Source organism: Nipponia nippon, unplaced genomic scaffold (genome assembly GCF_047370975.1).
Source record: "Nipponia nippon isolate SJK-2023a ecotype South Korea unplaced genomic scaffold, ASM4737097v1 scaffold_10, whole genome shotgun sequence".
Classification (NCBI taxonomy): Eukaryota; Metazoa; Chordata; class Aves; order Pelecaniformes; family Threskiornithidae; genus Nipponia; species Nipponia nippon.
Window position 1 is genome coordinate 13,019,579 of NW_028262291.1, and position 576,716 is coordinate 13,596,294.

Below are 576,716 nucleotides of genomic sequence, written 5' to 3' on the forward strand. Positions count from 1 at the left end.
CAGGCTGAGGTTTGCTGGTTCCCAAGTGGTGAGTTCTTTGGCTAGCACGTGAGGATGGAGCTGTCCCTCAGTGACAGCAGCCTGTTGTGCAAGCTGTCCAGATGCAAAAGGAAGATGCAGAGGTCATCTTCTCAGCTCCTCAGTCAGTTTATTTTCACAGGGAAGACCACTTTGTGATAGACCCTTCCTGCTTGTCTCACAAGGGCAACTATGCTTAATCCCAGTAGGATTCAAAGCACTTTTTGGTATGGATTTCTGATTCTGGAAGGATTTGCTTCACTGAAGAGCAGTAGAAGATTCTGAAATGCAGCAGAAAAAACATAGGTTTTGTTGGATACAGAGGCCACCAAGGAAGACTGAGATAGCTCTGTGGCAGCCTGTGCTAGGGTTTTGGGAGGAGATTTGCCTGGCATATCTAAGAACAGTTCAGTCTGTAGTTGCAGCCATAATCCCTACCACTCTTCAGTGTTTACCACAAACCAGCCTACTTGTTTCATTGATGTAGCTAGCATCGGTCCCACAGAATAACGTTAGGATCCAGCATTTGCTCCTTCCATGCCAGTCTGCTGAATTGGATGACTCTGTGTAAGAACAAATGGTGTAGTCGGCATCTTTTACTCTTCAACTAGAGCTTTGTAAAATCCATTTTCCTTTTTAAAACTTGCATTGCATTTTTTTGTTCAGAAATGAGCTATGGAATAATGCAATTGTAACCTTTTTTTTTTTCCTATTACTTTTCTGAAATAGGGGAACAGGTTTGGTAGGTGCAGGTTGATGTGGCTGTGCTGTTTTTCTGTGTTTTTTTTTTTTTTTTGTAACAGTTAATGGGAAAAGATAATGTTTTTTTAACAGCAGACATGCATTCTGTAAAGAGAAATATAATGATAAAATATAAGTAGTTCATAATGCAGTAAATATATAGTGCTAAATTGGCCAAATATGTTTACAGGCTGATACCTGATTTGAGGAAAAAACCCAGGCTATCACCTGTCAATTATTTATGCTTCTTTGATTAATGCTGTCAGACTTGATACAATGATACTTTATATAAAAAGAAAATGCAAATTAATAAGAACTTGTTTTAAATGTAATGAAATACTATGATGATAAGTTTATACAAAAAATAGCCTTTACCTGCCATAAACTTAACCATCTGACATTCTGCAGCTGAAAACATATTCATGAACTGAAGACTATTCCACAACTTTTTCCATTATGAAGAGTATTTTTCAAATTGTTCACATGGGACCTACTAGCTGGATGATCCATATTTTTGATGTGTTTTGAATTCATGAATATGTTAAGGTTTCTGCAGTGAAACTATTCAGAGTTAACTTTTTCTGTATACTGTCAAATGATTTTTGTCCATAGTGCAAGATACTATAGGATACTTGAAAATACTTGAAGATATTGTACATGTACTTCACATCTTTGTAGTTCTTTATACCTAGAGATTGGCTGTTAAACTAAGATAAAGCATCAATACCTTATAAACTATATATTTTACTACGTGGGGAAATCACTGGCTTGTTTTTTTTAAGGGCGGGTGTTGAAGTTTACATTATAACGACAAAACCAGGTACTGTTTTTCCTTTTTTATTTTTCCTGTGACATTTCAATCCATTGGACATTAAATGTGAATTGGATATACAAAACAGTTTTACAGGTGTAGCTCATTTGCTGAATTGCAATAAAATTTGTCTTCTAACATGAGAAATAGAATTAATGTGCTATTTTCAAAAGCCTGTTATTACAATTTGGCTAATCATCTTTTCTTCTTTGCCTGACTGCAGGTATGTATGACATTTTAGTGTCTGATTTCAGGAGATGTTTTTTGTACAGTTTCGTATCTGATCTGTTCAACTAAATGCCTGCCTCCCTCCCAGCACCAGTGTAGCCTTCTTGCAAGCAGTTGTTGGTCAGACTGCCACCAGTGGAAGAGATGCCTACTCAGTAATCAGGGCATGGGGAGAACAGGAAGGCAAAGGGACTAATGCAGATCTTGGAAAGTAGCTGTGAGTACACACACACGTATGTGCTGCCATTTATATTAGCTTTTTTCCTACCTTAGGAAAACTTTTGATCCCAATAACCGAATTTTGGTGGAGGTCTCCAAATTTTATGTTCTGAAAAATACAATTAATCACCTCTAGGTACTGTGTACTCGACCTTTCTCTTTATGTGAGAGGATCCATGGATCCACTCCAATTGTTGGAAATGTAACTATCTGATGCTTCAAATATAAGGTTAAGTGAGAAAATAGCACTGTCTTCCATTTCAGTCTCTGACAACATCTGTGGCATATGTGTGTGCCCAAGCATTATTGCCTGTATTGCCTGTTTCCTACTTTTTTTTTTTTTTCCCTCCTTTGCCCAGGGTAAGATCTAGCTTGACAGATAGTCCCAGAGGAGGAATTGTTGGGTGGAGGGTTTTACTGGCACAGAGGCAAAAGTATGGTTCCTTCCCTCTCCATTCATTCACTTTTTGAACGATTTGATGTACATACCGATGTAGTGGAGCCCTGTATAATCTTCGTTCATTAGATACTGCTCTGCTTATCTCACCTTGAAACTGGTTCTGCCTGCCTTACTGTATATTAAATCTAGTTTTTAGATTTGAGTAGAGTAGTAAACAAATGTGAGCGCAACTCATTTGTGGTTATGCTTTTGTAACTTTTCTGCTGCCTATGTCCTGACAGTTTTATGTGTCAATTGTGTGAGAAGCAGGGAGACCAAGTCAGTCTTACTCACTTTCATCTCCTGCTTCATCCAAAATGCACTCTCCAGGACATCCCTGCTTGAGCAGGGGGGTTGGACAAGATGACCTCCAAAGGTCCCTTCCAACCTCAGTCACTCTGATTCTGCGGTTCCTCCCCACGTACAATGACAGGAGCAGGTAAGAAGGCTGAATGCCACTTCCCCCATGTTGTATGGTTTCTGCCGTTCCTTAGTAGCCTAGTGTCTGCAGAAAAGAGCTCATCCTTCAGGTGCACTATTTTTCCTGTGTTGTAGGGAGCTGCCTGCTCTTTCATCAGCTATAGCCGGAGAGACTTGCTTGTACTTCTGACCTGCATGTTAGCAATGGCTAATTTCTGCATTGACAAATTTCTGTTTTCAAGCTGACAAATACAGCAGGTAATTTTCTCAGCCTGGGAACAGTGGTTCAAGTTAGGACTATTCTGAAGTGGCTGGGGTTCACTCTGTGTTAAACTGTACAAAGTCATCATTGGATGTTTTGTACCATCAGGGAAAACGCAGAAGGGAAGGAGTTTGGTCATTATTTGGAGGTATCTCTGCTTCCGTCACCTCTCTCTGCTTCTCCCGCCACATACACCCTGGTCTGTGGTGAAGGCTTTTTTTAAACAAAGCTAAATAAAAAGTGTTAAGATCTCTCCTGCGGGAGCCACATCAGTCTTTGAGCAGGCAGTGATTCTGCACAACTAACAACTGATGGTGTCATCCCGTGGGCTTGCTGGGGGAGATGCTGAGAGGGTGGACTCGGCCTGCCCCGTGCTCTGATGAGGTGGTGCTGGTGGCCTGAGCCTTGGACAGGTTGGGGCGGGGGGGGGTGCAGTCGTGAGCTTGGTACCTGCTGCCAGGTGTGCCATGCTTGTGTGAAATGCCAAACCTGCCTCTCTTGGAAACTGAGATCATCTCGATTCCCTAGGCTTATTACACCTGCTGCTTGTAATTCCTCTGCAGGGCACTATGAGGATGGATGTGGGGCAGGCCTGGATGGAGCTGTGAGGTAAGCACAGCTTCAGAAACACGTTCACTTCATCACAAGTGGCCTCAAATCCTTCAGACTTCCTGCAAGGGGAAGGAACAAAAAGAACAGGGGCCTTGGTGAGCAAAGTGTGTGGTGCAACTGCTGGGTTCACAGCGCTTTTCCAAACGTCAGGTCTGAGGCAGTTTTATAGAAGGTGATGCTTATTAATGTCTGTTGGTGAGGAGAGTTTGAGTGCTAGGCAATGATTATCTGTTGACTAACTGGTCCAAACATGTGGGTCGAGAAATGTGCTTGTGTTATGATTTGTTGTTGTGATGACTTGGAAAGTTCTTGCCAAGTACAAATGTCAGAGCACTGCACCAAGCAGATCTTTGTCTAAAAGTTATTTCACATAGCAAAAAGTCTCCTTTTTTTTCCCTATTAACTCAAAGATGTATATTCGTTAATAGAACATACTGTATTCAGTCCTGCAATAAACAGGAACTGTTCTTCTTCAGTGACAGTGGCGGTTTAAGATACAGATCCTACAACATTTAAAATATCACTGATGGATCTGATGTTTGTTTCAGGGAAGTTCTTCTACCGGTGGCATAAAAAGACTTAGATAAGGAGTATAAATTATGTGAGAGGGTCTTTTAGACTCCTTGTGACCAGAGGAACCCCCGATTTCCTCATTGTTTGAGATAAGCCATGTGCAGGTCCTGCTCCCAGTGAAAGCCACTGTTAAACTGCAAAACTGAATGCTGATTACTGAAGATGTGTTATTTTATGTAGAACTCAGCAACCTATTTGGTAGCTCGGAAAACCCTTGGATACTAAGATGGAAAGCATAAGTGCAAAAGTTTGATTCATTTCAAAGAAAAACAATTGTTCAAAACCCAGTATACATCCGGAGATGAGTAAGACTTGAAACTACAGCTCTGAGACATTATGTGTGTGAAAAGCTTTGGAATAATTAAATATTTGAAAGTATTTCCTCACCTGACTGTCTACCCCTTTCCCTTTTTTTATTCTGGCATCTCCCACCCCCCGCCCCCAGTTGTTCTCAGCTTCTGTCACAAGCACTCATTGTGCTCGCTCAGTCGTGTTAAATTTTGGGTCAATATGAAGCAGACCCACTGCTTCTCACTACATTATAGTACAAATTAAATGGCAATCTAGATGTCTTCAAATAATGTTTGCTTATCATTAAAAAAAATAAAACTTAACAAGGATTATAAAGCATAAAGCAGTTTTTTTCCCAAATTTTCAGACAAAAGTATTTGACTCTACTCAGGAGATCAGGTACAGAATTTCTGGAGCGGTTTTTACATCGAACTGCTCTGTGGCAGCTTAGTCTCGATGTCTGACTGTGAGGTGACTTTGAGTGATACTTAAAGTGGAGGGCAGGGGGGAATTGGGGATCTTGCCTGTATGGAAGAGTTCCTTTGGAGCAGCAGATAGTGTTCGTAGCACTGTTGTGCTCCTGGCAGTCCAAAGAGATCAGACAGTGTTAGCGAGAAGAAGTTCTAGGTTTTGCAAGATTGTAAGGGAGCACGCCCATTGGTACAATTGGAAAAAGCAGACAAGTTTTCTGATGTGCAGCCTGTCTCCAAACATAAAACAGCCAAACTTCTCTCTTGCCAAAGCATCTGTGAAACATAACTGAATGGGACTCCGGTCCACACAATACTGAGAAAATTTAGTTCAAGACTAAAATGCTGTATAGTGTCTAGAAGAGCAAAAACTTTGCTCTTGGTTTTAGGATCAGTATGCATAATGTATGAAAATATCCCATTTGCATACACTTCTTGCAGGTATTTACCAGTAGCTATTGTCCTCCCTAAAACTTTCTGACTTTATTTTATTTTTAATTGCTGAAAAAAAACCAAACGGTGCTATTTGGGATCTCTTCCTGTTGAACTGCCCCTGGTATGTTTGTTTTTCTTTCATCATACTTAACTTCTTGCTGAAGCTGAGTCTTAAGAATTTTTCTGGCTTCTCTCTCCCAGTGAAGATTTTGGTACCCAGTGCGGTCATCTGTCACTTTGACTCTGTAGTTGAATAGAAATAGTTAAGAAGGCTACAGAAAGATGTCCGAGTTGAGGTCTGATCTTCTCTCTGGTTTGTGTCTTTAAAGAGATATTTTAATGGCAATTCATCATCATAAACAAATGAGTATTATATGTGAAATAATAGCTAGGATCCTTCACCGAGCACTTTGAGATTTATGTGTAAGAAATGGTTTAATTAACTAAGACAAATTTAATATTGTTCCTGTTTGTTTTCCAAGCTGTGTTGAGATCTTTTGATCTAACTCAGACATTCCCAAATATTTATGTGTCACTTTATATTTTAGTTTACAGAAGTAAATAAGATGCTTTGCTTTTACCATGTCTCAGAAAGCTTTAGTTGTTTGGGGATATGGCTCTTCTCCTCAGTGTCTCTTACTGTTTTTTCTGCCACACTCTTCATATGTAGATTTTATGTCTTTCGTCAAATCTTGTGCTGAATTTTAATTAAATTAATATTGGTCAAGTTCATTGAGGGCCTTGACTGGAAAGTGCCTGAAATATGTAACAGCTTTTCTGTAAGGCAGCTTGTAGTGACGTGCCGCAATGGGAGATGGCTTCTCTGTGCATTTGGGAGAATTGTTTGTGGAGACACCGTGACTGATATCCCCAGATGAGAGGTGAGTGGATGTGGGAATTCCCATCGTAAGTATGACTGTTTATTCGTGAGAGCATGGAAACTGTGGAGAAAGTCTTCAACCATTTATTACTTTCTGTTGGTAGGGGAGGCCTGGGGTATGGTGTGGGGCTGGAGAATCCTTGGAGTGTTTAATGAGCAGCTTTATGCATTTATAGATGAGCTTGACTAAGACTGAAACCATCCAGGAGATACAATAGGTTGTTTCTCATTGGATTTTAGAAGAGAATAACTTTGATCATTTCAAAAGCAATGAAGCCTGATGCTCCAGTGAGAAAGGAAAGTGGTAATTTATAGCTACCATTAAGGAAACAAAGACAAAGACTGAGGGAAAGTTTCACTCTGAAGATTTACTAATGTGTATAAACCACCCTTACAACTAGAAATAGCTTGGTATTTCTCACAGAACAAAACAAAAGAGAAAAGGCAGCGAAATGGGGATGGGAGGGAGGGGTGGAAAAGAATACTGCCTGCTTTCGCTTGCACCGTGAAAGGTCAAACAACATTTAGGAACTTATCATTTCAGTGGATAATGGATAGGCCACTTTTACCTGCCAAGGGAAGGACAGCTGTGAGAAATCCCTGGCTGGGAAAGGAGGTGGGATGGGGCCGGGGGTGGTGGTGTGATGTTGTGGACTCTGGTATGGCCTTCAGACGGGGACTTCACGCGCTGCAGTGGGGTGCAATTACTTGGTAAAAATTGTAATACTGTATTTTTGAAGAAACACAAGCAAGGCTCGAGTGAGTTGTGTATATATGGGTTGTGACAGGGTGCAGTCATACAGGATCTTTGCAGGGGCTTGTCTCTACTAGAAAGAGACCGTTTTATGGGCCGCTCCTGAACGGGGAGCACCGGTTCCAATACACTTGCCGCTGGCACCCTCGGTCTGCGTGTGAGGTATTTTACGTACCTTCAGGAAGCGTCAGCTCCCCGGGACACCTGTGTTTAGGCTGTTGTGCAGGTGTTTGAAGGCTGGTGCCGCGGGTGGGTGCACTGGTGCGGCTGACGGAGGGTTTGAATGCGGGACGGGGCGGTTCGCGCAGGGGGGTGCGCTCGCCGCCGCCGGGTGCCTGCGGGCGGCCCGCGGGGAGGGCAGGGAGGCCCGGGCAGGGGAGGCCCGCCCAGCCCTCGCCGCCCCGCGCCCGCTGTCAGTGCGAGGCGGGCCGGCCGCCCGCAGACACCGCCCTCCGCCGCCTCCTCCCGCCCGGCGGCGGCAGCAGCAGCGAAGCCGCCGCCGCCGCAGCGCCATCGATGGGGTCCGGCGACCGCCGCGGCGCGGCGGGGCCGCGGGCGCTGCCACTGCTGCTCCTGCTGCTGCCCGCGCCGGGCGCCGCCGCCGCCGCCCTACCCCTGCCCGGTGAGTGCCGCGCCGCCGCCTCGCCTTCAGCCCTGGACAGCGGCTCCCCCCGCGGGGCACCTGGCGGTCCCGGCGCCCCGGCGGGCGGCTTTCCCCTCGGGGCGCCCGGCCGTCGCTGCCGGGGGCCAGCACCCGGGGCGGGCGGGCGGGCGGGCGAGGCCGTTGGCGAGCGGCGGCCGTTGCCGGGGTGAGGTGCGGCCGTTGGCGCGCGGCGGCCGTTACCGAGGTGAGGTGAGGTGAGGTGCGGCCGCTGGTGGGCGAGCGGGGGACCGTGAGCGGAGCGGGGGTGTCGCTCCCGGCGGGGCGCTGCAGGCACCGCCGGTGACTTCCAGATGCCGGTTTCCCGGCGGTCCGGCCGGGGAGCAGGGCTGACCCCGAGGGCAGGGCGCCTGGTTGATGTCTCACCTGTGCCGAAGGAGCGGGGAAGTAAAGTCTGCGTATGTCACAGCTTAATCTGCCTTTGGTCGCCGAGGAATAAGCCCAATAATTCTTCCTGCAGCCTCCTCCGCGTCCGCTTTGCTGCCAAGTTTAAGGCTGGGATGTTTGCTCACAGTCTCCCTCCTCCAGGGTCTCTCTTCAGCTCAGGCTGCTGTCATTACATGAGGAAATCTCCCTTCCTGTGCCCAGTGATTTTTTTCTAGCCCTCTTCTCCTTGCCTCTGTATGCATTAAGGCTGGGGTTTCTTGCTGCTGCTCTTCCCTGCACGCTGCAGACCACAGAGGATTAGTGTAAAAATAAAATAGCAGAACGGCCGTTTTGCCGCTGGCATGAGATCTAGTTGACATCTCTGTGCCATAGCTTTGGAAGAAGCCCCCTCCCTGGTGTGTGTTTTCGGGACCCGCCTTGCTGGGGCAGGTGTGTCCCCTGGCCTCCCTGGCCCGGGCTGGGAAGGGGAGAGCTTACCGTGCAGGGGTGCGCAGCCAGTGCATGCGGCTGGTGCTTCTTTCTGCCTGCTGTCTTTCCTTCACCACCCATCCTTTCCTCCTGCCCCATCTACCTGAATCCCACTAGCTGGGTGCCCCTCAGCAATTCCCTGCACCCCTCCTTGCGTGACTTGCTCCCTCAATGCACTGCTTCCCCTGGTTTTTAGTGGCTTGACTTTTCTGCTTTGAGAGGAAGCTGATTCTGCTGCTCTCTCCAGCTGTTTTCCACCTTCCCCTTGCTTTCTGGAGGTGGTATCTGAGGATCCCATCGCTGTTACTGGCTCTGTGTGCACCTGAGAGCCAGGAGAGCACTGCTGCTGTAGCACTGGCTCTTTACCTTGTTTCCTGCTGCCAAACGCCATTAGGAGTTAAAACTACATGAATACTTTCTGAAGTTGGCAACGGCTGCAGTACCTACAGGCGTATTTTGTGATTGGGGAAAAAAAAAAAGAAAAAAAAAAAGATGAATGCTATAATTGTAAATGGGAGAGGTGCTGGCTGAAATTCCCTGTTAGAAAGTGATCCCCGCTATAAAAAGAAGCTGACTATTTAAGTAGTCACCTTCTGCTGATACTCCTGCAATTCCTCCTGTTATTTTAGGAGTCACTTTTTGTACCTATGTGGGGTGCTGCTTCTGCAATTCTTCCTTTTAGCCTGTTGCTGGAAATCTTCTTGTTTCTGTGTTTAAATTCTCTTCTGCTGTATGAAAAACTTCTGCTGATGTCTTCTGCTGCCCATAACTTTTCTTCCTCTTCTTCTGTCTACACTTCTTTGTCTCCAGGGCTTCCTCCTGTTGGTGTTTCCCTTTCTCCTCATTTCCTCTGCTCTGAAGTTTCTACCTGGATATTTTGCTTCAGTATGCTGTGCTTTGTGATGGCTGGCCAGGTGATTTGGCATTGCTGCTCACCAGATACTATTCTTGTATTAAAAAAAAATTGGCATTATTTATAAATTATACAGCTGTTTACTGGTAAGTCAGCCTTTTAACGTGTTGGTGGTGACTTTGAAAGTACATTTCTGTAAACTCCCCTTGTTAGTTTAAATATCATTGGGCTTCCTGAGGGGGATGTCATGGATGCAATCAAAAACTCTTTCAATAACTGTTTTTTGTTAACCAGAAAGATTAACAGTCTCTAATGAATCTCAGTAAAACTGTTAGCTAAATCTCATGGAGTATCTAGCCCATAATAGGTTATTTTGGATGTAGTTGTAAGTGGGTACAAAAGCTTAACACAAGCTTACCTGAATTGCATACAAATACATCTATATGCAGGTAGAGCATTATGCAAATTTAAGTTCAGATACAGTCTCTGCATGTTTCTATCATGACTGCCAAATACATACAATACGTGCACACACACCACAAACAGGCGCTCAGCCTTACGTCATCTCGTCAGTAATGTGTACCGGAGAGCTGCCCTGTTCTCCACCTTCTGACATCCCTTCCAAATCTCGTCTTTCCACAGATGTGGATGAATGTGCCCTGGGGCTTGATGACTGCCACCCAGATGCTATTTGTCAAAACACCCCGAAGCTGTACAAGTGCATGTGTAAAGTGGGTTACGCTGGTGAAGGGAAGAAATGTGAAGGTAAAGTGATGGAAATGCTATGCTCTGCCTGTGTCACCATGAGGTATTTCTAAGAAGACAGTGCCATTAAAAATAATGGCTTAGAATATGAAGGATGATTTTTAAGTCAAATTAGTCATTGTTTCATCACCTGATTTACTACTTGTTTACAAAATCAAAGCCAAACAGATTGCATAGCTTTTCACCTAGTAATATCAATTGGTCTAATAATTAGTTTGTTGTTTAACCAGCAGCCTTAAAAACTATAAGGTAAAGCTACACGGGAATCTCGGGGCATTTTGTCGCTCTTTAGAAACATTCAGCAAGTAATGTGTTAAGTATAGTCTATTTGCAAGACAATGATGATTTCGGACAGCAGTTGCTGCTCACATTTACACAGTCGCATCTCTAACTGTCTATAACACTCAAGCAAGCATCCATCATACTGACTTTTGCTTTATTCCTTAGACATTGATGAATGTGATAATGACTTCAATGGAGGCTGTGTCCACGAGTGTTTCAACATACCAGGAAATTACCGCTGTACTTGCTATGATGGCTTTATGTTGGCTCATGATGGCCACAACTGTCTGGGTAAGAAGTGTGTTCATGAACCTTGTGAGTGGTGATGCTAACATAACCCTTTAACTACATCCATGGGAAATGCGTGGCGATCTGTTGGGCTGAATCAGCTCAGCTAGACAAGAATGTTACGTGTGGGACTAAGGAGTTCCAGGTACTGATGTACCACCCCCGTGTGGCTCTTTCTCCCTCTGCGAATGAGGAGGATAATTATACTACGTTTCTGTTAAGTGCTTTGGGTTAAAATGTGTGAAGTGCCATCTATTATTACACTAAATTAATTTATGTAAAAGAACATGTGCTATCATTGTCTTTTCTGTTCCAAAGTTAGTTTAGGATCAGTTCTCAGGTTGTGTTTCTGGGCTTAAAAATCTTCTCTCCCATACACCTATAATGTGTGGGCTTCTCACTCTTATTGTATCTGAGTACTTCCTGACGTGCAAGCTGTAAGGAAAGGACAATTAGGAGTGTGCGGTAGTTGTGTATGATAGAAACCACTGAAGTACAGAGGGACTGAGGCAAATGCTGGAGTTTCCCTGGGTGGTGAGTGTGAAGCAAAGTACGCATCTCCTGAAACGTGTTCAGTCCTGGTAATACTCCCTTGACCCTGCATGCACACACTCTCTCTCACCCTCTTTTCTTTATTTGAGACCTTGATAGTTTCCTTCTTTTTGTGCACCAGCAGGTGAAAATCTTTAAAAACAGGTAACAAGGTCTTGTGGTTTTACTGTGATAGTATGCTTCAGCACGCAGTGCAGCAGTGTACAGAAATGCATGCGTTGCCAGCCTGTTGGCAGTGTGGTATGCTGCTGGTGTTATTTCCCTAGGACAGAGCCTCATGTTGATGAAGCTGTCCTGCTTCCAGGACCCACGCTGGGAACCCTGTGTGGCTCTGCCCTTCACTGTGGTACCTGTCCCATTTACTTTTTCAGAGATGGCTGAGTTTTTCTCTTCTGCTGCTCTAAGTGTGGATGTGCCCGGGCAGGCTTCCATGCCCATGTCAGTCAGAGGAAAAGTTGCTCTCACAACATGATTTTAAGTTTGTAGTTAGCTTGGCTGGGTTATTTCCCGCTAGTGTGTGGCATCTCTGGCCTGTATCTTCTGCTGGGACAAATCAGAAAAGTTCTAGAGCCTCCAGTGGGATTGTGTTGGGTTTTACCTGCTGGGAACCTGGTGCGTGCCCACAGATTAACTTTGTTACAGTGTAAGTGGAGGAGAGGATGAAGTCACTAAGTTCCAAGTATTTCACTAAAGTAGAGAGGAAAGCAAAATATCTGCAGATACTTTAAAATGATAGGAAGGCCATCTTATTTTTCTCTAGTGCATTTGTGTAAACACACAGTGGAGTTCAGTTGAGGTTAACACGAAGGGCTGAATGTGAAGGAACACATTGCCTCTTACAGTGCCACCAAAGGGTGTATTCTCCTTGTATCCAGTAGCCCCTCTAGACCATGCTTCAGCTGACTTGTTTGTGATCAGTAAGACCTAAACATAACTTAGACCAAAATCTACCATCTGCTATGTTACTAGGAAGCTGCTCAGTATTGCATGGCAGACTTTTTAAAATAGAATAAAATGTCATTGACATACAATGAAGTTTTTACCATTGACCTGCCAATTTTGAGATGTGATGTAAATGTTAAATAAATATTTTGGCATGCAGCAAATTGGATCACATCTTCTCTTAATCTGTTTATTTACTTTGTTCACGCCAGGGTTGCCCTCCTCTCACCCTTATTTTTTAAGATCTCGGCTGTGTGCCTGGGTTTAAGCCAAATAGACAATTACTTGTTGGAAAGAGATGATTTTTTTGAAAGCTTTCCAAGGTCTGTAAGACAGAAACATCTGCTGGAGCTCAAATCTGTAGTACTAAAGACTCATGGTGGCTGTTTATTCATGATTGTTTGCACATTCACATCACTGTAGAACTCTAAAATATTCAGCATCTCTGTGATGGAGATATGTCAGCCGCTCTTTTTGCTACAGCAGGTCACATTCTTTTGCATCCAGTTGGCTTACTCATTGCCTTCAGTCGAAATCAAATCTGTTGTAATACTATGTTATGCTTCTTACTAAAAGCCTTTCTCTTTTTTTTTTTTTTTTTAGAAGACAGCTGTTTTATGCCAGAAATGCTACAATGTTAAATTAAAAATGTTGTAGTATTAGCACAGGAACAATGAACAGAACAGGGAGCAAACATGATGTTCCATATGAATCTGCAAATGAGACCAGTGCTTTGCCTCAGCAATGTTTTGTCCTGTTTTTTAAGGGACTGAGCACTTTCACTTCCTGTTCAAATTGGCATTTCTGAAAATTAGGGTAGGAAAATTCTTTGCTGGTAATGGTTACAAGAACCTGTGCTTATTAAGGGGTAAAATTCCAATGAACTGGAGGTTGAGATGAGCATCCTGTTGTTCAGAGGCTTAGCTGAAGTTTTTCTACTCTTTGTTTCTCTTGGTTATCTTGCAAGCAGAGCCTTTCTATATTCTCTGGTATTGTTGAAGTTCTGAATATTGCAAAATCAACATTAAAACTATTTCCAGAACTTCTGCTCTTGTCCTTGACTGCAGTCAGGCAACACAGCAGCAGCCTTGATGGTAAGTGGTGATGACCTAGATTTGAGGGAGGAGGGTAATAAATCAAACTGACCATCAGAACAGATGTGATGTGTGCATTCTAGCTAGAGTGAAAGTAAGGATCAGGGGATAGGTTTTAAGCTAAATTTATTCTGAGGTTTGTATTTTTCTTGTTCCACCTTTGCTTCAGAATGGGGTAACTCTAGTTAGTTGGCCAGCCTTTCTTGGGAGCCCTGTGACTGATTGGGCAAACTGCAAACAGAGGAAGAGCATCAGCAACAATACATTTTCCCAAGGGTTGACAGCACAACAACAACAGGCCAGCCTGGGGTGTCTAAGCTGCCCGGGTGGTTACATGCTGAGTAGATGGCTGTCTGTACTGCATATTGAGCGGCTGCTGCCAATATGGGTGTATTGGCGTTAGTACAAAGCTGATCTCTCTCTTTATCTCTCTCTTTCAGATACAGATGAATGCATGTTCAACAACGGTGGTTGCCAGCATGTTTGTGTCAACACTGTGGGGAGCTATGAATGTCGCTGTAAGGAAGGGTTCTTTCTAAGTGATAACCAGCATACGTGCATCCACCGCTCGGAAGGTACTGGCTGCTTCCCTCCAGGCACCAAGCAGGAGTTTTTGACAGAAGCTAACTGCAAAATCTCTAAAGCAGCTTCAAAAGTATTTTTAGGTTGAGTTTTTCAAAGTTGTGAAGGGTCTTGAAGTCCTCACTCCTTTTAAAAGGAACAGTGTGTCAGAATCTTCTAAGTGACTTTGAAGACTCTTTACATCCCTTCTGCCCCTTTGATCCCACCTGTATGTCTGCAGTGTTGTGCTTGTTAAAGGCTGTACTGCTGTACTCCCAGTGTACTTTATGCTCTGTTTTGCAGTTAAGCTGTGTCCTGATCCAGGGAATGGCAACAAATTGAAGGGCAGTGAGTTCTGACCATTTCCATTGGCTTTAGTTATAGGGCAATATCTGCATTACCTTCAGGTACCTTTTAGATTCCCTGTACAGTGTTTAGGTTTCAGCTAAGAGATTTATTGGTTGTCAGCCCCAAAGGTATTAAAATCACATTCTTTGTTTTGAGTGAAACCTTTATGAAGCAACTTTTGAGAGATCAGAGAGCCTTGGATATCTAATTAGACATCGGATTGAATAAAATTTTTTTGGATGCCCTTAGGGAATACTTTATAGTGGTTGCTCAGATCAGGGAGTTGTCCATTGAACTGTACAGTGAATATCTTACTGAGAAGTATTTGAAGCTGCAAAGCTTTCTTTAATCTATGGCTTATCGTTGGCATGACTATAAGAGGAATCTGAGCATGAATAAACAAATCTCACTTTAAAAATCCCCATAGTGAAGACATCAACATTTACAGACATATATGGCCATCCACACATGAGGGCACTGAGGTGGCTGTCATCTGATGTAGTCGAACTGATCTTTTGTTTGAGTTAAGAATTTGTATTCTTAGCTTCTCTGGTACTGGGCTTGGTCTCATAGGGGTCTGCTGATGCATGGTGATTTCTCAGGCCATTGCTCAGCTTGCCATTGCAGGAGCTGAGCCAGGAGTGGGGACAAGCAGGAAGGCTGCAGTGGTGGGACAAGGCATTTCCCTTCACGTTGCCTTGCTAGCAGTGATGTGTGTTTGTGTGTGTGCATGGAGGATGAATCTAAGGATGAAAATAAGTTGCTTGAACTCCTTGTCTTGTCCGATGCCAAGGGAGGAAAAACTTCCAATTCTTTTTATTCTTACTTGCTGCTACTTGAGTACCTTATACTCTCTTGAACTAACAGCAGCATTAATATGTCATTAATATTTGTTACCTAAATTGTACCTTTGGAATTCTACTTCTGTTCTCTTATTTTTAAAGATGCAGTTAACTTCTTTTAACTTTTTGGCAAAAAAGGTCTTTTTTCCGTAATACCAAATCTCCATTTAATTTAGTCTTTTTTTTTTTTCCTTTGAAAAAGAAAAGCAAGAGGAAAAAAAATGCATTTTTTTCTTCGTACTACAATACAGAAGTGTTTGTTTTGTTTTCTTTAAAAGCCATTTTTCAGGTTATCATGCTGTGACTGTTTTCCCTCCCACCTCCCCCCCATTACTCTGTAGAAGTTCTCCATGGGACTCCCCACTTTTTTTTTTTTTTTCCTTGGGTGGGCAGATCTGTTTTAAGCCAGATCTCATTGCTTTATCTTTCCCCTGACTTTGTTCTCTGCTTTTCTGCTCATTGCTGGGTTTTCTATTCTCTGCCTTGTGTATGCATCTCTCAGTGTATATACTTTATTAGTTCTCTTTTGAGACCTCACAGCATTGCTCAAAACAGCATTTGGCACCTATTGCCTAGACCATCTATTCAGTTTTGTTTCTTATCTGTAATATAAGGGAGTATTTCCTTCCCTGTCTCCCAGCCCAGTTAAGAGAGTGCATAAATTAATGCTTGAGAGACCTTCCTAGCAGTCTGCAATACTGGCCTTTACATACACAGAAGAAGAGTGAACTGGAGTCAAGATGGGAGAAATAGAGAGGCTTGGGGCTGTTGTATTCCTCCGGATGCCCAGTGTAACAGGGGAGCCTACGAGTCATCTGCCCTTCCAAGTCTATCTGCAGTTATCCTCTGGGTTCCCTGTCACCTACTATGACGTGGGACTCAAGGTCAGGTAGCTATTAGAAGAGAGTTTGATAATTAAAGTTGATTTTTCGTCTGATATGACTGTGTTGGTCTGAAGCACAGGGGTGCTCTGAGGGACTTGATGGTTCTGCCTAGCCCCTGCCTAAACAACAGGAACTCAGAGTGTCTTGGGAAGCTGTGCACAATCCTATTTTTTTCCTTGGCTGTCTGCTCTGAATGAGCTCAAATGTGACCCTGCTCGTATTCGTCTATATGTGGGAGAATGGATTTACTTTGGGAGGCTATTACAGTAGCTGACAGAGCAGCCATGCACATGTAGCTTGTTTCTGTGTTTAACTTGCTCTGTATTAGAGAATACAAAAATTTGAAGGAAAACAGAGTTTTTCATGAGTAAATATGTAGTACATATTGTGGTTGCTATTGCTATGGATGAGAAATCTTGCCACTCTCCCTTGTGGTATTTCACAGTCATAGCTATCTACGTGTTGGGCTGAATCAATGGGAGTGAATTGGACCTGCAAGATGAAAGCCACGTTTGAAATCACTGTGGACTGAAAGCTTGTACACAGCGGACCATCTCAGCTGTTGCTCTTAGAGTCCTTCTGACTGTGGAGAACAGTGATAACTAGAAAGCTTTTTGGAAAAAGTTGCCTTAACGCAAGGATGTAGAAAGCATGAAAAAAGACTAAAGCATTTGTGGGATGTCCTGTTCTGCTGGCTGCACTGATGCCACTCACCATTTGTCTATTAGAGGGTGCCTCAAAGAATCTCTGGTAGTTCTCTGTACCATTGCATGCTCTCCCTCTGTCCTATTGAGTGTCTGTTTGAGTGTGTCCTAAATGGAGCCTTAATGTTCTTAGCAGATTGGTGGTGATGTTCCTGCATCTTCTGTGTAAAAAAGACAAGGATTTAAACATAGATCATACATGTAAGAGAATAATTTAACGTGACCTGATAGGGAAATACTGTGCTGGCTTTTTGCCTGTGTCTTGCCAGTGACAGGAGTGCTCAGATCTCACTGAAGTTTGCTGGATAACTTTGTGAAGGTGCAGTCATCAGAAAGGACTCATCTGGCTTGGGGTCCGCTAGGCCAGGCAGGCACTGGATTCAGCTCTCTTGGCTGTGAGTGTGGCGATCAAGAGACTCATCCATCCCAAGACACTTGTGTATCAGTAGGGCAGGGTCTCCTGCAAGAGAAATTGTGTGTCTGGGAAGTATGTGGTGGGATTTGACTAAAACTTGTTTGGGGTTTGGTACTGGACCACAATCTGCCATTGCAACAGCTCTGGAACAATGTGACCTGGGAGGCTTTGTGTCCATGAAGGAGTTTGTAGTCACACAGTGTTTGTGGTTTTACAGACATTTCTTTAATACAACCTTATAAAATGGGGCTGAGTAGAAATCTACCACCTTTGGAAACAAGCAGCAGCTTCATAGTAAATGCTAGAATGTGTGAATGTATGTATCTTCTATGAAACACTGTCTTTTGGGCCAGCTAGATTTTGGTGGCTTTGGTCATGTACCTTGTTACACAATGGGTATTTTGTTATTAAAATGTGCCCTGGTTTGGGAAAGTGCAGTTTTAGTTTTCTGTGGAGACCTGATTGAATTCTGCTCACTCAGAATGGAGCAATCCCAAATTGAGCATTTAAACCATTTGTCTGATGTCAGTGAGCTTTACCAAAGTACCTGCTTGAACAGTTTCCCCTTTGGTAGCTCAACAGAGACAAAAGAATAACTTTGTTAACAGCAACTAAGCTGCCAATTCTCTTAATGCTTTCTAACACCTCTGAGCTAACAGACCAAATCATATTGCGTGCTTAAGAACAGAAATGTCACAAAAACACAAGAGTTAATGAGGCTAATTTGCGGCCTCATAGGTTGTCTTGTTCCTTGACTGACAGCACAATAATGGATGACAGCTTTCATGTGGGCTCCTTGGGCTGTGTCTGTGTGCTGCAGGATTTGAAGTGTCATTGTCCTGTTGGACTTCTACAGAGTCCTCACTGTGGGAAAGGAATCAAAAAGCCAATAGAGCAGAATAATCTAGGCTCTGCAATATCCATTCTTTTGTTGCTTAAAGCTGTCTTAATAGATAAAGGGTACCGTAGCTTGTGCTTCAGATGGTGAGAATAGTTGTGTGCAGAGCAAGGACCTAATTGAAGTGTAGTGGAATTATGGTGATGAGCTGACCTCTGCTTGCCAATACAGTGTTTTTGTTTCATTTAGTAATAAGGCTGCAAAAAGGGCTGTGTAAGTTTAAAAAAATATATAAGGTGTGGAATTCTTCACACAATCCCTTTTTAGCAGAATGGTCACCCTTTTCATTCTCTCTCTGGTTATGCATCTGCTCAGCTCAGTAGTTCTCTGACGTAATGTGGGATAAGCCCTTGCAGCCAAAGTATGGTCCACTTAGTCTTCTCAAATGAAATGTTCTCACCAAGAAGAAAGAGCATTTTGGTGTAACATGTCTTATAAAAGCCAAATACAACAATGCAGAGAATTTGATGGCAAAGGTGTATTCTCCATATACCTGAGGAGTACATTCAGTTGTCTTCTCTCCCAATTTTGTAGCACTATAGAATACTTTAGCAAAAATCTGTGGTGTACTATTAGAAGAAAAACTATTCTTTAATTTGGTCTAATGATCCCATTTAATAACTCAGCCAGCTGCTGTGTAGTTTTAAGTTGTGCGTGTACAAATTGTGTCACCATCTTGCCAATGGCAAAGGCGTTGATTTAGCTGAACCATGGGGCAAGGTGAAAGAAGTTATTACAATAATTCTAGGAACAATTCCTCCCTGTTTAATTGACTTGAACTTTTTGCAAAGACCAGACAAGACACTCTGGCAGTCATTGAGTGCTGGTGCATGAACAGCTTGTAACTGTCAGAGACAAAAATGACAGGATGTTTTTAGGAGGTGCACCAAAAGGAAGAAAGCCAATAGTGTCACATCACTTTTTCATTTGGTTAAAGCAAGTACTGGCACTAAATTCTGTCCAGCTGGGAAGGTGTGTAGAAATACAGAACACTGTGATAATCCCCAGTGGGATTATTTTGGGAGGTATTTATTAAAATCAAGAAGAAAAAAAAAATGGTTATCAAAAAAGAGAACTGACATACAGCATATGTACAATGTGCATGTCTGCCTGGTCACTACTTGGTCACTGCTGAGGTGGGTTATGACTGAGAATCTGCTTTGTCGGCCAGTAATTGAAATAGAGATGACTTTTGTGACTGTTTGCTTAGGCATTCCTGTGTCTGGTGGCTGTTCTTTTAAGCAGAGAAATAACAACTTCACGTTAGGCTTTGATCTTGCCAGGTATCAGCCACCTTGCAATTTTTGTAAAAGAAATGAGGAGGTTTTATAAACACTGGTATAAAGTGAGAGCATTGGATGAGAATGCAGATACTGTACAAGTCTAGGGATGTTGCTTTTCGACTTTGCAGTCAAAGAACATGAGCACAGAAAAGATGGAGAAAAGTTGAGGCTGTTCACTTTGCAGGATTGGACTTTCTGCCTTTCCTGTCTGTAAACTTATTCTTCTTGTCCTAACACTGTAGAGTCTTCCCAGAAGTAGCAGGCTGTTGTCTGTGTGTGTACTGAACTGACTTTATTTGACTGTTGCCTGCACACATTGATGAAGAGGATTCTGATGCTCTTGTACTTGTCCTGTTTTGCAGAAGGCATGAGCTGCATGAATAAAGATCATGGCTGTGCTCACATCTGCAGAGAAACACCCAAAGGAGGAGTTGCCTGTGAATGCCGACCAGGATTTGAACTGTCCAAGAACCAGAGGAGCTGCATTTGTATGCAACATTCTGCATATGCTTATGGTTTCCCAAAGTGAACAAATAGTGTTCTGTTTGCAGTGATATGGGATTTGGTATGTTATAGCTAAACTGGGATGACAGGCCTAAATTGTGTGCATTTGAATTAAACTACAACCAATGGCTTTGCTGGACACTCTCACACTGGTCTATTGGTTGCTGCAGTATCTGTAGTTTGGGAGCTGCACCATCATTCATAATGAGGGGGAGTTCAGCTCCACAAGAGAGCCCTACAGTGCTTCAGTCTCACAGAGTTCTTCAGGAAAGGGACATGTGGGGAAGGTGTATTGGATGGTCAAATGGAGACAAAATTGCACACTGTCTTTCAAAGATGCTGGAAATATTGTGAGGTGTAATGTATATTTTCTTCCTAGTAACATGTAATCATGGAAATGGTGGCTGTCAACATACATGTGATGATGCTGATAATGGGCCCATTTGTGGATGTCACCCCAAGTACATCATGCATGTGGATGGGAAAACCTGCCTGGGTCAGTATACAGTGGAGGGAAGTAGTTTTCTGTTGATGACTGACTCTAGTGTGATGTGGTGTTGCTGTGTGTGCATGATTAATGCTCCTCATAAGAGTACGGCTAGAAAATGTCAAGGAATCCAAAACTAAGAAACCTGCTAGTGCAGTTAGTGAGTGAGTTGGTTGGGTCCAGGCAACTTATGCTTCACTATATAGGTAGCTACCTAATACTACTGCAGCCTGTAATTATCACTGGTCCCTTTGAAACACAAGGCCTGTCACTAACCAGAGAAGATTGCCTTCCCTCTAGAATATTTTAGGTTCAGTTTCTTATATAGCATGAGCCAGAGAGTGTAACCAAGCAGTATGTTTGTTAAAACCAGAACTCTGAATTCAATTAAAGTACAAGTTTTGCAAGGCAGTTATCCAGTAGAGAAAGCACTTAAGATTTATAAACTCTTCCAGTCTCTGGAAGAGTTTGTCAGTTGATTGAAATCAAATGCTCAGGCATAGTTGGCTGCTCCTTGTATTAGTCCATGATAGATGATGACAGTGTGCTCTTAACAGAACAGTTCATGACAGTTCAATTAGCTCTTTCATGTTGTTGCTGTTCACCGCATCCATAGCACATCTTCTGTTTTGTTAAGAATACTGAAGCAAACATGAATTGTAAGGAAGCAACAAAAGCAAAGTATTCTCATGGTTTTGACTGAAGGGTCTTCATGATTTTCATTATTACTTTCTTTTTTAAAAAATAATTTATTTCTGCCTAGTCAGTTCTGACTGTCTCTGATAATTCAGTGTGCAATGCAGCTGTTTGCATGTGTGTACGTATTGGGTATCAGATGAGGCTTCTGGTCAGGGCACCTTTACTCATTTGCTTTTTTCATGTTCCTTACAGAGAGGGAAGAAGCTGCTGTTGAAATTTCTGAGGGAAACACTACAGCAGCAGCTGATGTGGACAAGAGGGTGAAGCGACGGTTGCTTATGGGTAAAAATGCTTATCCAAAATAATTTTGCTGTTTGCCAAAACCTTCCAGATTGAAGAAATTTTTTTTTATTGTAACCATCAAGCTCTGGGCTGAATTCTGCCTGAGATGCTCCAGGAAATAATATTATTCCATAATGTATAAGAAACTATGTACATTGTTTGTGATGGTTGGTAGGAGGTGTCAGGAACTTGCCCTTGAAGTAGCATATGTTTCCATGGTTCTAATTCATCCTGGGAATGCACTACAATCCCTTCTGTGCTACAGTTTTAGCCAAGTGATTGTGGAGGAAGCAGTGTTTTACCTGCTTCTCTTCAATTGAAAGTATACTTCTGCATGGAAGAGAATTGGGCCCAGTGGTGGACTGCATCTAGAAGGACAAGTTAGGATACAAGGCCATCTTATTCTCCTAGGGGTGTTTGCATCTGGCCCAGAATGCCAGCCTCTGAGGGTCTGTCACTCTTGGGAAGGCACTGGCATGAGAAACAATCACCGTGGTCTCAGGGCAGCTAGGTCAGTGGATATCCACCTCTCAAAAGCCCTTACTCCAGGCAGTCAGGGTGATTTACTGTGCTTTGGCATTTGCCACAGAAGTGGCGTGGAGCATGGAGGCTGAGGAAGAAACTACCAAAAAGTATAGGGCTAGCTCTAAGCTCCTGAATCCATATTTAGACACCTAAATGAATAGCCTCATTTTCAAAAAAATGACATCTCTGTGGAAAGAGGAGGAAAGAAGAGGCAGTCTGTCTTCACGTGGAGGTTGGATACAACCTCCCACTATTGAATGTGAGATGAGAGACTGGGAGGGAATAAACCAGTAAAGGTCGCAAAACTTGACAAGTAGCATATGCTTGATGCTGCAGAAAACTAGGAGACAGAGCTAGAAAAAGTGGATTTCAAAAAGCAGACATAGAAAATGATCTTTGCAGATCTCTGAATCAATATGTGCTGGATAAAATTGCATTTGTCCAGCCAGTGAAAAGGTCATTAGACTGACTGAGGTGGTTAGACTGACTACCAGACGATGAATGCCAGAGAGTGAATTATTTCTGTTTAGTTGAATGTGAAGGAACTGTATTTTAGGCGTGTTTGCTAGAAAGGTTTGGTGAGATTTAGACATAGTTTGCATAGGGGGAAGTTAGAGGAACATTAGGTTGAGATGGCACCTGGGTTACAAGCCTGAAGGAATTCTCAGAGTGGGTGTAATCCACCATGACTGAGTGCACAGGTAGCATGTAAAGGTGTGTTGGGAGGGATTTAAGAAAACTGGTTTAGTAGTGCTGAGTGTAACCAGGTGTCTGAGCACTGATGGGATCTGTCAGTGGATCAGCCCAGATTGAGCGCGGGCATAAGGAGACAGAATGACAGGGACAGATTCATCATCAAGGAGCAGGGATTTGTGTTTAAGGGCTAGAATATCCAGAGACAATATCTTAGTTTGCAGAGTCTCAGCATAAAACTGGACATAGCTGAGGCAGGGATTTTGCCAAGACGTGTTTAGTAGTTGCTCATGTATACTAGACTAAATGTGGTTGAATAGCAGCGTGCTGGGAACTATACCTTGTATTACATGATGTTTCTTGTTGCCATTATAATATCCCTGAGCAAACTTCAGCTTTATCTTGTTGGCTAGAAACGTGTGCAGTAAATAACGGTGGCTGTGATCGTACATGTAAAGATACATCAACTGGAGTTCACTGCAGCTGTCCTGTTGGATTCACGCTCCAGTTTGATGGGAAGACATGTAAAGGTGAGTTTTATACTTGTGGACACATGCATACCAACACCCTGCTGTAAGGTATTAATCTCCAAATGAAAGTAATCCAGTGTCAAGAGGAAAAGCCAGTATGTGTAATCTGACCTAAGGAAGGACTGCAGCCAGGGGTAGACACACCAGTTCCATCACATCAGGTGCATCATGTGCAGAGAATCTCTGCTGCTCTGCCCTCCCCCTCACTACTTCCACCCCTGCTGCAAAGATGGCCTCATTTTTCACAGGCGAGGTCTGGTAGGAGGTAATACAGGTCTGTGGTGAGGTAGAGGTAGGCATGTAGGTTGTCACAGGCGTACAGTCCAATAGTCTGCTATTTTACCTGCAGTCAGCTGGGTGTTAGAGCAGTTTGTAAGTAAATATCAGTGTGTAAACAGGGACGTGTGAGTAGAATTACTTATACTGGTCCAGGCAGCTCTAATGAGAGTACTGGAAAGGAGCAAAGGGACATTTAGGTTGTATGTTAGAATACATTTTCCAGTAATTAGATGTTAAGACTGTTCTGCTAGGCAAAAATGATGAAATCCACATGCCTGAGTCAATTAATATTAGATAAAGAACTCATTCTAATATTGGCATGAAAAGGACAGTGTAGCTCAGGAAGTCTCCTCTGTCTGAGATTTCTGCAGGGCTTAGGAAGAGGAAATGGAGAGAATGTTTAAAAAGCTAAAACCTGTTAGAGAGCATTTAAGTCAAAGTGTTTCCAAACAGAACTTAGGGAAATGGTCTTTTGTGAATACATGTACCCAAAAGTAACTGACAGCAATATGCTAAATGAAAGCAACTAACACTGTCATGGGGCTGAATGGGACAGATCATTCTTAAGAGCTGGACCTGATCTTCCTTAAAATTTGTAGTAGTCTCGCTAGATTTTGTTTCTGGGCTTCTCTAACCGATTGGACGTGACTGTTTTCTGGATTTGGCAGTGGAAGTATGTTGAATGTACTGTGTTTATTTGCTGAAGCCCTTTTTTTGTTACAGATATTGATGAATGCCAGTCCAATAATGGAGGCTGTGATCATTTCTGTAAAAACACTGTTGGCAGTTTTGATTGCAGCTGCAGAAAAGGATTTAAATTATTAACAGATGAGAAGTCTTGTCAAGGTATGTGCAATGGAGAGGCAATAGAAGTAGAACAAATCAACGTGGCTTGGACATCTACTACAATGATGAAGTGATAATGGACTCCAGAATAATTTCTGTGCCTCAGTTTTGTTTGGTTTTGGTTGTTTTTTTTTTCCTTTCTGAAACAGCTGTTGAGTTAATACAGTTGGCTTGCTACTATTGTAGGAGGTATGTTTAATGGCACAGTGAACTATCATCTGGAAGTGACAGAGATAGCATCATATTAAAAGGCTCTTTATGAGGATAATGCTTCCCTCCCTTCTATTAATGATCTTAAAATAATTTACAGGGAAAAACAGACAATATCTCTCTGTCCATCTTACTGACTAGTTCACCATTGAGTGAAATTATTTTTTCTCAGTGGGAAATTTAGGTGCCATTTAGATGTTCATTATTTAAAGAAAAAAAGATATAACATGATCTATGAAATTATAGGCCTGTAGACAGACTGGAATGACTATTCCCTAGAACATCACAGAGCATTTGATTTTTAGGATGACATGGATTTCTTCTGTGAGACTTAAAGTATATTTGCTTTTCTGTATAATGGGTTGTACATATAGAGTTAGCAATCCTGTTTAAGCTGCTTAAATATGTGAAAATGTAAAGATCAAAATGGTCTGTGGTTTTGGAAAAGCTACAATATGAAACAATGTAAAGCCAATCAGCCAGCTGGGGAGGTGAATAATTCCATTTCCTAGACAACCAGCTGATATTAATGATGAATTTCAGAAAGCTGAACTGACCAGCAGAAAATAATGCTCACCTGGGGTTTTGGGGCATTCTTATCCTTTTTAAATCAGACAAAGAAGGACAACTATTTATATGCAACAAACTTACTATAAAACCATAAGATTTTCAAGGTAGTTTGTGGTTTTTTTTATTGAATCTGTTTATGAATGTATTTTAAAGACTTGCATCTCCCTTTTGTCCCTGTCACTTCTGTTACTGTCCCTAGATTGTTTCAAAAGTGGTATTTTGAAGCATGCCAAAGCCCAAGAAAAAAAGAATGATGTAATGTGTCAGTGATGTTCATGTGAACTTTTTTTGTATCTTGCAACATTCTTACATGGTATGCATAATGTACTAGCGCAGAAGTTTTAGGTGCTTTTGATGGTATAATAAACATTCAGGGCCTCAGAGTGATGGGAATTTTACCATTTTACCATTCAATTCACTGAGATCATGATTAGGCTATTACACTAACTATGCTTTACAAAGAAGATGTGTGCAAAGTGATTGCAATGCCAAGGAAAACTTTCATTGGAGAAAACAGATATCTCAGCAGCTTTTAGAGACAGACATTGACATCTAAATATACAGTATAATGTATCTGTGGAAAAATTCACCAAATTATTCCATTCATCTGCCTTCAGATGTATCTCACAGAACACTGTGATTTTCAGTAGACTTAAATCAGGCACTGCATATTCATACAGAGTTAAAAATGTGGCCTTTGCTTTTATTTATGAGGAAAAACAAAGGCAATACTTTCTTTTGTAAATCTATTTCTGCAGAACTTATGTAGACTTTTCTTAATGAAATAAGAGTTTTGTCAGCGTTTTTTTTCTCCCATAGAAGAGGAATAATTTATTTTAAACATAATTGTTAAAAATGTAGCAGCAGTTCTCATGTTCGCCAAGAAAAATCTTGTTTGGCAAACTATTTATTCTTTTAAAAGTTGTCATTTCATTATGTTACATTATTTGCTTTAAAAGAATTTGCTTAGTTTACACAAATCTGCACATCTCTGTCCAACTTTGTTAGCTCATCAGTGCTTCCTTGTCAAGCCAAAAGATACTGATGTATCCCTTTTAAACTTGCAGACATTGATGAATGCTCTTTTGAACGGACGTGCGACCATACGTGCATCAATCATCCAGGCACCTTTGAGTGTACTTGTAACAAAGGATACGCTCTCTATGGCTTCACACATTGTGGAGGTGAGTTATAAAAAGATACTACAGGCCATGCTGATAGAGTGCTGTTACCACAGGTCTAATTAGTGTCTGTGCAAGACACAAGCCTGTGTATATGCAGTAGGTACTATAGAGTAAATTGTACTCTTTGCCATGATAAGGAGACACATCCAAAGTAGGAACTAATCCTGCTCATTTCTGGCTTTGCTCAAATGCTTTTCCCTTCCCACCCTGCACCCAGAAGGCACCTGTGACTATTAGAACAAACTGAATGTGTTTTGTACCTGGATATGTAGCCATAATTTGATGGATTTTTCACATGCAGAAGTCTCATTGACTTCAGTGAAAAGTTGGTGGAATAGGACTTAAAGAACAGGAAGCTCTGGATGACTTAGAAAATTACAGTTTTGCAGGTTGCCCTTGTGCATATGTCAGATCCACATATGATGTAGATTGGAATTTAGCTGATGTAGTACCACTGATTTGCATTGGCCAAGATTAATACTCTTAAATCTTTTACGTCTTTCCTGTAAGAAAAGTTCAAGGCAAGAGAGAAAGATGTTCACAGAACCTCGTGTGTGTCAAGTGTGAATATTTCTGCGACAAATTCCCAGAATTAACATGAGGAAACATGAATAACTGGACACTAAATGGAATTAAACCTGTTTTATATAAGCTCTAGGCAAGACCTTACTGGCTCCATATGCTTACTTAATTCTGAATAAGACCTATTTATTTCTGAGGCAGAATGAGCACACTTGAACTTGGAAACAATTTGGAGATCTCTGTGTGCCTGATCTGTTCTAACCTCTGCCTCTAGAAAGTCTGCAAAGAAGTTACAGGGCTACAACATCACTGTGTTTTATCCTGATGAACAGGGAAACCTGTCTGGATGGGGAGTGACACTGTTCATGTGTTCTACTTGCTAGAAGAAGTCTGTTCTCATGAATTCCTCTGCATAAATTCCATTTCTTTTGGCCACCAATGAGGGAAAGGGACTGTAATTTTGCTGTTGGCTGCTAATTGGCCTCTTCATATCATACTCCTGTGCAGATGATGTTAATCCTTGTACCATAGTAAGTCCTTCATTTACTGGCAATCACAGGCTGTGTCAAAGCTGGTAGGGATACTGAGTGTACACCTTCTGACCTACATGGAAGAAGTCAGTAAGTGCTGGAGACAATAAGTTGCCATTGCATGCAGCATCTTTACAAAAGGTCAATGAAAACTGAAGATTTGGGCCTGTTTCATGTTATCTTAGGCAGCAGTACCAATTTAAAGTGTTCCCTTCTTTCTCCGTTATTCCTCTGCTGCTCATTCCTACCCCTGCTCTCTCGGTTCTGTTAGTAGCACATTTTTCCCCTGAAATCAGCTCAGTTTTGTAATCTGTTTCACAGTGTTTTCTACCAAATTGTTACCTATCTAGAGAGGGGAACAAATGGTTGGGGAGAGCAGTGATAAGAACCTGTTATTTCCATTGAGAAAAGTGTACGTAAAAGTGGGTACCCTCAGTTGCACAAACTTTCTGGGACTCTCAAGAGATTTCTTGATGGCAGCTTTCTAGGTTTATGTATAATTGCCATAAAGCTATTGGAGACAAGCGAAGCAGTCATCAGGGTGGATCTGAGAAGCAGAGACAGAACTTTGCATTTCCCTTTGTTAAAATTCATGAGATTCCTGTCGGCCCATTTCTCCAGCCAGTCAAGGTCCCTCTGAATAGTGGCACAACCATCTGGTGTATCAGCCACTCCTCCCAGTTTTGTATCATCTGCGAACTTGCTGAGGGTGAACTCTTGTCCCATCATCCAGGTTTAATGAAGAGGATAAATAGTATTGGCCCCAGTATTGACCCCTGGGATACACCACTGGCGAATGGTATATTCTGCATCAGCATGCAAGTTTGCACCAAAGGCAGTATGTTGTCTTGTCAGTAGTTTCTGCTCCTATTGGCACTTACTGGGTGGGGTAAGGCCCCAAAATTGGTTAATTGGCCAAAAGGACAATGGTGATACAATGGTGTTATTTGCCCACGTGGAGTCAAATAGTGTTCCACAGCAGTTGTATCTATCTGAGCACTTTGGAGGACTGATCAGTATGAATCCTGTCCATGTTGTATGTCTTTTATTCCAAATTAGAAATATTAATTAACCAGACACAGTGCAATGCAGACTCGATCTGGTCTCCTTTTCTTTGAGTTAATTTGTTATCATATTGCTGAGGCTGGATATTTTATTATGTGGTTTAAGGACATACCTAACATTTCCCCTCCAATAACATTTGATCAGTTTTGACTTTTATAAAATGATTTCCATGAAAACAAAACTATTTCAAGGTGAATGTCCAGATAGCATTCCTAAAATCTGTTCCAAACCCTACTAAGCAGTATTTGTGTACATGTTTACCTAGTGGAGTTAAGAGTACAGAACTTACTGTACTCTTACTGTACTCTTAAAGCAAGAGTAACTTTTTAAAAGTATTTTTACCTTTCTTCTGTAGATATTAATGAATGTAGCATCAACAATGGTGGTTGCCAACAGCTGTGTGTGAACACACTGGGAGACTATGAATGCCTGTGTCACTCCAACTACAAATTACACTGGAATAAAAAGGACTGTGTTGGTAAGATGCCTAGTAAATACATTTCTACTCCTGATGTGTCTGATGGCCATGTAGTTATAGTCAAATCTGAAAATCTTGATCTGTCCAATTAAGTGGTATGAGTCATCGTTCCCAGTATTCCACTTTACTTTTTAGTCAGGCATGATGGTACTGATGTTGAAACTCGTAAAAACAAGTAAAAAAAACAAAACCAAAAACAAACCAAAAAAAACCACCAAAGCCCAAAACAGGAGATACTTTGAGGGATTTTGATGCTTTCTTTCCTGTGCTTTTATCTAGCTCATTCTTCTATTTCCTTTTATTTCTCTGCATGAGAAGGTTTGCTGATGATAGCTTTACTTGAAAGAAAATTACTTATGTGATTTTCCAGTGGTTTTATTTTGCTTTGATTTTCTGTCTAAACAGTATATTAATTGCATGGGTGCTCTCAGGTACCAGCTACAGAAGCAGCTGCATGTCGATTTATTAGTAGGGTGTATGTAGATGTTTTACTTCTGTGAGTATTTTGTTTTATCCTGTTTAGAGACAAAGGGTCCCTTGCCTGATAATATGTCACCCAAGGTATTGCTGCACTGCATTAAAAGTGGTGGGAGTGATAAATGCTTCTTAAGCTGCTCTTCAGATGTCCAGGTATTTTCTGGTAAGTCAAAACCAACAAAAACAAGCATATGATTCTGTAGAGAGTGTAGGAGTAGCAAACTTCCTAACTCTCATGGAAGCCCCAAGAAGTAGACAATCAACAGGGACCTTTCCTCTTTCACTATAGATAATAAAAGGCTATATCGCTGCCAGTGTCCCAGGAAAGCCCCCCTTTCCTTGTCTTTTATAACCACTCTACTCTCAGATTCCCTTCTCATGACAACTGTCTTTTTGAAGCTGGGGAGGACAGGGCAGAATTCTCTGTGCTCCCTGGGCCATTCCTTAATTGGCCCTGAGAGCTGCGGCTGAATGGGGTGAAGGCATTCCAGCCCTGCGTGGGGTCTGAGATTTTGCCCGCACAGCCCCTCCACCCCACAGGTCACAACATGCAGACTTGGCTGGTGCTTATGGGACAGATGCTGCCTTTCTTCCTGAACCCTTTAAATTGCTTAGGAAGAGACAAGCTCTAATGTGGAGTATTTTATGAACAACATTGTTGAAAAAGGTGAAGGTGATGATGCCCATCGACAAATGAAATATGCCTTTTATAGTACAGGATTCTTCAGTCTGTGCCTATGTCTTTTCTGTCTGTCTGTATGGTCTGTCTGTTAGGAACACAAGATGCCTACACCCTCACCTGTGGCAGGTCATCTCAGCTTAAGAAAAAGCAGCAAAATACAAATGCATCCAGCTGGCTGGGTAATCACTAGATTTACTGTTGCATGATTTGACTGATTTCTTTTAATAGATAACTGTGAAATAAGGGTGTTTGTGTTGACTTTCTATTTTCCCTCTGTTAGACTCCCTCTGTTTTTTCTTCCTCTTCCTCTTCCTCATGATTGCAGATCGTGATTACAGCAGGAAATTCCCTTTGTACTGCTTCATCAGCATCACTCAAACTAAGACTTAAAAATAAGGAAAGAGAAAAAGATGAGTAGTGAAATAAACAGCTACGCCAGGGCTGTCGTGCTTCTTTTTAGACATCCAAACTGGACAGTCTTGGCAACATACAATGTGTTTAGGTTGAGCTGTTGGACAGTAAAGTTTGGAAAACATTTAAAGATAAACAGATAAGAGGTACTACTTTATATAGACATATAAACTACTTTCTGAACTGGTTTGGAGTATCTCTTTTGATTTCAGCTAACCTTTATTTGATTTACCCAATAGCAGATCTAGATTTGATCTCATTCCTTTTTTTTTAAAATAAATTCTATCAGACTTTGTTCCAATTCCAGTTGTGAACCAGCTTCACAGAAGGAGGAAGCTGGCATCTCTTTAGGTTATCTGTGATGATCGCTTTTCACTTTATATCTGCATATTTTTTGATGTCATCATTATGATGTGACATTAGGGTTATATAAATTTTCTATTCCTTTTTTACAATAACATCATTTTTTCTTCCTGAAGATACTTCAGCCATCAAGATAAGTGTAACCTTTAAATTAAATGAAGGAAAATGTAGTTTGAAAAAGACTGAGATGTTTCAAGAAGGTCTGGAAGAGATGATACCAGGTATGAATATAAAAATGCAGGTAAGCAGGTTAGAGCCATAGCTCAGGGGTTAAGTGCTTTCCAGATATGAAGTACATCATAAGCAAAGCATAGAGGACTGCAAACTTTCTGCTCTTCACTGACCTCATGAATCACACTCCTTCCCAGCCATGATTCTTACAATAGTTATCTCAGATCACAGGACTTCCCTGTGACAACCTTACAGTCTTGTTAGGAAAGCCCTTCTCCTTTTTTGTTTGTACCACTGCAAATAAATTCTCAGTAAAATCAACCATTCTTTTAATTCTTTTTATTTCTTCCTTTCCTTTCTCTCTCTATCCCTTCTTTCTGTTCTTTGCTTTCTCACCTGCTCCTTACTGTCTGATGCCTCAGTGATGAATCTCGTGGCCTTTTATGCTGACTCTATTGCCAAAGGGTTATTCCTCTTTTCTCTTGTCTTCCTTTTATACTTGAGCAGCCCCAGATGGACACAGTGAGGTCAGCTCTTCCGTCTGTTCCAAGGCAGCAAGTATAGCCTGGGAATTTACATAGTCAGCAGAAAATGAGGAGGAGTACATTTAAAAAAAAAAAAAAAAAAAAAGGAGCTGGGGGAAGAAGTCCCTAAACAATATGATGAATCAGCATGTCAGTTTGTTTGTCCTTAGAAGAATTAGAAGCTACGCTAGATGCTCAGTGAAGAGTTATATACTCCAGAACCAAAACTTATTCCGGTGTTTTCTTTAACTAAATCTTATTTCCTCATTGAAACCTTGAAAATGGTCTCCAAATGTCCTGTGTATGCAGCCACTACTTAATTTAAACACCATTATAAGCTAACACGTTTTTCATGTGCTTCATATGAGTGCAAAACTTTTTTCCTCGAGTAGCCTGCCTGATGCAGGCAGTGTCATGGTTTTAAGACGCTTTGCATAGTACAAAGGCAATTCATTAGAACCAGCTGGAAAAACGCAGGGGAAGGGGGCTGAGCACTGCAGCCAAGCTCTCATCCTAGCAGTGAATCGTGCCTCAGACCCGCTGCAGTGTCAGAGTCTCAGCCCGACAATACATCTGTAGGTGCGCTGGAGTCATGATTCTATGTGAGGGTGTACCAGTTGAGAAACTGGCCAAACTGTCTGCTTCCTGGTATGTGGAGTTGATCATTTGCTCCCCTTTAACTCTTCATGACAACATATGTGCTAGTATAACACTATGAACTAGTGAATGTTCAGTAACATAGCTGGCCAAGCTTTTGCTTCCTTTAATTTTGTTCATGCAGAGAGACTTAATTCAGTAATGGAGAGCTTCCACTATGTAAACCTAACATGCAGCTCTGGCAAGAAAGTTCATGGATCCCTCAGTAGACTGACAGCGACTAGAGCAATTTTTATCACTGTGGACTTTGAGCTTGAAACAAGCCGAAAGGAGGTGACAGGTTGGTTGGAAAATAATCCAAGGTGCGGTTTGAAGCTTCTTGCTGTTTGCTCCTTAATGTCTGTATTTTTCACTTCTATCTGTATGCAAAATGATAATAAAAAGTATCTCCTGTTTTGAAGACAAATTTTACTGCTTCAGAAAGAGTGAGGGATGGGGATAGTTTCAAAGATCAAAGAGCTGCCCATAGATTAAAGTCTTGTGGTCTGATTAATTTTCTTCTAGCCTGGTGGTCTTGTCCTTAAGGATTTCAGACTTGTTCACAGAAGTTGCTTTCTCAGTGATTTGCATTGGTTGGTCTTTTGAATTGGGTGGATTTTTGTTCATGGTCACTTATAGCAGCTTTCACCCTTGATACTTTTCAGACACATGTGATGTGCGCTGCGCTCGGAAAAAGACTGAAAAGAGGTTCCGTAAAACCGTTCGAACCTTACGGAAGACAGTCAGCAGGGACCAATTCCGCATTCGCATCTCTGGCATGGACCACGAGGTGGCCAGAAAGTCTCTCAAGCTATCAGAGCCGCAGCAGTCTTGTGGTGTAGGACAGGTGCATGTGGGTAACAGATGTGGTAAGTAAATGTAGATTAGGAACAAACCATCACGTGTGTTTTACTGTTTTGCTCAGGTGTGGTGAGGTTGGGGGGGGATCGTGGGATGCTTGTCCAGAAGAGAGGAGGGCTGCATGTGAAGAAGTAGGGGTTACTGTCTGTGCTACTGAGATGTGCCCCTCTATGTATTTATTAGAATCATAGATTCATGGAATCATTTTGGTTGGAAAAGACCTTTAAGATCATTGAGTCCAACTGTTAACTGCCAAGTCCACCACTAAACCATGTCCCTAAGCACCACATCTACACGTTTTTTAAGTACCTCCAGAGATGGGGACTCAACCACTTCCCCGAGCAGCCTGTTCCAATGTCTGACAACCCTTTCGGTGACGAAATTTTTCCCAATATCCAATCTAAACCTCCCCAGTTGTTGGCAGTTGCTGTGTTAGAGTAGAATAAGGGCTCAGTGCATTGCCCTTTGTTATAGTTGATGCACAGCCTACAGTAAGCTCAAAGGTAGAAAATGTGGGAGTAACGTCAGGCACCAATGGCCTTGGCACCACTAGTGTTATTTTTAAGACTACATTTAATATCGAGTATAACACTGTGTTTCTGAACTTGTGGACGTTTCATCTCTCCCTTGTTCCAAAGAAAAGGCTGGACAGAATTTGATACAGTCACATTCTCTTTGCTGATTAAGCTCTGAGTCCCAGAGAATCTTCATGACAGAGTTATAAATTCATGGAGAACAGGGGTCTTATAGGCCAGTACTGAGAAAAATCTTAATTATCATGGCACTGGAGGGCACCACCATAATGCAGCCCGTAATAAATGCTTCCAAAGCACAAAAGTTAAGGAGAGGGGTCAGATGTTATCTTAACAGGGGCCTAACAACCATGACGGCTAATTCAGGCTGCATAGGGTAGGCAGCATGTAGGTGGCTTTGTGAATCAGCAAGCCTTTAAAATGTTTGTCAGATTGAATTAGTACGTCTTCCAGCAGCACCCCATTCAACCTCAGAATAGATTTTCCAATCTAGTTTTGCTAACTCTGGAAAAACTTGGATTCATAGAATAGAAAAATGAATTGGTGTTGTTTAAAACATCTGTGCAAGCAAGCAGACTAGGGAATTACTCAGGAATTCTGTTGGAAAAAGCTGTAAGATTTCTTTTTTTTTTTTTTTCTTGTAACATTGTAATAAGTCTGAAAAAGTTTGGAAAGTTCACCAAGATGAGTTTACATGGATGTTTGCAAGCTGTTGTGTTGGATGTTGGAGGAAGGCTTTGAAAAACTCTGTCTCAGTCCATTGCACAGAGCACATTACGGCTTTCAAGCCATTTGTGATTTCATCTGGAAAAAATAGCAATGAGTAAGCTAAAAATACTGCAGGTAGAGAAGACAACATGAGTTACAATTAGGAATTGGAACAACAAAGAAACAAAATTTTCCTTAGGTTGCTGCCAGTTTAATTTCTCATTACAAATGGGAAGCTTACATGGCATTTTGGTGCTAGTTCAGAGAGAAAGGGGGCTTTTGGAGAATGCCTCGAAAACTCTTTGGTATGGTGAGCACAAATAGCCTGTCCATGGTTAAAACAGAGACACTGAACACATCGAAGACAAACGGTTTAAAGAACAACTTGTAAAAGTCAAGCCTCTTCTGTTGCTGAATTGGTGCCACAGTTTGCTCTGTACATCTTAACAGGTACTGCTGTGAGCCGTGGAACTAGTAAGATATGATTCCCTGTGGGTCTCATGCCTTATGGTTCGATTTGCTCATGCCTAAAAAGGTGCAATCACTAAATGAATCTTCCTTTCTTCTGCTGTGAAGTATTCAGACCATATGCTTGTGTAGATGATTTGCTGTGATCAAATAGGAGATGGAAGTTGCACCACAGCCTTTTTCTTGCATGGATGCTAAGAAGGTCTCTCTCCTCACTTGCATGTTCTCCACTTATTTACATTAAACGTACAGAAACTTAGTATCTTTGAAACCTCTCTGCACCCTTTGTCAGATTGCTGAAAGCTGGACAGAAAGTTCACTAGTTGCTGAGGGGACACGAAAGTACACATAGAGGCAGTGTTGTTACATACGCCTCATTTCCTTAGAAAAAGCTGATTGTCCTAGTGTGTATGGTAAAGGCAGCACTGGGCAGCTGCTGCTGCTGCTTTGACGGCCTGTCAGAAGGAGCTAAGAAATAGACTGGGGAGAAAGAGAATGGAGTGGGAACAGTGTGGAAGAAGAGGAAGAAGCTAGCTCAGGGATGTGCGTGGGAGAGTCTGGGTTTTTTGTTTTGTTTTGATCTGGTTGTTTTGTAGAGCTGCTGAGAACTTCTGAACAGGATTGGGGCCCTGCTTATCTAGACATGCTAATGATTCTGGGGAGAACGTGACTCCATAGTAAGAGATACCAGGTCAGCACATCGATTCAGCGCAGGTGGTGGATGTGGTCTCTGGACAGGCAGAGAACTTTGGCAAAGGGGTTTTGCTCAGTCTGACCAGAGGAGCAGGAAGCAGTGAGGGAACAAAGTAACGTGCAAGTCTTCTGTGATGCAGATAGTGAGTGAAGTGCGCGTTTCAGTTCATTGTTTTCAAACACATTTTTTTAAAACAAAATTCTTGGAGTATGGCTAGGTTAGATACAGTTTTATTGATTCAGAGAGTTTTGTACTGGTCCTCTTCCTGTGGTAGACTTCTCCTGGCACAGCACTGTCTGAAACATTCTAAGCATAAGAGGGAAAGTCCAGCTCCTGCTCTGACAGCTTTTGTCTTGGGTAACTGGCCTGCAGTTGCAGCAGCAAGCTAAACTTCATTTGGTTTCACACTTTTAGTGAGGTAGTACATTTCCTGATTTTCCTGGCACCAGGAACAGATTAGATGTGATTTCCAAGGTATTTCATCATTCTTAATATGCTGAATGGTTGCATGTGTACGTCTGCTGTTCTTTAAACAGCTGGTAATGGTAAAAGGGAATTCACTGCTGATTCTGAGGGGTAGTGTATTTTATTTCAAGTTTGCTGTTTAACTTACAGTTCTGTTTGGGATTTTCCGATGCTTTAGAGGTTCAACCGTTGCATGAGTTATGTGCAAGCTCTGTATCAATAAGTAAGCATATTTAGTGTTGGCTCACGCTGATTGATTCCACGAAGTCCCATGAATGGCTTCCAAGGAGCAACCAGCAGCAGGTCTCTACTAACGTATATCACAGGAAATGCATATAGCAAAATGGAACCTTCATCAACCTTCCCAGAGAACTGGAGTCTCATAGCAGGAGTGTGATCTTTCCACACTGAAGTAAATCTTATGGTAAAAACCATGCGTATTTGAATGACAGTGCTTCAAGACTGGATGAACCATCTGAGGATGCTGGGAATGCTACATGCTCCTTTGAGAGAAGGGGGAGAATGCAGTTTCATTCACTAACCTGGCTACAAGTATTCATTCTCCAGTATGAGCTAGACTTTTTAGACAGATTTAACAGCCAAAGGCCAACTGTTTAAATACTAACAATTCCTTATCAGAAACTGATTTACCAGAAACTTCCATACTGAAAGAGAAGTAGTTGATATCTATTGGGACCCTTTTGCCCTCAGGCACTTTCCATGGAGGGAGAAACAACAAGCAATTTAGCTGCTTTTTCCATTGCTTAAGACTCTGTCATACCTTGATCACATCCCATGGAGTGGAAAGTACGCCTTGCCTGTTCCATCTGGTGTTTTTTGTGTTGGATACACGAATACTTTAAGAGATGGAAGGAGGCAATGAGAAGTACCATTCCCTGAAATTGCTGCGTAAAAGGACACGTGAGCGTGTCCTTGCTGCATGGTAGTTGCAACTGGATTCATCCAAAGAGCTGTTGCTTCAGAGAACAGCAAGCATGAGCAGCACTGGTATAGGCACTGCTCTGATGTAAATGCTGAACAGCTTTATCTTGCGTGGGAGGTGTTGATGCATTTCATTGCTCAGCGTTCAGCGGTTTTGTCCCCTTAGTTTAGAGGGTGCAAATAAAATATTAACATTTCATACAAAATGATGAGGCCCATCTCAAAGTTTAGATGTGGTATGATACTGGCATTATAAAAGTATGAGAGAGATATTTAAAGAGAAAAGCAAAAAAAAAAAAAAAAAAAAAAAGTCTGCCTTTGCAGTTGTTACAACTAATAGTTGAGTTACACAACAGAGAACTGTATGTTGCATTATTTTTTTACAATTTTATAAAAATCTGACAAGAAATGAATTATCAAATGGGAGAAAGGGTCCTATATTTCTGCTAACCTGCTTGCTATGACAATCATAGATTTAAGGCATAAATCCTTAGGATGTGTAACCATCTCATGTGACCTAAACGTGTGAACTGCTAAAACACAATAACTTAAAGGATGCCACTTCAGGATCAATTTGCATCAGTTGTTGGTGATTTTCCTTATAAAGTCAAGGCATCATTCTTAAGAAAATGGTGAATTGGTGGATCATGACCTCCTTTATGAGGTTCACCTTCTCAGCCACTGAGGTACTACAGCATTTGTCCATAGGAGCAAATGCTCAAAGGCTAATGTGTTGAAAAGAGGGGAAGAGCCTTTAAATGTCTTTGTAACTGTTAATCCTGGTTCCCTGTGGGCCCCTCTTCTCCCCCCCGCCCCTTTCTTCTTGTTTTTGCATCAGAAAAGCTTTCACATTTTTTTTAAAACAGCTGCATGAGACTCAAGACTGGGTTTTTAATGGGTATTGAAGACAAAGACAGTGGCTGCAGAAATGAAGTCTACTAGAGGCAATTGGTTCTTTTGTTCATTTGGAGAAAAACAATCAGGTTTCTGAAAAAAGAGCAAAGCCATCCAGTGGAATTTTGATTTAATGTCATTATTTGCAAATCTTCAGATACTGTTTCGACTGGGTATTTCCCATGTGTCAGGTGGGACCATGCAGTTTCTAGTCTTGTGAAATGAAGCTTGTAAACTTTTTTGGTTTCATTTAAACAAATGACAGGAGAAGTTTGAACTCTTAGAGATGTTTCTTGGGGGTTTTTTGTTGTTGTTTTTTTGTCGTGTTTTTTTGTTTGGGTTTTTTGTGTCATCCTAATTTCATGCGCAGTCCTGTGGAATTTCCATGGGATGATTACTGTGTTGACATAATGTCCCTATAATTAATGTTACTATAATTGAACCTAACACCAAGTCTGTCTGTTATGCTAAACTGGGCCCTGGTGAGTGCTGTGAGCTTCTAAACAGGCTTTCCTCTTTACCCCTGCTCTGTGCTGCAGTGGCGTTAGATGAGTGTCCTGTGTTTGGAACATTTCTAGGTGGAAGGTGGGGAGGAACTGGGAGCAGTTTACAGGGAATGTGTTTGAGGATCAAATTGTCTGGACACTTGTACCACTTTGAAAAGCTTGGTTTGATGTAGTCATGTGAAGAAACATATATTTAAGAGCTTGAGGCATTAAAGCTTGGGCATCACTTGGAGTAATTTTAATATTTGCATTGAATAATGAGTATTTGTTAGACTGTAAATAGCTAAATCTGTATCTGGATGTATTAACCTCTTTTCTCATACACATATAGACTCTATTAAGACTTGAAGTGTTTGGTGCATCTCAGAGGTCATAGTGGGGGAAAGACAGGGTTATGCGTTTTTCTAGGCAGTGCAGTATTTAAAACTTAATTATCCCAGTCTCCGTATCTTACATGCTTTATAAACTTAATCCAGAGTTGCTTGCTTTTTTCAAGTCTCGTTGATTTCAAATTGAGCATGGGTGCTTAACACGCTTGAGAATAAGGCTCATTATTGTGTGTAGTAACATCAGATTTGAATACATGTGGAGTACCCTCATAGGCCTATCCACCTGGGCCTAGTCTCTCCAGTTCCAGGAGGCACACCACATATGCTGCTTCATAAGCCAGTGACCTCTGTTGTAAAAGCAACTAGAGTTCCCCTCGCCCACTCTGTCTTGGAAGGCCACTCCACACACTGGGGCTCTGATAATGATGTGAAGTGATTTCTGAGGAGAGAGTGGCCAGCTAGGGTGGTGTTGTCCTGGGAACCCAAATCCCATGGACACACAGAACAAGCCCATTGCTTGTACAGCTGGACTCCTCTGTCAGCCTGGTTTGTCTCCAGCAAGATGCCATTGCCCAAACAGATATTCTTATTTTTAAGTAGTTCATACTGAAAGAGCTGGGTAGTCATTACATTGCTTTCTCCCCATATTGGGTCAGCCTATCCTTTGTCCTCCCACTTGATCCTTTTCTCTCTCCAAGCTAGTTCACAACTGTAACCACCACACTGTACGCAGCTTTTTTCAGCTGGTTTTGCACACCCTATTACACTGGTCGTAGCTAGTTGGACTTTTTTTTTTTTTTTACAGTTTTCTTTCTGTTTTTGCCACCTTTTAGGAAAATCAAAATGAAATACTTGATTTGTTCAGATCAAATGGAAAAGTTTTGGTTTGGCCCAGGTTGATTTTACACGGTTCCTGCCTTTCAGTGTCTCAGCCCTGTGTTTCTTCTGTGGGCGCTGTCACAGGCATAGCCTACCATCCTGCTGACCTGCCACAGTGCATCCCTGGGGCAGCCTGTGCAAGTGGAAGGCAGGGGGGAAACGGGGCCTGAAGCAGTTGGAGTGTAGCTCCAGTGCAGTCTAATGGACCTCAGATCAAGACTGAGCAAAGTTGAAACAAAATGTCAGCCTTCTTTCAGTACACAGAAAATGCCAAATTGCAGAAGTCCTGACAGTTGATCAGCTCTAATACTTGTGTAAACGTAGTCTTTGTATCACCTTGCACTTTAGTAGTCTAGCTGCTGACTACCTAATTTGGCTTTGAACCCACGGACACAAAATGCTAGTAACCTGATATTTTTTTCTTGTTGCTAGTTAACTGAAGTGTGGGAAGGTACTATGATGGTGAAGGAGAAAGTTGTGTTTTATGCCCTAATAAAACTTAACAGGATGAGGAAGGACAAATAACTTGTGACTCTTGCCCCAGTCCTCAGAATCCTGGAAACCAAAAATTAACTGGAGCTCACAGTGTGTCTCAATGTGGAGGTAAGGCACAGAAACAGACCATCTGATGCTTCTGCCCCATCTTTCTCTTGCTCTCAGAATTCAGTCATGCAAAGCATCTAAGAATGCCCCATGTTGAGGATCTCGGTGATGTCTGAGGAGATCTTTTTAAGTTTACTTCTTTAATGCAAATTTTCAAAAATCAGGCTCTTTGCTAAATAATCCGGGACCATTTAGATTAACTCAGATTTATTCCACAGGGAGCTCTACAATTTTACAACATGCGGTTTCAAGGCAAGAAAGGTGCAGATGATAAAGCTGTCGGAGATCTGATGGGATAAGTTCTCAAATATAACATTTCCACATAAGTGGTGGGTTTGATTCCTGCCTGGGACAGGTTTCTTTTGAGCTCTGTTAGCCAACCTACTGTTATGCTGGACTCTGAGCAAGTTCAGGAAACCTGAAGTACAGTTTTAAGGTTGAATTTGTATGGTTTTACATGTGTCAGTGTAAAGTAGCATTCTGTTCAAAACAAAAACAAAACGAAGACACACACACACCCTGCCAATGCAAAAAAACCAAACCACCCCAAACTTGATATGTGATTCAAATGAAGGGAAAAAGACAGGTTAAGGTAAGATAGCAGAGAGCTAGTCTCTGGTGAGGCCAGTCAGAGCACTGATTTCTCATAAAGCCATAAAGTTTTTTGAGGGAAGGAGATTTGCACTGGTCTTTCCATTGCTTCTGGGTTTCTGAAGTCAGTAGCCACTTCTCAAAATCACCTTTACTAACCTTGATTTCTTTCCTTGTCACAGAATTGTAAATAGCGCTCTTTCCTTCCCTTGCTAGGAGTGCTGCAATGAAAGCCTTAATTCATTCATGTTTGTTGAGTTGCACAAAGAGTACAGAGATGAGTGTTCTGTAGGAATGTTTATAAAATGAAGAAAGGCTTGAAAAGTGTGGAAGCAAATGAATGTGTGTCCTTATGAGAGCAGAAGTGATGTGTGGTGGAAAAAGTTAGAACCAAGAACTAAGACTTCCTCACTAGCTTTCATTGATAAGCTACAGAGCATTTCTTAACCTGCTGTGTTTTATTTTTAAGCTAAGGAGGAACACTCACTATTCCACTCAGTGTATCAGCCATAAACAAAACTCTTCATCATTGATCATGACCGGTAGTTAATGCCCTGCTTGTTGTTAGTCATATATCCTGAAATGAAGCCAAGGCCAATTTAACTTCCTAACAAAACAGCTATTCACTGAGTGATTTATTGGAGCTATAAACTAAAACTAACAGTTTATTATTGTAACAGGTCTTTAAAAGGACAGAATTTTTCAGCACAGCTGAACAACTGCAACAGTGTTTTGTGCCTTTCCAGAGCAGGGTAATTATTAAATACTGGCACTGAAGCCAGTTCTTTTGTGAAAAGTTTGAAAATCAGAATTTTTCAAAGATACCCATAAATATTGCTGAGCTTCATACATAATATTGAGGTGTGTGTTTAAGTAAAATCAGTCAGATTTAGTTAGTGTTATCTGTGCACCATACAGAACACAGCAATCTAGTGCACAGATAATCATTATCCAAGATCCAGTATCAGAGGAATGGCAAGAATATTTCTGCTTCAAAAGTCTTTGAGGCGCACATAATGTTTAGTTTAGTGAATTTGCACAATTACTTGATGTGCTTGAGGTTTTCACACAATTCAGTAACACTGATGGTTACGAAGTATGAATATTCAGTATTATTAAGATTAAAATACTTAGAGAAATCTGGAAGTACATTTTTGGCATCTTAGGTTCAGTACTAAATTATTTCACTTGGGAGGAGTCCAAGAGTTCTTTAGCTAGAAAAAGGAGATAATCACTACATAATTGGACCATACAGATTAAGAGAGAGTACTGAACAGGCCTAGTGTCTAGTGTGGCCTTGCAACAAAGCATGAAATCCATTCCAGCTCACAGAAGAGCTCACTAGCACCAGAGGTTATCAGCATCTGTTTCAGTTTTACAGGGTACGTGGCATGCATTAAGTTCTATCTGTTGCTAGCATTCAGTTCTGAAACCCTGGCTGCCGCTCCTCGAGGAAAGAGGAGAGCAGTTTCACCATGGGATTTCAGGTGCTGTGCAGGCTCACTAACATACCTTCACCTGTAATGTACAGGTTGAAGCAAGTGTGTTCTTCCTCTTCTAGATCAGTGCTCACCAGGCGAATATTCTCCTGACGGCTTCAAACCTTGTCTGCCGTGTCCCCTTGGAACATACCAGCCTGAAGCTGGGAGAGTATCCTGCTTTCCCTGCGGAGGAGGTCTAACAACAAGACATAGCAGTGCATCCTTGTTTCAGGACTGTGAGACCAAAGGTAAGGTCAAGATTTATTTGATGAGCTGCGTTGCTCCGAGGCTACGCTGCTGCTACAAGTGGGGCATTCAAAAGAAGGGTCATTCTCCTTTCAAGAATCTCTCCTTCCAGGGGTCTCGTAGTTGGCTGGCCGGGCCTGGCTGCAAGGAAACTCAATAAAGCCTCAATTCTTTTTATAATTGATTTTTATACAAGACTTGAGAAGGGGTTGGGAGATAATGGAAGTTGGTCAGTGAAGTTGTTGATCTGTGAAGAGTCATATAAAGAAACAGCAGGGAAAAAAAAAGTCTCAAGAAAAAAAAAAAAACAAGACCAGTATGCCTTACTGACATTTTGGGTTTGAGTCAGCAGCAACATGAAAATGTGAAGGAGGGAATTGCAGTCCTGGAGGATAAGTAAGAAAATAGTTTCTTCATGTTCATAATGAGAAACTGGCTTGGATACCTTGGGATATACCTAAAAATCTAGCATTCAGCTTACGTCAGACAGCCCTCTAAATGTGATCACAGTGGAGCTGACATGCAATCAGCTCCCAAGGTTTTTGTCACAGGAGTGAAAATCAGGTGGGGATCATATCTTTATAAATGAAGGAATTTCATTAGCATCTTAGTTATGTAAAATGTAAAAAGCTGAAAGATAGCTATGAAGTTGTCTTTGAAAATGCTGATAAAAATATGTGTCCATGGAGAGAGATGAAATGTTAATCAGTATAATGGTTTGCTCAATGTCTTAAAGCATGGGTAAGAGAATATCACTTCTATCAAAATCACCTGAAAAAAAGCATTAATAGAAAACCTACTGCTATAGAGTAGAAATAAGGGATAGAAATAAGGTCCTGATGCAGTCATTTGGTAGTGGTTTGGATTAAGGGATCTCTCTAGTGTCAGTTAATCTTGCAATTCTCAATAGGAAACATAATAGAAGAATTTTGCAGTATGGTTGAAGAATTAATATTACTGATAATAATGTGATGCTAATAGATTTTTTTTCAGTGAAGAATCACTGAATCCACAAATGCTGTTGTTTCATACTTAATTTTGCAAACGTAAAGCACTAAAAAACCACGTTAAAAACCTTGGATCAAGATAAGAGGAACTGACTTCAGTTTTATTTAGCATAAACAAAAACAGGTCTATAAATGAGGTTCAGTTTTCAAATTAGAGCGGAGATTAAAGGAATTTTTTGTATTAACTGGAATGAAGAGCTCAGGGATTTGCATGTAGAAGAGGCCACATGAGACGTGGAATCACAGATGCAAGAACTATTTGGAACTTGTATCTGAAGCATTTGGATTGGGGGGTGGAGCATGTACAGAGGGACTCCAGGCTGAGCTAGCTTACAAAGCTCAACAAGACTAGAGTTATTTGGGAGTAAGCAGGGCTTAAAAGGAATAGAAAAAAGGGACTGTGCAGCATAGAAAACTACATTTGAAAGGCAAGGTAGTAAATTATTTTGATGTTGAGCTGAGACAGGTAAACTTGCCAAATGAGGTAAAAGGAGTAGGAAAAGATTTTATTTTAATCTGTTTTTTTTTTAGTCCCACAAAGAAAAAGGGCAAGGAAAAAGAAGCAAGGTGATGATGGAGTTAAGAGCAAAGATAATATATGGCTGATGCTCTTGACTGCTTTCTGTCAGGTTTCAGTACAGATGATGATGGACATAGATGCAGAATAGCTAAGCAAAATCAAATGAAAAGAAGCATATTAGAGATGTAAGCAAAGGTGTTTGGGGTCTTGTATTCTCAGGTTGCAATGAGAGAAGAAAATCTTCCTGTCTGCATGCAGGGAACTAGAAAAAAAGTTGCAAGTCTGCTAGAAAAGATTTTTCCCCTATGTCTGTCTATATCATGTCTAAAACTTCCATAAAATCTGTTACATTTGTGAAAGAATTTGTATGTCAGAATGGGGTCTCGCTTTGGTGATGCAGGAGGTACTCTCAGCAAGCCCTGTGTGGGCTATAGCTTATGTCATGATTTGCATGACGTGATGAAATAAAGTAGCACTAGATCTGGTGGAGGTGGCTGTACCCAGAGTCATGGCCTGTTGTTGCAAGACAGTGTGTGATCATGAGAGAAAGCGGCAATATACCAGTTTAGTCACTAATATTGATGTGATGTGCTGCTTGTAGAGGGCCGAAGACTTTCACCTCTGCTTGTGGTGAGCTGATCACAGGGGTATACTAGGCTGCAGCAGCAGTGCACATGCTGCTTGGCATACGCTGGCAAGAAAGAAAGGGTTAGTTAGTATTTCCACATACAGTTCATCTTCCAAGTCAAATGTCAGTGGCTAGACCATTTGATAACACACTGTTTTACTTGGTGTCCTGCTTACAAAATCATGATGGTTATACTCACTCCCCCATATCTTTTATTACTGCTTCCACACAGAACTGCTCTATAGTGTTGCATTTGGGACTTTTGAACTTGCACAGTGACCTGATAAACTAAAATCTGTTCAATTACCTCTGCTTTATTACCCTCGTAGTTTATGAATATCGCATTTCAGTTATTGAAATTATACTAGGTCCTATAAAAATGCATAAAATCACATTCTAACATGCTACTGCCCCTTTTTTAACCATGCTGCATATTTAATTACTCTCCAGTTCAGTGTTCACCTGGCCATTTTTATAATACCACAACTCATCGGTGTATTCGCTGCATGGTTGGGACATACCAGCCTGAGTTTGGACAAAATTACTGCATTTCATGCCCTGGAAACACCACTACTGATTTTGATGGGTCAACAAATGTAACACAGTGCAAAAGTAAGTATAGCAAGATGGTTTTGATCATCTTTTACAAATAAAAAGACTGGGCCATTAATATTCAGAGTGGCCCTAAGGGCAAAATTTAGCTTTGCTCCAGGGAGCTTGGAGAGAAGGCAGTGGTGTTGCTCCTCTTTTGCTGCCTGCCTGCATCTCATCCCACATGGCTTACTGAGGTCCATGAGAGACCATTTCTGCAGACTGGTTCCATCATTCTTGTTAAGGTAAGTGATGATTGTGTCTTGCCAGTTGGTGCTGGGTCACTCTGGGTCTTGCTATTAAATCTTTTCTCCCATGATATAGCAGACAGAGTTTGTGTTCTCGGCACCCTGATTTCTTTCCCTTTTATTAAAAGGAATGGAAGTTGGCTCACAAAACTTAATAGCTCTAGTAACTATTTCTTTTTAATAACAACCTTTGAAAGAGGCACTTACAAAGAGAACCACTGTTCTAGATTATGGTAGCTGTCATGTGGGAAGCTGAGGGTAAATTAAAGAGGGAAAATAGAGGGCAGAGAGGCGACTCCTCAGAAGAACCTCTGGAGACACTTATATACACACAGACGTATGTACACATACATAGATAGAAATACATTTCTGGGAACTGCATGTCTCTCACTTAAAGAATCCATTCCCTGGGCATTTCACACCCACACATCACTGTTACAGTGCCGTAGTGCCGAGACCTTTGTGGCCACACAGAGTTGGGGAGCACAGGCAAAGCATCCTGCAGTGGGGTTCACCCTCTTACTGCTAGCAATGCTGATCTGTGCAGAGAAAGGGCCTACTATACTCCCTGTTTTGTGCTGCTGCAGGGATGGTGCCTGAGCAGAGCACCTCAGACTCCAGTTTGACTTCAGCTGATACTTCTATAAAAATGTTCTGTCTGGCACAAGCAAGTGCAGCATCCTTGTTTTACCATTTCTGTGCCCTCTTACAACTGCCTTGCTGCTTTGCTGTGGCTTGGTTGATAGCACCTTCTGTGTTAACAGGGACTAGTCTGTATTTTTATGTCTCAACATTGATTAAAACACAAAGCCAGAAGCAGACAGCAGTGTGAAGTGAAGCTGGCAAAGAGAACTGTATCTGCATCAGCTGCAAACAGAAAAGTTTGTGTGTCTGTCACCCTTGTACCGTTTCTGCAGTGACTGTAGAGAGAGCTGTAGGATGACCTCACTTTGCCTAGTCTTGCATACTGTATTGCTTTTTCAGATAGGCAGTGTGGAGGTGAACTGGGAGATTACACTGGATATATTGAATCACCAAACTATCCTGGGGACTATCCTGCAAACACCGAGTGCACTTGGAATATTAACCCACCGCCAAAGCGCCGTATTCTGATTGTGGTTCCAGAAATATTTCTACCAATAGAAGATGAGTGTGGAGACTACCTGGTGATGCGAAAAAGCTGTAAGTCTGAAATATCTACTGAGGCATATGCTGTCTATCTCAGTGTCCAACACAGGTTTCTCACATGCATTGCTGTTTACATAAACTAAATGTAGCCTGGCTGGCCTCTACTTAAGAGTAGAAATTTCTTTAAATGACAAATTGAGAAATCCTATTTGGTAATGCTGCTCCCTAGGTTCAGGTGAAACAAGAGTGCAAGGCTATGATGTCTCGCTGAACTCCAAGAGAAGTATTGTTAAGAAGGGGTAGATGGTTCAAGCTAACTAGTCGTCAATTATGCTAAGCAATTCTAGCCTGGGTTAGGAAAGAGGAGATGCTTGCTAGTCCTTACAGGTGCCTGATGTGTGAATAAACAGCTTCAGTTTCTAGTATAGAAACAGTTGACTGTTTTTTAGGAAAAGGGAAAATGTTCCTTGACCAAGCAGTCACTCATTGATGGCCTGCCATCCACTGATGGCCTGCCACATTTTTTAGAGGAGTTTTCTTAACACCAGCAAACATTTCTTATCATGGTAGTTTAACCTATTTTGTAATTGTTCATTAGTATGAAGCATTGTCATATAGTTGCCTATTGTGTGTTTTCTTCGAAAGCTTCTTCCAACTCAGTGACCACGTATGAAACCTGTCAAACCTACGAACGGCCTATAGCTTTCACTTCTAGGTCTAAAAAGCTGTGGATTCAGTTCAAGTCGAATGAAGGAAACAGTGCCAAAGGATTCCAAGTTCCTTATGTAACGTATGATGGTAAGCGGATGTGAGCAGCTGAGCCTATGTGGACTAGTGCAGCTGCAGCAGTGCAGAACTCCTTATGGGCTCCTTGACCCTTCTAAGCAGCAGAGTAACCCAGCGCTCTCAGCAGCATCACTATGTGACTACTTCCAGTAGCTGTTTTCATTTAAAGCTAGTTCAAGGAGTTCTACATTGCACTGCAGTCTTAAGTGCCACCATATTTCCAGTCTTCCACAGACCTAAACAAAGAGCTGGGATTCTGGGCTCCAGCCTGCAAAATGCAGAGCTCAGAGCGAGGATCTGGGTTTTATGCATTTTTGTGCCTTCCCAGTTCTGGGTTGCTTAGGTGGCAGCAGAGTGCCCCCAGTTAGGAACTGGGCAGAGCCCAAGTGCCTCTGATTTATTTTGTTGCTGCTACCACCTGTAATCTAGTACCAGATAGCAAAATATCTATATTGAAAAGAAGCTTGAGGGGCAACAGTTTCACCCTATCCTTCTCAGAGTCACCAGGAGTGAAACTGGAGCTGAGGCTTTGCACTTCAGCATAAGCGATATGAAAATGATATGGCACACTTCTGTTCACACTGGATTAATTGTGAAGGAGTTGTCCTTGCTGTGCTCTGCAGAGTTTCATCAAGAGTGGATAACTAATTTTTCAGGAGAGACCTCTCCTTTTGAAGCGTTTCAAGTTTTGATTGACCAGGGGGGTTGCCTTTTAAGAAAGCTTCCTCTTACCTGTTTTTTTTCCTTGTTACTGTAGAAAGAAGTCAATAACACATTGTGGGTATTTACAGATAAGTTTCTGCACTGCAGTTGGTTTGAAGCAGGCCACCTGGTTACAGTATGCACTACAATCCTAGATGTATTATGATTTCTTTTGCTTTCAAAAAAGCAAGCTGCTGAGCAGTGCAACAGAGTACACTGTTTTCATAGTAAACATAAATATAGTGTCGTTTCTTTACAGAAGAGCATTTGGAATATTTTCTGACTGCTAATATGAGGGCCGAGTACCACTGGTTCTTTTGGGGGTAGGGCTTACATGTGTAACCAAGGGAGGGATTGAGTATGTAAGCAAAGTGAACCTACAAATTACTCTCTTGTGCATTCCCTGTAGAGGATTACCAAGAACTAATAGAAGACATTGTTCGGGATGGTAGACTTTATGCATCTGAAAATCATCAAGAAATACTTAAGGTATATTCCTTCCACTAAACATGTTGGTTTTGATTGAGAATGACACTATTTTGTGCCAGTGAGGTTGCCTCCTGCTCTTCATCAGATCTGTTCCTTGGTGCACTAGACACATGCTACTTCAGGGAAGTGGGGTGAATCAGCACACCCTGATTGTGCAGAGCAATGGATATGAGATGCTTTGCCCTGGGGGGATTAAAGGTAGATGAGACCTACTAGGGAAATCTATGGTGAAGACAGCCCCTTGAGCCTCACGTAGGCTGTGCTGGAAGGAATCAGTGGAGCAAACTGAGGGACATGGGATTTAATCTCTTGGAGAAGCACTTGGTGCTGCTACTTGTAGCCTGTAGATTAGCAACGGCTTTTCCTCCCTGGGCAAAAAAAAAATCTCTTTGTGGATTTCACTTCTCTGACCTTGGTTAGGGGACAGTTGCATGGGGACAGTTGCATGGGCAAGTTGAGTGGATGTCATCCCACGTAAACTTTTCTTTTGCTGGATATCAGATCCAGTGTTTGTTTTGTGTTTTGTTTTGTTTTGTTTTTTCCGTTTGCTGTTCTTGGAAGTAAGAGGAGAGGAGAAATCCTGGTGCCGTTAATGATAACTGTGAAACTCCAGTGACTTCCCTGGGGTCTTGCTCCACTAGTTTTTGAGCCCCTGAAACATTAGTACTTGAAAAGTAAAATGCCCATAATCTTTTATGAGTTAATCAGTCATTAAGCCTTGATAATACTGACCCTAACTCCTCTGTGGAATTACTGTAAAATCTGCTTTCCTTTTTCTAGGACAAGAAACTGATAAAAGCATTGTTTGACGTGTTGGCGCATCCACAGAATTACTTCAAGTACACAGCCCAAGAGTCAAGAGAGATGTTCCCAAGATCCTTCATTCGGCTGCTGCGCTCTAAAGTTTCCAGATTTTTGAGGCCTTACAAATAGTTGGCACTGTACTTAAAAAAACTAACCAGCCTGGGGCATGCACAGAGGGGTTGTGGTAGGTGGGGCTGCTTTCTGTGTTTTACACACTGGCAGAGAAATGCCAGGGAAGCTTGCCAGCTCTGTTCTTGGCAAAGTTTGGCTTTCTCAGCTAATATAAATATTTTGGTGAACAGAGTTTTGATTCCTTTCCAGATAATACTTTTTGGGTACCAAGGATACTTCATGGGTCTCTGAATTAGAAACTGCCCATAATTTGTGTAACTGAATGGTGCCAAGCAGAAGTTTGTAGAGCTCTGCCCTGTTGCTTCATCAGTAACTCTAAAAGCTAATGAGGATAGACAGGCTAAGTAGTGTGGTTTGGGATGAACTCTGGGCTGCCATTAATGCATCTTACCTCAACAAAGGCGGGTTCATGTTTGGTCTTGCTGAAAGTGAGAACAAGATTGGTGTCTCTCATAACTGCTATGCAGGAAATTCAGAGCTAAGATTGAAATAGTTTTAGTCCATACAAGTGAGTCCAAGAATTGGACAAGGTGTAATTTTTCTCTGAACTATACGTTGTATGAGGCATATGGAGGAATAAGCAAAGGGTTGACTATTAGCTTGAATGCTCTAGATCACACTGTGTTCATACTAATGACCTACTCGTTTAAATGGACTGATACGAGAATAAAATCAGGGCACCACAGTAATGGAAAACAGACCCTGACCCGTTGTACACTTCCATTTTGGGCTGGCTGCAGATGTTACAATAGAACAGATTCTTTGCTAAATCCCAGTGCTCTCCCTGTGTATAGGCCTGGCTCTTCCAAGTAGTATAAAATTCTGTCCTCTGAACACCTGCAGTTGAACACACAAGCCCCATTTTAAACTCAGGCTTTCAATAGATTATGCTCTTGTACATCACTGTTTAAAGCTGTATAAGGTTCTTATATGAGCCTCAATCCTGATATTCCTTATCTTGTCTGAGCACCTTGCAATGACCTTGTTGAGCAGAGAAGGACAGCGTTCCCTGTCTTGCTGGAGAGAAGTAGATGTACAAACATATTCTTCAACCAGACTGTGGCTGAAAAGTCGTCTGTGGCAAAATTATGTTCAAGATTCCCAAGCTCTGTGTCCTTTTCCTCAGGTTGTGTTTCTTATGTGAGAGAAGGCTATTCTGAAAGGGCCTGTAGGGAGAACTATGTTGATCAAAATGTTGTCTCAGTGTTTTTCTGTCCACACTTACATTACATCACTGTCCTCTGGCCATACAAACCATTTCCTCACTGTAATGTACCTTCTGGGCCTTCTGTCTTGAAGGGAGACGGCCGCAGTCCCACTCATTTGGAGACGGACTTACGGACCTCTATCTTTCAGTCACTGGCAGTGCCAAGTGGTGCCATGGGTGCCACACTTCCTCTGTGTGCCCCCTTAGGAAAGGTACTGAAATTTCACAGTGTAGCCAGGACAAATGCTCCCTTTCCAAGGTGTGGAGTTTGGATCTCCCTGGGTTTCATTGCATTGGTATGTGGTATTTAACTGTTGTATGTGAATAATACCATGTCCACAGTGTGACAGATGAAACCCTTGTCAAAAGCCAGGTTCTGAATCTCTTCCCTACACTGTTAGGAGCAAATAGATACTACCAAATGCAGCCCTGCTGAACTGTCGTGCCACGGCAGCCCCGTTCTGTGGCACATGAAGCAGTGCAGCCTGTCATGCGGTAAGGACACGTCTTGGTCATGGTGTGACAGGAAGGGGCAGTGGCCTTAGGCCACAGCTGGGGAGCAGAGCCTCTCAGGATGGGGTGATGTGATGCTGTGTTCCTCTTGCTGCTGCCCTGAAAGAATTGCCATGGTCTGGGTGGAGGAGGGAAACAGCTTGTGTTGCTGCCGAGAGGGAGAACTGTGTCCTAGTTGGCTGTGCTGGGGCTCCTGCTGCCGCTCAAGAGCTGCCTATGGGTTTCTGTGGCAGGGTGGTGAGCACCCATGCCAGGAACGGGGCTGCCAGGCCTGGAGCAAAGGGGAGCAAACAGGCTTGGGGGGGGAGGAGGGAGGCAGGGGGTGAATTAGCAGAACAGAGAGGGGAAGGAGCCCAGGTCCTTGTGTGTTCCTGGCTGGTGTGCTTCATCCTGAACAGTGTCCCTACTGCCTTTGTGGGGAGGAAGGACAGGCCTTCTCTGGAAAGAAGGTATGAGGCAGTGTGATCGGAGAGAAGAATGGCTAAGGGATGCCAAAACAAGAGGAAGGGTGGTGAGAAAGGCTTGCTACGTCTGCAGTGAAGTGTACTTTTGTGGTGAGATGCCAGGAAGGTATTTGAAGGTAGTTTCCCTCTGGCTGCACAGCCCCTGCCTCTCTACCGTTCGTGGCTTCCCATGCCAGATGCAGCATGTCAGTGAGTCGCAATGACTCACCAACCATCTCTATGTGGCAATGGAGCACTCTGAAATGGGTGAGATGCTGCAGTTCTGATCTGAGTTCATGGGTGAGTTAGAGGCCTGGGCACTGGGAGGAGAGGACCGTGGTGTGCCAGCTTCTGGGCCAAGCCCAGCAGAGTGGCTTTGCTGTGGTCTGCATGCTCTCGGCCAAGGGAAGCAAGCCAGTTCTTGCTGTGTTCCCTCCCAAGAAGGCTACAGATCTGAACATTTCTGTTTGGTGTTGCTGAGTGACACACAAATCAGAGTGATTGGTTTCAACAAGGGTTCAAGAAAATGAAAGCTGTGAAACATCCAGATATTTTTAATTGGTGAAATTGGGCTTTCTTGTTCTGTGCATGAGTTACTGGCTTGAGCTCTGGGTTCGTTGCATTGCAGCTCATCTTGTAGGCACGCTGTTCAAGCTCTGCACTTCTGTTACCCTTGATCTAACCTTATGAATCAAAATTTCCCCTTTTACTGTAGATCCTGTGTGTGCAGTAAAAAGTGAAGAGGGAATTTTTGCCTTTAAATATTGGGAGAAGTGATAACTGCTGCAGAATGTTGTAATACTTGGCATTGTATCTTCATAGCGATGGTAGTGGCTCTGTAGAAATTTTAATTTCTACTTTCTGTGTGGTTGTAAACTGATGTTATTTTTTGGCAACAAATGATTCAAAAATGTTTAACCTTATAAACTAAGATTTAACTTTTGAAATAATAATTAGCATTAACTGGATGACTTAATGTCACCTACATGAGATAAGCATAAGGATCTTTTTCATGATTGTAAATTAATGTAAAATGTTTCAGACTGTTACTCTTAATAAGAGAAATAAACCAGTGAACTTGTAGTTGCATGAAAACCTTGGGTAATATTTTTAGTTGTCTTTGTGCTAAATAATAGTTTTGTGACAAAATTATTGGTCGTGTAGCAAGTTATTGCACATCAGATAGACTTCATCCTGGGAACATCTGCTTACTATAGCATTCTGTTTCATGTAATATATTATTGGCCTGCATCTATACCAATAAAGATACAATTCTTTATATATTTAGTAGTACACATATTTCTGGCTAGTAGAATACCAGAATTATCCTGGTATTAATTCTAATAATTATACTAAAAATGTCTCCTATATCATGAGCTGGAGTCAATTGGCCTGTTGTAACCAGCTGTATGAAGACAGAATAAACTACTTGAAGTAACTCCAAAGTATTTTATTACTTTGTAGATTAATCTGCATTTTTTCCTAAAAAACTAAACAAAAAGCCCCCAAACTCCCTTATTTAAACTTAAAAATAATTAAAAAAACCCCAAACCCAAAACAACAAGGTGAAAACCTGTCTTAAGACACCATTTCCCAGAACATTTTTAAGATTACACCACAGTTTCATCAGAGCTTTTTATTAAATCCACTGACTTCATTTCTTAGAATTAAAAAATAGATTTAGGTCATATGAAATTCTAAATGAGTTGATCTAGAATAATTTTTAATACTGTGTTTCTGTATTTGTTTCTGTGATATTAAGTTGAGCTTATTAGTTGTAGTCAATCTATCAAACTTTTATAAAAATAATCCAAATATCTTCTTAATTTATTCAATTGTTTGTTTGACCCTTAGCTTCCTTTGATCACAGTGACAAGGACCGATTTGTATTAAACTGAATGTAGCCGTCTGGGTTCCTTTGGTGCAGTTTTGGAAGGTACAACTGTACAATTAAGCTGTTTAGCTGTAGAAAGCTGAGATTGGTTTGTATGGAAAAGACTGCAAGTAAACGATGTACAGGAATATAGAGGTCATGGAAAAGTATGATGACTACAGGCTAATCACAGCAGAGAACTGTGCTATTCAAATATTCTTCCTGATATTGTGAATGCTGCCACCTGCTAGATTGCAGTGATGGACACATGAGTGCTCAGATACCCTCCAGGATGGGGAATGTCAATATGAACTAGCTTGTGAACTCCCAGAACAGTGGGAGCTGAAATTCTGACTGGGACCTTTGGGTGTTCACGTAACAGAAATAAGTAACAGCGGAATATAGAGAGCAAGACTTGAAGCTTATTTAAATCCAAGGAATCAGAAGAGGTCTGATGCGGGTAAGCAGGAAGGAATGGTATTACAATAATCCTTGGGAACAGAATGCAAGGATAGTGGTCTGCAAATATTTCTGAATTAAATAAACTTAAATGCAAATGCTTGTTCTATCATGCGTATAGATGACATCCTGTAAATGCAATAGATGCCCAATGTAAAACCTGTCACAATGAAAACATACACGTACTTCCTATCTTCCTTTTAATGCTGCTCCATTCAAACGTGTTTGTGCAAGGCTACTGCTGGAGGAGACAAACAAGCACTTCTTTAAGAACTTGAACCAAATTCAGGGCTGGTACAAGTAGGTTTGTTTGTAGGCATCTGTGGAACCAACGTGTCCTACAGCACATCTTGCTACTGCCCATTTAGTTTGAACAATTCTTGTGCTCATAGGCAGATTTTCACTCTCTGTTGTGGAGCTCTGCTTTACAACGTATATTCTGCTGTCACTGTAGAACACCTGTGAGCAGTGACGCAACTATAGCACCTGTGGGGAAAACAGAAGGAGTTAGAGTATTCAAGGGACAGCTTCCACTCTCAGAAGGTAAGTTCATCTAGTTTCTCTCCAAGTCAGTGCAAATTACGTATGACTTTCTGCATGTTGCTCTTTTAAACTACCTTATTAAACCACTTTAAGTGATCAAAAAAGAAAAAAAAAAAAATCTTTGTTCAAATATATACGTTAGTGTAGCTGTTGCTCTGATTAAACAAAATTTGAAGGGTATGAAAGTTTTTTGAAGGCTATGAAGTGAAGCCTGTTTAGTACACAAAGAAAAAAATAGGTCAGAAAAGATGACCTTGAAATCTTTTTCCATATTGAATTTGTCTATAAATATAGAATTCATCAAGGAGGCTCCCTCACACTCGCTAGCTGCTAAACTTGATCTAATGCAACTGAAGCCTGCTTTTTTTCACTGGGAAGTTTATTCAATAGGCAATGTAGACTTACAAACCTGGATATTAATCATGTGCCATGAAATTTCCCATCTGTGACAATTCTGGGGATCAGGAAATAAGGGGTTCGTAGTTTTAAGGAGAGAAAAAGTTGCATTGGAAGCTGAAATATTCTGAAGTGGTCACTTGAGATGCAATTTGTCGTTTAGTAGTTCTTAGTTCAAGTGTTTCATGTTATACCAAGAACACGACGAACATCCATGGAACGCTTATGTACAGAGCAAGTTTATGCTTGAATAGGTCTAGAGAAAGCTTCCTCTTCTGTGCCTGAATCCAATACAGCAGTGACAGCCTGAATGTGGTTTTTGTGCATTCTTTCCTGCCTGCTGTGCTAGAAGAAATGGAACAAAATACTAAGCATGGACAGGAGCCTTGATGTGAGTTGGATGGAGAATCTCTATCTGCAAATAAGTTCAGGAGATGGAGAAGTGTAGAGGTATGTTAAATATACACATGTATATTTGTGTGTGTGTATACATTATGTATGTATTTGACAATAAGATAGCCATGTGTGCAACAGCTTTCATGAAAGGAGAATGCAAAATATACAGTTCTTGAGCAGAAAAAAAATGAGTGAAAGTTTCAGAAAAAGCAGCAAGCTGGCCCAGGATGTAAACTTGGGAGGAGTGGGATGCCAGACAGGGTGGGCGCAGCAGTCTGTACGTGTGGGTGCCTGGTGGGGTGCAGGGCTTGCTGGAGGCCCTGCCTCTGGTTCCTTCAGTGCCTGCCCAGGCTTCCTCTTGCCCTTCTCGGGGGCAGCCACCTGCAGTGCAACGACAAGGAGCTTTGCTTCCCGCAGCCCTCCTAGGCCTCTGATGCCCTGCCCCGGCAGCGGGCTGCTGCCTTGGGGTGACCCGGCGGCCCCTGCGTGAGCATGGGCAGGGCTGGCTGGCCTGGAAGGGCTCCCCAGGGGCCCTGCGCTTGGTGCCGGGTCTGTATGCTGGCTGCGGGTATGGAGAAATGTGTGCCTGGGCAAAGATGAGAAAAGGAAGTCTCTGAAGCTGGGAGCCTTAGAGATGTGTGAAAGGGTGGGCAGGGCAGGGAGCGGGCAGCGTAGGGCTAGGACAACGTGGGGCACTCGATGCTGGCCAGCATTACAGCTGAGGAGCCTGCTGGCTCGTTGTTGGTGTGCTGGCTGCCCTCCGGGGCTGCTGTAGGACCTGCAAGGCTGGGCGTGTGTTATTTGCAGTTTTCTCTGTTCATCTACATGTCCCAGAAACAGCAGGAAAGAGTTGGGGTTAAGCAAAAGAGCAAATGAGGCTTCAAACACACCTCACATTTGCATTTGGAGGTACGAAAAGTCCTTCAGTTGTGCACTATTTGCTGTCAGTGTGGTGCAGCAGGGAGCCAGAGTTTGCTGTGGGTTTAGAGCCAGAGGTTAGGAGTTGCTCGTCACTGTGTTAGCACTAGCATCTGCCTCACACCCTCTTTGTGACCAGGCTCTGTAACCACACATGTCCCGTCACCAGTTGGAAGAGCTGTTGCAAAATACCAGCTCAGCTGGCTTCTGGAGGTGCTGCCTGGAGTAAAACCCAGCCATGGATAGCAGCTCAGGGTATGAGAGGGGATCATGATTTTTCTGGGGTTTAATGTGGAAATTAAGAAAGCACTCCAGAAAACTGGGAATTCAGCATCTCTGTGTCCAGCAGACAAGTCTGTCTGTGGCACAACCCTGCTCATGAATTTGGGTGGCCCCCAGTTTGCTGTTACTGATGTAGTGCTGGTGTGAGGGGCTGTGTGGAAAAGCTGAGAGGTACCAGTTATTAAAAACAGGACTGGCAGAAAAGTGCTCAGGGGGCCTGTCTGGCTTACATAGCATAACTATTGCGCCCCGGCTTCCGTAGGTGCTAATTCTCTCAGCAAACTTACAAAAATAAAACCCTGAAAAGGCTCATCCATGCTGAGAACAGCAACTTCATTCAGTGGAAGAGGGAAGCTTAGCTCTAGGAACTGAACGCTCAACACTGCAGGCATTGCTGTCTTCCTTGGCCAGTCCAGAAAGCCCCTCCGCCAGCGCCTGTGGCGTGAGATGGATGCAGCAGTGCTGAAATAAGTATATTACAAATGCCTGTCCCAGCTCGGTACAGGACACATGTCCAACTTGACCATTTGCTCTTGGAGTGGCTAATGAAGGCCATAACTCTCTGGCCCAGCAGGATGTGTTGCCACATGCGGTAATGGAGAAGTAAAATCTGATGCAGATGGTCTGGCTTAGGGATGCTGTGGGCACGTGCTCTGGCACACCTTCGTGTAAGATGCTAGAGCCTTGTCCCTCTCTCGGACACCTCTCAGGGTCCATTCTTGCCTGGCATATTGGGGAGGGTCTCAAATAAGGAGATTTTTGAGGATTTGGGGAGCTGTGATAATGAGGCATAGGTTGTGGTGGCCTACATGAAGCTGCTGTTCCTGGGGGTGCTGGCAGACTGCAGCTCCCTGTGTCGCCTGCCCGGTTTGTGCTGGCTGTGCCCCGGGGCTCAGGGCTGTGCCAAGGCAGCAGGGTACCGTCCGCAGGGCTCCCCACGAGAGGGCAGCATGTGGCCCTAAGAAAGAAAAAAAAGCTGTTAAAATCCATGCTGACAGACAGCGATAGGTTTGGGGTTAGGTCTTCCGTAGCAGGAGGCCTAAAACAGTCTGCTGAAACCTGGGGGCTTCCTTAACACAACCGCTCATGGCGTGCTTCTGTCTTCCTGCACAGACGTGTGAACGTACTGAGGAAAAGCATCTTGCTGTCGGGCTGGCTTCAGCAGCTTTGGTGGAATGTGAAGGAGTATTTCCTGGTCCGCTGGCAACCCTCTGCAGGACACATGTGCCAAGGAATGAAATGCACTTCTGGGTAGCTGTAACAGGAGCTCCAGGCAGCTTTTCTGAGGGCGTTGGCACTGTTAGCCAAAATACACAATTCAGCAGCTCTTGGTCCCAACCACTGCCTCTGATCAATCTTTTTGAAGAAGAGGGAGTGATTTTGTAAATGAACTTATATTTTGCATTTTTCTATTTCAACCAAATGCAAATATGGGGCCTAGAAAGACCCATGCTGCTGGACCAGATATTGCTGCCTCTTCAGATTGCAGTGGGAGGAGACCCTCTTCTGAACTGAATTCTGACTATCAGTTGAGGCCATTCACCCTTCTTTTCCAAATTACTAGTGAGGAAATGTGCAGGTTGCAAGTTGTTGATTTCCAGGCAGAATAAACCTCAAAGGAAGCTGGAGGAAACGGGCTGTGAATGCGTAACTTCAGTTGCTGTTATTTACTTCTGAGAACAGTGAGGGATTCTGGCACTTTGCCCAACCCCATCCCTCTCATGACTCAGTTCTTACAGGTGTCAATAATGGACTTTGAACATTTGTCTTTGGAAATAAAATTGTGTGTATAATCAGCTACTGATTTCCTCCATCATTTCAGGGGAGGTTGCTCAGCTCAACTCCTATCAGCGGCTGGACAGATGACCTTGTGGCAAATTATACCCAAGCTAGGGCAGAAACACCTCAAAGCACAGGTAATCAATAGCATCGTGTGTCTCATCATTCACACCCGCAGTGCACATGCTCCTGCTCCCCTGGGGCAGCTGGCTTCCTTTTCAGACATCGTGTAAGCTAAAGTATCTTTCAGTTGACTAGACTTGAAGGTGGAGATATTTAACCAAACCACAACATGGCAAACAAAACCTCTGTGTTAGGAGAGTTACATTGAAGTACTGTTGACGATTCTGTGCGTTAGCAAATATTAGCACTGAGTATCCAGTAACATGTCTTACTAAATCTTACCCGTTATGAGTTGCTGCAGTTTTGCATGGGCCATGTGGAGGGGGATACAATGGTAGCTCACTTATACTTGCAGCACTTGAGAGTGTTGGAGTCTTGGCTTCGTAAAATAAACATGAGCGCTCCACAGAGGTGAGAGACTCTGTGTTTGACTAACACTGTGGTGACCTGCTCTCTGATGTTGGTATAAATCATATTTTTATTTTACATGGATACTGTAAAATATCTAAGGCTCAGATTTTGATTTATCTTAAAGTTCCAAAATAAAGATATTTAGATAGATTTGATGAACTCAGGATTTGAATGCTTTAAGCTCCAAAAGTTATATATGGTTTGTTTTTTTTTTTCCTAAATTAAAGCATTCAAATCCTGAGTTCATTGCATATTGGTCTGTTGGGAAACCAGAGCAATTCCAGACTTGATAAAGAACCTATACAAAACAACCTACCCCCTCTTCCTCTCCTCTGAAGGAGGGGTGCAAAGCTGTCTTAGATCTGAGCTCCATAAGAAGGTGGAAACATTTGTCACATGAAATCCCTCTATGAATACTCCTTTAACTGGTAGAGGCAGAAGAGGTTCACAGTCAGTCTTTTAGAAAGTATAGTAAGAATGTTGTTCCTTGGTGAATCCCACATTGGCGTGAGTTGAAGTAAGCACCCGTTCTCAGGGCTTTGCAGAAGAGCTGGGAAATTCCAGTTCTGTTTAACTCACTTGCTTACTTCATCACTGGAGATACTCTGTCATTTTTGTCACCATTACCTGGTAAACTGGGTATGCCACACAGGAACCTTTCAAAAGGCAATGCTGTTTCAGAGCTGACCTGTACTAGTCCTGTTCCAGAAACAAAGTGATGATTTTTTTTTTTTTCTTGGTTTTAAATTATGTTCTGAGATTTGTGTTCTCTGGAGGTAAATTTCACAGAGCTTGCCTGAGGAGTTCCCCCTCGCTCTCCTCACGTACTGCTATTCCGGAATCACACCACTCCAAAGCATCTAGAATGAGAAGTGCCTTTGCAGCAGATTGATACTTGGGCAGAAGAAAGTTCTCTAGCTAGAAAGGGAGTAAAAGCAGCAAGCTTTTAAAAGGTTTGCATAACTCCTTTCAGGACTAAGAGTTCCCCCCTGTGGCAGGGAGCTTTCAAATACCTGTGCTTCACTGTGCCTGGATGCTTCTAAACCTGCCAGCTCTAAACTTGTCACCCAAAGAGAAGAGATTTAAAAGATCCCATCTGCTATACAAGCTGCCATACTTTTCTTATCTTGGTCCTGCTTAAGCCTTCTTTGTTTACTCTCATCCCCAGCTCAAGTTTCAGCAATGACTTCAGTCCTGTCCTTGTGTGGTGAGGGCAGAGCGCTGTGCCTGTGGTCTCACACGCTTCCATAGCACAACATCTTTTATCCTGGAGCCAGCGCGCATTTCACCCTGATGAAGATGCGGGGTTATGGGGAAGATAACCCTGGACGTAACCACCTTGGCTAACAGGAAGCAAGGCGCTTTTTGGATCCCAGTGGCAAATGAATGCGATGTGGTCTTCTCCTGGCCCGTTGTGGGCACCTGCCCATGGTGCCAGCTGTTTCTGAGAATAATTTATTAGTTTGAAAAGAAAGTATGAGGGAGAAAATGACAACCTATTGTTCCCTGTTTGCAGAAATCAATGGGTAAATATTTAAAACATCTTGCTGCCAAGTTAGGATCAGGTCAATAAACTACTCCCATGACTGTAGCTAGGCATGGATGTCATTCTGGGCATCATGTATCCCCACTGCATCTCCACTAATGTTTGATATGTTGACTCAAGGAAAAATTTGGCCAGCTGCCTTATGATTAATTAGCCACGCAGATTTAAAAGCAAACACAGATCTGCTAAGTTTCCCAGGGTAATGTATACATTAAGCACTGAAAAGGCTTTGCTTTAGTACTGTTGCTCTTAACAAATACCCGACGTGATTTTGTGTGCATACTGATATTTTCTGTACTAAATAGTGACTTTTCACCATGCTGGGAAGGAGGAGTTTTGCCCAGAGAGCCGTCTGCTTGTAATTCCCATTCAGCATGGTATTTAAGCAGGTACTGAAGTGCATTGGTGGATAGAAATGGATTGTTGTGTTGGAGTATTTACACCAAGAATGGACTCCTTTGTGTCCACAAAACACTGAAAGATTGCTGGCTGCTAGCGTAAGTGGGGCTTTGTCACGGGTGCTGTGCAGAGCCTTTGTCCCTTGGGCTGAAGAAAGTGAGAAAATTGCTGATGGGGCAAGGAAAATACGTGGGGGACGAAACCAACGGCATATCTCTGTTGGAGCAAATCCGGTGCTGTTCTTCCTCTTGCAATGGCTGTTTATCGGTGTCTTAGATCCTCTGCTTTTTAGGTGTCATTAGTCCAGTGGCTAATGACAGTGAAACATCTCGCAGCTCCCTTGATGTGGGGAGTCCATAACCCCTTTGTTAGGGACGGCTGTGAACTATTTCAAGAAGTCAACAGGAGTAGGCTCAGCAAAATTACGCAGCAGCCCTGTGGGGAGGTTGCTGTTCAGGCCAGCACTCCCCGTAGGTACCATCTGAAGCTCTGGTTCTTAGTTTGTTGTCAAGCTTTACTTTGTCCAGGTGCTCTGAGCTGGGTCTGTGAAGAGACTTAGGATCTCGCTATTGCACAGCATCTTTCATTGACTCTAGGATGAGCCAGGGCATCCCAACTGCGTTGCTTGACTGTAAATGTGATCTCTTTTCATTGCAGAATCCAGCTGCAAGCCTATGTCTCCTGCGTCTCCCTGCCCTCTCCTACACCTCATGCCACCAGCCCCGTGCCTTTTGGGGAGCAACAACAGGCTCCCTGTTATTTCTTTAAATCTGGCCTGCCATAGGAGCCGATGTGAAGAAGAGCAGTGCCCTCTTCCTCCTGCCTTGCAGAGCTCGGAAATCCCAAGCAGCAGCAGCATTCCTGCATGCCTGGCTCTGCTCCTCCTTGGGCTCTGGGTGTCAGGCTTCTGGAAAGTTAGAAAAGGAGCGAGAAAATTGTGTTTGTGTAGTGTGAAATGACTCGCACTGTTTTAGCCTTAACAAGATCCCTCCTATATCTTTAATGACCTGAATGTAAGATTTATGGCGTGGAATGCCCCAGCAGCAGCGGAAGCCTTCAGCACACAAGCTGCTTTTTGCCGGACAGGAGGGGAAGTGAAATCCCCTGAGGTTTGGGAAGTCTGAATGATGTAGTTATGGTTGGCACTTTGAATATACGTGTAGCTTGCTTCAAAATAAATATTTGCAGTTCAACTCTAGCATACATGCGGGAGGGTGAGAACTAGCATGTATTAATGTTTCTTAAAGTTAATCATTTTGAAAATTTTATACTGGAATAATCTTACTGTTGCACAAAATAAAGAGAGGTTAGTGTGGATACACACCGGGGCGAAGCGTCACCTGCCCTCGACCTGCACCGTTTCCTGCCCACCTGCCCGGGTGGAGTTCCTGAAGAAAGCCATGCAGGGGACATTTGGGGAGAGAAAGAGATATGAATTAGTCTTTTTGCTTGAGAGGGTTCCCTGGTGTCTTCAGCTCCATGGAAAGCTCTGAAAGACCCAGTGGCCATGTCTGTGTCTGTGTGTTCAGCTGGTTTCGTAGCAGCACCACCTTCTGAGTTGTGCTCGGATCTTGTCTTGGAGGAAACCAGCTAGTGAGCGATGCCAGGGGCATGATCAGCCCTGTTTTCCCCCACCTGTGCGGTGCAGTTTGAGGGACAACAGCCACCATTACGTCCGTTAAGGGCTGTGGTTGTTCTTGCTGGTTCCATGATGTGCAAGTAAGGGGAGGCCAGGCTTTCTGTCCCCCATGGCAGCCCCCATGCATTTTGTCCTCTTATCTCTGCCCCAGTGCATGGCAGGTCACCTGCCAGCTTCTCCCTTTCCCCTTGGCACCCTGTCCCTAATCCCCTGCCTGCCCCTTTGCCAGCACATGGAACCCACAGCTGCTTCCCTGGCTCACATGGGACCTGGAAGGGGCTCAGCCTGTTTTCCCAGCACAGCTTTGCAAGCTCCAGGGGCAGGACCTGTTCTTATGCTCCATCAGCCACAAATAGCTCCTAGCCAGGAGTTGGCTGTCACTGAGGTACGCGGTAGAAGATGCTAGGAACTGTACAATTTGTTTCTCTGATCAACTCTTCCTGTGGTTTTTTGGTTTGGTTTGTTTTTGTTTTGTTTTGTTTTTAGAAGTGTGTTTTAGCCTCTTTAAAACAAGAAAAATAAAGGTAAGGGAGCTCTTGTAAGACTTGCCATTTTAACCTCTCGGTTTGACATGTGCAGTTTTTGTGTTCCTGAAGCTGTTGTCCATCTTTGGTTTCTGTATATGAAGAGGACTAGACAGTGAATTCAGTTCGGTCTCCTATGAGAAGCTGCACTATGTCCAATTCCTCTCCTACTGTCATCAGTGTCCCCACTCCATGCCTGCTGCCACCAGCTCATGTGCCACACAGAACGTGCACGGGGGAAAGGAGGTTGGAGCAGCACCCAGGGTAAATAGGGAGAGCTGCCCCAGGAACAGTTGTCTCCGTGAAGTGCTCGTGCTCGTGATGGGGCCTGCATCCCAGCCCGGGAGGTCCTTTCTCTTGGTCAGCACTGGAAACACAAACAGTGAGTGTACAGTGCCTGTACAAAATGGGCTACATCTCTTGGGAATCTCAACCTGATTCTGCCTCTGTATGCTATAGGATTTCTCCAGCTCTATCTGTAGTCTTTATCTTGCTACAAATGATGATTAAGAAGCTCACTAAATCCTTCTGGATTTTTGTGTCCAACCTTTTTAGAAAAAGACTCTTTTCTAGTGTCCAAATTATTTCAGTTATTTGCCTGAGTACGCTAGAGCTGACCCTTATGTATCCTGCACTGATGAACAGAATAACTTATTTTTCTACATCGATTATTGTGGTTTCATTTTCTTGAGCTCTTCACAGTCTTCCCTCTGGAAACTGACTCTTTCTCAAAAGTTTTCTCTTTGTGCTGGGGTAAATTATTCTTTCTGGGACTCTTGCATTCTGCTGCTTCTCTTTCTGTTAAATTATACCACTCTGTCCTTTCTTCTGAGTTTTCTGGGGCATCGCTGCATCTCTTCAGGATATGGCAACCACTAAAAAATCACTTCTTTTTAAGGAAAGATGAGAAATCAAAGAAAAGAAAAAAATAAAAAGAACCGACCCACTTCCTGCTTTGCCTGCTGCTGCTTTCCTTTTCCTCAAGGGAAGAGATGAAATGGGAGTGTGAACGAAACTCCGCAGCTCTTCTTACGCTGATTAAGCTGTAAGCGTGACTGGGTACTAAGCCAGTATAAATTGGCTGTAAATGGGGGTATAAAATTGCTGGGGTTTAGCTCAGTCAGTTTACATCACTTGTAAAGCAAATCATGTTTGCAGGCAGGACCCGTGTTGCTTCGTTCTTCCCTGTAGTGTGGCTAATAAGCTCCCGAGCACCGCGTGTCCTCTCCCCTCCCTCCAAGGGTGCTTGTGCTGCTGTTCAGCGCTGCCTTCCCCTGTCCCCAGCTGTGATGGCAAAGGGCATGTTGGAAAGGCCAGGGAGAGCGGCATTTCCCTCTGTTTTTTCTTTGCAGTGGGTTTGGAAACTGAGGAAAAAAGCACCCCTGTCCTCAGCTTTGCTGGGCCAACAGACGCCCTGGGCGCAGGGCAGAGCCCACTTCAAACATGGCAGCTTTGCTGGTAGCCGCTGGGGCCACCTGCCCCTGGTCTCCAGCACGTGCTGTCTCCAGCATGTGCCGCCTGTCCGGGCTGGCAGCTACAGGCATCTCAGCTTTCTAGCAGGGCCAGCCTGGCCTGGAGGGGTTTTCTCGATCGCAGCCTTGTGAAGCCTCTTCTTGACATCGGCCTTGACGTTACGCTGTGCAGAGAAACGCGTGTGCTGCTCTGGAGCCAGGAAGGAGCAAGAAAGGGCTCCTCAGGGCTTTTCTCAAGTAAGGGTCAATGGTCATGCACAGACCTGTCTCCAGTGAGTGGATGGGAATTTTTCTGAAATGTCCCCCTACTTAGACACCCTGCGTAGCGGGGGAGCGATACCCCTGGCTAATCTGTAGCAAACAAATGACCAACTCGGAAGTTAACCACTGGGTTCAAAGTACCCAAACTGAGCCCCTATTTCAGTGTGGATCCTGAGTAATTTGAGCAGATGATTTACTGCTCCTCCCGCTTTTGTCTTTCCCAGGATTAAAAATCAAGAGGGGAATTAGGGCCTTTATCTCATTTATTACTCTTGAGCACTGGGCAGATTTTCTTCTGATCTGTTGGCACAAAGTGCATTTATAACATACAGCAGAAGTGAAATTGCAGGGCTCAGATAAAACACTTGTTTGCTGAATTAAAACGCAGGCTACAGTCTGGCAGCTGTAGTGTGAGGGGGGCTTTTCATGCTCTGCTTGCATTTGCAGATTTACTCTTCTTGCCGTAAGCCAGAGCTGACTGGGCATTTGCTACTATGCCAGGCAGAGTGCTGCTCCTCCACAGAGCTTTTGTATTAAAAATTGTCTCCTGGTTTCAGTGGCAGTCCTTCTGCTTTCTTCTGTGCCTCCTTGCCTTTGGGAGAGCGCGGATGTAGTCATATGTCTTTATTTAATCAGCTGGATAAGTGCCAAATAGCTCCCAAGGTGAAAAATAAGGTGCTTTTGTCCTCGCAAGCATGTTTGCCTGTAGTGGAACAATGGTCCTGTCCTGTAATGAGCCGAGTCAGCTCAGGGGGAAAGATTAAAGATTATATCCCCCTTCAGACTGTCAGCCCTGTTCTCCTTCTGCACGCTGACATGTTCACTGAGCTCGGGCTGGCTCATGCGTAATGGCCTTTATGTGAGGCTGTGAAATAATGGGTTTGGGGTTTATTGTATTCTGTGATTTTCCCCCACCCCTATGTCATGTGTGGAGGGGCTGAACATACACAGTCTGGCCGTGGCTGCAGAGCTCAGTTGTATAAGTTTACCCACAGAGCGTTGCTGCTTTGGCATCACCGCAGCAGCTGGCATCAGCCCTGCAAAGGGGCTGCTGTCAGCCTTCAGCACCCTCATGGCAACTGAGCTTTACGTTTAAATGTGCCAAGATAAAGCAATAGGGCTGCGCTGTTGGGGCTGGCCCCGTTGCATGGGTCACAGTGAGAGGACAGGGCTGGCTGCAGCTCACAGCTGCTGGGGGCTGGATCCTGCCTGGCCCCTTCCCCGCTCAGGGCTTCGCAGCAGCCCGCAGGAGAGGGAGGAAGGAGAAACTGTGGTGCTGCGGTTTAAAGCGACTCTGCCTGCTTGGCTTTTTCATTGCTTTAGTTGTTGTTTTTTGTTTTTTGTTTTTTTTTTTCTTTTTCCTAATATATCTCAGTTGTTGCAAGGAGAATGTCTTTCCCTTGCTCCTTTCAGAGGAAGCCCTGTTTTTCCTCTCTCTCCTCCACATTACTTCGGGTCTCTTTCCGAAGTATTTTTTCCCCTGGCCTCCCCGTCCTTTTCCTGTCAGAGACAGGAGTGTTTCCCTGAAGCTGGCCAAAGGCTGATGGTGGCTTGGTGAGTGGAAAGCAGGAGTCCGGGCTGCGTTGGTGGGGGAGAGCAAAGTGGGGTCAGCACCTCAGCTCCTCCCGAAGGTTAGGAGAGCCCTGGAAGTCAGACGTGGCAAAAATCCTAGGTTAGGCTCTGCTTTTCTTGTGCTTTATCTAGTGCATCAAAGGTCTCTGTTAGTTTAACAAGCACCAAACCCATGTGGGGTGTTCCCAGATCCATATGGCCTCTCTGAGGCAGAGCTGCATTTTCTCCTGCACCTATTCCTTGCAAGACATTACCTGGAAAGCAGAAAGTTCAGGTGAGTGCCTGCTGCCCCAGCTACGCTTCTGGAAGTGTGTGGGCCCTTCTGGGGAAAAAAATAGTCCTGCTAAGAAAAACCCCCTCCCTAAGTATTATATCAATCAGACTTTATGGTATGAAACTGTATTAAGTTTGGTAATGTGTATTAGTTCATGTTATATACTGTAATGTAATGAGGTAGTGGAATTTTACTGGATACTTTGGTATTGTTCATGATTGAGTAAAACAAATTAAAGGACAGCCCAGCCCGAGAAGTAAGGACTTTGCTTCTTGGAAGCCTAGAGCTGCCCGTGAAGGATAAAGGATACCCCTGGACAACCAAGATAATGCCAGCATCCTCACCCTCTAACATGTCTTTGAAACCCTCCCAGCATTGTCTGGTGTCAGAGATAAGTAACTATAGCAAGACTGACTCCAGCGACATTTGGATCAATAGACAAGCAGCAAGAATGATGCAAAACTATAGTTGCTTTGCAAAGTTTTACTCTGATTAGTAATCAGTAGTGTGGATGCTAGTGATTAGTCAAATTGTGCTGTACCTGAACATTTGACAGGTATAGGAACCCTGTGTAAAACCACATTTGGGGTGCCCCAATTTGGCTGGGACAATTTTTGATGACCGTCCCCCTTCCTGGGGAGTTGAGTAGACAGTGATGATGCAGATTGGTGCCTGCAATGCTTCGGTGAGGCCAGTGGCATCCAGAGCCTGCCCTAACCCTGCTGGCCCCAGGCATACGGTAGCAAACCTCAGCATGGCCAGCTGCACGGTCCGTGCAGGGCTGCATCACCCCAGCCCTGTGGGGCAGCAGCATCCAGGACCGCATGGGTGCTGGGCAGCTGTCACCCTGCTCCCTATCCAGGCCAAAAAAAGCTGTGCCTTCAGAGGTTGGCTGGGAGGTGCGCTGGCTCCTGGGGCTGTTTGCAGCTCTCAAAGCCCTCCAGCAGCCTCACGGGCAGAAAAGAGGGTGCTGGAGCACTGTGCCGCACTCTCTTTTCTTCCCGTGAGCCTGCTGGGGGGCTTTGAGAGCTGTCGGATGCCTGTGGCTAATCTTGCTTTCAGGAGAGGCAGTGAGGAGGAACGGCGCCTGTTTATTCCCTTAGACCGAGCCTGAGCTCACCCGCCGTTGTTTGTGCAACGTATTGCAAAGTGCCCAACCCCTCCTTCACTCGGCAGCGCCGGCTGGAGTACCTGCTGGTCTCCAAACGTCACCAGGCTCCGGTTATAAAGCGCAGGCGATAGAGCATCTCCCCGGCTCCATCTCTCCAAGAGGCGCATCTTTGCGAAGCAAGCCGTACACGGGTGGAAAGATGTTTTATTCGGGTATCCTGACAGAGCCGAGTAGAAAAGAAGTGGAGATAAGGGAAGCAGCATCTCTCCGCCAGCAGAGGAGGATGAAGCAGGCGGTTCAGTTTATTCACAAGGATTCTGCAGATCTCCTCCCTCTGGATGGGCTGAAGAAGCTGGGGACTTCAAAAGATACTGTAAGGCTTTATTGTGTTTACTGGCAGGAGACTTAAGAAGCTGGTAGGGCAGTGTCTATTTTTTTTCTTCGTGCCATTTTTCTGTTAGGAGGAGAAGTTGGTTGCTTGTGGAAATTGATTTAAAAAATGAGGCTTTTGTATGTAAAAGGAGGGGAGTAGAAATATGATGCTAGTTATCACCAGGATTGCTTTTTGCTAGTAGGTGCTTTCAGATGCCTGGCACTTGGATCTAAAAGCTTCTGATTCTTTTTTTTTTTTACATTTACATTAAAATGGGATAGTGTTTTCAGTACAAAAATCCTCTCTGAATCAGAGTAAATCAAAATGGCTTCATATAATACATACATATATACATATATGTTTGTGATGCATATATGCGCACAACATATAAAAGATTTGGTAAAGTGCAGTCGCTAGTACTTCAAAATATAAAACTGCCAAGATTACACTTTGATGAAGGCTTATGCATATTTTTTTTTAAATGAAGATACATAATTCTAGGTTTTAAATATTTACATATGCAATGATCCATGTGATCCTGTAGCTGACATACAATATTATTCGTCATGTCCAGGAGCTGGAGAGCATTTCTAAATACTAATGTGCACAAATGTTTGAGTTTTCTCTAATGGAAAATGATACTTAAGTGTAATATCAAAAGTTCTGATGTAAGGAGCAAAATCTAGAAAATATATCCTACCGAGGAAAGCTCCTTTACTTTTTTTGCCCAGTTGTTGCAAAATTCTTGCACCTTGTAACACACAATATTTGCCTTTTTCAATGCTTGATACAGGTTCATTGAAAAAAGTGAATCTTTTTATTTTTAGTGGGGTCATATTGTTCTGTCACAGCCTTCCTCCTCAGCTGGGTTAGGCTTGGCTCTGCCTGGCTGAGATAAGTGGAATGAGTTGACTGTTCTCTGCAGTGCGCATGGAGGTGATTTTTTTGACATCCCAAATGTTTTGCAGTTGTAGGGAGTGAAGCTCCTGCCCAGGGAAAGGCTTGGAGGGAGCTTTCCTGGTCACCATTGAACGGCAGCTCTCAGTCAGGGAACTACACACTGCCTTTCAGAGTGTGATGGTGGTGTTATTACTATTATCTGCAGCATCTAAATAACATGTCATGGCTCAGCGACCCACAGTGTGCAGGGCTGAGACCCTAATGGCATGGGTTTCTGCTCTGCCCAGACAAGAGAGGCAACAGGTAGCAGGAGCCAGGGGCACTGAGCACTGAAGTCCTTGTCCCCACAGCAGCAAAGACCACGTTTGGCCCTGGCGCCAGGGGAAGAGCATGGGGCTCCTAGCCACGGCCCTAGTCACAGAAACATCACCGGAGGTTTCTTCCCTGCTCCTGTGCCTGCGCAGCATCACCCCTGCTGCACCCACAGTCCCCTGCGAGGAGGGTCCGCGTGGCGGGGGCTCTCTCCAGGGATGTGCCAAAGCCCTGGGGAGGTCCACAGCTCCTGATCCCCTCCAAGGACAAAAAGGAGGTGCGGCGTGGCAGAGGTGCGCTGCCTGCCCCGGCTGCCCTGGCTGTGGTGGGTCTCCGGCCAGGGATGGGGTAAGAACCGAGCTGGTATGGGGCACCCCACTGCAAAACCGCTTTGTCCCCACACCACAGCGAGGGGTGATGGGACAGTGGGCACGTGTGGCCAGAGCTTGTTTTGGCCACAGCCTCTTGCCCCATAGGACATATGGGGAGTCCCCAAAGCGACAGCACTGGCACGTGCTCAGGCCCATTCCCACAGCCCCAGAGAAGATGCCATCAATTTCAGAGTTGTTGCAGTGGGTCATGTTGAACTGAAGCAATGCTGCCAGCACCACCATGGTCACACCACACATGGCTGGGACAGTAGTGAGCATCGCTTCAAGAGGACCCACCATGTCTCCCCAGTGCCGTGGCTGCCTGGATGTCACAAGAGTTGTCCCCAGGAGGAGCAGGAGATTGTGCATCTCAGAGACTGGAGAAGCACCAAGAGCCTCCAAAATGTGGGACTCCAACTTGGCATGGCCCTGAACCAAGAGGTCCAGGTCCAGAGAGGTTGAGCTGCACTGTCAGGAGGCCCAGGGCATCAGGGGTCTTTGCCCAGGGCGTTTGCATGCCTTTCTTGTGAAGAACTGCACACCTCCTAACAAAGCAGCACATTTTCATGTCTAAAGCTGTGTGACAGCTGTGGTGACGTGGGTAGAAGGGGTCTTGATGTGACTGGCATTATTAATGCAGGGTTTCCCGCAGGGGTTTTCCAGCAGCCTTGGCAGGAGAAGAGAAGAGGTAAAAGCTCCCCAGAGATGGGGACAGGTGGTGAGGACAGACCCTGTCTGTCAGGGTGACAGCTGGCAGCGACCACTCTGATTTTGGGGAGAAACCCCCTTCCTTTTGGCCGCAGTGCAGGGGGTGCTGTGCAGAGCGAGGTGGCAGCAGGTCACAGGGGCAGGTGTGCTGGCGTCCCCCAGCTTGCGTGCCGTTACTCGGCTCCTGAAGCATCTCTCCTGTGATGCCCCGTATAGGCAGGCTCGATAAATACTTGTTGTAATTATCTATGTTAAGCCTCTAATATTTTTCAGTGTATTATTCTGGGTTGGACTGAACTCTTCTAGCTCCTTGCTCCCTTTATGTATTCCACTTTGTTTGCCTAGTATAAGACCAAACTATAGCATAGCACACATTGAATTTGGCAAATGTAGGGCCGGATATACAGAGCAGAAATGGTTTTGTTTTGATGCCTCACTATTAGGCTCCTCCTCGAAGCCCAGAAAATTGGCATGAGATGGTCGTTAGCTGGGATTTGGGCTTCTTGACACCGTAACCGTGACCCCCTGCCTCACTTGGCCGTTGGCAGCTCCTCCTCGTGCTCTGACACTTCACCCTCACCCCGAGAGCCGCCAGACCCATTTGGAGGGGCTTTGCCTGAAACAGTCCCACATCACTTTACAAGCTGGGAAACAAAGTTATAAATAGTAATAAGCAACAAAAAAAAGGCATTTTCTCCCCCCCAAAATGCCCTCAGAGCCTCCCCTGGGCCCCTGGGTCCTCAGTGCAGCTCTGGGTGCCCCTGTGGCTCTGTCCCCTGCTCCTGTAGCTGGTGCAACATTTCAGTTAATTGCAGTGCCTTCGGTTTTCCCCACTTTCCCACTGTGCACTCCTCGGAGTTTGTTGTGTCTTGGTTAAAATGCAAAAAACTTTGACGTTATGTGCATTTTCTTGATCAGAGACCTGGCTGCTGCCTGAGCGCCCAGGGGGCACAGGGGAGCAGGGGGCATCTCTTATCCCACCTCATCCCCCTGTGAGAGGGGCTGACAGCACCCAAGCACAGGCTGCTGGTAGAAGAGGTGAATTTGGATGAAGGATGGAAAGAAGAGAGAGAAATTGATTATTTCTTGGGATGAGCTCTGTTGGTGTGTTAAAATTCCCTTTTTTTTTTTACTTTCTAGGTGCAGAAGAGAGGGCAAACCTCCTGAGATGGGTTTGGGGAGGGGAGGAGCTGGCATCTTCCCTGACTTTCATCTCCACCTGCGTGAAACTGTTGTTGATGGGTCTTGTTATCCCCAGAAGCCAAATAGCAGGAAACCTGCCAGAGAGATGGATACTGCAAGATGCAGTGATGCGCTTGCTTATAGAGAGGAACAAAACTGGACAGCATTATTTGTGGTTTTGACAGACAGTGGTAAACAGGGTCAGCGATAGCTGGTGTCTCCACTCACTTCTTTTAGGTTTCTACTGTCTCAGGGATGGAAAGGGAGATATCTTATGAAGAAAACCCTGGTTTGTATTCATGTTGTGCTGAATGATACTAGGAAATAACTTACACAATGGTATGTAACATTTTATTTTTTTTATAAAACTTTCAACAGTTTTGTGCAATGCATAGAAAGACAGTACCAGATAATCTGGGTTATTTCAAACACTGGTCCTGGCTGTGTGGCCGGCCCGTGCTGGAGGGAGAACATGGCTGCCTTCCCCATCGCTGTCATGGGGAGGTTTTCCTCCTCTCCTTCCCTCCCAGACATGGTCTGCTTGCAGTTTTCCAGCAAAATGTGCATTTTCAAATGTCCCCTGGCACATTATCTGTTTACCAAGTATGTATCCATCACTTGAGTCATCTCCGTGACTAACATCCCTCACTCTGTTGCACACGAGAGTCAAGGGAAATACAAGTTAAAGCAAACTAATTAATAGCCTGAGACAGGATGGTGCTGCAGGGAACCTTTGCAGCCCCCTCTTGCTAGATTATTTCTGTATCGGAGCACAACGTAAGCAACATTTGTCCCCCCAAAGGCAGGATTTGCCGCGCCTTTCAGAAAAGCAAGCATCAACAAAAGACAGTCTCATTTGTGGTGGTAACTCGTGTTTGCTGGGTGCTGGATTTTTTCCTTTCGGTGATGGATCCCATATAGGAGTCATAAAACCACAGCCTGAGAAAACCCACATATGTAACTGGTTAACAATCCATAGGAGAACTTGTAGTAAAAAAAATTTACATTTAAATCAAGGGTAGATGACAGGTAAAATAGCAATGATGAGTGTGCTGGTGACTTGTTCTTCTCCAGCCTGTTCTTTCAAAGGTATTTGGGAATGTGATTGAGGCCAGGCAGATCAGAAGAGCACCCAGACTGTCCTGGGTGATGCCATTCAGAAATTTCTCTCAGTCCTAGCTGAGCGGGGCTGGGCGCGAGGAGGTGACTGCTGTGCGACAGGCTGTCTTCTGGCCAGCTGGGAACTTCACTCCAGTCTCCTATCACCTCATTCGGTTTCTTTAGATGATGTGAAGAATTAGTCCTGCAGATGTGTGCCTGAGTTGCAGGCAAATATAAAGGGTAAGAAGGACGTGCCATCCACTGTCAGCAAACCCTGGCTTGCACTTTTGCTCAGATGAGGAGCCTTGGAGGTGATCACAGTGCTGACTGTGCACCTATGGCTTCTGCCTCATGTACGGGAGCCCTCCCTTCCAAACGGATTTGCTCATCCCTCAGCACAGGGTCCATTACTAGTGGAGCCAGTCTGCCTGCCTTTAATCTAGTTAAGTAATACTGGTTTCTGCTGTTCAGTCTCATTGGGAAGGCAGTGGTCACCAGAGCAGTGCTGGGGCTTTGTTACTTTTTGTGCATGAAGGAGACAGTGCACTGATTTCTCCCCGCTGCTGGGAGCGTGGCTATGTTACTGGCTTTACACAGGAGATGCTCTCTAGCATGCTGGTCAGACATAGCACCTGCAACTGAAAATGGTAATGAAATTTTATTTCCTTTCAAGTTGCAGCTTGTATGCAGCAGTAAGAACAGTCAAAAGTGGGGGGAAAAAAGGAGATTATGTGTCCTGGTTATCACTGGTGTTGGCTGCATCTACCCGATCTCATCAGTCAGGTCCAGTTTAACCGCCCGTGTTATGCCGACAGCAGGATCTGAAGCACTAGCACAGTTGCAGTTATTTTAGGATGATGCTAAGTTGCATTAGCATTTTGTAAGTGCTGTTATTTAACATGCTGCACAGATTATTTTAAAGACAAGAGTGCACGCTGACCCACTCAGGGAACCACGGCCCGAGGTTTTCAAAGTTATCCTGATTCCATTGAAATTCCCTCAGGTTGAGGAGGTTTGTTGGTTTAGATGTCTCTGCAGACACACCGGCATATTTCATATGAACACAAAAATTCTGGAATAAGCCAGTAAGAAGGTCTCACTGTGGACAAATTAAAATCAGAAGGAAAGGGCAGTAATGGGGAGGGGGGGGGAGATTAGTTAGGCAGAGAAATGAGCAGATAATCAAGCAGAATCATTTCACCTCCAGCAGAGTATGTGCATCCATCCGTGATGAACATTAAACATAAAAAGGCTTTTGGGAAAGCAGTTGGAAGAGATTTTGAGAGGCAACATGCTTCTTGCAGAGCAAATGGAAATGACAGAGAAAGCGAGAAGCCGCCATACAAAGCGCTGGGGATTCCCAGGAGAATACCTACCTCAGATGATCTTACCTCTTCCCCCCTCTCCTTTCCCTCCCAAGGCATGGCACCCAGGATTGGTCCCATTTACTCACCCTTAGCAGCTAAATACAAATGCGGAGGGAAGAGAGAAGCAAGGCAATTTTAGACCAAATTCTCATCTAAAGGCCAGCCCAGGTCTGACAATTGACACCATCTGTAGCTCTCTTCTTGCAGTTGTGCCTTGTTCATTCGCACCTGTAAGAGCTAATGCACAGACACTCAAATCAGCTTCTTAAATTCTGGGTTGATTCATGCAAAGAGCATCACCACAGGTGGAGGCTGGACACAGTATTTCCTATGCCAGCAATGCCAGTGCTCAATGAAGGCACCTGTGTTCATTCAGTAAGTCCCTACACCCTTTTCATACGTAGGTGGTGTGTGTAATTGGAAAGGTAATTTGTTCCCTCTTAACTTTTCACATCACTGCAGAATTTCTGATATCCTTATCAACAGATGAAGGCAATTACGGCTGAAGCACCAGCTTGGAAAAGCCTGACTTGTTTTGATTCCTATATGAAATAAAATCTTGAACTTGAGTTTGGAAAAAGAAAGGCATCCCTCCAAATTCTGGTTAATATTTTGAAAGGATTATTCCCTTGCCAATACAGACTAGTTCTCTTTAGTCAAAGCCAGGTAAGCCAGAGCTGGCAGGAGAGCAAATAGATGTAGGCTAGGAAGAGTACATGTAGTGTGGGAATCAGGGAGAGTGAGACTTTAGGGCACCCCTCCCATGAAAGCAGCACTGGCCCATGGGCACCACAAGCAGGCTGGTGATGCAGGGCACTTTGTGGCTTTCCTCTGACTTCACCTTGCTCTTCTGTGTGTGTTTTTTCTTAAAGCAACCACACAATATCCTGCAGAAGCGCCTGATGGAGACAAATCTATCAAAGTTACGAAGCAGCCGAGGCAGCTGGACTCCAAAGAGTGATATCTCAGCACAGACCAACAAGCTGAACCAAACCAGACTGGGCAGCTCAGGGAAAACAGAGGACGAGGAGCTTATAGTGGTGAGCTGCCAGGTAACAGTCCCTCCCCAGCCTTCTGGGTTTTTTTTCCCCCAAATTTTGTTTCTGACAGCCTCAAGCTATGCTCTTGTTCTCCATGTTTCCTGATTAGGGTTGCACTCCACCGGGGCTGTCACAGCTGTGGGAATGCTCTCCCTCTGCAGCTCAGGGCTGCTGTGGCACAGATGCCCACCTGGGTATCACAGAGAAAACTGGTCTGATGGATGTCTTCCCTTGGACATCAGGGTGGAGGGAGTAGCCAGGCTGGAGCAGCATGCTGAAATGCTGCGGAGTAATGAATCATGGCAAATCCCTGTGCTCACAGCCTATTTGTTTTCCTCAAGTGCCATCCCCATCCCTTTTTTCTTTCCCTGAGCGTAATTTCACATTTCTCCTCCTTACCCTGACTCTCTTTTGTATTTTCCGCTCTCCACAATATCCCCTCCCGCCTGGGGCTGCCCCTTCTGCTCTCTGCAGGGGCAAATGCTGCCAGGAAGGGCTCAGGACCCAGCACCACATCGTTCAGTAGCACCACCTTATTCAAAAAGCAGCTCAAGAGCCAACTCGGGTGCCTGGGGTGGACGAGGCGATACCCTGCAGGCACTGAGTGTGCGGTGGAGCAGGGATGGGCTGGCGCAGGGAGGTGTTGGCATTTCAGTGGGGACTGGTGTGTGTGGAGCAGAGACCCCGGACACCCTGTGCTCATCCCCCATCCCACGCATCGTCTCCCATCTCTGCTTGCTCTTGCAGTGCGCGGGGAAGGAGCTGAAGGCCGTGGTGGACACTGGCTCGCAGCACAACCTCATGTCATCTGCCTGCCTGGACAGACTAGGGTAAATATCTGCTGGATTTCTGTTTTGTGGGAACTTGTGGCACCTGGCAGCACAGGCAGTGCTCCCAGGGCTGGGGCTTCGCTCACGCCAGCGATGGCCATTCTGGAAGGGAGTGCTTTGGGCTGTGCCTGGGCAAGCCCCTGAGCCTCCCGTGAAAACCAAATCCTGGCTTATTCTTAAACGTCCTTGCAGGGAGCTGAAATCAAAAGCCACCTGTACCAACCTATTCACCTCTGAGTACATCCCTTCAGAGGGCTGGATGCATTTGTATTTTTTCAGTGCCTGCCTGTTTGTCATTCAGTGCCTTGTGAAATAGCTGAAACCCACCCCAGCCCTCGGGTGTCCCTGGGGGGACACCCCTGTCCCCGGGGCAGGTGTGGGGCTGGGTCAGCCCTGCAGGGACCTGGCTGCTGAGCATGCTTCTGCTGGCAGCTGCAGCACTGCTGGCCCCAGCATGGGGTGTAAAGCAGCTGTGCACTTGTGTACATGCATGTGCTTGAAATTTGGTGTCTGATGCGGCTCCCAGTAACAAATTTCTCCCAGTTGAAGGGAAAGGAAACGTATTTACGCAGTGTTAGAGAGCTGACTGCCAGCTATTCGCAGCAAAACCTCCCGCTGATCTCCGAGGAGCAGGATCAGGCATCAACTCACAGGATATCAAGATTTTGGCACTTTATTCCCATGGAGTCATTGCTTTTTAAAACCGACTTGCAGTGATTACACAAAAACCAATTGCAGTTGCTCCCCAAGCACTACTGCATAGCCCTGAATGAATGGTGCCTGTTTTCTGTCCAGACAGTAATTACTTATTTGCACAACAGTGTTTAGTGGCTGGAAGGTGGCTGCACTTAGTACAAACTTGTCACAAACTGTGGAGCTGCTCAGCCTAGCTTACAGATGATAACAGTGCATTTGGAGGGGTCTCATCTTGCAAGACGGTGTATTGGCTGCTCAACACGTCCAAGTTGCACAGCAATGCTCTGTGACAGTTCATCTGCTCTCTGTGTTACTCATGTGTGTCCTGCGTAGTTTTTGCAACATCAGTCTGCTTCAGCAGTCCCACCTTTCAAAGAGCACTTAAGAAATAGGTTAGAGCCAGTTTCTGCTCTCAGGTTATGGGGATTCCCTCCTGATTTGAGCGAGACCATTTTTGTAACCATCAGCCAGACAGCTGCAGTTAAAAGGCCCATGTCCCTCCCCAGCGTTACTCATCAGCAATGACCGTGCTTTGGTTCCTGCTAGGCAGGACCCCGCGGACACCGGGGCGTGCAGGAGCCATGTTGTGTGCAGGCAGACAGCGTGGCCAGAGCGACACCCTGTCCTGCACGCGCTGCCAGCCGAGGCGTGCAGCGGGCAGGGCTGCCTTGCAGGCAGCTTCCTGCAGATCCTTTACTGTTTGTGTTTGCAGGGACAGAAGCTAAAGCCAGATTAACAAAATGGGTTAAAACCAGGGCTTTGATGCCTGGCTGGCTCTGCCGTCGCTGTGGTAGGTCCTGTGCGACAACAGGCACCGCTCCAGGATGTTTTACTTCAAAGCAGTCCAGCGCGTGTGGCCACGATAAAGCACAAGTTTTGTTTAAATCCAGCCCTGGAAAGCTGCAGGGAAGAGGTATGCTAGGCAATTTTGCTCTTCTTCCTGCCGGGGCAGGAGGGGCCCCGCAGTGTGCTTCGCCGGGTGCTGCTGCCTGCAGTTGAGGCTGAGCGGCTCTGGGGACAGGCCCTGCTGCTGTGGTCTCTGGGGGCTCAGGGCCTAAAAGAGGTGTGTGTGTGCCTGAGGCACAGGCTCAATTCCTTCCTTCTTTTCTAAAATCTTTTTGCATCTTGTAATGCTGCCATTCAAGCTCTTCCCCTTGCCTCTGCGGGAAGCGGAGGGGTTAGCTCGCAGGTTGCTGCAGCATAAGAAATCCCCTGTGGAGGTGGAGGTGCAGCTGTTAGGCGAGCAGCTCTGGTCACTGCACACTGCTGGGGACCTTCTACTTTCAAACCTAACTCCACAATGTGTCACCGCCTCATGCATCAGTGGTTCTCCTCATCCCCCTGCAGTGTCCTGGTCATCTTTCAGCCACGCATTGCCCATGTGCTATCCGTCTGTCCTTGGGTCAGTCTCAGCTGTGATGAAGCGCTTCCTTGAAGGTGGCTTTATTCTGTCCCCCCCTGCAGCCTCTCTGCAGCCCTGGTCACGCCTGGGAAAACCATATGGGTCAAGGAGCCATCTCCAGCCGTATCTCGGCTCTGTTCAGGTCCTGGCTCCAACCCCACACCCTGCACCCTGCAGTGGGGACAAATGGGGGGAAACAAAGACCACAGCCAAAGACCACATGTCTTCCATTGAGTGGGCAGAGAGACCATTGGAGTTGACTGCACCCAAAAAAGCCACTCCAACCTGTCTTGGGCCAGAGTAAAGCCAGCTCAGGTCCAAGGAGCTCATAAACTTCTGCTTGATATGTTCCCACTGCTTTTTAAGGCCAGTCCCTAAGGGAAGTAGCAGAGGGGACCCAGCTCCTTCTGTCTGCTACCTCTCCTGGTCCTTGTACCTGCGCTAAATGGCATGGGCAATCCCCACCTCAGTCCCAGGGCCTCTGCCTCTGAGGGGGGCTTGTCCCCCCAGGACAGAGGGACAGACACACATACAGGCACTGCTGCAATGCAGCTCAGCAGAAAGGTACCTCTAATACCAAAAAGCAATACAGCTTTTACCCGAGAGAGAAATCACCACCTTGAATTGCCTTTCTATTAGATTCTCAGTTTAAAAGAGAAACTGAAGCTAAATAATCAGTGTTGTCAGACTAGTTCATGAGGCGTAGATAGAAGAAACGACTGTACCTGAGATATCCCTGACGCTCTTTTTTCCTTTTCTTGGGCTGAACGTGATTGATCTGTCCCCGTTTCCTCTGAATAAACCCAGCAGCAGCACCTGCTGACAAGCATGGATCGGGCGCACTGCGCCGGGTGTGAGGCATGGGGACACAGTGTCACCGGCTCCACTGGTGGGAGCTGGAGTGGAGTATCCCTTCCTTATACCCACACTGCATTAGAAGCAATTTTAGATCAGCAGCTTCCCCAAGTCTTGAGGAAATGCAGGAAAAAAGATTCCTCAGGTAAAAAGCAAAATCCAGTAAGAAGCTCTGCTTGGAGCAAGGGCTGATGTGACCCCAGGGCTGCATCGTGGGTTGTGCTATGGTCTGACATGGGTGTAGGCTGCTGGCTGTATGCAGAGCATCACAGAAAACCTGCCAAGAATGCAGCTTTCCAATAACGGTACAGTAATACAAGCAAGCTAAGAGCACTTCAGATGTAAGTATCCTCCAAATGCTGTTTGCTCTTTGCCGGAGCAGCTGAACCATGGCTGTTTCATGTCAGAATTGTTTTCAATGCACAGGTTAAAGGAGCATCTCAAAGCACTCCCTGGTGACGACGAGATGGTTTCATTGCCATACAAGGTGAGGGCGATCGGCCAGATCGAGCACCTGGCCCTCACAGTGGGAGCGGTCCCTGTGGAGTGCACTGCCCTCGTCGTGGGTGAGTGTGTGTGTGCTCCTCTGGTCCTCCGGGTACGGGCTGGGGCTCTACTCTCTCTTATGCCAGGGGGAAAAATGAAGCTTCAAAAACATGTTAAAATTAAAACAGAAATACTGCTTTTCTGCAGAAAAAGTCCCTGTTTGGCCCTTCGGAGGGAGGGAGGGAGAGAGGATGCGTTCAGCAGGGCTGTGCTGGCGGCACCAGGCTCACGCTCTGCTGTGCCGATGGAGCGACCACTGTATCTCCCTGCATGCGCATCTGCCTGCCCTCGCTTGATCATGTTCCCCTCTGGAGTAACTCAGTCCCTTTATAAACAGGGTTTTATTTAGCAGAACAGCTGTGAAGGAAGGATGGAGTCACTGACAAAAAGCTCGGGAGAACATTTTTTAATCTATAAATCTGAATGTTCCTATTTTTCAGAAGACAACGAGAAACCCTTCTCCTTTGGGCTGCAGACACTGAAATCTCTGAAGGTAGGGGTTTTCCAGCAGGGCTTTTACCCGCTGCTGGGGGAGCTGGGACCGCTGTGAATTGCAGTTTTCTCTCTTACCTAAAGGCATTTATTCTCTACAGTGTGTCATAAACATGGAGAAGCACCATCTTGTTCTCGGGAAGACGGACAGGGAAGAAATCCCGTTTGTAAGCAGCGGCAGCGCTGTGGCAGGAGAGCAGTAAGTTGGCTGGGGAGGTGAGCTGCGTGTGCACTGCTGAGCCTGATGGCAGTGCTCCCTGGCAGGAGCCCCCAGACCCTTGTTGCAGGTGAGCGAGAGCTCACCGGCACTGGCAGAAATTGTTTTCATCAGCTCATTGAGTTTTGAAGAAGAATGCCTGGCTTTTTCAGCAGCCGCCTTCAGCTTTTACTGCTTTTTTTTCCAGTAAGCATTGTACAGCAGTGGGGGTGTCGGAAAAGACACGCACAGGGCAATGCCTTAGGAAATGTAGTTTTTGGAGGTCACTTGGAAGACTCCTTGAGCATTGCTTTGAGAGTGTTCCCAAACAAACCTTCTTCTGGAAAATATTTACGAAGCAAGGCAAATAAACCCACATGGATATTTTGCAAAGTACAGGAGAGAGAGATCCTGGCTGGAGATAACGGTGTTGCCGCTTCTCCCCACGTTTCGCTGGCTGCCCTCCTGCCAGCTGCTCCTGATGTCCTGGACTTTTTCAACCTTATCTCCCTATAGAAAGAGAAATCTGTGCTGTCTGCTTTGGTACCTTCTAAACGTGTGTAGCTTGTGCGGCTGGCTCTGCAGGCAGGCAGCAGGCAGGGCAATCCCCCTCCTTCCAGGCACTGCATGGGGCTCCTCCTCACTGAGCACTGTGAAAAAGAGATGTATCACTGGCTCCTGCCTCTGACTTATGAAACCGGCAGGTGATAGGTGCCTGGAAGTGGGATTTGCACTTATGTGCCTCTCCCACTTCGCAGACAGCGCTTGCGGTTGCTCAGTGATGAACACTGTGGACACAGCCATCTAAAAAATGTTTGCTCGCTCCATAAGAAAGCGTCTTTGGCAAATGAGGTAGGGCAGCACCTTCTTTAGCTGCCTGTCATGAACAGCCACAGTCATGTTGGACATCCTGCAGCCCCTGTGCAGGTCAAGCCTGCTGTGCTGGGCACCACCAAGGTCGAGGAGCCTGGGTGGGAGCAGGGAAGGAGCAGACCTTCCTCAGGTAATTGTATTTGTGCTCCCTGGGGAGTACGAGGGGTGTACGCACTAGCGCAGGGCGTCAGGACAAGAGCACACGTGCACCCGCTGTGTGCCCAGGGCACTGACCCGCTCCATGCCCAGGACAGCCGCTGGTCATGGCTGCTGCCAGCCCATGAGCCCAGGGAGTGCCCGGTACGGCTCCGCGGGGGGACCATGCTGCAGTGCAAAACCACAGGATGTTTTCCCTGTCTCCTTTGAAATAGGGATGCAAGAGGCATAGTGTAGTTCTGTCGCCACTGCAGTGATGATTGTTTCTTGGTACTGCATTCAAGGCCAAATTTTGCTGCTTCCCTCCCCCCCACCCATGAAAAATGCCTGTTTTATTGAATGTCTTTTCCTTCCTGTTTCAGCAGTTCAGAGGCATAAAGAGAAATTGAAACACCGTCCCCGCACAAGAGCTTGACATGAAAGAATTCCTGTGCAGCTGTTCCAGATGAAACAGCAGTGCGCTGCTTTGAAAACCTTTATACTAGGCTACAGCTTGAGTAGAGCTAAATGAAGTCCTGTTCAGTAGCCAGTAATTTAGAGATATTCTCATGTTTATCTATGGGTTTTGAGAAACAAATGTGTGCTTATTTTCTGGACTTTTCTATATAGTGTCCTCTTTATTACAAACAGTTGGGAAAACCTTATGAATTTCTTCTGATGAGAAAAATACTTTTTATAGTGGCCTCGTATGAGTAATTGTATTTAGTTGTGATTAGAGGCTATCAGAATGAAATTTTTATTAATGATTTTTCCAGGGGCTAAGCATTTATATTCACCTAATTGATATTGCCACATTCAAATGGCCATTACCAGGAAGTTACTCAGAGTAAAATAACAATGCTAATACCACCTAGGAATTATAGCTCATCCTGTTAGCATAGTATTGTTGCCATGTAATTAGGGATGCAACTGCTGGCTTGATGAGAAAGAGCAATTACAGAATTATTAATGGGTTATAGGCTTCTCTGCAGTGGCTTGGCAGAAGCACAGAAACAGGATTTGGGAGGGCTCCTGGGGTGATCTCCCGCAGCCCTCAGCTCACCGTGGGGCTGGCGCCAGCACCGGGGCAGCCCATCGTGGCGCTGCCTCGCTGGGGCTTGAAACCCCCCGAGGAGGGATCCTCCAGGCAGGTCTCGGCTGCATTCCTAGTGGGAGTAGTCAGGAAAATTAATCATTGTATTGAGCCAAAAAGCAACAAACAAGCACAAAAGTACGTTGTCTGGAAAGCAGCAGATACAGAGCCTCATCGGTATATCAGGAACCAAATGGCCCCAACGTGCCTGTGGTTCTCCCCTGCCACCAGGACTGGTGCCTCCACCTGCCTACCCAGCACCCAGCCTGAAGCACCAGCAGCACCCAGCCTATGTGCTGGTGCGGGCTGACGACTCCAGCCGGACTTTAGTGTTGCTGCCAGAAACGCCATATTTTTATATCTATTTACAAATTGCCTGGGATCTTAAGTACAACACTAACCTTGACCACCCTCAGGGCAGGTGGAAGTTTTTGCCAGGACAAACATTTCATTCGGTGTTACTGTCCTGTAGCAGCAGGGTTGCTACTTCATGTGCTGCTCGCTTGCAGACCAGAACAAATGTACGGTATTGCTTGGGGGAGCCTGGCCTTGTACAAAAGCAGCTTTCTAGATTTTTAATAGCTAATGGGAATTAATTCCTGTCATCTGCTGAAGAGGCATCTTTAAAATTCAGAATAATACCCTTGTGATGATGTGCATCTGCTGATGGCCAGTCCCGCTGCAGCCGGACCCGCGAGGGCCAGCTGTGCGCCGCAGGAGCGGGAGTGCTGCTCCGGCAGCTCTTACTTAGCAAAAGCCCTTTGGCCCCAGGCAGGTGCAGGCTGCAGCATGGCTCAGCTGGGCTGCGGGGTCTCCAACGGGACCCAAGCGGTCACTCATGTGCTTAAGCCTCCCTGCAGACATTAATGCACCGCTCGCCCAGGCATCCCGTGGAGTGTAGCGTCAGCCGCAAGCACCGACATCGGCACTGGCATTTCCACTTAGGAAATGTCTTGACAGTCCTGGACGAGGACCAGTAACTCTTGTCATCTCGTGGCCATCAGCTCGGGTCTGGAGCCTGTCCCGCGAGCCAGGCTCCTGCCAGCTTTAGCCAGTCCGTGCCCAGTAATGCCATCTCATGCCTGCCATGGCATCTAAGCTGGAGCTTTATCTCCTGCAGTGGGTTTGAACCTCTTTTCAGTATTGGGTATGAGTAGCAAATCTGAACTATCTGTATTTTGAGCTATTTTCTATTTTGGTGATAAGTTTCAGTGCTTTCTCTACATACAGTATTTTATATAACACAGCTATATATATATATAATTTACAGGGTTGGGCTGCCCAGGGCAGTCCCACTGATGTGTTGTAGAAATATTTCACTAAATATGAAATATATTTGATTATTTTATATGCTATGAGTTTGGTATTTTGGTACGTCTTTCTTTCTGTGCTTATTACTGTGCTAAATGTCAAATTAAATCTAAATAAAGTTACATTGTTATTGCTGTTTATTGGCTGGTACCCTGGATATGTTGGTTATTTGTTTTCGGAGCACTTCTCTGTTGCAAACAGGAGTTCATTTCACTCTTCACCCTGGTGGGGCTCCACAGTGCTTTTGTGATTCTGTTGGGAATTGCTATCGGACCACAAGTACAGAGAGCAGCAGTGGAGATGCGTTAACCGGGCAGGCTAAATGGCATGCGGCAGTTGTGGTAAAATGTGAGCATTTGAAATCCCAGCCTTTTGTTGCCATGCATCTCCCTCCCAAAGCAGGTGTGAGATCCTGCTTGTGCTGCTTCAAGTTTTACCCTTTGGAAAGCTGAGTTCGTTTCTGCTGTGTTTGGCTAGCTCGCTGGGGCAATGACAGCCAGTGTAGGGGAATGCGAAGGCAACTTTGTAAACTTTAGGAAGCTAGGAAAAGAAAGTGGTCAGAGCAAAAGACAGGTAAGGCATGCATGCAATAGCTATGTGACCACAAACAGAAGAGCAGAAGCCTGAGATCAGGGTCTTCCCCAAAGCTTTGAATGTGGATTTAGGGGCTTGCTGTCTCTGCCCAGGTAGGCTTTAGGCTGCTTCAGCAGTAGTTGATCTCTCTCTTACGGATGAGAAATTATCCTTTTATCCACGCAAAGTCCCACAGCAAAAACCTTTGGTGGAGCAGCAATACTCCAAGCCCAGTAAAACTGACTCTCCTCAGCACTGGGCTGCCTTTCTCCGAGCACAAAAAGAAGCCAGACTTTAGCAATAAAGTGGAGAAAATATAAGGAGGATAAAGGTACAGGCAAAAATAGCTTTTTGTACTTCCTGGAGCTGCTACGGGTTTCTAGACTTACTCAGACTATTCCTGACGCTAAAGAGCAGAGTCCTAGCACATGCAAATGAGAAATCAGTGGGCAAAATTTCATCCCTTCTGCGCAAAGCGGGACTAGTCCTGGTGCCGGTGGCCTTTCAGAGGTAGCTCCTGTGAGCAAGGTGCTCTGTAAGACAGAACAGCTGCTATAGGAGGCAGGCGCTTCCCTCAGTCCAGAGGAATTATAGACTATGGGAAGTAACATCAGATCTCTGTATCTACACAAGCACTTGCATGGCCACAGAAGTAAATGGTAAAGCAGCTGAGTGTTGCAGACCAGCTCAGCAAGTCCTGGATGCTTGATCCTGCTTATCTCCAGCACAGGCGTGTGCCTGTGAACCTTTGACAACCTCTCCCCAGCATGGGTTTGCAGGAAGCCGGGGCATGGCCCTGCAACCGAGGGACTTACTGCCTCTTGGCAGGTGGCTGGGGGCAGAGAAGAGGGCAATGCCTGAAATGATCTGGGATGAGAAGGACTCGGGAGATAAAAAGACAGCTGCGAGCGGATGTTATGAGAAGCCCCTGGGGTGGCAGAGGGTTTTGTTGCATGATTTATGTCCCAGCTGGTGAACGCTGTGATGCTGCAAACAAACACCTCGCAGGTGAGGACAAGCACAACTGCCCCCAAGCAGCCTAAGGGAAAGTGAGCCAGCTGCTCCTTGGCCAAAGGGCTCCCCAGCACTATCGCTTGTGCTCATGTAGTCAGCAAAGTGCGGTGGACAAAACACCTTTGCTCCCTCCAATGTCTTGTCTTCATTTTGCTCATGCCTAAAGTGGAGATGAAGCACTCAAAGAGGAAGACATTGACAGAAGCCTTAGTGGGTCCATCGCAGTGCTTCAAAAGCTGATGGAATGTGCAGGATCTTGATGGGCTCCTGCAATTAAGATGGCCCATGTGATTAAGACGTCAATGTTCACTGAAAACTTTAGACATCTGGACAGCAGATGGAGAGTGGCTGTCATGCTCCCAATTCATGTCTATATTTCATTGTAAGTAAGTGATGCACCCGAGGCCACATGGGCAGGCAGTAGCAGAGGAGAAGCACCCTGGGGCTGCAGAGTGGAGCTCTCCCGGTGACACCACCACCTTCTTCTCCACATCAGTCCAAGCAGCTATGGAGCTGACCGTCCAGTTTAACTCTTTCTGGGCTGGCCACTCTGCAGCAGCACTTGCTGCTGATCTGAGTGGAAAGTCAGAGGACATTGCCAGGAGTAGCCTTGCGGCAACATTATTCACATGCATTTTGTACCCTGCTGAGATCCACTGTTTTTTCATCGCCTCTGTCAGCAGAGCAGCTGATTAGACAAGACCCGTTGGGGCATCTCTCCACAGCTATCTGCAGGGTAATCTGTTATCTAATAGTTCTCCAGGGAGGTCCTTTTTATGGGCTTTTCTATTACTGTTTTTCTGATGATAATGTGATGCTCAACATGTTGTGAAAACAAACCTGATTCGCATGTCTCAGAAGCAAATAACTAGATGACTTATTTCAATATAAACATACATTTTAGGGCCGTACACTGTTTGGTTTATTTTATGGGGCAAACATCAGTTGAGGTCTGTATTGCTTTATCACCTGCTTGCTTAATAGATGGAGGTGAGGTATTGGGTTTCCACCAATTGAAAGTCTGCTCCTTTTCATAAGATAAGGTTTCTCTTTTTTCCCTTTTTCATGGGCTGTGCATCACTGGGGCTAGCTCAGCCATGTGCTGGTGTTCTCCTCCTCCACCTCCTCTGTTAACAACCACATCACTGATGAAAGGCTACAGACTCTGGAGATGACACTGTAGGTATCGGTGACATTTCACTAGAGATGGCATTGCTGAAAGGCAATTGATTTAATGATTTTGTTACTAGAGTGGCACTGCCACCACTTCCCTGGGATGAGACTTCATCACTCTCAAAGTGGGTGTGAAGACAGTCAACAACATAAAAATACCGGGAGTTCAGGAATAACAGGAAGCCACAACAGCGGGAGAACTAGCCGGGGGGACGCTGCAGGGACTTTCTCTGTTTCTTTTTTTGAATGCGGCAGGATCGATGCCTGGGGCTCGTGAGAGAGCGATCGGCACAGTGGCTGCCCCCGCCGTGAGAGACGGTTGGACTTCCCAGAAAAGCATCTCGGCTCATGCAAGGGGAAGAGGTGCAAAGCTACGTGCTCATTAAATGTAAAACCACCCAGTATCCTAGGAACAGGTGGTGTATCTGCAGAAGGTGGGGAGCTCTTAATGCCGCTTCAGCTCTGCGTGTCTCGCCTCTGCTGTCCACGTGTCCCCCCCGGGCAGTGGCAGGGCCAGCACTGATTTACTGCTCACCTCCTTTCACCTCTCTTTCTCAAAGACCAGGAAAAACAACCTCCTCCCTGCAGTGGACGTGCAGACACTGCTACTGCAGGTGAGGAAACTGCTACCACCCCGAGGTGCCTTCGGAGGGTTCACTGCCTGCAGGGCTGGCACAGCCTGCACTGGCCCCATACCCTGCACCGTGATGTCCGGCAGCACCGCACTGTTGTTTGTGGCCGGCTCGGCCGGGCTGGCCTGTGCTGCAGCCGCAGAGGCCATGCTGGGGCACAGCGGGCTGCAGCTGCAGCGTCCCCATGCTCTTGCTGGGCAGCAGGTGACATGGAGGGTGTGGAAACCTGGTGCTCTAGCTTGGTGGCAGAAGAAAGGCAGCAGTTGCTTCTTCCAAGGGATGAAGCACTAGGAGAGGGCTCCCAGAAAGACTGGGGTGAGAGACCAGGACCCAGCCAGCTAAAAACTCTCTCTGCTTAGGAAAATGGTAGGCAGGGCTAAGTACCGCTGTTACTTGCAACCCCATGGTCCACAGCTGGCCACTGCTTTTTCCAGGCGTTGCCAGCTGGGGAGCATCTCAATGGCAATGCCGGCAAAGGCAGCATTGAAAAATACTGCTTAAGGGAAAGAGCAATACTGAGACCTAGGTTCTCAATGAGAAAAACAATATATTTTAAAGTGTTGCTATAAACCCCAGTCCTCTGTTCCTCTACAAACAGATCAGATGGAGCAAGGTGAGTGATCAGGCACTTGATGGCTGCAAAACACACTGAGTCATGCAGAACAAGGGCAAACAGGCTCCATCTGAGAAACTCTGCAACACCAGAAGGCACTGGCTATTAATTTTAAAAGAAAAATGTAATCGGGGGTGAATCATTGGTCTTCCCTGGATCACAAACCCAAAAAACACTTCAAAATCCCTGGGTGGAAGACAAAGCCTAGCAGGAGTGCATTGCAGCCCAGTGACCTGGTTTCATCCAGGCCAGTAGAGATCAGGACACACAAAAAATGATCAGGACTTTGCCACTACCTTTTCAGATACTGGCAGAGGAGGAGAAAACCCATAACTGGGCAAAATGTGACTTGGAGCTGGCATAACAAAGAAACTAGGTCTCCACAGTGAGATGTCTGAGCATCCAGTGAAGTGGGTCTGCTATGAGTGGTATCCTGGGAAGGGCTGTTTGGCCTCTGGCTCAGCAGGTTTAGAGAGGAAATCTGTGGGTTTTAAGCTCCTTCTACTCACAGAGAGCTCCTCTACTGAAAGCATCGTGATGCTTCTTGGTTTAAGCTTCAATGACATTTTTTGGATTGACTTTTCAGGCTAACAGAAGGGGGGAATGGGCTCTTGTTCCTCCAGAAGGAGACGACAGTGTATTTTTAAAAACAAATTATGTAGAAGGCTAATTAACTTGGCATTTACAGCTTAGCATTCTCCTAAATAAATGTGCTCCAACTGAGACCACATTTTGTTGCAAGGAAGCTTCTGCCTAGCATCTCTTTCCTCCTGCTGCTTCGTATGCTGTGATATTAAGGTCGCAAGCCATCTTCCAACATCCTGTTCGGTGCCTTCCAATTAAGTAATGAGTAAAGCGAAGATCCCAGGTACGGTTTAGCTGTGAGGGCTGAGACATCTCTCAGTGGGGCTCCTTATGGTCCTGGTCAATGTTTTAACAGCTAGAAAGAGCATAGTGGGACAGGCTCCTAGATGGAGATGCTGTTGTTTCTGCTCACCGTAGAGAGGAGCTCTGAAAAGGGGGAAGGAGACTATGTAGGTGAGGAACTTACCTCCTCCTCCAGTGCTAAGGCCTTGCCAAATAATTTGCTCTCTGAGCATGTTGTGGTTATGGCTAGCAGGCTGGGGGGCACTGACAGCCCAGATGCATGGGCAGGATGGGGCAGGCAAAAAAATCCTCGTCCTTGCTGCTGCAGACCCCTGCTGTGGTGCGCAGGACATGCTCATCAGCAACCTGTCCAGCCACAGGAGCTCCAAAATCCTGTTTGCTTGTGCTGTGCATGTGCTTCAGGGCTACGTGGCACAACAGGGCAGTGCTTGCTCCACTCAGCAGGGAGGCGCAGCTGAAGAGAGAAAGCCTAAGCTTGTTTTGACAAGGGATGGTAATTTTATGTTGACATTATTTGGGTGTTATTTAACTCCCAGCAAAGTCTTCCCTCTTCTGCCAAGATCATTTTCCACCCCTGGGAGCATCCCCTGCCCTCAGGAGCCCATCCAACAGTGTGCTACTGGGAATTTACGCATTATCTAAGTAGTTATCGTAAAGAAGGGAAAATGGGTTCACCTGTATCTATCCAGAGAGCAACTGCGCACAGTGGCAGCTGAAAAAAACCTACTTGGAGAAAGCACTAACGTAATGAATCACCATAAGTCTGTACGAAGGGGGAGTTAATAGGATGCTCTCATTCAAAAATTGTATTAGAAATGCTGATGGCAATGAGCCCACATCAGTTGCTCTCTCCACACTTCCGCTCTCTGCTATCCCAAATCGAGTTAAGGTGATCCAGATGCACCTCTTATTGCTTTAGGAGAAAAATATGGCTTATTTTTTTCCTGAGAGTCACAGGTAACTAATGCAATACAGGCCAGGCATAGCGAAGGTAAAGCCCCATCCTCAGCGGTGTGAACCGCCACGGTCGCAGTGAGATCAGTGAGCTATCCCCAGGGCCCAGCTTTGGGAGAGAAAGTCTCAGGAATCTGCTTGACAGGATGAAGGGATAAAATGCACCAACCATAAGACTGGTTTGTGGGAGGGCTGCAGATCTGCATGACTACGTGCTCATGTGGAAATGGAAACCTTGAACTTCTTTCACTCTTTTAGATTTCCTTCTCTTAATTTTTAAGCCTGAATTGACACATTTTCAACTAACAAGGTCAGTTATTCACTTTCCCCACTACTCCCACAATACCAAACTATAAATGTAAGTGGTGGTGGTGGTGGCTAAACAAATAAACGAACACAAAAGACACACAAACAAAACCCAAACAAAACATTCCGTTGTTATAAAGCCCAGAAGCTCTAATCAGGGCTCCAGTATATTAAACACAATACAAAGAGAATGGACTCAGTGTCCAGCTTTTGAGGTTGGTGAGTTAAAATTAGGGCAACTTGGCTAGTGAAGAAGACAGGCAGAATGGCAAAAGGAAGGGCTTGAGGTTTTAGTAGAAAAGACTGTGTGCTAAAATAATCCATAAGAGACTGGTGTTAATAACCAACTCTCCCCACAGCTGTCCTGCATGGAATATGCTGCCTACTCGCAAGCCCATCACGGCTGCATTTATGTGGGTGTAGAAGAAGCCTCCCAGGGAGCATTGCTCAGAGCAGACTGCCTCCAGGTAAGTCCCACTCTATAGGAAGAAAAGAAAGGCTATGTATTTAGTAGAATCACCTGCATGTGTTTATTGACCTCCCCAGCGATCATGGCTGCTTGGCACCACTAAACCACAGGCTGGCCCAAACGGCTTTCCAAAAAAGCCCCCCCCTCTGTTTGAAAAAGGCTCCAAATTTTGATCTTTTTCTTGATGCAGCAAAGCTCCTTTCTGCCCTTGAGCCGAGAGAAGCGGATGCTTTCGTCAGGCAGAGGACAACCAGAAGCACATCTCAGAAGCACATGATGTACTGGGCTCTCTGGAGACTGCTAATGATGTTTGATTAATTTTCATTATCAGTGTGAGCAATCTTTGGGCTCTCTCTGCATCTGTCTTATTTAGAGCTGTCTTTTCTTTCTTAGTTAAATGGCAGCTTCTACGGACAGCGATCTAATTGTTCCTCAGCACCTGCTTGAAGCTGTCCAAGTTAAGGATGGACATTGTGTAATTTGCAGTACACGTGATTTGGTCTTTAAGGATCAGATCAAATAAAACGGAATAGCAGATTAGCCAGTAATTGAATGAAGTGGAAGGTAATGTGCAGGCTGATGCTGGAGTCACAGAAATGCTTGGGCTGGACAACACTGAATAATGGACCAAATCAAAATATGCATGTTGTGGTCACGAAGTGGCAGGCCGAACAGCCTTTCAGCAGATACACTGAGCTCATAACACACAAACTGCTTCCTGTCTACAAGGGCAACAAACCTTTGCAGTGGATTTTATGCCGAGTCTTTGCAGTGCTATAAAACTCAGATGCAGCAGCCAGGGCACGAGTTCAGATGCTGCTGGTAGGGCAAATACCCAGGACAGGTTATGTGCTGTCACCTATGGGCCTGTCAGCATCCTCTGATGCGATGCAGGGAGCACCTTGTGCTGAGCCCTGTGAGGGTGAACCTGGCTCCTGAGTCGGGGTCATGCAAGCCTTTTGAGTCACGCACAGAGGCACAAGGCGAGGGATGCTCAGAAGACTGTGGTCGGAGGAAGGGTGCATAGGGTCCGGCTCGCTGATGCAGCCACGATGCCCTCTTACAGGCACTCGCCGCTCCAGGACATCAGAGGTGGTAAGTCAGCCTATTGCTGACACCTCAGAAAACCTGTCCTTGGTATGGCCATGGCCGCGCCAGGACAGAGCGCTTGCCAGCCCCCAGAGTTGTTCACATGCTGGAAAGGGGATAACTTTGTCAGCGTTCAGCTGCAAGTTCCTCTCAGGCAGGCAGGCTTGGAGAAGCTCCCTTGTGGGCTCCAGCCCTTCAGTGAGTCCCAGTAAGGATCCCAGCCCTTTCTTGGTTATCAAACCTAATTTTGATTCTCTCCTATCTGGATGACGACATGTACTCATTGAGGCAAATACTGAGCAACTGGGAGTGGTACAACCAAAGCTACAGACTGAGCTCTCGGTCTACATATAAAAAGAAAAACAAACTTAGAATCTGTACTGGAAAAAAAGTTTTAAAATATTTTTACCTTAAAAAAAAGAATACCATCCTCCAACTCACTGTAGTCCTGCACTGGACTGGCAGGCAGGAAAACTTAGCCCACTTTCCTTCACTGCCACCCAGCTTCAATGCCCTGAACTCATCTTTGTGCTCCACATTTCTCATCTATAAGACAAAAGCATCAACTCCAAAGACTTCTGCCTGGAGAGCTTCTGGCTTGACTGATTTGTATTTGGCCCTCGTGGAGGCCTCACTCTTGGGGCACTCCCAGGAGGCATAGAGCTTTTGGAGGACGGGCAGGACGAGAACAGCCGCCAACAAAAGCAGATCTTCCTCTCCACAATAATTAGTCCGAGCAACTCCTTGCCTTCTACTACACGAATCAGGAGTTACCTGAAGTGCTGTTATATGTTAATTCACTTCAGCACACATGGAGAATCAGGCACACTGTACCTAGCACCAATGAAAATAAATACAGTCTCTGGAGCAAAACCAAAAGTCATTCCTGATTACATTACCGAGCAACACTGCGCAGTGTAAAATGGCAAACCAAACTCAGCCATCCTACCAGTGTTTGGGTGGTGGAGAGCTTAATACTCTCTGCTCTGGCAATCAAAACATCGCTATTTCAAGTAGACCTTTTTTTCTTTGTAAAACACTTTTTGTTAATTGAAGGAAGAGGCATTGTCTGGGGTTGAAAGTTGCAGCCTGGGCACGGCTGTCGGATGCAATGAGGCAGCCAGGGAGAAGCTCACAGGGAGCTGCTTTGCAGGGTGTTGTCATGGGAACAGAGCAAGTAGGGCATCCGCCATGCCACGTCTTCCACACGAACTCTGGCAATGCGGTGGCACAAAATCAATGCCGTTCAGCAGCACTAGGAGAGCCAGCTATTAGCTTGTCTCTAGTAGAGATTTAATCTGAATGAAACACAAAGGCCAGAACCTCCGTTTGTGTGAAAGTGGCGTCACTCCCTCTGATCTGAATGGAGCAAGACTTTATGCCATCCAAGTGAGCACCTAGGCGCAGATGTCAGAGTGAAAAGACTGACATTAAAAATATCTAGTGGAACCACAGTTTCTTCTAAAGAACCCTCTGAAATAAGGTCATGTTAGAAAGCAGTTACTGAGGGCCTTGTTTACTTATACGACTTCACTTGATTTTCACTGTTTGTGCACATTTTAACAGTTTATGAATTTGGCATCCATAATGATCGATGGCAGAAGACAAAGGGTTCAGTCCAGTGTGTACGTCACCACAGCGTACAAGCTAAGAATACAAAATACTGCCATAGTGTCAGTATTTGTGGTCATCTGAAGTATCTGACTCCCTTTGCACAATGCTGTCTTTGAATGCAACTTACCTCCTCTGTGCAGGTCTACATATGTGGAATTATTAGAATTTTCTTTATGTTTATAAGAAATACCTTGTGTGATACTGTGGTTGCTAAGGATAAGCAATGGTTAAGAATGGTTTCCTGGGTAAAGAAGGATATGGAGATTTCTGCTCTTGCAGGGATGACGTACCTAAAAAAAAGATAATATTGTTCATGTCACACCACAGAGACCACTGAAAGAAGAATCAAATGCAATAGGTAAGCCAAGATCTGAGAAAGGTTGAAAATGCTAACTGAAAAAAGGTTAAAAGAGCAAAACTCAATTCATTGCCTCCAAGCTTTCATTTTATCTTGCCCAGTTCTGCTGACAAGGTAAAGAGCTCCTAATTAAAGCAGGCATCTGCAGTGTAACCGCATTGCTGCTGCTGACCCAGGCCAGCAAGATGCTGAGTGCATGCTCCTCATTTCCTATCGACACCGAAGTGTGAATGAGGGGGCCCACATCCATCCAGGGCTCGCTTGACGTGTGCTTTGGAAAAATGACCAAAATAGCAGGCAAGGGAAGAAAATGGAGCCAACGCATGGAGAGGTTCCCAGTTTACTTGTCGAGGTTATTGATTAAAGCCCCTCTGCTTAGCAACAAGTTTGAGAAAAGTAACGATAAACTTTACCGCAAAAAGGCCTGTAGTGGTATTGTAATCATAGCCTTGCACGGCCTTTAGCATATCTCTCACTGGCTATGGTGTTTCCATGCAGGTTGTAGCAAAGATTGGAATGAAATGGATGGCACTGGGTAGGGCATGTTCTGGATTCATAGTGACTTTACTTTTAGTGCTGATCCCTTTGAATACAAAACAGGGAGCGTGCATGGGGAAGAAACTGTGGGTCCTTTTTGGGCATACTTGCCTCTATGCAAACATGCCTCTGCAGAAGGTCTCCTGGGGAGAAGAAGAGGGAGTACAAGACAAAGCGCGTGGAGCAGCACCAACCTCGTCTCTCCCATGGGCAGCGCATGCAGGGTGCCTGAAGTTTGCCGGGGTCAGGCCTGGTGGAGGCTGTTAATAAATTTTGGATTAAATAAACAAATGCAGAAGCTGTTCTTCATGCTGCAAGGGATGAAGTCAGAGTTGTGGACTTACAGATCGTGGTTAACCAGCTGAAGCCCCCTTCTCACCTACAAGCTGCTGTTCCTTTTATTTGCAGCACGTCTCCTTTGCTGAAGGAAGGGACATGCACCAGGAATTGCATTGATAAAGCATGGCATATGTCACTAATTGAAACCATATGCAGAACACTGCATGCTCCCCATGCATGCGATATGGGAAGCCAGCTGGTACTAACAAAATGCTCCAGTGTGCGAGAGTCCCGACTGACCTTGCATTAACAGAGAGGGACCTTGAACTCATAGCCCGCAGGAAAGTCAGGAGTGGATTCACTGAGACAGAAAGATAAAATAGATGCAGAGCTCTTTCAGCACTTCCCTCCATTTGCTTCATATCATAAATATCAATACAAATATAGAAATACAGAGGTAAACAGTTTGTCTAGCTTGTCCTTTCCATATGCATACATTTCTGTTGTGAAAGGCTTTACGTAACTTCTAACAGCAGATGCAAAATAATGCCTCGGTTATGGAAGGAAGCCACCAGCCATTACATTGCATTACTGTAATGTAACGGGTCTCTGAGATGAACTATATTTGGAAAGCTTGCTTTTATTGTAAACCTTGTACCCCATCCACCCCCTGGGCATCGATTTCCTTTTGCATTCTCCAGAGACCAAAGACCACGAGGCCAGAATACCAGCTAGATGTGAACAGAGACACTGGGGTTTTGGCCCAAAAGAGAACTCGAGACAAAACTGTGCTGTTTATTTTAAGGGATGCAGTACCAGTGACAGAACATATTCAAATGGATTCTGATGACCGATCTGCTGAAAGGTGAATTTCTCATTAGCCTAGAACAATTGACATTGTAATTAATTGCTTCCCACACTTCTTTGCTAAGAAAAGGCTGCTGTAATAACAAGTGTTGCCATCATTTTAATTTTTTAAGTGAACATAGGGAATAGACAAAAGACAGTCTGTACTTACTTTGTTTTTATTTTTGTGCAAATGTCACATTGCTGTCATGTTGGCAATGGCTGCAGAAGTGCTGATTCAATCCCTTATTTACATAATCCCTTCAGATTTTTATTTTACATCATTGTTGATAATGAAAAGATTTTCTCAGCTGAGAAAAGGAAGGGAAGCAGGCAAGTTCTGAATGTGAATAGGCTGAACTGACATAAAAAGATGGTAATTTGCATTAGTAAGAAATAATCATAATGCAGATGATTAAAATTATGGTAAATACTGTCTACCCTACCTGCCCTGAGGAACATCCACCCCGTGACAGTGAATGCCCGTTCAGCTGCAGAGTGCAGAGCAACCCTACACAAATTGTTCGACACAGCACAGTAGAGTCCAATGTTATTACCACTTAGTGCATAAAGTTATTTTACAGGGGAAAGGTTTTAAAATACTCTTATTCGCATGTGAATCAGTGCAGCACAGTAAGGAGAAGCAGAGACACGGCTTAGTGCACTGTTGGCTACAGCGATGATGTGACTTTGGGAAGGCTCCTATGACAGGAAAGGAAAAGCAGAAACCCGCTCTGCACATACAGGGCCTGGAAATATAAAGCTTTTTGTAAGCCATTTTTATGAGATGACTGAGCAGAAAAGATACACCCCTGGAGCGGCTCCCCTCCCGACACCTAGGGATGCACCGCCTGTGCTGTGTCCTTCGTTGCACAGTCTTGCTTTTTGCTCCCGAAAGCCCGGCTCAGGCTGTGCCGCAATGGCTCGGGGGGTTTGCTGAGCCCCACAGCCCACCCCCTCTGTGGGATGGGACCAGGATTTTGCCCTCCCCAGAGCCTCAGAAGCAAAGCCTTTGAATGATAAAAGGGACTGCCAGCAGCTCTCGGGGAGGACTAGTTGCGTGAGTCTTGATGATGGAGACAAATATGACAGAAGCTACAAAACTGTAAAAAGCTCACTTCTGATTCAACACAGTGCACTGGTAGCAAGGCATCAGGTTTAGCTTAGAGAGGCCAGCGCGTGTTTGCAACTCTCAAAACAAATCTTGTTATTAAAGCACATTCTATATTATTTTAAAAAAGGAAATGGAATGTGAGAGCTCAGCTCCATTAACTTGAAGAGGGTTGGTCCAGTAATGACTGAGCTGCACACCACTAAAGCTCGGACTCCACAGATAAACCTTCCAGAGCTCTTTTGAAGGTGAAACCCATCTTCAGCCCTTCTGGAAGATCAGATAGGTAAAGAGCAGCTGTAAATAGGGCTGTTATGGTCAGGGCAATCATTTAATAATTTTTTTCCTTAAAATCACCCTTCCTTTGCATTTTTAAACTTTTTTCCTTGTTGTTTGTTTTATAGCTTTTTTTTTTACTGTGGTTTAACAGTATTGCTTCTGATACTAGTGTGCTGACAAATAATTAATTTTAAAAAACACTAAAAAAATCTAAATGTTAAGATAAAAACTTCCAGTACCTTATTTTAATAATTCATCCAGCAGTTTTGCTTACTAAATCACTGGTTACCGTTTTCTAGGGGAAGAATGGACTCATCTAGAAGTATTTTTTACCTCCTGCAGCACTGACAGTGTGTAGCTCACAAGCTTCCGTTTCTTTTTTTGGTGTCCCTGGATTTGAGGCAGCTCCAAGACTGGGTTTGAAGGTCCCAAAGGCTCTTCCAGCCATCTAAAAAAAGTGCATTTATTACCTGTGTATTAAAACTCTTTGAGTGTGTTAGAAAAGAGTCTATTAGACTATCTATTAGAAATCTTCTACACTGAGCTCTTCCAAATGCAGTGATGCCTCTGAAACTGCAAGTTATTTACTTCAGGCCAAAACTTGAGCCGCGTTTTTCTAAAGATTCAGCATGTTTTTCAACTCAGCAGTCGATTTGCCCATCGTAGACTATGAGCGTGGGTGGTGAGGAAGACACAGAGCCACCTTCACGCTTCAAAACACTTTCATTGCAGATACAGTCATTAAACAGACAAATTGTTTGGCTAAGGCTGAAACCTGATGTATGCTCATTATACTCTGCTGGCAATTTTCCCTGAATTTTAAATAAAGGTGTTTCGTGTTTCCATAGTAACTCAAGCTTCTTTACTGAGATGCCTGGTGCACTGTTAGTATTACACAACTCACTGTATTAAAACGAAGTGTAATAGCACTATTGAAAAGTATACTGTATCTAAAGGATTATTTTAGTTCCTATGAAATTACAGCCACTTACTGGGGGCTGGGGAAGGAGAGAGGGAATAGAGCAGTTTTTGACGATGTACAGTGTTGCTACTTAGCAGTGTAGGACAGAAAAATGGATATAAGAAAGACACAAGGTATAAAAAAGAGGAGAGGGGATAAATGGGCTGAGTCACGCAGCCTGCTGATCCTCCGCGAAGCACGGCAGAGAAGCTGAAGCGAACCCGAGCGGTTTCCGCGGCTGGGCTCGAGCACTCGCTCGGCACCGGCTCCCACGCAAGGGACAGGCTGGGTCCAGCGCCGGCAGCACCGGCTGGGCGCGGGGGCTCCTACCCGAGTGGGGAGAACTCGGAAACCGCTTCATCTGCCAGGTCTGAAGGGGCCGCGGGTGGACACGCTGCTCCTCACCAGCGTCGATCGCCCTCGGAGAGAAGGCGAACCCTGCTCCTGGGGGGCAATAATTCACAACCACGCTGCAAATAAGGAACATTGCTGGATTTTTAGTGACGTTTTCTCAGAGAGACATGTCTGTCCATCTATCTGCCTATAAAATGTATTAAGCTTTATATAAATTGCCCTCCTATGTTCAGGCGTGGAAAAACTGGGCTATCTGCAACTCCAGTGTCCCCCTCAGGGTGCAACTTATCGTCGCGGAGCGGGCACTGTGGAAACGGTCACTGCGTTTCTGGGCCGGTGCAAAACGGCCCCTTCGCTTACTGCTGCGCTAGCGCAGTTACCGCAACTCCCCGTCGTGTCACCGCGGGGGCCCGCGCGGCTGGGGGTGCCGCGCGCTGCCCACAGCCGCGCGCAGGAGCCGTTGGGCTGCGGGGATAGGCGGTAACGGTCGTCCCGGCCCCGCCGCCGCCGGGCGCTCGCAGCCCCGCGGGCAGCAGGCCCCGCACGGCGGGCGTTGGCCCGAGATGCCGGCGGGGCGGGGAAGCGGATCCCGCCGGGGGCCGGCCGGCGCGCGCGGACACGCCCTCTCGCCCCGGAACCATCCGGCGGCGGCGCCGCCGTTCCCGGGGGGCCGCCATCGCGGCCGGACGCCGCCTCACGTGAGCCCGGCGGAAGGCGGAAGTGATGGCGGCGGGCGCTGGGGGGCCGGCGGCGGTGAGGCGGCGGTGAGCGGTCGGGGCCCGACATGGCGGCCCGCTGCGGGGCCCGGGCGCGCCTCTGCTCGCTGCTGGCGCTGGCCGCTCTGGCGGGGCTGGGCGCTGAGGCCAAGGTGAGCGGGGCGCGGGGGGGCGACACGGATGGCGGTGGTACTCCCCGCCCCCCCTTCCCGGTACCGGGGCCCTCCTCCGCCCCGCCGGTCGCTCGGTGCCCTCCGGTCGTTCCACCCCTCTCGACGCCGCCTCGGCCTGCTTTAGGCGGAGGCCGGAGCCGGTGGTTTCGGCCGGGTGCTGCTCTGCGCCGCTGCGGCCCCGCGGGCTCCCGGAGCGGGCGTTCCCGTGGGGCAGCCGGGAGGAGCAGGGCCCGTCTGCCTGGCGTCGCCAGCTTCTTCGCCAGCCTTAAGTGTGTAGCAATTTATGTAGTTTTGATGTGGTGATCACGCAAAACGTATTGGCTGAGGAGGCCTTGCTGGGGATGGAGCTGCTGTTTTTGTGGGTGCCGGGGCTGCGTTCGGGGTCTGCCCCGCGTCTCGCCTCATCTTCAGCCCGGCGCTCCGCTTTCCGAGTGAGCTCTTCTCACTGGGCCCGCGGTGGCTCTGCCGGCTCCTGGTGCCCTACCTGGGCTGCGTCCGCAGAGACTCTGCGGTTGGCCCTTCTGGGTTAGGATTTGGGACTATAATCTTAGCGTTTCTGTGACTGACTGAGAACATTGTGTCTCCTAATAGTAAAAGTCTTTCCCATTGTCAAAGTACCGGCATGTCTGAATTTTCTCTTTTTTAATGATAATCAGCTATTTGACTTTTCTATGGTGAGACCAGAAGTGACTTGGTGTATAGTGCAGTCAAAGTTTTCCAACTGACCTATACCCACTTAGTGTTGCTCTGACTGGATTGTTCAGTGTAGAAGTTTATTACCAATACTTCTTAAGACATTCCTTTGTAATGCTGTTAGAAATTGCCTTGAATTTAGAGAAGCCATGTTTATCCTCTGTCACTTATTATTCGCTTGAATAAGTTACTCTGATTTGGATTTGAGAATGCTTTAATCTGTAACCCCTTGCTGACCATGTCTGTTCTCTCTATAGGGTTTTCTGTTCTTAGAATCGTAGAATCATTTAGGTTGGAAAAAACCCTTTAAGATCATCAAGCCCACCGCCAAACCATGACCCTAAGCACCACATCTACACGTCTTTTAAATGCCTCCGGGGATGGGGACTCAACCACTTCCCTTGTGCAATTTGGGAAAGGAATGAATTATCCTATTTTAATATACCACACAAAGTGATCTTTTCCTGAAATTTCCTTTTGCCAGTAGTGATCTAAATGTTAATTTTGGGTGCTACTTCTTTCTCACTGTCCGTAACAGTTAATTCTCCTCACTTCTTTCTGCAGTGCCTATTGTTGCTTATGCAAATGTTAATTTGTTTCTCTAAAACTTGCTTTTACAAGTTTCCAGAATTTTTCACATTTACTTTGCCTTTGTTTGGGATTCCAGTTTTGTACTTTTTTCTCTACCTCACAATATCCTGCTGCTGTTTAAGACAAGAGAACTGTAGGTTGTACTAGTCCCTCTAGTATTTTTTGCTTACAGAGTTGTTTCTCTTGTGGCCAGGGAGGACAGAATTATCCACAGAGGTTTCTTTGCCCACCTCCATTTGGGGTTAATATTCTTTCATCCGTTTTAAGCTCGTCACTGTGTTATACAGCTGTCCTCATAAGTTGAATAGTTGCGTATACCAACATCGGTAACTTCTGAATGTGTGTTTTTTCTTTAAAAGAAGAGTGAGCTTAAACTTCAAATTTTTCTCATGAAGAATGTGTTTGCGATCTAAAATAAGTGTTACTTGACAGATTGCTCTGCTTGGTTAGTAATTTTGAAGGGTTGTTCTTAAACTTGAAGGAAACCCTGAGTAAGACTATTCAAAGATACTCGCAAGTAGTTTGTGTTAAATATTTCATGTATTACGTGAAGAGTGCTTTCTGTATCCTGTTATGCTTACTGATGAGATTTGTTCTAAGCTTGTTGTTTACTTTACAGAATTCTGAGGATGTCCGATGTAAATGTATCTGCCCTCCTTACAAAGACCATTCGGGCAATATTTACAACAAAAACGTTTCACAGAAAGACTGGTGAGTGTGTGTGGCATAAAAAATTATATAATGAGTCTTACTGGTTAAAGACTTGTTCCATAGTGATTATATTGTCTCCCCTATGGTGGTGCCAGGAGAAATTACATCTCTTGCATAACTTACTGAACTTTTCTTTTAAAAGTACTCCAGAATTCAGCTCTAGCAAGGGACCAGGCTTGAAACGCGTAGTTTTTGCCCTGTCTTCTGTTTTGGTTTGCTTGCTTGCATGTTATTTATTTAGTTAGTTATTTAGACTTGGAAGTAGTAGAAGGGAAGAGGGTGTTGTAGTTTGAATTCAGTGATTTGAAATGGCATAAAGGCAAGGGAGCACGGCCATGGAACTAGGACTCAGGATTATTGTCTCCTCTTTCTCTACTCTTGAAATCCATCCTATCATTTAGAGACTATTGTTTCTGGAGATTTCTGTTCCTCAGAATTGCAGCCAGAGAGTGCAATTACATGACACAGCCTGAGCCATCTAACAACATTTTTTCAGAGCGAGAGAGGGAGGTCTTGCATCTCTGTGCCCCAGCAGCGTGCTCTTTTGTATTGTTTAGGCCAGCTATGGCACTTGTCAGACTCCTCTCCAAGCTGTGGACTGATGTGCGTAGCCAGGGATGAGGGGCTGGGGAAGAAAGGGAGATGACAGTGATTTGTTACATTGGCATAGCTCCCTTGTGTAATTTCACCTTGAGTATCCTTGTCTATGTGAATCATACAAATAAAACACCATGTTTTAGAGTTGTGTTGATGTTGGAAGTGCTCAGAGATTCTTGGGTCAGCCTATAAAAACGTGTCATACTACTTGATGTACTGACTCTTCTTCAGTTACCTTAAGAATTTATAAAAGACTTTTCAGTCTGATGAGTAGCAGCGGGTTGGCATCTTGATTATGAAAATTTCATGCCCTTGAGTAGGCCCACAAAAGTAATTATAGGAGTAAAATTAGTGATACAGATATGTATAGGGCTGTGCCTTGACTTATTAAATTACTTACAGGAGAACTGTGAGAAACAACACTGTAAATTTCAATCTAAGCTAATAACATAAAATGTACTGTCCAATCAAAATTACTATTTTTGTTCCACATGATTAACTTAACAACATTAGTCCTACTATGACAAATTAAGTTGCAGCAATGAAACATACTGGGAGAATTCCAGCTGCAGCAGACATTTCAGAGTAGCAGCGTTACTGGTTTTATTGTTCATTACTGCTCTGCAAATGAAAATGGATTTTTGCAGTGGGTAGCGCTTAGTGTGTGCCTTACTAGCAGAAAAGACCCTGTTTCCCTTTAAATCAATATTGGTACTGATTGAAGAAAAAATTATCTTTGAAGGCTTGACTAATTTTATGGTGACAGATACTGATGTATACAGAATCTCAAGAATTATTTTCCTATCTTAAATCTCGTTTTGTTGAGATCATTTCTTAAATGACCATCTGGGAACATTTTATGGCTTTGATCTTCTGTTTGCGATGTCTTCTTGCCACTTCTAAAAGGCTTGATTGCTGGCTTATATGCAATAAAATCCACAAATTTAGTGCCATACTTTAGCTTCTGCATCAGTGCAAGTGACTTGTTATTGAATAGAACTGGCTGATGTGCACCATCCTTTAGGCATTTAGATCAGTTACTCGTGAGACGAGCCAAATCAATTTTTAGTGTCTTTATGAATTATGTACAGTATAATGACCACTTACTGCCGGCTTGTCCAGACAAAAAATGAAAATTTAATTTTTACTGTTGAACCTGTAATGTGCATCATGATACTCTTATTTAGATGCTTCAGTTGTTTCACTTGGAGCGGTCTGTTCGTTGGCTTCAGACTGGCAAACAGTGCGTTATGCTAACATCAGTATGGGCTGGGGTGCTTTGACACCAATAAAAGTGTTCACCGTTCTGCACACAGGTTTGGAACTATTGCAGGCAATCCCATCCTGATGGATAATGCGCTCAGCAAGCATAGTGGTCCCTAAGCACCTGCAGGGTTAAATAACCCTCTTGGAAAGTGTTGGTGTTTATATTTTGTACTTTGAAAGAATTGGTGTACAGAGGCTGACTGCAGCAGTAGTCATGGATGTGGAAGGAGGGAGGACACCCTGTCTACAAGCTGAATGAACTGGAAATCTGTGCAGAAGCTGCCCTTCTGACTAGCCTAGCTTGCCGTGGAGGAACTGCTTCCTTGGTGCTGTTCCCGTGGGCGCAAGGGAGAGGGTGGTAATGTAGAGGCAGTTGAGTGGGAAAATTGTTTAGAAAAGGATCAGCCTTTTCTACATTTTCCTCTAAAATTACCATGGAATCGCAGTCCAAGGAAACACGTCATCAAAATTCTGATAAGCTTCTGATAGATTTTAGACTTCCTAGCAACCTGAAACACTGAACTGGAGGGAAAAAAATGCTGATATTAGTATTTGATATATTCACAGTAACAGATTTGCTACTGTACTTAAGCTGAATACAAGCTTTCTACTATACTTGTGCAGCATATTGATGCAAGCTTTCAATCATATGAACAAAAATTGTGTAGATGATAACTTGCATGTATTTTTGATTTTGTAGCTTGAATGCTGCGCTCCTCCACAGAACAGAATGTAATTCTACTTTCAAATAAATGAGAAAAATAAGCCTTCCACTCCCTTCCAGAGGATGTGACTTGACACTCAATAGTTTTACTTATGAAGAAGAAACAAAAAGAAAACAGAAGAGAGGAGTTGGTGTCTGGCCATGTGTTTGCAGTGTTGTAATCTAGCCCAGTAGGGTGCTGAATCCTAGGCTGCTGCTGTCACTTCAGGCGTTTTGTTTCATGACCTGCTTCTGACTGTGCTAACGTTGAGTTAAACAGGATAAAGGTGAAACATGATTTTTGTTCTGTCAGTCGTCTGCAGGGAGTCTGGGATGTGAACTCTGAACAGCCAACCTGAGTCAGCAAAAAGACCAAAATTACATAAGTTATTGGTGGAAGCAGTTGTCTCATGGCAGCTGGATTTTAGTGCTGTGATATAGAGTGCCCATAAGATCGTCAACTGTGCTTTTTAGCATGGGACTGACTTGTATTTTGTAATCTTTTAAGTCAAGTTATGCTTTCGCACCCAGGTCCGGTGCAGAAAACCAAATGCTATTTATTCACTATCTTGTTGCTTAGAGAAACAACCCATCTGACTTCTTTTTTTTCTTCAATGCCTGTAACTTGTGATGGCAAGAAAAAAGAACTTCTGTTCATGAACACCAAAGAGAGGTTAATCTTCCTTCAGCTACTGGAAGGATAGAATAAGGCTCTTTTGAGTATGATGAAGAAAGAAGTGTATAGCTGGAATTTACTTTCATCCATGATGTCAGTGTCAAGTGATGCATTTGTGCTGGAATTCAAATCCGTGGACTTGTTATGCTAACAGCTTTAATGCTTTCACTGAGAAATGAAAACATTGTATTGAGTTCTAAAGGTCTTAAAACTTGTTTAGCAGCTTGTCAATAGCTGAATTTCTTGTTTAAGTAAAATAACTGTGGAGTAGTGATTCTATTTATTTATTTATTGAATCTCGGATACCTATAATTTAGAATGGCTGAACTTAAGCAAAGGTGGCTTCTCAGCTCGTGCAGCTGGGGTCTGCATGCGTAGTGGAACAGGTAAGCTAAAACCAGCTCAATACTGACTGAGCAGTTTCTGTCTGTCTTCAGTGATTGTCTTCATGTGGTTGAGCCAATGCCTGTCCCTGGACCTGATGTAGAAGCATACTGTTTACGCTGTGAATGCAAATATGAAGAGAGAAGCTCTGTCACAATTAAGGTAAACAACGTAATTCTGTTGGCATATATTAAATGCTTCAACTGATTGGTAAATATGTCTGTTGTCTTTTAGAGAAATATTCTTTTTAAAGGGAAAACTTTTCTAAAACAGCTTAAGATTTAACTTTTTTCATTATAGTTTTTCACAATTTATCTTGAGTAGTAACAATAGCATCAAGATATAGCTGAAGGAGTGGGCTTGAGATCTTTTATTGAAGATCTCCACTTTAGAGATCAAGCTTTATACCTTGCTGAAATTCTGAGTGTTCTAGGGCATTTTGTCAAGCTTTGGACTTTGTTTTTGTTATTATTTTAGAGGGCCTCTCATTATTCAGCTGTCTTACTTGCTTACTTTAAATTTTCCTTATACGTTGGCAAGCTAAAAAGCAAAATTGTCCATCTTTGCTCTAATAGACGATTTCTGTATTCTTTGCATTCTTATCCTATTGGAGCCATTGAGCCCTAGGCTGGGGTGCATAGATTGTGCAGTGCATCTTTTCTTCTTTTATAACACAGGCACCTTTTTTTGGTCTTTTAGAAGTTTGGTGTTTCTTTTTGCCTTCCCATTTTTCTTAGTGACTGTTTGAATGCAGATCTATGCCAGAGAATGGAGACCATGCAGGAACCCCCAAATTTGTCATCTGTTTAACGGCCAAACTGAACAGTTGTCTTGGTTGAGGTGAAGTTTATAACACCAAGTAGGTTTAAGAGGCATAGCATAAGATTTTTTAGCAAGAGAAACTGTTTCAAGCTGTCTGCCTCAAACCCTTGTTCATGGATTTTAAGTCATCTGGTGACACTACTGAACATCGACAGGCTCATCACAAACTTTGCATGTGCTCTTCTTTTGGTCCTTGCTGCCTGCTGAGAGATTGTGGGGGGAATGTCACAATTCTGGCATAAACTGTGCTTGCATTGTGTAGGTTACAATCATCATATACCTGTCTATTTTGGGCCTACTTCTTCTGTACATGGTGTACCTTACACTGGTGGAACCTATCCTGAAGAGACGTCTCTTTGGACATTCACAGCTCATACAAAGTGATGAAGACATTGGGGTGAGTTCACCAGAGTGTCTGTGTACTTGGGTTAACATAAAGATTGGGGTGGTTAGTTGTTATATAACTATTTGGGATGAGCAGCTATTTTTGCCAGTAAATGCTTTTCCTGAAGTGAAAGGAAAACCAAGCTGTGTGATGGCTTCTGTGAAGCCACTCTTTCATTTTTCACTGGCCTAGAAAGTAGTAAGATGAGGACTGCTTCAGTTATCCCAGCTCTAGACAGATTATTTTCTCAGAGAAGAAACAGAGTAGGAACAGAGGTAAGCATATATAGGAGGTACAACTTTGTAAGTGTTAATGATCCATACAGTGTTGCTAGTGATCATATTTATGCAAATTGCTTGCTGCTTAGATTTTTCTCTACAAAAAGAAAGTAGAGGGGTTGCATCTTTTATTGCTCCAGTTTGAATTTGTTGATGCTAAAAATTCAAGAAGAAATTATTATAATGAAGAAAAATAGTGATTGATGCTGAAATAATTTCTAGTATTACAGCTAGAAACCAGAGTGTGACAGTATATTCCAACAGATTAGAACAGCCTTTTTTGGGAGGACAAGGGGAGTAGTCTATTAGTGACTTGTTTTCCTGTCTTTACTGGCCTTCCCAATCTCTAGCACGGTGGTTTTGACTTCTAATAAAGATGGAGCAAAATTGTCTTCAGTACCATTACAAGAAGGGAAAGTAAGGCCTAATGAAACTTTGTATTGGAAAGAGTGAGACGCTTCAGTACCTGATTAGTGTGGATAAGGAATACTGGTTGGTGGGAGTAGGTCGTCTGGGTATTGAAGGGGGACTTAAAATAGTATAAAAATATGGACTATGGCTTTGCATCTGATGAATTTGTGTGCATCTGAACCTGATGAATGTGCATGCCTGGGAGAAGTATTGCCATAAAGTACTGTGAGGAAAGTTTTCTAAAATGGCAGCTGGGTTGGTGGTAAACTGTCAGGGTTGAACCACACAAACTGATAAAACAATTCTGAAGTGTCAGTACCAATGTGCTTTCTATATTGAGCCCTCAAGCAGTACTGCTTTTACTGATGAAGTATGCTTCAGGTGTGGCATAGCCTTAGAAAGAATTTCTGAAACCAGACCCAGAGTATGAAATGGGAAGATTGCTGTCTGCTTAGCCTGAGACTTTCACCAGACACGAGCGCTTTATTACTGTTGAAGTAAACTGGAGCTAGTCAAAAAGACTTACAGCATTTATTAGTGTCTTACAATAGAATCATTAAGAACATTTTCATCATTCCTTCAAATAAATAGGAAGTTAATAGAAGGAGATAAATAACTTTGTTCTTGGTGAAACAAAATTATGATGGCAACACTTTTTAAAAATCTGTTTTAAAAGCGCTGTAATTCTGGCTGCCTGTTGCTTCGGTGGCTCCATAGATCTGAAGGTATCAAAACTGGTAAATGCTATGCTCTGTTGCGCTGTGTATCTGCAGATTTTAATGCGAGTTGCACTCAGTTTCTCCACGCTATTTTTTTTGTTTTGTTTTGGAGTGACGACTGTCATTGCTAGTAAACTGAGGAAAAGCATATTCTTTAGTTCTACCATTTTTTCATCAACAGTGGCCTCATCAGCCATCTTGACTTAAAAAGGTGGGTTTTTTCTGCAGAGGGGGATATTAAGTATTCAAAATCAAGCATTTTCCTAGATAATAGCTTTTATCAGCTGTGCCTTTTTATTTACCTTGATTTCACAATAAAAATATGTGTTTGTTACCCAAGTTTGAGCTAACATTGTCTGGAGTAAAGGTTCTTTGGACAGAGGTATACTATTGCTGTTATGTCCCACTGTTTCTGTGCTTCCTTGTGTATTACATGGAGACGTATTCCAAATGTCTTTGTATTGACATCTTAAGATTTTCCCAGTCACTTCTAGGAGGTTTTTTTTTTTTTTTGGAAAGGAGGGATTTGAATGGCCCTTTTCCTGTCTGCATTCTTATAGTAAATTGGGCAGATTCCTACTTGAATTAAATGAACTTGTGCTGTATGTTATACCTCAGACAAATCCTTTTTATTTTATACTTTAGATAAATTATATTAATACCTCCAAATCTGGGTTAGAATCTTCTGATTGTAGGTGGAAGAAGTGAAATAAGTCCTGTGGCAGAGCTCAGGTTAACTGCAGAATGAATTTACCTTGAAATCTGGATCCATCTTAACCAGTGTCATGTTTTGCTGTAACTGGTACTTTGACCATTACCTGTGCTTGTGCAGTCACGAGTGCTTGTATCTGCAGTAGTGCTTGGAACAAAAAGCACTTCAGGTCCTTGCTTAGTTCGTGTTGCTCCTTTCCTGTTTATCCTCCTTGTGTGACAGTGAACGTGAAATAATTTAAGGTGCCTCATCATTTATCCCCATCCTTGCCTTCCCTCTTGCAAGTTCTTGAGGTATTGATCCTTGTCATGCTTTGGAAATACCGTCTGCATTGATTTTATTGCTGAATTTAAAGTCAGTAAGTTTGCTCTTTCTCATTGCCCGTTGATGGCAGTGGCAACTGATGAATGTAAGCCACTTGCATAGACCTCTTTCCTCTTAAATTCCTTTTTCTCCTTGTTGTCTATGTAGAAATTGACAGTAACTAGCCTTTGAGCTGAGATTGTTGTTTATCAGGAATGCCAGTACCATCTAGCTTGTCCTGTGCTCTCCCTTCCACCATCTATTTTATGGTAGAAATGTGTTGCTGTTGTGATTTTGTTTCCTTGTGAATGAAGTGATTTGTCACCAGTTAACTGCCCATTCTTGATATATCCTCCTGCATAATTTTTTGTGGTGAGAGTATAGCTCTTTGGGTCAGGGATTGTCTCTTGTTCTCTCTGAGCATATTTCTTAGCCCGGTGAGGCCTGTGTGTGTGTGGCTTTGGGACTTGTAGGCATCACTTCAAGGGGTATCATTAATGATAATCTCTGTGCTACTAAGAATTATCATTGAGCTACTCTACACAGTCATGTCACAAATAAAGTATCCATTAATGTAAATGTCTTCAAAAGTGTTCTGGGGGAAAAAAAAGGAATATGAAGTGTAGACATAAAAAAAGACAGTTATTTAATACAGGACATAGTTACGTTATTTTTCATTATGCATTTTATATATGATGCTTTCTGACAGCTTTAGCAACATGACTTTGTCCAAAACAGTTTGATACCCAAATAAGAAGCTCAGTTCCAACTCTTATTGTTTATAACTTGATTATATTTACCAGAAAAAAATAAACCTTTGCAGGTACTGTTAGAAAACAGACAGAGTAAATATTAAACAAGCACTCAGTTGTTGTTGAGCTGTCACTTAAACAGCTGTATTGACACTGTGCTTTTAGACAGCTCAGTACAATGGGTTTAGTTTGGTAAACATCAGAGTGTGTTGGTTTTATGTAGAAGCTGTGTGTGAACACCCTGAACTGCCTGACAGTAAATGGCCAAGAGCTGGCAGAGAACTGACTCTTTAATTCAGTTTTAAAGTGAAGTGCGATACACGACAGTAACAGGAGGCTCCCAGCGCCTGGGTCTGTTCTAGGCTTCTGTCCCACCAGCTGCTAATGGATGCAAGACTGTGGTTCTGATCTTGCAGCTCACCATGATGTCTCTGGGTAGCAGATAATTGTTTGACAGTACAATGAAGTTTGGTCTATCTGGGGAACCTGTGGAAGTTACTTTGAATGAGAAATGGAAGTACAGTTCTAACTATTCGAAAACTTGCTTAGTCATTGTTACTGACCAGCTCGTTGAAACAGCTTGTTTACCTTAAAAAAAACCACACAAAACAAAAAACCAAAAACAAACAAAAACCCCCTCGCATCCGTTGGAATGTAACAACAAAAAAGACTAATGTAATTGCTCAGTGGAGCTATTGAGATCTAACTAATGATTTTTGCCATTCCAGGATCACCAGCCTTTTGCAAACGCACATGACGTGCTGGCTCGTTCTCGGAGCCGCGCCAATGTATTGAACAAAGTGGAGTATGCCCAGCAGCGTTGGAAGTTACAGGTCCAAGAGCAACGCAAATCTGTCTTTGACCGTCACGTTGTGCTGAGTTAATTGTGTCTCAGTAAAAGAACTCCAGGGAAGTAATGTGGACTAATTGAAAGAGCTGACTTATGTCTTCCTGATCCTGCCAATTCAGAAGGATTTTCTTGAATGGTTCATTATTGATTTAAAAAAAATAAAGAAAAAAGTATTTGAACTTTGAAGGAATGTACTGGAGTGGAAGCAATTTAAAAAGATTAGTTAACCAAAAGCTAAAATCTTTACATTTTCAAATGGCTTTTACTAACAAAACTGAAAAGAAACGAAACCCTAAGATATCTTGGGTTGCCACTGTGGTACCTTATTTACAGTTGTGACTTTATGGTGGTTTTTAACTATACATTTCTCTCTACTATTTATGTGGTTAAAAAGTACCTGGAAACACAGTAATTACTTACAACTCACTAATCACTTTATGTAAAGACCTTTTGTAAATATACTTGGATTTTCTGCTGACTAATGCTAGGTACTGGAAATCTAAATCTTGCAGTGTAGTTTTCGTATCAGAGAATTAAATCCTAATTGGCTGTATTCATCATTTGGTTTCTTGCACTCGTACTTTCAAGATGCTTTTATGTCAAGTGATGTTTGCAGATTTAAGGCAAAACTTGAACGGACACTGACTCTTTGAGCTGCATAGTTAAAGTACTGTGATGTAGATAAACTCAGATGCAGTGTGTATCAAGACAGTGTTGGCATTTTGTTCTATTTTGCTTTAATAGCTTAATATATTGTATGTATGTGATATCTCTTAAAAATATTCTCCCTTTCTTTTCATGGGTAAAGTCTCAGGAGTTAGTATATGATGAAATATTTATTATAAAAATCTTTCTGCATTTGTCTGGATTGATGGTGTAAGGCACATACTTTCTCTAGCACCTGTCATCTTGGGAGTTAGGTGTATTTTTTTATCTGTGATTCTGTACTCATCTCTCTTAAGAGGTACACAGTTGCTAGATGACTGATTTTCATATATCCCCTTTGGAATGTAACAATTAAAGATAAAACTGATTTTTGAAAAATGGATGTGCATTATCTGTATGTCATCATTTTTCTCCCTCATTACCCTGCATGTAAATTCCATCTATAAAAGCACTTCTCTGAAAATGCTTTCGCGTAGCAATATGCACTTGTTCAGTGCTCAGATAAAGGAAAGAAAGGCTCACCAAATTGCTAATTGAAAAAAGTTTTTAATCCCTGACTCAAATTTAGCTATGCATATGTAGTTACATTATTGTCTCATACAGTTTTCAGTTCCAGTGTGGAAAGAAGTGGTCCATGGAACAGGACTATATGTTGCCGGGTGCAATTTTGGCTTGCTTAGCCCACAGCCTGGGGAACAGAGTAGCACGGGAAATAAACTGTACCTGTATACATAGCTCTGCCACATCAGGGGTGGAAACATGGTTGCCCCATAACAACATTTGCACTGTCTGCAGCTCTTTTGCAGATACAGAGCTTCATTCTCTTCTCAGTCCTGTAGTCTTCCAAAACCTGAGTTAATCTGGAAGGAATTATAATAGGTGGCTAATTGGTGAGGCACAGGATTCTTTCTTTAAATTAAAAAAAAAGCACAAGGTGGATTGACAGAACAAAATCCAGACTTGGGTTCAGTTACTGTGTTCAACATTGCTCCCTGAAGAGTCAATAACCGGTTATGACAGTGATGTACCTCAGGTCTGCTAAAGAAAAAATAATGTAACTTCTCTGTTGAATAGACGCCTTTCTACCAGTTCTAGTAGATGTTCTACCTCTTCGCTGCCTTTCTGATGAGGCGTGAAGCTGGTGTGGGGAGGAGGATGCAGAATATAGCATTGTTGTGGCCCCACACAAGGACAGCAGAAGCAGAATGCTTTCTTTGATGGCTGACAGTCCCAAGAAGACAAGACTGGATGTATGTAGCTCTCCTGGTAGTAGATCAAGTGTTGCTAATCTTATAGTGTCTTCTGAAAGTTTTTAGCTAAACTGGTTTGGTTTGGGATTTTTTGTGTGGTTTTACCTTGATCGACAGAAGGGCCAAATAGTGAGATAATCTAAAGTGTCAAGGTAATCCTGTAAAATGTGGGAGTTTTGAAGTTAGGTGTCCTATTTCCTTGCACCTGTACAATTGGACAGCTATATACTGATACACGTAACATCTATATACCTATATATATTTGACTATACAGACTGATTACTCCATACTGTGTTTCTAAGTTTAAGAAAAACTTTAAAGTGTTTGTCTTGCTACTCATTGCTCACTGTTTTCCAATCTTGTCTACCTTCATAAATGCTTTATTAGAGAGCTTTTATATGGTGTTATACTTCTTAACACTAAGGGAATTTCCCAAAATTACAGGTGTAATGAAGATTAAATTTGAGGGTATTAAGCTAACTAATGTGTGTCCTCATCTCTAATCTGGAGACAAATTCATCACAAGTTTCTTCTAAATAAATGCTGATTTTCTGTGTTTAAAATGAAGTTATGAAAATTAGTTTGCTTATGCCTTGATGGCAAATATTTAACTAAATTCTAGCTGATTGTTATATTTAGACATTAAAGTATGAAATACCAATAAATGAAAATACTGCTTTAGTAAACCGTAACAGAATACATACAGGAAGTAAACAAAGTACATTCCTGATTACTTTTTCAGGTAATCTGGTTGTGTTCAATACAGTTTTAAAATTTCTGGCCCTTAATGCCAAGTTTTGTTGCCATCATAGCTGTGGTGTGGGTGGAAAAACCAAACCAGAAATGAGCAGATCTAACTGTAAGCTACTTTGCATGTTGTCAATTGACTATAAATTGCAGCAGTCATTGACTCAGCGGAACAAGCTACATAATTCAGGTAAGAGACTTGCGTGTTGCTGTATCTAGCAACAGATCTTCACTGAATATCAGTGTGTTTATAAATCACTTCTGCCAGCTATTCAGCAACAGTGCTTCCGTAGCTTTTTAATGGATTGTGTTTAATATGATATCTTATTAAATAAGGTGTAAGAAAAATGGAACGTTAACTGCTTTTTTTAATATCATTTGGATATTTTCAGGTATTATTCATCAGTCTTAAAATAGCACGTCTTGTTTCCTTGGATTTTACTTTCATCTGAAGATTGGTGAGTCACTAGTCTGAAAGGAAAACGATCCTAATACTTGCATTTTGCACTTCGTGCGGGTACTAAGGCAGCAGATAACTGGTTTAGGTAATGCTAATATGCAGCAGAAGTGTCAGTATTAAGCAACAAATACTGCAAGTATCTCTTCTTGCGGGGTTGTGTTGGTTTTGGTTTCTTGCTCTATAGCGATGTTTTGCTATATAGTTTTTTTTTGCTGTGTAACAGACTTTTTTCCTCAGACAATGTTTTTAAGTTATTAGGAGTAGAAAGTTTTTAGACAATAACCGAACCTGTGTAAGCAGAAAAGGGAAAGATGACTCTACTATTTTCATTTTATAACAAGTATATATATTCACTTCTGATTTCCTGCATGTATATTAATGTAAAACGGATGTGCATTCATGCTTTCAGCCTACCTACAGAAGTACCTGTTTAAGATGCATGTGACTTTCTCTCTTGTATAACAGCATGCTATAAATGAATTCTTAAGATTTCTGTTGTGAGATCTATGTGCATTAGAAAAAGAAACAACACTGAATACAGAGGCATTTTGATAGAATATGTTGTGAGGATAGGTTCATACTGAGTAAAAATTCTTTCTGTATTAAATGTGGCAGGTATGAAGTCATTAGAAAATGTTAAAATATCCCCATATCCTTGTGAAGGATTAAGGGGATCCCATTTACGTTATGGAACAATGGTCGGAACATTTGAAGCTTTGCAAGGTTTTTGTGAGTATGGAATCTAGATGTTTCTAGTAACCTAGTTCAATGTTCAGGTTTGGTTTCCATTTTAGAGGGTGTAATATAACCTAAGTGTTTTAGGCAGCAATGTATAGATGTGGAAGTGGACGGTGAGTAAGAGCATTTTGGATAGATTCTGTGTAGCAATTCGCTTGCAATCCATGAGGATGGATCACAGTAATTCTTTAAAAATTAGCTAGTTATTGAAAATTTATTTTTAAGTAGCTATTCGGTAACAATCGTTACAGTTATGCTGATATGTAGCTGTTTGAATAATGATATTGGGAAGGCACTATAATGTAGCTTCCTATAAAACTGCAAGATTACCTTTCTAATAAATATATAAGGGTGATTTGTGTAGTTACGCCTGCTGTAATGCTGCTCTGAAGAGAAGGTATGTGATTTTAGTAGGCCAGTCTGAGTTACAGGTTTCTAGCAGTGCCCCAACAACTGTGTGCAGTCCCTTCATAGTACAATAATTTATAATTGGAACAATATTATTAGGACCTGCATTTTTTCTTTAATAAATTGATTATTTCATAATCCTCTATCAGTAGGATTGTATTTATTGTTTTATATCTGTGTTTAATCTGCAGGTGAGTACAGAAGGAGCATGAGGACGCAAGGAGATGTCAGGTTTAGCAGAAATTCATCCTCTAAACTTTTTGTAAAACTTTTTATGTAGAATGGATGTAAGACCTGACAGACATAAAATTAAGATTGACTTCCATTCCCTGCACAAGTTTTCCATCTAATTAAGACAGTATAGTGAATAAGACATCAAATGACTAGAGAGAAAAAATAATTTGCCTTTGAAGGCTTTTTGGTGTGGATAGGGAGTCTGTTACTGGAATTGTAGGTTTAATTTTTTTCAGGGAGGAGAAGGGGGTGGAGACAGTGCCTCAGATGTTGGCCTGCTTTGTTTATTGCCTGTGGAGATGTTAGGTTCTGGTGGATTTGGAGCAAGCTAGACCTATGTGGAGTACATAAAGGTAGATTCTCTTCATTTCTAAAGCTGAGGTAAAAGGAGACTGCTGTTTGCTTTAGGAAGCTTTAGTGGCTTTATTTTCTTAAAATCTGTTGTGAATTATTGTAATTAGTGTTGCTGACTTGCACTTTCTTGTATTTTCAAATGGGACATTGCCTGCTCCATGTAACGATCTTACAACACCATTCTGAAATGTCACAAATGCATTAAAAGTCTCTTCTGGAAAATGCCAGTAATGCCAAGTGTTGGTAAGTCCAGGTGAGTTTTTTCTACTGTGCAGTATGAGTTGTTTAAACTATTATGTAATTATGCATTTCCAGGTTAAATGCAGAACCTGATGGATGGCAAAAGCTACCGTAACCTCATGGACAAGTTGTCCATCTGTACTGAGTCTCAGCGCATACAGCTGGCCAGGCCTTTCTGTGCCGACCCAGTGGTCACATTTCACCTGTACCCAGAAACACCAAACCAGGTCACTTGCTCTGAAGATTTGTCGTTCCTTCCTTTCATGTCTGAGCATGCCATCACGGAGAACTTCTACAGTGAGCCCTGCACCTTTCCTTACCAAGTGCCCCATTCCAATTACCGCAGAAGTGAGTACTCCTATGGGCCAGCTTTCATCAGAAAGAGGAATGAAAGGGAAAGACAGAGGGTTAAATGTGTCAATGAAGGCTATGCTAAACTGAGGCATCACCTACCTAAGGAATACTTGGAGAAACGGCTCAGCAAAGTAGAGACGCTCCGTGCTGCAATAAAATACATTACCTACTTACAGTCTGTTCTGTACAGTGATTCTGTGGTGGCAGAAAAAAATGTTGTGGAGCCAAGCCAAACACCAAAAGCAGTTAACAAACAAAACCAGTTTTTGAAGACGATCTAAACCGTTCCAAACCAAGCAAAAGTTATCCTGTCTGGGAACCTAGTAGCCACTATATTGTTAATGACGCTCACGTTCCTGGCATATCTTAGGAGCAGATCATAGCGTGCGTCAGTATCAGCCCACAGAAAAGAGTTTTGATTTTGCAGATAGTAACTACTCTTAGATATGAAAAAGGCAACTGGGGAAATCTCATCTGAATGGCCTAAGTTAGTTAATTCACAGAAATTGGAAAACATTTCTAAAATTGTCACCAAACCAAAAATGGAATACCTATACGTGTGAAGTAACTGTATGTATCATCACAACCTGCATGCTTTAAAATAAAATCTTTCCACTGATGGGACTGAGATTCCTCTCATTTTCTGTAATGTTACTGGTTTATTCTCACATGCACTTTCTTAAAAGATTTTTGATCTAATTGTCAGTGTTTCTCTTAAAAGGTCTTTTTAAAGGTTCTCAGGAATGGTGTTAGATGTCAACAGAAAGGATAACTTAGTTTAAAAAGAGGAAAATAAAAAGAGGAGGGTAGCAGCTCTCTGAAGCACGGTTACTGAACATAGGAAGAGCATAAAGTCTTGCAAGTGCTGCTCCATCCTTTTCTTATTAATGAATATTTTAATCCCATTAAAAACTGTTGACTTAGCCTAATTTCTGTTGAAAATTCGATTCTTCTTCAGCTGTCACTGCCCTTAAAAATGACTAGGACTGCTCACACAATACACAGTATAAAGAGGGTTGGCAAGGTCTTGCCCTTGCGGGGGTGGGTGGGAAATCCTGCAACAGAAATTTTTTGGGACTTTCACTGATAATGGTTGAGGTCTGGGGTGGTCTTCCCTGACCTCCCAGTCTGTTCCTCTGTACTATTGATGGTTTCAGCTAAGTGGTATAGAATAGATTTATGTGAAGATGGTAAAGAGAGTTTAGCTCATAACTGGCAAAGTGTTCTTAACATTTGCTCTATGTAAGGGAATTGTATTATTTGTATTAAACAAGTCCGTTGACAGCATGAGAGCAGGTAGCCTGTGGGTGCAACAGAATGTACAGAAAATGGTTACAGACTTCCTAAGTGCTGTATCCTTGTCCCTAATCACAATCGTCTCCTCTGTTACCTTATTTTTACAGCAGTGAATTGAAAAATGCCTACAAAATGCAATTTAGTATTCCTCCCACCCACCCAAAAAAGAGTTAACAATTGTTAAGGAGAAAATGAAGATTAGGGATCACAGCAGAGATTAACAGGTAGATTTCTGCATTGTATTCTGGCATGTTTTTGATATGCACTTCGCAGGGCAGAATTCATTAATCCTTCCCCTTTGTTATGAAAAAGGAAAGTTTGTAAAGTGATCTGACCTCAGTTTGTCTCAGCTTCAACCTTTCTGTCCGCATTTCAAACCAACTTATTTGTTACACCCTGTGGTGGTGGGCTTTTTTTTCTAAACCTGACCTGTAGCTTTGTAGGATGCTATTTTTTGCCCTGCAATAGCAGGCAGAAAGCCTAGAGGACACTGCGTCCTCTTATCCCTCCTCTACCCCTGCAGTCTTTCAGTGCAATATCTAGATCAACATGGAGCTGAAAATTGAGTGGATACATGGCAGACAAACGGTACTCTCTGTAGTCATGTTCCACTGGTTTTTAACTGGTAAGGTCAGGGTGTGTGATCCTGGTAGTAAGGACTGTGGCAACCTCCGTAGCAACTAGGAAACACTGGCAGCAAATGGCTTCCTGCGTCAAACAGGCAAAAGGGAAAGATTTCTGCATCGGGGCTAAATCCGAATCAACCAGATGTAGTGTTATCAATAGCTGGTAAGTGAAACTCTGCTGTGTCAAAGTACTTGGAGTTATCCAGAAATAAAAATCTCATGAAGTGTTGCACAATTGCGTTTGTCAGTGCCCTGTTTTATACAGAAATAGGGGACCTGGCTCCCAGCAGTAACAGCACTGAATGGGTTTAAAATGTCCTTTAATGTAGAATTGATAGTTGCATTTCTTTGCAAAGTATTAACCAATTCCATCTTGTTTTGGTTTATAATAGGGGAGTTTGTATAGTTGTGAAACAAGTGAATATATTGTGTTGATTTGCTGACTTAAAGACACATTTTGCAGCAGTTAATCCACTCTTCTTGCTAGCTTTGGTGTGCTAGTTTTCTGAAATTATGTATATCTGGGAGTCCTCATACAAAGCACTAACAGATCATCTCTCTTAGATGAGAGACAAAATACCATTTAAACATAATATGAATGCTTAAACTGTATTTTGTAAAGTAAATTAGGCACTTAAAATTTATATGTTGTTGAATTTCCATGCAAATTTTAGCCTAAGCATGCTAGACATTTCTAAGCAATATAAAAAAAAAAAAGGAATCGAAATGTGTCTACTACATCTTGTCAGATTACCAGAGATAGCATCACATCATCAATCTTACCGTGACAGCCTCTGAATAGTTATCACTTGTCAAATCTGAGCATCTCATTCTTTCTCATGGCAAGCCATAATCCTACTGTTATAAAACATGACAGGGCAGCTGAAAGATCAAAATATTTCCTCTTAATACATCACTACAAATAAAACAAGTAACAGGCAACCGTAATCTAACATCACGTTCAAAAACTGTCACGTTTACTCAGCTTGTCAACTTCAGCTGTAGTTTCTGTCTCAGCTTGTAAAACAGGGAAGGTTTGGCTGGGACTGTGTACAAGAAAGCTTTAAAGGAGAGTGTAGGTATAAGAAAGGAGCTGAATGTTACAGGAGGAAACAAAAGTTGGAGGGAGGTGAAAGCTACTGCTTTCCTGGGACTTTGACAGCATTTCTGGTTTCCTTGGGTGTTTCTGTCCCTCCACCAGGTTGGGATTTGGATGACTGAAGATCACTGAAGTCACTGATATGGGTTCATCTGACCAAATGCTAGTCTGGATATTTTGAATTTGTTCTTTTTAAATAAAAATAAGCAATTAATAAAAGCTACTGAATTCTTGAGGTACACTGGAAAGCATTTGCTTGTGTTGGAAAATGCCAATACATTGTCTCTCTTCTACCAACAAACAGATCACGACTGAGTCCTGTAGGTAGCTGCTTTTGCAAGAATGGCTCGTTCAGAAGGGTTCCTGCCTACAGGCTGCAGGTATTGCAGTGCAACGCCAGCTCTGGACAAGTTCTCGTGCTCCAGTGTCATACCTACTGTCAGCCCCTGCTGTAGGAGCTCTGTTGTAGTGCATCCCGCCTGGATCGCCGAGCCCCTCGCCCCCCAGAGGTAAAATCAAATTCTTGTTTGAGTCTGTGCCTTTTTCTTTTTCATGATACCTAATAGGATAAAACAGTCTGGTCTGTCAGATTAATAAATTAGCAGCTTGAACATCATTTGAGCTTTCCCCTCCCCTGCACTGGCAGTTTTTTAGATGGTATTAACTAAAGTGATTTGCTACCCTGGAGATTATGAAAAGCAAAGCCTGAGTAAACCTATCAAAGAAACATTCCTTTAATATTATTTGGATAAATAAAAGCATCTTGCGTTAGCAGCCATCTTCTGTGAAGTGTTTCTAATGCTTTGTGACAGGGGATTATTTTTCCTGTTTTGAACTTGAACCTGTCATCAAACAGCAGCTTCGTTGTTTACTTTTCTACTTTTCTGTTGTTCCCTGAATGCCCCAGTGTAAACCATCAGCTACGGCGCTCTCGAGTGCACCTATGCTGTGCTGTGTGCTGGAGATGGATCCTTTCTTCGGATCTTAAGGGTTGCATTGGCTTGCCGTGTAAACAGCAAAGGGGCTAGTGCAGGTAATGCTGGGCCAGGATTCCAGTGTATTCCTGGCTTACTTCCTCTAAACCAAAGAAATCTGGGTAAAACCAGGCACTGATGTTTTTTTCCCGAGAGCAAAGAATTGTCCCAGCACAAGCAAGTTTTCTGTTTCTTCCCACATACTTTGGCCTGTGGGAGTGCTACAAAATGAGGTGGAGTGATCCAGTTCTTAAATCGTACGAGATTTGTTTTTTTTCATGACCTACAGAAGCTGTTTCTCCCAGTGCTGACCCATTTTCTTTTCTTCAAGGTGCCAATGGATTAGCCACTGCCTTCCCTCCCCTGGCCCAGCATGGAAGAGGCTGAGCGCATTGGGGAGATCAGTGGGCTTAGACAGCAATGTCCCTGTGCTGGTGAGAGGGGAACAAGATGGATTTTATTACCGCGGTACAGTAAAAGAGGAGATAGAGGTGAGTGACGGTTGCTGTGCAGTAGTCATGGGTATGTGTAACAGGGTGTCCAGTCTACCAGCAGTCCTCGCGCACCACCTGAGTTCAGTGTTGCAGTTTTGATTTCAGCTGGTGCATGAGTTAGAGAACAGATCACCAGGACAGCAGATGCTCATGGTTATGTCGATTCATAAAGCTCCCGACGTGCCTGATTCCAGGCTGCCCACATCTCCTGCTGCCTGGCATGCCGGGTGAGCCTCTTGCATGCAGCACAGCCTCAGGCACCAATAAACTAATAATGATCAGATCCTTGCTCTGCTCAGCCTCCTTTACTGAGTCCATTTCTAGGAGTGAGCAGGTGTGTTTCGGGGGTCGTCATCTTGTGCAGAAGACGGGTGCCCCCCAAGCTCCCAGTTCCTGGTGAGAGCAGTGTTGTTGTGCACCTTGCAAGAGCAGGCCCTCTGCTTCTGCTGGCGCTGGGCACTGAGCCAGGCTCAGGCAGCGTGAGTGCTGTTGTGAGCAGTGTACCGGCTGCTGTTGTGTGTAGACACATAACCATCAACAGCACAGGAAAAGCGTTAGTGTTTTATGTACACACTTCCAGCTTGAGTCAGCTACAGACCAATGGCTCGGTGTCTTTTCAGAAATGTTAGTGAAAGCTTTAATTCATTAGTTTGTTAGCACTTCAAACTTAACAGAAAAAAGAGCCTATTATTTCTCAAGAACAGGGAAGTACCTCGCTTCATTGTTGATGGAAAGCCTCTTGACAGGCCTTGATTTAAAAGAATATACAAATTCCCAACAATCCCCCCAAGAAGCAGAGTTAGTGTTGTCTGTAATGAGGAAGGACTTGGACGTGGCTGAAGAACAGGTCTGAACAGCTTCTGTGTCCCTTGTTATCTGGTGCACATGGCGTGGTTTGTGAAATCCACTTGCACTGTATCTATAGCTTTTTTTCTTGGGGAAGAAAATACAGGTCCTAGCAGCAGTGAATCTGTACATGTGCTTCACTCAGCCTGCTTTCTGGTGAGCCTCACGAAGGTCTTTCTGGCTGTCTCAATGCTGGACTAACACCACACACTATTTAGTGACTGTTCAGGCTTGCTTGGTGTTTTGACCTAGCCACATAGCCACAGAATGGCCTCCTGGCAAAGGTTACATGACCTGACACATTAGGGACTGTTTTTCAGAGGAACTATTATTTTGTTCCTGGTAACAGAGTGAAAGAGGCATGTTCCTGATAGAGTTTGCCAAACCACTTGCGTCACATGGAAGGCATCCAGTGTGTGTGCAAAAAACAGCAAAGGATGACATCCTGGAATATGTGAACAGGATGAAGCACTCCTTACTCCCTGGAGACAAAGTGCTGGCACCCTGGGAGCCAGATATGGCCAGGTACGGCCCAGGAACCATCCTCACGGGCATCGAGACAAGGGACCCCTTACGAGGTAAGAAGGATGCTGCCTTCTTCTTCCTCGCCCTGTTCCAGGACATAAGTGAGACTGTCAGGATAAACTCTTGTGATGCTACTGCCAGAGAACCACCAGTGCACAGACTACAGTTTAGCGTTGCTTAAAACTTGCAGTAGCTGATGGGACTTGCTGATTGATATCTGTGTGTAACCTCACCAGGAAGTTGTGACCCGTAAAAATGTTATCTTCCATGTCCGCAGATGTGCTCTTTCCCATCTGCTTGGACAAGGCTGTGTCTGCCATGTGAAGGACGGTGGCCTGTTCATGAGGGATACAAGTGAGACAGCCCTCAGGAAGCACCCATCCATGCTTGAGTGTTCACATTTGTACCGAATGGTACATCTGGGGGTGATCTTATCACCCAAATGTACGAGATTTCAACAGACAATTCATTTTTCCCACGTCTGACAGTCAAGATCCACTGACTTATCAAAATACTATTCTTAGAGCATTACTGCTAACTTTGGCAGTAACAACAAAAGTTACTCAGTCAATGTTTTCGTGTTCATCTGATGACAAATTGGGAGGAAAGATGCTGACAGGCCTGTTGTCACACCGACGGTGCCCTAGCTGCCCACTCCGCCCTCCATGACGTTACGCTGAGGTGTTACAGAGAGGGGTGATAGCTGATCCTACCGCTTGACAGGAGCAGAAAGTGCCTAAAGCTGCGAAGCCTGAGATCTGTATGTGTGCGCTGCCCAGGCAGGCCAGCTGCTTATGGCTGCTTACCTTTTCTCTCAACAGCCTCAGAAGACGAAGAAATTATGGTCCAGTTCTGGAATGACAAGAAAGTGAAACTGCCGCAAGGTGTGGCTCTGTGGATCCCTCCTAGCCTGTGGGAGAGGATTGTAGAGATGATTCACATGCCCTTCACCAGCAGGGTGAAGCCCAGAGAAAGTCCGGACACTAACTCTTGTGTTTTTTCCTGTAGTCCTAAAACAGCCCTGATTCCTGTTTGTGCTGTACACAGCCTTGCCAAGCACTACTTGCTGTGCTTGCCCTGCTGGCCACGTTTCCACTATCACTGTGATGGTATATGCTGTTCGTCAGCATGTGTAAGGTGCATCTGCTGCTGCCGTCCCCATGTTGATGCCTGGTGGCCTCTTCCATCCAGGTCTCTGGCCTTTCGGAGTGAAACTGAAGAGTCAGAGTCCAGCAGTGAGCCCACTCCATGCCTTCTAGAACTGAAAGGCTCAAAACAAGAAGCAGCAGCAGCTGTGGGAGCATCTTCCCCCTCTTCGGATTCCGAGTGGGACCTGGAGCCATTTCCCACTAAGAGTACTGTGGTGGACAGTGCTGTTAACACAGGTCCCAGCTGCCTTGAGAAGCCCAGGCTAAAGGATTCTGCAAGACCCGAGTGGAAATACTGGAAAAGAAGCCACCACAAGTCCCACCCCAGTAATTCAGGTACCTTTTAACACACCCACAGGGAACCAGCAGCCAGAGGGGAAAAAAACCAAAAGTGGTCTGGGCAGTCACTTTGTCTGTAGTTTATTGGTATAAATACTTCAAATTTGCATATCAGTCTCTGATACAATACTTCCCCCTCCCCAATGTTTCTGCTGCCTCATCTTGCATGCTAGCTCTTCTTGTGGCAATTCATCCAATGGAAAACTACCAGAAAAATGGATTTCATTTGGAAGCATAGATATCCCTCTCTGAATTTTGTTCCCCATCATTTTCCTGTGCTTTTTATGATGCTAACATCTTTATTAACCTTCGTAGCTAGTTCATGCAGAATAACCGGAAAGAATTCCTTTCAGGCTTAAAGTACATTTTCCTCTCCTCTGAAATGAATATTTCTCCATTTTAGTTCTGCTTTCACTCTTACATACAATTTTGCTCCTTCCCAGCACTCAGCAGTTGCAGCAGCACATGTACAAAGGGCAAGTCGGAATCCAAAGCCATCTCCGCTGGGAACGTGTCCTGTGTTGTCTCGACTAACAGGAGTGCAATGTTTGAAACCATCGAGCAGTCTCCTAGAGGGCAACTCACAATGAAAGAAATCTTAAGAGACCAAGATTTCAAGCTGTCATTGGGGGTAAAGTAATCTGTATTAATACTATATTTATGTAAGCATGCGATTTGCTTGAATGGAAGAAATATTCCTGTTAATGGTCTGGAAGTTGGCTAGAAAAATACATTGTTTCTAAGTTAACTGATTGCTAAGGCCATCCACCATTCTTGTGATAGGTAGGAAACTTCTCCACTAATTAAAATAAAACAAAAATCCCCAAACCCTAAGGAAGGGCTGAAGCTACTTCATAAAATGGAAAAGATTATGCCAGTAACTGTGTGAGTATTCAGTAATGCAGATTTCAATTCAGAAACCTGCCCATTGACATCACCCCAATGATGTCCTATGGCAATACGGACCTACAGGAGTGGCCCTGGAAATGTACAGATGTGACTGTCAGCAGCAATAAAACACAAGAAAAGATTCAATCTGGAAAGGTGCTGGGGTCTGACAGTCAAACTCTGATAGTCACGATCTCTATCTCTGAAAGATAAAAGCAGATTTTTTTGGTCAACAGTCTTTACTGAGTATCTTCTCTTGCTCCCTCACAAGAAGCAAGCAGTTTAAACAGCAGATCCCTATCCTGAAGCTAGGGGATACAGAGTAAGCAAACTGTGTCACAGCTAGAGAACAAGGACAACACCCTGATTTTTAGGCCTGGTTTCTGTTGGCCATGGTGCCCTCCTGCTTCAGAAAAACTTGGAAAAAAAATCAGAACATGAATGCCAAAAAAAGCAAGCACGGAAAAGAGGAAGAAAAAAGCTTGCAGAAAGAAGGGGAAGATGAAAGAGAATGGCAGGATGAACAGAGACACTGCTCTGCACAAGAGCATCAGGGGTACAATTAATAAATTATGTATCAGAAATCAAATATTAGCTCCTCTGTATCTTCATGCTCTTGCTACTGTGAGCTGACTGCAGAGTAAAACTTTGAATGTGCTAAACTTGCATGATTTTCTTTAGGAGAAAATTAATCTGTTAATGACATGTCTTAGTGAACAGAGAATATACTGGAATGTATCTTGTATTCTCACAATCATATGCATTAATTTGAAGCAGATGCCTACCAACTTATTAATTGTATGGTTCCTACTTTTTTATTTAAATAATCGTAATTGCACACCTTTGTAATTGATTTCCTAGGAATTTTTAGGCCAGTATGGAGTTCCAGGCAGACATGCTCTATGTTAGCAAGTGTCACAGCTGTGCACTGAAGTGACATGCTTTGCCTGTTGATAAAACTAAGAAGAAACCAGAGTGGTTTCATTCTAGCCCCAAACCGGCAGCATGAATCACAGTAGTGGATGCAATGTGGTAATACAGAGTATAATGACATACTTTTATTCATGTAAGACAGCCCTTGGTGTTTTTAAACCCAGAAAATACATTGCTACTCCTTGAGACAGCTGAAGCAGTTTCATCATATAATACAGACTGCATAAGAAGTAACTTGCAACAAACAAGCGAAGCTGGAGAGCAGGCTTCCCAGAGGTGCTCTCTGTGGGGCTAATGCCCTCCCACCGTAGTCACCAAAAATCCTCCGAACTTCTAAAGGAGCAAAGTTTTTGGTCAAAGCCTAACAGCTTCTGAAAATCCTTTGGTCTTATTGTACACTTAGGTGTTTCAGCAGTAAAAGCACAGAGATGATACCATTATTAAAGCTACGTGAGGCAGAGGTACCCATCTTAGAGCCAGGAAAGCAGCAGTTACAAAGACACTGGTGCTTTTTTTAGAGTAGACTTCCAAGGGATTTGTTTTCTGCCCTCCAGGAAGAAGGTTTTGCAGCATCAGAAAAACAAAGATACAAAACAGGAAGAAAGAAAAGAGAGTCAGATGATAAACGTAAAGCGACTTGCATAGCAGATGACAAACTTGACGATACAGACCACGTCAGAAGAGGACAGACAGAAAAAACAGCAAAGAGCTCACTTGCAACAAAGCAGAGAGAACCATGATCAACTGGAATTCAGTAAATGTACAATTGATGAAGGTCAGGAGCTGAAATTTCAGGTAAACTGCTTATACTATATCAGTGTTACATTTATTAAGCAAATCAAGTTCTGATTTAGGTACTGTCTCTGCAGAATATCTTTATGGATAACTATAATTTTAGTAACTGAAAAACTCTATTTCCACCCACATCGGATTTCAGTATCCTCATTCTTTACTCCAAGGTGTTATATTAAATTCCTAATTCTTTGGCCTTGACTTTACAATTCTGGAGAGATCAGGTAAACTAGTATGAGCACTAAAAGCCTGAACAGATGCACAGCAAGGGTCTAATAAACCTCCAATTTGTCTACACTTCTCTGGAGTCAGCTAGAGGAATTCAGCATAGCGATTTCTTTTTTGTAGAAAGCCAGAAGGAATGGAGAAACAATACAAGCTGATAGCTGAAAATATTTTTTTTTCAGGATTAAAGCAGAAGAGAAAGTAGCCAGAGGGTAAAGGACCTGCTACTGTACATACAAACAACAAAATGCTTAGAGATCCAGCATTCAAGTCACTGAATTTTATATTCACATGAAAATTAGCTGAAACCTTAATACCATCAGCTATGTAAAGATTACAGATATATATAGGTCATGTCACTAATTCTAACTGTGGAATCTGATCCTTCAGGAGAGTTAAGCATCCAGGGAGTTTCGTTAGTGGGACTGCTCATGTTTAAAGCGCATGAACTTGGCCATAAGCTGCAGTGTGCAGTTGCTCAGCAATACATTTCCCCCTCCAGGAAAGAGGAGACAATTCAGCGTACCCTACCGCCTACTGAAAAAGGCAGCTAACTGGTCTTTAGCCTAGGTAAGAGCCTGCAAAAGACAGGACTTGAAGTGTCAATAGTTTATGTGCCTATACTGAACATCTGATACATATTCAAGCACCTTCCTGAGTTGGGGTCCTAGATAGTGAAATTCATTTGCAGTTTACTTCTTTCTCAGAATAATAAAAGTACAGATAGGAGAGATGCGTTGTGAGCCAGCTGCTCTAAAATCAGTGCCAGCCTACAGAAGCTAATGTACATCCATATTCATACCACATGGATCACGCTTTCTGTGGTCAAGAATGTGACACGGACATTCTGTCTGAGGATAATATAAAAGAAGCTGTCATCACAAAGATTAAATTATGTATTTTATTCCACTGATTATATCTTCAATTGTTTAAAGCATAAGAACTTGGAATTACACAGTCACATAATTGGATTTAAGGCACACAATGTACAAATATTTATAAAATCAGTGTACAAAGTGGGCTTCATATAATTGTATTAAGTAGAAAACAAATATACAGGCCGTAAAAATGGAGTCCCAAAGAGGAGGATACTATTAAAGTGCTAACAAGAGAAAGATATACATAGTTCATTACATGCATTAAAACAGCCTCGTATTTTATTCCTGTGATTGCCAAGAAACAACAAACATCATAGAACAAAAGTTAAATCAACACTTTGTCCTGCGTTGACATCCACCACGTGGGTTTGTTGCACCATGTCCTCTGAGGTTGCTGTGACAGAATAGGTGCCAGGAGAAACTTCAATGTAGATGTCTTTGGAAGCTTGTCTGGTCTTTAGGGAGGGAAAAAATAAGTTCCATTACTGTTTAGTCATCTTAGATCTCCCACAAAAATAAGCATTTTGAATTTGGGTAAAAAAAATACCTTTCAGCTGCTATATAAACATACTAAGGTTTTTCAAAATATACAGGCAGCTTGGACAAAACTGTAAAATGTTTCTGTCGATACAAAAATTAGCAAGTACCATACTCAAAGTATTTCATTTAATGTTTCAATCAATGGAAATAATCAACATGCTGTAATCTCTGCCTCACATAACTGAAAGTTACCAACCTAAACGGTTTTGAACATAAACCTGGAAAACATCCATACAACAAGGGTGCTCCTACTAATTTGTACTGTGGTACAGATTCCATGTTTCTCATCTTTTGTGGCTTAGAAGTCCCTGAAACTCATTTGGTGAGGTGTTAGGCTTTGCAAAATAAAAAAAGTTTTCTCCTTGAGGAACAGGAGTCTTCAGAGAGACTGTATGAGGGCCAAGCATAACTGGCTAAGCAACTACCGTGTGCTTTGCTGCATGCTTTTCCTCAGCACAGGGAATGGGTCAGGAGCACAAATAAGGTGAGACTGGAGAACTGGTGGGTTATTGTTGCTGATGCAATTCACAAGAGCCCAAAGTTAATAACAGTGTCTGAAGTTCTGTACCAGTCCAAAATATAAAGTAGACTCTTAACTGGTTATGTGCCAGAATGCCACAATCTGGTTTATAATTCATTTATAATTAATTGTGCAAATCTCTGTATGCCCATTCTACTGCCCACCTATACATACAATAGGATTGTGAATGCACCACTGGTTAATCTTCTGTGCCATCACAAAGTCTCCACACCTGATCACAAATTTTAACCAGCTTGATGCAAAATGATAAAGAAATGCTACACCTCAACCTAAAAGTATTCTATAAACTTACACGTTGCTGGCAAGTTTGAGCTTGACTGGGTGCTAGAGAGTCTTCAGTCCTCTGGAAAGAAAAAGATACTGTTTTCTAATGATACAACGCAAAAGGCAAATTCAACCCCTGAGAAAGGGGATGCTTTATGTCCATGAAATTTTCCCCTCCACAAAAGGATGGATATGACACTGACTGGTGCCACCAGAAGTTACTCTGCCTCCCCCAGAACGCTCAGATCAGTCCAGGTGATCATATGCCCATGATGTCAAACCACATACATTAGTGTAAGCAAGTGTCACAGACACTAGATGGATAACAATTGTCCCATGGCGAGGGAAGGAATAACCTTTAATCAAAACCAAAAACACATACTTACCTCTTCCTCAGAGGACTCCAGCTCTCTTTCCCCTGCTTGCCTGCCATGGTATCTGCAGATGTGTTTGATTTCATGCTCTTTGTGTCTACAGGCTGCCATGAAGCTATAGTACTTCTGGACAACAACAGAAACAGAGAATATTATGTGGAGAAGCATCAAAGTCACGCTCACAACTACTGCAGATTTACAATTAGAAGTGGAACTGCACAGCTACTGACCTTCTGTATTAATTGGCTGGTTTGTTCTTGTGTGAAGATGAAAACAATGCTTGGATATCCACAGGACATCTGCCTTCTGGTACAAAACTCTCAGTCCTGATTTTAGATGCCTGTCTCCCGACACAATCCATAGGGACTCTCTGACACCTCAGAACTGAATTAATGAAAATACCAGAAGGAATGTTCTGGAAATATCTACCTGATCAGGCTCTTCAAGAAAAGCTCTGGTGGAAAAAGGCATAGCTTATGGGATATATATGCAAGCTAGGTGCTTTGCAACCTAGCCAGTTGTCCTGGTTTCAGCTGGGATAGAGTTAATTTTCTTCCTAGTAGCTGGTTTAGTGCTGTTTTGGATTTAGTATAAGAATAATGTTGATAACACACTGATGTTTTAGTTGTTGCTAAGTAGTGTTTATGCTAAGTCAAGGACTTTTCTGCTTCCCACCCTCTGCCAGGTGCACAAGAAGCTGGGAGGGAGCACAGCCAGGACAGCTGACCCAGACTGGCCAAAGGGCTGTTCCATACCATATGATGTCATGCTCAGATATAAGCTGTGGGGAGTTGGCTGGGGGGCAGTGATTGCTGCCCAGGGACTGGCTGGGCATCAGTCGGTGGGTGGTGAGCAACTGCATCGTGCACCACTTGCTTTGTATATTTTTTTAATTATTATTTTACTTTATTTCAATTATTAAACTGTTCTTATCTCAACGCACAAGTTTTCTTACTCTTCTGATTCTCTCCCCCGCCCCACCAGGGTTGGGGGGGGGAGTGAGAAAGTGGCTGTGTGGTGCTTAGTTGCCGCCTAGGGTTAAACCACGACACCAGTGAAGACTGGTTCTGCAGGGCACATGCAGGAGCAGTGCTCTAAAAGCAGAACATGTTAATACTGAAAAATGAGTTGGTGACGAAGCTGAAGTGTCCTCAAGGCTGGTACCAGTAGCAGAGCGGTTTTGAAAATTGTATTTAAATCTACAGCAGCCCTTTTCTGGCTCCACAGTAAAGGAACTTCAGTCTTCCCCACTGCAAATTAAATATTTGAGTACAGCTCTGCTGCCATCTGTTGTCACCAGAGAACTCCTCCCAGGGTTACCTTTTTGATCACAGGGACCAAAAAGTTCCAAAATATCTATTTTATTTCACTTGTATTTTCCTTGTCTCTGACTGTCAAGACTAAACAAAAATAAGGCCAATAGCAATTCTTATTTCCAAATCTACTGCTGTGCTTTATTCCTTGAGGTTATGCACACATCAACAGATTTGGTTGCTTGTATTGTGGTTTACTGTGGAGCTATGTCCCAAAATACATCAAATACTCTTACCTATTGCATAGTGTTTCAAAGAACATCTCTGTGTCACAGGAGGTGAGCTGGATTCTTTTACATGACGTCACAAGAGCAAAGAAATTAAATCAAACTTTTGGTAAGAAATGTGGGTAAACTTTGGTCCCTTAGTAACTCTAAACAACGCATCTTAAATCACAATTTTAATTGTTTGCATTCAGGTGCCTAAACGGTTCTGTGTGGCTGTGGATTTTCCACTTTGTAAACTATAGCCGTGAACTCGTGGGTCTGAGAATTACCCCCCCCCCCCCCCAATGACTCTTCTTCTCTACAGAAGATGACTGAAGCAGTACTATCTTGGCTGGTGCATAAATATGGAAGTCATCCACTGTTTGTTCCAACTCTAATACTCCTAACAGGCCATAGGATAAGTCTCTATACACTGTTATATTTTTGTTTCATCTTCTGCAAAACTCTATTCTGCCTGTGTTGTTTTAGGATTAACTGGTTACTGTGTATGTAGTGCTTTGACATGATAAAGATGTTGCTTAAGAGCTAATCATCTGGTGCATGTTGAACTACTGTTTTCTTTAATTTAATTGAAGACTTAGCCTCTGTTATTAACTCTGCAGACAATGAGCTCCCTGCTGCACTGTGATAACAGATCCCGAAGGGCACAGACGATGTAAACTGTGATGGAGTTTTCAGAGACTTTATGCAGTAGTCGGGCTGCATTCACAAGGATAAGCCGGCTGGGCATACCCAGAAGAGTAATGACAGCCCGCAGCCAGAGCCCACATGAAAGCAATGGAGCTGTGCATCTGTACGCCATACCTCTCAGTTTCTACATATCACAAATAAAGACATGGTGCTGCTCAGAACTGAGCCCACACTCCTTATCCCGTAGCCACATTCCAAATCCAGTTTGCTTAAACAATACTGGGGGGTTAACTCCAAATTTGGAGCGAAGGCATGACACAAAGCAATCTCTTTGCTCGAGATTCAAACTCTCCCTTACTTCCGCGCACACCGACTCTATCAGCCAGCATGAGCGGTTCACATTGGCGTGATGCAAACAAAGGGTTACTCTGTTGTAAAGCCGCTCCACAGCAGAGGTGCAGGGGTACCTGGCAGCACTGGAATCAACTCTGTACATTGTGACACAGGACAAGCCTGTGCAGTGGCTGACACAATGTAATTTGTGACGTCATCTGACATTTCTGTCTCTAACCCTATTGCCTTTCCACCAAGAAGTGGAGAAACCCTCTGCTAAAATCTGTACTGGTCTACTGGTTCTGTCTATGGAAAATGCCAATAGCGGTGTTTATCAGCTAAGGTGATACCAGTTGTCAGCATAACACTGGTGAAACCTACTATGAAATGTACCACATGATGGCAAATGCCCCAAATTTCTTAATCTAGGCTCACAGGCTCACCGGCTAAGCTCCTGCCATGCAGTGAGCAAAACTGAAGTCAAATTTTTGCAGTTTTAGCAAAAGTAGTGCAAACAGGCCTCTGCCAGGCACATCATAAACGCTCGCCTTTGCACGGGCCTGGGGGTAAAACCTCACCTCACATTCCTTTGTGGCTTGATTCATCAAGTTCACAATTGAAGCGAATGCTGCGCTGAGACGTTCTGAATCTTCTTCCTGCAATTAAAGACATCTTTTGTAACTCATAATGGGGTGCTCGCTGCTTAGAGGTAGAAAGTGTCAGGTGATTAAGTAGCAAAACACTGGCTAGCGCTGGAGGCCGTCTCTGGGGTGAAACGGTCCTGCGCAGCCCACCGCTGTGGTGCTTACTTTTGATGCAGCGTGCGCCCCGGCCTTCCAAGGCCCCCCGCACGCCCCCCGCAACGCCCGGGCGCTTGCGACACCCAAGGGGTCACCGGACGGAGCGACGGCCCCGCAAAGCGCCGGCCACCTGCCTGCAAGGGCCCCCCACCGTTTCACGCCGGCTTCGGCTGGATCAAACGCAGTGGGAAGTAACCAAGCGTGACGCCGTGCTACGTACTTGAAAACGCCTCTAGCTCATTATAGCACGTACATGGCTCGGTCCCACGCATACATACACACGCGCTAGGCCCCTACGGGACACGAGCTATGTTGCCACCATTTAAGGACGCGGCTCCTCGGCGCTTATTTATCGCGCTGCACTCCTGCCGGCGCGGCCGCCCCGCCCCGCCCGCCCGCCCGCAGCACTGACCGGCGCCGAGGCCGGGGCCGGGACCCCTCCCGCCGGCCGCCGCCGCCGCCGCCCCGCCCGCTCCAGCACGGCGCGCGCCAGCCCCGCCGTCCGCCCCGCGTGCGCCCCCTCCATCCCGCCGCTGCCGCCGCGCGCCGCTCTGCTGCGCACGCGCCGCGCCGCGCCGCCCCGCCCACGCCTCTCCCCCGCTGCCGTTAGGGGGCGCCACCGCCCCGCCGGTGATGCGCTGCCCCGCCCCGCCCCGCCCCGCCCCGCCCCGCCCGGTGGCAGCGGGGCAGAGCCCGCCCGGCGCCCGGCCCCGCGGAGCGGTCGGGGGTCCCTGCTCTCCCCTCGCGCCACCAGCGCTGGGGCCCGCGCCCTGCCCTGAGGTAAAGCCGCCGCCCCCTGGCGCCCAGACAGGCTTTCCGTCGGCTTCCCTCAGCGACGCCGCTCCCGGCGGCAGCGGCCGGTCTGTGAGGCGCTCGAGTGCTGCCCCGCGGCCGGCCCCGCCGAGCGCCAGCGGAGGAGAGCCGAGAGAGGCTGGAGGGTGCCGAGCCCCGGCTCGGCGGGCTTCGCCCCGCGCTCTCTGTAAAGCGGTACTCCCGGGGGTTTTGTTTCAAACTTCTGAGGTAAAAAATGATAATTACAGTAGGGAGTGATGGTTGGCTGAGTGAAACAGGTATTTGTAAGAGGGCAGAGCGCCAGGTGAGCAGCCAGGTTGGATCGGCTGCAAACCATCGCTGCATCTGCTCTCCAAAAGAAAGCCCTTTCACTTTGGTTAGTGAAAAGAAAGCACAAAGTGTTTTGGCCTACTGCAAGCAAGATTTGCCAAACAAGCAAATTTGCTCCCTGGAAGCTGCTGCTGGCCCAGGAGGGTTCTCCAGCGGGGCAGGGCGTACGCTGAGGCCTTCGTCAGCCCCCCAGTCACCGCTCGGAGCTACCAAACAGGTTTGGAAAGCGACGGTGGCTATGTGTAAATTAGAGCCACTCGGTGGCTTCGCTAACCTCGCGTGTGCTGAGGTGACGGTAGGAAGGGCAAAATAAGCACAGTAACTTTCTTTAAAGGGCAGTATGGCCAAGGTTAACAAGTAGGCTCTGATTTTTCAAGTCCTTCATTCTTGTTTGTGGAGCTTTGCTAGCTGTAATCTGTTTGGCAAACAAGAAAAATAATTCTCTCCTAGTTTACATTTTATTATCATCTTCCAGTTGCTTAACCAGAGCAGCAGCCAGCTCCTGTAATAAACAAGCCCTTCACAGGCTGCTTGTTCATTAAAGCACATTGAACGCCCCAATTTGCTGTTCAAATACAACTTAGTTTTAGGCTGGGTCTCCTGTAGTCAAAGGAAAATTTAGGCAGTTGCTCAGTTGCTTAGAGGTCTGGGGAACTGAATGCAACATAAACGGGGGAGAAAAATAATACTTGATGAAAGCAATATTGGTATGTTCGAGATGTTTGTTTGATGTGCTGGAGAAGCAGCCAGAATAGACTGCTGCCTGCTTAATTGGAAGTTGAGCGTCTTTCTTTGAACATCATGCCTTGTTATCATTGGTCTCCTGGAGAGGCGGATGGGTTTGCTATCTTGCTGCACTTGTGAAATATACTTGAAAAGGCCCTCCTATGTCGTTTTTGTAACGGGGAAAGAAAATTGTATTCATTTGATATTCCTGCCAGGTACTTGTAGCAGTAGCTTCTTGTTCAGGAGGTAAATTATTCCTTGTGTGTTGAAATTTAAACTCCCACCATTTTTTGATGTTCGGTGACACAGTACTGCTTTTGCAGCTGAGTAAATACATCTGTCCCAAGAAGGCTGACAGCTGAAACAGCTTTTGCTTTGAAACACAGATTCACATTGGAATCCAGATGAGAGTTACCCTTACTTCCTGTGCATTCACTCTTCTGAAATATAATGGAGGTTTGTGAAATGCTGGACACTTGCACCAGATTTCCTTGTCGTGTGGGATGACGGATCAGAATATCTCAAGACAGTATCTCCTTTTTGGGTGATGAGGTGAAGAAAGCCAAGAATAGTTTATCCTGAGTACTCTGCTCTGGGTTCAGAGAAGTATCCTTGTGTAGGAAAGCTCATAAGCATTTGCCTAACGCTGAGCACCATTTTGGTTCCATTTCTGTCAATGGAAGGAAAGTAAGCTTAAAGTTCAAGAAATGTGCAACGTTGGAATTTGTATTTCCAGTTACAGAACACACGTGTCACTCTTTATTTTTCTTCTGTTCGTATTATCATTTGGTTAATATATTGTGACTTGTTTTATCAATCCTTGCATAATACTTTGAGATTTAGGTGCAGTCTTTGTATTTTGCAATACTTGTGGTTCTGCTAACAGAACTGCCTCTTTTGTATGGTTCTTAGATCAGGCGTCCCGTGCGGGTTTCTCCTCTGTCACGCCGGCAGAAGCGCATGGACAGGCGTGCCAGGGAGCTGGCCCGTACGATGCCGTTTGTGGCCTGCGTGGAGTACGTGTGTTTTATCGCTCCTGCCACGCACAGACCTCCTTCGCCCTCCGGTACGCGCGTTGCCCAGCGCCCTGGCCTGCGGAGGGACCCTGGCCGCGGCTTGCCTGGGCGAGGGCACCCGGCGCTCCGCTCCCCAGGCAGCAGAGCGTTGCAAAACTGCTGTCGGGAGCTGGTCTGAGCAGGCTGGGTTTGAAGCGAGGTACCCGCGATGTAGTTCAGAGGCATGCCGCTGCCTCCCTCTGCCCCCGCCGTTTGTTACTCCGAAGCTGCCCCGGGGAGCTGGGGAAGCGCGGCCGCCCGCCGCCCCGGGGGCTTGCCCGCCGCCCGGGGGCTCGCCCGTCCCCGGCGCCCTGATGGAAGCCATCTGCTCGGCGGCCGAGCGCAGGAAGCGCGCCGCTCGCTCCCCTCCTTCCTTCCTTTCTTCCCCGCAAGCGGCGAGGAGCCCAGCACTCGTAGTTTTTTAAATAAAAAATAAGCGGTATCGCTCCTCCGGGGTGGAGGGAGGAAGAAGATTGTCAGGCGGGCGGCTCGGTTCTCCCCTCCTCCTCCTCCTCTGCCCATCGCATCTCCCCGCGGACCGGCCGGTCCTGCCCGGCCCCGGCGGGCTGCTCTCCTCCCTCCCGCCTGGCCGGGACCCGGGTTTGGGGCCGTGGGGTGGGGGGCGCCGCCCACCCCTCCGCCGGGCCGGGGCCGAGCGCTGCCGGCGGGAGCGGCGGCTCGGCCGCCCGGGGCTGCAGCCCGGGCCGGGCTGCGCTGGGGGAGCAGGTTTCTTTGTTGGCTGCCGGGTGACTGGTTCCCATTAATCTCCCGCACTGGCCGTGGCCGTCTCCACTTCCTGCCTTTGCATACTTCTCTCTCCCTCGATCTCAGTCCCTTCCCTCCCCCTTCCCTCCCCCCTTCCTTTCTCTCCCTCTTCCCAGCTTCTCCAAAAAAGCTACAACCGCCCGGGCTGCGGGACGGGGGCTGCAGGCGTCCGGCGGAGGGAGCGCACCCCTGCGCGCCTCGGTAAGGGCCGGGGAGCCGCGCTGCCGGGTCGGTGGTCCCCTCTGGGGACCCGGGCAGGGGAGCGGGGCTGGGGGGAGAAACGTTTGATCGTGCTCCGGCTCGCCGTCCCTGCGCCCTGAGAGCCGGCCGCCTCCCGGGAGCGGAGCGGGGCGGGCCAGGGATGCGCCGCGGCGGGGGCTCCTCGGGCCCCGCGGCTTCCCGCCCCGCTCCGCGGAGCCCCCGCGGCAACGGAGCCGCCGGCGGCCGTGCCGGTGCGGGCCGCCCCGCGACCCTGGCGGGGTCCCTGCCCTGCTCGGGGGGAGCGCAGATGGGCGCCGGGTGCTTGCGCACGGGCGGAGCGGCGGGTCGGGGCTCCCGCGCTGGTGCGTCCTGTGCCACCGCCGTGCCTCGCGGGACGTTTCTTCTCGCGTGGGTGGCGAGGGCAGAGGCACCCCGGAGGGACAGAGCCCAGGAGACCACCTCGGCGGGACGGGGTTAACTCTAACCGGGCTGGGGAGCCAGCCCGCCGAGTGCGGGGCTCTGATCTGGAGACGGACGGGGAGCCGTGGCGCTTCTTTTCCCTTCCAGCGCCCACTCGCATCGTCGGTCCAGCCGGCTGTAATGCTTGCGTGCGTGTTGAAAAGAGCAGAGGAGCCACCTGGACTCCAGCGGAAGGCTTTAGGATCCCAAGACAGATTTAGCTGAAGAGCTAAGGGAGCTGCTTCAGCAGTTCACTTGGTGGGAAAATCAGATGTACTGCTCTTGGCGTGGTACCAAGCGTTTGCTTTACTGAGGAGCAGCGGGTCATCGCAATCAAAGAGCAGCAGCTACATATGAGGGAGCCTTCTTATGTTTACTTCAGTTTTATCACTCAGATGTACTTTGAATTTTAGTAATCAAGCTAAATGCAGCCGGATGCATAGTATTATTGCATGGAGTATGTCAATAGTAGTGTTTTTTCTACACCCTTGTTTTACTGTTGCACTGACTTTGGGGAATAGGTTTTCCTTCATTTTTATTCTGAGTAGTCAGTCTTTAACTTCAGCCAGAGATTGAATAATCCAGTAAAAAGCACCTAGAGTGATCAAAACTTGTGGAAGATAAAGGATGAAACTGTTAGTTGTAGTCTGATTTCTGATGATGCAGAGTAGGATGAATTGAAGTGAGGTTAATTTGCCTTTGAGACTCGATAATGTTTTGATTATTCATGATTAATATATAGTCAGTAGATGAAAATATTCCATACAGTGGAAGGGTAAGTTAACAGAGTAAAAGTATTTTATGTTTAAGGTGAGATTTGAGAAAATCATGTATGTTTAGGAATGTCAAAATTTAACTCTCATTTTGATGATCAGGTTTGCAGGTGGCACAGTGGAAATCTGTTACCAGGTTGAAGGGTGAGAGTACGATTTATGGCTTTGACCATTTATTTTCCTCTTCCTTTAGGGTTAGTTATTTAAAGGAAAACTGCAACACATTTAAGCAATTATGATTAATTTATATCATTAATTTATCAAGTTACCTAATGTAGTCGAGCACCTTTTAAAGCCAGCTACGGTCTATACACTATTAAGTGCGACTAGACTGGCAGGAAACTGCCATCTTGCTTCTAGGGTGGAACCGGTTACCTCTGAGAGCGTGGAAGAGTGGGGAGCAGGGCTCCTTGGGAAGGGGTGATCAGGTGGGTGGTGCTGGGCCTCACTGGGGCATGGAGACTGTCCTGCTCCTTAAGGTACACAGCATGTGTTCTCCTCTCATATGCAGAAATAAGGGAGTCCTGCCTGCCCTGGCTTTCTTCTGCTCCTTCCAGGGTGCTAAACTCCCCCAGCCAGCTTGCTCAGTGCAGTCACTGCCGTTCCTGGCGCTGGGGAGGAGAGGCGCCTTCGGTCCTCTTCTACCCTTACAGCATGTTTGTGCTGTGGCTGCCAGAATTTGCTCCAAGGAGCTCAGGACCAAGCATTGCCATTTCCCTTCGAGCAAGTGACTTTTAACATATACTGTAGCTCTTTAAGGAGCGTGTGACCCCTTATTATTGGTGACCCTGTAAACCATTGTGTAATCTGTTGACTGTAACGTACCATGCCAATTTATTCTTGGTTGGGAAGTCTTGCCAAGGACTTGATGGAATAGCATGATTTTATCCACTTTATTGTTTTCATTGTGTTTCATAAACATCTAAGACCCTCTGGGAAGAATCACTGGGGCGGCTGGGCCTCCTTTTTTTAATTGCTGGTTAAATAAATGTTGCCAGTTTAAAAAAAATAAAGTGGTATGCAGGATCTCAGAATGCCTGGAACTGCTAAGCACTCATGTTTAGGAAGCAGGACTATTTTTAGTGTAGGGGCATTTAAAGAAATGATACTAGCCCCTTGTGAAGAGGTCACTGTGAAGTGCGCTGAAGAGCCTACTTTTAACTGGAGAGCAAAACCAAGTTTCCCACAGTTGAGTAAAGCTAAAAAACCAGATTTGTACTTTTCCCACTTAACTGAAGAGGGAGAGAATGGACTATTTGTTAGTTTACGGTAGTGGGAGTGAGGAGGCCCAGATTCTTATCATACAAAAAAATATAAAATCCTGGTCTTGGTGAGACGCTTAGCTTTCTGATTCCCTCCAGTGACTGTCTGCAATGGAGATGTAGTACTGAAAGGCATTTAACAATTTCTGAGAAGGGCTGAGAACTGGCAGCTGAGAATACGATGTATCCCTTGGGATCTGTGGTCGTGGGAGGTCACAACTCTCTTGAATGGATCCCTGGCTGCCATCCTTATCTACAGCTAAAAGAACTGGGGTAAAACTTTAAAAAAAAAAAAAAAAAAAGTGTGGATGTTGAGAACTCAAGGCGATTTGGGATCCTAGATTAATTCTGAATATGGGACTGAAGTTGTTAAATAAATTACTTTGGATCCAGAGAAGAGTGTCCTCAACTCATCTGAGAAAGATGGGGGCAGACTTTTTAGAAGGGCCTGTAGCGATAGGACAAGGGGTAATGGTTTTAAACTAAAAGAGGGTAGATACAAGGAAGAATTTTTGTACGATGAGGGTGGTGAAACACTGGACCAGGTTGCCCAGAGAGGTTGTAGATGTTTCCACCCCTGGAAACAGTCAAGGCCAGGTTGGACGGGGCTCTGAGCAACCTGCTCTAGTTGAAGATGTCCTTGCTCATTGCAGGGGGGTTGGACTAGATGAACTTTAAAGGTCCCTTCCCACTCAAACTATTCTATGATTCTGTGATCTGCTTGGAAAATAGAAGTTCTTGATTTTGATGGCTTAAGAGAATGTGGTTTAGGTCAAAGTTACCACTGTGTGCTAGACCCATCATGTCATCTATGGGGTCTTGAGTGATCTAGATCTGGTTAATGTAACCCAGTCTCTTGCAGGGCAGAGGACCAAAGTCTGGACTGATCAGACTTTCAAAACGTACCAAGTGATAGCTCAGTCAAGTCGAGTTTCAGTGCAAACTTCATTGATATCTTGTTTAACATAAGTTCAGTTTAGATTACAAATTACTTTTCTCTCCCCCCCCTCCCCCCAATGCTGAATGCCATGTGTGTTAGTTTTGTCTCTACGCTGTAAAGCGTGTGCAACTGTTGCAGATTTTTTGGTCTGCAGTTGGGATTTAGTTGGCAGTGCAGAGAGAGGCAAGTTTGGGGAACTGAATCCAAATATTTACATTCTGAATTTGGCCTAGTCCTTGTGCTTGTAAACAGTCATAGTCATATTGAACTTTGGTGAGGTTATAAGTTGCTTTGCCAAGCCTTGGAGAGTCACACCCTACAAGACCTGAATTTCCCCCTTTTGGGAAGAGTTTTGGATATGTTTTTTGGGTATGTATACATCAGCTGAGAGTTAGTGCTCCTCACTCTTATGCCAAATCTGACTGCAAGATCTTTTCCTGTATCTTGCTTCTTTTTCATGTAGAAATGCCTTACGCTGGTGAGATGTGTCAAGTTAAATGGCATGGAAGAGAAGTCCTGCCCACCTGCGAGGTGCCGTGCAGACTCCGGAAATCCTGGTCTCCTGTGCTGCTCTAGAGGTCTGCCCTGGTAGAGAGGGGCTGCGGTGAAGATCTTCCTCCCTCTGTAGCTACCGCTTTCCCAGTCCTTGCTGTTTGGGTGTGCAGAAATAAAGTTCGAGGACTGATTTGAACAATGGGGATGTTTGCTCATGGAGAATCAGATTTAAGTCCCCTTTTCATTCATATAGGCTTTGATCAACTGTCAGATTTTGTTAGAAGCTTTTTATTCACTAGGGACTGAGCCTGAAAGGTTTTTTTTCTGCATTAGCAGTTGAACTTTCTGAAGTCCACCTTACCACAAACTGCAGAGATAGGGATCAGCTGGTACGCTAACACTTCATGGCCAAACCACCCTCTTGTTTGGGTATGCCTTTCTATTTGGGTCTTGTGCTGTTAACCAGAGTTTGAAATTAGATATGGTAGTTCAGTTGCAGAGAGCTTGAGACTATAGATAGAGGTGATTGAGTTGCAATGAGTTACAGTAAGAGTGCCTACTCATCAGTTGAGGTCTGTAACTTTGTATTCTTAGCCAACCTGGTTTGAAAGAAGACTGCATTAGCTTAATCCACAGTGAACATGTTTAAAGTAACCTAACTTTGTTCTCTGTCTGGAGTGTATACCCAGAGAGTTAGTACTGTTCCAGTAAATGAATTCTATAATTCATATAGCCAGTGCTTCTGATATGCTCCGCTGTAAGCTTCTGACCTTGGAGATGTGTTTGTTAGGTTGAGGAACATAGGAAAAGAGTAGGCATTAATTTTTAATGCCACCTTTCACAATTCTTTGAAGATATGCTTGTTTGAGCTGTATCTGTCTGCTGAAAACCTGTTGGCTGCTGCAGTGTAGCTGAGACTTCAGTGAATTTGTGCAAATGGAGAAGTCCTTAAGGACACACTGAAAGCACAGTGAGTTTTTGTCGGAAATGCACCCTGTGTGTGTTCGCACACACAGGAACGGGATGTTATTTCAGTTTATCTGTCTCCTAATTTGTCTTTAAAATGAAGATGTAAAAATACTTGATGTATGAACATTTAGTGTTAGCACTGGTGCCAACACAGGAAACCAGGTCTTTGAGTTGAAACATTTAACATTATTCCCCAACTCCCACGTTATTAAAAACACTTGTTGTGTAAAGTTTTAATACTATTATTCATTTCATCATTTTGATGGGGTCATCACACTGAATTAATGGTTTGCATTTTTTCCCCTTAAGAAAAAGATTAGTCGTCTTCATGGGACATCCAGTCACAGGGGACAGATGCTAGCCAGCTAGCATTGTGCAAAGTGCTCTGCTTGGCCTGCTGTTCCAAGTATTAGGGCAGAGACCAAAGTACTTTAGGAGAGCTGCCCCGGAAGATCTCGCAACCCTTCTTCAGTGAGGAGCAGATGTTCCAGACGCGGACTCTCTTCATTGTTCTGAGAAGTCCTTCAAGTCAGGAGATGGATCTGTCTCTTGACATTTTTGCTTTCAACATTGTTATGTCTTTGAGGGAGTGCAAATACTTTTTGCAAGACAGGGTGGAATGAATGAGGAGCTCTAATGATTTTGATCCTTTGTCCTGGTGGAAACTCTTATCACTCAAGGTCACTGGAAAGCAAAATGTATTTGGCCTGAAATCATGTTTCTTTCTGTGTGAGCACAGTGTGCTAAAGCAAAATGGGGCATATTGACTTGCGGTGTGTGAAAGTGCTTCTCATTTGTGCTACAGGATTGTAATGATTGGAGTTTCCAGTGTGCCTTGTCTCTTAATCCTGGCTCTAGGCTCACAAGATCCGTTAGCCAGTGTTGTTCAAATGAGCTTCATTAACCGGGAATATTGTTTTGAAGATATGGCAGATCAGCAAAGTGCAAAAGCTTACCAAATCTCCTGTGTGATGGCAAGCTCTGATTATTTCCACTGTTAAGTTGCAAATTGGGCAGCAGTTCCATACCACAGCTTGTGTTTTACTGCCTGCTATATCCCTGCTATGTTGTTAACTTTAGTCTTTGAGCAGAACATCCCCCTTGCCACTCAAACTGTGTAAGAAATGGCTGACTTCAAAGAGAGGCGAGATCAGAGTAGGAAAGAAGAGGCCTAAAATAATCTGAACCTCCCTATAGGCCTTTTGCAAATATTACTTAACAATCTCCAAAATTGTTAAAACAGCATTCAGTACTCGTCAATACAATTCATGCACCTTTAGGTTTGTATGCGTATTTCCCTGTTAGTATTTTATGGATGCATCCATCACCATTTCCCCTGTGGAAATGAGTAAATATCCTGAATTATTTAATTGTAAAGTTTAAAAAACTCTTCCATGCAAGGAAAGCCAAGGACAAGCACCAGGAGCTCACGCTGTCTCCCACTCAGCACCTGCCTTGTCTGAAAGCCCATGTGACACTCATGGGTACTCCTGAGCTTTAATGGCACAACCTTGATTGTCTGGTTTTGGTATTAACAGACCTCAGGATATCTTCTAAGCCTCCCTCCCCGCTTTCACAGGTGTTGTGCTTAAGCTCTGCCCTCCCCAGTGCCAGGGATTGGTGCTGAGGGGTTTCTTGTTGATTGGCTCAGTGCTTTATTATCCTCTGAACCAACACCTTGAGTGGGACTCTCTGAGGCTTTTGTTGCAGCCAGCAGAGGAACTGGTCTTTCTCTGCAGAGATGTTGTCAGGCCTGGGAAGTGAAGGGGGATATTGCCAGGTGGCACAGCTACCTTCTCATGCAGTGCTGAGGTGAGTTGAGGATAATCTTCATTGGCCTGCTTTGCTTTTTCTGTGGCTACATAATTTGGACAACACAGGTAACTCCCTAGAAAAAATAAATTCAAGAGAGGCAAGGGCCTTCATACTCCTGCCATTTTGCATGTAAGTAAAGCTTTATCTAAACCCCTGTGCTTTGAGGAGACTTGCCTGTTGGCTCCCAGGAAAACATTTGTCATTCTTTTCTCTTTGGCTTTTCTTAGTGTGTTTCTTTTCTTCTTTCTCCTTTTAGCCTTTGAGCCTCTCTCTTGAACCACTCCAAACCCAGCAGCTGGGCTTTAGTAAACTGTATGTGTCATACCCTCTAGTTGTGCTGCTGCTGTGTCCAGGCTGTATATGGATGTGAGATCTAGATTTTGTGGGTACCACTTCACCTGTGGCTTGGGGTTCATTAGACCCTACAAAGGGGATAAAAGGTGACAGAGAGATTCTTCATTCGCCTGTGAACATCGGGGCTTCTTGTCTGTCATAGACATTCCCTGATAGCAGCTGCTTGAGCTGTAAGAAGTCATCTGGTGACATGTTCCTCTGCTTGGCCATTTTTTCTGATGTTCAAGTTTTTATTTAGTGGAACACCGAGGGAGATGTCAGATTGTACTTTGCACCCTAAAACCAGCATCACATAAGATTTGATTGAGCTTCAGCTTTAATTCTGGCTTTGTTTGCTGTTCAGTTCTCTCCCTGCAAGACAGTTAGCTCCGAGTTGGAGAAACTAACAAAGAAGTTGATGAATGTGCAGCTAAGATGATGTCTTCCAAGTGAAACAATAAGAGAGCCATGAAGTTTTCGGTGGCAAGCACATGCTTCAGAGAGAAAATAACAGTGGAGGGTAAAAAGTTATGAGAAAAATACATTGTTTATTTATCCATCCACCTCCATGAGATTGTGCCTGGCGGGGGGACACTCCAGGATATATGGCTGAAGGGAAATGATTGTCTTATCTTTTCAATTGGGTGGATCGTTGTATACTGTGATATTTCTGGCAACAGAAAAACCAAAGAGGTTAATACCTAGCATAAAAGCACAGCCTGTAAGAAAGGAGAATTTACTTTCTGCACTGGGTGAAACCAACTTCTCTTTTTGAAGATTAATGGTTCAATTCATTCTCATTATTTTTAGCAGAGAGCATAATTATGCATGGAGAGTATGAGATGAACCAGACTGTAGTTTTTGGCATACTAGTGTTGACCCAGAACTACTGTGGATAGACTGATGTGATAGAAGAAAGAATCCGGCCTGTTCTTAAGTTTGGAGAGATAGTAGAGCTTTTTGCCCTGTAGAAGTGTATCTGAGCTACTGGGCTGAAGGTATGCTCTGGAAGCAGAATAATTAAATTCAGTGGCATATTCATGTGAAAAATTAAAATAGGTAATGAATTTTGCCCTAGGAACATGCATATTCATGAGCCCATGGATAACGGATAAACCAGCAGAAATCCAGCTCTGGATAGCTTAGTGCTTTGTCTTGGACCAAAACTTCCTTTTCCCTTTCCCATATGCTTTCGAGCAGAACAGGCTGGCAACCACATATGCTTGTCCAGCCCAGACAAACATGTAGTCAGAAGGTTAGCTGGGGCGGAGACCACACAAAGCAGCGTGATTGGACCAGGTGAATTATCCCAGCATACAGGCAGTGTCTACTCAACTCTCCCTCACCTGGCACTTTATTTCTGGCTGTGACTTTTCAAATTGTTTCTGAGTCCAGCTCTTTTTTCCCCTTCCCCTCTTAGTTAGGTAAAGAATAGAATAAAAGGCAAGTACATGTCAGCTGTTTTGAAAACAAGTATTTCATGGAGGCTTAGCATGACCCTAAATATTGGATAGTCAGTGAGAGACTTTTTGATACAAGACTCATTGACATAAATGAGATTTTTTTTTTTTTTTTTTTTTTTCCTCAATACACAACAAAGGGACTTACCTCGTAACTTCTAAAACTGGGATGCAAGAATCCTACACCTGGGGCTTATGGAGATATGTTACTTTCATCTCTAGGCTTTATCATGCAGATTTTAAAAATCTGAAGGATGAGGGCTTCTGAAGCAAATTAGGATTAGTGGTCTCTGGAGTAGGGCAAATGACAAAACAGGAGCTGAATTCAGACAATGGCAGAAAGATGATGAGATTTGCAGCAGTGTAGCATCTTTCGTTTGTAAATCCAAAAGCACTTAAAATGTGAATGAATGAAAGACTGCATATAACTTTGGTAGATGAGGGAGGCATCAATACAGATGAGAAGATTCAGTAATTCTGGGATCAGATAAAACCTTTTCTCTCCATTTTCAGTTTAAGTCTTAGGAAAATCAGAAATATATTTTGGGGCAAAATATTTTCTTCCATCTTGAACTGTAAATAAATACCCAGAGTAGTGCTTTTGAGACGATGACACTGCTGCTGGCCTTCAGTGCTTCAGAAGGCTTTTTTTTCAACTAGAAGGTGACTTCCAGTGAAGTTACTTAATTCCAAAATTTGTATGATTAGGTGGTGAGACTAGCAGGATAGTTTAGGCTTTTAATATCATGTTTCTTAACTACTTAATCTCAAATATTTGTTAATGGACTAATGTATATATAGAGATATGATGTTAATGCATTTTTTTTTTTCTTGAAAAGCATGAGTTCTGTATCTACTTATGTTTTGTTTTTGAGACTTAGTCATAGCCATTATTTCTGGTTACAAAGTGGCAGTTCTCTGTATCTACTGTCCTGTGTGTACCTCCCCCCCCTTGTTACAAATCTGTGCCAAGAGACAAAGATACGTTCTTGTACATCAATGTGCAGCCCAGTTTTAAATCTTACGTAGAGTATATTTATCATAACTATTCAAAAGATCATAATTTATCCTTATAATTTCACAAATATCCCAATCAGCATTTGTGGTGGGTTTGGCTGGGATAGAGTTAATTTTCTTCACAGTAGCTAGTATGGGGCTATGTTTTGGATTTGGGCTGAATACAGGGATGTTTTCATGATTGCTGAGCAGTGCTTGCACAGAGTAAAGGCCTTTTCTGCTTCTCACACCACCCTGCCAGCAAGCAGGCTGGGGGTGCCCAAGAAGCTGGGAAGGGACACGGCTGGGACAGCTGACCCCAACTGACCAAAGGGCTATTCCATACCATATGATGTCATGCTCAGCATATAAAGCTGAAGGAAGGGGGGACGTTCAGAGTGATGGCGTTTGTCTTCCCAAGTAACCATTACGCATGATGAAGCCCTGCTTTCCTGGAGATGGCTGAACACCTGCCTGCCGATGGGAAGTAGTGAATGAATTCCTTGTTTTGCTTTGCTTGTGCACGCAGCTTTTGCTTTACCTATTAGACTGTCTTTATCTCAACCCATGAGTTTTCTCGCTTTTACTCTTCCGATTCTCTCCCCAATCCCACTAGTGGGGGGAGTGAGCGAGCGGCTGTGTGGTGCTTAGTTGCCGGCTGGGGTTAAACCATGACGGTATGCTGATTAAATTAGCTGTAAACCCCTTTTTATTGATGTAAACAGAGGTTAGCTTTGATACACAAGTTAGCACAACAGATGTTTCAGTTATCCCTAAACTTCATTTTGACCAGGGAGCGGAGGAGACAAAGACCCTTTCTGCCTTTGTGGTTTCCTATCTTTATTTATGGGTTCTCAGCTCTCTACAAAGCCTTAAGCAGGCTAGATTCAAATAGAATAAAACATTCCCTGGGTTTTTGTACAACCCTGCTGAGACTTTCTAAGTCATTTATGAGAGTTAGATGCTCATTTTCCATTAAAGTCAGTTTGAACCAGATACAAAAATCCTCAGTGTGGCTTTGGCCTAATTGCTTAACAATAAAACATCCACATGCTCTTCTTAGAGGGAACTCAGGATCTTCGCGTTAGGAATGTGATCAAGTATTGCAAGCAAAAGTCAGCAACTTACTGTTTCAATGCTTTCCTTGTATTAAAGATACTTACACGTGTCTGTATATATCTTTACTGAAGCAGAAAAGTACCTCTTTCTTAAAGCAGATATTTTGGGGTAAAATTGTTTTACTTTTGTTCTCAAGCTCAGAAGAAAACAGCTTTGCTCTGTAATGTCAGTATTTTGGTACTCTTATCCCTTCGATTTTTATCCACTCTGGGAATAATCACCCATAAAGAAGAGCGTGTTCATCTTTCTCCAAAAGAGAATGATTTCTTTTTCAGAAGCAACTATTATTAAGTACAATATCTGTAGAAAGATGTAAATCCAGGTAAAGACATACTAGCTTGCAAATCTCTTGTCCTCTTCCCTGCTTCGTTGTTCACTCGCTCAGAGATCCTGTAAGTCATTCCATTACCTGCAGCTTCAGTTTCTCTGCGCATCTGTAAAGGGATAACTGATATCTCTCCACATGTTGCTGAGATCTGCACATTAAAGAAGCAAAAGTTACTAGATGTTTGTATTAAACTATTTGTTATGACATGTACCTTTGCAGTTTGTTGCATTTCTTTCCTAACCTGGAAAAGATGTGATGGGCTGAAACTGCACTCTGAAGGCTGACGGCAGTTTTACTGTAAAGTTTGAGGCTGAAAAGTGCACGTGACTCGGGGAGCTCTGAACTTAGGAAGGCAGTACCTCGTGTTTGTTCTGCACTGACACCTCTAGCCAAGCAAAGAAAAGGTGTTGACATTGGAAGGAGCTGCAGCTATTCTCCTTCGCCAAATATGAGCTGAAGCCCTGAAGGGAAGGAATAGCAACGATGTATAACCCAGCAAAGAGTAAAGACTACTCCCTTGAAGTAGACCCTCTGAGACACCTGAAAATTCACTGACTGCCAGCTGGGCACTCTTGTTAGAGGCTCAAAGCATATAGGTTTTATAGGCCTATTAAAGCAGGACTGTGCAAGGGCACTGTTATGTTATTTTTTGTGATGCAGCAGAAGTTCTGACTTTCCTTTTTCTCATCACATTTCCCATTGTCCAGTAATTGTAACATCTAGCAGGTTATGCTTTCATTTAAACAAAATAGTACAAATATGTTTACAGTTAAACATGCTACATAAATACCTTATTTTATTGCTTCATTAAATGTGTAACAAAACTGTTTGGCAGCCACCTAACAAGAAATGGTGTATAGGTCTCTCTTGCACATTTACTGGGCTCTAAAGTTTTCAGGTTAAATGGGGTTTTAGATAACACTTTCTCTGAAAAACCTTTCAAATAACTTAATTTCTTTTGCAGTCTATTGGATTCTGTAGGAACTCTGTTAGTTTTTTATGTATGCTGCCTTGAATTGCTAGCGCGACTTCAGTCTTGCTGCAACTTTTCCAAAATACATTTTTGTACAGTGTAAGTGGATTGCACTTCGTTCAATTTTTTTTAGCTATGTGGATAAAATACAGAAAGAGGAGAATAAGCAGGTAACAGGAGCCTTATTTACATCCTCAACTGTGCTTTGGTTCCCACAATGTCTTCTTACTCATGCTCAGTACCACAGCTGTAAGTTTTTCTCCTGTCCTCTCTGTTGTGTAAGGGATGCAGGCTGGCTAAGTGAGCTGCTCTCTTTTCCTTCCCCAGTAATTTTTCTTGTTCTTTTCTACACTCATGTACACATTACCACAGAGCTTGGATCATGAGCTGAGTTGGCTGATCTTTCATGACAGCACTTCATGTTTACCAAAAGTTTCTTTCAGTACCATACTAGATTTGTTGCTACTCTGGAAACTCCTTTCCTTGTAAGCTGATGGTGGGAGACAGTTTAGACAAAAGGCCAGGCTGGGTGGCAATTTCTGACTTAGATGGGGAAAGAAGGAACACTAAAGGGACAAAAAGTGGTTTCAACTTGTGTATCATCAGACCGAATAGAGATGATTTTAGTATACTTGCCGATTGTTTTCCTCAGAGCTGTTCTCTGGCCTGAGGGAATCACTTCTGAAAAGTCTCCTTGGTTTAGGCAGTTTGTGACCTGCCCCCTGGCCCCACAGCTGCTCCATCCTCAGGTGGTTTGGGCATGTCTTTACACCAGGCCAAATGCCAATTGCATATTTGGGACTGAAACCCCATCTGTTTTTTTTTTTTTGTGAGACAGAAAAAAAATCCTGAAAATGTCTCTGCCTTTTATATTTTGCAAAGGATGTTGTTCAAAATAGGGGAAATAGAAGTTTAAACTTTGAACTATATGAATACTTGAGTTATCTCAGCAAAGTGCAAGTGCGTTAAAGTGCATACAAAGAGCATGATACTGTGTTTCTTACAAGAGGATAGTGAAGTAATGGAAAAAACCTCCCGACAAGGTGAAAATGACATTAGATCTTTCCAGTGGTTTTGTTTCCCATTTGGAAACCTGATCCATTGATTATTTTCTGTACTATGCTTAGTAGCAAGAGCAAGTGAATTGAAAAGCAGGAACAAACATACATTTTTCCATGGCTGATACTTACCAAGATCAGGGTTATGTATCCTTCTCTAAGGCTGAGTGATACCCCGTTGTTGTCCACCTGGGAGCGCAGTTGTAAGAAAACCAGCGCCTTTAATACATTGGTTTTCTGCTCCATTTGTCTAGAAGGCAACTGGGGGATTGCTGCACTGTGAGGAGCATGCTGCTGGTTGGAATTTGCGATGGTCACCTACAGTGCTCTTCCTTACTGTCAGGCTGAATCTCAGTCTTTTCTGCAATGATGCTTGAAAGACTGATTAAGAAAAATAGTCTGCATCCCGCTCCCCTGCTACTCAGAGTATTTATTACTCTACTGACTGTAAAAGGGTGAAAAAAATGCCAGTATGATAGTGTTTTACCCTTACTTAAAGAAGAATGTAAATTTTTCAGCAGGATTGGAAGCAGTGTGGAATCTGCCTTAGAATTAGGACTAGTGGGTTTGGCAAAGCAAAGCGTGTGATGCGAAACTAGTTTTTGCAAGGTCCTCTAAGACTTTCTGGCTAAACAGTTTCTCATGAGCTAAACAGTACTGGGAAAGGCTCGCCATGTGGGTAGGAGACCTCCCAAGAGCACGTTTGGTTCTGTGAGTCAGCGTATGGCATCTGTCCCCTGAACAGAGAAGACATGTATCAGTGGTCGGGCAAGGAGCTGAGGGCACAGCCCTGTTGGAGACTTTTTCAAATGAGATGTGGATCAGGTGCTAGAATTGAAGTGACTTAATGCTTGTGCCTGTCTGCCTGAGAAGTTATTACATCTCTTAGATTTAAACAATTGTTCTAGGCACTCTGAGCCCACAAGAACGTAATAATGATTGCCCTGCAACATTAAAGTGTCATCTAAAGATAACACAAGCTCAGCCCACCAACACTATTAAACAATCATAAACAGTACAGATTAAGTTAGCCAGTAAATCAAACCAGGAAAAAACCTCCTTTCTACCCCTACCAACCCCTACAGAGACTTGTTGCTTTTGACTCCTCCTTGGAAGATTACCAAATTTGGAAACATGGGATATTTCTGACCAATTTGGCATCAAGCACGGGGTGCTATTTAAATTCTGGTTTGGTTAACTGCACTTTTGCTTTCACAAACTTCCCCCCTTGCTCTAAATGGATACAATAATATTTTCTCCTTCGTGCCCTCTATACTTCTGTGGCTTTGTACTGTTAAATGAGTATTATGCTTCGCTCCAGAGACTGCTGTATTTCAGCAGTAGATGAAGCAATTTGTGTGAGTGCCCACTTTTCACTATTTATTTTTCAAAGGTGTTGCAAGGTTATTAATTGTTAAATGCTTTGAAGTTCTTCCTTGAGGAATATCATATGACTTGGAGCAGCGTTTGAGTCAACGAAGGCACAAAGATGTTTCTTGTATGTGTCAGGTCATGTTTGTGGAAATGATAACACCAATCTCCAATACAGTGCTTTTCATTGCAGTTTTCCAATGTGCTTTGCAAAGCTGATCGGAGCCATTACTAGAGCTTATTGAAAGTTTTTGATTAAATGAAGCATGATTAAAGTAAGCTATTTTGATGGTGCTGAGCACTTTGTGAAATTAAGTTGATGCTAGGAGAGCTTCCTAAGGAGCCAGAGTGGGCTAGAGGCCTAATTGAAACAGAAACAAACCCAGCAACTGCTTTTTTTGGGAAAATGGATGTATCAGCATAACTGTCTTATTGTGCAACACAAGATTTTTTGGTTTCATTCAAACATTAAATAAAAGCAAAGAATGAAATTGTCAATGTTGTAATGTCCTTGAATGACTTTAGCCAGTATCTCCATTTTGTAGATTAAGAAATCAAAGTGGAGGGAAATAAAATTTCTTGCATGACTGTATCAGTATCTCTAACAATGTTCCTGTTATGACACTACAGAATAGATGGCAGGGAAATACTAAGATATACCTGTGGCAGGATGGATTTCATGTTGAAGTTTTTGAAAGTAACTGATCCAGCCAAGTAATGCTGTGCTGCCCCACTCTGTCTTCTTTTAGGCCATTCTAAGAGGCAACGCTTTCTCTGCATTGCTTTGCTGTTTATGAAGTGAAAACAAGGTACTGCTTTCAAGTCAGAAAAGGCCTTCCTCTAACAAACGGCAGGGATTCAATGCCCCATTTATTGTCTTGACATTTTGGTTTAGTGTTCCAGTTTGCAGAGTGGTCTCCAGAGGCTTCTAATGTATGCATGAATAACAGAGAAACACACTCCTATTTCCTTTTGGGAACATTGGGGATTTTAGCTTGGAGACAGGCCTGGCTGGCTATCTAGACCCCTCTCTCTCATTCTTATTGGCATTGGCAGGAATCTGGGTGGCATAGCACCCTTCTGCCTCATCTACTTTTCCTTGCATTTTGTCTCTATACCTACTTTCATTGTCCATGCCGTGCTGTTCGCTAACAAGTCCATGGCCTCCTCGGATGTCTTTTCCATTGGCTGACTTTTATTACCTTTATTCATATTCCAGTGCTGTCTACAAGGACCAGTTAGTGATTGAAGCCAGATTTCTTGGTCTTTCTGCATGCGTAAACTGTGCGTGTGTAAGCAATAACAAAGGTTCCTTTTTGAGTGGAAAAAGGCAGATACAAGAAGTGGACAGGAGGAAGAGAAATACATGTTAACCTTCATCCATTTATTGGTAGTATACTAAAAAGCTGTCAAATATGTCACCCTCTAATACTTCTCAAAGGATGTGGGGTGACGGGGCTCTAAGCAAGTTTATGCAGTGTTGGTCTTGAAAAATTATGTATGGGAATCTTCATTGCATATGGGAGAGAAGTTATGTTTATATCCCAGAATATAAATTAGATGCTAACTTGAATAGCTTTGTAGCGTGGAATGTCTCTCTTTCCTTCATAGCTTTACATAGTTCAGTGCTTCCCCCCTTCATGTCCTCATGCACAAAGAATGCAGACGAATAGCTGAAAAAGGTTTGTCTCTAGTGCTGTTAGGTCATTAAGGTTCTTGGCCAAAAATATATCCCTGACCTCCCTGGTCAGAGGAAACTGCATCAACAGCAATAGTTTTAAGGAGATTATAGCTAGTGTGTCTCAGCTGTTGTGTATGAGGCCTAAGGGGACAGAGCAAAACCTGCTGTAACTCTTGTTCTCATCCTTAAGCATGTGTCCAGTGAAAACCTTTATGCTTCATTTCATGCAAGGATAATGCCTGCAGAAGATAGAGAGGCATTCTTCCTGTGTCTGTGTTTTTGGAAAACTTCAGGACGCTGCCCATCAAAATTGCGAGAATGGAGAGTCTGTTGGACTCTCCAGCTGAAGAAATTCAGCTCTTTATCAAAGAGCTGGGCATCAGTTATGAAAGTGCGTAATTGACGCTGAGCTGATTGTACCACAAGTTTTTGCCTTTCAAATTTCAAGGCAAACTACTTGAACAAATTCATGCATGCAGACATGAAGCTTTTTCATTTTTTTTATATCGGGGCGCAATCAGCACAGCTTTTTGCTATGTGGCTAACAACTCCAGCAAATTTTCTCTGAACTGGAACCGCCCTGTGGCCTTGCAACACAAATGAACCTTTGACAGGTGCGACTGGAGAGAGCTCGTTTATGACAGACACTGGAAACATTGTCAAGCTGGCATCAGGGGAGCACCTGAAAAGCTAATACCTGATCAAGGAGTGGCATTAAGAGTCAACCTCCAGGATCTTGAGTTCCGGCCAGCACATTGGAATTCTGCAGGAAGCAATAGAAAAGTCTTGTGGAATATTCTGTATTCTGCCTGTATTACAGCAGGCTGGTTTTGTATTTCTGAATATAACCAAATACCCTAAATCACGTAAGTTGTTTGCGAAGAGGTTGATAAGAAAACAGTGGTGGCATATGCCTTATCTCTCAGTCTTCCTCATAGTGGATGCTCCTGGTCCTTCACCGTTCTCACTGATCTTTTGGAGTTGGCTCTGCATTTATAGCTCACTGGGGTCTGTGCCCAAGTCATGTTTTAACCTTTGGGACCCAAAGCTTCTAATGTTGGATTTGATGGCAAGAGGGCTCTAGGGGAACATCTTTTGGGTTCTCAAAAATTCTTCTGTTTTTCTGTTTTCTTGTTTGTGGCACTCCCCTTTGTATACAGACCTCTTCCAAACTGCTCCAGTTTGACACACCCCACACTGCCCCCCCCCCCCCCCCTTGTGTTTTCTGTCCTCTTTCTTTTTGCCTTTGGCTTAACACTCCTCTGAAGAATATTTTTATTCTGTCTCCACATCCTCCCATTTCAGTTGCCTCATGCACCTGCCCTAGTTTATCTTGTGTTATTTGTACTGTGAGTTGTTGGATTTATTTTTTAAAAAAAAAAAAAATCAAGGAAGTACTTGAATCTTATTGCTATGTTAGAAAAGCTCACAGTAAAGCACTTGATCCTGTTACCATATGGAAGGTGGAATACACTGACTATGTATAAACTGAGCCCTCAGTAGAGATTCCTCTGACGATGGGAATCCTTATCCATTGTCTCTCTGAGGAACCTGAGAAGAGTAATTGAAGAACATGTATCTTAAATCCAAATCAATGTGCAACTCGCATCTGTTATTTGACAGTATAGTGCTTCACCCTTTCTGATAAAAAAAGCCATATACGGGGAGTTGACATAATCTTCCTCAAATGGTTTATACTTGATTAGTTTCAGATAAACTTTACTTTTTTGCACTTCTTGTTGTTCCTTGTCCCAGCCTTTCCTGTGTTGTGAACCTTGTGGGAAGGTTCGAACCCGTGATAGGGCCGGGCTAATTTCACCACATCCAGAACGCAATGATTTAAATGTCTGGATACAGTTCCAAATGGCCTATGTTCCCATAAGGCTTGTGCTCATTGATGAGCATTGTTTTATGTATTTTCTTTATTATGTTAAAGACCTTTTGAATGTGGTCAACACTATGTACAAGTATCTGCGGAGCTGAGTATCCTTTGGGGAAACTGAATTTCAGTTCTTTGAGCAAGCATGTAGTGTTGAAATGGAGCAATGCAGACAGATGTTAGAGCCCCAAAGGTGTCTTCATGGAGAGAACATACAGGATCTCTTGTCTTCTTCCACGTTTCCCTCTTGGACACCTGGGCCACCTGTGGGACTCCCAGGGCACCCATGCCAGCCCACTTTTGCCCTTTATTATTATCTCTCATATTGTCTTCACACAGAACATGAGTGTGTCTTTTGTAGGCATGTGGACCAGAATGACCACCAAAGGCCTGAGAGGTCAGTGTTGGTGAGCAAAGCCCCCTCTTTACCTTTGGGGGGGGAAAACCCGCACAACCTACCCCCCAAAAACAAATCCCCCAAAACCAGAATATGTAGGTGGTGACACTGCAAGAGCTTTTACATGGCTGTTTACAGAGACAACAGTTTGGGGGTGGGGAATCAACGGTATACTTTACTGTGTACACTTTAGCGAGTAGATAAAAATTGTCCAGATTTACCAAGGAACAGTAAAACTCCCTGGCGTCTCATGAAACCATTGTGTGTAATGACATGTAATACCTGAACACAGTGTTTGAGCTGAGGTCTGTTGAAATAGGGGACTGTCATTCTAATGGTTTGAGTAAGTAGACTTTGGGTAAAGCTCTTGGGAAACAGCAATGTTGCCTGAGACTTGGAGTATAGTTTGTTTTCTTTTAATGAACAAGGCTTTCTCCATGGCTTTTCTTTTTGAAAAGCAGTGTTTGCTATGCAGGATATGAATCACTGCAAATTGACCGGTTCATTGATTTTAAAGGTGTTGCCTCTTTACTTGACTAAGCAACTAAAACTTTGCTACTAGCCAGGTGGTGGCTGAGATTGTTATGGGCCTAACATTTAATGAGAGAAATGCATTTATTTTTTTTTTAGCAGAGGGATATTCTAATTAAAAGGTAGATTTTGGATTCTGTGTGTGCACGCTACTGCCAAGCACAGGAAAAGTAGTGAGGTTAGCACTCGTGTACTTTGCTAAGAGGCGTGGACTTCACTGACTTTTGGGGATAACCCTATCTGAATTGGAAAAGAGGAAGGAAGATTCACTTTGAGATAACTTTTTTTTCTTCTTGAAATATAACCTGAATCATTGTGTCAAATGAAATGTATTTTTTAAATTTTGAAATTAAAGTCCAACTAAACTTCAAAGTACAATTTTTGTTTTGAAATGAAATCTCAATACACTTCATTTTAGAAAACGTTGCAGAAAAACATGTCCTTAATTATTTACAGGCAAAATATTTCAGTGTGGATTTCATACCACCAAATCTTACTTTTTGATGAACAAAATGTTTAAAGCAATTCAACTTGCTTGAATATTCTTGTCCATTTTAAGTCATGGAAACATCCAGATCATTTAGTCCGAATCTCCAATAGATCCTTGTGGTGTAGTGATTTTTAAGGCAATATCTGCTTTCTGAAAATTGAAACAAACAAACAAACAATGCCAGTAGGTTATTTAGACAGTAGAGTGCTGTGTGTAAAATAGTACCTCTCCCAAAACAAAGTGATCTATATCCAGAAACAGTATCTTGGTTTTCTGGTGGCATATAGTACAGGAAGCCACTGCGTAGGTGCCTATACAGTTGATACCATTTTGAAAAAAAAAAACAAAAAACAACAAACCCAAAACAAAAAAAAACAAACAAAAAAACCCCAAACAGATTTGAAACTCGCATATGTAATTTCTCTGTTGACCATATACCCCATTTCTGGCTTGTGTTAGTTTTGCACATCACTGTGTCACTCTGCAGAACCCGCAAGAACTTTTGAAAGTTCATACAGTGCACCTGATTATTGGTGTCTACCTTTAGCAGAAATCAGCTCTCTGGATTTCTTTGCCTTTACCTATGAACAGAAAAGAAAGAAAAATATTTTTTTTTTTCTCCTTTGTTTGAAAGGATGGTGTGTAAAGAGGAGGGGAGAGTCTTCAAGACCAAAAATAAAAACAGCCCCAAAACTGGACTCCAGTTTTCTGCCAGTGCCTCCAGCCTGTGCTCCCAACACAGAGTAACGCGAGGCCGCAGCGCTCACAAGGGTTGCTGTGTACCCCGAGGAGAGCGCTCTGTTGTAGTTCTAGTTTTGCTGTGGGGCTGCAAAGAAGCTCCCTGCCATGTTGCGTTTAGTGAAAATGGCAGAAGCTTTTGGTAACTTGTTTACCCAGGGGTAGCAAACTTAAGTTTTTGTTTTTACCCTCAGGTTAACTATGAAAATCTGCATAGCTGAGAATCTTGCTAAGTGTGAATAATTGGATTTACCCATCAGCCCTTTCTGCGAGCAGGAAATTGTATGTTTCTGTGATGCAGTATTTCTGTTCAAAGGAAAGATGCTAGCTTGCAAAAGTGCCTTTTCTGTTCACTTACATTGGTAAGCAAGGATATTTTCAACTCTGCCTGAACCAGGTTGGTATCTTATCCTGGAATTAATCACCAGGAAAACCAGTGACCTAGTTCCCCAAAGCTGCTCTGATACCAGCATAGGTACTGCTTCTTAAGCTCCTCCATGGGTCAAAAGCAAGATGCTGAATGCCTCTGGAAAAGATGTTCTGATACTTCCCCTTCCTCCAAAATTCACCTTTAATGCCAGCCCCTTGGCTATCCTGTGATACTTATCCTAATCGTGCTTCAGTGTCCGTCAAGCCAGGGAGGATGACCAACAAATGGAAACCGAGTGTGGTGTGTATGGTACTCTCCGGGAGGAGAGAATAAGGGCTGTCCCATGAGGGAGGGTAAGCCAGGAGCCGAGGGTGACTGCAGCACAGGCAGGACGGTGCCCTTGCTGACCACAGCACGGTCCCACAGTGCCTGAGCGGGGCCGGGCTGGTGACAGTGACAGGTTTCACTGGCAGTCCAGTGACTGCTGGGCAGATGCAAAGGGAAGTAGCTGAGCCCAAGATCAATCCAGACAGCAAGTTGGGTGTAGCAAGGATAGGGCTGGTGGTGGGTGAACCTGCAGCATGGCTCAGCCTGAGCTGAAACCGGGCTTCTGGGCCCTTGGGCAGCGGCTGTGTGGGTGCAGGTCCCAGGTCAGGCTGGTCAGGGCATTTAAGGGCTGTTGGTGCACTCAGGACCCCGAGAGCTGCTCTGATGTGGGCCAGACACTGACGTGTTGATGGCACGTGGTGTTTACTATGTAAGAAGTCCTTCTGGGCTCTGTGAGACAGCTCAGTGAATAAAGCGCTACTGAGTGCAAGTAAGGAGTTGTGGGGCTTCCTTTCTGGAGGTCAAATTATGATTTTTGAGTGTACCCCAAGTCAAAGCAAGGGAAAGTCCAACATTTCACCTCCTGAGGGACAGACTGAGAAATGGCTTATGAGTCTGGGTGAGCTGGAGTTGCTGTCTTCTGCCTGTTGGTGTCCCCTGCAGTCCCACAGTAAAGCTCTCTGCAGCTGGGGAGGGTGACCCACTCCCTTTCTCCCTCACACGGTTATCTGGGACTGCCAGCACTCTCCACTGTCTCTGCCCACTTGAGTGGAAAAGAATACACTGAGTTAGTAGAAGCCAGTGTCTCCTCTGCTTCTCATAAAGGCACAGGGGGGCAGGGAAGGGCATTGTGCATCTTTACCCAAGTAGCTGTTCCAGCTAGTCCTTGTAATAACACTTCACATGTGCCTAAGGTTAAACTGTAAACTCCTCTGCTGGCATATAGTTGCCTCCTGAGTAATGGGGACTGCTCCTCTCTGGAGATGCTTGCTAGTGCAGGATAGGTGTATTCTGCCCTGCAGCTTCTTTCATTTAAAGCTTTTCAAGCATCGTTTCTGTCTGGCAAGATAAAATAAGGCTTTCCATTCAGGCAGCCTCCCTCTCTCCTGCCTTCTGTCCTACACTGTTTTCAGGTATGGGTGGGATGATTCCCAAAGGGCCCACAAGACTGTCCTTGGGTGGTGGCACTGGTGAACTGTATTTGTTGAATGAAATACAGCAAAGTGAAAAGCACAGTGTTGTATTTGTGTTTTCATGGCATCATGCTGTCTTACCCTTTGTGCACTAATTACATTTATGCATGCCAAAGAGTGGGACATTTCTGTGTTAATGAAGAGTTTGGGCGAATATAAGTTTTGGAAAAGGGGAGAAAAATTGTTTTCCCTCAATCTGTTTCTTTAGGACCGGTTGACATTCTGCCTACACACTAAAGGAGCATAAAAATGAATCTGGTTCAGTGTATGGTTTTGGTTTTGATTATTAAATAGAGCTGCTGAAAAGCCCAGGTGCAGAATCCATGTGGATGAGAAAGCTGGGGAGGGAGAAGTGTAATCTACTGACTCATCACCCCTTAGGCAGCCTTTTCACTCTCTGATACCAGCTCCAACACTGGCTTTGTTGGCATGTGGCAAATTCCTGGGGACTGGTATTTCCAAGCAATGCGAGCTCAGGAAACAGTGTCTCTCTCCTCCAGTGTTTTCTTGTTGGGTGTTGGATAGGCTGTGCTCGTGAGCTGTCCTGGCAGGAATGGCTCAGGGTGTGGTGAAATTGGGTTCCCGCTGTGGGGAGGTTACCTGCCTGCCCCGCAGCAGTGCAGTGGTGCCTCAGGTGTCAGCAGCCCTAGAAGGGTCCTCTTGGGCGGTCAGAGCCAATGCCTTGCTATTGGGAGGTGTATGTATCCCTTTTAAATGATGCAGCAGGTATCATTTTGACCCTGTGGTTCTGCTTGTTGGAAAGCTGTTCCAGTACTTTGCTAGTCCAGTGGTTAGAAATGTTCTTCTAATTTCCAGCCTAGGATTATTTGTGGCCAGTTTCTGTCTAATTCATTCTGGAGTCAATGAGAAGAAAATAAATGCCGAGAGCAGTGAATGAGGTCTGCCTTGAGAGCTTGTGGAAAAAGCTGGCTGAGCAGGTCGCTTTCCTGGTCTTGCAGCATTAGCCTGCTGACTCTACACTTGCCTGAAAATATTCAATGAAGTTCTGATGTCCTTTAAAATGAAGGAATGTGGGTCTGGTCCCAAGCTTGGAGAAGCCCTTGGAAAGGCCCATGTGGACTTCAGTGGTCTTGAGAATTAAGCCTTACAAGGTTTGCATAGAGCTGGCGCCAGATGTGTCTCCCACCCACAGTTCAGGCAATCAACATGTGTGCACAAGGCTCGTGCAATTATGAGAGTTCAAAGGGAGCTATACAACCAAGGAGAAATATTCATAGGCTGATCTGTGCCTCAACAGTATACTTTCACACAGCTGCCATCTGTAGTGTGGGCCTCTTCAGAGAAGGGAACATCAGACGCACCCTGGTCCCCCGGGATTATGAGTTGTACACACATGTTCCCCGGGGACTGGGATGAAGTTACTGCATGTGGGGTTCCTGTGTGTTTATTTTGTGAAAGTCCTGATCAGGTTGTTTAGGTCAGGAGCACACAGCAGCTTGCTTGCTTGCAGTTTGATCTGGAAGAAAGGTCTTTGGTAATATGCTTTTTTGCAGGAAACATGGATATTTTTTGGGAGTGAAGCTGAAGTGTGGGCAGCATATAATGATTCGTGTGGAAACAGTAACTGCAGGAATTGCTACAGTGAGGGTTACAAGTAGAGCTAGTGAATGGGAAGAAGATGTTGTCAAACACCATAACCTGTTGAGAAAAGCTTGATGTGCAGATATATACACTGATATTTACTCCAAGAAGATACCAGAAAGTTTTGATGGTGTGAAACCTCGTGCCCTGGGTTGGTGGATCCCTTCTAAGTTGTTCTTGTTTTTCATCTCCAGAAGTGCCATTTTGGGGGTATGAATTCCTCTTGCAAACACAGCAGGTGTGGGGCAGGGAAGAGTTGACCTTCAGTAGGTAGGATGTGGTGTCAGAACATGGGGTTTGTCACATCATGAATCCCTGTCTCCCCAGGGAGACTACAGCTGTGTCACGCCCCCAACATGGTGGTGGCATCCTGCAAGAAGTAGTTGTCAGCTTTCACACAAGGAGAGAAAGCTATCATTGAAACTACAAATGGTCATCAAATGTGTCTCATGTGTGTCATTAAAGGTAGCATTGCAGACATTTGGGTCAGGGTGCGCTGGTCTGGCCTTCCAGTATTCAAATTCCAGTCTGGTTGATTTGTCTTCACTCTTCTTCATCTTTATGCATCCTGTAAGGGCTGCCATGTTGTGGTCCACATGCTGCTGTGTTTTACTGGCAAGTGAAGCAGTTCGTGTTTGCTCTGTGTACTATTACAGTGGCTAAGGACATTTAAAGTGAGAGCTAGGAGTGCTTTGTCACAGCGTGCTTTTACACAGTGTGATTGTGTGGGAGATGGTGGGTGATAAATGCAAAAGAAAAAACCCCAACTTTTCTTTCTTACTCTTGTCAATTCTACCAATTTTAATGTGGGAATTTTTTTTTTATATTAGTTTGGTTTTTTTCTTCCTTCTTTTAAGGCCCAGGTTCCTGGAGTTCAGCGATTATTACAAATCTTGACCCTCTCTGGCTTTTGTAGCTATGTGGGAAAGCTTGGAAACATGACTCCCAAAGGCTTGAAATCTGTAAAGCTAACAGAAGGTGTTCAACCTTTGTTTATACCTAAAATTTTGTTTAGGTCATCCCACAGGGTCTCAGGGACCTGTCTCAAGGCATTGAAGTACTTAAACCCAATAGTACAAGTTTCTTTTTATTCTCACTGTCCACTTGCTGGTGTGGTGGCGGAGGGAGAGCAGGAGATGAGCCTGTGACTCAGCCTCTCTCCCAGTGAGCTGACAGGCACAACAGCAGAAAATTTTGTCTACGTGGAGCGGTGAAGCAATGGCGTTCACTGAATGGAAAGGAACCAGCACCTTGTCTTGGGGCAGGGGTGAAGTGATATCTTTCATTATCCTTAATATGGACGAGTATTTACAAGGGACGGTCAAACCCACACCTTTGTGTAATTGTTATTATTTACAGCACAGTTACTTTCCTACTGATGTCACTGGAAATATTCTTATTATTGCTACCATTTCTTAGCTTGGCCGAAGATCTTGCCAGAAGAGAACCTGGTAGTCCAGAATTCCAGCTCTGTGTAAATAAACAAGTATTTTGGTAAATCTCTGAGAGTGGAAGCTGGGGGCCTTGGCATGACAAACCAACCCATCAAAAATGGATTTTTTTGTTTGTTTGTTTTGCATTTGATTTTAATAACAGGCAAAATTTTCCAAGCAGGAGGATTGCACATACTGTATGCAATTTGTCTAAAGAATACTTTCTCTAGAAGGAGAGGGGAAAAAAAAAAGAGGAGAAAAGGAATAACATTTCAGAGAGAAACTCCTACTGCTTTTGTCCGCCGTTTAAAATGAGTTACTAACTCATAAGCTGGAAGCTTTCTCCTGCATCAGGATAATACAGCCTTATGACCACGCTCTCCACTTTGCTCCTGTTGCGGTAACTGCACTGAAGTCTGTGGTGAAGGTGAGCAGGGGTGTTTGACCAGGGCTGTTTGCTACCCAGACACTCCCCTTCTTTAATGCCTGCTTTCCAGAGCAGAGCTTTGCAGGAAATCGGATGTGATTGTGCACTGAAGCTTTTTTTTTTTTTTTTTTTTTTTTTTTTTTCCTGCTAGCCCCCCAGATGAGTCTAGTCTAATTTACTTCCACAGTTTTTAATTGGGAACAAAGTGTTTTGAGGTTTCATTTTTCAGACCTGTGAAGGTTTGATTGGTCCTTGGCACCTTTCAGTGCCTATCCAGTTTTATTTGGTAGCACGCAAACAGGTTGAAAGCATTGACCTGTTTAAAAACAAAAACAAAAAAAAAATCCATCCCTCAACCCCCCTGCCCCAAAAAACCCTTCCAGGATTTGAAGTTTCATAGAAACTTGCCCGTTGATTCAGACAGGAAGGTCTGTGCATCAATAATAACCAAATGAGTGGGGTGTAGCTAGTTGCTCTGCTGTGTGGTTTTTGGACAGCCTGTTATTTGACTGCATCGTCACAGCTTTAAAACTGGGCAGATTACCAGGATGCTGTCTATATTTAAATGGCTGTATGCTCTGGGTCAGCTTTGGAGCCCAGCGGCTGGTATGGTGTTTGCGGTTTTGTGGACACATTAATGACAGGAACAATATTTGCCCTCAAGTGTCTGTGGATAGAGTTTCTTATCAGTCTTTTCAGCACCTGATTAGCAGGTGCAAACAGGTACTTGGCTATCTAAAACTTTGGCTAATTGCAGCCATGAACTGCGACTTCAAAACTAGATACTACCCACTTAATGAAGGGGCTGTAACTTTGTAGAGAGCTAGCATGGTTTACCTTGCATTACCTTAGGGTTACAAGGTTAACCTTCTGTTGCCTAATATGTGTTTGTTTTGTTTTAAAGAACTTTTACAGGGCATTAGTTGTTTCAGCAATGGTCTCAGTCTGCAGGTAGTAGTCACAGCTTTATGGGTATCAGAAGAGCATTAGTCATATACAAATGGTAACAATCTGGCTTAGTGATAACTACATCTTTATTATAACCCATGAATTAGGCAAACAAGTGTTATAATCCTGCACTGAGGCACTGAGTGACTTTGGGCAGGTCAGTGGTACCATGTTAAAATTGAAACTTAGTGTTTGAAAGTTCTTATTCTGGTCGTGCTCTCACCAGCAGGCAACAGCCTGCAGCTGCGTTGACATGATGTGCATTTGCGGGTGGGCAGCGCAAGCTGGCTGAGGCCGGGGATGGCAGTGCCTGGCTCCAAGCTTGCTTCTAGGTGACCTTTCTTTCTAACTGAGGATTGCAGAATCATTTTCTTCTGACATCTGCCACTCAATGATTTTGAGGAAAACGGGCAGCAGATCAGTTAAAATAATATAAATACAACATTGTTGGGAATCAGAATGGCTTTACTTTGCCAGAGAAGAGTCATGCTCCATATGTGAATGATCTTCCTTTGACCTAAACTTAAACCATGAGTTCAGGGAACAGCCATTTATAGAATTGGTTAGGTCTGTAATTCACTGTGTGAATAACAGGATGGTCTGAAAGAGAAAACAAAGATCCTTACTTCTCAGCAAAGATGCAGAATAAAGACTATCAAATTCTCTTGGGTTTTCTTGTTGTTACTGGTGTTTTTTGGTTTTGGTGTGGGTTTTCTTTTTTTCTTGTGGAGAAGAATTGATGGGGTTTCAGTGTAAACTATTTCCTATTGCGTCTGGCAGCTGTTATCTCAGTGTTTGCAGATGAGGGGTACGGCAACACTCCTTAAGAAACAATTGCTTGTGAGGAACAGATGAGTCCGAGGTCCTGGTTAAGGGAGAATGCACTCCCATAAATTACTGCATTATTATACATCAAGAATACTTTTGCAGTCTGTCATTGGAGCAGCCATTGAGTGGGATTCTGCATCCCACACTTGAAAATGGTCCCAGCTCAGTCAAATACTTGAGCATGTGCTTGAAAGCTAAGCATTGACTTCAGCAGCTTGCCTCGGGTTTCAGGCTGGTCTGGACGGCTGCTGTAGTTCTCATAACTGTTCTCATACACTGTTTCCTCCGGTGAGAGTGGACAACAATATTTGTGTGCTTTGTGTGCTTGTGAAATACGGTGATCAATTCTCCTCCCTAGCAGTGCTAAACTCTCTCTTTTGCAATGCGAATAAAAAACTTACTACGTGGCTGGATCACTGGGGGGTGAGGGGGTGTGTGTGACATCCACTGATGCGGTGCTGTTGATCTGGAGTGAGTTGGCCCAGATTCACATTTGCTCTAAGTTCACCGATTGTGAGTTATGGTGTTGCTGTGTGCATGGCACAGAGGACAAAGTTGACACGGAGCAAGAAAGTTATGTTAACTAGTGTAGCTGCCTCCCATTAAGGAAGAAGAGCCAAATCAAAAGATATGAAAATGATTATCCAGGATTGAATAATGCTCTTGATTTTCCATGCCACCATTTAAGACTTGTAACATGTGACTAGTCCAAAGCCTGCTAAGCAGTCTGCTGCGGTGATGATATGCCTTAGTCACGATGTCTCACCCTGAATGGGCTGAGATGTCGTATTACTGTGCTGGGTATAGATATTGCCATCATTATTTTTTTTTTTTTCCCCCACAGTGTTGTTATATAGTGACTAACTGACATCGCAGAAAGTTAGTTATTGTGAAGGGTAGGAAGCTGGTGGTGGTTGGGGTCTGTACAGCTGTAGGGTAGGAGACGGACTGCAACCATAGCTATGCTGATTCAGGTTTTCATACAGATTGCTGGGAGATCAGATTCACCATGCGTGTTTGTTCCTTCTGTATTGATTCAGCATGCTAAAGTGAAGACAGTTCAATACAGAGGTAATAAAGAGAAAAAACAAGGGCTGACAGACATTTTGTCATTTTTGGCAAAAATAAATGTACAGTATAAACCAGTTCTCAGAGCTGTACGGCCCTGCCTTTGTGTTTTGAGAGTGCACATGATTTACTGCAGAAGTCAGTTTGGCATACCGTAGCTGTGCAGATTCAGCAGAACCTACCATTATCTTGTCATGTTTTTTAGCAAATTGACTTTTACAAGGCAGCAATTCAAAAACATGAAAGGGAAATGTGCTGAACAACCCATCCTTTCTTGTCCCCCCTTCTAGTGTGTGCTGGCAAATCTGCCACAGCTGCACCCACAGGCATGGTCGTGCTCAGCTCCCTCACTTGCAGGCTTTGGGCATTCTGCATGCATAAGCTGGTGTGGGTCTTGATTTTATTATTGTGCTCTCAAACTCCTAAGTTGCTGACTTTTCAGCTAAGTACGGCAGTTCAGACATGGCTTTCTGTCATGTTTCACTTTACAGACTTAATAGGATTTCAGTGCTACAGCAAGGGTAACAAATGCACTGTTAGCAAAATTTAGCAAATCTTGCTGCTTTTCAGCTGTGCGCATCCACAGCCTGCAGTCTCAGACAGACAAAGAAAAATGGCCAGAAAGCAGTCAGGTTCCTGGGCTTGTCCGGACTAGCATTGCCTTTCACTGCCTCTGAAGGCAGAGAGTATTGAGCTAGATGCACTGCTGGTCTGACCCAGAAGGGCATTTTCTGTGTTTTTAAAGTATGTCTCTATTCCAGTGTCAGCACTGAAGTAGCCATGGATGCAGTATTTCTGCAGTCTCAGTTGTTTGGCAAATGTACCTGGATTTTTGTTTATTTTTAAGGGGTTAATTTAAAATGTGTAAAACTTTCCTACCTTCTGGGAATTCAGGACATTCAGTCCATGTATGCCTGAGCAAATGGCTTCTGTTTAATATCATCTTTGTACATGACCATTAAGAGATGGCTATTAATAAGAGCTAAGCTGTGGATGTGCCCAGGGTGAAAAAAGAACAAAAAGTAAGACTGAGGGGAGAGGAGACGGGAGAAGGGAAGTTCTTTGTTTGCGCAGGTTTTTTTAAATGGATAATGTGTGTGAAGGGTAGGGGTGGAGATGCGCCAAGGAGCATTCTGAGATAACAAAATAGGTTGCTTAGCTAAACAGGGTGGATTGAAATGACAGCCCTACCCATCCTTCTCTCTCGCTTTTCTGCGAACTAACTAGCACCTAACCAAGCAGCAGTGTTCATGTGTGGAGCAGGGCTGTGCACAGCTCCTTTTCCTCTTCCCTTGGGTTTTGAGATGAAACTGCAGGGCTAGTGGTGTTTTCCCCTCCAGCTCCTGAGCTTAGCGAGTTTTGTGTGAAGAAAGTTAATTGGCCAATACCACTGCCTGCTCCTCACAGTTTGACAGGTCCTCTGCCACCAGCATGTGCCTGTGTGTCACCACGCTCTGTGAACCTGCTTAACAAATCCTGTCTCAAGCCACAGTGGTCATTTTCTTGATGACATGACTGTTTCCTCAACAGAACTTTTGTCTGTAGAAAGTACTTGTTTCCTTTCCTTTTCTCTGCAGAAACTATTTGTCACTCGGAAGACCCATCTGTTTTTGAAGATCAGCCAGGCAGACCAGACATGCCAGTGAGGGAGACCCATCCTGATGCAGCAGGTTTCAGATGCCCCTGCATCCTGTCCCTTGTGTAGATTTTACTTACTATCACAAGTAACGTCTTACAATCTTTTGAATGGCTCACCCAATAGAAAAAACTCGACTCTGTATTAATGGTTAATGGGTCTTTCTAGCAGATGTGAAATCCAGTGAAACATATACAGTTTCTTTGGTTTTAACAGGAACAGATGATTTAATAAGCAGCTATAAATCTCTTGGGAATGTACAGACATAGTCAAACAGCACATTTCTGCCAGATTTTTCACTGACTAGACTTATAGCCTATGAGTCATAGTGCTCTGCTCCACTCTCCACCTCAAATGCCTGTTGTTGTTGTTTTGGCTTTTAGAGGTGCTCTGTGCTGCATATGGGGGTTTTTATCACCTTCTCCTGTTAATGGGCCTGCTCTTTCATCCAGCAGACAGCATTCAAGCCGTTGACTTTCATTCTCTGTGTGTGCATGACAGTGCATGACATTTCTTTTCCGTTCCTTAGCCCAGCTTGTGATTTTAAAATTGTACAGTGAAAATGTTTCTGAGGATTATATTAATACAATGTCCTAAATGGGCTTAGTAGTGTGAATCTGGTTAAATTAAGAGGTGTAGTCAGTCTCTTTCTTAATACAGCAGTGCTTTCCTTCCAGCAGTCTGTGGCCACCTTATGAAGCTTAATAAATTTATACTGTTGTGGTTTAATCCCAGCTGGCAACTAAGCACCACACAGCCGCTCGCTCACTCCCCCCACTAGTGGGATTGGGGAGAGAATTGGAAGAGTAAAAGTGAGAAAACTCATGGGCTGAGATAAAGACAGTCTAATAGGTAAAGCAAAAGCTGCGTGCACAAGCAAAGCAAAACAAGGAATTCATTCACTACTTCCCATCGGCAGGCAGGTGTTCAGCCATCTCCAGGAAAGCAGGGCTTCATCATGCGTAATGGTTACTTGGGAAGACAAACGCCATCAGTCTGAACGTCCCCCCTTCCTTCTCATTCCTTCAGCTTTATATGCTGAGCATGACATCATATGGTATGGAACAGCCCTTTGGTCAGTTGGGGTCAGCTGTCCCAGCCGTGTCCCTTCCCAGCTTCTTGGGCACCCCCAGCCTGCTTGCTGGCAGGGTGGTGTGAGAAGCAGAAAAGGCCTTTACTCTGTGCAAGCACTGCTCAGCAATAATGAAAACATTCCTGTATTACCAACACTGTTTTCAGCCCAAATCCAAAACATAGCCCCATACTAGCTACTGTGATGAAAGTTAACTGTATCCCAGCCAAAACCAGCATGTACACTAACAGTATTTCTAATAGATTCAGTTATTATCAGCTCTTTAGAGATAAGGAAACCAAGACAGAAAGCAGAAAGCTGTTCCAGTTACCTGTGGCTCATGCTGAATTGGAGGGGAGGGTTATATTTCGTAAAGTATCGGAGTGCCATTCCAAATGGATGTAAATGGGCCCTGTGTTTTACAAATGTCTTCTTTTATATTGTGTTGCTTTGCTGGCTTTCCATAAGTGTCTTAGATGTCTAGGAACTTGGTTTGCAAGCTCCCGTTTTATTTTACAGTTGGTTTACAAGCCACGTGAATTACACTTGGGAGCCACTCTAGAAGAGGTGAGGTATTAGAATTGCTAAGATTTGCTCCAGGTTACACCCTGGTAAGCCAGAGATGAAACTAGTGATAAAACACGACGCTTTGTATGAAGCTTTTAACAATTGTGGAGGTTTTTACAAGACAGGTGGAGTGCAGCTTATTTTGAACGCATCTGGATGGAGAGGATTTAAAAATTGGCCGACAACATAGGTTTTGGGGTGTTTTTTGTTTTGTTGTTGTGGTGTTGTTTGTTTTTTTTTTTTTTTAATCTTGCAGTGCAAGTATCTAATAATTTAGAATGTGACTAGATACAAAATCTTTGTCTAAGAAAAATGGTGCAAAGTTCTGACTTCGTCATATGCAGGCAGGAAAAATGAGGCTCTGAATCTTTCACTGGCTCAGGACTGCATTTGCTTTTGTCCTACTCTGTGGGACTGTGTGAATTGTGAGGAAAGCTGCTTATTTCAGTGGTAGGGATGACGAAGAAACCCTGTTCATGTTTGGCCTTTTTCAGGCTGAAGGGAGTATCAAAAATGCATAGATATGAAGCAGGATAAGAAACTGGAAACAGCCTTGGAGGCTGAATAATGTACAGAATTGTATGATTTGATCAAAGATACATATTGTTTGAAGTGTATGGTGAGATTGCAATTTACTGCATCATTCCAGTACTAATTGCTTCTGATTTCTCAGTGCTTCAGAAAGCCAAACAGGTATTGTGTTACTAGGTGAAGAAAGCTTTCCAAGGCCACATTACTGGATGGTGTCAAAATCAAGAACAACATTTGATTCTCTGCAGGAAGCGGAGTAGAGGGTTTCAATCCTATGTATACGTGCAAAAAAATCCCTTTCAACTCTTTCTGGCAAACTGAGAGTGATGCTTTATGCTTTCAGTAAGCACAGAGCTCTCAAGTTTACTGATGGGACTTTCACACATCAGGAAATTAGAAAACTGGAGTTGTAATCAGCATGTCTGTTCTTGAATGGGGAATTTTCCCCAAAGCAAGTTGTGATGCATGCTCTTAATGATTTGAATCTTACAGTTCAGACTTTCCATAAGCTGCTTCCAGCATTGTAGGCACTAACCTGTGTTGGCAGTGAACACACACACACCCAACTGCAAGGGTAACAGCCATAAGTTACATGTTTAAATCTCGGCATAACTCTGTGATTAATTGGGAATGGCCACTGCCTTTAGAAGTCTGCTCCTACTGTGGCGTTTGGATGGAGATGTTGGTGCAGCATTCAGGGCTCATGCTATTGTGGGCCAGGTCAGGGGTTAGCTAGAAATCAAGACTTTTAGTGGAGCTTTTGCTAGCACTTCTTAACTGGCAGCAGGGTCTTTTGCAAACTTTCTGGTGTGTGGTCTTTGCACGCTAAATGGGTAACACTCAGCTTGTGTTGTGGGATTTCACCATTTTTGTAGAATGAACAGCAAGCAGCAGCAGTTGCAGGGAGTGAGTTGTCCATCCCCTTAAAGAAATGTACATAGCAATAGGGAACATCATGTGACTACATGGACCTTATCCAGTATTTTAAAGGGAAAATATCTATAACAGTACCCTGGCCTATATAAGCTGTATAGTTTTCCAGACTTGGAAGAAAAGCACTGGATACTTTCCCAAGTTCCGCCCTTTTCAGTTTGATGTGAAAAAATGTTGATTCCTGCTTTTCTTTTGTCTCTAAAATGGGAAGTACTTTAATTAAAAGAAGAAATTTATACTTTTTCATGGCAAGAGGCAAAATCTTATCTCTGAGCCATCTGTTTTGATGAGAGTAAAGCAGAATGTGTACTTTCTTTTTTTTTTTTTTTTTCTTTTTTCCTTTTTTCCCCCCTTCTTAAATAATAGCCTCTACTGTTAGTGGTGAAGAGGAGACAGGTAGGTGTGTGATTCCCCAGCAGCCTAAAAGGGGGTGTCGGGAGAGTCCTTCCTGGGATGTGGGGAATGTGGGGCTGTTTTCAGAGGCTTTCCCCAGCTCTGTTTGGAAGAGTGCACAGAATCGGAGGAAGAGGAATGACCTTGCTTTTAAGGCATTCATCTGGAGCTCGGGCGCTGGGAGCTGAATTCCCAGCGCTGGGGCTGGCTTCCTCTGTGGTCTGCAGTATGTTGCTCAGGGGATGTCTGTGCCACACAATGGAGCTCAGCACAGAGAGCCCTGGAGCTGACTCCAGGAGATCTGCACAGCCCCACAGCACAGTGGGGCACTGTGTGGAGTCATGACCTCCTTCCTGAAAAAATACAGCTGCACTAGTTCAAGGGGGCTCTGCTGCTTCCAGTTCTGGGATTATGATGGTTGTGGGTCATTTGGGCATCTCTGTACCACTCTCCACTGCTAAACCCAGGAAGCACTGAGGTACCGACAAACTAACACAGAGTTCACAAAAAGTTTTTGAACTGTCTGGTCTGGTTTTGGATTTCTTTTGTTTTGCGCAAGCTCGTCCTAGTCACTGCACTGTCACTGACTTTCATTTCCTCCATGGCAGTGGAAACCAGCTAAAAGGAAAGCTTAATTTCAGCTGTTTCCGATGCCCAAGCAAATTGTTTTCCAGGAAGAAAAAAGTTCTGATACCCCTTGGAGTTCGGCTGACCCTGACTGCTTTCCAGGTCCTGACTGTGATCTCAGGGGAGGCAGCAGAGCCTGGTGCTCAGAACCCGGTTGGTCACACACTGTTTCTCAGGGGCCACTGTGCAGCCTCACACACAAAGCCACTTAACTCCTTTGTTCCAAGCAGCCACGCAGGAATGACATTTACCTGGCTTTGTAAAGCATACTGAGGGGCCATGAATGAAAGAAGTTGTATATTCAAAGCAATATTTTGTTTATCTGCTCTATCCAAAATAGAGAAGAAAATAGCTTCATTGTCTGCAGCTTGAAAAATCTGCCTGCTGTGATGATTATGGCAATATGAAAGACAAACTCATTATATGGCTAAGAAAACACATGCTGTCACTGGCTTTGATTTCTATGGGGTGTAGGTGATGGGAGTAGTGCTGGGCTGGTGCTTGCCGTACCCTTCCTCCACAGAGATGCTAAGCAGGGCTCACAGGCATCACCCCAGCATGTGACCAGCAGTTCACAAGGTCTCCAGGCTAGCTTGGAGGTTCAAGTCATGGCTAAAATAAAGAAAGTCAATGGCAGAAGATAACGCACAGATAAGTCATTGCTTTTTGTTCAAAAGAACATCAGGCTGACACTTTCTTCTTACAGTCTTTTGGCTAATAGGCTTTGGAAGATAAGATCTATCCAGTCAGAGGGGGTTGCATAAACTTCCTGTGAACTTTCATAGTTGACGATCAAAAGGAATCACAAAACATGTTGTTGTTATTTATCTATCTATCTATTTATTTATTTAGAAGTTCAAAGACTGCACAGTGATATTGGTTGTGATTTTTCTCATGTAAACAAGGTGATATCATACTTGTTGCTCAGCCTTAGGCCCTCTTATTTTCCATTTTGAGTTTAAGTTTAGAGCTCTTTTGCAAGGGGGGGAAAAAATGCAAAAACCTAACTGCCACCCATGTTCTGCTTCAGAAACCGGCACCGCATTATTGAATATACCTGTCCTTGTGTCCATTGCTTTGCTAAGAGATGCTCTTCCCTTGATTAGCTCCATAGAGCTAATCTAACAATAGAGATGGTTCCCAACAGCATCTTCTTTGTCCCACTACCTGATGCAAGTACAGGAAGGGCTACCTTGACAACAATTTGAAAAGTGCCTCTTCAGATGGGGATTTGGCTTAATGGATCTGTCTTCCCATCACTTATGTGATCTCGGAAGGATTCTGCCACTCTGGTCCCATTAATTCAAAGCTTTGCAGCACTTGCTTGGATGCACGCAAGATTTAGTCCTCCCAGAGTTATATTCTTGAGTCCTCCTTGCATTGCAATTCCAGGTGTGAGAGGATCTGGTTTTTAAATTGCTTTCTAGTCCCACGCATAGCATCTTGTGTCTCAGGATGTGTACGGCGAACGAGGGCAACAGAAACTTGTCCTTTGGCTTTTACTTAAAAGAAACAGTAGTGAACTAAGAAGAACTGGGATATCTCACATTGATGTAGGATCAAATCAGAATTCCTGTAGAATTTCAAGCAACTCATTGATATCTCTCCTGATATGGTTAGTTCCCAGAAGAAGCCTGCTTGTCTTATTTGCCCCTCTTCTTGGAATGTAAATCCATGCTTGATGGGGATACACACAGTAAAAAGAAAAAAAAGATGTAGGAAGAGACTAACACCTATAAAGGGCAAAATTTTCTTGTTTTGTCCAGACAGGACAAATAGTCTCCCCTCGGGGGCTTCCCCCCTCCATCAGTTTTGGTCCTACAGCTTCCTGTCCTTCCTTTTCAGGCATGCCTGGGATACAGCACAGCCACGCACAGGAAGGGTGTTGACTGGAGTGCAGATGGGTGGCAGGCAGGGCTGGCTCTGGGGAGCTAAGGAGCAGAAGGACTTATTTACATGAGGTTCCCACCTTTTGGTTATCCCTGTGGCTTGGCTTGTGCCTTGGCCTGGTGCCATCTGACACAGTTCGCAGCACTGGGATGTTGAGGGCTGGCTGAATTGGCTGCCTGGGCCCAGAGCCAGTTTGTATGGCTTGTTTGGCTTTGCACTGCTTTCCTAGCAGGGTGAGCTGTAATATGTGTCTCCTGTCATGAATCAGACCATAGGTATGGGTAATTCTCAAACCGGGCATTTACATGAGTTAATTCCACACTGTTCAGGTTTAAAGTTGTTATATTAAGGAATTATTCAGCTTATTGCTCAGCAGATTTTCAGCCTCATTAGTATGTTTAGCATGGGGAATGTGTCCCGGTTATATCACCAAACAAAGTCTTAAAGCTTTAATTGCTAAATAAAAACTCTTTGTCTCTCTTTTCTAAAATATACAACATTACTAAAGCACCACTTTGGTAAAATATTGTAGCACGTTTGGCATATTTTTAAGTTCTTTTGAAGTCAATGTTTAAGTGCTTTGCTGAATCAGGGCCTAAAACAATAATAGCCACAAAGTTAAGCCACTTTATTTCTGAATGAGTGTTTGCACAAGAATTGAATGTGTGTCAGCTGCTTCTTATGACCCCCCAGGTACAGATATCCTCTTAGTTTCACTGAATCACTTAGCAACTTTTGCAAATTGCTGTCTTGCACCCAGTTGAGACGTCAGGGTCAGACCCAAGTATGGCAGGCTTTCATTTGCAGAATGAGATCAAACTGAAATGGGATATAGGGCCATAAAGGGATTGGCAGCATCTCAAAGAGTGCACAGCTATGATTAGTCATTTCCTATATACATATAGTATGTGTATACTGTGTATGTATATACACACACACACACTTTTTTTTCTCGGTTAGTGAAATCAGTACAGTGCTTCAAACGTGATCCTCGTTGGGCTATTAAAGAGGTCATGGAAATTTTTAATTCTCTTTCTAGAAGAGAGAGTTGTGGAACTACTATGGGTAGTGGATTTGATGCTGAAATGGGGGAATAAAACAAATTCATAGCTGACTGATCTTAGACCTACACCTATGCAGTCCTATTGCAACCGGGGGGCTCATACGTTGGGTCACCTCCTTTGCTTTATTGTTTGCAGGGCCATGGTATACTTTTGTAGTATTTACTATGATACCACAATCCTAGCAAAACATGATGAAGTGAGGCCAAATTGAAGTTAATGTGCCACTGAAGCCGGTGGAACTCTTCCTCCCTTCAGTAGAATGATGCTTTTGGGGTCAGAGGTGTTATCTTGTGCCACTTGCTCCGTTGCAGTGCTCTTATGCTGTTGTGTTGGAATGCTAACAATAAAGGCCAGTGCTGTAGAATGTTAATTCAAAGGAGGACTCAAAGGTGTCGTGGGACTGCTCCAAAGAGTATAGTGGCTGCTGTCCTGGTAGTCATCTTCTTGTCCCACCTTGTAGTCACAGAATGCCCTATGCAAAAGTATTGAGTGCTGGGCCTCTAAATAAAGCGCAAAGAGCACAATATTTGTACTGCATGGATACTTTACATTATGAGCTGGTTGGGGCCTTTTCCCTTATTTCCATACCTCTGCAAGTCACTGCCTGGTGATGAGGAAGTACTGCCTAGCTCTCTGCCTCTCCCAGTGAGGTCAGCAGGAGCTGCAGGCACTTGCCTTTCCATGGCATTGGGTTAAAAACGTACTGGGACAGGGTACTTAAGCTTCACTTTTTGCTGTCGAGTCTTAAATTTATCTAAGTTCAAACAGATACATATCCGTTGAGGGCACTGGAAAGATGGTCAGTAACTGTGGTGTAGAGGTGACACAAGAGGAAGAGAAATAAGGTGGTTATCTTCTATAGGAAAGGGGCAGAAGCCCTTCTGAAGGGCAGAAAGCTTTTTGAGGAGGAGGACGAAAAAATCATAAATCATTTTACAGGCGTATTTTTATGCGAAACTTCATCTTATTTAAAAAATGCAAAGGAAAATGTTACTGAGGTCGGTGCAGTGATTAATCTCTGTTTACACCTACCAGAGATTTGTGCTGTTGTTGTGGGCAGCTTAGTCTGTAGCTCATCTCTGGTTTTGTCTTTTTAAATCCTAAAGTTGATGTTGCTTTTTCACCTAGTGAAAGTGATAGAATTTCATGAGTCGTTTAGGAGCAAATCTGATTTTTGTTTCCTCTCCTGTTGCTGATGATGGCTGCTTGATTTAGAAAGCATCCAGTAAAGAATCTTCGACCATGCAGCTTGTGGAGAGCAAGGCTCATATTTCCCTTTCCAGTCTCAAGGGCAGAGACACCAGGTGTGCCCTGGTGAGGACTCTCTCGCTGCGCACTCATCCTTTTCGGTGCATATCTGCTCCTGCGTGCGTCATGTGGCTTCTGCATTCTGCTTGTGACCGCAGAACGTAGGAAGGAGTATGTTCAACCAGTCAGAAATGGGAAGTGTATGGAAATAAGAAACTAAATATCAGCCATGTGTGGGTAATGGATTGTCTGTCTGCTGCAGGGGATAAAGATACATATTTGAATGCTTTTTGATTGCAGTGTAGCCATGACACTGTAATTAACCTAATATCAGCTCTTCATCGTGTGCTCTGTTTATGATACTAAACTCTGTCCTGATCCTGAATTTTGTTCTGAGGTGTTGATATGCTCACAGAAAAGCCCAACGAGAAAAAAGTAAGAAGTGGGAATGGTTCTTGTTTCACTGGGGCTAGTCCGAGCAAAATACTTCACCTTTTGGCAAGAAATTGATTGGGAGTGTATTCATGAAGCTTAGAATAGAAACGTACTTGTCTGGGGTCTTTTGTGGTAGTCACCTGCCCAAGACCAAACCTTGGGCCATAGTTTTACTACTGTGCTTTGCACCTACGTATTTATAGATGCATAATATATTTTAACAACTTAATTTGTTTTTTGATAGAAAGAGAGATGGTTTAAGTGTACAATCCGCTGGGAGCTCCATCATTCACAAAATGTCGAGTTTTCAGAAGTACAGTCAATAATATGCTCCAGTGCAGTTTTTATTTTATAATAGCTATCCAGAGAGACAGGTGTTCCCATCTCAGCTATCTCACTGTCTAGTTTTTTTTTTAAAATCCCACCTTCGTTGTCATATTACAAACACAACTAAAGAGTAATATGTTGGAATTCTTTTATATCTCCTTGTGTATAAACCTAGCTGTGCTGATTATGTAACGCACGTACATGTTTTTTTTGTGTTCAGCTCCCTAAATAACATATAAAGGGTGGCATATGCTAATTTTATTTTAAGTTTTTAATGCAGAGGTGGAATATCATAACAGCATAATGAAGCCATTGATAGAGAAAAAAGAAATTGATTTCCTACTCGGTACGGCATAGTTAGCTTTGCAATTTTATGACCACTAGAGGGACTGTTGCTCATACAACTCATTGCAGAAAGCAGAGTCATGCAATTCCTTTAGTATCTTTTATGAAGTTTTAAAACTTTGAATGACTGACTGGTTAAATCCTCTAAAGAGTAGCTCTGCAAGCTGTTTCTCAAAGTGTAAAAACTTCGGGCACACAGTGCTGTTCTGCTGAGTCCACATACTTTTTACTGAATTTCCTTACTAAATGTTCTTTTTCTTTCTTTTTTTAAAAGTATTTTCTGTTCTCTTGATTTATCAGTCCAGGCTTTCCTATATGATGTTGCTGGTGATTAATTTAGAATTTTTTTTGTCAAGGAAAAAATGTTGTGTGTCTTTATTTATGTTTGGAATAAGTTTTTTTGCAACCATGGTGCCAGTGAATATGGTAAATTAATCAGTTCTTTTATTCGCAAATGTCATTGAAATGAGTTTCTCCTTAACTGGGAGATAGGGAGTTTTGGGTAAGAGGCATGTAAACTTATAGTCAATATGAGAAAACTTCCAAATGTATCTGTGTTTTCTTGTTTGGCTGGGGGATTTTTTCTGTTTGTTTGTTTGAGTTGCATGTTCCTGACCTGCACATTTTTCTTCTTAATTACAGAAACATGAAAGAATACAGGAAGTCCTGCATGACCGCGATTAATACCTGTGCTAATTAAGTCACTCGCTGGGTACTGGGAGAACAGCAAGGTAAAGAGTCAGGCCATGCCAGCAGCATTTCTTGTAATCTGCATGACTGTATTTCAACAAAGCCTTAGTGCTTTCAGATATCAAATTCATAACAAGTCGGGCAAAGACAAATAGCCCACAGGTTAAATGCAATAGATTTACTTTTAGGTCAAAGTTTTGGCACGGAAACATCTCTCTTTTCCTTCCTGGGGGAAAAAAAGCACCAGTTCTGTGGTGGTTTTCTTTTTTTAAAAGGCAATATCTCTAATTTCAGCAATCGATTCATGACCAAAGCTCAGCTTCCTGGGCTGACGCTAGGGAGGGCTTGGAGGAGGGGTGGAATGCTTCAAAAACGTAGCTGATGAAAAGGCATGCTGTTTTGTGGATGCCTCCCAGAATTGTTTAAATCTGTGTGTGTGTGTGTATGCGCGCGCGTGTATGAAAAGAGAGAGAGAGAGAGATCTCCATGACAACTGGCCTGGCCAGTCTGTGTTCTCTGCAATCATTTTAGCTGGAATCAGTGCTGCGAAAGGTCATATGAAGGAGTTGTGGGAAGCACAGCAGGTATTAGACGCTAAACGACTGGTTTTCTGGTTGCCTCAGATAATAAGACAGAGTTTTGTCTGGGAAATACAAATCTGAGAATGGAGTGGAAAGGGAAATGCTCCAAATTTCAGGTAACAAAAATTGCCTTTTAAATGTTATTTCCTCCTATTTTAAAGTTTGGTGTATTTTTTCTTTTTTTTTCCATGATGTTTACTGCCAGTCGAGTGTCTGAGTGAGCTTGGATTCCCTAGCTCTGGGGAATGATGTCATGCGGCAACAGTTGGATTCTATTAACCAGGGAAAGAGGAAACATCCTGCATTTTTGAAAAAAAAAAAAAAAAAAAAAAAATACTTTGGCTCTTTGTTGAATCTTGTGCAAAGGCTGCAAGAAGTCTTAAAAAAAAAAGTTTCTATAAGATTAATTCCCAGAAAATGTCATTTAGTACCTAGACAGCACCAAACTTTAAAATCACTGCAATAATTACTCCTATATGCAAGAAAATAATTATGGAAGTGTTACAGAATTCAGAAGACACTTCTTTCTTCTTGGATGGTCCTATATTCATCTTTAATGAGAAAATTAATTGCACCATAATTAAGCAGGGGATTTGGAACCTTCACACACTTGGGATCCTTTAGCAATTGTTTGGAGAATGTGCTGCTAAAGAGTTTCTTCTGGGTTGGGCTCTGTCTCAAACTGCTGCTTATGAATAGATGATGCTGGCATCATTGTTCTTAAGGTTTTCAGTCCTGGGCTGTGTTTTTTCTAGCTTTAAACCAGCCTTTTTGGGAGAGGGTAGTGGGGGGAAGAAAGCAGAAAACTAATGATTTCGGCAATTTGAAAGGGTCTTTTTTCCCCCCTGTCCTCTGAGACGTTTGTTAAATGCTGTATTCAACACTCAACATTAGGGTAGCATGCATACTAATTTAAACGGAAAAATAGCTAATGATTAATGTACAACTGCTATGTCCTAATGAAAAGACTTAAAAAATGGATATAATCCTGCTTGCTTGAACGTCACAAAAATATGCTGTACCGATAACTATGATGAAAAGATTAGGTCACCCCTAGGCCGTTTAAACTCCCCTCTAGCAGATGCTCCGTTCTACTTCTACGCTGCTTTGCTCCCTTCTGTGTGTTTCAGGCATGATCCAAAGTGTGCTGGAGTCCATGGGAGTTTTCCCGTCAACTTCAAAGGGCTTCAGATCACTCTCTGCCTGAGAACTTCTCAGCCTCTGTTTCAGTCTTTTGATTGTAGGACCAGGCTCTCCGCTTTCTGTCTTGAACTTTCCAAACAGAAGGTCTTTTGTGTTCCTCCAAACAATGCCAGGCACTGCTGACTGGCTTCAGTGTGGCTGGTAACGCAGGCTGGAGATAATGGTGATGTTTATTTCCTCTTTCTCCTAAAGTCGTCCTGGAGGGGGAAAGTGCAGTGAATGGAAATCGGATCCTTCCTTCCCATCTCCCCTCCTTGCAAATAGCTGTTGTTATGTGTATGTGTGTGCATGTGTGTGTGTGTGCAAATTGTTCCTTGATTAAAGGGCAGTATTGGCTGTGCTTCAGGGGAGGAGTTCGAAGAAGACTTCAGGGGGAAAACACTGGTATCGCTGTGATCTGCCAGTAGAGCACTCATGAGGGAGAAGCAGGCGGTCCTGGAGCAGGCAATCTTTCTACAACATGCATACAGAACTGACAGCTGTCATCTGCGAACTGAGGGCTGATCAGCCCAGTCTAACGCTTTGTGTCCCCCTCTGGCCTACCAGAATTGACCAGCTTGGTTCTGTAAATAAAATACTGCTGTTAGTGAATATCATTTAATAACCTGGTTAAGTGATTGGAAAATTTTTTTTTCATCCGTTTGATGGTTGGGAGCAGTTTAATAAGAAATCCGTGTGCCATTCTTGACTAGGAATGAAATGTCTGTGGAGCTGGTGTGTTAATTTGAACCACCTCCCTCCTTAAGAAGGAACACTGAGATGATTGCCCAAGTTTAAGGCTCATTTGCAGGAAAATGCTATTAGTCCCTGAAATTTCTGAGACAGAAAAAGATTATGATTTTCAAAATCAGAACTGCTGCTTTGAAGTGCTTACATTTTACAGATGGTCAGCTTGAGACTCCTGAGAGATCTCTGCAAGGTGTTGCAAATTGGGCATGCCAAAGGCAACAGTCGCTTTTTGGCATTTGTCTGTTGTATGGTGCGATGCAGTGGGAAGCCTGGTGAGTTCTCTCCTAGTGTTTCTGGCCGAGTGGCATTCTCTTAATGGTCTGTGTTGCAGTATTTACATGTTACTTTGAAAAGTGATATAAGGCATCATTCCTATAGTCCTTTAATATAAATTCCATATATCCTAGCATTCTGAATGGTTCCAAATGAAGTTTGCATATCTTATATACCACGTATACCTTACCAGTAGGAACTAAAAAAAAAAAAAATAAAAAAAAATCAGTAAATCATAGTACATTTATAACTACATTCATAATGATACCTCATAACTGACCTACCCTACGGTTGGGCATAAGTGTAAACACCAGCACACAGGCGTTGGCACACTATATTTTTTTCATCCATTAAGGGAGTAAGCAACTCAAGAAGGCTGCTGCTATACCCAGTAACACGCGTGGAGTTCTTGCAGCAGTCTGGGCAGGCGTAGCGGCTCTGCGTGCAACACATCTCCTGGGGACAGGCACTCTGTGGTCTTTAGCCCAGGGTTTGCAGCCTGCTGTAGTTGCCACTTCATAAGCGCATCCATTTCTGTATCTTGAAGCGAGTTGCTTTATGTTGTTGTCCTGACATAAATCTCCTCGTTGGTCTCATGCGTCCACCACGTTTCTGCCAGTGGCTCTATGCCCACATTCTGTCTGTGGATAGTCAGTGGCTCTGAGTTTTCCAGAGAGCTTAATGTGCTTTTTTTGATAGGATTAGTTGTGTCCTGTCTCATTGCACTTAGAAAGAAAGTGAAAGGACATGGTAGAAATCTTTTTTTATTTTCTCTCCTTCATTATCTAATGAGTAATTTTTATGTTCTGAGTTATAATGTTTTAATTGCTTGTTTTATCTTGCATAAGATCATCTTTTGTGTCACTGTTCGTACTCCCTCTATCCATAGGTTGACAGCATGTTTCCCTGTTGTCTGTTGCAGTGAGTTTCAGGTTAATTGCTACGTTGACATATTTGTCTTTATTACTTGGAAATACACTGCTTAGTTTGTGAATGAGATGAGGCTATCTAGAAGTGTAGGACTGACTTTGTCTGTATCATCAATATTTGGTTTTGCTCTTATTCCCTTCTCTAACTCTAATCCCTTCAGTTTTTTTCTTGTTAGGGAAAGTCTGTGAGACACTGGAAAAACACTGTTGACTCTTTCTGCTGTTGTTTTTGAAGGTCGGGTGATCTTCAGAGCACCTGGTGTTACAGTTGTGCACAGATGCACCATTAAATTCTTGAACATGAGATCAGTATTCTCCATCTGTAACCTTATGCCCACAATAGATGGAATTCATTGATTGAAAACAAGTGTTGCATATTTAGAAGCACTGCTTATGAGGGTGCTCAAATCTTTCGTTATTTTCTGTAAGTTAATTTCAATTCCAGCGGTATGAAAAACTAGTTTCACAGTTGTTTCCTCTCGTGCTGTTTTCTGGTCATGGTGACTCTGAGTGACTTTCTAAGGTGTAAAATGTGACATGCAAAAGGATTTGTTCTGAGCAGTTCACACTGAATATGAGTGTGGCTACCTAGTAATTATGGCAAGAACCTTGAAATGATTGCACTGTCATTCTGCTCTGCAGTGCAGGCTCTCATTAGCGCTAATCAGTGATCTCTCTTCTGCTTTTGCATCTTTGACCCAGTTACTTTGCTGAACTTAACACAGTTGCTAGTGTGACACAAAGCAGACTCTTGGCACAGCCCTGATCACAGAGCAGGGAGAGATCTGGCAACCTTCACACAAATCCGTTATAATTAAGGCTTCCGGTCTGGGATTTAAACTTCTTCTTTCTCTTAAAAGCCTGAGAGGCTTTTAAAAATATTTTTCAGGCTGAAAATGAATCTACTGCTAGTAGAGGCAAAGTCCCCTGATGGTACTAGCTGTAGGCAGACCTGGAAGAGGCAGGTGTTGCTCTTGTTCCTTTATCAGGCTTTGCAAACATGCTTCCACCTTGAATGCTTTTTGAACAGAGACTCCTACTTGTTCCTCAGTTTCACGTGACAACAACAGAGTCCCCTAAGCAGTTAGAGGAGTGTTGCACAGTTGGCTTTCCTCCAGTGCCAGCTCTTAGTCTGAGTTCAAGCCTCACGTAGCATTAATCCTCTCTGCCCACTTGGAGCCAAACTGCTGTATGCAAGGCGCTGTTCGAAGGACTCCCATTTCCCCATCCTGTCAGAGGCAGTGCTCCCCCCTTGAACTACTTCCCCCACCCTGTTGCAGTTTGATGACAAGAAGATGAATCAGAGGCTAAAACTTTTGCCAATGGCAAAAGCACAATTTGGCATCCCTTGTGCAGCTGGCATCCAAAGGATACAAGCCATCAAATTATCCCATGCTCCTGGTCCAGCTCAGCCTATTGGTTTATGACCAGAACATCCCTCCCCTCTTTAAAGCGTGCTTGAAAGTTAAAAGGCATCACTAAGCGTTTACCACACTATGGACATACTGAGGACAGTTGGACAATTTTGATGGTACAAAACCTGCTCCCTGCAATGCTATTTCATGCCTCCTTGGTAGAGAGCAAAAAGCAGTTTGAGAGCTACAGCAGCATGGAAACATTTGCAGCTGCACAATTCGCATTCCCATGTTTCAGTCTCTCACAGGCCCATGCAGACCTTCTATTATTAGTTTTAAAAGGAGAATAGCTGACAGCTGATTAATTTGAACAGCGTATTCCAGAGAGAGCTGTTTTATGACCAAGTTGTTAAGAGTGGCAAGCCAAGAAAGCATTGACTAAAGTTAAAGAAAAATCTCTGATGTAGAGCACAATTCTGTTTATCCAGAAGATTTGTAGGGGACAAAACCATCTTCATACCACTCTGCTGTCAACATGTTCAAACCCGTGCTGGGGGAGGCAAGAAGCTGAACAGCTCAGCCTGTTGTGTTCATCCCCTAGCAGTTCCTGGGAGAGCTCCCTGGGGGTTTACTGGCACGTTGTCGCAGGGAAGGGGACATATCGCAACTCAGTCTTCAGAAACTTGCCTAAAAAAATAATTTCAAGTGACTCATTCTGGTGTTGGCTTTTGGAGAAGAGTCAAGTTGGTTTCAGAGGGAAGAGTGAAAAAAACCTGCTTTTGGGCAGTGGATATGCTTTGTGTAATCAGCTGATGCTCTGGGTTAGAGCTGCTCTGCTGTGCATCAGACCGGGTTTCACCATTGCACTGACCCCATTACACTCATGCTTGGGGCAGCAGATTGGCTTTTGGGAATGTATGAAGACCTAAGGGCAAACCTCGGTTTTTCAGTGCTCTTTTATTAGCAGCAGCACATGACAGTAGGTTGTAAGTCGGGTGGTATCGCCCTGGGACATGCACAGGCAGCTGTCTGGCCACCCCTTTTATCTCCTGTGGAAAGCACTGCCCTCGTGTGCCACCTGTAAGTAAGACCTTGCTCCCGGCCCAGGCAGCTACACAAGCTGGTTGTACAGGGGACCCCATCAGCAGCTTATAATCTCTTCTGCACCAGGCTCAGTGGGTAGTGTAATATACTGTCAAATTGGGCATTTGCATTAAGATCTGCTTTCCTCTCCTATGAAGACATTATCCAGTTTTCTGCTGAGACACATCAAGAGCTAAGGTCCCTGCTGCGTTTTATTTACTATTGGCTGACATGCATGGACAGTAGAAAACAAATGTAAACATGACTCGGTGCTTTGTACTACAATGGCACAGAATGCTTCCTGGGGATTTATGACTGTCTGGAAGAACAGGAGGTCCAAGGGGCAGCCCGAGGTCGTCAGCTGCAGCACCTTGTCAGCACATCCTGGTGCAGTTCCTGTGCCTGTGGCGTTGATGGCTCTGATAATGTGGGTGTACCTACCCATTCTAAAAGTATGGCCCGATCCTCAGGTAGAGGAAGATGAAGCCAGTGGACTTATGCTGAAGGTTCCTCTAATTTTTTCTGGAAAATCTATGCAGTTCATGTTCTGGACATGGCAGACTGATTGCAAAGTGGCCATTTATCCAGAGATGGCGGGTGTCGGTCAATGGCTGCTCCGGCCAGGCTGTGTGATGTCCTGAAATCCTGAACAAATGGCCACATTCCTCTTTCTCCACCTGAATAAAATTCCCATGTGGAAAAACAGGCTTTGTTAGTTGAAGCTCTCTTGTGCATCAGACTCTTGCTGAGTTGTATCAGGTGTGTAATGTCATTTCTGGCGGTTGTGCTGCTGGTGCAATGTATGATCTTGTCCACAGTAGCAGAGCACATGAGCTTACTGTCTTCTGAGATCTGGCATCATATGTTCCCCTCCAGGACACAGTGACAGGACAGACTCCAAAGTGAACCACCACTGTTTCTGAGAAGGATTAGTTCTTGCTGCCTGTATTGGTGCCAAATGATACGCTGGCTTATGGGAAGTATTAAAATGTTTACTGTTAAAAAATGACTTGTCATGAGAAAAGGAGAAATTTGTTGCTTGCAGTGAGGGAACAGTCAGCTACTCCTGAATCTGGGTAGAAAAGGGAGATGCTAGGAATAGGTTGGAGGAAGAGTGACGAAAAGAGCCAGCTGGTTATCTGTGAAAGAGGAAAGAGAACTTCATTAAAAGGTAATTGTTCTTCTGGATGAGTGGTTGGCTTCCTGCAAGGTGGGCAGAAGAGAAGCAAAGTCAAAACCCAGACTTCTGGCACAGCATAACACTTAGCATTTCAACATTTGCTTATAATCTGATTTAAAAGCAAACCAACCAGCCCATCATTGCAGACTGGGAATCCTGTAAAATATTTTTTTCAGTAACATGGACATATGGTGTTCCCAAAACAAAACAGTCCAGGACCCTTGCGGTGGTGAGGTGATGTTTAGAACCTCCTAGGCGGTTTCACTGCTGCCCACTACTGAACAGGAGCAACAAATCTGTCGGCTTGGACAGATTGCCCTTGTGACAGTGGCTCATTAACGGTTGTCACATCAGTTATGTTTCCATGACAGCCTCAGGTCTGACAAATGGGACAAAGCTGTATTTTATCAGCAAATCCCCCAACAAATCCCCTGCTGGCCCTAGTCAGGAAAGCATATGGCTAAGAAGAGAAAATTATTCTTCCTGCTCTTTGTTACTGACCGATTCTGCTCTTTGTATGTGAACCAGCCATCTAGGCCTAGTTGCATTCCTCTGTAATTTGCAGTACGTCCTGTATGGGGCTGAGCCAGTGATGAATTAATACCCTTTTCCAGTTGTTAAGAAGTTTTATTCATAGTTTCAGTGACCAAGGAAACTCTCAAGGTCAGATTGAAGTTTTGGGGAATGGAGCAGAAGCACCGGTGTTCTGGCTATTACAGGGCAGGCTTGGGGAACCTTGAATCAAACTGGCTTTTTTGCAGAAGGGTTATGGTGATTCAGATGGATATGTTGGCCAGGGTTGAACCTGTGGGGTAAGCAATCAGACTTGTTCTGTTGCAGTTATTTAAAAAAAAAAAAAAAAGCAGGAGCATTTTATTTATATTCAACTAATATCTCCCTTTGAAATTCTTTATTGAACACTACAAGATGAAGCAATCTGCAACTGTTTGTTATCTGTAGGTTATCTAGTAATATGTTGTATGCCAAATGACACTCATACATAAAATGAGGAAAAAAAGGATAAAATTATAGACATGCAGAGATCTCTTTCCATCATGAATGTATCAATCTTGAAATCTAGCAAGATCTGTAATGTATTTGCCCCTCTTATGCAGGGATGATGATAGAAGGGAAATACTAGTTGAATAAATTAGATAATATGTCATAAATAAGAAAATGAGGAGGGCTCTAGAGCTTTGTGAAGTATAACATGATTGCCCTTTCCTGAATAGAATCAGATCTGCTTACAAGCATTCGGTCCATCTCTGCAGGGAATTGCAAACAGGATGCAGCTTTGCTAATATTGGCAGGTAATGGAGTTTTTTTAACTGAAGTGTTAGACCCCAGGGCTCTGTATCAGAAGGTCATGAGGTTGAATCCCGGTGCTGCACACCGCTCTTGTGCAGTTCAGCTGATAGCTCGCTGTGTGCGCATATAATGTGTGTATGAATTACTGCTCACCTCAGCTATCTGTTTTAGCAGGCTCCAAGTAGTAAAACTCTCACCAGAACATTTTATCTCCAAACCAGGTAGAAGCTTTTGTTTGGGAGATCCTAACTTTGCCCAAGAGAGGTTTCCAAGAGAGTAAAGGCAAACCTGCTTAGTTCAAGACTATGTTCTGGGACTGACCGTCTCATTTGACTGCAGCTAGCCTGTGCACAGGCAGTATTGAGTAACTCCCTGGCTTGAGATTTCCAGTGTTTCCTATAGATATTTCCTATCTCCTCTGAGATGGGAAATGGTGATGCTTCACCTGCTCACTAGCGCACTGTTGTTTATAGTGCCGCAGTTGTGTCATTCCAGGCTCTAAGGTAATGACTTTGAAGCTCACATAAGTGAATATATTTATTTTATAACAATGACTAATAAATCTTATTTATGCAGTTACAGCTATAGATTAAGTCAATGCTTTTTCAAGTGTTGTTGGAAATTCTAGACAAAGCTGCCACGTGAAACATGTGAATCCTATTTTATAGCTCGTGTCTGCTCGGTGCGGAGGGGGAAGCTGAATAAAAAGAAATCAGGATATACCTCAGAAAGACAAAGTTTGTTCTGTACTAATGGCAAATGTCTGCTCTCCTGATCTCCACAGGAGCAATGGCAGAGAGAGGGAACAGATCATCTTTATGACTCATCAAGCATAGTCAGTAGGAGAATGAAAGACAAGGGATGGAAATGTGTTTGTTCTCAAAGAATGTCATGTACCTCATCATAGCTGGGTGTTTTGTGAGGGAATACCTTTTGTTTTGAATTTTTAAGCAAAAGCAAATCTCTACTTTGAGAAAGAGGGAAAAGACTTACTAAGAAGGGGAAGGCGATGCTTAATGAATGAAGTATTTCTCTGCAAGTTTTGAGATTCTATTGTGTCTGTGGCATTGAAAGCAGAAGAGGCATCATTTGAGGATAGCCTATCAAAAGGAGTTGACAATAATTTTGTACTGTGTGAACTTTGCGGGTAGCCTGACTGACATCAACATGACTGTTTCCAGAACAGTTATCTTTTGGTTAAAGGGAAGGGAGAATGAGCCAATGCATATCCATTTGCTCATTACTTTCTCCCAATCCCATCACGAATCTGTGGCTAAAAATGCAGTTCTTACAAAATCTCTCCACCCTGTATTTCAATAGGAAGTTTGCCTCTCTGCTGTGTTTCTGTAGCCAGCACATTCCTGCAGGCAGTGCAGGCGGGGAAGTGCAAACCAGCTTCTTAGAACTGTGAAAAAGTGCTTTGTGTCTTAGCTATCTCTATCTTAGTTTGGAATTTTTATTCTGCCTTTAAAATCTTCCCCCCCAAAATGATTTGAAGCCCAAGCAGTATTTCTATATAAGTAGCTGAGTCATCTTCCTTGGAAATTGAGGGATCACTGTCGCCTGGAGTTATGGTCTTAATGACTAAGATGAACAGATAGTTAGGAATTTGTTGTAAATTTATATTATACCATTCATTATTGTTTCTTTTGAGTGTAGTCATAAAAAGAGAAAACAGCCGTCATTTTTCTGAGACAGGTTTTCTTTGTATTGATGTAGTAGCAGCCAAAACAAAAACAGTGGGACTCAAAAAGAATAAGATGGAGAATTAATATTCAGGCTGTTGTAGTGCTAGGTCTCTTAGTCCCTGTAGTAACATATTCTGCAGTAGCCAGAGAACAGCCTAAATGTGATGACCCAGTTTGGAGGCATCCATTCTTCAAATTCACAAATGCCCTCTAAAGACACACAGGATCAGTTTTCTGACATATTTGAGCACTTAATTGCACAGGGAAATTTTAAAATTGTAAGAAGCAGTTTGAAGTTCCATTGAAATAAAAAATAATTTGGTTTGTCAATGGATGTGGCAATTCCACTAAACAGTCAGATTAGTGCTTTTGGGGTCTGACGCCAATGTTCTCAAAAGCCCTGAGGTCCCACTGGCTTCATGAAATGTTGAAGTCCTGAGTGCTCTCAGAGCAGAACTCAAATCCTCTAAGCACCTTTGCACTGTGTTCCTGTGCACATACTCTGTGTTCCCCCGTGGGCTAAAATACTATATTTTCAAACTGTTTCTGAAGTCACTGGTCAAACAGAAATTGTATTTACTTTTTTCAGATAGAAAAGTTTATTTTCAGGTCAGCAAATACATAGCCATTTCACTAGGTGAGAAATGTAAGCAGTTTGCATTTTAGATGGAAAGAGAAATTGAAACCAAGTTGTACGTCTGAGCTGTGCAGAAGCTGGCTCAGCAAAGGCAAAGTGGATCCATTTGGGAGTCGTGGGGCTTTGAGCAGCATTCCTTCACAGCTGTGAAACTGAAGAGCAGTGACAAGAAAACAATAAGAGATGAAAAAAAAAAAGTGAAGAAAGCAAAAAGGTAAGGGGGGAGCATCTGCACCATACAAATTAAGAGGGATGTTCAGTAGAATGACAATTGAGAGAGATTTTCTCTTTCCCTATCATCAAAACCTTCCAATTAATACACTTTTTGAATCAGTTTGTGTTTTTACAGTTAAATTTTAATTTTCTTCTACTTAAACAAAGCTAGGTGGATCACATAGGCTTGGGGAAGAGTGGCTGGAAGACTGCCTGGCAGAAAAGGACCTGGGGGTGTTGGTTGACAGCTGGCTCTATATGAGCTGGCAGTGTGCCCAGGTGGCCAAGAAGGCCAGTAGCATCCTGGCTTGTATCAGAACTAATGTGGCCAGCAGGACTAGGGAAGTGATTGTCCCCCTGTACTACTCGGCACTGATGAGGCTGCACCTTGAATGCTGTGTTCAGTTTTGGGCCCCTCACTACAAGAAGGACATTGAGGGGCTGGAGCGTGTCGAAAGAAGGGCAACAAAGCTGGTGAAGGGTCTAGAGCACAAGTCATACAAGGAGCAGCTGAGGGAGCTGGGGTTGTTTAGCCTGGAGAAAAGGAGGCTGAGGGGAGACCTTATTGCTCTCTACAACTACCTGAAAGGAGGTTGTGGTGAGGTGAGGGTCGGTCTCTTTTCCCAAGTAACAAGCGATAGGATGAGAGGAGGTGGCCTCAAGTTGCACCAGGGGAGGTTTAGATTGGATATTAGAAAATATTTATTCACCAAAAGGGTTGTCAGGCATTGGAACAGGCTGCCCAAGGAAGTGGATGAGTCCCCATCCCTGGAGGTATTTAAAAGCTGTGTAGATGTGGCACTTAGCATGGACTTGGCAGTGCTAGGTTAACGGTTGGACCTGGTGATATTAAGGGTATTTTCCAACCTAAATGATTCTATGATTCTCTATATTTGCAGTTTCATATCTGAGACTATATTAATAATCCTAGATATTTAGGTAAAAGTAAATGTGATAAATACCTTTGTGAGGGAGTTAACTTACTCCTAGATTAGATCTGTGATGTACGCAAAGCAGCAGATCAGGTCTCAGAAAACTGTGTCTGAGTAGGTGACTATACAGATTTTTCTTCTTCCTTTCTCCCTAGGTAAAAAGGAGTATATCCAAAGGGGTTGTGCAGGATATTGTATTCAGTTCTCCTCTCAATCTGAAAGCTGTTAATGGGTGGGAAAGAAATCGTCTGCACTTGCAAATGTGGGAAAGATGTGAGGACAAATGCCCTGAAGGGTAAGAGGTATGTAAAGCTGTGAAGAAATAAGGAAAGGAAAGGCTTTAAAAATAATTGAATAATTAGATCTCATTCAAGTGGTGATTCACAGAACTTGGTCGTGGCTGTCTTTGGACAGGAACTTTGGAAGAAGCAGTAGCCAAGAAGTGAATGAAATTGCACCATGGTTCTTTTGGCGTATTGCCTTCCAAAATAGGTGGTGAAGCTTCTTCTGATGGAGCTATAGCTGCTGGGCTAAAAATATTTCTTACCTTAGTCACAAACAAAGCCACTCAAAGCTGAGTTTAAAAGAAGATATTCTACAGCAACTGTAGTCAAAGCAGGGTTCATTCTAAGTTGTCATCCATCCTGTAAAACAATTGCCTAGTGTCAGTCAAAGAGAGTTTGAAGACTTGAAGGGATCTAGACTGATTCGCTGTACATGTTATTAGGTGACCAAGTAGATAAAATGTAAGAATGCTATGCAAAGGAGACGTGGTGGTGGTTTTACACTCGGCAAAACACATGCTTTTAACTTATCAAATGGAAAGCTTTTTATTGGCCTGTGAAAGTTTGGTTAATAGTTAACAAATTAATAAATTTTACTGTAGAAGAATTCTGTACCTGGTGGCTGTCATAATTTCCTTTGGCTCCATTTAAAGGTTTATGTTAACTTAAGTCTAGTTTCTACTTCTCTGGATACTGTGGAAATCTGATTTGTGGTGTGGTATGAGTATATTCTGATCAAAGTAGAGATTTCTAGTGCAATAAACTTCATAAGAAAAATGAATATTTAGAAATGACATGTTAAATCACAGATTGGACTGCTGGATTTCGTCCTTGGGCTGAAGGAGTATGTTACAAATTTGAAAGGGTTTGTGCCTTCCCTTCCCCCCCCCCCCCCCCCCTTTCCCCCCTCCAAAGGTGGAAATTGTGCTAGGCCAGGAGTTGATGGAGAGTTTGTTGTAGTTATTTAAATGGCTTTTAGTTTGTGGTATCCTGGCATCAGATGTTTCTCTCATCTTGCTGTATGCAGAGAACTATTGATGAAAATTTAGTCAGCTCTGTTGCAGTTTGTGGTCTGGTCTTTTTACCAGTGAAATATTTTAAGACACTGTGGAAAACTGGAGACAAATGCTGCAAAAAGCAGTGAGCCCATAGATTGAAATTGATCATACTGACCAGTGTTATTGGATCCCAATTTCCCTTTAATTTGAACATCAGAGGATAGTGACTCCCTAAAGAGCTTAGGGATGCTCCTAAGATGGCTCTGAAAATTTAATTGGTGTAAATAACCCTGTACCTTTTGTGGCACATCTCAACTGCAGAATATGCAATGAATGGGAAGCACTGGTTATTTATTTTGGGGTTTGAAGTTGTCGGGGAGCATTACCATGATATTACACAGGAGTAATACAGCTAGCCTGATGTATAGACAATCTAGTGGTGAGTTAGAGGCAGAGCTTAACTAAGTACATTTGAGATCCCACTTACGTTGTTACTAATGAAAGGACCTTTCTGATGCCTTTCCAGCTTAAACAGTTGGAGCTGTGTGTATGCAGTAGGTTTTCTTTTCTCGTAGTCATGTGGCACATAACTGGACTTGCTTCTTTGTGTCTCTGGGCAGTTGGATTCTGCTGCATTTTCCCTTTATGGATGATCCTGGTTGAGAAGTCTGCTAATCTCTATTGGACTTGACAGGGAAAAATATTAGGGATATGGTTTTGAAACTGAGAAGTGCAGCACTATAATAAATTGTGGCTCTCTGGTTGAACATGAGGATAAAATTCATTCCAGACTCTGTGTTCGAATGGAACAGTTTATGAATGGAAGCACAGCCCCTGGATTGTATTTCAGCATTAGTCTCTGGTTTGGAATTGTGCTATTTCCAACATAGACACAGATACGTATTTTATAAGCTTTCATTCTTCCACTGATCAGATTGTTCAAATATAAAATCTCTTGCACTGGAGACGGCTGTGGAGTATATGCCATAGGAAAAACATTTTATTTTTGAAAAGAAACAGGTTAGTAACTGTTGTCTGCAGTTTACATATTGAAAATAGCCTTGTATTTGGCTGAAGGAGAACTGGCTAATGCTCAGAGGCATTACAATTGTATTTCTGCTTTGCCTCCATTTCTCACTATCCATGTCTTGTTTTATGGTCATCACCTGTGCATCAGCTCTGTCACCTGTCAGATGGGGATAAGTCTGCTAGATGGCATCACAACCATGTACGTTGCTTACTATCATCTGATACAATCCGTTGTTTAGATGAAAGCACCTAGCTGTAGTAAATGTGAATTAGTATTGGTTACATTCAGATGGACAAGCTGGAAGACAATGATATTGTAGTTGTCAAAGAAACAAACAAATTAAAAGAAAACATGCTTAAGCAGCATGTATTAAGAGTCTTGGACTGAAGTCTATAAACTTTCTAGCCCCTGCTGCAGAGAAACAGCAGCTGAGAAATAGATGCTTAAAGATGAAGAAGGAGCCAAAACCTCCTGTCAGTTAACATACTGTGGTTTCACCCACTGCTTAAAACTGTTTAGTTTTAAACCTCTCAGATGGATTATGTTATAATGTTGACAGAAACAAAAATGAGATGCAAAAAGAAAAGAAAAGCTTAGGCAAAAAGTTTGAGGTGTGATTTTACATCTGTTAATTGGAAACTTAAATTTTTTTATTTATTCTTTCTCACTGTGATATTTAAAGATGCTGAGCTCCTGTAACTTTGGCTGAGAAAAGGTAAATTCTATTTTAAGGCTATATTTATGTCTGTCTTCATTCTTGCTGGTTTTGTTAGGTCATAGTTTTAAAGCATAGAAATGTCAGATTTTTTTCTTCGCGGTAATAAAAAAAGTATTGTCTAAGTAACAATGTGTAGAGTTTGGAATAAAAGCTGAGACATGGGCAAGATTTTCAAAAGCAGCAGTTTGATTTGCACCTGAGAGAAGTGGAAGGATAGGGACAATACAAGCAGCTCATTTTGACCAGTTTGCTACCAGTGTCTTTATGCATATTGGGCAAGCAGAGGTAAATGACTGCTTGTATATTGGACTCTGTTGAAGTGTGCTGGCCTACTTCTGCAGAGAATTTCCTGTTTTCCTGTTGTTCTGAAAGAGGTGGTGGTGTCCATCCCAGCAGAAATCTAGGAGTGAAGTGTTTCATCCTGTCTCACCAACTGCATTCAATTTACCTATACTGAAATCAGCTGAGTTTAGTCTGCATTTAGTCCAGGCAGCTGGAAACAGAAATTGCCTCTTTGATTTTCAGTTAATACTAAACTTATAAGCACAGATTATGATATTGTTGAGCAAGATTCTTCAGAAAATGCCAATTAATTGCGGTCCATGCATCATCTTTGTAGCAAAATAGGAGAAAAATACTGCTAGTATTACAGGGCCCACATGTTTATTGATGTCTAGGAATTTCTTCATCACTTAACTAACATGAGAGAGTTTTGATTTTACTTTGGTTTTACTAATTAATAAGGAGATGTAGGAGCTTTGGTCAAATAGAACGCTCAATAGAACATCTTAAAACATCAATTACTCTTACTTTTAAAACAAAAGGGAAGAATTAAACATGGCTCTGTAACAAGGTTTCTTATTTCAAGGAGCAAATTGTGATAGAGCGTAGCAACTAGTTAGTAGTATGATCTGGGCTGAATTGGACAGGTACCTAAATATGAAGTAGGCCTGAAATTTCCTGAAGTTAGGGACTCTAGAGCCACCAGGAATCAGAAGGGAGTCCCAGGTAATAGCCACAAAGAAGAAACGGGAAAAGTCTACAACAAAAGGAGAGAAAAACTCACAGGGAATTAAAGGTGTATTTTTGAGGTCAAGAAGCATAAATACAAAGTGAGGACTGCCAGAGGAGAAGTTGGATTAGACACTGCTAAGGTTATTAAACCAAAACAAAGTAGTTTTCCCCCAAAAATTTATGAAATCAGAAGTAGGAAAGAGGCATGGGATAGGTCGGATAGTTAACATGAGGAGAATGGGTTAGTGACTAGTGATTGTACAGGATACACAGAAACTAAACTATGCCGTGCCTCCATTCCCAAGGGAGTGAAAGGGGGTGATGAATAATGTCAGCCTGATGGATAAGGTTGACCATGGAAACAAAGAAGAAATATTAGAATAAAAGGCATGTGGAAACAGCTGGTCCAGCAACAAACCTTTAAGGGCAGGACATCTACCATATGCTTTCAAATTGCAAATATAGTATCTGTGTTGCAGGAGAGGAGAAATGCGGGCCAGTGATCCTGATCATGATAAACCAAACTTGGAATGAAAGGGTATGTGGAGTCTTGGAGTTTAAAAGGTAGAGTGTGCTGACTAATCTGATAGCTCCCTCTGATAGCCCTATTCCAGAGGCAGGAAAGTGGCAGATTTGTTCTCTTTGAGCTTCTGCTTGATAGCAGAACCACAGTGGAAACTACTAAGCGAGAGAAATTTGGAATCAGTAAAGCAACTGGGAAGTGACTTGATAAGGATGAAAAGATAAGGCTAGTGTTGAGAGAGCAATATCATGTTGTAGGGATGTTATTAATGAACTGCCACATGAGCATCTTGAGACTGGTTTTGTCCATTATCTCCATTAAAACATTTATTAAAAGGAATATGCTAGTTAAATTTGCTCCTCCTCCACAGCTGAGTTGGTGATTTTTCAGACTGAAGTAACTGAAATGGCATGGCAGTGCCATCACCTGAAGATGAGGACAAGAACCTGGGTGTGCTGATTAGTGACAAAATGCAGCAAAAATGGCAAACCTGATCTAATGTGCATATTTTTGGTGGAGAGGCACAGAGGAGGCTGCCACTGGCATGCTGTGGGTGATTCTGGTCATCCACGTTCAAACAGGTCATCTTTAACCTGGAGCAAGCACAGAGAATAGCTGTCAGGATACTCAACATCACGGAGGACCAAAAAATGAACAGAGGAGTGGAGCTTTGCCAAAACAAAGCAAAATGAAGGCTGGGAGGATCTTTGGTATCTGTTTATGAATGAACTGAGGAAAAGAAGAGGGACAAGAATCAGCAGACAAGCAAATGGCAATTTAGACTGAAAACAATGTTGTTGCAAGAACTAGGAACTATCTGAAGTGGCAGACGGAGCTAGGATTGCTGCACTGGCAGATCTTTTGGATTCCTTACTTTCTTTGTAGAAGGGTTAGTTACACCTTTCCCTTTCAACTGATGATTATGATTTTAAATCTCATTTGTTTCCTGCTTTAGTTCAGGTTCCCTTAATACCCTTCACTAGTAAGGAGGTGTGGAGGCAGCAAAGCGGAAAAGGGTGTTGCAAGTTTTTTATTGAAGCTTTGAAAATTGTTACACAGTTGAGATAAATTATGAGAACCAACATGCTTGTGAATTGTTCTCAAGAATGTTCTTTTAAAACAGCGGTTAGGAATCTGGGTCAAATCCATTCGTTAAGTGGTGTTTTAAAATTCTTCTATTGCCAAAGCATTAGTTTAAATAGTTATTTGTCCATATACTTCTATTTTTGGTTTCTTAATGGAAGTGCTAATGTGGATCTCTTTTTATGTTTTTCTGTCCATAAACCATAACTTGACTATTTTCCAAACAAAATTTTTCATCATAGAGTAGCTTCTTCTGAAACTAATTCTTAAGGGTCTGTTCACTGTCTGAGAAAGGAGATGTGGGGGTGTTTTTGTTTTTTATAGTGCCCGAAGAGAACTTTAGTTTTCACACCCCCAACCCTAACAAACCCCAGACCCCATGTTTTGCCCACGTTCTAAGAGATTACTGGGGACTTTGGTGAGAACAACAGTAAGAAGCAACTGAGACCAAGTTTGTTGATTAACTTTCAAAGAGATCTGTACAGAAAGTAGGAGCTTGTTTTAGATTCAGTCAGTGTAAAATTGTTTCTGTCACGTCCTTTGGACTATAAACCTGATGAACTGCCTATCTGTCTGTCTGCTGCACCCATACAAAGCAGGCATGTTGATGTTTCTACAGCCATACCTATTTCATTCATAACGTATGCTTAGGAAGACCCTACTTCACCTCCCCTGACTCCTCACGTCTATGCAGAACCTTTCATCTCCCCACAGCCCTGAATAAGGGCATATAATAAAATACCACTTGTTGGCTAAGACAAAGACTCAAATCACTTGGCCAGTCCGAACAGGGCCTTTGGATCCCTTTGTTCAAAGTCAACATTTCTTTTCCCCTCCCCAGTTCCTGTCATTGTTTTTTTTAGCTTGTAGAACTCACTGGTGCTATTTAAAGTAAGCCTCAGAAATAAGATTCAGACTAAAATACAGTGGCCCTTGGCCTTAAGTCCAGGTGCTTGCATTCCCTTTGATGCCTAGTGGAAGCTATAGGGGCCCTTAATCATTCAGGCAAAACTCTGTTGATTTCAGGACTAAAAGTACTTCAGGATACAACCTGTTGGCACGAACAGTATATTTTGTGAGAATGTTACTGTCAAATAGACAGGTGTTGAAACAGTGCACCTTTCCTACTTGCAACCTACTATTGTTCACAGAAAAATGAATAGGAATGCTGCTTTCAATTGCAAGCGTACCAAACAAGCAGATTAAAATGCTTGATTTTTGAATAAGCTGATTTCACTGAGCTTTTGGGCTGACGGCTTTATCAGTAGGGACAATTCTCTAGATCAAAAAGCAAGTAGTTCCCGACTCTCTGGGCATGATGTTTTTCTACAATCCTGGCCATGTCCTTTCCCCATCTTCATGTCTGTGTAGTGACTGATTTCTGAAACATGAACCTGTAATCTTAAACTCAGTAACTGATTAAGAAGCAAAGTGCCCTCTGTACAGCCCATTTATAGACAAGAGTATTTCTAGTTTAGTTTCTGTTTTTCCTTAGATGGCTGAGTTTCCAGGTGACTGGACAAGTCAGGCAGTAGTAATAACAGAAGATGGAGGTTTTGCAGTATGTAGTGCTAGATAAAATAAAATAACAATCAAAAGTTGATGAACTTCTTGGGTTTATGTGAAACAAGTAAAGTTTTTGACTAAATTAGAACTGAGTAAACACTTTTTACGTTGGTTTACCCTTGATCTTACCACGGAATTTTTCAGATATTACTGTGTTAAATCTTCTGTATGATCCATTGAGATCAAAGCAATCTTGTTGTCTAACAGCACAATGAATAATGGGGCTCGGTTGTAACAGAGTAGCTATGAAAGAAAAGATTTAGCTGGCAAATAGCTTTTATTTTTTCCACAAGAAAAAGAAAAGTTTTTATTGAAATAGATGTGCTTGTCCTTGGCATAGGGTAAAGTACCTTGTTGACAGTGTTTTGAAAGATTTCTGTAATACATTTAAAGAGGCTACTAAGGTGTTTCCTCGTGTGGAATTTTGGCTCCGTGTTTTCTGTCTGTTTTCATTGAGCATTCACTTGTGGAGTTACTCTGAAAAGATGCTGTATTGAATGACATACTCCTGAAGTCTCCCTCTTGTTTCTTGTAAGAAGTGTGATTCCTTCTTGATGTCTGAAAGCCTCATTCTGCGAGGCAGAAGTGAAAAATATCTTTTGAAAAATGTGAAGCTAAGCAAATGCTCCCTTGAAGATGCCTATGCAGGTATGCCCTAGGCTGACTGCCTAGCTTAATGCTTTTACATTGAATGAATTCCCTGCTTAAAGCAGGTAATGCCTAGTTTGTATCAGCTGTGTTAAGGGTGATTCACCTTTTCAAAAGCACCTAAATGATTCACACAGTTGCATGCTATTGACTTTCAATGATACTTTGACTTCTGAGTACAAAACCCATTGCTGGGTGTGGGAACAAGACTTCTGTTAAGCGTTTCTGAGAATTGTATGAAGGTAGTGTTTGGTACTTGCCTGGAGCAGTGGTGTCTGATGGAAGTCTGTTTTCTTTCAGCAGAAGAACAGATGTTATGAACAAAATCAAATGAGCGGGGAGGAGATAAAAGCAGGAGCTGTGAGAGGTTGGAACAAGTAGAAGCCTGGCTCTGCTTCACCTGTAGGCAGATACATGCCCATATGCGTTCCCTTGATGCCGAGCTGCTGTACTTACCTCTGGGATGTTCAGTTGCCCATGCTGTAGCTCCTCCGTGGAAGGCTCATTTGGTGCTTTGTAAAACTGCTTTTGAATAGTCTTATGTGCACCCCAGCATGTTAAAGACTTCCGAGTAGTGTGTTTCCTTTTGGGGAACATCGCTATGTTGGCACAGATATACTATACCTCTCACATAGCACTGAAAATGAATGCTCATTCTAGCACTTGTATAGTGCTGTTAAGTACACAAAATGCAGAAGAAACTACTCTCTCTTCCCTAAAAATTATGTGTAGGGAAAGGATGGACTGATTAATCTCAGCACAGTAAAACAGAAAATGCTGGATACATCATTGTGCATTAAATCTTCTTTAGTTACAGATTTGTGTTGTACTGTCATGTCAGAGTGTAGCCATAGTTAGGATCTGAAAGAATTCGCTGTCAACAGTCTGTTCAGTTTCAGCTATGTTATTCATAAGATTAATTCCTCCCTCCAGCTGTTCCCACAAATTGAAAGACTTTATTTCAGTTTGTAAATGCTATTTCCCCATTGTTCATGCCCACAGCTATTTTCCATGCCCAAATATCCATCCCCCAAGAAAAGAAATCCCAACCCTATAAAAGAAGGGAGTGGAGTGATCCTTTGAGGAGAAAGTCCAAAATGGCACAGTATTGGAGTTGCCATCTGCAAAGCTTCAACAGCTGGTATTTCTCTGTTGTGTATCTGTGGCTGGGTGGGGATATTGGGCACAGAGCAGAATATGAGTGGGGTGTGGTTGCATTACCAAAGGGTTCTCATTTTTTGTGTTGTGGCTCCAGTTTTCTCATTAAAACTGGAAGGGCCAAACCTTGCTTCTGTGAGAACTGAGTGGAACAGTTGCTTGACATTTTGGTGGTACAGCTACATTATGAGGAGAATTTGTCACTCACAGAAACTCCAACTGTATTGTCTTTTTAATAGGAAGACTGGTCAAATGGTTAAGAAAATACAGATGTCTGAAACAGCAGAGATAATACCTTGAAACCGTGCCATGAAATTAAGGTGCAGTTTGAAAAAAAGCCCTCAAACCATCTTCATATGTATATTTTCTTTAGAGCCCCACCTGCAGTATAGCTGCGGTGAAGATTCAGCTAAATTGAATTTCGGTTTTTCACACCCTTAGACTTCCTAGGATCAGAAAAAGGATCCTTAGCATGACTCTTGCATCTAAAACATAGGATAAAGAAAACCCCTTGTCTATGGATGTCCCACTGTGCATTCTTCCTTCAGGTTAAACAGGAAAAGGTTTGTCTGGTGAAAATGAGGTAGGTGTTCAGATTGTCACAGATATTAGGCACACACCAGAAAAGAGATAGTTACTTCATCAGGAAACTGCAGGAATTTGTGCTCTGTAGGAACCTCTGAATCCTGGTGCACTTATAACGCCTATAAATTTCAAGGCAAATTATAAACTAAAATACCCCATCTCCAAATCATCAGATGAGTAGGTAGTCACAAAAGATATTCGAAGAGTATTCATGATCTCATAAATCATTAGCTTTTGGAGTAACAAAGGCATTTATTTTATTCTAGCAGGATGAAATCTGCTATTAGTCAGCTTTTGCCCGCTGTGTGCTAGGCACAGGTACGATTCTATCTGCCTCTGTAATACAGATCACTGTCCCAGCATCATAAAAAGTTTCACAGGTATTTACCTACCTTTTGGAGGACGAGGATTGAGTTTTGAATGAACTGTGGCCAAGTTTGTGGTATCAACTGGAATCCGTGTGGAATTTGGTAATGCAGACTTCATGCCAGACAAAACTGATTCATTTCTGTCTTGAACGTTTAGATCTATTTGTTAATCAAACCCAGGAAAAAATATATTCACATGAAGTTGAACCTGAAGAGTTTTTGCGTAATAGATTTTATAAGCCTCACAGGCCTTATTTGTTTCATGATGACGGAATTTTTAGTAGGAAACAATAATTTATACTGTGTGTGTATACTTTAGCTAGTTTACTTGCTGGAAGACAAGTTTTGTGAAGTTTATTAACAAATTGTGTGTGAAGTATTGTGCATATATAACTGTGCATAACTGCACAAACCTATGTATCTAACAATTTGTCTATTTGTAGATGCACGTTTTCAATTCTCTGCTTACTGGTATTGGAAAGATCAGTGTGCATACAACTGAACTGAAGGAGGAACAGTGAAGGAGTAGGAGACAGGAGGGAAGTGTGGGATACGATTTCATTTCTGATATCATCCTCTATGAACACTAGTAAAGAAGCATCTGAAACTAGAGTTTAGCTGACAACTGCATAAGCATAAAATCTATGAAAGCAGAGTAGAATTCAGGTTTGCCCTTCCGCTAAGTGAACTATATGTTATGATTGATCATAACAATCTGTTTTGACATTTTTATTTGTTGATGTACAACACAGACATTTTGTTTGTGTTGGGAGTAGACAGGTGTAATTCTGAAGGTCAAGTTGATGCAGAGTTACTTTTCTATGGTAATCACACTTTAAAAGAGATGATAAAAATATTCTTGTATAGGGAGCAGATCCAAACTAGACCTCTGCTGCATTCAGCTTAAATCCATAAGAAAGAAGAAAAGGAAGATGAATGCCAGCTTTGTTGCCAGGGTGTACAACACTACCATTTGAAAGTTTGCTCAAATATGGACTCCCATGAGATGGGGAAAGTTTGAGTCAAACTTTGCTGTAGGCTCATTCAGTTTTGGAGTGAGAGAACACATGTGTTCAGATAATAGTTTTTACACCCTGGCCTTGTCTTGAAGAAGGTATTTCCATATGGGTGCTATACTGAATTTGCCCTGCTGCGTGTGGAATGCTCTCCGCTTGGCGAGAGGCCAAAACATTCATTGCAAGGGAGAAGGGGCTGAAATTGTATCTGATCTGAGTGTTAATCTATGTCCCTCAGGCTTATCCTGTGGCTATTTCTGTGTTGCAAAGGCAATGCTGGATATGCCTTTTCAATGAGATCATTGCAAAATCAAATAGCTATTAAATTATATTTTACTCACACTTTTGAATTGAGTTAAAGTAGGAACACCAGTGTTAAAACTTTGGGTAGAAATGCTGGTGCCGGAGTGACACTCCAAATGCCGTCTGGATAAAATTAATCATTTCACACAGATATTTCAAGTTCATGTTACATGTTTTAATATTGTTAAACATAAGCGATAGCATATTATGGCACTGCAGCCAATCTGAAAACAAGAAAGAGAACCCTATTCCTGAACGCACTGGCTACTCGTTCTTCCTGGACACATCCAGCTGAATGGAAGGGAGTGGGATCACACTTTCTTCTTGACGTGTTTTTGAGGCTGCATACTCTCATGCCCTCCGTGGCAGTACAGCTGTTAAGACGTGCAATGCAAGCAGAGGAGCAGGATTTGGGAGGTCTGTATCACCCATGCAAGATGCAGAGTGGGAGCAGTCTGGACGAGGCTGTGTGATGGGGTCTCAGTTGCAGGGCTCAGGGGCGGGGTGCTCGTCTGATTGCTGCTGTGGGTCTTGGTCCTCTCCAACGAGAGGATGAAACGGTTAAGTCTGTAATGCGGCTCTGCATCAGGTTTACTCCTGCTCTGCAGACTGTGAAGAAAGATTGTTCCCTTAGCAGAACTCACCAGTACAGTGGGTCTATTCAAACCTGCATCTGGGAAGATAGTTAGTGCCTTCATTTATGAAATTCCTATCATAGAAGTGTAAGTTCTTTGGAATAGCGGCTGGTCTCTTGAGAGGTCTCTAACATGTCATGTACACAGCAGCATGTAAATCACTTTCATGAAAGAGGAGAAGCTCTTTCAAATCATCAAATACCACCTCACAGCCTGGAAAGGTTTAAAAGATATTTGATATCATTCATGGTTTGTTTGTGGGTTTGTTTTTGTTTTGCCTCTGTCTAAAACCCCCTCGCTCCCTTCTACCACTCTGAATGCAGCATACATGGGAACAGAGCTAGCATGTCTGTGGCCGCTGCCCAGCTTCCTTGCTCTGCTGGGAATGGCTGTTGCTCCAGGAAGGCTCAACAGAAACCCTCTGTTGGCAGGAGCCACAGTCCACAGCGGTTAGGTGGCTGCAATCAGCTCGGGTGGGTGGGTGTTTCGCTGCCTCCTACTACAAGGAATGTTAAAACAGGTTTAAGTGTTTCCAGTTGTTTCACTGTCTAGTGGTTGGAGGTCTGATGAAAGGAGATTTATAACACTTATGCTTGTGGTAGCTTGTCGAAACTTTCCTTTCATGCAGATGACAAAGGTCAATGCTGTGGGAGCTGAACTCTTTTCTTGAGAAAAGTGCCTCTTCTTCTGATGGCTGCGCACACCTGTGACTGAATGATAGCTGGGAAGATGCTCTCTACAAATTCACAAGCCAGCTTGTAGTAGTAAGAGAAGAAACCTTGTTTGCATGGTAGTTATAAAGGCAGTGGATATAACTAAGGACCATGGTACCATTTCCTTTGCAATAGATTTAGTTCTTCATTTTAGCTTATAAAAATATTCCTTCTAGGAAGAAACAGCTCCTTCTCTATTGGATCTTATTGGTGTTTTTTACATTTGTGAAGGGCAACTCTTGAAATTCCTTATGTTTCTTCTAATGGCTTTTCAGTGTTGATTCACACTTTCCTTTTTTGTTTTAGTGTGGAAGAGTGAAATTCCAGCAAGACTGACTTAGTGAAAACTGAATTAGTGTTGATGGCTGGAGAGAAATGTAACTTGATATTCCGTCTCCAGCGCTTGAATCAGGAACTGAAATAATTGTTCTAAGACCCTGGTTGAGTTGCCAGAAAATGGAGCGGTGCTTCTGCCAGATAGTCACCGCAGAAGTGCCAGACATTCCTCCCCTCCTTGAGCTTTCGAGTGTGTGTATTTGAGAAGGAAAATACACACAGGCAGCAGGGGACCAAAATGCTTTTCTCTCGGAGATGCTTGCTGAGTGTGCAGTGCTGCGCCGCGGGCAGTGCCTATAAGGATATCAGTGTGTGACGGCTGGCAAGGGGTATATGCACAGGACTCGAGCACAGGAGTTTTTTCCCTGATTTTCTCTGTTGAGCAGTGGCATTAGTCACTCTGTCACAGGGCTTGACAGAGGATATGAGGTAAAGCCACCAGAAACAGGACTGAAGGGCACATCACACAGCAAGAGGAGCTAGTTCAGTCCCTGAAGAAGTTGTGGCTCACTGGAAGAGATGATGTTGTCTGCCAGCTACCAAGCCCAGCTGCACTGGTTAATGATTCGTGCTTTTAATTGAAACCATTGTGCACTACTATAGCCCTGCCTTGTGGGAGCTGCTGGTGCAATAAATCTTGATTTTTTCCATATTAGAAAGCTGTGTTCTTTGGGGATTTTAAAAAGTCTTGGGCTTTTTTGCTCCCCCTCCGTTGCTATAGCTACTATAATTTTTGTTAACAAAGGCCATAAGAAGTAGTTTGCTTTGCTTAGTTTATGTTATTGTGATTCTGGTATAGCTGCCAATATTCTCTCTGTCCTTTCTCCTCTCCCCTCTTCCCCCCGTCCCCCGCCCCTCAAGTCAATTCTCTAAAGAACCTGCAGGAGTCTGGGAACTGCTAGTCTCCTGCAGTCACTACAGGACTGTATGTGCGTGGGGGATGAGGCTTCTACTCGCAAATTAGGGACTCAAAAACTTGAGTTTGGATTTGAGTTTGGGCTTGTATATTGAATGAGCAGCTACACAGATTTTGGGACACTTCCCATGCTCATGGAGTTGCACCTGCTTTGCAGGACAGCAGGAATTTCTTTCAGTGAAGTCTCACGTCAGGTTACCACAGTATCACAGATCCATTTTTCTTGAAGTATCTTTGGGAAAATTCAAAGTTTATTCCATGAGGAAAATTTTGGCCATGGAATGAAAACATCCCTGAGTGTGAGGGAAGACGGGCTGCTTTCTCCGAGGGATGCAGGGTGCCTTCCCAGCATGGAGAAGAAGGGGAGCGTAGTTGTCTTCCCTCCTGGTGTTTCTTATTGCTTTTTTTCCTTTTAAAAATCTTTTGACTTCCTTGTTTCTCACCTATGTTTTTTCTGACACAGTATGTTAGCTATCCTTCATCTCACCCTTGTTCTACTAGCCTTCAACTCTTCTGACATTTGTCTGGTCTTCACCCCTCCTCCCTTTTCTTCCTTAGTGTGTTTCCTCTGTTTCAGCAGCATGGCTAGGAAGAAGGTTGAGGTTCACTCATTTTGCTGGCACCACGCTTCTCTGCTGTGTTTCCTTTCTGTCTGTTCAGTCTTCTGAGGTGGGAGAAGAAGCTTAGGCAGGCAGGGCATGGACCGCACCCTCTCAGCCAGCCTGCTCACACCCCGCTGTGGTTTATCGTCCTGGGAGCACCGGGGGCTTGGTTTTATTTGTCTTGGCTTAGAATGTGTAGAGTTTGAAGGAGAGGGAGGCAGTAGCCAAGAGGTTCATAAACATGAAGGGAATCTGAATCAGAAAACCACTGTGCCCAAAACAGGTGCTCATTGCCCCAAGAGATGCCAGTTTGCAGGAAGGCAGCCGCTGCAGACAGGAGAGGGCGGTTTCGGTGACCAAAGAAGCTGGTGAGGAATGGCTTGTCTCTGTTACTGATGTGTTTACCATTGGTGATAGCCGCATGTCTGGGCCTCACCATGTTTCTGGAGAACTTGAACTTACTAAAGAACATGTCCTCACTGCTTGTGTGTGAGCTAAGTCATAGAGTTACTCTGAGTTCATTGGTAGAGCAATGATACTTGGAGAGATCAAACCATAGATTTCTGAAGTAGATTAGGAAAAATAGGAGCAGCTCTGGGAAAATGGGCCACTCAAGCAGATGCTGGAATGTGGGCGATGGGGTTTACTCTCTGACACTGAATTTGAGGATCTCACCTCTAAGCAGCTTTCCTAAGACTACAAAAGAAATCTATGTCAGAGCTCAAACGTAGCTCAGAGATCCTGCAGATGTTGCTTTGAGTGCAAGAACATAATTTCTAAATGTAAACAGATACCTCTCCTGAACGGCTCTTGCACAAATCCCTAATACAAACAACAGACTTATGTGCCATCCCTTTTGCTGCTGCTAATGCCTGTGTCCAGGGTCACTTCTGGATGTACTTTGAATACAGGGGAATTAAGATCTCTGTGCCTTTCTACAGATTCCCTGGGTAACTGCCAAGAGCAAACGAGACAGACCCAAGGTTGTTCTCATCTCTTTGTAGAAGCCAAGACAGTTTTGGCTAATATTTTCTACTTACACCCATGAGGTCTCCAGCTAGTTCCTCATCCTCTCAGGATGCGTTTATATCATCATATTGAGACAGTCCATCCAAATTAATAGTTGCTTCAACTAGAAGTGTTAGTATGGGCAGCTTAGGTATCATGGACAGGACCTGCTGCTTGGAAATACTGACTCAGAACAGTAACATGATTACTAGGACATAGTGATCTAAACAGGAAATTCATGGTAACACCACATATCAGTTCTTGACCTTACTGAGGCACCAGTATCAAAGATCTTCCGCTGATGCTTGAAACTTAAAACAACACTTTGTGACAATGTCAGCTTGCCTTCTGCTTATACTGCTGAATTTAGTTTTCTTTTACTGTATGGTGTTAGAGGGAAGTCAAAGGACCTTTGCGCAGGACAGCATCAGTAGTTGCCATCAGTTGCTTCTGCTGAAGACCTCTATTTTTCAATCTTCCTGACACTCATGAAGCATCCATTCCACATCTTTCTCCAGATGCTCCTTGTCACCTTCCTCTGAAGTTAGTTTTCCTGGTGACATCTGCATTGGCCAGGAGAGTTGGTTATCCTCAGACTGTCCTTCGCTGAATGCTCCTTACAGCCTTCTCTGGGAGCAAAACACTGTTTGGATCTGTGTACAAACTTGGTCCTTAGATGATCTTGGATTTTCTTCTACTCCTGTTAGCCATCTTGCCTGTTCCCTTCTGCTCAGCATCAGGGAAAGGCAGTTGCACGCACTGGATGCTGATCCAGGGCTTTTGCTTTATTGCTCTGACTCGAACAACGCAACTGCTTTGTTTCATTTTATTTACAGCCAGGGCCAGCATACTGAAGGTCACCTAATCTCCTAGCAAAGCATGCCTGAACCTGAATACTCAGCGTGGCAAATGACCTAACCTGCCTCACTGGATTTGGGAGTAACATTTTCATCAATCCTTGTTTTATTTCTCATTTTGCTGCTTTGTTTGCTTTTCCACTAAGACCTCCTTTTTTCCCCTCTCCCCCCCAAGCACATCTATATTCCCTTTTTCCTTTCTTTTTCAGACCATTTCCTTTTTTTGCTGCTTACTCTGTCAGGGGAGGAGAGTCAGGATGAGGTACAAATCTGCCTGTCCCTCTTCCCTCCCTGCCATCACCGACCATTTGTCTGCATAAAGGTTGGAAGCAAAGTGTCTCCCTGGCCATCGTGGTCTTTGGTAGGTGTCTTTCCTCCTCTCTGCTCTCAGGAAGAGCTCTGCAGAAGGAGCCCGAGGCAAACATGCTAAAAGAACTCTCATGGACTTCTGAAAATAGGTGACAACGGTGCCACCAGCTACAGTGGCCAAGCTGGCCATTTAAACCCTTTGATCTCCATGCTTTTCTCAGTGGCAGTTTCCCACATTGAACACAACTAGTCAGTTGCAAAATTAAAGACCATTTCAAGGATTTTCAAGCTTTGTGAGTGTCAACTTCACTGCTGTGTCTCAGGGTATGGGAGAAGCAGCTCAAGAGTCTGTTTGCACAGGCAGTGGGAAGCCAAGCTATTCATTTATAGCTCACTGCCTGCTCTGAGTTAATTCACTGGTTATATTCTTTCTCCTAAGCATGCCCATACACAAGGTAATTTGGAAAGTGTGTTACCCAGCCTAAACATGTACTAAGAACATCTGCACAGAGAGTTCGTGTGGAGTATTTAGGATGCTGTAAATTCTCCTCTGCGTACGGACAAGTTCTGACTTGTTTCTGCTCTATAGAGTAAGAAATGAGAAATGAAAATGGAGGTAATTTGTCTACATGGGAAAGTTAATTCAGGTTTAAAGTACAATATAATAGAGATCTTGTTAAGGTACCCTCTGTATGGCTGAGTGTACTTCAGACGTTCCTGGGTAGCACAGCTTGCTTCTAGAAAAGATGTCCATACACAGAAGTAGTCAGGAAATAGCTCAACTAGCATAACTCAAGCCATTTACCCAGTGACTCATAAGAAATGTATGGCAAAATGAAGACTGAATCCCTCTCTCTCAAGTCTCCATGCAGCTACATCAAGATCCTCCTTCCTCCCATCACGTATTATTAAAACCTTGTATGGGGCATATAACTGCTATTAATTTTGTAGTTTGCACTCTAGTGGTGCTCTGAGTGAGAGCCACGTGTGTCTGGCAGGAAGGAAGGGAGGTGTGCTAACAGCACTGGGGACAGCAGCTTGCTCTATATTATAGCTGTGACCCGTGTTTTGCCTTGAACGATGCTCTAATGAATCAGAACCTACAATAGTTGCAAAGTCAGGATGCTTCTCGGCTGTCTGCCAGACTTTGTCAGTCAGCCTCGGGGTGAGGAAGGTTCAGTCATCAGTGTCAGCTCAACAGGGAAGTTCCTTTTAAGACTTACTAAGACTTTCAGCTTGGTTTGTTCCCTTTGTGTCTCCCCTGCAGCCTGTGCTCCCAGGCAGTCTGTACTAAGCAGTGAACTGTGCTTTGAATTGTATTGTGATGTTTTTAGGGACTGGTGACACCCTGTGGGGAATACCAAAGGACAGTCTCTTTTCTCGTATTCTCTGTGATGCAAAAAATATTAATGAAAAAGAATCTTTGTTCCTTAAAGCTAATCTGCTCTCCTTCCTTAGTAAAATTTTAATCTTTTTTTTGTGTCACAAGGAACAATTCATTATTGTGCAAATGATGTTGATGTTGCAATTAGAGGACTATGACTTCATTGAGGAATAAGCAACAGGAGCAGGTGAGGTCCTGAGACTTGAACTGGTGTTTTGATGCAAATATCCTGAGGATGAAGGGAAAGGACAAAGGAAGAATAATACTGAGGAACTGTGATATATATTAGGGACAATTTGTACATAGGCTGTTTTCATAGTGATGTCTGGTCATCATGGAAAAGTTTGTGTTGCAAAGGCCACAATATCTATGCCTCTGATTATTTTGTACTAAGCCTTTATTGCAAAACGCGATGACAGAGGGCTTTCAACAAATCAGTGTTCGTTAAGTTTATTATAGGGCTTGTTGAAAGGACTTACCAGATTGTGACTGACACTCAAGTACAGCAGAAGGAAACAAGAAGTCACTTTTCTGTAGTAAAGCCTGATCCATATCTGAGGTGCACACATATTTTACTTGTGAAGCCACATGAGATTAATGTGGATGCCTTGCATCTAAAACCAAATTGTAGTGTATGAAATCTTAAAGTTTTTGTAATATCAAATGCATGAGTTTCTGCTGCATCCATGTCAGAGAGAAAATGTCTTGATGAATGTGTTTGTCCTTTTTGTCTCTTTTTGTTCTCAAAAAAATTAAAAGCAAATATAGCCTGCACGTTTGCAAGGTCCAAATTGTATTTGATACACTGTAGGAACGTATTTATAACATTTAGAGTGCTGTCCACAATCAAAAAGATTTCTGTCTTAAAGAGAAAGCATGCAGATTTAGTTTTAAGTAACACACATTTTGAAGGCACTTTTAAGGTATATGTTTTCCTGACAGTCCAGTAGAACCCAAATGAATGTCTGAAAAATCAGCTTCACCAAAACAAAAAACCTCCAAAAGGTTGGTTTTCAAATGAATCGGTTCCCAGAACCAGATAGCTGTATGAGTGTGGTGGGGTGAGAATGTGTGCCTAGGGCAGCCATGAGAAATTAAGACTGTAGCATTTCAGATTGACATTAGTTTTAAGGTCAGTGTGAGGGTGTTTCATGACTGGGTAATGCCATGTGAGTTCTGAGCTTATAATAGTACCAGCTAATTGTACTGTTAAGTATTGTAAACTTTTTCTACCGTGGTGTCTCAAATCAAGATAGTTATGCTTGAACTAGTCAATGTATTTTTTAAAATACAAACCTTTTCTTCACCCTACACAGGGAAATACTAACTTCTGATTCGATAGCAGCCATATATTTTTTTGTTAATGTCTCATTCTTGCTTCCCTGGGGAGCAGTCACTTTTAAAGGAACCTTCAGGTTATTCCAGTTTGATTTGTCAATAAATGTGAACTTGTTATATTCAGTGAGAGCTCTTTAAGCGCTCATTTAGCACAAACAAGTCAGAAGAAGTCACAGTGAAGTTACTTCCCTGCTGGCACAACAATAGCTGTAATTTCTCTAAATTGGAAGGAAGTCTTGTATAGGCTACTAGCTAGATGAAAAGCAGCTATCAGAGACTCTACTACATGTAGCACAAATCAATATGTCTTTCCCTTATGCAGAAAGAAAGAAAGATTTAGTCAAAAGGCTGGATTCAGTCCAGCTTCTTCAACTGAGATACAATTCCAGTGATGTAAGAGAGCAAAGCACAAACAAAACCTTATTGGTCCTTTTTAATATTGAAGCAAGCAAGATAAAGCAAACACCCTAAGTGCCAGAGAGTTCACATAATTATATTCAAAAGTTTTTCAACTACAATGTGCCCTCCATAGTCCGAGAAGCACAGTCACCCTAGTATTAGTGAAAATTCCTTCATAAAAGACAAGTGAGTATGCACGGTAGCACTGGTCTCTTTTGATTTTTCATGTTGTTTTCCTTCCATTTCAAAGCTGTGATTGCCCTAGCAGTGCTGAAGGTAATAGAAGAGCTTAGTGCTGAATTCTTACATTTGGACATGAGTTTTGGACTGCAGTATGTTTCAAGTGAGGTCTGTTCTCTCTACCAGGTATTGCCCATTTTCAATTCAAGGGAAAAAACAGCTTGAGGGAAGATAAATGAAGTAATAAGAAGGTAAAGAAGGGTGAAGGGGACAGAATGAGGAAGGCACGAAATAGGCAAGTGCAAGAATATCAGAAGAAGAAGGGATTTTAGGTGGTAGAAAAATAGGAAAGGAGGGTGAGGGGTGAGTGGAGGGCTGTCCTTGCTCTAGGCAGCGTGCCTGCTTTTCACCTGCCTGGCTCTGTAGCTGCCCGGGTCTACCAACCTACACTGAGGGGAGGCAACTTCTTTCCCCTGCAATATGTGCCACAACATCAGTTTCCTAGTCTTTCAGTTTCAGTTCAGTTGGGACTTAACTGCTGAGAAAGTGGGTTGGCATTGCAAGGTTGCAACTACAACCAAGTCTACCACCACTATTGATTTTACTAGGAAGTTTGTGCTGGAAGTAAACTGGTCACCTAGCCGTGAAGGCCTAGCAGAGAGACTGTTCACTGACTTGATTGGAAACAGGCTCTCTGTGGATTGTAAGGAGGGAAACTTTGGATGAGATTGTGTAGTTAATACCAGTTAAAAACTGTGCCATTTGCAGTGTCATAAAGATGAAAAGTTTGACAAACCCTCTTCCTTTTGGCTCTGTTACCCACAAACATTGTCACTTGTTCTCGGTCAGGGACTTGGATATACGTAGCTGTGCGAATGGCTTGATCTTGTTTTCTTACTTAGAGATTATGCTAGAGCATAATACGGCTCAGGCATGTACACAATGCTGATAGAACAAGGTCTGTTTCTCCAGTCTTTAGGACTAGCCTTGAAGGCAGTTCAAGGCTACAGTTCTCATGTCTTGCAAGAAGCCTCTTGATGCGATCATAGTTAGGCTATCTGTGTGCTGTAAACACTAAACTCGGTATGAGACAGTTGAATTAATACTTTCTGAATATCTTCATGCCAAGTCCTTGCTGAGCAGGTCATTTAGCTCTTTATGTTACTTTGTATAATATTGCATTGCTAAACTTACAGTAGCCCAGCTTAGAGAACAGGTATACCAATAAAAGCATGTAGTTCTTATTAAAATGTTCTTTGGAGTCTCTACAGAAGCCCTCTCAAGGCAGAAATCTTTAAAAATTTTATTGGACTTTCCAGTTCATCAGAACTGACGTTGTTCTGGGAGGACATAATTATCTCTTTTACTGGAAGGGAATAGGCAAATTGCCACAAAGCGAAGCTGCGACTCTTAAACAAAAGTTTAGCTGTACAACACCTCTTGAAATGTGGGCAAGATTTCCTTAAAGCGCTCAGAAAAGTGTGTTAATGTTTTAAACTAACTTCTCAATGCCTAGAGACATTCTGCTGCAGCTACCATTAAGAGAAAAATAAATAGACCAAATTGGTTATTATGAATAATATATTTCTGAGAGTTTGTCTTTATTACAAGGTAGTTTTTCAAAAGCATGAGTTTGTCTTACCCTGTAGTTCTTCCTTTTATGTCTCCAGGTCTCTGCCCTGTGGGGCAGACCAAAGCAGTGATATTTCCCCATATTTTCCAGATCCCAGATCAGTGGAATTTCAAGAGGAAAGTCATCTGCCTTAAAAGGCTTCAGAACATATGCAGATCTCAAGAATCCAAATTATACCTTATAAATTATATTAATTGCAGTACAGATTGGTTCAGTCTAGGACAGTTAAGTTTAACCTAAACTTTGCAACACACGAGACAACGAGGACTTTACATACAGTGAACTGTCACTGACAAGCCTCTCTCAAAAGTAACAGCAGAAGTCCAGAGCAGAGGAGTCCTATGAACACACTTGACATCCTTGCTGGACATCCACATTTTCTTTGTAGAATTTGCACCTGTGTTAGTGATAATGCCAGGAGAGAACTCTGGAGCCTGCATTCAAAGGCTCCCTTCTCAAGTCATTAGAAACCCTGCATATACTCTTCTTTGCCACCTTCCTAACTTCATCTGCTCTGTGCTGCAGCTTGGGTCCCAGTGAATGCCTGGCTGAGAGGGCTGGCGCCACGTACGTGTTGTCTTCTGTTTGTGCGAGTTCAGTGTTCATCAGTAAGCAGCAGAATCTAGATTATTCTTCATTAAGCTGCCAGAGAAACAGTGCTAGTGTTCCTGAAGCTCAGAAAACTGGCTTTGAAGCATTGCAACATACTCTAAGGACTTTTTATTGGAACTGTATATTTAATGGAAAATATGCTTTAGAAATGAGTGCAGAAAATGGAGTGCAATGAATCTATTTTAAGTCTAAGTAAGGAAAAAGACCATATGGATAGGAAGAGGTATTGAGCATAGTCTTAAAAACAACAAAAAAAACCCAACAAACAAACAAAAATCATGCATGTCTGTTGAGCTGAAGAAATTTCAAATGAAAAGTCCTCTTCTGCTCCCGTTATACTAACAGAATGGAAGATGGAATGATTCCAATTATGAAAATGTTTTCTCTAAGTCATCTCTTGATCTAATACACGTGTAAGACATCTAAGCCTAGACATGAATAACTAGGCTTAATGTTATTCACCTTACACAGAAGGAGAGGAGGGAATCAGTTCTTGCAATGCAGGAACTGGTGGATACATTGTGGGTAAAAAAGCAGAAGGTTTTCTTGAGACCTCAAGAGGCTCTTGGATAGTACAAATAAAGCACTCTTGATTGCTGTGACTTTTCAGGTGTCTGCCCCAAGCCTAGCTCTAGCCCTGAACCACTTGTGAATGGGAGTGGGCTGAGGAGCAACTGGCACTGTAGTGGGACTGGGAGTGGTGCTTCCAAAGTGTTGGGATGCTTTAGGAAATTAAGAATAATTTTAAACTCTAGGGAGGAGGAGTGTAGGATTTATACCTCCCCTGCTAATACCTGTTAATGGAATTAAAGATTCAATGATGCAGTAAGGTTCAGTAGCAGAGTGTGACGGTTTTCAGTGCCCTGCCTGTCCGTAAAAAAGCTCCAGGCCACGCTTTCATTTGTACCATTTTGGAAGTGGAAGGAAACCTTTAAGGGGGGGGGATATGGTCCATAAGGAATATTCTGTCATCGGGGCTTCCTGCAGTGATAAAAGTCTGTTAGGGAGTATCTGCATTGCAGCAGCCATTTTCAGTCAGGATGATGAACCTTGCCTGGTACTAGCAGCAGATCCCATGTTACCATCACACCATTTTTTTTAATGTCTGTCATCTTTGATCCTGCCAAATGATTTGTGGAGGTTTTAGACAAAATGGATGTAATAATGAACAAGGTCCAGATTCTACCATCCAGGCTCATTAAATTGCCCATTTGAGAGTTGTCCTAGTGAAGTTAGTGAGACCACGCCTGGAGTAAAGCACAAATTATCACTAAATAGGGGTTTAATAGTAATTATTTACATGTACAAATAAAACAGAATTCTGCATTTTTAGGCAAAGTGTAGTTAGATGGTTAACTAGGCAATGTGGAGTCTGTGTGACATGACTATTTCTGGTTTTGTTTTTAACAGTATGTCACAATACTTGAGAGATTTTGGTTTTCATTGCTTTGTGAAGAATAATTTGCAAATACTGTGATGGAGAATGCTCTCACACAAGCCCAAAGGATGTGATTCTACCATACAATGAGTCATATAAACTTACTTGTTCGAAGGCTATGAAATAACTTGCTAAATGACCATAAAATTTAGTTTTTTCTCTGTCTCTGTTTTGGGTTGTTTTTTTATTTTTTTTTTTTTTTTTTTTTGTATTAAACCCTTGCTTCCAAGCACCTCTGTAAATTGTTGATTGACTATTTTTCTGCCGTGTTGAAATTATTTGGATTTTCTCTGCATATGCTGGGATGATACCAGCATCACTTGCAGTAAAATATTCATGCAAAATGAGCACTAAAGAAAAATTGCATAGAAAAGTCAGTTGATATTACCAGTCAGTTGATATACCAGTCTTGACTACATGGGAGGAAGCACACTTATGTCACTAAATTTAATGTAACTTATGAAATTTTCTTTTAGAACTCAATTCCTCTTTTGTGTGAAAACAAATCAGTTTGGCCTATTTGACATTTAAGGTAGCTTTGAAATGTGGGGCTTAAATAATCACTTTTTTTTATATTGACCACAATGATTTTTATCAAGCTTTTGGGAAGCTGAAATTTGAGAAGGGCAAACCTCCCATGAAAAGCAAACACCCTGATGCATATGTATACGTACTTTTTTTTTCCATTGGATTTTGAGTATGGGAAAAGTGGACTCTTGGTGTGCCTTTATGTTGCTGTTTTCTATCTTTTCTTATTTTTATGTGCCAGGTCAGTATCCCATCTTTGTGTGGGTCCATTCAGCTTGTTTTGGTCTTGAACAGAAAAGCAAATCTTGGAAAATGAGTGTAACACGTGCATGCTAACAGCTGTTATTCACCTTATGCCACATTTATATCTCTTATTTTTCTCACCTTAATTGGTAATAAGTGATTCATATTTAACACAGTAAAGGCATTGAACTGGTGAGTGGAAAACATTAAAAAAGCTGCTGTCTCCCTGTGGAATGCAGAGTCCTAGAAGGCTTGGCCACCATCATCGGGTTTCCTTTCTTGTCCCAAGCAAGCCCTTTTCCAATAGGAACAGGCGGTTCTTTACAGTCCCATTATCTTGATAATGTAACGCTAACAATAACACTGAGACACTGGAGGAATTTAGGGAGCTTCAGTGTAGAAAAAAATGTTACCAACTGGGGAAAAAAAATCTCCACTTAAGCTGGGAAAATGGATTCGCACAAGACAATCAGAGAAGGACAAGTAGACCTGGAGTCTGTGGTCAGCATGATTGACTCTGCCTCAGGAGCTTCAATCCGTGGGAGATTTTCTGACCTTATTTGTGGCAGAACAGTTTGCAATGAAATGGTTTAGAGAATGTCCTCCTTACCACAATGGGTCTGTTTGTATAAGGATTTTGTGTGTTGTCAGTACCCAGCTTGCTTTTAGCATCACATTACAGCTGGCTTCTCAAGCAGTCTGGACTTACTGTGGGTTTGAGTAAACAAGAAGTTTTGTAATACTCCTTATTTTTGCATTAACTATGCCATTAATGGTTGTAAAAATTGATAGTTCTGGTCAGACACCGGGTGGCAGTACTGCAAACCATGGTAGATGTTTTAGCCTATAAACTAAGGAGCATCTCAGAAACCACCCAGAGTGCGTGCCAGCAGAGGTTACCACTTTTACATCCTTGGGATTACATCCTGGCCCATATCCATACCATCATATTCTCCCTTCAGTTGCAGTACAGTGTTCCTATTAAGCTAGAGTGATGAGGGCAAAATAAATGGTGGTACAGGGCTGTTTCTTTGCCGGTATGCAGCAACATTACAGAAGTAAGGCCCATCTTTTGGGCACTTAACTGGATATATACGGTTTTTACCATGGCTGAAATCAAATTTACAGCTTTTGGGTTGTTACCAAATTACTAGGAAATAACTAGGAATTAGTAATGATTCTTTATATTACCTGAGGTCTTAAAAGTATCCTAAGACAGTTTTACTTGAAGAATCATGGGGCCAATAGAGAAAAACACTTGTAGATATTTTCATATCACAAGCAGATTTGAAAATTATATTCAACATATTTGCTATTGAATATATTTCACTATTAGAAAATATTTCCATAATGGAGCTGTACTTTAAAATTGCGAAAAGTTTCTTTGTTCCTTGGAATAGCTTTTGTGTGGCCAAAATGCCAGTCATAGTTCTGGTATCTGCCAGTATCACACAGTGCAGTTACTGAGTTCTCCACGTATACTGATGGATGGAAGAACCACACCAAACCTGTGATATTTTGAGCTCGGTATCAAGCTCTGTTCATCAGACATGCCAGAACCTGAAGTATACACCTAATTCCCATAAGATCTCTCCTTTTATAGCACTGGGCTCTGATAAACTTGGCTGTGGATGTGAAAGAGCAGCAGTAGAGAGGTAAGGTTTAGATTTTCAAGATCATAACTAGACTGATTGCATTTTATAGAATGAAAAGCAGCCCGGAGTTCTGCCTTTACACAGCATAGTACTTCTAGCAGTCTTGAAGGTTAATTGTCATTTGGGCTTGCTGAAGCTTAATTGACTTTTCTTCTCACAGATATCCACATTTCTAGAAAGCAGAAATGACCATGACTGCCAACAAGAATGCCAGTGTCAACAGCAGAGCTGGAGGGAGTAAAGTGCCTCAGGACACTCTGGATAGGTAAGTGGTGAACTGCAGGCTTTATAGATTCTGAGAAAGGTTTGTCTGTGTTCGGAATAAAATCTCTGTTCAAAGGTAAGCGACCTCTATTCTGACACAGAGAGCGCTTTGCTGGACTGAGAGAAGATTTTGGTAGGGATTGGAGGAACCGAGGTATGAAAAAAGGTCTGCTTCTGGCATATTTCTGTCAAGCTATTGCTGCTCGCTGGCTGGTTATGATGAAAGTGATTGCAAGGAAGGACCTGTATGGAAGGCACCGTGTAGGCCTCAAGAGGTTTGAACTAAATTTCTTGGCCACGTGACTGCATGTCAACTTTTCTCCGTTGCCAATCTCGTTTGTATTTTGTATTGATTTCTGTCACATTTTCTTTGCTGTATCTGCCTTGACAGACGGTGGGCAGAGACTGCCTCCTGTTGCAGGTCAGACAGCGAGTGTGAAAGGGCTGAATGTAAAGTACAGGGCTCATCTCTGTTATCTTGCTTATTTTCCTCCTTTATGTAGCATTAAGTCATTTACAGAGTAAGTAGATCAACTTAATCGTTCACAGCTAGGGAAAAACTGTAGCCAAGGACACCTTAAGTCCCCAAGCCTGGCAATCCTAAGGGAATCAGTCTATTTAGACTAGACCAGAAAACAAAGTGCACTTGCAAATTTGTGCATGTTTACTTGTGGCTAAGAAACACTATCCTAATAAAGTTCCAGTCCATTAGAAGGCTGTGATGTGACTGCCTGCAGCGATGCAGATGCCTGTAAATAACAGATGCCTTTCACTCATGAATTAGTACAATGAAATGGCAAGAAGGGTAGAGTCAGTTATTGCTCCCTTGTCCTTCATTTTACAGTGATCAAAGGCAGTGTTTTGAGGACAAGAAGTTTTTTTTGGTCAACTCTGCTTTGGAATATTGCGTTGGTATGCAAGTAAACAACTCACCTGCAGCCAACAAGTTCATATATCTGTGTCAGAAGGAGTTTTGATCTCAGCCACAGCCTTTACAAAATAATGCTGACTGACTCAGCCTGTGGCCTTCACACAGGACAAGCCCACCAGCTTCTCTCATTCTGGGACTGACAGTTGCAAAACCCTCACTTAAATCTGCAGTCCCACTAGGGCAGCCTCGATATGCTTTGACTGGGAAAGTTTAGACAACCATCAGATTAAGGAACCTTTATGAATTAATTGTTTGAACACAGGAGCAAAGCTCTAGACTTTGGATGTCATCTTAGTCAGGTGAGCAGAAATCCATGCAAACTGTGCAAGGTCTGTCTTCAAATGCATGAACTGTCTGTTGACATATCTCTGTCCTTGCTGTAGCATTTTATCTAGCTTTCCAGGGGATTCTTACATGGATATATTGTCCTATTCTGTTTTGAGGGGCTGTTCTACACCACGTTGCACAATAACATGCCAACGTCTTCATTTTTCTTGTATTTTGGCTCAAAACAAGACTTTAACCCCATTACAAACAGCATAGAGTAGGAACGTGCAAATAGCTTGCACTGACCTTATAGAGCCTCTGTACTGCAGTAATACCTTTATGCTAGGTATTGGACATAGAAACAAGGAAGATGCTCTTTGCCTTACAAAGTTCAACATGTAACTCTGTAAGGCATTAAGTAGGCTGCAGTAAAATGGGTCTGTGCCCAGAAATGAATGTTGTAGAGCAAAAAAGCAGTGGAGGTCCTATTTATTTGTTGGACACTTCGGGATAGGAGTGTGGGTTGTACCAATGTCAATGAAATGCTCTGATCGCTTTGGCCAGGCCAGGCAGCATCTGTTTTAGCCATACCTGACTAGAGGGTACCACACCTGATAAACTGTACCAGGGTTACTCCTAGCTGACAGCAGTGCAGTATGTACATAGGAGGATTATATTGGGAGAACTTTGCTGTTTCAAATACATTAGTAAAGACTGTGACTCAGGTGAGTAAATCACAGAATTACAGTTTTATTTTATCCACTTGAAAATGAAATGTCAGAGGCAGGAAGTCCCTGCATTGGCGGCTGTCAGGTAGAATAGCTGGCATAGATGGAGAAGTTCAGACAGAGAAATTGAGAAGAGTTGGCTTTGATCCTAGCAGGGAGCTGTAGGACAACTTGAAAGTGATGTTGAATACTGGCTTGGTTTGGCATACCTGCCATTGTATTCTGAACTTTTCCAACCACAAACAATGGAAAAGGGAAAATATAAACTAAATTCTAATATTTTCAGGATGGAAGCAATGGAAGAGATTTTTTTTTTTTAACGGTTTATTTATTTTCTGTTTTTATTTAAAGGAAAACCTCTTTTTAATGACACATCTCTGTTTTGCATTTAAACACTCTGGCTTTGTTCTCAGTTTTGGTTGTCTTTCCATATTTCATGCACATATGGCTGCCTCTGCATTGCCTTCTGTATCTAATAACTTATATCTCTCTTTCAGCTCTCTGCCACGCCTTCCCACTTATCTACACATATTATTGAACTGCAGTAATTCCAGGCAGTTTTCCTGAGTTGGATGAAATGGCCTCATCCTGATTGCCAAGGGATAGGTTGGCCTACAAAGTAGCGGTGAATTAATAATCAAGAGCCTTAGGTAGAACCCTGACCCTGGCTCTGGTAGTGACCGCCTTTGTGGCATTGTCACGCCCTTCCCATGTCTAAATCTTTCATTAGGTTGATTTGCCTTTCTTCCTCCTGGTGCTGTGCTCCTTTCACTTTTTAAATAGTGCGGTTGACTAAAAATATAGATAACCAGCATCCATTCTAGTGTCTTTTATTAGGCATATTATGCTGTGTTAAAGCTCAGCAGAAATGGGCTCGATATCCTTGTACACTTCCCAGTTTGTTAGTTTGTGCATTTGGTATGTCTTAGTACGAAACAGTAAAAACATAAAATAAAGAGGGGGGGAGGGTGACTAGAGGAATTTCTAGATAGATATTCATATGTGGATATTAAAACCAGATCCCTAATGATATCTGGAATTCTTAAGTTGTTTATTATCCTTCCATCAGTGCAGACAGATTGGTGCTGGGAACTTGGGTCCAGACTTTAGTAAACTTTGGACCTATTCTTTTGTTTTAAAATCTTGTCCGTTCTGAATAGCTTAGAAAGTACTGTGGGATACTAAGTTATTGGATAATAACTGTCAAATAAACTGTCTTTCCTTATCATCACCATCTGTTTTGATTAGAATTTGTCAGGAAAAGATTTTGTAAGTACAAGTATGGACCTGAAGCTAAGAAAAATCTTTGAGTCGCACTTGCGTGACAAGTGAGGAGATGAATAGGTTGTCATGCACCAGTTCTCCATCCATTATTTTGCTTTATGTAATCTTCTTCACCTGTCTTTGTGAAACCCTGTAAGAGGATGTTATTTGAGTCAACCATGAGGATTCTTCATTTTAGTCAGACTGTAAATCAGCAGAGTAAGTGCTGGCATAATAAAAGTTTAAGGCTTGCGGGATTTATTGCAAACATGTTCAAAGATCCATTTAAACTGAACAGTCATTGTCTTTGGTTAGTATGGGATTTGACTGGAGATTTGGAAATCTGCAAATGTGCTTTCTCTAGAATTTGTGGGGGTAGAGTTTCAGTAAGTGCTGATACTGGCATAACGCAGGTATATTAGTCTCCTGGTGACTAAGACATCTTTTTGGTGTTATTTTCTTGTCAGTCCTAGTTTTGGTGTGGTTTATTGTTGCAAGATGCAAGGTGTGTTTCAGTGATATAGTGTCACTGTCTGGTTCAGCCTTTTGTGATTCCTTATGAGTCAGAAGCAAAGGTCAGTAAAGCCTATAGAAGTGTTTCTGATTGCTTTGGCTGTGAATCAGATGCCCATAGATTTAAATTTTAAGCATAAAAATCTTCAGTGGGAAGGAGGTGCCTACAAGTAAACGTCTATACAACTGCATGCTTTGCAAGTGTCAAGATTCTTGCAGTAACTAAGATTCCCTTGGTCTTTGCTGGAGCGTGGATCCACTGGCATGAGGCACCACAGCCATTTTTCCATCAGAGCTGTGCTAATGGCAGTTTAGGAAATGAGGGAGAGACAGAGAGCAGAGCGAGGACATTATTTGGGAGGATAGCCGTGAGTCTCACCTGAGAAACGGGTTGTGGGATTCACAGGTTTCTGCTGTGAAAACAGGAGGGGGAAACCTTTGGATCTGAAGAAAGTTAGGTGATTTAAATAAACATCCACACAAATTCATTCTTTCTGAAGTTCATTCACCACTTGTAACAAGTGGACAATTTTGTGTGTCTTAGGTGAGACAAGCTCAACTGTGCTCTGAATAGGAAAATATTGTAGAAGGGTGACAACAGTGGTCGAAGGTATGGAACATTTTCACTACAAAGCAAGAATAGATTGACTGGGACTCTTCATCCTGGAAAGGAAAGGAGTGGAGGGGAAAAAGGGGTAATAGAAGTCTCTGAAATGATACATAGAACAGAGATGGTAAATAGGGAAAAAAATCTCTTTCCATTTAAGAACTGATATGAATCAAATGAAACTAGAAGACGACAGGTTGAAAATAAATTCAAAAGAAGGTACTTCTCTGCAGCACGTCTTTAAACTATGGAACTTACTGCTACAGGATGTTGCAATCAGAAAAATTCATGGACAAAAAATCTACCAAAGGCTTTTACCCACGGAAGCAAAATCTGTGAGTCAACAAGCCTTTAGGCCTTTGACTGTTAAGCTGGTTAAGTAGCACTGCATGTTCACCTTGCTCTTACTCTCTTCTCTAGGCACCTGCTAACCATCACATGCAATGACAGAGCCTGGACTGGGAGTGCTCTTTGGTCCAAGACAGTTGGGACATTCTGATGTTGTCTGGAACAAGAGTCAATTATAGGAAGCTAATATTAGAGTTTGCAAAAGGATTGTTATACTTACGAAATGAGACTTTCTGACTTTCGGTGAACTTCAAGGACACAACTTTAATCCTTCCTTGTGAGTCACCAATGTGAACACCAAGGAACAGGTTAGGAAAGCACCTTATGTGTAGCTGAAAGCGACTTCTTGGCAATTCTGGCAGGAAGCAGCTCTGTGAAATCTTATTAACTCTTCAACAGGAGACAAAGGAGCCCATAGTGTGCTTGCAACTAGTGCATGACTCTTTTGCATCAAATGACTACTTGGTTTGATCGCATCATGCTTAAGAGGATCAGTGTAACTCTGAGGAAACCTTAAGAGAACAGAAGTCAAAGAAAAGGCATAGCAGTGTTTGTAGCTCTCTTCCCACAATGTGGCTTGCTTTCCCTTTGCAAATGATGTGATATTTATCTGGAGTCTTTGTGTTTTATGCAGAAACTTTATTTGAATTAATGAATTAATTTATAAAGTATTTGTCCTAATCTTGTGTTTACTCCAGTACAAAGGTAAATGTAGAAATGGCACTAATAGCTCTGCTTGACTTAAATCACCCTGACACTGTACTGTATTAAAGCAGGCCTATAGCTATGTTTATAAGGTCATGCTCTACTTAACAAAATAGAGGTTTAAAATGTGTAGTCTGTTTAGTCTAACAGAGAAAACAAGAAAAACATTCTGAAAAAATAATTATATATCAATGTGTCATTATATCTTAAAATTGCAACTTAGTTTGAGATGCTAGATGTGACAAGCACCAGTCCAGAGCTGAAAAATGTTTAGAATAAGTGTGGCTATGTAACTTCTGTAAATCATTCCTAATGTCTTCACCTCTGGCTAATGTGCCATCTCTTAACGTGGGATCTCAAGGCGTTTTTTTATACACTTAACTTGAGCCTTCTCATCTGCTGCAGTATACTACTGGAATACAGGAAGTGTTTGGTTTTAGAGGAGGCCACCAATTTAGACTTTTTTATCTGAGCATATTACATGAAGTATAAGTAATTTCAGAATTTGGAGATACAGACTTCATCCAATATATTTGTGAGTGAGTGACAGAATTTCCCTTTACCTTCAGCATCTTCTGTGGCGCGGGCTGCGCCCGATGTATGAGTCCCACTTTGCGAGCTGGATGCAGAGCTGGAAATGGTAGAACTGTGCTCCTGCCAGGCGGTGTTGCCCTGAGACAGGCGGTGTTGGAATGAGAAACAGTATAAATATTAAAAGACACATTTTTACTATAGAATAGGATTTTAAAATAAATTATCTAATTAAAAATATGAGCAGTATCCTTCTGCTGTAAGCACAGAATATATCCCTGCAAGCAGGATTACTTAGACATTGATTTGATGTACTTTCTCGATTAATAGCTTTTGGCTAAATTTCTGTTAATCTGGAAAAAAATTATACACATTAATATCTATTTTTGTAAATGGAATACTTAATGTAGACAAAAATAGGAAGATATTTTGATTAGCTAAGCGATATATGCGCTTTACAAGATATCTCAGAATAATGTCATTACAGTTATTCTCAATTTCTTGAAAAGCAAATAAAGGTGATTGTCCTCTAATTTCTTGCAGAACAGTACAAAGTCTATCCTATGTAAAGCACATTTAAAATATGTGCATACGAGTTTCACAAATCAAGACTTAGGAGTGAGCTTTTGAAAACTTAAGCACATTTCTATACCATTTACAGTAAACAAAAGTCAAGTTTGCTGCAAACGTTTTACTAGTGTGGTGGCTTTAGGAGTACATATAGAGGCACTGCCGTAACGAGCTAGAACAAACAACTTTTTAGTTTAATGTCTCTGGGCTTGATTTGGGAAGATAGCCAAAGCAGAAACCGATCCTGGTATCCAGTTGTGCAAAAGGACTGTGTGTCTGATGAAAACTGTTATCAGAGGGTATGCATCTGAGAAAAGCTATGTCACTGGAATCGTGTGAGTTTCAGCGCAGACTGGATTTTGTGATGTGGGCTGTCATCTTTCCACCCAGTCTGCACAGGAAAGATGTTGTCCTCACTGAGTTGGAGAATGTTCTCCAGCTGAGCAATCATGATTTAATGACATGATAAACTGAGGATGCTGATGTCAATGGGTCATATAGCAAGGCATCAGAAATTTGTGCTAGCAAAGGATTACATCTGCAAATTGCTGTGAGCACGAAGTTGCAAGTTGTTAAGTTCCTAGTCTAATAACGTTCATAAAATATTCATAAAATTAAATTAAAAATATTCATATTAATAAAATAAAATAAAATATCCTTTCTAAATACTTTTAGTTGAATCTTTGAATCGAATATACTCTTGCTTGATTAAAACTGAAATCTGATCTCTGAGTTGCATCTCTCTCCTTGCCTGGGAAGAACTGAACTGGATACCCACAAACCTCTAAATACAGGCTTTGGTTTTCATCTCCCAGCAGTGTGTGAGGCCATTCTTGCTGTCACCAACAATTTGTCAGCCCCATTAGTCTAACATGCACTGAGATATGTTTGCACTGGCTTCGAGGCTCAGCCCTTCTTCAGAATTTAAGTTAATGGGACAGAATTTTAATTGGCAGGAGCTAGCTTACCTCCAGTGAAGGCAATGGAGATGCACCACATAAACCAAATGACTATCTGGACTAATATAACCCTAGAGGTACCTAAGGAGTGTTTCAGCTGAATTGTTCATAATTCTTTAAATATCAAATAAAGTAATGACTTATATTTCCTAACCAAGTGAGCTCATGGGGTAGTGTTATGTCCAGCTTTATCGTGAGTCCAGGATTATTCGCTGCTGTTGTTTGTAGGTAAAATCACTGTTGGAAATTCAGAGGGAAGGCTCCTTAGGCTGATGGATTCACTTGCTGCTAGCTAAACCAGAGGCCAGATCTGGACCTGCTTCCCCAGGGCCTCAGCTTCTGCATAGCCATCATCAGTCATGTAGAGGGGAGGCTTCCCCTTTGGAGCAAAAGGTCTTTCCACGTGCTTTGTGTTTGCTTCTTGCTTTGGGGTGTTACGGATGACTGCAGGAGGTGCAAGGCTGTGGAGGACTGATTCGTGGTTTTAGCAGAGCCAACAGAGTCCTGGAGTGATATTCTTGTATTCAGCTTCCAGTATCCACCCTGATTCTTTTGTTTGGGAATGTGGTAAATAATCACTGCGTTTGCGTAAGCAAACAAAACCTCTCTTGTTTGTTTTAACAGCGGAGGTCTTGATGTTTGAGCGTGACAGAACACAGCAAAGCTAGGCTGTGTAGGAGAAGTATTGCTTGGGTTGGTTACTAGGAGAAGTATTGTTTTGGGTTGGTTACCTGTCCCCATCGTGCACATATTTCCATGCTCAGCTACTTCATGTGCACGTCAAGGTCTTGTGCTTCATTACTGCGTTTCTCTGATGAAGGCAGAAACAATAAGAGCTTTAAGAAAAATCTTAGTTAAAGGGAGACTTCATGTCTGTTTCAGATTTAAAAAACTGAAGATGTACAATCACTTCCAAAATCAGTCCTAGTCAAGTCAAATTAATTCAGTTTTACAGCAAATATATATATTTATTTAAAAGTAAAACTAATTCTTGGTCCGCACTAATAAACCCAACTGAAATACTTAGTTTCCTTTGAAGAGAGGATTATGTTGGTGTGTCCTGGGCAGAGGACTAGAAATATTTTTCCTTAGGAATTGAGACCTTGAGAATTCTTAAATAAAAGAATATGCAGATATGTCCGGTGTTGGGGTTAAGAGTGTTCTGCTGCTGCCAGTGCTGGAGCGTGGGTGGCAGAGGCAGGAGTGCTCTATTCTCTTCCCTTTCCACTGTAAGCTTTTCATTTCAAAGGTGATCTTGTGTCAGGAGCAAAACCTGTCTGTATAGGGAGAACTGTTGTCTTCAGAGAGGCAATGCCTGTGCAGTACTTTTCTCTCATTTAGAGAGATCAGTTCATGGATGCAACTCTAGTGCCTTTTGCTTGCTGTGACCTGACATGTAACAATATGATTTTAATTTAATTCATATAATTTCAATCTTTCTGCTGTTGTAACTCCCCACCCCTAATCAAACAAAAAAACCCCAACCCAACCAGTGCCCTTCAGCTTTGTGTTAAACTGTAGACACTGTCCAAATTTATTGTGGGGTCACTCATGCAGATGTGGTCCAGTCTGCATGCACTGACAAATGGATTATCTCTCGACTAATGCAGAAGAGCTGTGTTCACATCCAGGGCTGGGTGCCTCGGTGGCCAGATAAGGCAGGCTAACGCAGAACAGCTCCCTTGCCGTTACCGCGACGGAGCATGGTGAAGGAGATAACTGCATCCACCATGATGGAACCCTGATCCTACTGTAAGAAAAAGATTAATAGAATTGTAAGATAAACAAAACGAAATTTTTTGTATTTACGTATTTCATGTAAATATAAATTTAAAGATGATGATATTTATTACATGTGCTGGGTTTTCTAAATGGAGAGCATCATGAAGAAAGCAGTAACTTGGAAGTCAAAGGATGCATCTTCAGCTCCCTGTGTAGTTCTAAAACAGCGAGGTTTTGGGCTTAATTGAAACTCTAATGTGTACAATTTTTCCAGTAATTATTATGTGATTACCATTGTCTTAGCATAATTATGATAAAGTATTCTCTCATCTCTTATTCTTTCTTTGCTAAGTATGTGGACAGTGTTGCTGTGAGTGATATAAAAGCTGCTTCTTTCCCTTTTGTGGATGGCTGCATTGCAGTTACAGGTGAAAGACTGTCTCTGCCTCGGCCCTATAGTTCATTGCATGGTTTAAAGAAGTCCCCATAAAACATTGGTTATAGACAGCTATAGATACCTATTCTATTCATCACGCTTGGATAAAATTTTCTGTGTGGATGATGTTCCCACCCGTGCTTAACAGAAAGTTTAGTGGGATGTTTGGATGCCAATTCAATTTGTGTTATAATGATATGCCGTGGGAAAAAATGCTGGTGTGTTTGCTGCTGCCTCAACTGTGTGCTGAAATGCTTACTAAAACAACCAAGCAAGAGCCGTGTATCTCAGTGAAAACCTTTCTCCAGAGGGGACATGCAGGTGTAGGTGCAGAAAACAGTGACAGAAACGGCAGTAGGTTGATCTAGAAGCGGTTGATGGTTTTGCACAACTTTAGGGAGATTTGCACATGGTTTGGTAGGTTAGAGGTTGCCATTTCATGCATATTTGGGTGTGCAAGTTCTTGTTTTCAAGGGTCTCTGATGGGGGAGGAGTGAGACCAGCTTGGAAAGGAGAGTGAGCTGTGTATGCCTAAAGCAGGGAGCCAGGTCTTCGTTTTGTACATTTTAAAATAAAACCTTCTTTTGCTCCATCAGTGGTGGGGTAGCCTGGGCTAAAACAGCTCCCAGTTTTCCCAGTCAGAGCAGCCCTCGGGGACTTTGTTGCAGGAGATCTTCTGGTAGCTGACCATGGCTTAAGGCAGCGAGGGTGCTCTGCACTGAACTGCTGAGATGTATTTTCCTGCCAAAAGTATTTGCCTACTGCTCAGAAATACTAGTGAGAATCTTTCAAGCTCTTTATGAATTTGTGAAACAAACCCCATAGAAAACGTCTGTTGCTTTAAAAAAGGATTCAAGTTTTTAATATTTTGATAGTGAGCTTGAGAACAGGAAGAATAGTGGTTCAATAAAATTCTACTAAGGGTAAGCAATATACTAAGTTATTGGAGTTATGATGAGACACTGCTTTATTTTATTTTTTTTTTTAAACCATTGATGTTTAGAAAACAATACAAACAAGCTTCAGCCAATCAACTGTGGAAACTGAATAACTGATGTAAAATCTATTAGCGAGTATTGTACTCTTTTAAAAGCAGAAACAGCTTGAACTGTGCAGCTGACAAATTTTTAGCAGGTCAGTTCCCAGCAGCGCAAAGATACGCTTGGTTCAGAAAGGAATAAAAGCTGTTATTTACCCTGTGAGGCTGGAGATGCGTTTGGGACACAGAGCTCTGGCAGCTCAACTCTGAACTGGGCCACGGGAGGTGGGAGCGTGCCTACTGTCATCAGGAACAGAAATATCAGCAGTGGGAACAAGTCAAAGCACTGAACCAAATGACCCTGAAACTGGGAAGAGCTCGAATACAGGCTTTGACTTTATTGCTGCCCTTTATCTGGGTAAGCAGCATTGGTGGGGTGCTGATTTCTGATGGTCTGAGGCGTAATGTTCCCCTCCCTCGCCCTGCTCAGCAGTGACCTCGGGGGTGTGGATCAGAGGGCATGCATTTGAAATCTCTTCAGCAGGGTTGCAGAAATATTCTTGTAAGCACAGCTGTCTAGAGACGTAAGAGAAGAATAGCTCATAAGAAGAGGTAACATCTTCTAATTAGATCAAGAGATAGAATTGAAAAAATGGGCCTGCTTTTGGATACATCCTTTGGGCTTCCTCAGACAATTGGGGGGTGGATTTTGCTATTCCATTTCTGTTGTTGGCTATTTTGTTTCACTTCAATTTTAGATGTTTGTTCAGGAAGAAGCATTATTTTACATGCACTCATCAGTTAAGCAAATCACTTTTTCTTAGATGGAAGTTGTGTTAAAATATCCTTCCCATTTGCACAGTTTTTTAAGGGGAAAAAAAACCCAAAATTTTGATTGTATTTTGCTTCATGCAGCTTCAGATCAAGTTTGCTTTATTATTACTTGGAAGCTGCATGAATGTTCTCTGGCATATTACTTCCCGTTGTAATTTAGTTCTCATGGCACTTTGAATGCTTTATGCTTTTGTATTTTTTAACAAGGCCAAGTGCAAGGTCCTGCACATGGGTCGGGGCCATCCCAAGCACAAATACAGGCTGGGCAGAGAATGGATAGTGAGCAGCTCTGAGGAGAAGGAGTTGGGGGTGTTGGTTGATGAGAAACTCAACGTGACCCAGCAATGTATGCTTCCAGCCCAGAAATCCAACCTGGGCTACATCAAAAGAAACATGGCCAGCAGGTTGAGGGAGGTGATTCTGCCCCTCTACTCTGCTCTGGTGAGGCCCCCCTGGAGTACTGCATTCAGCTCTGGGGCCCCCAACATAAGAAGGACATGGATCTGTTGGAGTGAGTCTAGAGGAGGGCCACCAAGATGGTCAGAGGGCTGGAGCACCTCCCGTATGAGGACAGGCTGAGAGAGTTGGGGTTGTTCAGCCTGGAGAAGGCTCCAGGGAGACCTTATAGCAGCCTTCCGTTACCTGAAAGGGGCCTACAAGAAAGCTGGAGAGGGACTTTTTACAAGGGCACATAGTGATAGGACAAGGGGAATGGCCACAAACTGAAAAGGGTAGATTTAGATTAGCTATAAGGAAGAAGTTCTTTACTATGGGGGTGGTGAGGCAGTGGAACAGGTTGCCCAGAGAAGCTGTGGATGTCCCATCCCTGGAAATGTTCGAGGCCAGGCTGGATGAGGCTTTGAGCAACCTGGTCTAGTGAAAGGTGTCCCTGCTCATTGCAGGGGGGTTGGAACCAAATGATCTTTAAGATCCCTTCCAACCCAAACCATTCTATGATACGCAGCAAATCATACATCATCATTAAAATTGCCTTTTATCTTCTATTAAGGTTTATATTTGCTAAGAATGCTAGAAAGTAGCTAAAAAATGAAAAGTAACAAGTCTTTTAAAAAGCAGAGAGTTGTAGTTGACAGGTTAGACTTAAAAGTGGCTTTTTTAATGCAACTGTGTTCTGTTCCAGTACAAAGGCTAGTTAGACTACTGCAATCTTTATTTGTTTAATCACTAAATTTCATTAGTGTACTCAATAGTGCTAAGACCTGAACTAAACTGTTATATATTTTTGCAGAAAATTATTACAACAGCAGTGTTTTGGAAATGTTTCTGGTGTTTTTCTAGTGCTTTTACTACACTGAAATGTAGTCAATAAAAGCAATGAGCAAGATACTTGCTAAAACACTTACGGGAGTCCCCATCAATGCAGTATGAGAAAATGAGAGCAGGAGTTTTAGGTGAATTTGTTTTTTGGGCAGTGATAAGAAGTGAGACAGAAGTCTGCAGGGAATATAGTGTAGGAGTCACGTGCAAAATATTTTTACATCGTAATGCCAATATTTCAATTTTTCTGGAGGAAGTTGTTCTTAGGAATGGAAATCTATTGCCTTCTGGACCAGGAATATGCTGGCAATCTCACTGAAAAGACCAACAAAGATACAAGTCATGACCATTACTAATGATGTTTCACGTTCTGTGAATATCTGTCCATTAGGAGCTGGTCTAAGACCCCCATCTCTTTACACTTGAGCTGTTGAAAAGCCATCAGTATGGGAGAACAATTTCCGTTCTGTGCCCTAATCAGTCAGGATTTGAATCAGTGGTTTAGAAATGAGTCTATGTTCTCTTACCAGTTTCCTGCACTGTTCAGTTATCCTAAAAAGATATTTTCCACTTGAGCAGAACAGAAAATTAAAAGAAGACATAGCAGAACTTGTGAAGAATGAGATTGAAAGGAAGAACTGAACATAATGAAATAAATATAAGTGAGAAATGAAATAAATATAAGTGAGAGAATTATGCGTTTCTTCCCTGACTGGAAAAAAGCAGTTTGTCCAGAAAGCCAAAGCAAGAAGTGCATTGACCGTAGCATCCTCACAGTCTTTTCACAGACTTAATCCTCTAAATAGCATGATAACTATTCACCAGGCAATATTGTGTACAGACACTGGGAATTAGCTAAGTGCTTGATTCAGTCCCCACATAGAGTGTCACCCTTATATTTGCACTTGAGGAACATTAACAGCAAATGACCTTTAGAAGCAGATGAAAATGTAAGCATTTTCCTGCAAGCAGGAAAATAGGAGCTAATGGAAATGCACAGGTGCCATCCATATTATTACAATACATACATGCAAAAATGCCCATAGTGCCTGAGAGACTTTGAGCAAGAGATGTGTCAGTGAGAGCCCTCCACAGGAGAGCAACAGATCTTGATTATTCTAGTGTCGCTATCAGCACAGAGCCAAGGACTTGCAAAACTGTGCCCGTAGACTTTAGCTATGCATAGGACTTTTGGGTCATCCATCTTTATCTTTTGCATTAGATGTGGCTTTTTCAAAACTTTTGCCACTATTCACGTCACGCACTCTGAGATTATTTCCATTTTGGCCAGCTCCTGTATATAGAACTGGCCCTAAACTGAGGTCTTAAAACAGGGGTGTGCCACAAGGGAATGTAATCAACTTCCACTCACTGGCACTGTTGAACAACAGGCAGCAAGGTGCAGGCATCTTGTAGGATGAACTTCAGTATTGAAAGCGTAACTAAATATAGCAATCGTAAAAGATATGATGTTCCTAATAGTCAAATATCACTTTTTTTTAATTCAGTTATTGGGCCAGTTCATAAAATTCTATTGTAGTCAATGGGAATGTCAGTTCCTGTGAAAACCTGACTGCCTTTTTTGGGAGCCTAAATATCTTGCAAGTTTGTTATAATTCAGATATGGGAATTTTGTCCACAGTGCCCAAATGTTACTCTTGAAGCGCTTTGTTAAAGCAATATAGAAAAGAGTTAAGTAAAGGAGAAAAAAAGGAAATATTTTATGATTGTCATATTAATGATGAGCTTTAATGGATATGTGTGTTAATATTTTATTATGAGGGAGCTGTAGAAAAACCCTGGAGTAAATCAAGAGAATTAATTTGTTTTCTTCTCTCCTTACCTATAGAAAGAAAATGTTAGGATTGCAGAGCAAGGCAACTTCCTCAGCGTAGGCTGTCCACAATACTGTGGCTGTACACCGAGTACACCTTTATGATGAACAATTAACAGCAGCTAATAGATGGAAATAGTATTTTGCATTTTGGATTCATAGAATAAACTCATTTTGCCTCAGAATTTCTCAGAAGTAATCTTTTTCCAGGTAACATTATAACTATTTGAACTGTGAAAACAGAATTCATTGGAGTGGCAGTAGCATAGAAATGCTTTGTGTTTCAAATTCTGCTAGCAAAACCTCAGAAGGTCCATTTTCAGCTAGCGTTGGCAGGCAGATGGACTGCTGGTACAGGGGATGTCTGTGGATTAGGACGGGGTAGTATTGACGATGTTCAGGTATAGGTAGTGTTGGTTAATCCTCTTGTTATCACAGCATAGGTAACTCCAGCTGACTCCCCTTTTTTTCTGTGTAGTGGGACGCTTACCCAGGGAAGCAGCTGTACGGCTACGCAGCAGCTGAGGCTGTAAGAGGACTTGTCAGTACAGACAATTGAACAAATGCCCAGTAATCAGACCGCTCTCACATGAAACCTCTACCCCGTTGATTTGCTGCTGATTTGGAAAACCACTTTATGTCAACAGAGGCAAATAGGGGAGATGGCAGATAGCCTGTGTCTGTTTGAAACTTTGGCAGAGACCTGAAAGCATTTTAATGTGGATTTTTAACCTCTCCCTTTCCTGTCAAACAGTACTGTCACCCATGTGGACTTCAAGATACGTGTTGAGTCTGGCACGCTTGTTCACTGTGTCCGTGTGCGTGTGGTTTGGTACCTGATAACAGCTCCTATGACATTTTTAGCAACAGACAGCTGGATTGCCTCAGTTCAGAGGTTCAGGAATGAATTGTAAACTGTTGCTCCCCGCAAATTTAAAATAAAAGCCCAAACAAAACAAGATTTTTTCCAAGCCATGGGCAACCAGGAGGAAACTTCTGGCTTGCCAGATTTCTCACACACCTTCAAAGACAGCATGTCAGATTGCAGAGAAAGGCTTTGCTACTGTTAGTTTTGTTAAACATTAATGCCAGTTTCCTCCCTTTAAGCATACAAAGGGACAGAGGTTTGACAAACGCACTCAGACTGTGTGTCATTTGTTCCTTGACAAGTGAAGCAGGCAGCATTCGGGAAGTACAGAGGCTCCAGCAAAGCACGAGGGACTGAGAGCAGAATTCCTCCATCTCCATTCTGCATCTTTCTAGGAGGGAAGAGCTTCCGAGTAAGTCTGGGATCAGTAGGCTGAAGCGATCGCAGTTGTGTGCTTGTCAGAGGCATGAGAGGAGGAAACTAAATAAAGCAGAAGTGAAGACCATGAAGTGCCATAGCAGTGAACTCTTTAATGTCCTTTCCTATAACCAGTTTTGCAGTAGCTGGGCTTTCTGCTCACAGGCAGGAACTCGACACCAGCCTTCTGCTTACTAAAGACAGAGACAGGAGTAGCTTTAATTTCCAGAGTGTGCAGCTCTGGAATAGGACAAGGGACTTTGTGGGAGTAAAACTAATTTTTACAGCCCTGCTCTTCCCTTCCTCCCCCTACCTCTCCTGCTCTCAGATAGAACATAATTTCTCTGCGTGGCTAAATGCATGTTTCTTGTCTAGTCTGATGAGATTTAATTTTTTTTCCTCTTTAATTCTTAAAAGTGATTTTTAGGTTACTCAGCAGTATTCATACCCATGCATTCTGCCACTGCTCTTTTTCCCCCCAGATATGCCCCTGGATGACAGCGTGTATAAGGAATGACACCCTTTTTTTCTGGCATACTAAGGGTGCATGGTTTGGACATACTAAGCTAAATTTGGTTTTATTGTACAGAAAGCATTAGACCATTAGGGAGAGGCCATACTTATTTATACATAGGCTGAATATGGCTTGCAATGACTGTGCTTTTCTAAATGTTCGCCAACTGATGAGATGGAAACCCGGCATTAAATGCAGTACTGCTGGCACACTTTTGTGTGTTGTGTTGATTTTGATGCCTGGTTTCAGTTTTGTTTTTTTTTTTTTTTTTCAAATATGTTTTCTAAGAAACTTACTTTCTGGGGTATGAGACAGCTCGAGGTTTTTTTCCACTGAATAAATAGCGGAAGTCTTACAGGTTTGTGTTTTTCAAGAAAAAAAATCAGTATTGCGGGCTAAACTCTGCGGGGCTCTGAGGGATGTAACTTAGGGTCAGAATCTGGACTTCAATTTGTTGCTTCAAATATTCGTTAGTTGAGACCCCATGGGTTACTGCAAGGAGTTTGTTGTTAGTTTTTGTAGTCTTTAGAGAGCAAATGTTTTCACAGCTGATGAGCTTATAAACATTGCTAGTTGCTTTTTCTTGCTGCCTTATACACAGATGTTGGTATTGCCTCATTCGCTCCATAACATTTTCATTTTCTTGATGCTTCGCCTGATGCTATCTATGTACCTTCCTGCAGGGACATGAGGTTTATTTTTGGCTCTGTCCTGAAAAGAAAGGATGGGTGGTAGAAAAAATGTGTACTTGCTTTTTGTTGTGCTAAGTTACAGTTTAGTTGCTAGAAATTAAGTAAAACTTGCAGTTCCTTATTACTGTGCAGCATTCCTGTTGCATGTCAGTGGTAGCAAAATGTTTTCATCCTCAGGGTTGTTATACATGCAAATTCCCACGTAAGATATGAAAATTAAAATTTTTTGGCCAGCTCCTTATAAAACCTAATAGGCCAACAGAAGAGCATAAAACTAAGTTCACAGTTTTATAAGAAGCCAAGGCCTTGTGAGAATGAAATCTTTATAAAAGGATATATAAATCCCCCAAATATTATCCTGGGCTTGAGATCCCACAGCTCTTGTAGGTGTGGTGATGAAATGTGGCCTGGGACGCTCATTTCAGTTGGGTGAGTAATGTACACGTTTATGTTACCCTTGATCATGGTGAAGAAAGTGACGGGGAGTGTCTTTCCCTGACCTAACTCTGCTCCTGTTGACAGTTATGGTCAGTAAAAAACAGTGAGAAGCCAATGTCTGAATCTTTTGGAAAGTTTCCTTTAGATCATGTTTTTGAATATTGGTGTGTGCAGTGCTTGAGCACTGGCTGATCGCTCTTTTGGTAATATTCAGTGAAACTGAACTAGGGCTGGATGTAGCCTTTGGTCAAGTTAAATTTGGCCTTGTCTGGACTCTTAGGTAAGTAAGTATGATAACAAGCATTGCAAGTCATAGCTTGGCCCCCCCCCCCCCCCCCCCTTTTTTTTTCTTATTTTCTTTTTCAGTTTATGTGTGTCTACCAACAGATTGGGGAATAAATAGATCAAAGGTTTTTTCAAAGCTGTATTGGAATAAAAAAAAAAAAACAATAACTCTTGGCTGGCAAAGGCTTTCATATGACACTCAGTTGTGGATATGCCCAACACGTTACCTTATTTCTTGGCTTGTTTAGCTAAACAAAGTAGAATGAAGCATACAGTAACCAGTCAGATATATTAACCTAATTTAATTTTCAGTGCAAATGTTGTTTAGATTGAAACTTTGTTTTTCGTAAGTGTGCATTTGCGCCAGGTCGGTGCCTTAGATCTCCCTATAACAAGATTTGCATCAGTTTGCATCTTTAGGATCTTTTCTTTAGTAACTCGTGATTTGTGCTGACATAAGCCAGAAGAAAATCAAACCCTGATTCATAGATATGTAAAGAAAGTGAATGAAAAGGCCATCAGTGAAACTGAAAGAAATTTCCCTCTTAAATTCAAGCAAAGTATTCAATTTCTTCTTAATCTGTACAAATCTATGCACACTCTAATGTGTTCCAAGGGTCATCTGTTTCCGTCATAGCTGGAATTTATTTTGCATTCCATAAGGTCAGAGCCACTAAAGAAAATTATGATGATAAGTGAGGCCAGAGTTGTAAACCTTCAAATCTTTCCTCCTTCAGAGGCAGGATGCAGCCTCCAAAGATAAGACACGTTGTATACTCAATTAACATCTACAGGGTAGACTCTTAATGTGTATTTTATGTTATTTCACCTATAGTTAGGTTCCTTTGCTCCTCTCATCATAACATCTGTAAAACATAGAGTGTATCTGTGAATGTCGGGTGGTGCAGCTGTGGTCTGTTGTATAGGTTTGGATGGGTTGTATAGGATGATATAAGGGATGTCAGCTCACAACTTAGGTGTCAGTATAAGTCCTGGCAGGCAGCGGCACCTCTGAAATGCTGTTTGTACCCTCAATCTGTCCTGATACCAAAACTGTGCTGCAAGTCTGTACTAGCTGTTTCTTCTGAACATACGAAGTATTATGTGTCACTTGGGCATGTATTTCTGGTATTTGAGCAAGAGTAAGTGTCCATGTGTTTCCTTCCCTCTCCCTTGCTTCAGCACCTCCATGAGTCATATTTCACTTGTCAACTGGTTCTTCTCTTTTCTGCTTTTTCAGGTGCTGAAAAAAAATCCTGTATCTAATTTTGTTCTTGTAGTTGTTCACATAAAAGCCATGTCTTGTGAGAGATATTACTAGTGCTCCCTGTACAAAGTCTGTTATGAATGTTGGACTTGTTCTTGGGGTGGGGGTGGCGGGGAGAGAAGGTGTAACTTTTGTTAGGAAAACTGTTTTGGTCATCTTCAAGGGTTGCAATGAATGTCAACATGTGGGTGAAAGACAACTGTTGGGGTGCAATCACATAACTAAGTGACTGGGAAGTTCACAGAGGAAGGTAATACCCTTTATTATGTTGGAAAAATAGCCTAAGTTTTAGGCAGAGAGATCTTTGGAGATCTAGGTGGGTGGAAATCCATTCTTCTATGGGACAAAGGAGAGAGAGTAAAACATATAAAATGAAGCTAAAGATGAACAACAAGGGCGCTTTTCTCTAGTCTTATCATTGTAAGAGTTATACAGTAACAAACAAAAAACTGTCAGACTGTTTCATCCATATTATAGAAACATGTACAAAAAGTGCCCTTCAGAGGACAAACAAGCGTTCTTAGCGTCATGTAACCTGGAGTGTGCTGATTGTATGCCATTGCTTCAGCTCTTTGCTTGCAAAGAAGTTTGCAGAAAGTTGAACTGAGTTGCTGCAGTTGTCTTGATGACAGGATGGCACCCAGCTACTAGTCAGAGATGAGAGCCCTCAGGGGCCTGAGCACTCTTTAGACAAAGTTTAAAATCAGAATTACTCCTCCTTTTCCTCTGCTTCAGATAGTCCGTATTACTTGTGAACTACCTTCACGATACATGAGCTTCGAGTGCATGGCAGTCAGAGAGAGTTGGGTCAGATAGGCTGTATTCAGACAGGGCTGATATTGAGGTTGCTTCTATTCTGCTGGGATTTTAAAATTTATTTTATTTATTTTTATTTTAATTTCAGTTTTATTTTAATGTTTATTTGATTTTATTTCCTATGCAGTGCAGTAACTCCAGAAGCAGCACAGACATTTTCAGATCTTTTCAATCACTTTGGTGTTACCCTGTTATGACATACTGTATTTTCTCCAGATGTCTCAGACCTCAAACTTGCTGGATTGTGATATTAGAAGTTGAAATGATGACAAAAATTAAGAATGCCTGTTTCATAGCAGACAGATGGATAATGGCTTTCAGTTTTATAACCTGCTCTTCTAGGATGCTTTCTCACTGTGTTAAATAAACTTCTTTACAAAGCCAGAAAACTGGAAAAAGCAAATCTCTACAGAAGGACCTCAGTGGACATGGGCAGCACATTGGGGAACAGAGCTGAGCTGGTGAGTCTGAAAGGAAAATGTGGATACTCGTATGAGAGGCAAAGAATAGATTTTATATTTATTCTGAAAGCACCTTCTCTGAGTGGATGAGATTGAGAATGGTTCCTAAAGATGGGATGGAGTCCTGAATTCCCATTTTTTTTCTGCCCCTATTAGATATTTATTCTTAGGTCTATTTGATGAGGTTTTGCATGACCTAGAAGTTGATTTATATGTAAAAACAGGGAAGGCAGGCTTGGCTGTATTCTGGATTAGTGTGCAGCCAGGACTCATGACTTTTTGGCTTCCAGTTCAGTTCTTTTCCCTGCGGGTATAGAGTACTTCAGTAAAGTATACAGTGACCTCGTAAGGTTTTCTGACTTGTCAGAGCAGAAAAGGGATGAACCTATTTTACAACAGCTTTTCCAAACCAGAATTCCAGACTTGGAGGTCACCAAACCCAGAATGGCCTCAGATATGTTAAAAACTAAGCATCACAATTTATAAAAATAATTTTTAACCCTTTCCAAATTGTGTGTATGTAAGTGTAGAAAACTTGCAAAGCTCTGGCAGAATTAGTTCCACAGAGCTTATTTCTTTGAGATTCCAGGGCAGACAAACAAGCATGTTGAAAAATCACCTATGCTTTGAAAAAGCAAAGCTGAGAGCTTCCATGTGTGCTGGGATTTTGCAGTCATGTTTAGACATGCTGCTGAAAAACATGTTTCAAGGACTGGCAGTTCTTAAACAGACAAATAAGAGCTTGTGCATTCTGCCTGATTTAAGAAAATGCTATCATTTGCTGTGTTGCCACTCTCTCTGCAACAAAAACTCCCTAGATCTTAAGAAAGCAGGTGAGACTTAAACATGCTGAACTATTTCCAGAACATAATAAAAATATGTAACAGTGGAGATATAACAGTGGAAATATCTGTTGCATAAATTATTATTCAGAACATGTTATGGGAAAAGAGTAAACGTGAGGGAGGCTTCCATTTTTCAGCTTCGAATCATACTATTTTTTTTGAGGAGAAAATGAGTGATGGTTGTATGAAACCAGTGCACTGTACTTCAGTGGAAAAGAGAGCATGGCGCGCTCTGATATTTCAGTTTTTCCTTTTGATTTTTTCTTTTCCCCTGTGCAGTCAGCTTCTGATCACTGTGACGGAAGGTACAGTGCAGGCTAGTCAGTCTTCTGTGCTTTGAGTAGTCATTTGTATCTGAACAGAGAGGGTGAAAAAGGCTTAAACATGACATTGTTTAAAAACAATCCTGCACTTGCCTTGTAACAGAGCAGAAGACCACGATAGATCTAGAGCAGCAGGGAATCTAGCCCTCTCAGTCTAGATAATTTCACAATTTCCTGTTATCTTCTTCACCCTTAGAAATTTCTTGGCAAAGGCCTGTACCTAGTGCACGTTGATTGTTCACATTTTATTTTACAGTCATTTGTCATTGTCAGATTTTCTTGCTGTCTTTGCTTTGCGGATCCAGTCTAATTCAAGTATTTAGGATCTGACTCATCAGCTTTGATTTATTTGCCCTTTTTTTGTACAGTTGTAGAGCATAGTTGCCCCTTCATGTAATTTACTTTGGCAGAATGACTCCTGAATTTCGCTGGTGTAAATCAGACATTTTGCTTCTAAGCCATAAAAACACAGTTCAGCTGCAGCCAGCTGAGTTTCTGTGTACTTCTCTTCGTGAACTGACTGCAAAGGCCCAGAGGTCTGGAGGGGTTTTATACGCAGGAATTCACCACAGCACTCTCAAGAATGTGTCCCACGGTCGTTATCATTAACTCAGTACTTCTTGGGAGCACAGAAAGTAGAGCTTTTAAAAATGGCACACAGAGCTTGATCTTTTTCTTCTTTCACAGTCCTAGTGGCCCATCATTTTGTAACTAGTTCTGATATGGTCTCAATTTTTATTTAAATGGAAAATATCAAAATTCCTTGGGGGGAAAAAAATTCAAAAGTACAAACAGAAAAATAATCGGTGTTTCTATTTTTCTTCTATCTTTAAACATTTCATGATATTAATCCACTTTGATTTTATTGCCTCATTCTCTCTAAATGCTGGGACTTTTCCATCACTAGCACATGTTCATGAGAGTGAGCCTATTTCAAACAGTCTCATAATGCAAATTCACTTTTAAGTTTGGAAAGTATTTTCTGTCTTGTTTTTGTCAGAATCCCAAAGTCAACAATAAAGGGAGGATGTTATCTGGAATGCAGATTTTCAGGGATTTTGAGCCATGCTCCTGGTGACAGCTCAAAAATCATAAAGGGTCTGGTGGCAGAGGGGTTGCTCTGTTGCCACTTACATCGCTTTCCCTTCCAAGCAAGAGGCAAGATATGACAAGTTGTGCTACTTGCTTCATTACCAAGTTGAATCAGCTCAAAAACCACCTTACGACTGTGCACCCAGTGCTGAGTGTGAAAAGTTCACCTCCTTTACTCACCATAAGCTCTTATTTAGATTTAAGATTATTAAATATCATCTGCAGTTATCTGCTTGAGTTATGTAGAAAATTACAATACTGTATGCTATGCCAGAGTGCAGAATATATTGTAAGAGAGAGATTTACTGCCAAACAAAATTTGATTTAAATTCAGTAGTGCAGGAGGTCCCTTTTGTCTGGTCTTAATGTTCCCATAATCCCTGGTTACAAGGAGTAATAATAACATTGATTTTAAAGTCCTTTTCTACTCCTGATACAATTAATACAATGAAAGATTCAATTAATCTTCTTTGATGTAGTATACAAGGCAGTTGTCCAAGCCTAGATGCTCATTTATATTTGAAAAGAAAATGTCAAAACTCAAAGTATCATCAATACATGAGACCCTCTTGGGCCATCTTGCTAAGCAACAAAGCTATTTCATACCACGTATTTTGGTGATGGTTGTACTTTTGACCCTTGTGCTAACCACCTACCACCTCCTAACCCAGTTAGACCAGTCTGACTACCTGCATTAGTCCCCTGAACATTTGCTGTTGGTGCCTTACAGTAATGCCTTGCCGAGTGCTTTGCAGCAATCACTGTTACTGCCTTTCTGTCCCCACTGGTGAGGACGTAGCTAGAGGTGAAGAAATGAAAGGAAATGGCACAATGTCACAAGCAAATACTGCTGAATCTTTGCTTCTTTGTCCAGTGGTTTGTTTCATAACTCATCTCAAAATGTAACCAAGCCACTAACTGGTATTAGCTTTGATAGCTAAAAGTGGACTTCTCGTAGCTCTTTGGAGGAAAGCGTAGAGGAAATTATTCCTAGTTCTTGTATAGAAAGAAGAGGGAATTTTTTCGGAAGTGTCCCTCAACATTGCTTCAGTCAAAGTCATTAAGGTTTTTTTGGCCTTCTACTCTGCTTTTTTTGCACCTGAAGAGGTGTGACTGGAAGATTGCTATACTGCAGTAGTGTGTTCAGTTTTTGTTTGTGCAAAAGTATTGATTCGTACCAGGAGCTTTCACAATTATGTGTCTGACAGAGGCAAAGAGTGCTTTTCTGTTTGTTTACTGGGTTATTTCCTGGCAGCAGTGCCCTTAGGGTGGCATGAAACTGTACTAGTTACAAGGAGCTGTCGGTACTGAACCTTTTGAAAAGTGCTTATTTTGTCCAGGTCACAGAAGTAATGCCACAGAAACACGGTTCTAATTTGAGCTTCTGTTGGTCTCTACACATTTTCTTTCATCTGCCTACAGTGTCAAGTAAAGTGGAAGTTCAATGGAAATGAATACCATAACAAGCCATTACATCCATTCTCGGTAGTGGTACATCAAAATGTGCACGGTGCACTTGGTTCCAGTTAACAGATGAGCAGGGTGTGCTTCCCTCTCATTTTGCGTTGCTCTGAGAAGGGTGGATCCCACTATTTGCGCTCACGCTGACTGGCACCAAGTAGGAGCTGCTCCTGGCTCAAGGGACCTTTCTGTGCTGCTGAACCACTCTGTTACAGTCTGATCATACGAGGCTCTGCTTTCAGATGGACATAGTCCTGCGTCTTGTTCAGTTCAAAAAATGTGCATCCTCATTTTTGTTTCTGCATCCTGAATTATGGGTAGAAGTCAGGTCTGAACCCATAATACAATCCATTTTTAGTCTGAATACAAAAATGCAAGTACAGCTTTTGAATGTGGTGAGAAGTTACACTTGCATGGGAGAAAATATCCTTTTGAAAATTCAAGGATCCAATAAGTTATATCCTGTTCTCCGAGTTTCTTATTTCACTTGCCTTTCAACTATTTGGAGGGTTATACTGGTTGAAGATCTGGACATAGACAAGCTCATCTGGGCACACAATAAAATCCTCAGGATTTAGGGGTTTTTCAACATTCAGTTATAAAGATAATTTCAGGTTTTCATCCTGAAGTCTGAACAAATCCATTTTCTTTCCTCAGTAGCCTAAAAGACTAACAAGATGCCAGAAAGGTGTGGGCTTTACCATTCTTTCCAATGGAATGTTAACAATGGATATCTGAATTAGTGCTTCAAATGATCATTTTTGTGCAATCTATTGCTTGATAGAGCTTCTTTATTTAAAGAAATGAAGGTGGTAATTAATCATAAAATATTATTAATTTGTAGTGTTGTGTGAAATAATTTGAAAGTTGGTACCTGAGCATTTCCTAGCATTCTCTCTTACAAATTTCCTGAGAATTTTGTAGTTACATCCTCCATTACCTGAAATCAGGGCAGCTTTAGTGTCCATATTGGAGCCCTGCTGATCTCAGGATTCAGCTGAAGATGGATATTCTAGCAATATAGTGAATGAAAATGTGTTTCTTCATATCTTTCTTGAGAAACATTCTGTATACTCAATTACTGAGAAAATTATATTTTTTTTTTAAATTGGTTTTGCTGCTCTTGCAAGGAGAAATTTCTGTTGCTTTTGTTTCAAACCTCTTTAAATGTTGGCTAGAGTAACAAGAAGTCTCTAGTCTTGTGTGGCAGGCCAAATCTGCTCAATACACAAACTAACATGCTTATGGTCACAGCTGATTCTGACGTTATTACTCTGAAACAGGTTAGGTTGTCCTGATGAAATGGCACAATGCCCTGAGAAAAATCAGGGATAAACAGAAAACCTAAATAAAATACGAAGAAAGCAGTATTTTCCTAGCAAAAGGAGGGGAGAAAGCCCTAAGGAATAAAAACAGTGCTGTGTGATTTTGCATGATCTCACCAAACATCAGTGTAACTGTGAAATGATGGGATCGATCATCAACAGGAGCCTGGAAAGACCCAGTACCTTTTTGTCAACGTGTTTCTTGCTCTTTTTTCAGTAAATGGGCTCCCAAGCATGAGCATGTTGAAGTGGGAAATTCCCTGGATCAGAGAGCCAAAAACTGTCGTCTTATTCTGTAAGTGTTGGTTTAAGCAGGGCAGATGGGATTTGCAAAACTCAAAGATCGCTGAGCAGCTTCTGCCAACTTACCTTTCTTCAGCACAGGATAATCTGTGGAGTCACTCCTGACCCTTCAGGAGAGCTAAAAGAGTGCTGTGGAGTCTGAGCTGCTTAGCTCAGAAGTCAGAGCAGGGCAGTGGGAGTTAGGAGTCCTGTAACTCTTTCAAGGCAAGTCACTTAACCATCCTCCAGTCACCTTTAATACCTAGTCTGAAATGCAACTTAATATTGTTATTAGCGTTTATAAGAAGTGTGTGGATCGTGGATGGAAACTCCTCAGTAAAGTCACATTCTTATTATCTGCTGTACTCTGACTTCCAAAAGATGTATAAAGGCAGCTCTTTGGCCACCATTCTGGCTGCCTCCTGTTGAAAACTCTCATGAAGTTGTGGGAGTTGTCTGCACTCTGCCATTCATTTCTCCTCTTTTCTGGAGTTAATGTTTGGCAATGGAAGCAGGCAGGAGCTGTGTATCAGCTGGATGAAAAGGCCAGGCTCACTGCTTTTAGTACTGATTTTGTGCTGCCCACTTTCAGAGTCATCCCCAAGAATTAAATTTTTCTACTTGTACACACAGGCAAGTGTTAGCACCCACGTTTTGCGGGTAGGAAAAGATTGGTGTCCTGTCCAAAATCAGAGACTTTTCTGACTTTTGGGTGAGATACAGGGTGGGGGCTCAGGCATTTATGGCACCACGAACCAGCCCTTCTCCATCACCATAGATTTTTAGTACACGTCTGCCTTGCTAGAGGCCTCACAAAGAGGGGAGGAATTCAGTTTTTGCATCTTCTGCTTTGTGATGAGTAGGGTGCAAATTATCTCAAAGCAATGTGGCAAGTGATTCTGTTCTTTTCTTGGTGCAGATGAGATACAGCTCCACTGTTACCCACGGGTGTTCATTGGTGCTGGTGAAAGGGGATGCCTGCTGATACTAGCCTTTATTAGAGAAAATGCTATGAATACATATTTCGATCCATGGAAACCATATCTTTATTTGAGAGCAGGCCTGAAGAATTACAGTTTTTGTAAATGAAAAGTTTTTTCGATGTTTGAGTGAGAAGAGAAACTGGAGAGAAGAGACCAAATAAGAATTTAGAACTCAGTTGTATCTAGAGTTCAAAATCCTACAGAACGTCACTGATATTATCAGTTTTCTCCTACTGCGGGTAATTCTGCTGATCTCTCATGGAACAACTCACAGCAGCAAAGCTAAGCATGGTCTGGAGGGCTGGAAACCACCTCTCAGATTCTGTCTGCTCCCTTCACTGTGCAGCAATGAGTCCCACCAGGAAGATAGTTTCAGGGTCTGTGACCTGTTTACAAGACATTGTGGGCTCCTTGGCAGGCAATTTGCCTTTGAGACTGCAATTCACTGCTGACTTGCCAGTGGTTTGGGAGCTGCTCACCTAAAAGCTGCATGTTGGAAGAATACCCTTATCAGATAGGGAATCAGAGGAATACCCTTATGAGATAGGGAATCAGAGCAACTTATTCCAATGTGATCTGTGAAATGCTGATATTCTTAAAGAAATGTCGTTGCCCAGAAAGAAGGTGCTGTTCAAGTGAACTTGTTAAGAAATCTAAATTTGATTCCATAATTTTTATTTATGCTGTGTATATGTAATATCTTGAAGGTGTATGTAATGATATGCTTTGTAAGGTGCTGCATGTATCATTGTTTATGTAGAAAACTTCAATAAAAACATTTTGCTTTACTATCTTTGTATGGAAGATTGCAAGTTATTTAATTATTTGTCGCTGTCCAATAATACTAGTTTTAAAGTCTGTGGAAGTATTGTGCCTTCAAGAGAATATTCTTTTAATGGAAGTAGGTTTCTTGGGGAAGGACCATTTTATTATCCACTGATCAGCTTTTGGTCATGAAGCCATACGGACAAAACTTTTTTTTCTCTTTCTTGTCGAATTAGTCCTATAGCCTCTATCTGGATTACTTAAATTTACAGTATAATACAATGTAAACCAGAATCTTTTTCTTAACTGTGGTATCCCAAGTACTTAACAGCATGCACCTCCAGAGGGCCTGTTGCTGTGCAGCCCCAATCTTGCACAGCGGAAGTGAGTAAGAGTTTTGTAACTGAATTCAGGGGTTTCAAGATTGAGCCTTAAGTGCAGTTACCTTACCGGGGACCTGAGATTTAAAAGAATGACTCATATCTCTAAGAAGAAATGTTTTGCAACTTCTGCAGGTTATGCAAATCATGCTTTTCCCCTTTTCCTCCTCTCCTGATGAGTCAACAAACCTTTTCCTGACAGTGAAAACCACTGAAAAGATGTTTCTTAGAGTGTAAGGAGATGAGGGATTATGCTCAAGGTATTTTCTATATAGTCAGTCAAAGACAGAGAGACGATTGTCAGTACGTCCTTCACCTCTGCCATCCCATTACTGGCATTACCCCGGTCATTTTGTATTTTATTCTTGCTATTGTCAATGCAGATTATCACTTAGAATCTAATAAATAAGTTTTAACATGATAAAGCATTCTGCATGGCCTATTCGCGGGGTCTGTCCCTATCCCCTAGCTGAATCCTGCCAGTGGATTTAGCTAAAATACAGCTTCAAAGGCTGCAGTGGAGGCTGTAGTCTTTCTATGTAAAATACATTTCCACCAGGTGATACCTGTTTCATTGAGAGAAATGTCAGTGCAGCTCTGGAGCAGGCCTGCATGACATACAGGAATTAGGAGAACAGGATCTCAAGTCTAAGCTAAAGGAGTGTTATGAATAATATAAAATTTTGACTTTGTGGTATTAAACTGAAGAGATCAAGATGAGGCAGACAGGAATAATAAAGAATCAGGGCACCCCACCAAGTCTGAGGAGGCTGGTTTAGGTTGCATCTTCAGGCACTGTAAAGGTACATAGGCCAAGGTAATTCTAGGTAATTCACTACAAACTCTATGCTGCAACAACCAGCCAAAACCACTCATCACCTGTCACCTTCTTTTGATCTTCTGAGATCTCTTAAGACACCTGCCTGAAGCTGTATAGAATAGCAGGAAATTTAACTTCTAGGATGAAAAGAGTGTATTCTGACATCGCATCCTTTCTGTCCTGAAACGAGGAAGCTTTAAGCAGTTGTTGGAATATTTGCCATTGTCTTTGGCATGAGATCTCTCTTTTCCTAGGGGCATATTTATTTTTCAAAATGATGAAGAAGCAGAAGTCACTGAGCAGTGCAACTCCTGTGCCAAAAAGGCTTGATTATCCCAGGACTCTGAAAAAGATATAAGTTCCCTTTTGTGATAATTTGATCATTGTCCTTTTCTGACCAGAACTTTCCTCTGTTGTGATACTTCTGAGTTTTGCTTGCAAAGTAGCCGCTGTAGGAAATCGGGATGAAATCTAATAATTTGGTTTGGGGGATGTGTTTGAAGGAGAAGAAAATATCTCCTGTGTCAAAGTAAATTTTGCAGAAATTGCCTTAGTGCTCTGGACTTTCAGATTAATGCATAGAACTTGGCACATGTGCCTGTAGGTATTGGCTGGCTGTTGAGGAGAAAACCGTATAGCAGCAGGGGTCTTCTGATTCTTTTCTCCCTTTGCTATAGCGGAGACATTTGTTCCAGTGATTTCTTTTTGTCAAATAGTTCTTGCATTTGCTTTTATGTGTACAGGATGGTTTATAAAAAAAAACCAACTTGTTGTCCACAATCTTCATAGAACAGGAACTTGCATATGCGAGGCATTAGTTTTGGATCTTTCCTCTTCTTTCCATACTGTTTGGAATGGAAAGGTTGCTAGGGCAAAATGTCAAAGGAGTCATGATTATTTCTGCTATGATTTATATGTATGTATTGTGGCAGAGCAGTAAAACCCCTTTTTTTGCCATGATTTTGGCTTAATTTTCTTATTGCTGGCTCATCAGCGATGATGCTGATTAACGTGTTGTTTAATTTCCTTTTGTCTTTTTCTTCTTAAAAGTCTTTGCAACAATGTATAAAACCCCAGTAATGATGGCTGATTTTGCAAACCATGGCAAAAATTCTGAGGGTTTTTTCCAGGGTAACGCTGGGACCTTTCTGTATAGTTTATGTTCTTTAACATATACTGTGGGCAGATTAATAAGTTTTTTCAGTCTGTAATATTCTTTCAATAAGAGATCACTTCTGTTCTCTTCGATAAGGAGAATTTAATCTGTTCGCCACAACATCAGACCAAAGACAAAACAGGTCTTCCTTTTGCTGTTTTATTTTGGTTACTGTATACATTGGGGGTTTGAAATGCTGTGGCTAAAATACTGCAGCGGCTGACCACAGAGGTACTTTGCTTCAGATGTTATGAATTAAAAACTGACAGCTTTTAAAATTGGTTTGCTCACTGCAACCAGTGAGTAAACTGTGCTCCTTGTTGGTCAGTCTTTCCCATTTTTGTTGCAGTGGGAGTCTTCTCCCTGACAATCCCCTTCTCCTGAAGAGGAAATCCTTAATCTGGGAGGCCAGGGAGCTATTCTGCAGGAGGTGATGGATGCATTCAAGGCAATGGTTTGCTGTGAGAATCTTAGCTATCTTTAAACTCAGGAAACTTGGAAAAGCTGGGGGTCAAATAGAAGTGAGAAAACTGGCGTTGGACGTGCTCATCAGCTCATCACTGACATCAGTTAATTGCTGCTGCTCCCTGCCCCTGACACTGTGGCTGAATGGTATTTGGTGTCTTAGTGATGCTTTGGGGTAGTTTTGCAGCGTGCAGACATTCTCTGCTTTACCTGCACCCAGAAGAAATTTGGCAAATAACTCTAGTTTCCCCAAGGACTTGATTTTTTATTTCTTTCTGCTTCTAGGTGTCAGTCAGTCTCTCCACCGCCTCTTTTGTCCCCGCGAAGAAGCCCAGCCTACCCCCTCAGCGATAGTGAGGACTCTTGCCGCTCTACTCGGCTCACCAAAGTCTCCAACTCCAGACTGCGCCTCAAGGACTGGAGCACCCGCACGTGTACGCTGCGAAGCACCTCCACAAGCCCATCAGACACTGAACTGTCGGGCCACCCTCTAAAAGCCATCAGTGTGGGCGCTTTGGATAAAAGGCTGTCTGTGTTCAAGGCCGAGGACCAGAAGGAGAGTCCAAAGGAGACTCAAGATGGGGAAGCAATAGGGAGCCATCTGCTCGCCCGGAGCACTCTGTCCTTGGGCACTGCCACCAACTTGAGGAACCTCTCCCTCAGCCGGGCGAGCGTCCGCTCCCAGGCGCTGGACATCAGGCAGAAAATCACAGAATGGGAGTGCCGCCGGGAGCCATCCCCCAGGATGAGCATGTGTGTGGACAAGAGGGATGCTGGGGAGAGGTCGGGCAGTGAGAGCTGCCCCAGCGTACTGACCTCTCCCTGCAGCGAGAAGACGTTTGATTTCAAAGGGCTCAGAAGAATGAGCCGAACATTTTCCGAGTGCTCTTACCCGGAAACGGAGGAGGAGGAACTGCTGGACAGGGATTCCTGCCATCGGTTCGAAAAGAGACCAGGCAGGAGCGAGCCTCCTTCTGCTGCTTTCCTCAAGGGCCATGTGAGGAAAGAGTCCTCTGCCGTGCTCAACAGAATACAGAAGATTGAGCAGGCACTGAAAGAGCAGCCCGGCAGAGGCCTCCCCCAGCTACCAAGTAGCTGTTACAGTGTTGACAAAGGGAGGAAAAAGTCTGTGACTCTGAGCACTGTGGAGGGACTGAGTGAAACCCTAAGTGATAGCAAAGGAGGGAGTGTTATTTTGGGGAGTGAACCAGAAACACCTACTGAGGCTGAGAAAAGCAGTAAGACAAAACAGGGGGTTACTGCAAACTCAGCTGGCCCTAAACTGCTCCTTGAAAGCCCAGCTAACACTGCGGTGAATCCCGTCCCCAAGCCTAAACGCACCTTTGAATATGAAGCAGACAAAAACCACAAAACTAAACCAAGCAATGGCCTACCTCCATCTCCTACACCTGCTGCTCCTCCTCCCCTCCCATCCACCCCTGCACCCCCCGTGACCAGAAGGCAGAAGAAAGAGTCGCGCTTTCACAGAAAATCCCAGAATAGGTAAAATTCAAGGAAATGTCTTGTGCTCAATCTTCAAATAAATAAATGTGCTGTATTTTTTTAGTAACAGTATTTTAAATTCTTCTTCTAATGCAATGCTTTTGACCTGAGAAATGCTAGGAATTGTGTGCAAGACAAGTATTTTTTCCTCTGGACTACATTGATGGGATGCATTGGTACAATACCTTTACATGGCTACAGTTTTGGGGTTCTCCAACCTGCATTCCTCGATCCCTGGAAAAGGCTCTAGGTCATGTGTGCTAAAGGTTATCTTGCTCCTTTTGGCACATAAGCCCTGACTTGAGATTTTTAGAGGAGCATAACTTCATTGTCCTCTTGTAGTGGGACCATAGCTGATCTGTCATAGTCCTGTCTGCCTGCTCACTGCAAAACGTACCTGCAGAGGGTTTGTGTTTCCAAAGCTTGTTACCACAGCATTTGTGTCGGTTTTATGCAATGTTGATGATTTTATTTAATTCAGAGCTTAGAAATGTTGTCCTAAGTTACTATCAATAGCTGTAGAGGATCAATGCTGAGAAAAATGTTTTAGCACAGAAAGGCCTTTATATCCTTCCTGAGTTAATGATGAGCAGAGCATATGGCTACGTTTCCCCAGCAGTCTGTGGAGCTTGGCTTGTTTTAGTTACATGATTCCCCTTGACATTTTGGAAATGGTATAACTCGTTCTGCCCATGGCTTAGAAAATTGTAGGCATAGTTGTTGTTAAGCATTCAAAGTATGACATTTTTAACAAGTTCACCTATCTGTGCATGTGTACTATACACACACACACACTCTTGGTATTTAGTGATGAGTTTTGCAAGTAACTGCTAAACAGCATCTCAAATGCACACTATCAATTCAGTATCTGGTGCTTGATGTTGGCTCAATTAATTAGAAGTTTATGTCAGCACAACCTGACCTGAAGTACGCTGAGGCAGGAAAAGGAGAAGAGGAGCCTTCAGACTCTGTTCTTTACTTTCAAGAGACACCTGCTTCTGAAATGGGTTGAACAGCTCTACTGACGTGCACTGTTTCTCTGAGAAAGGCGCGGGGGCAGGGGGGGAAATGTGAAAAGCCAAGTTCTGATTAGCAGTGCTTATCTTAGAGTTCTGGCAATAATCTCAGTTAGAGGAAGTAAATCTAGATTTTAACAAGAATTTGTGAAATAAAGCTGACCTCATTTTGTTCAGCACAGCATTTCCAATGTACAGAAGACAAACAATAATTTTTGAATGTTCTGCTATAAATGATAGCCTTTATTGGAAAATTAAGGGGCAAGTGTTAAAATGGTCTGTGTGGTGGGTCGTGGAGAGGAATGAATAACAGGAGATTATTCTTGCACAGCATCACTGGGTGACCTGTGGCTAAGTGATCAAAGTCAGTCTCTGACCACATACTCACACTGAGTTTGAGACTATACAAGTCATCTGAGAACCACAGTATTTTGTTACAATGAGTTTGTGAGACGAAGTTTTGCAACCTCTTTCAAGAAGAGGTACAATTCATGCTTGTACCTACTGTTCTGCAGCTTCAGTCCCCTGTCATAGTGGAGTTAGACAACAGCATGGTTCAGCAATGGAGCCTCAGTCCTGAGTGGGGCTAGTAGGTGCGAGCCCAAAACAAAAGCAATATTTATCAATTTAAGTTGTGTTAGTGGAGTATAAGTTGTGGGATTTACAATGTTGTTATGTGTACCTGATGATTCTTGCAAATCAGCTTGACGTTGTACAGGGTGGGTTTCCATTTGCTTGTAACAGCTTTACCCTTCTGTAGTTTAGGGATTTCTCTGGACTTACCTCTGATTAATGATGATCTAAATAAGTTTAAATCAATGTCCCAACATCACAGGTTTGCCAGCTGACTTCAAGGCTGAGTGGAAATCCTTTATAAAATCTTTAACTTTATTGTCTTTGCTGCTGTCCTTCCTTTAGTTACAGTAAGGAGAATTCCAGTGTTGACAAAGAGCTTGAGATCATACGAGTTATCTAAGAATGACAGTATTTTATTAATATTAGTTATTGAAATCTCAGTCTCTGAACTGTTCTCTTTTTGAGAACAGAATTAATTCTGTCTACAACTTGTAACTGTGTGTTTCAGATTGAACATATGTGCGGTCTGCACTCACTGGAATGTCATGAGAATGGACTGTGGATATTTATTCTTCTAATTTGGTCAAAAACACTGGTTTTCTTTGTGGTGGCTAATTCAACATTATAGTAAAATGGAGGAAGTCTCTCATATTTGCCTGCTAGTATATAGCCAGTCTGTATTCAGAGGACATGGTGCCCGTGGTAGCTTCTACACTTCAGATGTGAGCTGGATGTCTCCTGGCAGTTGGAGATCCTCTGGCACAGACACAGTGCAGGAGAGGAGTGTCACAGGATAGGTTTGGGACAGATGGACCACAGCTGAGTGCTGGTCCACAAAACCATTCCTGTGGTCCTATGCAGTGTTACTGCATCGTAGCATTGCCTTGAAATCTATGAGAGATGGATATTTAACTACTTTAGAAAATCTTATCTCATACACAGGTATGTCTTCAGTGCCTAAGTATCTTTTATAACTGCCAGTAGGTGTGGAGGAGTGGATGTCCGGATCTGAAACACACAGATTGTTTCTGCCACAATCCTGATGTGCATAACATGGACCTGGATATTCTTAAGATTAGGGAAAGGAGAGAGAGGGGGCTCCTAAGCCTGCCCCAGACCCATAACTCTGCTCCAGCAGACAAATAGGAAATGTTCTTGTCAAATGCAGTGTCTGTACGATAGTCACTGTATTGCCTGTAGGGATGCTCTTGAGCCAATTAACAGGCTGAAGTATGTCTCATGAGACTCTGCCACTGCCATACGGATATGCTGTCAACATATGTTTCACTCCAGCTGGGGAGAAGAGGAAAGGGGGTTGATGGCAGGATGATTTACTCTTTATCTAATTTGGGTATCAATGAGTGAAGTATGGCCATAAGCACAGTCTTTGCAAGCCTTACAGCACCCCGGGATTTACACTCTGACCTGAGCCCATTTTTCACACTGTTTCATCCTCAGTACTAAATCAATCAAATGAATGCTAGCCCCTGTACAGCTGGCAATGCAAACCATGCACCTTCCAACTTCAGTGTAGATGTTGCCTTAGAGAACAAGTGCTGGGCAAACTGGAGAATGGGGAAGGCTTGGGCTCCTCTTCACCCAGAGCTGCTTGGCAGCACTGGAACAGATGTGGGTGAGAGGCAGTGAATCACCTCTCCTTTGAGTACTGGAGTGGGAGACAAGTTGTATGGGTTCATCTGACCCAGCTGCCCCTCATCTTCCTGCCAGAAAGCCCGAACCTTCAGGGCCCCAGCCATCAGCTCGGGCTGCTCGTCTGCCCCGGAGAGCCTTAACTTCCTCCATGCTTTGTCCTTTGCTGCCGGTGCTTGAGGCAGGGTGTGCAAGGGAAATGGCTGACTTTCACATGAGTCTGCCTTTGGCATTTGTACACTGACCTTTATGAGGGAACATATCTGGAGGTTCAAGACATGTGAGTGTTTTCAAACTAAGGGCTATGTCTCCCAGAGCAACTGGTGGAGGAATGCTTTCCAGAGAAATGTCTTTTTCTTGAGGAGAGATGGCCACATGTTTCTGGGGCCCCTGGCAAGAGCAAAGCAATTTCTAATCTGAGGACTGTGCTGCTAACTTACTCTGTAACCTTTGAAAAATATCACATACTTTCTTGGTGTTTTCTCCCTGTCCACAGAATGGGGATAACAATACTTCCAACCTCATAAAAGTGTCACAGGTTGCTATACTAAAGACTGCTGTGAGTAGAGGACTTGAGGTCCTCTAAAAGTTAGTCCTTAAAGCATGATGTGTCATTTTTTTTGTTGCTCATTTTATATATATTTCTTAGCAAACAAGTGCTCAGCTAAGTGTTTGAGTCATTTTGCATTCTAGTTACTAATTACTTATTGTTCTAAACTTTAGAAAATCCTTTGAGTTTGAGGATGCATCAAGTCTGCAATCCCTGTACACTCCCTCCCCAACTGAAAATGGGACTGAGAGCCAGCATAAATTTGGATCCAAGAGCACTTTAGAAGAAAATGCCTATGAAGACATTGTAGGTAAGAACCTGTTGCAGTACCTGGGCTCGCAGTGGGATGTTGAGCAGTTGTGGTCAGACTGTGTATTGTTGAACACATGCCCTGTGCAAGAATGTTCAGTGCTGTCAGTAAAGAGAGATTAAATGGAGGCTAAATGGGTTTAACGCATCAGTGCAAACATAACTCTCTGCGTGCAGGACTTGATTCCTTTGGACTTCATTGGGTGGTGTTGGAAACAGACTGTTTGGTCAGCTTTTTGCCATGCTTTTCAAGAATGAAATCATTCTTTTTATCAAGGCCTTGGCTTGAAGCCTTGAGTGGTGTAAAAACGTAAAGAACTGGACTTGAGATAGTGTTTACAGAACTATCCAATAGCAAGATTAACCTCACAGACCTTGTGTGGTCAGCCTGAGCTTTTCAGGACTCCTGTGTGGACTGCCCCAAAGCAATTGTTAGTAGCACTGTTTCTGGACTCCCCTAAGTCCCAGTTGCTGGTTAAAGAAAAATTAATTTCCTTTAGTTATACAGCCATCAGGAATGCGCAACAAAAACACTGTTTTGATTAAGCTTCACAAGAAAAACATGTTTCTTTTGGTCTTAGCAGGAAATGCATGGCCTATGCATACATTCTTTTAACATCAAAAAAGTTGTTATAATTACTGAAAATTGGGCAGCCCTTCAGAGCACAGATTTTCCACACAAGTAGTGAATATCTACATTGTTTTTAACTCTTTCAGTGTTGTATTATTACAACAGATACAAAGGGTACTTCATTTTACTTTGGACAATGAATCTTTATCTACTGAAAACTGGAGGGCTACCAAGATAGTCAGGGGCCCTAGGGCACGTGTCCTCAGAAGAGACACTGACAAGCTGGGCTTGTTTAGTCTGGTAAAAAGGAGGACCAGAGGCAGTCTAATATTGCTTACAAGTGTTTGAAGGGCAAACAAAGATGATAGAACAAAACTCTTCTTGGTCATATCAGTTGACACAGCAAGGAACAGTGGCCACAAATTGCAGCTTGGGGCTCTTTGTCCTTATACCCAAATTCTGTCTCTGGCTTCTCAGCCTCAGTGAAAACAGGAATTTACTCTTTCCATTTTCAGCTGTTGTCTCCCTCTATGCCATTCAAAAAAACGTTTTCAGAACACAAAAAAATGCTACTGTTCAGTGTCTGTTAATAAAAATAAGAGCTTATGTAGATACTAAAAAGTTTTTTTTTTTCTGTGGAGAGCATCCTTATGTGATCATGAGCCTTCTCCATGAACAGTCAGACCACTGTGCAATTCACACTTGAAAATGTATTGTGTGTTAATTACAGTGCTTATCTTTGCTCAGGACCTGTCAATGTGCTGCCAGATGTTAGGTGGTAATGCTTCTTTTCCTTGCTTTGGTTTGTTGAATATCAGAATAAATCGTGCAGGACTCGTAAAAAGCTTTCTTCAAATGAGAAAAAATCTTCAGTAAAACAAAATCATAATGGGCTCTTCCAACTCATGGGAACTATAAGCCAGCTCCCTGCAGATTATAATTTGGGCATTTTGGCAGGGCAGTGGGAAGAGAATGCAAAATTTCAGATGTGTGGACAAACATAGAACGTCATTGTTTTGTACTGCTTTTTAACAACCTCTTTCCAAAGCACTTCATTCAATACAGGCAGTGCGGGGGGAATACCAAATCAGTATAATTCTTATAAACTGTCAAGAGTAAAGACAAGCCAAAGTAGTTTGATCTCCAGCTTTAAAGAAGCTATCGTAGTTTTGTGTATCACATCTGCATAATTTATTCCATTAGTGCTAGACCCCAGTCTCTAAGTAGCACTTTTGTAGTCATGCAAGCCAGGTGTCTGTAAGAGTGAGTTTATTTTATAGATTTACATCTGCTTCAAAGCTATAAAGGACTCGGTCACTGCTGCTTTGGTTTTTCTTTGCAAACATTTGCCCTAGAGTTGGTGGTGGGTTTTTTGTCTATACCTGGTTGAATCTCCTGCCTCCCTAAAAGCTTGTAGGTAGTTAAAACATCGTCACCGTAGTAATAAACTTAATAAAGTGTTGTGTCGGCCCCCCATAAAATTAAAACTTTTAATGCAAGTAAGTGTTAAACACACACACAAAAAAAGGCTGTGAATCTTGGGCAATGCTCTAAGCACTCTACTGCGAGATGGAATCATAAAAAAAAATTCAGGTTGGAAGGAACTCTGGAGTCAGCTGGTCCAACCTCTGCTCAAAGCAGGGCTAGTTTCAAAGTTAGATCAGGTTGCTCAGGCCTATGTCTGGTTGAGTTTTCAAAATATCTTAGGAGGATGGTTCCACTGCCTTTCTGTGCAGCCTGCTCCACTGCTTAACCTCCACTGTGAAGAATTTTTTCTTGATATCACTGTGAAGGAATTTTTCTTTCTATCCAGTCAGAATTCTCCTTGTTGCTATGTGCGATCGTTGTCTTTCATTCTTTCACTGTGCACCTCCAAGAAGCATCTGGCTCTGCCTTTCCCGTAACCCCTTCTAGGTAGTGGAAGACAGCAGCTGGGTTCCCCCCCCAGACTTATCTAGGCTAAACAGTCCCAGTTCTTTCAGCCTTTTCTCATTTATGTTGTATGCTCCAACACCCAACCATCTTAGTAGCCTTGCTCTAGACTATCTGTAGTCTGTTGAAGTCTCTTTGGTACTGTGAATACTCCAGATGCGGCCTTGCAAGGGCCAAATAGAGGGGAATTACCACTTCCTGTGACTTGCTGGACACATTCTTATTAGTGCAGGCCAAGGGGTGGTTGGCCTTCCTTGCCCTGGCATGTACTGTCACGGAGTTATTCTGACCCACATGTGGGACTGTATTTGTCTTTATTCTAAACTTCCCAAAGTTCCTGTCGAGCAGTTCCTTCAGTTTGATGAGGTCCCCCGGGACAGAAGCCCAGCTCTCCTGTCTGTCACCACGTCCCCCAGCTTGGTGCCCCTCAGCAGGATGTCTCTCCCTCATTGGAAAGCAGAGGAGAGCTGTGGTTAAAAGTTGTGAGTTATCTATCAGAGGCTATCTTCTAAAAAGCATATTTAATGTTAGGTATCTACAAGATGCTGTGTGGGGTACTGAGTGGTCTCATTCAGACTAGTGCAATGATCAAAAGAAAGCTTCTAAGCACGTAAGTGCTAGCACTAGAGTCATTGGTTTTTTGGTTACTACATGACCTTCTCACGTGATGCACATGCACACTAAACCTTTGTCTTTCTCCCGGTTCCCTTACACCGTTTCCTTCTTTAATGACCAGAACAGTGATGAACTGCTATGGCTAGTTTATGTTATTTTGAGAGCTGACTTTAAAAAAAAAAAAGAAAAAAAAAAAAGAAAGTTTTCCGGTACATTAAAACCAAAAATGATTGTGCTTTGAAATCCAGAGACATCATGAACCAGACGCTTTGTTTAATTTTGTAATATTTTTGTACACTTTAATAGATGAAATATCTGCAGGTTAAGTTCAAGACAGGTAGTGGATTGGAACATAACGATCCATTCTGCATTAATCAAGAAGCAGTTGTATAAAAGGGTGCACATTCCTAATATTAATCAGAGCTGTATTACATGTGCAAGGAACCATGTGGACTTCATTCATCTTCTGTACTAGCACTCACAGGAATGTGGCAGTCATAGTAAACTTAACATTGTTTTGCTTCTTGTGGTTTTGAATGAGTCTTTAATCAGACCAAAATTGATGTGGCTTTATGAATCCAGTTGGGGAAACCATGCTTGGCTTTGTGCAAATTCAAGAAACTATCATAATGTTAAGAGATGTCTGAGATGGTTGCTTCTGCTGTGTTTGTGGACAACAGTATTTCCTGTCATATGTACCATACGGTTTCAGTTTTCCAGTCTGTTCCCCTAAATGCAGTTGAGATATTTGAATATTGTTATTTAAGGTGTGGTGTGTCTGAGGGATTTTTCACCTGACACCTAGAAGAAAGCACTTGTTATCATCACCAAAAAAAGCTGAATGAGTAAAGTGAAGGCAAGGTTAAGGGCGCAATATTAAGTCTAACTTGAGAAAATCTAGTAAACCCATGTAAATTATAGTTTGTATTTGTAAGAGAAATTGCACTCATAATTTAGAGATTAAATCTTTGACAAGGCAAGCCTTACTCTGTTTGTAACTCCTCAGAGTGCTGGACACAGTAGAACAGGTGGACATTTCCTCTAAGGGGACACTACATAGATATGTAGGAGACCCATTGCTCAGCTGGGCTGTGCGTGTTGCATCGTAGATTGAGAACATTTAATTTGATGTCACACAACTCCATTTGCCCTGTCCAAGCAAGAGCCGTTTGCTCTTATAGCCACCTGGCCCCCCTTTAAAACATTTTTTTCCCCCAAGAAGAATGAAAGTGATTAAAATGCTTTTCCTCCCTGAAGGTCTCTGACTAATGAGGTTTCTTGCTTCTCTGCTGTTTTTGAAGTCATAGGTGGACTATTCAGCACGTAGCCCAGGTGGACAAGTATGAGATTATTCATCATCTAACAGCTGTAGTCTCTTACTGGTGCAATAAGGAGAGCAGTTTGTATAAGAATGAGCTTATTGCAGCCACACATATTACTGCAGAGAGGTCTTGCCCCAGTAAAGTTCCCATTCTGTCTGATTGGCTCACATGCAAGACTGGTGCCTGCTCACTAAATTGCAATGGTCCAAAGCACTCTTAGAACTCTGTTAACTAACATGGAAGACAATGCTAATGGATTAACCTCTTTTAGAGTCTCCAGCTGGGATTAGGCTCTACTTTTCTTTAGGACAAGACTGGCTTGACTTTGTGTCCAGAGCTCTTTTGAGTGGTCACCGTGCTGGGCTGCAGTGGGCAAACCCATGCCCTGTCTGGCTTGGCCACATGCATTGGCTTGTGCCCGGCAGTTTGGGGTGATATTAGCCCTTCCTCTGTGTTGGTTGGCAGGCTTCCTGCTAGGCCTTTTCCCAGTGCTAGGCCTTTTCCAGATCTGCCAGAATTGCCCCAGGGCTGAAATCGATCTTTTAGTTTATTCCTCTCCATCAAATTCCTGTGAGAAGGAACATAGTGTCTGCTACTGCCCTGGGGAAGTTTCGGTGTTTCACTGGCAGTAGAGTCCCTAGGAGCACAAAGGCTGGGGACACCAGCATATGCCAGTTACGTATAGCCAGGCCTCATCTATGCCAGATGTTAGGTGGCGTGCCAAAGGCTTGATAGGTATCAGTGCCACAGCTTGTTAGAGCTGCTTGGTGGCAGGTTCCAGTGCCGTGTAGATCACCAGGCCATGTGTCTCTCCTTTAACCTTGCAGTTGATATAGTCAGCAGCATGGGGCTCCTTTGTTCATTAAATGCAGATATTTTTTCAACTAACATTTTAGGATATACTGTGGAAGATGGAGTCCATCAAATACCCACTGGCTGAGGAAATTTCTTCTCAAGGAGACTCCAGCAGCTGGAATGTGAACCTGGGCAGATGGATTAGCTGTTAAAGAGGGACAGATAAACTGGGCAAGAAAAGGATAGTCAAAAGTGTGTAGTTCACGCAACTGGCACAAATTCCTGTGAAAAAATCTTTCCTCCAAGCAATGCCACAGTTATTACGCAAAGTTAAAAGTTGAAATGTTCCTACTTTAAGGCTGGGATTCAGCAGTTGAGTTCTGGTTCTAAAAGAGCACAGGCCTTTGGATCTGGGGTTTTGATATTGTCTGTGGTCATAGAGGCCAGCTTGAAAGCTTGCCTCGGAACTCAGTTATGTCTTCTCCTCATTTCAGACTCTCCACAGTTCCTCTGTGGTCCATTGAGGAGACTAGAGTCTGTCACACATTCTTGATGGAGTTACAGACTTCTTCCCAGCTCAGAAATAAATGTTCAGAGGCAGAGCTTGAGTTCAGGCCCACCTCTGGTTGTATTTATGTTTTTTGAGAAGTAGCTGACAAAGCCAGTCAGAATGCTCTTCTGGAGTCTGTGAAGCTCTCAGTCAGTAGAGTCAGATTGTTTCAGATTGGGTTTAAATAAAAGATGACAGTTAAATTGTGTGGGAAATCTGTCTGGAGGAGGAAAAGCGAGAAAAGGAGGCAAACAGCAGAACTGAGACAGTTGAAGGAGAAGCAGCTGCTGACAGCTATTGTGTCTGCTTTGACAGCTAGAGCTGAAGCAATCTACGAAGTAAAACAATGCCCCAGAAACGTTGCTGTGGGATCTCTAAAACCAGGATGAATTTCTGAATGGGATCTTGCTGGTGGACTCCCGTCAGGAGCATCCTGCAACCCGTGGTCCCAGGAGCAGCTGGTCCTCCTGGGCAGGGTTTCTTAGGCACCCTTCTGCTCTCTGGACCTGTTCAGTGTCACATTTAGGAGATTTTGAACCCTTTCAATAGCTGGATACTTCTCTTGACAAATATTTTTTGCACCTTAAAAGGAGTTAGACTGATGATGGCAACTTAATCACTGTGCTTCTGGAGGTATATAATTGAACTTTGTTATAATTGACACCCGAGGTGACTGACAAGTGAAACAGTGTAATTATACACAATTGTTTAGCTCTTTTGTGGGTCTGCACTATAACAGGACAACTAGCTCTGGGTTTGCATGGGCCTTCTTCACAGTCAGAGAGTTGGGTGAAAAATAAATCACTCTAAAGCCCTAAACCAGTCAGATTGGTACCAGGACTAGGAAAGTGGGTTTTTTTTTGTGTGTGTGGTTTTTTTTTGTTGTTTTTTTTTGTTTGTTTGTTTTTTGTTTGTTTGTTTTTTAGTAAAATCATATACACAGAAGTTTTGTATAGAAGTTTCAGGTAATCACTTAGGGAGCAAAATGTCCTTCTTTTGGTGTAGCCATCTCTTCTTGAAATTAGTGAAGGCCAGGTTGTTATTGTACTTGGGTAAGTATAGTCTTTTCCAGAGAGATGAGAACGGATGAATCTGGGTATCTCAGCTATTTCCCAGTACATCAGAACTCATAAGAGAGGAGGTGGAGCAATATGTCTCAAATCAGCATTACTAAGTGGGGTGTCAGGGCAGCCTAACCCAGGTGGGTGCCTGAGCAGTTAAAATAGGCAGGTGTAGACCTACAAGCAAGATCCAGAGCATGGAGGGAATGTCAGTGGCTTAACCTTCCCTGTGGAGTCCAGAACAGCATATCCCTCCTGGTAAGGTGCCTCGTCTCTCCTAAACTGATTAGTTGTTTTGAATTCTGATGTAAATTGGACATAGTGCATGTCATGTAACAAATGGGATGATTTAGCTGTTTTACTGAATCCTCCACTGTGTGTGCCAAGAGCTGCAGAAATTATGACTGAGGTCCAGTTCGAAGATGTTCCAGCTTGACATTGCTTTCAAATTAGAACATTTGCAAAATTCTTCCAGTAAATGTGGAAAAAGGTTAGAAAGACAGCGAGCTGATCTTTCCAGTAAAATCCCGTCATCACATGCCACATTATCGCCTGTCGTGCTTTCCTATCACATTATTGTCTGTCATGTTATCATCTCATATCAAAAGGGTTGTACAAATCTGGGAGAAACTGGAATTGCTGGGCTGCTGTGAAGCTGAAGCAAACTTGGAGAGATTGCACCTCTGCCAGCAGTGCTGTGCTAGCTGCTTCTCTGAAAACATTTTGGGTTTTTAGTTAGACCCCTACCAGGAGGTCTCTGGATAGTTGTTAGTCAAAGACAGAACTAGGATTGATACAAAATGATGGTGCAGGCAGTGATCAGGGAAACGTATGTTCCTGTCTTCTTCCACGCCCTCCGTCTGCCTCTCACCATCTAAAAAGCATGTGAGTTTTTGGAAAGTGTAATGGTGGCAATTTTAATAATAGACAGTGTAGGGTAATGGCAGCCAGAGAACATTAAATCAAACAGTATCCATATGCGCCTGTCAAAGAAAGGCCAAATGCTCCAGCTGTCTGATCCTATTGATGATCAGCCTGCTGCATTGTTGCTACATTGGGATACATGGATTTTGGTTATTTTTAATAATCATCTCATGCTTTATTTAGATCCCTGATTTTCTCTGTGGAGTCTGTCTTACAGCTATATCATCCACTACAACTTCTTCTCACAGTCTCCGTTGGCTTTATTGCCTGGTTTTCTAGTCAATGCTGCAGGTTAGTAAAACAGAGTAAAATGACCATGAGGCTGCTCTCCCAAATCCTAGTTTAAATTCACAGAGACTGTTGAAGTCAGCAAGGTTAAATCTCTGAGAAGTGCGAGCAGTTTAGGCATGCTGATGCTGTACTGTGCTAACAGTTGCTCATCAGATGTCTTCAGGCACATGGTTTTGGACCGCACGTTACATGGATGATTTTGGGGGGCAAAATTTCTTATTAATTTATCAACCATGCTTATTCTTCTCCATCTAATGCTTCATTATGATTACAACTCTCAGTTCTTGCAGTCCCTGCAGAGATGGCAGGGAGCTGAAAGTATCTGCAGTGTTTCTTTTGCTTATTACAAGGCAAAGCAAAACTGGAAAAGTTTAGAAAGCACAGGCTGTTGCCTACAAACTCCAAGGACAAGGGATCAAAAGGCCAATTGAATTTTAGACTCGTCACTCTGCATGTTGCAGATGCTTTGCTACTTTTCTGAGAACATGGTACTGAGCTGATACACTGGGTAGTAGGAGTATAACCAAGTAATGGTCTGCAACTTTGTATGGTTCAGCAATAGCTTTTCAAAGCAGCTATGATGTGTCTTAGCTGTAATTTGATATTAAAATAGTTCCTCCTTCTACAGATTCCTGGGGCAAATTCCTCAGCTGAGATGCACAATTGCAGCTTCTCTATGTTGAAAGAGCTCATCTGTGTACTAAAGATCTAAGCTCAGATACTTCATGAGAGTGTGGAGATTTTGTGGTTTTCATCCATTTGATCTGAACACGCTCATAAACATCCCAGTGGCTGAGTTTTTCTCCAATACTGGTGGTGTGAATCTGCATTTGTGTAATTTTATGAATAAAATGAGTAATGCACATGTAGGATACACCTGGATTCTCACCATTGAGTAGTTCTTTGGACTTAAGCGCCCAGAGATGCTGGGGAGCTGTAAGTCTGTGCAGTGCATGAGTCCCATGCTGTTCCCTCATGCAGCGCTTGCACTCAGACGTGCATTCCCATTGCTTCCTCTTCAATCGCAACAAAAGCAGAATTTCCCAACCACCCTTCTCTGCTTGTTTTTTCCTTGCCCCCTTGCATTTTATCTTAACCTTCCGCAAGGGCTTGTGTGCACCAGATGTGTGTGAGCTGGATGAATTGGGCTATATCTACAACTGAACAGAGGTCATGGGCAGAGGGCAAAAAACGTAGTTCAAGAATTTGTAGATGCCATCAGAGGGATTATCTGTGGAAAGGAGTTGATGCTGCGCCTTGTTTCTGTTGTTACAGAAACGCTGTAAAAGGTTCAGGGGATAGGTGCCACTCTTACAGACTGCTCACTTGGGTACTTCTACTTGTCTGTTATTCAGTCCTCATTCTGCCTACCCAGGCCTCTTTTCCTGCCCGTTTATTGCCACTATTTCCAGCTCCTTGCCTCTGGAGATATATGCTGCTTTTTCCCAAGTCTCTCCCGGGCTGGCAGCTGAAGCTTTCATCTCCCAGTTCATTATAATGTAAAATACATTAATTTCCCTATACTTTGTGCACAGGCTGTAGTATGCAGGAAATACACACTTTGTCATTTGTGAGGTGCTAACTCTGTCTAACTCAGCTGTACAGCTCAGGGGCCTGGGCTTTCTATGTAGACAGCAAAGAAGGCGGTAGGCTCTTAGCTTGGGCGTTCAGCATCACTCTCTGGAGACCATATCTCCTCTGCGAGCATTGGCTCCTAATTTGGGCACCCAAGTTAACACAAGTTGATAAGCCCTTTCCCTTACTGTATACCTGCTGTTCGATTCTTCTCGCTTCCTGGCTGTGCAAAAGGCAGGAGTTATAATCAGCACTCAGTGAATCACTTAATTCCTCTGACAATTGTTTCTCCCATCTAGAAAGAAATGATGCATTTCCCTGCTTTCTGCCATTTATAGAGAAGTGTCTGCCTGCATTTTTTTTTCCCCTCAGCCTTACTTTTCACTCCTTTCTCAGTGTGAGACAGGCTTGCTGAGTCTGTCTCTGCTTCCCATTTGCCACGTGTGAGAGGCTGAGCAGAGGAACATTGTGTGCTGCCTCAGGACTCAGTGGGGCTGACTTGCAGAGCATCACGGAGTGAGGAGTTGCAACTGCTGGAGGAAACTTATTGATGCTTAAGCTCAAGGCACTGCATTCCTCAGGACTTTTCTAAAGATGACTGGTTATATTATCTTTTTTTTTTTCTTTCCTCTGTGGATGAATCATTAAATTGCCTGTGAGATCTTCTGAAGATAAATGTCGTGTAGATAAAGGTCCCGTGTTAACTCAGCAGTTCGGTACGTAGAATTCAGGAGAATGGGAAACTTGGAAAAAAAAAAAAAAAGCTTATAAAGGGAACTGGTCTGGAAGCAGGGATGGTGATGAGAAACAGTATTTGCCAAAGGCTTGCTATTTCATGTGACCATATGCATTCTGGGGGTCTGATTCAGCTTCCTTTGAAGTCAGTGATAGTCTGCTGTTGTCTTGTGTGGCAGTGGGATCAGCCTCGTTAAGACAAGCCTGGCCTCTATACTGCATAATATTTCTCCTTTTGGCTTCCAATAGAGACATCCATATGGAAGGAACAAGGATGTTTCCTTGCTTTTTCATTGTAAATGTGTTTTCCTTTTGCAACAAATCCAAATGAATGCAAAAGCACTGCAGCTTGCAGATTGTGAACATTCCTTGCCCAGGTCTTGGGACAAGAGAATTGATGATGTTGAGGAGAAATGCAGAGATCAAAGCTGCAAACCTCTGAGCTGGTCCAGCGATATGGAAGCTTTCCTCATTTTTGTGCTGTAGCAACAGTAGCAGCCACCACTGCAGCCCTTCCCCAGAGCCTCCCTCCAGTGTGGGACCTGCATCTGCTGGTGGCCATCAGTTCCCAGGTCTTTCTCCCATGTAAGGGAGTCACAGTGCAGAGTGATAGGGTTAAATGCTGCTCTAAGACAGTTCAGGGTACCCTCACGCATCTTTTTATCTTACTTGCCATCTTGGGTTTCTTGTCACTTGTCTTTCCTACTCTTGGCACCCAAAAACCAGTCTCTCTGGGCTGCCTACTGCTCTTTTTGCATATCTGGTGTTTTGGTCTCATCCACCAGGGAGAGCGTATATACTAAAAAATGGTGGTTGTCTAAGGTTTGAAAGTTACTGAAGACCTAGACAAATAATTTCTCTTTTAGTTCTCTGGCTGAACCAAATACTGGATTCAAATGCCAAATCAGCAAAACCAGGTTGTTTCAGATTGCTCAGACTATTTCATTATCAGAGATTTGGTGGGGAAGTTTATTCTTTAAAAGAAAAAAAAAAAAAAAAGAACAGGTGAGGCACATTTGGTCTCAAGGCTTCATTTAAAAATGAAAAAAAAAAAAAAAAAAACAAACCAAACCGTGAAATAATTTTATTTTTAAGCAAAAGAGAAAAATAAAAGAAACAAGTGTTCTTGAACAGCAAACCAGTCATCTGAAGAAACTCTCACAGGAAAGGGTTAAAATCCCTGTGGTGTCTCCACTGACCTCCACATTACACTGAAGAGGAATTTGGCCCAAGCTTTCTTTTGGTAGAGAATCTGAGTCACAAAAGCAGCCTCTGCTCATGGTTCCTTGCTCCTCCCTCTCCTCTCATCCAAGACTTCTCTGGGCCTGTTTCTATACTTTATATTTTAGGTCAACATTAATAATGTTGAGTTTAACTGGGTTCAAGCAATTCTGTTTTACATTGTGTCTTGGAAAGAGAATCACCCTAAAACTTTTAAATGCTTTACATTTTAAAAAACATTTCAGCTGATGGGCTTGTTTCTTCTCAGGGGTTTGGATACTATGCAGACCAATGTAATAACATTTGTTTTCACAAGGAAGCATATGTTTGAGCACTGTCTAATGTAGCCGAGTATTTTGAAATCTGTTAATCCACTCTAAAATGCTTGCTTGACCTATACTTGACTTGGGCTTACAAGAAATTTTATTATGCTAGTACAGTCCGATTAGCTGTGAGTAAGCAACAGCATTTTGCAAAGTTGACCATTTATTGTTGTTATGATTATCATATCTAGAGCTCTAGAGTTTACAAGTAACAGAATTAGTGTGCAATATCTATTTATTTTTCTTCCTGCAGAAGGAATCAATCAATTCCATAGTCCTCCCAGAACATTTGTAGCTTTACATTTTTGTAGGAATATTTGTTGCTTAAGATTTATTCTGTTTATTGTATTAATCAAAAGGCCTTTCTTCTAAGTACCCCATGCACCTGAAGGTGTTCTTTCCATGTGGCATGTGGATTGACTATGATGATAGTGCAGCCTCTAGAATCAGATTCCCTCTGGATGAAATAATAAGCTGTGATTGCCAATTTAAACATTCTTCAAGAGCAGCAGTTATTCAGGCTTCTAATTAAAAAAAAAGCTAAAACATTCACTCTTGTGCTTATATTTGACTAGAAATCTCAGTATGATGCACTACTGAAGCAAAACTATTTTTACTTGTGAATATGTGAACTTGCTAAGCAAAAGCTCTTATCGCTGTAGTTGATGAATCAAGCAGCCTCACGCTTCTAGGTTTAACAATAAAGTAGAGAGCACAAACTACTTTTGTTTTCTTTTGTACAATGAGGAAATGTAATATTCTGTCTAGAACAAAAAAACCTGGTAGTTAAATGAACTGGGTAATCCAGGCCTTGCTCTCATTGAAAATACCTGTGCCTCAACTGTCATCTCTGTAAAAGCAGTGACTATTTTCTGTAACAGTGTGAGTAATAAACCATGCTATAGCTTTCTGTTTTCAATTCTTAATTGATACAGTATGTAGTAAAATCTGAATTTCTTATATTTAATAGCTTGTATTGTAATACATATTGTACTAAAACCATGAGTTTGAGTCATCTTTAGATATAAAAGCAAGTTGGTTCAAAAGCTTTGAACTTCCTGCATGTTTCAAGTTTCTGCAAAGTCGAGTCTTGAATTTGAGTAGATCACTTTTTTGTGGATGATTTTCTGTGTAAGGTGGTTGGAAAACTGGAAGGACTGTGTGTTCGAAAAACCTGAAGTTCTGAACCAGTTGCTGATTATGAACTGTTTGAAGAAATGGATACAAAATGTTCATTTTACTGATAGCACTCATTCATCTTCATGCTTCTTAGTTCAGTGAGAGGTTTAGTGAGTTCAGTAGTTTTGAGAAGACAGTGGGTTATTCCACTGGTCCGTAGGCTGCTGAAGGGTATTGGATCTCACTTAAATCTGGACTATAAATTTGGGTTCTGGTTTTCAAATGCTAAGAATTCAAAGATTGCAGTCTGCTTTTTGATGTATTTTTCATTTATGTCATATTTAGTGATTAACTGTTCAAGCCTCTATATATTACTGGCAGGATGAGTTTCCTTCTAGGCAATATTAATTATACATAAATTGAAATTAATAGCTGCTTAATTAGAAGGCATGATGGGTTTTAAAGAACACTTTGAGGATTCAGTATGGTCAGGGCAGAAATTCTTCCCTCATCTTTTACGTTTCCCAATCTTCTCTCTTGGCACTGCTGAGCTGAAGCGTTTATTCTTTCTTTGCCTTCTCTCAGGGGAAGAGAAAAGTAAAGGTAGTTTAAGCATCAAATAAAAGTTGTCTTATTGTGTGTAAGGGTGGTATGTTGAGAACAGTTATTTATTGCTATTCATTTCACCCTGTGAGTGGCTGCTATAGATTTATAAAATCTACTGATACACTTTAAAGTTGTTATGTGCTTTAGCTTTTACATATCAATAAATTTTCCACAGCTGTGGATGCTCAGAAGCACATCTTGTGAAATCTTTGCATTTTATTAAAAAAAAAAAAAAAGCCATAAAAAAGAACGCAAAGAAACTTGTCGACCTCATAGCCAAGTTGTCTTCCAAATACTTCCAGCTGCAGCTAGAGGGATGAGTCATGCTGAAAGCCGAGGAGCTTTTCTAAAAGCCTTTCACTTGGTTCACATGATTTTTATTTTTTTTAACGTTACATTCCTGTCTGTTTTTCTTTTCTTTAAAAAAAACAAAAAAACTAATGTGAAGGCGAGTCGCCCAAGGAAAACCCGTACGAGGATGTGGAGCTGAAAGGCCGTCACGCGGGCCGAAAATCCCATCAGCTCTCCGAGAATTCCCTAGATTCTTTGCACAGGATGTGGACGCCGCAGGACAGGAAATACACATCACCTCCCCAGGTAACAGCGTGACGACGCCGGTCTTTCTGTGCTTGAAGCTTATTTAAAACTTTTGCAAGAAAATCAGTCGTGGCATAGGAGGAAGAGCAGCCGTACCGAATGATAGAGGGCATCTGGAAAAAGAGTGCGATCAAATGCATAAATCGTTGCTGGGAATGCTCTTGTCAGCTGTAGCTCAGCTTCTGAGTGCTGCGCTGCAGAAGCTGATGGCTCTTTGTGCTGGCTACGGCCTGATGAGTTTAAGCAGAATTCTTCCAGCAGTTGTTTGTGAGTTGAATCTGGCCCTAAATTATTTGTACAGCTGCGCCTCTTTGTGAATTGCCTCCATGTTTGCTGCTGGGCTTTTAGTAGGGACAGGAGGGAAAAAGTCAGCTGCTTAATCTTGCCCATGTATTGTTACCTGAGGCCTTCATGCTCACGTGAAGTACGTAGCGTGGCATTTTTTATTGTAAAATGGAGGCGGCCAAGTATGCCCCCCCCATAAATAAATGAATAATAAAATAATCAGAAAAACCTGAGCATCTGCATTTAACAAGGCTGTGTCAGTTGTGTTTACAGCATAAAGTAAAAGACCAGGAACTCTGCAAACTTTCCATTTTGTGGTGAATTTTGCAAAGCAGTCTGTTTTTTGTGAATGCTATGAAATGACAGGTTGCTTTGTTGTTCATAGGATCATTGTGTTCATAAGGAAAAATATAAATTTCATCACATACTTAATTTTGAGATTCAAAACGCCTTTTAAAGGAACTTTGTTTTGCATTGAATCAACAGAAAATTTGCAGTTGAACAAAAGGTCACAACGGTTTACATTTTTGTCTTGTAAAGAGACCTAGAACAAAACTGAATACATTTTCTTTCACTTATTTTGTGCGCATGTAAGCACTACAGTCCAAGACAAAAGAAGTATCACCAGGATTCTTAGTATGTACCTAGCACATCATTTGTAGAACAGGAGTGTTTTCAGCAAAGCTGCTGAAAAGGTAACAAGTGGAAAGTAGTAATCAGGCAAAGTAAGGAGAAACAGAAGCTGCAGCCATGAAGATAACCTCGTAGTGAGAGATGTACTATGCATAACAATTATTTTTGGCTGTGTGTGTGTGTTAATAGGAATTGTGTAACATCTAGAGGATCCCACAGGGTGTTCCATTAGGGTAGGAACCATATAGATACATAGTAAGATACTGTCTGCTGTTCTCTGTTTTACACAGGGTGACCAAAGACTATACAGATGACAATTACTTCTGTAAAGTTGGTCAGTAAATAAATACTCTCTGGTATCTTTGCAACAGGGCTGTCTTTATTCTGGTAGCTTCTTTTTGAAATGCTGCCCGGAGTTTCCTGCCAGGAGTCAGTCCTGCCATAATTGTGCTGTCATTGTGCTGATATCTAAAGCGAAGAGACACTAAGAGCAGGTGAACTATGGGCCTGGGTAATTCTCCAATGACCAGAAATCGAAAAGTCTCAATTTCCTGAAGAATGGCAGCTTTGGCAACAATTTATCACCCAATTTTTCCAGCATAGCAACATAGCTGGATTAGCAACATGACTTTTCAGTCATGGATGATGATAAACAAGATGGAAGAGATCACGAGGTCAGCAGGCTTTCAACAATCATCTCCAAAAAGAATTCCTTTCATTAAAGTATAGACTGCTGCAGATTTTCCTGGCATGCTAACCTGTGGTAAGCAGAGACCTCAGAAACACTGGCTTGTGGTCATTTTGAATCCCGCTGTGTCTTCTCCTTTTCCATTCATATTTTCAGTTTTTGAAGTCATTAGATATAAAAAGAATGTTTTATTGATGAGATTGTATTTGTGATGCAAAACCCACACATACAGAAACACCTATGCTTCATCCCAGATAGTATGGTGCTGTAACAGGTAAGCCCTCTAAGTAGAACAAATGGGACATTTATTACTGCAGGTTTACAGCTCGTAATACTGCTAATAGAATATTAGCAAATGCCAATTGACAGCTGTTTGACATAATAGTACTTTTTTCTAAACATGCTAGTTAAGCTTCTTACAGTGTTTGTGTTTGGGAGGAGAAGGCAGGGACCCTTGCAAGCCTGCCAGTTAACCTTCCTGAGAGCTGGGCAGAGCTGCTTGAAAGACTGCTCCAAAAGAGCCCCAGTTTTTTAAAGATAGCTGTTACTTGGAGCTTAGTCTTGTCAGTGAAATTTTCCTTTACCCTTGCAATGATAACGATTTCATGTTTTAAAGGGAATTCTTTGGGAATGCAGGACAAAGCTGTAACCGCGCTTCTGCACGTTGGCAGATCTTAAAACATCTTAACACAATGGAAATACAGCAAGCTTGATTTTCTACTTTCTTTCTCTAGGATAAAATAGCAACTTCAATGTAATTGCTCTTGATTTTCACTACTGCAAGTGAAAGAGACTGACCAGACCCATCGGGTCAGTGTTCTGATGTCAGCCAAGCCTTTAAGTTAGGTTTGAAGGTTCATAGAGTTGATGTGATGTGAGTGCATGGAAATGCACCAAAGCCAAAAGTACTATTGTTTTCTTTGAACTTTAAAGTCTTCGATGTTGACCCCTGTCTCTTCATTTTGACCTTAAACCCTCTCTTCTCACATATCCCGCAGAGCAGTGGCTCACCTGGCACAATGTCCTTGTGTAGCCACCGCTTGCTCACAAAGGGCTGCTTCTGTGCTAAGTATTGCTGAGGAGGGGAAGAGCTCAAGCTGTTCTTGTTCCTGCAGCTACCTTCGAAGCCCAGCAGCCAGTCTCTGCGCATCGGGAACTGGTCAGAAAGGAAGAGCCACCGCTTACCACGGCTGCCCAAGCGGCACAGCCACGATGACATGCTGCTGCTGGCTCAGCTTGGCATTCCCTCTTCCCCTTCCAGCCTCAATGAGGACAGCCTGAGTACCACAAGCGAGCTGCTGTCTACACGGCGGGCCAGGAGGATCCCAAAGGTACTGGCAGGGTGATCAGGCTTATGCTGAGCATAGTTTACCTGTCTGCAAGAGCTTGCAAATTTCTATCCAGCCTTTAGCCATCACTGAAAGCTCTTTTTGTATCCTAAAGGAAAATTGAGATCAAAACAGAAACAGTAACTCTCAGGAGCCAAGACATGCTCCTTTTTTACATACAGCCATACTGTGAAAATCCCTTCCTTAGAAGTGGGTAACTCTGCCCTGGTCCAAGAGTAGCAAACATCTGATTGCCATCTTTGCACAGAGTTGATTTTAAGCCAATTCTGTTTTCCACACTTTTCTTTAAGCTCAGAGCATTGTGGGCCAGAGCATTGTTGTGTACCTAGCTTTATAATTTTGAATGGGTGATAGCCAAGCAATTATTATTTATAACATGCAGCAGCATCTGAAGTGGGTTTTTTCCCCATCATTTGTTTACTGGTTTCAGGAAAATAACTATTATTGGCCTAATATTTTTCCCTTCATTTACTTGCAACCTACCCCATCCTGATAACCCTGTTGTAAAAATTAATTTTCCGTTTTTCAAGGAGTTTTCCAATTCAAAATGGGATGTAAAAAAAACCCAAGCCACCAAACAAAACCAAAACCACCCAACAAACGTTTTCTAGTACAACAGTAACAGAGGGGAGGAGAAATGCCAATATATTTATTTTTTGGCTTGTGAACAAAGTTGATTTTTACTGTATATTCAGCTTTTTCCTGTTCTTATTAGAGAATGCATTTTAAAGTACATGGCTGTAAATACTGTGAGTAGAGGGAGATTTTTATGTTCCTGTCAATTCGTCTGAAATTCTGTCTAAGCAGGAAACAAACAAAAAGGAAGGAATTAATCCTACATCCTTAATATTTACTATATTTTTACTTTCTTGGAATATACTATTTTACTACACAAATGAGCATACATCTGTGAAGGAAGTTACAGAGTAACTTACAGAGTAGCTTACTACTTGGTTTTGAGTAAAACTTGCAAAGTTTGGCTGTTAGTTTTGTACCCAACTTTCTTTTTTTTTTGTTGTTGTTTTTTTGTTTTAATTTAAGGGACAGACATTCTCCTTATATGAAATTATGTTTTCAGCATATGATTATACATAGTATTATCATAAATCTCGTGATAATTTCTATCTTTGACCACTCTAGCTCCTAGAATAACATATTACTGGAGAATCTCAGGTTTTTGTTGAGAAAAAGCTAGTTATTAGAGGGAAAAACTTGAACCTGAGAAGCTCCTGTTCTGTACCACCCCCAGTGATGATTTGTGAAGCAATATCCAAATTCTTTAAACATGTGGGCTTTCCTCACCACAGCGCAGGTATTTTACCCCTGGTGAAGTAGCTCAAGCAGATAAAGTGCCAAGCAGCACAGCAAGGGGAGTGAAAAATCCCAGCAAGGCCCCTCACTCCTGATTCCTGATGCCTTGTTTAGTGCTTACGTGCAGGAGTTTCTGGGCTGGCGCACGCAGTGTGCAGATTCCTTGGTGCTGTGCAGATTCACAGCGGGCAGAGCCAGGCACATGGACGCAAGCAGAGAAGTTCCAGCTGAGCCTTGCTGGTGGGTTGCACATGGCTCAGTCAGCGTGTAGAGGCAAAATCCCTAATACTGCTTCAAGCAGGAGAACAAGCAAGGATTTTAACACTTCAAACTGTCCCTTCTGAGACAGACCCTCTTCCTCTGTTGGAGGGGTTGCATGAGTTTTTGTTCCAGTCTGTGCTCTGTTACTGACTTCCTACTCCGTCTACGGGGAATTAGTTTCTCTGACTGAGTTTATTTCTCTCTGCAAGCTGAGGTAAAACAGCTTTTGAAAATTATATTATAGTTCTATCAGTAATGCTGCTATGAATTGAAAACATGCTATTCCTGACTCATAAAAACATTATGAAGATTAATTGTTACATATTTATGACTCTCCAGAAGTTAAAATATTCTGTTTAATTACGAATTCTTAGTAATCCCAACCTCTTGTTGAAGGCACTAAACACAAGTTCTCTCATTAATATTTTCCACCATCTCAGTTTTTTTTTGATAGACAGTTATTATCTGCATTAGCCTTCCTGAGGGAAGTCATAAAGATGATTACCAGGAGTTAAAATTCTGGCTAGTGCTGGTTAAAGCCCGCTAAAGCCAGTACCAGTAGCTAACTTCAAAATACTTTTGTAGATAAGGATAAGATTGGAGACTGTAGATACAGCACCTCTGAAGTAAGGTAAGTACGGCACGAGTTGGAAGGGGGTGGGGAGGAGAAGTCCATATGGGCCAGACCCTCAGCTGATACGATATAGCTTCAAAGCAGCTGGTTCACTCTGTACCTGAAAAGGCTTTAAAAAGTTAGGGCCACCTCCTTCTGTGCTTATTTGGACACACTAAAATCTCAGTTCAGAGAGGTGCTAACACACATGTTACTCTTATGTTCAAAATAAGAATATGATCTTAAGATCCATGGCAGTTTGGCAAAGTTGGATATCACTAATGGATCACTGTTACTTAGACAATGAAAGTGAAGAAACAATAGCATAGAGAGGGAGGAATGAGGTGGTAGAGGGTAACAGGTACTTTTGAATCCTCAGGCTTATTGTGCTTTTATTACAAATGTCTACGTGATTTTTGAAAATGGGGTTTAGGTTTCCGAGTTATTTAATTGTTTTTTAAAATATATCCATAGGTAAAGGAGTGAGATTCAAAATAAGTGATTCAAACAAATGGGATTCAAAATAAGAGAGATAAGAAAAGTACTTTGAAAGAGTGAAGGCTTTGAGGGGTTCAGCTGGCCTATCATCCATGGTCAAATTCCTTGTTTGGATAGATTAATTAGAAGTTTCCTGGAAGAAAAGTGTTTGGTCTTAGTGATTCCTTAATTTCTTATTTTGCAGCTTGTCCAAAGAATCAATTCCATCTACAGTGCAAAAAGAGGAAAAAAACGATTGAAGAAACTTTCTATGTCCAATATTGAAACAGCATCCCTACGAGGTATGACACCAAGCATCATGGTTCAGTGAATCCATTTGAACGTTAGAGGACTAATAGATTCCCTTCTTCCCTCCACACCTACCCTGGGCTCTACTTTGTTTAGAACTTCCTTCTACAAACAATGATAACTTTGTGTCTGTAGGAGGAGAAAATAGGGACGAGCTAAAAATAACCGAGATTCTCAGCATTGTCTGTCCTGTTAATCCCATGATCAGCTAGACTTTATCCAGCTTTTTCTTTAGTTCACTTTTTAACTAATTTACATCTGTAAGTTTTGTCCAAAATTCACAGTTTTGACCTTGTAATTGATTCATGCTTTTTCCTGGCATGTGAATGTAACTCTCACTGCGCTTCAGACTGCTTCTGGAAAAGCAGGGGCCAAAAAGAAATTCAGGCCATGTTTGTAGTAGGAGTACAATAGAGCTTTAATGCGAGTACACCTCAGAAATACATCTTGTCATAAGGTTACTTTTGCATGTTACTCTCACTGAGTTGGGTGAGTTCTGGTGATTGAAAATGTTGCCCAGACAGACAAAGCTCATAAGGCTTACTTTGACTTCTCAAATGCTGCAAAACTTTTTTTTTTTTTTTAAATTGAAGTCTGAAAAAGAAGTGGAAGGGTTAAAATAAATTTTCAAAATGGCACATTCACCTCTGTAGCTTAGCATAGATGGGGGTTCAGTGCAACCAATTGCTGTAATGGGGAATGAATTTTGCACTTTCATCAAAATGAAGCTCTTATTCTCAAGCAAAATTGAAACTTAATCCAAGGAAAACACAATCTAAGGAGTCATTTGAACTGTTTATTTCAAGATGTTTTAAAACTGAGGAGAGAGCATGCGTGGCTCACAAGGCTCAGTGTGAGATATGATTTTTCCCAGTTTCACCACAGTAAACCAGGTTTATGTTTGCTTTGGTTTTGCATTAACTGATACCTCTATCTCCTCTGCAGATGAGAACAGCGAGAGTGAGAGTGACTCAGATGACAGGTTTAAAGGTAAGGGATCAGCCTTCAATAACTTCAAGTCAGCCATTGTCACAGACCTTATCAAGGTACATTCTCCTGCTACTACACATTGTTCCTGTCCATGGCCTATATTTTCCTTCCTGAACTATGCTAACTCCATTACTGCAAAGCTCACAAAGTTTCCAACACAGGAGCATGAATGTGGAAAGCAAGGACAAAATGAGCTGTGAGGATCTAACAAGGATTTGGCAACTGTGTCATATAATGAAGAACAGGACCTTTGATAGATTTGCTTTGTCAGCCACTTCACAGATGCTGATGTTTTCCAGACTGACTACTGGGTGCAAACTTAGAGGGACGAGATTGGATAAATATGCTCTCTTCTTATTCATACACTGCTTTAAGTGTTTACAGCTAGCTGCTGTTGGAGGAAAGACTCTGGGTCTGATCCAGTGTAGCGGTTCTTATACTCTTTTATAGGTCTGCAGTCTGCAAATTGTAGAAATTCCTTTATCAGTGCACAGCACCTGCACAAACTCTGCTTGAGCCAGGCCAGTAAATTAGTCCCTCATTTTCAAGAGTCCTGATACACAGAGAGAACTATAAAAAAGTTGAAAGCAGCAACAACAGATTTTATTACTAAAAACTTACCATGTTGTTAGTAAGTGAGGGGAAAAAAGCCCAAGAGTGTGGAGCTGTGGTTATAAGATAAGGGGCAAGCATTTTTGTCTATCTGCTGCAGATGTCACCTGATTACTGTTCATGCAGGGAAACTTGCTGGAAGAAATTGTCTTAGGGAAACAGATTTGTTCCAGACAGGTGGTGGTAAGACCACCCAAAGCAGGCTGTATGCAACATTGTACAGTGATCTGTGGAAAACCACTCATTGCTCCTTTGTAGACAGGTACCAGCCCAAAAGCACTTCCAGTTCTGAGTCTCTTTGTGTCAAAAAATATAGGGGTTGCTTTTGCTCATAGCCTATGAAAGAAGACAGACGGGGCCTGGCCTCTCTTTTGTTATTGGGAGGATATTCTGATTTCACTGGAAACTGTGAAGCTTTTTCCCCATTGTTGCGTAATGGAGGATCTTCACTCTGATGGCTCACTGACTGCTTCTGTGTGACCTTATATTTACATTGATGCTCTCAGGGCATCCCGAGCCAAAGATCCAGTTGTCACGTGTAGCATGACGGGATTCACTGGGTCCCCATCTGTTGGGCTGGGGTGGGCTCTTTGGTTTCACGTCTTGCAAATATGAAGCACTGGCTGGCAGTGGGGGGCTATCTCAAGGCAGGACAAGGCAGATTATTTCTTGGGATTTTAGCTTCCCTAGTTTTGCAGTCACACCAAGGCCCAAGTGCTTTATCAAACTAATTTTTAATTTTTGTGTTGTTGAACCAGTTGTATGATGGCTGGTCACCAAGGGGTTTCCCTTTCGTTCTGTCAATTAATTACTGCTGTGATCAAGTGCTTGTGACATCTTATTTCCCTACCACAAGGGACAGTCTGCCTTTTCCAAACTGGGCAGTGTGAGTGAATGTAGCCTTAAGGGATTGACATGTGCTGCTAGTAATTCATTTGCCATTGCACAGAGATCGTGGCGTGAAGAGGTGGGGAAGAGCATGCAGGAAGCTGGTTTTACTTAGCTGTTTTCACTTATTGGTCTACCAGAACTGGTAATGATGTTACTGACTAGTCCACCATAGATGTCTAGCGACATGTCACTGGATTGAGGCATATCTTTGAATCAGGACTGGATGTGACCATGAATCTAAGATTGCCCCTCAATCGAATTGGCACAAGCAAAGTAATCCCACAGGAGGCAATTTGCACCTCTTTCATTCCCCCTTCCCTGGAGATCATTCCATGACTTGTACGGACTATGCCTGTGCTGTGGAGAAGGAGAAAATACACCTTCAGTGGTTCTTAGCATAAAGCTGTGCTATGTAGGGACAGGTCACAGAGTTGTTTTTCACCAATGTAAACCAGGTTCCAAGTCAGGCCTGAGATGTGTCACCCTGGAGGCCCTAGTGCATTTGCACACCCACATAAGGGCTTAAAATCTAGGCTTATGTGCAAAGAAAAAGCAGACCTTGGCAGGGTAACAGTTACGAACTGCAAATTATTTCAGTGCCTTAGTGTTGCATTACTTCAGTACTTGGAGAGAGTTTTGATTTATGGGTGCAATTAGTGAGGGAGACTACAGTATGAAGGTTTGCTTTTGAAAGGAGAATGTGCTTGGAATAATACACTGGCAAATTGAAAGTTCTTTGTGAATGGCTGTGGCTTACACATACACATTACAGTTTACAGTCGCAGGTAATGATCTGTCTCTTTTTTTTTTTCTCTCCCCCCCCCCCCCTTTTTCTTTTTTTTCCTTTTCTTTTCTTTTAAATGCTAGCTCATACCCAGCGTCTAGTACACATCCAGTCAATGCTGAAGAGGGCTCCAAGTTATCGAACCCTGGAACTGGAGCTGATTGAATGGCAGGAACGGGAGTTATTTGAGTATTTTGTGGTAGTGTCACTGAAAAAGAAGCCCTCTAAAAACACTTACCTCCCAGAAGTGACGTATCAGTTTCCCAAGGTAACAGAAAAGTTCTTATATACAGTTCATTCTAAGACAATAAAGTGAATAAGTGGGTAAATTAATAGAAATCTATTTTTTAAATTGAGTTAATCATTCAGCTTTCATAATTTTTCCAAAGCAATCTGTTACAAAGTGAAGGACATAGAGTACTGAAAGTTTTCCCTGTTCACAAATTTATCTTTTCAGTGCTGGAGAGTTTGGCCCAATGGTAGGTGTTTTAAAGACAGTGTTTAAATTCAGTTTCTAAATATTTCACTTCTAACTCATTTTGGCTATATTAGGATTTGTTCCAAAACTTGCTGAAGTCAATGGAAAGACTTTTGCTGATCTATGGCATTTCTCTTGTGCTCTTGCAGCAGAAAGGAATTTGAATTAGGACTATGTTTTAAGTGGCCATTGTGCAACAAGGGAGTTTTGGGCAATTTAAAAAAAAAATTAAAAAACCCAGCAGTGATTATTTCTGTTGTACTAGCATCTATAAGTCTGTCCTGGGGTCGTGCCTCACTCTGCAAACCACAAATAAAGAACAAGCTGATGGGCCCTTGCTCCTCAGAGCTCATTAGTAACACCCCCCCCACCGAGAGGTGCTGCGAAGCTGGCACTAACAGTAACTGAGTGAACCTCAATTTTCTCCCCCACAGCTAGAAAGACCAACCAAGCAAATGCGTGAAGCCGAGGAGCGTCTCAAGGCTATCCCTCAGTTCTGCTTTCCTGATGCCAAGGACTGGCTCCCTGTCTCCGAATACAACAGGTAAACCCTCCAGTGCTCCTCTGCTGCACAGTGCTGGTAGAGTGCATCTGGAGTCACAGGCTCGCCAATGCCCAATTAAGGAAGTAGCAGCTTGAGATTTTGCCACTTCAGGCTCAAGCAGCTGTATTTGATTTTTTTTTTTTTTTTAAATTCTGTATTATTTTTCTTCCCTATTCTGCCTGGCTCACAGGCCTGTGTGGCTGAGGGGAGGAGGTTTGAATGTTCCTCTCAGTGCTAAACTCAAAAGCATAAATGGAAGTGTTTAAAATAAATCTTAAAAAGGATAGGGCCCTGCCCAGCACCTACCCTAGTCATTTACCCCAGAATGCTTGTCTAACATTGCAGGACACCTCTTCATTTGGCTCAGAGCAATGCTGTTCTGAGAATTTTTTTGGAGCCGAGCTCTATGCCAGCAAAGGAGCCCTATCTTCCTTCTCTTAGAGGTGAATGACTACAGAAAAGGGCAAAGGAAGGGAGACCCAGGCTTGCATTTTATTTTTCATTGAAAAGAAACCTCAGAAAAATGTATCTTTTTTTTTGCCCCTGCATTGATGTGTCAGAACCTGTTGATCTGAAGGTGCAGAAGTAGTAGAATAGGCAAAAGGGATAGAATAGTTTGGATTGGAAGGGACCTTTAAAGGTCACCTAGTCCAACCCTCCTGCAATGAATGAGCAGGGACATTTTCAACTAGAGCAGGTTGCTCAGAGCCCCGTCCAACCTGGTCTTGACTGTTTCCAGGGGTGGAAACATCTCCAGCCTCTCTGGGCAACCTGGTCCAGTGTTTCGCCACCTGCATTGTAAAACATTTCTTCCTTATATCTGGTCTAAATCTACCCTCTTTCAGCTTCAAACCACTCCCCCCTGTCCTATCGCTACAGGCCCTACTAAAAAGTCTGTCCCCATCTTTCTTAGAAGCCCGCTTTAAGTATTGAAAGGCCACAATCACGTCGTCTCCCCGGAGCCTTCTCTTCTCCAGGCTAAACAACCCCAGCTCTCTCAGCCTGTTCTCATAGGTGCTCCAGCCCTCTCATCATTTTTGTGGGCCTCTTCTGGACCTGCTCCAACAGGTCCATGTCCTTCCTGTGCTGCGGGCTCCAGAGCTGAACGCAGTACTCCACGTGGGTCTCCCCATATTCCCCTAGATTAGGAGGTGGCTTTTTGACAAAGATGCATGGTCTGAGACATGTGTAAATGAAGTAAAGACTTTTTCAGAGTGTGTCTAGAGGGACTTTCAATGATGACAAGGAACTAGCATACACCTGCAGGAATTACTGTAGCCAAGAATACATATGGAACTTTTTATTGGCTTATATATGGCACATATGCAACATAACCATGTTATATTCTGTAATGCTTGGCTGTATTATTTGGTACGTGGAAGCACCTGAATAGTGAGTTATTGAAAACATTGAAGGAGAAGCAGACAACTGTGTGGGCAATATTGGTATGAGAAGCACACAGCCCTGCCTATACAACATTTCACCTCTTCTGCTACTGCTCTCCTAGACAGACCTTTCATGAGCCCATGTTTGTGAAACAAGATATCCCTCCCATATACAGCTATAATTATATAAACTCTGGCATTCCAGCACAAATAAGTATTTTATATAATGCCATTTAAAACTTGAAAAGCAGTCAGGAATGTTTCTCAGTCCGGGCACAAATTCACAGACCCATCCCTTTACCTGTGCTGTAATTATAGCCTTAAACTGTTGTTTTACTTCTCTGTCACAAATAGTACTTATCCTAGACAGGGATATAAAATGAACTGGATTTTGGAAATCTGTGTTGTTTCTGGATTAGAAAATTATTTCTCTGCTCTTAGAGAATATCTAAGGTTCTCCCTCTAAGAACAAAGCACGGTCCAAAGTCAGGATCTAACTGAAAGGTAAGGGAGATACAGCATTTGAATACTGTCCTCAAAATCTGATTCTTGTGTTCCTTCTACAGTACAAACAGACTGCCATGTCATTGACATTCAGCACCCATCTCTTCTTATAATAAGATAGCTAGGTTCTCCACAACCGTGCAGATATTTTTGCTTTACTGCTGATGGAATTTGTCCACAGAGTATGTCCAGATGATGGGCAGAGGGAGAGAAGACCCTCCAGTGGATAGAATCTCTCACTGCCTGGATAAGGCAGTATCCCTTTCTAAATGATCTACCTTGTAGCTATGCTGTAGTTCTGATAGTAAGACTCGGGCAATTTGTTTTCTTCTAGTGAGACCTTCTCTTTCATGCTGACTGGGGAAGATGGGAGCCGGCGGTTTGGTTATTGCAGGAGGCTGTTGGTAAGTACATCACCTTCACCTCAGAATGCAGAATTCTGTTAAACAATATCTCAAAATTATAGTCTGAACTTTGAGGGTGTCTCTCATAGCTGTAAAAGAAAACGGAGTTACTCTGAAATTTGGAAATGTAAGGAGCTAAAGTAAAATAAGAATTCGTAATGGTTGTCTCAATCAAATAGATCCCAAGTCTTGTAGGAAATTAATAAGAATGTGGAAAGTTTCTTGTGTGAGCACTTAACTTTTAAAATTCTTTATATTAAGTGCTTTCAAGCAGAATCAGAAATACTACAACACTGCAAACAAAGGCAAATGTATTTCTAAACATTTGTGAGTAGCGTTTATCTCTTGGACAGCTGCTTACATCTCCAAACTACTCTGCCAGCACTGCCTAATGAGTCTGCAGCAGGTCTGTGATGGAGGTAAATAAGCCACCCTGTCGAGTGGGAGGGCAACAATGGTGGAGAGCAGGCCACCATCACCATTTGCTCAGGACTGTGCAATAAGCTGATGCCAGTGCCAGGAAGTCTAGGTTCTCAGGCTCCTTTTCAGTCCTCATGACCAGAGGTGGTCAGCTGGTGGTGCGGGGACCCGACTCAGCCTACCAGTTTTGTCTTATCACTTGGAAAATCACTGGTTACCTGATAAATTGAGAGCATGACAGAGAGAGCGAGTGAGAGAGAGAGAGAGTGTGTGTGTGTCAGGGCGGGGCAGGGAAAAAACCTGCACAAAGGCTTGCAAAGTGTATTAAGGCAGGTGAAGCACAGTGCAAACAGGGATTTTGCTGCCTATCCTGCAGATCTGACTGGGTAGCAGCAAAGCATACAAGCAGCACCAGCCTATGTTCATCACCTCTCACATGGGTTTGGTGCTGGTTGCAAGTGACTAGGCAGGGAGCCATGGCTCCTGTGCTGTCCACGTGACAGTTGCCTACACTTGGTTGGAGAGCTTATATGGATATTGGATGCTGCAGGAGCATTTTGCATACTTTCTGTGCAAGCAGCATTGCAAACTTGTAAATAGCTACCCCCAGCTAAGAGAAAGGGACAGTGTCATTTTCCCCTTCCTTCCCTCTTTGGCATGATTTCCCATCTTTCCAAGCAGGGAACACCTGCCTTCAGTTGCTTTCAATGGCTCCCAGAAGACAGGGCAACTCGCTGTCATTAGAACAGCACTCTCAATCCTGCATGCTGCTGGCACCTGACCCTGCTCTTACCCTCCTCTTTGTCTATGGCAAAGCTCCTTGTTGTGCAGACAGCAGATGCTCTGTCTGGGAGGTATTGCCGTGTGTGGTTCCTCTATTTGTAAGAAGTTTCATTTAAACTAACATAACAGAAAACTTGTTTATCAATTCTGTGGGTGGTATTTACCATAGGTAGCATCACAGAGATTCGCTTACTCTGTATAACACTGTGTAAGTGTGGGCCACAACAAGGTTTATATGTGGAAAGGAAATGTCAACGAAGGCTTGTGTTACAGTAAATCTAGGGCTGGTCAGGGGGTGATTCAGAGATAAACAAGTGGAGCACCTAGAAGGTATTCTTGCTGGCGAAAATAAGCATAATAGGATGTAGGACAGCAGTACAATTCAATTACATTTTTATGTGTTGTCATTTAAAAAGGTAATAAGGTATATTTGGAAAAAAATAACAAAACCTCAGAAAATGTCTAGAATTAAATTACGGAATGTTTCCACTCTACCAGGGAAAGGTGGTTTAAGACTTTTATATTTCTGGGGATGTTAGCAAGTTCGGAATCATGCACAGAGCTTGCATTTGTGAAATGCAAACCAGTTGATCCTGGACCAGGCTGAGACTGAAATAATCAGCCACAATAGAAAAGATGTATACACAGGAATGTTGAATTAGTTTGTCAATGAAGGATTAATGTAGGCTTTTTTTACTCACTTAAGGCTCAGTGAAATCCACCCTACATTAAAGGCAAAATAAAAATAGAACACTGACTGTCAGCTGGTGCATAGGTTAGATAGGTTAGCGTAGTAGGAAACACCAGGAACAGAATGAAATCAATACTACACACTTTTATATAAATGGTGTTTTGAGACAGCATTGGAGATTGTTTTTATCCTCCATTGGCTATGGCAAAAATCAATCAACCAGATAGCAAAAAATAATTTAAAAAAGGGAAAAATAAGTACTGTTTTGCTAAATCTATCTAATAATTATAAAGCCACTTATAAAGCTGATCTGCTGCTGCCCTGGGAGATCGCTTAATTCAGGGTGTTTCATCTGGTTCCAAAACTTGACATGCAGAAGCTGATATATCTCATCTCACTGGTGCAGCCTACCCAGCAGAGGAAAGTGGAGTGATACCAATGTACTTTACCAGCTTGTCCCTTCCTGGGGCAAATCCTGCCGTGCCTTCTGAGAGCAAAACTGGCACAGTCTGGGTCTTAGAAAGAAAGAGGATTTTGGAAGCTGCAGAGAAACATCTCAGCATTTCTCTATCTGGGGAAATGGCAAAAATAGCAGAGATTTGCTGTTATTTGGATCCTGCACCTCTTTCTGTTCTGCTGGGAGAAATGGTAGAATTGGGGTTGTTACCTGAAATGCCTTCTCCATAGGGTTCAGCTGCGCTCACAAAGTGTAACAATTTCTTGTCCCCTGCAAATGTTGGTGCATGGGTGGAACAGCCTCACTGATGTGTACTTCAGTGTGATATATCTATTTACAGTCACGTGCATACTTTCTTGTTCTATGTATGTGAATACAGAGTTTGTACAGGCAACAAAGAGCAGGTAAATTCTGCAGACACTCTTTATGTGCCCGAGGCTTGGGCTCTAGAGTAGATTTTTGTATTTGGGTGCCCAATTTCCTGACCAGCTTCCAAAAGCTTCAATTAGGGTGGCTCTGATGTCCAGGAGTGCACAGCATCTCCTCTGATTAGTCCCATTCCCAACCCACAAGTTCTGTCAAATGCAATAACGTAATCAGGGAACTACATGCACTTTTTGGCAAACATTACGTAAGAGAAAGGTGGGGCCGTACTGTGTAATACAGAACCATAAGAAAACCCTAAAATCATTATAAACTGCTCTGCTTCAAGACAAGCCAACTGCCATGAGGCTAATTCCTTAGAAAATATTCCCCAGCTGTCCTGGCAAGGGATGCTCTTGTGATACCCAGCAAGAGGCGTCTCATACCTTCTAGAGCATTTGGCAGTCCTCGGCAGCAGGCTCCACGGCCGGATGGGCCAACCAGCCTGATCCTGTGCGGATGGATGTCTGTGTCTTCTGCAGAGGCTGGTGTTATGGTTCCTTTGTTTATGAAACAATTACTTTTTGTCAGCCTTGTTCTCCTTCGGCATGTTGCAATATGAACGAACTTCTCCACTTTTCTGCCTTCAGATTTCAGATTCTCTTAGACCCTTTTTTTGGGGGGAGTGTGCTAAAACCCTGCCAAAACTACCTCAAGGGATACAGTGACAATTATGTTCTGTTTGTACTGCAAATCCTGTACAGTATCCCCTTTAAATGTATTTATATTGTTTTGTTTCATTTTGGAACAGGATTAGAATGGAATGTAACTTGTTGTACCACAGCAATCTGCACTTCCATAGACAGCATGAAGTTTCCCAGTTACATCTTGATACCTCCAAGGCAATCATGTAACAGCTTTCCTAGTGACTCGATGTGAGAAGTATGCATCTTCATATAAAAGGAAATGGGCCAATATATAGTAGAGACATTAACTCTCACTACTATGCCATTTTACTGCAAATAAGACATTTTTCTTTAATAACTCACATTAATTTAACATTCTTTTCTATGCTGATTAATCCATCAACTTGCTAGGCTCTTTTCTAGAGCTGTTCTTGGGCTGTGGCTCTGCGATATGCACGTCAGCAGCAAAGATGATTTGAGCAGTTCCTGCTGAGGGCTTAGCTTCACCCAGCTGGTCACGGCCCTTTCCAGCAGACATTACAATGCCCCCAGTGCTATGGGGCAGCAACCTGGGCAGGGGCAGAAGGGAGAGCAGGAGCACACGGTGGGGAAGGAACAGGGGTGAAGCTGCTGTAACATGAATCTGAGCGTACCTTGTAAAATACAGATTTTTAATTTGTTTTAGTGTATAATTTCATTTTACTGATTGCCTTGATTTAATATGTTAAAAAATAGCTTTTTAAAGGGTGTGACTGAAGTCTTAGCTCTTCTTTATCTGTGCAACCCCATAGGCTTGTGCCCAGTAAGAGCACAGTAGATATACAAGGATCACAGTGATGAAAGCAGGGACCTTCTCATCGGGTTTCTGCTGACAGGGCTTCAGCTGCAAGACCCACCAGTACTGGAAAATCGGCAAAACTTTCCTTACTAGGAGGCCACGAATGGCCTCTGCAGTCCAGAAAAAGGGTGTAGACAGCCAGAGAGACACCAGGCCTGTATCCTTTGGGAGATGCTTGGACCCAGGGCAACTCCTCGGCAGCCTGAGCTGTCAGTGGCCTTGTGGCTGGGATCCACAGCTGTGCCAGCCCCTGGCTCCAGGGACAGTCATGGTATGTAAGGTGCTGTTTTATGGGATGTTCACAAGCATCTTGGGCTTTACTGCCACGGGAGTTGCTGCATATGATGAGGGGTGCTAGTTCTAGCTAGTGGGACAATAGTGGAGTATAAGATACTGCATACTCAAAACAATGCCCTGCCATTTGTCGCCACAGCTGGCAGCTGGTTCATGGGAACAGTAGGAGACACACATTTCTATCATATAGGGCAGACATCTGAGAAAACCCAGTTCTCAGAGCAGAAAGCCTGACAATGTCAGGATTTCTTGGCTAGTAACTTTGTACTTGTAGAAATAATATGAAAACTTGCAGGGTCTGTTTCACCCTATCCTACCTCTTTCTTCCCTCTCACAGAAAAAATGCTCTTCCAGCACTTTTCTAGGCTAAGATGAGTCAGCCCAGAGTTAGTGGAGGAGTGGATGCCTGAACATGAAGTGTGTACATTAAAACATGAAAAACAGTCGTTAGGTGGGACTAGTTCATCCTGCATTTGCTGGGGCAGGAGAGGGGAATTCATTACACTGTGAAAGCAACTTTAGTGGGATGCAGGCTAATGTCTATGGAACTGAAAGAAGCTCACTGGGAAACCTTTTCATCCCCTTGCCTTCTTCCTTCCATCCTGCCCTCCCCAAGCACCTTTGACAGCCCCGTGCATATTGGGTGCTCTGGCATTAAAAGTTCATGTTTCACATACAACAAGAGGACTTTAAGACAAGCTTTTGGATTTAAAACACCCACAGTTTTCTCATGGTCTGAATTTGGATTGGCCCTAACAAGGAATCAAGCGCTGCCACAGAAGCTGGCTTGTGACTGATGTATTCATTTTAGACTCTCAACATTTTAATTGTTCTGATTCCTGACACCATTAAGGAACATCTCTGTTTCTGGATATGTTGGCTTGCTGGTGAGGCTAGGGCTTGTGTGGCCATGAGGCTGTGATTGTGGTCTGATCTGACACAATAACCTGATTTCTGCAAACCTACTTTTCAGTCTGTATTTGTAGGTCTGTCATCCTTTAGATTAAGCCAACAACAAAACAGCAGATGTCCCAAGAAGGAGCCTTGCTGGGTTTTCAGTATGCCTCTCTCTTTCTGAAACTGCCAAGCCTTATCCACTATATGCAGAAAAATGTTCACGGGAGGCATCTCCTCTATCCTCTTGATGTCATCCATTCAAGCTACGCATCCCATCAGCTTGTGTGTGGCTGTAATGTTTCCCTGTTTAAGCTTTGGACTGAGCCTGCATCTTTCATTGTTCCAAGATCAAAACAGTCCTAGAGCCAGGTAGGATTAAAATAGCGTCCTTTTCACTCTCCTGCAGAAGGGAGTAAACATTACACAATATGTATGTGAAAATGGCATTTGCATTGTCATTTAGAGTTAAATATTTTTATGTACTATCTCTGTTACATGATCATTGCTTTAACTACAGCTAATTGCAATTGAAGCATCTGCACTTCTGGTCTCAAAGGGAGCCCAGGGTGTTAGAGGCTTATGCAGAACTAACGCATGTGCTTCGCAAAGGCTGCTTCCTTCAGACGAGTCACCTGCTGCTGTCTGTTTCTGATGGTCCTTTTTCACCTGGCCTTGGGGCAGACCTTACTGCTTGCTCTGGTTTTCCTAATAATGCTCTCTGTGCAATTATTTAGAAGATCTCAGGTGATATGTCCTGTCCCATGTTGGGGAGGAAGGAGCACAGCCCTTCTGGAGTTCTCAGGTTGATGTTAGTCTGTTTCTTGCTGCACTCCTGCTTCTTTGAGATGGCAGGTAGGACTATGGTGCATGTTTCACTTTCTTGCTGTTTGGTAGGTCTGTTTTTGCTGCTTTTCCTCTCCACACAGTGTATCTTCAGGTAGATGGCAGAAGCTGGGAGGAGCAGTGCAGGAGGAAAAAAGTTGTGTTTGGTCCCCACTGCTTTGGTTCCTCTGATGTCAGCATGCTGGGACTAGCATTCCCCAGTTATTTCTGGGGCTGTGAAACCAGGAGCTTTCCTGACACACCGCAGCCTCCCCAGTATCTTAAAAACCCCAAACCACTGAGTTACATGTCTGAATGGCTGGCGAGTATGCACACTGCAGGGACAGCCTGCCTTGCTTTGAAAGCAGGTGTGTGCAGTGTGTGAGACTCTTAGTGCTATGCCAGTCCGGGAGGAGATCTCTGAAGGCTCCCCTAGATTTCAAGCACATGGGCAGGGAGGTGTGACTTGAAAAAGAAAAATGGCAAGCTTATTTTTTGGAGTGAAAGTCTCCTGTTTCTCCTGCCAAAGCAGGTTTTGGAGTCACCTTTAGTCAGTAAACTTCAGATTAAACTCCCTATAAAAAAGACTGTTCTGAGCCACTTGTGGACCAGCCCTGATGCAGATCTCAGCTCCTCCATCTCATAGCCAAGTTCTTGTCAGTTCATATTCATTGTCTTGGGAAACTGTCTTGTTATCAACAAAACTCATTAGCATTTTCATTCGTGATACTGGACTAAGGCTGAAAATATCCTGGGCTCCATGAAAACAAACTGAAAACAAATCAAAACTAAAACATCATCTTCTCCATCCCTCTTCTTCCAGGAGGAGTGCAGTGCACCAAGGCAGAGTCACTCAGATGCCTCTTAGCTGTGCTTCTTTACCATACAGCTTCCCTGAACTGGACCTATTCATTGTGTGGAAGAGCGAGCCTTGGAGGACATGACTCCAAGGCTTTGTAGCTACCTTGTAGAGCACAGCCTGCAACTTGAAAGCACTCTTTTCTGGGAAGAGAGGAGGTTAAACCAGTACTGTTGGCCAGACCCAGTGCCCAAGTCTTCTCTAGTGAAGAGAGAAGAGTCCAGGCAGAGAAGGGAGGAGTGTCATGTCCCATACGATGTTTTTCTGGGAAAGAAGCAAACTAAAGCACAATGAGCAGGCGTTTTAGATCCATCTTTGAGGTGTAAACTAATCGCTGAGAGGGGAAGTTATGTGAAGAGTTGCCAGTATTAGAAATTTGAGAAGTCCTGTCCCTCAGAATGGCTCTGCCTGAGGCTTTTCCTTGCTGCCTCTTACAGATGATTTGTATGCATCTGGGAGGCTGTGCTGTTTGCAAGAAAAAGTCTCTGAAATAACAGAAAAGGATGTCCTATACGATGAGTGCAAGGAGGGAAGAATCCCAGCTCTCAGAGACATGTAGCCTTTAAGACATTTGAAAGCAGTGATATTTTATAAAGGAGAATCTTTGAGTAAGCGCTAAGCAGTTATTGTTTCTGGTCTTATAGATGACCCAGGAATGTGATGTTTTTACTGGCACTTAGTGAGACAGCTCTTGGCTGGGAGCTATCCAAGCCTCCTGGCATGGCTTCGGCATTCCTGCAGATTTGACACAATGATTTTAACCAAAATCCCACATGCTTGATATAATCACTCAGTGCCTTTAGAAAGGGTTTTATACCTAATATGGACAAAAAAGGGCTCTGCTTTTTCAGAGATGTGACGTGTAGTGAGCAGGTTTGGATCCAGAAATAGACTCATCTGTATTCACTTAGCTTTGGTATTTTTTGTGGTCTTTATTATAACAGGCAGGCACCTGCTGACTGTCCAAGCCTAGATTGCAATATTCAGATTTAAAAAGCACAGCTACCCCCTCAGTTTCTCTTGATTGACATCTGTGTGGCATGTAAATGTCAAACACACCATGGGGAAGTTAATGACTGTATCATACTGGCCTTCTGTGTGGATACAGAGGAGATGATCAGCCACTTTGGCTAAATGTACAAGTGGGCAGAAGCTGATGGAAACAGTGACTGAGCTCCTTTATCACAGAGTTGTTATTAATGGAGATGATTCTGTCACTGCTGCATATCAACAATGTACAGCTGCACAAAGAGGCTAAGTGATGCCAAGTGATTCTTTTGCAGCCACTTTTCACTCCATGCGGCACAAGCACGGCTGACTCCATGAGATGCAGGGAAGTAGGCAGCCTCGCCTATTGTCTCAGACCCCGCTTTCAGCTTTTTGCTGCTGGGGTATTGGGGTTTGCTAGTGTACCTGCAGCCATTCTGTGCCATGATGGACGTAGCTCCTGGACGAGGCAGCATCAGAACTTCCTTGCATTGTATCTCGGGATTACATGTGACTGCATCTGAAGTCAACAAGCTGCCTTGTTAAAATAACAGCCCCTAGGAAGCGTGTGCCTGCTGATCTGGTGAAAATCAGTTGCAGCTACACAAAACTGGAATGCTGCATCACAGCTTATTAAAAATACAGTGGGAAGCTGCTATGCACGGATGTCACTGCCATCTGCGCGCATTGTACACATGCAGGACACAGGCAGACCAGCTCTCTGCTCTGAGGACCTTGCCAGTGAGGATGGTTTTTCTAAAGAGCTCAGTATTGGTGTAGTTATACTTCTTTTCCAGTAAATAAACTGAATCCAGCAAGCGGTTGTACCCTTCTTTCACACACAGTGCTGCCGGGCCTTTCCCTGCAGTGGTATAGGCAGGGTTGCAGAGTCCAGTATACTGAGGGAATACTTGTCAGCCACGCCAATTTAAACCATTTCCTTCTCTAGGAAATATATTCAATAAGATGGTTATAGAGGACAGTCTTTATAGGGGTTTTTTGGGGGGGGGGGGGTGGGGGGTCGAGGGAATTTGCACCATTGATTCATACTTGCCACTGTTTAAGTTATTTAAGAGTTTCATGTTTATCATGCATTAATCTGAGGAAGTTAATGATTTAGCTCACGCAGATTGCCTTTGTTTAGGTCTATGAGCTTGCTTACTGTAAGTTGAGCTCTCTTTGAACATCATGGAGTGAGTGGGGAACTAAAGCCATCACAACTTCCCTTGAACACTGTAGTTTTCATCTCCCAGCGTGTGGCCCCAGGGTGGCCCCACTCCTCGTGCCGCAGCAGGAGCAGAGGACAATGATAGCACAGGCATGAGTTATAGTCGTAGTTAAATGTGCTTTTATGGCTGCAAGCTGGAGCGATATGCGAATACAGCTCCGATGTGCTGTGATTTCCAAAGTGGATAAGCACTATTTACGCTTTTTAGTTTCCTGTCTTGTGGAAGAAATATGATGCTTTTCCAAGAGTAGCTATTTTGATGGAGAAGTGGATAGCGAAAGATATCACATGATGGCCAACTGTGCGATCAGAGAGAGAAGTGTATTTCCTTATGACTCCAAATTAAGATGTAATTTCAATCTCCTTTTTACTGTTATCAGCCAAGTGGAAAAGGTCCACGCCTACCTGAAGTTTATTGTGTCATCAGCCGGCTGGGGTGCTTTGACTTATTTTCCAAGGTAAGAACATTTTTTTTTCAATATTGCTTTTTAATTTAATTGTTTACTGAGACGCATCCGCAGTGATGGGCCAGATGAGAAGAATTTATTCTTTTGATGGGAGATAACTGTATTTTACGGTTGCTGTTTTGGATATTCCATCCCTATTATTGGGTTCATCAAAGAATGTCTTATTACTTCTGTGACTGAGGCAGAACCTGATTCAAAAAACATCTGGGTGTCTGTATGATCTGGCTGACTGAAGTTTTTTCCATTGTTTTCTAAAGCCGTTCTGTGCTGAGCTGTAATTCTTGGCATGCACAGTTTGAATGATGGGCCAGTACCACTTTTACTCCAATACCCTGTGGAATGATGAGGTTAAGAAAAAAGATTATTTGATAAGTGAATTCTATATGCTTAACTCTATTGACATGTTTTTTTATCCTAGGAGGCTAGGAGCATGGATAATCTTTTAATTGGCCTCCACATTAATGAATGCAAAGCTGCATTGTATGCTGATGTGGTTTACCTAGGTAATACATTTCTTGACACAGGAGTTTCGAGACAATGAGCAGGACATTGCAACTAAACTGACGGATTAAATAGTCATAGAAACAGTTAACTGCCAGTCAGTTCCAGAGCCACAAGCATTCTTCTTTTGTAAGACAAAAGGTTATTAAAATCAACTATTAAGAACATTTCTGATTAATTAACATTCGAAATATCTCTCTAGCTGCCAGTTTAGGGCCTCCTGGTCCTCTGAGAGCGTGTCCTGCAAAATCCAGTGAGCACCTCAGAGTATTGTATAGGATTTGCTGGTGATCTGTGGAGAACAATGATATGTCTAATGTCAAATGGCTGCCTTTCCCTTTTCCAACTTTGATACAGTGTTCATAGAAATGTTGTTTTAATTTGCCAGAGATTTTCACTTCAGATATGGGAAATCTCACAGAACTTAACACAGATTTTTCTTGTTCCTTTGTATAGGAGTAAAGTTGAAAAGAACATGTAAATCATTGAAGTTAGTAAAAATCATAGCATTTATATTGTTTGTATGATCTAATAATCATACAGAATGTTATCTTCAAAGCAGGTTTCAAGCTTTTCTAGATAAAACTTTAACACAAATCTTGTGTGAAGAAAAACAATTGGGTTGCAATAGTTATTTGCGATTCTGCTTCTGACGTCTTTCATAAAGCTCTGAAACCAAGGGGTTTATAACAGTGTCTCTTAGACATAATATGTTTCTAAACACAGATATCTGTGAGCGAAACAGAATGCATTGTTCTGGGAGGATAACACAGCTCACCAAACTCGTGGTATGGAGACATGTCCTGAGGCTCTTTGTTTGCTTTTATGTTTTTATCTAATTTTGATAGTGCACTAATTTTCAAAGGAAAACTTGGGAGAGGGGAAAAACGGAAAAAAATAAAAAAGAAAATTTAAGTATCCTCCTTACAACCAAGTATCACTGCAGCTGAGGTATAAAGTCAGACAAGGAAGGTCATCGTACCAAAATTGCAAATAATCTGCTTTCTCAGTTCAATCTGTAACTTGAAATAAAGTGTCCGGTCATCCAGCCAAAGTGAACCCAAGGTTGATGGGTGAGTGTAATTTCACTGGCTTCAGCAGGGGCTGTTCCCAGGCATTGTGGCAGGCAGGCCCTGGCCACATGGGCCTCAAATTCTTGGTCTGTGCAGGAAGGAAGGCTCCCACTCAATTGCGTATTGGGCCCTGAATGGGGCTGTAATACACCTGTGCTCTTTTTCAACTACCAGGCTTGTGGAGGGGCTGGGCCACAAAAGGACCCCACCGCACTGGAGTCTGGCCACAGCAGTACTGTCCTACAGAGGGCTGGTCACCTCCTTACGGTACTGGCACCAGGGTGGGAGCAGGGTGTTTGGCAGCACATGGGGCTGACTCCAGCCCTGGGCTGGATTTAGCACAGCTCTTTAGCATGCACTCCAAGCATCGCATTTGGAAAGGGTTTGGACGAAACAGCTGTTAAATGTAGGAGGAATAGTTTGAGCCTCAGCATCCCTGTTGGTTTTGAAGACAGATGTGGTGTGGATGGAGACAGAATTTCTTGAAAAGTGAGGCAGTCTCTTTTTCCAGCCTAGTAAGAGGAACATGGGCTGTCCTAATTGATAAATCCAGTGAAAGAAAGGAAAACGATCATGATGGTGCACTTTGCCAAATTAGTCAAAACAAGAAACAGTTGTCTTTACAGAAAAATGTGAGTGATGAAAGACCACGAGATATTAAACCTTGGATGTTATTTATGAGAAAAGCAAAAGGAGTCTTCTGTTTTAAAATGTTTATCATCTTGTTTCTGATAGCCTGCATTATTTTCATCTTCCTCAAAGCTTTTTATGCTCACTGTTTTAATATCTACTGCTAAGACAAACTTGAGAACCACAGATATCTTTACTTCCAGCCAGTTCATTTGGTCATGGTTTCAACAGATGTTTTTGACCATTTTATCTTCTGAGATCTCTGTTCAACTTTTATTTGGTTTAAATGCTCCTTTTTATTTGTGTTGTGAAGGTTGTTGGGACAGGGATATGACACACACATGGCCCCCAACTCCAGCAACAGAAAACATCAAATAGTTACTGCAGAAAAGGAGATATGTGTTGGGCACGTTACAACTGCGTGCTGGCAGTGTGCAGGAGCACTAAGGGACCCGAGGCATAGCCTTGGTTCATTACTATTTCCCATTTAGGCAGCTGGTTTTGTTTGGTGAGGACAGTTGTTGTGCTGCAAATTACATCAAGAATTAAATTCGTATCTTCATTTATGGTTATCTGCCACTTCCATGGACTGGAACGCAAGCTATGTATATAGCGTCAGCTTTGCTTTAGTTAGGTCTTTACTATGTTGCAAGGAGGAAGAGGAAACTATGCCTCTGTTGGCATTTGGTGTCACTAGCTATCGTTGTAAGTCACCAGCTTGTGCTTAAGTATCTTTTAATGTTCTGTTTCAGTGAAAAGCATTTCCAAGAGAAACAAGGGAAAATGCCTGGCTCAGACCCACTAACTCTTGTATGGCCTTTTGCTCTTGAGTGGTGGTTAAAAGATCACCATTTCAGGTCAAACCACTAACTGCTTTGAAGCTTGCTTTCTCGTCTTCTTTAGGTTTATCGTCTATATGGTCTGTCTAATGTGGGAAAACTTAGCTGTGATCTAATTTATGTTGGACCATGTGACAAAAGAGAGAAGAAAATAATAGTCCCCTCTATCTGTAAGAAGTTCCATCTGCTCATTTCAAAACTAGATTGCCTGCTCTGCATCATGTCAAACAGAAAATGACCTTCATGCAGGCACCCAGTGTAAACAACTGGGCATGCTTCATGAGGCTGCTGGCGGCTGGCTCCAGCTCAGCACAGACTGCGACGTGACTGCTGCCGCCGTGGCCGGGGTTCTTCCAGGAGCTCTTTCCTGGTGGACCTCTGCTGGCATCACAGTGTGGCAGGGCTGCTTTTCTTGCTGGTCTGGCTTTTTCCTGCCCTCTCAGTTGAAATGGAAGAGATGCCCAGGGCAGAAGAAAGTGTTTCTCCTTAATACAAATTTCAAGATATACCACTGAGACGTGAGGCTGACCTGGCCTGTGATCATGGGATTTGTCTTGATCTTTCTCTCCTTCAGCTCACCCTGTTGTTCAGGCCAAATCCCAACAATAGATCCCTTTTGCCATACTGAGTCTTCTTTCCCCTTTCCAGATTTGTTATTTCTTTGTGTGAACTGCATTCACAAACAGGCTCCATTTTGTAACTGGAAAACGTATCATTTTTAGAGTACGATTGAATCCCATGGCTTTAATGGTAGTGAAGAAATGCATGGCAGAGGAGAATTAAACTTAGGTCTGCTGTGTGTTTGGGCATATGCAGGTGAAAAGATGCTTCAAAAGTGTATGTGGTGCTGACATGTTGTGTCTCTTTCTCTCTTATGTCTTACTAATGAATCAGATCCTGGATGAGGTTGAAAGGAGAAGGGGAATATCTGCTGCCCTGGTTTATCCATTTATGAGGAGTCTGATGGAATCTCCTTTTCCTGCACCTGGAAAGACAATCAAAGTCAAAACCTTTCTGCCTGGAGCTGGAAACGAGGTAAAAAGCAACTGCAAACATTAAAAGTCAAAGCCTCCCCCCTCACCACTCCAATATCAAACAGCAAAAGAAAAACAGGAGGAGACATATGGATACTGCAAGGCATGTGAGGTGGCACACCCTCAAAATGGTGTGCCATTGCTGGTGTGCCATTTTGGTGTCTCCAAAATGCAGGAGCTGCACCAGTGTTCATATGCTAATGCTAGTTCTCATTGATGATTATAAGCCAATTTATTATTATGTATTTGTTACTTTACATTTATTAATAAGTTGTGCTTAAGAAAAAAAACACAACACACCTGTCCTAGTATGCCTGGCCTAGTGTAGTTAACAGACTAGAGTGTTGCTGGGCTTTATCACAGTGATAACAAGCAAGTATAAGTTTCCCATGCTGGCTGTACTTGAACAGTTCAGCAGCTGGTTGCTATTGCAAACCTCATTACTGCTGGTCTTGGCCTTGGTAGGAGGGGTGACCAGCAGCATTTAAATGGCTCTTTTTGGCAATAAAAACCCTTTAACTGGCCCTCAAAGAAATAGACTGTATGTCATATAAAGGTTTTCGCGTGTATGTGTGCACATATAATAGATTTCATTTCCTTTTATTACTGACTCAAGTATCTAGAAGCCTAGCATTATACAACATACACCTTACTGGAAAATGACAATATTGGTGCCTTGCTTAAAACGTTTTTTGTAACTTGAGGCTTGCTATCCATTCGTCATGTCAAATCCTGCTCTCTGCATGTCCTTATGTAAGTATACAATAGCTCCACTCAGATGGGCAAGTGTATAGAGGAAATACATTACTGCAGATAGGAATAGAATTTGGCCCAGTTAGTGAAAGCAAGAAAAAAATTTCCCTCTAGGGTTATTTTATACTCCTTAGGGTTAGTTTTACAGTGCTATTACTATTTTTACATTGAATCATATTTTCTCCAAGTGTAATGCCACTGACTTCAACGGAGTGGGCCTGTAATGTCACTTGGTATGAAATGTAAAGGTTCTTGGATAAGTGACTTGGAGGGCATGTTTAAGTCACAGGCATTTTCTTCTGGAGAAGCAAAGGAAAACTGAAAGGCTGATTGGCGTAACAGTGGTAAGATCTGATAATGCTTTTTTGATGTGAATATATCTGGGAACCATGGATCTGCGACTTCTCTATCCTATGCTCAAGCTTCTGAACTCTCCCAGAGAAAAACATTGAGATAATTCCAAACAAACAAACAACTCTTTCTGGCTGAGCTTTGCTCTCTGTTATGCTAGTACAAACTCGTTATTTAAATGGAATGCACTGGCTTAATTAGGAACAGAATCTTGTCCTTCCATTGTGGCTTCTCTGGCCTAAACAAAGATGATGATTAATTGGGAAGCAGACAGTATATTTCTTTGTGATGAGCAGACTGAAGCAGAAAGCTTTGCCAGGCAACAGAAAACATCCATGGCATTTGTAAAAGCTGCCGTAACTTGCATTGCATCCTACCCTGCAGCAAGATTTTAGTGTTGGAAGTTTTGCAGTAAAACCAGCTCCTCATGATTTGGCACATAAACATGATTTGAGCTTGCAATCCCAATGCTGAGGAATGGAAGTGGGCACCTTTACTGAATATGAGAAAGAGGTAGGCAGGCAGCGTTTCCCGTGGAGGTATTCATGGTACACCATCGCTCTGCAATTTGATTCTTACCGCTGTTTGGGGCAACAGCTGAGTGATGGGTATCTAATACTCTGGCACCATAATGTTTCTGTACTTCAGGCTTAAAAAAAATCAAATCTGTACACAAATACTGTTCTAACAGTGACTTTCTTCTTACAGTCCTGTGTTACTGATCACAAACAATATTGCAACTAAACTGGTATGAACTGGTTTGTTTCCAGTATCCTGTGGTCTTGATCATATCCTTAAAACAGTGTGTTTGTGAGGAATTTTTAAGGGCTACTCCAGTTTAAACCCAATACACTATGCTCGTGGAATGTGGTGTCATGTGCATGAAAACATAAAAGTGGTCTAAAGCAATAAAGTGACGGTGATTTTTTGACATATGGAAAGAAGGAGATGTATATATGTTCCTGTTAATATGTCTTCAGAGATTTCAACACAGCTTCAAGTTGGCCAACTTTTCCCCTTTCCCTTCTGTTTCCTCAAATTCCTCAGTAGTTCATCATTTGCTGTCTTGCACTTCATATTTTTCTCCCTCTGTTACTCTCTTCTTCATGTTATTTTTCCCCTCTTCTTTTTTCTGTCCTCCGCCTTCAAGTTCCACATCTGAGCATGTCAATTGCAGAGTAAAAGGAAGATATAATAAAGGAATCAAGCAAAAGGCATTTCAGAAAAGGAAGGAGAGGGCCTGAGGTCATGGATGAAGTATGAAAATTAGACTTTAAAGGGATGTCACAAGTCACCATCTAAGACCTTGTCCTGACTCCCCAGTTAAGTATATATATATACATATCTTTATGACAAAAAAAAAAAGGTTTAAACATTATCTAGTGAATTATGCATCATAGAAGAGTGAAAATGAAGTAAATTGGGTTTAAATTTTGCCTGGCCTTTTAAGTTCAGTCCCTGGCTCCTATCTAGATGTATATTTGAATTGCTAGCCAAGTTCATAACCAAATTTACCTTGTCTTTATGGCTGTTTTAACCTTGTAAGCTTCTGGCTCCAGTGTTTCCAGTTTGTTACTTGCTTCATACTGTTGACTCAGCCAAGCTTTACATCTCTGACAGGGTGTTCAGAAAGGCAGAATTACGCTTCCCTCGGAAATGACAGCAGATTTAACGTGCACAACTGTATTCTGGAAAGAAGAATGACTTGATAGTGAAATGCGTAATACGCCATTTCTCTGGAGTGTTGTGCCTTGAGCCTCAGTTTGCAGAAGAGGATGGGGGTTGTTCTCTGTGTCCCCTCAACAGGAAAGCATGGAGCGGTGCTGGAGGGCCCCGGCTGGGGTGCCGGGCTCCACTGGTGCTGTCAGCCCTGACCAGTGATGCTGACTGATGTTTCTTGGATGTGTTCAGGTCATTGAGTTGCGGCGGCCCATGGACTCGCGCCTGGAACATGTGGACTTTGAATGCCTTTTCAAGTGCCTCAGCATTCGTCAGATCATCAGGATCTTTGCTTCTCTCCTGTTGGAGCGGCGTGTGATTTTTGTAGCAGACAAGCTCAGGTAAGTGGCAAAGGGACCTGAATCACACATTCAGGACAGTACTACCTCTGGATACAAAAAGCCTTATAAAATGTCCAGAATGGTTGTCAGATGTAAGGATCCTCTCACTGTAGGATTTAAATAATTTTTACATCAATGGAAGTTATTTGTATCAGGTGGGGCACACATATGCTAGCAGTCACTAGTTACAAGCCACTTGTTCTGTCTTACTTTCCCATCTGTAAAATGGTGATACCAATACTCACCTGCTTCATAGTCACCAAATGTTTACACAGCCTTTTGAAGCAATATTTCATTTCGGGTTTTGGAACAGCGTACTCATAAACAGTAGCAGAGATCATCACTGAGGTGCTTCACCTTGTGGCCATGCAATGCAGCCAGGCAGGGAAGCGGGATGCTGAGAGTTCACCTGGTTTGCTTCACGCAGTACAGAGAGTTTATAATGGGGCCATGTTTCAGATCCTGTACTACCAAACCCCTCCAGTGGGAGTGTTAAGAATGCTGTTACGGCCCATCCCAACTAGTTAGGATATTTTTCCTGGTGCTCACATGACCTGAAAACATTTCCTTTCCAAAGCTCCATCTTGGGCTCTTTGCTACATCCTTTCAACATACCTCTTACTTCCCTGCCCTTTAATTGCAATCTCACCTCCTTGGCTCCTCTGAGGCATGAACTCACCCCAAGGTGTAAGGAGTGAGAGCGACAGGTCACAACTCCACATAGCCTTTACCAAGGAAATGGGAGCTCTGTGTAGGCTATACCTTTGCCCCACAGCAAAGAATCATCCCTTTTTCAGATGCTTATGTAATCCATATAGAAAAGCGTGCACATTGTAAAGAGGACATTCTTTGCTGTGGCATGATAAATAATAAAAGATGGCAAATAAAAGTAAAGGCCGTAATTTATTAGACTCAGGAACATCCAGCATCTTTTAAAAGGACACAAAAGACTGTATGGGTGGTTAAAAACACAGATGGACCTACCCAAACAAACTCTGTTAAACACTTTATCAGCCCCGACCTTCTCTGAATGACCGCCAGAAATAATAGCTGCACTTAGTGGCCGCCAGTGTATATAATAGCAAAAATACTTTGCATAGTAAAAGCTTTACAACCTTTAGGGGAAAATTTCTTAAAGCTGCAGACCCTTCTCAGGTTATAAAGTTACTTCCTTAGCAGTCTTTTTGTTGTCTAGAACAACAGGAACATTTTATTTCATCCCTTGCCTTGTCAGTAACCCTTAGTTTGAATGACCATTTGGGATGACTTAATTTCACATAAACTCCTGGTGAGAATTGTGTAGCTAGTCCAGGGTTTCTGCAGTACTTTAGTAGATATGTGAGTCACACCATGAATATTGGGGTAGGTGGCTTTTGAAAATACTGTTGGCATGTTCCTTCTGGCTCTTTTTCTACAGCATGGTTAATTACATCGTTCTGTCTGTTTCTGTTTTACCATTCATTTAGCAGAATTAGTGGCACCCACAAGTCTGACTGTAACTCAGAATGACACAGGTCTGCGTTCCTTCAAATGGCACAGTGATTTGAGTGGAAAATCACAGAAATGGTACAGAGAAAATGAGGGCTGTGCTGCGCTGCCGCCAACTGTTGCTCTGCGTCAGAGTTCCCACTTACTCCTTTGTAATGTTGTCCTGGTTTCGCAAAGTACCCCGAGCCTTGATCCGTGGACTGTGGGCACAGTACTGTGGGGATGGCTTGCTGCAGGAGACATCCTCAGCCGTGAGGACTGGGACAGAAAGCAGCCATTCCCTGGAGTGTTTGGCTAGGCCAGCTGTCCCAGAGAATGTCTTATAATGGTTCTGGGCACTGTTCAGAGAAAAGAAGCAACAATTAAACCTACTTTGACAGGGTTAAGGCAGCTTGGCTTGGAAAACAGTTATGTTGCCGATGCTGAGGACTCATGGTAACCCAGGTCTTCATCAGGCAACCAGGATTTTATATGCATTGCAAGCCTGACTGGAAGCTAACAGCTCAGGCTCGCCTGTGCAATTATCTTTCTCCTGATAGCTGCCTAGTCCTACAGGCCTCAGAGCAGAGGATAAGAGAGTCCTGCTTACAGGCAAAGCACTGCTGCTCTCCCTTTTGGCACACAGAAATAGGGCACCAGGGCCAACAGGAACCAGAAATGATAAAGATCCCTTTTGGTAAACACATATCCAAACATTGCACTCTCCTGCAAAAATTATCCTCCAGTGAACTGTTGTTTCTGTTGTGAGAGAGAGCCATCGGGTTAGGAGCCATTAACACAAACTTTGAGAAAGGAGAGGATTCATATGGATCCAAGAGGCTTGTGAGGTTTTGTGGTTGCTCCTGTAAAAAGGGACAGAACCTTTCTTACAAAAAGGTTTATATTCATATACTTTATTATATCTGCATGTACCCTTTATTATATACATATACTTGGTTTTGTTTAAAAAGAGTATGACAAAATCTGATGTGGTCGATAAGGCCCTGGATTAAGACTTGTGAATCCTGAGCTCTCCTTCTGAACCCTCTGACCTGCTGTGTGACACATGCTGGAAACGTAGCACCTCTTTCTTATCTTTTGTCTGGTCTGTCTGGGATCCTAAACACTCCAGGACGGAGACTACTTCTTGCTCTGCGTGCGCACGCAGCTCTACTCAATACAGCATGGCCCCTCTCAGCATGGGGATCTAGGAGGTACTGTAAAATAGAAACTAATAATGAGTCCTTTGACAAAGGCCTGGAGAAAGTGACAGTGGATTTAAATTCAATACCTACTGAGGTTTTCATGGTTTAAATGGGGATGAAGTCTAAAATGAAACACTCTGGCTTTGAGCTAATAACTGTCTGTCTTGGAACCTTTGCCTTGTCTGACATGAATTTTGTTTATGGGCATCATGGCTGAAACCAAAGGAGTTTACCAGTAATGTGGAAAAAAAAGAAGTGAAATATCTTACAGGTCCAGTCTGTGGGCCCAAAGAACGAGAGCAGGAAATTAAAAAGATTTTACAAGGGTTTGATTTCTGCATGTACCCAAAAAATAGCTTAGAAATAAATGATGTTGAGGTTTAGGCTTCAAACAACGAGATGCAATGGGCTTTTGTGGCTGCCTGTTTAACAGGTCTCCAAGCAATAAATGATTTCACACATTATACAAGTTTGGGAAAGTGATGCCTAGTGAACTAAGATTCATTCAATAAATTGTTATTTATGGTTCTTATAATGCCCAGAATGTGAAAATTTATAGCCCTTGATCTTTGTGCAGAAGAGGTTGCCATTTTTGAACACAGAAAGTGATGCTACCTGCAATGAGGAAACAATAGTAAATTTTTGAATGACAGGACTGTGAGGTTGCCTTGGTTAGATATGTGCAGTTAAGTTTGTGGGGGTTTTTCCCAATAAGTTGCTTACATGTTTTTTCTGCTTGAAATTGGGTGAATAAATCCCTACGGCTATTTGCTCACCTTCAAAAATTAATTTGAATCCGCCAGTGACCTTTCAGTATTTTGCTTTCCACAAACAGTCAAGAAGACAACAGAGAAATAAAGATCACAATAGAGAAACTTGGAAGAATAATAATAATAACTTACGAAGAGGTAACTTAAAACCCCAATTCCTTAAACATCTGCTGAAAGCACAACTGAGATGGTATGTTCCATCCCAGTTGCAATCCCTGTCCCAGCTAGGAGCCCCTATTTATGTTCCCGGTGTTCTGCCTGTTCACCCCAACTCTGAAACGATGCCATGACTGCCAGCTGCAAAGGGGGAGCGGCGGTAGGGCAGTCCTCTGGGGTTTGAAAGGCTAGGCAGCAGATGCAAAATCAGTGAGTTCTGGGGCTTGGGGAACATTGGCTTTGCTGCAGGCACAAAGGTAGCAACAGTAAATAAATAGAAAGCAAACATTGGAAGAAAAATATTTCTCTACTTGTTTTAGTTTTATGCTGGGGAAACAAATTTGTGGACATGTTTGCTGAGGAGGTGATGTATCCATGCATGTGAGAACAGTCTCTTTGCCTTTTCCCTTGAATGTTTGGAGAGGGGGAAAGGAAGGCCTTGGGCATCTCAATGTCCCTTTGCTAGAACCCCATTTTTTATAAATAAAAAAAACCCCTCTTGATGTAATCCACTATATTGTGAGGGACTCTGAGCATATTTTGCTTACATTTCACTTGTGCGTCCAGGCAACGCCAGCTGGAGTCAGTGGGAGTGTTTGGATGAGGCTTGTCTTTTGCTGTGGATCTAAATCCTAGAATATTCGTTTCAGTGGCCTTTCTGAAGCTTTAGGGGCTGTGAAAGGCTTCTATAGAGTCCCTGGTTTTGCAAAAGACAAAATAACTTTTCATTGTTGTGAATTTTATTTTTATATGGGATATTTCAGCTACTTCTCAGTGAAGCAGGAGCGTGGGCCTCAAGGAAAAAATCTCTGTTGACAGCAATGGGTTTTATGCTCCTAAACCATACAGGTGAACTTGGAAGTGTACCCCAAGGCGCAGGTGGGCGTTTCTTGAAGTGGCAGTGCCCACTCAGGAGGTCCCCCCTCCGGCTCCCCTTGTTTGCTCCTGCCCTGCGGCACACTCTCCCTCGCCCAGGAGGCCGTGCCAGCCCAGCCACAGTAGAAATTACTAATTTTGCAGAGTTTCTCCAAACCAGATGGGCCCCTTGGCCAGGTCACACTAGGAGCTCCTGTGCTGGGAGAGGGGCAGAGCAGGGGGCTGGGGCTGGGCAGAAGCATTGGGATGGGCACAATTCAGGGTGGTGTTGCCACTGAAAGGTGTCTATCATGCTCCTTAGGTGTGAGCCAGCTGAATTTACAATATCTCATGAGATATTGTAAATTTGTGAATAAACCCACAAGTTTTTGCCTGTGTGCAAGGGAGACTTGAGGGAATGAGGCTGAGACAATGTTCGATGACAGTGAACTTCAGTGCAGCTAAAGCTCCTGCACATCAGTGTCTTCCTCCCTTAGGGATGGCTGCAGATGAATTTGTCTTCCCAAGAAGAGTTTTTTCCCTCCGTGTTTCTCTGCCAGCACGCATCCCCTGGCCCAACACGGACCAGCAGTCTGCCACCTCGGTGCGCTGCAGCCCCCTGAAACCCTCCTCTGCAGTGCTTGCCCCGTGAAGTCAAGAGGTGCTGTTGCAAGCAGAAGCTAGGCATCTATGAGGAAGGAAGACTTTATCCTGTTAAGGATAAAAAACTTTTATCCTGTTGAGGACAAAAACCTCCCTACCCCTCCCCAAAGTATTTTGGCCTGCCAGGAGGAATCTGTCTTTCAGCACAACTGTAGAAAGCCCAGGCAGATCCCAGACCTGACCAAAGGCTATGGGCTCCAGACAGAAACACTGACTAATACAGGACAGAAGCATAAATATGTAAATACTGAGGGAAGTCATCCCGCAGGCATGTCTCTGTTAACTTTGTGGAGCAAAAGGGGAGCAGAGTGTACTTGTATTCAAGGGCAAAGGCTTTCGGAACAAACAACGGCATTTCCCTAATCTCACGGACAGAGACAGCTTAGGGCTGTCCGTGTTACGCCTGGGATGTTCGGGGAGCATTGACGCTGATCCTCATATTTAAATCTTGTTTTGGGAGTCGTGAGGCCACGCTAGAAAGCAGCACAGTTAGCAGTTGAGAGGCAACCTGGTCCCTGTCTCTCAGTGCCTACCTAGAAAAACAGTATTAGGGCTCCTTTAATCTAGCAGAAACAATCATAGCATGATCTTGTAGCTCAAGTTAAAATATGCCAATTTAAATAGGAGGTAAGTGGCAATGTTTCAGTAGTAAGAGTAAACTATTGTTCCTCCGCCCTGTAGCAAGGTCAAGAAGAAAAGCAAGAGTACCTAAACTTTTAGGCAGATTACTAAAGTGAAAGCTGACTCCCTATTTCCTTGTTGTTTATTTTGTGTTACCAAAAGTAGGATATAATTCTTACAAACTAATCACGACAATGATAGGCCTGACCAGGCTCACCTGCTGCCTGGGAACGCTCTTTTCCAGTAGTCTGTCATATTGTAACACTTGTAAAATCTGCCAACCTGCAGGTTAAAAGGTAAAAATACATGTTAGGATAAAGAGAGGAAGTGTGCTCAGTAAACAGACAGTGAGCTTTGGCCAGTAATAGATTTCCTATACTTTCCCTTGTCACAAAAACCTCCACAAAAAAAAGGTGAGGGAAATTTGACAGCAAACACATACCAGAAGCCAGCTTGTGAGAGAGAATTTACTGTTGCCGGTCTCTAACTGGTCTGTACCATTTCTGAGCACAGGCTACAGGAGACACAACCTATGTCTTCTCTTGGTCACATCTGGCACAGCCCTATATTGAGCTAGAAGTCCAGTTCTTTGTCTCAGGGAAAACTTTTTTTTAGTTATCAGCTGTGCATTGAAGAAGGAGATGTTTAGAGATCTAAGCTACTCTACCTGTGGAATGTGTAATAGCTCCCAGATCTTATGTCTAAACCCAGGAGAAGTATGGATGGCTGACATTTCTTCTGGTATTTTTTTATCCAAAGATCTTGAAGTGCTTTCTTAATACTGTCAGGATTATTGTGCTTGTCTGGACTGACATGCTGAACATAAGCTAGAGAATTTCTTCCACTAATTTCTGCAGTGGAAGGAATGAGCCCTTGTATAATTATCCAAGATGTAATCGTGCCTAGTAGACAGAATTTATTCTACAGCAAAAACATCCATTTCTCATGTAAGTAACCACACAGTTTCCATTTCCTCCAGTGAGAGCCAGATCAGCCCCCCTTGAGGAGTGATTTAGAACTCGCAGACCACCCCTGCTTTACCTAAGGGACAAGAGCTAGCAGCTCCCTTCATCTTTTATAAAACAAGCATCCTCTAGAGTCTGTCTGAATCTCTGTTACCTACCCTGCAATGTCTTTCCTTTTATGAGACTTTGGTTTTTCTCAGTCTGCTTGCACTATGAAGCATCACTAAGCAGAAACATACATACTTAAAAAAACCTTAAACCTTCTATAACGTATGTGATTATCTGGCCTGATGTAGCTGCAATTTCTTGATATTCTGCTTCTTTCTTTCCTACCAAATATAGCTAGTAATCTTCTTTGAGTAGGATGTTTGTATGCAGCCCAGTCCTGCAAGATGCCGAGCACCTTGTCTTACAGTCTAAATGCTAGAATTGAAGGTGTTCAATGTGATGTGAAATTGGTGGTTTAAGGTAACTAGCAGAGGTGTCTCTCAAGATTTTTGAGAGAAATGTTGAACTTTATTCCCCCGTCTCAAGAGGTATTTACATTTTGTACCACTTGGATTACATTTCTCTGGCCTCAGATTGTGTGATGACTGATGCCAACAGAGGAGCTGTACGTGGACAGTAGGAAAATGTGTGTCAGGCAGAAGAGACAGCCTGAGAAACAAATTGAACTTTCTAAGTCTCTGGCTTGTTTAAGATTCTGCAGTCCCAGAGAAAAGCAATCTAATAGTGACATTTTTAATATACAGTAAACCTTGATGGCATTTTTAATATACCATATCACAAGAAAAGTAGAGCTTGTGTGATTTTCCTTTTCCTCCTTTCCTCCTGCCCTCCTTTCCAGTGGTATTTATTCATCTCACTTCAGGCTTTGTCCAGCGCTCTATGGTGGGAAAACATCATAATTTTTCCACTTATGATATGTGCAACAAAATTCTCTCTCCCTTCCCCTTCCCTGTGAAAGGGAATGGGATAAGAAGACGACCATGTTGTTTGGTAATTCTCTTCTGGATTGCTTATTGGCACAATAACCATATGGCAGTGAGTTGCAACATTTTCCCCGCAAGGGGATTTAGACCGATTCCCTATTCTCAGCTTTTGAATGAGAAGGTGTTGGGATTGTTCTTCACCTCCTTTGTTACTACCTAGAAAAATTCTTCATCCTACTTTACAGCTGTCATGTTGTTAACAGTGCAGTGATTGCCTGCAAGTCTGAAATCACCAGTATGAACATTAACAAGGACTGGTGGGAGCGAAGGTCCCAGTGTGGAAAGAACAAGTAGTTTACACTCCTCTGGAGCACCTGGGCCAGAACCACTTTTCTTACGGGTTTATGCTAAGAAACTGTCCTGCAGTAAGGGACTTGATAACTCTGTGGGCACTAAGGATAACTTTCCACTTTGAAATGTTGGGTTTTTTTTCTTGTAACCACCTGACAAAGCTTGGGCAGGTGGTTGATGTGTCAAAGCAATGACTTTTTGCCAAAAATCCCATTTGCATGAGTTTTGTGGAAAGTATGGTTGAACGCCAGTTACTTGAAAGCCAAATCCTCATTTTGAAGGGCACTTTGCATGTCTCTTTCTCCAGGGGCTTTCATGTGCCTCTCTTATGCACAAGTATTACGGGAGCAAAAAATAATGTCTTTGTTAAAACCACATTCCCCTTTAATCAATTTTTCTCTGCTTTCTTTTAAATTAAGTACTTCAAAGCTATTCTCTGAGAGAGAGAGATCTTGACAGTGCATTCTCTGGTCTGCAGCTCTCAGCTCCATGTGATGCAACCTCTATCTGTGCCATGAGCCAGGGTTGTGCTTTGCAGGTTATCTGGGGGACCTCAGACTGTCTGCCACCCAGGTGTTCAGGAAGGTGGGAGCTGGATTCTGAAAATGCAGATTTTAATGAAGTAAAGTAACTTACTAATTTGTGTAAAGTTATGATAACTTCTGGAAATTTTGCATAAAATATCTGTCTTCCAATATTTGATGAAAAACAAAAAGACAGCCTCCTATATAGTCAAAACAAACCCTGCACTTACTTCTTCTTTGATAATATCCCCTAATGAGTTGTGTAATTATGAAACATTGACAACCTGAATTACTTTGACTGACAAATCCAGCAGCTTTAAAATAGAAATCCCTAAGAGCACATCCTATTTCAGTCCATCTCTGCTTAGCTAGGAGACATCATCCCAGCAGGGTAGGCAGCTACTGGGTGCTGGCTGTCCCTGATGTCGCCTCCTGGCTGCACTACGGCATTGTAACATACCTGCTTGTTCCTTAAGCCATTGACCATAAATTGCAGTTAGGTACAGATTGCTGCAACAGCCCTCCTGCGTAACAACATGGGCTGCCAGGAGCATCACAGGTATAATCTTTGGTCTCTTTGTTGTCCTTGTAGAAAATACTAAAATTTAAGTTCCTTGTTCTTAGCATGTATCTTAGCACAGTGCCCAGTGTATCAAAATATGACCTGAGTTCTGTGACGTTCTCTGTTCTGGTATGATGGGAGATTTACGGTGGTAGAAAAGCTTTTCTGCCCACATGCTTCTGAACAAACTTTCGGGGGGGCAATGAAAGGACAGGCAAGCGCCATGACAGACCCTCACCCCTTCTGCTCCACATTGCCTGGTGTACTCATAACGTGCGGTGGGGACGTGCTCAGGTAATTACAGCGAGGCTGCTGACGCAACCATACTGGTAGGATAAGGTAGCACAAGACAGGAGAGGATGTTGCAAGCTTAAGCTAAAGGGCATGTGGTCAGAGAAGAGTTCATGGATGAAGATGTTGCCCACTCAGTTTTCTGTAAAATATGGTAAGGAGGGACCAGAAAAGGGACACAGACAATGACGCAAACCCTTGGGCAAGTCTGCTCCATGAACGGTACTTGTTGACATGGCACCGTGGCAAACCGTGGCAAACCGTGGCAAACCGTGGCTTCACGAATTGGAGAAAACAAGTCCAGAAACTGGGTGGTAACCACTGTGTTTATCATTAAAAAAATCTCCTACCTGGAATCATCAGTAGCACAGAGGAATTGGCGCCTAAGCTCTCTGTAACTCACCTTCAGTAGTCACTGGAGCGTGTCCCAAAATTACCTGTGTCACTGGTGCCCCACCGATAAGGAACTGCAGCACTGCTTTTGCCAGACAGGTGAGGCCGTATTGTGATTCCTTTATGAGAATTTTACAAGCTTGGCTTTTCTCAGACTGCACTGTAGAAACCACCAGATAAAACCTGAAGTGTTACTCATGTCTTGCAAAACAAGGTTTGGGTTTGGCTTGTTTTCATGGGGGAAAAAAACACTGAGGGGTGTGAGGTTGAGTAGCTCCACTCTTTGAGTTGCAAGCATAGTTAAAAAGATTCTGCAAAGGACAATAATCGATAATTGGGCTGATGTGATGTGGGAAATATGCATTTCCTCCTCAGTCTGTGCCCCCCTCTCCCTGCCAGTGTTATCGCTGAGGCCTTGTTTGTGCTCCATGAGATGTCACAAAGGTCACTTGCAGCAAATGTGTCAGCATTCAAATTAGGGGAGCCACTGTGACTTGACTCTGCCTTTCACCCTTGGCAAAAACAGGGTTGGGGTCTCACTTCTGCATCAGGCTGCTGCTTGCCATGTGAGGGAAGCCTAGCTCAGGAGGCGAGGAAGCAGTGGACCATGGAGGCTGACGGGCACGGTGCAATAGCAGTGCTCCTGGTTTACTAAATCAGTCACCCATCCTGGGAAACGTTCATCTCTTGAATAACATTTTTCTTTTGTCAAGCTCCTGTGCAGAGTGAGGGATTTTCACCTGCTTCTGGACTAAGAGTGAGTCATTAGCTCACTGCTAAGACTGGGTAGTATATGTTACAGTCCATAACAGACGGGAGATCTCTCATTTGTGCTTTAGAGAGCTCTTTACCCAGTTGCAGAGATCAATTGTAGCAGTTTTTGTTGTAGTGTGTGTAATGATCGTTACGAATGGACTTGGCTCACCATGATCCTCACATGAATTATAAGTGTTCCCCTCCATCGTGATCACATTTACACTATGGAATCCCCTATTTTCTTTAGACACTAGGAGCAGAGCTTTCTGTTGGCAGGTCTCCCCGACATCAAAAAGAAAAGTAACCTAAAATATGCACATACAGATTTGTCCATATTTCCTGAAAAGAAGAACGTCAGGTATTGATCAGCAATACAGTATTAGCTGCATACTTTAGGCCAACTACTAAAGACCTCATGTCGTGACTCTTGGTTTACCTCTTACTTAAGTGTTTGCTTTAAAAAATAAATCACAATGCAAAATATTACTCTGGCTTTTACAGCCTGAACTCACTCTATTTTCCATGTAATATGCACCTACTACTTTGATTTTAAACACCTCATTGATTATTCTAGAGAAAGGTCAGATTTAGTAACAGGAAATTCAGAAAGTTCAGAACCCTCTTTCAAGTCATGTATGCAGCCACTCCATCCTAAACGTCCTGCAGCTACCCAGATTTTCACAGATTTACCTGAAGGTCAGGTGAGAAGAGGTGCCTTGGCAGCGGCAGGGGAGCCTTCCTCCCTGTGTACCCCTATACGGAGGTGGATGCTTTACAGAAGGATTCAGCCACAGGGAATTCTCAATCCAGGAGGTTGAAATCTAATTATTTAATTAAAAATTAAATTACATTATTAAAAGTTAATAAATATATTAATAAGATATTAAAATTAAATTAAAATTATTTAATAGCTTCAAAAATTACAGTCTCTACTTCCAAACCACCTTATAAAGGCTTGAAAGATTTTCTGTAGTTTGCTTTACCCCTGAAGGTCTTCTAGAAAAGTAAAAAATTATTCAAATTTCAGAAGCTGAAACATGCCTTGCTGATGAGAGAGGCTGACTTTAGAGCCATTCAGACAGCACTCTTTTCCACAGCAGTCGGGGTACTCACGGTTCAAAAGAGGCTATCATGTCTTATGTGTGTACTTGCAGGCTGATCTGATTAAAATAGAGGTGGAAAAAGAAAAGGTCTTTGAGGCTTCATGTCAGCAAAGTATTTCAGCACAATGAAAGTCAATTAAGGCTGAAACTTGTGCTGAAATACTTCACTGAATCAAAGCCTAAAACAGTATTTTGCCTGTCCCTTCATGCTTTGTTTTAATTGGTGAAGCCAGGCATGAACTGACTATAATGCCTGCTGCTCTGTAATATAATTTTTCTATCAGTGTCCAGAGAAATTACTGTGCTAGGGTTAATTTGGGTCAAACAGCAGTAAGCTGAGCACAAATTCTCGTGTTTGTTTTGATCATAATCTTCTGTCTCTTGCATACCAGTAAATATAACCATTGTGGAGGAAACTTTTCTTTTCGGTTTGAAAGTTATTCCTGATAGAAACTGTGGTTTTGTGTCTGTCTGCTTATCGGCAGGCTGTGCATAGTGGGGCAAGGGGGAAGCAGTACAGGAGTGGCTGAAGTGTACAAGCACCGGTTATATTTGATTTGCATCTGTACCACGAGAGGGCTTCAAGTGTCTGTCACACGCCTTCAGCTGTGTGGGTGTCTGACCTTCCCTCCTGCAGCTGCAGCCCCTTGCGGCATCTCTGGTACCAAACGAGGATGGGTAATTGGCATCAGACAGCCTCACAGTCCTTCCAGCTGCCTATAGCAACAGGGAGGAACGAGTTTCACACAGACCTACTAATTTGGCCACATATGCATGCTTCATCCATGTTCATATTAAATTGTTCTCCCTGGTCCTTATGTCGTTCAGCTCAGCCAGTCACTGTCTTGTCCCTTAGTTTTGCATCCCAGCCTCTTTGCCCTCAGTTCATGTTTGCTTTTCACCTGCTCGCCAGACTCATTTTGTCTTCCTCCCCTCCCAGTTCTGCCTCACAGGTCTTATTTTTACTCCTTTGCATTTAATTCAGCCTCCTCCCTTCCTTTCCTTCCTTTCTTTCCCTTCCCTTCCCTAGGGTTCCCTGCAAGAAGATGATCTTCCTCTCTCAGCTGAGCCTCCCATTTCTCTGTGTAGCCCCAGGCTACAATGGAAAGGAAGGTGCTGCTCAGTGTGAACAATTTCTTCTGAAGAAATTAGCAGCTAAATAAGTCTCGTTTCAGTATGCATAAAATGATTCTTTTAAGATGGCTTCTAACATAACCAAATCAGAATGAGTTTAGACATCACCAGTAGAAGTTCTTGGCACACAGGCCAGCCCTTCCTGCCAGCCTTCAAGTCCTTGCCACCAAAGCATGCCACCCTTTCAGAGAAAAAGGCAGCAAAGATGTTTTATATATCAAAATAACATATTTTTTTTATCTGCCTTTGGAAGCAAACTGATCTGATGCCAAGCAAGGGCTTTGGATCAGCTGACCTCCTGAGGTCCCTTCCCACCTGAATTACTTTATGATTCTATATGATTTTTCCTGAAATTGGATAACAAAATAGAGGCAGACACACAAGCTTAAAAATCTCAGTGAAAACAAGTTAAATTTTGAATCCCGATCATGTGAAAACAGTGCCTTACAAATGAAAGCAATCCTACAAATAGGCAGGTCTCCCAGACCGTCAGTAATTGCAGGCCTTATACATGAACACACAGAGGTACCCTTTAATCTCTAATCAGCAGTGGTGTTACCTGTGACAGCTTCGCTTCTCAAAAAAATCTCCATTTCAGCTTTGCTTCCGTATTAGTTTACAAGCACAAAGGTATTTATTGCTTCACGTTGTTCCTGGTGAGAAGGTTATCCCATACGCTTCCTGCAGTCGTCTGCTGCCACGGCCCCCTCCCCACCCTCTCTGCATCCAGTGCTGCGCCTCTGAATGGGCCTGTTGTTCCTGCGTGCATGCGCTTGCACGTTCCCAAACTTGGGGCCGCAGCCGTGCAGTCAGATGGCTCCATCGCCATGCTCTCTTTTCCTCTAGCAACAGTGACTCACATGATTGTATTTTGAAATGTTTACAGGGTAGGTTGTCTTGCTAAAAAGCTGCAAAACCATGTAATTTCTTTGGTTTGAGTCAAAAGAGAGGAATTGAAGATTTTTTTCCCTTTTAAACATCCTAGAGTGGTAACAGAGAAACAATCAGCAACAATTTTGCATAGGAAGAAATGCTGTCATGTCTGACACTTTTACACTGGCTAGAAAACTGAAGATATCCTGCACCGTTGTATCAAAGACTTTCTTGAATTCTCATTTTATTCCTCCCTGCCCTATTTGGTGAGTAGTTGGTGGTATCTGAGTTAATGAAACACATGTCCTCACAGCACAGCAGCCCCGGGAATGAAGAGCAAGCCATTTATCTGGGGGCTCTGGGTGCACACAGCCTAAGACGACGGGTGCCTGGGTGTCAAGGGAGGTACTGGGGCTGAGCACCCACACTGTGGAGCAGGGAGAAAGCGGTAACATCTCCCTGCTGTCAGCCGGCTCTTCCGACAGCCAGGGATTCTCAAGGGCTTGCTTTAAAAGCTGACCTTCTGCAGGAATGCTGCAGGAGCTGATTACAGTGAGACAGCTGGAGTATGGAGACTGTCACGATACTGATACATTTTCATTTATATCTTGTCCCTGATGCTATTACTTAGTCTTATCCGCCTGAATAAAAGTGCTGCTATTATTTACCTTATCCACCCAAAGAAACCTTTATTTTTTCAGAGCTTAGGTGTGTATTGTATCCGGCACAGCACACTTCTGCTCCAAATTACTGCCTGCACAGCAGCTGCAATCCTACATGCACTCCATCTCCCATCCAAACTGTAGCGGTCTGCTACAATTTTTACTTCCATTTTCTCTTTACTTGATGTTTTTCAAGCTTTCTGCTTTGTCCTTCCCCTCCACCTCTGCAGTCCGTGTGTGTTGGAGGGGAGATGGGCTGAATCCTCAGCCCTGTAGCCTTTTCCCAGAGCCTTTTACAGAGTCCTCTGCAAACCTCCCAGACCATTTTATCTTGCAGCATTGTCACAGACTTCTCTCTTTCAGAGACTGGAGTTAATCCAGGACCTGGGGAAGGCGTTGAAGGGTGTGGGAGGGAAGTGTCAGGCACCTGGTTTTACTGTGCATTTCATCTATGGGACAAGGGTGGGAGCTATCACAGAAGAGCACGGCCGTGGCTGTGATGAGGCACATGGGTGTGTAATACCTACCTGAGTCGAGATATTACACCTGGGAAGAACGGAGCCTCCAGACTCCAACCTCAAGTAGGAGGAAGCTCTTCTGAGTAGGCGAGAGGATGTGGGTCAGGGAGGTAACTCGGTCACAGAGCAGTTGTGGGCTGGAGCATGTGTGCGTTAGCATAGCAGATGAAAGAGTTCAGCAAATGTGGACAGAGTAACATAATTAAATCAGCAGGGAGAAATGAGAAACATGAAAAGGTTGTGGAAAAGTAAACACCAGCAGTGGAAACACTTCTTCGTGAATTTACATTTTTGGCTACATTTCTTCATCCGAGGAAGCGGAGGGACCAGATTCTGACAATTGGTCCCCGTCCTGTGCATGGTCCAGAGCATCGGCATAGCACAGAGCTGGCACCAGCCCTGGGGTGATGGAGCCATGGTGTGGCTTGGCCCTGCTCAATAAGGGGTGGTCATCCCTCCCCTCCTGGCTGAGTAAACTTGTCTCTCCCTTGGGAGAGGAGGAGGAGGAGGAAGGGGAAGGGATATTCTTACCTTCCCCTCCTTCAATGTAAATGCCAAAATGACTGTGGAGATGCACAAGAGTAGCAAGGTAGGATCAGGGAGCCCTGCCAGCAAATGTTTGTCTGTGCTAGAGGCTTAGTCCTGGACTTAGGAGATGCTCAGGGTGTGAGGCTCCGTCGGATCTGTGAGAAATTGTAGGTGGTAGAGTGGGAAGTGAGAAGGAATGTAACTTCCCTGAGAAAAGAAAATCATCAAGTGTATCTGCAGAATATTTCCGATGTGAGTAGTATGTGTAACTGAATATGACTTTAACATTTCATGAGAGTTGGTGACTTGCAGTATGCAATGAGCCATGGTTCTCTGAAACGGACACATCCAGCACTAGCGTCCTCATCGGCAGTGCTCCCGGCAGCCAGGGCAGTGTCCGTTCACTGTTCAACAGCGGACAATGTGTGTTTCTCAGAATATGGTAATTGTGCTATGATTAGATATTAATATAGCCTAGACTTGGGGTTTTTTGTTGGTTGACCAACCCAGAAATTGATAGCAGACATCCTGCTATCTAAAGGACAGTAAATGTTCTTGTTGAGTCAAAGTTAGGTCACGTTAATTGGCTTTTGACATGGGTCTAAGCTCTGTTCACAAGCAGTCCCCACAATCTGGCTGAGTCATGGTAATGTCTGAAATTCCTGTGCCTCGGCTCTTAGTTTGAGCCTTGCATCTCCACAGCCAAGTACACAACAAGGAGAAGTTTCTATGTTCCATCATGAGAAAATTATTTGGAAAACAAAGTAGCCTAGAGGAAGAGAAATCAAATTTGAATGGGAAAGATGCATTGTCATCTTTTTTCTGTAACATCATAACAGATGTCTTCTTCAAGAGATGTTTTAATAACATAGCCTTTCCATATTTGAAAAGACTTATCAAGTTGTATATTTGTTAATGTAAAGGAAAAATGTCTCTAATTTCCTGTAATTATTGATACTTAGAGTGAAAATATAAGAAATTTGTGATTAAGAATGTCTTAATAAGACTATATAAATTCATATTAATACTTCCATGGGGAGAAGGTCAAACACTGAAGGTTTTTTTTTTTTATCTAGTGGATAAAAGTCACAGGAAGAACAAAAACCTAGGCAAATTCCAAATAATTTTTAACAAGATGATAACCATGGGAAAAAAATGGAAGGAGAAGTGGTGGATTGCCTGTGTTTTGAAATCAATTGAAACTGGGTGTTTTTCTAGAAATTGTTCACTAATTTTGCTTTAATGGAGTGCAAATTATTGGGATGAGTACAGGGTAATGGGATGAGTTCAGTGGCGTAGGCTGTGTAGTATGGCTAGATAATAGCCTTACATATCTGTATATCAGAAAATTCTCTTATCCCACAAAACTTGCAACACAGTCACCTTTTCACAGTCAATTACTGCTAGTAGACTTATTCCGCGTGTACAGTTAAATGTGTGTGGGGGGCAGCCTGTTGCTGACAGAGCAGAGAGACGTGCTGGGTTTAAGCAGGAGGCTGTCTCTTCCCGTCAGCAGCTCCGCAGAGACAGAGCATCACAGGCCGGCAGCGTAGCCCACATCTCCGGGGCGGGATGAGAGCTTGGCGTTAGTGCTGCGGGCACGGGGCAGCGGCACTACCTGTGTATCGGAGGCAGGGAGGGAGGGAGCCGCACGCCAGCGCAGCTCTGGGACCCCGGGCACAGCTGGCCCTGTGCCGTACGGGGGTGGCTGGAGCCCTGGGATCATCATAGCGCGTCTCCCGCTTGCGCAGGACTCCGGCAGCGCTTACCCTCTGCAGTATGTGATGTTTTATGTTCCTCGTTAGCGTGTGACTCATGCAACAGTTTGGCTTCTTGTGCCTGTGTATAAAATTACCTGCATATGGGTAATATAAGAAGTGTTTTCCAATAGGGCAACAGCTAGAACATTATGCAGCATTCCTGTAAAACTGCACAGGCCAAATGAAAAGCCCACTTTCAAAACCGACTCTATTATCAAAACTGCCCTGGACTATGAAAAGTGAAAACGTTTTGAAAATCCAGTTGACTATTCTGTTGCTTTACTTTGTGTGCTTCACACACCTTAAAGAAAATAAATCATCTGACCTTACTTCTTATTTCTCATAAACAAGAACAGTGGGACAATGTGTGGGTTGCGTATCTTGAAATGAAAAACTGGAGTGGACTTGGTTTCCCAGGGTAGGGCTTTCTTTTTAATTTACCAAACACGTTTCTCATGAATAATACCTTTTTAAAAGGATCTGAACCATATCTTAGAGATTTAATCTGGGGGTTCCCTGACATCCATCATCGCTGAATTTGTCCTTATAGAATGTAAAAACCTCACACTGAAGTGAAAGATGTGTATCCTTTCTAATTATGAATCTTTCCAGCTACAGAAGAGACACAGGCACTTTGTACAAGCAAGAGTTTGGTAACAGCGTGTAGGACTCCCGCTGCCCTCTGCACGAGCAGTGTCCGGGAGGGAGGGCAGCGGGGCGATTCTGGGGATTGAAAGTTCGGAGCGAGTGTTTCATGGGGGTCAGCCTGAGACAGCTCACAGGGAGATTTTCTGAGGCTGAATTTTGAAAACCTGTGTACAGAGCCTTAAGATGCACAGGCTGAGGTGCTGACAAGGGGGATGGCGTGACCCGCGGGACACTGGCAGAGCAGAGCAGGGTGCTGCCGCAGGACACCCCCCCCGCGGCCGCTTGCTGCGTTCAGCTGCTGCCTTGCCCCAGCCAGCTCCCGGGAAAGCTCTGGAAGAGAAACCAGTCTCTTGGGCTGGAGCCCGAAGCCTCCCCTAGCGTGGGAATAGCAGGCACGAGAGGATGCAGGGGCTGATTTACGTCACAGCACTGCGTGTAAAACAACAAGTTACAAAAGGGCATTCTATAGAAAGGAAAAAAATACTAACTGAATATGAGAAGAATGTTTGTCTTCCTGCTTTTAGCTTAATGTGGCTCTTTTTTTAGTTGCTCAGCTAAGATGACTGAATTTGTAGTAGCTGAAAATGCCACAGAGTCATTAAAGTGAGCTTGAGAAAGTGCTGGGAGTCTGTACCATGCTCCACAGCTCTCCTGAAACACACCACTATGCTTGCTATGGTAGACACTCGAGACCAAAATATGAGTCAATGGCAGCACCGTTGCCTGCTATAAAAAAAAAAAAAATTAGAGAAACGCATCGTTTTACAACAAACCTCTGTCAGACAACTATGTTATAAAATATGCTATTGATAGATGTTAAAAGAAATGTCAAGTAAAAAAACCCAACAGATTATTTGCAGTAAAAGACAAGCATTTGCTCTTGCCCAACCTTTTCTCTTCTTCCCATTCAGCAAACTTCAAAGGTTAATCACTGACAGGAACAAACAGGTGAAACCTTTCTCCTGGCCTTGGAATAACCCACAACTAAAAATGCTCGCGAGGGTTATTCCAGTGGAGGTCTGATGCCACCTAAAGTCTCCAACAAGTCTTGCAGCAGAAGAAATCGGCGTTTCCCCCCAGCATTCTCAAGCAGTAACAGCTCTGAAGTTATTAGTTATTTATAGTTCTTTCTGGCTACATTAAGCCCAGCAGAAGTTTGCACTGTGAGAAAATTAGCTCAGTCATGCTAGGCTGGGTGAAAATCCAAATTTCCGTCATCCTCAGTCTGCGAGAAACAGATGTTGTAACCCACTCCAAAATCAAAGCTCTGAAACAGAGAGCCTGTCTTTATTCCCCCGATGCTAAAACTAGCTTGGTAATGATGTTCCTTTATTTTTAACATTTGGAACCCATGTGACTGTAAAAGGGAATCAGCTTCAGCAGATGGAAGGACAATGTATGCAAGACATTTTCCACAAATTATATTAAGCCTTAGTATTTAGGGGGTACCAATGTGTATTTTACAGTACTCTACTGAGCAAGGTTAATGCCTTTATTGTTACAGTTGGTCAATAAGCCCAGCAAAATGTATTGCAATAAAAATATGCTGCTGTCACAAAAATATACAAACTTTGAAAAATGTGTTGCTTTTGCTAGATTTCCTTTGGAGCAAGTATTGGGTTTTGGGGTTTTTTTACATCTGATTTAGTAGGGTTTTTCTTTAGAAATTTTTTTTTCCAATTTTATTTTATATTTATTTTTCATTTTCCCTTGTTTGTGCCTTAGCACTCAACATAAGAACATCAGTATTATGTGTTGTTACTACTGACCTGGTTGTAACAGCTAGGAACTGAAGTTGCTTTTGGATTTTAAGCATCATTCAAAGCGGCTGCTATTGAGTGCTGTTGGGAACATTAAACCTCATCTTCTAGATCAAAGCGTCTTCTGACTGCTATAAGAAAACAAATTGATTCTAGTTTTTTATCTTTAGTTTCAAGTCACATAGAGGTGGGCACGAGAGGAGCTACCACACCACAGTACAGAAGTGAATGGACTGCAACGGGACAAAGGCAGTCTGGAGTCAGAAGTGATATGTTAAAAGGCAGCCCCTTGGGCACTTGCATTTTAACACGATGAGTTTATCAGCAGGTGGTAGGTATTGTGGATGAAGAACAAGCTCTGCTAACATGGTTCTTCCTCTCTCTCCAGCACCCTTTCGAGCTGCTCGCACGCCGTGGTGGCCCTGCTGTACCCCTTCTCCTGGCAGCACACCTTCATTCCTGTTCTGCCCTCATCCATGATCGACATCGTGTGCTGCCCTACCCCCTTCCTGGTGGGACTGCTCTCCAGCTCTCTGCCCAAACTGAAGGAGCTGCCCGTAGAGGAGGTAGGAGCTGGCACCAGAATTGTTTGCCTGGAGCAAAGCTGGTCTCACCCTGCCATTTGCACATAAATCCTCACGTTTAATTTTTAATCTGCCTCTTTGTTTCTTCTCTGCCTAATTCTCATGGTCTACTGCCTCTTGGTAAAACTGCAGTAGTAGGTTTAGTCTTCTCTTTATTCCGCCCCTCTTCCCATACCTGGCACCTTGACACAGAGAAGTGAATGTTAACCTGGTCAACAAGTAAGTACAGTGTAAATATGCTTATTTGTTCTGATTTTGTTGTACTTGGAACAAGAAGAGGAAGACATGAAGTGCTATCTGCTATGATATCTATTCATGCTAATGGAAGTTGTGCATGAAGCCATAGCCAGCCCAGAAAACAAAACCGTTAAGGCTTTTTTTTTTTTTACTTCTAAGACTTTGTTAATACTCTATTGGAAATCAAATGAGAGTTGCACTTCATCAGCTCTTTCAGCAAAATACCACAAAAATACTCAAGGGTACGCTCTTCTCTCTTACTCCTATTAGTTTCCTGTCAGTTTTCTATAAAATTTTCTTTTCTTGTGCTCACTTTCAAGACTTTCTGTGCCTCTTGCCCATGTAAATCTCTGCTCTGTTTTCCTCCCATTTTCCCAACATTGCTTTCCCACATCTTCCCAGCTCCACCTCTCAGCTTTGCTGCTTCATTATCATTAATATTTCACACTCTTGCCCTTCAGAAGCCCTGCTGCCTCAAATGACACTGTTTTCTTTAAACCCCTCTGAAATACTTTTCATCTGCACGTTAACAAAAATGATTAGCAATAACTTGCTTAGGTTTAAGGAAAAAGACCTGCCTAACCCTTTTAGCTTTTTTTATATATTAACCTAGTACGAGATCTGTTGTATCTAACTATGTTAAACTAGACTTTAACCTGTAAAGAAAAACTTCATCTTCTTGTTTCATAAAGCACACAACCTATTGTTTCAGAGCAGGAATTTGATTCATGTTGAGGCTTGGGACCATTCAGATGATCTTTCGCTATTAAAAGGCAGACACAAATGAATGTTTTCCGTCTCTTCAGATATATTTCACTACAGTGTTTTCTTTTCTTTAGGCTTTGATGGTTAACCTGGGATCTGATCGATTCATCAGACAGGTAAAGTACAGCTCGAAATGTTCCATGCAGTCTAGCAAGCTGTTTACTCCTATAGGGTGATTAGGTTTCTTTGATTAGAGATATTTGGCAGGAATTGTGCAGTGGGACAGAGATTAGAAAAAAAAAAGTGCTTATTTTCTGTTTCACCTGCAAGTGAGTACTACTCTGCAGGTATGCAAAAGGGATTGAGGCTGTGACTGTCAAAAGAAATCAAGAACTGTATTCACAGTGCAAAGAAAACATCCAAAGATAAAGACATCATGTTAGCAAGAAAACTCGCACTGTTGGAGGTGAAAAGGACAAAAATTGCAAACAAAAGTTTCTGAGTGAGAGAGGAAATGTGAAAAACAGTTTAATGTGGTAGGAGAAGCAGGAGCCTTGTAAACAGGGAGACTGAAGGGTCACCATCTCCCGATAGTAATGTGGCACTAAATAATTTCAAAAATAACAATCTGCAGGTTAGATGAGTAAACTTTCTTGCACGATTCCCTGGAAGATACGGCTGGTGAATAGTAGTTGCAGAGCTAAGATTCTTGTGTCTACTCGCTTTTGCTGAACAAGCATTAAATAAGATGAAGCGAACAACAGGGGGAAAACCCAGAAAACAAGATATACTAGAATATAAGTAAAAACAACTGTCAAGAACCAAAGAAGCTGCCTAAAACCAACTAGAGCAGCTGTGTGTACACGTAGCTACGCTTTGCATAATGTGTATTTAGTTAAAAACAACTATTTGGACTCTTTGTCATGTTAAGAGCTGATTCCAAGCTTCTATATGTTTACCTTGCTTTTTGGATTATCGGTCTTGACTTTAATCTCATTAAGAGTGACAAGAAATTTTGTTTAAAATATGATAGTTGCACATAGTTTTTCATCATTTTGTTTATGTAGGCGTGACAGTAGCAGATACAAAATGCTTTTCTTCTGAATTTTAAACCTTGCAAAAGTATTTGCTGTAGTTGCGGCATAGATTAATGTGATCTAATGATCTTTTTTTTTCCTCTGTCAGATGGATGATGAAGACACACTATTACCTAGAAAATTGCAAGCTGCTCTGGAGCAGGCTCTGGAGAGAAAGAACGAACTGATAAATCAGGATTCAGATAGTGATTCAGATGATGGTAAGTTCATTTGGAAACAGGGACTTGTATAAACAAGCACGTAGGTAGTACTGTGACTTTCCATCCAGGAGAAAGAAAGATGGGACTTTAGCACTCAAATACCTTTTGTGACATCAAAGACAGCCTCTGAATACACGGGGAATGGGACTGATAGCATCAACCCACGGTAGTACAGTGTCAGCAATCTATTTAATTTCTTTGTAAATGACATGCACTCCCATGAGTACCTCTAAACCTTTACTCTAGCAGAGGTTTGCAGTTAACTTGGCCCTAATTCAATCCAGATAACTATACACGCTCAGGGGTGTGTCTGAGTTTGGAGTTGCTCGTGGCGCTCACTACATTCAGGGGAGAGAAAAGGAGGTACCTCCAGAAAATAGTTTCAGTGTGAGAGGGGCTGAGTTGCCTCTGAAGGTTCATATTTCTCTCCAGCAATTATAAAACCAGCCCAGGGTGAATTTAAATGCCTGTGGTTAAAAGGTATGAAACAGGCCCCTATTCAGTTTTTTAAATTTATTTCTATTCATCTGTGTTACATATGTAAAACCATTTTAACATCTCAGAAATGATGAAAACCCAAATTCTACAACATACCCTTTTTGATCAGTTCTTGGTAAAGGCTTATTATCCCCAGAGCAAACATTTTAATTCTGAGTCATTCAGAAGCTTCTTAAGAAAGCTTACTCGAGTTAAAACATGAGGTACAATTTTGATGAAGCACACACAAAATTTTTAATTTTCTGAGCTGTTTCCTGAGGTTTTGTATTTCTCATTGACTCTTGGTTATGAAACACCAATTATGCAGACTGGCACTCTTGATTCTAAAGCTGTTACCCTTTTCCCTATCTGACGTATATCCAGGGAGCAAGGAGCCGGTACCACTCCTCTCAGTTAGTAGCACGGCATCAGTAAACCGCTAGATGACAGTGCCTGGCCCCCTGTGGATGACAATGCTGACAGCTCTGGTAGCAGCTGATTTTGGTGTCTTATTGCCGCCTTATTTTGCAGAATGTAACACCCTGAATGGATTAGTGTCTGAGGTTTTTATCCGATTCTTTGTGGAGACAGTTGGCCATTATTCCCTGTTCCTAACCCAGAATGAAAAAGGAGAGCGTGCCTTCCAAAGGGAGGCTTTCCGTAAATCTGTGGCCTCCAAGAGTATCCGCCGCTTCTTGGAAGTTTTCATGGAATCCCAAATGTTTGCTGGCTTCATCCAGGACAGAGAGCTGAGAAAATGCAGGGCAAAAGGTGAGGCTGGTTTTCTTTCCTGCAACGCGGGAGACACGCGTTTCGCGCAGGTCCCGCCGCGCCTGGCGTCTCTGCCTGCTGTCAGAGATGAGCGAACCCGGCGTGGCTGACGAATCTCCCGAAACATGTTGTCCGCTTCTTGTGGGCCCAGATCGTAGCCACGGTGGTGATAATACACAGGCTTTAACCAGAAGGATATTCACACCTGAGCGCCTTAAATCGCTCAAAGGTGAAACTGGGAAGGACCCTGCGAAGGCGCTGCCCCATCCCTGATGGGAAACCGCCCCAGAGGCGGCCTGGCGGCGGGAAGAGGTGACAGCGTTCCTAAGACAAAGCCCAGCCGAACAAAAGGTTAACTCCAGCGCGGGTTGCCGCAGGTTAATTATTTCAGCGCGGGTTGCCGGAGGCTAACTCCAGCGCGGGTTCCTCGCAGCCCGCCCTGCCGCCGGGCCGGGCCGGGCCGGGCCGAGCGGCTGCGCCTGCGCCGCAGCGCCGCCTGCGGGAGCTGCGCGGGCCCCGGCGGGAGCGGCCCCGGCTCCGGCCCCGGCCCCGGCCCCGGCCCCGGCCCCGGCCCCGGCCCCGGCCCCGGCCCCGGCCCCGGCCCCGGCCCCGGCGTGCGTGGCGGTGAGCGGGGCGGGGGCGGTGAGCGGGAGGCGCAGCGTGCCCAGCCCGGCTGCCCGGGGCGCGGCGCGACCACGCTCGGTGCCGGCAGGCGGTGGCGGCGCGGTGCCGGGCTGTCCCGGGGCGGGGCGGGCAGCTCTCCCGGCGAGGGCCGCCCTGCCCGCGGGGGTGCTGCGGGGCCGCCCTCGCTTCTCGCCGCCGGCTCCGTTGCCCTCCACGGGCGGCCTGGGGTCGCGACGCCCGCCCCGGTGCCGGCGGGAGCGGAGCAGCCCCCGCGGCAGGGCAGCGCTGCGGGGGCACCGGGCTGCGACGATGCGGCGTTGGGAGTGCGCGGGGGCCGGGGGAGCGGCTTCGGCCGGACCCAGCTCGCCCCAGCGCCGTGCTCCCCCTCTGCCACAGGTCTCTTCGAGCAGAGGGTTGAACAGTACTTGGAAGAGCTTCCAGACACGGAACAAAGTGGAGTAAACAAGTTTCTGCGAGGCCTTGGTGAGGAAAATCTGTAGAAGTATTTCTGAAATGAATTTTCATGTCTTTTTTTTTTTTTTTTTTAATTTAAAAAATCCTTACCTGAGGTGAAATCAGATAGTCAACCAGTTTTGATGTGATAGGAAATAGGAAAAGGAAAACAATGAAAGCATACTTGAAGCTGACAAAACCAGATTTAATTATGACCCCTGTTAACACTTTCATTTTCACTTGGGGGCGGGGGAACCAAACCACGATGGAGGAGGAGAAAAGGCAGGCGGCTGACCACCCGGGATTCCTTAGCTGGCTGTCCCTGCTGATATTCAGTAGAAGAGTTACTCTACAGCAATTACATTACAAATTAGACCTATTTGCTACGTAACTTTTGCTTGCCCTTGGCTTTTCAGTATATGCTAGAGACTGATGGTGTGCTTTCTTTAGGAAACAAAATGAAGTTCCTTCACAAGAAGAATTAACTTCTTTCTGCTGACGTACCAACCCAAAGACTATTTACGATGCTGCGCGTGAGACACCTGCAGCGTTGCAGAGTTTGATGCGGGAGGAGAGCGGAGCGAGCTGACGGCAGCCTCAAGTGACGACCGATGCTGTTAGACAGTGTGCCAGATGATGGCTCCTTTATGTATTTGGATAGAATTTGTACATAATGTGCTGTAAGCTTTTGTAATGGATTTTGTAATGAGCAAGGACAACTGTGGTAAATATTTGTATATTCCTGAGAATAACAGGTGCTTTTTTTTTTTTTTTCTTTAGTATGAATTGAGTTATGCTTGGTGCAAAAATGAATAGCTGATTATGTGCAGTTGACTGTCTCAGCAGAACCACTGACTTCACGGGATGTTTGTGAGCGCTACACTGATGCCTGAATACTGCGGGGTGAATGAACTCGGGTACGTGGGAGAGGTTGTACGCACGGGGGCTGCTTTTATGTGGCGGAGTTGGTATTTTTTTTTTTTTCCTGCTAATTAATTTTAAAAGAAAGAAATAACAAAGTAACTTGATAATAAGGTACTTGGTTCACAATACAAAACTTCCACTTGGTTTGAACTCTGGTCAGTAAACTACGTGTAATCCATTCTGCACTAAGACTGCTAAACCTGAGGAGATCTCAGTTCTTTGACATGCGAGCTGCAACGAGTAGGTACAGTACATCCTTTCCTAATGTATGTATGTATGGTTTCTAATAAACTCTGTAAATATACCTGTTTGTTTATATTCATTGCAAACCTCTGCAGTTTCTGGTGTTGAGTAGGTACAAAACCAGTAACTTTCCTGTGATTTTTAATGAATTTGTAATTAAAATATAAAATGGTTATTACGAACCTGTCTTTAGTAGGTTTGCTATTTCATGATATGTAGTTGGATTTTTCGTCAGTGTTTTTCACTAGGGCTGAGACAAGGCACTTTATATCCCTGTTCTGTTCATTTTATCCTAACGGAAGCATCTTGTAAAACTTTTTTTTTTTCCTTTGCATGGGTTAGCAGCAAATTACTTTTTGCCACTACATCATAGATACTGCTCCTGAACTGCGGTATTTTCAGGTTGGTTTTGTGCTGCCTTGGTTAGATGATCAGAGTAGAATCCAAGCAGCGTGTAGCAGGCAGCCTTCGCCTAAACTTCTGATGAGCCGATCACCTACATTTCATGAGTCTGCTTTTCTTTTGCATTAATTGCAGTCTGTTCAGGTGGTGTTTCCAGTTTAGTGAAGGCTCTTCAGCAGGACGGGAATGGTTGGCTTGCCATGGCCGCCTGCACAGCTGGGAGCGCTGCCCAAGTACCATGTTCATCTTTCACCTGGTAACATAATTCCTGTTGAGATTCTCCAAGTTTTCCCTTAGTCTGAAGAAGAAAATATAAAATACTTGAATATATTTGCAAGTCTGACAACTAATGAAAATTAGCTAAAGCTTCTTACCTTAAACCAAATGAACACTGTATATTTCTTCATTTGCAGTGTGATTTCTTTAGTGAGACTGGCTTTGAGGCTTGCGCAATTCCTAACCTGACAGTGGTTCTGGTTTGCTATCAGCCTCATAGAACAAAATCGAGGGATTATTCACTAAAAAGGTGAAGTCGTTTCCTTTTTTCCTTACCTCCCTCACATTCGTGTATATACAAAAGCTTCTTAAGCGTACGTGAAATGTCTGTAAAATATCAAGTGCTTTTTGTTCAATGGAAATGTAATCGCAAATGTTGACTTCCATTAGTTTTACTCTGTAATATGCTGTAAGTTCCAGAATGACTTCTAGGTGTAGTTCTTCAAAGTGGAAGGAGTAACTTCACCTGTACAGGTGGGTTCTGAGTATTTTATAAACAACAGCTGCTAGTAAATACATGGGGAAATACATTTCCTAAGAAAATGATGGATAAAACCTCATCGGCTGAAGGAAGTGCTGCAGAGAAGAGTTGCTACAAAGGCGAGAAAAAGCCACAGAACGCTGATGTACAAGGATGCGGCGCTGTAAAACCCATCTCCCACACCAAAGCTGTTTTCCTCCGTCTGCACTTTAAAAAATCTAAGTAGAAAGCTTTTAAACATTACGTTACCCATCAACATGTCATTCCAGTTCTTGTAACGCGAACCAGAGGAGTGTACCAGACAAGGTGAGGTCACGTTTCAAAAAATTTGTGGGCGCCTTCTTGATACTCAAACTATGGCTATGCAAAACAATCCTCGTGTTATCCGGAGGTCTGTGGTGGAAAGGATCAGGTGAACGAAAAATAAGAAGTGCATTATTTTGCCTTCTGTATTAGTTGTTAAAACGAATGGTGTTCCTGAGCGTGGAACATGTCTCGTGCACTGTTTACCTGAGGAGGAAATCCTGAAGAAAAACAAACCCAATACTGAGACCCGTGTTTGAAACTGGTAAGGTTCAAAACCAAAAAGGTTTGTTTAAGGTCTGATGGTATAAAACACATAAAAAACGACCTTGAGAAACAATACCACTCTCCAGGACTCGTCACTCCAGGTGGCAGATGGCCGTGTTTAAGTACATAGTATTTATTTTCCCATTGTTGCCGATGTTTAATAAAGCGGCCAAGCTTGCAAATTTTCCTAAATTCTGCTCGGAATCCTGCTTTTGCTACAGATCCTAGCGGGAAGCGACAGCAAGTTGCGTCCGTCAGGAAAAAGGCGCAGCACGGAACGCGGCAGCAGCCCCGGGGCCGCGGTGCCCCCCGGGTGCCCGGCGAGCCGTGAGCGCCCGCGGGGCGCGGCGCAGCGCCGCCGTTCCCGGCACCCCGCGCTGCGGAAGCCGTCCGAAGCGCGGCCGAAGCCCGAGTCGGGCCGGGCTGGGCTGGGCTGCCGGCGCCTGCCCCGCCAGGGCGGCTGTGCCCGGCCGGCAGCGACCGGTACCTCAGCAGCGGCCGGTAACGCCGCCGCGCCGCGCATCTCGCGAGGCTCAGCCCCGCCGCTGGCGCCTCAGCGAAGCCTCGCGAGAGCGGGGCGCCGCCCGGCCCCGCCCCCGCCGTGCCTTGCCCCGCTCTCGCGAGCGCCGCGCTCTTTCTCTTCCCTGGCGCACGCCGCGGAGATGGTGGGTGCCGGCGCCGCGCCGCGCCGGGCCCGCCCGGGCAGGGGGCTCCGCGGCCGCCCCCCTCGCTCCCGCGGCGGGAGGTGGCTGGGGGATGGCGGGGGGTGGGGGGGGAGGCGCTTCTCCGAGCCCGGGGCGCGGCGGGGGAGAGCGGCGCAGTGAGGCCGCTCGGGCCTGCCTTCCCTCGGCGGCCGCGCAGCCGGGCGCTATGGCGGCCCGGGCCCGCCGAGGGGACTGCGGCCTCGGAGCAGCGCCGGCCGCGGGGGAGGGCGGGTGGCGGTCCGGCCTCTGGCTGGCTCTTCTGCTCACGGCTGCTCTCCCGCTTTCCCGCAGCCTTCCCGGCTCAGGAAGACGCGGAAGCTGAGAGGACACGTTAGCCACGGCCACGGCCGCGTCGGTGAGTGGGGAGGCGGCCGCTGGGGGGCCGAGGCCCTTCAGCGAGTGCGCGCCCGGCGGGGCCTCCCCGGCACGGGGGGAGGCCGCTCGTCCTCGCGGCTGGCGGGGGGGTGCGGGGGTGGGCGCAGCGGTGAGCGGTGCCGAGGGCTGCAGCCGGCGCTGTGGGGGCGGGAGCCTCGGTCAGGGGCTGATCCGCAGCCTCGCGCCTTCTTTCGGGCTTCACTGGGCGCGGAACTGAACTTCAGCAGCGGTCAGGCGGTGGGTGCTGGTTGTGTGGCATCTTCAGCTTACCGGGCCGTGCTGTGTCCCTTCTAACTCCCTGGCCATTCCTGCCTTTTCTTGTCACCCCGCTTGTGCTAGCACTGGTGTCGTCTTGTGCTCCTGTAAGCTAACCGGGGGCACACAATCGTAGAATCGTTTAAGTTGGAAAAGACCTTTAGGATCATGATATGGTTATTTTTTTTTCTCCTGTAGGGTTAGTTTTTAGCTGGCTTATCTTGCTGAGTTGAGATTAATTCAGAAGAGGGGATAGAATCAGAATAATTAGCTTAAATTGACATTGCACGTACCTCTAAGCTCAAGTGTTATGTGTAATGTTCTTAGTGTAACAAACTTAATTTTTTCTTTCTAGGCAAACACCGGAAACATCCTGGAGGGCGTGGTAATGCTGGTGGTATGCACCATCACAGGATTAACTTTGACAAATAGTAAGCCAACTTTTAAAATATGTCCTAGCAAAATGTATGTTCCTGAAGTAGAAACAACTAACTTTTATGTGTGAATGAACAAAACTCCCTGCAATCCTGTGTGTTTTTTCCTCTAACGTGAAGTGTGGCATTATACCTACAGTCAACTCACGTCTCCATTTACCCTAAAATCAAAGGCCTTTTCACTTATACCAGGCGGTTTTAAGAGTTCAGTGCAGCATTTGGTAAACTTGACCAAAGTTGCCTGTTACAACGTGGTCCCTGCTTAGCGATGAGCACATAAAATGTTATGTAAGTTGAAAATGTTATGTTAAATCCAAACTGCATCCTATTTAGCTGCATGCTGTAAAGGCGAGGGATGTTGTCTTTACTTATTGCCGAGACTAGAGTCACATCTGGACACTGCCTGTTGTCCTGGTGTGCTAGAGTACTCGGACAGCAACCACTAATCTATATTCACTGGCTGTGACCGTTCTTGACTCAGTCAGTCACCAGGTTAGTGACAGGAGCGCTGAAACTCCTCAGGCAATGCAGCCCTCCCTGGCTTCACGGAGTTGGGGTTGCCCTGGAAATACAGGGCTGGACCAGGCTGGCCGATGAGGGGGATTGCGTTGTGAGTTCAAGAGAAAATAATTTTCCCTTGGTTTGGATACTAATGATTATTGCACTTAAATACTACATGTATTAATATGAATAAAAGCATAATGTGACATTTTGATTACCTTGATCAAGTAAGATGCTTGTTTCAGGGTTAATTTGTAGTCCTACCTGTTCAGGGTGAATTGAAAATGTGACCTAATGAGGAATGTGTTTCTTTCACAGTCACCCTGGTTACTTCGGAAAAGTAGGCATGAGACACTATCACTTGAAGCGAAACCAAAAGTTCTGTCCCACTGTCAATTTGGATAAACTATGGACGCTTGTGAGTGAGCAGACAAGGCTCAATTACGCAAAAAATGAGGCTGGACTGGCCCCAGTCATTGATGTTGTGCGCTCAGTAAGTTTCTGCTTGTGTTTAAACCTGCAATTCCTGGTCACTTCATGTGTAACTTAGCTTTGCATATCCAAGTAGGAAAACGGTGAACTGCGAATAAGCTACAGTCCTTGAATATTTGTGAACTTCTCAGGACAAGTATCTTGGCATATAAGTAGTTACACAGGTACTTACGCTGTTACATTTTTTCCCTGTAAGAACTTTTTCTCATACTTGAGTGGGATTGTGGACAGGGACTTCCCTTATTTTGGAAGGTGGTGAAAGATTACTTTTTTAAAATGTTACTGAAGGCGTGTATAAAGAGATGGCAGAACTAGTCTCATTTATATAAAGTCACTTCTAATATAGAGACTAGAGTCACATCTTAACACGTTTGATTGTCTTGGTGTGCTGTAGTTCTCTGACATAAACGTCTGATCCCTGTTCACTGGCTGCGATGTCTCCTGTCTTAGCCAGCCACTGAATCAGTGACACTAACTAGTCTGCCAAGCGGGTGCGTTCTGTGTCCCACATTAAGATAACCTGCGTTGGCCAGTTATGCTGCCGCTTCTAACAAGCGATGACTTCAAGGGCTGTAGTATTAATGGACCTTGTGCCATGATTGTCCTTTCAGTGTAAAGGACAGGCACGAGATGAGAGGATTCCAGTGGTAGAGAACAGCTATTGCTGCAAAAGCTTGCAAAAGCTTCCACTGTACGTTTAAGACGTGCAGAAGAGTCCTCTGCTCTCTTCAGAAGTACCAGGATGTCCCACAGGTAAAGAGCACTGGCCAGAAGTCATTGGGTAGTAGGTAGTCTCGGAAGTGCAACCAACTGCTCTCCCCTTCGGAAGAGTGGGGAAAGGTTGGCGACTTCTTTGTCAGATTTCACAGTGTTTTCTGTATATGGAGTACGGGGAAAAAAAATTGAGCTTCTAAATTACAGGAAAATTGCAATCTACAGTTTCCACTTTTTCTCTGAACAAATGCAACTCCACGAGGTCGTGCAGGGTATTTTTCTTTCATTCGTACCAATTTTATATTGGAGACAGACACTGAGGTCGTGGTGATCATGGTTTTGGTTTTAACTGGTGCGTGCTAAAAGGCAGGTCTGAATGTGGGAGCCTGCAAGCTGATAACAAACACTTAACATGTTTTTTAATCTTTCTAGGGCTACTACAAAGTCCTGGGCAAGGGGAAGCTGCCCAAGCAGCCTGTAATTGTGAAAGCAAAGTTCTTCAGTAGAAGAGCAGAGGAGAAGATCAAAGAAGTTGGTGGTGCCTGTGTGCTTGTGGCATAAAAGCCTTTGTTTTATTCAAATTTTTTGAATAAAGACAGTGTGTAAAGTGTACTGATTTACAGAAGCTTCTGATTTTTTTTTTCCTGACTTGTCCAGACACTGTTCACACTTAAGTCTTGTCTGCTTAGTTATTTCTGGCAGTTTTGGATTAGTGGTTTGAAGCTTCTCACTATCTTTTGAAATTGCCGGGCTACAGTGTCCAGCATTTGGCACATACAAACACCTCATCGTTTTGTATTTATGGGGTAGCAAACCAGTTCGTCCCGTACTTGTGCAGCTCTTTCAACTGGTGATCCTCTTTACAGCTGTCTGTGAAAAGGTGACTTCACGTTCTGTTGATGGGGATTTTTGTACACTGAAATGACATCTAGGTGAAATATGCAGGGATACTGCCTTGGCCTTTGGGAATGAAACAGCAAGAGTGTGCACAAAGAAATGCAACGGAACAATGCAAAGTGGGTAGTAGTATACCAGAAACTGCTGTGCAAAAGAGACTTAGTATGGGAAATGGCTATCGATAAGCTTTGTGATCAATAGGCTTCTTTTGGGAGAGCAAAACAATTGTAGTCCCATTTCCACTGAGGTGGGCTATTGGAGGGAACGAAGGGGAAATCCCTAGGAGTAGTGTGGGACAGTAGGGAAGGGCTGAAGTAGGTGGGAAGAAACAATTCAAGGTTTCTGCCTCGTTATTGCCAGGCTTACATCATGAGCAGCACTTCAGGCAGGTTTCTGCAGGCGCTGTGAAGGTCTGCCTCGTCCGCAGCTTTCTCACAAGCAAGGCCAGCGTTTGAGCAGAACCGCGCTGTGTGGTGTGCCTCTGCCGCTGACGGCCACTGTGCCTCCGACAGAAAGTGATGGGTGTTTCTTTATCAGCGTTGTGCATAGAAACAAGATGTATTTTGAATTCAGTTCAACAATGTGGTTAAATTCTTTGCTTTTTCGTGGCGTTGTTAATGAAAGGTCTTTCTCAATCGTGACTTGCATTTGTCCCCCCAGTGCTTCAACTGCTGCTAAACGGATGACAGCTGCCTAGCTTCTGATCACAGTCAACATGCGAAACGCAGGCCATTTTAATCCATGTGCTTTTTAGAAACTGCTGGTGTAGTACTCTGAGTACCAGCTGAGGTGTTTGCATCCTGTAGTCATCGGAACGTGAGGCCCATAGTCATCTATAGTGTAAGTCGCCTCTTCATTGATGGTATAGCGCTACGCTTTTGCAATCTCTGCTAGACCACAGCTTGTGAACACATCGGATTTCTTTGAGATCAGGCTGACTTCTTCCACCACAGGACGAAATTGCTTCTGCATGTACTGATTCTCAGTTTCACTAATTCATAGCAATGGTAGCAGCAGCACGGTGTCCTTTTGGTAACTGCGGCAGACTAGCTGGACAGATTGCGCTAGGCTCAAAGCTTTTACAGCTTCTTGTCGGTGTTACTGGACTGACAGATGGCTGTTCCAGGCTGGTGTGCTTTTAAGGGTTGGTAACAGCGGTAATGTGCTGAAACTGTTGCTTAATGACTGAACTAATACAGTAACTGTTCATTAACGTTTGCAATCGGTACCCTCCTCAAGTAGGGTACACAATTCCCGAAGTTGCCACGTCTGGGACAGAAATGGTGCCAGCTAGCTTCAACCTTCCTTACAGCTGATACAGAGCAAGGGCACAGCTCTAGAACTGCACTATACGAATTTCTGATGTATTTGGCTTAAAATGACTACCTAACATACTGCTTGCTTAGTTGTAACATCAAAATAGGACTTCAGTTGCCAATGCAAGGTTTGACCCTGCGTGCCAAAGCAGAATCTTTATCTAACGGTAAAAATCAAACAATTTCTTAAAGCTAGTGAGCTTTTGATTTAAGTGTCAGACCAAAAGCATATAGACACTGTCACCTATTTTTTTTTTTTACGCTCACTGCTAGAAGTCTTGAATTATTGCTAATAGTTGCAAATTACCTTGTAGTACATGTGGTATGATCTGTGATATGATCCCGGTTAATGAACTCCTAACCTAGTGTTTGGCAATAATTCAATTTAGAGGGCAGAATTTTAGGGTAAAGCTGACATGCATTGCTTTGATAAATAGTTCACCTTAGCCAGTGGTACTGCTAGCTGTGAAGAATGGTAACTCAAACAAGAGTGTGTAAAGTTCACATACTGTTACCTCAGTATTTTATCTCATGGACTGCTGGGACCACCGTTTCCCAGGATGCAATGCTATTTATCCGCTGCCAGAGCTAAATCGTTTCCATCCTCAAAGGCGGTTGTGCGGTACTGCAGAACAAGGAACGCTGCTACTCCCTGATGTCAGCCACCTGATGGCTGACCAGCGAAGGGCTCCGTTTACACTGAAGCACCCTGGGCATGCAGGACAAGAGGCACCTGGCACAGGCTCACTGACATGCATCGTAGACACCACTCTCAATTCTTTGCTATTTAATGTCCTTAATATATTATCTCTTTAAGTAATTCTTCCATATTTTGTATTCTTACTTTTAAGCACAAAAAGTTCTTTGAGAGAAGCGTGCAGGCTCCACCAGCCCTGATCTCTGCCCCGCTGGAGGCCAGCTGGGGTGTTCTGCTGGGGTCTGGGGTTTTGCGTGGCTGAGCCTCGCCCGTAACAGACCTCTGCTCGGGCTGGACAGGACTTCTCCTTCCTCGGCGGCGCCTGTGCCGTGTCCTGACTCCCGAAATCACCGTCTGGCGGGTCTGGAGTAATAAGGCAAACCCGGGTTTTGAGATGGAGCCGTTTGTCGAGTTGGCCCTGCCGAGCGGGGCGGGGAGCGGCGCTTGCCCGCCACGGCCCCTCGCCACGGCCACGGCGGCGCCTCGGGCGGGCCGCTTCCGCTGGGGCGCCCGGCCGCTGGGCCCCGCCTTAGCCCCGCCCCGCGCCTGTCACTCGCGGCCGTTGGGCGCGCGGCGGCCGTTGGGCGCGCGGGGGCGCCCGCCGCCGAGGCGAGAGCGGTGGCGGCGTTCGGCGCGCGCCCTCCCCTCAGAGCCGCCGCCCCGGGGCGCCTCAGGCCGAAGGGGTCTGGCGGGGCTCGGGCGGGCTCTGCAGCCCGCTGGGCGTCCCGCCGCTTCTCGGGTAAAACACTGGCGGGGCGTATTTCCCACGTCTGCGAGGGCTGAGTAATCACAAACAAACTGCATTTACCGGCTTAACAAGAAGCTCCTGTGAGGGTGGATAGGAAACCTCCAGGACGGCTGTCCACGATGTCCAAGTAAAGGGACATATATAAAAACAGGAGAAATGAGGAAGCTAAATGAAGACCAACTAACTTTTTAAATGTAAAAAGCTCTTTATTTGTTTGGGGTTTTTGGTTTTGGGTTTTGTTTGACTGATAAACATTATGCTTTGGTAGATGGGGATATTTTTATTTTTATTCGATGTTTTCCAAATTCTTGGCAACTTACAATGCTGCTAATGAAGCAATTAGAGACAAAACTGGTAAAGTTGATGTTATAACATTTTAAAATGCTGTAATGAGCCTTGTGTAGCAACATCCACATTTAATGGAGGGAAGAAGATACAAAAAAAATAATCTGATTAAATCTGAGAAAAAGGAACACAGGAAATTGAAAGACTTGCATAGGGAGTTTATCCCTAGAATACAGAAATTCTGAAGCTCTGAGAATACATCATTACAAACTCGTCTTGTATGAAATGTATCAATGCTTTACTGGACGTTCCAGTCCCATGGTATCTGGATGCTTCCCTTCGATTTGCATTGGGGTGGCCGCTGCCGTCCTGAGGCCACGACTGCTCTTTTGGCCCGAGGCAGCCCCCCAGCACGATGCCCTTCCTTTGCCTCCTCTGGGCTGACACACCAAAAGCCCAGCGCTTCTCTTCCCGTTCCAGGCGTGACTCTGCCGGCCAGCTGCTTCCATAGCTCTCCCCGTCTTCATCCACTTCTGTCCTGCGCCCTGCCTCATTGCCCTCACCACACATCTCCAAACGCAATTAAGTTTATTTTCTTTGTAATCGCTGCTGCTGGACTTGGAGTTTCCCATCAGGGTAGCCAAGTCACTGCTAATGTAGCTGCCTGACTGCTGATTTGCATACTTCTCTCAGCAGGAAATGTTAAACACTTTTTGTCACCCTCGTCCTTCCCCCTCCTACCAAAAAACTTGTACGTAGTTTCATATGTTATGCAAAAAGCATAAATTAAAATGCATGGTAACCCGCTTCTCATTCAGCCACAGGTTTGGCCTTTATGGTGATACAGCATTTCCCAGTATTAGGCTTGGTTTGCACTGATTCTCTGTGGATGGATGCTTTGGTCCTGGGCTGTGGTTTCTCTGTCTGAACAATGTGGTAGTCTAAGACCTCAACTTCCTACTGCAGAAATTACATGTTTTTGTAGGTGCTGGTTTGTCTTCTTAGCAACAGTAGTTGCAGGCAACAATAGAGATGGAGCGAGCCGAGAAGCTGTGCTGCTCTAATGACTTTCGCCTCTGATGCAGATGCACTGTGAAAAGTGAGCTCATATAATAAGCACTGATATAACGTTTATTAGTTAAACAACAGGTACAATTACCACAGCTCATTTCTAAAGGGACCTCTAGTTTTGAAATTACAATCGTAAGTTTTAGCGGTAGGTTTGAATTTGTCTAAGTGAATTCAGTAAAATTGGTGGATATCTACCTATTTTCATTTGTTCCTAGACTGGGTCTTGGGTATGAAATATGATGCAGACTTTAACATATGGTCCATTTTTTCTAAAATATTTTAAATAGCAATGACTTCAGGATGCAACACTTAAAAAATTCTTGGTGTGAATTTCCGAGAGATTAATATTTTTTTTGCATTGTAGAAAAAAAAAAAAAGACCCGCTTACTAACCATTTCCACTGGAATCTGCACCGAGACAGAATCCCTTGAGAGAATACATAGCCCTAAGATTAGAGCTGGTGCTCTTCTGTTCTGGGGAAATCTGAAGATCGTAGCTGCAGGTTATGTACGGCTGATAGCAAGGGCACCATGCCAAGGCAACAGGCAGCTACATGGGGCTCCGGCCCCAGGAGGCTCAGTCAGCTGGAAGGGTGATTCCAGGGGAGACCAGACTGTATTTGCTTTTTCTCCTCTGATACAACTTGCAAACATTTCCCTTTGCAGGCTGTATCTGACCAGTATCTCTCAAAATCCCAGAATCAAGGACGGAACATGAACTGCAAAATTCTCAATTTACCTTGGGGAGCTTAGGCTGGCAGGAAGAACACTGTCCTGCTTGTGGGAAGCTCAGGTTTGGTCTATAATTTGATCTGTGGTCACCCTGACAGTTGAAATTTGATTACTGCAAAGTGCATTTTATTAAATTTCTATAAAGAAGATTGGCAGAAGATGCTGTACATTTATCAAGGCAGGTTTCTAACATGCATTGCTGAAATGATGGACGTATGATCAGTTATGCTTACTGTTTGCTTCACCTGAAAACTATAAAATATTGAGGTGAAATTGTAAGAGCAGTCAGAGAATATCGTCATTTTTGTTGCACAGTTTCAGTGCTTCTAGCAGGAAATGTACGGCATGTGACAATTCAGCCTGGTAACAGCTTTTTAAGTAGATCAATAGCATAGATTACTTCAGTTTTTAGAGAAGCTGCAAGTACTATAGAGAGATAGTGGGATCATGGTTTGTAAACCTTAAACCACACTTTCCTGCACAACAATCTGCAAAGATATTTTTTTTTGTAAAGCAGGTACGTGATTTTCAGCTGCAAGGAACTTCCTCTTTCTTCACAAGGACTAAACAAATGTTGTTTCTGAGAACGTGCATCCCGCCGTTGCCTTCTAGTTTGCGCTTGAGTGATCAAGTGTTTTGTTAAGTGAAGGGGTTGTCATGAGCCATTTTGTGACTCTTCGTGTTTTCGATGTCAAACTTCAGCCAACAGAAATGGAGACCTTGGATCTGTTGAGGAATTGTTTGGTGTGCAAATGGGACCTGCGGAGGAGAGACCCCAGAATGCTACCTTGCCTTCATTCCTTCTGTAAGGACTGTCTTCCGGACTTGATTCAAGGATATACTTGTATTCCCACTGAGTATGAAGTTCTATACGAAGGTAATATTTAAGAATCTCTGGCTCGTGCTCTTTGTATTACAGTATCACAAAAATAGATGGATTGAGAAGTACTTTTTGTAGCCTATTCCTTTACAGCACTACTTTAAAGGAATAAACTAAGAGACTTAAGATTTGTAAGAGCAGAGGGTGGATTGGGAACAAGCCTTCTTCGTTATGTTTTTCATCCAACAGCACTGTTTTGAAAAGAAATGACACAGTCAGGCAACATTTAATATTTTCCAGAGTGGGCTAAGTTTCAATTACCAAGTGTGACATTATGAATATTTGATTTGCTTAGCTTAATAAATGAATAAATGCTACAAGGTAGTTTCTAGGCGACATCTTTATCCAATCTTTTGGACATGTTGGACCTTTTATGGTACTGGTTGCGGTGATAATTTTATTCTTCCTTCTCTCCCCTTTCTGCGCCACCCCCCCACCCCCAACACCAACACAAAAACATCCGGTTCTTTGTTTTTGTTCCTAACAGAGGTCATAATAACTGTTATTAGAATATGTGTATTGTGGTGCACTGAAACTCTTCCTTTTATCTCATCGTAAATGTGGTTTCTCTCTATCTGAACCCTTCTGACTGTAGACTATACTGTAACTCACCCTAACAAGCTGAGTAAATTAGTGAGGACGAGAAGCATTTTGTGACTTTGGCTTTTGAAATCCTGAAGTTATTTGTACAGTTTTTGGTAGTGACATTAATAGAAAATACGTAACTTTTTGGGGATAAGACAGGACTTAGATCACAGAATACAGTAATTTTAACTGAACAAGTCTTAATTGCCATGGGGAAGCATTCCAGACTCATTACTAATTTATAAGAAGAGCAAAGGCATGTAGATTACTTGTATTTTCACAGGCTTTGAACTTTAGATGAATAAGGGGCATCATTTATTATCTCTTCCATAGCAGATTTTAGAAACATGTAGGAAGAGAAGATACCTTCCCTGAGGTGATGGTAACCTGAATTGACGAGATAACAGAAACTAGACAAGTTCACGTTTGAGAACAAATGGAAACACTGTTAGGAGATCACTGTTGAAAGGCTAGCAAAACACGAAAGATAAAGGAAGAGGGAATAACTTAATGGCAAAGGAGAAAGGCAATTCATGAGTAGGGTACAGACAGGAAAAGATACAAAGGTAGGAGAAGAAGACAGAGAGAACAAGGCAGTAATTTCAAGTAAATGTCTCCTTAAAATTTTTAATGCCCAATCATAGAGGGCTTAAAATCTGAGGGACCTACTTTTTAATAAAATGCTGTTGTAAACAACCACTCCATTACTTTTTATGTATCCTCATTTGACATCTAAGCTATTCCTCTCTCCTCTTTGTTTCTGTTTGCCAAGTGGAAAAGTGAACTTACACCACTTGGTGATCTTGGATGAAGCGCAGCTAGAGGTTCTTATGAGTTGTTAAAATATTAGATATTTCTTCAAGGTCCTGAGTGGATTGGGAAATATTTGTCTATAGCAAATTGGAACAAATACTAGTTTATTTCTGTGTTCTTGAAGTCTCTCTGTTTACTTCTTCATTTTTTTGTAGATAGGGAACTTCTATAGGAAAGAGCAAGGTTAGAGAAAAGAAATAATGAACAGTGATGACCCAGTAAATGAAGTGAGACACCAGGTGCAGAGACTCAGTTAATAAATGAGCAAGGAGAGCAGCAAAACCAAAACATCTGTGTCTCTTATTTAAGTCAACGACTGAAACTGCAACCACCATAGGTCAGCCAGGATAAATTTGTGAAATCTTCTGATGGTGTGATTCTAAATGTTGCTTTTCTTATCTGCACCGATTGCTGAGTTATGGGCAGTAGAATACAAACTCAAGTTTCAGTGTTATCTTTAGGTATGTTCATATATAAGTGCCAATGAGAAACTGTAAATACGTGTCCTAACCCATTTTAGCTAAGTAAACATGAAATATTGCCTGTAAGAAAAATGTGTTCCTTACTCACTATGAATTCTTTAAGCAAAATATAAGAATGGAAAAAATGAAGATATTTCCAAGTGAAGCCAATCTGACATTTGCTACAAAAGCATACTTCAATTTGTGGGTTTTGGTACGCTTTACTATAAATAGTACTATACTAACATAAAGCTCTTTTCTAGTTTATTGTTGTTGTATTAAGCTTGCTGAGAAGATGGAGGTAAGTGGTCCTGATATTTGATGGGGGTTGATGTTGGAAACTTACTTTTATACTTGTATGTGTTTAAGATGACTCATGAATGAAAGCTCTGAGGTACTGAGAGCCTTATGGAAAAGCTGCATACACATCGGAATTTGTTCAAAGCTGTGAAAACTGAGAGTTTGGAAGCAATTTGAGTGGAAAAAGAAAATGATCTTTGTGCGTTTGGCTCCTACATATGCTTCTTATATGAAGGGGACTTTAAAATTCTCAGTGTGTCTTTTCTTTTTCTGCAGGCCAGTGTCACTTTCCTTTTTTTACTCCCTCTCTTCTTGTAACAGAGAATCCACATTCTTCTCCTCTGCAGATCTGCGTGTTGTGTGCTTCCAGTCTGTTTACTGCATGGGAAGGAATAATTTTAAAGAGAGGGACTGGATGAGAAAAAGAGAGAGAAAATTCCCCCATCTTCTGAGATGGAAATTTCTCAGATGAGGACTTTCCCAGGCTCCTACCTGTGTGAATCGCCACTCACAGTACAATGTAAAAACATACAAAATTGATTCTTGCATGCTGCCTTGGCTTCTTGGGTCTGGCTCTTTCTCACTGAGCTCTGAATACATTCAAAACCAGATTCACCCAGGTTCCTATGCTTATCCCTTCTTTCTGAGTTGGAGGTGGGTGCCAAAATAAGTGACCCTTTATCTGCAAATCTTCCTCTCCATAAGATGTTCAAAGATTTAAATTGTTTTAGTGCTTTAAATATCACCAACATATTCATTTCGAAAGTAGCTAAATGAGGACCAGTGGAGGTGCATTGTTGTGAGAAGTTCATGTTTTTGCAAGACTGTCTCAGCTTGAGAGTTGTTTGGTTTTTTTTTTTCCTTAAAAAACAAATATCCTAGGTAATCACTGCTCAATCACAGTTTAAACCCCTGAGAACAAGGCAGATAAGGAAAGATTTGGAACACTTTGTGGATTTCTGCTAACTGATATAAAGCCCTGTTCTTATTTACATTTTGTGACCGAATTGGGTAATTTGTCTAACCTGTAAGTTACACTTTATGCTTGTAAAATGCGATTAGTAGTGGCCCAGGTTTGTAAATTGCTTTGGGAAGTGGTAGATTTAATTGTATCATCTTTTTGTATTGAACTTGTGTGTTGAACTGTTTTTTTTCTGAAATTCTGTTTTAAAAATGTGCTTTGCCCTTTTGTGCTTCTCTACGTTGGATAACAAAAATAATGGAAAATGACCGCATAATTTCTATCCACATTCTGTGCATAAGTCAAAAACTGTCCATGCTTCCATTATGTTATCTTCCCACTTGCAAGAGAGGGTCTGAGATCCCCACTTAAATGGCAAGAAATGTAACAACAGGGTTATGTATTAGAGAAATGCAAACTGATGGGATAAAACTAACAGAAAACAGACTATTAAAGAGAACTAATGTAACTTCAACTGTTGATGGATGTCCACTTGCTGCATTTTATTATTTCCAGCTGAAAATATACAGTTTTCTTTAGCTTGTAATGTAGGTGCTATATATAACCATGGATCCCTAATTGTGAACGCTTGTTAGCGAGGCACATCCAAAACTCAGCCAAGCATTGGTCACACTTGCATTTAATGTGTCCAGAGATATCTTCAAGGGGGTTTATTTCAAGAAAAAAGATTGACCTCTAGGACTCCTTTGGCTCTAGGCTCATTTTCAGTATGATGATGTGGCATAACAAGTACGGGGTACTAGCTTAAGGAGACTCCAGGTATCAACACCCAGTGCCTTATCTTGTACTAAGTCTGTATGTTAAAAAAAAAAAAAAAAAGGCACATCTACAGAGTTCTGTAAACCATATTTAGGCTTACAGTGGGGTATAGTTTGGCTGCCTTGGTGTTACAGCTGTTACATCTCCAGGAGCCAAATAACCTTGTTTTGATGCAATCATGTAAGGCGAGTGATGCAATGCATCACATCTATTAATTCTGAAGCAGAATACCCATTTGCTTTAATTAGATCTACTTAACACCAAATGTTTTATTTCTATAAAGGGAAGTAGAAAGGTAATTCTAAAGAGGGAAACTGTTCATAATATATATATTTAGTCATCTTAAAATGGATTTGAAGTTACTCGGCCCTTCTCACTCTGTTGTTCAGCTGCTAGATCCAAAAGGCAAGTGAAACAATGGACGGTTTAGTTATATAAATATGAAGCTGTAGAGTGGGAGGTTGTCTTCAGAACTGTTTCCTATAACCTATAATTGGGTCTCCAAGGAAGTGTAAATTATGCCTGCAGCTTGAGCTGTAGCTAATGCTCTTTGAGAATAATTATTCTGATGGTTGTTGGAGGAGAAAGAGTGGAGGAATAGGTACAACATGTGGACAGCAAGTATAAATGTGGTGTGTATGATAGCTCCACTGTTTGTTTTGTTATGCTAATCAATTCTCATTATAATAATAAGTTAATTAACTGCATTGATTTATTTCTGAGACACCCAGCTTGAGGGTTCTTTCTATTTAAACCTGCCCAGACTGGAAGACCTTGAAACAAAACTGCGAGCTGTGGCTTTTGATGTTCAAAAGGTCTTTGTACTCAGTTTCCATATGTGGTGGAGAGGTTACAGTTTGCACTTTCGGAGATGATTGCTGCAAATTATCCACAGCTCTGTCACTTACAAATTAGATTGCTACAATATAGGTGGAGTAAAAACTTGAGAGCACTCAGAAATTTTGGTTCTTTATTTGTGCTTCTACAAAGGAACACTCTATATGAGGGTCACTACCTTGAAGTCTGCTTAGTATTCCCTGGGTCTGATGCAGTGTGGCAACTTGCATTAATAGAAATGAAAGTACTGTGGGATGCAAGAGATCTGACCTGCAGGGAACTAGGGCTTGAACAGTGTATGGCTGAACCTTGTTGTTTTCCTGAAAGCTGATTTTGGATATCACAGGTGTGGAGTTGGAGTGTCCAGACTGGGTATCTGTGTCTGACTACTGGATCCACTGCCTTTGAATTTCCATTTTCCCCAACCCGCTCTCTAGTTACTATTGCTGATGGGATCGTGAGTGGAAATAAACACATGGCTTATGAAAAAGGGCTGCAAACCAATTCAGCAAAGTAAACATCTGCTGCTGAAGCTTTTCAGGGCTCAGACATGTGTGTATATGAACATAACACACACACAGATGTGTCTCCACGCATGTCACTTTCTAGTGCTCGTGGCTTTTGTGCTGGTGTTCAAATGCATTGGCCTACTCTGAACGGTAGTTAAAGGAGTAGTGGATGTAGGTGTAGGACTATGCCTCCACATCCCTCACGTGATGAAACTTTGTGGGAGTCTGTTGAATACAATGTGGTCTTCAGAGATTGTTCAGTACTAGCTGATAACTCAAATGCACTGAGCTCATAGAGGTTTTGATAACAATAATGGATTTCATTTGGGCATCACAGTTGCACCATAGCTGAATTTGGCTCCTGATCTCTTAATACGTAAACTGTTGTTTGAATCCTGTAATTCCGTGTTGAATTGCTATTTAGATCCAGAAATTGCATCATTCTCATACGTACAAACAGTGAGTCTCTAGGGCTTCAGACTACTCTTCCCTTCACCCACAGTGCTGTAATAATGATATATTTAAATGAGCTGTCTGCAAAGTACAGGTTCTTAAAACAAATTAACGATGTTGTTTAGAGGCAGTGGTAAGGTAGGAAGGCAAGAAAAATATTTAGGAAATCGTCTGCAAAATGTACTGTGGGAGTGAGTGGTGTTATAGGACCTGCTGCTACCTGGATCTGGAAAAGCTCTTCTCTTTCCTTCTGCACACTTGCTCCAGGTTACTCTGAGGACTGAGCGAAGACCCAGGCAAGAAGGGAAGTAGGACGGTGCTATTTGTTCTCACTATGGGATTTTTATTCCACCACTTCAGGAAAAATACAATCAAGGCAAGTTAACAGAGGCCTGAATGAATCTGAGAGGCAAGGGCAAGAAAAAAGGCAAGAGGAAAAAAAATATGCACCTTGTAGTGGCCCAGTACATCTTTCTGCCCTGCTGATATGCCAGCATTTCTGGCTGAAGAAGGGGGAGCAGCCCCAGATAGTCCATGAAAGGTGTACCAACTTCAGTCTGCAGTACGGCAAAGCCTGATTCCAGGGAGCACACTGTGTGTGCAGTTCTGATTAATAACCACCCGCTCCCTGACACAAGTGACTTTGTGTGTAGCTCTCTAAGTGACTGTTTATCCAGAGGACAGGTAAGGGGTTTCTAGGAAATTGTACTTTCCTGGTGATTTTGCACTCTGAGCACGAGCACAGCGCGGTGTGCTTGCTTTGTATTGTTGAGGTAGCTGCTGCTTGTGGCTATTTGTAAATATGTATGTAAGGTTTGCTTAATTTCAGGGTAATTGCTTTACAAACCATTCTGTAGTGTATTTATTATGCCAAGCTATCATTAGATTCTTTTGGGAATTTATATTGAAACAGGTTGGGCATTTCCAGGGAGCACAGGTTTTTATTAAATGGAAAAGGAATCAAATAAGAAGCCCAATTAGCTGAACAAGTATGATCTCTGAAGCTACCACATTCAGGGAATCCCTCTTTTAGCAAGATGCAAATCTGTCTCCTGTGCTTTTAATAAAGTCTTAAACATAGAATTCAGTATTAGGACAGGCGCGAAGGTGCTTACTGATTAGTCCTCCTATGAGTAGGAGACCACTTCCAATACAGTATTGCCACGGTGTCCCCGTTATTTTTCCTGTTAATTGTTATGGTTTTTGTTCTGATTTTTTTTATTAAGCTGAGGGCTATACATGTCTTATGTTCATCTCAAGGGAGTTTTAGATTTGAAATCATTGTAATTCACTTTCTTGGATATTTAAGACACACTTTGACGTTTACACAATCAAAGCTGTACTTGATGGTCTGTGGTAGTGAGTCTAATACAAAGTTCTGACCTGTGTGTGTGCGTGACTCACCCCATGTGTATCTCTGCAACCGCACTGCTTTCAGTAGCATAACTTGGATCTGAAACCTGGGAAAAAATTGTCCCATGGCATCCAGGGCATCACTTTTAGATATCCTCTAATGTTAATCAGCAGTAATGTCATCTACCTCCAAAATCATGACTGTTCCATATTGCTTAATACCACTGCATTTCTCTCTCTCTCTATATATAAGGAGGCTTTTGTGCAGAACTGAAATCCATGCATGATATATGTTTTCTTAGGGTGAAAATTATTGAAGTTTTCTTTACATACGTTTAACAACATTAAAAAGATCGTTTTGCCCATTGTCAAATTAATGCATTCTTTATACAATGTATTTTTTACTTCACTGGTTTGGAACAAATTAGGAGAATTTAAAGTTCACATGAATGCGCCTGAGGCCACAAGCATTCCATTAAATATCTTCAATTGATATAATTTGATTTAACATTCTTCACTAACTGAATAGGGTTGAAATGTAATAAAATAGTAACTTCAATATTAGCTTTTTTTACCTTATGTGGTGTGTAGACAGAAGTTGTCCTTGTTATGGCAAAGACCTGAGCACTGCTTTTGTTTCCCAGTAAGCCTCTGTTTGCAGAAATATTTTGTGTAAGACTGTGTGCTCATCCATATGGCATGTAGATGAAGGAATAACTGTGAGAGTCATGCATTTCTTACTTCAGAAAGTAACCTGTCGATAATTTCCCCTTTGGTCAATTTGCGGCATATTATATAGTCTCAGTATGGAGGTTTTCTCTCTGTATTAGCCAGATCAAGAACTGGCAATGCTTGGGCAATGCTGTTATGGGAGTAAGAAACTGGTTCAAAGTCTCAAAGGGCTAGAGGCGATTCCCTGTGAAGTCAGTAGATGGTTTCCTATTGACTGCACCGAGAATTAGAGCATGTCCTGTGAGACTTATTTGAGAAGCTACTTGCAAAGTAGGTATTTTGCTTCCTAGCTTATCAATCAAAATGTATCTGTCTTTTTATTTCTGCTGCTGTTATAACTGTTGCTTTGTAAGGTGCTCACAGGGAAAACTTGAAAACTGTTTCATCTTCTAGGAATTAGCAATACAATTCACTGGTGCTTGTAGTATGCACCATTTACAAGGAGTAGGAGGGCACTGTCTGCATAACACATCTTGTCTTAGGTACTGCAGTGCTCCTACTGTTTTTACGCTTCTCTAGAGAACCGAGCTGTTAACTGATATCTAAAAGACACACACAACCATAATTTGGGAAAACGTGGAGAGGTTTCAGTGTGACTAATGTAAAAGCGGTCTGTTGTCCTAGGGTGTAACATATGAAGGTGATTAGCTGCAAGTATTGTAGGTAAAGAAGATACTTTTTCAGCTGGGCTCCTTATATTAAGGATGCAAAGTAGAGGAAGAGTTTAAAAGACTTCTACAGCTTTCTGCCATCACAGACATCTTTATCAGATGAATTTTTAGCCTCTTTGTAATTCCTGTCACCAGAAGACACTTAAACAAGACTCAAGTTACATGCCCAGAAGATGAGCAAAACGTTGGCAATTGCTTGTGGTGCCCTTTCCCCTGGGGTGACTTGTAGCTGAGTAGCACAGGCACCTGTGGGTACCGCCTGTTCCTTCTCACGTCTACATGAACACTCAGTGTTGTATGAAATGCACAGTTAAACAAGTGTGAGGTAGACTATAGTCTGCCACTTGGGCCACCAAGTCACAGTTCTGTTGTAAATGCAACCTCAGAAAATAGTAAACAATATACTTTTCCAACAAGATTGGGGCTAAAAAAGACCTAAACCTCATGGAAGCGGTTCTTAGTAAGATGTCCTCTTCAAAGGAGATGCAACAGAACTCAAAGTTTCTTCAAAACATTTATGAATGAAAGTGAATGTATTCAGACATCTGACTGCATACTGCTTTTATCAGAAGTGGTAATGTAGGAAGGGTTTGGGGTTTGTGTGTCTCCGTCAATGTAACGTGCTGCTGTTAAAATAACAGTAGCCCAGTTCTGAAAATGGGAAACATTCAGGGTTAGAATTGTGCACCTGGCCAGGGACTGCAGGAACCATGTCCCAGCTGCAGGTAATACTAAGCACTTGGAAAACACAAGAGTCTCTGATAACAGTCCAGTGCGAAGAGTAATAGACATCTTAAGATTTAAGGCCACTCTCCTTATTAAAAATAATTTTAGTTAAGGAAAAGAGCACATTGAACATTGTCAGTCCAGTAGAAAGTTGTCATTATCTTGCTTTTAGAATCTTGCTTTAAGTGAGTTTGCATCATTTAGTTATGGAAAATATTGCTGTTAGTTATCATAAACAGATCACTTGGCAAGGTGAGCATAGTACTGAAATTCTGTTCTCAACAGAATGGAAAAACTTAGATAAAAAAAAGACTTGATAAGATAAGGTAAAAATAGACTGACACACTACTACCACCATCTCTGAAGGACTGGATTCACATCTACAGTAGTTTACAGAAATGTGGTCAGAAACATGCACACTCCTTTTTAAAAAAAAAAAAAAAAGGCACTAGACCTTCTAGAAAAATCTAAGTCCTAGCCCAAGAAGTCTAGGAATGAAATAGCAGAGGTGCAAAAATGCAGGTATACAGTTATGGACACCTTCTTGAACTGTTAGTTCTCAGCCCAGGCAAACACTAAGATTCATCCCAGTTGTGCTCAATAGCTAATGAAGGTGGAGCCAGGTTTTGCTGTTCACGCTGCTTGCTTTGCTTTAGGGGTGATCACGTTTTGCCACCTGTGGATTTGTTGTAATAGATGGTTTGCAGTTCTGACTTTTATTTATGAAACTTTTTTTTTATTCTTTACCTTCATTCTGATTTGTTGCTTCTGCTAGCAGCATGTTACTCCTCTCACTTCACTGGATAGCATGCTGCACTGTAAAACTAGTATTAGGCAATGTGTGTTTTATGCTTTGATATACCTCTGGTAATGTAAAGCTGGTATAGAAGAACTGTGGCAAGTACCAAAAGCACAAGTAGATCTGTAACAAGGGAATACAGTTTAAAGTGCAGCTCAGTTTTTATCAAAGCTGTAAGCCCTAATGAATTCATGGGAATTTGGACATGCAGATATCATTGATAAATACCGAAATAAGTCAACTGAACTATAGTGTATTTCTAGGGATTTTGTTGCTTTGTTTTTCTTGTCTATGTATTGAACTAGATCTAGCCACAAGTAACTTAGGGCTTGAAGAATACCTTAGTTTCCTGGAACTAAGTGTGTCCGTGTGATGTAGAAAAGCCAGCGATACTGAAGTGTGGTTTATGTCATTTCCTGGTTCACATGGCTGGTGTGCATTGTTTTATTTGTGATGTTTTTTGTTTTTAAAAAATTCAGGTATCCTTTCCTGCCCTGTGTGCAAACAGACCTGCTTTGCAAGGGATGTAGTTGAAAATTTCTTTCTCAAGGACTTTGCCACTGGTAATTCAGCTATGGCAAAGGTAAGTGAAAACCACTAAGTTGGGTGCCTTGTGAGTTGAAACAGTACCAGATGAACACTGTTTGAAAACAGAGCAAACTTCTTATTGATCAACAGACTCTCATACAGTTTGCTCATGCAGCGCTGTAATTACTTCACTCCTGGAGATGGACATACTGCCTTTGTAGTACTTTTTTAACTTTATTTGAAGAATGAGTTTGACTCTATATACTTAAAATAGAGTCGATTAAAAAATATTGATACTAGTGGTGTAGGACTGGGTCTGTGACAATATATTAGGAAGATACTGAATCTCTTGGATTCCTCATTGTCCCCTTTCTGCTCTCAACACAAAGCAAACAGAAGCAGACTACTGGCTGAATGGTTACACCAAGATTACCCATTATATCCTGTGGGCAATTATCATTTTCTGATAATCTGTTTAATAATAAAAAAGGTCACATATGATAATCTGTTACATGATAAAAAAGGTCACATCATATTTCAGTTTCCAGTTGGGGAATGGATGCAAAGGGTAATTGGAAGGCATAGGATTACTACCTTGGCCTTGTATTGACACTGTACATAGATGGATTTCACTTCTGTTAGATACCTAGTTAACAGGCAGGGCTATTCTTACAGTTTTTTAGTTGTTACTACTTTGGGTCACGAGGAGGAACAGGGAACGGTGTGTATTTCTGCCCCCTCTGTTACAAAAGAGTATTCTATTATTTGCATGAATAAGATTGATTTCAGAATGTGGTAGTATTACCTGCAGCTGGGAGTTAAAACAGGTGAAAACTTGTCAAAACTATTCTGTAATCTGCTGACTGCTTTATCCAAAGTGTGATCCAAAGCAAGGGAAGAGTAACAAAGAAGCAGGGATACTGGACTTCACCTTCTGAATCCGCTGCTGGACCTCAGTCTGTCTCTTTTGCACTTTTGATTCCTAAGTAAACTGGATAGCCACACTGGATATTCAGTTTCAGGGCCTTTGGGTGGAGAGGAACACTTTTTCCATAATGTAGGACAGAAGATATATCTTTCCACTCCTCTTAACTCCTGTAGGGGCAGCAACAATTTGTAGGACAGTTCTGCCCCATGCTTGAGACTGCTTTAAGTTGTGCAAGTGACTTGCCCAGTGACATCGTTGCAAAAAAGTGTAGAGGGGATGTACTTCTTCCTTGTCAGTCATTTCTGTGTTTCATTTTCTCCATTGTTAAGAAGAAAAGAATGTGTAACCTAATCCATGGAGTGTTCTGGACAAATTAAAAAATTAATGCAAGTAAAGTTTGTTGACATCTTCAGGTGTAAGGTGCTTGAAGAGTGTGACATAACTTTATCTAAAACAGGAAGAGGTCTCTTCACATGCACTCTTCAAAGAGAAGAAGAAAATTCATAAGATACTGCTGAATGTTTAGAATGCACTTATTATACTGGGATTTCTTAATTACCATGGCTTGCATCATTTACCTTTCAATGAGAATTTGTGTAGAAAGGGAATCAAATGAGAATATCTAATGTCTTCAAAAGCACTAGCTTATTTTTTCAAACCTTTTAAAGAAGGTTTTTCTTTTCTGTAATCCCTTAGGAGTCCTAAGAGCAGTTCAGCAAAGCAGATTTCTCACTGGAGTACCCCATAGGGACCCCATAGGAGTATCCCAGAGGGACTCGTGAACCTTCCTCATAGTTTTTTGGCTTACTTCCTTTTTATTAACAGTCAAGTCATGTATCAGCGAAGCTTGCTTACTGTCTTTTAACACCCCCCCATCACCCCCCCAAAACTAAAGCCATAGTTTCACCATCAGTGATATCAAAAGGAGAAGCACCAGCTCATCCAACTGAGACACAGCTGAACCACCATCATTTTCTTAATTTATCTAATATGTTCAAATGGGAATCTGTCAAGGCTTGTAACAAAGTGTTTGGAAGCAGGATGTTTCTCAGTGTGAGATAGTGAAGCATAAATGATAGAATGCGCTATATACCAGCAGCAGGAGTTTCAAAAATATGCAATTCAGAATCTCTTGCCCAAGAGCCCATTTCCACATCATAAATAATGTAACTCTGGGAACACTCTGTGCTCTGCAACTTAAAAGTAATGCTAACACAGTACAGTGTCAATATAAGTTCTAGTCAGACTGACAGCTGAACAGTTACAGGTAAACCTGTGATTAAGCAGTTTTGGTTATTGCAGAGAAGGCAGAGCATCCCTCAACTTTTGGCCTGTTCCCTAAGCTGGCCCTTCATGGGTACATTTTAAATTAGACACTTCTGAGAAGCAAAGCTTGTTATATAAAAAGAATAAATACCCTTACATTTTGGTTATGTAAGTTAGTTATATTAGGCTTTTTGGCTTAAATTATTACATGTACCTTTTGGAAAACATTTTGATATGCAAATGGCTAAAATAGCAGAATGGCTTACACAAATACTTCCCTGCCTAGACAATCAAACACATTTAAAACTTCACTTTGTTGTCTTATTGTCAAGAATTGCCCAATCTCTTTGAAAAAGATTGAGAATACTTAGAAACTCTTGAACAATGAGTTGATAAGAGACCTGTTGTGAAATTCCAGCCCCACTGAAGGGAATCATAAAATTTAAATTAATTTCAGCAGAACAAAAATTTTTCTTCTTGTGCTGAAGTGAATCAGAACTTGACTCACTTGCGTCTCAGACTTTAGGTGGATATAGATGTTCCACTTAATGTTAGAGCCATGATTTAAAACTAAGACAACCAGCAAAGAACTGCGATTTTCTTCCTTCAGGCTTTCTATTCCCTGAGACACCATGAAGAGAAACTCTTCTATTAAATTTACCAGGGCTTGCATCAGGGCTTATGTGCTGAGCGCGTGCTGCTATATCCATCTCTTCATGTTTCCCATCAGAATAGTTGGGATGCAATCGTAACTGAACTGAATTGAAGATAAGCTGATGCCCAACAGAAAGGACACCATAGGAAGTAATTTTGCCATCTATTATTAGTTGCTTGAGTAGCCCTGAGTAGTAGCAATATTCAGGAACTATGCATAAGTACAGCAGATATATTGTAACCTTGTAGAAAATGTTTGAGTTCAATAAACTGGTGGCAAAGCTTTTATGCTTTGATGATGGTAAAATTACATCACTGTGTTCACTCTGCCCATTAGTACCTATTTGTGCCTATGGTAAGTCAAAAACATTAATATTAGGAATTTTCAAACAAGGTATTTTATGCCTAGTGCAAATCCTTTTTAAAAGAAGTATCATTATAGCTATCTTGAAATAACTCTTGAGTTCATTCTGGACACCAAAGATCAAATTACCCGCTTCATTTACATGCTGCTTTATTCATTTCCCCTTTAGTGACACTTCCAGACAGCATGGCCTATGTAACAAAGGGCAGTTCCTAAATTGCTGAATCAGTAGAGATGATAGTTAATTAAGGTTTCCGGTTCTTTTCATGTTTCTGTGTCTTATGTTTCCAGTTCACCACATGTGATATCAATATATAAATTGAGCTCATTTCTGGTCAGCTCTTTAGAGAACAGGAACACAGATTTTCATTAATAGTATGTAGGTGTCCCCGTATTGTTTTTGAAATTGCCTTACCATTGGCATGTTTTATGTATTTTTCTGGTGGTTACACTGTATCAGAGTGGTTCATACAATGCTAAAGCAAATAGAGTAAGCTCTGATTTTAAATAAAGCAATGTAGATTTAGAGTAGCTCTGCTGAAGTAGCTCCAATTTACATTCATATACATGAAAGCAGAAGTGGGTTCTAGCCTATAGGTTTTTTAGTTTGTTAATAAATAATTAGTAACGGACAGAAATTAATGAATGACACTGAAATGATATGGTAAAATGCTTCTGCATAATGTTGTGATTAGAAAGATTAAAAAACTTTTTGATGGGCTATGTTTGACTCTCTAACATTTCACATATTTACTTGGCAACCTAGGCTATCTTTTCTGAGGTAGAAAATATCTGTATTTATCTATCTACTAAATACATATACATATATATATATATAAAAGTAAGGTGTACACTCATGTGATGTGTTAAAGCCATCAGTAAGTAGTACAACACTAATGAAAGGGATTACAAAGCACACCACTCATTTTCAAAGGTAACTTTTAACCTAAACCTCCTTAACTGAAATCAGACAAGTCTTATTTCATAGTTTCATGGCTTTTTCAGTTCACAAGAAACAAATCATTATGATTATTTCTTCTGATTTCACGTGTAACATGGACCCTAGAATTTTGCTGAATAATTCTTGCGTCATGTCGTAATTATGCTTCATTGTGCTAGAGCACAGAAAGACAACCAATTTAAGAGCTTTGAATCTTAACTTTATTCTGTTCCCTTTTACAGCAATAACCAGACTCTTAAAATCACTTGAATTGCGTTAGTCTGAGGAAGAAAAATATTGAGCTTACCAATCTGAATCATGGTCTATTAAAGATAACAGTTTGCATGGCTAATTTGTTATCCTTGTATGTAATTGCACTTTTTGTTCTTAGAGCTGCTCCACGTGTAAAGAGAAGAGACCTGCTTACAGTCTCTGTACCAGCTGCAATAAGTGGTTGTGCAGCTCATGTACAGAGGAACATGGACATGGCAAGGAAACTGGAGACCGCTTCCTGTCTGTATCCCTGAAGGGCTGCACAGGTACTGAAGGCACACTTTGAAATTTTGTTTCTTCTTCTATCAGTTATTCAGTTGAAAAAGGAGCAGTTGCAGGCTCTGTGCCACAGACATCATGCTCTGTGTGTGTGACTCAGAAGGATATGTATGTGTTAATGAAAGATTATGTGATTTTTCTATAACTTTAGGGCCATTGCCACAATCAGCATTCCACAGTATTTGAAAAATTTTGGATATTTGTGTTTCACAGAGACTGTGCCTTTTCAGTCTGTGGGCTAGGGTTTGGTAGGCTATGACAGCAACAGGCCTTGCCCTTTCAGTATTTCTGTCTTCTTTTGGGTAATTTCCTTCAGGAAACTACCATAAAGTACTTCCTGTGCTTATGGACAGGGTGTGGGAGGGAGAGTCACAGGCAGCAAAGGGCTGTGATCCCTATAGGATGTTCCTTTTCTAAGCCTGGAGTGAAAAACATGGTTCCTGAGTGTGACCGCTATATTGCCATCAGCAAGCACAAATGAAGCCCACTGGCAAATATGTCTCATCCCTATACAATGATGAACCACAGAAAGGATTATCATCTCCTATTACTGCTCATTACTTTCTTTACTTATATGCCAGAAATCTGCTGAGGAGTATGCTAACCTAAGCTTCTGTAAGCAATTTGTAACCTAAAATAAGAGTTTTGCAACTTTATGCAATGATTTATGTTTACACTTTGCTCACATATGATGAAGTTATTTGTGCTAGGGCGTTTGTGCTGCACTAACATTCTTCTTCATAAGGGAGATGAAGGACAGAACAAGGAATAAATATAGGTGTGGCCCACTGATTATACTTTTTATATATATATATATTTTTTTTTTGGCTTTAGGATTTTGTTTGTAGAAGCCTATACTTCATGCTTGCCATAGAGTTAAGTCCTGGGTGTTCACATCAAACAGAGTTTGAGGCACTTGAGACATGATATGCCATTGCCAAATAGAGTGTAAACAAAAAAAAAAAAGAGTCTGTAAGAATAGTAATAATAAAAAAAGCACAGATGACATTTAAATGTTTTCTGGGTCTTTTCTAGAGAATAACATAAACTGAAGTCCCTCCAGTCCTCCCTCAAATGCCCTGATTGGATGGACAATATGTTTTTCTTCTTGAGTTGATGGCAAGATAAGGACTGTGGTTTTGAGGCTCCAATTGTTTATAATTTCATTTAACTTTGAGTAAGATTACCAGCTCATATTGTTGACAAATAATGGTAAGAAAATATACCCGTGGCTTAGTTGTGGTTTTGTGTGTCCTGTATAAATAAAAAGATGCAAACACATAAACTAAAATACTTTCTCATCTTTTTAGTCCTAAATTCTGTGTACTGAAAAAAAATGAACAAGGGGTTGGTAGTGTATATATAGGCTAGGTAATCCAAAAAAATGATTGAGGATGTAATCTGTGCTTTTTTATTATTATCATTTATGTATATATTATTTATTTAGGACATAGATATCCCCTCAGGATATTTCAAAGAAAGCAAATACTAGGATATTCTAGAACTCAGGCTGATTTTTTTTTTTTTTTCTTTTCTGGAAGTAAAGCATCCTCTGCTGTCAGATTCAGTAGCCACCTTCAGTCTGTGTATGGTGTTTCTGAACAACAGCCACCATCTTTGTAGGCCCCTGTAACTATTAAAAGACTCTCTATGCCATTGATCTTGTACCTTTAAACTGTTCTGTCTTTTGCGATTTGCTTTACAAGGGCCAGACTTTGTTGTGTCATCTGAAAACTGTAAAATTCCCTGGGTCTGAAATGAAGTAAAGTAGAAAAAACCCCACAAACCACCAAACGCATTGAATCCTGCCTATTCCTATTCATTCTGATAAACAGTTTCTTCCTTGAGTGGCAGAACTAAAGGAATCTAGCTTCCCTGGGAAACCTTCCTTTCTGCTTCTTCCTTCATGATATCTGTGCTCCATGTAACACATCTGATCACCCCCTGCCACGCAGAACCTGCAGCTCTCTGTCACAGTTCCCCGTTCACTTACCCTGCACATCCTCTAGCTTCCTTCCTGGGCCATCAACTGCCCACTGGGTGAGACGCAGCCCATGCAGCTGGCTAAGCTGGCTGCCAGGCAGCACCCGTAGCCTGGTGACTCCTGAGGTCATGCTGCAGACCAGTGTGCCAAATTCATGTGATTTTTGAGAACTTTACCCTTCCTTCAAATTTGTATTTAGAAGTTAAGGGCATGGGGAGGAGCAGAACTAGGCTGGGACAGAAAAATGCCATATTGTATAAAAAGAAAACAATTTTAAAGTAGGCTGACTTCTTTTTCCTACTGACACATCCTTTGTGAGTTTGAAGTAAAGGCCCACAAAATGAATGCTGCTGGTAGGGGATTCCCTGTGAGGGCTTCTTGGTATTGGAAATGGCTCCATTCTTGTTTGGAAACAGCTTTATTTTATTCACGTCCATAGCATTCTGTAACATCTGGTAACTTGGGGCAGGGATTGTGTTAGTTAGATTTCATTGTTTTGAACATGCTTATTGAGAACTGGAATGGGAAGTTATGAGAGTGGTCTGTGTCACAGTTGTTCAGCTAAAAACTTACTAAACTCCTACATTGAAAAACAGACCTTATTTTTTGAGCATAAAACCAGATAAAGAGCACACACAACATCACTTTAACACACTCCCCTCACAATTTCCCACTAACATTTACATGTTGTATGGGTGCTCCAGTGTATTCTTGTTAGCTGAACCACTTCTAGAGGTACTACGGAAAATTCCAGTTCTCTTGTGAGTGCCAGACTATTACTGATGGTTATGAATATGAAGAGATGCTGAGATGCGGTTCACAGATGGGTTAAACTGCACGACTTGCAGTTTTTCACAGACGCTGATTTTTCCTGCCAGTTTAAAAAAACAAACAAACAAACAAAAAGGAATGCAAAAAAACCCCTGAAAACTTGCTGGATCTGTGACCACAAGATATGAAAATGTTGAAATCTGCTTCTGCAATGAATTTGCTGAGCACTGGAGAAGTGGGTGCTGGGAACATGGACCAAAGCTTCATGACAGAGTAAGCAGCAGTCTTGGAGGAATAATCTCTGAAGAATAAACCTTTCACTGCAGGGCTCTGCATTAGCACTAGGAATAAGTGAACTTCATTAAGTTCAAAGTTCTGCAGAGCTCTCGAACTGCTTAAAGTCATAAAACCAGAATGTCTTCCTCCCTTAGTCCCAACTTTCTTAAAAGGACATTCAGTATTAGTACAGACTCTTTCCTTGCGAAGTGGAAATCTGTGCTTTGCAATTGAGTAGAAACAATCCTTTTGCCAAAACTATGTTAGAAGTAAGTGATCTGGTACTGACATACCAACTATTTATAGGCTAGTGCACAAACTGAATAATTTTGTCTTTGCTATACTATCCTTTTTTTTCAGTCTCTCAAGGTTGAGTATGAACCTATAAAATCAAAGTTTGAGTCACTGTGAATTATGCAAGTTGAGGGAGGACTCTATTAGCCAAGATGAGATTGCTTTTCCAAAGTTGACATCAACTGGTCAGAGGAACAGAGATTTAAAACTTTGTTAATTATTAAAGAGATGCACCTGAGATAAAAATAATATAAGCTGTAGAAAATGGTGACTCAAATGATGTTAATTCAGAATTTAGGGCAACTAAACTTTCACTGTTCTTCAAGTGAGGTTCTTTTCAGGAAGCTCTGGTCACAATGTCTGCTCCTAGAAAAAACAGGCTTGTGCCCTTGTTTAGCATCTGATTTGTAAGAATTCATCTTATTTTAAAACTGAAGAGTGTAGTCCCGAGCTGAGTATAAAGCAGGTTGAGAATACCATGGCTCAGTGGCAATTCTCACTGATATGCCAATTGAATCAGGGAATTACTAGTGGCAGAGGCTGTGGGTCTGTGTTGTAATTAGATAACATTGATTTTTATCCTTAGTTTGCATTTGAAATCTGCTTGTCTCTCAAATCTCACACAGTACTAAAAAACCCCACTGATTTCTCTGGGATGTTTGCAATCATCCAAAGGCTAAAGAACCCTTCAGAGAGAGAATAATGGAGAAATCCTTATATAAGATTGTGACTAGGCTTCATTATACTTGGACCTTAAAGACCACATCTCATTATAAGTTGGAGTTTAATATGGATAATTTGATCCTGAATTGTCAGAAAAACAGCTTGCATGCTCTGCAGATGCTGATCACTTAGAGGGGCTTTTCCAGCTCATGAAAATTGAGACAGTTATTATGGGGTTTTTATTTTTCTTTTAAGATATAATATCTGACTCCATAGGGGAAGAAAAGATGATCTTCAACATCTACCTTGGTTATATATTGGTTATACAACCTGTTTGGTTACATATTATTTGCATTGTCAGCTGCAGGTTTTAATGCAGAAGTACATCTTTGCAGCACAATCAGAAAAAAATTGCTGTTGAGGTGAGTTCAGTTTGTACCTTGACAGAAAAAATATTGGAGTGGGCTAAAAAAGCCTCTGATCCAATTTCCTCTTTTAATAATGCTATCTATTAACATTTGATTCAATAATAACATAAAACAATAACCTTTCCTGAAGAATAAAGCATGATACTTTAGTAAATAAGTCATAACAATGTGAACTATGTAATGCTGTTACATAAAAATCTTGGCCTAATCTATCACAAATTATCTTCTTGCACATTACATTAAGGAGGAGGAGGGGAAAGCCAATTGAGCTGGAGGAAGTAAATCAACCATCTCAGAAACATTTAGAGTAGATAGCAATCTAAACAGTAGGAAATTTGGCATATTTTCTTTAGAGCATGGCATAGATTTTCTCCATATTTTCATTCTTTTTGTCAGCCATCAGATTTTCGTAGCCTTTCTACTTCTATATTGTGCATTTTCCGATTTGAAAATAAAGTGACTGAATTGGTATAGCTTGCTGCACACTGTGTGCTTGTGTTATTGCAATAGTATCACTTCAGAGGCTTGATTCTATAAAGGGCTCCATTTTGCTACAGGATGAGAGCATGGTCCCTGCCACAAGTTGTTTTTTTTTAAATGTTTGGATGAGTAAGATAGCTTTAGTATGGGAAAACTGAAACATTTTTCTCATGTTATATAAGCAAATAATGATATATAAATAAGTAATGTTTTTATTTCATTTGAAGTTTGTATCAGTAAGTGTTATCTAGTGATGATTGTTTTGTTTAATTTCTCGTGTGTTGGTAAAGAATAATGGGATAGTTTCTTTGTAGGAATACTTTTGAGGATGCAATCATGTGCTTTTCCTGTCCCTGTATATGTCCCTATGTGTTAATAATGTTGATGGTTCTGTGGACAGAGGATTTGGACACTGACCTGCATAAATCTGTCACTGTACTTTAGCATTGCTTGTGCTTTTTGACCATTTTGAGAAAATAATATTTTTCACCAGTAATAATGATGGGTGGTCCTTACACTGATTATAAAATAAGGCTCTGGAGTCTGCATTTTTTTGGGATCCAAGGAAAGATCTTCCCCCTCCCTGCCTTAACTATTAAGGTAGAGGTACTTGTGAATGTCTAACTTCAGTGGAGGGGGTTTTGTTTTGCCATGGTTTAGTGGTTTTTTTTGCGTTCTTTCATTGACAGTGTTTCTTCTTTCTAAAACAATTCTACCATATCCAGGAAAGGAGGCAAGAATAGACTGTACAGGAGCAATGCTTCCACTTTACATATCCACTGTCCATTCTCACTTTCCATCACATTACTCTTTAGAAAATCCTTTTAAGAACAGGTTTTAGTGCCCAGTATCAACATTCCCTAGCTGCTGAAGTTTATGTACTGCATTTACAACAAACACAAGTTTGAAAAACAATTCCCCATGTGACTTCTTAAGAACAAAAGATTTCCTTACTTCTGCTGTGACTTCAGGTTTATTTAATATGTTTGCTCTTCTACATTTTACAATACAGTTTTGTTGACTCCTTTGCCAGACTAGGGCATTCAAAGTTGTGAGGCAGGTGCCCAAAATCATGAGAGGTATTTAAAACTCATGAGAGTTTAGAGGACAATATGAATTTGGTTTGATGACTTGTTTCTGAACTCCTTTGATGTGCTCCGTTTGTAGGATGTGTAAGGCCAGGAAAAAAACATAAACCCTGCTTCATATAATCAGATGGTTCCACGATCTGGATCTTTTAAAAATAACATCAAGACTTTCAGTAAAATTGTGAAAGTTTGGCAACTCTTTTTCAGAACTATAATAGTAGTCCTTGTCAATGACACCATTGCTTTATATTCCTCAGCAACTGAAGATGAAGCAAACGAGTTTTCCTTATTTTGTCCAGTGCACACTCAAGAGCCACTCAAGCTGTTTTGTGAGACCTGCGATACCCTTACGTGCCGCGGCTGCCTTCTGATAGAGCATAAGGAACACAGGTACCACGCATTGATTACTTAATCATAATCCTGTCTAAAACTGTAGCTAATTTAGATTTAAGACTGTTCATCTGCATTTCCTGTCAGCTGAAGTTGCAGGCTAGTCCAATCTTAAAAGCCACAGGAAACGCAGTTCAGTTGTGTTATGCCCAAGCAGTGCAACGCATGGGTTACTGCCCTCGTGGAATCACTCATTGCTCTCAGCAGTGTGTACCTTCCCAATTGTATTGTCCACCCAGGTACTATGTACGCATGCATATAGTTCCTTGTGATTATGCTCAAAGGCGCACAAGTTGAACTCAATACTTAGCATGGTTCAAATACTTCTGTTTGTCAAAGACATCAAGACCAGAGTTACCAACACTTAAGCATGCTGTTTGCCTGTGGAAGTGTGTGAGCCATGTAAGGAACTGTCTATACACACTGACACTTTTTGTGAGATGAGCCTGCCTATATGAGGGATGACAAAGTTTGGCTGTCACGGAGAACATTTGTAGTAGGAAAGAAGCAGGGGACCATGTCCAGACAGGTATTAAGGCAGCTGGTCCCCTAAAGTTATCAACTGCTAAGTTGATTACTTATCAACAGAAAAAAACATGGCATGAGAATTTCCCCTTCTTTCACAGGTTCAGACATCTTGACGAAGCTTTGCGAAATCAGAGAGTTATCCTGGAAAATGTCATAACTAAAGTGGAAGAGAAAAAAAATGGGATTCAGGTTTCAGTTAAACAGATTGAAGACAGGTAAATGCTATGCACTTTTTTTCATGAAAGTGGGTGATCAGCAAAAATATTATTTTCACTAAATGTAGGTTAACAAAAGTAAATGCGGATGCTGTATTTTTTTTTTCTTGGAGGATAGGAAATCATAGGAAGATTAAAAATACCAAATTCATGTTTAAATGGTACTGACAAGTCATGGCATTGTAATACATGATCCCATAGTCCTTACAAGGCATGTGATAACTGACTTCAGAGTTAAGATTTCTTTGTATAATCTGTTTTCAAACTAGAATTTGAAAAGATTAGAAATAAAGACTATTTTAAAAATACCTTATTTCTTCAAGAAATCTCAAATCAAACTGCAATTCCAGTCAAGACTAGTATAAAAATGAAAATATTTCATTATATGAACTGGATTTCAGCTACTGACTGTATATTTGTTAGCTGTTGGATCTTTCTTCTGCATTAATAAAACCATTTCAAACACCTCTATACTACTTATAGTCTACTATAAAGTGAAAGTTTTTTTTGATATGGCTTCTGTGTGTGTTTGTTGACAAAGAACTTAAGACTGTTCTTGGCTTGATGTTTGGGAGAGTCAGTCAGCATTGGCATGTCACAGCCAGAGGGTAGTGGTCAACGGCTTAATGGCCAGATGGAGATCAGTGACAAGTGGTGTCCCTTGGGGGTCTGTATTGGGACCAGTGCTGTTTAGTATCTTCATCAATGACATAGACAGTGGGATTGAGTGCGCCTCAGCAAGTTTGCTGATGACACCAAGCTGAGTGGTGCAGCTGACATGCCTGAGGGATGGGATGCCATTCAGAGGGACCTGGACAAGCTCAAGAAGTGGGCCCGTGTGAACGTCTTGAGGTTCAACAAGGCCAAGCGCAAGGTCCTGCACCTGGGTTGGGGCAACCCCGGATATCAGTACAGGCTGGGGGATGAAGGGATTTGAGAGCAGCCCTGCCGAGAAGGACTTGGGGGTACTGGTGGATGAAAAACTGGACATGAGCTGGTGATGTGTGCTTGCAGCCCAGAAAGCCAACCGTGTGCTGGGCTGCATCAAAAGAAGCATGGCCAGCAGGTCAAGGGAGGTGATTCTGCCCCTCTACTCTGCCCTGGTGAGACCCCACCTGGAGTACTGCATGCAGCTCTGGATTCCTCTGCACAGGAAAGACATGGACCTGTTGGAGCAGGTCCAGAGGAGGGTCACAAAAATTATCAGAGGGATGGAGCACCTCTGCTATGAGAACAGGCTGAGAGAGTTGGGGTTGTTCAGCCTGAAGAAGAGAAGGCTCCGGGGAGACCTGATTGTGGCCTTTCAATACTTAAAGCGGGCTTCTAAGAAAGATGGGGACAAGCCTTTTAGTAGGGCCTGTAGCGATAGGACAGGGGGTAGTGGTTTTAAACTGAAAGAGGGTAGACTCATACTAGATACAAGGGAGAAATGTTTTACGATGAGGGTGGTGAAACACTGGAACAGGTTGCCCAGAGAGGTGGTAGATGCCCCGCCCCTGGAAACATTCAAGGTCAGGTTGGACGGGGCTCTGAGCAACCTGCTCTAGTTGAAGATGTCCCTGCTCCTTGCAGGAGGGGTTGGACTAGATGACCTTTAAAGGTTCCTTCCAAGCCAAACCATTCTATGAGTCTTTGTTTGAAGATAAGTGTGGGAGAACTTATGGGAAATGGTACAACTTTCATTGGAGGTCTCTGTCAATATTTAGATCAGTTCTTGTAACAATTAACTACTAAGCTCTGAATAAATGACATACCAGTTGGCTCATCCAGGGATGTGTGTCTCTTACCTATAGGTTGCTTGAAGTAAAACATTTATACAAAAAGGTAGAAAATCAAATAAAAATGGCCAAGATGGTTTTGATGAATGAAATCAATAAACGAACAAACATCCTTCTTGAACAACTTGAAGTAAGTAAGCATAGTTTCTTTGATACCTTGGGAAATTAAACTAAATTAAATTTAATCCCAGTGCCAATGGAAAGAATATAGACTCTGAGAGTTATTGTCCCTTTGCTTTTGTTTTCAAATATTTCTTTTTTTTTTTTTTTCTGCATTTTATGTGGAATCAATGGTTGGCAAAGATTCAAGATGAAGTGGCAAAATGATTGCTTATCATGAGTTAACCACATTTTCTAATGCAGTTACAGAGAATACGTGTGCACCTTTTGAGTACTTCCAAAACAAACCAGCTTCTGGTTTTAATGTTTAATTTGTAGGCGACGACTAGCAGCACATTTAATATCCTGTTTTGAGAATGATCCTCTGATCTGCTTTGTGTAACAGAGCCTGCAGTTTTGACTCTTCAGTTTTTGGATGTCCAGTTATATGATATATATATATGAATGATATATATGATTTTATTTTGAAATGTGCTGAGCACAAAAATTGCTGTCAGATCTGATCAGAATTTTCAGTTCTTAGTTATTCTTGGGTAATTTTAGCAGGTATTGGAAAGACAAGGCACTCAGCACTTGCTGGCTACCTTTGAACTTACATATTTCTCTCAAATACAGCTACTCAGCTAAGTAGCTTTACAAAAAAGAGAAACGTATGTTCTCGTTTCAGTATTATTAAACATGAAGTAAATTCAGCCTTCATGTGTTTTGACAACATTTCAGTGTTTGTCTGAGTTATCTATAACCACAACCAAACTGCACGTACACTTGAAGTATATGCACAGTGCTCTGTTGAAGTGCACATAGTGGGTATCATCAAATGAAATCCAGAGGTGCCGGGTTCAAATCAAACAAGGGCAGATAGTTCTTCTCATAACGGTAAATAAGTGTGGAACTCCTTGCTGCAAGATATTGTGTGTGGGTTCAAAAGTAATTAGACGAATTCATAAAAAAAATACACTGAGGGTGATAATGTAGCCTCTGTCTTTGTGGTTCCTAAATCATGAATTGCTGGGGACTGGAAGACCATTCTGAGGAAATGCTGCATGCTTCCCCTCTTTATGTATTATTTCTTGGGTCTCTTCTGTTGTATATTGTAACAGACAAGAAAGTGGTTCAGGTGCAAATTTGATCCAACTTCTACAGCTTTCTTATGTTACATTAGTCTGTTAAACCAAGGCCAGAATGATGTAGGTTGGTTGCTGCTGGAGAAGTCATTGTTCTTCCTGAACTCAGACATATCTGTTGAATAGGATTTGCTTTCTTTTTATGATTGGTGGTTTAAAGAGATTCTAAATAACAGTGTCCCTGCAAATAATGCATAATGTAGTGCCAATGATTGTATGCATTATGTGTGTCTAAAGAATGACAACTATCTTCTTCTGATTCATATTATTAACAGAAAATCACCAGTGAAAGGAAGCAGAAATTGGAGCAACAACTGCAAGGTGTTGTGGTTTTAAGCAGACAGGTAGAACATGTGCAGAACTTCATCAGCTGGGCAGTGTGCGGTAAAAACAGTATCCCATTTCTCTTCAGTAAAGAACTGGTAAGAGCAATACTTATTTTCTCAGTAAATTGAAATTGTGCACTAAATGTGAGAACTGTTTTAAGGATTTAATGTTTCTCAAATAAAACATTTTTCATGATCTTATAATTGTGAATAAAATCATCATCCTTTGATTTGTCACCAGATTGTATTTCAGATCCAGCGCTTGTTAGAGACAAACTGTAACACAGACATAGGCCCTCCTCTGAAGATCAGATTTACTTGGGATCCCTCCTACTGGACTAAACACCTGTCCAATTTGGGTAAGACAAATATATTGTTGTTTATTAGGCAAGTGCCCCAAGCTAGACAAGACAGATATAGGCAACACAGTACTTTCTCTAAAGTGCTCTCCTTTTTTGTTTTGACTTCCAGTTTTGTACCTCTTGTCACATTCTGAAGAAAAGCTAGTGTGGCTGAACTTTCCTGTTTTTCTCTCCAGTTATATCAATTCACCTATTAAAAGACATCATTGTATATAAATATTACCTTATAAACATTACCTAGAAATACACTCTATAAATATAATCTTTGATGGTCTTACAAAATCACAATGTAAAAACACAACTACTAGTTTAGCAGAAACACTGTACAGGACTAAACAAATAACTTTTAACTGAAATTACTTAAAATGTAGCACTGCTGGCTATCAAACAGCCTTGACTTTGCCCAATGTATTTGAAATTCAGTTCTTTCCCAGCAAGCAATAGCTCTGTACAACACTGTGACTCTGGCAGTCCTGTAAGGCATACCCTGGGTGAAATGGGGTATGTGCAGTGGGCCTTGTACTATTTCCTCTGCCTTACCCAGGGGCAGCCAGGCTCAGTCATGCCTGTGCTCCTCAGATCCTTTAGTATCTTAGCAGCCAAGGGACCTGAGCAGTGCTTGAGACACTTACAATTAACGGGCACAAAGATGACTTTAAGACATTGACTGTATAATAATTACAGTGTTATTTATATAATGATTGTGCATACTGTGACTTTGTTTCCCACCAGCTATAAATTTCCCAACTGCAGTGGGGTTTTACAGTAAATTCAGTTCAGTGGGCCAATCAATGGCCTAAAAGATTGGTTCTCTTCCCATTTTAAGATATTTAAAATTAGATGGGGTAAAATACTATCAAAAGTATTACAGGGAGTAATCTTCTCTTGACTAAAAGCATGGACAAGATCAGTTCATAGGTCACTTCTATTTCTAGCTTTTATGATTCTCACCTACATAACATCAATCTCTTTTATTTTTGTCACTTTCATGCTAGAAGCAGTCTTTTGTACCTGTGCTTATGGATGAGAAGATATCCTCATACTTCAGTAAAAAAATGAAAGTATAAGCCATATCCATCAGTTAAAATAAAATAAGTTGAGGTCAATTTTTCAAAGCATTTGCTGGTAATTTGACCATGACTTCCACTGACATCAGTGGGACTTTGGTGTGATTTTAAATCACTGAAAAATCTTGAAAAATTTGTCTTGAAGGTATGTTGAAGGACTGTTTGGATAGGATATTTGAATATCTTTTATATTTGAAATGAAGCAAGGAAATGGCCATCGTTCACAGTTTTTATAGTGTAAATTTGTCAAGATCTTAGGAGGGAGTAAATTTGCTGTTTTTTCCAGGAGGTTTCACTGTGGAAGGTGGACACATTTCTCACTCAGATGTGCTTCTCTTTGGAAATGTGCAAGGATTACAGACCTCTTTGTATCATGGGAACTGTTCACCAGCATCACAGCTGGAGCCTGTGAATAGCCAGCCACATCAATTTCCACCTGCAGTTCAGTGTCCTACGCCTGTGTGTTGCTCGCACTGCTTCAGCATACCTCACCCAAACAAAGCTCAGCCTTCTTACCAGGACATAAACCGCCATCAGAATTTTCGACAACCACCTGGACTGCATCAGCAGCACTTCCCTCTGCAGTACAGCATGCAGCAACATGAGAAAGAGCAAAAGGGTGCCCCCCAGCCTATGAAGGTAACGCAGTCTGGGCTGGAACAGCAGTTGCGGTCAGAGCCAGAGAACGTGTCTGGGAGGATGGGAAAGCACTTACCATCCCAGCAGCTGCAGCAGACTGCACCCCTGGGTTATGCTGTTGTATCACATGAGGCTCAGCAAGTTCACATGAGCCATCCACAGCCATTCCGCACACAGGCTTCTTTGCAGACATCATCTGTGCAAGTGCAACTTGGTCATCTCCAGAAGATAAAATCTAATCACTTGCAGCAGCCACCACAGCAGCAGCAGCAGCTGCCACCAGCATCGCCACCATCAGGTCAGAACGAGAACACCCACAAACACGTCATCCAGCAGAGCCTGGACATAATGCACCACCAGTTTGAACTGGAGGAGATGAAAAAGGATCTGGAGCTTCTTCTGCAGGCCCAAGGACAGTCCAGCTTGCAGCTGAACCAAGCCAAGCCACCTCAGCATGTCCAACAGACCATAGTTGGTCAAATCAACTACATAGTGAGGCAGCCAGCCCCAGTTCAGCAACAAATCCAAGATGAAACACAAGTAAGTTCTCTGAACGTTCTTTCCTATTATGTTTAGTCAATGTAAGCTCAGAAATGGGAGACACCTTTGAGATTTCACATATTTGGTTGAACTTTCTGTTGTTGTCTTGTCTATGTTTGTATTCAGCAGAGGCTTCATGCCTCATGCAGATTGGGCCAAAATTTTCTGTAAAGTGCTGCATAAACAACCTGGATGCCAAAGATCTGAATCTCTAAATAGACAAGGTGAGCAGCAGGTGGGAGAATAAAAGCATCATTATTCCTCCTTTGTGAACAGGTAACTGGAGGACTGCAGTAGTCTCACTCTCCATTTCAACTACTTTTTACTGGAAACTTTAAGCCCTGAGGTCTTGAAAAAGATTCCCTTTTGATTCTGAATGATTAATGAAAAGGGAGTAAAGGACACCTTTTTTTTTTCAGTCTGAGAGTTATTTCCCATTCTACTAGTAACCGCTCTTGCTACTGCATCATGTCCTTTAAGATTTTCATCAGTATTCATACACGCTGTTCTGTTACAGTTTTGTCAGCAGGGCTAATTTCTCCCCTTTTCCTCTGTTGGTGAGAATCCTGCTTTTGAAACAGGGACAGTGCTTGGTGGTGAGCGTCCAAACAACAAGGCAGATAAGGTGCACAATAAGGTGGCTTTGAAACTCATTCAAAACAGTGGGGATTGCAGCAGAAAGGTGGCTGGGACTTCCCATTGTGCAAATTCTGTGGAGTTCCCACACTGGATAGCTCTCAAAAAATGGCTTATCTGTAGGGGCAGACTGCAGGCTTTTGGAATAGCTGTACATTTCAGCAGCTTTATTAAATTTTTTTTTTAATTCATTAATGTTTGAGAGAAATCTTTCTCTATTCGTTTATAGCTCTACTTAGGGTTACTTTGCATATCTTTGTTGTTTTAGAGTCTTTCCAGACTTGTCATATTATGTATGCTGTGAGTTGATGTGACTTTGTTACCATTTTTCTTTCTGAGATTTTGAAAATACAAATTCTTAATTGTGATTTGTAGGTCTGTGAGAGTCCCACTGAACTTGATGCCCAGAAGCCTGTAATTCCTCTTGACAAAAGTGATAGTCCCTCCCTGTCACAGTCACCAGATGAAGCAGCCAGTGTCAGCAGTCACTCCCCTGAGAGCACGTTGCAACAATCAGCTTTCCATCCAGTCAGAAAGGTATAAAGAACTTTTTTAAAAAAAATATTTTAAAGGGAAAACATGATTTGATAATATTGAATATAACATGGCATTGGAATTTGCAATCAGGTTGAAAAAATTAAAATACAGTAGAAATCGGCAAAATGGCTTGTAAATCTTGGAAGACAGTCATAGCCTAACCTAGAGTGCATCTCCCAGTAAGATGCCTACACACTGTGTTGTAGCCAGGAGCAGCAGGTAGTGTTTAGCTCTGGCTGGCACTATTGTTAAGCATGAACCGGTAAATAAATAGAAGACCTATTTCTTCACTGAGTAAATTCTGTCCAGTCCCTTTCTCTAGGGATTTAACTATCAGGACTTGCTAACGACCATACTAGCAGCACTTAATTTGGAGGGGAAACAAAACAAAACAAAAAAGAGTCATAGATTCTGATGAAATCAGGCCTGAGAAACATCCTTCAAAATAGTTGCCCTGGAAATAACAACACTAACTGTTACTGAAGGTGTGGTGTCTGAAAGGGATATAATTCTGTTCTACTCCTTCTTCTTGTTCATGTATAAGCAGAAAAATCATAGATTTCTGTAACTCTAGAATATTTCAGCACATAATAGGGCCATGCTTTGATCCTTCCACCTGCTGGGACGCCCTAACTATTGAAGACGCAGCATACACAAAACCAGGAGGGCTCATCTTTATCAGTAGCTCCTTGGTGGCTCTGGATATCACCTGTGCATTTGAGGCAGAGAAGCTGCCTTTTACCTCTCCGTACAGTTTGTTTAAAACCCTCCAAACAGCACTTCATATTCTGGTTGCTCAAATCTGTTTGGTACTTCTGTGCATGACCCATGTTGTGTACCACATAGAAGTCTCTCATGGATATTTTTCTTGGAATTTGTGTGTGGAATATTGTGGAAGAACTTGTCTTTCCTTACTAGCCCCAAAAAGGAAGTTATTTTATCCTTCTTTAGTATGTAGCTTTGTTGACCCAACATATTTATGATGCAATACCCATTCAGAGAGTTGTTGGAGATCCTTTTGGGAATTGTAGAGACACAGACAGGTAATGATTACTGAGGGTCTGGAAGCAACATGCAAATCAGATTTGGAAGCCACAAAGAAATCTGCAATTGGTAACTTAATCCTGTAGATGTGATGGAATTTCTGGATCAGGCTGATAGTATCACAGCATTCTGAGATGATGCTCTTTGGCTCTGAACTTTCACATGTGGAAGCATATCTCCCTTAACCTCTGATGACAGAGCACAGGAATGAGGAAAGCTATGCAAATTTTCTAGGATAAGGCTACCTTTACTTTAGGATAAGATTGTAAAAATTGAAGATGTGTATTTACGGCCTGAGCAAGACCATGAACCTGAGCACATACTTTTCTTGTAATGCAGACACACCCTCAAAGTTATTTGTGAAAATGAATGGTAATGCTAACCAACTAGCTTTTGGAGGCTTTTTCTACATGCATGTTGAAGAAGCTGTCCTTTGTCTTCTGGACCTGTAAAGGAAAGTTACTACCAACAGCTTAAACATGAAAAGTCAGAAAGAGGGAAGAAAATGGAAGCAGATGTGCAAGAGAGACTAGTGTAGTCTGATGGGAAAAGGAGGAGAAAAAAAGGAAGAAGGGCTGATTCGTTGCTGTACAAGTTGAGAAGGCAGCAAGAGCAGGATACTCTGACAAAAAAAAAAAAGAAAATTTTTCTGATGGTGCTGAGAAGTGTATGCTCTTGTGCAGAAAGCACAAGTGTGTCTGGTTTTTTACTAGTTTCCTGGTACCTCTGCAAGAAATGAGGACATTCAACAGCTACGGTACACCATCTTAGCTTGTATTTATCTCTTGTAATGAGCTGTTTTGGATGAAGCCATAATGTACTCACAGCTCTGGCCATGGCTAGTTAGAAATGATGAAGGGAAACAGTGCAGTAAAGAAACCCTTGAAATATATTCTTCATGAATGTTGTTTAAAGATGTTCTACTGCTTTTGCTGACAATTAGAGTAAATCTAGGTTTAAATGGGAGATCAGTTGCTATTTAAGAACAAGGGGATGTGTCTATTCATTTTCATCTCTGTTTCACCTGATTAAATGTTTTCATGCTCATCTTGAGACAAAGATTTCTGTATAGGTGTTTGTCTATTTACTTTCATATGGCCTGTATTCAGAATATTTCATCTCTCTCAAGTTCTTGGAGGACATGGAAAAAGTGAATGTGGAGAAGTCTAAAATACTGCACTTGGAAAATATGGTAGAGAAAATGGCTAGAGAAACCTTTTGCTACCTGGAGAGAACTGTATTCTGCCTTTTGGAGAATAATTGGTATTGTACTTCTTGGCCTTGTGTTGCTGTTCCGCTGAACTCTTGTGCACAGCATTCCTAGTGGAGCAGGTAATTCTCTGGCTGCTGAGGTTCTTTCGTTAAAGAGAAAGCAGTGTGAACTAGGATGTAGCAAAACTCAGAATTAACTGTTTAGTGATATGCTTGCTAAGATCTGTCAAAAAATAAAAGCTTCCATTAGCCCAGTGGTTTCCTTTATTTTGGATGGGGTAAGACTTGATTGCTCCTGTAATTAAACATCTGTGCATTAATTTTGAAACATGTTTACGGTATGCATTTGATACTATTGACTGATAACGAGATTAATTGTCTGCATATGGGAACATATTTATGTGTGAAGCAATACAGAGCGGATGCTATTAATAGTTTGGGATCACAACATTACTCATAAACAAGGAAACCACAAGTACGTTATTCAGATCATCCCAGACAAGTGCTAGTGAAGCCGTTACACCACGGTGTGAGGCACTCGTATGCCATGTGAGTGCCTTTGAGTTCAAAGAATGCCTGTTCAAGTTCTTCTGATGAGTCCTGTTTTCTGTCTCTCACACTGAAAGCTGGTTATTGATAAGCAGAAGTAGAGAAGCAAGGATGAAATACTTAACACACTTGTAAAATGTCCTTGTGTCTTACATTTCACCATTTATCAGGACAAAAATTAAATCTAGCTTCACTGAGCAGATAGAATTTTGGCTTTCCAGTCATATAAAGTAGGGTTTTCTAGCTGGTGTCGATCAGAAACATTGGCATCAAGGCTATTGCTGTCTTAAAGTTCAGAGTAATTCCTGTCTGTGCCCACCTGCTCTGTATGCATGTGTATAGTATAGTCTCTAAACATGTAACTTCAGTTATGTGTGGGCTTGTTTTAATTTATTTCACTGTTTTTGGAACATTAATGGTGATATTTTGTCGTCTTTCTGTCTTCCTGTGTATTCCTCTAACTATTCTTTGTGAATTGAATATTTTGTGCGGAATATTTATTCTTACAATTAGTTTCTATACTTAGACCATTGATTGTTTGATATAAGTTAAGTACTGCACTTAGCATAACTTTGGACTTGATTAGCACCTTTTAAGAATGCAACACTAGCAATGGAAGTTTTCTGTCTGTGTGCAAAATGGATATAATTTTCTCTTCATGCTCCCCTGTCAGTATACTTTATTTATGTAGCCGGGACCTCTGTCTTGGATTGTGGAGTTGTTCCGTCTCCACACCTGTCAAATACCCAACCTCTGCACTAAGAATGCCAGCAAGACAGAGGACAGATCTCAGAATAACTTTTGTGATACCTGCACTTCTGTTCTGGGGAATTGTGCCAAGCTCTAGCAAACAGATTTTATACAAGCTATTGAATTGCTAAGTTGTAGTGTGAAGGAATGAGTACTCAATTAGATTAACAATTTTGTGGAAAGGGTTACTAACCTTCTGCAATGATATGGTCCTCCTGTTGCTTTTACGTAGTATGATATTGAGTTATTAATTTGCACGCAGGACTGGAGAGGTCACCTGTTCTGGAGCAGAGGCGAGAATAATAAGATATTTTTGGCCTAATTGTGTTTTCAGGAGTAATAAAGGGCATACAATCCCTGTTTTGCTTACATGTACCTAATTGTCATTTGTGGCTGTGATGAGCAAGAGGTCTAATGGCTGTACCGAGCATTTGAAGAAATGTCATAATTACTGTACATCTATGGCACAAATTTGTAGTTTGAGCCTCAGGTACTGCTGCAACAGACATTGGCGTTGTTGCAGGGCCAGCTGGACATCTCTCCTCCTCACACTCCATAAATGCACTCCTTTATCTAGATAGGAGCAGGGTCTTGACTTCTGGGAGGGAGGATTCCTTGTCTTGTCCAGCTGTTGGGTTGGGTCCTGGGCAGTGGAACACTCTGTACCGTCCCCACTCATCCTAAAAACCTAACTGGCTTGGGCACTCGTGGTTGTGCTTTCTGGGATGCTGAGTAGGTTGGACAGCGTTTATCACACTCAGGTTTGGTTATGTTCCTTAGCAACCTTTGAGGGTTTCTCCCCTTGAGCTATTATTTCACCTTCTGCTTAAAATAAATCTCTGAATATGTCATGCACTGTATTAGTAAATTATTACTGAACAGCTGTATCTGTTCATTTATAGCCATAGCCAATAGTAAATGTTTAGGAAAGGATATAAGAAACAGACAAATATAAATTGATTCTTTGATGATACACTATCCCAGCTTCTGAAAACCAGCACTTTAGGGACTTTCTGAACTGAAGGTTCTACCCAGACAATTGTGTTTTGCAGCTCTTCATGGACCCCTCCTCTGTGAATTTGTCTAATCCATTTTTTGAGTCTATTTTAATACTGTTGGTCTCCTCAGCATTCTGCAGCAACTGAGTTTTGCATTGCATGAGAAGTCCCTCTGTTTGCTTACTTTAAGTCTGTTGCCTGATAATTCAGTAGTTCTTGTGTTAGGAAAACCAGTGAATAATCACTCTGTATTCACCACCTGCATAATATCCGTATTTTATAGGTCTATATTGAATTTCCTCTCAAACATTTCTTTTTGAAGCTGAAAAGTGATTGCTGGTCTCTCTAGTGTCTTTATATTTTTCATGGAAGCCATTCTATACTTTAGTCCTTTATATCTTTGGCCATTTTCCCTATATTTTGTGGTTTTGATAAATCCTTTTGGAGACAGGGTGACCTGAAATAGTAATCAAGGTGCATGCACATGGAAATTTTACATAGTGCTATAATGCTGATTATTGTATTGTTCTTTGTGATTCGCAATAAGTCCCAGCTTCTTAGTTCAAGAGCTCTGTTTGTCTCAAGCACCATAAAGTACCAGAAATGAGGAAATCCTAGAAAATATTCAATGCCATCCAAGGAGCACTCTTGAGAGAACTCTGAGAGAGGCTTTTGTTTTATTCCAATTTTATGCAATGGTAGCATTTCATGCAAGACTAACACAGTGACAGTTCATGGTGGAACCTCTCAGCCTCTCCTGGGACTTGATACGTGTGAACTGCTAGGCTCTGACATGCCAGTGCTGCTGTGTTACTACAGGATTATCAGAGAGAACGGTTGATCTCAGTCTGCTGTAGGTGGCGTTCTTGGGTATTTTGCCCCAACACATTTGTCCTAAGCTTTATTTTAATAACAACTCTTCCATCTCAGTGGCAAGTGCTTAACTAGTAGTATTTTTTTTTCTTTAAAAGCATGTGAAAACTGTGGGAGAGGGGTTAGGGGGCACAGCACAGGTTTTATTTTTGTTAGTATTGCACTGAGAATGTTGTCATTGCTTAGTGACTGGAAATAATAATAATTTAATACCCAACCCTAGGACTTTGAATCTGAGCTTGGAACCAGGGTGTGTTTATTGTTGCTGGTTTTTTTCTAATTACTATTAATTTTAGGGGGATTAGAGGTGAAGGAAATAATGATAACAGCCTGGAATTTAGGATCCTGAAAATTCCTAAGGTATCAGAGTATGTTTTGACTTTAAAGAATTGAGCTGCTTACAGCACAAATGTGTTCATGCTTAATGCAATTAGGTACATTTCCCAGAATGTTAATTTAACAAAACCTTTTCCTTTGACCTGGAAAAAAGGATAAATAAAACATGATGCTGCTTGCTCCATACAATCTCTTCCTCCTTCTGCTTTAATCCAGCTCCAGTTTATTCAGACAAAATGTTAAGGAATATTTGGATTCTTTTTCTCATAAAAACAGAAAGGAAATCCTTTGGATTCTATTCTGAAATTGGGAAATACAAATAGGAAGCATGTGTAGACTGTGTTATCAGTGCTGCTGTGTGCGGTGAGTTAAACAACTGGATTGGAGTAGTACATTTGTTTAACCTCCTAGCATAATGAGCTGCCAGGGGGATTGCTCCACTTAATAGCAGCCGTTCATTACTCTGCAACCATTTGCAGTGTGTTATTTCTCTTATAGCAAAGAGAATTGGCGGTTCTTAGTTTTAGCTTTCTTTATCTGTGACACTTAATGTCAACAGCCTTGAGACTTTGCCAAAACAATCCTAACAAATCCTAATCCCAGTGTTTCAAGGTAAGTATTTGCTTCTCAGAATTCTTCTGTATTAGTGCTGCATGTTTACACTGGACCTTTGTAAATGCAACAGTGATCGAAGAAATATTTGAACTAAACAATATGTTTCTTTTTTGTTCTCTGAAGGCACTTTGCATGTTCTTTCTTCTTACCTTTCACTACCATAGCTATGAAATTTGTGGTAGAAGGCGTTTTGGGGTGATGATGCTGCGGCCATTATATTATAAGGAGCATCAGACCAAAATTAATTATGAGACAATGAGAATTCCATTTATAATGACACAGATGTAGTTCAATGTGCCAGGCTGTACATTAAAATGTCAGAAGTTTCAAAATTAACCTACAGCTGAAGCCACCCTCTACCCAAGAGCATAATTAATGCTTGTTGTTGTTCAAAGGGTGCAATGTAAAAGCAATAGAGCTTTTATAAAACAGAGATCAATTCTTTAAAGGCATCCCATTTGCAAAAACTAGCTGAACTGTCAAGGGAAAAGAGAAATTTTTGCTAATGGCAAAAGAAATGATTATTTTAGGGAGTGAATTAATAGGCTATTAATGAGCCTTGTTCCCAGTGCATTGTTCACTTCACACTTGACAGCAGCTCCATGGATCAGAATGGAATGTGTCTGTTCTTAACTGTGAGTTTTAATATTTTGCACTGAAAGATCATAATGTTGCTTCATCATTAAAATAACCACAAAATTAACTTTTGCCCCAAGGGAAAGACAGATGGCAGTTTGATGGCCTCATTATTCTTTTTTCTTTTTAACAAGAGTAAGGTTTTATATTGGCTTATATAATCTAAAAAGATGTCTGAAGAAACTGATGCTAGCTAGAAGAGTAAAAAAGATATAGCCATATAATGCAATTGAATGTGACCTTTCTAAAAACTGTAGTTATAACAAAGTCTTATGCGTGTGTCTATTTTTTTTTCTGTAGTAGGAGTTGTCCCAGTGACTACTCCCAGTAAGTAAACTTGTCTCACTGAAGCCAGGAGTAATCCTACCGTTGTCTTAGTAGGGCTAATATTTCACCTGCAGTGTATACAGTAACACACAGACGGGTCTTCACAGGGTCAGGTCTCAATGCGTAATAGATGATGGCACGCTCTCGTAACATAAGTAAAGGAGGATGAGTGTAATGATTAGAAGAAGTGAAGAGCCACAGGGTCTCCAGTTAACTTGCTATGCAGCTTTGGGTGGTGTGCCTACCATGTGTGTGCCTCAGCGTGCCCATTTCCAATGGAGCACAGCATTAGGTAGTTCCTGTTGACTTAGAGAGGAATTTGTGGATGCTTCGTGCTCTTGAGAATCTGGCTAAATAAATATTTAACTACCTCACAGGGACTTAATTAATGCTCACAATGGACTTTGAAATAAGGGGGAAAAGGCAAGGCTGATTACAGTCCATCTGTTCAGTTCAAGCACGAATTCTGCTTATTTGTTTTATTTTCTGTAAGTGATATGAGAACAATTCACATGTTTATTTTGTCATCTGGAAAAGGCTTGTGATAAAAAGAGTGATGGAATGAAAAGCAAAATGTGTACTTGATAGGCCACATTTGTCACTGCATGTGCAGGAACCTGTCACAAGCAATTATGACAGCTAATGAACATTTTTGATCTTTATGGACTTCCTTTCTGACCTACGTATATTCCTTTGGTTTGAAACCTGAGCATTCTTAGGAATGCTCTATCAGACAGAGTATATGCAAAATTATGCCTCCACCAATGCATTTCTTCATTTGCTGTGTTCTAGTTTTCAGCTCAAATGTAAGGTAGGAAGAACGCGTTTGACTAGTTCCAGGTGGTTCCAAGAAGTTATTATAGCTCAGACAGCTTAGATTCACGGACGTTCATTTGCCTCAAGAGGAGGAAAATGGCCAATACCCTGGCTGCAGAGAACCCAGTACTCTCTGAGGAGCCTTCTACATGAAAGGACTGTTTATAACAGACTTACTAGAGCACTGTGTGGTAGAATGGCACAAACCTTCCCTAGCATTGCAGAAGAGCTGACCTCTTTCCATCTCAAATGCAGGCTATTTTGTCTCATTGGGTATAAGTGGTCACTGTTCAGGCAAAGCTCCTACTGTAGTGTCTATTGCAAATTGAAGAAAAGGAAATTAAATTACATCCTTAGGTGGAAATTCATGTCTGTGGGGAGAGTGTTCTCTTAGCACATAGGTGATATGCATTGCAAGCAGAGGAATTCAGACCTGGCTTCTTTAGCATTATGTAGGATTTACACAGGCACAGCTGACAGCTCAATCTAGCCTACTGTCTACCACTGTTGGATTAAGATGGACAAAGGTATCAAAATCCAAAATGGAGTAACAGTTGAGAAAAATACTAATTAAATCTAGGAAATGGGTCCTGTCTCAGGTTCACTGCTAAATCACAGGTCCCTAGCAGAAAAATAAGTACAATAATGAAATCAAACTCTAATTCAGATGCAATCAACACATTTCTTTTGTCTTGATTTATATTACAATGAGTGCTACTTACTGTATTGTAGTCAAAAGAAAAGGATTTAGTCAATTATCAAGGGTGAAACACCAATGAGCTATAATGAAATAAATGGAAAATTACATATTCAAATGACACAGATCTGCATACTTCTTAAGAGTGCTTATATTTGCTTCATATGGACACCAGAAGAGTCCTGATTTCAGTACAGTCACACATTCCTGGATGGAAGGCAGCTTAAGGAAGTCACCTAGATGGGTGGATTTGCTTTGTTTTGCATAACAATGTTTCTGTGGTTTTGACAGTGACAAATCAGGAGGCAGTAGAAAATGCACGTTGCTAAAACAATTTAAAAGACTTTGGTAAATATTCCCTTTCTTTGCAAACTAGACATGTACATCCTTTCCTCATTAGGATGTTTCTGGATTTACACTCTGATATTTAAAGGGCAAGTTCTTTAGGTTTTAATAGGACAGACTCAGTAACTAGCATAAAGTTTTCAGCATCATTAACAATAGTTTCATCCACTTGTGTGAGATCTGAACCTTCTTTCTGAATAAAGTGATCAGATGATTTTTGAAGAAAATTTCAGATCTGACTCTTATTTCTTCTGGAACAACTTAACGGAAGCTAGTAGGGTTTATATCAAGGATTGATTTAGTACAATATTCTACATGCTTAGATTTCCCATTCATTGTAGGGACTTAAAAATCAGGATCCCTTGGACTGATCAAAGGAAGTAATTTTTTGTAAATCACAGAAGAGTAACCTAGGTGTCTCCTTTTCCAGTTTTCAGTTTTAATGGTGGAAACTCTAAAGCTTTTGGAAATGGTATAAGATTACAATAGATACTTTCAAGCCCTCGTGACACAACTGGTTGATTATGTATAGCTGAAACAGAGTATCTCATCCATTATAGAAAGAACAGTAGCATTTTGCTGCTGAAAAGCTTATTAACGTATTGGATTTTTTTTCTTTTTTCTTTTCCCAGTGTTCGGCATCCTTAAGCATTGTGGGCTTTTCGAACAGTTTAGAAATGGAATTACCTTCAACAAGGTTATCTAGCTCGGCTGATCCACAGATGCAACGTGCAGCTGCTGTAACACTTGGCCCATCCCCGAACGCTGTTTGTGACTGTGATACTCCACCAGAGTCGGTGCCTAGCTACAGCTTGGCGTTGGGCAGAGCTCCAAGTGACCTGAGCCCTGGGGCTGGGGCTGCCGCTGGCCTCGCACCAGGTGATGCACTCCAGAGCAGCACTAAGTGCAAGGTAGGAGTCGTTAAAACTCCTCTACCGAAAGGGAATCCACTTTCATTGATAGCACATGTTATTGTTAGTCAGTCAAAAGCAGCCATTTCAGTAAGTAACATTTTCCTTATCTGGTATTTGAAGAGTGATTACAAATTATTTTCTTAAGACAGAAAGAAAGAAAACTAATAATAAAATTTGATTTTTTTTTTTCCTTCCCCGAAGCTGGAAAATGAAGACTTCAATATTGTAGATCATCCTCTAGAAAACAGCTTGGCTACTGCTGGGCAAGATGTAGTTAATGAATTAACTCTTTCTATGCAAAAAGTGCTGGAAGAACCTATTAATCTTTCAATAAAGAAATCTCAGCGTTGCAGTTCTCCTTCTGAACTGCTCAGCAATGCTTCTTTCCTGCCTGTGAATGCCAGAATGAGACAACTTAGAAGCAAAGAAGGTACCAGGCTTTTCATTATTTTATTTAGGTTTTTGGTCTTTATTTCTGTCTTAGCACCGTGCATTGCAAGCATTGCAAAGCAGTATGCTTATTAATGTACTTACATTTAAATGTGCTTGTCCAGCAAGCTTCAAATATTATCAGAGTACTTAATCCAATGGAAAAGCGTGTTTGATCTCATTTGTGGAGGAAAAACATGGTAATGATATGCCTTGAATTTGTAACATCCTTCATCTATGAACCAGAAATGAGCGTGTCTGTGTGAAGTACCTGGAGTATTAGTTCTCTTAGAAGCACTCCTGTTAATGAGACCTGCAGTTATGACTGTTGAAGAGCTGGTTTGAAGAGTCCAAATTCAATTAAAAAAAAAATTACTTCCGAAATGTAATGTGCCTTCTGCTAAGTCCTTTACATCACCAGCATAGCAAATTTTTGTTAGGTTAATAGATTGCACAGTATGCGTTTTTGCTTGGCTCTGTCTACTGTGGAACATTCCCTTCAGCCAAGGCCTATTTCTTCAGCCTTAATGGAGAATTAGACCTTACTTAACTCTCTTCATGGGCAAACTGCCAGCATCCTTGTGCTATACTGTAAAGCCTCATTCCTGCAAACTCTAAAAGTCAATGGGACTATTCATGCAAGCAAGGGATTGCAGGATCAAGCTGTTATCCTGTGACTTATGCCAATATTTGGCTGCTTTTCTCTGTAAAAGATGAATTAATATTTCTATCTCTGTGCTGTATTTTTATTCAGAGAATTCTAATTAGTACAAAGGAGGCCTAGCTCAGTGAGCCAAGGAAATGTATTTGTCTTCTCTTGCATGTACTATGCCAAATTGTGACAGTTATGCCACAATCATTTCTGTGAGTTGTAAGAATCAGGTGCACCCCTAAAAAGCTGTGCCTCAGTCAGGCTTAAGTGTCTCTGAGAGGAACAGTATCTGGTTTGGGTCGTGTGACACTACACACAGAAAGCAATCTCACCATATAGAATCTCACTGGCTGTAACATGCTACAAATTTGCTCTGTGCAAAGCACAAGTCCTGTTGTGCCAGAGGATGGAAAGACTAGAGCATTGAATTCAATGCTGCTCCCTTTTCGCAAGGAAGGATCAGGAGTGAGCAATTCCCATCCTGCTCTCACTGTTTAAAGGCATGCAGTGAGGGGAGACCTGAGGAGATACAGTCACCGTCTGCAGTGTCCACCAGTGAGAGAGGTTAACTCAGTTGCAAAGGCAACGTTATCTTTGCTAGTGGCTCTCAGTAGGACTTACTGCCTTCATCAGTGCTGTGCTGTCAAACCCCACTGCTTCTGGTATGTATCTCCAATGACTCATCCTTTTCTAATATCAAATCTAAACGTTTCAGCTTAATTTACAACAAAATACTTCTTATCCTAGCCCCAAGGGATGTGGTAAAAATTGTACATCATTATTTTCCCTCTTACAGCCACTTTTCTTCTTATCATGGCTTGTGTAAACACCCTCCCCTCCCCTTCTTTTTCCTAGACTAAACAAATCTCATGGTTTCAGTCTCTCCTCATGGATCAGGGTTGTGATTTTTTAAAACCACCTCATTCCTGCTGCGCTAATCTGGGTTCTTTGCAATTAAGTAGTGCTGTCCACAGCCAAACGCAGTGCTGCAGCTGAGGCCTCTGGGGTGCCATGCAGAACCAGGGTATCAACTTCTTGTGTTTTACGTTCCTCACTGCTGGTAGTACACTGCAGGATGGCATTTGCTTTTTTTTTTTTTTCAGCAGCATTACGTGGTTGACTCACGTGTATTGAATGGTCCGCATTAACCCTTAGTTCCTTCTACAGAACAGTTCCCTAGTCAGTTATTTTCCTTTGTGATTACATTCATCTGATCCTTCATAAGCATAATACAGTTATCTCAATTCAGTCTTACTGATTTAGGGTATTTTTTTTCTCTGATGGATTAAGATTATTTTTTAATTGCAAACATTCTCCACAGTGTTTGCAACTCCTCCAGTTTGGTGTTTTCCACAAATTTTATAGGCATTATTATTTCATGAGCCAAGTGGCTGATGGAAATGTTGATAATTATTAGGAACCCAGCACCACTGGACCATCCTCTGTTTGACAGCGTGCAACAAGAGCTGCTTCTTCAGCTCAGTGTGCAGTCACCCTTTAGTAATTCTGCCCAGAGCCATGACTACCACCCTTCTCCTGAGCAACAATCACACTTTAGGAGTGACATGAAATGCACCTTTCCTTGTCAGTCTTGGTTGTGTTGTGTGTCCCGTGGCTGGGAACAACAGATTATCTTAAAGGCACATTGCTTTCAAGCCACGGATTAGGTACCATTGACCCAAGCTAGACTTTCTTTAAAAAAGCATGTTTTCCTGGCACTCACTTATCTCCAGATAGCCATGATGTTTGGTTTGTTTTCTTGTTAGTGTTGTCTATGTCAAACTAATTCCTAACAAAAGCAGTTACTATGAAATTTGCCAGTGGACTGGTATTTATGAGGGCATCCATTAGGCCATTCATCTCTACCGCATCCCATCTCTCCAAGGTTGTTTTGTCACTCTTGTGTCTAGTATCGGTTAAGAACTACAGTTACTTGCATGATTATGTAATGGATAGTTTTGAATTCATATGTTTATGTGTTACATACATTGGAGAATAGAAAGGAATCATACAGTGTAGCTTTCGTCCCTCAGTGGCAGATGAGAGACACAATTTCCTTCCTGTTTTCAAGTAACTAGAATTATCCAGAAGCTTCTTAGCATGGAGCAGGAGACCACAGAGACTTCCTGAGCCTCTGGGGTTCACACCTCAGTAGGTCTGTTTTTCTCAAGTGAAGGCTGTATAGCAAAGAGGATTACTTATGTTGATCCATGTATATGGATGAATGTGGCATGGCTGTGTACATATATAATTCCCTAGGAATGTAACCATTTCGACAAAATATTTTGGAAAGGCTCCTCATATTCAGTATGGAGGCTGTGGTTAAAGAGAAAGAAAAAGACTGTATCCCAGAATAGAAAATAGCATACACATTTTCTATACATATAGATGAAATGATTCCATAATTCACTTATGATATCACATTAAACACCAGTCAGAAGTACATGAATATTGAAGTACTTTCTACCCTAATCTGACTCTGATATTATAAATATTTTATTCATTTTCTTATCTTCTGTTCCAGATTCCAATAACTGTGAAAAGGAACATTTTGAAATGGATATGAAAAGCAGTCAGAATGTCAGGTAACAGAGTCTTTTTTTTATACAAAAGCACTGGCCATGAAATTTTATGCATGTATTTAGAAAAATTGTCATACTTAATGATAATGGAGAACTTAAAAAGAATGCAAGATTCCTTATAGATAATAATTCTGAAAGTTGTAAAGTATACTCTTAAACTTGAAAACAACAATTTAAAAGAAGTGATGAGTTCATGTATTTTTTGTTATTCTGTGTAATTTTCCAGAATGAATAAATATTTGCAAGCTTATCTCACTTGAACAATTAGAAACTGTTTAGCACCAATTACACCTAAAAAATATAATGGGAACAGGATTAACATTATTTCAACAGTTTTATAAAATTTTGTTTTCAGCTACTGCTGTGATAATGTTTTAAAGTTGATGATGTGCTGTGTTCCTGCTTGAAGCCAGCCACACTGAAAAGTATCAAGCATGACTTGAATTGGAATAATTAAAACAAAAATATACAGAGCAGGGCAAAATTTTAGCACAGGAGTTAGTAATGCATTTATACATATGATTAAAGTGATTGCATTCACATTTCTTAAAGAATTGGCATGTGAAAAAAAGTCCAGATTTTCAGCGTTTAGCCAGCAGAAGCACAGTTACAAAGGAAAAGGAACACAAACAATAGTGTGTGAAAAATGTTGAGACTGAGTAGGGAGGAGAATTTTGTGGAGTATGATTGAATTTAACGATGTGTCATTTTGATTGTAGAGCTGGCCCTAAGGAGCAGAAGGTCCCCTATGTGCGACTGGAACGTCTGAAAATATGTACATCGGAAGCGGGGGAGCTCCCGGTGTTTAAGCTCCAGCCACAGGACAACGAGCAGGAGGGCAATTTCCTCCTGATAATTGAATGTGGGACCCGGTCTTCAAGTATGTCTATAAAGGTGAGTGGAATTTCCTTGAGGCTTTACCTGCTTTCTCCCCTTTATCCCACTGACTTGTACCCACAGTTTCTGAAAGTTATTATACACTAAACAAGTCTGTTGATTCATTTCACCCTTGGGCACTTCTGTGATGGGTTGAAGTAGTAGAGAATGCAGCTTTTAGTTTGCTGTGTAGCTCTCTGATACTTCCATTTCTGAGAAGTCTGTCTCTGGGATTGGATAGCTGTAGTGTTTTTGTATTCTAGCAAACAACCTGGCTCGTCTGTCTAGTTACAAATATAGGATAAATAGCTTCAAACTGACCCAAATACATATTTGAGTGATAGGAACTGATTCCAGAAATCACAGTGTAATAGATTTTTAAAAGCTTTATATTCTGTTGCTTCATTGGAGTCTTGAGTGTGAACTTCTTTCCACACAAGGAAATGGGAATTTCTGATGGGAACAAAAAACAAAACTCTCTTTTTTTTTTTTTTGAGCTGTCGACTGTAAAATTTGCAAATAAGACTCTAAAGTATCCTGTTTCTGTCATCTGTGATATGAAATCTGTACAGCGCTCTCACAGTGCTATTACATTGTGGTATGTGGAGGAAATAACTTGACCAAGGTCACCTGTCCAGCCAGTGGCAGACATTGAGCTGAACGTGGGCCTGCTGAACCCCAGTGCCCTCTCCAGTGGAGTTCACTGCAGAGAAACCATTTTGTCTGCAGATAACCACTACTGTTATATGCTTATATATGAAAATGATGATTGTGTGATCCCAGATTTTTCTTCCCTCAAGATAAATAAAGATAGTCCACCTGAAGGACTGAAATCCAAGGAGGAGAACTCAGAGGACATAAAATGTCTCATATCCCAGCCTGCAGGACAGACACAATCTCCTCCTGTAGATACTCCGTCTGTTGATCAGAAGCTCAGCAATGGCATCTCCATCACGAAAAAATCTCCAGTTACTCAGGAAGTCAACCCAATTGAAAATGAGGATTTCTGTGCTGTGTGTCTTAATGGAGGAGAACTGTTGTGCTGTGATCACTGCCCCAAGGTCTTCCATCTCTCCTGCCATGTTCCAGCCCTGCTCAGCTTTCCAGTGTGAGTATGTATGACATTTCATTAATGTGCGCAGTTGCTGCTCACTGCCTTGGGGCAGAATATATCTTCAGGGACGTATGTGTCAACCTTACACAAGGGCAAGGACTTCATCTCTCACTTGCCTTTTTTGTTCCTTTTCTTGCAAAGGGAAGAATTGTCTTACACACTAGGAACTAGGTGAATTATTAACAAGAACTGTTTCCAGCCATGTATATCCTTTCTGCAGCTAGCTGGCCAGTACAACAAAGGAGGTGGCAGACCTGAGCTTTAAAAAACATTCTTGTGGCTTACTGGACAAAAATAAAATCCTAACTCTCATGTAACATCTGTGGCATAGACGTCAGCTCTTCTCTGCAAGAACAGTAACTAGCACAAGGAGAGGGCAATCAGTGAGTTCCTATTCCGTTTTCTAGCCAGTTTTATGGGAAATTTAGGATTATTGGGGCTTTTGTGGAAATGTTTAGGACATTGATTTCCCTAAGACATACATTCCCTAGCAACTTGTCACTGATGAATTGAATCTGACAGAGGCAGAATTAGGTACATGTCCACATACCAAACTTTAAAAGTGAGGCTGAATAATGTGCATTACTGGTGGTGTATAATTCTGAATTCTGTTACAAATCGTTACCAGGTGGGACCAGAGGCTACTTCATTTGTGCCAAGCCCAAATAACTGTCTCAGCCGAGAAAAATACCTTGTGAGATATTAGTTTGGAGATTCTGGTTTGTTCTTTCTGTTCAAAAAGCAGGAATTTCTATCTCTTGGCTTTTCACTCTTTTCTCTAATAGCTAAATCATTATTAAACCTCTATTTTCAAAACAATGTGAAAACCAAGTTTTCCTTTTAAAATAAACTTCCTAGGCAAAGTTAAATTCTAATAAAGTAAATTCATTCCCTTAACTAAAGTTCTGTATTCATAGTTCTTTAATATACCTTCATCTATAGTTACTCGAGCCCTGATGTTGCAGAAGTTGCATCACTGCCTTCATGAAATTCTTCAAGAGGTTTCTGAAAATGGATCTGCTAGGAAGGACACTTATGCCCATGCAGAATTATGTCTATTTGGTTTGGGAACCTGTGTACTAGCACACATTATGACCTTTTCTGATAATGTTGATTTCTTAGATAAATAAGTCAATTATCATAGCAACTGATAATAAATGTATCAATTATCAAACAGATCTGGTTTTGTCTTATGACCCAACTGTTCGCCATTTTTCCTTAATATTTTTTTTTAAAAGCAGCACTTGAAACAATGCAGCTGCACACATGGCTGGTACATGATTTCAAACACTTACTATTTTGTCTTTTTCTTTTTCTCTGTGACAGAAAAAGTGTAATGAATGGAATCTGAAATTATTACACTTCTCATTAGATTAAAATCTCTTGAAGAACATCTAGTACAATGGGCTTCATATTGCCTGCTATTGTAATACTAGTTAAGGATGAGACTTGTTTCCAAGTACAGTGATTCCTAAGGTTAGTTATTTGACAAGGTTGCTGACAAAATTTGACACAAGTTTTTGGTTTCTTATTTTGCAGGGGAGAATGGGTGTGCACGCTTTGCCGTAATCCAGTGAAGCCGGAGGTAGAATACGACTGTGAAAACACACGCTACAGCCACAGCTATAACGCACAATATGGCCTTGATGACTATGACCAGAAGGTGGGAATAACTATATATTGTACTATTTAGAAAAGGACATATGATCTCAGCATGAGGCTTTGCCTCTTCATTGGAAAGATGACTGTTTTGACTTGGTTGCTACTTGAATGTTTCAGAGTAGTAAGTACAACAAAAGCATTTTTAGTGTTCAGTTATATCATTCTCTTCTATCTAGACATTGCTGATCAATTTTAAAATGAATGACATGTTGTAGAAAGATGAAACAGGCAGATCTGGAATTCCTTTCTTCTTTGAACAGGGAAGTCGTACTCAGCAGCAGAGTAAGCTTCCCTGAGTCAACTTTGCCTGGCTTTCTGCCACTGAATCTTTTTCCTTTAAGACTTGGCACCTTCTCAGATACCTGCTTAGGCCAGTTGCAATGACATTTTTGTGATGTAGACACTTTTTGACTTTCAGTTGGATTGAAATCATCATACAGTCTTTATATGTACTATTGGTCCTCTTGAAGATGACATTTAGGCACTGTTAACTCAGCATAGATGAAAGCTTATCTCTTTACATCCTCATTACCAGTTTCCTCTACCAAATCTCCCATGAAAAAATGTCTTTTCTTAAAGTCCACTTGGTACTCGGAAGCCACAAGTTCCAAATAAACGTCCTGTGTATGTTGGTGACAGCTGGACAGGGAGGTGAAGTCCACACAGCTGAGTGCAGATGCTGAGCTGGCCCTGCACAAATGAAGCCTAGAATAAGGCGCTGGTCTAGTCTGGGTACCATACATAAAGACAACAGCAATGGTTCTTAGAGTACTGGGGCCCCTTGGCAAGGCCTATGAGCACAGCCACAGCACTGTTCGAATTCATCCATGCTGTTTCCAGACCTGAGCTACTCTGTCCATAAAGAGCTGGACATAACATCTTGACATTGATGTGATCCCTGTTTCTATTGGACTGGGTACAACTGGCCAGAAATAGTTGGGATCTGGGTCTTGATTAGTGAGCTTCTATTTAGACAATGGAATTGATTAGAAATCCCATTGCTTGTGAGCAAACATCGCTTATAATGTTTTTGTAGTGCATTTTTTGCATCAGTGACAAAACCAAAGACTAGTATAATTATTTTACAAGTTAACGGTGATTAAACGGAACTGTTTTCATGCAGTACTACCAACTACATAACTTACATCCATTTGTATGAATGGATATGAACAGTGTGAAACATTTTCCATTTAACTGTTTCCACACTGTTGCTGCTGTTCTTTTAGACAAGAGCCAAGGAATAGATCTGGAGTGCAGAAAGGAAATAATGATAGCAATGAATTCCCAAGAGTCTCCAGGAAAGATACGTGCATAAAAAATTTTTTACATAATGTTTCTTTTCTTGCATTTTGTGACTGGTTCTCACTTTCAAAACTATAAAAATTCTATGAGGCAAAACGTCCCCCAGGTTAGAGTGAAGTGTGCCATTTTGCATCAGAAATGCACAGACTACATGAAAACTCCCCTTGTTGTTAGTATGATTGATTAACTAAGGGGAAGAATGAAACTCACTTGTTTTGAATTAAAATGTTTTTCAAATTTGGATTCTACAGAAATGTGAAAAGCTGGTGCTTTCCCTGTTCTGCAGTAGTATGAGCCTCCCATTCCATGAACCCGTCAGCCCCTTGGTAAGTACTGCACACACATGGGTCAGAGGGAATCAAAAGAATACTCTGGCACACCTCGTGAGTTTCTCCTTTGTTTTCTTGAAAGATATTAATTAGCTTTTTTTCTGAACAGTATTGCTTCCTAGGGAAGGGTAGGTGTTTCCCTCTTGCAAGTGCTTTGGAGGTGCTAGGTCAGAGGCAGGTAAATGCTGGCCAATGTTCTCAGGCTGGGTTTGGGTGCCAATTTAAGATGCTGGTAGGATACTAAAGGTATATGAGGGGTTCCAGTGATTAAGAAAGTTGATTTGCTGCGTACATGGAGAATGTTGCATGGCCATAAGAGAGGTCTGCTTTAGAAATAGCCCTGGATTCCCTCTTTTCTGGTGTTTTGCACAAAGGTGGTAATGTGACTGTGTTCAGGGGAAGATGTGTAGAGACTGCAGTTTCATCCATGTACTCAACATTTGCAATATTAACTGGCTATTTTAAGGAAGATATAGATTCATGCTATTGTAACAATAGAACACAATGTGAAACAAGTTGGAGGAGGAAAATGAGAGGAAAAAAAAAAGTTTTATCTGAAGGAATACTCCAAATAACAATATAATAAACATTCCACCTAATAAAGCTTGCAATGAACTTATGGAATACATTACCTAACAAGTAAGTTTTGACCCAGAAAGATTTAAGGAGTGGGATATCCTGGTAGCTGGTGCTCATTGAAAAAGACTTCTGTTGAACTTTAAAAAGAGTACATAGTAGCGTATTTTTAGTCACTCTTGGCAGGCTGCTTCCCACAGTATCAGCTGCCAGTATCTCAGCACATTATTTTTATAATTGCTTGGGGGAAGTGTTAGCTAATTGTCAATGTTACGTATATTATTGATTATGGTTAAATGACGACATTTATATCTGGGGATAAACTTTAGAAAGCGCAAATAGCAGAGTAGTCACTGAAGTGTGCTATTTTCAAGATCAATCTTCCAAGCAAATACGTTTTTAATCAAAAAGCACCCAGGAAGATGATGTGCAAGTGTAGGCACCAAAAGACTAGAGCTCTGTTCCTTGAGGCAAGGAATCCTCTGCAGTGACTTCTGTCCAAACTTGGATAGAAGTCATTGGAGAGGAAATGTTTTAATTAAAAAGGTTACATACCTGCGTTTTATTCTTATTGCAGGCTCGGCATTATTATCAGATCATCAAAAGGCCAATGGATTTGTCAATCATACGAAAAAAGCTGCAAAAAAAGGACAAATCCCACTATTCTGCACCGGAGGAACTTGTGACTGACGTGCGTCTCATGTTTTGGAACTGTGCAAAGTTCAATTATGTAGGTTTCTAATATGCATGGGTGAGGGGGATACAAACCAGAGGGTTGCTCTTTCAAGCTGTCACACTGGTGTAACTATTGGTTCCATTGAAATCAGATATGGGATTGGGATAAACAGAAATATTAATCAGTTTTACTCTTTGGAAATTATATACATTTTTTTTTAATGACAGAAATGGAGATATATATGGATCTGAGAACTTGGGATACATATGGATCTAAAATTAAAGAGGGACATCTTAGCGGACAACTTTTTGGAATGATGCTGAGTTTGCAGTGAGGAGCCGGTCATAGTCAGCAAAATAGTGAGGGAAAATTCAGGTGCCTAGAAATTCCTAAGCAATGATGACTGCTAGTTCACTTTCTTTCTAGTTCACTGCACATCTCTTTTTCTTAGGGATGCAGAAATGTGTTCCTTAATAGCAGCATCTGGTTTTTACTTACACTGTAAATGCAGAGGGACTAATGGGCTGTGGACAGTGGGCAGGAGACTAATGGAGATGTAGCAGACAGAACCAAGGAGAGACATTAGGGTAGGGTAGTCATTTGGTTTTGATCCTTGGTGATTTCTGTGTGTGGTAACACTGAACGGTTGTTTATTCTCTTACAGCCAGATTCAGAGGTTGCTGAGGCTGGACGATGCCTAGATGTATTCTTTGAGGGAAAACTGAAGGAGATTTATCCAGATAGGCATTTTCCTTCAATGCAACAAGAAGACTCTGATTCCGAAGAAGTGGAGAGTCAGAATAGCAAGAAGCTGCCCCAAGATTTTCAGTGGCCATCATATGGACAGGAGTGCATTCAGCCTAAAAGGAGACGGCGCCATGCTGTAAGATTGCAAAAGCAAAAGCATTTGGTTGCTAAGTGGCCACCCTGCTAATTCTGTTTACAGCTGCTGATGGGAAGTTTTGACAGGGCTGTGCAGGAAAACTGTCAAGCTTCTATCACGGAGATGTGATCAGTTCTACAATTTTATGTCAATATCCTCTGAGTGGAATAAAATGTCAGTTGTGTATAAATGTGTGAGCATGAACAAATGAAGTATCTCAGGCCACACAGTTATCTTCCTGGCAGAAAACTCTGTCATCTTTAAAAAGACTAAGCCCTCTAGCTATTCATTGTTTGTTTCCTTTGTACACAGGAAAGTGAAAAAACTAAAAGAATGATGTTTCAGCCAGCTAACAGCCTTCCTCAGGTATGACCTCCTCAAGATACAAGATTTGCTATGAGGAATCCAGCAGCATAGTTGACAGCGTTAAGGTGTGTGGGAGGAAAGCAAAGCACTTGGACTGTTTATTTAAACTCTCCTAACCTGCGGACCATATGCCTTACTTCTAGATCTTGTGGATAGATAACAGATCCAAAGTGTTTGAATCTGTCAATATTCAATCTGTTAAATCACGTATATGTTTTGCAGAGTTTACACTGAAGTACTAATGTTTTGGTGATAGGTAATGATGATTAATAATAAAAGTAACATGCTAATTAATATCTAATACTGCAGTACCGTTTTATAATCTGTTCAACATGACATCTCTGTTTTATAGAGCACAGGTAACCATGTAATAATCTTGCAACCTCAATGTGAATGTTGGCCATGCTTTGTGATAAGTACAATGTGTAGTCATAGAAGCTGTAATCCTGTTGTCTTATTCAATGATTTTTCTGGGAGCTTGGCTGCTCAAGGCCTATGAGATACATTCTAATGTGATTATCTGATTAGCTGTTTCTTTTGAAGCAGAGGATTTTCATTAAATCACAAAAGAACAAGTGCTAATAGTGCTAATACTAGGGCTCTGTGTGAGCTGTTTTTGAGCGCGTGCTGGATGCTCTATTTGCAAGGAATGATTCTTCTGGTATCTAATTCATGCTTGGTAAAGCATGTGGCATTTTTTGGGTCTCAGAGGTAGCATTTTTATACAACCCAAGCCAGTTGTTTTTCTTTAAAGCAGATAGTGGAATTCAGTAAATTAACTATGAAACAAATTACATGGTTATAGAAGTGCCTATAAAATAATGTCATATATTCCTGATTTTCGCTTTGCTTATTTCTTGTAGTTGTGATTACCAACAGTGCTAGAAGATGATGATAATGTGTATATGTAGAAGCTCAAACAGAATGAAAGGATGCCTAAGCTTTTTTTTTTTTTTTTTTTTTTTTTTTTTTTTGCTAAATTCCACAATGTATTGGCAGAACACCACCAAGGGCCAGAACAGAAGAGCAATTTTAGAGCTCACTTGGACAAAGGGTAGCATGTAATTGTAAAGCCTGAAGGGTGGGATAGGTAACAAAGCATGACACCTGATCAGAGAGTGATGGTTTGCAAGCTGCTTCCCACCTCTTCCAGAAGCAGGTGAGCCAGATCTTTGCGTGGCCAATACTTTCTTTGTGTGTGTGAGGGGCATCTTCCTCCTTAGAGCTCTGCCCAGCAGTGTAAAGCTGCGCTGTGGTCTGGCTCTGAGAGAGAGAGGAGTCATTGCAGATCTCAAATACAGTTAAAGTTCATTTTAATTAGGTTCCTGTAAATAAAGATGATATTTTCAGCATAGTTTATATGGGCTATTTGGTCTGGTAACAATGTATGTTATTTTAGATAACACTTTAAAGTAAAGGTTTATATATGAAATAATAAGATGTGAATGTTATATTCTACTATCTGACTTACTGTTTGCCATTAAATTGGTAGTGAGCTAATGTTTTCTTTTCTTTGAAGAAATGAAAATCTGGATATTATAAGCTGACTGGAAAACTGTGAGATGAAGGGACAGCCTTTACATTTTCTATGTGTGAATTCCTATGTGTTTGCTTTCTGTCAAACTCCTCAAAACAGTAAGTGTCTTGGCACAGGGAAATGAGTGCAGGTTTGTAACTGAATTAATCACCCTTATCTGTACTACAGGTATCACCTTTTCTCAATTGGTAGTTAATTCCTCCACCAAAGACCTATCTTTTACCATTAATAGTGCAAAAATGATAAGCTGTATAGCCTTCATCTAGGGGCAAAGGTAGAAATGGGAGAGACTATTGATGACTTCCTCTTTTCCTGGAAAAGCAGAGTCAACAAGAGCCTGCTTCTGTTTCTTAAAGGCTGTAAGTTTGTTAACTGTACCATTAGTTTTGGAGAGCACCTGTTTTAATAAAATTTATCTAGGGTATATTATACCTTTATTAAAAATAGAAGTGTACCAGTTTGTCATCATATATAAGATACTCCTTGGATGTGTGCTGGCAGGACTCTACAGCCTGAGCACTCTTAAGGCTAACTTTGTTTTTGATTACTTCTCTAAGACATACTAACAGTTAAAAAAAATACTTGTAAACTTCATGTCATGTTGGTAAGCAGAACAAAAACTGAACTTGTACATATGACTTCACATACTTTCAAACACAAATCTGTGGGTCAGCAACTTCACAATACATTGCATGTCATGAGAACAACATTATCCGTCTCGGATGTTGCCTTAAAATTGCTGGCTTGGGATGTTCCTGCTGCTGGACACCATACCACCAGGGCCCATAAATTCTTGGGACGTTTACTCTGTTGAAGTCCAATTGCGCAATGGTAATGGCACTGACAGGTATGAAAGGAAGGGTCTCTCTTCTAAAATCTAACAGCCCACGTGGCCCAAAAGAGAAGTGATAGGTTATGTAGTTACTTTTTCATCTATCACAGTCTGTTTCACAATCCAGAATGTGTAGGAAGGGCAGCAAGGAGGAACCCCTGAAGTTTTCCACTGGAAGTAAGTATATCAGAAACAAATGCCAGGAACACTGTGGAAACCCAGTGAATGCACTAGGCTCCTGCAAATGCAACCAAGGGCACAGTTTTTCCTTTTGTCTTTAGTAATGGGTTACATGTAGAATGGAAAATCTTCTTTGTGCTTAAGCAGTTGGAAAAGATTAATTATACTTCAGTAATAGGTCTGTTGAAATGACAGCTACAAATTTGACTTTTATTCCCCTACAGACAATTTCAAAGACATACTTCTTCCAGTGTCATTACAGTAGAATGGTGTTAGAGTTAATACAAACCGGTGTTTAACAATTCAGATTATCGAATGATTGCATGTTTATATGTGTAATGTGCTTTGCTTAACAATAAAATATGTGAAATGTATTTTTGCACATCAATCTGAAATTTTTGCTCTGAGTACATCTGCTTTCAATTAATATATGGATTATACAACATCATTTAATACTTGTTAGCTAAGTTGATAACTACTGATGGCAAAGCAGAATGGTTACAAAAGCAGCTATGCTAACACAGGAGATCTTTCTATTCTAACACAGGAGATAACTTTCTACTCATGCTGGAATTTTCAATACCAATTAGATATTTTACCTTTTTGTTTTCCAATTAGTCTAAGTTAGTGAGAACCAAACGTGCCATGAACAAGTAGCAAAAAATGTTTGTAGTTTAAATGTTCGTATACATTAAAGTGCCAAGGAACCACTTACTAGAAGAAATCAGAAAAGATATTCTAAAATTGAAAATGCTAGAAAATGAAGAATTATGGAATAATTTACAAAAAATAGAACAAAAATACTCTACTGGCAAAAAGTCCAGCAGATACTGCAAGTGTTTTTCTATCATTATTGGTTCCTCTCAGTTTGGTTTATGGGAGTATAAAACTATCAGCAGCAACTTTCTGACCTGGAGGCCTACTGGCTGGAGGAGTAAGGAATCCTCCTTTCAGAGTTACAACTGTGCTGCTCCTCAGACATAATTAAGAGAGAAGTTGTAGAGAGGTAACTTTTTTATTGTATAAACAGGAAAATGTAGAAAAACTTCTGGGCATGCAGTTCCTTCAAGTGTGAAATATAGGCAATAGACTTCGAAGCTGAATACCAGCTGAATTTCTCTGACTTTAATTCAATATCAACAAGATAATCTGAGGGAAAATAAAGGTAGGCAGTAGTCGTGGGCTAAGGAGGATGCATATCTTTTGAAGCTGTCTTTGTAGATCAGGAGCAAGAAGTGAGAGGTGGAGTGATAGTTTTTTGAGAAATGTTACCCCACTATGTGTTCCTGTCCTTTAGTAAATGTTTATGAAAGTCCATTTTAGTGTGTACTTTTGTGCATTTTCATGAGAGCATTTAGTTGATTGGTAGCATTTAGTCTACTAAGCAGACTTTTGTAGAAGTTTATATTAGGATCTGTAACAGTAGGAACATGGTATTTGGATGGCATTGTTGTGAAAAGTGTTTACTGTGGTGGGAATACTTACTGTGGAGATGAGAAATTGCAATGTTCAAATCTGTTGTCAAATTTCTAGCTCCACTTGCTCCATTTTCATTCCAAGTGTCTGAAAGGAGGTTATTGAAAGATACTTTTCAGATAACTTCTTCCTGCATAGGATGTAATTTGTAACGGATTCCCTGTAAATTCTATCTCACAGTATATTTTTGCTGCAGAGAAGTCCTTTTTAGGTTAAGGAGATAAGACATGCAAGTGTTTCTTCTCAGAGCAAACAGGGTAGTGTCTGAAGGTCAGGGAGTATTTTACTGCTTTTGGAGAGTGTTTCAGATGGTTACCAGTTTTATGGAAGTAGCAACGTTGATTTATGGTTGTGCTGTGGATGATAGTTTCTAAGTTACTATTCTTGATATTGATTGTAGCGCCTAGGACAATTATGTCAGTAAGGAAGTGTTCCAGAGGCAGTCTGATACTGAGGCAATGCTTATTAAATTTGTTGTGGAAGTCAGTGAGGGAATCCAGGTTTCCCATACAGAGGATAGAGATGTCACTTAGTTATTTTAGGCATAACATAGATGCTATGTTCCTAGATGGTCTGTGCTGAGATGATATATCTGTCCTTTATTCCAACATTCCTCCCTTACCTGATGCACCTGATTGTTTGCCACACGAGAATGACTTTTTGACAATGATGTTTCTCATTAACAGTTGTGAGTTCACTTTACATGGAAAAAAAAAATCTATTTTTATACACTGACATTTGGGCAGGAAATGAAACATACTTGAATATTTTTCCTTGTTTGCTTATTACCCTGCTCTTGCTTCTGATGAAATTAGTAAGAGCAGGAATGGTTCTTACATCTCTCATAAATTCAGTACTTGCTCATTATCCCATGATATCCTGCTCTAGGAAAATGTGTTGGTGCTACTTCATTTTTTACAGTAGACTTCCTGGAGTTTCTTGATGTAGGCCAGGTATGGGACAAACAGGGAAGTAATGAAACGCCTTATGGGAAATTCACAGTGAAAACATTGTAAAATATGCAGATCATAGCTAATGTTTGGATTGTACCTCTGAAACAGTGAGATTTGCTTCTGTGGATAGACGTTATAGACTTAGCTGGTTGCCAGGTCTTGTGCTGACCGACTGCACTGGGTTGAACTTCTCTCCTGGCTAAATGAACAAACACAGCACCCTAATAGTGTTTCAAATGTTGAATTATGCTCGTAGAAACTCATAGAACTTAATCTGGTTTTATACTGGGCTCAGCAAATGTCAGCAGAGAGTGGTCATGAAAAAGCAGCAGAACAGTGCTATTTCAGACACTGAAAGTAAACCAGACAAATTGTGTTGTAGTAGGAAAGTTAGGGTATTGGAGTGGTGAGATATTTTATGTAGTCATTTCTGGATCATACGGTAATTTATAAGTCAGTGTGTTCATTCTATAAATAATCACATTTTTGCTATTTACTACACTTCTAATGTTTCCTGCAACAGCATTAAAACAGACTCAAATTTAAGTCAAGGAAACAGTTTATGCACATATCTGTACCATATTGCATAGTCTGTTGTGCATAGTGCAACACTTCTGAATTTACAGATCGCTGGGCCAAGCTAAGCAGTTCTCTCCTGCAGCGAAACAGCAAATGGAAAACTCGCTTAAACTCTAATAATGAAAACATTAATAGAATAACCAGCAGACTATGCAAAAGTGTTCTGTAGATCACAGAAATTAAATAAAAACCTTATAAGATATTTTATTCTATGGTATAAATAAAGAAATAATATAGAGCTCAGATAAAGTGAAAATCAATTCAAAATTAATCCTTACATCCTATCCAAACTCTGTGCTGCATCTTACACATAATTGTAAATACCTCAGGCATCTGCAGTGCAGTATATTAACACATACAGATGGGCTTCAGTTTATGAGAAATAGCATTAAAAAATTCAGTGCTTTAAGCAAACACTGGACACTCCTGTTTCTTTTTCCTCGTGGTCTCTGAGGGCTTTAGAAACATTGGTAAACCGGCTCTCATCCATGTTTGTGATGTATTATTATAAATATTTCCCATTTATAACTGTGAAAAACAGCATGATAAGCTGATGGAACAAGTGAGCAGCAGAGATGGAAATTGAATATAACCCTTGGACCTGGTTGCAGAATTATCATCTAGCAGTGTTAAATGAAAGTATTGTGAGACATTTCAGGTTTGGGATGCACAGCTAAAACCATTCCTTATGGAGGAGGGGATTTGGCTCTGGCAGCGTGCTGCAAACGGTGCTTGAGCTTAGCATTTCCAGTCCTGGAGCAGTGCTGGGAATCACACAAACCTTTTCTTAATTACAGAGAAGTTTTATCCAGTGAAGGGGAATGGGGCAATGCTCAATGCACTGCTGCAAACCTACCACTGCCTCACAGCACGGGAGCTGTCACAGTGGCCTGGGCAATGCGGATACTATAACAATAATCTCTGGCTGAGTGAGGTTGTCTCAGGCATATTACAAACAGGATGGATTTTCTCCAGAGAATGAACCTCATAAAGGCTCCCCAGAAGTAATATTCCATACTATTTGAGAAAAATGAAAGTCTTCATCTTTATTTTTGATCTTTTAAATACCACAAAAATCTCTGCAGTGCCAGCACAATTGATTGGCATGAGTCTGCTGGACGAGGAAATCACAGCAATGAACTCTTGAGGTGACAGTCTCACTGCTTGGTCTTGGTCATAGCTCTTGCATCACGTTCAAAGCTCTTCCCAGACTGCTAGCACTGTGCTACTCTGTGCTGTGTTGCATCATGCCAGCCTGAGCCCGGTGCCACGGGGCCTGTAACCCCCGGGGGCAGGGGAGAGGCAGCCTGCTGTGGACACGTGCTGGAGAGGTGGGAGCACCCTAGAGACATTCAGCCCCTGAGCTGGGAACAGTGTTGCCCCAGCACACCCTTCATCTGCTATCTAGATGACTTATATAGCAGAAGGATATTTAATGGAAGGAGAATATATAATTTCCTTCCTTTCACTGATCCTAATTAGGAAATACTGTAAATATCTGAGTATATTTATAGCCACAGAACTCAGCCTTCTACTCCTCTGGCTAAAGAAGATATCTGCAGAATTAGTCTGATTCTGTATTTATTGGATTTTACTGCTTCCAAATAATGTATGTTCACTTTACAAATAAATTTACATTGGTTGCCTCACCTCTTCCCAGCTGTCAGTCCTATAACGCCTTTCTCATTTTGAGTTAAGTTCTCCTGCATTATTAGTTCAGCAGTTTGTAATTAAATGATTAGCTAATCAAATTGTTCCCTCAAGAGTACCTGCGTAAATGCATTGAAGATTGATTGATTTAACTGAGACCACTCAGAGATAGTTTAGCCTTCAAACTCGCAATTATGAAGGATGAGAAACAAAGAGGAACAGAGCTCATGAAGAAAATGCTCTCCGAGCTGGGGGCAGGAGGACTGTGTCTTTTAACTTGGTCTGTGTTTTCTTGTCATTCCTGTGGAAAAAAAAAAAAAAAAAAAAAATTGTTCTGGAACCAGAGATCCAAAATCATGTGGACTTTTGTGTTCATATTACTTTACTTGTCAAAACTGCAGTTCAGATTTTAAAATGCATCATGATAATTAGCTGCTTTCTCCTTTGTTTTACACTGTCTCATCATCATATGGGAACAAAAGCAGAATTCCTTTAAAGGAATTAAAAGAGAGTAAACACAGAAGGGTGATACTATGGGGATGGTGTTGCAGTATTGTTATCGCTGGTTTTGTCAGAGGAGTTAAGTTCTATGCATAACTGCCTCCACAGACTTGAGCAAAACTGCTTCTGCAGCTCGTATGAAAAGATAAAACGTTTATGCAGTTGTAAAGGGGTGGGAGGAGATGATAACTTTTTTATTTCTCCCTCGGTTAGCTTTTGCAACCAAACGGGTGTTTTCTCAGGTTCCTCAGAAGCATTTAGGTACAGGTCACTTCCAGAGGTGTTGGCACAGCCTGGATGGGTCAGTAAACGTCAATGACGCAGCAAAGCTCAGGTTTTCCCAATATTCTTTAGACCAAATGACACAGCGAGGCAACCTACTCCTCTCGGCTAATGGAAGATCCACCCTGTGGTAAAGCAAAGTAGAGGTCTGGCACACAGACTGCTCGGCTGACTGTAGGGTAGCAAGCAGAGTTGGTACTTGTAAAACAAGGCAGCTGGCTCCCTCTGCTGATTTGCATCATGATTTTAGTTGTTTAAGCAACGAGCACTCTCCTTCTTTAGGTTCTGGAGGTTCCAGTATCATTGTGCCGTCTGGTTTTAATGTGGTTTCTTTCCCTGTGAAGTAGCTAGGAAGCTGTATGTTCCCCTTTAGCTTAAAATCTGTACAGACCTTTACAAAGATTAATATGTGTATTTATAACCAAGAATCAAACTGTAATGTGGCAGCTGAGTATAAGCATTTAGGTAAGACCTCCATAAAACCATAATTACACCCATCTGTTTCCCTTAAGTATCTGGTAGAAAACAGTTAGCACTTCTATATCTCTTGATAGCTCTCTCTCAATCTGGTATTGTGGGGAAAGAGGGAAATTAATTTCCCCCTTATTTTCTTTCTAGAAAAAGATAGTGCTTAAATTCAAATATATGAGAAAACCAAGCTGAAAGTGTTTGTCAAAGGAGCTTTATTTGTATATGGATAGTGCCAAAACAGCGGAGTTTTCCCAAAGCCTCTCTAACCCTTATGCACCAATTATGGAAAAGACAGAACAGCCACATTTCTAATAAAGTCATGGCCATATAAATAGATATTAATAATAAACAAACATACTATTTCTTAAAAATATGTGCAGTTGCATCAAAGCTGTTGGATATAAAAAGAGCTTTGTAAATAGCTGTAAACTGAATTCTCATTGAGAAGATACACAAATAAGCCTTACTGTTATGGCCTGGCTGTTATTTGGTTATTTGACCAGATTCTCACCTGGGGTAAATTGGTGAACACTTCAGTGGAGGGCTGTGAAAGGCCAGTTCCCACCGTGGCAGGACTGATGCACTGACTCTGAAATTGGTATGTTTCTAGAGTCATAAAAGGAACTGATTTGAGATGCTATTGGGAAAAAAAAAAAAATTGGACTAAGAGAACTTGTCTGCTTGTGGGGTTTTTGCCACTTATTGGTAACCATTTTAGGGACATTAGTGTCAGGATATTTGATATTGCACACTTTTAAAAAGGGTTGCCTGCAAGAGTTTGACAATCTGGGTGCAACCAAGTTACTTAAACCTAAGCTCCTCGTGTCTTTTGAAATGTCCTCACATACCGTAGCACTTCGAAGTTACTGTGGAGTCTCAGTGATTTTTTGAGCTCATTTGAAGGTACTTGAGATTTTTCACAGCCAAATGAAGATGACACGTTCTGTCTCTCCTGTAGATATCTGCGTGAATCTTTCATGAACAAATCTTCCATGTGTCAGGTACCTACGCGTGCCTTTCTCATTGCACAGACTGATGAGGTTGGCTGACCAGACACTCCAGTTGTCAGAGGGCTGAACATGGTGACCAGGCGGTGTTGTCACTTTGTAGGGGATCTTCTGAATCTGCAGCAGCAGCTTCCCAGAGAGGATGACGTTAAACTTGCAATCCCACCTGCAGTTGCCACTGTCTGTTGCCCGGTGCGTTCAGGTGAGCGTCGCCTCCCGGCTGCTGCAGGTACCTGGTACCGGTAGATGGAGCTAAAGGATCCCAGTCGCTAAACAGATGGTAAAATTCATGTCGAAGGTGCAGGCCAAGATTTTGCCGTTTTCGTGTGCTGCTAATACTTGCCCTTTGCTATGACATTCCTCCCCCCCCCCCCCGAATGAACCTGCATTGAGAAATTAATACACGTGGAGCACTTTACAAGATTTGAGAAGTCAGGTTGTCAAAAAAAAATAATTTAGATAAGCATTTACTGCTGTGTGTCTCTGTGCAAATAATGCTTCCCGAATTTCACCCATTGTCTGTGACACTGCAGCTCTTAATGTCACATTGTCACTGTCACAGCAATTAGTTAAAGGTACTGGGCTTTGATAAGCTTATTATGCTCTGTACTATGAAGGAGGTAAAAATTTCTGTGCATCTGTATGTGGGCTCTTACTAGAATCACCTTGCTGTATGATAAATGACATCATTTTACATCTCTGGTAACTGTTTCCTCTGGTATTGCTATTGCGGGGGGGAGGCTGGTGGTACTTTATCTCCTGTGTATTTAATGCCATACCTATCCGAGACAAAAATAACTTTCTGCAGGCCCTAAGGAGAGAAGCAAGCATACTCACACATCACAAGATAAGTATTTAGATAAATAGCAAGGATATCTAAAGCCATATCTAAAGCTTTCCCATGGACTTTCCATTAGTACGCACTTGACGCTGGATTCTGTTCAAAGCACAGCTAAGTAGCACAGAGGAGTGAGAGCTTTCTAAAATTCCCCTTTCAGATAAAGGAGTTTAGATGTCACATGTCAAACATAATGTGACCTCAGGGGTTTCAACCTAGTCCTTAACAGGCATTTCTCACCCTTGAAAATCGGGCGGCTTTTGAAACAATGCCTTCTTTCAAGAACTTTGGCTTAATATTATGACATGAAGGTCAAGATTATCTTGTACTGACTGAGAGGAGCACAGCAGCTTTCACAGTGGTTCCTTTCTTCATACATGGCTCTTACTTGTACTTAACATTTTGAACTAAAAAATGAAATGTAGCATGAGAAAGTATCATTTTCTGTGTGAGGCTTTGATGCGTTTTGTCTTTTAGCCTCACTATTGTTGTTGTACTGTTGTAATACAGAATGCTTATTCTCTTATTGACTGACGCCCTTTATTTGACAGGACTATTTGCTTTTGTTGGTCTTAAGTTTCCTGGCAAGGTACACAGACAATTTCAACTTGAACCTTTCAGTGGAAGGAACACAGAGACAATTCCGGGTGTCTCCTCTGTACAGGCTACCAATGGGATAAACAAACGATGGACCTGTATGAGACTGTGAACAAGCCAGGTCAGCTCAACCCAGACACAATGAAGGTAAATTACAGCACAGGCAGACTGGGAGCAACCACCAGAAGGCCTGGAAAAGGTTATATTAAAACCTCTCAGATCTGAATAGAGGGATTACTTCTGGCTATAAAAAGAGTCTGCACATTGTATGTGTGCAATTACTTCAAATGAGCAATCCTGCTCTAATTGATGCAAAAAGGCAGTTAGCCAGTTAGACAGCTGGCTGTGGACAATGGGGCAAAAAACCCTGAAAACAGCCCTGCATTAGGTTAGATTACATATTTTTGTTATCACCCACCCTACATGAAGACCTCTTGCCCTTACCCCAGGTGACTGTGTGAGCTGGCTCTTGGCTTGCTTTCCTGGGGGTGGGTGAACATGCCAGAAATAATGCACTTGTTTGGCAGCTGCGGATCGGAACATCAATCTGCAACATAGGTATCTTACAGGAGTCAGAGTTGTTCTTGATTCACAAGCCACAGTGGTCAAACAAGCAATTTTTCTTCTGTAGCTGCCATGTTACTTATGACCTCTTCTACTGGAAGTGGTCTTTCTCAGACATACCTAAGTCACTCACTGTCGCCTCAGGCTCCACTTGCTGTAATGTATTTTTTTCTCAGACTGAAACTGAAGTCATCTGAAAAGGATGCTTGAAAGGACAAGAGAGAGAGACAGCCTAAGTAATAGGGCTCGTCTCAAACTCTTAGGGATAGCAAATATTGAGGAATTTAAATATACTGATAACCCTTTTTTTTTTTAAGATGAATTTTTCTCTGGAAGGCCTTGTTTTTTATTAAATAAGCCTTTGAGAAAGCTCCTTTAGCATTGGTACTCCTGGTCACAGCTAGAGGTGTCAGTAGGAACAGGACTGGAGGTGCTGTGCCCAAGTTAAAGCAAGATGGTAACTGGGGACTCCACCTCGAGGCTCACTCCATACAAGGAAAAATTCAACACACCTAAAGCAAGGACAGCACAAGTGCTCAAATTTTATTGGGAATGCCATGAAATTGTACCCAAAGCAGGCAGTAGCACACTTTGTCCCTAAATTGTGACAGTAGCCAATTTCACTTGCTTTCAGATTATTCCAGAGCTGACAAATACATACCCATGTCTTTATGTCTAGGAAATTAATAATCTTTCTTCAGGAAAAAATAATGACAACTACACTGGCATACAAGGAATGCATGATAGTTTACTTGAAGTAGCTGATTCATCTATTACCTTAGTCCTTACAACCTCAGTTACTAAATGGGCGGAAATCTGAGGTCTTAATATTAAACTCTGGCAATGTGGCCTATCTATTTGAATAATATTGGTTTCAAAGGCCTGTTTAATATGGTGATAGCAATAGTTGTGGAGAACGTTTTTAACCCTGGCTTTTTAAATTTCTCATCTTTAGGACCAATTCTTACTGAAGTAAATTGGGGCAGTCAATGCTGGTTTTGGTAGGAGATGCCAGACTCTTAAAAATGTATCAGAAGTCCAGGCCAGGGCAAAAAAAAGATCCTGTTGATTCCATTAGGTTTGACTTGCATTCAGATACCTTTTGAGATTATACGTCTGCTTAAGTCCAATAAGTTAATATAGTAGATTTCCTTTTTTGCTGTAGCTATTCAGCATTCTCTTTGCCTTGCCCCTTTATTTTTTCCTATGTTGGGCTAAGGCATTCAAGGTTTAAAATGGCATACTGCCTGTGCTGAGAGAACCTCACCGAAACCATTGTCACGCACTGCTTAGCAATGCAGGAATTTGTTGTTGGTTTGTTTTTTTTTTTTTTTTTCTCCAGCAACCTTGTAATACTGTGTTTGTTTTCCGGCTCTCTGAAACTCGAGCAGGGGTGCATGCCATCTCCCTGGGTCAACACAGATCCTTCTCATGTACCACAACGGGAGAGGCCGCTGAGGTGAGCCCCTTCCTCTCAGCACGAGCTGGGACTGAGTACCCTGTGGTACTTGAGGGAGACTGCAGCAACTTCAGATTCATATTTTATAATGTATAATGAGCAGAATAAAAGCACTTCTTAAAATAGAACCTTTTTGCTTTGTTTTTTACTGGAAAATCAAATACATTTCAATCAGGTACTTCAGACATTTGTATCTGTGAAAGAGAAATGACAATATTTTTGGCATAGAAAGAATACTGGAAAATTCAGAAAAGAAAATGTATAGTTACTGCTTGAACATAGCTTTTAATGCTCTAATCCCCAAAGGTGCTGTCTGTCTCTGGAGCTGGGACCTGACTGCAGGCATAAGCGTTTCTATGACGTTGTGTGCCTGCTGGCTTTACTGTCTCTCCAATGGTGAGTAACTTTGGGGAAACAAGTGTAATTAGTTGAAGTACAATTACATGTGATGTTCTTAACATATATTAGAAATATCAGTATTTAAGAATATTGGGTTTTTTCCTAAGATAAACCTACCTGAGTCTGAGTTACTCTGATGCCAAGGATTAAGCCCTTTGTTACAGGCAGGCTAGGCACTAACTCCTCCTGTTCTACTTCTCCCACAGAATTTTATGAACAGACCAGAATTTATGAATACACAGTGCTGGGCCTGGATTCACCTGCAGGATATAGCCCATGGCTACCAAGACCAACCCAAAATTACAGTGATAAATGGAATGCACCAGTGGGTCAGAGCAGGTAAGTGTGCCTGTTCATAGCAGATCCAAGAGGCAGGCGGGAGCGGTCCAGCACTGGGCTGGAAACTGGTTCAGCTACTGCCTGGGCTGGGGTGATGAGCCAGGCAGTAGCAAACCTCCAAGTGGGAGCCTTCAGGGGAGTGCTCTGAATTTCAGTGTTAGGGAGGGACAAGCAGCAACTCCATAGGTTTAAAGAAACCTGGAATAACAGACTTAGGAACAAGTTAAATTAAAAAAAACCACAATTGAGTTAAGGGCACCACAAGCCTGGCATGTGTGGAGGGCCAAGCTGGACGCGGGTCACTGGACATGGGTCTGACCACCACCCTTGCCATAGCAATTTCAGTGAACAGGACACTGTGCTTTTGCTAATTGTTGAGCAATTACTGGGCCCACCCAGGACAACGCATGCACCCGGTGCCCATGGGTGCTACTGCAGCTCTGACAAAAGCCCGGGGTGCAGAGGGTCCCCCAGGGTGGGGCAGAGGCGGCGGGGGTGGCCAGTCCTGGGCCCTGTGTGGTGGGAGAGGGTTTGGTAAGGTGGCTTTGAGTGGCTGAGCCAGAGCTTAGGGTCTGACTTCGAGGATAGTGTCTGCCCAGGGAAATGACTGGGGTTAAAAAGCACTGTGAGAGTTAGGATTTTTTTTTCCCCCTGAATTAACTGCATCATCCCTTAAATAATTCAAGGAAGAGAGTGTTTTAGTCCTTCTTGTCCAGGTGAGACCTTCGCATTGCCCTCACACGTGCTCACCTGCTGCAGGCACATGCGGATCCACGTGGGCAGCAGAGCATAGGTGTGAAAACTCAAGGCCCCGGCTGGTGGTGACCTCTGCCCCTTCACCTGCTGGTGGAGTTGCCCAGACCTTCCTTGTGCAGCCGAACATCCGTCCGTGACTGCCGAGGTACCATCCGAGGGAGGTAGTAGGCTGTAGAAGGATGCCCTCCGAGAGGGAGAAATACCTGGGCCGCCTCCAGCTCTGCTGCGTGCCTGCAGGGAGAGGCTGTGCAGGGCACTCACCTTCGTTTCTTCCCTCACTGTGTGAGCAGGCCCCTCGCTCCCGCCAGCCCCTTCTGCAGGCACCTGCTGCCCTACGCTCGCAGAGTGAGCGCACACAGCTTGCAGCTCCCGTTGGCATGCAGGAGGTGGTGGGTTTTTTGTATGGCCCTGAGTTTATTTACGTGTCAAATGCGATTTATTTATGTCATGCAATTTAAATGAGTTGAAAAATACAAAGTTAACTTACCTTAAAATGAGTAAATTTTCACTATCTAGATTTTTCTGGCTTAGTAGCTGAAGACTTTGGTGTTCTCTCGTATTTAAAGGTATGTCTGTTTTCATTATGAACTGAATTTGCGATAAAGTACAGGGTTTAATTTTGATACTAAAAGTATTCTTAGGTCACGTGTATTGCTAACTTTCTCCATTTGCCCCTAATAACCCAGTTTATCCAGAGATTACAGAAAAGGTCATCTAAAAGGTACTCTACTGAAATACAGCATTAGTGACATGAAATGTCAATTTACTAAATCAGGCCATAAATAAGTCCTTCAACTTTACTGCTAGTTTTTTCCTCTTTCCCAATAATGTAGCTATGTCCTGATTATATTGCAGTACAAACATTCAAATTCTTGGATCAAATCTACTTCATAATTGTGTAGCCCTTGCATTCTTTATATAGAAGCTTTGTTTTGTTTTGTATTATTCATTTAAACATGGAAGTAATGCTTTGCAGTCAGTTTATTTTGATATTCTAATAAGGAAAACAGTGTCCCTGTTAGGGCTAAGGCACAAAGGTCAGGTGCAGAGTCTTGCTTCTGTTGCCATAGCTGCTTTGTAGTTAATAATGTATTTTATTTTCCAGAACTCTGATATTATTCATAATTCTGGAGAGAAAAAAAAAGTCAGCTAATTAAAGCAAAGATTCTGATTTATGTAATGTCATGTAGAAGGCATACAGTGAGAAGGTAAGATTGAATTTGGGTGTTTTCCATCATTGAAAATGTGGCAGAATCATTGTTCCTCAAAAGTAAGATACTTTTCCTAAAATACATTATTACCAGAGACATGGAAGATGTGGGGATTTGTGTTGGTATGGCAGTGATTTTAAACCTCCATCTGCCTCCTCTAGACCCTAGTAGCCATTCACTTATTTCATGTTCAGTAGGACTTAGAAAATGCTTAGAGTGTTTAAAATATTAGTTGGTTTAAAAAGAACTAGGTAAAAAAAAAGTATAATTATTAGGTATTGATAAAATTACAGTAAAGAGTTTTTGAGTGCTTTCCAGGAGGACACATAAGCTCAGACTTGCCTGATCTATTTCCACCCATGTCCCTTCACGGCCTTTTTTTCTGATTCATTTGGGAATCTTCCTTATCTGTGCATTGCTTGTAAGGGGTATGCCATCTGCATATTATTGTAAATTAGAGGATTCATCCATCTACTATCTTAGATGAGTATGGTTTTCCTGAAGGAATTTGTTAAATTGTATAAATTTAATTCTCATATCCCTTCTGGTATATTGAACAAAACTCATTTTATGACTGCAGGGTTTTAAAGCAGAAGGGGCAGTAAACTAATATAATTAATCATTGTGTCATTGCTACAGAATAATGGAGTAATTCTCTTCCTAATTTCCAGTTACTTATCATTTTAAATCTCACAGGGAAAGCAGCGCTGTATAGAAAGCAACAAGGAACAACCAATTAAAAAAAAGTGTTTTGTTTCATCATCTTAAGCAAGTGTAACAGAACTGAGGAAACTCTGGTTGTGATTTATTAGTTGCATTTGTTCTTTGAGTTTTCACATACAGTTAGATACTTCGCTGAGCTGCTTCACATGGAAAAAATAATGAATTTCCCTGTATTAATATATTTTGTGCATCAAATTTGCATTTTTAAAAAACACACAAGTATATAGAATAGTTGGCTTGCGTTAAAATGAACAAAACAAGCCATCTAAAACTCTTAGTTAACAATTTGTTTTAACATCAACTGTGAAAAAACTAAAAATTCCTGCAATTACAAAAATTCAGTTACAAGTGGTGTTCCCCAGGGCTCAGTGTTGGGGCTGGTCCTGTTCAATATCTTTATCAATGATCTGGATGAGGGGATTGAGTGCACCCTCAGTAAGTTTGCAGACGACACCAAGTTGGCCGGGAGTGTTGATCTGCTGGAGGGTAGGAAGGCCCTACAGAGGGACCTGCACAGGCTGGATCGATGGGCCGAGGCCAACTGTATGAGATTCAACAAGGCTCAGTGCCAGGTCCTGCACTTTGGTCACAACAACCCCATGCAATGCTACAAGCTTGGGGAGGAGTGGCTGGAGAGCTGCCTGGCAGAAAAGGACCTGGGGGTGTTGGTTGACAGCTGTCTGAACATGAGCCAGCAATGTGCTCAGGTAGCCAAGAAGGCCAGTGGCACTCTGGCTTGCATCAGGAACAGTGTGGCCAGCAGGACCAGGGAAGTGATCGTCCCCCTGTACTCAGCACTGGTGAGGCCGCACCTTGAGTACTGTGTTCAGTTTTGGGCCCCTCACTACAAGAAGGACATTGAGGGGCTGGAGCGTGTCCAAAGAAGGGCAACGAAGTTGGTCAAGGGTCTGGAGCACAAGTCTTATGAGGAGCGGCTGAGGGAGCTGGGGTTGTTTAGTCGGGAGAAGAGGAGGCTGAGGGGAGACCTTATTGCTCTCTACAACTACCTGAAAGGAGGTTGTAGCAAGGTGGGTGTCGATCTCTTCTCCCTAGTAACAAGTAATAGGACGAGAGGAAACGGCCTCAAGCTGCGCCAGGGGAAGTTTAGGCTGGATGTTAGGAAAAACTTCTTCACTGAAAGGTTAGTCAGACATTGGAACAGGCTGCCCAGGGAAGTGGTTGAGTCTCCATCCCTGGAGGCATTCAAAAGACGGGTAGATGTGATGCTCGAGGACATGGTTTAGTGGTGGACTTGGCAGTGATAGGTTAATGGTTGGACTCGATGATCTTAAGGGTCTTTCCCAACCTTAATGATTCTATGATTCTATAATCTGACACTCTGTCCTAATTCAGGCCACTTAAACTTATGTTTTATTTACAAGACTGTTTCAAATATTTATTTCACAGCTGAATTCAACTCTGCCGTTACAGATTGGTGAGTATATTCTTTACCAGCTGATCATTTTAAATGTATCTACTACCTGTCACAAGTTTGGGTGTAGGACTGTGGGCTCTACTATATCTTTGCAGGTTCAAGTTTAGACTGGTACAATAAAGATGACCAATACCTCTGATATCTCCCACTGGGATTGGAATTTGGATGCTTTTAGAGAGATTCTGGTAGGACAGAAGGAGAGAGGGCTAGTAATATCTGACAGGAGTGAACAGAGGAGGAAGATAAATTGGTAGTTCCTGTTGCTGTACAGAGGTCAGCATCATTTCTGGCAGCAAGCTGGAAAGCATTTAAAGGCTGAGCTTTCAACTAAAAATTCTTGTTAAGTACATGCGCAGTATCCCTATCTGAAAAGTTAGAAGAAAAACAGTAAACAAGGCAGCATTTTTTCCAGTGTTTTTCGTATAAGTACAGCTAATTGAACTGAACCTAGAAGAAGTACTGACTCGAACCACTTTGGTTTTTTTTTTTCTTGAACAGGAATTCAGCATGAGTGGTTTGTTACTTTGAAATTCTGTTAATCTGGAACAACTTTAGTCACTGTTGAACCCAAATTAGAACCTAACTAAATAATTAACGTTTGACCCTCTACTTAAATGTAATAAACTCAGTATCAGTTTTGGGCAATACTGTTTTCTGCATTCCCCCAGTTATATCCCACTTCTCGTTTATCTTGCCCAGGTTCCTTCCAGCCTCCTGCTTTGAATCAGGTGGTGCTATAGGTTGTAGAAGACCTTCTAGTGGGATGAGTTGGAGAAAACTGGTAAGGTTTGGACTGTGTGAGTAGCATTGTTCAGAGTTCTCTTTTTTGGTATTTCTCTACTATTGCTTCCATCCTTGTGACAAACTTCATGAAGGGTGCAGAGGAATGACCTACCTGCCTGTCAGGCACTAGGGAGAATATTTCTCCATGTTCTGTTGTACTGCTAAGCCAGCTGTCCTCTGTGCCTAATTGTCAGAGGAGCACTGCTGTGACAAGCCATTTGGAACAAAAGTAACAGGAGTTGTGGGGGTTTTCATCTAGAACTGACATCAGGTGTTTAAAACATTTTAAAGAAAATGCTGAGAAATTCATATGGAAATTGCCATGCAACAGTTCATGCCAGTTATGTTGTTAGTAAACTAAAATGCTGTACAAGCAAGCTTTTTGAGTTTGATTTTTATGTTACTCTGTCTGGAGAACATGGTGTCAAGTGTCCATTTTTTAAGAATAGTCTTAAAGACTTCATTGCTCTTTGATCCTCATGTTGTGTTGAAGATAGTTCAAAGTTATAAGGAGTTATGTATTCTGTATCTTAATGAAATGCTTGTCTGAAATTGTACTGATAGCCTGCTGTGAAAAAATCAATTTGCCATCAGCAAACTGAATGTACTTGATGCTCAATTTCACCCAACTATTTCATGTTCTTTCCCTATAGTAAAACAAAAGGGTCCTGAGAATTAATTACAGTGTTAGCATCTGCTCATGGCAGCTTTGCTGATATACTTAGTAGAATAAGATAGTTAAGGCGGGAGTGAGATGGAATGTAAAGTTTTTCCCACTACCATTTCTTATGCAAATATCTTTTAAAGGACAGGCCTCCTGTACATGCTTCTTTTTGCAGTAGAGTACCTAGTTGTGTATAAAATCACGAAATACTGATTGCTGCCAAATAATTTGTGTTACATCACTTTTTCATGCTTCATATTTCTATAAATATTGCTGGCTGCACAGTGGAGTATTGTTTATCTGAATACTGGTAATAACATTTCTTCCTTCAAAATAAATTCCAAACTTGTTTGGGATCAGGAGATGAATGAGAAGTTTGCTGAGATTACAGGTTCCTGAAATTCCTGACATTGAATCTCGTATTAGTGTAATTCCAACCTGCTGTGCCAAGTACACTGTGGAGCAACCTTTAATGCCGGACAAGCGTACTTTGTGTTGTGCAAAATCTCCTTTGACAGTTTTGTCTTTATTAACATTAAAAAATGTTAGTGTGCTAACATGCCAATCCAAACTGAGGTTTTATTGTACTAAACATAGACTGGGCTGCAGCACAAGCCCACAAAATATTGGTAGTTTTAGGATTTTAGTATTCTATAATTTTGTATTTCAATGCATATTCAGGTAAATAAATCTTACTCTCTTAAGCCAGAAGAAGGATCAGGTCCTGTACTCTTTGCCTAGGCTTTTTCTTTTTGCTGAAACATCACAAGGTATAAATTACCTTTCTTGGAACGCCTGAGAAAACACGATCTCTCAGACCCAGGAGATTTTCATTATTTGTAAATTCTCTAGAATTTGTGTCACGTTGGATTTGAAATGTGTTCATCCATATCACTGCATTTGGGAGAGGATCATCTTAGATTTCTGTGGGACAGTGTCTTAAATTTGGTCTTGGCATGAACGATTGTGATGCCAGTAATGGTGGTAGGGTTAGTCCTGCTTGCATTGGAGAACAATTTCAGTTTACGTAATTATAATAAAAAACCCTTAAGTTTGGTGAAGTAAGAACAGGTTTGTTGTCTTCAGTAATTTGAAAGAGGAAAATTATGACCAGAACTAGTGGGAATTCTAAATGTTTTTAGTATTTATTGTTTCATATTTTCACTGTTTCATATTTTCACAATCTGCAAGCACAAATGGGAAAATTCTGGTTGCATGTCTGAAGGAGTAATATATCCTCTAAGCCTTCAGAAAATTTGCATGTGGCCTGTTAGTTGCTTGTGGGTTTTGAATGATAAGTCATTATCCAAAGAAATACAACCCAAGCTTTCATTAGATTAAGTTTTTTCTTCTTGAAGACATTTCAATATTCTTTATGATATCATTTGTTAATTTTATTCTTTTCTATATATATATACATAACATTATCATTAATGCTTCAGCTTTTATATTGGATACAATTCTTAATTTTATGTCCATTATGTTGCCATATACCAAATGCTTTTAACTTCTTAACTCATTAAAAAAACTGTTGAAGCAGTGCCTGGCACTGGTCAGGTGCAGTGATAATTATTACTGAAGTGAAAAGAAAAATATCTAAATTATATATTTCATAAATTAATACTCTTATAAAACTATAGTAACATAGTGTCACATTTAATATGCATGCCTGCATATCTTGTTTCTTCTGTCAACTAAAATTTTAACTAAGGATTGAAAGAGTGGATCTTTGCTCCCTATTGGCCTAGCAATTGAAAAGCATTTCTGTATTTTGTAGATATGCTTTATTAGAACATCACATGGCATGAAATTTAAACTCTACGCATGTATAACAGTTTTTGAAAGAACGTGTCGTTTGCTACTCTTCCAGAGCAAACACATCCTCTAAATAATAACCATTTTGGTAAATACTTTGAACAAATCCTGAGTATGTCTAGAGAAACCCTTGAAAATAAAAGGTGGTCTAAGTGAAATGGAAACAAAGCTAAACTATCAATAACCGTGGTAATAAAAGAAGAGCCTATTTGGACCTCAGAACTGGGCTGTGCACCCCCGTCCTTTTCTGTTTGTCAAAAATGCACTGCAGTTATGCAAACAGGGGGGTAACAAACAGCCTTAAAACTAAGAAATCACTTTTTCTAAAAACTGGGTTAATCATGTACTTCATCCCCAAGTCTGAGAGAGAGTCGAATCTGCTAATTGTGTAGGAAAGTATTACTGAAATTAGCAGTTTACTGTGCAGTTTATCATGCTTTTCTCCCCTCAATTTGACCATATTTAATTGGCAAACGTCATAAATACACAGTTTATAATGAAACAATCATTTTTGTTATTTAAGCTTCTTAAACATTTATCATATATGGACTATTACATGTTGTTACCCAAAATATTTGATCTATTACATATAGAAAATGCCGTTGTTCTTCAGAAAATAGTTTCTTATATTATTGTTTTATGAAAATGTCTTAATATCATGAAATGTTTTAGCTATTACATTTCTTTTCATCATATAAGTAGTTCCCATTGTGTACACGTAGAAAGAGTATGTTGAACTTGAAAAAAAATCTTCATACTTTGTTATTCCTTTTTAAATATTATTTATCATTTTGTATCTACTTAGAAAGGCCATCTTAATTAGGAAAAAAGTCTTACATTTCTTTATAAAAATACGATGGTTATTTATTAAAATTGCTGGTGAGAATGTTTCTCATCCTTTTCGATATGAATAGATACTCAGGTGAATTGAAAACTAGTGTTTTTTATGATTCTTGAATATAGTTCCAAGCAAGGTATATGTTTTATATGTTATTTAGCAGTATTGAGGGGAGGGAAAATAGAAACATCTTTTATCATTCTAGAATTTTTATGGCACATGGTAATTGTTACCTTGAAAATAGTCAGGATACATTTTCACATAAGCTGTGAGACTTCCAAAACTGCTTTTTTTCTATGTTAGATTTGGTCCAGGAGGTGTGCAAAATCTTGTGATCTTCATTCCTTGTATTTCTATGAGAAATAATTGTCGAAAAGAAGTACTTTTTTTGAATACTTCAACAAAAAAGAAATGGAACTTGTATGTAATGTCTTCTGTGCTTTCAATTTCATAAGAAGGGAATCGATTTAGTAAATTTTTCTTTGATGTGGGAAAAGCATTCCTGATAGCCTAATATTTCATACAGTTGGGAGGAAAAATTGTAAGTTTTGTACATCACTTAATTTCTCTAGACGTTTAAATGTTTTCATCTGGAGAAGCAGCATATTTTTTGTCTAGCATTTTTCATTACAGATGCTAATTAGCAATAGCTAACAAATGATGGTGTTATGCATTAATACTCAGAAGAGCATCCAGGAGCTCCTAGAGCAATTGGATCCATCTCTGAGATTGGGGATGCCTGCTCCCAGAAGCTCTCACCAAAATACTAAATGCATAAATGGTATTGAAACAGCATATAGCCTTGATTAGATTGATTTATTTATATATAGTTTTAAATATGAAAAGTGAAAGGAGTAGAAGTCGTAACAGAGAACGGTAGGAAGGGAGATTTTATTTAATAAATAATTTCTTGTTGTAGGATCACAGGATATTGACTGCTTCCTTCTTCCTGTGGTCCATTATAATTGATAGTTTTGGTTAATTTTGTTAATTTCTACAACAGATGCTCTATTTGTCATGGGATTTGAAAAATGTTGTCTGACCTACAGGGTATGTTTTAGCATGTGGATTAGATTGTTTTGTGGATTCTTTCGAAGTAAGTATCCTTCGTGTGGTTGCCTGCAACTGCATGGAATTGAACTTCATGATTCAGATAGTCCCAGATATAAGCTCCAATGAAGGGGTGAGAGGACTATTATCTTTACCCATGTTTGATGTCAGTAAAATATGGAATATTTTGCTACAAGTAGCTCCTATTTAACAGGTGTCAGAAATGTTTCTGTGGTTTATTTTTCAAACCACATCATTGTCCTGATTGACCCCTTACTATACTTCTTTCTTTATCTCTGTGGCAAAAAAAATATTTCTTTCAGCTTTGAAGGGCCTTCATTACTTGTCTTTCCTTAATTTATGATAGCTAGATACATCACATTGTAAGCCTCACCTTTTATAGTACTAGAAGGTTTTCAAGTCCACTTTGAAATACTTTGGGAATTTAACTCATGCGTGTAGTTAAAAACAGAAAAAATCAATAGAGGTCCTTCTTTCAGGTAACACTCTCTCTGTTGACTGTGGCTGGACACATAGGGCAATTGCACACATAATAAAAATCTCCTTTCTTCTGTTCTCATACTAGTCCAGCTCATAAATTTGACAGGTGTTAATTTTTTTTTGATAAATTTTCGTCAAGTAATAGATTATAAACTCAGACTAAAGTTACTATTTATGAGGTTACAGGACAGCTGCTGATTCTTTCATGCTCCTGTACCTGCTACCAAAAGACCATCCAAATGGACTTTTCATTTGTTTTTATGTTTGTTTGCTGCTTTTTGCTAAAACAGTATGTGTTTTCATCTGTTTCCTTATCCAAGGCTGAAAGGTCTTGATTTGAACTTGTCTAATTTTTCACATGTTTTAAGCATGTAGGTGTAGAAAGGCTATAGGTTTTCTTTGAGATTATTTATCTTTTCATCTACTGTCGGCCAAGCCAGTTTAGAGTGAAGTTAGGGAATTACATTAGAACGAGTCTTTAATAAACCATCATAACAGGTGCTTTTTTCTTCCATATCTTACTTCAGGTATACTAGTTTATTAACTGTGGAAACAAGTTCCTGCCCGATGCAGCAGGCGCGTCTCCTCTGTGACTGCCCCAACTTCCCAGGTACCCTTGCATAATAGGTACAAGGCTCTGCAAGTAGAACTGAACAATAACGAGGATGATGGTTCATCTAGCTTGGAGGTGTTACTGAGGTTAAGTCGGCCTACACCCTGTGCCAAAATTGCTTCCATAAAGAAAAAAAGATGGGTCATTGTCACGGGAGACTCCCTTCTGAAGGGAAGAGAAGGCCCAGTATGCAGACCAGAACCCACTTAGGCAAGTCTGCTGCCTCCCTGGGGCCTGGGTTAAAGATCTGGAGAAAGCTTCCTACCCTGGTACATCCCTCAGATTACTATCCATTATTGATTTTTCAGGTAGACAGAGATGAAGTTGCAACTAGAAGCCCGAGGGCAATCAAGAGAGACTTCAGAGCCTTGGGATGACTGGTTAAGGGATCAGGAGCACAAGTAGTGTTCTCTACCCTTCCAATTAGAGGGAATGATGAGGGAAGAAACAGGAAGAGCCAGCAGGTCAATACCTGGCTCTGAGCCTAGTGTCACTGGCACAATTTTGGTTTTTTTGATCATAGGTCGGTTTACATGACATCAGGCCTGCTGGCAACAGATGGGGTACACCTGCTCAGAGGGGGAAAAGGATCCTTGCACAGGAGTTAGCAGGGCTCACTGAAAGAGCTTTAACCTAGATTTGAAGGGGGAAAGGGATAACACCAGGCTTGCTAGAGATAAGCGTGGGGGCGGCACGCCAATGTTTGAGGGACGGCGTGCTAGCAAGGTCCCTCGGTCTGCTGTCTCAGTGGAGGTAGGGGATGGAGATCCATGCAGCAGCAAAGATGCAAGGGCTATGGATGTGTCAGAAACCACAGAAGTGCCTGAGAATGGTCACATATGAATTGGGGCTTCTACCCTCAAAAAGATGGAGGGATCAATAGCCCAACTGAAGTGCATCTGTGCCAATGCACGCAGCATGGGCAACAAACAGGAGGAGCTGGAAACCATTGTGCAGCAGGAAAACTATGCTATAGTTGCCATCACGGAAGCATGGTGGGATGACTGACACAACTGGAGTGCTGCAATGGATGGCTATAAACTCTTCAGATGGGATAGGCAAGGAAGGAGAGGCGGTGGGGTAGCCTTGTACGTTAGGGACTGTTTTGGTTGTCTAGAGCTTAATGACGGTGACAATAGGGTTGAGTGTTTATGGGTAAGAATCAGGGGGAAGGCCAACAAGGCAGATATCATGGTGGGAGTCTGTTATGGACCACCCAACCAGGACGAAGAGGCAGATGAAATATTCTACAAGCAGCTGGGAGAAGTCTCACAATCACTAGCCCTTGCTCTCATGAGGAACTTCAGCTTACCAAGTGTCTGCTGGAAATACAATACAGTGGAGGGGAAACTCCAGGAGGTTCCTGGAGTGTGTGGAAGATAGCTAGCTTCCTGACACAGCTGGTGAGGGAGCCAACTAGGGAAGGTGCCCCCCTGGACCTGTTGTTTACAAACAGAGAAGGACTTGTGGGTGATGCGACACTTGGAGGCCATCTGGGGCACAGCAATCACAAAATTATAAGAGTTTTCGATTCTTGGAGGAGTAAGGATGGAGCTCAGCAAACCGCTACCTTGGACTTGCAGAGGGCAGACTTTGGCCTGTTCAGGAGCCTGGTTGACAGAGTCCCTTGGGAGGCAGTCCTGAAGGGCAAAGGAGCCCAGGAAGGCTGGACGTTCTTCAAGAAGGGAATCTTAAAGACGCAGGGGCAGGCCATCCCCATGTGCCAAAAGACAAGCTGGCAGGGAAGACAGCCAGCCTGGCTGAACAGAGAGCTTTGGCCCGATCTCACGGAAAAAAAGGAGAGTTTTGGAAGAAGGGGCAGGCAACTCAGGAGGACTACAAGGATGTTGTGAGGTTACGCAGGCAGAAAATTAGAAGGGCCAAAGCCCAACTGGAACTTAATCTGGCTACTGCCATAAAAGACAACAAAAAATGTTTCTACAAATACATTAGCAACAAAAGGAGGGCTAAGGAGAATCTCCATCCTTTATTGGATGCGCGGGGAAACATAGTGACAAATGATAAGGAAAAGGCTGAGGTACTTAATGCCGCCTTTGCCTCAGTCTTTAATAGTCAGACCAGTTGTTCTTGGGGGTTTACAGCCCCCTGAGCTGGAAGACAGGGACGGGGAGCAGAATGAATCCCCCATAATCCAAGGGGAAATGGTTAGCGACCTGCTACACCACGTAGACACACACAGGTCTATAGGGCTGGATGGGATCCACCCAAGGGTACTGAGGGAGCTGTTGGAGGTGCTCACCAAGCCACTTTCCATCATCTATCAGCAGTCCTGGGTAACTGGGGAGGTCCCAGGTGACGGGAGGTTAGCAAATGTGACGCCCATCTACAAGAAGGGCCAAAAGGAGGATCCGGGGAACTATGGGCCTGTCAGTCTGACCTTGGTGCTGGGGAAGGGTATGGAGGAGATCATCCTGAGCACCATCACGCAGCACATACAGGACACAACCAGGGGATCAGGCCCAGTCAGCATGGGTTCATGAAAGGCAGATCCTGCTTGACTAACCTCATCTCCTTCTATGACAAGCTGACCTGCTTAGTGGATGAGGGAAAGGCTGTGGATGTTGTCTACCTGGACTTTAGTAAGGCCTTTGACACTGTTTGCCACACCATTCTCCTGGAGAAACTGGCTGCTCATGGCTTGGACGGGCATACGCTTTGCTGGGTAAAAAACTGGCTGGTGGGCTGAGCCCAAAGTGTTGTGGTGAATGGAGTTAAGTCCAGTTGGCGGCCAGTCACAAGTGGTGTTCCCCAGGGCTCAGTACTGGGGCCAGTTCTGTTTAATGCCTTTATCAATGATCTGGATGAGGGGATCGAGCATGCCCTCAGTAAGTTTGCAGATGACACCAAGTTGGGTGGATGTGTCGATCTGCTGGAGGGTAGGAAGGCCCTACAGAGGGACCTGCACAGGCTGGATCGATGGCCCAAGGCCAACTGTATGAGGTTCAACAAGGCTCAGTGCCGGGTCCTGCACTTTGGTCACAACAACCCCATGCAAGGCTACAAGCTTGGGGAGGAGTGGCTGGAGAGCTGCCTGGCAGAAAAGGACCTGGGGGTGTTGGTTGACAGCCAGCTGAATATGAGCCAGTAGCATGCCCAGGTGGCCAAGAAGGCCAGTGGCACACTGTCTTGCATCAGGAACAGTGTGGCCAGCAGGACCAGGGAAGCGATCGTCCCCCTGTACTTAGCACTGCTGAAGCTGCACCTTGAGTACTGTGTTCAGTTTTGGGCCCCTCACTACAAGAAGGACATTGAGGGGCTGGAGCGTGTCCAAAGAAGGGCAATGAAGCTGGTGAAGGGTCTGGAGCACAAATCTTATGAGGAGCGGCTGAGAGAGCTGGGGTTGTTTAGTCGGGAGAAGAGGAGGCTGAGGGGAGACCTTATTGCTCTCTACAACTACCTGAAAGGAGGCTGTAGTGAGGTGGATGTCGGTCTCTTCTCCCTAGTAACAAGCAACAGGATGAGACAAATGGCCTCAAGTTGCACCAGGGGAGGTTTAGATTGGATATTAGGAAAAATTTCTTCACCAAAAGGTTTATCAAGCATTGGAACAGGCTGCCCAGGGAAGTGGTTGAGTCCCTGACCCTGCAGATAATTAAAGGATGTGTAGATGTGGTGCTTAGGGACGTGGTTTAGTGGTGGACTTGGCAGTGCTAAGTTAATGGTTGGACTTGATGATCCTAAAGGATTTTTCCAACCTAAACAATTCTATGATTCTATGAATTTCATATTCATTATAAAGCAGTCTGTGCAAAATTTCTGAAATAGGTTGTGTTGTTACTGAAAAACTTTTAGGGGTCTTCAGACTGAAGAAGTTTGGAACAAATGCATTAAATTTAATGGTAGGCCATCTTTAAGAAGGAATATAGAAAGTTGTATTGGATGGGAAAAGTAAAGTAACTGTAAGAATTAACTTTTACTCTTGACATTTCTATTCAGTAAATATGATCTTGCAACAGTGCATATAATTCACATTCCCCTGTTTATATTCTTTAAATTTTGGTGAATTTCTGTTTTTTATGACTGTTCAAATTGCATGTCGATGGCAGTATAAAAATGAATGACAATTAATTTAGTACCAGTGAGTTTTCATTTTCAAGAGAGAGCTGCGTAAAATGCATGAATGTGTTGTACTCTGGAATATCCTAGGGGCGGTCTTCTGTACCCTTTTTCCCCCCTTCAAGCTTTGAGAGCCAATCTTTGAAATTATATTTGATATTTCAATTTTTTTTGCATAAAGTAGTTAGCATGTGTTTGTGTGCACGCAACCATGTGTGTTTCTGTGAACTTTTTTATTTAATGTAAAAGAAAAATTGGTACCTTCCCAGATCGTGATAACAAAGTATGGAATTAAGGAATACATACATTTGATTATGGCAGAAAATCAAACACAAAAGAACAGCAATGGAAACAAGACAGCAGGGTTAGCATAACTTCTAGAGAGAAAGGCATGTTTCATTGCTTAGCTTTTTCCTCTTCTTAATATAATTACTTTTTTTGTGACCTTGCATTAAAATCTGCCTTACTGTCATCTAAGAAATCTTTCTGTAATTTACAATTAATTTTTAATTACTGCTCCTTTCAGTGCATTTTCACAGACACAGTAAAATCTTGTAATTTTATAATTTATTTTAAATACATCATGATGTAGTTGTTTACCTATGTAATATATGTACTAGTATGTAACTTCATTCAGCACAGAATACTTTTTTGGCAGGCACAGATTTAGCTGATATTTGATTTTATTTTTTAGTAATAAACTTTGTATAACTTTTAAAATTCAGATCTTTGGGTGTAAGTATTGAATGACTGAACTATTTTGATCAGTATCAGACAGGTGTAAGGCTAGCTTTACAAGTTAAGCTAGCTTTATACACGTTTATAGAGTTTTCATTTTTAAGGCTTTAATACCGAGACTACCAAGTATTAGTACACAGGATACCAAGAGATTTTCTGCAGTCATGTCTAAAGCAATTTGTCTTTTATATTTAGTAGATAAATTGAATTGGAAAAATGTTGAACTGGATGCTGTGACTTACAAATTAATTCTGATCTCAGTGGTAAAATCAGTAAATGTTTGATCTTAAAGGAAGAAATATTGATGATTTCTGAATATATGTTCTAACATGTCTTTGTACAGTGGTCTCCACTTTTCATCTGAGGTTACAGTATTTGTAAAGGGTGGGTTGGTCCTATCTAGGCTATTAAAGAAGGAAAACATAGAATAAAGATGCCACCTTGTGGGTGAAATAAATGATGCAGTAGACATGATTCAAAATAACTTGTTTACCAAATAGATTCTATGCATTTGTGACTGGTTGCTAGAATTTGAGCTTGTATTTTCTTAAACATTTACAATTATTTTGGGGGTTTACGTTTAGTATTTTTGTATGAAGTATCTAAGTAACGGCAGTTGGACCATTCTGGTCTTAAGTGTTAAATGACTGCTAAAAGTAACACAATGTAGTTTCATTCGTGTTCCTCATCACCACATAATTTTGGCATCAAATTCAATGTATTGTTCTTAATCTATTAAAGCACAATTTTAATGCAGTCATCCTAACCTGAGTGGATAACCAGAATTAACGGTTTTGTAGATATTTCCTGAATGAAAACAGAATGGTGATGCATTCCTGTGCTGGAATTCTTCTCACTACATACCCAGATTAACATGTTACATGTATTAATTTGTCTTTCTTAGCTGCACATCATGGATTTCTTACAGCAGTTAGTGAAATACTAGGTGTCTACAGATCTTGGTGCCATGGTTTTGAATCACCCTTGTCTTGGACAGGTTTATATATGGTGTTCTCGATTTTGAGGACATTATTTCAGGTTTTTTTTCCTCATTCAGGGGTAATGACCCCTCATAGTTGCTGTATATGGGGAACACAGTTGAGAGAAATTATACCAATACTTAAAAAATATGGACCTGCAGACTGTGGGTAGGTCAGCTCACGAGGGCTCTCAACTGAAGGCAGTAGTGATGCTTGGTATCCATGCCACAGTCCAGCCAGGTACCAGAAATTCCCCAAGCAGTTTCAGATAGATATTTGATTTCTGTTTCTGTCATGAAGTAGTATGTAGTGTTCATGTATTCTGTTTGCACAGAGTGACAGGGGTCTGTGAAGTGCTTCACGTGAAAGGCTCCAGATAAAACCTATGTTATTCTGGCTATTTTACCTGAATTTACTTGTCCTCTTTATTCTTGCATGGATTTTTGGAGACTCATTCGTTTTGGTCTTTTGTTTTGGAAAAGCTATGCTCGCTGTTCAGCCCAGGTTTATTGCATAAGAATCTCATAACAAACTCTTCAGGATCAATTAATCTTGTTGTGGCATCATGAATCTTTGATGTGACATTGCTGTGGGGAACACTTCCCAGTGTCGTTAGAATTTTTTTTAAAAGTACTCTTGCGACTACGTGCTGCACAAGATCTTTTTTTCATAGGTCATGTTAGGGAGCTCAGAGTTGTGTGACCCACACAACTCACAGTTTAAATGTTGCCATACAGCATGTGCATTTTGTTGCTCGTTGAGGGAGTAGGCATGTGCAAGAGCACCTGAGTTACCCAGATCTCAGATGTGGCAAGAAATAAGCTAATGGGGGTTACCAAGACTGGTATCATGTTGTCCTGGAAGCCAGCTGCAAGTCAAAATCCAGCCTCCAGTGGAATCATCTACCCTGTGTGAGCCCTGGTACTCATCTGCCTATCAAATAGCCCCTTACCTTCACTCTTTGCATTACATATCTTGTACTTGTCCACAGGGTTGTTAACTCCTAGGTGTTCAGATTTTCTTTTAATGAGAACATTTTTATTATGGTTTTTGAAGAAGAGGATGATCTACAAGGAGGAAAAGGTTTATTTCTGCAAATAGCAAAGATAAGCTACATGTGCAACTGAGAATTTGCGTTCTTCTGCCTCCAGACAAGTACTTACCTCCCCACAACAATGTCTAAGCTGGAGAAGGCTGCTTCACAGTTCCTGCCTCCTGCTTTGCCCCTTCACATGTTCCAACATGTGCAGAGCAAGACCCAGCCTCTCCCAAAGCATCCATTTCCATAAAAAACTGATGTGTGTACTGGAAAGCAGCCATGACATAGTCCCGGTCCTGATGCGAATTACCAAAGAATCAGGGCTTCACGGTGCACAGTAGGGACTACTTGCCCCTCAGTTTGGCCATAGTCTCAGTGGCCTCTGTAATCTAACTGGTAAATGCATTTTCATTGTAGTAGTTGTTTTTTGTGGTTTTCTGTTGTCCAAATTTCAGAGATATCCAGAAATACATGATACAATTATTTTCAACTTAGTCAAATAAATAAAGTATATTTCCAGTGGACCATAGAGTGACAGACTTATGCCAAACATGTAATAGGTGCCTAGCTCGATGTGTCTATAATCTCAGTGCACAAAGGAAAAAAAAAAATCAAGTTCTACATGAACACAGCATGTGATAAAGCAGGGTCTTGTGATAGCACTTCTAATATTTGATGGAGCTGGCTAGCCAGATATTTCCTGGAAAAAGGCTGCAATGTTTTGATATTATTTTTCATTTTCAAATAAGATCTTATTGCTAGCCTTCTTTCAAAGGTTAGTAGATTTTATTTTCTTCTACCTTAGAGATTTTATGCCTAAGACACTACTCCATTTAAAATGTATCATATGCACATCAGTATCTATTGGAAACCACGTTGCTAAGCTTGATGAGCCTCTAAAGGAAGGGTTAAAAAAATTCCAAGCTCAGTCAGGGGGGGAAAAAACAAAAGTTGTTTAAAGCTGCTTTCTTTAGCTCGGCTTCAAATAAAACAAATGTAGTACTTTGTCTTCCTGCTTATTTGAAGTATCTATGAGCAACATAGTCTTCCTTTGGCTTTGGATTCACTTCCTGATTTGTCTGTAGGTTTCAGGAGGATTGTCAATGTAACCTAGGCAGGTTTCTTCTTTTCCATGACTAACTTTGGTTCAGATTAGGCAAAAGCAATTTCCGTCCATTTCCTTTTGTATGGACAACTGGAGTAATGCAGATGGGAGTTCTGCTGTGCAACTCATGAGTCGCAATTACTTTCTCAATGTCTGGCATCTCAGATTATTTTATAAAGGACTGGTTTTAGTTCTAAGCAAGAGATGGAGTTAGACCTTTATTTGGTAGCTGGAAAGGTAGCAGAATTCCTGATGCCAGGTCCCAGCTCTGAAATCTGCTGCTTGCTCCCATGCTGTCATCATGAACTGCTGAGCAGGCTGCAGGGGGGTTGTAGTAGCGCAGGCTCTTCCCTGTGCTGAGCAGGGCTCAGATTGTCAAACGTGCTGTCTCTGGTGTCTCCTCGGGACTGAATAGTAGTGCGGAGGCTTTTCTTGGCTGATGTTGGCCGTAAAAAGTCAGGTATTAAAAAAAAATCCTAGTTTGAAGATGTTTTAGGCTGTTCTCTGTTATGCTTTAAGTTTGTGTACCCTTAGGAAATAATCCGTGACATTCCAATCATCCAAGAAGCCAGATAAACGCTGCTAATAACTGTCAGATGCAGCTTTTTTTTGTATATGATTGTGCACATCTTTTAAGCATGCCCAGCTCTGCTTTATAACCCCTTGACCAGTTATTACTATGGTGTTTATGTGTATTTAAACACTAACGTAGTGCAAGAAATTAACACCGTATTTACTGGTTCAAAATATATTACTGCAGCTATCTATTCCTAACGTCCTGTAAGACTGCCTTTGTTTTGAAAGATTTGTTTTTGCCATAGCAGTTCAGTTTTCTGAACTTAATACTTCTTTGCACCCTGCTCAGAAATTACAGGGTATATGAAACATATTCTGAAATTCATTCAAACTTTTAAAACTTATTAGGTCTAGGAGAGACAGATTTAAGATTACTGAGGTTTCTGGTTGAAGTACTTCAAGCAGAAATCCATACTCCATTAGGTTTTGTAACATTATGTGACCTTAATTTTCCAGGTATTTTGCCCTTCAAATTGAAGATAGTATTTTAATACTATTTAAGTCTCCTGAAGAGCCTTGTAATATGATAGGCTTAAGTTGTGAAACATTTGAACAAAATGAAAGATTAAAAAGTAATTTAGGATTTTGTATTTTTTTTTATGTATAGCAACATAAAGATACGCATCAAATGGTAAATTGAAATAGGTGATAAAAGGTTCTTTGGGGTGCATTTATCAGGGAAGTTAGGTGTACATGTAGTCAGCCATATTTCTTGTTTGAAGGTCTTTCTTTGCTTTTGATTATTTTAGGCAAAGCCATTCCCAGTGCCTTGAACTTAGGGATTTGTCTCATGTTGTGGTGTACTTCAAATAACATTCTATCTATCTGGACAGCAGCTGTAGGATCCTATCTCAGCAGATGAAACAGAATTACAGAGCTATACTGACTTGTTGGGGGAAAAAGCTGAAGAATTATTTTTAAAAAAATCTTGTAGAAAAAGATAGGGGAGAAACATGTTTTTTTATTAATAAAGGTGATACAGTCTTTCAGTAATGTTAAATATGAGGAAATGAAAATTATCAGCAACTAGTGTTGTGCACAGGTCCAAAATATGTTAGAACTGGACCTAATAAATTACAGCAATAGCTTCTGATGTTTTACCCCCTCTAATGTAATCCTCGAGCAGCCAAATAGCTATGCAGTATGACAGATGCAAAACACATCACTTTCAAAAAATCTTGAAAAAAGTAGGAACAGTATGTAATTGAAGTGTAATGGCACTTATGCTGGATGTGCAATTACATATATTCACATGTATATTTGTACATTTTGTAAGTGTGTATCTTGATGGTTACCCTAGGCGTTGTGGGCTTTTTGTCTCGAAATCATGTTTTATTCATATACACCAAAAGTGTCAATTGCTAGGTTTTCTGTAACTGTCTACAACACTGGTTGTTACTATATACTGTAACAACTTAGCATAGATTGCCTTATTTAAAGATTTTCATTATTTTGCTGATAAAAACAAACTATTATTTAACAGAATGTCTTTTTTGCAGGCTTGTGCGCTGATAACTGCCTAGCAGATTATATGAATGTTACAATGTCAAACAGAATTGCCTGAGATGTGGGTATTAATACTGAGACGTCTTTCAGTCACAGCTTCAGGTTGGGTATTCTAGTTACTGAGTGCAGGAAAGAATTTTAAAACGCAACTCAGCAAGCAACGATTAATTACATTTTGCTTGTCTGAACTGTTGTTTTCTTGTTCTTGGATGCCAAACATTGAGATTTTCCCATGTATTTCATTAGTTGTTTCCCAGTCCCTCGGGTTTAGCTGTATATTTGGTATACTTCTCTGACAGTTTCAAATGTAGCGGTCGGTAGTGGCTACTAAATTTGGTCTTACTGGCTGGTCCAGTAAGTGACTTGGTGGAGTCAGAATAAATTCCTTTTGCTGACAAGACTCCCAGTTCTGATTTTTAAGTATCACAGGCTGCCTTGGCACTTGGTGAGTGTGAACATTCACCCTGTATTCCTGCCAAGCTTGGAGTAGGACAACTGTGAGTGCAGAAAGGCAGCCAGAAATCTTGAATCAGAGCTGTGAAAAATTAAGTCCCCCTTTGTCTGTGCTTCTGGACTCTATTTTGCCAAAAACTACGAACTTCACCTCTGCTTTGCTAAATTTTACTAACTAGAAACTGCAAGTAATCCAAAAAAGATTGTTCCAAGTTAACAAAGATTGTATAATTGCTAATTTTTTTGTTTCAGCTAGAAAGCTGTGAAGTTTTGTGTCTACTTTACTAACTCAGAGTAATTAACTGAGCATCCTAGCAGTCTGAAATGCAGAGAGCAAGGGTTTAGGAAGACTGCAGAAAGGAAATTCCAATCAAAATACGAAAAGGTTAAAAACATAAATAAATTTTCAACTTTGGGGGAGTTAAGGAAAGATCCTGGTCAGATATTTAGAAGTACTGAGTTCATACCATAACATATCAACTTACTTTATCTCTCAGGAGTTTCCTGAGCCAGAATTTTTGTAATCCCATTGGTCTTTACTGAGACAAGCTTCTGTCCGAGTTTGGAAGGATGAATCTATTTTTACATCTTACCGTCACTAAGAATGAAATAAATCTGTGGCCACTGTTTCTGCCATTTGCAGAATCACTTCACAGTGTTATGTCAACTGTAATGGTGGTATCAACAACGTTGTGATCTCTGGTGGTGTTGCATGGTAAGCACTGTATGGCATTCTTAAGCAAAATCAAATTTTCATGTTCTTCGCATTCCAGTCAGATAAAAATAATTCTTCTGGTAAAATACAGGGCAAGAATGTTTCTGTCTAGCATTTTACAAGCAAAGAACAAAACTTAGTTTTAACTTTGAAGAAATTACATGGTTGTGTCCTTTTAATTGAAAGAAAGGATCTTTTGCCTGTGAAAATTAAATCCTCCACATTTTGTAGTTGCTTTTCAAACTTATCAACCTGACAGTGAAATTGTGTAATCTGGTAATAGCATGCCTGAGGCTTATTGCAATTTTGGGCAGTGGTATAAGCAGATGATGAGCTCTGTTGATTTTAATCACTTAGGGTTTGATTCTGATCCCACTGACCTGGGTGTAAATGCAGATTAAGTTCACTGACTTCACTGGAATTACCACAAACATCTCAGTGTAAATGAAATCTGAATTTATTTCGTTGCATTTATGGTTCCACTATAGGATCTTCAGAAGTCATCAAAGAAAGAAAGGTATGGATGACTTTTCCCATCTCTTCATGACAGCTTTCTTATTCAAATAGCATTCGTCTCTGACCAGTTGTTAAAATTGTCATGTATCTGTCGGTGTGTTTGTACTGATGACTCAAGGTCATTGTGCTAAATGCACACGCCAGTTGACTTTTCATTGTCTTACAGCCAGTTTGAGTTGCTTTAAGGTTCCTGCAGCTTGTCACTAGAATTTCTCTTTATTCATGAGCTTTTGTGCTGACTTTATAGTCAGTTTGAAACTGATATGAATATATTTTAGTGTATCTGGAAGGATGGAATAATTGGACATGTTCTAGAATACTTTTTGGTAAGTGGCCATAAATAAAAACTATTGAAATGTAGGATCTAATCCTGCAGTCATTTTTGCCACCTCTGATACTGTTGACAGGAGATCTGTCTACATAGCAGGGACTAAGGCATTAGGTTTGTACAGAACAGAAATGTAGCTTGTTCACAGCAGATTTTATAGCACAGATGTCTTCAGTGGCACAGACGTGAATGTTTGCTATTTAGTGAAGACTTTTTCTTAACACTGGAAGCTTGCTTTTCAGACTTGTAAGCCAAACTCTTCACAGCAGACCCTTCAGTAGTTTTGTTTTTTTTTAATGTGACAAAACCAGTTAATTTGATGCTGAGCCTGATGTGCATTTTTCCTCCTTTATTTTACTGACCAATGGAAATTAATGGGAATCCTGTGCCTGTTTGTTACTTGTGGTTCTCAAAAACTCCCAGTTCCGCATTTTAAAATTTTGCATAAAAGATGCTAATCAATGAAGGTCAGAGATATCTGTGTTAATAACTACTGACTGTTACTTGTAACTAGTAATTAAGTAGTAACTAGTTCCTGTTATCTCTGTTAATAAACTGGTCCACTGTAATTTTTACTCATCCTCAGTGTAATTTAGGGATACTACAGAAATGTTAAACACAACCAATAGGGTAAGAAAGGAGGAGTAGGAAAAAAGGTGAGCATGGGCTGTATTTTTACACCAAAAAATACCTGTTTGTTGTAACATGCTAATACGGTTTAATTGAACATCTGTCCTAGATTTGACTAAGGTATGGATATGGGGAAGTAATTACCTATAAGTATTTCTAAAGCCCTGAAACGCTGGCATATTTAGAGCTAGATTAACAAACTACTTGAAATATATTCATAGCCAATGCTACATCACAGTACTTCTAGGTGTTTAAGCTATGGAAGAGAGCTTAAGATCTCAGTCTGTTGTGTTCAGGGAGACATGTCTGCCTCAGAGGAGTGTTTGTTCTGTAGGAAGGGATGTGTCTTTGGTCCTTTTTGTTCCCAGGACTTCAGCTGCGGAACAGCCCTGAACCATTCCCCTCAAAGAACTGAGGAGGTCTTCACCTTCCTTTAACACATGGCCAAATGAGGAGGCATGGTGCACACTCTATACGGTCACAACAAAAGAGCTGGCAGAGTCTGTCCTGATCCCTCATGAGCCTAAAACGTCATACTCTTCGGGAAGAGCACCAGATGTGCACTTGGGCCTGTCAGCGACAGGGGGGCTTGTGTTCCCCACAGCCTGCCTGTGTGGCTGTGCAGGACACAGCAGCCTGCTGCTTGGGCTCCCAAGGGTGAAAGCACTCCTACAGAAATCCTTTGGGTGCTCTCTGAGCGTCTGTAGCTGGGCAGCCAGCAGGGCAGACTGCACTGGAAACCCGATTTGGATGGAGATGCAAGATAACTTTTGAGCTGTATTTTTCCTAGTACAAGTGTGACAGCTGGGGGCACGTGTGGAAGCAGAATTTTAGGCGTGTTCAGACTTCAAGCGCCTGCAACACGCTGCAGGGAAGGTCACCCATACCTTCTGCCTCATTTCCTTTGTGTATTTGGCCCTTAGCGGCTGCAGAATAAAACAAACAGATCGGTCTAGAAAGGAAAGTATCTAGAAGTGTTTGACCTAAACAATGGCTTTATCTTTGTTTGCACTGCCAAGTTATTTTCCTTGTTTTGTCACTGAGGGAAAGGGTTATAACGTATCCTAGCAGTTCTGGTCTCTGCACAGACAAAAACTGATGCAACTGTTAAAGCTAGAGTGTAGGAAATACCTGGCTGTGTGAATCTCTAGGAAAGTCTCCATGTGCTTTCTAGGAATTCCTGTCTTGCTTTCTCAGAATTCACTCCGCAGCTTTCTGGGCATTTACACTGTACTTTCTAGGAAACCCCACCTTCTGCTTTCTAGGTACATTTCCTCATCGCTTTCCAGGATTATTGCCCACCTGCTTTCTGGGAGTTTTCCCTATGCTGCCCGGTAATTTCCCCCCATGTGTTCTAGGAAGTGCCAGTGTACCTTCTAGAAATTCCCTGTTTTATTTCCAGGAATTTCCCTGGGCATTCCAGGAATTCTCCCTGTCCCCTTCCTAGGAATTTTACCTGTTGTGTTTTGGGAATTTTCTTTGTGCTTTCTGAGAAATCTCCTCTCCAGGTGGGAATTCTCCAGGGGCTTTGTAGATTTTTATTACTGTTCTTTGTAGGAATTTACCCTGTGCATTTTAGAAAATTTTCCTTGTGCTTTCTAGGAATTCCCCTCTGCCTTCTAGGAATTTTCTCTGTGCTGTCCAGATGTTTTCTCCTGTAAATTCAAGGAATTTCCCCTCTGCTTTGCAAGCCATTTTCTATGTGATTTGTAGAAATTTTCCACATGTTTTTGAGGAATTACCCTTCTTCTTTCTAGGAATTTATCACAGGCTTTCTTGGAATTCACCTTTCACTTTCTGGTAATTACATGCTTTTCATTTAAACTGAAGATAAAAACATACTCCTTACGAATGGTTGTGTATTAATTTATTAACTGATAGGATCAAGGATTTTTGTAGTTTATATTGAGGCCTTTTGTGTTGAGCCTTTATTTTTTGCAAGAGGGTAGGATTAGTTCTAGCCTTTCTCTCTAAAGAATGGTGCACTGCCAGATTTTGGGAAGACCTACAAAACATGAAAAGATTTCCACTGCTTTATTAGAGGAGTCTGTAGTAAGCTATGTGTAGTCAGAGACCGTTGTCTTGGTTTTGTATGCACACATTGCCAGCTGCAATGAGGTCCTGGCCCTGCTTTTGTGTGTTCTAAGTGTTGCTCTTCTGTAAGTTAAATTGCAGGAGGAGGCCATAGAGTTAATTCATAGCTCTTCCAGTACTTGTCTTCCTGTTCAAATTATTTTTCATATATTCATATTTTACAACATTAATGGTGATAAGTGGTATTATCTTAATTTAACAGATAATGAAAATTGTAGCAGGAGGGTGATGCAACTTCTCAGCTCCTAAAGGAGGTTCTATGTCTGAGAGAAGGTTTAATTTCTGGCTAAGTGTAGAAGCAGATATGCCAAAAGTAGATACTAGTAATCAGTAAGACCTAAACCCCAGCATTCTGGTTTCTTTTTTTTTTTTTTTTTAATCAAGTTCAGATATTGTAGATGCTAAAAATCATAGAGGAATTGAAATAAAAGAAGATCTGGGATGTTAGATTCTGATATATGGGCCAAGTAGCTCCCACCTTTCAACACCAGATTGTTGAAAGTGGGAATTCCTAGTGTGTGACCATTCTTTATTCACGACAGACACCGTGTCTGTTAGTGTATCCACCTTGACCAGTAAAAACTAAAAATATCAATGTGAGCTCGCATTCTCTTCGGATCCCTCACCATTGTAACTTTGATCAAAAGCACCTAAAAATAATTCTGGGTTGGGAAGGAAAAATAACTTGAAATTGCTTTTTGATCATATTGTCAATTCACAATGGAAAAGCAAGCAAGCTGCAAATATGATAGGGAAGTGCTTCGAGGTGCCTAAAGCTGTCATGTAACATTTCCTCCTCTGCTATTTCTCTGTTTATATCACATGCATATTATATTGTCCCTGTTTATTAAAAACAAAGCAAATATTCATCTGCCTCTCCTGTACAGCTTGTAATTGTATAAAACGCGCATTTGTCATAGTTACTTAGAGTGGTTAAGGCAGATAATTCACTGCTGGAGCATTTGAGATTTGGGATATTTATTACCAAAGGATATCTAACAACCATACTGTGTATTCCAGAGTACTCTCTCTTCTTGTTGTATGCTGGATTCTTCTCAGCTGCTCTCATTTTTATCTGTATATAGGGCTGTCTGCCATGCTATCTGTTCATTCTTTAATTGGTTAATTAAATCTGTTGTTATAATTTCTAGTTTAAGTGATTAATAAAACACTGTTGCAAAATACTGTTAGGTGCACACAGATGTTGTGGTAGGGTTTGCCTGATGTCTTGTCCTGTGGTACTGACACCCATAAGTGTCTGAGGAAGGCCACATGACTCTTAGAAGGTGATTAAAGTATTGAGAATAGGAAGTCTCAAGCAAAAGCTAATGTAGAAGCAGGTTTTTTTTTCTTTTTTTCTGTTGAAAGTAGTTTGACTTAAAGCAGCTGTAGGTCCCTCCCTTATTTATTTATTTATTTAGAACTAATGTTTCAGTAGTAGTACTTCCTTGTGGCTAGACAAAGAGTTCACAAAGATTTTCTGGAAAAGGAATCCCTCCTTTTTCTTGCATAGTCTTATTGATAATGTTAAAAAAATATATCCTTCAGTTCATTGATTTGTCAACAGAAGACTTTACTCAGTTCAGAATTTTTTAATGCAAAAATTTTGTCCAGAATCAAAATGTAAAATAAATTCAGGATTTTAGCCTTTTTTATATTTTTTATATTTTTCAGAATATCTTCAAGACAACAAAAATATTTCTGTGTATCATTAAGCTCTTCTTTGTGCTAGTTATCACTTTTTTTTCCCCGGTAAGTTTCAGAGAATCAAATACTGTAATAATTTTATCATATTACTGTTAAAAATTTCTTAGATGATAGGAATAAGAGTACTAATATTGTCAGAGACTTAAATATGGAAATAGGGTATTAATCACATGTCATGTAAATTGCAGAATGTAGGCTATTGAGTGAGATTAGAAGTTATCTCTCATTATAAAAGCACTACATCAGAAAAGAACATTCTCTTAAGTAGTTTTCATCTGCGTGTAAGGATTTTGTACTATTGTTTTCTAATAAGCCAACTGTCATTCAAAAATAAAAGTCCTAGCTGTGGGAGGTGAGGGGATAGGGAGGAACCAAAGGACTTTAGGATGTTCAAATGACATCTGAGTTTCTCTCTGAGGTGTATCGGAGCTAGTGGAGCAGAAGAGATTTTGCAGAATGCCTATGGAAAATTTGATCCTTATTTTCTGCAGAAACACAGGTTGTACACTCTCAGTTTAAGCCAATGTTTTCCATTTTCTTGAAATTTGGATCCTTCTTTTATCTCATTTGTCTCTCTTGGTCTCTAAAATGCCATCACCCTTGTAGTCTCCATAGACTGAAGCCCCAAATTGCCTGAGATAAGGGGTGCTGCCTTCCACAGCTGGGCAGGGCAGAACCTGCTTCAGCATGGGGAGTAGGCGCTGGTGAGGGATGACCACAAGTGTGGGCACTCAGGTCCCTGTCCTGCAGGAGGTGAACGAGTATCAGCAGTTAAAGGTAGTTTTTGGTGCCTCATTCATGCTAGCCATCTGGAATGCAAGAACAGCTCTCCTTTATAAAGTTGACCATCTTCAACTTGATGGTTTTGCAAGAGTTAAAAGTAATTAATAGTTCCCTAATTAATCCCCTTACACTTTCAGGTATTGCTTCTTCTCAGTTCTCCACTGTGGAGGAACTGTGCTCTAGCCGCCTTGCCTGAAAATGTTTAGATAAGCATGGCTTCTTTAGTGCTTTTTAACTTCCTCTGAGCCTTTTTGCGCAGCTTCTTTTTTCAGAAAAGTAGACTTTGAGGAATCATTTGCAAATCAGTAGTTCTCCAGGGGAATTACATGAGTACCCAGAAATACTTGCTTTCATTATCACTGTCTTGGCACTACTGCTGAAGTATGTCCTCACATGATGCCAGTTAGAAGCAAAAGTTCATTTTTATTTGACACGCCAGATCAACAACTTCCCAGGTTTAATGAAGTATTTTGAAATCCTCTAAAAATGTGTTGTATACCATTTGCTTTAAAGGAAAAATCTAGTATAGTTTTGAACTGTCTGGTGGAAAAAATGTTTTTTTCCATCTCTGAATACAACCAGGAATCTATAGATAGACAGACAAGCTGAAGTATCATTTTTGACTACTTTTTTATTTTTTGCAGATCTGCTGTCCAAACCAGTATTCTGTGTTATGCCAATCTACTTCCTCATCAGTGCGGCAGACAGCTGTAGTTAGAATACAGGGCTTTTGTGTTCCACCAGCCCCCTCATCTCTCAGGTTTTATTCTGTTTCTTCAAGCAGTGGACATGTTCCTGCTAGACTCTGTGCTTTTTTTTTAATTTGGGCAGAGCCTATATAAGACTGAACAGATGGCTGAAAGCAGTGAGGGGAAGACGATAAAATGTACCACGTGCTTGGCCTCGTTTGAACCAAGGAATGTTGTATTTTTTGCCCCCACTGGAACAAAGATCCCATGTGTCCTGGAGGTGCATTAGCAGAGGCATCCAGACAAGCAGTCAGTGACAGAGAGGCTAACACATAGCCTCACCTTGTGAAGGATCCAGCATGCGTAGAGATGGTAAGCAAACTGGAATTGGACCTGTCTTTCTTTGCTATGTATTTTTGAAGTTTGTATTCAGGAGTAGGTATTTCTTCATATTCTACAGTTACTAGTGCTCATTTCTCTGAAGTAAAGCAAGGATTATATTTCCCAATGAATTCTCTGAAGTATTATATAATAGAGTAAAATCTTTTCCACAGAGAATGTTTTTGAACTCTTGCACCTAATGACAACTTGATGTTATTTTCAATGGTTATAGAAAGTGCCAAGTTCCAAGAAATTCATGAAAACACAGAGGGGTAGTTACACCAGGTAGGCACGACAGGAATTGCACAGCAGCAGCTTTTCACTGTTTAAAAGAAGCCATTCATTGGAAGAAGTGTTGAATAAATTATCTTAAAATGTTGAACTTTTAAAAACTGTTTAATTTTTAAACATTTAGCATTATTGTTTTACCTCAAGGTAATATAATAAATGGGATTAATTACATAACATTTTGAAATGGTGTAGTGATATTTATCTGGTGATATCATGCCTTAATTAAGATTGAGTTAATTCATGCAGAAGTTTTGTCTGCACACCCAATAGATATGTTTTCATACTACTGTATAAACTGATGAAGAAACACATGCTCTAAAGGGCTTATTAGTCCTACAAGTAGACTAACGTATGTTAGATTATGGTTATAGGCTCTAAAGTTATAAATTAGTCTAAGGATTTAGGTCTGGGTAACTATGTCAGGAAAAAAATAAAAAAGAAGTGAAACTATGTTAAATCCATGTCAGGTGATACCCAATTAGTTAATCCGTCCCATGGTCAGTGAATACATGCTCAGTAGAATACATGCTCAGTCTTTTCTGAATTTGGAGTATTTGTTGACTCAGCCCCTGAAGAATTGACCTCTGAGGTCACATGCTTTACAGCTCTGTTGAACAGTACTGTAAGTACAACTAGCTTGACTGTTAGAAATACTGGGAATGCACACATTCAGCTGAAGTTAAAGAAGTTTGCATGTTCATCATATTTTGAAAATCAAGCTTTTGTCTTGGGAGTCAGAGTTTGCATGTGGTGGGCAATTTTCCATTTTTCCTACCACCCACTGTACCCCTGATGTCTTTCAACTATGGTACTCTTCAGCTATATAATAGTGTCTAAATGGTAATACTATACTTACGATAGCAGGTGAAAAAATTTAGGCAGAAGTTGGATTTGAAGCTGCTTGTCTTTAATTTCTCCATAGTTCATTCTTATTGATGTACAGAGTCTCTTTTCTTATCATTCCTGCAGTAGTTAATACACTGATGGAGACATATTTATCTTGTATCATAATCCCTTCTTTAATATTGTAGGCTTTAAAATTGTTCAGTTGAAAACTTTAAAAGCTTTTGTTGGAGAAGTTTGTATTATATGTACATCTGAAAAGAAAATTGAAAAAAGCACTGAAACTGAAATTTCAGAATCAAATCCATCATTTTGGCTATTAACATAAATGGGTCCTCTTTCAAGTAGCATTTCTACATATACATTTCTTTATATTCATATACATGGATATAAAGTAACTATCATCCTAAATTAGTCATATCTGAATATACAACCAATTATTTGCTTTTGTGAATTATATGGAAAATGTGGTTAGTAGGAGGACACACAAAGTCTCAACAAGTCAGAGATGTGTAGCCATAGATATTTGTGATACTGCAAGAGCAGTACCAGATTATATTGGATAGCCATCTTTATTACCCCTAGCAATTGAACTTGTAGTAGCTCTCTAGTTGGCTGTTTCATTGCTGGCATCTAAACAGTATCCACTTTTAGATCTCGTAGGAGTTTTATGAAAGTGCATGACAAAGTTTGATTAAATGCCACTCTTTTTATGTGAAACATGCCTGCTTTTTTCAGTATTACGTTCAGGGAGTGTCACTTCATTAAGAACAGTTTTAATATGTAAATTCTCAATTACAGGCAGTTTTTGCAATTCACAAGCCATAGGCATCATGGAAGGTGTGTGTGTGGGGGTTGTTGTTGTTTTATTTACCACTAGCATTTATAAAGTGACTATCCACTCACTGTCTTGGTAGCTGAACTGCTAGGAGAGTCTATTATCCCAGGCTGACCAGAGAATCCAGTGCATATTTGTTAGTGGATGAGGCAAGCCAAGCATTTCTCTGTGTTTGATTTCCATCCTCTGCAGATTATTCCAACAGCTGCTGCAACTTAAGAATTTTCTTCCCCCTCCTGTTCCCTTCACAACCTTTGTAGTACCTCTGGCAAAGACAAAATGTCCCACTCAGCAAAACATTTTGGAACCAATATAATTTCAGATACCTGAGATAAATATGTGAAAAATAAAGGGGAAAATTCCTATGAAACAATGGGGAGACTTCCTAGAAAGCACGTGGAATTTTCCTAGAAAGCACAAGGTAAATTCCTGAAAAGTAGATGACAGAGTTCCTAGAAAATGGAGGAGATTTCCTGGAAAGCATGAAGGTAATTCCTGGAGAGCACTGGGGAGGGTTCCTACGAAGTAGAGGTGGGATTTCTTAGTAAGCGCATATGGAAAACTTCCTCGAAAAAAGTGAATGGAAAACTTCCTAGAAAGCAGAGGGAGGTCTACACAGCCAAGAGGGGTTTCCTAGAAAGCACATGAGAAATTCCGGGAACTCACTAGGGGGAATGCATAGAAAGCAGAGGGGGGAGTTATTAGAAAGCATTTGGGTGGTGGGAATTTGTGGAAAGCAGGTGGGAAACTGGGAAGCCACACAGGAATTTCTTAGGAAGCACAAGGTAACTTCCTGGAGAGTAGGGACAGAATTCCTAGAAAGCAGAGGGGGATTTCCTAGAAAGCACCTGCAGAGCAATGGGGAGATTTCCTGAAAAGGAAAGTGGAATGCCTAGAAAGTGGAGAGGGTATTCCTGGAAAGCACAAGGGGAATCCTAGAAAATGGAAGGTAGAAAAAGGAGGAGAGCAGGGTGGAGTGTGTGGGGAGAACACCTGCAAAGGTAGAAAGCACCCAGAGAATTCCTAGAAAGCCAAAGGGGGATATTCTAGAAAGCACACTTGAAATTCCTAGGAAGCTGGGGTGTGAATTCCCAGAAAGCACATGAGCAAGTCTTATAAAGCAAAGGGGGAATTCCCAGAAATCATGGGCAAAATTATGGACATGTGGAAAATTTCCTAGAAAGGTGAAAGTTAATGCCTAGAAAGCAGAGGGATATTACTGGAAATTAGTGGAGTGCGTTCCTAGAAAGAATGAGGTAAATTCCTACAAAGCACGTTTTGGGGTATGGGTCATTAAGAGGAAAAAAATAAATACCATGTAGATAGATTTTCTTTAAAGTATTCTTTGCTTTCTTATGATCTGATGATTCTTTTTTCCCCCAATGTCTGTTTGAGCACCAAGATGTCATATTAGATACAGAATTTCTCTTTTCACCTGTAGATGTAGATGTTTATTCTCATTTTTCAGGTATTATTTTGTGTCTAACCATGTAAGTCAGGGTTCTTATTCCTTCATGAAAAGAAGTTCTGCCATGAAGCTACTTGAATGGAATGTGAGCATCTTAAAGAGACTGAACTATGATCATGTAATACACTTAGAAGATATGTTTGAGACACCAAAGGTAATATTTAATTAATCACTGCACTGGTGTTGGTAGACTGAAAAACAAACAAACAAAAGAACTATCTCTGTTCCATGGTAACTCATATCTTGTTTAAGAATTTTGTAATTAGATACAAATCTTACAGATCTTGACCAAAACATTGTGGAAATATTTATGTTTGATTTTCCTCTAAATTCTTGCAAAGACACTGTTTCCAGAAATATAAACTAGCAGTTCAACAGAGGACAGTTTATGTCAAGGGAAATACCTGACTAAGCCTGCTTTGTTCGCTGGTCTCTGATAGGTAGAGACAATTACCACAGCCTAGGTTTTCATTTCTTCCTTCTTCCAATTCTCATATCTTTTTTTTTTTTATTCCCCCCCCCCCCCTTTCTATTCAGAACTATTGCAACAATAATTAAATACAGTCACCGTGAAAATTACGGGGTTGTTTCTTTCCTCTGCTTGTTTGCTGTAGTGCTCTATAAGGAAAGCGGTCCTCTTATGTGTCCATAGCATTTCTAACAGGAGAAACATTAGCTGATAAGTAGTCTTTCCATTTTTTTAATAGACGTCTGCTGTTTGAGTAATTGTTATAAAGCCAAAGAATGGTGGAAATCTCATTTTTGAGGTTGAATTACTACTGTTCTGTCTTTAACTTATGGTATTACTTGTTGGAAAGGTGTTATTGCTGAGCTGAACAGAAAAGATCTCAGGACTTTATAAGGACAGCATCATATTATAAATATCGCAGTAACACGTGTAAAATAATATTTGCTGTTAGCTGTAAGCTTAGGGGGTTTTTGGGGATATTGAATTGGTCAGTCTCATTTGAGTAATGTATTATAGTTTTAATTCCTAGTTGCTGAAAAGTTGCATTTTATATTTTTTCAAATGTTGGTCCTTTCTTAGGCTTTCTGTAAAAGCCGTTGATGATGCATTGAATGGAAGAAGCTTACGCTAAATCCATGCTTAGTCCTTCTTTTGAAATCATAGTATTTTTATACATTTTTTAAATGTATGTGTTTTGAAAGCCTGAGAGTTTGTCGTAGTAAGCATTGGCAATATTTGTGGCAGGTCAATTGTCTTTTGTCTTCTGTTCATAAAACACTAAGTGCATTGGGGTTCTAGGTCATCGCTGCAGCTGGAGCACTGCTACTAATTATATATATTGTTATTACATGACAAGAAACCAAACTGAGAAATAACAAAATCATTACATTCTCTCTTTATTAATAATAGCAGATGTATCTTGTAATGGAGCTGTGTGAGGATGGAGAACTTAAAAAAATTCTTTGTAATAAAGGACACTTTACAGAAAATGAGACAAGGCACATCATTCAGAGTCTTGCTTAGCAGCAGCGTATCTTCACAAAAATGGTAATTAAGCTCCTATGTCTCCCATATGTTCACTGATTTCGAGTGTTCACACATTTGACAACAGTTACTGATTGCTATTCTTTATCTATTCATTTCATAGTATAAAGACAGTCCAGTAAAGAAAAAGTAAAATATACTACATGAATGCTTTTTAGAACTTTATTTTTCTTACAGATGCAATAACTGATACCATTTTTCTTTTATTTCTCTTTCCGTACCAGCTATGGATAATAACATGTATGATTATTTCCTAACTTGCAACTGCTTTGCATTATAACATTAACTTAGTTTGGTTGTTAAGTGTATAGTCTATTACAGGAAGTAAAAAAGTAGAAGTGGATTGTTTCTGATACTTCTTAACAGTACGTTTTGCATTTAGGATTCAGTAAATACCAGCATTTTCATCCACTACACACAGAAGCATTACAATTCTGCACAGTCCACAACAGAGTTAACTTACGCAGCCAAAAATTTAGAATCCGTAGATAGTGTAGGATTGTGGATAATTCTGGAGTTTTTTACACAGAAATTATTAATCTCTCTGTTACAGCATACTACTTCCAAGAATCCTTCACTTTTACCTTTTTTTCTGTAGGGATATACAGGGTTATGAAATGGTGCCTTGTTTCTTTTGTGTACTCATTGGAAGGGCAAAAACCTCTACTGGTTTTGGATATGAAAATTAACTGCAGGTATGAAAATATGTGCAAATTTTATAATTATACAATATAAACCCTACTCTTTTGTTAGATGATGTCAGGTGATCTACTGATATTAAAGACTGAACCAATATGAACTTTTTCCTTTATTACACGATTGTGGGGAGGAATGAGATTTGAAAATTTGAAATACTTATATGACTGGATGAAATGGGAAAGAAGCTTTTGGTTAGGCTTCCAGTAGTTCAGAGTAAAATGCACTGGAATTGCTCAAAGAAATTACTGAGCTGAAAGAGTTTAAAACATTTCTGTCAGAATATCTTCACTGCAACTGATAACATTTTATTTCTTAGCCTTTCTTGGCAGATATTGTTCACAGAGATCTAAAACTGGAAAACATTTTAGTTAAAAGCAGTGACATTGATGAAGCAAATGAAATGAAATTAAAGGTAAGATGACAACTGTAGTAGTTCTGCTTCAAGAACTGGTTTTAATATCCAGGTATTACTGGGAGCCCTGACTTTGATACCTATTAGCAGCTTTTGAAATGAGCCACTAAATGGTGTTACTAGGGAAAAAAATAATTTTAGAAGCTAAGTGTCCCTGCTAAAAAAGGCTTTTTTTTTTTTTTTTAAATGATAAGTATATTTCTAGGTCAATTAAAAAAAAAATTCCTTGAAGTAACCACACCTTGTTCATCTAGATCTACATTAGCATAGTCCCAAGCTATTAGTTATAGGAAGCCAGCAGGTGCTGTGAGATGTAATTAATTTTTAAATTAGGAATATTTTCAATTTAATGTAAATCTGTTAGTAATTTAGAAAAGAAGCCTATTTAGACTGTGCCCTCGATTGAAATACAAATATATTATAGGATTCTTTTGATATTAATAAATATTTACTACCTAAATACAATGTGCCATATGCTTACATCTTCTCTTTATTGAAAAAAATAATCTTTGATGCTTAATAAATCATATGTTAATTATCCATCACTGATTTTCTGTTTTAGTAGTAGTTACTGTGAAGATGTAGGCATCTTCTAAAATAACCTTGTAGAACGTAATTATTGGATCATAAATGTACTATCTTGTGTAGAAAAGTCCATGTTGAGAAGCGTTTCAGGCACTGAAGAGTGTGGACAACTCAATAATTCATGGTGGGAGAAATCCCGGGTGCAGAACTCTGTTTGCTATGTTTCTTAGAGCCTATGTATTTTTATATAATATTATACTGTTTTTAATAAGCATAATTTTGCATTTCCCTATATCCTTCAGTTTGGGACAGTTTGTATCTTCCTGCAAATTCTAGAGGTAGGAAAGATATTGATATAAATCTTCTGGTTTGCCAACCAGCTTTCCATCCTTGTTCACCACTTCCATAAGTGGAAACCATCATGGCCAGCTATTCTTGTTTCACAGCCTTGCTTTATATATCCATTTGGAACAGCAACTATCACACTCTGTCACCTCTCCTTCAAGGTGAAAACGTCTTTCCTGTCCTCCATCCTGTGAATCAGAACAGATCTTTCCCCGTTTTCCTTGTTCTCCTGATTTTAGAGGAGAATAACTCCTGAAAACTTTAATGGAAGAAGCAGAAATGAAGGAAGCAAACCCCAAAGCTGGTATGGCTACTAGCAATAAAAGTGGCTACAGGAAAGGGGGAGGTCCATCACACAGCATGAAATAGATAAACAGCTAAGAACAACATTTATCTGCTTCAGAGTTTTCAGGCTTGAGGCAACTGATGTTAAACGTGAGGCTCCTGGTTATGGCTGTGAGAAAAAAATAGTTTTCTCAAATCTTTATGACTTTATGGTTTGGGGCAGGAGATGCAGGGAGAATTATGGGAAAAATCCAGACACAGGTTCCTCCTGGTGAAAGAACAGAGATTCTTCCATATGATACACTAGTACATGGCACAAGTGCAAAAGGGCATGTGGTTTAGATTAAGTTTTGTTTATAAGTATAGATAGATCTTCAGTTTCAAGCCACCTGTAGGTATCAGGACATTCCTTCCCAAACTCAGACATACTGACAACTTCAGATATATGTATTGTCTCTCAGACTTGGAGATAAAGATTGTAAAAATATAGTGAAGAAATTGGCTTCTCCACATAAATACTACACCTGAATAAGGTTTTACTATCAGGATAAAACCCCATCTATCAAAAAAATTAAAATCACCATTTCTTTGCACCCTTTGAAATGCTTTCCCACGTGAGGGAAGAAGTCAAAGCCCAAGGGATAGGTCCTAACTGCTTCCAGTTTTTGCAGAAAAAAACCCCAGAGTTTAAGTAATTTTTTATAAAGAAAGGTGACTGTCCGAAAGGAAACAATCAGGTTTCCAGTTTGCTGTTTGTGGGTACGTGGAGTGTTATACCTGTATGGAAGATGTTGTGAGTGTTCTGAGGAAACCTCTCATTTTGAATATCACAGCTCCTCACGGTTTTGTCCCACGGGAAAGGGAAGAAGGAAGTGCGTTTAGGTAATGACAGCCCATTTAGGACACGCAAAATGCCTGCAAGGAGGTACTAGAGAATAGCAGCTGCTACCCTCCCGCCTGCTCCCCCCACCCGTTTTTTTTCCCTGTTAACAAAAAAGGTACAGTGCCTGAATTGTAATATCCTGGAATGTCAAAATAATAAAATTGTGACCAAACCTCACTTATTTCATCACAGTGTACAGCATGACTCTAATATTTTAAGTCAACTTCTCTCACTTCCAGGGCTTTGATATTGTGCTGCTTATGGCATGACAATTATTTGAAAGACAAAAGACTTTCAGCTTTGTCTCCTTACAGGTAACTTACTTTAAGAGGCAACCATAATTTGGCCCCATTTCATTTCACTTTCATTTCACTAATATCTCAAATACACGGTGCTTAAAGTGGTGAGGAGGCAGAATGCAATCCATGTTCATGCGACAGTTTAGGTTTTCATTTACGTTCTTAACAAGCAGCACTCCAATTTATCAGCAACTTGATTTTATTTATCTTGACCTTCTAACTTCTGTCTCTGTCCCTCCTTGACCACAGCAATGTAGCATCTCCACCATCAGTCTGCTGTAGTTGAGCTTTCCATCCTGCTTTATTCACAGAGAAGGTAAAGCGGCCAGGAGGGATTTGGCCTGTGTCCTTGGAGGATACTTAGTTTCATATGAGCTTGAATGTCAAGGAAAAAACTGTTACATTAAAAAACCACTTAGACAGTGGAACAAATTGCCTGGCAAAGTAATTACAGGACAAACAGTAGTGGTGTTCGGCACAAACTTGCTTATCTTTATGGAAGAATAGGGGAGAAAGAGACTGAAGATCATTATATGAAAGTCTAATTTTTAATGGTTTTTCTCCGACTTCAGCATTTTGACTACAAACAGTAAGTTCTGCACTCGACAAAAGCACTAAAAAAGTCCATCTTTACTGCTAGCTTTAATACTGTATTTTTTTTTCTGCTACGAGGCTGACTTTGGTTTAGCTGTACAACAGACTGGTGGTGGTGAAAGCATGTTTCAGCCTATCATCTGTGGGACTCCTATATACATGGGTAAGTTCAGTTCTTCGTTATTTTTAAGAGCTACAACTTGCTGGATTCCTTCCAGATCACAAAGAGTCATATGATCTCTAAGCCCCTTATTTTTCTTCTTTTATTTTCTCACAGGAATTGTCATACTAGCTTAAACTGCCTATATTTCTAACATCATACAATTATCTCTGAGACCCAAAGCATCAGTTTCAGAGAAAGGTGGAGCTATAACTGGTAACAACATTTTAGTGAGGCTCATCAGATCTTATGCAGCTGCTGCGGAATAAATTGTCCATCATTATATGAATTTACATTTCATATGCATTTTGCATTATATAACTATTCATAGTATCTGTTTCTGATGTGTCCATTTTACTAAGCTATATGTTCTATGTAGCAGTGAATTCCACAGATTAACACTGTGTTTGTTCGCAATTTGGTGCAACTGTTGAATCCTTGGCAGACCACTCACACTCTCTCTCTCTCTCTCTCTCTCTCTCTCTCTCTGGTTTGTCAGAGATCAGGCCTTCTCCTGAGGATCTGGAGGGGACACCTTGCAACAGGTATCAATAGGTATCAGGGCAAGGCAGCTGGCAAAATCCTGATACTTGCTGGTGTTTTAAACATGCTTACTACTTGTTATATATACGAAAAAAACAGTGAATTTATGTGGCTTGTCCATATGCACTCCACCCTACATGCCTTTCAGTTTCTTTTGGCTAGTGGTGTCTAGTAGGAGTGACCCCTTATTGTCTTTATTCATCTGAGGTGTCAACACTTATTGTTAAAAATATGTAGACTGGCTGCGAGATCTGCAAGGGTCGGCGCTCTCAACTCTTTCTCTGCTGATGGTAGCCAGTTTCCACAGAGGTCTTGTACCTCCAGCCTCTACCTCCAGCCAGGAATTGTGCGTCTTCTGAGCTTCTAAGGTTTTTCTGAAGGGAATGATAGAACCATCCTTGACCCAAGAGCTGCATAGGTTTTTTTCTCCCCTTCCCCCAACTTCTTGAAATGGGTCTGGGCTCATTTGGCAGAGTTATCTTTCACTGTTGGCTACAGACAGAGCAATACCCAGGTTTCATTTCAAGTTTGTGTGTTCTGAATTTCAATTATGGTTAATTTTCCTTTTTTGAGTTCTGCTCTAAGGAAAGGAGCTAAGGTACATGCCTTGCAAGCTCAGATTTTGTCCTACAGAAAAATGCCATCTCTTCAGCTATTTGTAGCTTTTGTTGAAACGGTATGGAATCACCATTTTAATTTGGATGCTACCTCTATCAGACAACATTAGGGATGACCTAAGATCTCTTGGAAATTATTGTATTTTATTGTGCTGTTATTCAGTCAGCCTTCACAGGTCTTTTGAGGCATATATTTCTGGTAGGTAAGCAGAACAGCTGCATAGGTTCTTTACATCCCCTTTTCAGGGACAGGTGACGAGTAGTGCTTTTTTGATAAGGTTTCTTTTAATAGTCATGGGCTTTCTCGTCCGCCTCTACTGGGTCAGTGAACTGGAGTGGAGATAAATGGGGCTCTGAAGAAAACAAGCAATGATTTATTTTAAATCAGTTCTGAGGTATGTTTGTCTGCACATGTTCCTTCTTTCTCTTGCTATTCTGGAAGCTCAAAATCTCTGAAATTCTTCATTGATTAAGACCTTGAATAGTATCTAAGGTTGTGCCATCCTTTAAGCCCGCCTTGGAAGGTTCACAGCCTAGACAAAGTTGGCAGGAGACATTACTGACCAAAGAATCTGAAATCAAGTGCGTGTGGTTTTTGCAAATGTGCCATTGGTGGTCAGAGGTAATCAGAGATTCAAAGAGATGGTTTTAATGCAAGGTAACTAATTCTTTACAACCTCCCTTCCGCATAAGAGAGACGGAAGAACTCCATAATTCTCAACTACTCATGGGAAAAAAGGTACAACTGTTGAACACCAGCTGAGGGCTGCTGCCAATCACCCCTTGGGTCGGCTGGTTGAGGGGGTGCTCTCACTCCACTCACTATCCAGCTCCTAAAGGAGACAAGCAAGCGGGTCCCTACAGTGAGGACAAACAGCTGTTCCAGCTGATCGTACCTCTTCAGAGTGCAAGCAGTGACATGCTGTGTCATGCAGGGAGTCACTTTCTAATCAATACCTACAGGCTGCATGAAAGTAACTCTATGTCTACTACAACAAAGGAAGGTAGCAGCTAAGGAAGATTTTGGTCAGGTATTAGATGTCGCTGTAGAGGAGTCTGGGTTCTTGTCTGATGATATTCCTTGATGATGCTGTACTGTTTATTGTCAGGCACTTTTCTGCTGGTTTTTGTTTTTTTGTTTCCTCTCTGCTCCCCTAGCCCATCAGGTACTCATTACAATCTCTTAGATGATACGCAGAACTAATTTTCTTATTTCCTCATGAGCTCTATCATGCCGTCCGTGCAGACAACACTCACTTTGCATTTCCATGCTACATTGTCTTCAAACTGCTTCAGCCTGCCTTATATTATTGCTAAATTAAGTTCAGTGCAAGTAACATATTCTGTTGTTACAAGGTCAGCTTTTTCTCTGTTGCTGGGTGTTTTTGAAGCCAACAGTGCTACCTGAATCATAGTACCTCACTCTGGTTACGTAAAGCTAATTTGTAACTTCTGATGTGCTGCAGAAACTTTTGGGAACCTCCAGCTAAACAACGGGATTAAATTCTAAACCAGTTTTTTCTTGGAAAATTTCCATCCAAACAATGTGTCTATCCCAGTGTATGACACTGTTTATTATTTGATGTTGAAATGGAAGCTGAAAGAAACCACGAAAGCAGGTAATTATGACATAGACTGTCCAAAGGGCATCCTTTTCAGGGTTTTTTCTTTGCATATTTAGGCAATGAATGCTTTGCATTCCATAATATAAAGATTTGTACCCCTTTCTGATTTATACTGCATGCTATAATATACTTCATTATTCGATATAGCATTCTTTTTTTTTAATTCTGTGGAGTTCTTTTCCTCAATGGTATATACCAGCAATGCATTTCACAGCTTGTTTGTAATATACTGAAGCAAAAAAGAAATCCTTTTTGGAGGAAGATAATTAGTCCTTCTGACATTTTGATTGATTAAATACTTGTAGTATTAAATACTTCTTTAAGTGAGGGGGTTGCATGGGATGAAATTACTTTCTGATTTCCTAATCATGACAGAAACATAGAGTCTCAACACTGGAAGGGACCTCGAGTCATTTGATTTATTCCTCTGTCCAAAGAAAGAAGCAGCTATACTTAAGTAATTTCTGATGAATATTTGTGCAAAGTGTACTTAAAGACCTCCAGTAATGGGGACTCCGTAATCTTCCCAGGCACACTATTCTGATGCTTCATTATTCTCCTAGAAATTTTTCCTCCTGTCTGCCCTGAACCTTCAGTTTGACAATCAGCTTAAACTTATACCTACAGGCCATGATCACTAATCACTTTTTTCATTATAAATTTTCAGTTAACTCACCTGCAGCCACATAATTGCTAGAGCTGACCTGAGGGAGGTGGTGGGAGCCTACGCGTGGGGCTAATGAAAAGGGTGGAACTGCACTTCATATTTTCAGACTATTATTCCTCGCCCTATCCATCAGGGATATGAAGAACAGGTAGCCACCTTCCTATTTTCAGCAATCTGATATCACACTTCTCCCTTGGTCTCTTGTTTTTTGACTGAACAGGATGAATTTTCTCAGTCCTGTCTTGCATTTCTGTTCTTTGTGATTTGCTCGCCATGCTCCATTTAGTCCCTATTATGTGAAAATGGGAGTATCCCAAACTGAGCACAATATCTAGTTGAAGCCTCACCAGTGCTGGGCTGAGTGGAAGGATTGGTTTGTGTGTACTGCAGACCTCAGGCTTGCCTATAAAACACAGGTGACGACTGTCTTTTTGTACTTTATTTAAGGACTCTGAAGTCCACATAAAAGAACAAGAGGTAAGTGCTGGGAATCAGGCTGTTGGCCTGTTTTTCACCTGGCATATTTAAATAGGCTTCTAACCCAGACAAGGGGAGGAGTGGTGGCCTTGGCCCCCTCAAGAAAGGGCAGGGGTGCACAACGAGGCTTTGTACCAAAGTGTCTGCTTTATGCTAATCCTGCCTTGCAGAGGCACTGTCTGGTGATGCTGGAATTGTTAACTCATGTTCAGCTTGTGATTCACAACAGTCCTTGAGCTGCTGCCTGACCAGCTCTTCTCCTTGTGTTTGCATTCTGAGCTTGTCTTTCAATATACTTACAGTCACTCCTGGCTTGATGTTGTCTTCAGATTTAATATGTGTATTCTCTCTTGGATCATCCAGGTCATCAATTATAATGGTATCATGTCTAGGACCGACACCTACAAAACATCCCCTGATGCAGCCTTCTGCTTGGGCAATAAACAAGTTACAACTACTTTCTGAGAAGTGCTTTTTATAAGCATGTGTGCATTGTTCCTGTGATATTTTAATGTAGACAGTATTATGAAAAAAGTTACATGAGAGTATCAAAAGCCCTACTAAAATAGAGCTATGTGATATTTAGTGTTCCTCCTCTAACCCCGAAGCCTGTCAGCCTCTGCTACCTGGAGATTTGTTCCTGACAGGTGCATAATGGCTGCTACTTACCTTGTTGTTTTCTTCTGGGTGCTTATTATTCCCAGTATTTTCCTGGGAATTAAAATTAATGGGATGCATCTGTAATTCTTTGATGCCAGCTTTTCCACCCTCTTACAGATAGATACCATGATTGCCTTTTTCAGTTTTCAGGTATTTCACCTGCCTTCCACTAATAGTTCCTGAACCACTAATAGCTCTGAAAAGTCTTGTCAGTTTTTAAAGTACTCTAGAATGAATTTTATCGGTTACGGCTGATTTTAAAATTTCCAACCGAAGTACTTGCTAACCTTTTGCTTCTCTGTAAAAAACTGAGGTCTTGCCCCTTTGTCATTGATATTGATTGTGCTATCCACTGCTTGCAGTTGACATTTTGGTTAAGATTGATGCAAGAAGACATTAAATGCATTTGCCTTCTGAGCATCATCTATCAATTGCATTCTTGGTTGAATACAATACCAGCCTCTTTATTCATTGTCTTCCTACTACTCATATACTTATAGATTATTTCATTTTATGTCCCTTGTTAGTTGCTCCTCATTTTTCCTTTCTGATTTTGCCCCTCTATGCTTATGTTTTCCTTTTGTTCTTATTTCCATCTTTTGTATGCTCCCTTCTTGTGTGTGAGACTTGTGGAAATGCACGATTTAACCAGATTGGTTTATTAATAATTAAAAAAAAATAAATTATAAGTAATAGCCGTTTCCTGATTTAGTAATTTTATTTTCTGTAAGATATGTATATAAAGATATAAGCTTATTTAAGTTTGTAAGTTTTCCCAGGATGTTAATAGCATGAATTACTGCTGGTTTAAATGTTCTCAAAACAATCAATTAAAAATGAGGTGATACTGTAGGTTTTGGCCAGTTTGGCAATATTAACGGTAAGAATCTCCTTTACAGTCTTGTTTTACCAGTTGTGGTATTATCAAACCATTAAGTTAACCATTTTAAGTTCCTTGACATAACAATTACATATCTGATGGTTGGTACCTACCTAAAACATGGAAAACTGAGATGACAGTTAAACAAGCTTTTTGATTTGGTGGGATAACACCAAATAAAATAGTCTCTGTCAGTCTCCTCTTCCATTGCGTGAAGTTTTTTATCTTCTGCTCCTTACTGGGGCTAAGTATGTCATCTCCATTGATTCTGGAAGTGAAGACCACAGATTTTGCTGTGAACTCACAACCACATCTCCCATGATACAGTAGATAAAATATTACTAAGATGGCCCCAAAGCAGCATCTTTTTGACATGTGACTGAAACAATATAAAGTGAAACAAAGTGATATAAAGATTATAATTTGTGATTTTTTTTTATCTAGGGTATAAATAAATAGGTTTGAAAATTTTTATTTTAGAGTATTTTGGCATTGATTTTGTTCATCTTATGATGTATTCAAGCTAATACATGCAGAGGCTCTCGTGTTTTGCAAAAACCCTATGTTCTTATGCACTACACTTATATGTGGGAGAAAAAGACAAGTTTGTATGGTGTCTTGCAGTACTTCAAGTCAGTGTGCTATGAATACTGCTTTAATAACTTATTGTGGGGAAAAAGAATACTAAGTTTAATCATACAGCTAATGTCACAATGTCACCACCCCCTTAACAGCTAAATGATAAAAGTGAGGACACATCGGCATGAATTGTTAAGGTCTGTACATTATTGATTTAAACATCTGCTGTTGGTTCCTCTTTACATATGGGAATAAATTATACCACATCAGCACATTCTTCATGCTTTGTGTTTAAGCATTTAAAAGTTTTTGGTTTTTTTTTTTTGTATTATTAATACTATTTTTTCTGCTTGGTTGGCAGGTCCTGAAGTTATCACTCCCTATGACTACAGCCAACAGTGTGACATTTGGAGCATAGGTGTCATTATGTACATGCTGTAAGTAGCTTGTAAAAGTAATATAAAATGTACAGACCCATTTATCATACAAGTCCTTACAATTTTGCACTGAAATAAAAAATAAACCTGTGTGCTAAATCTTCGCGAAAGACTGAACTCTTATAATTGCTTGTATGTAAACATTACAAATTTCTATGCAAAATGAAGTAGAAGGTAGAGTTCAGTGTTAAAAATTGAGTATTTGATTTATGAACCACTTTATAATCCTGAAATAACAGAATATTACAGAATATTGCAGTGAAACACCGTAAAACTAAACTGAGAGTTTAGGCCTCTCTTTTTCATATGTTGGCTGGATCTATATATGAGAACTAAGTTATTGACTTACAGATTATTGGTCAGATCCTCAAATGGATTGCACAAACCGTGCAATCAGGGTAAGGGCTTTTCTTCACCTCTGCCTGTGGTAACTCTGTAACCGAGCTGTTTGAAGGCTGCCAGCTCTCCCTGTACAGGTTATCTGTGTCCTTTGAAAATTTATTAGTCTGCTGTTATTAGAGGAAGAAATGAAATTTTACGTTTGTAAGAGTACATGCATATTTTTATTGAATTCTTTTGTCATAACATTTGCCTTAGTTACAAAATAATAATTCCTCTCTGAAAAATCTTATCCTGCCTGTACTAGCTAAATGATATAAAAACATACCCCAGTAATTAAAAATAAATTGTAGCAAAGTACATAAATTACCATTCATATGACGCAACTAAAATGTCAAATTGTATGCAGGGACTTTTTTTCTTTCATTATGTATTTGCATGTTTTTTTCCCCACTTTCAGTCTTTTTCTTCTCTCGGTTGCCCCCAGATGATGCTTTAATGTCAATGTTTTAGAACACCACCACTTGGCCTTTCATTTGTTGTTATTATTTCTGTCCTGTGATTGTTTTACTTTTGTTGCATACAGCTGAGTTCTTTTATAACTTAAGACTTTGTACATGAGCATGCAGACACAGGCACACAGTTTCATAACCTCGTCTTTTCTAGATTTTCTTTGTTTGTTTTTTTCTTTCCACTTTGTTTTGGTTCCTCAGTTTCTTTTCTATACAATTAGCTCACTTTTCTTCTTGTGTCAGCATGATGAAGTGTTCGTAGTTTTATTGCCTTTATTATTTTTATTTCTAAAATCCATGTGTACTTTTTATGCTGATACAGAATGAGTTTTATTGTTGTACTTCATGATATTAATGTTTGCATCACGGTAGTAGGATTTGCACAACATAATACAATAGAAGGTATTATAAAATGGTTGGTGGAAATTGGATGGTTTGACTGGCTAATAAGAATCCAGAGCAGTGCCTGCAATCAGCACAATTCACAGCTCAGAACTTGTAAAATTCAGAGCAGTGAACTGTGTTGATTGCAGCCGGAGCTTAGAACTTCTGACCTTCTTCCTTAATTAGCAATATAAATATTTTTTAAAATTAGCATTTTGTAATCACAACAGTGTCAGAACAAAGTAGCATTAATTCATCCCTTGTTGTGTTGACTACACAAGAATGAAAATACTGTGTATGAATTAATAGAATACAATTCACACTCCTTTTTATTGCTTAATTTGAAAATAGTAATACAAAAGCCATAAGATCATCTTCTGATTTTAATTCTGGTTTTGCAAATTACTTTTCTTCCCACTCTGAATAATAGCTTGTGCTCCTGGTGCTCCTTTAATGGGCTTAAAGATACTGTTAGAGCCATTATTGCCACAATCACAACTTTGACCCTTCCGGGCTACAGCTAATGCCTCCCCGGTAATTCGCTAGCTGCCAGAGCTCTTTTTGCAGTGCAGATGGCATGCTCCATCTTGGTACCAAGGGTATTATTGCCACGACAGGCTCAGTCTCTACCTATATGGGGAGCACAAGCCCTGAGGTGACTCATGAACTCTGTTTTCATGAATGTTAATGCGCAGGGTTGCCTCTGCATAACGGGGCAATGCCAGCGTGATGGATTTTTATATGTAATTTAAACTGAGGGGTACTTTATACTTTCCATTTCATTTCTATTTTAACATATACTAATAGAAGCATACACAATAGTAACCAGCAAAAAGAAAAATCCATTAAAATACAAAAGTATGGCAGCATATTGAAAGAGTAGCCTAGCAGGAGTCCTGCTGCCCGTCACACTCTGAGAGTATGGCCCATATGCTGCTCTGTAATGGGAAAGGGTCGGGGGCTTCTTTTTCCTGTGCAGTCTATGCTGTTGGATTTCTTGCTCATTCTTCCAAGTGTGCTCAGAGGACCTGGCCCCTGCAATAGTTCTCAAAAACCTTTGTGCAACTAAAGAAGTCTAGGATGCCTAATAAATTACTTCCTGCATTGCAGCAGTAAGAAAGCTATTAAGAAAATGTGGTACTTCTTGCTCCTTTCTAAAGGCACAGAAAATTTCTTCACAGATTTTCAAGGTTCCATGTGATACGTTTCACCTACTTAACTTGATTTCTTTAGCTGAAGTTATCTGTTGTCTGTCACCGCTGTAGTCTGGAGAGAATTTAGCCCTCTCTGTGCATAACAGAATAATGGGCATTGTCACCAGTCAATACTTACAGTATCGTGTCCTGAAATGAATGCATTCTTCCCATTTTCTGTTCTTTAAATTGAGTTCCATGTGGATTTAAGTCCTGAGGGAGATTGGGAAGGAGAAATGGAGGATAAAAGAAAACAGCAGTTTTTGTTGAAGGCATTTTGAGATTAAAAGTTTGGGAGAAAATGCACTAAAATATTAATTTTATGTTTTACCTTAAAATTAAAAATTAAAGCCATGTGAATGAAACTCCAGAATATTTTACTTTGATGTAAAGTGACAGGCATCCTTCACTAGGATGTGACAATTACATTTTCAGTAGCTACTTATGTGTTTTGGGAGTAGAACTAAAAACATAATTTGATGCAAATAATTTATTTGATGAAGTTAGCTTCTTTTTTGTTTTAATTGGCCGCAAAAAGGTGTATTAATTTCTTGAAAGTATATGCTATGTAATTTTTCCATGTCAGTTGTGCACAAATGGTATGATGTAAAATCTATTAGAAATTTAATCTGTCTTTATTAGTTTTGACTGAAAACACAGATCACATGATACGGTTTTTCATTTGTTATGTGATTAGTAGAACACAGATCAATATTTACTTTCAAAGTATGTTCTCTAATAAACATTTATAGTTTATGTTTCTGGTTAATACTTCTGTTGGTAAACAGTAATAGTCACAAAAAACAAATATAAAGCAAGTTTAAACACTGGGTTTGATATTAAGCCAATTTTTTTTAGGAATGCTTTTGTTTTAGTTTCATATATATTACCTTTTTTATTGTTACCACATCACTAAGAATACAACTGGCATAAAGGAAGCAGATGATACAGAAACAGTAAATTGAATTTACAGACATTCAGATACCACATTTACTGATTTTACTTAAAATAACAAGAAATAGATACCGCTGAGGTGTATTTTTATGAACATATATACTTTTAATAAGTACACTTATGGGTATGTCTTAAAATTTTTCTGACATTTCTGAGATCTTTGCTTTTTATTATCCTATTTCTACTGATACCTTAGTTTAGATTAGGCCAAATAAGGTAATGTTCACACTATGTAGCTAAAGGAGATACAGCTTGATACCAGAACAAGAAGTAAAAAATTTAAAATGATGTTTTGTTTTGTCATAGTATTTTCTGCTTTATGTTTTTGTTCTGAAAAGTACATCTTGTGTAGCAGTAACAGGATATTATACACTTCCATATTTTTCTGTGAATCACACTTGCTTTAATTTATTGTTATTCAATGAAGAATAGCGACTTAGACTGAGAATTGAACATATTTCATAGATTGTAAGAATTTGGAAGTGAGTTTATCGCATTTTGAACAGCAGTACACTTGACTTTAGGGACACAAGCAACCACTGGGTATGGCTAAACTGACTTCTTATATAAAATAAGGCTACAGAATAAAAGTTATCTAGTAATTCTTATACTGAGCCAATGACCTGTGTTTGATCCAAACCCTGTTTTTCAGAAAGCCGGCTGATTGGGACTTAAATGCCTAAATTGAGAGCGGTCTGTTTTATCTTGTTGCTGTTGTTTCAGTTCTTGTGATTGTTATTAACTCAGTGGAGTTTTAGCTCACTAGTCTGAAAACAGTGGGGCATGAATTAATGATGGTTCTTATTACTGAAATGTGTGGTTGCTAAGACAGAATTGTTGAATTGTTTAATGGAAAATATTGCTTTGACATGAAATCAAAAGAAATGGTAAGTATAAAGTGTTTGCAGTAAACAAAATTTCTGTGATGGAAATACTGCACATGGTGGCAAAAGGTTAGCTTTCAGTTAGCCAAGTGATTTGGATGAGTGAGTTATAGAATAGCAAAATACTCTATTTGCAGTTTAATTTTTTCTCGGTTCTACCTTCAGTTGTTGTATCTTGTTAAACCTTTGGCTGCTACTTTAAAAATCCATAAAATATCAATTATCTTTTCCTTATGTGGATACCTAGTGACCAAGATTAAATCACCTTTTAACCTCATAACCTTTTTCCTTTAAATCTCTCTGAGACACACCATTTTTCAGAACTTGAGTCACTTTTGTAGAGTTCTTCTGAAGCTTTCCCAGTCCTGCGAACTTTTTGATTTCACAGTGATCCCATAATATATAGTTTTTGCCTTACCAGTGAAAAATAGTAGGTATCCGTTCGCTGACCCTAATTTTCTTACACCTTTTATAGCAAGCTTAGAAGAAAAGCTTTTTGAACTAATAAGAAAGGGAGACCTGTGCTTTAAAAATCCGATCTGGGAAACAGTTAGTGAGGCTGGTAAGTACACAATGCTCTCACAAAATAAATGCTGACAGTATTGCAATGAATTCCACAAATGTAGTAGCTTTGATCTCTTTTTTTTTGCTTTTAAGTAGTATGCATTTTCTGAAAAGGGAAATTGATATTAAAAAATAAATTGACATAAATGATATTACGAACTAATTTCATAGCATTGTAAGTAAAATATTCTCTGCTGCATTAAAGCACTCAGTTGAAAATGAGTTGTTGTTAGCAGAAATGAGATGTGTCAAGTTGTGGGGTTTTTTCCTAGCAAAACAAGTATTGAGACTACTTCTGAAAGTCGATCCTGCTCACCAAATCACAGTTAATGAATTGCTTGATAACCAGTGGATAACAGGGAGTTTTGAGGAGGTATAGTTTCTTCACCTTGTGTTCTACCTCTTACTTATTTGGTACATAAAGATCCTGCATTGCCTCAGTGGAACCCAGTAGGGTGGAAAATTTAAAAAAACACAACCTAAGCAACAGAACACTTGTAGGGGCCTTATTCAAATTTCCCAAATCCATTAACATGTTTTGCTTGTATCCCATGGGCTTCTGATAAGTCCATTAACTAGGAGAAGCTTTACACTGTGTTCCTTACCCAAACCAACTTTGCCTGATTTCCCTTATGTTTTGACATAATATGGAAGTATGGGTTAGGTTTAATTAATTCTCACAATGATCCTGTTACTATAATTTTTTTTTTTTTTAATTTAAAAACAGAAGATTGAGCTACCAGGAAATCTGGCCATTCTGAAGGCAAGGGAATTGTAGTGCTGGAAAGGGAACCTGTGAGCTCCGAGCTTCCCAGCTGGGCTGCAGACCACGCCACTCTGAGAATACTGAACTTTCAGCTGTCTGATGAAACAGTTGCACTACTTTGTAGTTGAAATTAAAGCAGAGGGAATGGATATATCTGTTACTTAAAGACAACACTGACGATAGCAAACCCTAATTTCTTCCATAGCTGGCTTCAATGCCATCTAGAAAGAGAAACGCCTATGAATGGCTGAAAGATATTCCGGTATGTGGGAGGATAAATAGCTCTCTATTCAAAAGGGACCACTGGTTTTGCCTCACACCTTCATCTACAAAAAAACCATTCTGGACTAGCAGACATCTTTCTTCTTTCCTGCTAATTGAGTAGAGCTGAACAAGCAGCGTTTTTTTCCAAAGTTTCAGTGCATTCTTGTGTGTGGGAGAATAGCCACAAGCAAATGTGTAACTCTACAATGGTCTGAGAAGTGAAATAATTTTCATCCAGTTCTGCCCTGCCCATACTATGGGTACGATGCTGTCCTTGCTTCATGAAACTGAAGATATGGAAAACTACCATCCATGTGATTTTTATGACTTTTCACCATGTATATTCATCGAGTTTGAGACTAAATTCCGTATGGTAACATAATTGCATGTAACAAGAGCTTCCTATAGTTCATTGTAAGCCATTCCTTCTCTCCATAATATACAACATTTCAGGCACAGTAGATTTTGATTTACAATGTTTTTCTTCATTTAAGAAGAAGGTAGCAAACGGATGATCTTAACTATAAAATACCTATGCATGCAACCCCATATTAGTTGCCTTCCGTTTGCACTTTTGCAGTAAATGTGTGACACCTTTAAGCATTAGTTTCAATGTAGAACTATATTTTAGATTTTTCCATCAAGTTTGAATGTTTCTAAATGTTGAGAGATGGCCATCGTAGACTGCTGACAGAATTCCCTCACGCCAGGGAGCCAGCTCTGAAGTCTGCTGTTATGGACAGCTTCTGCAGACATTATTTGGTCAGAAATAAATAAAATCAGAAATGAGCTCTGGAAATACACTGAATCCATTTGCTCCTCCAGCTGATCTACTCCTAGCACAGTTTTAAGCTGCTTCCTTAAGGGGAAACTTTCTGGATGAGGCAGTGCTTCAGGCAGAGATCTTGTCTTCATGCTTCAACCTTTCCTGTATGCAACCAGCCAGTGTTTTCTATTACAGTAGAATTGCAAAGAGGCATTTTGGTCCCTTTAAATATCTCTGTGTTAGCATGAGCTGACTTTCAGTGCCATTTTAAGATGTGGGTTGCTGTGTCTCCAGTCCTAAAGGAGACTTTGGCAGCCATCTGCCTGCGAGCAGTAGCTCCACCATTAGATGCTTCGGATCTGCTGTGCATGAACACAGTGTGCAGCTGCTCTGCTCGCAGGCGGTGCTTGGGTGCACTTGCTCTGTGGGCTCGGCACTGTGCGTGTGCGGTGCCCACTGTCCTGTTGCGGTTCTGCTGAATTTCTTGAAAAATGTTTGCAAACAGTATGCCTGTTTTCTTGAATACTGATGGACCTGTTTGGCATTTTTGCTACTAAATACATCCACATTTCTGTTCAGTACTGACACTTTCAATTTATTTATTTAGTTAATAACATTTTTGTTTCATTGATGTAAATGATTTATTTTGTATAAGGAGCTAAGGACACCAGAATGGTCATACAAGGTAATGTCAAAGGTCTTTCTCACACCATGATCAGTGGACGAGGACAGATGCTTAGAGGATAAGAACAGGAGAAGCATTCAGTACTGGAATAGTACACCAACCTTCCGTCACTTGTTGCTCAGGGTTTCCTGAACCAAAAGAGAGTGGTGGTAATAAAGCTCAATTGACTTTTTTCCACTGATTTGTCCAAGTATCTTTAAACTCATATAAAAATTTACTCGTGGCAAAGAATTCCCCAGCTTTAGTAGGCAGACTATGAAGGAGAGTTTCCCTTGTTATTCTGCACCTTCTACCTTCCATCTGTGTGTTTCATTTGAAGCCCCCTGTTGTCTTATTTGCATTCTCCTATGCTGCTCATGGTTTTCATATGTATTACATATTGTGGTGTTCGAAGTGGTAGTTAAATATTTTTCCATTTCTAGTAAAAACCTTAGTTTTTTAGAGGAGTATAAAGAGAAGAAACAGCGACTTAAAGTGATAAGTGATCCTATGCAGAATTCTTTAACAAATGCTCATTAAGATATCCTAATATGGCCTGGTTTTCAGAACTACTGAGCACCTGTGGCTCCCATCTTACTTCAGCAGGAGTTGCAGATACTCAGTACCACTGAAAATCAGGACACCAGTTTGTACTTCATGCTTGTGCCTTCACAGCCTTTGTGATTTTACAATAGCCAGATGGGGAACATGAAAGTGCATTATCATGTAGAGAATTCTGCGTGTAAAAAAATTAACCCCTTGGTGCCATGTGACACACGAGCTTCTGCATAGGAGTAAATGCATTTGGCACCACAGTCTCCCACCAGGAAATCCCTACCATCTGTACCAAAAATTTATGAAGTCATAAGTCATTCTGTATGATTAAAACTGGCATTTCAAACATAGGTGCAGCGATTTTATATTCCAGAACAATACTTCAACAATAAAAATTTTCATTTAAATGTTACCATGTACTTATAGCTGAACAAATGACCTCAAACTCAATTCAAGTTAGTGGATACCTCTGGAGGTTTATGTGTTGTCAGTTTGAGACCATATATAGTTTTGGCCAGGGGCTATGCAAAGGGTTGATGATTAATTATTTACCAGAAATACTAATTAATGCAATTCTGTTACTAGTTTTGATTATTCTCATCTTTATACCAGTTAAAACTTTTCCAGACACATTTAACTTTTTACATCTGCTAAAAAGTAAGAGCAAAAAAGATGACAGGATAGCAGAATATTTTTAAGTTTCTAAGAAAGATGAGGATTGTATTACCACTACGAGTTGTTTCTGCATAATCTGCAGGAGTATATTACTTATATACTGAGTATAATATTCATGAAATATAGGGTAAACCTTATTTTGCAATAAATATTTTTATGGATACACATATTTTGGTTTAATACTGTCATTTCCAATTACTTTAGGCCAGATTTTTTAACATATGCTCTATTCATTTTTTTTTCTACCTAATATTATATATTGTATGGATTGTGATGTATTTTAACTATAAGAATACTCTAACCTCTCTTTCTTCACTTCCCACGAGAAGGATTTGGTATTTTCTTAGATCTGCTTTAACAGAAGGTGGTGTTTCCTTTCAGGTAGAGAGGTTGTTTTTTTCTTCTTTCCCCTCCTCTCCTGATTTTTGTTTTTCTTGGAAAAGCTTTTGAGCACATTGAGGGTGAACTCTGTTTTAGAATTCTGTGTTATTGCTGTGATTTTTGGTGAAATTAACAGGTACATGATTCTGCTTGACTGAAGAGTAAGAGTAAGACCCTAAATGTAAAAATATGTGTACAGCATGTGAGATTTCTTGTTTCTTTTGGTGGCAAATTCACTTTTACAAGCAAATGAAATGCCTAAAGCCCAAATTCTCTGGCGCCTCACTTACAACCCCAGTTCAGCAAAAAGCACATATGTGGGTTCCTGCTCTGCAAATTGTTTAAGCGTGTTTCCAAAGGTATGTGAGGACTTGAAAAATTTGATCCAATGAAGGACTGAGATGCACTCAGGATGCCTAATGATTCTGAGAAGAAATCTGCTTAGAGCTCTTGCTTTAACAAAGCTGCCTCTCACCTTCCCATCTTAAATTTTCTCAGCTATGTGGAGTTGGATCTTTTTGTGCGCCTAGACCTCCCTCCCTTGGCAGTGCTGGGCAGTTACAGAGCTGAGTTACAGATCAGGATTTAGAAACTCACACAGCAGTCAGTGCTTCAGTTCCTCTGCCTGCAGACACAACTCATGAGTTTCCTGACAGAACGCAGTAAGAATCACAGCTTTCTTTCAGTGACTGGCAGAAATACAACCTTTTGTGGGGCAGCCTAGTGGTCAGACTACTTGCTGAAGATGCAGGAGATCCAGGCTCAATATACAGTGTAAACTTGCCTAGAGGCAAAGCGTTGTGCTGGGTGAGAGCACGGCATTGCTTTATTCTTCCCTTGACTGAAGTGATGCCATCCGGGTTGGATGGCTTATGAGAGGATCACTTTCTGTGATTCTGTAGAGCAGACATTTGACAAGAATGGTAAGGGCTAAAATATGTCCTACACAAGTGGATTTAATACACTTATACCTTCACTCTGCACACAACGTGGAACTTGAAACCACTTCAACATTTTTGCTACCAGCAAAATAATGCATTCTGCTGTCAATCTCAATGAAGCAAATAACAGTTGCACTCCATGATATTTTTCTATTACACAAGTGCCCTTTTGTTTATATTATCTGTAATTACTTGTTGGTTTATCGCTGTCATTGTAAGTTTATTCCATCTTAGTTATGTTTATATTTTCCATTTCTGTGGATCAGTTTCCTTTATTAATTGATGCTGGACTCAAGATTTCTCTGAACTAAATCAAAAGCATTGTCTCTAGCTTTCTTCTGTATAGAAAAACCAAGAAACCAGGCAAGACAGTTACTCCTTCTTGCCTTGTCCACAGTTACATTGCTTTTGTTTTTAAACTCTAAGACCCTTTCAGTATGCATCAAGGCTTTTCTCTGGCTCTGTCAACTTTCCCCATGCTATCAGAATTGGTTTTAGTATTTCCAGACATCTTGTTCTTCCATTTACTGTGTATCATACCTAATTTGAAGGTTCTTCTGTTTACCTCTACAACATTTTAATTGTATCATCAGTGGTATGCATATTGGATTCTGAATGTTTGATAATGACAGTTTCCTGCCCTCGGTTTACTAGCATTACCTAAAATGTTGTTTTGTTTTGGTTCCCCCCCCCAATACTATAACTGAATTTTTGTCCCCTAAAATCTAAATCTAAAATACTCCAGACTAATGCTTTGAACGGCTCTTGAAAATGATCACTTCAACCTGTCCTTCTCCTTGGTGTTTTTAAATTGGTGTATGTGCCACTGAGATTAACAGCATGAAGGCGCTCATCAGGCTTGAAACTTTGTATGTTAGACATGTTCATGGAGAAAACACGTTATTGTATTTTCCATAATTAGTTGGATATCTCTGCATTTTTGTCTTGAATCCTGCTAAAGTTTGCTTCCTAAAAATTGAGCAGAAGAAAAGCTGAAATGGAAACAAAAGAAATAGTAACAACATCATCTGTCAATTAGTATACCTCCACTCCTTTTACTCATAGTTGGCACCAGGTGCTAATGAATTAAACCCAACAGGTGTTCAAATGAGCCAACACAGGTAATTAACTTAAATGGTCCTATTTTCTTAAAAACTGTCAAGAAATAAACCCCCTCTTCTCTTTTATGTGGTACACAATTATCTGGCACTCTGTAAGGCCTAAATCTTTTAAAAAGGCCTAAACTCAGCCTCTGATTTTGTGGGCGCAATTCACTGCACGCTACATATTTAACTACATAATTGTTCATGCAAAAGAGGTAGTTAAAATGTGTATCATCAGTTATGCCCACAGTTGTCATAATTGCAAACGTAAATCTGCATCTGAACAGGTGAGGTTGTTTTGCAAAATCAAAACTTACTTACCTTTCTAGTGGATATGAGTGTTTATTCCTTGACCATTTGGTACACATGTGCACATAGCTATCTATTTCAAACAAAGGAAATACTTTCTAAATACCAGCCCTCATGTAAAAGAAAACAAATAGGAGTTTGAAGTAAGAATTGATAGTCTAATAAGATGGGGGAAAGACTCTAAAAATAAAGTCTCATCTGTGACCTCTTTCCTCTGTTGGATTCACTGTGTGACCTCAGAAAAAGCCATTATAATGATATTTTCTGGGTTGCAGTTTACCAGTCTGTACAATGCAGATTAAAAACTACCTATTAACTAAATATCATTAATTAACATTAGAAAAAAATATCCCTGCTGTTACTGAAGTGCTCTAAGAGCATCAGAAGACTGGTAGTATTAATGCAAAATATTATCCCTTAAAAATAAGTAACAGGACAACTCTAGTTTTTAGAGTAGTGTATAAACTTTGCATATAGTATGCACTTGCCTTTCTCTCCAAACTTTCAGATACATAATTGTCAGCTTTACTGAATGGCCAAAGGATTCAAATCAAAATTTCAGATCATTCAGTGTGAGCTGAGAGGACAGAAGCCTGAGCGGTCTAAGAAAAATTGTTCCTTCTGGACCCATAAATCGTTGTACTACCCATTCCAGATTAGGCTAAGTACAATGGGAGTGTTGTCTGGGCACCTTCATTTGCTCAGTGACGTAAAGAAACACTGATGGACACAGAAACGGGGAGAAGCAGGGGCAGTGGAAAATCTCAGAGCTATTCTCTAACTCTTTGGGTTTTCTTGTTGTTGCTTTTGTAGAAAGAGCTAAAATTCCTTTGCAAATTTTTGGGGTCTGTAGTTGAAGGAGTTCTGGAGAAAAGATCACCTGCTTCCCTCTTGACTGTAGTAAGGAGAATAGTCGTAGTAGTGCTTGCAGAGTGGTTGCAAAAGAGATGACCAGCATTTGGAAAATATCTTTTTTTTTGTGTGTCTGAGTGTGGATTAAAGTGCATGGCTTAAAACAAATAGGGCCATTACTCTGGTGTTATGTTTTTATAATAGTTCCTAGATTTGTTGAAGTCAAATTTTAATAAAATTTACTGTTACATCTAGGGTGAAACACATGTTGTCCAGAGACCATGTCCTGGAGTTCATGAAGGAATGGAATAATAATCTAGACATTGGTGAGGAATGCAGTATGGAAGAAGAATCAAATAACCCTACTACTACATGTCAACAGGATGAAACCAGTGAAGCAGAAGAAAGCTCTACCAGTAACAATGGTAACATAGAGCTTGGTGCAGAAATTGAAACAGAGAAGGGGGGCAACAAATCCTCCACACCAGCAAAACAGGTAAGGTTTACTTGTTGTAATATACAACAAAGTAAATGATAAGTAGAATTGACAGTGAATTAGGAAATGTTTAGTGTGACCTAGTGCAGAGAAAAATTGCTGATGTCTGGTGAAACATTTTAATGTACTGTAAGAACAGAAATAAGTACTGGGATGTAAGGTGAACTCTCCAGTGCACAGTTGTCACGTAAGTACTGTGCACGATAAGAAACCATTTTGACTTAGATACCAAGTCCATAACAGGTAATGTCTCCTGTTCATTCTCTTCAGGTGTAGGGGGTATGTGTACATATGGGGTGGGAGGGGGGAGGAGGAATGTGGCAGAAAACTGTAGGGTCTTAAGATAACAATATTTAGGGGCATTGAAGAGGAAACTTTCACAAGACAGCCAATTTTTTATATATATTCTCTCTAAATAATGTAAGTAGCCGTCTTGTGGTGCTATCTCCAGAGGGGGGAAAAAAGGAAAAAAAAAAGAGAAATAATTGTTCATAAACAACAAATGTATAAGCCCCCAATTAATACTGAAATCCAAAGTTTAACATTTAGGATAGTCATTTGATTTCTTCAGATGATTGCCTAAGATACTGATTTTTCTTCATAGTGCCTCTCTTGATCCTTCAGCTGAAACAATGAAAAACCATAATGCAAATACTAAGGCTTCTGCATTAGCCGTGACCTCTAAGGTGCTCAGATTTACCAGTCACAAGGTAGCTTGCTGTGCTGCAGTCTGAAAGCATCATTGTTAGATTGGATGGTTTCTGCTTCCAGAGAGGCTACTTAGATAGAATGAGCTCTTGATATGGAGTAATAATGCATATTTATTACATCTGAATATTCCTGTATGAATTAAAAGTGAGAGGTCTATACGCAAAAAAGGAGTTAAACACACTTTATATGCCAAAATCAAAGTTCTAGAAATTCTGCTTCATGCTACCCTAACCAAGATATGGAAACTGCTATCCTTACTTCCAGGCTCTATGGGCACCTAAGACTTTGTCTGCTGACCATGCCCGAAATGTCTAGTCTTGGTCTTCAGCCTAGGGCCTTTTGAAGAGTTAGGTCAGGGAATGTTTCCGGAGTGTCGTAGGATAGGATTTATAAAAAAAAATTGAAAACAAATTTCTTTGTCAGAAATGGGCCCTGAGGAGGTAGAGGTGGTGATGCTAGTGCTACTGCTCTTTTTTTATGCTAGCCTAGGCATGGAGTATGAGCTGCAGGAGACTTCAGTTTCCTCTTGTTTCTGAGCACGCTGCCTGCAGGCAGTTCCTTTCTCAGGGAGAACTTTTCTTTCATTTCTTATCATTTCATACTTCCTTTCACATCATTCACCACTATCACTCAAAGAACCCTCGAGCTCCTTCCACAGATAGAGGGCAAATACTGCATTTTGGATTCCACTGTATGGACTGTGGATGTACAAATTACTTGTGGCAATGCCTGTGTTGGAATTTGCTTATATTTCCCTTCTCTTGCTCCTTTCCCACACAAGATAAAAAAAAACAGGACTTGGAGCAAATGTTTTAAATAGTGATGGTGAAAAAAAAAACCCCGAAACAACCTTGCCATACCCAAGGTGCAGCACTGCTGTATGGAGCTGACTGCTCCTGCTACTAAGTTGTCTGTTGATCACCATGCCTAGAAGACTTACGTGGGATGCCTTCCCCAAATCACCTAAACAGGAAGTCCTAGCAAAATAGACAAAACCCTAGAATGTAAGAAATGACTTACTGGGTGAGATCATCTGGCTCAGTACTCTCTCTGACAGCGACAACAGGAAATGCTATTTAGGGAGAATAGACAAGCCTGGCTATTTCCTCCCATGCAGTACCCTGGTATCCAGAATTGGCCTTAGGGTTGTTAGAAGATACATCCCAAACTAATCCTTTTAGTATTCATTATGGACCTGTTGTCAATGAATATGTCTGATTCCTTTTTGAATATGCTGATACCATCTGCCCCTGCAGCTGCCCATGACTGCAAGATCCAGAAATGCACTATTTACTGAGTAAAGAAATAATTTTTTTCTGTTTTAAACTGATCTCCTGCTTGGTTCATCAGATGGCCCTTATTTCTAGAAGTACAGGATGTGGCGAATAGCTCACGTTCGTTATTAAGTAAAATCTCAGTCATATCCCTCCTCAGTCACCTTCTTGCCAAACTGAAGAGTCCCAGACTTTTAAATCTCTTCTCAGATCCATGTGCTCTATCCCTTTGATTATTTTAATTACCATTCTCTGCACCTTATCTAACTCCACTATGTCCTTCTTGAGATGTGGAGACCAGAACTGTGTATAGTGCTAAAGATGTAGAGGCACCAAAGCTTTATATTTAGGAAAATGGTATGTATTGTCATCTTCTCAATACCATCTCAGCAATGGCAAATGTATTTGGCGTTCTGGATACCACTGCTTGCCCAGGCACTGATGCCAGACAGCTCTCAGTGACGGCTCCAAGATTGCTTTCCCGAGTTGTGACTGTAACTGCCAGTTTGAGTTGAGCATCATGTGGACCTGCTTTGGATTATTTTTCCCTAAGTGTATCACTTCACTTTTTTCCCTCGCTCTGTTTTTTCCTTTTTTCTTTTTTTTCTTCTTTTCTGAAGTCTGTGATCTGCAAGGGAAAAGAAATATGGTTTCACCCAAGGGTAAAAGTGTGTGTAGAACATATCCAGGAGCTTAGCTGTGTAAGAATTTTAGTGATGATAAACATACTGGTGTTGTCACTTATCTGGACTGCTCTTTTCCCCCAAACAGAGCCCTGTTCAGAATTACCTCACTGATGCTAGTTCTCTAGGGCCTTTTTAAACCTCCAAAGTGCATCATCTGACTGCTTCAGGCCCTTCAGTCTTGTTTCACAGATTGGCAAGGAAAAAAGTAGCACATCTGTTTTACCAATTGCAACAGCTGGAAAGAAGAATACAACCCTCAAGACTTAGTGTTGTGAGTACCGTATCAAATGCCCTTGCTAACATTTTATTGAAAGTTTGTTTAAATTGAGAGATAAAGTAATGTGTAATTAAAGACCGTCTGTTTCATATTTCCCTGGAACCAGCATTTCCCTTTGAGGTGACCAGGGTTTAGACACTTGGGTTTCTATGCATACATTTAGGAGCGTGATTTTAAGCTTTAAAAATATCGGACTACTTCATCTGTTAGTACTGAATATTATTTGTGTTCGCAGGAGCATTTAGAGAATGATATTTTTGGAAGTCAAGAAATTCTTGTCATTGTACTGAAGCAAAAGGCTTAGCTTTTCAGTAGGTATAAATTGTTATCATGATTATTACTAAAGTCACCGATTCTTATCAACTAAAGTTCTATACCAAGGAATATTCAGCTGTTTTGCTAGTTTTGTCTTGTTTTCTGAAGAGATAAATCTTATAGTAAAAGTTGGACTTTGTCCAGTGAAGACCATTGATCCTATCTTGGCTGAATTTTAATCATGAAGCAGACCACAGAAAGAGATACCAAAGAGCATCATTTTTATGAGACATGAAGATACAATTCTCATTTTTGTAAGATGAAGATACCATTTTAAATTGTGTTTGAGTATTGTGATGAGTTAATATCTGTGATTTTGATTCAGAAGCCTAGTTAGTGAAGATTAAAATCAAGAAAATAGTCATATACAGTTGTTAAAGCAAGGAAGTTCTGTCTCAAAGAGATTGGATTTAAAATTTAAAGGTAAGAAGCTTGTCTCTGTGTACTGCAGGAAAGATTAAAATTACCTGTTATAATGAAGCTGTTTTATTTCTGCATGATCTTATTTCTACATATTTTATAATATATAGTACAGTAGAGTTACACTAGAATAGTATTTTGTAATTCTTCTCTGTTGCACTGCTTTGTTCATATCTGTGTTCTTCCTGCCTTTTCAGTGTGTTTATAAAGTTGTAGTCTTTATTCATTTTATATTTTTTTTTTTTAATTGTAGTCCCCTGCAGGTAGGTCAGTATCTCCAGTGCCAAACTTAAAGCAGAATCAGGATTTCCAAGAAAAGAAGGGAGAACTGGACAAGTGCTCAGTGCCTTCCACCCAAGAACTGGCAAATAAAAGCCTACTGAAGTCCGCTGTTTCACTCAGAACCAAAAAGAAATCATAGGGCATCCATCAACTCTGAACAACTTACAAGTAAACAACTATTACTGGTGCCAAAATGAGCAGACTACATAAATGTGGACAAATATATCCTGAAGTGTTTGTCTCTTTACTCTCCTGAACCCTTTAATCAGAAAGCTTTAGCTTTCCTTTAGCACTGAGGCAAATCTAACAGCAGTGTGAACTCCTAACCTGTAAGAGGACATCCACTGGTAGTATTTTTGTCAGAGTACAAATTATAGAATTGTCTAAAAATGTATGTTATTTATTTGTTCTATACTAATAGGCACCATGCCAGGTAGGCAGTTTGCTTTCACAAATCCATTTTGCTGTGTTTTACTTGCATTTACTTTCTTTACTTTTGTCACAAACATTTAGGGGGAAAGGATGAGGCCAGAATTTGTAATAGGGATTCCTGATAACTGCATGCTTTACAGTCTAAGAATATGCTAGAAAATTGCTTATAAATTTGCTTGAGGCATTATAGCACAAGTGCTTCAGTCTATGGAATTTGTTACTGCTATTTTAGGTTGCTGTCAATTGCTTATTTTTAAGCAGAACTTATTTTAAGCTTGACGAATAGGAAATGTATTTTTAAGTACAATGGAATTTCTATGGTTCTCGCTACTGAATTTCTGGTGTGTTGATTAAATTCTTTAAATAAAACAGGTGCTAGAGTAATGGCTTTTACAAGTTAATTAATCTTCATTTTCAAAAGGATGAGCTACCATTAAGCTTAGGTTTATTATACGTATGTGTAAATTGCAATGTGATTTACTGTTCCAATGACAAAGCCATTCTCTAAGGACAGGTCTTACCAGTAGACTGGCATTGTGGTACATGATAGGAGCAAAATATACACACCCCTGGCTGGCTGGAAACATTTCCTTAAATATATGTACCTTTTGTGTTATGGCTTATTCAAGCAATTCTGCTGAGAATATCAGTCTGAGGAGACACCACCTACTTAAATATCTTCTGATCTTCACAATAATATTGAAATTCCTTTTACAGGCATTACAGCCTTGATTTTATTGAGGTGTGAAGTATTTCTATTACAGGGCCAAAATCTTTCTCTGTACATATGTGAAAACTTGGAGAGATCTTATTTACAGTAAACTAAGTAAGAGCTTTTTGACATCATATAATATTAAAAGGGTAATATATCACTCATTTTCACTGAAGAACATAGCTGTCTGTGATATAATCAGGCACCTTTTTGGGAGTATTAATCTTCTAGTTTCCGTTTTTTAGAGGAGATCAAAGTCAAGTCTGTTGAGGAACTGGGCACAAAAGGTGTGTTCTACAAAACGCAGTGAGTGTAAGAAAGTCACAGATTTCTGTGCTTTTCTGTCAGAATTCAGTAAGAATTTCACTTTAAGCAGGAAGTTGTCCTTTCTCTCTCTTTTTGTTGTGCACTCACCAAGTAGTGAAGTCTACTTCACGTATGAGCTCTAATAGTCACCCTGTTTTTATTTGATGTGGTCCAGACTGCTTTCTGGTTCTCATGACACCAAAATGTTAGGTCAGATTGTGGCCTGACTAACTGTCTCCTTGGCTATTAACTGACACTGCTCATTCTTTTCATTTAGTGAGGCAGTTGCTTGAAGGGCATGTCTGGACTCACTATTGAAACACTGGCTGCATCATTAGCCACCCTCACGGCAGTCCTACCTGATTACTGGAGTTACACAGTGGTAAACTTCTTTCCCTGATGGGGCACAGTGTTGAGGGTGCTGGTATTCTGCTATCAGATGCACTTTTTTTGTAACACAGATAAAATTTTCAGAAGCCCAGCAGACATGCTGACATTTCCTACCACCCCTGCTCTTTTGAACCAAGGAAGCTTGAAAATGCACTACTTCACATCAAAGGGTTATGTCATTTTTACAGCACTAGCAGAACACAGTAAGTGTAATTTACCATTAGAGAGTGAACTATTTACTTGTCGTGGGTGCATTCTCCTGTCCTGAGGTATTAAATCATTTCCCAGCTCTGTCAATCTTAAGATATTTTGGTTTGAGTACACCTTTTGAGGCTGGCTCCTCAACAGACTTGACTTTGATCTCACCTATTCCGATTTCATTCTCCTTTCCTCTTTCCTCTGCGCTCCTGGATTTATTTTGTATGTTGTTCTGTTTTGCCTGGGTACACTTCTGTTTCCAAAACTCCTCACGCTTTTTGCCACAGACCAGATGTATGCCCTATGTTGCCCCATGTAAGTCTCACTTATGTCCAGTGTTGTCCTGACATATCAGTGCATTTTGATTATGTACAGTGGAGGGCTGTGGGCTCACATGAAAGAGGGCAGCAGCCTGTCAGATCCACAGCTTGTAACCTGCCTCCTGCCCAATGCTGAGTTGTGTCAGGGAAAGAAGGGAGTGAGGAATTAGGATACAGTCTGGATGTATCTTGAAGGTGATATTGCCGGACTGTGGACGGGAGCGGTTGGGAGGTGCCAAGCGGTCGAGCATGTGTTGGAATTGCAGAAGAGTAGAACATCATCTTCCCAAAGGCTGGAGAAGAAACTTTCATTATGTCGGTGGCTCCTAGCGTTAAACCTCTTGTTAAACAAAACAGAGCTCTTACAATAAGCTCCATGCATTTTTCCTTTTTCTTCCTTATCCTCTTTTTTTCTTTATGCCTTTTTTCACTCCTTTTCAATACCTATATTTTTTCTGCTGATTTTTTTCATTTGTCAAAAGATTTCTTTTCTTCTTCCTCAAATCTCTTTCTTGTTTCTCCTTTTGATGTGGCCTTTCTCTGTGTTTCCCTTTCAACCCTCAGAGCTTACTTTAGTCTCTTCGCTGTATTTGCTACATGGAGGAGTGCTATTGAAAAATTAAAAGTAGATTGCATGGGAATTTCTTATTTCTCCTTTTCCTCTAGAGGCCCGTTTCTCTTCCCTCCTATTTCTATGAAGTTTTCCATCCTCAAATGCTTCCTTCCTCTACTTCCAAATAATTTTACTCATCTTTCCCTCTCTTCCTCTGTCCTTCCACTTCATATTCCCCTTCACTTACTGTTGCTTGATATTTAACTTCTCAAGTAGGGTGAGAATTCGTGGTAGCATTCAGATTACCATGTTGTAGATAAATACTCCGATCTGTATCTGGCTTTACTGACAAACACTAACTTTCCGACTGCATCTATACTGTTTTTCTGTTCCATTTTTTCCTATTACATGCTCAGTAACAGTAGCTAGGTTGGCAGTATTAACTGTCACAGCCACATTATAACCACAGTCTTGTATAACCCATTACAGATCAGGTCTGTATGACATTGTGATTTAAATAGCGGTTGCTGGCAGCCTATCTCTGCTTGTCCTCCTATTATTACAACCACCAGTAGAGCTGTTCTACTGGGAAATTTCAAGTGTAGACAAAGCTTTAATCAACAGTAATCTGATCCTTTAAAAATGCAACACCAATTCATTTATTTCTCATTTCACATATGAAATTTTAATAGGTACAATCACCCTTAAGGATGTTTCAAATATTAACATTATGCATAATTACAAAACAGAATCTTTTTTCTGTATGAAACTACCAGCATCTTTGAACCGAGTAAGTAGTTTTCTGTGCAGACATCAGGTTTACTATCAATCAGAAACTTATTAACAGCTGTGTTAGCCCTAATTAAGTGCAGAGCAATGGCAGACTTTTTAATTAAGTCTTATTTTCCTAAGAGGAGACTGGTGGGTTGTTTTTTTTTTTCACTTCTCTTCCCCACCTCCATCTTTATTTACTGTGTAAAGCCTGCTTTAAAAATAACTGGGACACAAGATGGGGCCATTGACACAGGGCCAAGACACCAGGAAATATTTCCTTTACAGAATGGCTGTGTGATTATACTGACCATATTTTATTCCTTTGGCTTTGTAAAATAATTCCAAATTTTTAAACTTTTCTGCAGTTATTTTTCATTTGGATTTCTTTTTTAGTTCTCTTCTTGTCTGAAGTGTGTTTCCTGTATTGTCAGTGTCAGCAGCGGAAGAAATTGAAATTAACTTTAGTGTATAAATTCATATGAGAGAAAGTGGAGATGCCTGACATCATGTGCACCAAAAAAAGGTCCTTGTTGCCTGAGTAGACCTCTAGGCGTGTACCAGAATGAATAAAGTACTTAGTTGTTATGAGAAAGAATGGGCCTCGTGGGTAAGTTGAAATTTAAAAGTCTACAAGTGTTTGATTTTCTTAGTCCTGAGCAGTGCCAAGTGGTATATGTGTACTCCTGAAGGAGGGAGAGAAGTACGCTGAAAAATCTCTTAATCTGCACTTTCTACCTGGCACTATTTAAACTGGAGATCTTCTACAACCACAAACAATTGCTGGATCGTTACTCTGCTCAGAGGATAAGCAGTGTGTGCCACGTAAGAGGGCAGACTAATCTCTTACTGCTCTTGACAGAGTATTGTCAAACATGAATATTTTTATGTATTATTACAGGTATAAAAATGCCTTTATCTGAGCTGTGTTCAGTTTATATTTTAATCTGAGAGACAAGATGACTCGAGGCAAATCCTGACCTTGATGTGCTGACAGTTTACACCAAGGGCTCCAGTGAAATGGTGACAGTTTATACGGGGTGAGGATCTGTCCTTGCAGTTTAAAGAGAGGGCAGTAGCAGACAGTCTCTTATTTGGATCACCACATGAGATGAATTTAAGGGTTCACTTCTCAACCAGGAAGCTCCAAGGTGCTCTGGACAAGGCAGCTGCTTGTGGCCAAACCTGTGCTAGCAAGCTGCCGTTTGGTAAGGAGTGCTGGAGTAACCAGTGTGGTGGGAAGAACTTTCTTGGAAGAAGGACTGGAGTTTTCATAAGAGTATGGCTTTGGTGGAAGTGAGTTCAAGGTAGCACCTTCTTCCTGGGTTTGTCCCCTGTTTGGTTTAACTGAGACCTTGGAAGGGACTTTTGAAAAACAGCTAGTACTGTTAAGATTCCTGAAGTTTCTGCCCCTTTTCCACCTAAAATACCTGCTTTCCAAAGGTGGAAGTTTGTTGTGGTAACTCCTGGATTGCTAAGAGCTCTACAACACTCAGCTCGGGCTACTCTCCTACGTCCAGTGAGGAGTTTTAGCTGCTGGAGTTACTTTGCTTTTCTGTCCCAATTAAACATATTAAGGAGCACTATAAATGACACAGTGTTTATCCAAATAACTACTGTTTTCTGGCAAAATCTGAATTTAGTGTAGAACTAAGGTTTAATTAAAATGTGTGCTAAAAGTGAATTTATCTTTTATGTTGATATTGTGAAGAAGTGCAGCATAGCTTACCATGCCTACGCTTACAATTTGTATGAAAAAAGGAAAAGTATTGTGCAAACATTACTACATCCCAATTCAGAGTCTGCAAATAAAAGATGGTGATTAAAAAACAATTACTCCCTTTCCATAAGTGGTTCGCTAATTATCTATAAAGATACAAGGATAGGGCAGTCATAATCTAACTGTGACTGTCTGTTGAAGAATGCATTATGGAGTTGTTGGAGGCTTCTTAGCATTAACTAGGAAATGTTTTGGAAAAGACAGTGCATCACTGCATACCATCAAAGAAAAGGAGACTGTGGGGTGAAAGAGCAGGAAGAGAAACCAGCAGCACAAGGGTGACTGCTGTTACAGGTATCCGATAACGAAAGAAGACTGCACCTATCCGAAATGAGGAAAGTCAGCAAGAACATCTTTGAAAGAGATAAAAGGACTCTCATCTCCCTTTTCTCCCTTTATTTATTCAGTGAATTTCAGTGCTTGCAGAAAGCACCTGGTTGACAGCTCTGTACCTTGTAGTCCTTGGTTTATTCCCAGCAGGGCATACAGTACAGACATCTACAGCACCGGTTTCCCCTGTTTGCTCTCCTAACAGCTAATGTAGGGTATGCTTTGATTTCCAAGGTGTGTTCAGTCATAGGCCAGTCTGCCCGCTTCAGCAGTACAGGGGTGCAGGCTGGGGTGTCTGGCAGACTTGGAGGCTGGACTAAAATGAGGCAGCTGATGCTGTTACTGCCCCAGCCATCGTCCCCACCCTTTGGTGGATGTTGCCACCCCTGAGGCAGTGATGTCTAATCCACTCATGAATCAATTATTGAACTGTCGCATTTTTCAGCCTGGCCTATTAAATTAAACTGACATCAGTCTCATCTCACAAAGGCATTAGATAGTGATGAATTTCAGGTACTGTTAACCTGGTTTTGAATTGGCCAGCTAGAGACAGACAGATTCATTTTTCATTCCAGCTGCCAGAACCACTGTCATGTCCTATCTTGCTGTTGCTGTTGTGGCTTGTTGATCAATGGGTTGCCTTCCTTGCTAATGCCTGAGAGGGGGCAATTTCATAAGGAGAAAGGGAGCATAAGAAAACAAGAAAGGTCAAAACCTATTTTTTTTCTGTCTTTGTTAGAATTGTGAGGAAGACAGTGCATATGTAAACAGTGAGATTGGCTGGCTGGTTAAAAAAGCTTCACTGGAAGAAAAAGCACAATACTGCCTATATGGACCTAAAAAGGCACTGTGTGGAATTAATGCAATTCTTGTTAGGGGAGCTTACATCCATGGAAAATGGAAAAGAAATATGCCATACTGCCAACAGCATTGCTTTATAGCTACAGGTACCTGCAGTACACCTACCATGTATAGGCCCTGCTTGCTCTTTGCTGTACTTCCATTCACTGGGTGCACCTGCTAAGGAAGCTGTGGAAATCTTCTTACTGTGGCTTCTTAAAAGGTGGAAGTTCCTCAGGCTGCTCTGAGCTGAACCTCCACGTGTTTGGCTTTGTCTGTACTCGTTCCCTTCCTGGATTCTGGTTTTATTGGTAACCAAAATAAAACAAAAAGGTGTTCAAATGGAGGTTGACTTCTCCTACAGTTTATTCTGTTTTCTCTACCCAGGACTTAGAGGGAATTGTTAAGTGTCTGTGTGCTGTGTTTTGACTCTTCATGGCAAGATGGAGCCATGGGAGACCTGTTACATACAGCCATGAATGGCCAGAAGGGCAGTGCTGTGGTTCGCAAAGTGGGATGCTGACCTGTGCCAGTCCCCCGTAAAGCCTGTGTTTGTGAGCGTACTTCTATTCAAATGCACTTCTCTTTTTCACAGTGAAAAAAAAAAAAAAAAATCAGGGAAATCCTGGCAGATATTTCCTGCCTGCTGGAGCTGTGGATTCATTACTATTAATAGAACTCTTAATTGACTACTCTAGAGCAGCTATAAAAATTGATTAGATGCATATGAGGAAATAAACATGGGTCAGGCTGTAGTGGCACAATCATATGAATTTGATGACCTATTAGGACATTTTTGTGTCTAACAAAGGATTTTTTTTAATAAACATTAAACACTTCACCCAAATTCTGCCCTCCAGCACTTCTCCAAGTCTAATGAATGTATAATGAAAGCAAATATTTGGTATAGCAAAAGAATCCCATTTTTTGAATCTCATTCCTGTATATTTTCAAGAGGTTAGGTTACTTGACGTGTAAAATATCTATGAATTTTAAGTGAGGCCAGATTAGTAAAGCTCTATAGTTGGTCTTTCATCTTAATGTGACCAAGAATGTCCTCTAGCTCACTCTATTTACTAAGAAATTAAAAAACAGCAAATTGCACATCATTGCATGCCATATGTCCATTCCTCTCCTGGGCTCTGCTCTACAGCAATGTTAATTGACTTGCCTAAACCCTCTTCTCCTGAGTTGTGACCACTCCTGATGAAACAATCAACAATGCTGCTGAGCAGAATAGGGAATGATAAAACAAAGCATAACATTGAGCCACATTAAGAATAAATTCATTTCTGCAAAGTGAAGATAAAAATGAAGTACTGACATATAACCTATGCTTTCGAAGGCAGGATCTTCAGTTTTGGGTGCTCACTTAAAAAGCTGGGTTTTCAGGCTCAGCATTGCCTGAAAGTCAGAGACTTTTTAAAGGAAGAGACTTTACATTGAGAAAACAAAATCATTAATGAGTAGAAAATGGAGACTGTTATACACATTTGTTTCTGTTCTAGTAGACTTTGAATAAGGCACGCAAAATTTAAAAAAACTCAAGGGCTGTTAAATAAACACCATATATTCTTCTATTGGCCAAATGAATTATTTAATAAATCTGTAATAGGTAAATTGGATTAGATTACATTAAACAAAAATAATAAGGACGATAAGCTTGCAGTACGTTAATGAATTTACTTTTTACCTTTTCACTCTGGTCTTCAGAGAACCTACATTAAATCACAAGCTTTGTCTTTTATGCTAATACACAGTATTTAGATGAGGATGCATTACCCCAGCTTCACATCCCATAGCACAGTGCTGTGAAATGCTAATGAACACACCTGAGTGCAGGAGCCAGCTGAAGCCAATTTTCACCACAGCCTGTTGGTGGGTGGGGGTGGTGGGGGCTGCCCTGGTTGTCCCCGGCTCCTTGCCCAGCCCATAAAGAGGCGTTAGCGAGCTCCCATCCTCCTTAGGAGAGCCAAGTCATCATCCTCAGGTCTTCTCCTTGGCTAGGCTCAGCCAGCAGGGCTAAGCTGGGCTGTGGGAAGGAGAGAGGAAGAGCCTGGAAGAGGGGTCTGAGCATGGCAGGAGCCCACGCTGCAGCCCCGAGGTGCCTGCATTCACCTGGGCAGCTGTAACTCTGCCCGGGCCTGCCTGCGGCCCCCAGCACTGGCAGAACACTCGGTGCCCTGTCAGCCAGGGAAGCTCGCCTGCAGGTAATTACTGAATGCTCCTTCTAATGCTCACCTTTGAGGGTGTCCGTGTTGCTGTTTCTCAGTGCACTCATCCAAGCTTGATGCTGACTGTGGGGTTGCCAGTTTCTCTGCAGCTTTCCTGTGTTGCCACCACTGCTTTATGCAGGTTACTTGGTGTTCCAATGTTAGCAGCCTCTCATTGAGGTGTACTGTCCTCTTCTGTTTTGAAGACTCCTGAGGCACACTAAAGAGGGAAAAAAAAATCTTGCTCTGCACATCCACTAGTTTTTAGAACCTTTCATGTGCATGTAACTCCTGCTGCTGTAGCGCCCGGGAGCACCCACCATGCACGCTTGTAATGGCTGATGAACAAATACTATCAGCTGAGGGGGGGAAAAAAATAGAAATGCAACCAACTCTCAACTCTTACCAAACTTTTATCTTTCTTTTTATCTTAAATAATGTGATTAGGTCAGAATTGCCTGCACTTTCTTTTTTACACAGACTTGAAAAACAAACCACTAGGTCTTGTGGATGCAGAGAAAATACTGCAATTATGAAATCTCAAAAGAATCAGAAATGAAAAAGCAAATATAATGAGTATGATTTTATTATCATTAATAGTCTGATCATTTTCTCTAGCAGTTTCATAATTTTTGACCCCCTCAAAGCTGGCAGTGCACAAAAATGGAGCACAATTACAGCAGGTTTAGTCCAGGTTTCCTTCATAATGTTATTTATTCAGTGATACTACAAAATAGCTATGAAGTTAGAACTGTAATTTTAATAGCACTTTTTTCTCTGTATGGTCAATCTATCTTTTTATCATGACAAGTTATTTTAAACTACTTAGTATTCAGGATATTTGCAGTTACAATGAACAAGTTCATTTAAACACCAAATCAATCAGTATTTCCACTAGAGAGAAATTTTTAAGTACCAATTAAGAATGAAAAAGCGATCTACATCCTCTAATACAATATTAATGTGCTGAGAGGGGTGATCCCAACTGCATGAGAAAAAATGCAGCTGTGCATATGCTTGTCTTAAGAAAGGGGTTTTTTTCTGTCACTTAGAATAATTTAATGAATAAAAAGTGGTTCTTTTATTACTACTAATGAACGGAAATCCCATCAAATTGCAACGCATCAACACATGACATTACTCTTAAACTAAAAGCGCAGTAGATTATCCCAGTGATAATGGAAGCTATGAGCACTTTGTACGATGGATGGACTGTACTTGTCTTGCTATAGTATACTGTTACCTTTCAGCAGTGCATAGATCACAGTTAAGAGTTATGCTAGGTGCTTAATTCTGTTATTCTCTGTTGAAATATCAACCTATCTGCTCATAATGAGACCGTTTAAAAAAAGAAAAAAATTAGAGGCACAGGGGAAATCGTGTCCTTTAGGTCAATCAGGACGAGCAATGATCTCCCGAGGGGAGTGGTGGCAGTCTTGCTGATGAAGTAACTTAAGCCCACGCTGACTGAGCACTCGGACACATAATGGTGGGAAGGATCTTGCCCTGGTGCTGTGGTCTAGTGGCCATGTTCTCCTCTGGCATCTCCAGCTTGGGTTTTGTTTGCTCTGAAGTAAGGGGAGCAGTACATGAAACAGCCTTGGGGGAGAGGAGCCAAGTTCTTTACAGGAATAAGCCTTGGATGGGGGTACCCTGTTTAGGTGGGGATTAGGTTGCATGGAAAAAGGATTTTACAAGCCTCCAGCAACTGGAGGGCCAGGTCAGGAGACATTTACTGAAAAAGAAGGAACCGGTGCTTTAACCAAAAGAGGTTTTATCACCTTGACTTAGATAGCCTTGTTTCAGCTTAACACCTGCTTGGTTCTTTGGCGGCTGATCTGCCGGAGATGTTGCTGAACAATAAGGTGACAACCTCACCCTATCAAAATGACATAAAATACATTTTCTTTTAAGTTGTGTTTGAACTTGTCTTACCATAAAGGTATTTTCGGAGCACAGGCACCCTGGGGAACATCTGAAAATGCGAAAAGGGGGGTGGGGGGGGGTGGAGGAAAGAACCTGAAGTTGAATTGAACTAAAGATTGCCTAGTCTCTCCAAGGATTTCATTAGTGACTTTCCTGTGAAACAGTTTCAGAAGCCTATTTACAACAATTTTGATTTTCTTATTCTAGTGATTCTCTTGCATGAATTTCTATAAATGCTTTTTTCCTGTGATATTTCTGTAAGTGTTATTTTAAATGTGCAATTTAAAGGACTGTTGACTTAACTATTTTAAGACAGCATCCTTATGAAATAGATTATTTATTTTTTTCGGACAGCAAAAGATATGTAATCTTATTCTAATTATCTGGGGGGGGAAGTATTTATTATTCATAAATGTAGAAGAATTTGTGCATGTAAACTAGAGCCACTGAAGTTAGCTTGATTTACACAAGTTGGAAACGAATCCAGCTTGTTCTTAAAATACTTGTTTTGCAGTTTTTGCATGGAGAGTCTGTAAAAGAATACAGCTTCTGCTCCCTTGCTGGGTTATAAATAGTTTATAAATTAGGCATTTAATATGCATTTTTTAATAAATCATCACTTGTCCTGAAATTCAGGATGCTTTGATCTGTGCATGTTTTTGCAAATACATAGCACCTTTACGATGACCCCAGTGCTAATAGCAAACTGCACGGAGGGCTTTTCATAAGAATATTCAAAGTTTTTGCTGTTTAGTCAGCAGCAGCCTTGGCTGTACACCACATCACTCTTGCCCTGCGCACCACCGGGTGAGCGTTGTTGGAGATACCACAAAACCACTCTCAAAAAGTTACCATGCACAGGGTAAAAACACCTTTGTGGGATATTGCCATGATAATTCCAGCCTCACAAGGTAAAGCTATGTTTAAAAGATCCCTTCAAAAGAGAATAGGGAATGTAGTAATTGGGGAAGTGAGTGGAGTCATGTGGGAAAATATTTGTACCAGATGACTTTTTTCCAGCACAGCGGATGTTACATTAAAGAGCTAATGTGTAAGTTAATGCTGCCTGAGGCAGGATTAACCTCTAATGTGTAGGGATTGAAGACTGCTAATGGCCTAGTTAGCATGAAAACCAGCTTGAGTGGGAAGGTGACTTAGTGTACTTGCACCTGTTATCTGGCCATTGCTAGGTTTGTTATGCTGGGCACCTGCCACCAAATTGTCATCATCTGTCTGTCCAACTCCTGAGTGGGCACAAGGTCTGTCACAGGATCAGCCAGATCCAAGGCAAGGCAGAGTCATGCTGCTGGTGGCTCAATTTGTGTATGAGGCCAAATCAAGGTGTATGACTGGCTGCCTTCCTGATCAATCTCTCTCCTTGAACTGCTGGTGCTGGCACAAAAGAGCTTGTGCTACTTTCCTGGACCAGACTTGTAGCTATTTTCAGTCAGTGAATCCCAATGAAAATGGCAAAGATTTGCATCCACTGGGGATGTGGGGCTTCTGTTTAGGAATCCACTTTGCTGTGCTGAAGCTTTTCAGCATGAGAGAAGGTGTGTTCTTGCATTGATAGAGGGCATCTGCCAGGGTGGTAAATGTCACGATGGATGGAGATTAGAGGATGCCCTCTTCCAGGCCTGGCCCCAGCTCTTGGTTCTCTCCTCTGTTGTGGTGGGGTGGCTGGGGTCTCTCTGGTGCGCCCCAAGTATTGGGTGGAGGCAGATTCCCATGGGAGCTTGTTCCCCTGTGCCCCTCTGCAGTTTCGGTGTGAGGAAATGGGCTTGCAGCATTGCCTCACACAAGCACGGAGGTAGATTCAGTGTGGGTGGCAATTCTCTGGGAACACTGAGCACGGTGTTTTGTATTGCTTATTGGATGCTGTCTTCATAAGGATTTAGTCTTGATTGTTCTTCCCTAAATGTGCTCCTGGGCTCTTAATCTGCTCCCAGTTCCTTCTCTGGAAAACCATTCCAGTGTGCTCAGCTGTGCGTAGGGCACTAACTCTCCAGCTCCTGGTTGCGTTCTCACCTAAAGTATTTTGCTTCTGGTGTGGAGGCATAGCACCTGTATGTATCCCAGCTGCATAAATGACAGCTTCCATCCTCCTTCTTAGCAGTAGTTTCTGTTGATTCGTGTCTCTGTGTTGGCAGTTGTACAGTTAATCCACTTTCTTATTAAAGTGCATGCCATTTTAGTTTTGCTGCGTAACTACCCTCTTAGGATAAAATGGAATCTAAAAAAAAAAAAAGAAAAGGGCAAGAGATGGGGTAAACCAAATGAATTCTTCTCCTTTTTATAAAACGTGTTAATTTTGGGTCAAAGAATGCAGTTGACTCCTCCTGATGAAGTGCTTGTACAGACCTAGCAGTGTTGTGCTTTCTTTTCCTCGAAAAGAATTTTTCCAAGTAAGAACTCAAAATTTGTACCCAAAAATAGTATTTTAAATGTAATATATTTTTCTATATGCCTCCTTTATGTGAGTATACTGTCACTCAGCTGTTGCAGAGGCAACAAGACCCACCAGTATCTGTCAGTCTGTCTGAAGGTACCTTTTGGTTGCCATATACAAATTTCCGCCTGTTGTGTGGCTTTCAGGCTGAGTGCAGAACATGGAATATTTTTCTAGTACATGTGTGCACAGCAGCTGTGTGAGGAAGCAGAGGGGATAAGTGGTATTGCTGAGAAACCGAGGAATTCCTTTAGCAGCACCAGGCCATGTTCTCTTCCCAGTGAACATGGATAACTCAAATTAACACTAATGGGTGTTATGCACAAGGGAGAGGATGATCTACCCCATTGCATGCACTGGGAAGCGCAATTTAAAGCTTTCCTGAGGCATCTTTAAATTAGATTTCTTGGAGCGTCTCTCTTTGAGTTGTCTTACAGGCAGAATCCCACTAACTCGGTTGAGCTTGCTGCACAGAGATCGATGGTAGGGGAGGTCTCCTTTGTTGTATCTTTTCAAGAGGTGTAAAATAGACAGAGGTAAACTGCTCTTATTGGTATGATATACAGATGCTTGCCTGTGTATGTGGTAGTGATTCACTTCAAGGCACTTTCAGGTTACATGAGCCAAACACTGGAAAAATAAGCCCATTAAAAAAATTGGTGAGGAATTTCCTTTTCTTCAATCCAGAAGAGCCTACTCTGACCTTGATTGCTGACAGGAGTCGAAGGCGGATAGATTGGTCAGATCAGCTGTAAAGTCTGGATGTTTAAATGGCTAGCAAGGACATAGAGATTTGCTGTGAGAATTATACAAACCAAAACAAAATCCCCAAGGCCATAGGACTTGGGTGACAAAGGGATGCACCCATAAAAAGGTAGATTCTGTAATGGCTACATCAAGGCTTTTAGCATCTTCCTCAAAACCAAGCTAAGTGGAGGAGAAATAACCTCGGCATAACATTCTCATATGATGCTGGTGTCTGCAATGCCAAACTGTAATTTTATGGTCTTACCTTATTTCTTTTTCCTTTTTTAAACACAAGGGAAATCTTGAAAGGATATCTTTTTCTTAAACAGCTTTTTGAAACCAGTGGGGGTTAATTAAAAACTAAATATGGAATCTACAAACACCCAGAAATTATTTACGCTGTTGTTAATTTCTTCTTTAATATTCATAACTGTTTTCTGTTAATTAAGAAGAGAGGGAGAACATGAAGAAAGGCTCAGAACAAAAGCAGTCTGCATACAGATAAGGGTCTGAGTTCTCAAAGAACTGGACTAAATGCGTATTGCCCGCACTGAGTGAAGAATTTATATGCAGTGATTGTGTATTACAGCTGAAAAATTGGGTAGACTTATGTATGAATCTCACTACATCAGCATTTGGTGTGATCCTCTTACTACCATGGTTGCCACTTCCCTGTTTTCTGGTATTAGACATTCTGCAGTCCTGAAGCCATTTAATTAGCTCTTAGAAAGTAGGGCTTGTAGTTGGGAAATATTTCTAGCTTTTGAAGTAGTATTATATAAAGCACTTGTAGGAAATAAGGCTGCATAACTTAGAATAGGATGCTGCATTTTCTTTATACTGAAGAAATCATCAGCCTGCCGCTAATCATTTCAGAGGTATTAGCCATTATCTTAACAGCATCTAGAGGCTGTGGTCAAGATCAGGGTTTCACCATGCAAGGCATTTCACATAAACATGTAGACCGCCTGTTTCTTGATGTCACGCAGTCTTGGTCAGTAGACACAGGTGCTGTTACCTCTCTGTGTGAATGGCAAGTTGCTTCCTTTTCTCATTTGCAGACACTTCCACATCCAGGACCTTCACCAGCTTTGTTCTTTTCAGTTTAGTAATGCTTGTTTAGCTTCATCCCTACAGTGTATTTACCTTCAGTCTTGAATCAAACCTCTAGTGTAAATATCTTATTTGAGCTGTTTTGAATACTGGCCTATTTATGAATTGGGCTCCTATCTCTAATCAATTTTACACCACTGTGTGCAATTTGTCATCTCGGTAGGCTCTGGGTGAGTTTTAAATAATGTATTTTAGAATATACTCATGAATAAAAGTATTGTATTGCCCAGTAAGATTTGGAAGCCCTGTATTAGCTGTGAATAGCAGAGCAAAGCTGCTCAATAAATGCCTGGAAACAGAAGGGTTCCATCAGCTTAGTATGGCCCAGCTTGCTTTCTTTTCCAAAGGGACAAGAAAAATGATACTGCTTTTTGTTGGAGGTCAGTTGACACCTGGCTCTTTACTCCCTTCAAACACATTTGAAAACCCAGTCTCAAATGATTTTGTAATAGTCTGTTTAAAATGTTCAACCGGGTCAAAAAAGGTGCAAGAACAATTCTGTACAGCATAGGTGACCAAATCACATGCTCGTGAACAGCACACGACTGAGAGAAATGCTTCATTTTCAGAGGCTAGAAATTTAAATAATCACAAAGAATAAATTGCTTCAAGAAAAGTAAGGGTAAACTAGCTTGAAGAGAGACCACTGCATTCCCCTCTTACTTTCTTTAGCTATACTCCCAACCCCTTGTAGTAGTAAAGAATATATTTCATGACACATTTAATGCATTATAAAATCTATTGACCTAAATGCAAAGTTAATTGAGACTCTGCATTTCTTGTCCCTCAGTAGAAGTAACAGTAAAATAAAAGTACCTTTTGGCCAGTCTTCCTGTTGGATCATGCTTGGAAGAAACTCTCTCATATATATGTATAAAATGTATAGCACAATATGCCTGCAATATGAAGAGATGACAAGGTGAGATGAAGCACCTGGTGCAACATGCTTAGTGAAAGACAACCTTATTTCATTCCCTTCCCCTTTTATTCACCTCTGTATCTCAGCAGGCACAGTTTGAACGACTTTGCGATTGTGAAAATAGATGGCTAATATCCAGATGAGGCACGTGAGAGGAGAAGACTTGATAAGAAGACTAGAGATAATTAGCACAAGCCAGGATCATTAAGGCGTATGCACCAGGATAATCCAAAGAAAAATGATCTCTTGAAATAATTAATGCAATGTTCTAGCTTTGTTAATGATAAAAGCTTGCCTTTGTGTCGAGGGCCTGCACGCTACTGATGTTCATTCATGCAGAAGGTTTAAGTTGGACTCGGTGCCTGTGTTGATTCTCAGTATAGAGATGAGATTTTTGAAAGACTGTTTGACCTTACTAAGGGTAGATTTCATTTAGGATATTGAATATATCTGTGTCTGATCTGTTCCACACGTAGAAGACAGGAAAAAAAAATCTAGGCTTTTATGAAGTCCTCTATGTAAAATAGCCTGCACGATTGGAATTCCTACACTGCTGCTTGCTGTCTTGCAGTTTTACCAAGACAGGCCCATTTTCAGGTTTCAGACTCCACCACCTCTAGCATCGTGGCAATCTTCTAAGAGTGAGCTGTGGGGATAATAGAAAACTGGAAATAAGGAAACAGCACTTTTAAATGAAAAAGAAATGGATTGTACTTCTTACCTCAGATCAAATGTAGCAAAGGTTTTTTTCCAAGGGTGGAGAATCGGGAATGGAGCAGAGGGAAGGAACAGAATTAAAAGAGAATCTGAGTTCCCCTGTGCTCTAGGGAGGATGTTGCATGCTCTGAGCCTTATAAGGTTCATTGCACTTGAGATTTTAAGCTGTGACAATACAGTTAAAGTTGCAAACAAACTTATTTTAGCAAAGATTTATGGAAGAAATGCAGCATGTAGAGGAGTCTGGAGATTAGAAGCAGACTTCAGACTCTGGCAGCCTGAACATAAGTTAGAGACCTGGGTTAGAGATGAGTGAGCTGTATGTACAAATACATGTCTGTGATCTTTTTGATATGAAAAAGATCACAAATTATATCAGAAAATACAGGGTCAACAGTAGCAAGAATACCTCGAGGGAGACAGGAGTTACAGTAATATCAGAAGACAGCTGGTAATGGGGCAACAGCAGATTTTTTTTTTTTTTTTTTTTTTCCCCTTAGGGACAATGATGGAAGAGTAATTACCGAGAAAGCCAGCAACCTGCAGAGTGTAGGAGTGTCTTGCTTGTAGTTAAAGATACTGAAATCTGGCATATATAGGAATCAAAATTTGATCTCTGAACAATTGAATCTGCTGATGGTGGACAGGTAAGAAGGCAGACGGGGTGGGGAAGGGGGAGAAGAAGGAAATGACACTGTGATACAGTGCCTTCCTCAAAGATCTAATGCACACTGCTTACGTCCCTTCAAAGGTTCATCTGTTAATGAAGCTGCATTTCTCTAACCCAAATTTTATCTAAAATTGAACCCATAAAAAGGAGCAGTCCAGGTATAAACAGATGCAGTTGGATTAGTCCACTATGTCACGCAAATAAAGCAGTGTGGCGGTACACTTTGATCTGCCCTGTTCTTCCCCCATCTCCTTTACAACAATATTGTGCTGGTTTAATCAGTGATCTCTAACCCTTGATGTTGGAATTGCAAACAGCATTCGCATGGATTGTTGGTGTGAAGGTGAAATGGGTTAACTCTGCTATAAGTAATAAGCTGCAATGTAAAAGGAATAGGCATATATTGTTTGAAGTGATGGTGATTTAAGATGCTTGAAGCCCAGTGTGGGAAACCTGAAAAGGCACTGAGATTTGGGGACTGCTCAGACACTGCTAAAAATCAGCCCTCTCTACACTGTCCCAAGGAGGTCACTCAAAAACTGGGTTAGGCATCAGTAATCTCACCTGCAATTGTGGGCTGGTTTGTTAGAAAAAAATCTGTCTCCCAGCAAGACAGTTAACTTTATTTCCCAGGCATTCACTTTTTTCCAGTGTGCTGTACATGTTTTCTTTCATACTGATTTCTGTGGCTGGAACTTACTGATGCTTGTCTCTGTCCTTGCCAATATTTTTGTCTCTTTTACAGAAGTAAATGTAGTTTCTTTGGGGATCTTGTTTTGTTATTATCTGTGCCAATGAACTCCAGAGCAATCTGCAGTGTCACAGGAAAAGCAAACCTAAAGTCTGAGATTTCAGTGGGAAATTGCTCATTTCCTCTTGTCCCGCAGGTGCCCCTGGAGTTGCTCATGCCAGGATCAGTTGCTCTATTTCTCAAGACATTCAAATAGCTTCCTTTCCATTTTATGCTAATGGAGTTCTACGTGACTTTTGTAAGTTGTTATACTGTATTTATATGTAAGCATGAAACATTCTCCTCTTTGAATAAGAGATGAAACAAGTGGCAATGAAAGTGCAATTGAAAACAAACTCCTACACAGCTGAATAAATACTGTCCTTTGCATATTAACGAAGATCTGATGGGATCAGCAGAAGATACAGCGGTGGAAGAGAAGTGTTTGAGTGTGTCTGTCCAACCACTGTGAGAATATAAAAGGAGATGGGAGTTAAATGCATTTACTGTAGAACAGAGTTTAAATGCCACAGACTTAAAAAATCACAGCTGTTGGTTTGGGGTTTTGTTGTTGTGTGTGTGTTTTTGGTTTTTTTTTTTTTAAGAGAAATAGAGCAACTGATACTGCTTTTTTTTTTTTTTTGCTATGGACAGAAATAATTTAACATCTACATTTGTCTGTCAAGAGGCCACTGCCTGCTTGTGCATGTAGTTGAAACCTACAAATATAAAGTTTTTCTGTTTCTCAGTGTTAAAATGTTAAGTGTTGAGTAGTTTTGAAATGCGTGCTTTTTAACTGAGATCTTTCAAGAAGTAAAATTAACTGCACATCAGTATTTAATGCATGAAACCATGATTTACTGTCCTGAGAACTAATTTCAGCTTGCTGCAGATGTAAACTTGCCCTCAGTAAATGTGATACTGGGCCTGATGGGTGAAGTCTGCAGGTCTTTCCAATTACTTTTATGGGTATCAGATGAAGTCTTTAATTAATGCATCACTGAGTGCTCAGACTCATTTAAAAAATTCTCATTTCTAGCTATAATGCAGATCTTTCAAAATGTCATTGTACTTTAAAGCTGTTCTGCTCTCTTGGATGAGAAGTTATTTACACTTGTGTGAATACATCTGATATATTCCTCCTTTCCTCACACCATAATATGCCTACAGTATGTGTTTTGATATATTATGTGTATCTTTGAATACATAATATATTACCAGATGGTATGTGATTAGCAGGGTACACTAAAGTAGAAAGATGTCTTCTGCCCTGGGTACACGTACACAGTCTGGTAGTGTACGTATTTAAAGTGAATATTTCAGGATGTATTTTTAGGAGAGAAAATAATCTGTTGATTACATGCAAAAGTTCTGTGTATGCAGTAAATGAGCTACCCAGGAAAGTTTGATATCTAACATGCAACTTGAAGTATTGGAAAACTACCTCTGGCTCATGAGCTTAGCCTGGTGAAATTTTGACTGTGAAGACTTCTATTGTTCAGATGTCGTTGGCATGTTTTCAATTCCAGTAGCTTAGCAGTTCAGATTTGGAATATGGAATACCCAATGTCCATATGACTTTTTTCAGGTCTCAGCTGTTCTTAATTTGTAGAGGAGCAAAAAAAAAGAAGTTTCTGATGGGTTACTGCCTGCTTGGGTGGGAGCATGTGAAAACCATTGTTTTCTCAAAACAAGTAAGCAAAATGCCAGCTTTGGGCTTGTAAACAAAGCTCCACTGTCAAGGAAAACTTATGGACATGTTTCAGATTCCTGAAAATTTAACATTTAAATCAGAAGCACTGATACAGCCTTGCCTGAAATCATGTAATTTGCTGTTATAATTAAGGCTGGTGTTGTGAAGAGACCTGAAGTTATGGCCACCTGTTCCTAGCATAGTTTTTAGTCATCAGAAATTGAATGCCATGGGCCAAACTTGCAGCTCTTAGTAATAAAAATTACGCAGTGAAGAGAAATTATAGACATTCCAGAAGTGTACTGTTTATGGGTCGATTCAAGTCTGGAGGTAGCTTTAGGTTGGTAACTGATAGAGAATTAATGTAAGAGCCTTAGCTCATGTAAATCAATAAGGCTTCCTTGATTGTAATGGGCTAATGCCAATTTATACCACCTGAAGAGCTATTGCCTAGCATTACAGTGTAAATATAATTACTATAACATAAATTTGCTTTGGTTCACTGAGCTGGCAACCAGCAAGGTTTACAGTATAGCGTCTTTTTGTTCTTCTAGAGGGTGGCTGGAGTTAGAACCCAGACCACAGTTTCTCTCCCAACGAGCTGTTTTGACAGTATTAGCATATAAAGTAGATATCATTGCAGAGTGCAGGGCTCTTTCCTACAGGCCCTGTGTACTGCGAGCGCGGCAGGGAAGGTCCATTTCAGTGCGTTGTTTGGCACAGCGGGAACCTGCTGACTCAGCAGTACCTGCAGGAGACTCGGTGCTTTTCAGTGGTGGTTGCTATAAGTGGTTGCAATTAGGTTTTGACATTAACATCCTACCCTGCGTCAGGCCAACTGGGAGAGTGGAGCAACTTGCTAGATATGATTGTTTTCCTGGGCTCTGCCAGCAGGCTCAGTGAGACAGGCGGGTATTGATTTAAAGATGTGAGGCTAGCTTTGCAATCAGATGGGCTAGAAACATCTTTGAAACTAAATATTAAAATGCTGAAGAAGACAGCGAGCTCTCTGAATAGAAGTGAGGAAATATCTGAGCTTAGGTTGTTCATTCAGACCCATAAATTACAAAAAGTGGACGATGGTTGCCACAATAGAAACAGAAAAGGCAAAAGTATCACCTTGTTTTTTTCATTAAGTTATGTATTGTGTAAGTTGAAAGACATTTCATGTCTTTGGCCACAAGTGTTCATGGACTCTGAAGTATAATGTCAGCACCGGTCTCTCTTTGCCTGGTTGCAGGCTATCATTTAATTTCCGTTACTTCCCCCTTCTCCATTCATGCTGTGATGTCCCTGCTGACAGCTAATATCAGTAAAAGAATCAATAAAGAATTATTAATAATAATTAAAGCATGGGAGGCCCATTATACTGAGCAGGTTTTGTCCCTCCAAGTATAGATTCTGCACTCAGTTTTGCAAGTGCAGCTGAAGAGACTTGGCACAACTTCAGCGGCCTCTGGATGTAACTGAGAGCAGGATGTGGCCCTTGTGTTTAGGAGCTGTTCTTTTGAATTATTGTTAAAAGCAGGAAATCATGACTTCTGGTTTTAAGTGGTTGAAATGCCATGTAACACAGGGAAAATTGTGAGGGGAGGAAAAGGGCTGAAGTGAGTCAGTGAGCAAGCTTTTTGTGCTTGGAAAAGAGAGAAACCTGTTTTCAAGTGCTCTTTATGTCACAAATAAGAGCACAATAGTTTCAACACTAGCACCTAGCAGTCATTTTCCACAGTATAAATGCACCAAACTTAGCATGATTTCTATGCTCCTGGGAGGCTGTGGACTTAAATAACAAGGGTGCTCCAGGTCACAGCTGAGATGCAATTAACCCTGAGATTGAAGAAATACCTTCCCACCTGCAGGAAGGATTCTCATTTTGAATAGCTTTCCATTAGTTTTCCTGTGGGAATGGCACAATATTGGCAGTATTTCTGGAACTAATATGACAGTGCTAGCCAGGGAGCAGTTTAGCTATAGGTCCTTAACACTTCTGTGGTCACTAGGGGTTCTGTGGGCTTTCAGTCAGGCTCTGACTATCTTCTGCCTATTGGGAAAACTTTTTTGTCCTTCTGTGATTGAGGTAATTCCATGTGGCAAAAGAAATGCCATGCCTGTGTTTTAGCAAGGGGTGCATTTGTGTGCATCTAAGTTGTGATTTTTGTTTGTTAATTCCTTGTTCTCCCTCGGGTGGCACATAAAGCTAATCATTGTTGTGTTTTCAGCTGACCCAAAATATTCAGATGTGTTTGAAATTCCATAAAACAAATTTATTTGTATCTGAGGAATAACCTGATAGATAAACCATTGAGTCAGAACACTTATTAGGATCAGAGTTTCTGATCAAAGTCATATAGTTAGTGTTGTTAGGAAAGCTTCAAGAACTTGAAAATGATCATTTATGGTGGACAACAACGTAACTGTTTTGTTTGTTTTGTTTTTTTTTTTTAATTTACTGTATAATTTTCACTCATCTGTGACTTGATGTGCACCAGAAAACCATTTGTCAGCTCCCTGCATTCTCTCAATTCCTTTGCCTCTTTCTCAGGGATTGGTTGCATGTTGTCTCTGCTACTGAATTTTTAGATAAACTGGCATATCAAAACTCTAATCCTGGTTACTACCTACTTCCTTACTTAAAGGTTCTTTCATCTTTTTTTAGTTTTGCATAACTCTTACCTAACTGCAAACCCACTTCTGCAGAGGGAGAGACAGACTAAATATGAAACAAAACAGGAAAAATTACTATGAAAGAGACTTGGTTTAGGACAGAAGTTTAGGACACTTTAGTGGAAGATGTCCCTTAAGTGTTAGGAAGTGTGGATGCTTCCAGCCTGAGATGATCCCGGAGAGGACTATGCTTATCTGGAGAATGGTTTTATGATAACTAATGGTTCATTTTATAGCTACTCCTGCAAATTTTCCTATCTGGGACTGCAACACCAAAAGCGACTGGCTAAAGGAAGAGGCTGACTTCAGCCTGTGAAACCTTTAGAAGACATGGTCAGTGGACAGGGTCACTGATACATGAGAACAGGACTGCACTGAATTCAAAGTGCGTGTGATACAGAGGTAAAACAGCCTTTGTGAAATCAAGTGTTATGTATCTGCTGGCTGCCTGTCTCCCCCTGCCTGTAGAGTCTGACCTGTTTGGCTATCCAGGACTGTGACTTGATAAGCGCCACTTTCATGTACAAGGAGATTATAGGCAGTGTTGCCACTGGCTCATGTTATCTTCGTAAAGCATAACCTGCAGGATCCTGTAGAACAAAACAGGACAATATTGAAAGCAGTGGGATGTGGCTGTAGTGATGAGGAGAAATATGATAGCTGTAAAAGCATCACGGAGGCACTCTGGCTCATCAGGCACTGCATGCTGTCATGTATGTGTTTAGGAAGGGATTATTCCTAGTGATAAGTTCCCACGCTAAGTATCAGGTAAGTCAGAAAGTGAAAGTACTCAGAGGCATGACAAAAGCATAGAGGACAAACATTTTAAGCACATGAAACAAATCATTTAGTTTCCTTAAGGGGTCATCAGAGAGACCTAGAAAATTAGGAAAGCTTATTTACATTTATAGTGATCATTGAATGAACATCAAATATGGCTTTGTTTTGGGAAGTGGGGGGATTTGGACCAGATGATTTTCTAAGGTCCTATCTGACATAAATAATTCTTTGATTCTGATTTTTGATGAAGCCAAGAGGCAAACTTTTAAAGGATATTTTGGCCTGCGGACCTCATTGGCTTAGCATACTACCGAGTCCATGATGTTAAATAAGAAAAAATGGATTAGACATCAGTGTAGATGAAACAAAGATCCACAGTTGGGTTGGGTGGAATACCTTTTCCCAAGAGCTGGATGTTGTCAGGCCAGCACAGCTTTCAACGCATTGTAAGAAAATTTCCTGATAGGTAAAAAGGAGTTTCCTCTCCTTTCCCTAGTGTAGTTGGTGTGGGCCATGAACAGGGACAGCTCCTCTGCTTTGTCAGGACACGGTCTATACAGGGTGAGGTTCAGCTTTCAGTTACGAGAGGATAGTTCTAGTAATTTCAACATCAGGAACTTCTTTGTAAGGCAGTTTGACTTTCATACAAAATTATTGAAAAAAAAAACAACGTATAAAAATTCGCCCTGGATTTAAAACTTGAATTTTGCACAGACACCAGATTTACTATCTGTTGCACAAGTGGAGAGGGTCCAATGCATCACTATTATCAAGGTAGCTGTGCTAGGCTGAGAAATGTATGAAAGAATTAACTAGGGAAATGCTGAAGTCCCTGCCTTGCAAAGGGTACATCCAACTGTGTTAACGCTGGTCTGTGACCCCTAGAGTAACGATACCCCAAATGAATCCAATGGTTTCCTATTTTATGCAAACTAGGCTGACAGATTCTTGAAGTGTTAAAAATATTCATCTCTTCTTGAGTAAAAGCAGATTAAAAGAAGCTGGTTGGCTGTTTTCTACAATAAAACCCACCAACCTGTCCTTGTCCAGAATTTATTTCAATAACATGTTCACTTCAAGAGTAGGTAATAAGAAGATTATTTTTAAAACGTAAGAGGAAAAGAACATAAGCCTGAAAACCACTTTTGTTAGTGCTGCAGTATGCATCTGTTGCAAGGTTAATAATAGAGTTATCTCTGTCGACAAAGGAAGGAGCCTGACAACAGAAGAAATCCAAATGGGTTTGAGTTCCTTGCATAATTGTTATTTTAATTGCCATGTTCAGAAAAGGCTTCAGAGGTTCCCCAAACACTGCTCATCTCCAGATGAGATTTACCAGTGCACCACTCACAAGCTTTCTTTTGAAAAGGCACTTTCTTGTTTTATCATGTTTACAAAAACTGAAGTGAGAGTTAGTTATGAATCTTCTGTTATTTGAGTCGATGGCAGATGCTAGGAAGGCTTTGCTGTGTGATAGAGTTAAACTCTCTGGGACTGATTACAAAGAAATTCCATTAGCAATATTTAAATGCCATCTTTGAAAGGCACTCAATAATATGTGTGTTGGCGCTGATCAAGAATAGTACCTTTTAAATATGAAAAAGTAATGTGACTGTTAGTTTAACATAAAAATGTCAAACTGTGGGCAGTCTCTTGTCAATTAAAGAATCTGGGCTATTCGTAATGGGAATAAGGATGAAGGGGGCGGGGAGAGAAGTGGGTACTAAAAATTGCAGATGTGCAGAACTACTCAGAGATAATTTGTGCTGGCAAATAACACTGTCAGCCAGTTTGGGAGTAATACAGGCAGCTTGATACCTGTTCTTCCTGAGCCACCTTAGTGATTTCTTTTTCTTAGTATCTTCTTTAATAGCTAGCAAGGCTTTACAGCAAGCAGGGCTATGTTAATGGTGTGCTGAGTGGAGGTGGATTTGTGCAGATTTAAAGAATGTGCTTTAGCAAGTTCATAAAATGTATTAAAACAGCAAACCTGCTTGTTGCTACCTTGAGGGATATGCCTGTGAGAGGGGAAGAAGGATCCTTCAACTTTGGAGGTTAGAGGAACTGGTGCTTAGATAGGAGTAAAGGGATGAAGATGAGCTTCTCTGTTACCTGTCAGTTCTTGTTAAGTTTATGTCTCGGTATAAATAAAACACCGCAGTCAAGCATCAGCCCTTGCCTCACCTAAAAGTAGCTTCCAAGGAAATAAAAGTCTGGTAGAAGTTCACTTGGAGGGAATGTCATATAACAATTCTCTTTATTAGCTGGTACATGGGTCTGTTGCTTGCTTTTGGGAGGTCAGTGCCTGTTTTTTCTTTTAAATTAACATTATTTCCATGGTGTCATTCACATCCTCTCCCCTCCCCTTTTTTTAAATTTTTTTCTTTTCCACAGCCATCTTTAAACTAGGCTATGTATCTAGTGTTCTATCTACCCAAGCATGTTTTGAATCTCTTATCACTGATAGTCACTAAGTGTTTGCTCCAAAAATGTCCCACCTAAAACAAGGCCTGTGCAACAGCTGCTGCTGTGATAGTATGTGGATGTACATCAACAGCTGTCTTATGATTGAAATGTAAATTAGAAAGGAAGCATTAGCATCTCTATTTTGCAAGACAGGAGCTGAATGTTAGAGTGTGATTTGACCAAGGTCATGCAGGTCTGTGGCAGATCTAGAAACTGAACATCCCAGTCCATTGTGTGAGCCCTGAGACATTCTTTAATTTTAATCTTTATATCTTAGTGACAAATTCTGACTTGTTTATCTAACCCAGACCAAAACAGATTCTTTCCTGTTTTTCCCATGTAGTCCTTTCTTTTATTCTTTCATTTTTTCAAATCCTTATAAATTGCCTACCATACTTTTTCTTTTCAACCTGAGAGTTTGGATCTTCCTCTTGCTAATTTGTTGCTTTTTGCACCTTAATGTCTTGTTTTAATGCCTCTTTTTTCCCAACTTCTTAAAAGAATTTCATCCATAGATTTGATGCCTTTTCTTGTCAGCTTAATATTTCGTCCTCGCTTGGGGCCACCAGTCATTGGCTCAGTTTTTTGTCATTGTTAATTGTTATACTTTGTTTTATTGCCGTGTCCTTTTGTTATCCTTTCCCAATACTTTTCACAAAAGTGCTATATGAATAACTAAAATATAGTGTAATGGGCCAACTGTAAAGTAAATCAATGGACAACCTTTCTGTGAGGCCAAAACCTGGGGTCCCCTAGAACTATGCTGCAGAAGGCTAGCTGAAAGTTGAGCACCATTTTCTCTTAGCACAACTACTATCAGAATTTCAGTGTTGTTAATCCCTAATATTAACACTTTATAAAAAATTTGTTCTCTAACACAGAGGATAATTAGAAGATCTGATAGAAAGCACGTGCCGTAGTTACTTAGATTGCAACACAAAAGGCTTGTCTTGACATATTCCTAAAAAGGAAATCAAGTCCTAGGAATGCTGAGGACCAAATCCAAGAGGGTTTTGAGCAACCAACTATCACTTTGGGTATTTAAGGGAAGATTTGTTTGAGTAAGCTACAGTTGAACTGGATATGGAATAAAGTCACTTTAATCCCATTTCAAGCTCTCGCATCAACTGCCATAAGCATGTGTCTTACTTTTGACAGGCGATTGCTGTGGAGTTCTTGGCCAAGGGCTGACCAGATTTGTCTCTAAGTCCACCACCAAGGCAGCTTTTGGATGTGAGTCCTACCGATGTTGGTATGTTCCTGTAGGCCAGCAGGTGAAGTAAGGATTTCAATAATTAATGGGAGTTTTTATCATTTCTGTTGTGCTTCAGAGGTCAGTGCATTGTGGTTGGAGGTACAGTTTTCAGAGCAAAAGTAACCAGAATGAAGCAACTGGGTGACATGACTTATGCGATGGGTTCTAAAAGATCTTTGGCACATAAGAAATAATATGCAATTGCAGCACAAATTTGAGCTCAAATGATTAAGGATTGGGGGAGGGGGAAGTTTAGCTCTTTGAATTTGATATAATCTCTTACAAACTAATTTGCTCAAAATTCAGTTTTCCTTTGGTTTTGGCTTTTATGCTTAAAAAAACCCAACACCATCTATTGGATGAAAGCATTATTTTTTTTCATCTGTCTAAAAATTGAAAATGCAGAGAATAGAACAAATTATAGGAAAAAATAATTATTCTGCTATAGTTGCTGGCATAACATGGGAGTATGCCAGGGGAGATCAAAAAACTTGTTCTGCTGTGTGAGTCAAGTGCTGGTCAACGAAACATCCATGCAGGAGCAGTTTGAGGTGGAACTGTTTGTGCTTCTGATTTCAAGGTCAAGGAGAGGTGTTTTTAAGTGCAGTTGGAAAGAGAGTTGTTGTGCACAAGTAGCCCTTCTGTGGAACTCAAGATTTATTATATATCATAATATTGATACATTTGATAATGGCTGTGAGGCTGTTCCTCCTGAGGGATGTCAATAATGCTAGAGCTGTTGATAAGACATGAGAGGGGGCTGTGATAGGGTAGCAGAGAGTGTTTTGGAAGGGCGCAGGAGAATTGTTAGAGGGAGACTAGCAGACTAACTGACAGACAGAGGGAGAGGTGTCCTGAAAGCTCAGCAGTGCAAAGAAATGTCCAGAAATCCGTTTCTGAAACTTACCGGTAACAAGTGGTGCTGGGACCTCCAGATGTTGTGAGAGGAATTTTAAAACTGGGTACAAGTAATGAGGTTCATAAGAGGCATATAAGCATGTACATTTCCCTAAAAAGGCAGGAGGTGGCTTTGCTTCTTTATAGGAGCTCTGAATGTGGATGTTCAAGCGCAAATGAAGTTCTTCCATTGTTTGGGCACTGGGAGTAGGGTAGATGTTGCAAAGCAGTGAGAGGATGCAGCGCGAGCAGACAGTGGGTGGTGTACATCTCTCTGGCAGATTGGACTTCTATCAAGTTCTAAGATAACTCTAACTTTTGCAAACCCTGTGTAATCAGTAAAGCAAAGTTTTTTTTCACAGAGTTGAAGCAACTTTTAGGGGAAGCAAAATGTACCTCATCAATTTGATGCAGGAATGTGTGAGCCTTTAATTAGGAACTCTCTAATAAGAGCAGCAGTGGACTTCCCCTCGTGTAATTGCTGTGGTGGAAACTTGTTCTCCCGAGTTTTAGATGCGTGCATTTTTTTATTATTTCACTTTATCTTTAAAGAGGGAATAACTGTGTTTATTAAGGTGGTTGTATTTACCCTTAATGCAATGCATTAAGCATCTATTTATTAAGAAGTCTGCTTTAGTGGAGTGTGTGCTTGCAGAAAAGCAGAGCTATTGATTAGACTGCTTCTGAGGCACTTTACTCTCATTACAGTTGGAGTAGATTTGGTGTGGTGTACTCTGGTTTCTATAAGCAGTGTACTATGCCTGTGTGTTTGGCCTGCTGGATGTTTAATGGTTGCTGCTGGAAGTGATTTTCTGTCTTATATGGCATTGGTATTGTTTGAATGGTGGCATTTCCTTCTCCTTTCCATTTGCTCTGTTAATGGTAATAATTAACCAGCTCTCTGCTTTCACTTTTATTAATATATTGATCACTCAAGTATCGTAAATGGGGTCTCGTATACATATATACTTTTGCATGAAATGACATTCCCGGTAGCTCTAATATTTATCCCAAATAGCTTTTAAAAACAAAAAAAAAACCTTGCAGCACAAATGTTCTAAAACTATTTAGGAAAAAAAGGCTTCAGAAATCTGGGCACCAATATATGACTGCAGGGATTATTGTAATTCTCTTATCTGTGATGTTGAATATATTGAGGCCTGGCTATGATTTGTGTACGTTATAGCTTTTGCAGATTGCAGTGAGAGTAGGGTTGAGCAAGCTCATTTAGTTTTGTTAATTTTGTTCACACTTTTGAGATAAGGGAAAATATCCTGGAAAGCTAGCTTATTGTCTCTTGAATATTTTTGTTTGAGACTTTTTTGGTTGTAAATTAACTTTGGTTTTAATTTTAGGAAGACTTTGGAAAACCTCCATCCAGATATTTTCCCGCTTTTGAGCTCAAAAAAAGTAATTTTTCTTGAGGAGGTTGAAACAGTCTGTTTTGTGTGTGTGGTGTGGTTTTTTTGGTGGTGTTTTTTTTTTTTTCTCCCTTTTGACACTTTTTTTCAGCTCCTAACTCTTTTACTCCATATACTACCCCAGGTCAGTGTAAAATCATTTGCAGGTTTCTAACTGGGAGTTTCACTACTTAGACTCCTTGCTTCCAGTCTTTTAATCCGAAGTTCTCCATGTAATACATACGAAAGAAACTTGTTTCATGAAAACGGAAGTATTCCCTGCGTGTATGGGAAACATTGATTTGCTGCTTTATAACAAATCTAACACTTCTGCTGTGTGGTGTGGGGGTTTTCTTTGTTTATTCTGGGTTTTTCTTTGGGTGTTTTGGGGGCTTTTGTTTGTTTGCTTTGTGTGGGTTTTTTGTTTGTTTGGGTTGGTGGTTTTTTTTTTTTTTTAACTAAAAAGATCACATTCTTATCTTTGGAAACCAGCTTCATTTTTGGGAGACTTCTGCTTCCTCTTCCTTCTTCCCCAGAATGAAGCATGAGCAGCAGTGGCAAAGCCTGTGCTGTGTACAAGCATAGGAAGATATGAGTTGGAGGGGTGGGGAAAATCAGAAATATAACACTAATTTCCATATCTAGGAAGCTCATTTCACCTTACTTGTACTGATCTGCAGCAACAACATGAGAAACTGAGGGATGTAAAGGCTATGTCTCTTGTCTTCAAGAGCCTTCATCTCATTTTTGAGACAAGCCTGGGAGATTTTGGGCAGTATGGTGTCCTATCACAGCGCTTTTAAATTCTTGTCACCGGTCTTAGGAATGCTAGAGCTGTGGGCAAGTTTGTAAAGAAAAAGAAAAAATTAGCCTTTAGCAAGCCTGAAAATAAGAGCTTTGGACAGCTTCCTCTGAATTAGAAACTAAAGGAAAGAATTGAAATTTAAGTCGAGTTTCCTTTCCAATCCTTTATCTGTAAGATGCATGTGGATTTCTGTCCTGGGAAGCTAGCTGTGTAATTTTATCTTCTCTTTGTATGCCTGAAAAATTGGGTGCAAAGGTTCTGTACTGTCTTCTCAGCAAGGCAAGTGCCAGTACTTGAACAGCTGCAACTTTGCAAGTACTATAGCAGGACTGGGGCTTGTTGCAAAATCAAGGCTGATCATAAAATCAGGGTGGTTCTTCTGGAAAAGACTTCAAGTTTCTGTTGTAGAAAGCTAAACACTTTTTTTTATTCTCTGGTGAGTGGGAAAGAATTTTTTTTTTTGAAGGACAAGAACACTTTAATTAGCAGAAAAAGTAGATTTCCACTAGAGGTATTGATATGGGTGGATGTTTTTTCTCTGTTCTAAGCAGTTCCTGCAAACTTTTAGCTGAGGAGCCTAAAACTTCTTTGGTAGGAATTTCAGAGTATAATGAATGAGTAGTTTCATCACATGGGCTACTGCCTGGGTTTCAAACAGTGTAATGAAAGAAGTAGTGTGCAAGAGGAGTTAAAGCAATGAAAATACAGAATTTAGGGAAATGTAAACCCTGCCTTGCCATTTGCATAACCAGTGCCATATATTGAAGCAGTGGACATGGATGCTGCTGCCGAGCCCAGGTACAGACTCGTACTTGGTTTTTTCCCCTTCTGATATGCATTCTTTAACTATGTAAAATTGCCTGCTTTGGACTGAATGTTATGTTAAACCAAACCCTGACTGTTTCAGTATGTCTGGGGAATGCAGTAATTGAAGCAGATTGTAACAATTGCAAATAGCTATTCCCAGCATTTGTATCCCTGTCATATATTGGTATCTTCACAGTACTAAAAAAGATAGTTAACCAAGAAACTATGTGTGTAAGACTAGATGACAAAAAGTGGTCTTAGCCCTGGGATATCTTTTTGATGATTACTATAGCTTATTCTTTTCTTCTGTCTCCTGCTTCAGAAATGCTATTTATTAAAAGCATTCTTTAATGATTCCTTCTGCCTGATCAGTCTCGAGCAATAGGGTAATGCCAGGCAATTGTGCCAGTGCCATGGTGAAGACAGCAGGCACGGCTGTCTTCTCCAAGAAAGTGTGGTCATTTGCTTCAAAACCGTCTGGAATTAGGGAATCCCACAAAAGTACCTTGCAAGGCTTGCCAGCTTTCTCACCAGGATCCCTCATCATTCCTGAAATGATTTTTTTAGCCACACCTAGATTTAGCCAACCTGCCATCAGCACAGGGACCAGAACAAAGCAGAAACGTGTTTTCCATGTAATTCTTTTCCTAAATTGAAAGACCCTTAAGGACTTTGTTTTTCCTTGCTGCACAGGCAGGTCCATACCCATGAGTATTTCTTTTGTAGCAAAACCACACATTGCAGATGTGTCTGAGTGGTGGTGTGGTGTGTGGAAACCTAGCCCTGGGAAGGTACTTAAGCTCAGATTTTTGACAGCGCTTATATGTGTAGTTAACCTAATAACATTGAGAGTGCTTACACACATATTTAATAACATCAGTTCAAATCCCATTTGTTTGCTTGCTCCGTACCTACGTGTCTGGTCAGACTGGGAGCCCTCCTACAGCTGCTGCTTCTCTTCCCGCTCTCTCCCCCAGAGGCTGGCAGCCATTTGGCCAGCTCAGAGTTGCTGCTGAAACCTTACAGTGGTCTCCTTGATGCTAGTTTCTCTCAGTTTAAAGCTTCTTCCCTCACCACGTGTACCCCCAAGGCCACTCTTTGTCACTGTTTGCCTTTTGGGGGCGAAGCCCAGTTTTTGGGCCTGGGCGGTTGTTTCCTCAGCTGCCTGAGGGGAGCCTGCCCTGCCCTGGCCACTGCTGGCTCTGGAAGGTTCTGTGGAGAGGCACTGCCTGTCAGCACCTCAGGGGAGAGAGCACCTTGCTTATAGCCTGTGACCTGCAGTGCTCCTGCAGCCCTTCTAAAAAGGATCAAAAGTGTTGGAAACAGCCCAGCTTTGGAGGGAAAAGTGTGCTCTTTGCTTAAGTGGAGGTTCAGTCTCGGGACCTGACATTGCCATGAGAGAGGGGATATCATGGCAGTGGACTGCAGCAGCAGGGGCTGCCTGCTAACATGGCGGGAATGGAGCAAGGTGACAGGCCGGACAGTGAGCAGCGCCAGGTAATGGGAAGAGATCGGTTTGGGAACCAAAACCACTGCTCCCTGGCTATGGTCTGGCAGCGATGGAGGTGCTGTGGGGTGCTCAGTTATCCTGGGACTGTGGGGCTGCTGATGTCCAGAAAGGGGAGAAACCTCCTGAGGACAGTCCCACAACAATGCTATATGCATAGCGAGATGAAGGCATACTCTGTTTTACTGAACCAGGCTAATACCACATCACTAGCTATCCTATCCTTGCTGATTCTTAAGTTTTTTTCCCTTACAGATTTTTTTTGTAAGATTTAAAGAATCTTGCCTTTTTTTTTTTTTTTTTTTCCATTTTGTAATTATGTGTTTGAGCTGCAGCCGTGGAGCTGCGCTCCTCTCCCCCTGGGCCCAGGGGCTCAGGTAATGGCAGCAAGTGCTGCACCACAGGTCAGGGAGCAGGCAAGGGAAAGGCTTCCTCCTGGCAGAATCATATTTTATTCCACAGGGAGACAACATTTCTTTGCGAAACGCTCCTCTGACTTTAAAATAATACATAATAACTATAAAATTACCAAATGTCAGGTAAACAAAAAGTTATTAAGGATGACCTTATTAGTTCTATCTGCAATTCGCAGAGCGAGGTAATTGTCAAGTCTCACTGTTATTAGGTTGAAATAATAGTTTGGGGACCATCAACATTAAAATTTCATTATGATGGGACAAAAAGGCTCATGTATAATCAATAGTAAGAATCCATTATTATTGACTTGGAATGAATGAAGCATGAACGCATTTGTGCATATATGAACAGTTAGCAATCTTTTGAATAATAAAGAATTAACACTACACAGATAATGTCATTCTGGGAATTGGACTCGAACTCAAATTGGTACATGTCTCTTTGTTATAAAGTCGGATTCACATCCCTTGGTAACTTCCATTAAGCTGTTTCTCAAAATACTCTGTGTCTACAATTTTGTATTCCTCAGCTCCGGCTTGCGAGGGAGGTGGGCAAGCAGGTCAGGGTTACAGCGGAGTGTGTTCTGTCGCTTGCCAGGTTCAGTGGTGGTGCTGGGAATAGTACTGCACCGGGACACTTAGTGCAGTGGGCACGGGTGGGTGGGAGCAGGCTGGGAGGGTGCTGTTGGTTTCTGCCATCCCGGGCTTGGCAGTGGCGTTTCAATGAGACTGTGTGTTGTTGCTTGCATTGCAGGTGCCAGGTTGAAATAGGTAAGGGATGGTGAATGCCAAATGGAGAAGAGAAGCACAGAGCCTGTAGAGCATGCTGGTTCCTGGGGACGTGGCCAAAGCTGGGGACATGGTGTACGACATTACCTTGTCTACTGTACATGATGTGCAGAGACAAGCTGTTCCCAGCATGTTCTCTTCTGTCTCTGTGGGATATGTCACATTGGCAGTATCGTTAGTCTCTTATTTTCCACTGAGGAGGTGGACCCAAAATGCACTTAAAAAAAAAAAAAAAGCACAAGTCATTATGTGCTAAATCTGATGCATTTAAATTTTTTTTTTCAACCTCACTTTGAGTTTCTGTATACTAAGTGCCCTTGAAAGGTGTTATTTAAGGGTATTTTAACACTGCTTCCAGACTAACAGCTGCTTCTCAGCATTATCTTCTGGCTGTGGTTTACCTGCTCCCTCGTGCTGGCTCCTAGCTGCTACGATACCCACAGTACTTTGAGTTAGCTGTTGACTTTAGACTGCAGTTTTACAGGGAAGAAGGTTTGGGTTGCTCCAAACCTGCCCCTGCGATTGTGGTGAAGGACCTCGGACATGTAGTATTACTTTGTGCGTTATGGAATGTTCCTCACTGCTCCTACGCCCATGTCTTTCAAATGCCCAATCGTGGAGCACTACAAGACAGATTCTGGTCTTCTGCTATCCCTGCTCCAGGTATCAGATGTGCAAACTTGCAAGCCCTCCCTATGCTTGCTAGGCCAGCCAGAGAGCAGCTAGGAGCAGTCTCTTCCAGAAACTCGCCCTGTTTTCTCCAGTGGCTTCCTTTTGTAGCATGCCTTATTTCAGAAGGAATTGGGAAAGTTACCTGATGCCTTAAAAAGTAGAGATTTTGTGGCTGTGGCACTTGACAGGCTCAAGGAGACTTTGGGGAATCTGTGAAGTTATTTATTTTTTTTCAACTGCGAAATGGGAACAATCATTTTCTTAGTCAGTGGAGAGGGAATATTATTTATTACTTGCATTACAATAGCACTAAGGACTGGTTGGGCTAAATGCCTAGAAATTGAAAAAAAAGTTATTCAAGGAATTAAGTGTATCTTTTTTTTTTTTGAAAGGCACTGATAATACTTTAGATGGAAGCCCTACAGGGGAATGAGTGGTGTATTGCAGTGGCACCTGCTTTAATCCATTAGAATGGGTATCGTTATGAAAGAGAGTGTTATTTCTTCTCAACTTTTATGAACAATGCGTTTCTTCTTCCCTACACTTGACTTTTGGCTGCTTTTCAGGGGTAAGAAAGGAAAATAATTGAGAGATAAAGAGCAGTAACCCAGCTAAGCAGCCCATCTGTTGCTGAGAGACGCATGGAAAGGAAGGAAGGTACCACTGATAGGGCCTTCAGATTCTATTCCCTCTGCCTTGCTGTGGGGGAAGAGGGAAAAATCAGACCTAATCCTTAGAGAGAGGAAGGCTTATACTGGTTTGTTTCCAGTGTCCCCTTTTCTGAGAAGGGGGCTAGAAGAGGGGGAAGCCCTTTACATTTCCAGCAAGGAAGGGCAGAGATCCAAACAGTCTTAAAGCATGTGGACATATATTTAATTTGGCTTAGTACCCAAAGCCTGTTTGAAGTGATGTGCATGCTTCCTTTTTCATCATTTGTACCTGTGAGAGCAGATGTAATGGACAACCTGAGATGTCTTCAGTGAGAGAGACTAAGGGGAAACATGCAGAATTATGAGAGGTATTAAAAATTTTTGGCCTGTCGAAGGCATGAGTCACTTTCTCACTTGCTGGGTTTTTTTCAACTTTTTTTTGTTGTTTTTGTTTTGTTGACCCATGATGTAAGGCACTGGCATTTCCTTTACCTGCTTGAGGGTGAGGAATAAGGAATATATAGGTACGTTAAACTTATGAAAAAGGAGGCAATTTATATGACTTTTTTTGGGCTGAACCTAATTTCTGAAACTGTTCTTCAATTTTTATTTGTTATTTAAAGCAAGAGATACATGCAGGGCACACAAAAACAGTAAAAAGGTTTTACAGAGCACATACCATAAATCAATGAGTAAGTTGTTCAGAGCAGCACTAACAATGAGTATAACTGAGCACATATAAAGCTGGGGAGGAGGAAACCTTTTTTTCTCATCTTGTCAAGCCTCCTGCTGATTTATAAAATAGGTGAGTAGCCAGAAAAATTATCAAAGTATGCCCAGAATTATACAGTAGTTTAAAAATACAATACTATTGTATTCACAACACAGAGTATTCATTACTAATACAGTTCCATAATTATAATTGTTAAACATAAGTCCCCCAAACCAAATCTGCTGCTTTATTAGATTGAATGATCACTGCAGAGTTTGTCTGCCTAGAAAAATCCTATTTTTCTCCCACTGAGTTGCATCAACCTGTTTTCCTTTTAGTGCTAAAACTAATTTAAAGTAATCCATTTCAAAGCTGATTTTTTAGCATAACTAAGTTTTCAGTTAAGTTGTAATTTTAAACCCCAAGTCTTTACAATTATTTTTCATATCTAAAACTAGGAAACATGTATGCTATAAAACTTTCAGATCTTCTGTTTCTTCTGGGTGTCTGCTTCCTTGCTGTTTGATCCCTGTTGACTTCTGTGTGTGTTTGTTTCCATTTATATTCAAAAGTTCTTCTTGTACCATTATCAAGAACAGGTAATATCTGGGAAGAGACTTACATACTTGAATTCTTTTCATGGGCAAAATATCTCAGTTCTGCCTTTCTTGTAATCTATTTCTGAAACTTTGAGGCGAATGATGAAGGTATAGTGCCTGCCATAAAAAGTAACATTTCAAGTAAAAGCATTTACTCACAGGTCATAATTGTTTTTAAGTAGCATTTATAAGGGGTAAATGCAGTGCAATTTAAAATAGTTTAAACCAACCATGAGAATACTTCATGCTCATAAACTGCATTTCACTTCTAAACTCTTATGAATACCCAAGAGACAATGAATTTGCACACATACATTTTAAAACCTGAGTTTTCTTTCCCTTTGTGTGTGCATGGAAATTTCTTCCTTGCTGAATTGCTACCTCATGTCTCTGGCCTTGTTTTTATTTCCCTAGCATACCTGCCCCCGTATAATTGCAAGTATAGGCAAGGTCTGATTTTATTCCTCCTTATTCTTACCAGTTGGAGAGCACATAATACTGCTGAAGAGACATAAAGAGAAGTTTCAGTTCTATTAAGCTAAGAGCATGTCTGAACTCAGTAGAAGCCCTTTTTGTATGACCCCTCCACTAATGCAGCCCTTTGGATTAGAGAGAAGGATTTCTTTTTCCTTAGCAATAAAGTAACCTACTCACAGAAGTATTGGTACTGCTATTTCTGCTTCTGGATAGAAGCCAGCATAATGACAGAAACTGTAAGTTGTTACTTTTAGTGGTTTACTTTTATTAGATGAGAGAAATAAGTTTACCAGTTCTATGTGGTCTAGCATTCTTCGTGTTTAAAACAAATAATGATGTTCCTTACCTTTCTCCCAGCCGAAGTGTCCAAGCTCAGACAAAACCAATTGGCTTGTTCAGCTGACTTTTTAAGACAATCCACTGAAATTGACTCTCTTTTTTTAATAAAAAGAGATGGGGCGATTGTATTGATTCAGTCTGAGTCTGTGCAAACAGTTCTAAAGGTTTTGTAGTCACTCCAATCATGTTGGCAAGAGCTGCCATGTTTAATGTCCTTCAAATGAAGAAGAGGTGTGAGCCATTGAGAAATGAAAATCTAGTCTTCAAAAACAAATCTGTTCATTTTTTTGAGTGCAAAAAGCATCTTAAAAAATTTAACTTCTATTCCTTTGTCACTTTTATAACTCAAAAATGCTAGACAAGTGTTCTTGAACTTCAGAAAAACTTTGTGAATTTTACTGAATTTTGAGTGGTGGCAGGAAGATTCTGAAGAGAAATATTTCTGCTCACATCAGCTTCCAAAAGTTTAGATCCTCAATTAAACTTGTTCCAGTCTTTGATCTGGCAGATGGATTGGAAATCTCTTGGCATCTGATATTTTAATTTTTTTTTAATTTCTGCCACTGTAAAAATTTTGTGAGAAAACTCTATCTCACTTGGCTGCTTTCCCTTCTGCTGTCAGAGAAAGCAGATGATTGAGAGACCTTGACTTTAGTGGGACCTAGATCTGGACTTCAAAAACATGTGGGATGGAGGGAGGGGGAATTCTGAAGCTGAGTTTTCCAGAGCATTTTGATCACAGAGCATCTTGTTAGCCGAACCAGAGGTTTTTTTTGATACAGGCTTTTCTTACCTAAACTGTGTAGAATTCTGTAGTAACTTCTTAGAATAGTGGGGTCTCACAAATACTTCTCTTAGTTGTAATTCAATGAAAAATGATTCTGCCTGTCATAGGTAACTATTTTCCCTGTGATGTTTGAACTTCTATTATGGCATTCATTATATCATGTAATATAAAGAGCTCTTTGTAATTACATTTTGACAAATACACATTTCATGTTCATAACATTATAGAAAATAATTTGCCTTTGTTTAACTCTTTAGCTTCTGCCTTGTTTTTATTTCACTATGCAGTATGATTTGACTATTCTTGGGCAGCCTTCCTTTTAGGGAATGTATGTATGCCACATCTAAAAAAAAAAAAGAGTGCCATTTTGTACCTTATGTGTGTTCACATTTGTCACATTCACAGACCAGAGCCTTAATTGCTTATGTACTTGACTGAAAGCTGTGTCATCCCAAGTCAGTTTATTTAACAAAATCTTTGGCTCTTTAATTCCCAGTTTATTTTTAACGTACCAGAAAACTTTTAGAATGGAATAATTTCATTTAATATACCCATCAAGAAGTTAAGTGCCTAGACTAAGCTGTTCTCCTGGGTTGTAACTGTGAATATCAAAAAATGCTTCTGGATTTGTCCCACTTACCTTAGAAACCTTACCCTACTGATTCCTCTCCAGTGCTCATTGAATGATGGTGCTTCTATTAATAAGATAGAATAGAACTATGTGTGGTTCTGGGCCTTGCAATTTAAGAAGGATGTGAAGGTCCTTGAATGCATCCAGAGGAGGGCAACAAAGCTGGTGAAAGGGCTGGAAGGAATGTCTTATGAGGAGTGGCTAAGGACTTCGGGCTTGTCTAGTTTGGAGAGAAGGAGGCTGAGGGGCAATCTCATTGCTCTCCACAGCTTCCTGAGGAGGGCAAGTGGAGAGGGAGGTGCTGATCTCTCTGGTACCCAGTGATAGGATGCATGGGAATGGTTCAAAGCTGCACCAGGGGAGGTTTAGACTGGACATTACAAAGCATTTCTTTACTGAGAAGGGTGTTCAAACACTGGAACAGGCTTCCTAGAGGGGTGGTCGATGTCCCAAGCCTGTCAGTGGTTAAGAGGCATTTGGACAATGCCCTTAACAACATGCTTCAACTTTTGGTTAGCCCTGAATTGGTTAGGCAGTTGGGCTAGATGATCATTGTAGGTCCCTTCCAACTGAAATATTCTATTTTAAATGAAGCTAAAAGGGACATCTAAAAGAATTAAATCCTTACATACATCCTGGATGCCACTCAATAACAATGTCTTATTGGAAGCACAGGGCCGATGCATAGCGTCTATGTGGAAAGGCTTGAGAAAGGATAAGAAGTGCTTAGGGTAGCTAAATGTTAAGGCAAGAAAGGTTGCTGGTAGCAAAGAATTGTCCTTTAAAAATTGAAATTGAGTCCAAATGAAGAAAATAGAAAACATTATAAAACAGTGAATTTCAAAATAGAATGAGGTAAACTAAAAAAGACTTTAAGCCAATGTGTCCTCCAAATATTAGGAAGAGGAATGTATGCTGATGATGCAAAGCTGTTCAGAGTGGTATGGACAAGAGCTGATTATAAGGAATTGCCTTATGAGACTGAGTGACTGGGCAATGAAATGGCACATGATATATAGTAAATAAGGTACATAAGGGAAAAGAATCCATTTCATATTTAAAACAGTAGGCTCTGAGATGATTTTCTTCCTTCAGAGAAGGATCGGTTTGTCTTGTGGAGTGATCACTGTGCTTTTTGTCGTGCCCGGAAGTCTTTTCCGGGATCACTGAGCACTCAAGGGTTGTCTCCCTGCCTGCCCTGCCCTGGTAAAAGAAAGGAGAATATCAGTTTGGAGAACTTCTTGTTATTTTGGTTTGTTTTTTGTTATCTTTTTGTATCTACTCAGTTCCCCAGGAAATAGACTCCTCATCTTTGCATATAAATTCTATTCAAGCAAGCCAGTGTGATTGGAGTTTGTGTTCTAAGCAAGAAAGATTTCCATTGACTGAGATAGCTTCAGCTGATTCCAGATGACACCTTACCTGGTGTTTGGCCATCTCTGGACATTGCTGGACAGCAAAGGGTGTATTCTGTATTTAATCCTTGGAGAATTAAAAGGAGTCAATTCCTCAGTTGAGCACAAGGATCGATAATACCATGTATTGGCAGAATCCCTTAAATCCTTATGAAAGAAGAGGTGAAATTCTTTAAGTTGCCTCTATTATCAGCATTGTTTCTCAGCATTTCCTGCTCATCCAGACCTATTGGACTGGTGAGGATTTACATCGTGGTTTTTTTCCCCCATTTATTTCACATGAAAACATTCTTATGGTTTCTCCACTTTTAGGTTTTACACTTGTCACTTTGCTTTTGCTGACTGCCTTCCACTCTGCAGATCATTCATGAATGAGGCCTGATAGGGCTTTTAGGACTGATACCTCTGTGCTGACAATGAGTGAGCAGTTCTTGTGTTCAATACCACGTGTTTGGTTTTGAAATGTGTCTTTGTTCTCGTAGAACCAACTGTTTCACTCAGCTCTATCCATTAACAGTAGACCACATTGTATCACATTTATTCAAAAAACCATGGGAATATTGTTAACCAAAATAGCAAAATTGGAATACATTCAATCCAAAGAGATCTTTTCCCTCTGCATTCAAGGCATCAAAATTATTCTTCCATCAAAACATAACAATTGTTATGAATGATACAATAATACTGTGAACTGCTTAAGAGCTTCCACTTTAAAACTGTAATGGGCCATGCAGACAGAAGGGGAAAAAAGGCTAAAAGCATAAATTGAAGATAATCAATGTGAATAGACCTTACCCATTGTGCAGTTTGAATAGGATAAGCACACATTATCTGGCATAATTGGTTCATGTGATTTTCTAATTGAAGAGAAAAAGTAATTAGAGCCTAATTGAAGCAAAGTAACACAATGTCTGTCAGCATTTCTCCTTCTACCACACATTATATTATTACCTGTCATCTTTTACTTTGGTGGAACTGAAAAAATGAGAAAAAAAAAACCAGTGTAAAACCTTTGGAGTTCACCTAGCCAAAGCAACGGTAGAGATAAAAGACACTAAATAAAAGCAAATAGGGCTGAGATTAACTCTGTACACTCACGTGTGCTTCCAAAGTAGGAGTGTTCTGTTTACCTAATTAAGAAATGAATTGTTTTGTAAAATGATGTTATAAATTCAGTCTTATTAAATCTTAGGAAGAAGCATATTTAAAACATAGTTGATTTGACTCAGGGCTCTGTACTTTCTGCTTTACATTTGTAAGTGAAGAATTTTGCAGTTTGCAGTGAAAAAGAAAACTTACTATTTTTAGCAAAATGGTGGAGAACACTTTTGCATCCTTCTCAGCTAAACTTTTTTATGGAACAATTTCATTCCAAAAACTGTCGAACATGAGTAGACCAATTGCTGCCAGTGCAGAAAAGAGATTGTACTTGGAAGTTGTCTGGGAGATGCTTTGAATAAAGTGAGAGGATGTTGCAGGATATTCTCCATCTCTTGGGAACAGAAATATATTTTTAGGGATTTTTGTTTTCTGGGTGAGAGAAAGGAGCCTGAGTGATGGGAGTAGTTGTTATCTCTCTCTACACACAAAAATTTGGGTGTAACTTGAAAACAAGTTTCTTGAGACAATATACAGTTATTCTTATTAAGGGTAGGTGACATCTTAAAGTAATAAGAGGCTACATTAAGGAAAGATGGAAGAATATTTTTTGGTAAAGGAGTTGTAGCTCATCTGCACTTGCCTTGTTACTATCATGTGTTGTGTCATTGCCAGTGGAGCAGAATAATGAAAAGTAGAGATCAATCATCCTCATGTTGCAAGGCCTGTCAGGTTTCTTGCTGGTCATCCTGACATCAGTTATTAACCCATACTCTTAATACAAGAAATTGCATCTCGGTACCCTTTCAATGCATTTGAAGCTGCTGCTATCACTTGTCTCCAGTGTTGGATTCTAAAACACTGGGGTATGATGTAATTGGGAAGACTTCCAGACCAAAATGTATGTTATAATCTCGATTTCTTTCCTTGGCATCTGTAGTAATACCTCTCACTAGTGCAAAGAGAATGTTATCACGATTCCTTCCTCTTATCTGTAGGAGAAAAAAACCAAAAACATCTGTTTTGGAAACAGTGACTCAATCTTTACTACCTACAATGTGCTTGATTCATAGGTATATTACAAATACGCCACCAGTCTTTAACCCAAGTATCTGAATTGATACTGGATAGCGGCTAGCTCAAGTGTTTAAAACGGCCACAGGCAGCCTGGCTTTGATTCCTGCATAGTAGTCTTCAAAGCATGATAAACTCTTATTAGTATTCTGCTGCAATGAATTGCATAGATCTGAGGTCCTTTGACAGTACATGATGTCCCAGGTTTTCAAACAAAAGCTGCTCTCTGTTCTGATGTTGAGTTGCTCTGAAGGTCATTAATACCTTGTGCTGGTGGAAGTGGCAGCTGTTTCTGTTTTCTTTGTCTGTTGTCTAACACTGAACTGTTTTCTGTAGGGTGTTTTCCAAGCTCTCGGTTAGAGGGTATCTTTTTTCTGAAATGTGCTCTTCCTTTGCAGAGGAAAAAAGAAACGGTGAGGGTGGGAGAGTGGGAAGGTCTGGTAAGCAGCAGCTGTGCTTTCTAGATCTGACAACCTGTTGCTGGAAGCAGTGAGAACAGCACTGTGAGACAAAGCAGTTAACCATGACTACAGCAAAGCAGCCACTTTGTAGCCAGCAAGTTAAGGAAGGCTTACTTGGGCATCTTCCTAAACTAGGGTGAATACGGAGCAGCTAGAGACCAGAAATACAGAGGGATCACTAAAAGCATTTTTTTCAGCTTTTGTATTTGAAGGGTGTAAATTGATTAAAGTGAATTGAAAGGAGTATTGTTTTTGTCGTGGTGCTGTTTGAGATTCAAATAAGACATTTCACAGTATAACTGTGTCACTGTTTGAAAACCATGCTATCCTGTGTTGATGCTGGGTAGGGTTGTACCACCCAGCAGAAAGTGAGATTTTATTGAGGACAGTGGGAAACGGTGGAGGAAAGAGAGTCTGAATAGCAAAAATGGGTAAAGGTATGCAGGCTCATATGCAACTCAAGAATATATAGAATGGAATGGTTTTACTTGGAGCTAGGCAGGCAGAATAACTTATGCAAAAAAGAAATGAAAGTGCTCTTTTTTGTTCTTTAAAAAAAATGCTGGAAAATGACTGTTTCTTGATGAAATCTGAGGCAGTTCCTAGCTCTGCTGACGCCCTTAAAGAAATAATTTTGACGCAAAGGCTTTTGCGGAATCCTTTTCATTTTTATTCTCTGCGGTCACAACTTGCCACACAGCCACGTAAAATGTCCTGGAAAGGTTAGAAGGACATTGCCCATAGACGTTGTCCTCAGTTTACTGCTTTCTGTAAGTTATTTTAATGGTATTACTGATGTTAAAACAAAGAAATCATGGGCAATGAAGGAGAATAAGAGTCTGCGCATGAGTAAGAAGTCAGAGTTGCATAAATTGACTATACCTGAGGCTTTGCTTGCCAAATTCCTTAGGCCAAGCAAGATGCTTTCACTTGGGAAATCTGACTTTTTTTTGTTTCCTTGTGCTGGAATTTGGCTCACATCCCATGAGAGGAAAGATTCAAATTAGGCTCTCTAAACTCTTGGTCAAACTTTGAGTTTAACTTTGGAACTGAAACTTCAAGAGCTTTGTGGCCCATAATATTTCTTTCACACCATGGTAATGATGGAAGGCTCTGGATGCTATCACTGCTACCTTCTAGTTTTTCACATGTATTCACTTTCTCATTTAATGTTGTGACATTGTAGGTAGAATCTGTTACCCTCCCATCTGCTGTTGACCGCCAATGGGGCCAGGCTTATTTCTGAATGTCATTTACTATTCTGAAATACATGCTTAGCAGTGAATCTGTAAAAATGATTTGGTACATCATGTTGCTTTTTTATAGAGGTGAGAAAGAATTAAATTTTTTAAATAAAACACTTTAGACAAAGTAAATATTAAAATAGTAATGCCTCCAGATGTTGGCACTGTCAAAGATGCATTCGTTCCATTTATCAGTCTCTTAACATGAGGGCTTTTCTCCTGTCTCTCTTGAGTAAATGTGGTGCACTTTGCATGGAATAAAAATTGAATGTAATGACATGCTTTGCGCAATCTGATGAACACAAAGGCATTAAATCTGTCACCTGGCTAGGTGGAAATTCCCTTGTGAGAAGCTCTAACACTGAGCCAAACACCTGACTCTTGCCTCACTGCCTGTTTGCTCTGATGTAAGGCAGGTGATGTTAGCAGGTGAGTGTTGGCCACTGTCTTCCCAACCTGATCAGCAAACACATCTTGCCAGCTGATATCAATTAGCTGTCTTCTTTCCTGCCCCTGCCCCTGCCCTGTGCCTCCCCAACTGTCTATGTAGTCTATGGAGAGCACAGATCCTCCCTAAGGACTGAGGAGTTGCAACCATCTCTCTGACAAACAGTATGCTTGAGAGGCAGGGATGGCAGCAGCATAGGCTCTACAAGCTTACTGGATACCCTGCTGGTGTACTGCTTACCCTAAGCTTGCATTAAGCCTGTTGTACAGTGTCTTCCCTTCTGTTGATTAAATTAGCATGATTAAGACTACACATATATGACTGTACACTCCAGTCATATATTCTGGCTGATTGCAATGTCAATATGTGTGTAGTTAAACTCCCTTTTGCTTTGCTTTAAGGAGTGTGAAACTTTGACCGAGTTCTATCTTTAATAGCTCTACAATTTATGTTCATTGACAATGGATGCAAAACTAAATGAAATTCAGATTGTAGTGAACAGCCTCTCTCAATCTCTGTGTTTAATTAAATGGTTCTCTTCAGGAACACTAAATATGAAAAACTTCTGTTAGCAGAAGAGACGAGCCTACCAATGTATTATGTAGGCTGTGCACGTTGGAAGTGAGGTTCTGATTTTTGTGTATGTTCTTCTTTTTGTTTGACAATACATCTCAATAAGGTTTTACCACCAATGCCTTCAGTTCTCCTTGAGGCATATTGTGCTGATGTTTAAATATGTACTTACTTTAAATGCTTCTCTGCCTTGTTGGCCTTAAGTGTGGGTGGAAATGTGTAAAGATCAAATGGGTATTGTCTGAATGCTTTTCATCGAATTCTTCCAAAGCCTGCAAGAAACACTTTTGAGGACATTAATGTGGAAGAGTAATCTCAAATGAAGTCAAAGGCCAAGCTGTTTTTATTTTTCAATATAATAAGCCTCATTCATTTGGAAATTGATGGAAAAATTAGATTAAGCATTTGCATGTACTGTAGATTGATGGAGGTCATATTTCCAGCTTGCTTTATGATTACTTACATTGCAGACTTCCTTACAAAGCAGATAAATACTGTAGGTAATATTGCTTAGGGCAGATGTGGCAAGGATAGTCGTTTGCATGTGCCCATAATATTTAAGTTGTATTTTTTCAGTGTAGAAACGCCAAGTGCCAGTCCTGGGCCGTAGGAGTATCCTTTTGCCCCACATACAGCTGCATCAAAAGACAGTCTCTCTTATGGCTAAGGAAGGTTGGAGGTATTTTGTTCTTACTCAGTTATAACATTGACGATGTTCTTTTTGTTAATAATTAAAAGGGGAGAGGGTGAGAGAACCTAATAGCAATCACTGGATTGTAAAGATCTCCTTTATGAGTCTTCCCCATCTGTCTCTCCCGGTGCAAAAATTAAGAGGAATCAAATGAAATTACAAGGAAGCAGACTGGAGGAAAACACAAACAAACCAACAACAGTGATGTTTCTTTGCATCACCAAAGATGGGGGCGGGGGTGGGGAGAGAGAATGAACGAGCAAACTTAATCCTGATCTTTTCCTTTGATTAACAGAGGACTCTTAGCTTATAAGGCTTTTTAATGGTCAAGAGCATCAAATAGGGGAAAATGAGGAAATCTTGACAAAGAATGCTCTGCAGTGAAGACTGACATTACAACAGTAATGCATCCTTTTGTGAGCTTGATTATGATGAACTTTAATATTGCATACTGTTTGTCTCTTACTACTTAGTCATAATATGCCAAACTAAGTGTACTAATTCTAAATATCCTGGGGTTTTTGAGGCTCAGGTTAGATCTTTAGGACTACAATTTCAACCTAGACTCTAATGTGCCTCTGTAAATTATAGTGAGGTACAATCATATATTTAGCCATCTGTGTATGATAGATTGTGCCAGCAAATAATTGCATGTGCAAAAAATGAAAGCCAATGTTTGAAAACCTGGCACTCTCTTATTCTGGAATAATTTTCCACTTGTGATATATAGAATCATAGAAACACTTAGGTTGGAAAAGAGCTTTAAGATCATCTAGTCCACCTGTTAACCTATCACTGTCAAGTCCACCACTAAACCATGTCCCTAAGCACCACATCTACCCATCCTTTAAATACCTCCAGGGATAGGGACTCAACCACTTCCCTGGGCAGCCTGGTCCAATGCCTAATCACCCTTTCAGTGAAGAAATTTTTCCTAATGTCCAATCTAAACCTCCCCTGGCTCAACTTTGAGGCCATTCCTTGTTGTCCTATCACTTCCTACTAGGGAGAAGAGACTGACCCCCACCTTGCTACAACCTCCTTTCAGGTAGTTGTAGAGAGCAATAAGGTCTCCCCTCAGCCTCTTTTTCTCCAGGCTAAACAACCCCAGCTCCCTCAGCCACTCCTCATAAGACTTGTGCTCCAGACCCTTCACCAGCTTCGTTGCCCTTCTTTGGACACGCTCCAGCACCTCGATGTCCTTCTTGTAGTGAGGGGCCCAAAACTGAACACAGTATTCGAGGTGTGGCCTCACCAGTGCTGAGTACAGGGGGACGTTAACTTCCCTAGTCCTGCTGGCCACACTGTTCCTGATGCAAGCCAGAGTGCCACTGGCCTTCTTGGCCACCTGGGCACACTGCTGGCTCATATTCAGCTGTCTGTCAACCAATGCCCCTAGGACCTTTTCTGCCAGGCAGCTCTCCAGCCACTCTTCCCCAAGCCTGTAGCGTTGCATGGGGTTGTTGTGACTCAAGTGCAGGACCTGGCACTAAGCCATGTTGAACCTCATACAGTTGGCCTCAGCCCATCGATCCAGCCTGTGCAGGTCCCTCTGTAGGGCCTTCCTACCCTCCAGCAGATCAGCACTCCCAGCCAACTTGGTGTTGTCTGCAGACTTACTGAGGGTGCACTCAATCCCCTCATCCAGATCATTGATAAAGATGTTAAACAGAACTGGCCCCAGTACTGAGCCCTGGGGAACACCACTTGTGACTGGCCGCCAACTGGATTTAACTCCTTAGTCGCTAACCTTTTCCCCTTGGATTATGGGGGATTCATTCTGCTCCCCGTCCCTGTCTTCCAGCTCAGGGGGCTGTAAACCCCCAAGAACAACTGGTCTGACTCTTAAAGACTGAGGCAAAGAAGGCATTAAGTACCTCAGCCTTTTCCTTATCATTTGTCACTATGTTTCCCCGCGCATCCAATAAAGGATGGAGATTCTCCTTAGCCCTCCTTTTGTTGCTAATGTATTTGTAGAAACATTTTTTGTTGTCTTTTATGGCAGTAGCCAGATTAAGTTCCAGTTGGGCTTTGGCCCTTCTAATTTTCTGCCTGCGTAACCTCACAACATCCTTGTAGTCCTCCTGAGTTGCCTGCCCCTTCTTCCAAAGGTCATAAACTCTCCTTTTTTTCTGTGAGATCGGGCCAAAGCTCTCTGTTCAGCCAGGCTGGCTGTCTTCCCTGCCAGCTTGTCTTTTGGCACATGGGGATGGCCTGCCCCTGCGTCTTTAAGATTCCCTTCTTGAAGAACGTCCAGCCTTCCTGGGCTCCTTTGCCCTTCAGGACTGCCTCCCAAGGGACTCTGTCAACCAGGCTCCTGAACAGGCCAAAGTCTGCCCTCTGCAAGTCCAAGGTAGCGGTTTGCTGAGCTCCATCCTTACTCCTCCAAGAATCAAAAACTCTTATAATTTTGTGATCGCTGTGCCCCAGATGGCCTCCAAGTGTCGCATCACCCACAAGTCCTTCTCTGTTTGTAAACAACAGGTCCAGGGGGGCACCTTCCCTAGTTGGCTCCCTCACCAGCTGTGTCAGGAAGCTAGCTATCTTCCACACACTCCAGGAACCTCCTAGATTGTTTCCTCTCCACTGTATTGTATTTCCAGCAGACATTTGGTAAGCTGAAGTTCCTCATGAGAGCAAGGGCTAGTGATTGTGAGACTTCTCCCAGCTGCTTATAGAATATTTCATCTGCCTCTTCATCCTGGTTGGGTGGTCTATAACAGACTCCCACCATGATAACTGCCTTGTTGGCCTTCCCCCAATTCTTACCCATAAATACTCAACACTTGTCACCGTCGTTAAGCTCTAGACAACCAAAACAGTCCCTAATGTACAGGGCTACCCCACTGCCTCTCCTTCCTTGCCTATCCCATCTGAAGAGTTTATAGCCATCCATTGCAGCACTCCAGTTGTGTCAGTCATCCCACCATGCTTCCGTGATGGCAGCTATAGCATAGTTTTCCTGCTGACAATGGTTTCCAACTCCTCCTGTTTGTTGCCCATGCTGCGTGCATTGGCACAGATGCACTTCAGTTGGGCTATTGATCCTGCCACCTTTTTGAGGGTAGATGCCCTAATTCCTATGTGACCATTCTCAGCCACTTCCATGGTTTCTGACACATCCATAGCCCTTGCATCTTTGCTGCTGCATGGATCTCCATCCCCTACCTCCACTGAGACAGCAGACCGAGGGACCTTGCTAGCGCACCGTCCCTCAAACATTGGCGTGCCACCCCTAGTCTTATCTCTAGTAAGCCTAGTTTTATCCCTTTCCCTACTTTATGTATACACACACACACACTATATAATAGCATGGTAGCAAGTTAAAGTGCGTGTTAACAATTGTTTGGACAAAGCATCTCAGTTTTGCTGAAGGTACCTATGCTGAAGAACTATAAAATAGCAATGTGAGGGAGAAAGAGGAAGACTCTGAGCTTGGTCATTTCTCAGTGAAGAGACTACTCAATGCAAAATAGAATTTAAAATAAACGTGTCTACCTGTGTAAACATGTTAAAATCAGCCAGGGTGAAAAATGCTTAGGAACAATAAACCAAAGCTGGGAATATGTATTAGAGCAGTTTTGCAGCAGTTCTGTCTACAGAAGGATTTAAGATAATTTTTAGGAAAAAAAAAAAAAATCCTTGAAAACATCAGTCCACTATATGGCTGCAGTAAAACGAAGGCAAATGGATGCCAGCAGGCATTACATGAATAGGACGATAGAAAGATTCAAAGATATTTGTATGCAAAGTACAGGTTGGAACTCATCTAGAACCCTGCTGTACAGGAATACTATTAGAAAAGTTATTTAAAAAGGGCTAGTGAGGAAGAAACCCCCAAAGATGCTGGTCAGGTCCAATATCTGGTTATTAGCAGTATTATTAAAATAAAAAGTAGCTCTCAAATAGCATTTATTTGTAGTATTTGTCTACCTATGTTTACTATCTGGAAACCAAAATTAGGACTTTTTGTCTTTTCCCTTTTGAAGACATTGGTTACCAAAATCTGTTCCTCATTTATGTGCTTACAGACTGTGATCACAGTTTACATCTTAGCCTTCTCTTGTTCAGGTGCAGATTCAGCTATACATTAGTGATGATGGAGTATCTTCTAAATTTTCATTATTCTTGGGTCTTTTCTCATCTCTAATTTATTAATAGGGTTTCTGGACTGTGGATATTAAAACTGAAGTCTGTATTCTAATACTAATTATCCTAATGCCAAACTCAGGGAGATAAAACTTCTTGAGTCCATCTTGCTATTCATTATTTTCAAGGATTTTAGGATGAGATTACCCTTTTGGCAGCAGCATTGTTTAGGATCCATACTCAGCTGACTATAGACAATGACTCTGAAGCCCTAGTCATAATTTGTGTCCCACAGCAGAGAAGCCCACAGCCTGCACATCTACACACTGTTCCTGATTAATAGCTTTAACAGTGACATCAGAATACACTCACTGGGCAGCAGGTTGTTCAGATTCTCTGCAGCTCCAGTATTAATTAGGCGTAAAGATTTCAACACTAGATAACCTGAAGTGAGATGATGGAGACCTTAAACTGTAAAAGCTGAAATTTTCTGTGCACTAGGTCAAGGTGATGATACATTGCCTCTGTGCCAGTAACTACCTAATTAATATGCATAGTTACTGCTAATGACTCCCCTTCTCCTCCATTTCAGGCCAATTCAGCAGCCGTACTGGTGCCTCACAACACCATGAGGGAACTTTCAAACTGAACATCCCATCAGCAAACACCTCTGAGCTACCATCTGTTTCATAAATGAAGGAATCAAATGTTGCTTAAGAAATAAAATAATACAGCATTATAGGTAATGTTATGCAAATTGACTTAAGCTTCTATAGGCAGTCCTCCAAGCTGCATCCACTCCTAAGGATTTCCTGGTTGGTCTTCCAAAGCTGAAGCGGATGCTTCTGGTGAATGTGTTTCCCTTCCCTGTTTTTTGTGAGGTGGAGCCTCATTTTTAAAAAGCAAAATAAGGATGATAAAGAACTGTGTCCCAAACTTCATGTGTGTGGGAGGCTTTAGTAAGACACTTGTTGGTTTTTACGAAACGTCTCATACCCTGACTGACTGCTGTTGTTACTGTCACTTGTCTCCTGTATCCCCTGTACCCCTGTCTTGAAAGTCTTTAAAGATGGAGGCTAAAGGGTTTCCTGAAAGGTCATGTGTTTTCTGCAGTGATGAACTGCAAAAATAAACTACAGAAGACTGCAAGTTCAGGAATAGGTGTGATCAAATGCATTTGGACTGCTTTGTGGCAACTTCATCTCTTTTCCTCCCTGTCTATATATGATAGGCTTCTAGCCCTGCAGAGGGACATGTGTTCAGTTGGCCTGTGTAAACCATTGAGCAACATAGGCTAAAAGCAGCTGGAGATCTGAACTCCATGATATTTAGCCCATACCTTTTGTGAGATTTGACTTTAATAATAGCTCAAATAAGAATGCAAGAGTCTATTGCCTTTGTAGTCTCTGTGGATATGAAGTCTTGTTGCAGAACTCTCCTGCAAGCAGACATACCTTACTCCCTTCTTGTCCTGAATTAAATTAGCAAGCATACCTTTCTAGGAAAATGGAACAGGAATTGGCCAAAATCTTTTCCCAAGGGCTTTATTCCTGCTATGAAGTTGTATTAAGCAGAATCAATTTGGTATTGCTTTTAAAATGTGATAGTTTTCATGGGAAATTGGGAAGTTGGACAGAACTGAACTCTCTGAACAGTCTCTGAACCTATCCTCAGTTTGTGTTATTTTATTATATAATCGTACAAACTAGATGATTAAAGGCAATATGTGTTATTTGCTATTTTGTATTTGGCAGTGGCTCAGAACAAATATAGCATAGCTTGAAAACACAGTTTTATTACAGCGTTTGTTATTTCCAGAAAGTGACAAAACTTGCATCTCAGAAGTTTGGTGTCTGTAATAATGGATGCCTTTATAAAAATAGGGAGAACTTTGTATCATGTTTCAGAAACCCTAAAAAGGTTGAGGGGACTGATAAGGCATAGAGTGTATACTCATAAGGTATATAACTAGTCAGTTATGAAAGGGACAAAGTCAGACAAGAATATATAAGTAATCACAAATTCTAAAAAGCCAAGGAAAAAATGGGTTTAGATATATGTTAATGAAGAATCAAAGTCACTGCGTTTGGATTTAATGCACTTTATTTAATTGCTCCCAACATGCTGAAAAGCTAGAATAAAATATGTAGCTATTGCTAGTATTCTTGGGCCTTTTCCAGAAACAAGTCTAGGCAGCACTGATCTTTAGTCTCCTTTAGAAGAATATAACCCTGGAGTCAATTACTCAAAATTTAGACTTAAACTAATGTAGAAGAGAACAAAATGTGTGTCCCAACGTGAGCCAAATTATACTTAAAAGGAGTCTAAATTTGGTAAAGTCATGCTGCCTTTCATCTCCTGCATTATTAGTATTACAATCCTAGGGATTTCTTGTATGCTATATGCTATCAGAAACTTACAGCTGCTATACTTTTGCTGGACCTGGCATTAATTTATCATTACTTAACTTACCCATATCTACAGCTGGTTCTGAATTTGGCCATTCTGTGTTGTTATTATTTCAATGGCTTTTTCTTTTAAAAACAGACACAAAAAAAATTTCCATTTCCCACTTACTACTTTTAAGTCTCAAATTGCCTTTCTCTGTTTCTGTGTTACTGACTGGAGTTTTTCAAATCATTGGAGCTTCTCCCTCCATCTTGATCACTTCATTCCCTTGAAATACAGATGAGCTAGGGATCTTTTTTTTCCTTTTGATTCATAGGTGAAGGCTCTGGGGACAACAGAGGAAATTATGCTGGCAGCTTAATACAGGTCTATCAGTAAGACTTGGTATTGATAGTATGCATGGAATGAATCTATTCAAAAGTCAAATAATAGCATTTATGAAAATACAGCATTTACAGCAATATTTTGCCTTAGTGTCAACCAAGAAATATATTCATGTAGAGCGACATAACGTTCAGTGGAGTGGAAAATAGTTTATGTAAAATTGTCCTCACTATGAAATTGTATCAATCCACAGGAAAAAAGCAGAGATTTTTTAAAGGTAAGAAGCAAAGCTATTCTGTTGCTTCATGAAAAGGCTTTTACATGTGATAAAAATTAGTTTAGACAGCTAAGCAGAAAAGCTAATTCATGGGAATTACCAAAGAAAACAAGTCATGGGTACTGCAAAGAGAGGCTACATTAAGGTCAGGACCTCATAAGTGATCATGACAGAAAATCGTATGCTCTTTTTGTCTGACCTGCATGAAATATCCATGTCTGCCCTAACTCATAAATGATATTGGGTCTGTAGTCCGACTCATTCATAAACCAGTCTTTGATAATCCTCTGATGGATGGTCATGATTTCCAGTGCTGAGAAGATATTAATAGTCTGGTGTCTTGGGTGCTCCTCATGCAGATAATCTCTTCCCACAGAAACAAGGGAATGTAACAAGGCAAAACCCTTCAGTGAATAGGTTTGATTCCTGCCCAAATCTTCCAGCCCCGGGGGATGTGTGGAAGGCCAGAGATGTGTCTTTCAAGCCTGAGTTCTCGCTGTTCTTCTCCAATGCCACTGGAGTTGTGGCTCTGAGGTTCTCAGCAGCTGCTGCCATTGCTCTTCAAGGAAATATAAAAGGAGGCCTAGAGTAGTTAATGCAGCCTCAGGCTTAGGCTGTGTGGTTGTCAGCTCTATTCACTTGCTTTTCCCCTTTTGACTGGGCCTACAGCCAGATCCCCAGACTTTCATCTTTAAAGAAATGGTGCTGGAAGGGCAGGGATGCAAGTGCAAAGGATTATGCAATCAATTACTTTTAGCCAGATGGTTTCTGTGAGCCACAAAATCCCTTCCAAAGGGATGGAGAGAGAGGTGGGTGTGGCTTTTTTAAATGCCTTTTAATATTAGAGATTATTGCCTTATGTCTGTAATTATAATACTGTGGTCTCCAAAGAGATTTTACCTTTAAAAAAAAAAAATTACACCTTTACCTTTCTAGCTGTTAAAATACAGTGGTCTACTGCAAAAGCTAAAACTGTCAGGAAGTTCTGAGTTCTAGTGTTATGCAGTTTGCCTGCCCTGATTTTTACTGGCCTTTATCCATGAGTAGCTTAGAGTAGCTAATTTTACTTGGAAATGCTGGTTAGCTTAGGAGAGCCAGCTTTCCAAAGTTTAGCACAGAACCCTGTGATTTTATATAAAAGACATTGTTAATCTGCTTCTGGGTTTAAAAACAAAGCCAAAAAATTCTGAACTTGATGCCTACAGAAACTGTTTTTTTCCTGTTGTATCAACCATATTAACTAGAGGGTGTTCTACTGATGTCTTAGCTATTTCATTCTAAATCTTTTTGTTGCATGAACTTTTACGTGTATTCTGTTATTACATAACTTTGTCAGACATTTGATCTATGACTTCTTTGAGTTACGCAAGCACCAGGTCCAAACTACTCCTCAGTAGTGTTAATATTACAATGCTCTGCTAATGTCAGAAGGGTACGTTAAGTTCCAGAACTGTCTCTCACATTGACATTTTCTTTATTTGACCAATATGTGGGAAATCAGAGGAGCTCAGTCTGAGTTTAGGTAAGATATCTGTCTATCTCAGAATATCTTCGGTGGCTGCCTTTCATTTCAGTGGTTTTCTCTGAACTTTGCAGCTTCTTATACTGGCCAATAGAGGAGACATACTTCTTCAGACATCTAATGTCTGGGGTAAATGTGAGAAAAGCTTGAGGGATCAGTAATGAGTCTTGTTAAAACAGTGGATATGCTGCATGGAGCTGACAAATACTATCTTAGTTTTTGGTGCAGAAATAGTGTGCTCAGTGAAACGATAAAGTTATGTATTCTGAATTCTGCAATCCTAATACACAAAAGTTATCCTTCATGAGCTGATCTCTGGGTCCATTTGATAACGGGGCTTATAGGTGGCTGCCACATTACATTGCAGTGATTTTCCTATTTGGGTAGTGGCAAAGTCTTTGAACACCTAGACATATCACCATTCCAAACCAAGCACTGCAGCAATCAGGATTGAATGATTCAGGAATCAGTCTATTGTTTTAATTTGAGGGAATAACACCACTTTAAACAGAGCTTTACTTCCTTAAATATTGTACACCAAGTATTTTGATCCAAGAAACATTTTGTAAAAAGATGATAATTCTTTATTGGCAGCTTAAGAAAAGGGATGGGAAAGTGGACTCATTGTCTGTGCCCACATGGCACCAACTTTCATGTCATAAGAGGTACTATTGTAACTTAAAATCTGCCTCCAGTGAATGCACATTCTTTGCATGCTGTTCCTGGATAGGTCTGTATAGTGCAAAGTGATTTTTTTTTTTTTTTTTTCCTAGGGATTGAATAGGTATTTTATATAAAATTTCCTTCTTTCCACGTACTTTGTGGATCTGATATTATTAAATTAATGCTACCTTCTTTGTACCTAACAGTGCAAAGAAAATGCAAAATTCCTTCTTCCCATTTGTCCTCGTCAGTATAGTCAACTGCAAGCAATGGCTAGGTTATATACAGACAGCTTATATTGTCTTTCCCTTAAAAGATCTTGAGCCAAAGGCAGCTTTAATGAAGTGTATGTGCCAGTGAGTAGAGAGGGTTTTTTTTCTTTGTTTTGTTTGTTTTTAGAGTTTTTAAATGGTTAAAAGGGAAACCAAATTGCTTGGACAATCAGAGGAAGATGAGGAGGCACAGGGACATGAAAGTAATTTTGTTTTTCTTGGGAAAGAAGAGGAAGAGGGCTGCCAACACCCTTAAAAAATGACATGATGGGATTTCGTTGAAGTATTTAGAGTGAACATGATACAGCCATCCTTGGGAGCAGAAGCTATGATGTTGCAGGAATCAAGGTGTCTCCAGAAGTTGATTAAATGAAATTTTCTGTAGAAGTGAAAGTGGGGAATGGAACCATATCAGTAACACTGCAGGATCTGATTTTTCAGAGCTGCTCAGCATTTTGGGTTTGTACCAGTCCCATAGAATCACTTTCTCCATCTGGTAGTTGGGGAACATCAGAACATTTTCTTGTTCACCATTATTTACAAAACCACAGATTAATTATGATGAATGTAAGGAACCTGCTTGATGAGGACACCAAGGGTTTGGTATCCCTGTGTAATACTTGAAAATAGTATGGGGAGTTATGAAACAAAGTTGGAGAAAAGCCTGGTTATACAGAAAAATTGCTATTTACAGGATCAGAGTCCTTAATGTATAAAAAGTTGTCCCCAGAGAGAAAGCCAAGACTGATTCACTCTTGCTTTAACCTTCTGGGCTGGAAGCAAACAAGCTTGAGGTACAAACAGATTGGGCATTAATTGGTGTAATTAACATTTTGTGGTTATTATGACTTCTAATCAATACTTTATGCAAATAGCTGTATTGATGTGTTGAACAAAGGGTGCTAGTTGTATTTGGATGGCGGGGGGGGGGGGAACACTTTAAAGCCCTAATGAAATTCAAACCTTTCAGCACAGGTAAAGTCCAGACCACATCTTTTTCAAGGTAAAAAGAAGATCCTTTAGTGACCTATTTAATTACAATGGCTCTGATACAGCTGTTGACTAAACTTCATAAAATGAGGTGACTGGAAGGTGAAGCACATTCCCCTTCTGACAGTTCCCTCTGTTAAACCACTGTGTTTCATCAGGTTAACAAAGCAAAACAGAGAAACCAACCTGATCCGAGCTTACAGCAGTGAGACCCCTTCCCGTGGCAGGAGTAGCCTGGGACTTGGTTCAGATGTCAAAGAAGCGAATGGGATATCAAGAAGCTTTCAAGGCCAGGAGGAAAGGCTTAGAAGCCCCTTTTTAGATGCGTTAATGGGGTCTGACTTCTTTCTCTATCTCTGGAAATCACCTTCCAATTGTTCCTCAGTTCTTTTTCTTTCTGAAGTTGTATTTAGAATGGGTAGGTTAGTGACCAGAAAAGGTTAGATAGGAGCTGCCAATTTTCCCACACTCCGACCTTCAACCTCATGTGGTAAACAGTACCTTTAACAAACCTTATTTGCTAGTGGTTTCAAATTTTTCCTCTTTCAAATACGAATTGGTGATCGGGCAGCATAAAAATACCGTCACTGCTAAACTTAACTCAAATATTTCCTGAATCATCTATTTAGGTATATAATGGAATAAAAATTTTTTTTTTTATTTGAGTCTTGATGTTCAGACATAGCAGGAGTGGGTTTGGAATAGTGGTTTGTAAATCTTCAGACATAAGGAAGCATCAAATGTCACGGAATTAGTCCTTTGCAATTAGACATCAGCATACATTTATGGTTGGACTTGATGATCTTAAGGGTCTTTTCAAAGCTAAATGATTCCATGATTCTATGAAATGTGTTTCAGGCCTTCAGTTTGGGTGCTGATGTGGATATCTCCTCACAGTAGACAGGAGACCATGAGTGACAGGCCTTCCTCAGGGCAGTCTGAGGACTGTGACAAGTCAGGATTGACAGATGTTGGAAATACAGTCTTCACAACATAGTATAATTGCCTTTTGTGATAACCCTACACTTGACCAACACTCTTCAAAAAAGAAAACAGTGACAAAGTAAATGAACAAGGACTTTGCATATACAGTGTTGATCTTATTTTTAGAGATGGAATAAAATTGCTTTTGTTATGGTTTTTGTATTCTCAAAGGAAAAGCCACCTAGGTGCCTTACTGCTAGGAATGCTTAAAGGGTTGCTAGAGTTTGTCCTTAATGTGATGTTAGTTTTGTAAAACTTGCAAGCCTTTTGGCGAGTCATAATGAAGCATTAAACTTTTTCAAGACAGCCTGATAAGCAAACTCCCTTAGTCCTCAAAGAGGAGGCAGTTCATTGGCCATAAATAGCTGTTGGGAATTCACCCAGTAAGCGTGTGTCTCATCAGCATTCTGCAGTGCTGCCAAAGTTTGCTATAGCATGAAGGAGAAAGAAACAAAGAAACATAAGGAGAAGGGGGGGAAAGGAAGCTAATGAGAAGAAAAATTGCTTTTTAGCCGTTCATTGGAACTATTTTGGTTTCCCAGTGAACCTGAACAGCATCTTAGGTGATAATGTGGGGAAGTTAGCATTTTTGGCACCTGAGTAGGAAACACTTGCAGTTTGGGTACTCTGAAGGGATGGAAAGAGCTAGTTTAAGTGCTGTGCTGAACAGCGATAGAATGGAGTTTTTGTACATTCCTAGTGTCTTGCTGAATTGGGACCTTAACCTGGCTCCAGTGGTAAAAGTGCCGAAACAAATCATGGGTCTTAGACTTGAACTACCATGGACCACACTCCCTTATTAATGGAGGGCTCATGCTTCATATATACATAAATGTCTAACTGCCATGGAAGTATAAAGGGACCTTGAAGTGGCTGTGAATGCCACATGGTATAAGACTGTCTTCTTAAATGACAATCAAACAACAGGTAGTTCCGTTTGTACAGTGTTGTTTGTTTGGGTTTTTTTTTTAGCATAGGACAGCATAGAGTGCAGTTACTCAGAGAGAAGAGACATTCAAAGGAAATTTGAGAAAAGTCCTGCTTGGGTCTACCTTCATCTCATATTGCTTTCACTGTGTCGCTTGGAATAGCAGATAGTGACTCTCCCTCTGAAGAGTTCCTCTCTTGCTTGCAACTGATAACGCTCTCGCCATTGCCATTCTGATGGGGCTGACAGAAAGACTCTGTTGAAGTCAATGTGTTAAACTCCAGTCATCAGAAAGATGCCAAGGTGTGTGTCACACCTTTTAAAGATGTAAAGCTGAGAAGTTCAGAAAGTCACTTAACAGGACATGGGTGGCAGCCACACTGCTGTTCTCTTTTTCCTAGAGAAGCAATCCTTGTGAATTTTTCTCTGTGTAGATATGGCCTTTTCTACTCATCTGTCCCCTTGTATTTCCTCTCCTGCCAATAAATTTTGAAGTGGTTAGCTAGAAGCACAGTGGTCTCAAAATATTAAGTTATTAGACATTTCATTAAAATAGACATTGCTAGTGTCCTAACACACACACAGGCTGCTGTGCAACCCTGATCATATACTGAAGAGTCCTTGTAGCCAAGAGTCCTTATGAAGCACAGGAGAAATTTGTTTGGGACGTGATCTACTAGGTACACAGGATACAAGTGTTTGGGAGCTTTATTTGACCTCCTGCTTTCAGAACTGCTTGTCTGGAGACAGGGGAAGTGTTGTGCTGCTTATTGCAGGTAAAATTAATTAATTTTCTGACTCTCCGGTGTTATAAATGTCCTTCACAGCTGTATCTATGATGTTTGCTATCATACTGTAGCCTTGCCTGATGGTAATAAAAGTTCTGAAGTTCTGTCTGCACTTATGGTATAAGAAGGATTTGACTAATAGCAAAATTTACAGGCTCTAAAGTATGCATGCAAAAATTCAGTTGCTCAAGGGGCTCTTCTGCTTTGTCCTCAGCACAGTATAAATTGTCAGGAAAGATGGGATACAACTGAAGACTCTAATGTTTCAGCTTTCTTTGAAAGGGAAAGTACAAAAAGCCAAAAAGCCTTTTCTGGGGATGCCTTTGATTCAGCTAAGGAAGTGGAGACTGCTCTGTATCTACCTGAATTCTACTTTTGAAAAAGATGAGAAAATATTTCTACTCTTTGTGCCTGTAAAAGATACAAAACTGAAATCTAAGGAGTCCCTATAGACTTCAGGAATATTCTTCTGTCCATTTACTGGCTTGGCCTCCTCTTTGCTTTCAGACTTGCTTTGTATTTGGCTGAAATAAAAGTGGCTTAAAATCAAAACACTTTAAATACTCCATCTCAGTAACTTGCTGCGTGCGTCTTGTGTGCTACTTACCTTCCTGAGGATTATAGCCATATTAAGGCAGACTTGTTTCCATTGGCTTGTGTCATGAAATATCTTTACTTTGTGTAACACTTCTGACTATTGACAAGTGACATTTGTTTCTGGCGTGCCTCCTGCTTTACTTTTACTGTAGAAGTATGTAGTAAGTATTCTGTAAAAACTTCTGAAAGGGAGGACTGGGAGTGGGGCTTCTAAGCCACTTTGGTACTTTTTGATGTCTTTAAAACAATGTTGCTTGGTTTGTATTTATTTCTGCAATAGTGATCTGTGCTATTGTCAGAACCACACTAGAAATAATAGCAACATTAATAGCATCAGCACCTTTTCAAATCAATTAATCCCCTTGACTTGTCTTGAGGGGTGGGAAGAAAGAGGGGAAAACCAGCAAACCCAAAAATAGCCCTTTGAAAAGAATTAGCTTGAGACCGTAAGATAAATTAAAAGGGAAACCTGACAAACTGTACTAGGCAAGTACAAATGTACAGTATTTTGCAGCCTACAGAGAGAGAGCTGGCAGGCTGGAACATGGTGCTTATGGTGCAGAAGCTGGGACTGTGAGCGTACATTTAGCAGACAGAATAGATGGTTTCTCATGAACTGGCACAGGGTTCATAGAAGCCAACCAAAGCAGCTGGCCAGAACAAGGTGTTTATATAAAGATTGCACATGTGTGTGCTCTGTGAACCGTTGTCTCACTGAGCCACGTAAATGAGAAGGGCCACCAGGCATTGCGATGGAAACAGACATGCAGGAGAGATGGCATCTGGGAATCCTAAAAGCTGATCTGGATTCTAGATTCCTTATAACTTGTAACCAGCCAAATCTTTATTTCTGCTTTTTTGTTCCTTGGCCTTAAATTGGAATCATAGTCGTGAAACCTTCACGGTTCACTTTGTTCTGCTGTAGGTTCTTTTATTTGCTTCTAGGTGAACTCTGGGAAATAATTGAGATTAAATCACTTTTATCCCACTGTGAGCTTGCACCTCCATTTATTTCTGAGAACTCCTCCTTGCACCTGTCTGCCGATACTGGTTTGGCTGGACTGAGTGCATTTTTCCTTTCCTCCTTTTCTGGGTGAGGGTGAGAACAGGCGTTTGGCTGAGCTGGTGCAATACTTGGTGGCAGTCCTGTTGCTGTGGTATTCTCCTTCTGCCCCTACCCGTGTTCGTTGCCTATCCTGTGTCAACCTGATGTTTAAAAAACTCAGACCCAGTCCTCTCTCCTCAAAGTATGAGTAGTAAGTGCATCCTTGAAAAGACTTCAGTGACCTGAAGAAGAGATTTTTAGGAAGGCTGGGGTTTGTTTACACCCGATGCATGCTAAAATGAGGTCAGCCAGTTAAGGCAAAGTTTAGGACTTTCTAAATGTTCCTGTTTACCACTTTGGAGGTGTAATGAAGACACATTAGTCTGTTTTGTTAGCTAAAGGTGTGTGGGACAGTTGTCTTCATGATGCTAGTGTCTTCATGATCTCCACTAGAAAAAGACACTTTGAAATGATGATTTATACTTGAAGCTTTCAATAGGATTGTGTCCATTGCCTTGTTATGCGTCACAATTAAAGCTTTCGAAATATCTTAGTTAAAAAAAAAAAAGAACAAATTTTTTTTTTTCCTTCTCCTTAAGTAGTTAGTAAACTGTCATGTGTTTTTCTTTATGTGACAAATACATGAACAGATCATAGATGATTAAATAGTAAGGTCTCCTTCAGAGAAAGAGAAGAACATTTATATGGTGGACTGTTTAGAAATGGATATCTTCTGATTGTTAATGAAATCAGACAATGCAAATCAAGTGAAAATGAATTAGAACGGATGCCTGGCAGACTAGTTGTTTACAAGATTCTTCTGTGTGCTTTAATGTGTGGGGTATTTTTGCCAAGACTTACTAAATGGTGAAATGATACTGCAATTAGAATTAAGACTGGCAGAGACATTTGTTAAAATTCTGCTATTTGTTCTTCAAAACATAATAAATTAAAAAAAAAAAAAGGGCCTTTGAAAATAATGAGAACAAATGAGAAGTCAGGAAGTAGCCAAATAATCTCTTGACTGCTTCTGTTTAGAGAAACCAGAAAATTCTTCCCAGTCACAATTAAAAATTAAATTACACAAATTATGTCCTCTGTTCTGCGAGTTCTTGGGGTGTATGTGTCTGCAAGAGAGAATAAGCTGTAAAACTGCCTACTTGTCTGCAGGAGAGAAGCCAATAAAGGTCAGGTTTAACCTTCCCTATAACCAAAATCAACATGTTCTGAACGAATGATTAAAAACCCCATTTACTGCTCCAAGTATTCACTGTCACCAAGCGAAATCCTTTGAGCTAGCTGATCATTCTAAAACTAATCACATTCCCAATTATGTGCTTATAAATATTATTAACAAATTATTGATTTGCATAGCCTGAGCATACAAAGCATCAACCTGGATTAATGTCTTATTGTTCCAGGGATTATACGAATAGAATGAAAAAGGCAGACCATAGTAAATACTAGTCTGAAAAGAGAATAATGATACCTCAGCTAAGTATAGCAAAACTCTGAAAGAAACAAAGAGGCTAAAGAGAACATAGATAGGTGGTTGTGTTTTGTTTGTGTTGTGTGTGTGTTTTTTGTTTTTTTTTTTTCCTTTATGATTGAATACTGAGGTCCATCTGGTACATCACCAGCTTCTTCCAGATCATATAGCTTCACTAAGGGATTGAGCAGCCTAGCTGTCAGTAGAGGATTTTTGAGATGTCCCACTCAGAAGTCCTCACAAGCTTTTCTGAGAAAAATGGGTACTCAGTTTTCTGGAAAACCTAAAGGTTTTAGTAATTAGACCAGATGATGTCATGTTTTGGAAAGAAAACAAATAAACAAGCCCCCCCTCCCTCCAATTCCTATGCTTAAGCACCAAAAATTGGAGAAAATTCAACTAACTTTGGAAAGCCAGACTTGAACTAAATTGTCCATTTTAAAAATGGGAGTCTAGAGCATTTTAAGATGAGATCTCTAGAAGTTCTTTAATTTCATTGCCACTAACCTTATATGCAAAGCTTTTGAGGCTAGGATTGGCAACAAGATAGATTATTCCATTCACACAGGATAATCGTAATTAAATGTACAATGAAAGCCTTTACATGATTCTGCCAAAATGACTGAAATTATATGGAGCCAAACTCATGTCTAGTGCAACTCCATCTGTGTCAGTGGTCCTGCTACATCGAAGCACAGAGAGATGACGAGTTGTGAGGAAATGTGTATTTTAAAGGAAACGGAGGGCAAATGGGTTATTGTAGTACAAATATCAAGCAAGTTTCTAAAATTATGCTTGACAAAAGACAGTATTTTTCATATTTTCCCAGCTGGCTAAAATTTAACTGAATTATTTTAGTTTCAGGAGACAGCATAAAGGGTTTGGTCAGAACTGGTGTAGGGAGGGGAAACCTTTCATAAAGAATTGCTAACAAATGGGATTCAACACTCAAGAGGCTCAGATGGCCTATTAATTCTGATTCTGGCTTTCTCCCAAAACAACTGTGCTTCTCTTTTAATTCATGGCTAATTTCTATCAGAGATACCAAGAGACCATTTCTTTTTTCGACAGGAAGCATCCACATTGCTTAAATGGATTCATGCGAGGGGCTTTAGTGAGGAGACATTGATTGGCTCGTCTCTGGGGCCCAGCAAAGGCCTGATGGGTACTGCTTTGACATAGGCAGCAAATGAAATACGACCTCCTGTAAACAGGCCTGAGCTTTTGGGCCTTTGTGGAATCCGGTAGCTAAGGACCTTTTCAATCCCTTTTAATTAATGAAGTGATTTGACTTGACTGAGATTACACTTACAATAATGAATTAAAAAGTAATAAAAAGAAATCTCTTAACAAATGTGCAACAGGGAACGAGGACCAAATTCTGTACGTATCTGATCCCTGTTGTATATCTTATTTCTGTATGTACTTCAGATCAATGATTTGAAAAGGGAGGCTTTTATTGTCCAAGCACTGACATCTGCATACTTCATATTTTCAAGTGCTTTTGTATGGAAGATTAAAATTATGATGATCTCATATGCCTAGATGATTAGTTTAGTCCTTTCTTATCTCTGTTGTGCTAAATCTCCTATTCCTCGGGATTTTTGACATGTTATCCTAGCCACTTTCATGCTGTGTTTTTCTCCTGTGGTATGGCATGGCTTTAGCTGCCTTTTGCATGATAGCAGTAAGCAATGGCCACTGCATATATTTTTGTAACGGGAGTGCAGTTCATCCAGTATCACTTCTGATGGGCACATAGTGAGTGTGAATCTATGCCCAGCACAGTTTGAATGATTCCCCTCTGTATTAAGTCTGAAATCAATCTTGCTTTTTTTTCCCTCCTCACATTGTACTTTAAGGTGACATGCAGGAACTATGATCCTAAATTTACTTAGAGAACAGTCACATTCTGACTCTGATGGGTACGTTGTAATTTTGGAGGTGTAACTTACTGACACTAACTTTTCTTACAGTCTGTTTTGAGTTCAGGTGTGATTTAAGTTGGTGCAAGTCTAGAAAAGCTCCACAGCAATAGTTTGGGGCCATTCTGATCCAAGGAAAGAACCATGGCTAGCTTAGACTTCTCCCTGATGATATGTTTCAAGGTGTCAGAAGTGTCTTGCTTGCTAGCTGAGAGAGTGCTTCACTTAAACTCCTGATTTAAACACTCAAACCAAAGCAGTTGCTGACATTGAAGGAAAATATGGGTTGATGGAATAAATGGATTAAAGCCTCTGTATTCTTGGCTAAAATGATGTGGCATTTAGGGGCTCTGAAGAACATCAAGTACCTTTAAGAGGACAGATGAGGTTAGCTGTGCAAAACCATGGAGGAAACTTCCATACCAAGAGTTACATTTGCCCCCACTGTTGTCTGTTTGGTCATGGGTGACCACAAAATACTGTGTGTGAGCGTACTGCAGTGAAATGTGACACGCAGAGGTATCTTAGAGCCTTCCACACACTCATGACTTCCACTGGGCAGGAACTGCAAGATCACTGTAGTCGTCGGTCTGCTTTCTTGTATTATACCATGGGCTTAACTTTTTCAGTTAATTCAGTTTCTTTCCCTTTATCACAAGAAATTGTCTTCCTCTGCTACAGCATAAATCTATTCTGTTTGCGAGAACCTGAAATTGCTCTTTCATATATTGGCCATAGAAGTCACTCTTTTTTTTTTTTCTGCTGTAAAAAAACACCATCAATGCAAGATTGAAGCAGAAAAGTTACAATTGTTTGTCAGATTTTTTTTTTTTAATATTTAATCATTTGACAGAGACTAGAGCAAAAGAGTAGTAGAGATGTCATAAAGGCCTTGTGTATGATCCACTGGGAGCTCATTAAAAAGCCGTTATACTTAGATACTATTAGGTTTTTAGGATGAGAAGCATCTTGACATGTAGAAGAGCAGGATTTAGAGTGGTAAACAATGAGCAGTAGTGTGGCAGTCAGTTAAATAAGAGCATAGCTTCTATTAAAACTTTAGTTTTCAGCATTTACAGCTTGATTAAGATGCCACTTAATTACACAAATTTGTATGAAAAATCCCTTAATTGCTAAGGTAGTGGGATAATTCACAGACAGGTGGTTATCGTCTACTTTAATTTGTTCTCTATTGCTTAAAAGTAAGTGACCTAAAATTAAAAAACCTTCCTGCTCTCCTGAGAAGTTTTATTGCAGATTTAAGCTTGGAACTGCAATAATTTTAAATGTACGTGTAGACTTTTAGACTAATTTGAAATTAGGAGTCATCAATGAATGAGCAGCTACACTTAAATGTGACTTTACTGGCCAGGGATAGGTATTGATACTCTGGGAGGAGAATTAATCCATGGGTTATTAAGATTTAAAAAACCCTACATTCAGTAGGTTTAACTATATTTTCCTTTGAAACTTATTTTCAGTACTTTTAAGCTAACACTACCCATTTGGCAAGTAATCTCACTGCAGATTTATTAACTCTCTTAGTTTTATCATTATTCTACAGTAGCTATTGTAGTTCAGAACTTGAATTACTGCACATAATCATCCAACAAATACCGATCACTGCTGCTTCGCGGTGTGTGTTTTTGAGGCTGGCCCACCCGCGCTTTGCTGAGCGAGTTACCTCCCGGGGCCGTTGTGGGGGCTCGGCTGCTGCCGGTCCCACGCACTCTCTCTGCCGGGGGCCTGGAAGGACCGGCCGAAATTTGCAGCTGAAATTTCTATTGAACTACGCTTGAGGACGAATCGGCTGCCCACAACCCAGCGCAGCGTTACGCTGCTGAAACCTGTGCGCCCAGGCGGGAGGCAGGTCCCGAGGCGTCCCACCTGCAGCTGCACCGGCGGGCGGCCGGCGGGCAGGGCGGTGCGGCGGGGCCGGGCCGGGAGCCGGGAGGGGCCGGCGGCGGCGGCGCGGCAGCAGGTGGCAGCACCGCACCGGGGATGGGGAGCCGCGGAGCGGCGCCGGACGGCCCCGCAGGTAGGCACCGGGGACCTCGCCTGGAGTCGCCTCTGATGGAACGGTCAAGATAATCACAGGCCTAGGGTCTGAAGTTTCAGCTTGGACGTGCGCCTCGTAGAGGTGCCGTTGCTGAAGGTGGTTTGAGTTGTCCTGGTCGGGTGGAAAGTCCATGATGCAGGAAAGGAAGTCAAACAAGAAAATATATTGATGTCTTAGCAATTTAGAAATATCTAAGTCAGACGGCATACTAAGGTGCCATTTATGGCTAAAGCAGCTACTGAGTTGGTAGGTGATTGAAAGGGGGGGGAAAAAAAAATCACAAAAGACAGATCTCTGTGGGAGGTGGCAAGTTGACTTGAGCATGGGAAGATGGAAGTTGCCTGCAAGTTACAGATAATCATACACATGCATGTGTTTACACTTGCATATGATTGTGGTAACAGTTTAGTTATCTGGATATCCTGGTGCCATGACTTTCCTGTAAAGTAGATGCAAATTCGTTTTCTATAGGTGAATCTGCTGGATTTGGTTTTCAGAAATAGTTTGAATTAACTTGAAAAATACACTTGAGAACAGAGGAACAAGCCAAACTGGTAAAGGAGAAGCGATACAGAGATACCGGGAAGGAGGGGAAAGAAATAAGAGATGTATTTATTTGGCAAAGTGGTAAGAGGGCACCATGGTTGGATGTCCACTGGAGAAGGCAGTGATAGCAAGAAGGTTTTTTAAACTTGAAATATAATCAAGTGGAAAAATGGAGAAATGATATTAAGGAAGGGGAAGGTATGTGACTGAGACTATCTTTGAGTACCTTATCAATACCATTTTAGGCAATCTAGATTTGAGGAAATAACTGTTTAAAATAGTGTAGAAGAAAAGATTCAGGAATGACAAAATAGGTAAGTAAAAACTATTTTCTCTTCCAAGACTTAGGAGCAGTGGGAGGAAGAGGGCTGGGAGGAAGGAACAAAACTTTATGGAATATAGTAAAGGTTTTGGTATAACAGAAAGGAAAGCCTGGAGATTATATGGAAAGGAGAGCTGAAGGATTATGCTAAGAATGAGGAAGGACCAAGAGACAACTGAGATCTCTTTCAGGAGAACTGGAAGAGGGGCAGAAAGAATTGGAGAGGGCCACCCTCAAATTTAAAGTGTACTCCGTCCTTTTCAGAGTACGTTAGCAGGTGAATTGCAGAGAGTTCAGAGAACCTGACAGGTTGGCATTTGGAAATTGAGATCCTTGTTGGAAATGTGTGTTTTATTTTCTAATGTGGAAACTTTCTTAAGTGGGCTCTGTGACCCATTTACCTTCAGTTTCCCTTAAATCAGCTGTCTAGGTGTCACTAGTTTGATATTTTATCTGAGATTTATTGATGAGATTTGTGCTGTGCTGCCATATTCCAGTTCCAGTGTGCACTGCATTTCCTGGCAGTACTCATTTCTATGATCCCTCCAGTTCTATGAGAAGGTGATGACAATATTTCATGAGCTTCCCTCCATGGATCTAATAGTGCTATATGATAGTAGTCAGCAACCTTATTCTCGCTCTGTAAACAGACTCTGTGCCAAGGATTAAAGAGAGTCATGAAAGATAGGTCCATTAGTCACTATTCAGTATGACAGTCTGGATGTACAGTAATACTGCCTGGAAAATTTCTAGTTTTGTATTTGCCAGAAGGTACACCCAAGGAAAGATGTCGACACTATCTACGCTCTCTTAAAAGTCTGCTCCTCTTCACTGATGAAAACAGCTTGCTGGGCGATGTAGGCTGTGATCTGACCTGGCACATCCATTTTTGTGACTTCTATGGCTTTGGATTCTGAACATTTGCTTTTTATGATAAAGCAGATGATTTAAAAATTAAAATAACGCTTCAGAAAAGCATAATTTCAAGGAACTGTATATCATCCTAAATGCACTACTAGGTCACAGTGTTTAATGCAGCACTTACCTGTGGCAATATTTACATTATGTTGCATCCTCTCTGCCTTGTGCCCCGTGATCATCTCTCAGCACATTGCCCTCTAGTATTGTCTAAATAAATACAAGAAGAGTCAGCTATAGAAATTGAGTTATTTTTACTATTTTCATGTAATAACCGTGAGCCCTGCAGGCCTAGTGCTGGCAAAATACCATAGATTTGTCATTTAGAAGCAGAAATTTTTGTATAATTTCCCAAATAGAATTTTGGTCCCCTCTGCTGCACTGAATGTGTTATGGTCACATGTTTTTCCTGGTGTTTCTAATGAGCTGTTAATGAGCTGCTAACTATGTATGTAAATTAAATGGGGTTAGACATTGAAAGGTTATCAAGAAATAAAATGCCATATAATACTTCAAAGTGTTATAAAATAAATTAGTGTCTTTAATTTTGTTGGCACAAAGTTGATATTTAATAACCTATAGCCTCAATTCTTCTAAATGATGTTAATTTAAGACATTTTCAATCTGTACCCTGAGTGACATAGCAAAAAAGTTCTTTCATTCACCCTTCATTACTAAGATACATCTATTGTGTATGTGTGGGTTCCTGTGTGCCTCAACTGAATGATCAAGTTATTAAAGATAGTTCAAGACCAGTGGAGCTTACTGTAAATATTTTTGTTGCGATTTAATACATCAGGTAAGAAAGTGGCAGTGGTGAATGGTGAGTGCTTTGGCTATGGTGATCTTTTAGGAACTATGATACTGGTAGCTCCAGTTGTCTTGCTTGTCAGTTGTGGTTATGTTTTAGCACCACAATAACAGAGTGCTGCGGAGCAGGCTTTACACAACATGAGGGTGCTGCGGTGAAACTGCTTACTGCAGGCCTCCATCACCTTTGCAAAGAAGGGACAGCATGGCCTTTCCTTTAATGTCACAGCAGACTGATCTTGAAGAGCTGGTGAGGCACAGCTCTGGAGGTTCACTGATGAAACCAAGATATATTATGTAAAAATTAATATTTCTATTAGAGGTATTGGTATCATAGGAATAGGAGCTCCTTGTTCTCTCTCAGTGCTGACCCTAGAGCTCGCTACTGAGAGCTCAAATGGCATCCTCACCTGTGGAAAGCTGACCTTCTCCATTGGTCAGACTGGGTGAGCATTAGTTGAGCTGAACAACCCATGCTTTAATACAGTTTTCACCTGGACCTTGTGGTATACGAGGCTACTACAGAGCAACCAGGCATCAGCTCAGGGCTGTCCTGCTCTCAGTGTGGTAGGTGTAAAAATGGTCCAGATTAATTTTTAGTTTGGGTAATTGGGAAGCTGGGAAACACTACCAGAGTGAAAAATTTAGGATTCTGCATCACAAAATGTAATTTAGTCATTTGTTTGACAAGTGTGGTTTAGCTTAAATAATTTGCAATAATACTTCAGAGTATGCTAGCAAATGTTCTGCAGTATGTTTTGTGAAAGTAATGAGGTTGTGGTAATATGAGACCTCCCTACTGTACTTTGCCATTAAATCTTTGCTGAGAAGTAGGACAGGGCACAGTTCTTCATGGTGGCTGACTTGTGAAGAAGTCTGGTTAGTCTACTAGGAATCTGCATTATTCTGCCAGACTTCAATGTAACTGGGTATTTGCTGTCTCATGTTGAATACTACAAAGTTATGTACAAAATGTTTAAATCTGGCTTTTCTTTGTCATGATTTGAACGTTTAAAGATTTTGAGGAATATTATGGTTAGATTAGTGGTACTATTTAAATTGTTTTGGAAAACAAAAGAATTAGTAGACAAAAAGAAGAAAAGCATATATAAGTATGCTATGTTTGCTTGTCTAGTTTCACAGAGTAGCTGAAGGAATTTCACCATATTCAGTGGTCTCATGCCATACCATATTTTACTGCCATACCTAGTCCAGAAGGATGGACTTGTTCTGAATTTCACTTGACTTGGAGGTATGGCATTAGATCCTTAACTATATTTCTCAGTGCTTTCATGGAAATATCCAATGGGTCACTATGTGACACTGAAGCAAAGGATAATTTTTTTTTTTTTTTTTTTACTGTGCCATCCTTGTTCTTTGCAGAAAATAAGATACATAATTTACGTTCATTTCCCAGGAGATTGACAATTTTGTCCTAAAAGCCTGCAGGGACTTTAGTACTCCGAAGTCAGCACTCCAAAGGCTAGTAACATAAAGCAGCACTCCACTGCAGACAAACTAATCCTCCAACAATGTTTCATTCAATCAAAAAATGCTGAAGATTGAAGGTGTTATTGCATGCCTGCATTTTCAAGAGATTATTGTGAATGAACCGTATTTTCCACTGAATAGTAACAGCAAAACAGCCTACCCATCTAAATGTTTCCCATGGTAATTTTGCCCTAAATGAGCAAAGATTCAGAAACCAGTAATTTTTTGTTTTAACCTTTCTCCCTTTGAGTATGTGAATAAAAGCTGTTGTGAAAAAAAAAATAATTTATGTTTTAAACTTCTAAAGTCAATTTATTTTATATTATGTGGTGCTAATCAGTTCTCAAGCTGATTAGATCCTGAAAACTGTATCTGGTATTGTCTTGGACTAAGTCTGAAAAAAATTGCTGAGAAATCTTGTTATGACACATTTGAATTTATTTTGCAACACTAATCTCTAGAAAGCAGCCACTTCTCCCCATGTGCGTGTTTTCCTTTTCAAAATCAATACCTGATTGATCTTTTCCAGTGCGCACACAGTTGTTTACAAAATTTGCATTAACAAAATATACTGCTTTGGACAAAATCTTGTTTCTGGTGTTGTGATTTTAATGGAGTGCCCATATCGTGTTTTTTAGATGCTCAGCTATGTGCTTTTGTGTCTGAAAGCATTCACGTGTGTCCTGACGATAGACCTGAAAATTTAAAAACCCAAGATCTGTCTGCAGAAAGAGGTAGTGTGGCTGATACCTCCATGGATGAGGTGATGGGTCAATTCCTGATTCTGTCATTCCCTTCATTAAAGACTTGAGGCTGACCTCAGTGGGGCTCACATAAGATGTGAGGGGCGTGGCGTGACGCTAGTCTCAGGATAGGATGAAAGTTACTGTAAGTTCTCCCTAAAAAGCTCTTCAGTGAAATGCACAAAGATAGGTGATGGTCCTGTTGCTCTTCCCAGTGAATGCGTTTTTTTTATAGCAAAAATCTTGAAACCCTGCAAAGTTGTTACCAGATGTGGAGGGTACCGGCAGAGTTGGCTCATGGGCTTGATTGCATCCCCCTGTTCAGACCTGTTTAGGGCAGAATGGCTTTTCATGTTGGGAAACAGGACTGTCAGGTGTGCCTGTTTTGGTGAATATTGGTAAGTCAGACTGGGTAGCTGTCAGCTGGATGCTTTTTCACAGGCCCATAGTTCATTCTAAAAGAAAAAAAACAAAACAAAACAAAAAAAACCCCACAAAACAAAACCCAAACAAGAATGAAACCAGCCAAATAGCTAATCCAAAGCCAGGGATGCGTAGGTACATTGTGAAAGCCACGTTGCCAAATAACCTAACAACACAGTAACTGCTTTAGCTGTGGACTGCTCTTTATTTCTATTCATGTCTTACTACTTCTTAGCAATTCAGTGTTTTGTTTCTAAGGTTCAGAGCCCAGCTTCACAGAGCAGAGGTGAAGTTTCAGGCTAGGTTAAAAAGGTTTTTACTGTGAGGTGCCATCAAGTACTGCAACCCTACAAATGGACACTTACAGCTTATTAAACTGGATACAACTCCACTGATGCACGCCATCCCATTTGGCATTTTTATATGGCTGAGATTGAAGATGAGGGGATAAAGGTGTGATAATAACAAAAGCAGTGGGGGTAGGGAAGTTGTGATGAGTAAATGTTTGCACTGGTAATTGTTTTTATGAAGAAAATAAAATGAAAAGGAGGGGGGAAGGAAGAAAAAAATTAGTGTGAAGTGTGCTGTATTTATGAACTGAAGCCTTCTTTCCGTAAAGTGAGGGGGGGGGGGGAAAGGGTCTTTTAGCCAAAGGAGGTCATTCCATGCAAACCTCTAAAGGAAAGAGGATTTTGTAATGATAAAAGGAGGGGAGAGTATGCTTCTTACACTTTAATGATTTCTTTGCTGCTCACAGATAGGAACTGGAACTCCACACTATTAGCCACAAATGGCATTTTGAAATGACTTTTTTTTTTTTTGGGCAAACCCAAAAGACATTGCTAAGATTTACATTTTCAAATATATGCTGACCTTTTTTTCCTCTTTCTTTTAGTTCATTTGTCATCAGTATGTAATTGAATCAATATATTTCCTGATCAACCCAAAGATTGAATAAGGTCATGGGAAGCCATGTGTGGACATTAAAAATCATTATTTTACTCAAAATGAGCAGAGATGGCATAGACCATTCAGAGTTCCAAATGAAATTCTATTAGATTCTATTACACTTTTACAATTATAGAGACGTTCCAATATTACAAGGGGAAATGAAGTCATAATAAAAAAGCCCAGAGGTGTATTACAAAGAAATGGGCATACTATTTTTCTAGTTAAAAACTTGATGAAAGGAGCTCTGCTACTTTTCAGTTGCTGAGATGTGACCTTGTTCTTAAAAAAAAAAAAAAAAAAAAAAAAATTAAAAAAATACCAGGAGCTAGCTTCCTTCTTACTCACCCTTTATACTTCTTGTTTCGCAGCATGTTTTTAAGGAGGAAAGGATATTTAAGCTGATTTTTATTCTAAAAATATTTAGAGAAAGATGCACAGTAGTAAGTTTGATATATTTACACATGTATCATCTTAGTATCTGTCTCTGGAAAAGTAGTTTTGGGGAGCTGCTTAAGATATGAGCTTTTGGCATGTAAGACACACAAATTTGGTCATTTTATATGCTTTCCCTAACTGTTCCTCTTTACTTCACCCCTCCACCTTCATTAAAATGTTTGGTCAAGCTACAAATCTTGGATTTGAGGTCAACTTCTTTTGATTAAAATTTTTTGGGAAACCCAGAATCAGTGTCTATAATAGAACCCATTCCTACATCCAGGAACACACAGTAGTGCATTGACCTGCAGCCAAGAATGAGGTTACTGTAGAGTATTAAAGGTGCAGTTGTTATCTGGCCAAGGGTCATCTCATCTTGGCATTGCATGGAGAAGAGTGGAAGAAACCAGTTTGCTTTGAAGAGTTTTTACTCCATTTCAGACCTGCAGGAATGGGGAAGGATTTGGGTTTTCCCTTGACTTTTCCAAGAATCAGACACACTGTTTGCATTAGTTCTGTATTTAAATGTTGGCCTAGATGTTAGCGAACTTTCTCTACTACCGCATCCAAAGAAATAAGACAAAGTATTGAGACTGTTCAGAGGCAAGTTAAATGAAAACTGAAGCAATGAGATGTTGTCTGAGATACACAAGAAACAGAGAAAAAAGGTACGGCGTATTCCAATCTCCAATCTATGTAACAAAAAATTACTAATACTAAGGAAATACAAAACTGAGAAATGGCAATATAGAAATACCATAGACCCAGCATAGAGTCCTACTCCTTTTGTAAGGTTTCTGGACACCTGCTGAGAAAATTAGTGTTGTACTGGGAAATATTCTTTAGTGTTCATGTAGATGTGTGTACATGCAGGATTCTAGACTGACATAGGCTGCAAAGGTAGCTCAGTTTCCATGGGGGCATGAAGAAGGAAACAGTGTCTTCCATAGAACTGTAAGTCAGATGGTAACTTCAAAGGGCGCACTATTAAACCCTAGAATAATGCCTATTACCCACCACAATAAATTATAGTCATTTTCAGAAATGAACACTTCAGAGATCACCAAGTGGAGCAAGTGAAGGGGTAGGATAAGAAAGGTAATATCTTCTTTCCAAGGTTTGGGACCCTAGCAAAGCTGTTCTGGAAGAATTCATAGTAATTAGGTCACTACTTCTCTCCTTTCTGCATGGTTAAAGGCAGAAGCTGTGATTCAAGACAGAAAGAAGTACTTGAAGAGCCCCCTGGTAATGTCAATGAATGTTAGAGTGTTAATCTTCCCTAACGTTTCCAGTGTTACCTTTTACAATATTCCCTTGGTACCTGAGCTTGTTTTTGCAAGTTACGAAGTCATCTAGGGACCCTCCTGGTACTTTCAGCATTCCTACAGCATTGCTACAGTTTACACAGCAACAAACTGTAGCCATATTTCCAAAGGCAACTGAGCTGTGCTGCTGGATGGGTGCTTTCTGAGCACGTTTATGATTTGGCCTTTATTTTTAATCACTACATAAATGGAATGAATTCCTAATTTCAGGATATAGTTCACAGGTTTACCCTTGTCTCTCTTTGAAGCTACCAAGAAGTCTATTTAAATGTGTAGTGAAGGATAAGCTCTCTAATGTGTTTCATTGGTGCCATTAGGGTTGGTTTTTTTCAGACACTTGTTATGTGTGCGTAAGAGTAAATATCCTTTGGCTGCTGCTCTTAGCTGACTTCCTTTCAGAGCAGTAGCTGTTGTCTTGTTTTTTCTTCTTGATAGCTGCCCTGCATCTGATATTTTGACCTCATAAACTGCAAGCCTGTTTTTCTTCATTTTTTTTCTGTTCAGCGGTGGTCCTTTTGTCACCTGGGGAAGAGACTTCCTAACAGCTTGGCGTTTTTTGGCACCTCCTCAGGACTTGGACAACTTCACAGCTTTCAATCAAATAGTTGCAGGCTATATTGTAGCAGCATGAGTGGCTATTGCAAATGAATACAAATCTAGATTAGTTCACTTCTCTCGTGGAAGTGGTTTACACTGGTGATCCTGATAACGTATTTTTACTTTTCTTTTCTTCTTAAAGCATCTTGCTTGGATAAATGTATTTTGAACTGGCATTGGTTGCATATACCTTACACAAAGTCCTGTGCTAAGCCTGTCAGAAGGTGTTAGTACAGAATGTAATGAGGAGGAAGTAAAATCTCTTAATGAAGTGTGTAGTCAGGCTGAAGTCACCTCCAAAGCAAGAGATTGATGTTGAATCTTGAGCATAGATTTCTACATGCTACCTCAAAGTTGGGCAGTGAGGTTTGTTTTAAGCCGGTTGTGAAATGAAAATATATGCAAGTGTCCTACCAACTTTTAAATGGGTAAGTAATAATTGATGAACAGCCAATTGCTAGAATGACCTCCCCAGACCCTCCTAGCAGATACTGAGACATTAAAGTGACAGAGATGGGATCAAGCTAGCAAATGAGAATGTGCAATGCTGTCTTCTCTGAGTGATTTCCAGTCTGAGCAACTGTTTTGAGCACAGTATATTGTGCAATTGGTTTGAAAGCAAATGTCTAATGAAAAATTGCATTTAAATGCTATGACTGTTCAGGGGGCTTTTTCACCTAAAAATATTTGTAGCTTTGCCATTATTTTTACCCTCATTGTTCCTCTGTTAATGTGTTCTTTCTATATGGATAAAATAGAGAAAACAATAGGAAAATTTAGAGAAGTAACATGTTTTCAAAACTATTTTTATTGCACTGGTTTCCAAAAGCTCTTTTAATCTTAAAACTTGCAAAGTCCTCTTTTTTTAGCCAAAACCTTTGTCCAGCTCTATTTAATATTTTGCATTCTTTCCAAATGTTAACTGCAATAATTTATTTTGGCAACCACCTTGTAAGAAAATAGGTGAATATTTTACACTAGTTTCATGGAAGCTGACTGATTTGAAGGGCAAATTTTGCTTTCCTCTCTTGTACTGTGTAGTACCTGCCGTGCTTCATGAGGAGAGCTATTCGAGTCTGACCTTAAATGATTTGTTGAAAGCCAGAAAAGAAGTCAGTGTTAGAGTGGAGGAATTTTGGCTTCTAATCCAGAGTTCAAATGACTAAACCATACATCTGATAAAATGAAACTTAAACCTGTGATACTGCATAGTGTACAGCACATTTAAAATGCATTTACTTCCCCACCCCAGGAGCTTCAATAGCTCCAAAGTAACTTTTAAAAATAAATTGTTTATTGAAAGATTAAGAGCATTTTATTGACTTTGCAGTTATGGCCAATTCCAGTGCATTTTTGTGACAGTATCTAGTCACAGATAGTCTCTTTCCTACGTGTGATGGTTTTATTATGTGAAAGAAGCCTACCTACTGTTTATCCTTCCCTTGTTCTCATCCGTACAGTCTCCCATGTTCCCCCAATGCTTTGTATGTCAAATGATCTCCCTGTCTCAATTTAAATCCCTCCTTAAGAGATGACTTCTGTGCAGATTTCCTATAATGATTCCCCCAAGATATCCACACTGATTTGAGACAGGACTTTCATCTATTGTAGCACATGCAGTTGATGACACAATTTCTGAACCTAATACTTCTGTGTTCAGAACAGTTTTCAAAAAATCTTTAAGAAAAAAATCAAAGATTTTTTTTTTTTTTCCTTTTGCTTGTCTTTTTTCACACTGCCTCTGTAGCAAGAAAACTTATTTTAAAGGCAAGGTAAATGAACAGATCAACTGCTAAATATGCAGAATAAATGATATTTAGTTCACAAATAATTTACATATGAGCATCTATCTTTATTAAAATCGTGTAATGCCCTCCACATCCAAGTGCATGTAGAACTGCAGTGAAACCAAATGCCTCCATAAACCTTGGCACTTTGCTGACTCTTGCAGCCCTCTTGAGCTTTCCTTTCCTGCTTTTGCATCACATACCCCTCTAAGCTCGGGGTGTGGGGGTGTGTGTGCGTGTGCATGTGTGTGTTTTCAGGGCTGAGTATGGAGCTGGGGTGCTTTTGCAGCCAGTGTCTACATCATGAAGAACGGGGGGAGTCTGTCCTCTGTGAGAGGTTCCTGACTTGGGAGTTTGTGCTGATTTTTAAAGCCAGGGTTTAGTATCCTGGAGTGTATCCCATCTACCTTTTCAGCTGAGCCTTTGCCAAACATTAAATTAAAATATTACTTTCCTTTCTTCTTACTTAGCTGATTAATTTCTTGTTTCCCTGCTCTACTGACTTCTGTATTATCATAGATGGATTTTTTTTTTTAAACTAATATGGACTGCTCCCCTTTTGTGGGCATGGGTGCACAAAAAGTTGTGAAAATAAAAGGGTAGATTATTTGGTAGTTGCACGTGACTGTATTGAACAGTCTTCTAAAGCACCTGTGTGCTGCTAATTTCCACAAATGAGAGAATTATTTGACCTTTGGTCTGCTCTGGTATGGCAATTACTATGTTCAAGGTACTTTCTGGTAATGTGGTATACGTAATCACAGAAAATGAGGCAGAGGGAAAAACTCTTGCAAATGTTTTTATTCTGTTAGTTTCTAAACTGACTCACTTTTTTTTTTTTTAAATGTTCATTACATTAGGGGAAAAAAATTGACCAAGAATAGTAGTGATGCAAATGGCACCTTCTCCTAATATAGACTGGATGGATATTAAATCTCCAGGAGCCAAATAAACTCAAAAGAGTTCTGTAAAATGGTATGTTGTTGCACGTGGGTTTGTGACTTATGGCCACTGTGCATGTATGAACAAGCAAGCACACATAAATCTGGACTTTGTGGAATTGTGGCAATTTTTGATCATAAGCCTAAAATGCTTACAATATTTCAGTCCACTCTTCTTGACTTTTGGACTCATGTCTGTCCTGCGGCTTCTATTTGGAATAATGTGCAACAGAAGTGGAGTCATGGCTTTTCAATTCCAATCCAAGAAAAGTTGGCTTTTGGCAGGTGGTCTGAAAACATGCAAACCAAAATGCTCTTTCAAAAAACCAGATATTCTTCCTTCCCCCCTCCCCCCCCCCCAATCCAAATTTGTTTTGGATCCTTTGAACTGGAACCTCTGAGATAATAGGTGTATCATGGATATAGATCTATAATCTGTGACCTTATTACAAGTGATAAATTAATATTTCCAAACCTAATTGCCTCACTAATGTGCACCCACACCTGTCCTAACTTACTACTTCAATTTTTCAAACTGCCAGTAGAAGCAGCTGATCACCATTCTCTGCTGAAATGAATCTACATCTAGTAGGCAGAGTGAAAATAATATCCTGCTCACACAAACAAACAAAGTGCCATATGAAATGTAGACAAAAATCGTTTGGAAGAAAAGTTGTTTAACGTAAAAGCTTTGAACAGAAAGCTGTTTTAACTTACAGGCTTCCCAGATGTACCACCTTGAAGCTAATGGACTGGGATCAGTATAAATGAGAGAAGAATCTGGTCACTTGTGTCAAAATACTCAGGACCTCTTTTCTCTTATGTGCTGGTTTTATTCCATGATGACTGATGCTTCAGGTCCTTCTCTCAAGCTACTGTTCCATTAGGCTACAGCCTCTCTGATACCGACCTATGCCTTATTTGGACAAGCTCACATTGTAAGTCAGCAGGAACCTGACCAAATAAAATTAGAAACAATAAATGTTCCTCTGTTATTTAGCAAAGCATGTCTCTGCAGGACCTGGTCCTGTTAGATTTCCTGAGTAAAGCTGAATTAAATCACGTGTGGCCTCTCTCTAGCCTTTTGGTGATGCAGCAGGTGTCATAGTAGTCATATCTCTAGGTTTCTTTTTCGATATGGTGATCTGTAATATTGTGGTTCAAGGAAACAAACAAATACTTTCCTCACTGCTTCCCCCCCGGATTCTAGTCCAGAAATCCAAAATACATTTCAGTTCATTTGCGGATGATCTATATAACTCCTCATGCAAAGTTTCAGTTTTCTCTGTTCATCTTAACTTTGTAAACCAAGTATTAATCCCCCTTTGCAATGTTTTCTCCAATGCTTTTTATTTTCTTAAGAACTAAGCGTCTAGTATGTGTATTGGTCCCACCGCGCACATGGTGTTTGGGATAAAGTGATAAATAGGAATATATTGATTAGGAAAATCACTTAGTTCTAATTTCTCAAATGTCACCGAATAAGAGATCACTCTCATGTGAAGCAGGATTGTCTAGTTTGAATACTTCTAGAATTCTTCTGTAATCCCAATTTTCAGAAATTAGTAGTCTGTTGCTAATAATAGAGCAGGGTAGTATCTTTTCAGTGTTGTCAAACCAAACACGTAACATACTTAAAAAACAAACGGCAAAACAAAAAAAACCCAACCTTCCACAAATCCACCCTATGTAATATTTCAACCTAATGCTGCAGTCCTTAAAAATTGAAAGATCCTTAAAAATCACAACAGATATGAAATTAGACTTGGGTTGGAAATAAAGTAAGCGGAGGGTCACAGTGGAGAGGGGTAGGGAATCGAATGAGAATTTCCATAAAGAAAGTTGGTATACTTCCAGAGGCATAAAATGGGCTATTTTAAAAGCTGACATTGAGACACAGAACAAGATATGGAAAATCAGAGAAAGACAGTTAGAATCCTGTGTGTAAAAGCCACAGGTGATTCTTAATAGGCAGTAAATTAGCTGAAGGATAGAGAAGAGTACTTATTCTTGTGGCAATAGCAATGCTTTCATTTTCCAGCAAGTTTTTGACTGAAAAAATTAACTGAAAAGTAATGCAAATAGGAGGATAATTGTGAATTAGGAGCCAAATTATGCCAGGCACAATTGAATAAGTTCTGACTTTTCTTACTGACAGACATGTATATTAATAGTTGGCACTTATTGAACCAAATATGAATATTCATCTTCATTTATATTTCAAGGCCTTTCATTCCTCAAGGACCACAGTGCTTTTGACCAATTTTCATCCACATTACTAAAATGACAGCTTTCACTCCTGGGCCCTGACAGAGGTCTGCAGAATTCATTGGAGGTCCTGGGAGGAGGGAACCAGCTCCCGCTCCCAGCTGTCCACAAACACTCATTAAGAGAGGCAAATATCCAGCAGAATCTCTGTGAGAATTTTTAATCACGCAAAGGCTCTGCTAATTAGGTAGCTGATGGGGCATAGAGAGCACAAGGACGAATTCTTTAAACAAAGGACTAGAAACTTTAAGAGCTTTAATTACTTGGGCACAGAGTTCATTTCAGAACTTGGGAGCAAATTATTCTAATAACAATAAGACCAAGTAGCAGGCCATATTAGTAAGAATTGTGTAGAAAAGTTCAATTTTCTTGGGCTGTCACAACTGTGATTGGAGCATGTTGGAAACTGAGGGGGTTATAAAGGTATTAATAATAAACTTTATTGTGAAATGGATTTGATGCAGAAGATTTCCTATCAATGTGCATTCTGTTCCTCTTTTCTGTGAGTACTGCTTTGCCGGGGAGTATGCGCTGTGTCCTATACCTCAAAATGCTCACGTAGCTCAAGAGGTGGATACTTTTACACTAATGAAGCACAGTGGCTATTTTCAAAACAAAATCCCCCCTTTTGTTTAGTACAGCAGACTGTCTCCAAAACCTAACAACTGGAAGTATGTTTGTTTCTTGTAGGCTAGAAGAAAATCCATTTCACTGGCTGAAAATTATGTGTTTGTTTTTTGCTTGCTTTGTAAGTGCATAAATAGCATAGCTGTGTTGTATGGTTTCTCCCAGGACGCAATTTAGGCTAGAACAATTTCAAGGATCCCTTTCCTCCTAGGTGGAATAAGGAAGAGACAGGAATTGCTAAGGGAAAGGAAAAAGCAGAAAGCTTGAAGGATTCAAATTAGGAAACTGTGCTCTCCTATCTGTCAAGAGAAGAATATAGAAAGTATACAGCTCTCTTTCCCTTGGAAAATGGGAAACAGCTGATGTTGTTGCAGCTGAGAAATCTTAGCAAGCTTGTCTGTAATTGAGCACAAGGGGCACATCCTGCTTGTGTGCTGGATGAAAAGCTGATTTCCTTTGGGCAGAAACTGGGGTGACAAGGTAGGAAGGAAAGGAGGCATTTGCTGTCTGCTGCAAAAGGTTTGCTGGCCTTGGACATCTATGCAGTCAGGGTAGGGGGAACCACTGTATGGTACACCTGCTGTATATAATCTTCTGTGAAGATACACATTGAATTTTCTTCCTTTTTTTAGGAAGGGATTGTAACTTGTCTGAGGATCAGTTTCTGACAGGGAGAAAGCTGATAGCTTTTACCATGCGTTTATATACCTTTAAAGAAAACTAGATTCTAAGTAAGGGCTTGTGTTTCAGTAGATTTGGTGCAAACCATGTACAATGATAACTCATATGTTAAATGCTAATTAAAACTTTAGTATCCAAGAACAAATTTTATAGCCAAGGGACTCTGCTCACTGCTGGTGGGGAGATGGGCTTGAACATGTCAGTTGAACATGCAAGAAGTTCCAGGGAAGTGCAAAGGGACAGGTGAAAATGTAATTTGTGATAATTGAGGGCTAATTATGCTCAGTGAGCAAGTGGTGGACTGGTGTTCAGAGTTGCAGAAAGAAAATAGGGAAGAAAGAAAGATATATCTGCTCAGAGAATTTGTCTGAGATAAAGCTTCAAGATTAGTCTTGAAACTTGAACAAATCTTCTGCTTGCGTTTGATATGGTGTTTACTGCACGTTTTATCCACTGCAGAGGAAAGGCATTGCTGAAGAGAAACTGCTGCAGTCTGTGGTTGTAGACAAGCTTTCATTTTGTGTGGACTTTCCCCACACGAGTAAACAGAGGTCTGAGTGCAATAAACATAGCTGAGTCGTTCCATTAGGAAGTCATTCTGCCCACTGTGGTCCCTCAGCCATTTGTGAGAGCAGCTAGAGTAACAAAATGTAGTACTGACAGAAGAGCTTTTTCTTCATTGTTGCTTTTTGGTTTTAATTCCCAGGAAAGCAGGCTAAGCTGACACGCAGGAATAATTCTGTCACCTTAGTTCCTAATATTTCTGACAGCAGTTACAACAGAATAAACAAATAGGTGAGGGTGAAAATGTGAACAGAAGGTGGGGACAGGAGAGCCCCATGTAGTATCTTCTTTTAAAATGATTCCTTTTGTGATTTTGAAAAGCACTTAGGCTTCAGGTACACTGTGCTGCTGTTCTCTCCTGGATCCTTTGGGGGAGTTGGGAATAAGTGTAGTTTGATGCTCATTTCATGCGCTGTTTTGTTTTTCTGGCTGTTATTCTTGCCTACTTGCAAGTCTGGTCTGGGACGTTCAGCACACAAACAGTACTCTCCCCAGTTTGATCACACTGCATTGATTTAGGAAAAAAAAAAAAAAGTGCTTTTATGGCACATGACTTTTAAATGGCCATGATTTAGGAGTTCTGCAGAGCTTAAAGCCCAGAATCCAGGAACCTAGCTGAAACTAAGGTATTTCTTTTTGCATAAAAATATATGTAATCTGCTTTTTAAAATAAGTACTGTTATAAATATTACTTTAATATCTTAGCTCCTCAAAAACTGATGCAGGACAAACATTACACACTTATGTTTAACTTTTTTTTTTTTTTGAGGAAATATGGTTTGTGGCAAAGGTGCATGTCCCTGCTGCATCAGCTTAGTTGTTATGACTCAGATTGGAAATAAAGTTCCAGTTCTTCAGCAGTTCTTCTATACATCAGATCTCATTACAATTTCTTTTCTTTATAGGTGTAAACTGGGTCTTTCTTCTTTCTGCCTTTGTTTACTATAGATATTAGTTGCCCATTTTGTAAATGTATTCTGAAGCTATATTCTTTCAACATGTACAGAGATCCTTAGCAGAAATAAAATGTATAAGACAAGACATACAAAGTGGTTTATCAGCACTGCACTGAAGTTTTAAGTGGATCCATTTTAGACAGATTGTCAATATCAAGATACCAAAATATGAACATTCCATTTTAGACAGATTGTCAATATCAAGATACCAAAATATGAACATTTTTGCTCAGAAAGGTAGCTGTCCATGCACATTTGTCAACTGTTATGTTCTGTTTTCTATAGGAAAAAGAATCATTCATCATGTTACAATCACTGTCCAGTGCAAAGCTGATCAAGAGGCATAGCCATTAATTCATATCTGTCCATAGATGTCAACTCTAAAGATGCATGTAGTTTGTATGAAAATAATAAAAATATTCAAATAGTTGAATACAAGGGTCTTTAGAACAACCCTCATGTAATTTTGAGGGAATTTACCCTGACATGGGAACGTGAAGGAGCTAGAGTTTAGAATTGCTACGTGCTGGGGAACATAATCTTGGAACTGCAGAAACTGCAAATGGCTCTTGAGTGTGGTCTCTTAACTGGAAAGGGAAATAGAAGAGAGAGAGAGATTTCTCCTGATATTTTAATGTGTTTCGATGGGTTTATGTCGAGCAGCTCTGAGAAACTTCCATGATGCAAAAATGCTGGAATTCCTAATGCAGAAAGAAGAGCTGCTTTCATATTCATTATCCTTACAAAAAAAAAAAATAAATCCTTCCTCTCCATTTGAACAGTTAAGGGTTAGATAGTTAGATTCTCTTCAGGAAAAAAATGTTGAAATTATGAATATCAGCAAATTCATTGTTTGATAACAACACTGATAGAGATCAGCAGGTTTGTATGGACAGGGCAGGCCTAATAGATCCCATACTGATTACATGTTTAAGATGCTGATTGAGAAGAACTTTCACCCTAACTGATGGGATAGTCCTATTCTTCTCCTCAGTAGGATTTCCCTTTCTCCATTTGGAGCTGTGACTGGGCCTTTGACAAATGCTCAATTTGGAGTACTCAGGCTTAAAATGGAGACTTTTAAAAATCTTTAATTGGCGCTAAGCGCTAGTTCCTCATGCAGTTCATTGTTTTGAACAAGGAAACAGGACTAAAGAGTTAACTGCTTCCAATTGTAAATACATCATTGGCAGGCACATTACAAAGCTCTATACAATCCTGTAGAGTAAATGGTGGACAGCTCATCACAATTAGGCATGGTCATAATGAAGAGCCACAAGAGAGAAAAGAGGGCATGGGGAAAAACAGACCTTTTACAAATGTTTTATATGAAGAGAAATTATAGCTAAAAGGGATAGTTAATTAGTTTAAAGAATAGGTGGTAATGCCTTCTCTTTGCAGAAAAAGAAAACTTTGAAAGCATGGAAAATGGGTGAGTTTCTAGCTGCTGATCTGGAAAAGGAGAAAACAATTCAAAGCAATACTGTATGTGGGTGTTTCTCAAAAGAGACTGTGGTGGGAAGTGTGTGATCTGAGTAATTTACTCTTAGTGGAGACAGTAGGCACTGTTGTGTTTAACAGAGACCCTGCATGTAGCCTTGTTTTCAGTGGAATGCATCTGTATTATTACAGGTGCTTATCAGAGACATAGATGCTTATGGTTTGCTTCCCAGCTTTGCATACCACTTAGGAAGGCGAGAACCCATCTGGCTTGTGCTGAGAAGATGGCACAGGGGAGCAAAGTTACAGTAAGGTTTGCTCTCTAGCCTTTTTGCGGTGTGCTGGCTAACCAATCACCTGTAAAAACAACATGCATTCTGAAATACATTATTTGGGGAAGAAATAAAGAATAGCAATAATCTGTATCAGATTATTGAACCGCAGCATGTGTAATCTAAAGTATTGTGGTGCCTATGAGAACAGCCTGTGGGACACGACCTGGAGATAAAGCTTTTCTAACATCAAAGAAGTTTGCAAGTATCTCTTCCTACAGCAGCTCCCATTGTGTGTATCTTGGATAAGGTGGATCTGTGTGTCATTAATAGAAACACATACACGTACACTCCACGTAGACTCTCTGTGGTTTGGGTAGGCGTATACTGCAGTCATTTCCCACCAAAGTCAGTTGAGTTTCATGCTGCTGGGACGAGCTTGCTTCTTCTACAGCTGGCTTGGGTATTTCTGTGTTATGCCGCAGTTGTTTCTGAGAATTGCAGAGTAGATGCAACCTTTACTTTGTAGTCTGGGATTTTGGAACTACAGTCATCACTCCCTGTGACAACTATGGAAACAGTGTTGTTGGTTAGCACTGTCTGTTTCTCACATGGGACAAAACAGATTACGTTATAGTAGTGAATGGGATAAGATTATTATTTCTCAACTGTTGCTGCATATAGTAGTATGTGTAGCACGCCTTGTGCTCACAAAGAGGAAACATTTGTAGTAAGAGCCTGATTCTCTGTTGGTAAGTGGGTGACTGTTATGGGTCGCTTCAGTCTCTTTTGTCCCAGGGAAAGAAAAATGGCATGTAGGGAAGTAAGGAGGAGATTGGTATTGCAGTTGTGTTTAATCTGTCTCCTGGCTCACCTGAGTTTTATTAGTACCCCTGCGACCTTGCTTTTGCAAGTTGCGTGCTTCTACCGTCTCCCTCAGTCTCCAAGGGTAAATAATATTCGACTACATACCCCAAGAGTTGTGATATTGCCTCAACAACCCATAGTTTCTGTTGTGGGTTTTGTTGTTAAAGTTGGGATACATAAGACAGAATTTTAAAAAGGACTTGCTATTACTCTAGCTTTACTGCAGTTGAAATCAGTGGTAAGACTTGTGTGGGAGCAAAGTTAGCCCTGTTTTTGGCACTTCAAAAACCTTCCTGTAAAATATTTTATTCTTTTCATTCATTGTACATATTTGCTTGTCCTGGCTTTATAGACAATGCTGTAGCAAAAAGATTGTCTTTCAGCATTGCTCTCTGCAGACCCAAAATCAACATTTCTGCGACTCCTCTTTTCTTTAAATCCCCTCTGATAAGATCTGCTTTGGCATTTGAATATGTGCAAATAAAATGGATTCATGCCCTCAATTACATTTGTCTTGTACACGAACAAACAGTAGGATTAGAAATGTAAAGGATATAAGCCCTTTAAAAATTACACTTTATTGGTACAAATGGACGTAGCAGGGAAACCAGAACCACAGAAGGCGGGTGTACCGCTGAACGGTCAGGAGGGCAAATGCAGGAGTGTAAAATTGTAAGTAGTATACAAATTAGATTCTTCCAGTCTTTCAAAACACTTCTTAAATTGTATTTTGTAGGAGAAAAAGATACATTCGTATCATATAGTTTGAAAATGAAGCAAAGCAACATTTGCTGGGGTTGTGTTTGTTTAGATTTAATATAGGGCTGATGTAGGCTGTGGGATATCAAAAGGGAGAATGGATGATCCTGCTAGAAGGATAACAGGCACTCAATGTTAATTGGAAAGAGACTTGTGTCCCTAAAATAATATTATGTAGGTAAAACATTGGAAGAAAGGCCTGTGTGAAAATCTGGAAAGAATGAATAGGGTTTTGTACCATATTAATACACATAAAATCCTAGGGTAAAATAGGGAATTGGAAGAAAATGTATTTTTCCACTCAGCCTTCTAAAAGTAAATTATTATTGCTTTCATACCTATGGTTATGTAGAGACTACAATTTCAATAATTTATTCAGCTTCTCTGTAGAAAGCTATCCTCAAACTGTAAAAAAATCTCTTTAACTCCGATCTTTAGGTGGGTAGTGTATCCATACCAGATCAGTCTACTTCTGTCATTTTACAGAAATATCCATCTTAGAACAGGAAGACTCTGAACTTTGATGCAACAGAAGGAAAGCTCTTTCATACACTACCCAGGAGCTGGGACAGAGAACTAAACATCTTTAGAAAATTGTTTCTGTGAGATTTTTTTTTTTTTAACCGTATGGTTAAGCATGGAGACAAAGTTGGAGGTGATCCAAACCCAAGAATATGTAACATAAATTACCAAGGCACATGAAGAACATATTTGAAAGAGAGAGCAGGAGAAGGGAGCAAATAATGAGGAAAAATCTAAAGTTTTTAAAGGTCCTATTGACAAGGAAAGGTAGCAATTGAAGAAGGCCAGGCCTTCTTCCTTGCAGTTTAAGCGAAGTTTTAGTGACTTCTTCCATCAATCTGTGAAGTATACATGAGATATTTTGGGAAGACCCTCAGTCAGTCATCTGATAGAATCCCAATGCAAAGATGGCAGAAGTGAATGAATCAGGGCAAGACTGCAGGGTCTGTGGATAACGAAGTCTCTGCTGAATTGCACCTCAGCTATGGGCAATTGCAATGCAGAAATCTCTCTGTTACAAAAGGTTTGGTTCTTCTGGAGGGTTATTTGATAAGACTGAACACAGCAGCCTGACCACCTTGCCTCTGTTATGATGGTTAGTGTGTTCACTGTTTGTTGTATCAGACTGTGACTGTAAACCAAGCTTTGTCATGGGCTGCCATTTACATAAACAGTAATGTTCAAGTTAAGCTTTGGTGTCTGAAAATGCTAGCCTTGCTTGCTAGCATTTAAATGCCAGCATTTAGCTAGAAAGTGTTCTTTGTGACCAGGTATTTTTGTCACATCAAAACCCACCAAAATTCCTTTAACTGTAAGATTTATTTGTAGTTGAAAATTTTTTATTTAATCTAGAGTTTAAATGTAGTTACATATGCCAACTTAATGCCACAAAATAGCCTAAGAATATTCTTAAGCAGTATGTCAGCTAAATTTTATTGTAGGTCCATTAGTATTACCATTAAGCAGCTGACTAAAGGTCATAATGAATACTTCCTATTTTATATCACCCAGGATGTACTAAGCACAGCTGGAGTCTATTTCACTACTTGAACACATATAATACTCGACAAATTGTCGATCAGTGGATATGTCCATCTTATCAAAGTACTGTCTGCCCAAGTATGTAGCAATTCTTCTAGTGTGCATTGCATAATAGACTGTGGGATTTTTTTAAAAAGAAAGTTCTGACTAAATGGCTAGTTGTTACAGTTCTATTTTAGGTACTGCCTATAATTTTGTGGTTGCACTGGGATTTCAGAAACCCAGTCGGGTCTTACATGATTCTTGCTGACCAGTTTAACAAGTAGGAAAACAACTATTGAGATTTCTGATGATCAAGATGATGAAAAATTATTATGGAGATTTTATTATATTGATGCTTTGTCGATATTGTTTTTCATATTTTTAAAACTATATAATTCCTCCTACTGATGTCAAGTTCTGCTGGAACAGCACGAAGATTATGCCCTTATTGTATTTTTTTTAACAGCTGTTGCAAAATAGGCCTTAACCCTTCACAGATCAGTTCTGTGCATTTAGAATGGATTTCTTTTACGATAGTTTGTGAAAAAATTACCAAAATAGATGGCTTACTTTATATAATGACTTGAGCTTACTTAACTCTTCTTTCTTGTGAGAAGATAAATAAGATCATGCAGAGTTGTGTGAGCAGGATGGACTTAGGATCCGCTCAGCTGTTGTTATCCATCTAATGGGTTCTCTGTAGTTCAACATAATTTGCAATAGGAAAGCCCTGACTTTAAAGTAAAAGTACTCGATCTTTTCAAGTACTAGGTTCTGCTGTTTCCAGTGGGTTTTATGAGTGTACACAGCTACGCAGGACAAAGGGACAACTTCTTTATGAAAAAATATTCCACAATCCTGTTGGTCCTATTTCTTTTCACTACAGAAAGTCTATGAAACCTCAGACTACATGCAATTTCACATTCATTTCAGGAGCGGTGACACTGTAAACCTACTCATTTCCTACAGGGCTTTTGCAATATGTATTTTAGCACAGACATTCCTAAAAATACTTTATTATCAAAAATCATGTGTGTGTATGTGAGTGAAGGAGAAAGGTTAGTCCTCAGCTGCATTTTGCTTGAGTGTCTTTTGACATTAACTTGTTCAAAAGAGAATAATTTACACTCAAATACAGTTATATTAACAAACAAAAATAGGATCCTCATCCAGAAGTTTATGCTGTAAGGCCCTTAGGTGAGTGAATTTCTTTTCTTTTTGTTTTTATCCTAAACACAAATTTTCTTCTTTTTCTTTTCAGTCACATCTCTTTCTTCTTTAGTCCATTAGCCCTAGGCAATCTCTTACTATTAGTAGCAAATTGCAAGGCAAGAAGGAGTTAAATTTTTATGGAAGAATACGTGCTTGGCCTGATCAGTCTAAGTAATTCGGTAATTCAGCAGCCACAGTTCAATGGGACTTGGTGTTTGTTGCTGTTCCTACACCTCATCCTGGCTGAAGCTGGGAATGTAACTGAGGTCACAGAAGAAAAGGGATGCCTCAGAGGTGCCCTAAATCTCATAGTTAATGCCAAAGTATGTGCTTGTCCGGTGGTCAGCATCTCTGGTGGTGCATAGCAGAGCTACAAGTTGAAATGTTGCCTTCCTGTAAGGGGACAAAATGGATGCGTCTTAGACTTAAATCTTACTTCCTTGTCAGGATAGGCTAAACTGGAATATCTTAATCCGGGGAGAATGGTGAAGCTACATTGAGATGCAACAGAAATTGAAAAATGCAGGCAGAAAAATGGGAATGAAAATTGAGAGTTATTTTAAGAATATCAGAGATTGAAAAAGCCAGAAGTTCTGTTATGTATCAGAGAGAAATAGAAGCCACACTTGTAATACATGACTATTATGCTATATATACACTTATATATCAATTGATATCTCTATAAAGTTCTTACAAACTAGAAGTAATGAAGTACAAAAATTGAAAAGGGAAGCTAAGACATGGGGGACCCTTCTGACAGGATCAAGGACAATGGGTTTTATAGCATATTTAGGGACAAAGAAATCCCCAAACTATCCACAAACCCAAAGAATTGTATAGATCATTTACTAGATGGAAAGTTCCAAATTCTTAATATTGCAGAAACAAACCAGATACAATTAAATAAATACTTATGCTGCATTTGGAAAGAAACGTGGTATTGTGTCCAAATACCGTATCAATGCAATGAACAACTTTAAAACCCATTAGTAGCTTAGAGAAGGTCTTTTTTTTTTTTTTTTTTTTTTTTTAGTTCAAGCAGGCTTAGGTGACCTCAGTGCAAGAGTCCTAAAGGACTTTGCTCAGATCATTTCTGGACAACCTGTTTATTTTTATTAAAGCATGTAATTTTGTGCCTATTTTAAAACACAAGTGATAATATTGTGCTAGTGTTCAGAACTGTAAGCAGAATGGTTTTGATTTGTATAGATTAGTCAGCTTGCTATTGATTGCAGGTAAACTAATGGAAAAGCTGATAGTGAATTCAATAGACAAAGAATTACAGAATGGGAGCCTAGTTAATGGCTGTCAACATAGTTTTATGATGAAAAGACCTCATCAAAGAAGCTTTCAGTTTTCTCATGTGATTACAAGTCTAATGAATGTACTGTGTAAACGTAGAGTATTTAGGCTTCAAAAAACTCTTCATGCTATGTTGGAATCAAGAGGAACAGTAGCATTTCACACTGTCACTGCAGTATCCAACAAATAAACTGAAAATGGCCTCACTGGCAGATGCCAAAGAGTAGTTTTCGGTGAAGAGTCGTTACTGCGTGGGATGTTTCCAATAGCATTCTGCTAGGACTGATTCTGGCAGTGTTTGGTGTCATCTTCAGTGACTGGACACCAAGCCGCAACAACTTGGTCAAGAACATTTTTGGACAAAGATTGGTAGCAAGTTATGAGGGAGGGCATCCTCAGGTTTTTATCACTTCGTATCACAAAGACTCTACCTTCTTGGAATAAAATGCATTTTGACACACCCAAGTATAAGGTTGTACAAAGGAGACAAGTGTCAATGGAAATGGCAACTTCATCCTGTGAAACAGTCATCTTAAAACATTTTGAGGTCACAGTGGCGAGAGTGCTGAACTGGACCTCCTAGGCAAATGTGCTCAGAAAGGCCAGTGGGATCCCTGGATGTGGCAGTGGTGGGCTGGGAAGTAATTTTTACCTCTTACAACTGAGTAACTAAGTGTTTCCCAATCAATACTTTGCTAACTGTTCTCTTACAGACCCTTCATATTATCTGTGGAGGCGTCTTTGTCATTGTCTTCCATGCTTCTTTAGCTTAGTGTTATAGGCAGAATGTTATGAAGCAGAAAAACTAAGGTACACAAGCAATTTCTTGGGAAAAAAAAAAAAAAAAAGTACAAAATCATTCCCCTGAGATGGTCTGTGGTCAAGGCAGCAAAGGAAGACTTATGTGTCCTGGAGGTGTTACTGGTTTCACGCAGCTTTTCTGCATGACTTTGAGCTGTTTTTAACATCTTGGAAGGTGCAGTGGTGGTAAGGGAGAGGAGGTTCTGATCTCTGCTCTTGAGGTGGATTTCCTCTGGGACATTGTAGAAATCATACTCTGTGCATTGTTTTCCCATTTTTAAAGTAAGGCCAATGCCTCTTCCCAGTCCTGGAGGCAGTCTGAAGGTGAACACATTAATGACAGCGTAAGAATATTGCAGCAGTGAGCACCTTGGGGAAACCTTTTGAGTAAATGAGACAAATGTGTTATGTAGGGGGATATAAATGAAACTGCTAAGAGGAACCTCTTCCTCACAAACACTGCAGACAAATACCAGCCAGTCTACTTGAAACCTGACTTCAAGTTGGTTTTAAAAATATTTTTAAATGCTTAAGACTTAATTTTGAATGTGTTGGCATTTGTGTATTCGTAGAAGTGCTTCAGTTCCGTTTAAGCATTAGATATCAATTTACATTCAAGAATGTATCGCTCCTTTATTAAACGTATACTCTGAGGTCCTAACATACTGGCTCCAAGTAGCAGTTCTACATTCATGTATACTTTATCCCTTCTAAAACATTTAGTTCTGTGTAAAACATTTAAGTCCCTTGCTATCTGTAAGTACTGTAGTAGCTGTGTGCATGGCCAGAGAAGACGAAGATTATCTGTTTATTAATATGTTACTTAATGTTTTAAAACTCAGCAAGTCTTTTTAAGTGACATAGATGCAAAGACATCTTCATACAAAAATGTTTTTGGACTAAATATAGTTTACTGAATGACAGTAAGCCTCCATATGTGGGAAAACCAGAATAATGCCCCAACTGGTCAAAATAAGGTATATATTTGTCTTAAAAATTGTTTACTGGTAGAAATTCTAATGTTTGTTTCTTGCTTTTAGGTAGCCAGAATATTCATATTAACATTTTTCCCAAATTCTTTGCAAAGTGTAGTAGCTAAGTTATTCAATAGCTAACTGACAATAATTAGCCTGTTATGATGATTAATGCTTATTCAGGACATTTAATTTGCATGCTATAAGCATGGTGAGACAGCTAATTTGAAGTTATGCCAAATGCAGTATTTAGTTTTTATATACAACATTTGTTTAGCTTTCCAAATGTAAAATAATTGACAGGAATAATCATAGCCATGGATGTTAGGTCAGCAAGTTTTCATTTCTCCTTTTAATAACAATGATGTGTTACTTAGTGAACCAATTAGCAAGGTAAACTTTACTTGCATTAAAAAACGCGTAAGGCTAAGGAAGAATTTCTAAATTGTAGTTAATGGAATGTCAACCAAGATGCATATTCTGTCATTTTCACCCAGGTGAAAACCATCTGTCCTAGATAGATAGCATTTCTTCAACTTTTCACAAGGAAGAAGGATACAAGGTCATTTTATGCACCTTGCGATCAGGATTGACTTTATTTTTTTGATTTATGAAAGTCAATTAAACTACTAGGCCTGAGCCATAGGTTCAAATAAATAGACAGTGAAAGAATAAATTTCTTTAATCATGGCTACAACAAGGCTTCACTTTTTTTTCCTCAGGAAAAGCCTACATATACATGTGGATCTTGCATCTTGTTCAGAATATTTGGAGAGGCAAAATTTCTTTGCTACTTCTGATTACCCAGGTAGCAGAGCACAGTTTAAAATGTGATGCTTTTCATCAAGGATTTCAGTGTCCCTGGATTTGAAACTGAAGTCTCCCTAAGTGTGCTCCAGAAGGATAAGCCAAGAGGGGAAACATATAGGGGCTTGTAGGGGAAAGAAAATGTCCACAGTTGTGTCTGGAAAGCAGTCTGATGCCTTTGGAAGGTAAGGGAAAGACATATTTCTTTACTGTAACTGTTGACATTTTCTTTAAAGTCTGTCTTAGGTTTCAGCCTTTGAATACATTGCAAAAATCCTCCATGGACATCACAGAAAAGTAGATAACACATCTAAATAGCTGTGACAGTCAAACCTATAGTCTAATCATCTCTGCTTAATAAACATTTCTGCTTGTTTTCTACAAAAGGCATTTCTGGCTGTTCTCTCCAGCTAAGCAAATGGCAGTGGCTAGACTGTGGGTCACTGATGGGAAACAGAAGAATCTGTTTTTTGTGAACTGCTCTAGTTTTTTTTTCGTCATCTATCAACCTGAAATTTGAAATACCTGGGATATGTTGCAGGATATTTGTTCTTGTTCATGCCATTGTTTCCTCAAACTGCTGAGAAAGCAAAGTGTCTGGATGCTTTCTGACTCTGAGGAAAAAGAGGAGGAAGAGGCAATTGTTCTCCTAGAGGTGATGACAAAACCCAAAGTCTGTCACTTGCCCAGGGTCCTTTTAACCTTTTGTTATTTGGAGGAAGCTGGCAGTCTGTATTAATCTGTATAAAAATAGTGGACCTATTTCTGTCCACTTGATTTCGCCTACCCTGAAATGATCACAAGCTAGTAGTGCAGGTTATAGCCTGCATTTATCCCAGCACTCCTACTTTCTTGCTGAAGCACAGTCACAGCGTTTACCACTCTCTTGCAAGGAGCCAATTAGTGTGTCCTGAATCCAGTTAAAGTAGAACAGAGTAGCTATGTCTGCACTAGTAAACTTAAGCAAGACTAGGCATGGACTCGAATACAGCACTACAAGCATTTATAGGGCTTCACTGCTGCCACGTTTATGGCATGGGTTTTGTCAATGCCAACTAGCCCTCTCCTCAGTGATGCCCAGGCGTGGTTCAGGGGTTTGCCTAGGCCAGAGACCGTTTCTAATAAGCAGGGTGACTGAGGGCTGCCCCCATGGTGGGGGTGGGAAGAATTTGGCCCACAGATGGGAGCCATGCCACACCACTTAGGCCTTTGTCCCTTTTTGTTTACAATTACAGCCATAGACAGATGAGAAACTGTTCACTCTCTTTCTCAGTAAGAAAATGGGGAATAGCTGGTTATCCACCACCTACTTAGATCCTCTTTATTTTATTTTTCTGTTAGCATCTCCCAATACTTCATTACCACCTTTGTAACTTAGAGGTGTGTGGGGACTGATTTAAAATCCATTGAAAGAGCCTTTGGCTTTCTGTAGTAGACCCTGGATCAGGGCCAAGGGGTATAAACTGCTAGTGGCAAGTTTACAACAGTGCTCCCATTGTGGGTGCCACTGCTGGGGCTTACTGAGGTGGCTGAAGATTTTAACAAAAGTGATTTTGCAGATTAACCCTGTGACAAGCTGTGTATTTGCAGTGGGAACTGTTCCCAATTTTTAAAAACAATTATAGTTCCCTATCTATGTCTGCTGGACTGTTGTATGCTTCCAACACAGGGAAGCTTGAGAAAGGATTTTTTTTTTTTTTTTTTTTTTTCTTCTTTCTGTGTTGAACCTCCTTCTGTCTTTGTACTCTAGCTAATCTAATCAGGCATTAATTTGCCTCTTACTTTATTAGCTCCATATTCAAACACACACAATGTAGGTATTTTGTGAGCTTACTTCTGAAGTAGATTATAGCAAGGTTAAAAAAAATTAGCCTCCTAACATTGCATATATATCCACTTAGCACTACACTAGTCATGCATTAAAAATACTTCTGATCTGGTATTACCAGGGAAAATTAACTGTAAACTGAAAGGAAAACTGATGCATCACACTTCGGTCTCAATCCTACTCCTTCAGTCTTGGATTTATTCAGATCTAATGGCTGGGTAATTTAAGTATATTAGTCAGTAATTTGGTTCTTACTCATTCACAGGCAAAATTCGTCATTTTTTAGTTTGATAAAAACTCTTGGGATGGGAATGCAAATCTTCATGAAAAGCACTGACATGGTTTAAATAGTCCATTGCATATTTCTGATCACTTACATGGGGCCAAGGACTAGCCCAGTTGAAGCAAAGCTCTCAGTTAAACCAAAACATGAAACGTGCTCCTGGGAGAGCAGCTGTCTAAGAACAGCCAGCATTATATTAAATTCTGCCGATGCTAGTAGTTGGAAAGCAATAAGGGTGCATTACTAATGGATAAATCAAACTGATGAATTATTGCAACAAATTAATTTTTTAAAAATTGAAACAGTTCATATTTGAAACATGTTGAAGCTCAGAGTAGGGCTCGCAGTAGGCTTTCCAATGAAGGATTTTTTTTGTTGTTGTTGCAGATGTGATCATTTGTAGTACGGTTTCATTGTTGTTGTTGAAAACTTAGCTTAAACTTCCCCTTGTGAAACTTGTTTGATGTAGTTGTGCAGCCTTGAATTCACCATGCACGAACTAAAAATCCAGTGATGTGAAAGTTGCAGTGATGATTTGCCAGTAACCAGTGGCTTGTGGCTTACAAAACATTTTTTTACTATTTCAGTTGTGATTTGCTACGTTCTGCTCTCCTCTTTTTAAGTTACACATAAAGGTCCCTTGTTGTTTGTGTATCACTGATACAATTCTTTTGCAACAAAAAATAAAAGAAGGCACTAGTGCTTTGAATAGAGGGTGCCTGATTGATAAGCTAGTTGCAGCCAAACCTGCTCTGGCTAATTGTCTTTCAAATGCCCTCATTAATCAAACAGAGGAGTAACTCTGACAGGAGGGCTGTCACTGTTTTCATGATTTCCTACCACTCACCTCACAGTGTGAGACCTGGCTGCGTACCCAAATCATGGCCTTTAAAGCAGTTTTAATGCCTGCTCGCTGCAGAGTGCACCTGGCTTTGGTGGGATGGGGGCCTGCCCAACTCTGAGGCATGATCTATCCCAGGAGACCAATTTAGCAGTTATTTAATGATTCATAGCTTGATGTCTGGAAATGAGTGCTCCACACGATAACATACATAAACAAATTTAATTAGTTTTCGCCTTTTTTGCATAAGTAGCCACCAGTGTATTAAAGCTGCAAACAAACCAGGTAGGCTGCCTGGAAAGTCATTGAAGCTGGTTAACAGCCGATCTTTGAAAAAGACTATGGCGAATTCTTTCATCTGCTGATAGTCACTGATGCCCGTTTGGTAAGGTCCTGAGGTTGCTGGGTTTGGTTATAAAGAAAGAGGGAAGCAGCTGTCACAGTTATGTTCTACCTAGATGTTAGAATTACATATCTACAGGAAACACCATCAGTCTCATCCGCTTTCATTCAAAAGCTACAGAATATAGCGTTTCCTTGAAGTGTTTTAAAAAGACCTGCTTCATATATTTCTTGTTTGCGGTATGTTCCAAGTATTATTCAGTAACCATCAACCTAAGTTATTGTTCAGATATAAGGATTTTATATTTTTTCATTTTTATTGAACATACATGAAAACATGGTAAAATTCTTCTTAGTTGTGCATGCTAAAAAATAGGGCGAAATACTTAAGGCCTAAGAAAGCAAATTGAAAGCTTAAGGGACAGAAAGGTGTTTTTTTTTAACTGTCCTTTGCAACATTGCATAATTAACACTGGTGATGTATGAAGTGTAAGGGGGTTTTGTTTCTCTGCCGTTAAGTGTTTCGTATACTCCATGGAGCAGAATTCTAGACTTGATAGTCCAGAATAATATATTGTCATTCTCCTAAGCAATATAAGTGAATATATTTTGCATGAAAAAATGTTGTATTTTGCATATATTAATATTAAGTGAAATTCTTACTTTAATAACACTTCATAGGGCTGAAAATTATTCAGTGAAACACATAGGAACGTTTTATACTGGAGGGTTCTCATGAACTCTAGACAGCAGAACAATCTAGCTGGTCTTTTCTTTTTCATTTGGAACAGCTTCCACCTACCAAGTGCAATGTTTACTCCTATGAGAGGTGTCTTTTTCTTTAATAGGGCAGTTCAGCCGTAAATTTTTGCAGATCTTGGTTTTAGATTGCAAACTGCCTAAAACAGATACCTTGATTTAAGATGATATTTTACTCTCCACAAGTGAAATCCTGTCTCCAGCAAGTTCAGTGGCAACTTCATTATTGATCTCAGTGGGGGAAAATTTTATTTCACATCTTTACTTTTGTTGAGGTATTGCCAACATGAAAGCAATTTGGACTGGTAGAGAAGGTGGGGACTGGGGACAAATTGCTTTTGACCTTTTTCTTTTAGAAATTTAACAGAGACTATTAGCTCATTTGTGCCGGTACCTCCCAACACCCATCAGAAAAAGTATTTTCTCTGAGTCACTATTAATTTTATATCAAGGCATTTTATTATGAGAGCCAAGGTTCCAAGTGGTGTGATTTATAGGGCATGTATACCTGGGCTGGTACTGCCTCCTCTTTTTTCTCCTCAGTAACCCAAAATAAAGAGCTTTACAGCTTTTTTTTCTAGGTACCTGCTCCTAGAACTTGACTGACTTTAACCAAACCAGTAGCATGTGGGTAAACATTTCCACATGCCCATGATTAATTTTGCGGACTCATTAAATGCCTTTAAGTTGTGCTCTATGGACACTCATAAGGATTTCTAATTAGTGTCACCATGCCCCCTATATATCTACTTTCTCAGGACTTTATATCTTGGTAATAAAAACTTTTCCTGCTATGAAAGGTCTCAGCATAATGGCAGAATTATTATTATTATTTTCACTGCATTTGAAAAGCAGTTCTTGCACCTTGCCCCCATCCTCCAGAAACATAGTCTATTTTTTTTGCTGTGTATAATACAAACACAATATTTTTTTATTTTAAATTTGTAGGCTGTTATTGTATTGAGAGTGTGAAGGGGAATCAAACCTAAACTCATCTATAAAAATACAACTATGACAAAATAGTTGCTGGTTTTCTTTAAGAAAAATATTTTATGGTGCATTAGTTCTCAGAGAATATAACACCTTCTTCAAGAGACAGAACAGAGCTGAGGGATTTGGGAACATGCAGGAATGAGAGACCTTCAGACAAAGGAGCAATTTTGTCAAGTTCAGTTGTTACCTTTAATTAGGCAATCTTAATCAGTATACACTTCCTTTCTACTATAGTTTATTGTGGGCTGTGCAGTTACAACCTAGTAACTGTTACCTGGCTGCTTGTGCTGACCCCCGGCAGACTTAGTCTACAGGGCCCTTGCTGGGGAAAAGCTGTCTGCTTCTGCCTCTGTTCTTGTTGGCTCTTTCAACTTGTGCTCCCAAAATTGGGATGGCTCTTTAGGATACAGTGAGGAATCAAACTTTGTGTTTAAGAGTTTTTTCAAGAGCTATGAGAGCTGACACCGTTTTAAGACTTCAGGTATGGGTTCTTCAGACCCTGGTCTGATGTGAACATTTCAGGCTTGGTCATCTGAAGTTCTGTATATGTTGAATTTGGCTGATAGGTCTGTTAAGGAGCACAGAGATTATTATTAAGTGCCTAATCACTTTTGAGACTGGCCGGAGCCTGATGCTCAGAGTTAGTACAGGTACCACCTTGACAATTAGAGGTTGCTGTACCTGCTCCTCAGGGAGGTTTCTGACTGCTTTGAAGGCTGCACTGTGAAATGGTGCTTGACAGCGCTGCCTGCTCTGTAACAGGTGATGTTTTCACTGTCCAGGTAAACAAAGAGTTCATTTTTGTTTCATCCAGTCTCCTAACTTCAGCATGTAGTGGTAGTGATTCCCCGTGATAACTATGTAGCCAGCTAAATAAAACATTTGCTTGGGAAATAAATTGTTAGTGATTTATGTTTTAGATCTGCCTGTGGAGTATTCGCTGTATTTGTTGTTGAGAAAAACACCATGCCATTCCTGTTTGAGATCAGCCGTGGTCTTTCAGCGAAGCCTATGCTTAACTACGTTCCTTTGTGGGACTGTTATTATGAATCATGGCAAAAAAATTGCAGAGTGCGTCCCTAAAAGTACTGTTAAGTGTAGCATCTGATTGCAGGTAGTTAAGCACAACAGTGTTTAAAATGTGCTAAAATTCAGGAAGTAAATAGGAATTGGTAGATGACAGTTCCAATTTCAGTTAGACGTCTAGAGCTAGCGTTACTCACAGCTTTGTGCACGCTGGGGTCCGGATTCTGCCTTTGCGTGAGCAGGAGAGGAGAATCTGCCACAGGGTAACTGCAAGAAGATCAGTAATCAGATACCTAATAACTTGACTGACTGCTGTAGGCGCATTTTTGAGCAAATAGATTGCACTGTAGCAACACAGTATAGAGTGATATTGTAGGTTAGGCAGACTGAAATAAATGGATAGAGCTGAATGACACTGATTAATTTTTTGATTGTTTTAGCTGGTCATGTGCCAAAACTTGTTTTCTTTTATTTAGCGATAACAGTTGTGATATATTAAAAATGAACACAATCATAAAGGAGCTCTCGTTAGTAGTAAATAGAGTATTTCATCTTAGTTTTCCTTTTGTTTTTCCCATTTTCTTTTTCTTGTATATAATTTTAACTACCATTCTAACTGTTATTTTGTTAGCTACAACTTTTATTAAAAACAAGAAAAAACATCCAAAACATATGTAAAGTAAACAAGGTGGTAATATAATACTTAAAGGAACATTTTATGTTTATGTATTACAGAAACAATGTTGCTAGTTCAGATGTGGTGAGAAAGAGAGATGGGAATACATCGGTGGAAAAAGACATAAATGGTAAGAATTTGTCATTAAAGGAAAAAACATATAGGACTGTCATTTAAGTTAAATGCTGATGGATCATGGATTAGATTCTATCTGAGGGCTCATTTAGCCTTAAAGTACAGAGTAAATCCGTGAGTACAGTGCTAATGGTGAGTATTGCTCTAAGGGATCATCTGTCCAAAAGTAATAATTGAAAGGACCTTTCTGAATTTGTAACGTTAGCTTATCCCATGGGAAAAATGTATAGCTGGAAGACCTCTGTTATGAAGGGGAGACGCACAGAACAATTTCTCTTTCTTTTGATGGTGTCCTGTACTTAATTTGTGTGTTGCTATGAAGTTACGAAGGCTTAAAACTAGAAATTGAAATTTCATGTCAGACTGCTGGGCAGAAAAATGTAGTTAGTGGTGAGAGATGCTTGTTGCATTTTGGTTTATAATAATAAAAGTATTTGTACTGAAAGTGCTTCACTGATGGATTCAGAAAAGTTATCTTGTGGAAGTCATCTCTGAATAGGACAGAAGAAACGAAAGCATTATTACTGCAGCAGAGTCAAACTCATTTTTGCCTTTTAATTTTTTTTATTGTGTCAACTTATTGGCTTGAAACTATGACTGATTAAAACAAAGGCAGTGTTTTTATAACGGACAGGATTGTGAAAGTCAACTGAAATATAATCTGGGGGGTTGGTGTGAAAATTTCAGTTTCAAGGAACAGATACGTAACACTGCTAATTTGTCAGAGTTGCTGGGTTTGAGCTCTGAAAATTGTGGGTGAAATTCAGATGTCTTCACCAAGATATCAGAAATGTAGATATTGAAGTCTGGGGAAGTCACCCTAGATTCACTTTACAGTCAACTGAGGAAAAATGGGCACCTTCAGAGAGTGATTCATCTCAGCCTAAAATAGGCAGGTCAGACAACTTGCCCCCTGGAGATGCCTGTTTCTCTCCATTGACTGTAGAAAAGCCTACAGTGACAAACTCAGAATTAAATGTCTAACCTTTTGATGTCTAAAGCTAGGTTAGATGAATCTCAGCATGTGTTAATAAGGACAGGCTCTGCCAGCCATGCTAGTGTTGAATAACAGCTCCCTCAGGGGTGCTCCAGTGGGGCTGTTTCTGGAGGGAATTGAGAAGGTCTGACTGAGAAATTCTGGGTGTCCCCAAGCAGAATGAACCCAATGATGGTTTTAGGGTTTTGTTTCCTTTTTAGATTCATTGGTAGTAGGTAGTTTTATTTTAATTGGAAAAAGAAAATCCTGGGTTTTTTTCCCTGTGGAATCTTAAAAATAAAGGTTTATTTTATTCTGTTGAGTGTTAAAAGTTGCTGTGGGACTTTTTCGAAAGCAGATGACTGTCTATTATGTGTTGCTCAAATTTCCTTTCCCATTTGTTGTGTTGCAGAGTGTAGATAGATAGTGGCTACCCTGTTAGTCCCGTAAGCATAGTGGAACTGAATGGGAGAAGAGGGAGTTTTTTTTAAAGTCTGGCAAAGTATGCTGATCTTGGAGAATGTCTGTGAAATTGAACAGCTAGCTACAATTTGTAATCAAAATCCTTTCTGTATTTCAGAAAACACATCTGTTTAAATAAAAAAAAAATTAAAACTTGAGAAGGATTTGAGAATGAATGGTGGTGCTGTTTTATATAACACTCGTTATTAACAGAGTTAATCCAGGAAGGATATAATGTTACGAAAATATTTAGAGAAAAGTTGTCATTGTGTGTAGTTTACAAATTAGAAAAACAAGAATGATCAGAAGACCTTTGCTTAAAAAGGAAATGGCCTGAGCATTCAGCTATACTGTGATAGAATATTTTCAACCTTTTAGGTCACAGGATACTTTTCAGGCTGAACTACTGTAAATACAAACCAATTTGAACATAACAGGAGCAAGAGGGCTTTTTGCTTCTGCCAGAAATCCCTAGATGTGGGAGGACAGAAAAATTCCCAGTAGTATCTACGACTTCTTTTATATTTTCTGTTGTTCAGAGAACCTGCCAACCATATAATAATTAGAACTTTGTGCTTGAGGTCATACTGGTTCAGTGAATTTATACCTGAGCTGATGTTTTCAGTTACAGACTGTTCTGAATTTTCTGACAGTCATAGATGGGGCAAAGTGGCTCAATGGTTCAACATACTTGTAATACTCCTTCATCCGTTTTTTTATTATTTTTTCATGTTTTGGCAAATTCTAAAAATAGAATATAGATTGTCCCAGCATCTTGAATGTAGCAGAGCTTTTTTTTTTTTTTTTTTTTTTAAAAAAAAAAAAAAAAGGTCCAAGCAGACATATTGGGAAGAAAGCTTAAACTTTTACAACTCTGGAAGATACAAATTTGCACCTTCTCTTGCTCGTATGTCCACAAACTAAGTGCTTCTTATTTAAACATTGCCCAATATTACCTACCATGCCAAATACTCTTTTATGGAGAAATATGTGTATGAGCTTAGCTGCTTGTAATTTACCAAGAAAACAAGAGAAAAATGCATAGAAGGCAGGCTTCATGCTTTGAACTGGATTTGTGCACTGACTTCAGTAATAGCAATAGGATTGCTAAAGAGACAACATCAATAAACTTTTGTATAACTTAAATTTAACCAAGCATGTTGTATAATACTCTGTATCCCTCGTTGAACAGTTCACAAATGAGGTAGTTTTGAGCACGTGCCGCGAGTTGCATGCATGTTGCTAACCGATCTTGTGTGTACAACCATGTTGACAAAGGAGGTCCCGGACTTCAGTGAGGAGGTCTTGCATTAGAAAAAATACTCAGCAGAATCATTTCCATGCAGTGAGCTGGTTCACCTACATTTACTTTTCAATTAGCCCTGTGTTAAACCCTCAAAAATAATCTTTGAAGACTGTTCCTCATTTGTATCATCTCTCTTCATTGAAAATCAGTGGCCACAAAGAGAACTAGAATAGAATTCAGTCTCTTCTGTGTAAGAGCTTTAAGAACTGATAAAAGCTTGACTTTAATACAGGTATGTGATAATATTGCTGTTATAAGGCACCTTTTGACCACATAGAAAAACAGCTGAAATATAGTCTGGCTCTCTAATTTCTGTTATTGAATCTATTTCTTATCATGTAAGGCCTTCTTAATTAATGGGGAAAATCCTTCATCAGAAAGATGAACGAAACTGAATAAAACTGAGTATATTGATCTTGTGAAAGGGCAAACTTCCCTGTACTTCTGTGGTCCTGGCTGTTTGCAATCGGGAGGCAGGTAAGACTGTTGAAAATAGGAACATTACTTTTAATGCAAGTGAAAACTGGGGGAGTGGGATAATTCTTTTGAGAGTAGAGAAAAGCATTTTACTTTAACTAAAAATCAGGGATTGTCTTCCCTAGATTGGGATGGCTGGCAAGTAAGTTTACATACCTATTTTTGACTCGGTTCACTTGGAGTGTAACTTATTTACTTGGAAAATGTTTATATGGAAACATATAGTGGAGCCTTTCTAGCTACTCTGAATTTCAAAACAGTGGCAGTCTTGATGGCCTTCTAGGACTGCTATGATCAGAAAAGGTCTGTATTCTGAGTTTTACTGAGCATCTTCCTGAATTCAATTCCAGAATAATCACAGTGCTGTTATGCTTTGAAAATAATATGTATTTGCATGGGGTTTAAGAGGTGTTTCAGGGCCTGACATCCAGTGAAATTTCTCAGGCTCTTGAAAGGATAGTTTGGGTAACTCTTTTAGAAGCTCACTTAATGCAAGGGCATGGTAATTTTTGCCCTCACAGGAATGATGACATGATTAGCCTGTTAAGAAGGCTGTAACATCAGTAGGCAGGTATTTCTTTGTTGCGGACCCTCCAAGAGTTAAAATGCTTGTCATTTTGAGAAAATACTCATCACTGTTGGATTCATCAGAAAGTTTGGTCTTTTTTTGGTGTTATCCCAATGTTGTGTTGATGGAAATTTTTTCTAATTCTTCTGTGTTGATTCAGTGGCGCCATGTGATTATTTTCCCATAAATTCCTTTTAAAATTCCTTCCTTGTTTTAAGTGGATTTATCTCTATCAGTTATAGCAAAAAATAATGTCTTATGTTTAGAAGTAAGAGTTTTCTGGGTGTAGAAATTGAATGCTCAGACTTGACAAGGTTACCCTGGAAAAATTGGATACGGCATGGCTGCTGGCCTAATTAGCTTGTTCTTGTTGAATTCAAATTCTATTGTTAGTAACAGACTGTGACTTGAGCAAACACAATGGAAATTTTCTTGAAGAAACAAGACAAGAAGTGAAATGGAAGGACATAGAGCTGCTTGTGTTAGTTGTTCTAGTGGAAGCAGTATGTAAATGATGGCAGTCTTCCTTCTAAGTCTCATATTTTTCTCTAAGAGCACATTTACGTTAGTGTTTTACTTCAGGTGAAAAGTGTACTTCGTTCTCACTTGCCCTTTGGTAGCGGTAAGGAAGTCCTGGAAGTGAAAGGCCCAACACATCCATGTGGGTATCAGGGCTTCAGAACAAAGCGTAGGAGGCTGAGGTGAATTTATGAGGACTAAAAAAAGTCACCTTACTGCATGGGTACTAACTGTGATATCTCATTCTCTCTGTGCTTAGCAAATAACGTCTTTGAAAGACAGACATCTTTGTCAGTATGCTTGGTTATCTTTACCCAAAATGCTCTTCAAAACTCACATTGCCAGCTGTGATGGATTGATGTTCTCTGTATAGTATTCCCTTTTGTGCCTCATAAAGGGAATGAAGTATAAAGTGAGCTTCTCATATTATTAACTTACCAAACATGTTTTGTTTTGCTCCAAACACCACACACCTTGTTTTAACTTTCTTTATTTCCTTCTCCCCATCTTATTGGATTTGTCGTTCGTTAACATGTGTCTAAAATATATTTCCAAGTGAGCTTTGGAAAAAACCACCACCAACATATTATGGGAAAAACTTTGAATACATTTATTGCAACATTTTTCTTGAACATCACTGCCTGCTTTCTGTATAAGGTTGCTGCTGCAAGTACTGCAAAATTTTGCTGTACGTTGCCATGATGTTAAATGAAGAACTCAATAACTGCAATGTAATATAACTGCCTATAATGAGAGAAGTGGAAATGGGCAAACACTGGCAATACAGAACAGAAACAAGTTTTTGGCTGGGAAGAGCAGTAAATCCTTTAAAAATGGATGTTTTAGGCATTTAATGACCTCTAACTGTTGTCTACCTGACAAATATAATCTAGTGCTGGCTAGAGCTCTTGACTACCTTTGCTATTTGTAATAACAGAGGATCAGTTTCCTCATCCATAGGCACAGTGTGAGTTGTGAAATGTGTCGGTGTCATTGGGGAAGCACTGGTGATAAACACTTTGATTAGTAACCGGGGTGGTGGGGTGTAGAGAATCTTAGCACTGAAATGTGTCTATAGCCTTTTCTGCAAAGCAGAAAAGTTTGCTTACATTACATGAGTGTTAAGAATATTTCCAATTTGTTGGACTTTTCTGAGAATAATGGTGAGAGGTGAGCAGAATCGCTGTGTTCTCCAGGAAAATGGTCAGTCTCTTTTTCTTGTCCGGCAAGGCCAAAGGGTGAGAAGTTAGGTGCTTCTTACTGGAGTGGTCGTCTTCAAACGCAAGTCAGCATAAGCCCAAGCTATCAGTCCTTTAACACAGAAACTTTTTGTAGGACCTTACTGCACATTTCAAAAGGTTTAAGTATGTATTCATATAGTCGTGTACGCTATTCTGTATACATGATATTTCACCTTGGACTGGAGAAAATGAGCCCATAGCCACATATAGTACAAACAGGACAGATTTTAACAGCAAAACTTCATAGAATTGCAGTATCCTTTTAAAGTTGGAATTGCGACAGGCAGAAGTGTCTCTCTTTGCTTTAGCTGAAGCCTTTTGCAGTCCATCATCTTAAAGAAAACACTGCTGGGCCTTGGAAATAGTCTGTCTGAACCAGTTATTTATGCACTAGTGTTTTAGGATAGCTGAAAAATAGTGTTGGTGATATTTTTTTAGGTAGTACTGATTTGTGATAGGAAAGGAGATGCCAGTCAAGCTACGTCATTCAAGATAACAATTCTTTCTTGCCTGCATTGATCAGCAATGAACTGACTGCACTGGCATTTAAGATACCAGTATTAGAATTCATGGCTAAGTCTCTGCTGAGATCAAGGAGTCATGACAGCCATTGCTCTGTTTTGGATGTGTGCAGACTAAGTTTTTTTTGAGAGATTTTCTTCCCAACCAGCTCTAGAAGTTCTTTGGAAAAGGGAAATACAATAATAGACTCTGAAACGATTATAAGGATTGAAAGCATACAGACCAGACTCTCACAAAAATACCAAATTTGAAGGTTTGATAAATAATATTCTAGGTCTATTGAAGCCAGCAATAATTTTATATTTTCAGAATTAACAAACTACTACTTCATTCAGATTTGGGTTTGAAAATTCAGTTTGTACCTAATGATTTTTTTTTTTCTTTAATGTTACCATATTTAGCTGCAGTTCTAAATCACTGCATGCTCTGGGTTTGTCAGTGAAATACTAAGTGTCACGTTTTGTTCTTAGTGAAACTCTTGTATGTGTTTGTGTGTAGCCTGCAGTTTAACATGCTGTCCAGAGATGGAAGCTGCTTGATTTGACAAGGTCAGGTTGGAAAGGTGGCCACATTCCCTGAATAAGAAAGCCAGAAGGCCAGAGCATGCCATTTCATTAGACAGCCCAGGACTCCCTTCTCACAGAAAAGGAGAGAGAATGAATGCTATGGAATTTAAAATAACTATTTCAGCTCTTCTGTAGCCTGGAAAATGTTACTCTTGGGCAATATTCTGTTAATGACCACTATTGGGCCAGATGTTCAGCACATGTAAATTAGTGTATTTCCATTGACTTCAGTGGAACTAGGCCAGCTTACGCCATCTGAGGATCTGTCCCCTCAGCTTTCTTTCTAAACCAGTAGTGATTTTAGATAAGGAGACGCAGTATTATCTGCCATAGTTGCAGATGCCAGCAGAGGGGAAAAAGAAAATTAATGTTTGTATTTACCTCGTCAACATGAGAACAGATTAAACTGTGACAAAGAATCAAAGTAATTTCAATAATCAAATTTAAGAGCACTAAATGTAACACGACTTGCTTTGTGTTGCAGTGAGTGTTTTCTTTGTCAAAACAAAACTTCATAATTTTTAGATGGCTGGCTAGTTCTCAAAGCTTCTGATATCACTTAGTCCAGCGGAGTGGAATAAATTGAACATATTAACCTGAACAAGATCTTGAATTTTTGTTGTTTGATGTTGAGTTGTGGGTTTTTTTTGGTTGGTGTTTTTTTTTTTTGTTTTGTTTTTTTTTTTTTAAATTAAGACAGACTCATGCAGGGGCTCTAAGAAATGGGACCAGCTCTGTGAACTGGGTGCATTCCTTCTGCCTTTCTATTCTGCTCCCATTCAGCACTTATAATGGTAATGAAGTCTAATTACAAATGCATGTGACTGCCTGTTGTAATCTGTCAGTGTGTTTCTGAAAAACCTTGTGCCAGTTCAGTATTGGTCATTAGATAATAAGGATTGATAAAACGTAAGGGGCAAAATGTTAAAAATGCTACTATCGATTAGAACGCACCTTAATAATGAAACCATGGGCCTGGGGACGAAAGCCATGGATCATTTTGACAATTCGGCCTTAGATTGTGGATGAGACAGAGTGGGGACAATTAATCCCTCAGAGCCACAAATCACAAATAAAGTAGTTGCAGCTCATTACAACCTGACCTTGCTAAACGGCCTTGAAAACATAAGTGACCTTCTAGTATTTGAAAAGATTACAAAGCTCTATTGAGAAATATCTTTTTTTTTTTTTTTTTTTTTGATGTTTGGGAACCACACGACTTAATTTTAACGGAACTATCTTGATGAAAGAAGCTTTTAACTTCACCATCTTTCATGAACCAAATTACTAGCATCTCGTGGAACTGATGGCAATACTGTAGGGGAATGTTTGGGAAAGATCTTAAAAGTCAAAAGTCTTGCTCTGTGCAATTAATCAGTGGAAGATTGTGCTACAATAGCTTTGAAGAGACAATAGTTTCAATGAACTATCTAGTAATTCCAGTTAGGGCTTTTATAAATGATCTGGCATTATTGGAGCACTGCATAATTACAGGAAAATATACTCCTTTGTGCATTGCAGCCAAGTCCAATCCCAAAACTTGGGAATATGTTCAGCTAAGTATTTCTTGAACTCTCCTCATGTTCCCACCTTAAGTGGGAATAAGGAGAGGGCATGCATTTCGCATTTCTGTCCGTTCACATGCACTGCAGGTGTTCTTTGCCGAAGTGGAGTCATGACTTGAATGCCTTGTCATGGGCTAGTGCATATGAAAATCACAAAGTATTAAGCTAGCTTATTGCATGACTAATGAAAGATCCCATGATAAGTAGCTAGATTTACATGCCTAAATATTCTGTTTAGAACTGTACACAAAGAACGGAGTTTCTAATGAAATAGTCCACCTTACTTTGGTCCTTAACATTGAGTCAGGTTCAGCTCTTATAGCTTTTTCCTACTGACTGTGCTAGAAGGAGACACTCTTTCAGCTCATTCCTGAGAAGAGGTAATGACCACAATCCCTGATGTTGTCTTAACTGTGCAATGAGTTTGCAGTGCCAGCTGATTTCATTATGCTTTGAACTAGGCCCATGTGTGACTCTTTGCTTATTACTCATTCCTTTCAATGTACCTGAATGAGATGCTTCTAAATGTCCTCATTATACATGAAATTAAGCCTCTCCCTGAGTACTGCATCCCCTCCACTAGATAAAAGCTATTTCCCTTAAGACCCCACTTTTCTGTAAATACAAGAGACTTGCAGCTTTCCGTGAGGATCAATGGTCTTTGCCTATTCTATACAAGAGACAGGGTCTGCTATAGCGCTGAGGACTACTCATTAAAAATGCTCTACCTGCACACCTTATGGTCGTGTTAAGAGAGATGCAACTAGCGTGACTTCAGTGATGGCTGTGTGGCTGCAGGGAATGGAGAGAATAGGCCCAAGTTCCCCAGTTCTTTGGTATTTAGGCAAAAGCATCAAGTATCTTATGGTAGTGTGGATCCACTACAATAGATTATAGATCTCTGAAGCATGCTGAATCTGAGAAATGGGACTTGATAGATAATACTTTTTGCAAAAGTGGAGTTTTCAAGATAGCCCTAAAATGCAGCCCCATGTAGAGGACGCTGCAAAAAAACTCTGCCAAATGTATAATGAGCACAAATGAGCGCTGTGCATGAAGTAAATTATTTCAGTCCACTGGCTGTGTAGGGAGGGAGGTGAAGGAAGCTCCATGCTGCTGCCATAGGAACTGTGAGAGCCCACTCTCACAGCAGCTGGATTTGGGTACAGCTTCCAGGTTGTCTCACCCTGGCATTACCAGGACTGAGCTTCAGCCATGGTAGAGCTCTCTCCTTGACGCTGGTCTTGGATGTCAGTGCTTTCTGCATTGGGAATGACAGAGAAGGCTGTGTGGTATCACTGTATGTAATACATTGATATCAGCTCTCTGCCTCTCTTATCAGCCTGGAAGACAGATGAACAAAATGGATTCTTCTGAAGCTCCATTTGATAATTTCACAGTGACAGCCAGGGAAAAACTCTGCCTATCCCCTAGATGTAGAGAGTTACTAGTTCTGGTCGGAAAGCATTGTGGCATTTTCAACACCTCAATGGCTGAGCAGTCCCAGTTTGAGTTAACACTTCATCTCCTGACCTCCCAGTAAGCAACCTCAGCTGCTTTCCAGAGACTTCTCCTCAAGAGCTTCAGCTGTAGTAAAGTTCTCATAACAGTGATAGTCATGGTCATGCAGTTGTAGGTACACACAGCAGGGCATGACACAACACAATTACTGGAAGTAGGACTGGGAATCAACTGGAATAAAATGATTCCTTGTAAGATAAAATCATTCAACCATTTATTAAGTACAGCAAGATGCTGCAGGTAATCCAGTATAGAAGTGTGTGACCAGGACAACTAGAGCTGCTACTTCGACACTTCAAACTTTTTCTTTTTGAGTAGGCATTTAAACAGTGTTTCACATAGCATCAGAGGTGATTTAAGAATCAAAACAAAGTTTCCTTTACCTTTCTTACTTAGTAGCTCCACTTAGTGGCTAACCAGATAAAACACCGTTTCCGTTCGCATCTGTGTTACCTGGTGCTATTGTGCACATTGCTCTTTCCCTCAACCCTCCTGTCTTCTGCAGACACACGGCACTGCTGAATGCTGCAGTAGTGTCAAAGACTGAGAAGTGCACTAACTGCAGAGCAGAAAAAAATCCCTGCTGATTCTCTGCTGAACTGAGTTATGCTCGTATCAAACCTTATGTCTGTGGATGTATCTGTATTGAGTTCTTGTGTAGTTGTAGTTTTCTTTGCAAATTCGTAGGTCATATGGAGGACTGAATCATAGCAGCTTAGCACGCAGCCTTCCACCTTCGTGGTCGACACTCTGCTTGGATACAGTCCGGCCTCCTCTGCAGGCTTTCTGCTGTTTGAATCTTCATTGTGCTTTATTTGATTTCTGGCTTCTGGGAATGAATTTGTCTCCCTGTACACTGCATTTACTGGGGAATCTGATATTTAGGAGATTTTAGGCAGGCTTGAAGAATACTTTGGGGGACAAATTCTTCAGAGGAGCAGAGAGTTTCTGGCTTCAGTAGGGTGAGATGCCAATTTGTTCATCTTCATATAAAAGCCTGAAGCAGTACTTCAAAGCTAAAAGTAGAAATAATTGAAGCAGCTGAGGAATTTTGGTGTTTCCAACATGTGAAAGGAGCAGAGAAGTGATTTTCAGGTGCATGGATGTGGACATAAGTAAATACTGGTCTTTCAAGGATGTGATATCTAATTTCTCCAAGCAGGCAAACTCCTAATAGCTTTCCTTAAGAAGTAGTTGTTTTGGAGAATGGAGTTAGTGTTGCAGGTGTACATTTGACATTTGTATGTATACTCTGCGTATGCTCTAAGCATAGCTGCATACGGCTTGCTTTGTAATACAGGAAACATTCAGAATACTGTCTGTGTAACATATAAAGTATTTGGGCATTATGGAGACTCTGTAAGTTACTGTAATGAAAATGAATGACCTTTTCCTTTGTATTTAAGCACTTTGCTCTCTTGCAGTGTGATGAAGCAGCAAGGTAAGAAGTAGTGGCTCCTAGGTCCAATTGTGTAACCATGCTAGTTGCTGTCTGGATCAACATACTCCAGCAGTTGTGCAAGTGGAGTCTTGATTTAGCACAGCTCTTCCACCGTGAGTAGGGGCCTGAATGCTCTTGTGAATTCACATCTTATCTTCTGCAGGTTTTCCTCTTCGCTCCCCTCAGCACTGTCCCACCAATGTGCAGCTGCTCTGGCCATCCCATGTGAGCAGCTGATGTCCCCTGGCTTCTCATGGCCCAGGCAGCTGCTGCCACTGTGGCCTCGCTCAGAGACTGAATAGCTCGTACTTGCTGTATGCATTTGTCTGTCACTACAGCGGCTGTCATTTTTATACTCAGAAGTGGGGCCATGCGGGGTCTCTTTAGTGGGGCTCTTGAGCATTTACATTGCCTAAATACCAGTGGTCATCTGGCTGCAGAGTAAGCACTTGCATATTCTGGGTCTTTGTAGCTACAGAAGTAACCTGTTTTCTTGGCTCCCTCCACTTTTAATAACTGAAATTCATTCATATTTGTGATGTGAGTTCCCAAGTATCCATGTCCAGTGTTCTCTGCTACTTAGAAGTCCAATAATGTTTTTCACAGTGCAAGCCAAAGGTTGTGCTTGGGCTTCCTTCAAGTTGATATATTGAGCATTGACCAGCATATTGAATTGATGTGATGAACCACATGGATTTCAGGCCAGGTATAAGTCATGTCAAATATAAGTTCTTGGTACCTAGCTTAGGTACTTTGTTTTTTTCTTATGTAAGTCTATAAATGCATATAAAAGCTCTTCCCCCCCCCCCCCCCCCCCCCGTTTATACATACAATAAAAGAAACTAATGGCATAACAGTTAATGTTGTCATAAGTGACCTATTTTAAAACCTTACTTAGTTTTTTATTTCAGCACTATCTGTACTGAAATTTGCTATTCTGGATGCCTGCATCAGCCCACTTCTGTCTATTTGAAATTTTTAAAAAAAGTTCCTATTCTTTCCAGAAAAAAAGAAGGCAAAGTACATTTTGTGTGTTCTTGTATATGTCTGATAAGCTCCATCACACTGTTCTCCAGCCTCAATCTAAAAATTTTGTGGGGTCATTATCTTTTGCAATTCCAGTGAAAATCCATTAGGGAAAAGACTGAAAAATCTGTTTTTTCACTTGATCAGTAGAGATTTGGTAGTAGCCGAATTCCCTGAAATTACTGTCTGTATAGCACGCGCCAAACACAATATTGTGGGTGTTGAGCAAAATCTTGTCGAGGATTACTTTTTGTAGATTTTTAGGCTACTGTGGCATCAAGCGCTGGAAGTTCAAGCGTATGCCTACTGGAGCAGTGCAGCGCACTGGTGGGGATGCTGAAGTGAGGAAGTCAGCTCCCTGCTCCGAGCACAGTGCAGGCCAGCAAGGCTGAAAGCAAGGAGGTGCTCTTTGGGTTTTGAGGTTCTCTTTACTGTTGCTCAGACCGAGGAGGAAAATCTACTTAACTGCAGAGCTGATGAGCTGTAAAAGGACGTGGCTAGGACCAGGACCTAAAAGTGAGCAAGAAAGAACTCATGTGGAAATAAGGATGGGAAATGCTGCCATTGATACAAGAGATGACAGGGAAATTGGAGGAGTGTGGATATGGGTTGGGGTAGGAGACAGAAAGAAAAGAGGTAGGATTGTGAACCTGAGGGTAATGTGTAGGAGAGAGACCAGAACTAACAAATAGGAGTAAGAAGAGGAGTAAATACTACTAGGGTGAATCAGTACAAGCCATAGAGTACGGTGCTGCATAGAAGGCTGGGATGGGAAACTTCATCTGGAGGAGTTTAGGGTTGCATTTGCAAAAATATTGGCATAAGGCAAGGACTGGGAGTGGGGAAGAACATGAGAGAAAAGTATTTGCAATGGAAAGTAGTAGATCACATCCAAAGGTCATTCATCTCTAGACCTGAGAGGGAAAGCCAAGATACATGGCGCCCCACATTCCTGTGCTGCAGCAGGGCCCTGGGAAACCTGTGTGCTTCGCAGCCCTCCCTTCAGCCTGCTCCGTGTGCAGGTTACCATTGCTCTTATTGCTCACATGGCCAAAGCCTCTGCTATGGACCATGAAGTGCCAGCCCTGTATTTCAGTATCAGTGTATCCATACAATAGATTTTTTTCAGGCTTTCTTTTTCTCTCTCCTTCTGTGTTTTTTTAACAACCTATGAAATTATAGATAAAAGCGTACAAAACCATGAACATCGCAATAAAACCAAGCACTAAAAAAAAAAAAAAGAGAGAAAAAAGAATAATGCTGTCCGTGAAGCCTTAATTGGGCCCCCTTGTGTGTATACATTTTGATACTGTCTCTAATTACATGGTCACACACTGCTTTTTCCCATGGACCCCTGCATCGTTCTGTGCACTAAGTAGAAGGTGTTTGCTGAATGAGTGCAGCTTTAAGTTGTTTTATTCTCACTGTGGCACGGGTAGTCCCAGGCTTGCCTTGCTGTACACTGCTCAAGACCAAAACTGAACACAGAATTACTAATTTTCTTGTGGGTTTTTCATTGTTATCTGTTTTGCAAACAATAACATTTATTTTTGAAATGCACTTGCTCTGAGATGAGTGGTAAGAGGCTCTCCTACTCCTGCATGTGGAAAAAGGGGATGCAGTGTGTTGAGTCTGAGATAGAAGGGGCCTGATGTTTTCCCGGCTCTCCACAGTGTGAGTTGTGCTGTGTGTTCAAACCAGGCTGCCCACTGACTCCAGGTTGCAGCTGATGGGTGCAGAGTCTTCTATGGTATGGACCTCTTTCCTGGGTGCTCTCTCAGGACACAGAAAGTGAAGATGCTACAAATGATGAATGCTATGAGCACAAATGACTTGCCCGAGATTTTGTAGGAACCAGTGGTGAAGACTAGCTGTAATCTGCAAGGGCAGAACTCGAGAGAGTTAACCCTGCGACCATACATTCCCTGGCTTAGTCCCTTGCCTTATGTCCCTCTCATTTCCTCATGTCTCTGCAATAAGTGAATGAAGATTGTGTATGCAGGCAGTCTCCTTCACTGCTCAGGGCAAATTCAAAGTATTGGTTTGGGATGGATGATGTCGGGATCATCTGGGGAAGAGGTCGTTGTGCAGTCAAATGGCATATCATCATGGAGATGCACAGGGTGGGGTCTGAATTAAGATTCTGCAGAGGATCTTAATTATGGCATCTTAAAACTAAGTGCTTTGCTTTGCAACCTTAATGTTCTTCTAATGTCGTTTGTGTGTACATGTGTTTAATATATATTGTTTTTTCACTTATGAAAAGATGTTAACAGGCTGTACTCTTCAAATACTTTTATAAAAATTCCGAGTTTAGCTTTCTGAACAGGTTTTTGAAATCAATACAGAGAGAGCCGCTAACAGGAGGTAAACTACAAACCACAAACACTTTCAATAGGATAGCTCTTTTTATATAACATTTGATATCATTTTCACAGCATGATCTCTACTTTCATACTGTGATAGCTTTTACCTGGAGTTTAGATGATTCATTTTTGTAGTGGATACTTAACTTTTATATGAGGAAAATGCAAGAGAAGCCAGCACAGCATTAAATGAACTATAGTTGCAGCATTAAATGAACTACAGTACAGTAATAATGTAGAATGCTCAGATCCTTGCCATCGCACAGGGTTGAATTCGTGAATGCTCTATCGATCCATAAGTGAGGAGATGTGGAGGCCTGGAATTTTTCTCACAGCTTTTTGGCATATCTAATTCAATTTTTAAAAGTAGATTGGGCACTCAGAGCTTGTTAGTAATTGCTAGAAATCCTTATAGGATTCTGCTTGAAAATTGACTGTGATTTTGTGTTGGTGTGGATCTTGGAGGGTCACGTGGCTACATCAGCACGTTTTCCTCATCTTTTCTTCCTCTGAAGTTTTTAAAAGGAATTTAGAAATCCTAGCTTTACACTGACTTCTACAGTAACTACTGAGAGGAGGGAGAACATTTTTTTTTAAACTTTCATGGTAATGGTGATTATTCTTTCAAAGAGATCCAGATTTTTGTGTGGTTTATGTGGAGTACATGGAATTAAGTCTGTTAGTTTGGCTTTTCTGAAAAATGACTACTGTGGCTGAGGTTTTTTGTGCTACTCTTACAAGCATGTGAAAACAGAAGCTTGGAACTTCTTATGAACCATTTAAAAATGAATTTTTCTGTATATGATTCCCAACCAGTTTTCATGTCTACTTATTTCTGAATAATGCAAAAATGAGAAAACTAAAAAACATTGTTTTGATCCTGCTGAAAAAGTTCAAAGATAAAAATTGAATAGTTTGCCTTATTTCCTCTGTTCAGCCCACCATCAACCTCCTCCCTTTCTTCAGGTTTCCATCGCGCTCTCATTTTACTTTTCCCCTCCAAGAAACATACATGTAAAAACACACATGACATGTCATGTGCTATTAGAAATCTGTGAAACTCAAGGCTAGTCATCAGGAGGAAAAGAACAAACTGATTTATAACATAGGTCAGATAAGGTTGAGCTGGACTCATTTTTTTTTTTAAATTCTGGTTAAGATTTTTGTCTCTAATTTAGTTCTTGCTTTAGGAAAAAAATAATAAAGGAAACCTTTCCTCCTTACTACAAACCAAACAGCCCCTGCTCATTTCAAACCAAACAAAAAATCTTGTAGCTCTTCTACTGTTTTTATAAACTGAGGTTCAACCTGATTCTATCAAACAGTATCTTGCAGGACCAGCATTGCACTTGGTCAAGATGAAGGTGTTTGACCCTTTCTACATTTGTCATAATTAAATATTGTAAAATCATTTTAAAATGAATGAGACTATTGTTTAAGCACTACGAGCTTTGCTAATAGGTGCTGAAAGTCCTACCCTGGGGTTTCATGCACATTTGAAAGCAGCTCCCCTTGATGATTGTCTCCTGTACTTTTTTATACTGAACAGCATACTGTGTCGAATCGATATTTCTTGTGCTCCCTGAGGTTCTTAATTCACATGTTCAGCAAACTTCATGTTTTGTATTCCTTGAGATACACCCTACAAAACCTCAAATACATGCAGAAACATACATTAAAGGGCCCCTGCTAGCACCCCATCTATATGAGCTTATCACCAAGAATGACTGAGTGAGGTTTGTTGTACAACTCAAACCTTTGTGTGTAGGCACTCTCCTCCTAGCCTAGCTCTGTCTTGGGACTCTTCTGTTTCTCCTGCTGGAACTCAGGAGAGAGCTTTTACCTACAGCGTGTTTTACAGTGCATGCATGACTGCAGGGCCTGACTTCTTCCCATTCTGCTGTTTAAGAATTGCATATCTGAACTCATTTCTAGGAGGTTAAATTATTTCTAACCTTAAGCAGAATAATGTTATTTCCAGAGCCTCCTAACATAATTTTTATTTCTAATGGTGTAGGGATCCTAGTCAAGGTCATAGCCTGGATATGCTAGCTGCTGTACACACATATGACAGTTGCTCTCCTTCTCTGGAGGATAACTCTGGAGCATAACTCCTAAGAAGATGGCTGACTGTGCTTTAGGGTTTCTGTCCCTTAATGTCACGTTTCAGTGCAAATGCTGGGATTGGTGAAGCAGGGCTGATTTACACCTGCTGAGGACTCTGCTCAAGAACTCAGTTAAATTTGAGACTCTCTCAAATTTAGATTTAGTTGTTTAAAGCAACAAAAAGTCTTCAGGATCTTGCAGGTGATTTACACTGTAAAGTTTCTTGAGGGGAAATTGAATCCATTTCCATCAACTTATCTTTTTCTTGAGCTGTACAAATTCAAAAAGATCCTTCTACATAGATGGAGCCTGCCATATGTTTAAAACATTATAAGGCATGGAGTTGGGGTAGGAGGGAGGGCAAACTTCTAGGATAAGCAAATACTGGATTTTCTGACAGCCTTTTGGGAAATGAAGCTGGGTACACATTTCTGCTTCAAGAAATTACCATGTGCGGCAGACATAACATTACAGTCATTTACCTTTCCCTTCACAGAATCTGCTTTCCAGTCTAGCTTTCAGTGCCCTGCTCTTGCATCTCAAAAGTGTATCCAAACTGAGTAGTGCTCAGGACAAGTATCTGTGTCTCCTCTCCTCACCATTCTCTCATTATGGAGGACCTATGCTTTGGGGGGACTGTTAAAGATTATTGCTCTGAATGGGAAATGCTCTGGGGGAGAGCAGTGTATGAAGCAAAAGCTCCTATAGGTTACTGTGCTTGGAAACAAAAAGGTAACTCTTTTCTGGGAGCTTTCTGCACTGCAGCAGAAGCACGGGCTGATAGCAAGCATCTGCCCGTGCAAGCAGAAGTCAGAAAGGAGCCTTGGCAGGGAAGAGGCATAGGTGCTTGGGAGTTGGTCCTTAGAGGCTTTGTCCGTGGCAGGAGCTGCCTCCCACTGTGCCCCGCGTCCTCTGCTGCAGACTGCTTTTTCTGTGGGCAGCAGAGCAGAGCAGCTTCGCAGTAAAGCTGCAGTCGGGTCTGGAGGTTGGAGATCTCCCTCTGTGATGTTTTTGCCTGAGGTAGGGAATATGGTAAGAATCAAAGGTGGCCAGAGGGGAATCCCAAAGCTTTCAAATCCTGGAATCCCTGCCGTGGGACTTCAATCACCAGTCTTAACTTTGAACAAACAAGTCAAAGACACTCCCTATGAAAACCCTTTCATTTAATTAGACTTTCTCATGTGATTAAAACTGCCTTTGATATGATTTATTACCAGTTTCAATCCCAAATTAACATCTTACCAGTACAAATTTGGACGTTGGTCTCTGACCCCTCCTTTTTTCGCTAGGAAAGGTTTCAAGTGAGTCTGCCCCTGCTAAGCAACAGAGAGTGCAGGATGAACTAAACAACTGTGTCTTGCAGAATAGCTGCTCAGACCCTAAGGGTTAAGATCTGTCTTTCGTTGCATGCAAGGATTCTGCAAATGATAAAATTGTGTTATATAATGGAAAAGTAGTTTGTCCTATTTTTTCTTTTCCAAAGTATGAACATTGGAACATACAGAGACTGTTGTTAATTGAATAAGAACTGTATCTATGCTTAGATGACCCTTGTTATGAGGATTTTAATTGTCTATTATTAGGCTCTATTTTTTTTTTTTTAAAAGGCAATAGGTAACTATCACAACAGGACCACAGATAAAGTTGCTGAAAAGCCAGATAGTTTAAGTCTTAAGCAAAATGGTGAGCCCTAGCACAAGATTTCAGGCCAAGTCAGAATCTACATATTCTTAAAGTCCCAGACATCCTGGTGAGATGCTGTAAGGAGGGCCAGGCACAAAGTCAAAGTCAGATTCATTTCCTTTCATCTTCAAAAGAAGCATGATATCAAATTCACCTTGAGCTAACATTTGTCCTCTGATCAGATAAAATCATTATTTGCCAATAAAATACAGGACAATTCTACCTGTTCCCCCACCCCCTGCTGTGCACAGTGGCACTCTGTCTTCAGTTACAGCTCATGTGGAGTGTTGTACCTTGGTGTGAAAGCAGCTTTTGATTGCAAGCAGAAGCTGCCATGTTACTCGAGATGATTCCTTTGATTAACCGTCTCGTAATTGTGGCCATAGAGGGCTTGACATCACAAATTAAGGGCAGTGTTTCATTCCCCATCTTGAATGTGCTGCCATTTGCTGACTGCATCCAAGAATTAAACTTTAGTTTTACTTATAGGAGTTGTCAACAGGAAGAATAATTAGGCTTCTGTCACCAAGTGAGACTTAATAAAAATACACCAAGAACTGATGGTCATCTGAATTTCAATCAGAATTAGAGAAATGATTGTTATGGGTGTTCATCCCACCACTTCTCATTTTCTCAAGTGCAGCCCCTCATCTCATCACAAGGAAAATCCTCCCTTGGGCAGAACAGCTGACAGTGACTCTTTAATCTGCTGATTCTGATCCCAACAGCATTCTGAGTGAAGGGAAAAAAACCAAGTGTATTTGACCCTTAATAAACTGAGTTGCAGTATTTACCAGGATTTAAAATTATTGTCTTTCAAAAGATTTAAGTACGAGCAGGTGTTTATGTAAATGGTGATTCTTTAATTTGTCTAATAGTGTTGTTTTTTTTCCCTTCCTCCTATTATTCATTTCACTGTTTTGCTTGTGGCATCCAGCTGTGATTCAGATTTACAATCAGACCATTGTTTTTAGTCAAGTTCATCAAAAGGTAACATTGTATCTAATAAAGTCCAATAATGACATTTGTATTTTTCTGTATGTAAAACTCACTTGAAAGAGCTCTGCATGCACAAGGTAAAATAAGTGACCGAGGAGGGTTAACGATAAAGATGACTTGATCGGCTCAATTTGTTCAATGAAATAAGCAGCATGACATGTTGGAAAATATAGAAGACTTTTAACTACTAGAAACTACTGCTTAGAGAAATTGCCTTTCATAGTTCTTTTTAATACTTGTAGTGGGCCTATATATAAAGATTTTGTGACTAAGCACATATGCTTTAAGTTACACAGCAAACTGAGTGTGCCCCCATATCCCCGATAATATCATACAGCATATCATATAGACAGTATGTGCCCAAAGGAGAGTTATAGGTCTGAAGCAGCTTATTTGTAGCTGGTGGTGTTATAACAGAGGTAGCTGGGCTGTCATCTTGTGTTCATTTGCCTGAATAGCAAGAATTTCTTTGGCCTGGCCAGGCTTGCCTTGGAGTCACAAAAACTGCAGCTAAGGAGAATGTGTAACAAATCTGGCTCCAGAGTGTCTTTTTGTAAACCTCCAGGTGTGAGGCATATCAAAGGCTTGAGCATTGCTGCTCATCTTCTGTGTCCTGAGATGGCCCCAAGCACTATCCGTTCAGGCAGTAGATGATCTCTGGATCCCAGTGAAATCTCACCGCAGCCTTTTCCTGATTTCTGTCCTTGTTCTGCAAAATAAGTGGCACAGAACAAGCTCTGTAGGTCTCCAACATCACAAGACTTTCAAAAGGAAAGTTGCTACTTGTATAAATGCAAGTCAGGCACAGTCGGGTACATGTTTTGGTCTGTGTTGTTCTAAATCTGATTTGACTTTCTACACCACTTGGCAGCTGGTGTGGGGGAGCAAGGTGAGCAGGCAAGGTGTGGGGCCTGTTCTGCTGTTCCAGGAGTCAGTCAGTAGATTGTTACCATTATATCTCAGGTCTAACAGTTACGCTGAGCTGACCAGCTGCTCATTTCATAATCATGCCTAGTCAACATGGTTAACTTTTTGGCAAGGATTTTTATTTTAATATCCAGTTTTGAGAAAGTAGCATGAACATTAATACCAACTGATCATCATTGTGCTAATGCAGCCAACCTGCTTTTCGCTCACTTTTACCAGGAATATTTTCAAACTTTAGTTTTCAGAAAAAACCTGAACTGCTGCTGCCCAGAGAGATAGGGAATACAACAGAGGATATGACCTTTCTGAATGTTTTCTTATCAGGCAGCATAAGTACTGTATGTCCCACTAAGCTGCTTCAATAGAACCTTGTCAAGTTATCACATTACTCGACATGTTGCTGATAATGAATACATAAAAGCTTTAGATATTGAGGACTCGGAGGAAATAAATAAGATTTACTGAAAAACTGCTCAACATACATCCCAGGGCCACATATTTTTTTCCATGTAGGTTGTGTGCTGGTTTTGGTCCCTTAGATAAATGGGATGATGCAAAAGTTTCAGCTTCTTGAAATGCAAAGTGCAGATATGGGTAGATAAATGAAGAAAGTAAATGGTCATCTGTCTCCATTGTGGAGAACTCAATCCCATTGTAATTATATCAGTCTTATTCTCCAAAACTGCCTGATATTTTGCTTTTCTGCTACCACATGCTCCTCTAGCTCTGGTTGGTATCTGCAGTATCTTCTCTTGTCCCATATTATTATGAGGGCTGAGTGCCGGGGAAGAGTTCATATTCATCTTTGTAATTTTGCCTTAATGTAGACCAATTCTCGTGACTTTGAGGAATTAAATAAAAAACAACAAAACAAAATCCAGCAGACAGAACTAGGATCAACAGCATCAATCCCTTGTGTCACTGTGGTAGAAGATGGCCTTCAGACTTAGGTGTCAAACAGCACTTGCTGAGAGGCTGCCCAGGGTTTCTCAGCAGATCCCCTCCCTGGATGGGAAACTTCAGGATCTGTTCAAGAGGAATAAGGTGACTTACGCCCTCACTCCTTCTCTGAAATGATGCATTGGTAGTGACATAGGTTTGGAATGGTTTTGGTTAATTGGTCTTATGTCTTATCTGCATCTGGAAAGCTGTGCGTGTCTCTCACCTGTCCTGAAGACAGTCTGACACTGGCTGAGGTTTCACATTTGCTTTATTAGCAGTCTCCCAGTATACCTGGGCAATAAGAGCTGACAGTGTTGAGAAGATGATTTGTTGCAACGAAGCATCTGAACTTTGCATGCAGTTTTTGATAGCTGTCAAGGATTTAGTCAACAAGAACCGTTTGTGTGTCTTTGATTGTAGAAGGTAACTTAATACCTTCTGAATCTGATCTCCATAAATTCTGACTTGGAAGAGCTGTAAAATTCATGACAGTTAGCTTCTTAAATAAATATCTAATAAAGTATTTTTAGTAATCTCTACTTCAAAAATATGCATTCTGTTGCCTCTCTAATTCCTAATATTTCATGTTTAGGTTAAATGGATTCACTTCTTGAGTGAAGATGACTTTGAGGTTTACTTCAAGTTTACTTATTTAGTAGACTACTGTATACTTAAAGCAGAAAATAAGAAAGTAATATTTTCCCATTTTAAAATGACTCCAAGCACCTGTAAATTACTAACCTAAGAAAAGGCACCCATAGA

The 576,716-nt window shown here is 41.3% G+C and overlaps 10 protein-coding genes, 1 long non-coding RNA gene and 2 other non-coding genes across 31 annotated transcripts; 12 read left to right on the forward strand and 1 right to left on the reverse strand.

Moving 5' to 3' along the window:
- The first annotated feature begins 7,669 nt into the window (after positions 1 to 7,669).
- Positions 7,670 to 53,028, forward strand: SCUBE2 (signal peptide, CUB domain and EGF like domain containing 2). Of its 3 annotated transcripts, XM_087746742.1 has the most exons (22): positions 7,670 to 7,775; positions 10,165 to 10,287; positions 10,735 to 10,860; positions 13,886 to 14,020; positions 19,743 to 19,868; positions 20,264 to 20,380; positions 21,263 to 21,352; positions 22,984 to 23,100; positions 24,103 to 24,225; positions 26,073 to 26,189; positions 28,662 to 28,784; positions 29,308 to 29,424; positions 30,036 to 30,122; positions 30,834 to 30,938; positions 32,194 to 32,349; positions 32,714 to 32,917; positions 42,083 to 42,250; positions 44,854 to 45,015; positions 46,227 to 46,424; positions 47,016 to 47,168; positions 48,268 to 48,347; positions 49,128 to 53,028. In XM_087746742.1, exons 1-22 carry the CDS (start codon positions 7,670 to 7,672, stop codon positions 49,278 to 49,280), a joined length of 2,886 nt encoding a protein of 961 aa, XP_087602868.1. In that variant the 3' UTR covers positions 49,281 to 53,028. The 3 variants fall into 3 exon arrangements, with proteins under 3 accessions (XP_087602868.1, XP_087602866.1, XP_087602867.1); XM_087746740.1 differs by lacking the exons at positions 29,308 to 29,424; positions 30,036 to 30,122; positions 30,834 to 30,938; positions 32,194 to 32,349 and having other exon boundaries at positions 46,989 to 47,168; XM_087746741.1 differs by lacking the exons at positions 29,308 to 29,424; positions 30,036 to 30,122; positions 30,834 to 30,938; positions 32,194 to 32,349.
- Positions 53,029 to 55,011: 1,983 nt separating this feature from the next.
- NRIP3 (nuclear receptor interacting protein 3) lies at positions 55,012 to 83,345 on the forward strand. Of its 5 annotated transcripts, XM_087745555.1 has the most exons (8): positions 55,012 to 55,167; positions 58,136 to 58,229; positions 74,611 to 74,790; positions 75,526 to 75,608; positions 78,988 to 79,127; positions 79,548 to 79,600; positions 79,701 to 79,798; positions 81,187 to 83,345. In XM_087745555.1, exons 2-8 carry the CDS (start codon positions 58,176 to 58,178, stop codon positions 81,200 to 81,202), a joined length of 624 nt encoding a protein of 207 aa, XP_087601681.1. In that variant the 5' UTR covers positions 55,012 to 55,167; positions 58,136 to 58,175; the 3' UTR covers positions 81,203 to 83,345. The 5 variants fall into 5 exon arrangements, with proteins under 5 accessions (XP_087601681.1, XP_087601685.1, XP_087601676.1 ...); XM_087745559.1 differs by lacking the exon at positions 58,136 to 58,229 and having other exon boundaries at positions 55,014 to 55,167; XM_087745550.1 differs by lacking the exons at positions 55,012 to 55,167; positions 58,136 to 58,229 and adding an exon at positions 67,449 to 67,797 and having other exon boundaries at positions 79,701 to 79,815; positions 81,190 to 83,345.
- Positions 83,346 to 97,943: 14,598 nt separating this feature from the next.
- On the forward strand, positions 97,944 to 110,045 carry TMEM9B (TMEM9 domain family member B). The gene is made up of 5 exons (XM_087745560.1): positions 97,944 to 98,125; positions 100,050 to 100,141; positions 103,821 to 103,929; positions 104,852 to 104,986; positions 108,878 to 110,045. The coding sequence occupies exons 1-5, from the start codon at positions 98,042 to 98,044 to the stop codon at positions 109,031 to 109,033; spliced, it is 576 nt and encodes a 191-aa protein (XP_087601686.1). The 5' UTR covers positions 97,944 to 98,041; the 3' UTR covers positions 109,034 to 110,045.
- A 135-nt stretch (positions 110,046 to 110,180) lies between these two features.
- ASCL3 (achaete-scute family bHLH transcription factor 3) lies at positions 110,181 to 115,434 on the forward strand. 4 transcript variants are annotated; one of them, XM_087745561.1, is made up of 3 exons: positions 110,181 to 111,852; positions 112,055 to 112,851; positions 114,172 to 115,434. In XM_087745561.1, the coding sequence occupies exon 3, from the start codon at positions 114,177 to 114,179 to the stop codon at positions 114,729 to 114,731; it is 555 nt and encodes a 184-aa protein (XP_087601687.1). In that variant the 5' UTR covers positions 110,181 to 111,852; positions 112,055 to 112,851; positions 114,172 to 114,176; the 3' UTR covers positions 114,732 to 115,434. The 4 variants fall into 4 exon arrangements, with proteins under 4 accessions (XP_087601687.1, XP_087601689.1, XP_087601690.1 ...); XM_087745563.1 differs by having other exon boundaries at positions 112,055 to 112,120; XM_087745564.1 differs by having other exon boundaries at positions 110,181 to 110,915; positions 112,055 to 112,120.
- A 142-nt stretch (positions 115,435 to 115,576) lies between these two features.
- On the forward strand, positions 115,577 to 125,034 carry CUNH11orf16 (chromosome unknown C11orf16 homolog). Its single transcript, XM_087746662.1, is given in 9 exon segments — positions 115,577 to 116,535; positions 117,776 to 117,980; positions 118,777 to 118,936; positions 120,135 to 120,363; positions 121,132 to 121,794; positions 122,241 to 122,428; positions 124,173 to 124,295; positions 124,297 to 124,413; positions 125,026 to 125,034. Coding segments are annotated over 8 exon segments (1,656 nt in total). The 5' UTR covers positions 115,577 to 116,535; positions 117,776 to 117,813.
- Positions 125,035 to 125,522: 488 nt separating this feature from the next.
- On the reverse strand, positions 125,523 to 131,070 carry AKIP1 (A-kinase interacting protein 1). Its single transcript, XM_087745565.1, has 5 exons — positions 130,948 to 131,070; positions 130,314 to 130,391; positions 127,245 to 127,358; positions 126,887 to 126,937; positions 125,523 to 125,968 (listed from the first exon to the last, which is right to left on the reverse strand). Exons 1-5 carry the CDS (start codon positions 131,059 to 131,061, stop codon positions 125,825 to 125,827), a joined length of 501 nt encoding a protein of 166 aa, XP_087601691.1. The 5' UTR covers positions 131,062 to 131,070; the 3' UTR covers positions 125,523 to 125,824.
- Positions 131,071 to 134,115: 3,045 nt separating this feature from the next.
- Positions 134,116 to 318,305, forward strand: DENND2B (DENN domain containing 2B). 7 transcript variants are annotated; one of them, XR_015701831.1, is made up of 22 exons: positions 134,116 to 134,404; positions 174,378 to 174,466; positions 212,777 to 212,881; positions 243,326 to 244,543; positions 248,509 to 248,645; positions 262,733 to 262,881; positions 265,603 to 265,818; positions 268,704 to 268,800; positions 269,753 to 269,797; positions 272,168 to 272,352; positions 272,997 to 273,106; positions 275,330 to 275,399; positions 285,105 to 285,182; positions 289,129 to 289,269; positions 292,284 to 292,432; positions 312,318 to 312,495; positions 313,590 to 313,631; positions 314,641 to 314,752; positions 315,761 to 316,000; positions 317,021 to 317,107; positions 317,528 to 317,757; positions 317,858 to 318,305. XR_015701831.1 is itself a non-coding variant. In XM_087745570.1 (21 exons), exons 3-21 carry the CDS (start codon positions 212,802 to 212,804, stop codon positions 317,560 to 317,562), a joined length of 3,369 nt encoding a protein of 1,122 aa, XP_087601696.1. In that variant the 5' UTR covers positions 134,116 to 134,404; positions 174,378 to 174,466; positions 212,777 to 212,801; the 3' UTR covers positions 317,563 to 318,305. The 7 variants fall into 7 exon arrangements, 6 of the variants coding, with proteins under 6 accessions (XP_087601696.1, XP_087601701.1, XP_087601697.1 ...); XM_087745570.1 differs by having other exon boundaries at positions 317,528 to 318,305; XM_087745571.1 differs by lacking the exon at positions 134,116 to 134,404 and adding an exon at positions 140,999 to 141,114 and having other exon boundaries at positions 317,528 to 318,305.
- A 1,865-nt stretch (positions 318,306 to 320,170) lies between these two features.
- Positions 320,171 to 324,060, forward strand: RPL27A (ribosomal protein L27a; the record flags this gene model as incomplete). Its single annotated transcript, XM_087746663.1, has 5 exons — positions 320,171 to 320,638; positions 320,969 to 321,032; positions 321,663 to 321,738; positions 322,561 to 322,735; positions 323,881 to 324,060. Coding segments are annotated over 5 exons (912 nt in total), but the record flags the coding sequence as incomplete, so codon positions are not given.
- LOC148057073 (small nucleolar RNA SNORA3/SNORA45 family) lies at positions 322,115 to 322,246 on the forward strand. Its single transcript, XR_015702091.1, has one exon. It is a non-coding gene; the product is annotated as a small nucleolar RNA SNORA3/SNORA45 family (small nucleolar RNA).
- LOC148057074 (small nucleolar RNA SNORA3/SNORA45 family) lies at positions 323,077 to 323,208 on the forward strand. The gene has a single exon (XR_015702092.1). It is a non-coding gene; the product is annotated as a small nucleolar RNA SNORA3/SNORA45 family (small nucleolar RNA).
- A 1,100-nt stretch (positions 324,061 to 325,160) lies between the features above and the next one.
- Positions 325,161 to 383,925, forward strand: TRIM66 (tripartite motif containing 66). 4 transcript variants are annotated; one of them, XM_087745566.1, is made up of 22 exons: positions 325,161 to 325,185; positions 329,896 to 330,070; positions 340,533 to 340,636; positions 345,125 to 345,272; positions 351,527 to 351,659; positions 352,286 to 352,402; positions 354,196 to 354,310; positions 355,700 to 355,846; positions 355,992 to 356,109; positions 357,466 to 358,358; positions 359,370 to 359,531; positions 369,362 to 369,640; positions 369,845 to 370,073; positions 373,249 to 373,309; positions 374,026 to 374,200; positions 374,983 to 375,290; positions 376,836 to 376,959; positions 378,512 to 378,586; positions 379,743 to 379,895; positions 380,506 to 380,724; positions 381,037 to 381,155; positions 382,090 to 383,925. In XM_087745566.1, the coding sequence occupies exons 2-21, from the start codon at positions 329,905 to 329,907 to the stop codon at positions 381,094 to 381,096; spliced, it is 3,786 nt and encodes a 1,261-aa protein (XP_087601692.1). In that variant the 5' UTR covers positions 325,161 to 325,185; positions 329,896 to 329,904; the 3' UTR covers positions 381,097 to 381,155; positions 382,090 to 383,925. The 4 variants fall into 4 exon arrangements, with proteins under 4 accessions (XP_087601692.1, XP_009459740.2, XP_087601694.1 ...); XM_087745567.1 differs by lacking the exons at positions 325,161 to 325,185; positions 329,896 to 330,070 and adding an exon at positions 331,827 to 331,932; XM_009461465.2 differs by lacking the exons at positions 325,161 to 325,185; positions 382,090 to 383,925 and having other exon boundaries at positions 329,738 to 330,070; positions 381,037 to 382,021.
- Positions 383,926 to 428,278: 44,353 nt separating this feature from the next.
- Positions 428,279 to 455,806, forward strand: STK33 (serine/threonine kinase 33). The gene is given in 12 exon segments (XM_087746664.1): positions 428,279 to 428,387; positions 428,390 to 428,416; positions 429,442 to 429,524; positions 431,149 to 431,157; positions 432,534 to 432,618; positions 439,025 to 439,100; positions 442,923 to 442,936; positions 443,830 to 443,928; positions 444,203 to 444,303; positions 450,008 to 450,063; positions 451,462 to 451,702; positions 455,639 to 455,806. Coding segments are annotated over 12 exon segments (1,065 nt in total). The 5' UTR covers positions 428,279 to 428,281.
- Positions 455,807 to 464,283: 8,477 nt separating this feature from the next.
- On the forward strand, positions 464,284 to 474,420 carry LOC148057076 (uncharacterized). The gene is made up of 3 exons (XR_015700283.1): positions 464,284 to 464,509; positions 472,884 to 473,030; positions 473,941 to 474,420. It is a non-coding gene; the product is annotated as an uncharacterized LOC148057076 (long non-coding RNA).
- The last annotated feature ends 102,296 nt before the right edge of the window (positions 474,421 to 576,716 follow it).

Coding starts and splice junctions, on each gene's coding strand:
- SCUBE2 (XM_087746742.1), top strand. CDS start 7,670: ATGGGGTCCGGCGACCGCCGCGGCGCGGCGGGGCCGCGGGCGCTGCCA. Junction 20,381..21,262: donor GGATGGGAAAACCTGCCTGG/GTCAGTATACAG, acceptor TGTTCCTTACAG/AGAGGGAAGAAGCTGCTGTT. Junction 21,353..22,983: donor GAAGCGACGGTTGCTTATGG/GTAAAAATGCTT, acceptor CTTGTTGGCTAG/AAACGTGTGCAGTAAATAAC.
- NRIP3 (XM_009461536.2), top strand. CDS start 67,624: ATGTTTTATTCGGGTATCCTGACAGAGCCGAGTAGAAAAGAAGTGGAG. Junction 74,791..75,525: donor TTATAGTGGTGAGCTGCCAG/GTAACAGTCCCT, acceptor TTGCTCTTGCAG/TGCGCGGGGAAGGAGCTGAA. Junction 75,609..78,987: donor GCCTGCCTGGACAGACTAGG/GTAAATATCTGC, acceptor TTCAATGCACAG/GTTAAAGGAGCATCTCAAAG.
- TMEM9B (XM_087745560.1), top strand. CDS start 98,042: ATGGCGGCCCGCTGCGGGGCCCGGGCGCGCCTCTGCTCGCTGCTGGCG. Junction 100,142..103,820: donor AACGTTTCACAGAAAGACTG/GTGAGTGTGTGT, acceptor GTCTGTCTTCAG/TGATTGTCTTCATGTGGTTG. Junction 104,987..108,877: donor AAAGTGATGAAGACATTGGG/GTGAGTTCACCA, acceptor TTGCCATTCCAG/GATCACCAGCCTTTTGCAAA.
- ASCL3 (XM_087745561.1), top strand. CDS start 114,177: ATGCAGAACCTGATGGATGGCAAAAGCTACCGTAACCTCATGGACAAG.
- AKIP1 (XM_087745565.1), bottom strand. CDS start 131,061: ATGGAGGGGGCGCACGCGGGGCGGACGGCGGGGCTGGCGCGCGCCGTG. Junction 127,359..130,313: donor AAGCCACAAAGGAATGTGAG/GTGAGGTTTTAC, acceptor GTTGTTGTCCAG/AAGTACTATAGCTTCATGGC. Junction 125,969..126,886: donor CTCAAACTTGCCAGCAACGT/GTAAGTTTATAG, acceptor CCCTCCCTAAAG/ACCAGACAAGCTTCCAAAGA.
- DENND2B (XM_087745570.1), top strand. CDS start 212,802: ATGACCATGACTGCCAACAAGAATGCCAGTGTCAACAGCAGAGCTGGA. Junction 272,353..272,996: donor TGACGTATCAGTTTCCCAAG/GTAACAGAAAAG, acceptor TCTCCCCCACAG/CTAGAAAGACCAACCAAGCA. Junction 316,001..317,020: donor GAGAAAATGCAGGGCAAAAG/GTGAGGCTGGTT, acceptor CCTCTGCCACAG/GTCTCTTCGAGCAGAGGGTT.
- TRIM66 (XM_009461465.2), top strand. CDS start 329,851: ATGAGCCATTTTGTGACTCTTCGTGTTTTCGATGTCAAACTTCAGCCA. Junction 340,637..345,124: donor GTAATTCAGCTATGGCAAAG/GTAAGTGAAAAC, acceptor TTTTGTTCTTAG/AGCTGCTCCACGTGTAAAGA. Junction 374,201..374,982: donor CTTCAAGTATGTCTATAAAG/GTGAGTGGAATT, acceptor TCTTCCCTCAAG/ATAAATAAAGATAGTCCACC.